The 431,900-nt window shown below is 41.3% G+C and overlaps 22 protein-coding genes and 1 pseudogene across 36 annotated transcripts; 10 read left to right on the top strand and 13 right to left on the bottom strand.

Annotated features, from left to right (window-relative positions):
* LOC115790475 (CLK4-associating serine/arginine rich protein-like) overlaps positions 1–11,522 on the bottom strand; it is a 13,488-nt pseudogene extending 1,966 nt beyond the window's left edge.
* A 9,056-nt stretch (positions 11,523–20,578) lies between these two features.
* On the bottom strand, positions 20,579–85,157 carry LOC115790474 (protein jagged-1b-like). The gene is given in 16 exon segments (XM_030744281.1): positions 20,579–20,625; positions 27,668–27,781; positions 30,625–30,702; positions 30,705–30,737; positions 31,228–31,342; positions 31,344–31,348; positions 32,738–32,767; positions 32,770–32,827; positions 32,829–32,868; positions 34,628–34,655; positions 34,658–34,687; positions 37,356–37,445; positions 37,448–37,603; positions 46,360–46,423; positions 75,733–76,059; positions 84,413–85,157. Coding segments are annotated over 16 exon segments (1,374 nt in total). The 5' UTR covers positions 84,572–85,157.
* Positions 85,158–89,158: 4,001 nt separating this feature from the next.
* Positions 89,159–91,603, bottom strand: snrpa (small nuclear ribonucleoprotein polypeptide A). 4 transcript variants are annotated; one of them, XM_030744406.1, is made up of 7 exons: positions 91,541–91,603; positions 91,161–91,244; positions 90,897–91,069; positions 90,629–90,805; positions 90,022–90,186; positions 89,797–89,885; positions 89,159–89,710 (listed from the first exon to the last, which is right to left on the bottom strand). In XM_030744406.1, the coding sequence occupies exons 2-7, from the start codon at positions 91,231–91,233 to the stop codon at positions 89,551–89,553; spliced, it is 837 nt and encodes a 278-aa protein (XP_030600266.1). In that variant the 5' UTR covers positions 91,234–91,244; positions 91,541–91,603; the 3' UTR covers positions 89,159–89,550. The 4 variants fall into 4 exon arrangements, with proteins under 4 accessions (XP_030600266.1, XP_030600268.1, XP_030600267.1 ...); XM_030744408.1 differs by having other exon boundaries at positions 89,551–89,710; positions 91,161–91,241; positions 91,541–91,599; XM_030744407.1 differs by having other exon boundaries at positions 89,551–89,710; positions 91,161–91,320; positions 91,541–91,596.
* A 99-nt stretch (positions 91,604–91,702) lies between these two features.
* Positions 91,703–97,220, top strand: actmap (actin maturation protease). Its single transcript, XM_030744405.1, has 7 exons — positions 91,703–92,266; positions 92,361–92,529; positions 95,188–95,256; positions 95,455–95,579; positions 95,859–95,988; positions 96,092–96,162; positions 96,270–97,220. Exons 2-7 carry the CDS (start codon positions 92,372–92,374, stop codon positions 96,602–96,604), a joined length of 888 nt encoding a protein of 295 aa, XP_030600265.1. The 5' UTR covers positions 91,703–92,266; positions 92,361–92,371; the 3' UTR covers positions 96,605–97,220.
* Positions 97,221–99,198: 1,978 nt separating this feature from the next.
* LOC115790621 (inositol-trisphosphate 3-kinase A-like) lies at positions 99,199–117,672 on the bottom strand. Its single transcript, XM_030744470.1, has 8 exons — positions 117,221–117,672; positions 112,857–114,221; positions 103,618–103,717; positions 103,043–103,256; positions 102,653–102,857; positions 101,972–102,073; positions 101,334–101,405; positions 99,199–101,187 (listed from the first exon to the last, which is right to left on the bottom strand). Exons 2-8 carry the CDS (start codon positions 114,030–114,032, stop codon positions 100,978–100,980), a joined length of 2,079 nt encoding a protein of 692 aa, XP_030600330.1. The 5' UTR covers positions 114,033–114,221; positions 117,221–117,672; the 3' UTR covers positions 99,199–100,977.
* Positions 117,673–118,695: 1,023 nt separating this feature from the next.
* On the top strand, positions 118,696–132,834 carry gfm1 (G elongation factor, mitochondrial 1). Of its 2 annotated transcripts, none has more exons than XM_030743978.1 (18): positions 118,696–118,899; positions 118,997–119,149; positions 119,256–119,388; positions 121,584–121,788; positions 123,065–123,181; positions 123,312–123,462; positions 124,149–124,303; positions 124,436–124,520; positions 124,653–124,790; positions 125,067–125,168; positions 125,284–125,340; positions 125,433–125,570; positions 126,002–126,084; positions 129,931–130,093; positions 130,206–130,350; positions 130,444–130,604; positions 130,702–130,755; positions 132,102–132,834. In XM_030743978.1, the coding sequence occupies exons 1-18, from the start codon at positions 118,813–118,815 to the stop codon at positions 132,231–132,233; spliced, it is 2,259 nt and encodes a 752-aa protein (XP_030599838.1). In that variant the 5' UTR covers positions 118,696–118,812; the 3' UTR covers positions 132,234–132,834. The 2 variants fall into 2 exon arrangements, with proteins under 2 accessions (XP_030599838.1, XP_030599837.1); XM_030743977.1 differs by having other exon boundaries at positions 124,149–124,305; positions 124,420–124,520.
* lxn (latexin) lies at positions 126,206–132,848 on the bottom strand. Of its 4 annotated transcripts, none has more exons than XM_030743980.1 (7): positions 132,677–132,848; positions 128,795–128,956; positions 128,245–128,307; positions 127,554–127,728; positions 127,196–127,332; positions 126,818–126,880; positions 126,206–126,486 (listed from the first exon to the last, which is right to left on the bottom strand). In XM_030743980.1, the coding sequence occupies exons 1-7, from the start codon at positions 132,812–132,814 to the stop codon at positions 126,370–126,372; spliced, it is 855 nt and encodes a 284-aa protein (XP_030599840.1). In that variant the 5' UTR covers positions 132,815–132,848; the 3' UTR covers positions 126,206–126,369. The 4 variants fall into 4 exon arrangements, with proteins under 4 accessions (XP_030599840.1, XP_030599843.1, XP_030599844.1 ...); XM_030743983.1 differs by lacking the exon at positions 132,677–132,848 and adding an exon at positions 129,232–129,375; XM_030743984.1 differs by lacking the exon at positions 132,677–132,848 and adding an exon at positions 129,078–129,225.
* A 1,485-nt stretch (positions 132,849–134,333) lies between these two features.
* On the bottom strand, positions 134,334–136,999 carry neu4 (sialidase 4). Its single transcript, XM_030743979.1, has 3 exons — positions 136,790–136,999; positions 136,249–136,504; positions 134,334–136,041 (listed from the first exon to the last, which is right to left on the bottom strand). Exons 1-3 carry the CDS (start codon positions 136,988–136,990, stop codon positions 134,978–134,980), a joined length of 1,521 nt encoding a protein of 506 aa, XP_030599839.1. The 5' UTR covers positions 136,991–136,999; the 3' UTR covers positions 134,334–134,977.
* A 2,855-nt stretch (positions 137,000–139,854) lies between these two features.
* wdr53 (WD repeat domain 53) lies at positions 139,855–143,489 on the top strand. The gene is given in 6 exon segments (XM_030745234.1): positions 139,855–140,030; positions 142,021–142,245; positions 142,248–142,521; positions 142,598–142,697; positions 142,699–143,131; positions 143,134–143,489. Coding segments are annotated over 5 exon segments (1,152 nt in total). The 5' UTR covers positions 139,855–140,030; positions 142,021–142,028; the 3' UTR covers positions 143,262–143,489.
* A 288-nt stretch (positions 143,490–143,777) lies between these two features.
* srprb (SRP receptor subunit beta) lies at positions 143,778–149,411 on the bottom strand. Its single transcript, XM_030745233.1, has 7 exons — positions 149,169–149,411; positions 148,751–148,845; positions 148,561–148,638; positions 148,396–148,478; positions 146,652–146,788; positions 146,338–146,392; positions 143,778–144,980 (listed from the first exon to the last, which is right to left on the bottom strand). Exons 1-7 carry the CDS (start codon positions 149,335–149,337, stop codon positions 144,770–144,772), a joined length of 828 nt encoding a protein of 275 aa, XP_030601093.1. The 5' UTR covers positions 149,338–149,411; the 3' UTR covers positions 143,778–144,769.
* Positions 149,412–150,967: 1,556 nt separating this feature from the next.
* On the top strand, positions 150,968–175,971 carry col26a1 (collagen, type XXVI, alpha 1). 2 transcript variants are annotated; one of them, XM_030744682.1, is made up of 14 exons: positions 150,968–151,418; positions 151,589–151,711; positions 152,322–152,425; positions 165,685–165,746; positions 165,841–165,955; positions 166,524–166,604; positions 166,716–166,889; positions 170,838–170,912; positions 171,485–171,537; positions 171,626–171,688; positions 172,094–172,129; positions 172,209–172,253; positions 172,344–172,428; positions 173,400–175,971. In XM_030744682.1, the coding sequence occupies exons 1-14, from the start codon at positions 151,243–151,245 to the stop codon at positions 173,525–173,527; spliced, it is 1,320 nt and encodes a 439-aa protein (XP_030600542.1). In that variant the 5' UTR covers positions 150,968–151,242; the 3' UTR covers positions 173,528–175,971. The 2 variants fall into 2 exon arrangements, with proteins under 2 accessions (XP_030600542.1, XP_030600541.1); XM_030744681.1 differs by having other exon boundaries at positions 166,518–166,604.
* Positions 175,972–180,959: 4,988 nt separating this feature from the next.
* On the bottom strand, positions 180,960–182,403 carry LOC115790956 (alpha-(1,3)-fucosyltransferase 4-like). The gene has a single exon (XM_030744996.1). It carries the CDS (start codon positions 182,231–182,233, stop codon positions 181,058–181,060), a length of 1,176 nt encoding a protein of 391 aa, XP_030600856.1. The 5' UTR covers positions 182,234–182,403; the 3' UTR covers positions 180,960–181,057.
* Positions 182,404–190,546: 8,143 nt separating this feature from the next.
* cux1b (cut-like homeobox 1b) lies at positions 190,547–254,387 on the top strand. Its single transcript, XM_030745492.1, is given in 23 exon segments — positions 190,547–190,739; positions 209,319–209,336; positions 209,338–209,430; positions 213,689–213,736; positions 217,574–217,652; positions 220,215–220,352; positions 222,375–222,498; positions 224,664–224,740; positions 225,636–225,702; positions 230,232–230,280; positions 232,605–232,709; positions 233,929–234,117; positions 234,375–234,433; positions 234,578–234,620; positions 234,790–234,886; positions 249,522–249,725; positions 251,307–251,419; positions 251,549–251,665; positions 251,898–251,981; positions 253,092–253,148; positions 253,236–253,316; positions 253,398–253,462; positions 253,585–254,387. Coding segments are annotated over 23 exon segments (2,019 nt in total). The 5' UTR covers positions 190,547–190,676; the 3' UTR covers positions 253,634–254,387.
* A 14,208-nt stretch (positions 254,388–268,595) lies between these two features.
* On the top strand, positions 268,596–296,870 carry sh2b2 (SH2B adaptor protein 2). The gene is made up of 9 exons (XM_030745308.1): positions 268,596–268,784; positions 282,652–283,585; positions 288,778–288,879; positions 289,113–289,204; positions 289,589–289,689; positions 289,786–289,947; positions 290,070–290,275; positions 290,838–291,012; positions 293,178–296,870. The coding sequence occupies exons 2-9, from the start codon at positions 282,683–282,685 to the stop codon at positions 293,510–293,512; spliced, it is 2,076 nt and encodes a 691-aa protein (XP_030601168.1). The 5' UTR covers positions 268,596–268,784; positions 282,652–282,682; the 3' UTR covers positions 293,513–296,870.
* Positions 296,871–298,059: 1,189 nt separating this feature from the next.
* Positions 298,060–301,317, bottom strand: dnajc30b (DnaJ (Hsp40) homolog, subfamily C, member 30b). Its single transcript, XM_030744528.1, has one exon. It carries the CDS (start codon positions 301,287–301,289, stop codon positions 300,153–300,155), a length of 1,137 nt encoding a protein of 378 aa, XP_030600388.1. The 5' UTR covers positions 301,290–301,317; the 3' UTR covers positions 298,060–300,152.
* Positions 301,318–302,100: 783 nt separating this feature from the next.
* On the top strand, positions 302,101–308,390 carry bud23 (BUD23 rRNA methyltransferase and ribosome maturation factor). The gene is made up of 12 exons (XM_030744735.1): positions 302,101–302,336; positions 302,612–302,649; positions 304,068–304,163; positions 304,574–304,656; positions 305,913–306,009; positions 306,100–306,196; positions 306,274–306,324; positions 306,452–306,537; positions 306,772–306,817; positions 306,911–306,972; positions 307,719–307,808; positions 307,986–308,390. Exons 1-12 carry the CDS (start codon positions 302,289–302,291, stop codon positions 308,038–308,040), a joined length of 849 nt encoding a protein of 282 aa, XP_030600595.1. The 5' UTR covers positions 302,101–302,288; the 3' UTR covers positions 308,041–308,390.
* Positions 308,391–310,063: 1,673 nt separating this feature from the next.
* stx1a (syntaxin 1A (brain)) lies at positions 310,064–380,705 on the top strand. 5 transcript variants are annotated; one of them, XM_030744555.1, is made up of 11 exons: positions 310,064–310,411; positions 331,052–331,129; positions 338,470–338,569; positions 359,916–359,990; positions 364,126–364,199; positions 364,740–364,848; positions 373,316–373,389; positions 373,478–373,612; positions 375,218–375,328; positions 375,531–375,641; positions 379,472–380,705. In XM_030744555.1, exons 1-11 carry the CDS (start codon positions 310,382–310,384, stop codon positions 379,547–379,549), a joined length of 975 nt encoding a protein of 324 aa, XP_030600415.1. In that variant the 5' UTR covers positions 310,064–310,381; the 3' UTR covers positions 379,550–380,705. The 5 variants fall into 5 exon arrangements, 4 of the variants coding, with proteins under 4 accessions (XP_030600415.1, XP_030600413.1, XP_030600412.1 ...); XM_030744553.1 differs by lacking the exon at positions 375,218–375,328 and having other exon boundaries at positions 310,066–310,411; XM_030744554.1 differs by lacking the exon at positions 375,531–375,641 and having other exon boundaries at positions 310,068–310,411; positions 377,567–380,705.
* Positions 380,706–385,332: 4,627 nt separating this feature from the next.
* Positions 385,333–387,669, bottom strand: LOC115790568 (caspase-1-like). Its single transcript, XM_030744381.1, has 8 exons — positions 387,617–387,669; positions 387,238–387,516; positions 387,067–387,155; positions 386,795–386,971; positions 386,473–386,707; positions 386,224–386,379; positions 386,019–386,128; positions 385,333–385,940 (listed from the first exon to the last, which is right to left on the bottom strand). Exons 1-8 carry the CDS (start codon positions 387,621–387,623, stop codon positions 385,836–385,838), a joined length of 1,158 nt encoding a protein of 385 aa, XP_030600241.1. The 5' UTR covers positions 387,624–387,669; the 3' UTR covers positions 385,333–385,835.
* A 718-nt stretch (positions 387,670–388,387) lies between these two features.
* On the bottom strand, positions 388,388–393,544 carry LOC115790473 (caspase-1-like). The gene is made up of 8 exons (XM_030744280.1): positions 393,538–393,544; positions 392,204–392,463; positions 390,837–391,013; positions 390,519–390,753; positions 389,940–390,101; positions 389,726–389,835; positions 389,527–389,608; positions 388,388–388,395 (listed from the first exon to the last, which is right to left on the bottom strand). The coding sequence occupies exons 1-8, from the start codon at positions 393,542–393,544 to the stop codon at positions 388,388–388,390; spliced, it is 1,041 nt and encodes a 346-aa protein (XP_030600140.1).
* A 1,185-nt stretch (positions 393,545–394,729) lies between these two features.
* LOC115790166 (caspase-1-A-like) lies at positions 394,730–399,046 on the bottom strand. The gene is made up of 8 exons (XM_030743847.1): positions 398,918–399,046; positions 397,561–397,836; positions 397,317–397,435; positions 396,997–397,173; positions 396,649–396,898; positions 396,388–396,558; positions 396,138–396,247; positions 394,730–395,711 (listed from the first exon to the last, which is right to left on the bottom strand). Exons 1-8 carry the CDS (start codon positions 398,922–398,924, stop codon positions 395,607–395,609), a joined length of 1,215 nt encoding a protein of 404 aa, XP_030599707.1. The 5' UTR covers positions 398,925–399,046; the 3' UTR covers positions 394,730–395,606.
* Positions 399,047–405,707: 6,661 nt separating this feature from the next.
* On the top strand, positions 405,708–418,046 carry LOC115790165 (rab5 GDP/GTP exchange factor-like). 2 transcript variants are annotated; one of them, XM_030743845.1, is made up of 9 exons: positions 405,708–405,847; positions 406,827–407,014; positions 407,159–407,328; positions 409,945–410,123; positions 411,357–411,438; positions 411,551–411,683; positions 411,853–411,944; positions 412,459–412,715; positions 415,519–418,046. In XM_030743845.1, exons 2-9 carry the CDS (start codon positions 406,842–406,844, stop codon positions 415,945–415,947), a joined length of 1,515 nt encoding a protein of 504 aa, XP_030599705.1. In that variant the 5' UTR covers positions 405,708–405,847; positions 406,827–406,841; the 3' UTR covers positions 415,948–418,046. The 2 variants fall into 2 exon arrangements, with proteins under 2 accessions (XP_030599705.1, XP_030599706.1); XM_030743846.1 differs by having other exon boundaries at positions 405,711–405,847; positions 406,824–407,014.
* Positions 418,047–420,800: 2,754 nt separating this feature from the next.
* LOC115790541 (high affinity immunoglobulin epsilon receptor subunit alpha-like) lies at positions 420,801–423,399 on the top strand. 2 transcript variants are annotated; one of them, XM_030744339.1, is made up of 6 exons: positions 420,801–420,880; positions 420,970–421,005; positions 421,160–421,450; positions 421,816–422,088; positions 422,470–422,742; positions 422,847–423,030. In XM_030744339.1, the coding sequence occupies exons 1-6, from the start codon at positions 420,856–420,858 to the stop codon at positions 422,876–422,878; spliced, it is 930 nt and encodes a 309-aa protein (XP_030600199.1). In that variant the 5' UTR covers positions 420,801–420,855; the 3' UTR covers positions 422,879–423,030. The 2 variants fall into 2 exon arrangements, with proteins under 2 accessions (XP_030600199.1, XP_030600198.1); XM_030744338.1 differs by having other exon boundaries at positions 420,803–420,880; positions 422,887–423,399.
* A 1,098-nt stretch (positions 423,400–424,497) lies between these two features.
* otol1b (otolin 1b) lies at positions 424,498–427,894 on the bottom strand. Its single transcript, XM_030744337.1, has 5 exons — positions 427,843–427,894; positions 426,954–427,369; positions 426,770–426,859; positions 425,490–425,561; positions 424,498–425,396 (listed from the first exon to the last, which is right to left on the bottom strand). The coding sequence occupies exons 2-5, from the start codon at positions 427,354–427,356 to the stop codon at positions 424,498–424,500; spliced, it is 1,464 nt and encodes a 487-aa protein (XP_030600197.1). The 5' UTR covers positions 427,357–427,369; positions 427,843–427,894.
* Between the last annotated feature and the right edge of the window lie 4,006 nt (positions 427,895–431,900).

Here is a 431,900-nt window from a genome sequence, read left to right as displayed (position 1 = left end):
TTGCGTGCCATGGCTCGCAGTTCGCCTTCTCGTTCCTGTAAAGCAGACAACAGCAACAAGAGGAAATAAGAGAATAAAAACGTTTCTGTATTACTTCACATGCAGAGAAAGAACCATCGCCCACCCACCTGTCGTTTGTGTTCCTGCTGCTGGATCTTCACCTGAGCGGCTTTCTTATCCGCCTTGGCTGCAGAGCAGACAAAAGAATTTAGATAAATCACATCTTTAGATTTTCACTTTGCACAAAAGGAGAAAATGTGCAACAGCTTTGAATTGTGCACGCTAGTGATTCTTAATTCACACGCTAACCACAAACGCATGCACTCTGCTAGGCTGCACTCACACTGCTTGTTGAGAGCCTTTTGCATTCGTAGCTTCAGCCGCTCCTGTGGGGTCATCTTGGGCTGCAGATGACACAAATGTGTTAGCACAGCTTTTCACGGCCGGACAAAAAGTGTTTGTCAGTGTAGATGTATGTGTTGGAGAGGTGGGAGGTACCGGAGCTACTTTACAAATTCAATACCATCACCTTTACGAACAGTAGCTGGTGGAGATAAAAAGGTGACAGATTACAAGTGACTGAAAACATTTCACGTGTATCGAGTCAACAAATACAGTCTGTGTGTGTGTCTGCGTGTGTGTATATTGTGTATATTGAAGCTGCTCTAGCTTGCAACCACTGTGGGACAGTTTGGAGACAGGCCAAAATCAAATAACGTGAACCTTTACACAAATATAAACACACAGTTGCAAGAAAAGGTTTGTGAACACCGGAATTAGAACGATTTGTGTACTGATCACTTTCAAAACTTAGACTGATCTTTATGCAGGTCATAAATATAAACACAAAACAATTTTGAATCAGATGCTCCGATTAAGAAGGTGAGATTGGAAGTGTGGATTGTAGAGGCCCCCCTTCCTATAAAAACATTTTAGACACCTCAGCAATTCACAATAAATCAAGCTGTCTAACAAACAGCAGAAACTGAGGACTGCTGCTTCCCTCACTGCAAAGATAACACTTTAGAGTACAATCCTGAGGAACAAACAAGGGTAACAGTAAAATACCAGCACAAATGTCTACAACTTGGTAAAAATCTTCAGTACAAAACTTTTAAGATAAATTGTGACCAACACAGCTCTGCAAACTCTACACCCCAAACATCAAATCATCACCCTAACTGAAGCATGGTGGAGACAACATCATGCTTTCAGGCTGCTTTGTTACTTCAGGGTTTGGACACCATGCAACCACTGAGGGGGCAACAAATTCAAAATTGTTTAACTGGAGAATGCCGAGGCACAAGGAGAGCATGGATAATGCAAGAACAGAATGAGCCAAAGCCCACAAGTAAAACAGAAATGTTTGAAAACAAAGAAAATTCATGGTTTGGTGCGGTCAAGGTAGAGACCTGACTTTAATCCAGCTGAGGGGGGCTGTCTGCGGGCATTTTCACCCTTACAGTTAGTTTTTTCTGGTCCGAATCAGTTGAGGAGTTAGTCGACTTGTAAGTTTTTTCCATGGTTTGGTTTACTTTCACATAGAAAAAAAACCGAGCAAACCCAAATTCATCACTACAAATCATGGCCGTGTCTAGGACACAAGCAACAAAAGTGAATAAATAAAGAAGGTGCTGTGCTCTGGACCAGTGGATGACATGGAGAATTTAATCCTAACATTCATATTTAGCTGGGTATTTACAGTCTGTGTATTTTGCATGCCCGTGTTACTCAGCCCCATCCCAGAAAGCAAAGCATACCTGGCTACAGGAAGATGCTTAGTTCAAACTTGCAGCTGAGCTGCATTCTCACCATAAAACTGCCCTGGAGTTTGTCAGGATCTGGATTGAGACCTGGATTTCTAAAGGGTCTCAGTGTTGTTGTTTCATCCCCACCTCAGTGTGATTACCATGCTCAAATCTGCACAACACAACAGCAAGAAGGAAAACATACCAGAGTTCAATTTGAACTGACTAAACAGCGTTTCAAAACACCCTGAAAAATCCCAGAGATACTGATGAACTCACTTCCTTTCTTTGTTGTGCAAGTCTTAAAAGCAGCTGCAGCAAACATATGGAGAATGATGCAGCTAAAAGAGGTTCTACAAGTTACTTAATTCAATAATTCACTTATTTTTTTTCCAGCCTGTATTGCAACTCAATGTGTTCAAGAAGACATAAAAAAAAACAAAAACAAACACACAACACACACTACATCTGTGCACTTTCAGTTTAGCTAATTTGCATTTTGTTTAACAGACCAGACCACATCAGTAACTATTGCAGAAATCCTCATAATTCTTATGGTTTCTCAAACATTTTCTTGCAACTGTTCGTACACTGCCAGAGAGATGAAAGGAGAACGATTGAAGGAGGGAGAGGGTCAGAAAGTGAAACAGGAGCAAGTTCAGGTCCGGTGAGTTTAAAAAGTTCACAAATAGCCAGTGGCATTTTGTCATCGACACACCCCTCACTGGGCTGTTCAAACCTGGCCAGGCAAGAAAAACTGCAGGTCACAAAGCTGCAGGCAAGCACAACAGAAGAACTGATAATAACTTCTATATGACTGTTTGACAGTTGAGATGTATTCAAACTGTGTCTTTTCTTCCAGGAAAAAGAGTGAGAAGAAAAGTCAGTCAAAACAAACAAGTTTCACAAAATAGTTTCACCGATTTACTCTCAAAGGGAATTGCTCAACATTTTAGGGAAATCTACTCATTTGCTCGAATTGCTGTTTTGATCTTCATGTCCATTTCTACTTTCCAAAATGTCCCAATATTTCTTTAACTCTTTAAAGCGATAATAAAGCGAAATTCACGTTCACAGACTGTCATAAGAGGAAGAAGTAATCTTCTTCATCTTAGGACCTTTGATGTGTGATACTGTGTGTATTTGAGACTACAAACAGATACATAAAGACAAATACACTCTCCACTATAAACTGCACACATTCATCACCAAGACTAAAAGCACCATCAGGACAGCAAATAAAGACTTCAGAGGGTTTCTAAAAGTTCGTGTCAAACAGAAATGGCAGCATTAACTTTGTCATTTGGCAGCAATACTGTAGTGGTAATTTCAAGTAGATGCACGGCTCTGACTGCAGTATGTGTCCACTTTTGGGGAATAAAAATAAAATAATTTTGTTCTTTGTGGGCAACAATGGCTTCTACATCCCAGTGTGGTGGACAACCAAGTCAGCCTGTCAGGGATGAGGGAGGCGTAGGCTTTAGCAAGAAACCCAGCTAGATCAAATTCTTACTGACTTTGGCAGCTCCCGTCTCTTTACCACCCGAAGTGTCAGGCCTGGAAAGGAGAGAGGAAGACAGAAAAGAAAAAAATAAATAAATACAATGAGGGGAAAACGGCATGTTTATACATGCAAATACTGACTTTCCAACAGATGTCATGTTGAAGGCTGCGAATGGCTTTTAAATGCGAAAAGCAGTAAAGAACAGGTGTTAAATTGTTCTGGCTTCATGACATTGAAGCTGACTGTTTTTAAGACCAAGACTATTATTTATGGACTTAAGTCTTATTGGTGCAACACAGGCTTAGTCAGGTGTCTAGAAATAACCACTTATGAGTCTGAAAAGTGATGATAATAAATACAGAAATGTCAGCCAGAAAGAAATAAACAACTTAAATTTCCAGTTTACAGCACAGTTTATAGCCAAACCTTTTGTGTTATGTGCCATTAAAGTAATTGGCCAGCCATCCTTTTGTTAATTCAACAAGTTGTGTGTCAAGTGTTTTTCATCTTTAAGGCAAAACAATTCTTAAAGAGAGAATAAAAAATACAAAATTAGATAAAACTCAGTAAACAATAACATTTTTTTATATTTTTACTCAAACAGCCCAAAGTGCATGTGTCTACTCTGACTAGTACAAAACCACCAACAAATATATCTTTTAGACTGTTTCCCAAAGTGTGGGGGTACAGCCCCCTGGTGGGCTAAGAAAGAATTGCTGGTGGGCTACAAAAGGACATTCACAATAAATAAAAATACGGTCAGCTGCCAGTGCTACCCCTCGGCCTCCTGCCACGATTATCTGTAGGAAGCACAGATCCCCTGGAAGCACAAGTTCTAGAACACATAATTAGCAGGTCCCAGTATACCTTAAAGGGGTGCATGAGCCTTGGTGACTTGCAAATGGCTAAGAGCCAGGAATAAGAAATACTAAAATGATAAGTTGAAGGCTCAAAATGATCTGTGACACAAAAGGACCAAAATATTTTGTCTCATTTGTGTGAGATTAAAGGTCTGGATAGTCTGGTAGTCTCAAGTTTGGGAATGTTTGTTTTAGAAATGAACAGAGCTCTCTATAATACTGATTACAAATGTTTTCTCTGTGACAATGTTTTCAGGGTCTTCTTACTTTCTTAACTTGTCAGAGATTGCAATGGTAGCAGGCTGGGCCCCTCTGTGAGCAGGGGATGGACTGCGGTGAAGGCGGCTGGGGGTCCGAGAGGGACTGCGGCTGCCACTGTCTCCGCGGCGGTGTCCTCCACTGCTCCGACCCCCTCGCCTCAAGCTGCCCTGCCGCGAGCTGGAGCGGGACCTGACGGGGAAAAGAAAAAGCGCTTCAGTCACAGAATGCTGTTGAGCAGTTCCTGCAGTGTCCTGTGGAGATTCATCTGACCTTGTTCTTCTACGTGCCGAGTATCGTCTTCTATCCCTGTCCCGGTCTCTGTCTCGGTCCCTGTCCCTCTCCCGCTCTCTGTCTCTGTCATTGGACCGCGACCGGTCACGTCTCCTCCAGGATCCTCCGTTCCCTCCTCTACCTCGGGAGTAAGACTTGGAACGCCGCCTTGACCGTGAGCGGCTCCGGGATCGACGGCCATCCCTCCCCCCACGTCCTCGTCGGGCTCGGCGTGAACGTGAGGATGAACGAGAGGAGGACCGAGATGAGGAGCGTGAGGAGGAGGAAGGGGGAGTGGCTGGTGGATGATCTTCGTCTCCTGAACAAACACAGACAACGTTTAAGTAAAAATACAGGCCAGCACCTAGCCTATCATTACAATACCTTTGCTTTTTTATATTATGCACTGTATAACTTATATTTAAAAAAAAAAAAAAAAAATTTGTATCTGATTTCAGCTTTAAAATTACCCAATCAGATTTTTCTCTATGTGCATGCACAGTTCAACAGCTCCTATTTGATCGTCATCAGCAATTATCTGCATGGATACTTTGAAAACTGATCCACCTCACAGACCACCAAAAACAATCGATATTCTTTCTGCTGAACAGCTGCGGTCATTTCAATCAACAGTGACTGCAAGAAGAAAAACCAGGAAGAGGGAAAGTTACCGACCGGGAGCCCCTGCTATGACCTGCAGAGTGCTGCGAGTTGGAGGGGGCGTGGCCAGAGTGAGGAGCGGCTGTTTGCGGTGTTGCCGAAGCTTCTTCGTCGCTGCCGCCGAAGCTGGTGATGAAGGTGATCTTCTCTGGACCAGGAGAACGAGAGCGCGACCGTGACTCGGAGCTGGATTCTGACTCTGGCCTGAAAGATATGAGAAAGAAAAAAAACAGAAAGCTCAAGTTTAAACACACAGACACAGGCAGACAACCAATCAGGATACTGGGAAGGACAAAACAGTGGGTCAACTCACCTTTTATAGGGATCATATGTTGGACTGTCCCTCCTGGCGTAGCTGTAACAGGACAGGGTGAGTTAACATCATGTTGTGAGGCACACTGCTGTTTAATAAGGAAAAATCATACAAATATACCTTGGGCGGGCTGATTTGTCTTCCTTTTAGCCTCTTCTCCCTAAACTCCCTCCTCTGTCTACGAGAGCGGCGGCCCTGAGTCAATCAAGTGTGTAAACATTATAAAACCTGTAAATGCAACACATTAACACTTTCCTCCATAGAGTTAGACTTACAGAGTACATGGCCTTCTCCGCCTCCAGTGCTTTGGCATGTTTGATGGCCTCCACTTCCTCCTTATCTTTCCTCAGCATCCTGACAAATGGCAAAATCACAGCATTACAAAAATATGTAGTTAAAAAAAAAAAAAAAAAAGGTAAATACCGAAACACATCCCCAAGTACGCTCACTAACAACAACAGTGTGACTCTCACAAACTGTCAGATGATTTGAAGAAAGGAAACAACAAATGTTTCTCAGTTTGACAGTATGAGTCATGTGCAATAGTATGAGCCACAGAGCTGTATTTTCATCTTAAAGTGGACCCATTATGCTTTTAGAGTTAGTACCCTTTTAGTTGTACATGATTAGATTAAACGTGGCTAAGGTTTCAAACAATGAGGTCAGTGCATGCATAAATAATCCTTGTGAGTCAAAAACTTAGGCTTAAGACTTCTTTTTGCTCATTTTCAGACAGTTTTTTCTACTCTAGGCTCTGTATGATGTCAGTGAGAGTGAAGGGCTGCACCAAGACCAATTATAAAATATAAAAGGATTATTTCATACTGTGACTCATGCAAAGCTACTCCAAGAATCCAGATATGGTGCCAACAGGTCCCCAATTACTTCGCAGAACTTATTTTGATCATTTATAGGAAAATTTACAAGCTGTGTATTGTCACAGGATCTGCTGAACTTACAAACTCCTGCAGTATTTTAATTAACTAAGATGAACATTAAACCCAAATGCATCAACTTTGAGCAAGACATTAATTGAAAGTCGTATCGTCACTGACTTTACCTGACAAAGTCGCCTTCAGCCATTCCATACGGCGTCGCCATTTTGTTCAAGTCCATCACCTGCTCCTGGTTCAGCTCATCAACATCAACCTCCACATCTACACGCACACGCACACGCACACGAAATACAAGTTGATCTGCATCCTCACATTCAAGCTTCAAACATCAGCATGGTTGATTTGCCTTTTGACAACAGATCCTCAGTTCACAGCATTTGAACAGGATCAACACCAAAAACGAGAAAATGAATGAGCAGTGATGGTTGAGTGAATCATTTTTAGACAGAAGAGCAGCTCCAGGTGTAGTCTAAGACAAACACATCTCTGAATGATAACTAGTGTTTGATTTACTGTTCAGTTGCTTGTTTTAACTGTATTGTTTTCTCATGTAAGATATCTCCTTCACTGAAGTCCATTTTGAGTGTTACTTTGAAGCCAATCCTGGTCCAGTTATACAGATGTGATGTGGACACTTGAAGCCTGTGCTGCACTAAGTGATGTCACAAATCCTGCGCATACAGTCAAGCCACAATTTTAGATTTTTGCTCTGTTAGAGAAACATTCTACTTTATGCAAAAGACTGAGTCCAAGAGAAGAAAGCCTAATCTAATCACATTCTCAGCGGAGAGTAGTGTCATTAAATGTCAGTTTTACTTCATCATCTCCTGAGTTTTATTTCCCTAACATGTAAATCGCTTCACCCCAGTCACACATCCTCACCAATATCTGGGATGCCTTCGTCATCTTCAGATTCACTGTTGTCTGAATTCTCTTCATCTTTGTCTGACTGGGGCTCAGGCTCCGTTACAGTGCTGTCTTCGTACGTGTAACCAATGGTGGCCTTTTTCTCAGCCAGTCTGAATAATGCAAGAAAGGATTTATGAATACAATGTAAATTATTCAGTAAAGGAGGGAACAAAACTACGAGGATGAAGAAACCACTTAAACATTTAATTCATACTTTTTTTCTCATCCTCATTTGGTTTGGGCAGACCACCGTAGAGCTCATCCAGGTAGATCTGGTATAAACACTGCTCCTCAGAGACTGCAGGAGGACAGGAGGGAGTTAAAGAGCACAGCACAACTCCAAAATATACCCACTGAGAGCAGGTTAACACACTGTCATAGTCACATTAAGAATACACGTGTAACACCCTGTGTAATGCACTGTGGTTAATAATCATGTAGATTTCGTGTGTAAAACACTCACTGTTTGCAAAGTCATTCTGCACTAGGCCTCTGTACCGCTCATAGTTACACTTCCTCTCCTCCATCTCCTGCTCTGGAGTGCTGCATGAGGCAAAGAAGGTTCTTGGTCACATTTACCACCTCACTGAATACTCAAATCTCACCACACTGAGCAGATTTGGCGCCTGACCGAGGATAAAAGATGACTAATAAGAAAATCTCATCAATGACCTGTTTGAGTACTAAGCAGAGTAAGAACAGAGTATCACAGAGTAAGAACCAGAAATCTTACTAAAAAAAAAACACTGTTCTGTTGTTACCTTGAGGCACCAGTACAAGCAGTCAGTGAATGTCTACATTGCAACACACGAAGACAGTTTAAATTTTTTTTTGTCTTTCTATTCAGTTTATTTTCCATGAGTTTCCAGAGTGAGTTAGCTTTTTCCAGATTAGTTTTTTTGCAAATTTTTAGTCTTTATTATTTTTAATGTTAGCTTTAGACTTAATTATTATAAGGGATATTTTTTAAGAATCTTACATCAGTCAATTACAATCAGTCACCGGGTGCTCACTTGATAATTGTGGTGATAACGATAAGTTCTGACAGGTCAAATTCTCAGCCCGGCACGAGGATACCTCAATCACGATCAACTGCTGGCTAGAACCCCAAATCGCCAAGATCACAGTCCCATTAAACAGCTGCACCAAAATCAGGGCAGTGACCCAGAATCAGGTTGTTTCCAGGTTATTTAGCACCAGGTTCTCCACAAACATGAGTCCAAGACTGGAGCAAAGTGATCGTCATTCAGCTGTCCACCAGCCCAGTCACAAACAGCTATCAGAGCAACCAAAGCACCACAGCCATACAGTATCACTGCATCTAGACAGGATTCTGACTTAGGCATTCAATCATAAACCTACAGATGGCGGGATGTTCCTTGGCCGAGCACCTAATGTCTGAACCTGCAGTTCCTCTCGTACTGCGCAGGATTACTGTTGCAAGCACACATGATCAGTAGGGTAAAAATCAACCTGTCTTATGGCAGTCATAACCCAGTTCATGTTTCCCATTAATGGGTGAACAATCCAATCTTTGGTGACCACAAGCCAATTATCCCTGCTTAAAACCAAGTCAGAAGGCTCGTGAGGCCCTGCTTGTATTTATATTGGAAATCAAGATCAAGCAATTTCTGTCCTCCCTGATCTCACCTTAGACACATTAGGCAACTGTATGAAATTTTGCCATGAATTCTTGAGTTATGTTAATAAAAGCATTTTGTGAGTTTGCAATCACCTTTGCCCACCAAAATCAAATCAGTTCACCTCAAAAGTGCACATAATTTCAATAAAAAAAAAAAAAATCTTTAACACATCTTTAACCCAAACACAATGTCTGAAAATGTGACAATACAAAACCCTCTCTAATTAGCACTTCAAAGCACTATCTGCTAAAATATGTGTTAAGCATTACGGTATCAGGAATGTACAGCAATCTGTGGTGTACATGTGAATCTCCCCACAGCCGTCCCAAGCAGAACAACAAAAATAGGGATAAAATGTTCACACTGAATTTAAAATGTGGCTTTAGGTAGTTTCAGACTTACGATGTGTTGAGCAGAGGTGGTGTGTAGGTGGGGATGTAATCCAGGTGAGCCCTTACATCAAATCTGTCAATCATGTTGTTGGCATCTCCTTGCCAAGGCATCCTTTAGACAAAAGAAACAAGGTAACATACGTTCTGTGGTGTCTTATCGCCTCTTATCATGTGCAGTTTTTGTCCTCACATGTTTGCAGGGCTCTCTGCAGCCAGTGCCACAGCTGGATCCAGGTGGATCTTGTAGGCTCGACCATGAACTTGAAGAAACTGTGCAGGATCTTTTTTCTGTCAATACAAAATGAGAGTGTCAGAATGCAATAATGTAATAGGTACAACTAATGAAATATACTGAAATGTTACACTGTACAGCACTTTAATTAAACTGAAATCAACTACCATGAACATGACAATTTACTTCTATAACATTTCACTCCTTTTAAACAGGAGCTGGCCCATTGGTGTGATGAGGATAATGGTAAGTTTTCAGATATCCCAGTAATTTAAATATTCTGTGTTCTTGCACAAAACATTTAAAATATTATACATAAAACAGGAAACACCAAAACCCACAAAAGTTTGCTCCTGTATAACTTGGTTCCAACTTGCTCACAAATCTTTTTTGTTCAAATGCTGCAACAAGTGGGAGTTCAGATCAGATCTGCTCACTCCTACCACAGGCATGTGCTGTGGCAATGCAACACAGAGTTTCTTACTATCTTCTCGTAGTACTCTCGCCGGCGCTCGCCTCGCCGCTTGTAGTCTACCATCATGCCACGGAGCTTGCGCTCGTGTTTGCGGGCCTCCTGCCACATGACGGCTCCGCTAGGGGTGGGGCGCGGCGGGGCACGGCTGCTACACAGATCAAGCAAAAAACACGGGAGACAAGAAAAAGTGAGAGTAAGTATATACACTATATTGCCAAAAGTATTCGCTCATCTGCCTTCACACATATATGAATTTGAGTGACATCCCATTCTTAATCCACAGGGTTTAATATGATGTCGGCCCACCCTTTGGAGCTATACCAGCTTCAACTCGTCTGGGAAGGTGTTCCACAAGGTTTAGGTGTGTTTATGGGAATTTTTGAACATTCTTCCAGAAGCACATTTGTGAGATTAGACATTTGATGTTGGACTAGAAGGCTTGGCTTGTAGTCTCCGATCTAATTCACTCCAATGGTGTTCTATCAGGTTGGGGTCAGGACTCTGTGCAGGCCAGTCAAGTTCTTCCACACCAAACTCACTCATCCATACCTAAATAGTCCTTGCTTTGTCTGGTGTGCAGTCATATTGGAACATGAAGGAGTCATCCACAAAAACTTCACACAAATTTTGAAGTATATGTAGTTCTAATCAAGTTAAAACAATGACATAAATGCTGTCAAAAACATGAAAAAACGAACACAAATACAGCAGATGCACCAATATACTCGCAATTAAAAAACAACAACAAAAAAAAAAAAAATCAATAAAAAACCTTTCACAGGAAAAAACATCTAAATTAGGATTACTGTACATTACAAAAATGCCAAAACTATGCAACTGTGAATCCAGCTGTCACCTCTGCATCTCTGTCGTTTATAGCAGCAGCTAAACCGTCTGGAGCTATTCAAAAAAAAAAGCTAACTTGCCTTCCTATCCAGTATTTACGTTGTTAAAACGGTTCAAGCGCCACACTGTATCCTCTAGAAACGGCTAATTTCATCCGGTTACGCTCCACTTTAAGCTTTCAGGTCGAACCAGGTGTAAAAAAAAATCCGTGTTATCAAAGTTATGACGAGTTTGTTAGCATACGTAAGGGCCTGACTGCGCATGCAACCCGGGCCTTTTCAATAGTATGTTGCTAGTTAGCATCACAGCTAGCCTAGCTTAGCCGATCTGCAAAAACGTTGTGAACAACGTCTAAAAAAATGCCACAGAAACACTAAAAACTACACACACAGCTGTACAGCGCATTCAGCGCGATCTAATTTTTCAGTGTACCTGCTTTACTGATCGCCAACACACACTCGGGTTTATCTTCGGCTGTCTGAAGCGACGGGACCGCAGCGTAGCCACACGCCTCCTTCTAATACAACAGGCTGCAGTACGGGCACCAGCTTTTAAGGCGCTACAGAGAAGCGTGTGCATTTGACATTAAAAAAAATTTTTAATTCACGGATGGTATTAATGTTATAAATAAAGATTTAGAGTGACTAGATTTGGCTTTGTGGATATGGTACTTTCCTAAACGATAATTAAAGATTGATTAGATATAGTTCTTTCTGGGTTTTTTGTCCTTATTATTATGGAAACAGTACATTATTCCCACACAGTTAAAATTAGACATAATGCACCAGTTTTGGCAGGAAAATGATTTCCTTAGCATGTTATTTGATATCAAAATAGGCTGAAAATGTGTTCACTAACGTACTTTTTCTTAACAAGGCTAAAAAAAAATCTTTCGTTTACAGATATCTTTAAATTCAGCACTGGCATTTTAATGTGTGTGGGACAAATAAAGGATTATCTTATTTTATCTTATCCTCTTGCCACATGCCTGTCATTTACCCACTGGACATTCATGTTATTTTTTGCTGTATTGCTGCAGTGTGTGCAGATTTACATTATCTACTGGCTCCTTAATGAAGAATAATCACTTATACTTGATATAGTAATACAGTAGAGTAATCAAAAAATGAATCAGTGGTTTTTAAGCTTGTGTACCTGCTGTGGCCACAAGATGTCCCTATGAGACAGGATAGAAGCACATTGGCTCATATTTGACTTGAAGCTACCCCAGTTAAATAAAGCCATTTGTAGTGAATTGAAAAATGTGTGACAATACTGGATTTGTGTTAATCCAGTTAAAAACATAGTAATTAAATTGATGTTTTAAAAAATGGCATTCTTTCTGCAAAGCATATGCCTCTGTAACAGCCCATGCCTATCTCACATGCATTAGGACATGCATTAATGCTACTCTAATGAAAGTCAGTGTTTAAGCCCTAGATTTTCTTGTATTTGTACAGTTGTCAAATTCTTCTGAATAGCTGTCAGAAATGCGAACGCAAGTGTCCTTGGATCAGTGCATCAGAGCTAATTGGAACAAACTGAAATACAAGCATTATCTGCACATGTCAAGAGCTGGGATGTCACAGGAAGACGGCTACTGAAACAAATCCTTAATTGAAAATACCTCCATATTTGTCCATTTTTTTTCCATTTATTGGACTCTACTGGAGTAGCTCTGCATGATTGTCATTATAGCCCCATTTCTATTATAATGACAGCCTCATTTCTAATAATTTTTTCTTTTCTCAGCAAAATATTTGACAAAAAATGTCTGTAAACAACTGAATGAATACCTTTAATCACACTGTATTTATGATAAGCACCATCAGGTTTCAGAACCAATCAAAGCACAGAAACAGCTTTTACTAAAGTCCTTAATGACCTGAAGTTCAACAGTGACTCACAAAGAGTTTCAGTCTTAGCCCTGCTCGATCTCACTGCTACCTTTGACACTGTGGCTCATGACGCAGTGGGTTTAACAGGTCAGGTTCTTGATTGGTTCTCATTATTTTTATGTTTCAATTAGTAGTTTTAAATCTGCGCAAATTAAAATTCAATCGGGGTTCCTGAAGAGTCTGTCCTTGGTCCATTACTCTTTAACCTTTACATGCTCCCACTCTGTACTGTCATAAGGAATCATAATATGGTCTATCATTCTTATGCAGATGATACACAGTTGTACTTATCATTTTCCTCTGATGATCTAACCTCTGTTCAAATTAAGGAGGTGCATTGATGACTTTAACTGCTGGATGTCTCTAAACCTTTTAGAATTGAACAGAGACAAAATAGAAATATTTGTGGTTGGTCCAAAAAGTCAGAGACAGAAAATGTGTTCATATTTTTCATCCCTGTCTCTGAAATACAGCAAGCAAATCAGGAACCTTATTCTGAATAGCGATCTCAGTTTTGATGATCATATGAATAAGGTCACCAGAATTGCTTTCCATCACTTAAAAAAATATATCAAAAGTTAGAAAATTCTTATCTCAAACTGACTCTGAGAAATTGGTCGATGCATTCATATCAAGCAGGTTAGACTATTATAATGGTTTTTTTTTGTAGGATTACCCATATTACCAGTAGAGCGACTTCAGCTAATGTAGCAGCCAGAGTCCTTACAGGAATGTGGAAGTCTGAACATATGACCCCAGAACTGCAGTCACTTCATTGGCTCTCAGTTCTCAAGAGTCACTTTTAAAAATCCTTCTGTTAGTTCATGGTTTGGCCCTCCAGTACATCGCTGACTTGCTCAGTGTCTATAACCCAGTTAGACCTCTCAGGTCATCAGGTGCAGCTTTTAACTGTTCCCAGAATTAAATCTAAGTGTGCTGAGGGTGCTTACAGTTACTGTGGTCCTGGAACAAGCTGCCTGCTGACCTCTTTATTCTCACAGGCTTACACTTAATAACCGCACATGGGTGTGTGTGTGTGTGTGTGTGTGTGTGTATGTGTGTGTGTGTGTGTGTGTGTGTGTGGTGTGTGCGTGTATGTGTATGTGTGTGTGTGTGTGTGTGTGGTGTGTGTGTGTGTGTGGGTGTGTGTGTGTGTGTGTGTTAACTTGTGTTTTATTTCTTTGTAAAGTTTAATTATTTTTTTTTATTGCCTCAGGACAACATAGACCTACATGGGTTTTTAAGTTTTTATTTTATGTTAAGCACATTGAGTTTGCAATAAAATGTGCTATATGGGTAAATTTGACATTGATGATCATATTAGTATCTGCTCTTTATGTCAGATCCAAGAATTGATGAAACGAGTCTGCCACTCAGTATTGAGTGGAATCTGAGCTTTGGTACATAAACTGACTGCACTATTTAACATGACCACCCACTACTGGAAGAAAATAGAAAATAAGGGCAAGTGTTTAACAGGCCCCCTTTAGATTGAGGGGAAGCAACCTCTCAGATGAGTGTAAGTGCTCTAATCTGCAGGCTGGGCTTTGACATCCTGCACAGCAGGTATAGAAAGAGACTTGTAAATATGTACATATATGTATGTCTGTCTGTGCGTGTGGTGTCTGTGAGTATGTGTGTCTGTGTGTGTGTGGTGTGTGTGTGGGTGTTTGTGTGTAAACTGTATTTCCTACATTTCCTCCTGACCAGCATAGTGACAGGAAACCATGTTCATTTCCAACCCACCGCTGTTTTCACAGGTCAAAGGTCACATTTGCCACATCTATTTGCCCATTAACCTTCTCCGCTGTGACCTTGGAGCAGCTAGTCCCAAATCATCTTACCTTTTACACACTCATTTTACACTTCATATGTTACAATCATATTTTGATAGCCTGTAACGCACATTACTGTAATGATTTAAGATAACATACACTGACAGATAGTGGCAAGAATGTTTAAGTTTAACTTCAGTCACTGTAGACGCATTAATGTCAGAAACTTTAAATAAGTGTTTGCCAGTTTCCAGCATTTTAAATACTTTTGACCATTTTGCAGAAACCAGGTGCTCCTTAAACTTACTGTCCTTTTTTTATTTATTTTTTTTAATTTTTTTTTACAGCCACACAGTTGTTCTCTAGGAAAGCTGGGGTCAGCCAGGTGGTTTCCAATATTTTCCTGGCACCGTCAGCATCATTGTTTGTCAATGAGTGTCAGAGAAAGAAAGAGAAAGATAGTGAGAGTCCTTCTGTATAGAGTGACCTACTGACCTAGTCATTGTGACTGTGCTCCACCATGAAATATCCTCTCATGGGACTCTGACAGTGATTTATGAACACAAAAGTTTGTTGTACCATCTTAAAAGTGCACACACAGCTACAAAGGGCTGGAAGAACTGATAACTCTTAAACAGATTTAAGTAGCAAAGAATAATCTCGTTAGTCATTAAATTTTTTTACATGTAATGTTTTTTCGTTTGATTCATGATGCTGATTTTCAGCAGTTAAGGCTGAATGATGTTTTGATGGACAGAGCATTTCATTTAACTGGAAAATAACTTGGATGACTTTTGCGACATATACATTTGTGGTCAGAAGTTTGCATATACACATTTAAATGATTTCTTGAACTTTTCTTTTTCCAGGATGAAATGATTGTACAGCATGCATCTTTAATGACTTTAAAAAAAAAAACAAGAACTGGGTGCACAAGTTTGAATTTATTTAGGATTTTCTCTGATCCATGCACGGTCAAAATTATACATACAGGACTCAAATATATACATACAGTTACTTATATATTTTAATAAGTGGTGCTGAAGTCATGATTATGAGGTCAAAGAAATAATTGTTTCGAGCGGAGGAGCCATTTCTAAATAACTGCAGTATTCAGGATCATCACTTCAAACACTGTACATAAGTGCAAGTTATTTGGATTGTCACCACTTTGCAAAGGTCTGGAAGAAAGACCCAAACTATCACCCTCAGATGAAAGGAAAGTGAGAGGAGAGTGGTTAGGATTTTTGGGAACAACCCAGGAAACAACTTGGGTTGTTTCCTGCCATGAACTGGAAATTGCTGGAACACCAGCGTCACTGTCCACAGTGAAGCGAGTTTTAACATCGCCATGGATTGAGCGGGTGCTGGCCAAAAAGAAGCTCCAGCTCAAAAAAAGTGACAACCTTCAAGCTTGACTGAAATTCACAGTTGCCCACATAGACAAGCCAATTGCCTTGGTGGAGAGAAGTTTGATTGTCAGAGACAAAGACAAGACAAAGATTGAGCTATTTGGCCACAATGACAAGCGGAGTAAAGGTGAGCCTTTCAAACCCAAAAGCAGTCCACCCGCTGTCAGCGTGGTAGTGGTAGTATTACACTCTTGGGCTGTTTTGCCTGCTTTTTTACTGGTACAATTGCACAAAGTTGATGGAATAATGAAGAAAATTCTTCGACTTCACCTCAAATCAACAGCCAGAAAGTTGAAACATGGATGCAGTTGTGAGTTCCAACAGGACAATGATCCCAAGCACACATCAAAACTGGTTGTAGAATGGATAAAGCAGGCTAATATTAAGCTTATGGACTGGCTTTTTTTTTAAAGCACTGATCTCAACCTATTGAGAATTGTGGACTATTCTTAAATGTCGGGTCCATGCCGGGAAACCAACCAATTTAAATTACTCTAATACCAATTCTACCAAGAAGAGTGATCAAATATTGAGCTAGATTTATGCCAGAAACTTGTTGAAGGCTACCAAAAATGTCTGGTCAAGGTGCAACTTGCTAAGAGCCATTTAACCACATATTAGGTGGGGGTATATGAATATATTTCAGCCTGTATTAAAGCCTGTATATTTTGACCTGAGTGGATTAGAGAAAATCCAAAATAAATTCAAACTTGTGGCACCCAGTTCTTGTTTTCAAAGTCATTAAATTTGTATGCTATACAATCATTTCACTCTGGAAGAACAGTTAAAAAAACTCATTTAAAATGCCCATAATGAGTTTATGTAAACCACTGACCACAACTGTATACTTCAAAGGACTGGACATTCATGATATACCTTTGCTTAGACCTCTGGAAGTATTATTAAGAAAGTAAGTACCAGAGCAGATCTATAGGATTACTAGAAATTGGTATTAGATAACAGTTATTGGTGTACATATAAACATCCTGGGGAAGCTGAGGAGTTATTAATCTACAGCTTTGCATTAGTCACAGTTCAAAATCATTTATCTTATGCTGGGCCTTGGTGCAGCACCTCAGTCTATCCACTGTCTGAAAAAAAACATTTTAGCTCCTCCCCATTTATGTAAACTGTTCCTCAAAAACAGAAGACTTGAACAGCAGGTGGGTGGGGCTCCTGTGCTAACAGGTGACCACATTAGGGCTATATGCGCTTCTTGTCATCAGACAAACCCAAGAATAGGAAAAGCTGTCTGAAAAAGAGGGGTTAGAGCTGTCTGAAGCCTGAGCTTTTGGCTCACAGGGATTAATTGTGACAGCTAAACCCTTGTGTTTATTAAAAGATATCACAGAGTTGGTAAATGCACTTATTACATTCCACATGTGCTGGTTCCTCCAAATGGAAAGTATAAGGGGACAAACAGAGCAAAGTAATACAGACTGACAAGACGCAATACAAAAAGGGCATCAATATGTACAATATATTTATGTACAAAAAACAACTATGTTACACGCAGGTATGAAAAAACCATACATCTCAGACAATCTGCAGTATTACAGAGACAAAACAGGCAACAGTGTATAGTTTTAAAATGGTTCTCAGAAGGCTTGAAAAGCCCTTGGTTCAGGAGTATGTACTCTCTTCTGACGCTTCTCTTTGCTGAGAGCAAAAATGTTTCGTTCTCTCACAAAGACTAATAATATCCAATCTCACTTTCACTCTCACACATACTTACATACAGCCAGACACAAAAACAAGCGTTAAATAGGCATCTGTTCACTGATCTTTTCAGTCATTCAGAGTTCAGTGGAGGTCTGGACACCAGTCAGAAGGCAACACAGACCAAGAAATGCATCGAGTCACATATGGAGGAAGATCCTGTGCTTACTCTTGACAGTGTCTCAGGCACTCAAAGGCAAGTCTTTAAGTCTCCAGTTTAATGTTGAGCCTTTCAGTCAAACATCATGCCCCTGCTGCTTTTTCATGGTCGCCAAAGAAGGCCCAAAGGCAACGACACTCTTTCGATCTGTCTGCTTAGCAGCTTTTGTTCCTCAGGTGTCTGCCTACAGCCATTTGTGCTCATACAGGTCAAAGGGTCACCTTTTATTTTCATATCTGCAACAGTGACAGTGCAAGTAACTGGAGACGGGGTCCTGTGAGCAAAAGAGTGCTAAGGACGCAAAGTAAATGAAAAGGAAACCTCCTCGGAGCTTCAAAAGGTCAGGATAGTGTCAGACCTCCAGCTCTTGGTTATCTGCATAGTGGAGGCGGTTCAGCTTCTCTCTTTCCTGGTTTGAAATGTCCAGTTTGGCGGCATGTGATGGCTTTAGCGCCGGGGAGGGGTGTGAAGGGGCCGGGGAGGGCGGCAGGGTCAGTTCAATCTCCTCGTAGCAACGTGACACAGGGGCAGGGGCTGGAGCGTTTGTAAGAGGGACAGTAGTGGGCAGCTGGGGCACCGGACGGTCCACGTTTCTGATAAGGTTGACAAACTCCCTCTGATTGTTGATGCCGTCTTCCTGTGGGACAGCCTGCTGCTTTTTCCGCTTCCGATGGAGGTGGGACAGGATGAAGGCGCAGGCGGCACAGCCACAGACCGCCAGCAGAGCTAAGACTCCCACCAGAATCATGTAGAAGCTGAGGCCTCCGGTGTGTTTGAACCAGACATGGGGGCCTTCAGATGTGGAGGACATTGAGATCAGACCAGGGTTCATAAAAGATTTCTACTTTTATAGATGCATAAGTATTTCTCTCACCTGGACAGTGGTGACCAACGCAGGGATTTTTTAGGCTCGAGCACTCATCACCATAGTAACCATCTGGACAGACGCACATGTGTCTGCCTTCTATGATGTGACACTGCACCCCCTGCTGACAAGGGTTGGGATTGCACAGGTCCAACACTATCTGAAATAATGGAAAGAAATAAAACAATAAGAAAGTTAAGAAAGACATTCAGTTTTCTCTTCTTATACTAATCATTACACCATTAAGGTTTTCTCATGGGACATCCGGCACACATTGCTCAAGAGTTACAACCCACTGTTGCAATGGAAATGTGTCATTGTGTCAGTCTGTGGGACTGCGTGACTCGAGCTTAGCAAGGCCGGTCTCTAGGCCTGTGTGACTGGGTCCTTATTCACTTGACCTTATATTGTCACCATGATTGTCACATATCCAAAATGGCAAACAAGTTAATATCATGTGGTTAGAGGTCACTTGACTCCAAAATGGTTTTCCATTGGTTTCAAAGTTTAACTTTTGACTGGGACCTGAAAAGAATCTTTGAGGTGCCTAAAGAACATGGATCGGTCTTAAAAACAGGTCAGGTGCCCAAATAAAAGGGTAAACTGTATTTTTTGTGCTTTCATTATTCCTTCTATATCACTGAGTCGTTACAAGATCCCTTCTTAGTTTGCTTAGTTTGAAAAAATCCACTCAAATCTTTATTTAAAAGTTAATACGAATTTTGAGCAGTCTGACCCATCAAATTTTGGCATTTTTAACATTTTTGGTATAAAATTTTCTACTAATATTATGACTTCTCCTGTAGCTCAGCAGGGAAAGAAAGAAAAAAGCTGAAAGGTGAAAGACTGAACACACTGGAGATAGCCACCTGAATATTTCATATTTTTTGTTCATACATTTACAGCTAACAAATTTAGCCATTAAACTAGCCATCTGAAGCTAAGAGATTTTACATCTTCTTTTGTTGGTTTTTTGCCGGGGCTCCCTCTCCCTCATTCGTGTTTGTTCTTTGTAAGCAACCATATTTTCATTATTAAGAGTTTGCTGAACAGCAGCAGAGTTCTGGGCTAGATTATGTTTGGTTCCTTTCATCCATGGATTTAGGGACATCTAATCTTCCCCTGTCATATATGTTTGTTTCATCTTGTTTACTGGAAATTAATCTTCACACATTAATGAATCTATAATATTACCCATATAGTTTTATTGTTTTTTAAACATTAGTCTCTCCCAACCTCACAGAAGGTTCCCGAATATCCCGTGGGACAATTGCAGGCAATTGTTCTTTCATCCTTCTCCACACACTGTCCTCCGTGCAGGACAGGGGGCGCTATCACATGGACTCTGGCGATTTTGGCAATATTTTCCAGAGAATCCAGGTGGACACACACATCTGGACCCTGACACTGGTCCTGTATTGGACAGTATATATGCGTGTAAATTATTGTGTGCAAAATAAATAGAGACATGAAGTGTGGGAAAAGAGCACTCGAGAGGGTTGCAGAGTTTCTGCGGACTGGCAATAAATATTTAGCACGTTTTAGTTAAGGCAGCACAACTTCAAACTTATTGCTGAATGTCTGACATGCTTAAAAGTTGATGTAAGAATTCATTACTTTTGTGAGAAATATGATAATGTCAGTACTGAGTAGAGGACAAGGTAAGAAGCAGGTCAGATATGCAGAGACTGCAGCCAATTTAGACAGAGAGAGGAAAGCAGGAGAGCCAGGAGTCTCACCTCACAACGTCCACCATTCAAACACAAACCCTGACAGCTGCTGTTTCCCTGCGGAGAGAACCAGGAACACCACTTAATTGTTACACAAAAACAGAATATCTGTGATATCTATGAAACTGGTAAACAAAATACAGACTGACATTAGCACAAAGCAGCAGTGGAGAACTCCAAAACCTTCACACTGTTTTTGTTGCATTTTTAGCGCATTGCAGGGATTCAGGCCTGCTGTTCAAAGGCTCTTCATGTTTTACTGTCTGTCACAGGATTATCACTTCTCTCCTTATATACTGTATAAATTTCTTTTCCTTCCTTTTGTTCCCTTTTTCATCCTTGTTTACTTACTGATGTCACAGTTAGGTCCCGTCCATCCAGGAAGGCAGTCACACAGGTAACTTCCAATCAGGTTGCGACAAGAAGCGGGCGTGGCTGCATATATTCAAACTCACATTCATTGTTGTCTAAAGAAAAACCCAAAGAACATTTAATTTAAATTGAGATAAAATGAGCCAAAGCTGTTCTTGCATCCTTCATTTTGCCCTTCACCAGTTTACAGCTGTTAATGTTTTTCTATTGAATAATTGATGAAAGAAGTAATAAAATGATTCACTTTGTTATTATAAAATACATGTGGAAGCATTAAGCGGCAACCTGAGGGGGTTAAAAATGGAGCTCCTATGGGAGTGCCAAAAACCACAGTTCCACTAATGGGCCACTTCAGTCTGATTCAGAGGTGAGTCAATCGCCACCATAGACAGTACAAAACATGGATGCCGCCACTGTGATGCTGGTGATGATCTGAAGCCACAAGATGAGCGTTTTTGCTGTCCACCATCTTGCCATTTTGAAATCAGATGTGACGAGTGAGGGGTGGATCTGGCTGTGAACAAGCATGCTTCCAATAACAAGTTGGCTAATCCTCCTTTTCTGACACTTAAAATAACCAAAATTTATAAAACAGACTTAATGTTTTATTCAATATGACTTGAAACTAGAGCCTGAGACCATAAACTCATCAAGAAAGTGTTTTCTGAAGTCAGACTTCTACAGGACCTGAAGTCTTTCTGCAAACACAGCTATGTTATAATGCCCCTGGTGGCTTGTTACAAAGAATGCAGTTTTAAGGCACCTCTGCAGTAGCTTCACTTTCCAGACCCAAAAGCTACATCCAGGGTTTCGAGTGAAACCACTGTGAGCCCATTCACCACATCCTATCATGTGACCTATTGAGGTCACCTGAAGTAGGGTGTGAGTTGGGGTTGAGGTGACCGGGAAGGATTCTCAAGACTCTGTTGTAGGTGGTTGACAGCTGGAGTTGTAAGCCACCACCTTTGTTCACTGATGGTTGTTCACAGTGGACATAGACTCTCTCCTTACTCCACCCCTGGAATTGTCAATAGAGTGTCCTTTATTCTTTATGTGCTGAAGTTGAAACCTGTGCTGTTGAGGTGGCTCTTCTTGGGGTGGCGTTTGTGGAGTGCTCAGACTTGTACATTGGAGGAACAAATGTACAGGTCTGTGCCTCGTCATTGCACTGCACAGCATACACTATGTTGCTTAGCTTGTGTTTAGGAGTTTTGTCCTTGGGATGAACCAGTTTTTGTCTGAGAGTGCGGCTGCGTCTGAACTACCCTGAAATATCATGCTTGGAAATAAATTCTCCTGAGTTTCTCTGACAAGCCCACAACACAAGGGATCACAACCAGCTGAGCTAAAGTCTCATGATGAGATGAGGAAAACAGACATTTAAATACATTTGTACAGTATCAACTGACAGGCTCATGTCTGATTTATAATAGCCTAAATTTTGATTGATCGTTTTGGGAAAACTCATTTTCTTCACTGTCTTTTTGGGTGACAGAGGACGCCCTGTCTTTTGTATCAAAGTGAAGCACTCAGACAATCAGACTAAGTTACTAATACCAATCATTTTTGGAGACCATGCAGAGAGGTCTCTCAGTTGGTCCCTTTTTTTTTTTTTGCCCTCAAAGTATTAATAAATACAAAATGTGAGCATAATCTTGTTGGAGAACTTCCAAACAGCGCCAGACTAAACTCAATGTCTTGGTAAAATGAGATAAAAACATCACCTAAATCCCTTCATCTAAGAACACAGAAAAACTGCCAAACCGGCGCTGGGTGGCTTGGTGGTGGGGCCGGCGACCACGTGCACCGCGCCGCGTTGCGGTGCGGGCGGCGCGGGTTCGCGTCCCGTCCCGTCGCCGATTTGCCCACGTGTCTTCCCCCGTGTCTTTCCCCCCATTTCCTGTCACTCTCCACTGTAGACAAAAGGCCGCTGTGGCCAAAAATTGCAAAAAAAAAAAACAAACAGCAAAACAAAAAACTGCCAAATCAAATCCTCTATGTCTCCCACTGAGCTCAGATGATCTTTAGTCACCATTTAAACCAATTCAGTTTTGCACTGGCTGCTTAAATCAAACCTAGAAATGGAGAGCTGCTGGCAGAAGCTATAGTGAAGGGATGCATGTCAACAAAGAGACACAGCGCATGGCTTTGTCAAATATCACGCACAGCATATCTTGAGTCAAACCTCGCAGCAATCATATTTGTTTATGCACAGAACCCCCACCTGCAAACACTGCTTTAAGCTTATCTGTGCCTATTCTGACCCTCTGCTGTACTGGGAATGTTAAAGGCCAGGAGCCCTCGAGCACTTGGCTCAGACAGGAGAGAAGGAGGATTAGTAAGAAATGCTCAATGAATAAAGAGGAAGTAGTGAGTCAGTTATAGGTAATCTAAACCGTTTACCGTCAGCCAGAAGCCTATTAGGATTTAGCACTGGTGGTGTGTGGGTGGGTGGGTGTGTGAGCATTTTTTGGGGGGGGGCGGGGGGGTAATCAGTGCTAAGAGCCTGAGGATTCATCCTGCTGTGGGAGAAATCAGCTATAAAGGAGTGAAACTGATCAGAACATGTAATTGACTTTTACTGTTTCAGGTGCTACTGATTCTCTGCCTATTGGCTTGAGCTATAAGAGTTTTATCTCATGTCTTCAAATACTGTGTGTGTGTGTGTGTGAGTGTGTGGTGTGTGTGTGTGTGTGTGTGTGTGTGTGTGTGTGTGGTGTGTGTGTGTGTGTGTTGTGTGTGTGTGTGTGTGTGTGTGTGTGAGATACTGTGAGCTCTTCGCCTGTGATGTGGAACTATGGAGGATCATCAAGTGTCAGAGTGACATATCGCTATAACACAGAGGAGTAGGAGAGCCCTGTCATCCTGAAATATGTCTCAGTTTTTACTTCATCGCCCCAAAGCCTCAGTATATGTGTATACACTGTGTGTGTGTGTGTGTGTGTGTCTGACCTGAGTCTGTACAATAATCCCTCTGCTGTAACACAACAACCCTCTGGGAGCATGCCTGTCAATATGAGCAAATGCAGCCCAAAAAGATGTGACGGTGCATTTAGGGAGTGCTGATTCTCAGGGAGCATGTGTTGATGGAAAATTAACATGCTGCTGGCTTTTCTGCCTCTTTAATTTGTGCTTTAAATTCATATTTTGCTTCAAGTGGAACACATAATCTTTCCCTGCTTTTGAAACCAGCTCTGTATCAGATTGAATTTGTTCTTAGATGATCTTTGTTAAAACTCCTATGAATAGTTTCCTTTGAAGATTAACATCAGATTCTCTAATCAGTTGTCTTGTTAATGCTAAGAATGAAATTTCTCCCATAAATCTCTGGACCTTAAAGAATAATAATACATTTTTTACACATGCATTGAAGCCCCAAACAATGTAGGAACAACTGGGCAGCTGGATAAGATGTTAAACAGACCTTATCATTAAACGAATTTACAGTGATGTGCAAAGTCTTGAGCCACAACCTCATTTCTTTATATTTTGCATCCAGAACCCGCCAGACTTTCTAGTAATTTTTAAAGTGGTCTTAACCAATAGTTCTCCTGGTGTTCGTAACATATTTTTTTCTTCGTACATTGTCTGTTTTTCACTTATTTTTAGTCCAGTTCTTGTACCTGACCATTTTAAGAAAAAGAAAACAGGGAGAAAAGGCTGCAGTATACCAACTACACAAGAAAGTACAACAGTGAGTGTCTGCAGCCATCTGTAGAGCACGGTGGAGGCTTTGTCATGGTTTGGGGTGCATTTCATCCAGTGGTGTTGGGGATTACCAAAATTGATGGAATTATAACTGCAGAAAAATACAGTCAGGTTTTGATCCATCATGCAGTACCATCTGTCAGCTAAAGTCCTGGGTCACTGGCGAGTGTGTTGTGTCCTTTTTTCCTTGAGGTTCTGTTTTGTTTGTTTGTTTGGTTTCACTTCCCCGGTGTTTCCCTGTGTGTTGTGTTCAGGTTTCCATTTAGTCATGATTAGATTCCCTCTGTGTGCCAGCCTTCCTATATGTGAAGTCTGTATTGTGTTGTGTTTGGTCTCTTCCTGTTTTATTTTGACAGTCCCTTGTCCCATGTGCTTTGTGTTTAATTTGCTTCCTTTGTCTCATTAGTGTATCTGTTCAACCGTTCTTCCCCGGATGTTTACACTTCCCTCATTATCTCTCTCTTTATATATTGTTTGTGTTTTCTTATTTCCTTTGTTGCCTCATCATCTAGTTTTCTGTGAGCTGTGTGCACCTTTGTTTAGAGTTTCCCTTTCAAGATCCAAGGTTGTGTGCTTCGGGTTTATTCCTGCCTTGGAAAATTGGATTTTGTATTCGTGGTTTTGGGACTTTATTAAAGACTCTGCACTGAAGCTGCTTTGAGTTCTGTTCCCTCTCTCGCATCCTGCATTTGGGTCCCTACCCTGCCTGCCACACAGCTGACACATAACACCATCTGGACTGGATAACTTTTCCTGAAAACTACCTAAAAAAAAATTACAAGAAAGCTGCCTAAGAGAGTTTGGGCTCCATTAAAGAAGTGTTCATACCCTACACTGACTTTCAAGCACATTAGAATTACACAAACTATTTTTGCCTTATATGCAATATTTCTATTTATGTTTGTGCATGCGTGGAAATCATGTGCAAACCAATTTCCCATTTTCATAGCAAAATACAAGAAATAAAGGGTGGCTCAAGACTTACCACAGTACTGTATATTTTGTTTAATTTAATATTTTTCTAAAACTAATATGTACTTTTCTTTCAAAGTATTTCTTTAAGCTATTAAGAGGAATTTTGTTCATACTTGACAGTTTTTTGAATAAATAATAAAATTTCTAATATATTTATACATTTGGCATATAACAATATAGCAAATGCATTCAACATTACATAAAAAGGAATCATTTGATACTAAAACCAAGGAAATTTATTCTGTCATTTTGGCTCAGATTACCCATAATCAATCAGCTGAAAGCTCCAGAACAGTTGAAATAATTTTGTTATTTGTAAGTATAAAATTCAGAAACAGTTTGCTTTTATAAAGGTGTTGCTGGTGCACAAATGCTTTGGTGTGGTTGCCTTACATACAAAGTTTGATTCTGGGAGGCGACACAAAGTCAGATGAATAGGAAAGGTTTTGCCAGGAAAGTCATCCAGCATGAAATCTGTGCCAAATCAAAGTTGCAGATCAATCTGCTGGGAAATAAGGGAGCAGCTGAAAGTACCTATAGGTGCATAAATGCTAAAAATGGGTCATTTTAGCCCATTCGTAGGTGGTTGCTAGGCAACAAGATGCCTTCATGACATCTAGCAGGGATAAGAACCTTCAGGGACCTAAGATGTACGTATGTATGTGCCAAGTTTGGTTGCTTAAGTCCTGATCGCGTAGGGGGAGTTTGCAGACAGACAGCCAAAGATTTGGTGCAGTGAGATACAGAAGAGCAGGTATACAAGGCTATGAGATCCTTTACAAGCACATATATATATATATTATATATATATATATATATATATATATATATAACATATATATATACACACATATATATATATATATACACACTAATATATATATTTATATCTCTCTCTCTCTCTCTCTCTTCTCTCTCTCTCTCTCTCTCTCTCTCTCTCTCTCTCTCTCCATATCCCCCTCTCTCTCTCCTCTCCTCCCCCTCTCTCTCTCTCTATCTCTCCCCTCTCTCTCTCTCTCTATCTCCCCTCTCTCTATATATCACAATAATATATATATATACACATATATCTCTATATATATATACCTATATATATTATATATACACATTACACATATATATATATATATATATACACATATATATATATATATACACATATATATATATAGATACACATATATATATATATATTACACATATATATATATATATAACATAATATCAATATATATATATATATATATATATATACCATATTATATATATATATATACACTATATATATCTATATACATATATATATATATATATACATATCACATATATATATATATATATATATATATATATATATATAATATTATATATTATATACCGTATTTTCCGGACTATAGAGCGCACATACTATAAGCCGCACTACAAATTTTTGGAAAAAACTGGAAACGTACATATATAAGCCGCACCGGGCTATAAGCCGCTGGTATCTCTCCGCCGCTCTCGGTTTTCCACAATTACTCGGCACTCAGCAGAGGGGGACAGACAACCCCAAATTTGAGTTATAACAAGTCAATTCACATTGATTCGTTCACGCCGAGCTTACGTGCAGCGGCTCTATTTCCCTCCTGTAGTGCCAGGTCGATAGCCCTCAACTTAAAAGCGGCATCATAGGAAGTTCTTTTTTGTGGTTTCCATGATGAGGGAGTTTGAAAAAAATCTCTTTTGTGCCTGCTGCTAGCACTTGTTGGCGCTTTCTTCTTTGATTTCCAACTTTGACGTCCATGATTATATCCTGCTAAAGAGCCCCCTGGTGGTTAAAGAAAAATCCACAGAAAACGCCGCCACCGGGCTATAAGCCGCATGGTTCAAAACGTGGGAAAAAAGTAGCGGCTTATAGTCCGAAAAATACGGTATATATATATATATATATACACATATATATATACACACACATATATATATATATATATATATACACACATATATATATATACACATATAGATATATATATAGATTATAATATATAATATATATCCCACTGACCTAACTGGCATGTCCTGCCGGTCCATCCAGGCGGACAGAGGCACCGATAACTTCCAGGAGCTTCCTCACATGTTGCTCCGTGGCCACAGGGGCTGCGATCACAATGCTTCACTGCTGAGAAGAGAAAGAGAATATGCCATCAGCTACTGGTCTGTGTGATGGGAACCTGTGTACAAATATTAAGCCGACAGCTTGTGCATGTGTGATCTGAAGTGTAGTATTGGTGTGAGGATGCTTTGGTGGTTTATGTTTTTGTTGTTTGTGCTGTTACGGTTCTGTGCAAACAGTGATAAATACAATAATCGCAAACCATTCCCAGGAAGAAGGAAAGAGTACATTTAAATAAGGAAAAGGATGACATTAGAAGACAAAATCAGGAGTTAAACAGAAAGAGAGAAAAAATCAGGCTGCCATGCATGGTTCCACCCATCTGACAAGGAATTAAAAACAGATAAAGAAACAGAGGAAAACATCACAATCAGACATGCAGAGAGACAAAGAGATGCTTCCCACTTTGGGGTTAAACCATGCATAACTTACAAACAGCATATTTGTGCAGCAGTGGCATCGTAACTTTTCCCATGCATACCTCTGTGGTGTACATCATTCACTCTCAAGAGCTTCTGTCTCTCTCATAACCTTTCTCCATTTACCTAACCCTGCAGAACAACCATTTTCCATTTTTCCTGACCCCGAACTCCAATGCCGAACAATAATAATCCTGCCAAGCTAGCAGCACTTCCCCAAAAACGAGACAGAGAATTCATAACAAACAAAGAAGCCTTTAATTATTATTGGTTATATATATAAATCTAGTCTGAAAACAGAGCTATGTTGCGGTTTTGGTTGTCATTCCTTGCAAGCTTGACAATCTTCTTGCTGTATATTCCCTGGAGAGCTCCTCCACAACACATAGCCTGTAGAGATAGACTGCCTCTCTGGCTGTTAATCAAGCGAGCAACAAACAACAAGAGCGAAAACAAACTATACTTATATTCCCCTGTTTGTCCTTCTGCTCCCGCTCTTTGATAAAAATGCTTCTGGCTGAAATGTTTACATGCCGCAGTGCTGTTTATCCTGAGCTGGAAGCAGAGGATGTGGAACACTTCTTGTTTACAGACAGCTCTGACAGACCATAACCCGTGTGATCCAATCTCACCTGCCATTCACACACACATGAGCGCGTGATTGAGAAACCAGATTGTTCTGAGAGCTCAGTTTGACCCTTCCAATAATGTATGAGGCTAAGTGAGTATGAACTAAAGCATTCTTGAAAGCATTTTATCTACAAACAGAATACATATTTAAATGTGCTTTCTCTTTGAAGTTCACTTTACTTGTATTTCACCTAACCGTGATGTTACTCATCATTAGGGTTACAAACACAACCAGTAAAAAGGCATGAGGTCCTCTGTAGCTGTGGGGGGAGATTTCTAAAAACGCTCTAATGATAACATGAGCAAAAACCCAGATTACAGGATTGGGATCATGGGAAGTATATGATCCAGCATCTCTGAGCTTGAGTCATAGTTGCGATTGAAAGTGAAGCGAAGATATGTTGGTCTTTGTTGCTTTCAGTTTGACCATTTCTGAATATGAAGATGAACCACTACTTTTGATGATTTTTTTTCTTTCATGCACACAAACAAAAAAACTAAAGAAAAACCTTGTTTATGGGAAATCAGAGGGGTGCATGCACTATAAAGCAAGGTTTCACCATGGTAACTTGTGCTAACCACACAACCGGAGTCCAGAGTTTGGGTTTTCACTTTGGCTAATTATTTTCCAGACAACATGCTGTAAGCGCGAAATAGATAACAGGCACCCTGCTGAGCTGTACCATACTAACACCTCCAAAAGCCCTGCAGTGGGTCATGTGCATTCAATTGATGCAGAATATTATATTTTTTTAATACTCAGCCCTGATTTGCTGCCAGTCCATTTCACACTGCTGGAATTACAGCTAATAGAGCATATGTCTTTCATAATTCTCCAAATCCATTCCTCTAACTAATGTAGGTGCTGCTGGATTGCCTGTGGGGGAAAACAAGTCAAATGACGCATTTGCTTTAACTGAGAAAGTTTAGAAGCACTATCTTAATACAGTTATCTCCGTGTGGGGTTTTGTCGAGCCAGCTAAAACACAGAAAGTTTATCTTCGTAGTACACCCCTCACATTTATCCAGCAGAATCTGTGTCTGAATAAACTCTCCAACTATCTTGGAGCAGACTGCATGTTGTAATGCCCTTAAAGGCTGCTCTTCTCTCTGTGGGATTCAAGTCAGACAGTTTGGCTTTGCGTGTTTTTAGGAAAAACATCAGGCTACTGTACAGCAAACTAACATCCCCATAAGGCCAGCAACATCAATGTTATTTCAATCCTAAACACAACTGTGTATTGTTTTTATGTTTAGCAGCAGGCTCAGGTTACATCACTTGGCAGACATCTTGGCACTTCTCATTTTTTCCACATTACTCACATCACAAGAGAACCGGATGTCACTACACAAAATTCCCAATTATGTGATTAAAGATCTTCTAAAGTAATCACATTACATCGAAAAAGGCTCACACGAGGTAAAAGACCTGATAATGACCTCCTGTAACTAACAGTCCTGCCTCTGCTTACATTAATGCAGTTGCTAATTAGAAATGTTCCACCACAGGTTCTTGATTTTCCTAGTGATACAAATACAAATGCGTTCCCACGCAAACACAACTCACCCCACCCACCCACCCACCCAGTCCCAGTCCCCCACACCACACACACACACACAGATCTCAGACAGATCCCTGATTGTTGCTGATATTGTTTGTGTTTAGGCTAATTTAACTTCCTCTGTCAGATTGATTAGAGTCACTCACTGGCTTTGATCCAATAATAACCAATCACAGACAGTCTCACAGTGCCCCGGCCCCTCAGCCCAGACCCGCATGTGTGCAGCATTGACAATCACCATCTGTGCAGGTGTGTCCAGTCCAGCCTTCGCTACAGATGCAGCTGAATCCTGTTTGGTCTTCCACGCAGTCGCTTCGTTCATACACGGGGACGACAAGCACGCATGTTCCACTAAAGGCAGGAAGCACAGGGGAGGAAATGTGCAAATTAAAAGCTGGTACAGTTTGTTTTTCCTCAAAATAAAGACAAATCCCTAAAACCACTGAAGAGGATGTTTCTATCCCTGTTATGGTGATTCTTAATTTTGAAAAACAATATTTGATTTAACGTTGCAAAAATGTGAACAGTTTTCAGAGTATTCATGTAACATAATACAAATAAACTGTAAAGCAAACATTGTTATAGTAAACACCTGTAAGCTAAAGTGTCCCAAGGTACAGGGTCATTAGATGTATTGTGTTATAATGCATCTAAAGTTAGCTTAATATTTGTGTATCTGTTAGATTATTATAAATAGGAATTTCTAAATAACATTAACAATTGATGACATTTACTCCTGTGCCACTCAGTATTCAGTAACCTTTGCTTCTCTGTGCATTTTGTGTAAATAAACACAACAGACTGCACGTTTGTTATTTGTTGATGGTGAGACAGCACTCACCGATGTCACAGTTGCGTCCTCTGAAGCCTTCCTGGCACTCACACTGATACTCGTTCGGCTCTGTGTTGGTGCAGGTCCCGCTGTTCTTACAGGGCTGATGGGTGCCACAGTAGTTTCAGATCTGAATCCACAAAATGGTGCGTTTAGGATAATGAGTTTATATTTTAGCTCACAGCACAAACAGAGTGACATCGGGATTATCTCAGGTAAAACACCCAGCAAACACACACGTACAGACACACACACAAACTGAGCACAGAGCTGAAGTGTATCAGGTTGATTCTGTGTGCTGACTGTGCAGGCCAGTAGCTGCGGGGCTTGTTGCCCCATTGTTGAGCCTGTTTAAAGCTTTGCTTTCTTTAATCATTTTCTCAGTGCCCATAGTCTCTTGTTTCACTGCTGCTCTTTACAGAGCCTTTCTGAATGCACAGAAACAGCTTAGGACCCCACCTAGTTAAAAGCACCCAGCCCAGCCCCGGTCACGTTCACTTTACCCAAGGCTATCGCCTTTCCCCTGCACAATACGCTGTCCCGTGGGCACTGGATTGGCTCCCACTGTGGGACAGAGGTGGGAGTCATATGCTGGGATAATGCTGGGCAAACTTTGATGCAGTATGGTGGGAAAATACTGGAGCTCAAAATCCTCAGGGAGTTGTAGCTGATCTCATACAGAAGATCATGCATGCAGAGAAGTGTGAAGAAACCACGCCTCACAAACTAATAGTCTGTAAATACAATGCTTCCCCCTCTTTGTCTCACCAGACAGAATGAGTTCTTGGTCATCATACAATACACTGCAGAGCACTTTCATCTTTATGTAGATGACATAGTCTTCTCCTTATTAACTTTTTGTATTATATGCTAACAGTAAAATAATTGTCATCCCAGAGAAAAGGCAATAAATACACTAATGAAACTGTGGTGCTCCCTGTAAATAGAGTGTAAGTAGTCTGATTGATTCATGCTTTTGTTCTATGAGTCTTTGGAAAAAAAAAAAAATCAATCAGTGCATTGCTGAATTTGAATTTTGTAAACCTATGAGTTCACAGAAAGTAAGAAATAAAAAGATGTGGCATACGGTAATATGTCACACAACAAAGAGAAACTTAGGAGAAATTAAGATTAAAAATCATGAATTCTACCTGTCTGTGCAAAAGTTCACTGAGTCATTGTGAGTCTGGACAGTTGAAAGCTAGTCAGCTGGCTTTTTCCCACTAGTTTTTGTTAAACTTTAATGAGTTTTAATTTTATAGGGCCTGTTAAGCTTTGTGGGTAAAAAGTGGTTGTGTGTGGTTCTCATTCTGGGCACAAGAAATTATTTATCTAGTGATAAAACACTCAAATAGAGGACCTCGTGTGTTCACAGCCAGCGCAGTGTCCTAAACACACACGACTCTAGCTGCATGTCTGAGATACTGAAATGAACAAAAGAAGGGGAAACCCCCCCTCACTGCACATAAACACTTTCTTCTTTTTTCTACTACAGAACTAAGCGGGTCACATGTCGAACCTTTGTCACACAGCAGTCCTCCCCAGTGACATCGCACACACACTGCCAAGGCTCAGTGCAGCTCCCATACACACAGCCTGGGAACGTCACACCACTGGTCGCATAGCGGACCCATCCAGCCATAATGACACCTAAAAGAAGAAGAAGCCATGAGCACAGAGCAGATAGTAACACTTTCCATGAGTCACTTTATCTGTGTTAGTGAAGCTGCTTCTGCTATGATAATTCTATAATTTCATTTGCTTCATTAGACTGACAGAAGAAGCTGTGGCATAAAAATGTTCCACAGCAAATTAAACATCATTACATGGGAGCTTTTTGGTGTGCAGATTCATCTATACTATATGGACACAAGTACTGAGCCATCGGGACTCAATCTTTGAATTCAGCTTTTTCAGTCCCATTACTAAGGGTATATCAAACCAAACACCTAGCCACAGTTCTGCCTTTGCATCTGTGAACGAATAGGTCAGAATTCGAGCATGGTACTGTAATAGGATGCCACCCATTGCTACAAGTCAGTTCGCGAATTTTCTTCCCTCTTAGAATATTCCAAGATTAACTGCGAGTGATGTTATTGCAAAGTGGAAACCATTTAGGAGCCACAGCAACTCAGTCACAAAGCAGTGCAAGCCATGTAAAGTTACAGAGCAGGGTCAAACAAGTGCAGAGAGCACAATGTGTAAAAGTTGCCAACACTCTGCTGAATCAAACTCTGGAATTAACAACCGTGCACAAGGGGCTTCATAGCATGGGTTTCCATGGCTGAGCAGTAGGTGAAATGTAGGTGCCCAGTATAGTATATATTCAGAGCCACCTTACAAGTTACATGCAGCTTTTTAACTGCAGTTGTTTTACCTGTAAAGAGAGTAAATCACTCTAGTAAATAACTACAGTGCTATTATAATGGAAAGAAGCCATCACTGCAGGAAAAACTGCACCTGGAATACTGCTGCTTATTTAAAACCTATTATGCTAATTTCCAGCTCTATATTTTATTCTTGGCCTCAACTTTGGCAGAGCTCCTTGGTTCATATGCTTGTCTGAAACAAGCTGTTTTGGATCCCTTTAAGGCCAACTTTCTCCTGATTAGCTGCTCGTATCAAACACATGCTTGAACGGCAGGTGGATGGAGCTTCTGTGCTCACAGCCAGAGCTGTGTGCCGGCAATGATCATACACTATATTGTCAAAAGTATTCACTCACCCATCCAAATCACTAATTTCAGGTGTTTCAATCATTTCCATGGCCACGGGTGTATAAAACAAAGGCATGCAAACTGCTTCTATACAAACACTTCTGAAAGAATCGGTCGCTCTCAGTAGCTCAGTGATTCCAGCACGGTACTGTGATAGGATGCCACCTGTCCAGCAAGTATCCAGTTTATGAAATTTCCATGCACTAAATATTCCACAGCCAACTATTAGTGGTATTATAAACAATGGAAATGTTTGGGAATGACAGCAACTCAGCCATGAAGCGGTAGGCCACATAAAATCCGTGATGCTGGGGCACATTGTGTGCAGAGGTCGCCAACTTTCTGCAGAGTCAATTGATACAGACCTCCAAATTTCAGGTGGCCTTCAGATTAGCTCAAGAACAGTGTGTAGGAGCGTCAACGGAATGGGTTTCCATGGCCGAGGGGTGTGAAGGCAGATGAGCGAATACCTTTGCCAATAGTGTATTCAGGATATTCACTCTTACTGACATCACACAGATCCACAAGTAGAAAAACCTGCCTGAAAGTGAATGTTTAGAAGCAGTCTGAAGCCCTGAGCTTTGGTTCACAGGGATACTTTTGGTAATATTTATTATAAGCATTGATCAGTGTAACAGTATATGAAAGAATATTAAGGAAACTTATAATGACCAGTACTGGTTAACACTTACTTGCATTCTCCAGGTACAGTACAGAAACGTGGCCCTGATGACACCCTGCCTGCACCACCGCTGCAAAGATAAAACATACACACACAGAGAGCATTACTGGCATGAAAAATGTAACACTGAAATACAAATCAGATGCAGTTTTTTACCCTGGCAACATTCATTTCATTTATATATATATATATATATATATATATATATATATATATATATATATATATATATACTTGAAAAATGGCTGAAGGCCACCTGAATTTGGAGGTAGCAGATCATATATATATATATATATATATATATATATATATATATATACATATATATATATATACATATATATATATATATGATCTGCTACAGTTACATTGAGAGCAGAGACAATACCTGAGATAATTCCAGGTAAAGAGAACACACCTGAATTGTAATAATATCACAAATCTACAGAAAATTTCAAAAAATGTGTCATTTAAATCTTTATTGACTTTTTTATGGAACAGACACATGTATGTGTCAAAATAAACTGCCACATCATATCAGGGTCAAAGGATGCCTTTAATTAAGCCTGAAAACTCCCTGAACTTCATCATCATCAGTAACCTGCAGGGGTAACAGAGCGAGCTTCCTGCCTTCCTGCAGTCCAATCAGTGTCATGCCGAGGAGGAAGTCAGATGAAGTGAGACAGGGGTGAGATGGGCAGTGCTGCAGGATGTCCTTAAACTAGCTGTGTGTCCTTCAGGGTTCCCATGGTTTCCACTCTGGTTTCCTCCATTCACTCAGTTCAACCATTGCAACAAGATGGCAGCACTCCGAGGTCACAGAGTGAGGTCGTCCAGTTGATGAGTCACACAAAATAATTCTCCACACCCTCTCTACTGAAGGTAGCCAGTGTGTCTTTGCTGATGGACTGTTTCAAAGAGCAACTGTGTAATGGCCTGAAGTCTTTGTCATAAACAGGAGCAGATGAGTGGTTATTCTTAATTAATGAGGCTTGTTCTCACTTTGCTAAGCGGTGGTTAGAGGCTTCGAAGAAGTCTTAGAGTTAAATGAAGCCCATGTGTGGATATTTAGATGGACATATCCAGCAATTGAAAAATGACAACTTTTGTTCAAAATTCCTCGTGATATTTAGTGAACAAACCTCTGTCACACTAACGGTTTAAAATAGTTTCAAAGGCTAAAATTAGACAGGAAACCAAAGACAATTTCAAGGAAAAAAAAAGAGAAGCTTCTATGAATCCTGCAAAAGTTAAAAAAAAAAAAAAAGAATTCTCTTTTGTGAATGGACTAAATGCACAAAAAGTCTTTTGTTTCTCAGGCCATTAATGAGAATACATTTCTGACTTTATGTCTGAGTGTGTGTTTTTAGGGGCAGACGGGGGCGGGGCACAGTGGTTAGCACTGCTGCCTCACAGCAAGAAGGTCCCTGAGTTTGAATCCATCACTCGGACCTTTCTGTGTGGAGTTTGCATATTTTCCCCATGTTTGCGTGGGTTTCCTCCCACAGTCCAAAGACATGCAGTTACTGGGGTTAGGTTAGTTGGTGATTCTAAATTGCCCATAGGTGTGAATGTGAGTGTGAATGGTTGTCTGTCTCTCTGTTTTAGCCATGCGGCAGGCTGGCAACCTGTACATGATGTACCCTGCCTCTCGCCCTATGATAGCTGGGATAGGCTCCAGACCCCCTGCAACCCTGAAAGGGATAAGTGGAAGAAAATGGATGGATGTGTGTTTTTAAAAATATCAGCTGCACATTTTCAGGCACAAAATATTTTCCCCAACAGATGCACTTTTTTGGAATGAAACTCTGAAATCAATGAAAGATGTTTCAGCCCATTTAGTACAAATAACCCAGACTTTAGGGTGTTGATCAGATTAATTTTACGTTTATGGAGTAACACTATGATGGAGCGAGTTCACCACAAAACAAGGAGGTTTGGAATTTGTATCTCCTGGCTGGCCGGGACCTCTCTCTTTGTGGAGTTTGCATGGTCTCCCCTGTGTCACTGTGGGGATTTTTTTTGCATGCTCTCCCACACTCCAAAGATATGCGTGTTAGGTTATTAGAGATTCTAACTGGCTGTACATGTGGAAGCAAGTGCAGATAGTTGCAGAGGATCACTGTGTGCCTGCGGGCTTGTACAGTGGCAGCTGAGATAGATTATCTAAATATTTAAACTGACTTCTTTGATTCTACATAACAATCAAATCTGGTCAGTTTACAAAACATGTTAGTGTTTTGAGGAATTTGAAGATTTTTTTCCCACCATTAGAAGCTTTAGTAGTGTAATGCATTACAGCAAACATTAAGTGGGTTTATCCTTGTAATGGTTGTCTGTCTCTCTGTGTTAGCCCTGCAACCGTCTAGAGACCCACCCAGGGTGTATCCTTCCTCTCATCCTATGGTAGCTGGGATAGGCTACAGCCCCCCTGCAACCCTGAACTGGATAAGCAGAAGAAAATGGATGGATGGATGGATGGTTATCCCCCTGTTTCTGGACAACTTAATAATCTGCTGCATTGATGATAGCTGTAATACCTACATTGTATTTGAGGAGGCACTTTTGGCAACAACAGTCTGTTTTGTTGAGTGTTAAAAGAAAAGACTGATTCATTAATTAATGATTAATACCTGCATGAGCTAAAGCCAAATTGTAGAAATATATAAACACACACACACACACACAAAAAACCCCTTCTGTGTTCACAAGAAAACACCAGTGGACTCTTTTCTTACGTTCTTTACACTCTGGCCCCGTCCAGCCATCGATGCAGACCTTGGAGCCACTTTGGTCGCAGTTAAAGTGACCGAAGAAGTCATCGCGACCCGGCAGAACTTGTTGCAAAAGGGTCCATAGTAGTTGGAGTCACAGCGGAAACGGAGTTGGTACTCCAGGCTGAAGGTGCGTCCGTGGTGACGATGTGTTTGCCACTGTTCTCCAGGGTTCAGCATGGAAGAGAGGAGGATTTGCTCAATCAACTGACCTGAGGGAGTCATGAAGGAAGAAATATTTTCTTAGTGGAGAACACATACACTGCTTTTGTTTGATAATCTGCCACTTGGGAATTGAAGGGTGCCACAACATGTCTGAGGAAGGAGAAACCATGTCCACATTATACAGATAAAGTGAAATATCCCTAAACATTACAGTATCAAAGTCGATATGACAAGATATTAATCATTATCATATTTTGGAGTCTGGTTCTGTCTCTCTGACCGCCTAAGAAAAATATCTGCTGCCTAAATGTTACAAGGTATCTACCAGTTAGTCACTAATTTTAGTGCTTGTCATTTTGTGCTGAGTGTACAGTTGATTTATGAAAGCTATTTCATTAAAAAAGAAAAAAAAGAAGAAGCTGCATGTTGGAAAATTGTGGGACTGATAACCAAAACAAGGCTCTAAAAATGCTCTGTAGAGCTGTGAGAAACCACAAATATCTGCGGGATTATTACTATGAGGGAGCTCTTTAACATTCGATTACCCATTAGAAAGAACGGAGAGGTGCAGAGAGAGGACCAGACAAGCCCCAGGGCAACAGTGGGGCAGTCACTGCTGCTCCCGACCCCCAGAGGGGATTTCCCAGTGGCCCTGTCATCCCCAAGTCAGTTATAATCCTCTCTGACAGGGTGTTAGCACACAAAGTACTGAGAATAGGTGTGTGTTTCAGTGTATATATACTGTGTGTGTATCTATGAGATGCTGGTGAGGATAAAGGCAAAGATTGCATGATAGTAGGACAGAACAGGAAGCTTCATTGGAAGTAAGTCAGCAGTGAAGAGAGACTGAGTGTACAGAACGTGTATGTGTGTGTGTGATTGCCAGAGGCAAACAGAGCCAAAGAGGAAGGGAAGCAGCTATTAGCACACACACATGACAAACTGCCTGATGGAGAGATGAGATCACTGTGGTTTGACCCAAAGGAATGAAAACAGGGACACACACTGGCTGGTGTGTGTGTGTGTGCGTGCGTGTGTGCGTGCATGTGTAAATGTGTGTGCGTGTTTTAGTGTAAAAATGGGATGGGAACAGAGTGGACATTGAGCGAACTGTTAGCTCAGCCGTTGCACGATTCCGCCGCTGTCGCCTGTAGTCAAACTTGAGGGGCCAATCTCACAAACACTCACTATGTTACTGCAGTGCATTGTGGGTTTTTCATTATTTTATGACTCTGGCATGACTGGGGGTTAATTTCATCATCACCATTTCTCTTCCAGAAAAGAAGAAGTAGTAACTGAATTATCATCCAGCACAGCAGGGAAGGTGTGTAACAGAGCCTGATTTTCTCGGTAATGTAATTATATGAGATGGTACAATAACAAATGAGGGGTGTGGAGGACCCCAGGAAGAATACCCAAGTCTTTAGCTGGTGCTAATGGAGATCCTGAAAAAAAGACTGGAAGAAAGATTGATGACAGTACAGCTGAAGCAAGAAGCCCCAAGCTGCTTCTTAAATCACACTTTATAGAAACATAAGTAGCAGAGAAAGCGGTATTGTATCTGCAGGTAGCAAAAAAGAAAAAATAAGTCTTTCCCTGGTCTCTGGAGATTGTCCCCCACTGCCTTGTATTAGCTGTGAAGTGCTTGCCCTTGACTGTGGCTGAGAAAACACTGCAGGAGAGAAAATACCTCCCTTTGACTTCATATCACCTCCCAACAAATCAATAGACTTACGGAAACCGATAGATCAGCTGAAGAGTGTTAGTGCATTTGATGCGCGTGGGTTCACGTGACACTTTTATGTTTGTTTTCAGTTTTCATTCAAGCATGAACTTTCCCAATAAAATTATTCTCACACGGATGAGGCACTAAGTCTAAACATGTGTCTTGAATTTTGTAGACCAGCTGGTCCAGATTATTATGCTTCTAATATTGAATTCCACTTTCTTGCCAATGTTGGTGGCAGTTTTGTGGCAGTGGGTGCAGCGTGAATACAGCTGAGACATGGGTGAGCACAGCAGCAAGTATGCTCTCGAAATGACCCAATGAATACATGAACAGAAGGAAGAACAGAAAAAAGAAACTTGGGGCACTTTTAGGATGATTGATATTTATTGAACCATTATACTGAGAAAATTACAAAGCTCCCCGTGGGGTTTGTGTTCTCTAGTAATGTGAGGGAATCTTCACTCTGTTAGTGTGTGTATAGAAAAGGTGACTGTAGCGACTGTAAGTTAACCGTTTGGAGCCCCCACATTTAGCATTTTGATGGCAGTCATGTTGTTTTTTGAAGTCAGAATTGACCATATTCAGACAAGAGGGTGGCGTGCCAAGTTATCAGACAGCACTGATGCATTACAGAGGCACAGTTACCTGTAACATGTCACCTGGGAGGGCTCCAGCTGTGAATAGTTGTGGTCAGAAGTTTACATGCACTCATGATGGGAATGAATCTCATGGTAATTTGGGGCTTGTAATAATTTCTTTGAAGTGAATTTTTTTTCCCAGGGTGGAATGATTGTACATCTTTAATTACTTTGAAAAACAAGAACTGGATGCACAAGTTTGAATTTATTTTAGATTTTCTCTAATCCACACAGGGTCAAAAGTATATGTTCAGGCTCCTACATAAACATGTATAACATATATAAACTCACTTAAATCTTTTAATAAGGTTCCAAAATGTCTTTTAACTTCAGAAGGCCAAAGCCCATTAACTTCTCATTGGTGACCATGATTGACTACAACTAGTAGTTTGTGTTTGCCATTGGACTAACCACAACTCAGAACAATGGGGAAAGTCCAAGGAACTCAGTGAAGATCTAAGAAGGTGAATGTAGATTTACACCAGTTGGGAAGGTTTTGGATCCATTGAAACAACTGCACATTCCAAGATCATCAGTTCAAACAATTGTACATAAGTACAAGTGATCTGGATTTGTCACCACTTTGCCAAAGCCTGGAAGAAGACTCAAACTGTCACCCTCAGATGAGAGGAAATTGGTTAGGATGTTCAGGAACAACCCAGGAACCACCTACGCTTGAGTCTGCCATGAACTAGAAAATGCTATAACACCAGCATCACTGTCCATGGTGAAGTCAGTTTTGTGTTGTTTGGGAATGGATAAAGCAGCTTCTGGAATGGCCTTCCCAAAGTCCTGACCTCAACCCTACTGAAAGTTTGTGGACTAGACTTAAAAGCTGGGCCTGTGCCAGGAAACCAGTCTAACCTGTTTAAATGAATGCTACCAGTTCTGCCAAGAAGTGTGGTCAAATATGCCGTCAGAATTATGCCAGAAGCTTGTTGATGGCTACTAAAATTTTCTGGTGGAGGTGCAACTTGCTCAAGGATATTTAGCCAAATATTAGTGGGGGTATATGTGTATATTTGAGGGTGTATGCACACTTTTGCCCCTGTGTGGAATAAATAAAATCCTAGATAAATTCCATTTTTATTCTACTAAAGACAGTGACACCACAAATAAGTTCGGTGACTCTAATTAGTGGAGATTGGGACCAGCAGCTGCCTGTGTCAGCATCCACCTGTCAGTCAAAGCAGACCTGCTCCAAACTTTGAGCTTTAATTAGTAAGTTATATAAAAAAAAAAAACAAAAAAAACCCCTACCCTGTACAATTTTTATGAAGGGTTTAGATCCATTTTTCAGCCCTGGAGGCCGTTGTTATTCTTTGGTATGTACGCAGACATCCAGCATCCTTGTGTGTGAGAACCAGTCTTGCTCTTTGACTGGTGGTGGTAAAATGTCAAGAAATCTAGCAATGCAGAGACAAGGTAGCTCTGCAAACCTTCTGGGGGTGAAAATTCAATTCAAAAATGAAATGACTTATTTTTTTGTTTACTAGAAAACTCTAACACGGAAATTTTCTCCTCCTTTTCTCCACCAAAAGATCAAACGGGTTTTAACAAACCTTGACATTTGTCACATACAAATGTCAAGGTTTGCAGCATGAAACACCTTCACTACTCAAAGCGATCATCACAAGTGTAATTTACAGCTGAAAAATTGTTGCCACTTTCTCACAACTTTTTCAGAATCTGATTTTGACTTTCTCATGTATCCTGAACAAAGATACATTTATCATTTTCACTTTTTAGAAAATTAGACCAGTGGAGTAGTCCCACTGATGTGGAGGTGTGGGTGGTACAGTTATTTCAGAGGTGTGTTTATTCATCTTAATGATTACTTTGAAGACGGCAGTTTGTGGTGTTTGTGATTATTTTTGTTTTTTTTGTTTTTTTTGATGTTGTGCTGACAGATGTTTCACCCCATCACTTTATTCACCCCATTTATAATGATAATGATAACAAAGCAGGCTAAATACTAGAGCTACCTTTCTGTATAGTGCAGTAAAGGTAACTGAAAGAGTCCATTCTTCAAAATGAACATAAAAGAGACCAGCGAGTATGTAAAACAACTGAAAGAAACTAAAGAAAGCCGTGCAAAGAATAAAGGTGCTGAAACCTTGTCTAAAATAATCCTGCTTCAAATTTCCTATACTGTGAACTACTGTAGGTATGTATGAAGTTTTACAATCTGACTGATCTCATTACTTTGGTGAGTTCAATGTCAGTATACCTGACAAAAATAAGGCCCAAAGACCAAAGTTGGAATAAATGGGAATTATCCTTTAACAGACCAAGGTACATCCCTGTACATTAACACTTAAGCTACATTTTATTTGAACAAAACTCTGTGAAGGTCACTCTGTCAGTGCTCAAACCACATCACATTTTCTCAGTATTTCCAAAGACTATTTCAGAAGGTACAGTTGTGCTCGGTAATCCTTTCTGATTTGTGGCACGGCCGGATAAGTCCATTCAGACCGTTACAGAACGCTCCTGTTTGGGCTGAGCTAAGCTGTCAGCCTATCAAACAGCTTTAAGCCCAATGTAAGGGCTGTCAGGAGCTCAGGTGGAAATGGAAGATAATGCAAACAAGATGTAAGCGAGGCGCTGGAGGGCAGAGGGAAGGAGAGATGGAAGACGGAAGAGAAATCTGTGGTGCAGATCTCAGTTTCTCATTCTATCAGCCATCTTCTGGATAGCGATGAGGTCCCTTTGTGTGACCGCAGTGCAGTGGTCCCTCAAAGGGAGGATTGTGGCATGACAGGAATGAGGAAGGCAAAGAAACATCTGTCTGACTGTGTCTGTTTGTGTGTGTGTGTGTGTGTGTGTGTTGTGCTTTTTATAGCATGCTGCTCACATTCCCTGTCATGGAGCTTTTCCTGATTATGAGGAAGAACAACAAGGAGACGAGCAGGAAATTAAAGGGTCTGGATAAAAGGCCCACTAAACTCGTTTGATCACAGCCATTAAGACACAAAGGATATTTTCACATTGTTTCATCATGTCAGACCACAAATACTTGTCAACAAGCACCCATGTTTTTTTCCTCTATGAAAATGTTGGTTGTTGATAACTAAACTTACAAATAACTTTTTTCTTGGTAAGGCAAAGGAGGAAATGCAGTAACTTGCGCACTACGCACAGCCTTACCTGGGATTTTCCTCTCCAACGTGCGTTCACTTAGGAACAAAATGGACGAACTGATACTGATGAGGAGCATGAATAGAGACTTTTCCATATCCTGTGTGTTATGCTTCACGGAGTCATGGCTGTGTGAGGAGATACCGGACTGCGCGCTCCAGTTGGAGGGATTTCATCTCCTCCGCGCAGACCGGCAAGCTGCGCTTTCCGGCAAGGCTACAGGTGGAGGAGTCTGCTTCTACATAAACAGTGGCTGGTGTACGGATGTGACAGTGATTGCTAAGCACTGCTCTCCCTCACTGGAATATCTTTTCATTCACTGTAAACCGTTCTACTCTCCGCGGGAGTTCGCTTCATTCATACTGGCTGCTGTTTACATCCCGCCGGACGCGGACGTGCACGAGGCCCAGTGCGCGCTCACAGAGCAGATTCTGTGCATGGAGCGGACATACCCGGACTCTCTTATCATCGTACTTGGGGACTTTAATAAAGCCAGCCTGAGACAGGAACTTCCCAAATATAAACAATATATCACATGTCCGACCAGAGAGGAGAAGACACTAGACCACTGCTACAGCACGATAAGCGGGGCTTATCACGCAGTGCCCCGCGCTGCACTCGGCCTCTCTGACCACGACATGATCCACCTGATCCCCGCGTACAGACAGAGGCTGAAGCTCTCAAAACCTGTGGTGAGGACAACAAAGCAGTGGACCCGTGAGGCTGTGGAGGAGCTCCGCACATGCTTCGAAACTACAGACTGGGACTCAATGAGGGCTGCCTGTGACAGTCTGGATGACTACACGGACACTGTAACCTCGTATATCCACTTCTGCGAGGACAGCATTGTGCCATCACGCACCAGGGTGAGTTATAACAGTGACAAACCCTGGTTTACTCCCAAACTGAAGCAGCTGTGGATAGAGAAGAGGGAGGCTTTTAAAAGTGGGGACAAAGACTGCTACAAAGAGGCCAAGTACAGGTTTAGCAAGGAAGTGGCCACTGCTAGATCACATCACTCTGAGAATATACAGCAGCAGATCTCAGAGAACGACGCGGCCTCTGTATGGAAAGGTTTTAGGCAGATTACCAACTACAAGCCTAAAACCCCCCACTCCACAGACGACCTACAAACTGCAAATAGACTGAACGAGTTCTATTGTCGTTTTGATGGTCAGTTCAGCAGCCTTCACACCTCCACCAGTCCCAGCTACAATACAGCCAACACAAATATTCACCCCCCAACCTCCCCCACTCCCCACACCTCAGAGAAGCCCACATCATCAAGGACTCCCACCCCAGAGTCCCCCTCCTCCCCCACCCCCACAGTCTTTTGTATTCAGGAGGACCAGGTGCTAAAGCAGTTCAGGAGTGTCAAAGCTCGCAAAGCTCCAGGTCCAGATGGTGTCTCACCTGCCACACTGAGACACTGTGCTAACGAGCTTGCCCCATTGTTCACGAACATCTTCAACTCCTCACTGGAGGCTTGCCACGTGCCTGTCTGCTTTAAAACCGCTACCATTGTTCCTGTCCCCAAGAAGCCAAGGATCACTGGACTAAATGACTACAGACCTGTGGCACTGACTTCTGTGGTCATGAAGTCATTTGAGCGTCTGGTGCTGTCCCACCTCAAGTCCCTCACAGCCCCCCTTCTGGACCCCCTGCAGTTTGCCTACAGAGCCAACAGGTCTGTGGACGACGCCATCAACCTGACTCTGCACTTCATCCTACAGCATCTGGACTCCCAGGGAACCTACGCCAGGATCCTGTTTGTGGACTTCAGCTCTGCCTTCAACACCATCATCCCTGATCTCCTCCAAGACAAGCTGTCCCAGATGAACGTGCCAGATCCCATCTGCAGGTGGATCATTGACTTCCTGATGAACAGGAAGCAGCACGTGAGGCTGGGGAAGAATGTCTCGGACTCCCGGACCATCAGCACTGGCACTCCTCAGGGCTGTGTCCTCTCTCCTCTGCTCTTCTCCCTGTATACCAACTGCTGCACCTCTGACCACCAGTCTGTCAAGCTTATTAAGTTTGCAGACGACATGACTCTCATCGGACTCATCTCAGATGGGGACGAGTCGGCCTACAGGATGGAGGTCAAACGTCTGGTGTCCTGGTGCAGCCACAATAACCTGGTACTGAACGCCCAGAAGACAGTGGAGATTATAGTGGACTTTAGGAAGCACACAGCCCCTCTACCCTCCATCATCCTGACTGACACCCCCATCACCACAGTGGACTCTTTTCGCTTCCTGGGAACTACCATCACCCAGGACCTCAAGTGGGAGCCCACCATCACCTCTGTTGTCAAAAAGGCCCAGCAGAGGATGTACTTCCTGCGGCAGTTGAAGAAATTCAACTTGCCAGCAAGGACCATGGTGCAGTTCTATACTGCCATCATTGAGTCCATCCTTACCTCCTCCATCACTGTGTGGTACGCTGGAGCCACCACTAGGGACAAACAGAGACTACAGCGCGTTGTGCACTCTGCTGAGAAGGTGATTGGCTGTAACCTCCCATCTCTCCAGGACCTGTACACCTCCAGGACACTGGGGCGTGCAGGTCGGATCACAGCCGACCACTCTCACCCTGGGCACAGACTTTTTGACCCTCTCCCCTCAGGCAGGAGGCTACGGTCCATACGGACCAGAACCTCCCGCCATAAGAACAGTTTCTTCCCCTCTGCTGTTGGACTCATGAACAATTACCCTAAGACTGTTACCACCACCCTCCACATACGCTGATGACCCTATGTCTATGCACCTGTCTGACTGCACTGATGTACATATTAGTGGAATATAGTTTACATTCTTCTATCTTTTAATTAGTCTCTGCACTGTATATTTTGTAATTTTGTAATATTGTGCTATAGTTATAGCTCTAATATCTCTGTATATTTGCAATTTGTATACTTGTATATTGTCTTATAGTTTTTATACTTATTTGTTTTTTTCTGTAAGCACGAAGTACCGCAGCAATTTCCTAATGCTGTGAACCTGTTCACCCATATGGCAATAAAACCTTCTGATTCTGATTCTGATTCTGATTGGGGCTGACTTTTTGAAATGTGTCCTCTATATGGGCAAAACCAGCATGTAAAACCTTTTTTTGTCTTAAGTGATGGCGGCATGTGTTAAAAAGTTTCTGCAGTTTCAAACCACAAAACAGAAAATGTGTGATGATGAGGGGAATAATAAAACTCTCAGAACCATCTCTCTCACCTGGCTTATTGTTATTTAGTCTAGCCCTACGCATAAATAAAAAAGCATGCAGGTACGTGCAAACACACCTTCACCTGATCCTGATGTGTCATTGTCGTAATCCAGAGCCTCCAACACCAGTGAGAAGGACTTCTGTGGGGGAAAAAAACACACGCGCGCGCGCACACACACACACACAGAAAAAACACATTAAGCATGAGCCTGAACATACAGATTTAAACTGAATATTACAAGAAAACGAGTCCCAGTCTCCTTCTTTCCCTTACATGAGCATGTTGCTGCTCAATTTTCAAATCACATTTTTTAGACACGCCTGTGCATAGCTGCTTTATTTGTGTTTTCAGCTACTTTAAAAAATCTGAAGGTTAACATTAGATTTTAACCCCAGAATTATGCTGCATTTTGGTCTTTAGAAGGATTCAGCTTTCATGATTAATCAGTCTTTTACTTTTTAAGCTAAAGTGTGCTTGGAAGGCTATAAATGCTGAAAAATGGAAATGATTATTGGCAGCCTCGGGCACAAACTCACTTTTTGAATACAGCTTCCTAAGTGGCAAGATTACAAGAACATGATCTAATAGGGGAAAAATTTCTGTCAGCCCATCACCAATGGGGATATCCTCCCACGATTAATTAAAACAAGAAATAAGTGTAGAGGTCAGGATAACAATAAAACCCTACAGACATCTGATCTAATTTGGAGGCCTTGCCCTAAACTTTTATCCAAATACTTTTAGTCACTCCTGGGTTAGTAAATATATACTACAGATTCCAGCAAAAAAATGTTTTCAATATTAATAATACTTATTAAATCCAAACAATATTAATCATGCTGTAAGAGGCTTATATTATATCTTTATAATTTCTACAAATACTTTTTTTGGTAACCACATCCTAGAACAGACACAAAAAATTTCCATGTAAACAAAGAGAAACTACAAACTGCACTCTTGTAGAAGGGTGTATACTACATGATGCCTTTCTATTTATATCATTTATAACTATACGCCAGACAATGCATACTTACAAGGAATTCACATCATATTATACTCATATATTACTGCATAATGCACCCATAGTACATAATCTGCTAGTATCAATGCATTGTGTGTAATATCACTATAATCATAAAGCAACCATGTACAAAACATAATATTTTTTACATTTAAACAATATTGCTGAGCAGTAGGTATGGCTTTAATATTGCACAATGATGAGGCATCCCTGACCAACATGATAGACAATGCTCAGCCAATCAGAAGTCAGCATCACAGGCTAATCAATAAGGCTGCAGCCAAGAACTGATGTTACACCAAAGAGGTTTTGACTTTCCAGACCTTCAAGTTTAAAATGCAATTTTGTTTCGTCAAATGGTCAAAAATAACAGGAAAATGTGCATATTTAATTTAAGGCAACACAGACCCTTTGCCTTAAATTTATTAGATCACCACCCAATGTAAGGCTTGTGCCCTAAATTAACAGTATCGTTAATTACCAAAATAATTTTTATGTTTCCATAATGGTTAATCCACCAGTATGCACAAGCTCTTTAATCAAAATAAAATAAGTATAATTATTGTTGTAATCCATGAATTTTCACATTGACTGTTTTACCAAAAAAGCAGTAAAAAAAAACAAAACAGTAAAGCACATTATTATTTTCTGTTTAAGATGCCTAATTACAGTTATTTACTTGCATTCCTGAACAGAAAAATTTTTTAGTGCTTGAATGTTATGCTTGATCACTTTCTGACTTCTCAGGGAGATGGATTCAGGTTGTTATTTGCCTAATAAATAACAATATAACTTTAATTTTTAAACAAGGTTTTGAGAGATTTCTAAAATAGTTGTGATTTCTTGTTTTTATGACAGGGGATCTAATTAATTTGTTAAGCACTGTATCTGCATCAATCATGCTTACGTGCTCCCTCAAAGCCACGCTTTGAAACAAGAAAAACCCTGAAGCCTTAGTGGTTGCTGTCATGTCGAAGCAAAGTCTATAAGAAATCGGCCAAATTTAAACGTTTAGCAGTGTATACAGATGTATACAGATGCTGTATAAAATACTGAGTGTAGAAAAAAACTAGTCAGCATTGAGAGCCCATTTCAGCCAGCTTGCTTCAGGTGCATCAGTCAGTGAGAGCCCAGGGCCATTGGTTATGGTGAACACTGCACATAAGTATTGTTTTCTTTTTTTGCATAAATGGCATAAATTCTGCATATTTTACTTAACTAGTGTTCTAATGTTTTAAATAGGTTGAGAGTTAAAGCTTGTTTTTCTATCCCTGCCCTCAGCTTTCAACACAAGGACGAACATCGGAAACGATTCGCTGCCCGGAAAAACGGAGACTGCTGCTGGGTGATGATTCAAGAAAATCTCAGCCACACCTAAGAAGAGGTGAGGAGGGGAAGACTTTACACTGAGAAAAACCTTTGCAGCCTGTACTGTGGCACTCAGGTTAAATGTGGATCAATGCGGCAGGTTACTGACTGTAGCTTGCATGTAACTTGCAGCTTATTTTTTTAACTCTAGATATATTTTATTTATATAGTTTATATAGTCATATATACACACACACACACACACACACACACACACACACACACACACACACACACAGTCTATATACTGTTATAGTACAGTAGCAGAGAACTTGAGCATATATGGGACATCAAATCATGTCTTTGGGCTTACAGAGGTATCACACTCTGGAGAGATAACAGGTGTTTTTTTTTTTCTTGTGTCTCCCCCTTTCCTGATGCATTCATTCGGCCTATGGACCAGCTATGAATAATTCAAACCAATGCTACAACTCTCCTTTTCTCTCCCTTTATGGTTTCTCTGTCTGTGCATTAACCAGCTGATCCCGCCCTCTGCAAAATGCACCAGTGCCTGTCATGCAAATCGCCCCACCATATGCATCATGGGTAGGGTTCTTGTAAAGGGTTACACGGATGTGTGGTCACGTCTTTGCTGAGGGAGTGTACTGCTGTGAGAGGAGTGGGGGGTGGGGTGGAAGGTGCTGTGGGAGAAATGGATGAGAAGCAGGTGGTGGGCATGATGGGCACAGGAGGTGAGCGAGGTGTGAAGTGAGGGAAAGATGGATTTGGAAGGGAGGTTAAGGGCAGGAGGTCGGCCCAAAACATCAGAAGCAAAAAGACACCATGCAAAGAGCAGAGGAGAAGATGAAGGGTTGCAGTGAAGGTGCAAAATGTTAGGGGAGTGAAAATTGTGCAGCAGAAAGCACTGAGTCAGGAATTTGCTTCGAGAGAAAGAACACCCGGTATATCCACACGGCAACAGATGAGGAGATGGTAGGAAAAGGCGAGCCAAGTGCTGGTGCAGAAGGAGAAAAGGACAGAGAAAATGGGTAGAGAGGATAATTACTTCAGGAGTATGTAAACAAAAGGGCACAGAAAGGTAGAGGAAAAATGCTGCTGTGGTGGAATAATCTGTAGGTGTCCTGGAGTTTCTCAGATTCTGATATATGTTGGAGGACGGGTCAGATGAAGGTGAAACCAAACGGATGATGATACAAGAGAGAAGATTAAAGGAGAAGGCAAAAGAATTGATGTGATATAATAAGAAATGGCAGTCAAGTAAGTGGGCAAACTCCCACACACTATACTTGGATGTCATGCTAATGAGACATGCTGGGCTGCAGAGGGCTCGCAGGCAGTTCATTAAGGCTGGGAGATAGTGGGCAACCCACAGATGGACCAGCTGGGCTCATTAGGCTTTGGCTTAAAACTCTCACCTGAAGCAAGGTTTGGTATTCATGAATTACAGCTACACTGTTGGATCTTGGAGTTGACTTTAATGAAATTAATTCAGTACAGCATCAGTGGTGGAAGAATTAATCACATCCTCAATTTAAGTAAACTACCAACACAGTTATGGGCTTTATTGCAAATAAATGTCCTGCACTCAGGATATGTTTTATCAGCAAAATGTGCTTAAAGTGCTTAAAGATAAAAGCGCCTGTTCTACAGCAAAATATCCCTTTTATGTATTTATATATGACATTACTGAAGAGTTTACACTGAGGAAGCAATTTGTAAGTATTACAAATTGCTACTTAACACTGAGGGGAAACTAGTTTTAATTCATTTATTTTTATTGATCTATTTTCAAGCTTTTTAATGATAAAGTGCCAATTCAGGAAACTGGTTTACAAATGAGGGCTGCACAGGGAAAATACACTCATTAAATACTTTGGGTTGTGTGTCTGTTCAGATGATGGTGCTTTATGTCGTCAGTGCCGGTTTACAGTTTTTTTTGTTTGCTTGCTTATCAATCATCTATAAGGGGACCGTTGCCTTTCTTGCTATAACAGTAGGTCAGAAAGGTTTAGCTATGATTTTATGATTGGTAAAACAGAAAAGCTGAAGCTTATGAGAAATGCTTCCTTTGTCATAGCAGTGCTGCTATATCACATTATGAGTCATACAGTTGGTCATGAGCTGCACTTTGAGAATTGTGTCTTTATATGGTTGGTAGTTAGTTAAGTGTGTCACAATATGGGTGGCAGAAATCTACCGGCCAGAGCCTTTCTGTTCTCTGCCTGCCTGCGTGGGTTCTGTCCAGGTGCATCAGCTTCATCCCACAACCCAAAGACATGCATTTAAGTCTGTGTAGATTCTCAGTCATCCAGCTCATGGCAGTCTCAAGTTTCATCTGTCATCCATGAGGCTTCTTCAGTTCTAAAACCAAAAGGTGGAGAGTTGCAGGTATTTAAACCCTAGTGGGGGCTGTCCCCTTTGGAGGTGGTTGTTGACCCACTATTAATCATGTGCATCATCACATGAACCAAGTTGTGAAAGAAAACATGTGGGTCATTACCACTATGAGACCTTGCCCCACCCTATCATTGTGACTTCTTGAGGTCACCTGAAGTAAGGTGTGAGAGGTGCCTGGGAAGGGTTCTCAAGACTGGATTGTATGTGGCTGACAGTTGGTGTCATAAGCCACCACCTCTGTTCAGTGATGGTTGTTCACAGTGGACATAGGTTGCTTCTTTGACTCCTCTTTCAAACCATCTGTCTTCCTGGTCCAAAATGTGAACATTGGCATCCTTGAAAGAGTGTCCTTCATCCTTTAGGTGCAGATGTACAGCTGAGTCCTGTTCTGTCGAGATGGCTCTTCTATGTTGTGCCATGCGTTTGTGGAATGGCTGTTTGGTTTTTCTGCTGTACAGGTCCGACCACTCCTCACTGCACTGCACAGCATACACTATGTTGCTTAGCTTGTGTTTAGGAGTTTTGTCCTTGGGATGAACCAGTTTTTGTCTTAGAGTGTGGCTGGGTCTCAACGACACTAGAATGTCATGCTTGCATGCTTTTGTCTCTAGAAACCCTTGTTGTATTTGAAATGTGGTAGTGAGACAGAGGTCTAACAGTGTAAAAATCTGATCTGAGGTAAAGCTGGTTCTGTTGTGTAAGGACCTGTCATGCTGTAGCCGTTTTTGTGACCATCTCCGCTGCCTCACTTGTAGGTATACAAGACAAGAGCGAAACCACATCAAAGGACACTATGGTTTCATCTGGATTCAGCATATAATTGCGGGCCTTGTTGGTGAAGTCTGCGGAGTTTTTGATACGATGGGATATGTTACCCCCAAGTGGCGCTAAGATGGTGCCAAGGTGGAAATGTTGTAAGTGGCTACACTGCTAACACTGGGTCTGAGTGGGACTCCTTCTTTGAGGATCTTCAGAATCAGGGTTAATGTGGCTTGCTGTGTGGTACAGCCTGTCCAAGACGTTTGTGCTTCAGTCTTTGCATTGCACATTAACACATTTTGTATTTTTTCATACAAGCTCTGGATCCCACTTTGTAGGTTAATGTGATTATTTGTATTTTTTCATATTACAAATTTAAAAAAAAATTAGTTATAGCCTATACATTGTACACTTTTTATAACTCGTAAAATTTTCATATGGTAGCATGAAACCGATAAAATAATGACCTCAAAACTGTACTCAGGTGAAACTGAGCAAATGCACTCCGTTGTTTTTCAGCACTGCACTGATGATAAAATTGGCACATCGTTGCAGCAGCCGTTTGATAAAATAAAATGATGCTGGAGTTGGAGCTTTGTGACTATCAAGCCAACTATGATGAACTGTACACTCCTACAAAATGCACACACAGCATTTCCTCACTGCTGGCCAGCTCGCACACCCCTCAGCCTTATCATCTATATAATCACCCTCCCTTTTCCCTCATACTTCCTTCCATGCACTCTTCATGCTCACACCCTTAATCCAACTCTATGACTAAACCTAAGTTATTCACTCCCCTGCAAAGCACACACCCTCACCTCCCATAAGTGCACGCATCCAAAATCATAATCTAGATACTGATAAAGGAAGGGTGTAGCCACACTCTCCTGTAAGGCAGCCAGGAAGGGTCAAACTTAACCATGGTTACCAAGTTAAAATCACAGCAGCTAAAACAATTGTGTCTAAAGGGATTAATATTATCACAACAATACAAACTTCCTAACTGTGCTTTAGCTTTATGATGATATTAAAATGTTTATCAGATTAAAAACATAAGGAGGCAGTCAGAGGCCTGTATGAAGCATGATCGGGGGCATCGCAAACTGGTTTTTGTTATGTTTATGTTGGACAGGTTAGCCTGCTTCAGAGATATGAGATGGGTCATTCAGTGTCAACTGACCAAATTCTTCCAGTGTGACCACGTGTATCATCACCCTGGAAAATCAGAGATGGCCAGGCTGGGAATTTTTCAGAAATTTGGTCCATTGATATTGAATCACTCAAAAGACATGAAATCAGGTCTCTGGAAAATTGTGTCACCATTCCTGGAAGAGTCTTCTGACATTGCAAGAAGTAAGAGAGTCTAACGATTTTACTTCCCCACTTTCTTTGGTTGATGGGTAAAATAAATTTAGCTTCATAAAAATTTTATTTCTTGACTGTTTTCCCTCCTGTTGGCTGTAAACACTTGTATTTTTCTATAATCACAATAATATAGTGATGTGATCCTGAAACAGAGCACCTTAGCTTTGAACTTGCCGACCTTACATGAAATTTGCATGTACGTCATCACACTTGCCACTTTGAATTTGTACTGCATGCTCTCTCTCTCTCTCTCACACACACACACACACACACACACACACACAGCTTCTTTATCTGTTTTTCTGTCAGCCTGTATTGTGTTTTTCTAATATTAAATAAAATATGCTGTTCTGCTACCATCCGACCTGTCCATGTTAATGATTTACTCATATACTGCCAACACTGCCATTTTATATGCCCATAGATAGATTGGGAAACCCTGGGTTAACTTATCAAGTTTATATCCATCTGCGTGCGATTGTGGCCTTATTGTGTTATGGTCTGTGGTGTGTTATGGGCGTCCTTTTGGTTTTCCTTGTTTCTATAAATATAGTAAAGGCTTTTGGTTTTGGGTTGTTTTTTTGTACCCTTGCCTCAGTTAGTTTACAGCTTTCTGATTTTATTCTTCTTTGTATTTCCATAGTTACTCTAGTGCCATGAGTTTCTTGATATTTTGGTATTCTAGCTTTTGTTAGTAGTTAGTTGTTGTCTCTGTTAGTGATTCTCTGTTTAGTCATTTCCTGTTTTATTTTGATAGTCAGTTATCTCTTTTGTTTTTATTAACCCAGTCTGTATGTAGGTCCTAAATCACAATACATGACAAACTGCACATGTTTGGATAAGTGAATCCAGATCAGGAAAGGATACTGTGGGTATGCTTTGTAGTACATTGGGGGTTAACCCTGGGTTTTCTGTAGGTGTTTGTGACGGTGGTTCATTCCCTACTGGGGTACATTGCCATGGTAACTTATGCTGCTAACCTAACCTGCTCCAGAGTGTATTATGTTCCAGATTAGTGATTAACAAGTATGAAATCACTGCCTACTGACCAAACAAGTCTTCAGAAAATAGCACCATTCCTGGAAGATCTCTCAGACCTCCGTGTGTGAATAGTAATCGCAATCAACATTTTAATTATATCTTTGTATTTATTCTTTACTTGCTCTCGGACCATTAAACACCATTAAGGCTGCAGCTGAAAGAATAAAAACTAAACTGTCTTCTGCAATTTTAAACATTAATTTAATGGAATACTCTATCATAACCCATCAGATTCTCCTGTGTCTTAATCATGAAGTTGTGAAATTGATAAGACTGTTAATTCACACAATTGGCATTTTGCCAGCTTTTCTTCTTGCCTTCAAACAGTCTAAACTTTTTTCCATTCTTACTGACCAAAATGTTTACAATGCACACACACTCATTACAGCACTTTTGCCACAGTGGTCGCTCCACATATTTGATTTGGGAGATTTTTATGTTGGATAGACTTTTTAATGCGCTTTGTGTTTCCTCCTAGGATCAAACTTGAGATCACTGCTTTGTTAGGTCAATGTGAAAACCACTACACCATGGACATACATTAAAACTTAGGTAACTAGTAAAACTGAGTAAGCTAGTAAGCCCCAAAGCCAAGGCTAACTAACTCTAATTTATACCAAATACACATATTTGACTGTCATATTTAAAGCTTTTTAAACTACTGAGCTGCAGCTAACAACGTGTTATCTTCCCTCTGTTATTCTTGCTATTCAGCTCAAGAGACAAAAGTCAAATTTAAAAGAAAACCTGATTGGCTAATAAATGACTCAGAAATCTGTCTCAGTGATCAAATTCAAGTCTTGACTGCACATTTAATTTTTTGTTTTTCTTGTGTTTCTCCTGCTGTTCTCTCATTTTCAGTGGAGATTTTGACCTGAGATTTCAGGCCAGTTTTGGTGATTATGCATCCCCCAGCAGGATCTCGGATTTCATTTCAGCTTGTCTTCACTAAATATAATCTGAACAAGACATCATTTTGTCCATGAAGTCCCAGTACATGTTTCAACTATGGCTACGTGTGTTTTTCTGTAGACAAATAGCAGCTGTTTGATTGCCTCTACATTCAACACATCTAAGGAATTGCTCTTATTTCCGTGTCCCTCCATCCAAGCCGCCTCGCCTCTTTCACTCACTGCAATGTGCCTCTCTGAAACATCTGAGCCTGCTATCTCTGCTTGTTTGGGTCAGTGACTCAGACTCAGTCACCCTCTGATTGTCACATGTCCAGATGTTTGAGTCTGGCATGGCTGGAGAGAACAGGGGTTTCCCCCCTCCCCCCAAAAAAACAAAACATCAAAACAACAGAATTAGTCTGGATGATAGATCGGCCCTTCCCTCGGGCTGCAGGCTGTCTGGCTGTCTGGCTCAGTCCCAGCAGGAAAGCTGAAGATTACAGTGGACTATGCTATGTCACTGCATGACAAATTCTATTAAATAAAGGTTTAAAAATGTTTTCCATCCTCAGCTGCCCCTTTCACTGTTCCACTTCTCATTTGTCCCCTCCATCGTCTCATCCTGACTCTCCCCACCTCCCGCCCTCCGTCACCCTTATCAGTGCCCCCTTCATCCCTCCCTCCATCCCTCCCGCTCTCTCTCTCTCTTGCAGACATGGGCAGGGTAGGATATCCCGACAAAGCCAGGCTGTACAAACACAGCTCTACGACAGGATGAACTCCCAGCCCTGAGAGAGGAATTTCCCCTCAGAGCTCACACACTAACGCATACAAACTCACACACACACACACACACACACTAGACACACGCATGCCAGGGTACACACACATGCAGTTCAGACACACACAGGCATACTCTGGAAACTGTTATTTTTTGACATGCAGTCTTTTCATTTGTCCCCTGAAATCATTCGGCATTATTGCAGATAAAATGTCATTTATCATTTTAGACAAACAGGTTTTTTAATGCCTTTTTTTTTTTTTTTTTTGCTTTAATAGCTCAAGTCACCAACACACACACACACACACACACACAAAACAAATTTTGAGGGGTCTGTAGTTTGAAAAGAAGTGATGCTGACTGGCAGACTGTTATTATGGCTTGAAGTGTTGAGTTTATAATTAGTCACTGGAATTTCCTAGAAAAGGTCAGTTTTAATCAAGATGAATATTCATACATTAATGTGTACTTTAAATTTGAAAATAAGGGTTGAAATGGTAAAATGTGTAAAATGTGTGTGAAAGCACAGAAGAACTGAGTGTAGTGGAAAAATAATTTACTGATGAAAGAAAGGTGGGATCAAGTGGGATAGAAACACACCTGAAAAAGTAATCGTAGCCTGTTCAGCTTACCACCTCATGAAACAAAAATACATGAAACAACCATGCACTTTGCATTTCCATTTTCTGTCATTTTTGGTTGTTTTCAGTGGCATTGTTCCACATCGGCCATGAATCAGCTACTCATTTTCACACAACGTTAGCGAGATGTTAATGAGTGTTATTTGGTATGTTCGTTTCTAGATTTTGTGGACATTTATGGTTAATTTAATTTAATTCAAAAAGAAACTAGTTTAGTGTTTTTGCACACAGTCAGATTTATTCAAATTTTGCATCTTTTCATGTTTAGCACGACTGGCTGTGCATGTAATTAACTGGAATTAATTAACTAGAGGGACACCAATTAAGACAGTCGCTTTTTCTGTGCAATTAGAGCCAGTCCACATAGTTATTTCCAGGAAACATAAGTGGGAATTATTTGGAAATAATGATTAAAAACCAGACCCCCTAATATAAAATCTAAATATAATATTGTAAGATCACTTCATTGGGTACACTAGGTACATTAGGTGCTAGTTGCTGCAGATTTGTGGGCTGCTCATCCACAATCTGAATCTCTGGTGCTCTGAGATCCGGTGACTGTGGAGGCCATTTCAATACAGTGAGCTCACTGTCATGTTCAAAAAACCAGTTTGAGATGATTTGAGCTTTGCCACATGGTGTGATATCCTGCTTGAAGCAGCCATCAGAGGGTGGGCATACTGTGGTCATAAAGAGATGCACATAGTGAGCAACAATATTCGGGGAGGCAGTGGCGTTTAAACGATGCTCAGTTGGTACTAAGAGGCCCAAAGTGTGCTAAGAAAATACAATCCACACCATTACACCACCAGCAGCCTGAACTGTTAATACAGTGCAGGATGGATCCATGCTTTCATTGCTTTTATCACACATTTCCATTTATTTACCACATTTTCATTTTTTATATGTAATCAGATTAAATTCTCCCTGCATTTGATAAGTGAGACGCAGCTTTCAATTTATTATGCAAAAAAAACAAAAGTAAAAACTTAAGGATATATATATGCACACAATTATATTTGTTTTAACACTATTTTAATGATTTAGATAGCAGCATTAATAATATTATTTGACCAATTTGATTATCATTTGTTACTTTTGCTAGTTTTAATGATTGCTAAAGTTGAAGTCCCAAAATATTATCAAGTGTAGCATTTATATTAATATTTCTCTCACACGTCTAACCTCATGAATTTCAAGTAAAACCAGCATGCAGCAATTAATCAAATGAGCCTAAGCCTGTATGCACATATAACACACACACATGCGCGCGCGCACACAAAGGCACGCACACACAGAGAAAATAATGAGCCTCACTAATAGTTAAACATTTGTAGATGATGGAGGAATTTAAATTAAATGTTTCAAACTTTTAATATTCAGAATCTGCCTTTGAGCATTTGCTGTTTCGCCCCATCAGAAGCTCCAGTAATTACTTACTCTCACACATGAACATGCTAACGGTTGTCATGACAGCCGTTGTGCACAAGTCAGATTGGATGGCTGACACCTCACCTGTGCTATATATTAGCAGCGGAGGTAACCACAGTAACAATGCCATTACTATTCCAGAAGCACAGCTCCAGGTTTGCATAATGATAAAGAACATGGAGTAGCTGTGACAAACATGTTATTCGTGTTAGAGGCCACAGCAAAAGATCAAAATCTGAAAGGGTCAGCGCTTCAGATCTGTGCCCGCTTAAACGAAGAGTAAATAAAATGTTATCTGCCCACTAAAGCTCCCAGAAGACATCATAGCTGAAGCCTAAGCCTTGTGTCAAATATGATTATTGTATTATTGATTGATCCCTGACTTCAAACAACAAAGAAAAGACATCACTCTGTTTGGATCAATGAACGCTGAGTGCATGGCAGAGCAGGAGATGTGACAGCACGGTGGCTGATTTGTGAATTTCAAAAGTGTCTGCGGATATTATCCAGTGCTGACCGTCTCCCTGCACTCAGGTGGAAAAGACAGACACACACACACACACACACACACACACACACACACACACACACACACAGTATGAGACGAGGAATTAGACCCCCAGAGTGCAGCAGTCCACCCCACCCTGCTCTCATGACCCTGTCTCTATAATTACACGTCTCTGCTCTCACATTCTCAACATCTCTCCTGTTTTTCTTCCATTGTGGATATAATTAGCTTCAGACTTTATCTTCCCCTCTTTGCCCTCACTCCTTTTCCATGTGTCCACCAACACTGCCCTTGTCTCCACCCCATCATCTCCACCTAGTCTTCATTCGAACTCTCTGCCCTGCAGCAGGGGACAAAGTCCTCAGATCCTTTATTTTCCAACAAATCTCCATCACGAGCAAAAATTATATAAAAGCATAAAAGTGTTACTGGCTGAATGCACTTTGCATATCAAAAGTTAAAATGGCATTACCTGTTCCAGTATATGAAACAAGTGAGTTATCGCCATCTTTACTTAAATAAAACCATACAGTGTCAGTCGGGGACATAAGTTGTTTTTGTTTTTACCTCTATACACCATGCAAGAAGACAGCACTGCATGATTTGTTTTTTCAAATCATTATAATTAATACGTAATTAATGGCTGGTGATTATTTGTGTTGTTACGACTAATTTGTGTGCTTTTGACTTTCAGTGAATAATGTTTTACATGCAAATTGTATTCTTTTCTGTATAAGTTCATAGTATACGCATGTGACTTCTTCCCGTCTGCTGTCACACCTGTTTGGTTCTGTGCAGACGAGATGTAACGCACATAATGCGTAACATACATAATACATGACATTTACACTGATGCAACAGTGTGTAAGAAGCAGTTTGCTGTTGCCAAGGTGCAGCTAGTTTTAACTACTGATTAAAGTATGTACAGTGAAGAAATGGAGGTTTGTGTCTAATCAGTGTGGCACTGTGTGAAATATCAGATAATGTAAAATCACTGGGCTTCTGGCACTTCTTTAAATGAAACTAATTTTTCCCTAACCTTCACTATGTGGTTATTATTGTAACACTTATCTTCATCTTCTTATCTTTTTTAATCCAAACAACTGTCTTTTAAAAGCACAGATTTCCTGAATATTTGGGGTTTCAGACCAAGAAATGCCTCTATGTAACATATTTTGATATAATTTCAGTAGCTATTCAAATTTTGGTGATTGTTGTTTATGAAGTTTGAAGAGATGTCACTCTTTGGTGAAACAGTTCATTGGAAATGTGACAGAGGCTCATGTAGAAACAACTTAAAATGTTGGGGACGCACTGGTTTAATCTTCATGTTATCATATGTCATGATTTTAAATATATGACAGCCCTTGTGTTCAAGTCATTTACAGTCTCATTTAGACAATTCAAAGTGTCATTATCGTTGCTCACTCTGACAAACATTTTAGGTTTTTCCCTCCAAAACATTGCACTTGAATTAATGTACTTAATTACTTTCTAGGATTATCTCAACATCTTTGCCCCCTCTGCTATCTGACACTCTCCTTCCTGTAGGGTTATTTTACTTGAATTAATCTACGTGGCTTCTTCAAACACTGTGGAGCAGCAGAGACCTCCTGACATGTCGTGCCCTCATCCTCCACGTCGCCCTGTCTCATCTTCATCCTGTCCTCCCATCACCTGCCCATATTTACCCCCGTCACTTATGATTCTCTCAGCAGTGTGCGTAAGCAATTGTGACACACACACCTCCACCCAAAACACCTGTGCTACCCTCTGAGATCACTCACCAACCGCCCTCCTTATCGCTTCCTTTTTCTTCACTCAGCCTCTCCTCTGCAGCGCTTCCATCAACTTTACCCTTTCACTCATTAATCTCGACTCATTCTGCCACTCTCCACACCCTCCCCTCCCCTCACGCAGCCCAGACCCGAGTGCCCTCAGCACCCAAAAAAAACCCCCTCCTGCTCGCTGACTTCCGCAGGAAATTACCTTGTCTAGCCGCTGTGCGCTTCACAGCCACCAGTACACTTTCAGAAAGTGGCATTATGAGTGAGAAAACAGGACGAGTCTGGGAGTGGGCTGTGTTGTTATTTTGTGTGTGTGTGTGTGTGTGTGTGTGTGTGTGTGTGTGTGTGTGTGTGTGTGTGTGTGTGTGTGTGTGTGTGTGTGTTCTCAGATTTCTAGTCTTCATAAACAGTAAAATGTTTTCCTAAGTAGAGATAATTCATGTTTTCTTTCTTGTCTTAGAAGTGGTTACAATGATGGTGACATGGGTTTCTGTGCTTTTATATTGAAGATAACTCTCGGATAAAGTTTAATAAAGAGCTCTTTTTAATAAACAACAAAGACTGAATGAGTGTCACACCCTTACAGTGAAAGGATTTGTTGCCATTATAATTTGCCTTTAAGGGTGCACTGCTTTATTAATTAATCTGTTCAATGAGAATGACGGGACAAAGCAGTCAGACACAGTTTCAATATAAAAGACACTTTTCTTCCAGTTTTGCTAAAACCACTTAAACTCATTATACTTTGAGGGGAGCGCTTTGAATTATTACACTGAGAGCTTTGAATAAGTAGTTGTATTACAGTAATTACTTCCACAGGTGTTTTCATATCATGTGTCTGATTAGACCACTCCACAGGCCTGCGGGGCGTGTACAAACAGTTTGAGTGACACTCTCCTGCTACACCTGTTAAATGAGATAAATTACAGCCTCACCACAGGCTTTTTTCACAGGAAAAGCAGGTGTTATTCGAGGTGACTTGTTGTGATTTGGGTTACATAAATAAAACTGAATTTAACTTATTTAAGGGCAGCACGGTGGTGCAGTGGTTAGCACTGCTGCATCACAGTTAGAATACCATTTTATTCGATTCCACCTTGCCCCCCCCCCCCCAACCCTGAACAGGATAAGCAGAAGTGAATGGATGGATGGATGGATGGATGGATGCTGTGCCACATTTTATAGCACGTTATTACAGCCTGTATGCTCACACATACAATATGTATGTAGTCGCACTTATGCTTTAATAGAAATCAAAAACTTGTAAAAGCAAGTGAGAGCACAGTTACATATTGAGATTGACTGAATTTTACCAAATTTAAAGGTGTTGCAGTCATTTCAGATGAAACATGAAGAAGGAATTTAGCAGTGCCAACAGTCAGATGGAAAGAGAGAACAGAATTACATGATGGGACACAATGGGTGTGAATTTCTCAGTTAAGAGCTTCATCATCATCTTTAATCAAATTAGAGAAATTTACATGATGCACAGACAATCTAGTTTTGCATATGCCTGAATTCGTGATAAATTTTAGTATCCTGATTTCCAGTTACCGCTTATGTTAATGCTATTAATGCAAATAAAAACAGCAATTTTGCAATTGTTCATGTGACACTGCTGCACAGAAATTGACACATTTGTCTGCAGCATTTATGAACCTGGGTAAAAGATAAACATACAACAGTAGCCCTGTTATTTTTCTAACCTTATGTAGATTTCTGAAACTGGATATGATCCTTAATGTGAAATTGGTTGCAACTGGTGCTGTACCAAAAACCTCTGCATACTGGAAGTAGAGAACATTTACTTTCAAAGTAAAAGCTGCTCCTTTTTGAAACCTGTGTGACTGAGGCCTTACATGGATCTACATTTTGAAAATGGCCTGAGATGATACCCAGGATATTCACATTCATCTGATATAAGGTAAATATAAGGTACTTTCAGCTGCTCTTTTATTTACCAAGGGGTTGCCAGTGCAGCATGTTTCACTTTTCCACAGATTTAATGCCGGATGCCCTTCCTGATGCAACCCTACCGTTTATCCGGGCTGATATAAGGTAAATATACTGTAGGTAAGCTCATGAGACCTGAGCTTTTAGAGAGAGGGTTTAAATCACAGCAGGGACTCGGGTTCTGATTCAAACATTTCACAATATGATGGCTCAAAATATTTGTGGTTGCTGCTGTCGAGATTCGGCAACACAGGAAACCACTGAGAGAAGAGGCGGATCTATGACAGCTGTGCTCTAACTTTGTGTGCTCTGTGTAGTCCACAGGGACTTGATGTGGCTGAACATCACTGAAGGGCAATGTTTGCTGAAAACAAAAGATTTGCAATGAGTAATACTGAAGGAGAAAGTGAGGGTGTGCCCGAGAGAAAAATCACGGGTGAGAAACGCTCGAGACAGGAAGGATGATAAAAGACAAGGACAAATCGCTGGCACTGAAAGGAAACCATTTCTTATACACTGAAAGGATAGCATACCTACAATCTGCTTTCAGTGACACACAATGACACATACAGAAACAGACACACGCTGTAATTTCACTGTGATCGTGTAAATCAAGGTCCTCTTTTCTCCTCTAATAAAGAGACTCCTACTCTCAATCCAATTTGCACACAAATGAAATCATTAAAACACGCTTCCCTTGAGACGTTTACCCCCGAGTTATTAACTTATCTCTAAAAAACACAAGCTTCAAATCCTGATGAAATTAACCTTTTTGTGTGCCATGTGTGCGTGTGTTGCCTGTAGGATTCACAATCTGTGTGTTCAGGTGTGTCTATGGAGGGAGAAATGAGAAGTGTGTGTGTGTGTGTGTGTGTGTGTGTGCGCGCGCGTGCGTGCGTACATATGCCTGCAGCCGCGTGTGTGTACAATGCACACAACAGTATCAGCGTACATGAAGGTATGCAAGGCTGTGTAGGAGAGTCAATTAGGGGACAAAAGAGAGGAGAGCACAAACGAGAGGCGGAGAAAGAGTGAAAGAGAAACTCAGGGGAGAAAGAAAGCTCCAACTATGCTCCTCTCCTTTGGTTTCCCTCCACTGACTTCCCTCTGCTCGGCTCCCACACAGCAGGAATGCAGGTTACATCGCTCTGTGTGTGTGTCCTGTTGATGGCATTGAAAGTCACCTCTATTTGGTTTCACTGGTGGAAAGTAACTAAGTATATTTGGTCAATTTTCTGCCATTTCTTACCTCTGCTAGATTTGAGTTTAATAGGAAATTACTGCCAGTTAGCTTTGCTTAGCTTTAAGACTGCATGCAGGAGGAAACAGTTAGCCGAAGGCAACATAATCCCCCTCAGGCACCTGTAAAACTCACTAATTAGCCCACAACACCTTGTTTGCTTAATCCGTGCACAAACACACACAAAAAGAGAACAATTTCTTGACTGTTGCTAGGCAGCTGGTGGTGCCTCCAGAACAACACATCCACAACAGCCATTGTTCGACTAAGATCTCAGTTCTACAAGTCCTCTAACCTGAACATCCATAAAGGTGGTTTTTGTTATGTAATGTGCTGTAGCAGCGAGGTTTAGGACCCCAAAGCAGGACTCCTGAAACGGAACTCAACTTAAACTTAAACAGCTTTATTGCTTTATTGGAATTAACAGAACTGGATGGAGGCCAGTAGAACAGAGTAGGAATCTTACTAAACCAGGAATACACACAGACAAGAAAGCACACAGCCAGTGAGGAGCCATTGACGACAATGCGGCAAAGGACAAGCGGTAACGAGGGAAGAGTGGTAACAGCTGGGGAAAACAGGTGAACAGATACACACTAATGAGACAGGGGGAAGCGAAACAGAATACAAAGCACAAGAGACAAGGGACTAACAAAATAAAACAGGAAGTAACAGACCGTAGGACACGGAAACCATGCTTGACTAAACATGAGGAACATCGGGAAGGCAGAGCAAACTTTACACTACACACCAAAACTAAATACTAAAAACTGAACCCCCAAGGAAATATACAAAAACCCAAAATGGCAAAGCCATAATACCCTAATAATCAACAGAGACATGAGCAGAAACTGAAAGACCAGAACACAAAGTGCTGGGTCTTTGATCCAGGATCGTGAGTTTGCCCCATTGATATGGCCCATATGAGCAAAGGGGTTAGCAAGGCACCATTTAAGGTGGGTTTAAACACCCTCATGGGCCTTTTAGGTAGTAATGCAGGTTTGATCGACGTCTGCTTCTACTCTGTTTATACTGTACTCTGTTTACCTTTTTTTTTTTCTTTTTTTTTTTTTTTTGCTGAGATATACTCGGCGAGAACATTTCTTTAATCATGCTTGTTTTTTGATTACTGAGCTGTGTGTAGGTGTTGATATCCACTATCTAAATCCACAGACCAGTATGGAGGCATGGATAAAAAGATCTGTACAGACTGCTTATATAAAAAAAAAAAGACTTCTCTAACTGTGTCCAGTCAGACCAATAAACAAAATAATACTCCAAAATACACTATATTGCCAAAAGTTTTCACTCGTCTGCCTTCACATGCATATGAACTTGAGTGACATCCTTTTCTTAATCCATAAGGTTTCAATATGATGTCGACATTGATGACTCTGTGCAGGCCAGTCAAGTCCTTCCACACCAAACTCACTCATGCATGTCTTTATGGACCTTGCTTTGTGCAGTGGTGCGCAGTCATGTTGGAACAAGAAGTGGCCAACCCCAAACGCTTTGCATTGTGCTCGGTGATGTAAGGCTTGGATGCAGTTGCTCGGCCATGGAAACCCATTCCACGAAGCTCTCTGTGCTGTGTTCTTCAGCTAATCTGAAAGCCACATGAAGTTTGGAGGGCTGTAGCGATTGACTGCAGAAAGTTCGTGACCTCTGTTTACTATGCACCCCAGCATCCGCTGACCCTGCTCTGTCATTTTATGTGGCCTACCACTTTGTGGCTGAGTTGCTGTCATTCCCAATTGCTTCCACTTTGTTATACCACTAACAATTCACAACTGGACTTGTTGCACAGGTGGCATCCTATCACGTTACCATGTTGGAATTCATGGAGCTCCTGAGAGCGACCCATTCCTTCACAAATGTTTGTAGAACCAGTCTGCATGCCTAGGTGCTCGGTTTTATACGCTGGTGGCCATGGAAAAAACTATTTCAAACTCTGTGATAATGTGAGATGCCACCATATAGCCTGGTGGTGGAAGCAAACACTACTGCATGATGTTCAGTGTTTTGTTGACCCATCTAGCTAACTCATCCTCCTCCCTATGTAGTCTATGGCTCTGTAAAAACTTTACTTGAATTCTTACTTTGTTTCCATCTTAATTAAGGGCTAGTTTGGTTTGTCACAGCATGACTGAAATATAGTTTTACTCCATTTGTTAGTCTTTAAACCACATCAGGAAGCGTGAGTATTTCAAAGCATTTGGTCTGATAAATTTTGAAAACTGAACTGTATGCCCTCCTCCTCTGCACTGTGCAGCTTGCTGACTTGAAAGGGACAATGAAGATGTTCCAGTGTGAAAGTAGTGTTGTTAGTCTGTAGAGTTGTTTCTATATAAACTGCAGTGTCCATTTACCTGTTTACACAATGTCATATCAGCAGTAATCATCTGAAAATGTCATACATAAGAACACAGTGGGATACATGTCTTTGAACTAGTTCACATCAACACAGATAGAGACACACAAAGACAACAGATTAACAGGAAAGTTGAGTCAGGCTGACAGGAAAGGACTTGTCACACAAGTGACAAGTGAAGACATTTGCATGACTGCACTTTGCATGTTGCTCTGAGTAGAGCGCTTTTGTTTCTCCTACATGTGACCCAGATAGCCTCCATAGCTCCTCTGATGACGAGCCAAGTCAGATTAGACTTTTTGTGTTAATGTTGTGATAAATCTTTCAGTAGATTACCTTGAAAACAAGGAGGTAAAAAGATGTTTTCAAATCTCTCATTTTCTTTATCGAACAATTGATAGAACACACAGAATGGCAGGGATCATTTACATCTAGAGGTAATACACTGCCCAGCGGGGGGAAAAAAAACAAAAAAAAAAACAACTCACATCCGCTAATATTTATTTAAACTGTCTTTCGCATCCTTTCAGTAAGCTTTTGCATTGTCACAGCATTTGTTTCCATCTAGACTTTCATTAATTTTTCACAAAGATCTCATATTGATGATGGGAGAGTCTGGCTGAACCATAAAGCCTTCTCCAGTACATCCCAAAGATTCTCAGTTGGGTTAAAGTCTGGACTCTCTGGTGGCCAATCCACCACTGTGTGAAAATGACGTCTCATGCTCTGCAAACCACTGTTTCAATCCTTCAATATGCCCACGCCACCAGTGAAGAAAAACAAATCCAGGCCATTCAATATATTCAGCTGACCTCATTTATTATTATTATTATTATTATTATTTTTTTTTTTTTTTTTTTTTTTTTTCCTTTTGAGTGTGTGTGTGGGGGGGCAGCATTGTTGGACCTAGACCTGACAAACTAAAGCAATCAGATTCTAACGTTGCCTCCACAGGATTGTACATGTACACTAGGCATAATGGGCACATCATTTCACATCACTAATGGGTTTTGCTAATCACTTTAAATGAATTTAGACCCATTGCATTGACATTCATTGTGATGAAATCATTTGAAAAACTGGTGAGGTCTGAAATTTTAAGGAAGACAGAGTGTGACCTGGATCCTCTGCAGTTTGCTTACAGACCACACCGAGGAGTAGAGGATACCACAGTCACCTTAATGAACCTGCTTCTTAAACATCTCGAGGGAAAGGGAACACATGCGAGACTTTTATTCTTTGATTTCTCATCTGCTTTTAATACCATTCAACCCGACATTCTCACACAAAGGCTTTTAGAACATTTTAATTTAATAGTTTTAATCTTGTGGGTTGGATTTTAGATTTCTTAACATACAGAACTCAGAGAGTGAGAGTGAATGGCACTCTGTCTGATCAGGTCTGTTCCTCCACTGGCTCCCCACAAGGATGTGTTCTGTCACCTCTCCTGTTCATTCTTTATACAAACATGTGTTGTAACAGCAGGGAGGACAGATTCATTTTAAAGTATGCAGATGATTCAGGTAAAGACCATTCAATAATTACAGAGAAAACCCAACAAAACGACCCCCTATTAGCAAGCACTTGGCACAGTGGAAAGGAAAAACTCCCTTTTAACAGGAAGAAACCTCCAGCAGAACCAGGCTCAGGGAGGGGCAGTCATCTGCTGTGACCGGTTGGGGCTGAGGGGAGAGAGACAGGACAAAATCCATACTGTGGAAGAGAGCCAGAGATTAATAATAACTAGTGATTAAATGCAGAGTGGGGTATAAACAGAGTAACAAGAGGTGAATGAAAAAGAAAAACTCATCAGTGCATCATGGGAACCCCCCAGTGGTCTAGGTCTATAGCAGTATAACTAAGGATTGGTTCAGGGTCACCTGATCCAGCCCTAACTATGAGCTTAATCAAAAAGGTACGTTTTAAGCTTAATCTTAAAAATAGATTTGCAGCTATAACAGCTTAAACTCTTCTGGGAATGCTTTCCACAAGGTTTAGCAGTGTGAAATGTTTTGACCATTCTTCCAGAAGTGCATTGTGAGGTCCACTGACGTTGGACGAGAAGGCCTGGCTCACAGTCTTCCCTCTAATTCATCCCAAAAGTGTTCTGTTGGGTTGAGGTCAGGACTCTGCACAGGGCAGTCAAGTTCTTCCACACCAGACTCACTCATCTATGTCTTTATGGTCCTTGCTTTGTACACTGCTGTGCAGTCATTTTGGAACAGGAAGGGGACATCCCCAAACAGTTTCCACAAAGTATTTTTGTACTATTGTTTTTGGAGTAAAACTAACTTAATGGTCCATTATTTTGCAGATTATTATTTTCTATTCAACAGGTATAATTGTTGTATTGTTGTAGAAAAGTTTCACCTTAACACTTTGCTTGGATTATAACGTATTAATAACAATAGGCTGTCAGTAGAACACTTTTATTCTTATACTCTAGTATTTAATTAAAGTGAAGTACAGTAAAGTCACTGCAATCAAGTAAAGGTGTATGTGCCGTACACAGTTATGAGAGTTTGATTGTTTTATTTTTATTATTTTCTTTTAGATAATTTAAAAAATAATTATAAGTTCTATTTTACTTTTAGACAGTTTCCAGGGTGAGATTTGCTTGTTTCAGGTTTTGTTTTGTTTGTTTTTTGTTCAGAAAGGGTATTATAGTACAAATACAACATTTTGTTACAACTCAGTCATGCTGAGAAATACATTAGTTTTGTTTTTATCTAAAAAAGTATTTTTACACGAACTTTTGTAGTTTCGGCTTTGCTAATGATAATAACCTTTATTGCCTTATTAGATGCATCCATTTTAAAACTCAGATGATCTAGCATCATGTCACAGAACCACATTTTTAGAAATAAACACCTTGGCTCACGCTCCTCTTACAGCAAACATCAAAACAATGTAATTGTTAACAGTGAGCATTCTCTGAAAGTGCTGGTTTTATCTCTGCTCGTGATAACACAGAGAGACTCACATCAATGCAAACCCAAGAGATACATGTACCCTGCATGACAAGACAAAAGACAAGAGGAAGTCGGTCTTCACTAAACACACACACTCACAGCCACGCACTCTTTGCTGAATGTGAGTTTTTCCCAGGAAAATCCAGCCATAGCCTCTGGCAGTAAACCTAACCGTGAATGGATTTTAACACTTGACATGAGGATTACAAATGCTGGGAACTTCACTCCATTCACTTCACCCTAACAGGATTTCTGTGGCACCTATCATATTGTCTTTTGTCATAGTTTGTTTAAAAAAAAGAAGAAGAAGAAAAGGTGGGCATAACCAGACCTTGATAAACTAGTTCTGTGTTACAAAGGGTCAGGAAATATTAGATTCACTTCACACATTGTGTGGTGAGTGCACTTTTCACGGTGAATCTATACATATAGGAGACTCTCTTACCATAGAAAATGACTTCATAGGTCTTTTGTGAAAGCTGTTATTGCGTCCTATAGATCTGTCGTAAAGCTAAGAGAACTTTAGTGGCCTTGTGAATGGAGTGCTACTGGAGGTTTATTTTTAACTAAAAGTTAGCATCACCCTGGGCCCCCCTTTTTTTTTTCAGTTTTTAATTTTTGCAGATGAAAAACTCTGAAGAAAATAAAATTGTGTGGTGTGTGTTTTACTGAACCAGTTCATATTAATTCAGTAACTTCTATTGCTTAACTGCAATTTGCAGAATTGAAAAGCTAATATCGGGTACTGTTATAGGGGGAAAATAACTGATGTAAGCTACAGACTTTATTTCATGCATCTTGTTCATTCATTGCCTTAACAAAGCAAAAATCAGCTCCCTGGCTACCTAGAAAGTGGAGATTTGTAGCATGTGTTCAACATTGTAAAAACATGTATTTTAAATCTAGCCTTGACTAAGAAGTTCTTGTACCTAAAATCGATCCAGCAAGTGAAAACAGCAGCTAAAAATTAAACAATGAGTTGAAGTGACACAAATGAGACTCAAACTTCAGTCTCCATGTAAAAAAAGTCATACTTTTTCTGCAAATGCTCTTATTTTTCATTTAAGAAAATCTTATATGGGTCATTTCAGAGAACAAACGATCACTATGATTATTATATTGGAGGACTTGTTTAAATGTACATTTTCCTGCTGCACCTTTAACTTTCACCCTTCTGATTTAGGAACTGATTCAAACAGATATCACATTCAAAAGAAACAAAGTTGGTGCATTATTTGGCAGCTTTTGATATTTCACTTCATCACTAAAACAGATTCAACAGTGAAATCAGCATCACATGGAGGCCTTCAAGAAGTAACCTTGTTGCTATGAAGCCTTTGAACTTTTCTGATCTCTCCGCAGCGAAAAGATTCCAGAGCGCTGAGTGTCCGTGAATCTAACGCTGAGGTCAAAAAGAAGCCACGTCTCTCAGACTATTTGTAACATCACTGATAACCAGGAGGCAAAGCTAAACTCTGCATTTCAACATTCAAAGCCAGACAGTGAAAACAGCAAACATATCCTATTGCATCCTCTGTCACTCAAGGGATGATTCACTTCTACTTTTTACACAATGAACAAATGAAAATCTCGTTACAGTGTGACATTTTTTAAAGTTTCCTCACTGAAAAATATGCGTGTTTGTTAGGAGCAGATTGACACCACTTATAGAGCTAAAGCCATATAGTGACAACTTTGCTGCACATGAGGACTGAAAGCAGGAGAAAAAACAGCAAGCACAGCTGTATTCAGAGTTCAAAGGAACACCTCATAGCAATGAAAACTCCTTCACTAACACTCACGGTAAAAAGAAAGCACATCCTGTTTAATTTTTAAGATTTTATGAATCAGGACATAATGAAAAGAATATCTAATCACACCATGTTCTAAAATTATTTAAATACATCCTCAGATAAAGAAAAACACATGATATATTACACTGTGTCATTATTTACTTAACAAAAAACACTTGTAAAACCACTTTTAGCAGTAATACCATCGTTATAGAGGAATACTGGCCCACTCTTGTGTACAGCTTTGCTTTTGTTCATTGAGGTTGCAGGTATTTGTTTAAGCACGGCTCTCTTAAGGTCCTGCCACAGCATTTCAGTCAGTTTGAGGTCTGGACTTTGACTGGGCCATTGGAGCGCCTTGATTCTTTTCTTTCTCAGCCTTTCTGTTGTATATTTGCTGCTGTGCTTGGGATCATTATAGTGTTGCATGAAGCAATTTCAGTCAAGCTTTAGCTGTCAGACAGATGGCCTCACATATGACTCTTGAATACTTTGGTATACAGAGGGGTTCATGGTCGACTCAATGACTGCAAGGTGCCCATGTGCTATGTCTGTAAAACAAGTCCAAATCATCACCGTGCTCACAGTTGGGATGAGGTGTTTTTGCTGATATGCTGTGTTTGGTTTTCTCCAAACAAGGTGCTGTGCATTATGGCCAAACATCTCTATTTGAGTCTTATCTGTCTAAAGGACATTGCTCCAGAAGTCTTGTGGGTTGTTCAGATGCAACTAAACTGTGCTGCCATGTTCCTTTTAGAGAGAAAAGGCTTTCTCCAGGCAACCTTTCCAAACAAGCCATTTTTATTTGGGTTTTTTTCTAATTGTACTGTCATGAACTTTAACATTTAACATGCTAACTGAGGCCTGAGCATTGCTTGGTGCTTACTGGATATTTTCTCTAAAGAGAAATGTAAAATTCTGGTTCTGAACTTAGTGGAAATGAAACTGGGTTTAATCTTCTCCTCTAATTCGACTATTATAAAACACATTAAGAGCAGCTACCAATCATGAAAGCTTTTATAGGTGCTTTAACTCTGTCCCCCTTGGACACCTACTTGTTTCTCTTTTCTGAATTGAGCAGTTTCTGTCATGTTTCAGGCCTGCTTCCACAACAATATGACTGAGTGTGCATCAGAAGTTACTGAGGGTGATCTTTATTGATATATCCTGAGGTGTCAAAACTCATCATTAAGGACAGGGGAGTTCATCAATGTCGCCTTCATGGGGGAAAGAGTTAAAAAAGAAATGACAGAAAAAGCTGATTTAGCCATAAGCAGAGAAATTGCGGCACAGACTTACAGCTGAGAAATAGTGATGAACCCCTGGAGTCATTCTTGATAACATGATATTCAAACCAAACAAAGCACAACAAATTAACAGCTACATAAACAAATGCAGGCAAACACACAGGCGTGCATTTCCCTCAAGAGATTAGTGGGAGAAAGGAAGATTGTGAGGGAGGGCAGGGGACAGAAAGAGCTCACCTTTCCTCATAATGACTTTGCTCACCTGTTCATCCCCTCACCTGGGGCAGGGAGATCACTTGCCCCCCCTCATCCCTCATCCATCACCCACCACCCTCCACCTCTCAGAGATGGCCAGATAAAGCGAGCCTTTCAGTTGAAAAAGCACGAAGGTTGCCACAGAGTGTCCCGGCTCTCTCTCCCCTGCAGCCCAGCCCGCCCTGCGGCCCGGCCCTGAAACTGATCCAGGTAAGGCTTTCTGATAGAGAACTTTCTCACACTCATACCTGGCAGTCATCTCACTACCACCACAACCCCCCCCCCCCCCACACACACACACACACACACGCACACACACACACCCTGGTGTACAGGAGGAGAGAGAAAAAAATACCACATAGGAAAACTTTGACACATGCCGTATGCATACAGCACACACACGAAAACTCACACAAAAGCAAACTATACACAGATAAGGGAAGATAATTGGCTCTGGGACACAGAGTCTCACAGGTAAATGGACTGATACTAATCAAGAATAAGAAACTTAAACCAAAGCTGTGTAACATTCCTCTGTCTGTGTGTGCGTGTGTGTCTGTGTGTGTGTTCTTGCATTGTCGCACGGACATAAAACTGTTTTCAGTCACAGTTCAGGGAGAATAACCAAGTCCCCATTATGTAATTCAATTAATTTCAGTATGAAGGGTTATTTTTCAGGTTTAGGATAAGTCTCCAGGAAATGAATGTAAGTCAACGTTTCATCCTCTGAAGTGATGGAAATGTAGCTGTGCACATTAGGAGTGTGTGTGTGTCAAACTGTGTGTTTCTGAAGCCTCACCTGGGGGTTTGTGCTACATAACAAACATTATTACAACACAATATGATTATGGCTTAGAAGCGCGAGGCCTTTCGCTGCCATTTCTGTAATACTTTCATTATGAGAAACAAGTCGAGCATGCTGGGAGCGATCAAAGACAAAGAAAGGGTAGAAGCAAATACTGCAGGAGCATTTCTCTCAGTGAAAGAAACAAACAAAACCTCTTAAATCCCCAGGAAAATTCTGGATGACTTTTAGATGTCCTTGCCAAGTCATTTTGAATGGATTCTCTCCGCTCTAGTTTCACTGATAAACAAGCATTAATTGCTAGAATAAAGTACAGGAAAGAAGCAGCTAACGAGCACCCAAATGGACTAATGGATTTTTAGAAAATGGGTTGATGGAAGGAGATAAGAGGTATGCCTAATTACTGTATTTGTGTTACACTGTGATTAAACCTCCTCACACTCCTGTCAGTTTGAGTCACATGGCACCTGGAGACCCCAGTTTTTCTTTTAATCCAGCAGCTGCCCTCCCCCACCAACTCCAACACAGCTAATACTTGAAAGGCATTTACTTAAATTTTACCTAAAAAAAAATTCATCATGTATGATATTAGTGATCCACTGAAAATAATTGCTAAGTGATTAAATGATCAATGGTTCCAGCTGTAATACAGCACAAACTATTAGTCAACACTGTCACCACTTTCTCCGCTTCACCTGGAGGTACACGCCTCCTGTTAGAGAAATGGGGCGAGGGCAGTATGCAGATGGTATCCAGATTCCACAATCCTGTTGGTTTAGAATGATTCTGATTTGCCAGCATACGCATGATGATAAGGACAAAATAGGAAGGTGTGCACTTTTCATAAATCTGATGATAATCTTGCTTGTAGACTTTTTCATGTACATATTAGTAAATGAGGGCCATGCTCATGCTGGAAAATGAAGCTATTGTTAATCAGATGCTTTCCAGATGGTATTGAATGGTGGGTCAAAATGTGACGGTACTTTTCCGTGTTCATAAGTTCACCATTTTTGATAAGATCTCCAATACCACTGGCTGAAATGCAGCCCCAAACCATGACAGAGCCTCCACTGTTTCACAGTTGGCTGTAGACACTCATGATCGTAACTTTGAAAGACACAATCGACTGAAATATTAAATTTTTTAAGAGGCCTCTGTGAGCACACTAAGTTTGTGGAGTTTTTTTTTTTTTTTTTTTAGCGTTTTGGCGCATTATTGGGGGAAAAAATCATGAATAAATGAGGATAGATGGAGCACTAGAGGAGGAAGAAAGAAGGTAGACTGAATAATCAATTGACTGCTCTCACCTACTGTTGTGCTAATCACAGATTAATTGTTCTGCTCTTTAATGGGGACACAAGGCACAAGACACAAGTTGTTCAATATGAACTAAAGAAATCTCCAGAAAGAGCAAAAATTGTAATATAAGAACAGAAAGTTTTTAAGATGTGGAGGAAAAGGGAAAAGTAATATTACACAGCACAGTGGAGCTTTGGGCTTTGTTTAGCAGGTTTAATGTTTAGGCCTTTTGCATTCACCTTGGTTTAGTCCAGGGACTCTCAAACTTTGAATGACAGAGTGCCATTTATGATATATTAAATTATGGTGACAACAGTGGAAATTGTCATTTTTGCACTGACAATTACCAACATTATCACCACACTAATAGCCACTAGACTAATGGCTAGTGTGGTGGCCATTAGTGTAGTGATGATGTTGGTAGTGGCTGTTACATTTTGACACCAGCTTAATGGTAAATGGGCTGCATTCATTTCATGCTTTTCTAGTTTTTTCCCCCCTACTCTTACTGATCACCCAAAGTGCTTTACCAGCTGCATTTCTCAGGGATTTATTCTGGAATGAATACCAGAAAATATGAGTTGACGCTGAAAAAAATATTCCCCTCGTTTGGTGTTATTATGACAAAACTGTGGCTAAAGGGCACCAGTTTAGCTCACAGATTGAGCAGGAGACCATATGCTGCAAGGCTAAATGCAGCAGCCTGGGTTCAACTCTGACCTGAGTCCCTTTGCTGTGTGTCTTCCTTCCAGCGTTATCTCCCCATTTTCCTGTCTCCTCTTCTCTATACTGTCTAATAAAGGCAAAAACCTGTGGGTAAATGTAATCATTCCTTGCAGACTACAAAAGGTTACCAAGTGCTACCACTGGAATGAAAGACAGAACTTTAAGAATATACTAAATACAAGAAGTGGCCAAGGCTGCTGGTAAATGGTCTTATACTGTAGCACTCTTCAACTCTGAGGACATCTTACTAAAAGTCACACAGCACTTTATTCTATGCCTTTACACACTTTCGATCACACGGATACATCGAGGGCAATCTGGGGTCTTAGGTTTGCACGTTTATTGGTCATAAACCAAAGATCACAAATCACCAAATACGGCCAAAGCTGCAAATCATGGGGACCAAGAATATCTGTATCAAATACTTTTAAATATTTTTCCTTTCATTCTTTTAATAATCCTTTAACAGCTTAGGCCAGGTCTGTTTAGATAGGTCCTGACTCCACCAGCCAGCTTGGAAGCCACCTGTCTGAACACTAGCCAGTATAAGATACAAGATGTATCAAATATCCATTTTTTTCACCATAAAGATTAGTTTTATTTCATGAACAAAACCACAAATACTGTGCTCCCCATACATAAAGCACTGTGTAATACAGTAGTAGAAAATATGTTGTGGTTACTGCGATGCAAAAGCGTGTGAGTCTGAATCTCTGAGTGTCATCGTTATTCCACTCTAGCCTCAGTTTGAGTGCATTGTTGTCCACTTGAAGCTTAGCCTGTTCCCTTGGTAACCATACTGCTAACCAGCACTGCCCCTGTACTTACCGGCCAGGCGTACAGGAAGGGAATGACAATGTGTCCGTTGCTCCCATCCTCACCTCCTCCCCTCTCATGTCCTCTGTGGCGAAGCGTCTGGGAGTTTCCACCCAGGATCCCTGTGCTGCCTGTACCAAAGGTGCAGGCTCCAGTTGGAGCAACCCGGACCTGATACTCCTTGAGGCAAGCCTGGAAGAAAGTGTCACATTGGTCTGTGGGAGAGCAGCGCTGTCCTCCGCTTGCCTGGACATCGCAGCATTCTTCTGTTTGCAGGTGTCCGTGTGGGTTCTGAAAGTGGCGGATCTGAAGCTCAAACATCCCAACTGCGCACACACCCTGAGTCCAGAGAGAGGAGAGAGGAGAGAGGACAGTGAAGGAGAGAATTACATTAATGTATTAATGTACCAAACTTGCACAGTTACAGTCTATTCTCACTCAGTGTAATGAAGGAAGATCACCAGAAATGACAGGTGATTTACACTTGCAGGTCATTTTAGGTTGTGTAAAAATGCAGGTCATTGCAGTGTACTCCTTAAAGTTCTGCACCCTGCACGGGCATTAAAAAAAATGTCTCAGTAGGGGAGGAAGTGAAAGAAAGTAATTAGAAATGTTATGAGAAAAGTTATGAGAGGTGTGAATTTTACCTTTTTATCTTTGATGAAATGGAGTGTTTAAATTTTAGTCAGTATGATGTTAGAAACCAATTAATCTTGAAAATGGACCACAACACTTTCCAGAAAGATAGAGACTAGCCTATTATGAGATGTCACATTAGAGACCTTATAAGAAAGAGACAGGGCAATAAAAGGAACCTTAATTGAAATCAGTGAGAGAATTCTGCCTCAGCAAAGATGGTGGCAGAAGTTTAACTTCCAGGGGAAAGAAAAAGCTTATTTCAGGGGAAAGTCAGTAAACCTTTACATGCTACTGTTAAAATTTTACTGGTGAGTCTATATATGCAGTTTTAAGTCTCAGTGACAATGATTTAAGATAGACAATGCTTCAATATGACTGCCGAATGAACACACTGAGGTGTTTGACAATGTCTGCCAAGTGGTGAGATCTGCTTTGAAAAAAACTAAGACTGTAGGTACGCATGAGACATGTTTCTACCCAGCAGAAAGGCTGATTGCAGGATAAAAACTCTCCTGAGTTCAGCAAGTTTGAATTGCTCTACATTCACATTATTTTTAGTAAAAAATATTTCTTTAGCTTTTCCTGTGGCATCTGAGAAAATCCATATTTATGTATTTTTTCGGAATTTGCCAGAGAAAACCGAACACATTAGTCACGTGCCCTTTCGTGTACAACAGCTAGAGGTTGCTTAATTTTAAGACATAGGTATTGGTCATGAAAACATGCCTGCACAACATTTTAGCAGGAAAAAATCTCATTCTCAGCAACATTTTTAATGTGAAAGTTATGTTATTCCATAGATGTATAACTTTAATAGAAAAGCAAAAAACATCTTTCTAACCGTCAGTCACTTGTGCTCAATGTATGCATTTTGTTTACAGATATTTAATAGGTTAGATATGAATTTATATGATAAAGGTCCACTAACTAAAACACCATATGCAGATAAAATTAAAAAAATAAATAAACAAACAAAAGTGTGTGAGGAAACTTTGAGAGCAGACTATCATGTTTCCTGTAATGTACTGTCTCATTGCCTCTGGGAATCAGCAGCGGCCTGCATGTCTCCTCTGTATCATCTGTTTATCAGTATGTTACAAGACAACAGTGTTCAAAAAGCAAGCAAGAGAGAGAGAGAGAGAGAGAAGGAAAAAAAGAAATGGGGACATAACTTTGATTCCCATAACTCTGTTTGACCTCTAGTGAAAGGAAAAACAGACGTTTCCATTTACAACCTCAAAAGAGTCCAAAGACAATATGTAAAATGCTGAATTTAAAAAAAAAAAAAAGCTGAAACTAAGAAAAAAATTAGGGTGACCAAAATGAAGAAAAGTTGTGTAATGATGAGAAAAATAACAACGCTTCATTTCACAGAAAATCAGGCAAAGTAGTAACATGATTGGGTATAAAACGAGCCTCAACGGGAGGCTGAGTCTTTCAGAAGTAAAGCTGGGGAGTGGTCAAAAAATTCACTGCTTTGTTAAAGACTGGCAAACAATGCAGGCAAACAATTAACCATAACACTTCTCAGTGTGAAATTGTAAAGACTTTTGGATTTCAAGGTCTATGGTTCATAAAATTGTTTGGGTTTTTTTTTTTCTTTTTTTTAAGTGGCCTGGGAGCTTGAGGGTCTTGCACAGTATCTTAGCTGTTCCTAGGACTACACTCTTCTGGACAGAGATCTCAGTTGACGTTCCTGGAATCTGCTGGTGCCACTCTCCCAGCTTGGGAGTCACTGCCCCGAGTGTTCCGATTACCACAGGGACCACTGTTACCTTCACCGTCCACATCCTCTCTAGCTCTTCTCTCAGCCCTTGGCATTTCTTGAGCTTCTCATGCTCCGTTGTCTTGATGTTGCCATCGTTTCGTATTGCTACGTCTATAACTACAGTTTCCTTCCTCTTCTTGTCCACTACTATGTCCAGTTGCTTAGCCATTACCAGTTTGTCTGTCTGTATCTGGAAGTCCCACAGGATCTACCACCTGTGGGGGCGTATACCATTTTGACCTCAGGACTTCCAGGTCATACTCAGCACAGATGTTCCTGTATACTATGCCAGCCACTTGGTTATGGTGTTCCATGTATGCCCTGCATGCAAGTATCTTGCACCCTGCTGTTATGTGCTGGATTGTCTCAGGGGCAACTTTGCACAGCCTGCACCTGGGGTCTTGCCTTGTGTGGTAGACCTCAGCTAACTCTTCAGTGCTTGCCTTACTCTTTGGAGGTACTTGGCAGTTACAGCTTTCCTAGCCACCTCTTCATGGTTCCCATTTGCCTGTGGGATTCCAAGGTACTTCTAGCTATCCTCACTGTCTACAATGTTGCCTTCTGGTAATGCAGTCCCCTCAGTTCTGACCTACATTCCCTCTCTTTGTTACCATCCAAATACACTTCTCCAGTCCATTCCAATGTCATTGCTGTAGAGCCTATTGGTGTGGATCAATGAATTGATATCTCATTCACTCCTAGCATACAGCTTGATGTCATCCATGTAGAGGAGGTGGCTGATGTTTGCTGCATTCCGTATTCTGTATCTGTAGCCAGTCTTGTTAATGATCTGGCTGACGGGGTTCAGGCCTATGCAGAACAGGAATGGGGACAGAGTACCTCCTTTCTAAGGCCTCAGGTACTGGCAATTTGTCATACTCCTTAGGCACCCCTTTCTTCATCACACCTTTCTGCAGCTCTGATAGCTGGCTAACTTCCCTCCATGCTGCCTTGATCTGAGCCTCTAGCAGTCTTTTCCATGGAGGATCCTGCTCTTATAACCAAGCATCTCAAGGATCACTGTTGCCACGGTATAGATCAATTGATGATTGGTTGCAGTGATGGTCAAAGTAGGGATTGTGCGTAGTGCTGCATTTGCATCTTCTAGTAGACTTTCAGAGGGTACTTCACATAGTCTTAATTTTGTAAATCCAAGATACGTATGCTGTACAGCATTCCCTGCTTTATACTTCTTTTGTACTCTGATAATGATTATAATTTGCAAAATGAACATCACATAATATTAAATAAGACTAGAAACTAGTGACTAAGACAATGAACCCAACAGGAAAATGTTTGCAGAGGTCATACACTGTGTGCAGAATTATTAGGCAAATGAGTATTTTGACCACATCATCCTTTTTATACATGTTGTCCTACTCCAAGCTGTATAGGCTTGAAAGCCAACTACCAATTAAGTGATCACCGAACAATCAAGCGTTTCATGGCAAATAGCCAACAGGGTCGCAAGAAGCGTGTTGGAAAAAAAAAGGCGCAAAATAACTGCCCGTGAATGGAGGAAAATCAAGCGTGAAGCTCCCAAGATGCCATTAGCCACCAGTTTGGCCATATTTCAGAGCTGCAACGTTACTGGAGTATCAAAAAGCACAAGGTGTGCAATACTCAGGGACATGGCCAAGGTAAGGAAGGCTGAAAAACAACCACCTTTGAACAAGAAACATAAGATAAAACGTCAAGACTGGGCCAAGAAATATCTTAAGACTGATTTTTCTAAGGTTTTATGGACTGATGAAACGAGAGTGACTCTTGATGGGCCAGATGGATGGGCCCGAGGCTGGATCAGTAAAGGGCCGGGAGCTCCACTCCGAATCAGACGCCAGCAAGGTGGAGGTGGGGTAATGGTATGGGCTGGTATCATCAAAGATGAACTTGTGGGGCCTTTTTGGGTTGAGGATGGAGTGAAACTCAACTCCCAGACCTACTGCCAGTTCCTGGAAGACACCTTCTTCAAGCAGTGGTACAGGAAGAAGTCAGTAACGTTCAAGAAAAACATGATTTTCATGCAGGACAATGCTCCATCACATGCATCCAAATACTCCACAGCGTGGCTGGCCAGTAAAGGTCTAAAAGAAGAAAAAATAATGACATGGCCCCCTTGTTCACCTAATCTGAACCCCATAGAGAACCTGTGGTCCCTCATAAAATGTGAGATCTACAGGGAGGGAAAACAGTACAGTACCTCTCTGAACAGTGTCTGGTAGGCTGTGGTGGCTGCTGCACGCAATGTTGATCGCAAACAGATCAAGCAACTGACAGAATCTATGGATGGAAGGCTTTTGAGTGTCATCGTAAAGAAAGGTGGCTATATTGGTCACTGATTTGTTTTTGGTTTTGTTTTTGAATGTCTGAAATGTTTATTTCTAAATTTTCTGTTGTTATATTGGTTTACCTGGTGAAAATAAACAAGTGAGATGGGTACATATTTGGTTTTTATTCAGTTGCCTAATAATTCTGCACAGTAATAGTTACCTGCACAAACAGATATCCTCCTAAGATAGCCAAATATAAAAAACCCCACCCCAACTTCCAGAAATATTAAGCTTTGAGATTTATGAGTCTTTTGGGTTGATTGAGAACATAGTTGTTCAGTAATAAAAAGACTCCTATCAAATACAACTTGCCTAATAATTCTGCACACAGTGTATATCAAGGGAGCCAATGGGTCGTTTTCTATGCAAGCAGCCACACTCGCCCCCTGTTGGACATTGTAAACAATGCAGGTTTTTCATACTCAGAGAGTACACGCATCTTTCATATACAGTCTATGTTCAAACTACAGAAATTGAGGCACTCAGCTCTCAGATGCTTACACTGTGCTGTTAAAGAAAGAAATGATCACTCTGTCCTATTGCATTCTGTTTTTATTTACATTTTACACAGCATGCAAACTTTTTGGAGAACAGGGATGTAAATTACTGAGCGATAAACCTCCACTCCTGCCATCTAATCTTCTTTTTATCTTTGAACTTCCCTGTCTTTGCCTCTTGTCTTTCTTTCTCTCTTTAGTCTTCCTGTGTGTCTCGACCACTCCCTTCTTATTTCTCACTTCCCCTTCCCAAGGGGCTAGGACACTGGGATCCTGCCCCCCCCCCCCCTTCTCCACTTTACTTGTTTCACTATCTGCGAACAAGCTTTAACACTCCTGTCATTTCTCTTTCTGCAGTCATCGGCCATTTTCTACATTGTTGACATCCTCACTTTTATATGTCCCCTTTTCTTTTCTCTGTGTTCCCTCCTTGTTTAGGGCTGGGTTAAGGGGACACACACACAAACCACACAGCCTCTCTCCTCACACACTCTAGACTTAACAAGACCCCCTGAGAGTCTCAGAGCACCAGGGTCAGGTATGTGCGTGCATGCATGCATGCATTTGTGTGTGTGTGTGTGTGTGTGTGTGTGTGTGTGTGTGTGTGTGTGTGTGTGTGTGTGTGTGTGTGTGTGTGTGTGTGTGTGTACACTCCTCTCTGTGGTTTTGGCTTCTTCCAACAACAACAACCACAAAAATAAAGCCACCGTTATATCAATTTGTCCTTAAATCCTCACTGATGAATAAATCAGAATAATTCATGGCCATTTTGGATTTCTTTCTCAAACCTTGAACTGGTGACACCTCATTATAACCAAGAATCTGAGTCATGTATCCCCAGAGGTGTGGTGCATTCAATCATGGACAGAAATTACCAAGACCAACAAACTCTCATATGTCTGCTGCCTTAGCCGGGCTGCTAGGCACTGAGCCACAGTCTCAGTCGCCCCATTGTTACTGGTTTTGTGTCCCTCGCTTGCACCCTATCCCAGAGCTGAAAGGGGTTGAGAGGGTGAGATGGGAGGGGTCGCAGGGTAAGGGTGGTGGTGGAGGGAGGTGGGGTGAACTTGTCTACATCAAAAGGCTTATGGAGATACAGTGGCGCTCATCACTCTGCATCCTCCTTTCTTCCTCTCCTCCACTCGCTGCCCAAGCCATTCCCTGCATACCAGCATTTCAGCGCTCAGTGAGAGAGGGAGAGAGAGAGAGAGACAAGCCAAAGCTCAGACCATCTCTGAAACAGAGCTTCACCAATTAAAGGCTCTTTGCAGGTAAAACTCAGAATCCTCTCTAACGTCTGACATTCAAGGCTCAGAAAATGATGTGTGTTAACTTTTCTAAGTGGTTCAGACTGTCATAGAGTAGTCCACCTGTCGGAGAACAGGAGCACAATGTTAAAAAGAAGGTTCAGAACCCCTAAAACCCAACAGTTAAGCTTATTTTTGTAATTCAGTCTGGATATGTCAGCTGTGATTCATATTAGCACCACAATCAAACTGCACAAAGTAAGTAAACCAATAAAAATATAATTGATTAAAATGCATTGGATTTATGTATGGAATATGTATGTTCAAACTGACTTCACAGAGCACACTGTGAACTGTTTAATTTAAATTTTCTTTGTACCAAATCATAAGGCCAATGCATTTCTTGGAAAGGCATGATTGATTTCAAAGCATATTTCTATGGCACTTTAAATGCCACTGTGAAGCTACAACTGATATTTTATGAACTGATTATTTAATGAGCCTAACATTTTTGACAACCATCTTCATAACAAACATTCAATGACTAATTTCCTTGTCTTATAATATTGTGATATCAAAATAAAGGTTTTAAAGATGAATGGCATTGTGTGAGAGGTATTTTAACTTCAGTCACACTGAAACTCTATCTGGGTGGTTGCTTCAAACATTGTGTAGATGCTAAATTTTCATGTGTTTGTGTTAATGTTGAAATTCTCTTTTAACTAAGTCACTTTATAAACTGCAGTTTGCTCAGTCTTCAAGCAGAAATATTTCAGGGAATACAGTTCAGAAACATCATATGCTAAATTGTGGTCTAATCTAATTTTAAGCACTTCAGTATGAAAATAAGATCCCAATTCTGCAAAACACGAATGCATTGCATGCTGCGGTGTGGGCTTTGGACAACAGACTACACAAAGGGACTGCTGGAGTGTCAAAAAGCCTCATTTATGAACTGCAGGTTGAGACATCCCCCATCCTCTGCATTATAAATGGGCACCAGCAGATGCAAAGGATCTTGAGTGAGTGCTTCACACTGCAGTGCAGTCAGAGGAGAATGGAGAGAGCAGGGTGTGTTGTTCCTCAGCTGTGAAAGGGTTGCAGAGGTACACAGAGAGGCACGCAGAGCTGCCTGAATGTTCAACATTCACACGCCCCGGAGTTTGTTCGGCCGTGGCCCCGGGCTCCACACACACCCAGGACACAGATGCTGTATGTGAGCGCAGTGTTTAGAAAAAATATGCACACACATGTGTGTGCACACACACATGCTTCTGAGCACCGCTGGGCCTGGCCTTGCTGTCACACATCATACACATCCTGACAAGACTAGCAGCTGCCTGACGGCTCACAGGGGGAAAAGGGAAAAAACATGTTGTATATTCGTGCTTTCATGCCAAAAACACAAATGGAATAAAACGTAGAGCTTTCATACTGCCAGAAATAAACCCCATGTTACAAGCATGTTCTCAGAAGCATTTTTACAGGTTATTGCATTAATTACTGAACTTTGCAGTTGTACAAAAGAAACCGTGCATACATGCAGCCATGAAGACAGAGGGGCTAAGAGGCTAAGAATTACAACTAATATTTCAAATGGGCAATGCAGCAGCAGATGATGGAGATGCTGTTACTCCTGTACTGATCCATCAATGAGGAAAATGCCTTAACAGGGGTGTGGTGGGCAATTAAGGTGTTATTTATGCTCCAGTAATCACCGAGGATTTACCAAATTAAAGTAAAAGGAATTAAGAGTCCTTACTTAGCACAAAAAATACTAAATAAATCGCATTTATCGACTACATATCACTACTGTGATTGAGTTGTGTTCTTATGACATGTCTTTGTTTGGCAAACAGTGGCACACTGACTCTTTTATTATTGTAGATATATATAGATATATGATTTTGCTATCCGTTGCAGACACGTATTTTTGTTCTGATATTTGCATCCCATGCTTCTAAAATTGGATTACAGTCGTTCTCTGTTGCGTGGGATAATACACCAGTGGGCTGAAACAACAGGTGGGCACAGCGCCATGCAGGAGCAGAATGAGGGCAGCACAAAGGGGAAAGGGACACTGTGTGTGGACTTCATTATTGAGTATTTTCACTCAGCTTTCATTTAAAATCCAGTTTGAACCACAGTTGCGAGTATGCGTCGGGCGTATAAGTGCATGCTGCCCGAAATAGCACTTAATCGGTGGCTTACCTGCGGTTGTACCGTGAGCGCGACGAGAAAAATCAGAGTCCGCTGCAGGTGGAAGTGTCCCTGGTGTCGCCCAGCCCTCATGTCTGGCTTCCTGTTGATCTTTTCACCTTTGCTTCTCAGATTCTTCCGAGTTACCCCGTGCGCCCGTGAGCTCTCCATCCCTGCATCAAGGGACTGGGGACCGTGCTATGCGCTTTGGTGGCGGCGGTGCCCACCCTCCTCCTCCCTTCCAGTGTCCTCCGTCCGCCCAGCTCTCCTCCTCTCCGGTCTTAAACCCTGAAACTCCCGCAAAGCCACTTCATCGCGTCCAGAAGGAAGAAACCATAACTCTGTCTCAGCTCGGCTCTCTCCCCAATCAATCCACTCCCACACGCTCGCGCGCACACCTGGTCTCCCCTTGCTGCTCTGACCAAGGTAGGTTTCCTTTGGAAATGACACATGCACACAATCGCACACTTCTCATAAACACACTCCCCTTGCGCTGTATTCCTCCCACCACCACCTGCCTTAAGAGGCTTTACAGGTCCAATCTGCCGGCTCACTTGACTTGAACTCTCATCCCAATTAGCTGGTACTCTCTCTTCATCTCCTGTCTCTCTCAAAGCTTAATCCACGCTCAGAGATAATATAAATAAAAAATCCTATTCATCCTATTTCATGATGAGTGTGTGACCAAAGTTGCTTCTCTCCGGCGGAATGATTTCACTTTGCGCTCATCTCATTGGAGCGGCTGGCTGGTCATTTGTAAACCCGATACGAAGCCTGGCGGCGATAGAGTCACTGTGGGAAACAATGAGGGGGAGAGAGAGAGCATGAGGGTGTGTCCTGAGGCGGGGAATATCCGTCTTTCACTCCTTGTTCGGATGGTTCCCAGCGCGCACGGTGCTCTTATCCCTTTCTCTCCCTCTATACACTCTGAGCAACCTGTAGCCCAACCCAAACTTTTTTAAATGTCACATTTACGCGTGGGATTATCCTGAATGCTTTTCGCATCTCGGTTGTGCTCTCTGGGTTTTCTGTTTCCTCTCTATCCTTTGTTGCGCCTCACCGGTTCCTCTCCTCCAGTTTCTGGTCTCTGCAGTCCACAGAGCACTTCAAAGCTCAGCCGGGCCGAACTGTTATCACAGTTCTGTTCAGGCTCGGGTGGCCTCTGAATGGGAGCGTTTGGCCTTTAAGCTGACACCCCTGTAGTTAAAATTCCCGTTCTGTTGCCGATGATGTAGTAAAAGTTTCTCTCAGGAAACATACTTTCACGCCTGCAGGAGAGATGCAAGGTGGTTTCTGCTAAAGGCAGATGCGCACCTGGTCAGGACACACATGGCAAAAGTGCTTACGCAGCACTCACTCACCTGCAGATTGATTTCTTATGAAATGTTATAATCAAACCTGCTTTTATAATTTAATTTGTTTCGACAGTGCCGCCCTGTAGTGTTCGGACATGCTGCTGTTTAATGGAGCGGCTGGCTACAAATACTAACCGGCTCAGCGCATAAATATAAAAGAGAATTGTAGGGTGTGTAAGCATCTTTTGAATATTGGCACCAGTCACATGGCATACATATTTTCCACATCTGACCTCTAGTGCTCCTCTTGTTGGACCCAAGACTTCTACACAATGCACCTTCTTTATCGGAGGAAATCTAATGAGATTCTCCCTCCTCCTCCAACCCCTCCATCTTAAGGTCTATCACGGGCTTGTTGCTCAAGAGCTTCCCTGACAACCACTGGTGTTTCCGCGGCTTGGCGCAATGACCCCGGAGAGGAACAGAGGGCTCTTGAGGAGCAGAGCCCTAATTTGCATGGGAGAAGCAGTGACCTCGAAACACGAGCTGAATTCTAACCAACCATCCGGAAACGCACGTGCATCACTGGGTCTGCTCAGAGGCTCTCGTGTGTGGTTCACCTGAAGAAGAGTCACAAAAAAAAAAAAAAAAAAAAAAAATGCCGCAATCACATTTGGTTTCTTGGTACCTATGTAATAGATAGTCTTGTGAGTTGTGCCTTTGGCTCCATCTAACGGTCAACATGCTTTGTGTTGAAAAAATAGATAGCAAATCACATCTAGGAGTTATTTACTGAGAATTTAGCATCAATTCATTTGCCCACTTCAAAAGGACGTTGTGGGTGAGCTTTGATCAGACTTGATTACTGCATGTGTGATATTTACTTTTACGCTTCATCGACTTCTACCACACAGAGAAAAGAAGCAGAAGTAGAAATCTGAAATATAAAATAAACAGTAACTTTTATGCATGTGCATATCTGTACTTATACGTGAATCTGACTGAGACAAAACATCTACAGAAGTCAGTCATCATTTCTCCTCCAAAAGTGAATTCAGGTCTTCTCTTTCCTCCACCATGCATGTCATGAAAATGCAATCTCATCAGCTTATGGACACTTTCTTCCCATGTTCTCTGTTTACACTGTGAAACAGAGGCAACACCTTTAAAGTGAAACTACAATTGAATTATTTAAGCTGTGTTTACACCATAAACATCAAAGAGGTTGTTCAAAACATCTGTAGGAAATCATTTGCATGTGCTTATTCACTCATCATTGATGCTTTGAGTAAAAGTGTAATTTTGGAAACTCTGGGATGCCCCTCTTTAACTGAAAGTAGCCCACGTATCTGAGGGGTTGGGAAGTTTGCCTACACAGCACGAAAAGGACACTTACTGACATAACTTCTAGGGATAACCCACTGGCTAAGGATAAGTTGCCTTTCAGTCCCTGCAACTGGAAGATTACTGTGTTGGTGAATGGGAAGGCACAAGGCATGTTGCCAAGATCATGCCACACACACACACACAAACATGCACTCTCTCTCTCACTCACACATGGCGCCCTGGTGGCTAAGGTCAGTGCTTTCTCAAGGCAAAATAAGGGAGTGTGGAAAGGCTTGGGAAACTGCAGAAGAATGTGAATTTCTGTGCACACTGTTGAGCTGACAATTACTCAGGGCACAGTTTAAGTCCACAACAGGGAGGCCCTGTGTGCACTGGGCACAGTTGATAGTGGGAGTCAAAATTAAGCTATTCAGGCCTAATTCGCACGTCACTCTGTCTGACGTTCATGAATCTAGTCTGTGAGAGGAGGACGTGGTTCTTGTTGGCACGTCGGCAAACATATCATGTGAAGGCTGAACAATAATGAACAAGAATTTACTGAGACAGTTCCATAATTCAAAATTACTTTTGCATTACACTTAATGTTATATTTTTACTATACTACATTACAGAAATAGTCCCTTACTATTTCACTACACATAAATGTGACTACTAATCTAATATGGGAATATGCACTCATCAATATAAGCAATTTCTGGATGTGGTGGACAAATCTGTAGCAACTGTGTGATGCTATCATATCAACGTGGACCAAAATCTCTGAGGAATGTTTCCAGCACCTTACTGAATTTATGGTGTACATGCATAGGTACTAGCATGGTGCATTTAATAAAAGTAAAGGAATAGAGTCCATTTAATTATCTCTATTTAACAACTTCAACCTTCAGGTCTACCTAGAAATGTTTTGTTTCTGAAAGAAAAGCACATTTAAATTAAAAGACATTAAATTGACCAGAAATTGTGTAAACTAGCCATAATGATAAATTGAATCATAGTGAAATATCTACACAGGTATAAAAAGGCCCAGTTTCAGCAACCAGCCATCCTGTTTTAATATATCACCTAATGCGCATTTTCTAAGTTAAAGAGCTAATAAGAAAAAAAGAACAAAATACATATTTCAAACTTTGTTAGTAGAGCAGAAAACTAAACATAAGTATTAAGAGAACCAAATATGTTTCATTTTAAAATGTTCCCTCCAAAATAAATGCTTATATTTTTGTTCTGAAATACAGCAGGTTTTTTTTTTTCTTTTTTCTAAGGCCTCATACCTGTGATAGGTGTGTACTAGCGGCTAGAACACAAGGACAATTTTAGGGTGGTTTGAGAAACACATTCACATGTCCTCAATTAACAGCTTCATTACCTGGTTTCAACACTAGCCTCAACACGAACAGCGAACTGGTGACGCAGACTTGATCGTAAAGGCAGAGTTGGAAAGAAGGAAAAAAAATAAATAAATCTTTTAGTGTAGAAACTTAAATCATTAAGTGGTGTGTAATAGTGTGGGGGGTATTGGACCAGGTTTTTTTTTTGGGGGGGGGGGCACTGCAGCTTAAAAGCGATGCAGATGAGGAAATGCTACAACCATGCAAGACCAACCAACCACTAAACAATGTAACAGCCCACAAACGTCAAACGCAGGGAAAGAAAATCCCTTCAGACATCTACGTTCTACTTCAAAGCACAAACTAAATGAGATTCCAGTGGATTAATTTTACAAGCACGAGGGATAGGATGAATTGTATGGAGACCCATAACGTTTCCATGCTCCGTAATAAATTTATAACTAATGAAAGACTCCAAAGAATTTAATTTTCTGCAGATGCGGGTAAGCTTCCAAGTACATCACACAGCACCAGCATCCTGAAAGTAGAGCGTCTCTCGATGCTGGGCTCCCCCACCCAACATTTTCTGTGGGGGAAAGGTGCTTTAAAGATGACATCCTCTCACCTACATAAACACAGTCTTCCACAGCAAATGTTTGAACAGTAAAACTGATTAAACCAGACAGAGAAATGCAGGAAATATGACTATTAAATGTCAGCTTCTAGGTTGTCCAAAGGAAAACGTTTTAACACCACCTACTGGCCCAAAACTCATACTGCAACATAAATGAGGCACAGAAAACTCAAACATTTTATTTAAAAAAAGAAACAAAAGCTCCAGGTACAATGTCTGGTAAACCAGACTCTGGGTGCAATGCTTTATGACAAACAGTTAAAGAAGAAGGAAAAAAAAAAAAATAGATAAATCACATTGCTTGTGGATTTGGGTGTGAAGCCAAAAACGTTAATGTCAACAAGATACAAAACTTCACACTTTTAATCCATTATTTTAAAGAGTTCTGTCAATATGGTACAATTAAAAAAACAGCAGCTTGGTGCATACTTACGTGTAACCCCGGAAGTCAATTTCTAAGAGTACGGTCATAGCCTAGTTTACTGCTGTACAAATTTTAAAAACAAAGGCCTGCTTTTACATAGGAAGACGACTGTTCCTGAGAGCTCATTTCTTAGCGAATGAAATCTTCATTGCATTCGTTTGTGTGATCTTGAAGCCTTGTAGTGCATCTCGTGCAGCGCCGGCCTGCACCTCGTTCTCAAACTCCACAAATGCAATGTCGTGGCGTCCCGGGACCAAACGCACCTCCTTGAACCCTGGGAACCTAAAAACCCATGCACCAACACAGTTAGGCTCAGCCTTTAACAAACACAAGAGTGCACAACTAGATGAGAATAGGTTGCTACTGACTGGTTGAAGAGCATGGAGAGCATGAGCTCATTGGTCTCCTCTGGAAGGTTGGTGAGGAAGAGGATGTGATTGGGTGGATTTTCTGCAACCTGTGAGTACAAAGTGGAGGTCACAATCAAACAACCAGGGGGAAAGAAAGAAAGAAAAAAAACAAACAAACAAACAAACAAACAAAAAAAAAAAACTTCGTTTAATGAAGTTACATGTTCTGTCAGAAAACACTACCTGCTGGGGCATTTGTCCAGGCATCATCTGACCAGGAGGAATGGCACCAGGGGGCATTTGGCCAGGCGCCATCCCTGGAGGTGGCATCATGCCTGGAGGGGGCATGTAAGGCGGCTGGCCTGGCATGTGCATCATGCGGGGTGCCTGGCTCATTGGAGGCATTCCCTAAAGAGTGGAAAGTCCAGAGTATGTGAATTGAAAACCTTGTAACATTTCGCCCACCAACTAGTTTGTCCATTTGCCTCTTCTAAGGTAATTTTTTTTTTTTATTATGTGTGCTGCCATTTATATTTGTAAATGGGGAAAAGTGTCAGTTTACAATAATATGCTCTATGTTATCTGTTCTATCTGCATGGAGATAGAAGGATAGACGGGAACCAACAGCAGAGACCTTTTCCCTTTGTTTTAGTTTCCTTATTAACTTTTATCAGTCTTAAAGTGTTTCTTCTCTAACTGGAAACATGTTTTAGTCATAAAATAAAGTTAAATATTTTCTGACAAACTTGTGAAAAACATCAGTTTTTAGATACTTTGCTTCTCTCCCCACACCTCTGTTTAGAGCCCCTTGTGAAAACATGATGATTGCCCAAAAAAGTCCCCCACTTACAGGCATGGCAGCAGGCACACCAGCGACCATGGGTGCAGCACCTCCTGCTACACCCTTCTTAGGTCCAGTGGCATCAGGTCCTTTGGTCTTCTTCTTCTCTTTTTTGCGGTCACGCTCAACGTAAGTCCCTTTCATTTTAGCTATGATGTCAGAGTCTGTCTTTGCATACTGGATACGCTGCAGGACGAAACAGACAGACCACATGTGGCACATACAGTTTGCTAAGAAGCAGCAGTTCAGTTCAGTATTCAGTGTTTAGTTATCCTACCATTGGTTTGTCGTAGAAGGGGAACCCCTGCATGGATCTCAGCGCATTGGAGGCGCTGTTAATCTCTTTGAAGATAACAAAGGCCTGACCCTTCATCTTTATGTTCCGAGCCACCAGGATGTCCAAAATCTGTCCGAACTGCGAGAAGATGGCGTACAGCGACTTTTTCAACTCTGCAGTGAAAGGGAGGGGGGGGGGGTGCAGAACATTAGTTTGGTTGTGCGTGCATTTTTTTTTAAGCAGAATTCAAAGTCCAAGCCTCACCATCTTTCTTGATTTTCTCATTCAGGTTGTTGATGTAGATGGTGTGGTTGAGCCGGACCTCCGCAGTAGCCATCCTTTAATCTGCTGATGAGTGTTTGAAGACAATTTACTCCTTTTAGAGACCGTCTGGGGCACAGGTTGGATTACCTGCTAGCGACCGCTAGCAAACAATCACCAAGCGTGGGGGTAAGCGTTAGCCTTCAAGCTATCGACTACAAATTAGCACATCGTTTAACGTCTCACATTCATATATTATTTACCCAGATACCTGTAATCGTCACTACAAAAGCCAAATGAACTACTTACGTACACGAATGAGGTGAAGAAGTTTTTCTGTGCAATAAAATAAACGATTTAAGAGTTTAGCTCAACGTACTTACAGGAACCCGATGAATGAAAACCCCGGTCGTCAGAAATCCCGTTCTCGTTTATCGCGTTAACAACGCAAGCATAGCTTCCGGTGTTGAACCCACATCCGTGTCCCATTTTATTTTATGAGCGCGGGTCTTTTTTTTTCTTATTTTTATTTTTTTTTAATAATCTCATGTGGCTGTTGCCAGACATTGTGGCACTACAGTATTCAGATGGAACCACAGTTCTGTTTAAAAAGATGTCACAGGGGCAGATATCCTGAGAAAATTAATCTCAGGGTGCCGAATGTGGTGTAACATCTTTTCTTGTCCGGGTTAGTTTAGCGACGCATTTATTTATTTTTGCCTCATATGCAAATAACAGTTACACATATGCATTTTATGATTTAATTGTGCAGTCAGTACCGAGACGATTTAGATACACTGGAGGGCGGTACGTTTCTTTACAGCTGGCGTGTGACCCGAAAATATACACGAAGAAGAAGCAGCGCGAGTCTGCTTCCAAATATGGGCACGGTCCTGGTGTTAGCTGGCTTTGCTGCTCCGGACAGTTGTTGTAGGATAAGTGTGTGAAAGACCACATGCGTCTGGCTTTTAGATCATTTTTGCACATCGGTTTCTCCCCAAAAATAGCTTTCAACATCGAATAATTTCACTTACTGGACCCCGTATGTGGACAGCTTTAGTTATTAGCTAAGTTGTGAGAAGTTGGAAGAGAGAGGCGGAGGTGGGCAGGTAGGTGCAGGTTTTCTAATTACAGTGTTTATGTTGGCCTGCTGTAGCTCGCCCCTTTCTACTCACTAATTCCTATTTCTGTCTTGTTCCTCAGGAGAGGAGAAGATGTCAGTGGAATGCTCCCTGCCACCTCCTCCTGCTCCTCCTCCACCTCCAGCCTCAGCACCCAAGAAGAAGCTGTATCAGACTATAGCCAGTAGTAGGAGTGCTGTAGAGGGAGATCACACAGAGGCTTGCTTTCTGATCAGTCAGAGGGAGAGCAGGTAAGGTTTATCACAAGAAAACCAGCTCTTAAAAAAAATTATGTAATTATATATATATATATATATATATATATATATATATATATATATATATACACACATATATATATATATACACACATATATATATATATATATATATATATATATATACACATATATATATATATATATATACACATACACACACACACTAACTGCTGGATGTACACAATCAATTTGAGGAAGTCTTTTAGAGCTTAAGGAAACAGTAATGGGTAGTCCATTAATTAAGATGTTTTACTGTTTAGGATACTGTATACAACCCACTCACACGCATGAGTCATTGAGTATTGGAAATATCTTGGCAGGATGTGTCGACTGAGGACCCAAAGGCAGAGATCAAAAACAAAAAGTGAGCCGTTTATTTAGCTGTTAAAAGTCCAACCATAAATCCAAACCCGAGGCAAAACAGTGTCCAAGGTACAGCAACAAAATCCAGGCATCACAGAGAAACAGGTGGGGAGTCAATATGACACAACAGGGAGCAAACGGAAAGTGAGGCAATAAATGCACACCAAAGTGGAAACACCTGGGGAACTAGACACAGCTGAATTAATCACAAACACAAGAAATAGAACTAAAAGCAGGGCATAATAGGAGACAGGAAAGAACATAACAGGAAGACACCTAACACAGAAATGACGACTTAACCACAAGATACAAGAAGACACTCGGGAGGCTAGGCTAAACAAAGAATCAAAGATTAATGACCAATATACAAACCAGAATGCAAAGTAACAAGCTTAACAAATGACCCATGATACATCTCCTCATATACAGTTATATAATCCAGAACCAGTGAGGGGTGAGATAAAATATTGACAGAACTATACCTGTCTATTTTCTGCCGCATATCTGAGTGGTTGGGGCAGCAGAGCTCTTCCTCCAACTCTTCTGGGAGGACATAGAGGCGTTCTCAAGCCAACTGATACATAATCTCTCCAACGTTCCCTGGATCTGCCCAAAACAGTCCAGGAGGTATCCGAGTCAGATGCCTGAACCAATGAATTTAACAGTCGGTTCTTTGTGACTCTTCATGAAGAAAATGAAACTCGGGGGGGGGGGTTGTTAAGATGATTTTGTTACCTTGTAGTGAGTATTGCTACAATGTTGCATCATGATAATGTTGTTGTGGGTGTTGTGATAATATCATATTGTATTTTGGTTCTTATCCGTAGAACAAAGAGTCCAGTCAAGATGTCTCAGACACTGGGTCAGCAAAACTGAATATATACAGTACTGTGCAAAAGTCTTGAGCCACCCCTTATTTCTGTATATTTTGCTTCCAGGGAGCCAGACTTTCTTGCAGTTTTTCAAAGTGGTTTTGAGCAGGAGTTCTCTAGGTTTTCTGAAGGGCTTTCAAAGTCAAAAGACAGCACAGGTCTCCAGGCATGCAATGATATTTTTGCACCAATATGGGTATTCCCAAAAAAAAAAAAAACCTGTCATATCTTGGATTAGTGCCCAGTGTGTCATTAAAAATTTTGAGGAAACTATACAATTGAAGGACAAAAGATGTGGCAAGCCTATAAACAAACAAACAAACAAACAAAAACTCTACAGCAGATCAACAGTATCTAAAAGTCATGTCCATAAGCAATAGGAAAAACTCCAGTAAAGACCTGCCACAGGACCAAGAGATGCATCTGGGCCTTCAGTTGCAGTCTCATCAGAAATAGTCTTAATGGCTGTCAAGAAGCCATTCTTAAGAAACCAGGAGAAAAAGGCTGAGGTATGCCAAATTACACAAGAACTGAACTGCAAATCAGTGAACAGGTCTGATGGAGTGATGAATCCCACTTTTACATTTTTGGTTCAAATTATCAGCAGTATGGAGGTCAGGAGAGAGGTCCAACAGTGACTGTCTACAGACACCTGTAAAACACTGGGGAGGCTCTGTCAGGGTTTGGAGCTGGATTTCAGCCAGTGGTGTTGGAGATCTTGTCAAAATTGATGGAATGATGACAGAAATGTACCATCAGATTTTGATCCACCGTACAATAACACCTGGAAAGCATCTGATTGGCAACAGCTTAATTTTTCAGCATGACAGTGATCCCAAACACACTGCCAATGTAGTAAAACCATACCTAGATAGAAAAACACAGTGGAATACTATCAGTCATGGATTGGCCTCCCCAGAGCCCGGACCCCAACATTATCCTGTCAAAGAAGCTTTTTATAATGCAGGAAAACATGGGTATTTACTATAACATTGAGGATCCTCAAACCAAGGCAGCTAATACAATCATGATCCAACTGGCATAAAATGACTATTTTAGAAAATCAGGAATCATGACTAGAAGGAGTTATGGATCGAGGATGAGCCTGGTGTGAAAATGTTTGTTAAAAGGAGACTCTTTGCATGCCGTAGCTTTAAATTGTTGCAGTTTGCAGTTAATAGTATGACATGTCCCATGATATTGATGCTCAGAGTTGGTTCCTGGCAGAACAGAAACAAGATTGTGACACTTATATTTGGTGTAAAAGTTTAACAGAGCTTGTGAACACATTTCTGTATTTGTACAAGTGCATCAAAATAAACTGTTATCACTGGATATCTGAACACTGACAGCCGTGTTGTGTGCCTTTTATGCAATGCTATTTGTTCTTCAGTTTTAGAAAGGACCTGCAGTGGGTTCTGGCGAACACATACGTGCCTTCACTCATCCAAGATGGTCCCCAGTAAGTCATTCAACTGCAGTGTCGCTAAAATCTGTCAGTTAACTTCTCGATCTATCTTTGGCTACAAAATGTGTTGCATAGCATGCCGGTTTCCACAACAATTATACACAGGTATGTGTTAGTAGCGTGGCCTGAATGCCTTTATGCATGAGTCATTTGGTGTGACAGGAAGTGTTTTTATTTATGGTAACCTTGTAGGTGTGGTCTGGTGGCTTTGTGGATGGCTGCTCACCTTCGGCAGCCACGGCTGAGTATCGAGATGGAGATGGTGGTTCAGACGGCACTGAGCAGGGGATACACGGCTCAGGGTGAAATGTTTTCAGGTGCAAAAAAAGAGAAAACAAAAACAAAATTGTGTAAATTGTGTCAGGTCTGTTTCTATATGGGGGGAAATAAAAGTTTTCTTCTAGCACCAAAGTCTAAATATGGCTCCCAAGAAACAGATGCGGGCTGTAATTAAACATATGGACCTTTTATAACACAGTTTGCCGCTGACATAAATTTTATCGGTGATTAAAAATTTATGTTTCACAAGCATGTAAAATTTCAAGCTGGTGGCTTTTGGTTTCTTTATGTTGTCATTAAGCTTTTTATTTTGTCAGCTGACAGCATGGCCCTGCTGGCAGAAGAGGTGTGTGGCTGTAAGGCTGAGCTGCTCTCTGGGGGTCTCAGTGGTAATAATGCTGCAGCCATCATCTCACACCTGTGGGGGAGACAGCCTGTTCTCATCCCGTATCCTTGGACCAACCCGTGGGGAGGGGCGCTCTGAAAGGAAAGTGGCAGATTTAGATTTGTGATAAAAGAGAAGTGCAAAATTCCTTGACAGGTTTTACAGGTATGACGAGGATTACAATCATGAGCCATGTCAGCGTAGCGGCCACAGGGCCCACTGGGCAGTCGCTTCAGGTAAGAATGGATAGTACACCTAACCTAAGGCAGGGATTATGATGTATGTATTCCCTTAAATGAGCCTGGTTTGATTAATCAAAGCCCACAATAACTGATCATTCCAGGTGTTCTACTCGGTTTGGAACAGGGGAGTGTGAGTGAAGAGCATGCTCAGCCTGATCCCTCTCTGCCATGGCTCTGCCTCGCCACCAACAGCTGCTCACCTTGTCCTGTAGGCAGCATGGCACTCAAAAATGTTTACATCCTCGCTAAGCAGGGTAAAAGCCTGCGCTACCAGCTGTGGAGTTTGGACACCGTAGCAATGAGCAATGAGCAGCTGAGGATGATGGACCCTCAGAGAGCTGGTGATGGCACACAGTATGTGGTTCCTGAAGGAGATGTGGAAGCCGGGCTGGCTGGAAAGGCGGTGCTGCTCCACACAAGGACACAGATGGAGTAACAAGTCAGCAGGACCCAACTGTTGAGGAACATCATGCAATGTAGAGTTGATCTGATGTCAGTGAGGCACCCACACATTTAATTAATCCAAATGGGCTTTAAAGTAAGAATCATCAGGGAGAAATCACACCCGTATATTCAGCTATGTTTGGGTAGCTATTTTTGTAATATCAGTAGTTTTAGTCCTTTGCATTGGAAATGATTGTGAAAACAAACATCATGCCAGCATAATGGGGATAACTGTATTTTTTAGAATGTATCAGCTCCATAAGTATTTGGGCAGGAAAGCAGTTTTTGTAAATTTTGCCAGTGAAATGCGTGCTAAACACTAAGGATACATTTGAAGCATAACCTCAGCATTGGCTCTGATTGCAACAAACCAGAATGGTCAAAAACCTCTCAAAGAACAGTCCAGTAATGTGTGGGAGTCACTGTCGAGCATTTCTGACACATGAGCACAGGGTGTGAGAAGAATGCAAGATTAGCTGCTTTAGAAATCTTATTTAAAATTATATGAACTGTAAATAAATACATGAGAGCGGAGGTGCAGAGAAGTTTTCCTTTGTGTGTTTGCTGTCATTGTGTTTATCACATATATTTGCAATATTGGTTTGAAATCTGTTTCTTGTTTCTTCTTTTATTCTTTAAACACATTTTGGATGGGCATACTGGGGAAATCCCTTCTGACAGTGAAAACAGTGGGATGCAGAACAAGCTTATAGCAGAAGAAGAAAAAAATAGGTTTTACACATTTCTTCTCTGGCTGCCACTGAACACTTTTATACACCATTAAATCCAACAAAGTTTCTGTGACAGATGTTTTGATAGTTGGCCTGGATGTGATTCAAATGAAAGCAGACATTGAGCTGTGGTGCTTCTTGCTGTGTTTCTGCTGGCACTGAAAACTTATTTTAAAATCATTCAGAAGTAGTTGTGAAGGTCATCCAGGTCATGGTAGTTTTAAGCAGCTGAGTTGAAGGAAATGTCTCACAAAGAATTCAGACCTCGGCTCATGTGAATCCAGCGACTCACATGATGACTGAGTGGGCCAACAACTCTCAGGACTGCCTCTAAGGTGAAAACCCCACTAGAGGTTAAATACTTTATTGTGACTCCCATCAGCCTTTAGAACTGAAGAAGCCTTTCAGATGAAAGGTGAAAAGAGCTCAAGAACCAAAGAAGTTCAGTTACCTTCAACTCAAATGCTTCAGGCACTCCAAGATACATGATGGTTTTAGACCCACACCTCACACTGGTGTGTGACAAGATGGGACGATATGGCAGCACATTAAATGAAACAAACTGATGCTTGAATCCAACATCGTAAGTATGGTTAAATTGGTTCTTTTCTCTTTTTATTTAATGATTAGTTGGCATTTTTCACAAAAATTTTATGATTATGCAATGCTGCCTGAGTTTTGTCTAATGAGTCTGTAAATTCATGGTTTTTTGTATGATTTTGAAACATTGTTGCAGTGATACACTGTTAAAGGCAGGTTAGGGGATGTTAAAAAAATGTTATTAATAAAATGACCCAATAAAAATGGGGAGTCATTTTGATCTGCTTTTAAAAAGTGTGCAGTAAATGGTTAAATGTGAAGATTTTAACAAAAAACATGGCCCCCCCTTTGCTTCCACTGGCTCAAAGATAATTAGACTAATATAATTTTAAAATCAAGTTTTTCTTTGTGCTTGGATGAAAATCTTTTGCAGCCAGTGACCACCTGGAACCTACAGATATTATGAAATGCTGTATTTCCTCCCTTGCTTGCATTCCAGGCCTTTTACTGCAGCTGCTTGTCTGTAGACTTTTCTTCCTTCAGTTTTTGCCTTTGCTAAGGGAAAATCTGGCTTAGTTGAATTATGGTGACTAACTCATCCATTTATAAACCTTCCATTTCTTACCCGTAAGAGGCTCTTGGATTGCTTTCGCAGTTTGCTTTGGGTCATCATCCATTCGCACTGTGAAGCTGCGTCTATCAGCAATCACACGATCAATAAACACTAGTGATCCAGTTCCCCTGGCATCCATGCAAGCCCATACATAACGCTGCCTCCAGCATGTTTGACATGATATAAATCACGAGCTGTTCCTGTGCTCCTCAGCAGTATGATCTCCAAGTCATGCAAAGTTACTCTGGCAGATTAAAATTTTGGAATCAGAAATTAACACAGTGGGTCCCTTTTCATTCTTAAATTGAAATAAAAGCTTCATTCACATACTGAGTTCTTAATCTCACATTCATTAAGATGGTGTCCTTGTCTATGTACTTTTAAACCTGACTGTTATTTACTATGTAAAAAATAATTTCTCATCCTGTTTTTACACAAGATTTCCAGGAAATATACTATCACCATTTTTCAGGGACAGTTCAACACAAAATTATTCATGTTGTTTTATTTAGAAACTTGTGATAAAAGCTCACAGCTGACTGGCACAGGAAATATTCTTACAGTAGTGTGAAATCTATAATTAAATATTAGATTGTCTTGATTCAGCGCTCCCTTACAAAAGTACATGATTTGGTGCGTGTGTGTGCGCGTGCGTGCGTGCATGAAGATAAACAAATCCCCAAAAAACCCCAAAACTCTGAAAACTTTTCACTTTCAGTTTATTGTAATCCATGACCTTCTGGACAAAGCAGGGATTTATAAACAGTTTCAACCAGTTTGTCTGTGCTTTGTGACTGAGAATTGTGCTGCCTTTAAAGTACAAAATGTGGTCAAGAGTCCAGTTATCTTGCTTACAAAGCAGCACCCCCTTTGAAAACCTGATAGTTTGACATTTTACAAATATAGAGAATTTCTGGGCAAAGATTTATAAGATTTATAATACTTTGTAAACACCATACTGTCTCTCCTGCCATGTTTATCCTTTGCAGATGAAAAATCTAAATTCAAATTCCAATCCCGTTAAGTCACATGTTCACAGCACTCACGCAGGAAATGTGCGCGCTGAGTTAACTGCACACACAGCCAAACAGTGCTGCCTGACACTGTCAAAGGAAGACTGAACACTTAAACGTTCACCAACGTGCTGCATTCCTGTCAGTTCCTGACAGGAATGCTCACAAGCACGGCCTGTACATGGAACAGTGTCGTTTTCATTGTAAACTTTCAACTTTGCATACAAAATTTTAAAACCCCACATTCCTCCTGTTTATTGTAGCTTAATTAGGTTTACAGCTGTGTCCTTAAAGTCGTTCTGTTTTACTCGGACACGCGTCGTCGCTGAGATTTTTCAGAGTTTGCGTTTTAGTTGAAGCCCACGCAGACTGATCAGTTTAAATCAGGCAATTCCAGTTTCCTTTCACAAACTAAAGAAACACTGATCAGAGAAATGAGATAACAGGCAAAAATTATTTACGCTGAACTGTAAACCCAATACTTAACCGCTGCTTAAGACACACAGAGGCACCGCATGTTTTGTTCAATGGCTTTGTGAGAATCCATAGTGCAACAAACTGTAGACAAACAAGGCTGTCGAGCTTCTTACTGTACAGTTAAATGAGGGGGGGGAAAAATTTCACTGCAGTTTTATACAAAAATCCAATTAAGAAAAAAAAAACAATTTCTGTTTCTAAGAGAAGTTAAAACTGTGGGATTTCCATGTAAATCATTTTATACTTGGGTGAACTCTTTGGAAAGAAAATAGCATGAGTCCACTGCACTGGAATGATCAGATAGCTCCGTTTTTAAAAAGGCAGGCACAGAAATCATACAAACACGGTAAGAAGGCTATACCAAGGCGGGAAAAAAATAATTAAATTAAACTGTATTTACACGCTGAGTTAGTTAACACATGGTCTGACCAGTGTTTTTAGTGTTGCTGTATACTTAGTCATCGAAAGTGGTCCAGGATAAAAATAAAAACACCCAACGCTCCTCAAAGGCTCATTAAAAAGGTGTTCCCTGTGGATCGAGTTCATGGCTAAGAGATGACTGCTCTGGCCACCCCTCACCAAAAGAGGGAGCTGTGAGGAGTGAGATGAGCAATGCTAGAAGTGTCTTTGCAGGAAAAAAGTGACTGCCAGAGGGCCATGAGTTCAGAGGACTCTCAGAAAAAAAAAAAAAAAACCCACAGCCCATGTGAAAAAAAAAATAAAAAGTTACAATTGTGCTTTAAATTTAACAGCTCATGTCACCTGCCCCCTTTATTCCACATAATGCATAATGTTAACTTTTGGCATATTCCACTTAACCTGCCCTTCTCACACCCATACAAGTGGATAAAGTCACTTGGTGTGAGTATTGAGAGGAGTAACTGAAGTGGTGGTCCTCTTCCAGTCATTCCTCTGTTAGTCTTAGTTTGTACAATCTTCTCCCCCAAAGTCTGGACATCCATCAGTCTTTTACTGCAGCCCCGTCTCCCGTTCAAGGAGTCTGCGAGAGCATACTGCTGAAGATATCTATGAGGTTGTCCAGTCCCCACAGGTAGCCGTCCTCCCTGTTGCCCTCCATCCAGGGAGTCCTGTGGTCGAGGGTTTGAGGTGACGGCAAGGGAACCGTCTTTCCAAAGTCAATCATCCAGACTTTGGCTTTTCCTGAGGCGTCATGCACGAACAGAAGAGAGCTGCCCACGACCTGCAATGGAAAAACCAGCAAGACCAGTGAGTTTAGGTATGGGAAGCTGATGGGATGACATGAAATAGGTAACTGGGACAACAGGTTTGTTTAAAAAGAAAAAAGAATCAAGTAAAATAAAATCAGGAGAACCGAGTGCGTTTTACCTCATGTGTCCTGAAGAACTGTGACTGCTCGAGGACTGAGCGGAGTTCCTCCAACCGCTGCAGGTAGAGTTTCTGAGGAAAAGAGAAAAAAAAGATGCAGGAACTGAGACCGTGAGAGCAGAAACAGAGATGATGTTGCAAAATGGAGGGGAAAAAAAACAACTTTTTGTTCTTCGTGTTTAAATGTAAGTGTAAAACCTTTCATCCTTGTTTCATGCAGCTGCTATTGCATGCAACAAGGATCTAAGTCCTGCATGGAGGACATGAGCATAGAGACTGAATGCAGAGGAATTAACTGGTTGTGAAAGGCAGAGGATTGGCTGAGCAGCAGCTCTAAGGCTTACTAATGAACATGTCACATCTGGTTTGCCTAATATGTGCAAATCTTTGAACAAAGTAACAACTTGCTGTTTGTGTCTGATGTGCGACTCTTCTAAACAAAAGAACAATGTGTTAAATAGTGAACTTCAGAGGAGCTGACAGATGGATGTTGTCACTTTTGGATGGAGCCATGACAGCTGTTTCTCTTATTTCCACTTCTTATAGTCTAAGCTAAACTAAGCAGCTGCTGACTGTAGCTGATTTTTTTTTTTGGCTCTTTTGCATTTACAAAATTAACAAGTGTGCTAGCAACATACCAGAATCTGAGTGTTGCCATCGACAAAATCCTCCAAGGCCTGCATCACTTGCTCTCTGTGCTTTGTCTTCTTAAAGTTGGTGTTGCAAGTTCCATCAGCTTTCTGTTTTAAAAAAAAAAAAAAAAAAGGAAACCATCAACATAACGTTCAATATATTCTTCACCATTTTGATCTGCATGAGAATGATGGCTAATTTCAGCTTATACATGCTAATTCACGCCACTATCTGCACAAACTATGCAGGTTTACTGCAGGTTTTAACAGCTGTGTTTTGTTGAGGTTTGAGGTGGAACTAAAACAAATAATATTCTCAATAAAAATAGAACTTGGCTGCTCACACTTGTTAAACTGGAAAATAAAGCCACAGGGAGGCCAGTAATACTTGCAGTGTGTCATCAGATATTTTCTTTCGTCTCTGAGTATCATGCAAATTCACTATTGGCACCCTGTGATAACCATCCCCGGATTTCGTTTTGAAAGAACAAACAGTCCCCTTAATGACTGTGCGTTAACCAAACACATTTTCCATTTCACCCCAGCGCACGTGGTCTCTCTTGTGAACAAACTGAAAAATGTTTACTGCCACTGATTGGTTTACGTCTTGCAGCAACAACCACAGCTATTTATTCTGACACTGAGAACTTCAGGCCAGATGTGTTTGTGTCCAGGATGTCCCCTGACCTTAATGCCTTCGATCCGGAAGCCCAAGGTGGCAGTGGAGCTAAGGGTCTCCCTCCACTGCATGTACCGCGGTTTTAGGATGCCCTGCTGGGCCCGTTCCTCCTCTGTGGGGGCCCCGGGGTCCACAGCGACCATTTTCTCATACATGTCCTTCCTCAAACGTGGACGCTCCCTCGCTTTTGTCAGCTCCTCTTCCAAGTACGTCCTGAAAGTATGAATTAGATTTTGATGTTGCTGATTCATGTAACAAAAGAGGCAGAAAATCATTAAAAAGTAAATGTATATGAAGGCTGATATTTTTTTAGGCTCATTTTGTCTTTCCTAAGGCGCAAGCTGGTTTTGAAAAATGTTTATTACCCAAATATATTTTCGTCATATGTCGAGTATTACCTGCTGCCCATCTTGCAGTCCATGATGGAGGGCGAGTCAAATTCAGCCAGCAGATCATCCATCAGGTTGTAGTCCTGCTCTTCTTTCTGTACTACACCGTGATATCCAGGCACATAGGGGCGCAGAGTGTCCTTCATTAGCTTCTCCAGGCAGTGCTGCTCACTCTCACAGTATCGCTTCAACAAGCGTCCGTACTCCCCAGCCTGGAAGTTACCTTAAAGAGAGAGAGGAAAACAAAAAAGAGGATTATAAGAACAGTTTGTCATTTTGGATAAGAAGATTTATGCCTTTCTTTTATCTGTATAGTAAATATAAGGCAGGAGACAGTAAGGTCAGAAACTACAACTTGTCAGTGCATTTTAGTTTGTGTACGGATTAAAAAAAAGTGAGTGAGCTTTAGAGGGCAGAGCCAGCCTCGGTGCCCCTACAGTTTAAGCTAAGCTAAGCTAAACAGCCTGGCTGTGCTGCTGTGGCAGATACGACAGTGGTATAAATCTTCTCTTCCTTTTCTCAGCAAGAACATCAATAAATGGATCTGACACGCAGGTGTGTGTATATCCTGCATTTAGACATACCTGCATGGCCAGCCAGCTGCACCCATGGATAACGCTTCTTGAAGGACACGACGAAGGGGGACCAGTGAACCATTGTCTTCAGCTTATGCCAGGACTTATTCTGGAAGAAGAAAAACAACAGAGGCTTTCATTGTCTTGTTTAAAAAAAACAAAACAAAACAAAAAAAAACAAAAAAAAAAGGCAAGGGTGGTCACACAGATGACAAATCTGAAGCTCTAACTAATCAGAAATGGGCTTTCTTTTCTGAACAAACAAAGCACTGAGCTGAGCGCCGACTGATTACTCATTAAAAGGAAAACCCAACCTATAATGTCCCCATGCCCACACACACTCATATCAGTAGACATTGGCCAGACCCTCCCCTTCAGCCAAGGCCAGGTGCACCACATACATGACAAAGACCATTCATAAAACATTTACCAAAGCCACCGCTGTGGTGTCGTAAAACAGAACCTCAGTGTCTGCAAGTGTGTGGGTCTGTGTGTGTGTTACAGTTATCAGTGTTGGGAAACACTAGAACAAGGACAGTGTGCAAGAGGCGCTTTGACGCAAGCGGTTTGAGAGGAGCCGGACATTGATTGATTAGAACATGTGTGTGGGAAATCACAACAAACGGACAGCCAGTTCTGGGACTGGGTGTGGGTGGGAGTGTGTGTGTGCGTGTGTGTTTCATTTAAGCTGATTAAGTCCTACAATGCCTAAATGCACCAAACGGATTTTTAATACAGAAATAATTCTGACCGAATGAGCAGAAAGGGAGACAAACAGGTTACTGTGAGTAATAAAATGCAGGTACAAGAGGCTATAATCATAAAAGTAATCTTTTTACAGCTAAATTACTTCTCTGTGTGTGTGTGTGTGTGTGTGTGTGTGTGTGTGTGTGTGTGTGTGTGTGTGTGTGTGTGTGTGTGTGTGTGTGTGTGTGTGTGTGTGTGTGGGGTTGCTCTTCACACTGTTCGGCCCATCTCTGCTCTGCATTCCTTCCCCAGCTGCTCTTTGAAACTGTCACAATAAAACAGTCTTAATCCAGTACTATAAACACACTGGAAACACTGTGCCTGTGTTTACCACAGAAGGAGAAAAAGTGCTTCAAGTTTTAAACTGTGCGCACTGTGTGTTTGAAAGCCTTGAAAAAAACATTCTTTAGCTGACGAAGATGGAGCCGTTTTACGTGATCAAAATAAAACCTCAAGATGTCATTTCAAAAAGATTTATTTGAATTTACTTGAATTGTGGATTATTTATGCTGCATTATTATACTTTAAATTGAATCAAACGTGTAAAGGTTGACTCAAACTACAAAAGGACCAGTATGAAGACAGAAAGGACACAACAAGGTGTTTGTGTATGCAGTTAAATACTTAAAAAAATCTCTTCAGCATGACTTTTTCAACATTACACGCCAGGCGACTAACTGGATTACAGATTTCATCTTGAAATGAGACGAGACAAATCTTGTAAGAGAAACGCTGCTTTAACAGAGGGGTGGTCAGCATCAGATCTGACACCCACGGATTGACCTCAACGCAGCCTCTGCCTCCTCAGGGTGAGGAACAGTGACGAAACACAAACCGCAGCACCCAAAGTGACGTCCATGAGTACATTTTCAACATGACAAAGATTCCTCTTGTTCACTTTGACACACTTCACCAACCAGCCCACGCCTCCATCTGATCCACAGATGAACAGAGATACATGTGCATCTGCAGGATCACACTGATGATCAAACTTCAGCCATTAACAATTTTCTCCTACTGTATCCTCATTTATTAGCTTGGTGATGGTGAAAATGAGGACATGACTCTTAATTTAGTTCCACCGCTTGATAACGAACATCCTTTAAATATACCGTCTGCAGGCGTTCCTTCATGCAGGCCTCTACCGTCTCTCAGGATATGCCTGTGCTGGTGTTTTTTGATCAGGGTTCCTACAAAACAGGAGCGTATCCACCCTTAAAACCATCCCCAGCCTATCCAGCATATCTCCTGTTTTCTTTATTTACAAAAGAACAGTTACATTTCCAACTCAAAAACATCCAAACAAACCCACAACAAAAGCCAGCAATGTTTAGACTCTCCATTCAGTCATGAACACTGTCAGAGATTCTAGAAAGACAAAATAAGGTCTCGGTTGCTTTTGAGTTGATGCAACAACGCCCTTAAAATTCCCAGACCACCCTTGACCTATTTTTTTAACATTTTTAGTTTAAAATTGAATATCTGATAATATTTCCTGTCTGCTGCCCCAGCACGCTTTGGCAACTGAACGCAGATAAATATTAGTTTTCTGAATGCACGAGACCAAAAATAGCATCCGTCTGCGGCCCAAACAGAATCTGTGTTTACTAATCAGATCTTTCACCTCTTCTTATCACTAATATTTAGTCATTAGTAGCATCGTTTCTCATCTGAAGAAAACCGCAGTGACAGAAGATCTGAGCAGAGAAACATGAAGCTTGACTCTCTCTTCTTTCATTTTTCCTCATCCACATCAGGCCCTCTTAACGGCCCCGTGCGACAGCTTAATGTGCTGCCTCTGTGGAGTCGAATGCACCTCCTTACCAGGGCCAGCGCCGCCAAATACTAATACTGCTAATATTCTGCTGGACATTATGGTGTTTTCAAAAGGCTGGTATGATAAATGTTCAGAAGCCCAACAAAGAGCACCAAAGAAGCGCTGCTGTCTCGTGGTGTGTCTCCGTCCCACACACACGTTTTAAAACACCGAGGTCACATTTCACCCCGCAGAGTCAAACCTTCGCCTTGCTGTTATTTTTCCTGTTTTGAATCAAGCGGAAATCCCTCGACTTCTTGCCACTACTGCTTTCTTTTTTTCTCCTGTCTTGTTCCCATCCTTCCTGATATTTCCTAGACATATGGGCTGGAATTCCAGGAATGTCACCGGTACCTGTCATGAGGGTACACGCCCAAACGCTTCCCAGCACAGCACCTCTGTGATAAGCAGACAATGACAACAATGGTTGTACTGGGAAAAAAAAAGAAAAGTCACACAGGCCACAAGAATGGTCGTTGCTAATCTTCCCTTTTACATATGTAAAGTGTGTGTGGAAGACAAGGAACGTACTCAGCTGCCAGTTCAGTAAGCACTGTAGCTGGGTTTGTCGTGTATATAAAAGAAATTATTGTCCACCATAGAAGAACCAAAAGTTAACAAGTTTGGGTTTTTTTCCCCTCAAGTTTCTCAAGCTTAAAACATGTTTTTGTTGGTCAAATGGTTAAAAAAAAAACAGACAAAGGTAATGTAACACAGACTCTGTGTGTTAAAATATATGTAGACCAATTGTGGTTATGTGCATAATTGCGCCCCAAAAGCCACTGTGAGCAGGAAAAACCCTGTCTTCAATAAGAATAGCCTATCCTTGGAGCTGTAACAATCAGGTTGGGTAAAACAAGTTGAGGAAACTATTTTTTATAGCTCATATATTCACTTTAAAGGCTTTCATTTTTGGTGCCGTTGATTTATAGTGTGAATATTCGGTCCACCTTAGTAAAGCATTACTTTTAGCTGTTACAGATGCGCAGTATTTGTCCTAAGCAGACTCCAAAAACTCTGCAGCCCTTTAATGCAACTGACTGCACAGTCTGATGCACGGTGAGCCTGCTTGCTGGCTTACTGGCTTCTTAATCCAGATAGAGTTCACCGTGGCCATGCGGGATGAAGTGCTGAATTTGTGCCAGATGGCCCTCGCATGCTGTAACAGCAACAACATGCTGCGCTATCAATCATTTTTTTTCATTTGAATACCCAAACCGGTTTGATATAATCTGCCCTTATATCATGTTTCTGAGGAAGCATGACATCAGCGCACGTTTATACCAGCGGGTAAAGTAGGCTAAATTCAAATCTGTATCTCTGCTCTCTGAATAAATCAATTTTGGATCCATTTCTTACCTGGCAAACTGAGCAGTAGCGGAGGAGGCAGGTGCTGACACAGACGCACACTGCCCTGGAGACGAAACGAGAACGCAACCAGCACAAAATGCTTCGTGCCATCAGGACAGGGTCTCCCCAATCAACCCGTACCAGGGATGTGTGCCACCCTGTGGGCTTGAGATCCTTGACTGCCATCCACTGTATGCTCTGTCTTCTAGTAATTCAGCCTCAGTCAGTCTGTAAACCCTTGCTGCAAAGTCAATCTTGTGCTGTCCAGCGAATAAGCTGTCACCCGTCTCTACAACCAGTTTTGTCATCTTAATTCAGTTTGACCCATTGCATAATTTTATTACCCCACCCTCAGTTTCTTCACACTTTCTCAATTCTTTGTTGCTGTCATCTAACCAATATCTACGTACCGTCCTAAGGCTGTCCTTTTTCTGGTTCTCGCCGCTCTCTGCTTGCTTGAACTAGTCCTCTTTCCTTGTTGTTCCTCCCTGAAATCATTCACCCCGTCTCCCTGAAGGCACAAACCCCCACTCTGTGAGCCGTCTTCTCTTTCTCCCAGTATAACCTTTGTCTGTCTCCTATCTCTCATCCTCTAATCCCCACTGGGCCTATCGTGAGCCTCATGCTGAGCCAATCTCCTGCCAGATTCAGTGGAGGTGGGGGTAGAACAACAAGCATTTCCATACACTCCCAGAGCTCCTCTTTTGTCTGCATGTTCTTCTGCTACACTATGCGGCCTACAGAGGTGTGTGTTTGTGCGCAGAGACAAAGTAAAACCTGTCAGACGACTACCATCAGCTACAAGAGCGGCAACACACTGTATGCAAACACTGAGTGTGTTTTCAGGTACTCTTAGAGCTCTTTTCTCAAAACTACTTTATATAAACCACATCCCTTTCCCTTCACTCAAATTTTCAGTGCTAAAGAAGCTCCGCTGTGGTGGGCCAGTGAAAGCACACAAGATGGCGCAGGTTTCAAACAACACCAAAATCCATCTGCAGAAAAGAGACTTGTGTGTCTCTTTTATCTAATAGTGTTTGAAATGTTCAAATAACCCAGAAATGCATCATCATCACTTAATATCACAGATAAATGGAAATGTATTTGATACTTGCTGGTTCAGTCCTTTGCAGTGTGAGGATTTGCTGCTTTTTTATGACTTTTTCCAGAATTTTTTGGAAGTATTCAAGCTCATAACTATGTTACATCTTACACCGTGATGCTAGTTTTCACTCTTGGCCGCGTCGATTTGCGGAGTGCATTTACAATTTAAAAAAAAAAGTTTTATTGGCAGCCCTAATTTACATAAAATTTGATATACTTCCAGTGAAAACCTTGAGGTAAGAAAAAAAGTCCAGTTTCCAGCTTGCATATGAAGTATTTACTTATGAAGGACTGCCTAACTGGACACTAACAACTTACCGTCATGTGTGGTGACTTTTTTTTTTTTTTCAGTAAAAATGCGTAATACCTTACTTTTTATTACACTAAATTTATTGGTTGGTTAATAATATTTCATGTTAAACTTAACATTACTGGTTTCAGGTTTTTATAATTCTGTAATTGGCTGCACTTTTTTGATTTTATATAACAAAGGAAAACTCAATGATATAATTTATAATGACATAACAATCACAGTGAGTACTTGACCTTTTCTCTTCTTTCCTAATGCTGTGACCTCTTTTACTCAATAAATGTAGCCCTTTTGTTTATTTTATTTAAAAAGGGACAATGTACACTGCCCATGATGTAAATGTGCCAGATTTAGCCATACAGGCTCATTTTCATATGCAGTCCCTGGCAGGTTTAATGGAATTATTAGACAGTAAAAGGAAAATTAAAATGCAAAAGAATGTATGCAAAGAGCCAGAAGCGCATGAATGATAAAACCAAAGTGTAACCGTATACCATATTAAAAACTCAAACTAAAACTAAAGCACATGATCACAATTACAAAAACAGACAAAGCAATTACCTAAAAATTCTCCAGATTATGACAACACACTTGATCATCCATTTGAGCCCCATTTTATAGGTTTGATAAAGAGTTCAGAGCTATGATGTCTCTTAGCTCCTTAGTAGAGCTGCTTGATAAGAAAGTGAATCTGGTGTTTCATGCACCACTGGATTTTATTTAAGTGTGGGTGTTAAATCTTCTATTAGGTTATTCTGAGTTGCGCACACACATACATATATACACATATATATACACACACATATACGTATGTATGTATGTAATATATATATATATATATATATATATATATATATATATATATATATATATATATATATATATATATATATATATATATATAAAAAACACAAAATGGAATCAAACTTAGATGCAGCATGGACTTTTTTGTATCATGGATTTTGTGTATAAGTGCTGTGGGAGTGATGTGTGGGATGGAAAACAAGTCTGCAATTGTGGCTCATGAGTGAATAAGCATGAATAAATAAGAATAATCATCAAGTGTAGGCTCCATGTTCAAAGTTTCACTGTATGTTTTCGTCTGTGTGCGCTCCATCTTTTGTCTGCTTACTCTAATTTTCCTCTTGTTTTCTGTTCCACTGCATGCTTCACGGCATCTCAGAGGAAAATATTAAGCTTTTTTAGTGCGAGGCCAAATGTGGAGGGAGAAAGAGTGCCTCATGAGTAAGACGGATCATATAAAAATATCTGCAGTGTTGTGCCGAGCAGGCATTGGTAGGAATTTATGTCTTATAGCATTCAAATGTCAGGGACGGAGTAGGCACTGTTGGTGAGAGAGCGAACAAGACAAGGAGAAAAAAAAAACAAAAAAACAAAAACGCACCATATATGGCAAAGACGTTGCCTGGCAACCAGCTCAGCCTTCAGCCCAATTTTCCATGACACACAATGAACTCTGAATGCAAGACGGCATTGCTGTCTGCGTGTGTGTGCGCGCGCGCGCGTGTGTGTGCGTGCATGCGTGAACATGTATCTGCTCACGTCACCCTGTGAACAAAATGTAAATGTAAGGTTTGTCTGCGAGCTGACAGCATGGCCACAGCTTGGCTTTTTTTTTTTTTTTTTTTCTCCACAGCTAATAAACACACTCCCTCTTTCTATTAATTACAACAAACAACAGTGCTTTTAACACAACTGCAGAGAGTACAAAACGTGCCAATTAAAATGAGTTCTTATCAGAAACGACAGGCCTGCGTCATCCTGTTTGTTACAACAGATCAAGTATAAGTCCTCAGGTTGCTCATTTCCTGGCTGTTAGTATAATAGCCAGGAAATTACACTGTCCACTGGCCTGCTCACTTGAGATATTATTACAGTAACCAGATGTGAATCAATACCCTTGAAATGAAATGTACAGAAATTAGTATTTGAAGGTGACAGGGGTATTTTGTGGACTTTACACAAAAAGCAATGACTGACACAGGAGCAGGTAAAGATGACGAGATATTATAAATGCTGAACATAGACACCCCCATCCCATTTGAAGACTCCACATTGGCTTCTTAGAAGTGATGAAGGTGGGGTTTTTTTCACCACTTTGTGACCTTAGACATTTGAAACACAACTATTTTTAATCTAAACGAAAGCTGCGAGTGTACAAACAATACTTTATGCGTAAATCTGAAACTTCAAAAAGCAGGAGTTACCATAATAACATAGAGCAATATTAATTTTCAGTTGATTAAGATTAGTAGTTGGGTGTACAAAATAGGGACGCTATTTTTATGCTTAATCTAACTAAGCCATTGTGATCAAGTTGTATTAAGTTTTGGTTGAATTTTGTTTGTTTCTGTGGCTGTTGTTTGTTTTGTAAGTCTAGATTATAGTTATAAAACTAGAATAAAAACCGTAAATGAAGAAAGAAAGCTGCCCATACAGTCTTTATTTTGAAGTGCAGACCTCTAACTTCATTCACAGCAATAATCCAATTATCAAACATCAATTAGAGCTTGTCTCTGCCTCACTGTGATTTCAAAGACACTAGTGTTTTTCTGCGGTTATGGAAAGGAACTAAACAGTTTGGGGGGGAAAGCAAAATCTATGTTAAAGAGGAGATCCAAGGTGGTCTAATCTATGACCATGAAGTCAGCCTGAAGTTTAAATTGCTCCACGTTTCCAGAGTGACGCATTTTTCTCTCTTAATCTATGAAAATAAATAAATAAATAAATAAATAAAAAGGGCGGCTTTTCCGCCGGGAAATAGTTGCAGCTTGTGACACAACCACTGACAGACCTTTATGCTCTGGACATTACAGCATGAATCACACACTGACAGCGGAACACCTTTCCTGGTGATGCGGTGCTGCCTGAAAACCTGGACATTCAGCATTCACATGCCGCTGAGACAATAAAATGACACTATTTTTAAAACATTCCATGCATGCAAGTCAGCAGTACATCAAAGCTTCCTGACGCCAGAGGAAAACATCACGACTTCCTACTAAACATGTCCGGAAGAGAGGAAAATCTGTAAGCGACTTGGGGCTTCAGACTAAACTCTCCAGCAGCGTCTGTAGAGCCTTTTCACAGTTCAAAGTGCTGACTGTAAACGGATGACAAGTGATTAAAAAATGCATTCAAACAATGTTTAAATGGCCCTCAGGCTGAGCTCAAATAAGCCATGTGATCATGAGGCACGGGTGATGGAAGGACACAGAAGTGGGGGCTGGCAATAACAGCCATTTTCCCCCTCCTTTTGGTTTAAATTTGTTACAGTCATGTTTCATTATCAGGGCAGTGTGAGTCAAAGTCTTCAACCACACATGACACAAATTAGATCAAAAGTCTCTCCTGAATGAACGGGCCTTTTTTTTACCCGCATTTGCAACACAGCAGCTGAAAAATCTTCACATGCTGGCAAATAATGAGCGTTAATTAATCAATATCCCAAAAGTTAAACCAACCTTCTACTTAGACTGTCTATATACCACCAGCAGTGACTGTTATGACTGCTGTTGTAAACTGTTCTGATCTGATGAGTGAATAATGTGCTTGTGGCTGTCACAGGATGCAAGAACATAACTGTACATGTCTTATGCAGGGTGTGTACTGGATTCTAATATTTAATACCTATTCTATTACTCTGCTTTTTTACTACCCACTTTATTAGTACCTGTGTAGTCACACCTAACAGCAGGGTTTGCGCATTGGAAGAATGCTTTGAATCATGGTATGGTCAATTGCGCAATATTTGCATCAGTATGTTTTGTTAGCTGAAGCAGTAAGACCAGTTTTTTTTTTAATAATCAATACAGAGTGAATGAAGCATATATAATCAGTGGCATTGTGATTGCAAGCAAAAAAAAGACCGTAAAAAAGAAAAAAAAAAAAACAACTCACCCCCGTCCCATCCTCTGGGCTGCACAGAGACCGGGCCGGAGACAGGCTGGACTCGATGTCGCTGCCCGTGAAGTCGTCCTCGGACTCCTCGAAGGATGAGGCGGAGGACAGACCGATGGAGGAGGAGTTGGACAGCTTTCTTGGGGAGTGCATCAAAGCAGGAGACCCTCCGCAGCCGCTGTCCGAGCAAGGGGACTCGTCTTCCGGTTGAGGTTCCAGACAGGAGCCGGTGTTGAGCTCCGTTCTCGAAAGGGTCGAGACTTGAGAGCGGCTCGGACTGGGGTCTCTTGTTATGATGAGCTTGGGTATGGTTCCTGGAAAACTTTGGCCTCCCGGTGGACTCTGACTGGTCTGATCAGAGTCCGTTTGGCTCTTTGTTTCAACAGAGCAACTATTGTTCAGGTCGCCGGCCGCGTTGGGTGTGCATGAAAAGGTGCTACGGTCGGTTTTTGTCATTTTAGCCTCAGCGTGATCGTCCTTTATCAAAAGTCCCCCGTCCAAAAGTTGATCTGAGGGCAAAGTAGACAAAGTCCGCTCAGTGCCCGGGTCAGAGGTCTGCAGAGGGGGTGAACGGGATGAACCCAGACTAGTTCCAGTTAAAACCCTATCCTTAGATACAACAGGATCATGGTTGCTGTCCCCCAGTGGCTGATCTTCCATGGCCCTCGTCTGGGGATCCGAGGCATTGTCCTCTCGCACGGGTTTCGGCTCCTCACAGCCCGCACCGCTGACTTCACAGCTCCACCTTTCCAAGCCTGGCGCATCGGATGAACCAGCGACTGCCTCGCGGTTCACGGCGTGCTGTGTAGGTTCAGTGTTTCCATCTAGGCCGGACGGCGTGTCAAAACAACCCGGGGCTGCTTGCTGTTGCCCGACCGCCGACACAACCTCGTCCCTCGGCAACTTTCCTACTCTGTGGCCGCGGCGCGTTGCTGGATCTCCAGCTGCGTTTCCGCCACCCAGATCCGCTTCACTCTGACTAGAGTCTCGCTTTCTCCTTCCCAAACACGACAGCACTTTATTTTTCATCGGATTCCTGTTTAACTGGTCACTCCTCGCCTTTTCTCCGCTCCCAGGTCTGCGGATACGAAGCCGACGGGCTGTCTCGCCCGCTTTCCATTTCGCTCTGCCTCGGGTGGCTGCGCTGTGCGATAGAGCAGAGTGAGTTTGGCCCATCCTGCATGCCGTAGTAGTAGCCAGGACCCAGACACACCCTCAGCGTTTGATTTAGAAAACAGATAGTCGAAACTACTTGGCCCGTGACTCAATCAAGCTACAGTAAGCCATTAATCACAAACTCCAGTCAGTGATCTTGATCAATCGCAAACTGGTCCATCCCTGTTAATCATCCGGGATTATACTGACCTGTGAAAACAAGCAGATGATGAATGATTTATTAAGCATACTAACTGCAAGAACAATAGCCAAACAAAACCCTATCAGAAACCCTTACCAATCATACTGATAATACACTGAAAATATACTCATAACAGCACATAAACAAATGGACATTCAAGAATGAAACCTATTCTGCTGTTCACTGTGACTGCTGCAGCCTAATAAGTCATGCGCTGTCTGAAAACTGATATTATTTCCGGCAGCAGGCTACAGGACAGAAACTGCCTGCTAAAAGTGCACTGGAAACTACACTGAAGCATATTTACAGGAAAATATGACAAGAACAAAGATTTCAATATTAGAGGAAAAACACTGGTGTGGGGAAAAATGTACAGGTTTCACAGAGATTCACTCAGTTTCACCATTAGTCACGTCAGTGTAATACTGCCCTCCCGTGTCTGGACACTATACCTTTGTCCCAGTTAGCTTGCCTTAGACTGATACCAGTAGGAGTTTAATTTAAGAAAAAAAAATCCCCAAACAAGGTACAAAATGTTAATATATGTTCAAAACAAACCATTAAGGTGTCCAAAATAACAATTAAACAGGCTGAATCAAATATTTAGCTATTCTTCACAACCCAATGAAGAATCAATATCAATTAATATGTCAGAATTTGATGAATTAAGACGACTCATTAACTGTATATAAAAGATGGACGTAACTTACAGGTCCCACATTCTTTGTAAAGGCCAGCAGAGGGTGAATCCTTTTATTTAATCCCTTTTTTTTAATGTCATAATTAGGGAAACTGTTTTCTTAAAGCACTTAATAATAATAATAATAATAATAATGATAATAATAACCTATATTTGAGACCTATACTATGAAGCAGGATTTTGGCTTATCCAGGTAACTTTGGGGTTAACCCTGGGTTTTCTGTACCACAAAGATGGTTCACTTCTTACCAGGGTATGTTGCCTGCTTAACCTGCTCTGGAGATCAATGTTTTAGACTATCTTCTGGGGGATATGTTTTCTTTGCGCAGCTTGTTAAGCTGTACCTCACTAAAACCACTGAATGAACTGTGGGTTGCATTCTCAGGGGAATGTGCGTGTATTAATTTGATAATTTAGAAAACGTGATTTTTCACATTTCCTTTATCAGGCTGTGACAGTAAGCTTTAATGTTTAAATGGATCCAGTTTAAAGTTTCAGACCTCTAATGCGCATCCGTCACCTTAGAAATAAACAGCAGCACAGAGAGGACACTCAGCAAAAATATTTAACTGGAATTAAAATGTTTACTTTATCACTCTGTCCACTAAGATTAATTATTTGCTTCGGCATTAATCGTGCATTCTTTTTTACAACAGTGTTGCATTTTACTGGGATATGTTTTGTGTTCTTTATAGATGTTTATTTGATAACGTCTCTGGATTAAGTGGCACTGCTGTGGAAGAAAAGTCATATGACCCATGAAACGTCCTTTTTAGATTGGTCAGATACTGCTGACACCACCCCTTTCATGTGAATACACAGGGGGAAACTCTGGGTCAACTTAATGAGTTGATAACCAGCTTTGTATTAGAGTAAGAGAATCCAGATGGGTATGTTGAACTCGCTTCGTAGTACAGGGCCCAGGTTTATTGACTCCTTTGCCTTTTACCTCAGTAAACATTTTCCTGATGTGTTGATGGTCTTTATATCTTATCGAGTTTAACATGCCGTTCATTTTTAGATCATTGTCCTTGATAAAAGAGTGGACACTTTGATTGACATGCCGCTACCCTGCAAGTGTAAAGCCTCCCTCGGCTTTTCACTCAGATCCGCCCTTCACTCATGACATCCCGTTTCAAAACCACCAAGATGGCGACAGCAATGACACTCAGCTTGAGGCCTCAAAACGGGAACTCGTGAACAAATAGGTGATGTCACTGTGGCCATGTCCATCTTTTCTATACAGTTTACCAGCAGTCTGAAGCTTGAGACTGCTCATCTGCTGACCTCATTGACTGAAACGCTTGGCTTTTTCAATATGAGAATCCATCACTGTAAAATAGACATGTATATATTACAGAAAATAAGGAAAAGTATAAGGATCCCCTTTAATAATTTATTTATAATCCTTCTAACATTAGATCTGTCAAAACACAGCCTCAACTTCCTCTCTCTGCTCATAGGAATTGCTGTTTTGCAATATTTCACATGTAAATACAAGACAGCAGTGTGAAGAGTATGAAATGATAGCTTCCCTCCTATTATAAGGTCACTTCAAGCCTTTCTGGAACAACTGGCATTAGAAATGAAACATAAAGTGAAGTGACTGTCATTTGCTGTGACAGCTCTTCAGTCAAAAGGAATGCTCACAGGAAATGAGACAGGAAGGATAACAATGGAAACAACAGCTCATTCAGACCCCCCACCCCATACACACAAACTTCATTATATTCGTGCATAATCCAAATAAAAGCTAATCCTACATAATGACTCACACTGGAGTGAATAACTGATAATCTTGTGCTATCCACAGAGACTCAAACAGTGACACATTGTTTATGGGAAGTTGAAAATTTCAAAACAAGTCTAAAAAAAGATAAGAAAAAGAAGAAAAAACTCTTCCTTAAAAATTATCTAAGATGTCAGGGTGATAAATGGGCAGTAAACGACCGCCATCAAAATGCCATCGCTCATCTCTTTATAACTGTTTATTCAGTCAGGACTGTGCACTTTGTAGCTAAAGTGGAAAAACACAGCCAATCTACACGATGGGATTTATCGGTGAGTCATTTGTTTAAAGACTGCTTTGTACATAACGCTTTAACTCGAGCTCGGTCAGCATGAAAGCATTTTAATCCTGACTTAAAACTGTCCAAAAATTTAAGCGGCTGTGCCAGTTTTCCGTGTTTCAAACAATAAAAGAAGAGCCAGCTTTTATCTGCAGGTTTTCAGCCAAGCCAAACTGATCAAAACAAACAAACAAAAAAATAAACAGATAAAATCACAAGAAACTTCCGCCAAACTTACCCGAAGGCTCCTGCTGTGCTCCTCCGATGGTACGCAGGTGTTTAAAAGAAATTTGAAAAAGCTGCCAGTGATGCGGAGATTTAAAAACCTCTGGCAGGGTGTGACGACGATGTGTCCGCGGCTGATCTGTTCTGCTAGTGTGTGTGAAGCGCTGCTGCACGGAATGAAATATCAGCATGTGGTTAAAGTAAAAGAGGAAGCGCTGTTTAAGCAGGGGTAAGTGTTCAGGCGCTGTTACTTCCAGAGACACCTGAAGTCGCACAGGCTAACGAGCTTCCAACCGACGAAAGTAACGGCCGCAAAAAACAAACAAAAAAAAAAACGATTCAGCGCAGTTTAAAACGCAACTGCGCAGTAATTAAGAAGTGGCCGAAGCAAAACGCAATCAAATAAAAATGTTGTCACCCAAAATAATCTTTATTATTTCGCAGAAAATATTACAGACAGCCAGATGACGACGCAACGGTGGCCCACCGGTCATTTAATGGCGTTACCTTCAAGTGCACCACGAAATTTCGCTTTTTTTAAGGCGTTGAAGTAAAACTATTTAATGACCGTTTCAGCGCCGTTTATAATTTAGCAAATTTAAAATTTTAATCCCTCTATTTATAATGCCACAAAGGGTGTGTCTGATATTAACATATATATATATATATATATATATATATATATATATATATATATATATATATATATATATATATATATATATATATATATATATATATATACATGTATGGAAACTTGTTTCTGACACTGATTTTTAATGTATTTATTTGTTTAGTTATTTACTTTTGCCATCTGTATATCAACATTTCTGGTTATTATGGTTTGACGTAATAACTTGAAATTGCAAGTTTCGTATCTCAAAATTTTGAATTACTCACAAATAAGTCAGAATTTTGAGACATGTTACTCCTAATTTTGTCTCAACTGCCTGGCTTTTTTTTTTTTTTTTCAGTGGTGGAAACAAGCTTCCATAGTACTGACTTCTTATTATACATTGCTATTTTTCTATGTTGTTTTCGTGATAAGAACGAGAGTCTATTTAAATATATTTGGTTTATTTTTAATTTTAATTTTAATTTGGTTCTACTATAAAGCTGTTGTTGCTTGAGCTAACAAGTCAGCTGGATAAACAGTGGAGTATAATGGACTAAAAGTAACATGGTGAAACATGTTTTTCAGAAATGAAGGCAGACGTGTGCATTTTGAAACTGAACCTGTGGTGTAAATGCAAACAAAAATAAAACAAATGTATTTATTCATATTATGATTTTTTCTAGTGTTTAAAGTAAATCATATTTGGCACTATGTTTCTCGTTAAAATTTTTAGGCCTTTTTTGTATTTTAACATTTGTGGCTCAATATGTTTGACTTTTACAAAACACACGAACACTGAAAGAAAGTGTTGCTTTGCTGCCTTCAGATTATCGTAAAACATTAGTGATTTTGGCACTTCTGGGTTTCCGTAGACCCGGAAGGAGTCGTTGCACAACTAGCTAGGTCCCCGGCGTGACTTTCACCGGGGTGTCAGCGGCGTTGGGGTCGTATAAACGGGGCAATACGACAACCAGGCTGTGCGCCACTAAATGGTTGCCAGGATGAGGGTATTAAAAGCGGGCATGTTTTTGGCAAAAATGCATCTTTCGGCTCGAGGAAGTGTCACGCTTAAAAAGGTAAGATTGTCTGACCTGACTGCTCACCTGGACCTTTAGTTCAGTGCGTTTCACAGTCGGTAGAGAGACAGTGAATATTGATGTTTTATATCTCCAGGTGCTCATTAACAGCTGCCGGAGCTGCTCCTCCGGCGTGTTTCCCAACGAGAGGATCCGCAACATCGGGATCTCCGCTCATATCGACTCCGGGAAAACCACCCTGACCGAGCGGGTCCTCTACTACACCGGCAGGATAGCGGAGATCCACGAGGTGACACCTGACTGGGATGGGGTGGTCCGTATTCGTAACTTCATAGCCCTCTTTTTCCATTTAAGTGAGGCTCACGAGCTGCTTTTCTTTTACCTGTTTTGTGTAGGTGAAAGGGAAGGATGGTGTTGGAGCCACTATGGACTCCATGGAACTGGAGAGACAGAGAGGCATCACCATCCAGTCAGCTGCTACGTACACCATGTGGAAAAATCACAACATCAACATCATTGACACACCAGGTAATTAAAACTGCCCTGGGTCAAAGTGTGACCGATTACTGTGGTACTTTGTGTAACTATAGAGTAATCTGTGCCGAGGTGGGCTGCATAGGTACAGCTATTTAGTATTAGTTGTTTATAAGCTGTCAGTAAAAAAATCAACAGGCTCATCTAGACTGACTTCCCCAAAGCACAAATGTTACCTTTTCTTCTCTGTTTATAATTTGTGCTCTGCTGCTAGTAGAGGGATGGAGGGCGGTTAGTGAATCAGGAAGTGTAGAGGATTACTAAGGAGAATGTGAGGGCAGCTATGAAGAGGATAAAGAGTGGAAATGCGGTTGGTGCAGATGACAAACCTGTGGGGATTATGGAGATGTCTAGGAGAGAGGGATGGATAAGAGGAATGGATAAGAAGTGTACTGGTGCCAGTTCTCAAGAACAAGGGTGATGTGCAGAGCTGTAGTAACTACAGAGGGATAAAGTTTATAAGTTATACTATGAAGCTATGGGAAAGAGTTGTTAAAGCAAGGTTAAGAAGAGAGGCGATGGTCTGTGGACAGCAGTATGACATCATGCAGAGAAAGAGCACTTCAGCTGGGATGTTTGCTCTGAGAGAGTGAATGTAGAGGAGTCTAAATTCCTGGGATCAACCATCCAAAGCAACAGACAGTGAAGGGGTACAGGCAGGGTGGAGTGAGTGGAGATGAGTGTCAGGAATGATTGGCGACAGAAGGCTAGCAGCAAGAGCGAACGGGAAGGCTTACAAGATGGTAGTGAGACCTGCTATGATGTATGGTTTAGAGATGATGGCACTATCAGAAAGACTGGTGGCAGAGCTGAAGATGCTAAGATTTTCATTGGAAGTGACCAGAACAGACAGGATTAGAGATGTTACATCAGAGGGACAGCTCAGGTGGAGCAGTTTGGACATGTGCAGAGGAGGGATAGTGAATATATTGAACAAAGGATAATGAATATGGAACTTCCAGGCAGAAGGAAAAGAGGAAGACCACAGAGAAGATTCATGGATGTAATGAAGGAGGCCCTGCAGAGGGTCGGTGTGACAGAGGAGGATCATTTAGTTTATACAGAAGAGCAGATTGTTTACAAAACTCTCATCACATTCTGCAGACACGGACTAGAAAGAGAGAGGATGTTTTTCCCATAGTAGCTTGTCTTCAGTGGCTATCTGTTAAATCCAGAATTAGATTTAAAACCCTCCTCGTCACTTACAAGCTCCTGAACAATCAGACACTGTCATATCTTAAAGACCTCGTGATATCAGACTATCCCAATAAACTACACTTCGCTCTCAGACTGCAGCTTTACTTGTGGTTTCTAGGATATTTAAAAGTAGACAGGGAGACAGAGCCCTCTGCTGTGGAACCAGCTCCAAGTTTAGATTCAGGAGAGAAACACTCTTTCTACTTTTAATGTTAGGCTTCTGACTTTCCTTTTCAATAACTCTTATAGTTAGGGCTGGATCAGGTGACCCTGAACAATCCCTTAGGTGTACTGATGTAGGCTCAGGCTGTATATAAGGTACCTTGAGGTGACTGTTTTGAATTGGTGTTGTATGAATAAAATAAAAGTTGATTTAACTGATAGTAATATCACAGCTGAGCAGACTATGTAGGATCAAGTCTGGTATGTATCAAACTAGCTTCTAAAATATACTTTTGGAATGTTAATGAAAAGTCTTAATTATTTTATGATATAATAATGGATAGATGGATATGACAGTATATCCTTAGCATACAGTATGTATGCACATCATTGTTGTCTGGTCCACTGAGGCTCATTTTCTTTAAAGAGACAAGAACAAACTATAAAACACAGTTTTACTCCTGAAGTTTAAGAAACTGAAGATAAGTAGCCAAATAATGTAAAATAACATGATACCGTGAGCCAGTTTTCATTCTGTCCGCATCATTTTTTTGAGTCACCAGACACTACAGAAAAAATATCATTGGAGGTTTTGGTTTTTAGCTCCCTATAAATCTGCATCAGCAACAAAATCCAGCCTCACTCTGGCCCTTCTTTAAAGTCACGTCCCAGCTTTGAGCCTTTGTTTTTTTTCTGCCAACTCTTTAACACTTTAAGGGTGAAAAAAGTAGAAGTGTGGATCTGGTTTTGTTTCATGAGTCAGAAGGACCATGGAGTCACGTTGTCAGTGCTGCGGTTCTGAATGGTTCTGAACCTGATGTGTCTCACAGGTCACGTGGACTTCACCATTGAGGTGGAGCGTGCGCTGCGCGTGCTGGACGGAGCTGTGCTGGTTCTGTGCGCAGTGGGAGGCATCCAGTGTCAAACCATGACAGTAAACAGACAAATGAAACGCTACAGCGTCCCCTTCCTCACCTTCATCAACAAGCTAGACCGAATGGGCGCCAACCCCAGCCGAGCCCTGCAGCAGATGAGGTACAGGTCACGCACACACAGGTGTGATCAGTCGCACAGAGAGATGTGCAAAAGAAGGAAGAACCTGACAGGATGTTTTACTTTATATCACCGTCATCATCATTAAGCTCGACTCACTGTGCTATTTAAAAAAAAAGGAGAGATTAATTTTGCCACCTTTACAGCCTACACAACAAATTCAACAACAAATACATTTCACTGTGCATTGTACTGTGTATAACTGTGCATGTGACAAATAAACACTATCTTATCCCTATCTTATCAGGAACTGATATGCATAATAACCATAAACGCACAGTATGCTCATAGTGAGATCATGCTTTAAAAAAAACCTCAGGAGCTGATGACGACCTTTCTTAGTTCCAAGGAAGAATAAATAAGTTGTAGCTGACCTCACAAGGTCTGGGAAGCCCATGCACTCCAAAATCAGCGTCCTCCTCAGTCATGCTGCTACGATGGGTGCAGATGCTATGATTAAATGGATAATTAACACGGGCTTGGTTGTTACTACAATAACTTACCAGCAATGTGGGTATTTAATATTTTCATTATGAAATCATATGACTTGATTTTACTTATAGTTGTAAAAGTATAGCAGTGGAATTCAGCTGACGGGGCACCGTGATGTTTTTAGATGAGCCTGTACTCCTGGGGCCCCAGCCTTTATATGCTGCTAAAGGATATGTTATAGGTTGCATTAAAAAAAAAAAAAAAAGGCTTTAACAGAAGAATATACCTCCCAGCTTGAAAGTGATCCCACACACTTTGAATGGACCTTTTTAACTCAGCATTTCAGTCTCCAGACTTTCAACAAGAAGAATTCTTTGAGGAAAAACAGCAGTGTTCGTATAAAGTACCAAAACATCAATAAAAAGAGTTCAAATGTAGAGGAATCCAGGTGTGTCAGCTTTTTAATATCTTCATATCAAACTAAAAATGTATCTTAAGTGTTCAATTAATGCAACAGACACAAAAGCTAATCATTAACGCAACTCATAAAACCAGTAGAGCAAATATATTTAATCCATATTCCACATTCCAGACTTCTATTATTTTATTAGTTTGCAGGAAGTTAGATAACAGTCATGGATACAGTAAAATGTGGGGGTGTGCAGCTGAGGCTGTTATGAAGAACCAGAAACTCTTTAGGTTCAGTTCAGCACAGGACGGGAAGTCATACCAGCTGTAAACATTGCAGTAAACAGCTGCACTTTTCCTTTTTCATTTTTGTTCCTGCTTTTAAATAAACTTTTCACACTTTTTTTTTTTTTTAAAGGTCCAAACTGAACCACAATGCAGCATTTGTGAACATCCCCATCGGTCTGGAGGGGAACATGCGTGGCATCATTGACCTCGTAGAGGAGCGGAGCATGTATTTCGAAGGACCGTTTGGGTAAGATAATCATAAATGCCATAAATTAGATTGAGTTAAGTTCAGCTACAGTAGAATCGGTCACAGGGACGTTTCCTTACAAGTGTGGATCATATAAAATAAGACACAAACCGTTTCTTCCTTCCCGCAGGCAAACTGTCCGCTACGACGAGATCCCGGCAGATTTTCGTGCCGAGGCCGCAGACCGCAGGCAGGAACTGGTGGAGTGTGTCGCCAATGCTGATGAGATTTTGGGAGAGATGTTCCTGGAGGAAAAGATTCCAACCAAAGATGACCTGAAGGTTTGAGAGACCAGTGTGTGTGAAATCAGATGAATGTCAGATGAATGTAATGGGGCTTTAAATGAATGAAAGAAATAAAGCCACCTGACCGCCTGTTAAAAGCTATAAAACTATAATGTTTGTGCCAAACATGGCTGAGGCAGAGTGGAAATCATTCATTTGTCCATAAATGTAATTACTTGAAATAATTGAGTGCTAAGTAAACAAGTAAACAGAGAAAAACAAAATTAAACCTGCCAAGTTCTATCTGAGATACTCACTGACCACTTTATTAGGTACACCTAAATCTGCAGCAACTGTGTGATGCTGTCGTATCAATATGGCCCAAAATCTCTGAGGAATGTTTCCAGCACCTTATTGAATCTATGCCATGAAGAATTAAGGCAGTTCTGATGGAAAAAGGGGGCTGACCCAGTACTAACAGGGTATACTTAATAAAGTGGCCAGTGATTGTATTTCAGTCTGGATACAAGTAGTGGAGATCATCAGAGCCAAATAAGATATATCTGAGATTTCATTTTGATCAGTCCTACCAAAATGTGTATATTCAGTTAATTTAAAGTTTGCAAACAAGTCATGAAAATAATTCAGAATATTTACATCCGAATTTTGAGATTAACATTTCACATCAGTGAAGAATTAAAAACCTTTTGTCTCAAATCAGTTTTCACCTCACTGCCTTCCAGGCAGCAATCCGCAGGGCCACGGTGCATCGTCTCTTCACCCCAGTGTTGGTGGGCACAGCGCTGAAGAACAAGGGCGTCCAGCCTCTACTGGACGCTGTCCTGGATTACCTGCCAAACCCCTGTGAAGTCAAAAACTATGCCATCCACAATGAAGAGTGAGTATAAAGAGGACTGTCAGTTTGCATGCAAAGTGTCTTGGAAACTGTAGATTCAAATCAATATTAGATTAAATTTAAAAAAAAAAATAAAATTTTCCACTAACGTTGGCAGGTTTTTCACTCTGTTAGAGATTCCACTGAAACAAAAAAGATTCAAATGGACCCAACAAGAGACTCTGCAAACCCCTACGTTGGTCTGGCTTTCAAACTGGAGGTGTGTTAGTTTCACAAACAACATCTGTTCTGTCTTTTGTTCTCATAATTTCTCTCTTTCTGCACTTTTACGCAATAAAAACACTTGAGTTTGTCACACTCTGCTATTTCCTGTGGCCTGTGTGTTAAACAGGCCGGGAGGTTCGGCCAGCTGACGTACATACGAGTATATCAGGGGTGTCTGAAGAAGGGAGAATATATCTACAACACACGCACAAGCAAGAAAGTCAGAGTTCAGAGGCTCGTGCGTCTCCATGCTGATCAGATGGAGGTAAGAACAAACCAGCACTGCGTCAGCAGGCTGTGAGAGGTCACAGTTTTCCATCTGTGGTTTGCAATTTAAACAGCGGAGCAGCATGACTGGTCCGAATGGCGGGGTTCCTCTTTTGGCTGTAATCAAGTGTGTAGATAACCACATCCCCTGTGACACCAAAACAGCATGTTTCTACCCTTCTATCAAAACAACATGTGAAACTACTTTTTAGTCATTCCTGTTATTATTATTAAAAACAATCCTCTTTTTTTTGCCCCCTCTGTGCTTTTTAAGGATGTGGATGAGGTTTATGCGGGAGATATCTGTGCGCTGTTTGGAATCGACTGCGCCACCGGAGACACTTTCACATCCAAGACTACTGCTAACCTGTCCATGGTATGGTTTCTCTTAAATCTACAACATATATAAGCATAAACAATGGTAAATATGAAACAAGCTATCTAACACATGGTCATAAGAAGCATCATTTGCCATATATCTTAACCCACAGGAGTCCATTCACATCCCAGAGCCTGTCATTTCCATGGCCATGAAGCCAGCCAACAAGGTAAAAAACACTTTTTACCTGAAAGTGCTTCATAACTAGTCTTAAATGCATCTGAGTTCCTCCCTCTTATTACCTCTCGTTCAACCAAACAGAATGACCTGGACAAATTCTCCAAAGGAATCAACCGTTTCACCAGAGAGGACCCCACGTTTCGAGTGCATTATGACACTGAGAGCAAAGAGACAATCATCTCAGGCATGGGCGAGCTGCATCTGGAAATCTACTCACAGGTACTTGCTCAGACAGGTTGCATGTTTAATACAGTTTAAATCTGTGTGTTTTTTTTTTTTTAATTATTAATTGGGACACTTCATCCAAATCTTGTTTGGTTTCACCAGTGTTGCTTTATCTCAGCCTAATTTTAAATTGAGGTGGTTTGAAAGAGTGCAGCTGCAGCTCTTCTCCCCCAAAGTACTCAGTGCTGCTGTGGGATCTGCAGAAAAACTTCTTAAATTTGACACTGAAATTTTCCTCAAATGCATTTACCAGCATTTTTATGAGGACTTTAATTCTGCAGATTAACTGATAACAGTTCCTGTCACAGAACTAACCTCAAAGTTAGATCTGCAAATCAGTGATAGCAGCACAATGAATGTGAAGTGGCATTTTGAAATTGTAACCTCTTGGCTTATATTGGATCTTCTTCGGTTTGTCGTTTCAGAGGATGGAGAGGGAATACAACTGTCCCTGTGTGATGGGAAAACCTAAAGTGGCTTTCAGAGAGACGATCACCAGCCCCATACCGTAAGTCCTGATCTTCTGTGTACTTAAACCCACAAGTGAAATACTATTTCGTTATTGTACAACAGTTTATTTAGGCTAAAATACACCAAACCAAAACATAGAAAACAATTTTCGGATATCATTTACATATAAATGAAAGTTTAATAAAAGTTTAAGTGGAAATTCCAGGTTTAAATTTTGGCCTAGTGCTTGCAGTTTCATCATAAAAACATTTATGCTCCAATATTTGACCGTAAGATGTGAGCAAGAACATGTGGTTTTGGCTGTGTGATGAATGCCCGCAGTTTAGTTAGTGTTTGGAGGTTCTTCCTGTTCATGGCGGTGAGGCAGCTTCTCCATCTGCAGCACTTTAACCCCCTCTGCAGGAGACCAGGTGAACAGCAGCTTCCAGTGAATGATTTCCTGCATCAGGATAGAAGTGTCAGATCGGTGAGATCTCTGGTTGTAAAACTGTGGCTCAGAGAGAACAGCATCATTTTTCATGAGTGTAAATGTTTCTCAGATCACTAATGTATTAATAATTTTCACAGGTGCTGAAATGATTAGCAGGCTTATTTAAAAAAAGAAGTCTTTCCACATGAAAATGATTTTCTTGTTCTGGGAAATGTGGAGATGATGCCTTGATCATAAATAGATTAAAATGTGTGTTTAGGGTGATTATGTAAGCAGTTTTTAGATGCATGTCATGTTAGCATTTCAGACATTTTAAGCCATTTAGAATACAAGTGTTTACCTGCGACACCATGTCATGCAGCAGTGTGTGACAGTCGAACTTCAGCTGATCATCCTCAGTTGCCTTCAGGATACAGAAAGAGTCCAGAAGGACTTTTATAGGCTTAATCATTTGGTTATACAACCTGCACAGCCTGCCTGACTATTACTGGAAATCTAAATGTATTAAACAAGTCTAGAGTCAATCCTGCACTGTGAGGCAGACATGGTGCTTTAAAGCAGTAGAAATGATCAGTTTCTTGTATATGCTCATATTTAAATAGTCTCAGGGACAACTACACGTTTCTTAGAATGAAACATTTGTAAAATGCACATTTGGCCTTCAGTAGCCCTTTTCAACAGGACCATTTCCAGTTGCAGTGTTGCACCAATCACCTACCAGCTGTGTGATGTTGGCCACCTGAGCCACGTTGTACAGAGTGTTTTCATTGGACTCATTCAGCATGATGAAGGAGGAGGCCAGAATGCCCAGCTGCCAAAAAGGCTCCATGTCAGGCGCAATGCGACCATGGCTGTCTGAGGGAAGTTTGCAGAGTGATTGATTATGCCACGCATCTTATCTCGTAAACATCCTGTGCGTGTTCATGACGACAGCTATTTCTGTTCGAAATGTTTAGAGGAACACCACAGCACTGACAGTGCTGAAATGTCTGAACACAGATGTTGTGCAATGTCTGACTTTGTGTTGATTTAGAAGTAACTGCAGTAGCATGCACAGTTTATTTTATTAGACCTACCAGGTAAGTTCTGTGCTGACACCAGGCTTTGGTTCCTCTTGTACTCTTGGTATAGGGCCTCTTCTTGAGCTTTAGTGTCGATTTTAAGGAGCGCCTCACATGAGGCCTGGACTTTGGGTGAGTGTTGCTCCACTCCCCTTGGAAAGAAAAGCTCTGCAGAGCAATTCTCTGTAGTCTGGATGAGTTAAACAAAACACAGGATTTAAAAAAAAAAAAAAAAGTAAATGAATGCCTGGTGAGCAGGAAATGTAGGGGAGTAGGTGTAGTCCAGATAAGTCAAGGTTGCATCACACAGTCATACAACCTAACATGAGCCTGCTGTTACAGGCTGTTTATTCTTGCCAAACCTGGTTAGACCTGCTCCCACTGAAGCCAGACATTGAGAGACTGTACTTTAAATTAAAACTCAAACCTAAGATTTATTTAAAGGCTCTTTCAGTAAGCAGTATGCAAACAATGCTGCTAACTCTTGAAATGTTGAGGGTGGAGGAAGCCATTTAGTCACCTCCACCCCTATTTGAGAACTTTGTTACTTTGGGTGGTGCTTAAGAAGCTGCACAAATATTACAAGTTCAAAAATTAAAATCACTTTTACAAAAGGACAGATCTGTGAGAGCGCCTTTGTGATTTCTCTCTCCAGCGTCACCATATCATGGATTCTCTGAAATTGTGATTAAAAAGAAAATCCTACATTGCTTATGGTCTCTTTCACTGAGAGCTCCAGCTGATACTTTCTTCCAGAGTCTGCCACATCCTGAAATGGAAATTTAAACCAGTTAGAATTTACACAGGTTTTTATAAAAAAAAAAAAAAAAAAAAAAAGTTGGTCGCATTTTTATATGTACACACACACACACACACACACACACACCGCTAAAAATAAAGGAACACTTTTTAATCAGCGTATAGTCTCTAGTCAGTTAAACTTCTGGGATATTGATCTGACCAATTAAGTAGCAAAGGGGGGGGGGGGGGGGGGGGGGGGGGGGGGGGGGGGGTTGTCAATCACTTTCAGCTGTTTGATGTTAATAAAAAATTAACAAGTGCAATAGAGGGGCAACAATGAGAATGGTTTTACAGGCTCATGTTTTCTGACTGTTTTTGCACTAGTTTTGTATTCTTTGAATTCATCCTGCTGTAGGTTGATCATTTTTATCTCCATCAAACAATGTGGCATCCTTTTGATCCTAACACAGTGCCCCGTCCATATCATAGATATGTTTTTCCCATTGAGATCTGACCTCTGCGTTTGCACTGTGAACCTTCTGTACTCCTATCAGCCTGAAAGGTGAACCATAGCGGGTGTTGAGGTAGTGCTGGACGACTTGAGCTGCCCTCCGAGCAGGGTAGTGATTTGGGTTCAGCTCACCAGTTGCCATCACATTCTCTGTTGGTACTTCTATCTGTAAACAGCAAAGGAGGGGGGGGGGGGGGGGGGGGGGGGAGGGGGGGTACATGGAGTAAATTAGAACAGAAGCTACTTACTGTGCAGGTATAGGTTTCTAGTTCCTGAAGGACTTTGACCTTTAGATAACAGCAGGTAGGAACTTTTGTCTGTAGAGCAAGCTTTACACACAAGAACAGCCACTGAAAGGAGATGGAAAGGAAAGCAAATGTTTCCGTACGGGGTGAAGCGATAGACAGCTGTGAAGTGTCAAACAGTGGAGTTGTATCTTGCCTGCAACTGGAGTGACTCCCTGCCAACTGGAAAGTTTTGGGTTTTTTTTTTCCTTTTTCCCCTTCCTAGGGCTGTTCCGAGTCAGCTGCTCCTCATGCAGATGGAAAGTTAACTTCCCACTTCCTGTGACAGCAGAGCTCACAGAGGACTGCCCCTTTTTAAAGACACAGAACCCTTTTCTTTCTCCCCGTTCCTTCCAGCTAACAGCTTTTCATCAAATGGACAAATATTTTCAACTTATGAATTAGGTCATGTGGTTATACGATAATGCAGTGTTTCAGCTTCAGTTAAAATATGAAGGAAACTTTTAGTTCAGAAAGCTAGATTAAGAATAGTGGATAGCAGTATAATCGCATATATGGGGTAACTTATTTAAAGAGCCCCACCTTAAAGTTATTACAAATACCATTTCATGAATTATTATTGAAATACAATATAGAAGTTACAGCTGTAGCAAGACTGAAAACAATTACTCATGTAAACCCAAGTGTCTTAGATCACATTTTAATTAATTTTTTTTTTTTTGCATTATTGTTTAGACATTATAGGCTTTAAACCTGCATTAGTTTACTAAGGAGTATTCATATTTTAGTTATGTTGGTCCTTTATTGATAATTGGTGCATGTATTTGGGCTTTATCCAGTTCTTGCTGGTTTCTCCGTCACTCTGCTTCAGCGTGGTGTTTTCTTCTCCCTGCAGGTTTGACTTCACCCATAAGAAGCAGACTGGTGGTTCCGGGCAGTACGGTAAAGTTATCGGAGTCCTTGAGCCTCTCGAGCCAGAGAATTACACCAAACTGGAGTTTGAAGACCAAACTGTTGGAACCAACGTCCCTAAGCAGTTTGTACCAGCTGTTGAAAAGGCATGCACTTTAATGTGGTCACAGAATAAGTTTAAGTGGAATCAATTTCACATTTAAATTTTTTGTTTTGTTCCCCCTGCACTTTGCTCATTTCTTCCCCATCCTGCCACAGGGCTTCAGGGATGCCTGTGAGAAGGGCCCTCTGAGCGGGCACAAGATCTCAGGGGTTCGATTCCTCTTGGAAGATGGAGCGCATCACATGGTCGACTCCAATGAGATCTCCTTCATTCGTGCAGGAGAGGGTGCTCTAAAACAAGGTGAGCTTCAGAAATCAGTTACTGACCTCTAGCCCTTTGTTTGTCTTTCCGTTACCTGATTCAGCGAAATATGTTTCATCATTTCCTCTACAGCTGTGGAGAAGGCCAACAGTGTCATCCTGGAGCCGATCATGACCGTGGAAATTGTTGCACCTCAGGAGTTTCAAGGAGTGGTCATTGCTGGAGTCAACCGTCGCCACGGCGTTATCACAGGGCAGGATGGGGCTGAAGGATATTTCACTCTTTATGCTGATGTAAGATCAGTTTGTACATTTATAACAGCACTTATCTACAGTTGTACCTCCCCCCCGTCATCCTTCACAACTAATTTCATCCCGTTTCTTCCAACAGATCCCACTGAATGACATGTTTGGTTATGCCACAGAGCTACGCTCATGTACTGAAGTAAGTGCAGTATCAAACAAAAACATAAAATCTGTCAGATATTGTTGAGCATTCAAAACCAAAACCCTGATCAAAAAAGAAATCCTTTGTTTTCCCAATAAATATGGACCAGCACTATAATATGTATATGTAAAATACGTTTAATACAACGTATGGCTTCCTCTGGATGTGATGTGATGCAGTGCATTGACTGCACAAGGCTCCTGATCCGTTTAAGGAACTGCTCTCCGTTCCTGGATGAGTGCAGCTTGCATTGGTCAATGGTTATCTGCCTCTGATGAGCATGTAGACCCAGAGTATTCCAGACATGTTCAACAGGAAATTAAATGCTTTTCAAAGGAAGTGTCTGGATATGCTCCTCATGCAGAAAAGCCTACACTGCTCTGGCAGTGTGTGGGGGAGTGGGCATCATCCTGTTGTAACAGCCGCAGGGTGCGGTGCTGCCACAGGAATGGCACAAGTACAGGTTGCAGCACCTGGTCTTACTACCTCTGTCCAGATTTCCACCAAGAGCAGTCAGATCAGAGATGGTGCCCTCATCAGTAGCAACATGGTGGAATGGTGGCACTAATGACATACACTGTCACTTAGCCAAAAAAAAAAAAAAAAGACTGATGGGATATTGGTATCACCGGGCTGCAAACTTTCAGCTTTGTGAACAACATAACTCGAGAACGATGTGGCCTGTTCAAATTCATATCACACACACACACACACACACACACACACACACACACACCCCTACTAAAAATCTCAGAGAAGTTCGAATCTCAGCAACCTTGTCCTCAGTTGATATGGTCAATAAAATCACTAAGCCTCATGTGCACCCCACTAAGATCTAGATTAAAATGATGTACTGAAAAGGGGATTTAAAGCGAAGATTGAAAACACATTTCACAACAAAAAACTTTTGTTTTTTTTTCGTTGTATACACTGTATTCACATATTTGCTTGTATTTGAAAAGGAAAATCATTTATTATTTTCCAGCCGTGAGTACTGTCACAGTATTAGTCAGGCTGGTGCAGTCTCTGCCCTCCATGTAGCTCATTTCTGCTGCTTTGACAGTTTACAGCTGGAGTTCACAGTAACTAGAGGTGACTTAGATGAGAGGATCAATACGTTGATCAACTCCTCGGTTCACTCAGCTGGATTTTGGCAATTTTAGTAGAGTTTTTTAGTAAGAAGAAAACAAAAAAAACCCAAACCCAGATGGACTGGAGACGTGCAGGGACATAAGTAGGGGAAATTCCTGCTGTACACAGGATTCTTGAAATCAGAAGTGGTTTGTACAACAAGACATCCATAAGTCATTTGAGTTACTAACAGCGTGTCATTGTTTATTCAGGGGAAAGGAGAGTACACCATGGAGTACAGCAGATATCAGCCCTGCCTGCCAAGCACACAAGAAGAACTCGTCCACAAATACTTGGAGGCCACAGGACAGCTGCCAGCAAAGAAGAGCAAGTGGAAGAGCTGAGCCCTCATCTAAATATTTTCATCATTTTCTCCTTATCAAAAAGGACTCACAAAAAAAAGATTTTACTTTTCTTCAGTTTTTAATACCCCTCCTAATGTCTGCCCCACATGGAAAGACTATTACCTGCATTTCAGTAATAATTGATTGCAGTTAACTCTGCAGGCAGCATTCAAATGGAAAGTTACAGCAAGCTCAGAGTTTTGACTTGAGCTTATAATGGTTTTTGTACTGTGTACAGAATGCTCTTCATTGCAATCATTATAACCTAGAAATATTTCCGCCTTTTACAATGTATTTTTTGTCAGTTTGTGTGTCAGTCATTTCACAACAACATTTTAGAAACATTTCATTGCCTTCTTGAAATGTAGCTAATAAGCCACAAACCACAGCAGGAAGCAAATCCATCAAAAAGCAGAACAGTTGTGCACCAACTTGCTTCTCACCTTTTCAGTTTTATCTGCCGCCTCGGGTATACAGTTGGGATGAGCCATTGTGTCCGTTGAGGCAGCTTGAGGGCTGATTGTCCCATTGGGGCTCCCAGTTACTCCCATTAGCATAGCCAGAATGATGGTGATCCTCATTATTTTACACAGATGCTGGGGGAAAAAAACTAGTAACAACTTCAGTGGGAGAACGCAGGCAGTGAAATGACCCTCCAGTGAGAGTGGAGTTGTGTAAAGAGGAGGAGGAAGCGGAGACAAGAGACTGTCCAGATCCCGCTGTCTTCCTGGCACAATCTGTTTTTTTTTTCTCCCTCTTAACTAACCGCTCCACTTTATCTGTTTCCTCATGTTCTCTCATGCAGTGCAGATTGTCAGCACTGAAATGTTTGAACACCCTCACAAGAAGAAATGAACAATTTAGGGACGATTATCCCATTAGACCTGCAGGTGTGCTTAATCAGAGAGCCTGGTGCTGGTCTGCTGTTTGTCAGTTTAAGTTTAGGGGAGGAACTTCTTTTACTTTGCCAAATTAAACACATTTCCGGCCATTTGGGCTTGTCAAAGCAAAAGATGAAAATGTTTAAGACTAAATAAAGATTGTGCTGACTACGCAGCTTGTGATCAAATATTTTTCTTAAATAATACAAGAACGCTCTTATTGACCTTGAAAAATGTAGTTCACAAAACAGTCACGCCACAGGGTCATTTGGGACATGTCCATAGACGTCATGGTGAGATTGTTTTTGCCGACTTTTATCCTGTTAACTGACTGGAGAGGAAGAAGACCAGATTGGACACAGAGCTGCGGGATAACATGGATGTTTGTCTAATATCTGTTTTAAAAGAATAATCTGGCATTAATTCATAGAAACAACCCTGATTATATGTTCTAGCTCCAAGAACACCGCAATCATTATTAAGTGCAAGATTTTTTTTTTTTTATTGCACACAATCAACTGAAAACAGCACAAAAACATTACTCATCGGAAAAATCTATCTTGTCACTTGTTTGTGCAGTGTGATAGAAAGCATGGTGGACAAAGTCTCAGTGAGCACTTTACTTTCTCAGTGTCTCTCAGTTGAATACATCAGCTCAGCCTTGAATTCTTCCTTTGTGAATGTAAATGTTTAGTTTTTATGGAAGTGTCAGTTGTGGTCTGAGGCATGAAGGTAGCTGGTTCTCTGTAATTCCCTCTGTTTCTGTTGAACCTCTTACCTTAGGAACATTTAATGGGATTTTTTTCAAAATTTGGTGCAAATTTGTGGTCAAAGCGCAATGTCACTTTTATCCTTATAAAACATTTTTTGATGTACAGTCCTGTGATAAAGAAAGTTTTCATGGGACTCTATTCAGTCCTGTAAGAAACTAAGTACACCCTTACTGCTTCCATAGGAATTAAGAAGATAAGTAGCAGCCAGGTGCTGCTAATTGTTTAATGCTAATCATCAAGTGTGAGTCCCTCAATAAAAGCAGAAGTTTGGGCAGTTTGCTGGCCTGTAGCGTTCAGCTGTGTGTTAACACAATGCCAAAATCTTCAAAAGAATGGCCATCCCAGCAAAAAAATAAATAAAAAATCAAGAGCTACAGACTCTCAGACTCTACAAGAAACCCAAACAGCATAGCAGCGCAGACACCTCATACCAACTGTCAGCACGGTGGTGGAGCGGTGATGATTTGGGCTTGTTTTGCAGCCACAGGACCTGGGTATCTTGCAGTCATTGAGTTGACCATCCTCTTTATACCAAAGTATTCTAGAGTAAAATGTGAGGACACCTGTCCAGCAGCTAAAGCTTGGGTGAAACTGGATCATGCAACAGGACAATGATCCCAAGCACAGCAGCAAATCTACAACAGAAAGGCTGAAAAATAAAATAATCAAGGTGTTGCAGTCAAAGACCGGACCTCAACCAGATTGAAAAGCTGTGGTGGTAGAGAAAATGATTGCTTCAAGTTATTGCTGCTAAAGTTGGATCTATAAGCTACTGAATTGTGGGACTGCATAGAGTACTGTAAAAACTTTCTTTTTCAAACACCTGTAACCTTATAATTCACAAATTATTAAGAACATTTTGTTGGAGGCATACAAGCACAGTATGTTAGCTTTGCTTGATATTATTGAAAATGTGTGAATACATGATCTGAAGTTATAGCTCTGTATCTGTGACAAAACGGAATATCATGAAAGCTGAACCTAGGGCGGAACATTTTCATCTGCACAGGTGTAACTAAGAAAGTGAAGCAGATATAGGAAACAGTTACTGGACAACAAATATCTGTGCATTACAAGTTTAAAATGTACACTAAGACACAGAGCACATCTCAGCCAGCTTGCTTTTCTTTCTCCTCTTCTTCACAGGGGACACCTGTTGGGAAACTGGTGCCCTTTGAGCATCATGTTTGAAATTCCTCCCACGGCTCCTCTTCTGTCTTTTGTATCCCTCGTTGTTTGTTCCCAGCTGTAAGTCCCGGGGCAGATTATCAATGAGCTCGTAGAGGGTGAAGATGCTGAAGCAGATTTCATCGTAGGCTGTTTTGGTACCGCACTCAAACAGGCAGGCAAAGGCCACAGCAGCTGGGGCTCCAGGTGAGGTTGACAGCTCTACGTAGGCCAGGTCAGAGTAGGCACTCGGGCCCTCGTAGATCACCCAGGGGCCACGCCAGCTGTCTGGATCACGAGGGAAAAGGCTGAGGAACAAGCCCAGGTCTTTCCGTGCTGTGGTCCATGTTGGGTGGGAGTATACTACCCAGGTGGGTGTAAGGAAATCTGGAGGGGCTTTATGAGGAGGTGGCAAGGAGCTAGTGGGAACACAAGCGATGTTGCTGGAGTTGTTTGCTGACACTGAAGAGGATACAGAGCTGGTGCTCAACTTGGTATGATTGGACTCTGGAATGCAGGATGTCCAATGTCTGGACAGGCGTGCAGGTTGCTGTAAGTGATTGTTAAGACTATGACATCGATTTAACGGAGCAGGAAATCCAATAATGCTCCCATGACAACCATTTCGAGGCTCCACCAACCGCTGCACCAGCTGCCCCTCCTGAAACACGGCTCCGTCATCCAGACTGAGGGCCTGCACTCTGTAGCCGAGAGGGCTGCGAGCGTTACAGTACAGCACATTAGTCCCATCCTCTTCATCCACAGACACCATCTGACACTCCACGCTCTCTGGCCCTGGTACTGCCTCTCCAAAGCGCCAGGTTCTCCCGTGGGTGTCGCTGTGAAAACAGAAGGAGTGGGAAGCGGTCTGGCAGAGCTGCCCGAAGCACTCTTTGCATTCGATGTGGTAGGCATAGGCAGGAATGAGTAGACGGCCTGACTTCAGCTGAATGCCGTGGCCCGGGCCGAGAGCGAATGTGGCCCATTCTGTTAGAAAGGAAGCAAATAAAAAACTATTAGGACTGTGTGGCCCTTCCTTGGGTCGGTTGGTTGGAAACTAGGAAGCAAAAGGAGACATTTTAAATGTAACTGAATATAAGACCACAAGCACTTCTGATTTCCACCATAGTCTCCTTTTTGTAGACAGTGGAGGTTTGTTTTCAGGTGGATGTTTCCTTTATGAATGTGCCTGACCTTTAATAGTGTCTCCTATGACCCTCTTGGTGAGGTCAGTGACTGGACTCCAGGTGTCGCCATCATCAGTGCTGGAGACGTAGCACAGTCGGGTCACGTTCTTCCCTGTCACCAGCTGGTAGGACTCCGAGGTGTGACCCAGAACAGCGATGAAGAACAGAAAGAGAGTACCTGTGAACTCATCATAGACCGGGCACGGGTTCATGGATCGGTGGCCAGGCAGGAAAGCAGTGCCCAGAACACGGATGTCCTCCCACTGCAGAAAAAGGAAGATACAGAAGAATGGCCAGTTCACTCAAATTAAAAAACAATAATTTACATAAGCACCCCAAGCAGAGAAGCCCAGGCCTCCCTCTCCCCAGCCACCTCCTCCAGCTTATCCGGGGGGGAAACACCAAGGTGTTTCCAGGCCAGCCGAGAGGTATAATCTCTCCAGCGTGTCCTTTAGTTAAGTTACAGTATTTAAATGTGCACCTTATCTTTTACTACTAGAAGTTTTAATTTTACAGCCTTGAGTCAGTGAGCAGTGAACATCACTGACCTCCACATAGTTCCTGTAGAAAGTGCCTTTCCTCACGACCAGCAGGTGAGCCTGAGAGTCGGACGGGCTGAGTCTCTCCTCACAGAAGGCCAGAAAGGATCTAGAGCGGGACAGGTAGAGCAAAGCTGGGACTCTGTACGTCACTCCGTTCGCCTCCTTGTGGTAAAGCACAGATCTCGCTGGGAGATAGGGTGACCTCATTCTCTCTGCTGTGTGAATATTTTCAGGCACATCCAAATCGTCTGAAATGGAGAGAAGCAGCTTCACTGGACAAGCAGGCATGCAGTGTTTCCAGTAGTTCTTAGTGGGAAGTACGTGCTCAGAAGGCCAAGAACAAATGTAAAGGAAGATAAATTCAGATATGCATGAAGCCTATAAGCAAACACAGGCACACGGTTCACTCGCGAGGTAAGTTACCAGTAGAGCAAACAAGTAAAAGGGAGATGTTGAAAACTTTAGGTTTTTAAAGCTATTCAAATGCTTATGAATGAGTATTTCAAAGCAAAATTATTTTCTGGCCTGTCTAAATCAACTTTAATTCAAAAATGCTGTGTCAGAATCTGCCAGGAGTAGCCTTTTGAGTCATTATCTTATGAAACAATAGCTGGAAAGAGTCCAGTGGTAGCAGAAAACAGTTCATTTGTCACTAATGTGAATTCTGTTTGCCATCTCGACCATGACCACAGTAAAAAATGCACCGTCTTCTCCCTGGAAATCATCAAACCACAAACTGATAGGTACAAGATATTTTAATACGCAGCATTTTTGGTCATTGTGGAGAAACTATTCAGAAAAATACATTTTCATTCAAGCACAATGTGCTAAATATGAATCCAGGTCTAAAATATGCTGCTTACCTCATACCTCACACACTGCAACAGTACAAAGCTTATTTAAAGACTAAATAGGACAACAGTCCACTGTGTTACACCACATGGAAGAGTTGTTTAACTGACAAAAAGTCTGTGTTTGACCAGACCTCTAACTGAAACAACCTGACGACGAGGTCAGCATCACGTTTCATCAGCACATTTTCTGCTTCCTAATGCAATCCTCTCACTGTAACAGCTCTGCGAGGAAGGAACTCTCTAATGCACAGGTCATGAGCAGGAAAAGGTACAATTTGCAGAGTACTTACATTAACAATCCTCTGTGAGGGCTCCTGCAGCTTTGTCAGGGTGTACACTATGTCTCACTACTTGAATGAGGGGGTGACAATGTAATGTGTGTGTGTGTGTGTGTGTGTGTGTGTGTGTGTGTGTGTGTAGTTATGTGTGTTTTTGGGGGTGAGGGTCTGAAAGCTCTGGCCTCCCCACTCTGTTTCCTATTCAGTGCAAAATGCTGCTCACTGACCCAGAAATGGCCCACACTCATCAGATCTACAGCTTTGGATGAATCAGCGAAGAGCAGCCAATGAAGGCCGGGCGGGGGACACGCTGAACAATGATCTGATGAACTGCCTCCTCTCTGCTTTTCTTTTCCATGTTCTGCAGAATGTGTAGGATCTGATGTGTTGCTGTTTCCTGTGTAAAGCGCAGCAGCTCTGCAGGCTTGCACAGCTCATTTGATCTGCTCAAGAAAATTTTGTATTCAAACTCTCTGTTGTGCATCACTTTGTACTAGCAAACTAATTTAAAGGTTGCTATTCTGTGAGATTTTCACAATGATGACTACTGATCTTATGATTGGCTTCTTTTATTTCAAACTGTTTTGTCAGTGATGAAAAGAAAGTACACCCTCTGTCAATTCTAAGGTTTTACATATCAGGACATAACAAAAATTAATTTGGTCCTTAGCAAGTCTTAAAATTAGGTAAAAACAACCTCAGAGGAACTGCAAAACATGACCAAAAGAATGCCAAAAGCTAAGTACACCCTTACTGCCCCAGTTGGAAATAAGGCGGAAATAAGATGGTAAGTAGCAGCCAGGAGCTGCCAATCATCAAGAAGAGTGAGCACCTCACCACATCAGCAATAATCTCAGAGAAGCAACTGCTGGTGCCTCTTCTCTCTACAAAGAACATGACAGCATGACTTTGGTTTGCCAAGTTGCATCTGAACAAACACTTCTTTGGACAAACAAGACCAAAGTCAAGATGTTTGTCCATAAACCAGAGCACCACGTTTGGAGAAAACCAAACACAGCATATCAGCACAAACACCTCATACCAACTGTACATGCTGCCCAAATCATCACCCCTCCGGAGGGGTGATGATTTGGGCTTGTTTTACAGCCAAAGGCTAGACCTCAATCTGACTGAATGAATACCTGCAAACCACAACGGTGTGAGAGACCGATAAAGTCATCCAGAAAATGATTGTTTCAAGTTATTGGTGCTAAAGGTGGTTCTACAGACTACTCAGTCATGAGGTGTACTTTCACACACTGATGCTTTATAGTTTAGTTTTTGTAAAATAAATAATATTTTATTTATAATATAATATAATATAATATAATATAATATAATATAATATAATATAATATAATATAATATAATATAAAAAACACTGTATAATATGTTCTGTAACCTCTGACTTGATAGAGGGTGTACTTTCTTTTATTACGACTACATCACTGAAGAAACAAAACAAAAAGCTGCAGTCGACCACAAAGCTTGACGAAGATTAAAAAAAAACAAAAAAAAACAAAAACAAAAAAAACAGAAGAAGAAACAGAAACAAAAAAATATGACAACCTGACAATAATTTCACTTATAGATGGTTTTGAGAGCTTTTTCATGACGTGGATGTCAGTGGCACATATTGTTACAATTGGCTTTGTAATATATTATCACTAATAAATATTATGAACTAGACTACTACTGAACCCTGAGTCTTGTTTCCAGACAATAATTCGCTCCAATTTTACACAGAGAAAAACAAAATGTATAATTTATGTAATATATATTAACACAGAGATAGTGTTAAATATAGAATAGAAATATATAATAGTAAAAAAAAAAAAAAGAAAAAAAAAGCTAATGTGGGCGACCTGATGTCGCCTGGCAGGCTAAATTCAGGGTTAGTTCCGAGTAGCTCTACGTGACGGCATCAACAGGCGCCTCCGCCTCACATGGCAGCCTGCTGGAGTTTTAAAGGTTCTCTGGGAGGTAGCTCATTTCTCTGAGGTACCAGAGAAGCTGCACCGCTGTTATAAATCACTTTAAATCACTACCGTGTTTATTTTCGCCGTCAAAGCGTCAGCTGGACAGGAGGTTAAAGATTAGCGCCTGAGCTAGCAGGTCAGCACAGTTTGGTTTGAAGCTCATTATTCTGATTATTCTGCTGTAATTACCACATTTAACGGCTCAGCTTTTGTATGCGAGTGAAATACAACTTCAGGAGATAGAAATTCACCCCGGCCGCGTTTTGGTTCAGTGTTTTTGGACATGAGTCATCAGTTGTGTTTGCTATCAAAATAAATACGACTTGGTTCAGAGTGGGGACTCGTAGTAGGAGCCTAAATACAAATGTTATTTTTAATCAGTCTGGTTATTCTGCAAAGCAAGCAAGACCCACAAACTGAGAGTTTCTGCCGTCTAATCATGTTTTTATTTATTTAGTTTTACTTAGTATAAATATGAATTATCAGGATTAATGGTTCGTTTACTCAACTGCTGGTCAGATTAAGACAGAAGATGCACAGATGTTTGTCAAACCAGAGGCATTGCCGTTACTGCATTTGGATCCACTCTGAGCCAGGGAAAACACGCGTTTAACATTGTTATTCTTGAAGGAAATGCTGTGAGTTAGCATTTAATTAAGTACACATAGCTCAAAATAGGTTTAATAACCAGGCTATTAATAAAGCCAACATTTATTAGGTTTTTAATATTCAGTTTGTGTCTTAAGTTTGTTTATAGTGCTGTGAAAAAGTATCTGCCCCATTCCTAAGCGCACTTTTTTTTTTTTTGCATATTTCTCACATTCGTTTCAAATCAAACAAATGTTAATATTAAATACTGATAAGCTGCGTAAATACAAAATGCGGTTTTTAAATGATGATTTCATTTATTAAGGGACCAAAGCTATTGAAACCTACCTGGCCCTCTGTGAAAAAGTAACCGCCGCTAAACCTAATAACTAGTTATGCCATCCTTGGCATCAAGAACTGCAGTCAAGCATTTGTGATAACTGACAATGAGTCTTTTACATTGCTGTGGAGGAATTTTGGCGCACTTTTCCTTGCAGAATTGTCGTAATCCGCCACATTGGAGGGTTTTCAGATGAATGGCTTGTTTAAGGTCATGCCAAAACATCTCAATCTGATTTAAGTCCAGACTTTGACTAGGCCACTCCAGAACTTTGATTTAGTTTTCTTTGAGTCATTCAGAGGTGGACTTGCTGGTGTGTCTGATCATTGTCCTGCTGCATAACCCGAGTGAGTTTAAGCTTCAGGGCACGAAATGATGGCCGAACATTCTCTGTAAGGATTTTCTGGTAGAGAGCAAAATTCACGGCTCCATCAATTACAGCAAGTCATCCTGAAGCAGCAAAGCAGCCCCAGGCCATCACACTACCCACCACTACGTTTTACTGTTGTATGATGCTCTTTTTCTGAAATGCTGTTAGTTTTATGTAAGATGTAACGGAACTCAACCTTTCAAAAAGTTCAGCTTTTGTCTCGTCAGTCCACAGAATATTTTCACAAACGTCTTGGGGATCATCAAGATGTTATTTTGGCAAATGTGAGACGAGCCTTTGTGTTCTTTTTGGTCAGCAGTGGGTTTTCAGCTTGGAACTTCCCCGTGGATGCCATTTTTGCCCAGTCTCTTTCTTATTGTTGAATCATGAACTCTGACCTTAACTGAGGCAAGTGAGGGCCTGCAGTTCTTTAGATGTTGTTCTGGATTCTGTTGTGACATCCTGGATGAGTCGGTGATGCGCTCTTTGAGTAATTTTGGTCAGCCGACCACTCCTGGGAAGGTTCACCACTGTTCCAAGTTTTTTCCATTTGTGGATAATGGCTCTCACTGTGGTTCACTGGAGACCCAAAGCCTTCGAAATGGCTTTGTAATCCTTTCCATACTGATAGATGTCAATGATTTATTTGATTATTTTTATCTAATATTAAAATTTTGTTTGACGATCTGAAATGTGTGACAAATATGCAAAATAAGAAAATCCTTTTCCACAGCATTCTATATAGAAAACAGTATCCATTAAGAGGGTGGGTAGACTTGGTGTACAAATACAAACATGCCCTTTTCTTCTCGTTATCTTAATTCATAGGGGTCAGCATGGCTAGACGGTGGTCTGAGGGCCACTCCACGTCCATTCTGTGTGTGGGGGTGTCTGCAGGCCCTGAAGCTCTCATCGCTTCAGGCTCTGAGGGTGGCGAGATCACAGTGTGGAGCCAGGAGGGTACCATCGTAGGCCGCCTCACTCTCTCTGGTGAGGAGGACAGCACAAGTGTTGTGTTCTCACCTGCAGCTCCAAGCCAGCTGTATGTGTCACATGGGATGCAGTCAGTGTCCTTGACCCCAGGAACCTGAAGGGCCCCATAGAGGAGTTTCAGGCTGCAGGGGAGGAGGAGATCAATGCTTTAGCGTTGAATGAGACAGGTTCAGCCCTGGCAGTGGCCGATGACTCCGGGGCTGTGCGGGTACTGGAGCTTCCTGGGGGGAAAGCATGCAGGACTCTGCGCAGACACACCAACATCTGCTCCTCTATTGCTTTCCGGCCTCACAGGCCCAATAACCTGGTATCTGTCGGACTGGACATGCAGGTGAGATAACTTTTAAACTGCTTTATTTCCTGTTACCCAGCATTTCTTTCCTGATATTACCTCTGGTGGTTCCTCAGGTGATGCTTGGGGTCTACAGAAGACCCGCCCTCTATGGACCCTCAATCTTCAGGATGTGGCAGAGGAGGAAGGGGACCATCAGCAGCGCCCTGGTCAGCTCTTCAAACCCACCACTGGCCCACTGCGTTTCTGTGTCGAGCTGTGGAACCATTTTGGGGTGCGCAGCAGAGGACGGCCGGGTACACCTGATGAGGATCGGCAGCGGCTCGAAACTGGAGCAGCACGGAGCATTCAAAGCCACAGCCAGGGAGGCCTCACAAGCCCACTTTGTTAACTTCCTTCCCCACCCATACTGGCTCATCACTGGTGGAAATGACAGCCAGGTTGCCTTATGGGACCTCAGTAAGCACCAAGTGGTGGCTCCAGAGGGGAGAAATCAAAAGACAGTGCCCCAACGAAGGAAGGGCAAGAGCAAGACAAAGAAAAAGGAACAGTCCCAGAATAAAACAAAGACTGAGATGCAGAAAGACGAGGCTGAGGGGGGCGATGAAGCAGCAGCAGCAGGAGGAGGAAGTGCAGAGGAGGTGACGGAGGATAAGTTGGGCCCAAACTAAGCATCAGCCACGGGGACAAGGTGAACTGGCTGTGCCCTGCTGTGCTGAAAGGAGAACCAAGTGTGATAGTTGCAGATCAGAGTTCCAGTCTGACTGTCTACTCTCTGTCTTAACTGGACACGCAACAGCTTTACAGCTTATGCTTCTCACAGTGGTACACTTTGTGAACTTGCCTAATTTTTTGATTTGCTTTCTTAAAGTGTGAATTGTGTGACTGGTTTTAATTGTACAGCAGCAAACATCAGAAAAATGTGCATGAGAGTTCCCAGTATAATAACTGGGTCCTTAATTATTTTGGAGTCTCATTTACTACAGACTTCAGTTATTTGAGGTTTTGTGTGTGTGGCTGTAATAAAAAAAGTCTCTCTTTAATATGCTTTTTGTCTCTGAATAGATTTATGTTTTCATAAACAAGTTCTTCCTTTTTCTGGACTGTAATTGTGCCACATCTGACAAAAGAAATCTGCATTTCATGTTTTACTGAGTTTTTACGGAGCCATCCCAATCCAAAGCAGGTGGCCACCAGAAATTAAAGCACAGTAAATGAAAGCTGGCCCCAAAGACATTAGAAAAAAATTACCCCAAACAGGCACACATGCATCTGAAACTGCTGCCACATGAGGAGTGCTGTTTTTGAAATGGATGTTAAATAAAAAAACAAAAAACAAAAAACATCCCAGCAAAACAGAAATTGAGATTTTCTGGAGTACATGTTAATGATTAAATTGTTTTGCTGCTTATGAATCACCACAGGCTGAATCTGTGATACACTGCTCAAAATAAATAAATGAAGGGAACGCTCGATCGTCACGGTATAAACTTCAGGGATCTGATCAGTCTGTCCAGTAAGGAAGCATAAAGCACTGTGAATCCATTTCATCTGATCACTGTTCCTCCTGAGTGAAGCTGCAAGGAGCAGAGGTAGCGAAGTTTGGCAGGTTTAAATACCTGGGATCAAGATGGAACTGGCAGGCAGAGGAAAAGAGAAAGTCCTGAACTGCATTTATTGACATCACACAAAGACACACCTCATCAAGCATCAAAAACTTTAGTTTGAGTTTCTAAAAGAAACCAGAGAACTACAAACACGAAATTTCACTCTTACGCCAACAAAACATTCGGATACATTCATTGCAAATGTTCTGTATCATGCAGCACTTCCAAACATTCTTTTGCAGAAAAGCAACACATTTCATAACAGTACAAGAACGAAAAGGCATGCCTGTCTGCATGAGAAAAGCTTAAGGAAATCCACCGGTGAAATGTTTGACAATATTTCTTCTAGTTTAACCTAATTTTTTTACGCTGTGCATCATCTAAATAGACCAAACAAAAGCCTTTTAAAGTGGATTTTTCACCGAGTAAGCAGGATCGTTTCACAGCACTGCAGAGAAACTCGTTTCCATAATGTCCACGATCACTATTCAATTTCCCCGGATGCCTTCCACCGTTTAAATCCTTTCATGTGTTGCACACATAGGCTTGTGTTTTAAGTGAAGTTAACAGGCAAGAGGTGCTTCTCATCCCTTCTCTGATTACTGAGAGGTGCAGGCGATGTTGGCGAGGTCTCACATTTGAGGTTTGTGCCTTTAAGGCAAAGTGTGCACCGAGTTGCTGATGTTTACAGTTTAGCCAGGCTCTTCTCCAGCATCTCGATATCTGCGTCCCCATCTTCACCCTTGGTGCCGCGGGCGCTGCACTCCACGAACTCCACTTTCACGGGCAGCTGGCTGAACTCAAAGTCTTTACCTTTTTTGCCCAGATACATGCTGCTGCCCACAGAGCCGTCCTGAGAGCTCAGTGCAGCTGAGCGAGTCACTCTCAAGGTGTTCCTGCAAGAAAGGAAGACGGCGTTGAAGAATACTCATGTGGTTGCTGTTTGATAGCTCTACAGGGTTCATTTTAGATTCAAGATTTAGCCATGTTTCATATCTCTGATGTAGCCACACAGACTAAGGGTATGTGTCCAAAGGTTTGGAAACTGGAAATTGGGTACCCTCTTAAAACAGGATGCTTGAATGGTGAGAAAATGTGTTGATTGGTCTCTAAGACACCACTTCTTTTAGGTAATTATGTCATGTTGTGTTTGTTATCCGCACTCTCCTCTTTTCTCTCACCCACCAACCAGTCGTAGCTGATGGCTGCTCCTCCCTGAGTATAGTTCTCTTAAAAGGAGTCCTTCCTCATCACAGTGGCCAAAAGCTTTCTCACAGGAGATCCTTGGCTCGTCGAGGGTTCCTCTAATATTGTAGGGTCTTTACCTTACAGTAGAAAACTCGACTCTTTTTGTGAACTAATGCTATAAAAATACAACTGGACTGAATCAACAGGTGTCTAGATTTCAAACATTTCTTATATTATTGTTTCCAGACACCCCTGATGTGAACGAAGTAGCATAAAACTCAGCTTTATACAAACGAGGAGCTGGCAACTCGCAACTAGAGAGCATTACACAACTGGTAACATAGACAATGAATGGAATATGTGGAGTGCGCGTTATTTTTGAAAGTCATGCGTGCTTACTCCAGAGGAAGGCTTTAATGAGGAGACACTACCAAGCAACACTATGGGAAATTTAGGATCCAGGTGTTTTGTGAGGCTCGGCCCGCTCCAGGGACCAATTTAAGCACCATTCACCCCCTGGTGCTAGCATGTAAACTGATAACCCATGTGGACTAATACAAACGCACACTGGTGAAAGCTGTAATTGCACGCAGAAGACATCGACTGTGATCAGATCAGCAGGACTGCATCACACTCGGACAAGAGGAACAGCTCGTATTATAATGATGCTTCTGAATATTCAGTGTGACCATATGCTTAGCTGGAAGATCACCCAATGCCTCTTGCTGCTAAGCCAACCAGCAAAAGCTACTAGCAGTAACACGATAATGAGGACCCGGTTTAGCAGCAGGCTTGTCACGGGGCAGATAACACATCACAGACGACGTTACACACATGTCCCACAGTCTGCACTAACAACTGGACTCAGCTGGACAACACATTCAGAACAAACAATACTGGCTTCTCAGCTGAAATATTAATAAAACGCGACAAAATTAATACACAAAAACAGGGGAGGAGAAAGAAATTAAAGTCAAACGTGGCAACAAGATAATAAATCATAGCTGCATTGTGATGCTCCAAAAAACAAGTATAAGCAGACAAGACAACAATGCAGTTACTTACAGCTCCTTTTCCAGCTGCTGCTGAATCAGTTTAGCAGATTTTGCCATGGTGATGTCTACAAAATAAAGACAACAGTAAATAACCTGGGTGTATTCAGAATAAGCAGTGAAGGCTCTCAATAAACAACAGATATCAGGATATTCCTACCTCAGAATGAGACTGCACACTTAGTGAGCTGCTATTAGATTTACGTGACAGAAATCTACAGATCTTTGTGTTATTTCTATTTAAATATCAGGGAAAACCCAACGAGCAAAACTGATTAAAAGTTTCCAGTGACTCTCAAAAAAAAACCCTTTGAGGGGTTGCTGAACCTTGTTTGTTGCAGGCCACCACGAGAGCCGGGGCATTTCTGGAGATCACGGCGTCTGTCAACAACACGTACAGGAACTCCGCCACGTCTCTCACTTCCTTCTGGAAGATTGCGCTGTCCAATACAAACACAATGGCTCTGAAAAAGAGGAGAGGGTGATCAAGAGTGATGAGAAGACAAATCCATAAGGATGAAAGGCACAGATGTAAATACGCAGCGGGGTACACTCGGTTTGATGGTTGTGCATCTTGCAAATGATGGAATGTGGAGAGATTGGAGGCTAGATTTATGTAATGACTGTATATTTAAAAAAAAAAAATGGACCTATCATCTTACTCTGAAAAGCAAAACAAGTGTGTGTGTGTGTCTTAAACCTGCATTCTTTTTAATGCTCGGAAACCATCCAATGTGGCTGATTTAAAACAATTGTGCAAAGAGGAGTGGGCCAAAATTCCTTCCCAGTGACGTGAAAGACTCATTGCCAGTTATCACAAACACTTGATTGCAGTTCTTGCTGACAAGAGTGGCACAACCAGCTGTTAGGTTAAGGGGGCAAATACTTCTGGGTTTGATATAAATGAAATCATCACTTAAAAACTGCACTGTGCATTTACTCTGGTTACCTTTGTTTGATGATCTGAAACATTTAAGTGTAACAAACACACTATACTGTCAAAAGTATTCAGTCATCTGCCTTCACATGCATATGAACTTGAGTAACACCCCATTCTTAATCCACAGGGTTTAATAGGATGTCACCCTTTGCAGCTATACCAGCTTCAACTCTTCTGGGAAGGCTTTCCATAAGGTTTACGAGTGTGTTTATGGGAATTTGTGACCATTCTTCCAAACGCACATTTGTGAGGTCAGGCACAGATGTTGGACATGAAGGCCTGGCTCGCAGTCTCCACTCTAATTCATGATAAAGGTGTTTGATTGGGTTGAAGTCAGGACTCTGTGCAAGTTCTTCCACACCAAACTTGCTCATCCATGTCTTTATGGACCTGCTTTGTGCACTGATGCGAAGTCATGTTGGAACAGGAAGGGGCCATCCTCAAACTGTTCCCACAAAACTGGGAGAATGAAATTGTCCGAAACGTCTTGGTATGCTGAAGCATTAAGAGTTCATTTCACTGGAACTAAGGGGCCGAGCCCAACACCTGAAAAACAACCCCACACCATAATCCCCCCTCCACCAAACTTTCCACTTGGCACAATGCAGTCAGACAAGTACTGTTCTCCTGGCAACTGCCAAACCAAGACTCATCCATCAGCTTGCCAGACAGAGAAGCGTGATTCATCACTCCAGAGAACACATCTCCACTGCTCTAGTGTCCAGTGGTGGCGTGCTTTATACCGCTGCATCCGATGCTTTGCATTGTGCTTGGTGATGTAAGGCTTGGATGCAGCTGCTCGGCCATGGAAAGCCATTCCATACCGCTCACAGTTGACTGTGGAAAATTTAGAAGCAAGGAAATTTCACGCCTGGACTTGTTGCACAGGTGGCATTCTATCACGGAATTCACTGAGCTCCTGAGTGTGACTCTTTCACAAATCTTTATAGAAGCAGCCTGTATGCCTAGGTGCTAGGTCCATCTTTTACATACAGTCTGTGCTCAATTCCACATAAGGTCAGGAACTGCAGTTTTCTCAGCAGACCATTTCATTCTGTGGAAGCAGTCTGCATTATTCCATTCACGTGCCAGAGGTTTACATGTACATATCACAAGTTATCCTGCTCTCACCTGGCTGCAGACTTGAACTTCTCCAGGTACTGGGGACGAAGGCTGTCATGGCCCGGCAGGTCTATGAGAGTCCAGGTGCTGCCCTGCACACAGGATGGAGCAAACAGAGGTGTAAATTACACTCTGGCACGACTTACTTCTGTCCAATAGCAACCTTTAACTCACCCTGTCATTTTTGGCTTTGTATGGAGCACTGCTGTCAGTGATGGAGGTCTGTGTCCGCTTGAACTTTCCAGAGAGCAGCTGCCAACACATGAAATCCACACAAACAAAAACAAAACCCATGAGCTGCAGTGCACCCTTGTGAAAGTCAGCGTGGCGTGGGTGTCCAGGTCCAGCCTCAGTATGTACTCACCCGGCTGAAGAGCAGGGTTTTTCCGGAGTCACACAGTCCCACCAGCAGCACGGCGCTGCGCACTGTCTTACTGGTGAGGAAATACTTGAGAAAAACTGAAAACACAAAGCAGGAGGCCCATTCAGCGACTTCTTCTCAGCGTATCAAAAACACTCTATGCTCAATAACCGAAAACATACGTAAGCCTAAATTTGAACGACTTCCTGTACAACCAATAGCTGTTGTTAGCTTGTTAGCTTGCTATTTAAGTAAAGTATCTGAACCATACATTAAGTTATTAAACCAGGATAAGATGTTACATATCAACGTTAAAGCCCTGCTCACAGATCCAGTTTACCACAGACCCCACGCTTTGTGGCTAACGGAGCTGAGCTACACACTGGGCCTAGCCTGCTAGCCCGGTAAGCTGCCGTCTTACCGCAGGTGATAACGACCACCGCCAAAGCGACGATGGCTCCGATCACAAAGACCGGATCCTGCTCTTCCAGCTGCTGCCGGAGCGACTCGATGTAAGGCTCAAACGGGGACCCTGCCACTTCCACGTCTGCCTTCTCTCCCATGTTTCCACCAGTGCTGTGTGGCTCCATCAGTCCGTTCAAGCTCCTCTGATATGGGCCACGTTTCCTTTGCGCTGAAGCCTGTAAGGCAGCCGGAGTGACCAGCAGGGGGCGCTGCCGCTCAGGAATTCTCTGTCCGGATTACAGACCGTGTGTTAAAGAAATCACCTGGAGTACTGGAAGCAGTTAAAGGCTCCCCACATAGCAGCCACAAAAGTAAATGATAGTTTCATGTCACGTTTACTTCCCTGGAACTAAATGGAAGACCGTTTTCATGAAGAAAAGGCGAAAAAACCAAAACAAGAATATGTGGTAACCTAAAAGGTCAAAAGTAACTGAATAATAATCACGTATGTTCATCTGAAACAGTGAGATAATATGAAAACAAACATGTCATATTAACACTCAGTAAGCGGCTCCTTATAAAATAAAATTAAGCATAGTGTAAATACAGTGTAGTTCATCTTCTTTTGGCTGCTCCCTTTAGGGGTCGCCACAGTGCATCTTCGGCCTCTATCTCCCCCTCCAGCATCCTCCTCTGTCACACCAACCCTGTACATGTCCTCCTCCTCATGTGATTCAAGGACCTCCTCTGAGGTCTTTCTGCTTTCCTCCTACCTGGCAGCTTCACCTTCAACATCCTTTGTCAAATATATCCACTGTCCCTCCTCTGCACATGTCCATGTCCCTCTGATGCATGTCCATCCTGGTCACTCCCAATGAAAATCTGAGCATTTTCATCTTTGACACCTCCACCTCGGCCTCCTGTCTTTTTGTCAGTGCCACTGTCTCCAAACCATACATCATAGCAGGTCTCACTACCATCTTGCTGCTTACCTTCTGTCACAAATCACCCCTGGCACTCATCTCCACCCACTACATACCTACTAGTTTAATTACTTATATTGAGTTGTCTATATTTTACCTGCAAGTAAAGAAGTATAGCTGTGCAGCTTTTCTAAGTGCAGAATAAAGACTTGTGGCACTATTAATGTTCAAATCCCATCAAATCCCTAATTTAGTTATGTGATGATCATTGTTTCAGTTGTATTATGTATATATTTTGAATTTGGTGGCTGTAAAATGTGGTTTCCAGTGTGTCTATGGCCAAGAAGAGTGTAAAGATTTAGCTACCAACAGGCCCCTACAACTGAAACTCCTGTCACGATTAATGACTCTTCAGTGTTCATGTTTTAGATAGACGTGTTTCTCTTTGAAGGTGCAAAATGTGAAGACTACATGTATCCAGATAAAGGAAACTCCAATTTGGAGTTTCATTCACAATCCTCCCCATTACATAATGAAGTGCATCGGCTGTGGGTTACTGTCCATGGAGTCTTATTTAATCTCCAAAAGAAAAAGTAACCTTATTTGGTAAAGTGATGACAGTAAGCAAATATCATAATCATATCTGTTACCTCCATTCTATGTAGGCTGTAAGAGTTTAGATCTTGTGGTGTAGTCGACTACAATGTAGGGTATCAGGGTAGTAAATCCATAAGAAATGCGTTAACGCTCAGTAATCACTTGTGGCCATATCGTTCACATTATCTTATATGAAGACACAGAGCTCATGGTTTTTCAATCGGGACCAGATGCGCTTTTACGCACTCCGTCTCCAGCCCTCACACTAAGCGCGTTTTTTACGCACACTCGATATTTGACTCCTCGGTCCCCGGCACCATGTCAAACGTCAGAAACGCAAATTATTCTAAAGGAAGAGGTTGTGTGCCATTCATTTCGGGCTCTTAAGGGGGGCGCTTCTTTCTCGTCGGGAAGAAGAAATGACCAACTCTTTTATGGTTTCAGTGGGATTTTCTTAGCCTTTTCTTCCTCTATTCTGCTTCAGTAGAGCTTCGACCAAAGAGGGATTTATAACTTCGGGATTTACTTGAAAACCGTCCGCGGATAACTCTGTCAGGGATAAATCAGACAATGATGACTTTTTCGTTTCTCTGCGGGCTGTGCATATGGATAAGTTTAGTCTGTCCTTCGCGGGGAACGGGCTTTGTTTATCACTTCCCAGGCATCACTTTGCAGCGCCAGCGGATCAAATCGGAACAGAGCGGCGGTACGGGACCGCCGGGTTCTGGATCCCGAACCCAACTCAGGTGCGCACATACTGGAGGGGTTTCTAACACGCGCCAATCCAATTTCTTGTAAGTAAAACAAACAAAAGGAGGAAAAAACTGATCTAGTGTGTTATTATTTTAATCGCAAGGCTGCCGCTCCTCTTGCTTGGTATTAATCACGATAACATCTCTTTTATTCCGTCTTTCAGGAACTGGTGTCAGTATACTGTTTCCAAAACAGTGTCTTGTCAGGTGCACAATGGGACAGAAACCACAGTGCAGAGAGTGTTTCAGGGCTGCCGATGGCCCGGACCTTGTACCAAAGTCATCAGGTATACTTTGAGTCCAGTCAAGTCAACTTTTCATTTGTCTGTGATGCAGATGCAGCTTGCTTTTCACAGTAAGTCATGAACATGGGAGGTGCTGCATGATGGCAGGGGGAGATTTAGAAAATAAGTGGCTTTAGGCAAACGCAAGCATGGAGCCTCTGTTGTGAATTATTCACATCCCTTTCCTAATTGAAAATTTCTTGGCACTGCCAAAGAGGATCTTCAACAAAGTAATACTGTTGATGCAAAACAGTAGAAACCATCTGCTGAAAGTTAAAGTTCTGCATACATATTTATTTGAATAACTGAAGCACTATACACACATAAATGAAGCAAAGACATTTCATTTCAAAAGAGGTATTGAACCACTCTTAGAAGTACAAGGCTGCATAAAATGAAAAGGAAATTTTCTGTAATTGCAGCATTCCTGATTCAAAACTGGCCGAGGTTTTTGGTCCTTTGAATTATTGCTCCCCCTTCCTTTTTTCCTCATATGGGTTCCCACTCTACTGTCCACTGTACAAAAAAGCAAAGCATACTTCATATTGTATGTGTTTCTGCATGTAGCTGCATAACATGTCCTTAATGTCAGTGACTGTGTGCTCTGTTCCAGCTACAGGACTGTGATGAGACCGTCATTCAAGATTACCTACAAGCAAGTGACTGCACTGGAGTGGAGATGCTGCCCAGGATTTGTGGGAGAAGAATGTCGTGAAGGTGAGTTTCTTTCTTTCTTTTGCATGATGCAGTTTTCATGAGAACTGGATTTGAGGAACTGTAGAGTTTTAGCTGAGACTAATTTTCCCAGGGACTGAAACAAAGGCCATGTGTTTTGCCAGGACCCATCTGTGTCTTTTTAGCAGCACCATGCAGCTTTACCCACATCGGTTCTCTTTTTTTATGTTTGGTGGTGTAGTTGGGTAGGTTGCTAATCATGTGTGCCATATTGTGCAGCAGTCGGCATCTTGATACGATTGCAGAGTTGCTTTGAATTAAGACTGAAAGCCTGTGTTGGATTGCTTTGGGGAATTGGGACGGCAGGAAAACAACAGTTGAAAGGGATCCTGTGCTCTCTGGTTTTGTACCTTTTTTTTATAGCCATGCATTCAAGACGCTTCAGTGCCTGGAAGGAGGATTAGAATCACATTCTCTCTCCTTGTGTGTCTCTTCTCTCTCTCTAGTATGTGCACACACACACTGATGTTACTCTTTTAACTGTAGTCAGCAGCAGAGGCAGCTGTCTCCCTGAATATCCTCAGAGCTATTAAAGTCAGAAGAATGAATGAAAAAAGGTCAGAGGAATGTCCAGCAGAGCAGCTTGTAAAGTGGGTGTCTCAGTTACGGGCAGCACTGCTCCTGGATACCACAGACCGCAGACTCTGGGTCCAGTAAAGACCAAAAATTTCAATGAGAGGCAAGTCACCACAGTCAGCCTGAAGAAACAGAGCAGGAGTGTGGATGGAGGTCTGATGCAGGGCTGCCTTTCACATGATGTGTTTTAAAGAAAGTCTCTTGCTGCACTGGCTAAGATACAGCTATTTAAAATGCACATTATTTTAACCGTTTTCTATTAAAATTATTAAGTACACCCACCAGCTTGATAGATTTCGGGGGAGCTGGCACAGCCTGTCAAAATTAGTCCAAGATTAACAGTTACCTCAAAATGAGCACTGCTTATTGGTCATAATTACCCCACCTTCTTCCATTTTGCAGGATTATTCATTGTTACCCTTGGATGGGCAAGATTACCACAAAAACACATTTTCATACAAGTGGAATAAACACAGACATGATTAGAAATCTTTTGGAAAGGCTTTAAGATTAGCTGTATCCACCGAGCCTGCGATGCCAGAGATTATGGTTCACTTGAGACCAAAGTGGTTGCAGGAGTGTGAAGAAGTAATCGCGCTGTTTATTTAACGTTTGCTGAAATGTATTTGCCCTTTCTAATGGCTACAGAGCAGCGAGAAAATCACCTCCATATGGCGAGACATAGGGCCAGGTTTGACTCGGTGAGGAGACCTGAAAGACGGGCTGATGTCACTGGCAGTCTATTTGACACTGAGGAGTGGAGGGAGCGCTGGCGGGGGTCGGTGTGTGGGAGTCAGACTGCCTGAAAGAGAGGGAAAGAGAGAGAGAAGAGAGAGAGAAGAGAAGAGAAGAGAAGAGAAGAGAAGAGAGAGAAGAGAAGAGAAGAGAAGAGAAGAGAAGAGAAGAGAAGAGAAGAGAGAGAAGAGAAGAGAAGGAGTGTTTCTGTCCCACAATCCAGCTGCTGCAAGCTGCCCAGACAGCACCAGACCAGAGAGGCAATTCTGTGAGAAAGTGGCCGCACTGAGATTAAGGAGCATGACACTCCTCCACAAGGTCTTTGTAACATACGTGACTATGTTAGGATCAGGCTACAGCTCTGAAACATAGACTTCTCCTCATATAGCTTTACACCCACCTTACGTTAGGAAACATAGCTGCAAGGCAGCAGGGGAAAGGCCAAGAAGTTCAGCTTTGCACAGTCCGATGGCAGCTTGGCCTCGTCATGTTGAAAGCATGGCTGTGAGCAGTGACAGGAAATTCACATTTATGCTTTTTTGCAGTACTCCTTAGATGTCAAAAATGCATTTTTTTTTGGACATCTCCAGGAAGAAGCTATGAGTCCAAAAGCCAAGTTTTGTGTCAGGACACAAAACAGCTGCTAATATCTGTAACAAACAAATGGTTTTGGAAATTTAAGTAACCCGTCTTGCTTTTGTGGGGTTTAGTCTCATGATGAGCCAATTTTGGTGACGACTGACAAAAAAATATGTGGCCTGTGAAAACCTTATGATAAGATATGGAGATTTTGGTGGACATAACCACTCAACATGTCTCAATGTGTCACCAGAAACAGGATTTTGTTTTTGGTTAAGGCAAAAATATCTGGAGTTAACTGGGAAAATGGCATTTTGACCCCAAATGATCAAATAATGCAAAAATTAAATGCTTCCTCAAAACTAGAAGGGCACTCAGTAGACCACGCACCTCACCCATCCCAAATTTTCTATGTGCCGATATTAGCTGCAATGGATACCACCCAATGTTGTCATACTCCATGAGGTTTAGCTATATTTTGGTGTTAGCTGCATGTCACTGGCTTTATTTCTTACTCTACAGGAGTGAGTAATTTTTTTTGACCCTATGATTTTCAGAGAAGAGACATCCCTTGAGTTAGGTAGCTGTTTAATGGTTGCATGACACATATGTCAGTGTTAAGTGGCTTAATAAACAAAACAAACCCAAAGTCCAAAGAAAAAACTTTGAAAGACCCCCAGAAAGCCTGCAGAACTACTGCTCAAGACTACTTTTAAAAAATTACAAGAAAGTCCAACTCCCTGGAAGCAAAATACAAAGAAATGAGGGGTGGCTCAAGACTTTTGCACAGTACTGTAGACCTCTAAATTCAACCCTTTGGTGGTGCTAGAGTGTTTGAGACACAGACACAAAACCTGCTGTGATGGATTTGGGGATTGTCCCCAATCAGTTTTTTTTCCAATCTACACTTAAGATGTCAGTAAGATGCTGGAGAACAGCTAGAAAGGATATGGGTGTCTTTGCTTTGCATTTATGGTTATTTTTCATAATATTTGCACTGCAGAACATCTTAAAATGATAGAACAAACTCATTCAAGAGTTTCTAATGGCTGAAGGTCTAAAAATAAATCATGCATCATGTTTAAGAACTACTAACATGAAAAGTAGTTATAGTGTGTTACATAAGTTATGGCCTTTTTTTTTTTTGTTGTTGTTTTGGCATCAAACAAACAAGATCTAACAAGACTTAGAGGATCAGGTATGCAGATTCAGCAGATGGGTTAGCTATTTATCACTGCTTCCAGTCTTTATGTTAAGGTAGGTTAATCACCACATAAGATATGGTATCAATCTACTCATGTTACTGTTGGCTAAAAGACACATTTTCCAAAATATCCCTGTATTTCTTAAGTGCAGACCATTGTGGCTGATGATAGGAGTCTGAGTGTGTGTTTGTGCACTCATCTCTGAGTCTTTAAGTCACTCGTGCGACACTGAACATGAACCCTGTGAGGCAGAAAACTGCTGCCAGGGCACCGAGCCAGCTGTTTTATCGAGAGGAGAGAGGACAGCCTTAACCAATGAACATGACATCACCTCTGGTTTTAGTTTGATGGGGTTCTGGCTCCACTACAAAGGCACCCAAGGCCCTCGGAGATGTGGAGACAGAGGACATAAAGAAGGGGAGAGTCAAATTAAGTCAGCCTAAAATGAGGAAATGCTTTCTAGTTTCCATTTCCTAAATCCTGAATCATTTTCTGCATGAATTTGATGTCTTATGCTCTTGTTACCATTATTCTTTCTCAAATAATCTCAGTCATTCATGAAGGTGACTGGGAGCACATGCCTGCTGCAAGCTGAGCTGTTTTATGCATGATCATGTACTATTTAAGGATATAATCATTCATTCCCAGACATCAGGCCAAATGGATGCTTCAGAGTCGGTTGCATGCTTACTTGATGGACAGAAAAAATAATCAGTTTGACAATTTATTACTTATTAAAGGAAAATTTCAAGCTAAGTAAGTGCTGAGCACTGCAAACTTTCACCTCTTGTTTGGGAATTTTGCCACTTGCAGCTTTAACTACTGGCTAATGTTACTACGCCTGTTAACACTTAATCAGGGAAATTATTTAGCCCTTAGATCTGCACAAATCTGATAGCAGTTATTACCTCATTAACCGGTCTGAGCTGGTTAATGAGTGAGGCATTAAACATATTATTATTTCTGCTTCAACATGCTTTTGTATATGTTCCTCTGTGACAATCTCACAACACTGAAAAATCCTGAAGCTTGCAGCCAAACTCTAAGGCCAAGCTGGTCTCAAAGTCTGGATTTTTGTGTGTTTGCTAATGGAAAATGGGTGTTTTCTCGCCGCGTTGACACCCTGACCCGTCAATATTTTTGACAGTCTGGTTTTTGCTGGCTGTGTACAGTGCATCTCAAGATTTACACACTGCTTTCAGCAGAGTTGTGCTTACGCATGACGGTATGGAACACATTTGGGAGAAATGTGTTCGTAATTTCCTTGCCCCCCTCCCCTCCACTCTGTCGCAGCAGCACCCCGGCACCTATCTGCACACATGATCATATTAACTGCAGGGATTCGGGGTTTCCTCTGTGTACGGGGGAAACATAATCCTAAAGAAATTAGTGACAGGCTCTCTGCTGATGAGAGCTGTGACCTCTGATCTTGTGCAAAAGCTCAGGAAAAAAAGAAGCTGGGTGTTCTTGCACTCTTTTGAAGCAAAGTTAACAATGAATTTCTTTAAAGTGGTGAAAAGGTCTCTGAAAGCTCAGGATGTCAAATGTGTTTATTTGTTAGCGCTGCAGCTATAATGCTGCTAAAGTCACTGTTTCCCCTTTGCAGCTGGATCAGGAGGAAGTAAGGGAAGTGTGTTAAAATGCTTTGTTGAAGGCATTATCTTGAACACCAGGGATATCATATTTCATTCAGAAATAGCTTTGAATTTTTCCATTTTATCATCTGTTGTCATCCCCATACAGGCCTTTGCTCCTTTGCCCTCTCTTTTTCTTGCCACTGCTGGGCTCTTTATCTTTTTAGTCCTTACTGCTTTCCACTTATCTGACTTCCTATGTCCTTTAGATCTCCTGCTTTCCTCTCCTTGGAGTAAAGTGATAAAACAGAACCATATCCCACATGTGCTCCTCTAGACTGCAGCCTATGCAGAGTGAGGACTTGACTGATGTCTCTGTTACATTTCAGGTTGCACTGAAATATAGGTCAGAGGGTGCCCTTTGACTTGCTGGGAGCTATGGGATGGCTTCGCTGTTCCTGCTCCTGGTCTGATCTGCCTGATGGATGATGTTCTGTTCATGGTCCTTCTGCGGTTTCTCATCTCTTTCCTCTCCTTATCAGTGGCTCTTCCTGCCTTTCAGTGATATCGTAACATATGTTCCTCTATCTGTCTGCAGCTCCACACATCTGTTTATTGAGAGCTGTGCAGGTAAAGTTCCCAAGCTCCTAAAAGGGCTCCTTTAAAAGTTTCCACAGTCATGGTTTCCAAATCAGTCCCTATGATTTGGTGTAAACTACAGGTTTGTTTTTGTACTTTTTTGTTTTGTGGTTTAATTATGAGCAAACGCTGTATTTATGTAATCATTTGGTCCCTAGTCAGTCACAAAAATATTTTAAAAATGGTTTGTTATATTCTGTTTATCAGAAATCAAAAGAGTTTTCAGTGAAAAGCTGAGAGAGAGGGCGGGGATACACTCCTGTTAAAATTTGAGGGCTCATGTTTTCGCATGGTCTACTTAAAAAGGTATTGTAACACATTGAATCTAGGTGTGACCAGCTGTAGGCCAAAGGTGACATTAAAGGAGAATCTTAAAATATTAGTCAAAATAATAAAATCGAAAGAGAAACATCCCGATTACAATATTTAATGCATAAAAGTTAAAGGGAAAACAGTCCAGTGTCCAGGGCCTGCACTCCCACAGGTCAGACAACTTTCACAGGGGTCAGCTGTTAGCTCTGTAAAAAGCTGACCGACAATCACCACAGCCTCAGCAAGCCAACTCTGCCTTCAGGCTGCAGCATGTAGTAGGCTGTGGCCTGCAAAGAGAAACCACAAAATGTGACAGCAGTGTTTGCAGTCTAAGTGGACTGGAGCAGAAGCACAATGAAATACACCTGCCTTCAATTAACCCAACCCAAACACAGCTATTGACTCACAGCGACTGTGAAACATAAAGACACACACACACACACACCACCTCTCCCAAATCTGTGCCAACAGCCCACAGCAAATATGGAGGAGAGTTAGCGTGCAGATGATACCAGTCTGCCCTGTTACAGCGTCTCTATGGTTTCACATGAACAGCGATAGAAACAGTTCAGTGTAGACCCACTGATGAATTTTCATGAATGAAGAGAGCGATCAGTTGAACTGAATTGTACGTGAGTACAAAAAGATTCAGTGTGCAGCTCCATATCTGATTGCCCTGTAAAAATAATAATAAAAAAATATGACAAAAACACAACAACATGCAATATATACATATAAAAACATAAATGCATGGTTCTTAAATGGCTTGGGTTACTGCTGTAGTGCAAAGCTTGCAGTGAAGTAGGTCTTTGTTTACCACATTTGACTGGATTGTTTTAGGATGTAAGCATCTGTCAGTCACATCAGTGCAGCTGAGGCTGATGAGCTGTCATTATTTTTGTAGGCTTTTGTTTTATTAACCAAATTATTGAACATAATGATGGCTGTAAAAGAAAAGTCTTTAGAAAGGTGTTACAGTTCATCCTAAGAGGGACATAAATGTCTCTGTGAAATATCACGATGAGACATTTCAGGCCAAACAGGAATGACCTCCCTGAGGAAGTCATTAGAATACATTTGCAGCAGATTTCATCAAATGCCTGTACAACAGTGAACATCATTTCTGTCACACATTTCCATTTTTACTGTGATAGACTAGCAACCTGTCCAGAGTGTAATCCCCCACCCCACCCCACCCCCCTGTGACCCTGAATTGGATGAGTGGAAGAAAATGGATTGATGGAGTTCCATTTTTATCTCACAGTTCCATCCATCTTGCAGTGTTTCTGACATAACCTGCAAGGAACTTTCTTTCTCTTTCTCTGTTTCCACCCTTTTCTCTCCCTCTCCTGTTCATCAAATCCTAAAGAAAAAAACATTTGAACCTCAGAAATGTTCCACTCGTTTTAACTGATTACCCTGCGATCATTTCTCTGCACAGCATCATCTCATAGCATGACGATGACTTTATGTCTGTGCACCAGCAGGCTCATCCATCGCTAACATTTCAGTGGCTGTGCAGCAGTGTGCTGGGTTCTGGCTGACAAGTTGGGTGATGCAGCACGATGATGTGATGAGGGGATCCGTCCTGACAGCGTGAGGGAATAACAGAAAACATGGGTTGTTTTCTCCATTTTGAAGAGGTTCCTTTGGCTGACTGTGCCTGCTGAGTAGTAGCATTTTGTAAGGAAGGATGTCAGATTAATACCAGCGCATCATTGTGGTTTTAAAGTCCATTATTTAGCCATTACTCCCATCTCCTTCTACACGAAATAATGAGACCGCGCATCAAACGCCAAGTATCTCTACTCCCATAGTTTTTACAGTTTATAGTAATGGTGTCTGGCCTGTCAGCTGGCATCACAGTGAAAAATGCTAAATGGTCCCACTGTGGACTGCGAGGCATCTAGGTTTTCCAGAAAGCCCCATTCACCATCCTCCACCAGTCACCGCAGTCAAAGTGGGTGTGTGATTTAGTGAGTGAGAGTTTGCGGCTGGACAAGTGTGTGCCTTTGCCTCTGTGTGTGTGTGTGTGTGTGTCTGTGTGTGTGTGTGTGTGGGAGAGTGTGTGTTCTGTGCCAGCTGCTCTTCATGCCAGCAATAGCTGACCACTTGCTGGCTGGGCCCGACACACAACAGGCTTCTGGGACACAGCCAAGTCTCAGAGGCTGTCTGTGGTCTACACACACACACACACACACACACACACACACACACACACACACACACACACACACACACACACACACACACAGTCTGTTTATCTTGGTGATGAGAGTCTGATGATGGTCCAAGAAGATGTTTCAGTGCATCCCCACTCTGCACTCCTCACACATACAGACAGAACTAGTATTTAGTGGCAGTGAAAATGACCGTCGCCAGCTGTGTGCGTCATGGTTTGTTTTGTGGTTGAGGTTGACTCTGTGGGTGTTAGTCCAAAAAAAAAAAAAAAAAACAAATGCAAAAAGGAGATTTTCTTTGATCTATATCCATGTCTAATGTAGGAAATGTAGCTGTCTCACACATGCTATGCCCGCAGTCTGACATGCACTCTTTCCAAAATATCCTTCGCTGTCTTGTACCACAGATCAAACAATGGGGATGATTCATTAAATGAGTTGTAGGTTTTGGAGATGAAAAATGGCCCTTGTTTTCATTCTTCTGATATGTAAATAAAGGTTTATCTCCCAAGAGTTTATGATCTTATTTACACTTGGAGCTCGTCATGGGGGGGAGTTTGATCTGAGCAGCCTGCTCGTCTCTCACTTTTCAGTGCCAGAGTTAACAGCTGATCTTATCACATAAGACCAATGCCAGATTGGCTTCCATGCAATCCATTTTCATGCTGTATATTTATTACTTGCAGCTCATGTCATTCTTGTTATTTTTTATATGTTTTTATATCTATCTGAAATGATTTAACTTATGTTGCACCATACCTCTAAAAAAAAAAATTAAAAAAAGGAAAAACATGGTCTTTCAATTCCGTAATGAATTTCCAGTAATATCAGATAAGATGTAACATCTGAATCCTTGGAAAAACTGCTAAACCTCTCAAGCGCTCTCTTGTATTGGGTACAGGAAAATTTCCTATTTTCTCAGTTTGTTTTTTCTCCTCACAAAAGACAACATGATCATGAATCTTTCCCACGAGCCGAGCGCAGTCCAAGAAAAATAACCCTGTCTTGTGTTGCCATGGTGTAATTATGGATCCAAACAGACTCTATAGCTGCGGTCCCGTTCTAAACATCAGCTCGAGCACAGAGGAAGTTTGGTTTCCTGAAACCAACATAATTAAAATCCAACTCTAGAAACAGAAATCCCGCCCGCCACCTTTCAAAAAAAAAAATTTTTTTTCTTCTTCTGGTTTACAATTATGGTAAATTGACTTAATTCCGGTGTTTCCTGTGGTGAGTTTTTATAGCATAATATGTGGCTGGTTTATTTTTGGCCCTAGATGGAAGTGAGATAAAGCCTGGACAAGTTAGCTCATTAGGACTGAAGAATGGAGCTAAAGAAGCCTTTTTTTTTTTGGGCCAGAGAGTGAAAAGGCCATTATGGGCGAGGCAGAGATGCTCATTTCTACACCAACTGACAGCACAACTGAGCAGCTATGAATGTCAGCCCAATTAGTTCTCAGAGGCTTGATACAACGTTGAGCAAAAGTGGGTAATCAAATCTACACTCACTGGCAACTTTATTAGATACCATGCTAGTCCCTGGTTGGGCTCCCCTTTGTCTACAGAGCTTCCTTAATTCTTCGTGGCATAGATTCAACAAACTGCTGGAAACATTCATCAGAGGTTTTGGTCTATATTGACATGATGACATCACATAAATGCCACAGATTTATCGGCTGCGCATCCATGAAGAGAATCTCCTGTTCCACTGCATCCCAGCGTTGCTTTATTAGCTTGAGATCTGCTTTCTGTGGCGATCAGAGACCATAAAAAGTCAGCAACCTCAAGCAACTATGGGCAAAAACCCCACTGGCGAGAAAAGGGCGAGTCCCAAGATAAACTTTTCTTAACTTCAAGGCGAGCGATTGATGCGATGACCAATGAGAATGCAGATACTGGTGATTGACATATGACCTGGTAGCTGCGTCCACACTGGACGTAATTCACTTGTGAGCATCACCTTGAAGCTGGCACGTTCCAGGCTGTGGTTGCCTAGGTAACTCCCTAATGTATTTACTTACAGGTTGATTGACCTGTTAGTCAATCAACCTATTTGTTGGTTTACAAAGTGAGTCTGTTTGCAATTGGATCCTTTGTGCCTGATTGGCTCATTCATTAATCCTTCCAGGCTTCTGGATGACATGAAATAATCTGTAACTGCTGTTGTTGACAAATTTCACTCAGAACTACAACTGTCAGTTTTGCTGTGACACTAAAGCAAAACTTGAAAGATCGCTATCTGGAAAATGTGAATTTTATACACATTTCTGTGCCAGTCTGTCATGTAGCTTTTTGAGACACTTAAATCTGAACCTTCCTGTTGCCAGACAGAGAAGAGCTCCAGTTTGGCTAAAAACTAAATGTCAGCACATCATCACCGACTAGCTCCTGGAATGCATCACAGACCAATGTGCTGTATAATTGAGAAAGAGTGTCAGAGGGTGGAGACTTCCTCTGGGCTGATGATGAGTAACTATGGGGGGAAATTAAGGCATATCATCTCATCAGTCCTCATATTGTGGAGCCCATGATTGCCCACAGTCTTGCTATTGTGCTCCTCTTTCATGTCCTTAGACTCTCTGAAGAAACCTCAGTGCTTTCAGTCACAACAAACAGCTCATGTGGGGTCAGCGGTTGAGTAGCTTTCAGTATTTTGGTTGATGCATTTTGAGGAATGTGTTTTGGGTTTAACTGTTGATTGTTGTTCTGTCTGTGGCTGCACTCCAGGGGCAAAACTCAAGATGTTGAAATGAAGCATTAAGAAACCACACCCACACAGTTTGACACAGCACTGGACTGGGTTTACACAACTGTGCACTCACAGACATGCTACAGACACCCACCCTGTCCTATTTCAGTAAAGCAGAAACCTCGGCGGCTACCATTAGTACTCCGTGTGCTACGGTTGTAGATTATGGTTCAGGCAGACCAGAGCTTGTTTGGGTCATTTTTGTTGTTGCGTTGGCTATTTATGAGCACCAGTTGTTCCTCGTTCTAGGTATCCCTGCTATGACCACAATGTGGGTAGCTCCCATCTGCGGGACTGACAGCTGACATTCCAAACTTCTTATGAGCCGTGGGCTAGAGGAAGGCTTGGATTTAGAACAAATACCGGGCTTTTCTTTGAAGCTGTGTTGTGCTGCTTTTTGGATTACAGCTCGTGTAGAGGACCCAAAATTGCCACACACCCAGAAAATATAGGCATAGGTATAGGTATGTCTATTTGTGGTTTAGTGGTGGTTAAAATGGTGCAAGCTGTGAGCGATGAGAGGACCAAAAGGTTCCAAACCAGTCTGCAGGTAACAAAAAACCTTGTGCCAGACAAATATTCCAATAAAGCAAATGCATATAAATATTTTGCAGGTTCAGATGGCAAAAAGTAATTTAAGACTCCTGAGCAAAATTATCTAAACTGCCTTTTTATTTTCAAATATTGAGCAGCATTTTTATTTTTTCTGTTGTCAACAAATGACATGTAAAAAATGGCTTTTTGTTGTTCCCGCTCGGACACTCAATCACAGACTATTGTTTCCTCCATACATTTTCTTCCACTTATCCAATTCAGGGTCACCGGGGGGCCAGAGCCTATCCCAGCTGTCATAGGGCGAGAGGCGGGATAAACCCTTGAGAGGTTACCAATCTGTCACATAGAGACAGACAGCCATTCATTCTCTCAGTCACACCTATGGTCATTTTCAAATCACCAATTAGCCTAACCCCATGCATGTTTTTGGACTGTGGTAGGAAGTACCTACAGAGGGCTCACACAGACGGGGCACTCGGGTGGCTCAGGGGTGGAGCAGGTGACCGCATGCATATGCCACCTTGCGGTGCGGGTGGCGCGAGTTCGAGTCCCGGCTTGTCACTGATTTGCCCGTGTGTCTTTCCCCAATTTCCTGTCTCTCTGTACTGTCAATAAAGCTGCTGTGGCAAAAAATAAATAAAATTAGAGAACTCACGCAGATATGAGGAGAATGTGCAAAATCCACACAGAGAGGGGAATTTGAACCAGGACCTTCCTGCTGTGAGGTGACAGCACAACCACTATTGTTTCCTACTTTAGGCAAAGCTTTAAAACTGTTGTAATACATTTATTACATTAATAGTGGCTGGAATGAGTCACTTGTATTGTTAAATCTGCTGATTATTATCAAGGCTCCTGATGGAAGGGGGCCAACAGGTCCAATACTTTCTAAGTTTTGAACCACAGCGTGGGCATTTTAATCATTTCTGTCCACTCTGAGACATTAGACAAAATAACACAGACAAACATCTTTAAATTACTATCCACCCACTCAGTAACCAACGTGAGTGACATCTCACAGTGTAAATCATGAAATGAAATGGGTATTTGTGCTGGTGGCTCAGATGCTAAGAAGTGTTTTTGAGTCTTTAAGTCACCAGTTTGTCAGCCGTCTCACAGTAAAAGTGATGAAGTTCATTGGTGAAATACTCAACCCCCTTTCTGAAATGACTCTGGAGTCTTTGCTCTTTAGCACCAAACAGCAGCCACACTCAGTTAGGGGCGACAGCTGCTGAACACAATGCAGCATTTAGCAGCTAAAGAGCCAGATCTTTTTGTGAAGAGGTGGTGGAGACCAAAATCAGAGCTAAGCAGAGAGTGAACATTAAACTTGGATTCACCAGGTGGGTACAAACACAGCAAATGACTGATGTTTCTGTGGTAGAGCATCTTCACCCTATTAATTTAAAAGCTGACAGTTTGCTCACACGATCTTGTTGTTTCTCTCCAGTGGCTCCTAGTTACCATCTGTTCAGCTTCAGGTGAAGTCCTAAAACAGCTGAACACTGTAACACCTTATGGCAAAGACTGCTGGAAGAGGAGTAATATAACATGCAGTGTTAGTGTGAATATTTAGAGCAGGAGAACTGTGTACTTAAAATAAACTGAGTGGGTGACACTGCCTTGGTTTCTGGATAACACTGCAGCTCAGTGGCGGGGTGAATCTGATTTGTTCCTCGCTAGTTGTTGATTTTGGCTGCGGTTGAGTGTGTTTAGCTTTTCGTGGGATAAGAAAACATAAATTAAACAGAATATGTTTTCATGTGCTACTTTAAAAGGTTTGGATATCTCGAGGAAGATGTGACTGTGGGCAGACAGACAGAAGCACACAGAGCTGAGATGCAAGCGAGAATTTCATGAGAAGTCTGACAATATTTATCCTGTGAGCAAGTGACATGATTTAAGGAGGAATTCATAATAAATTCTCGGGTCTGGTTTGATGAGCATTGTTCTTGTGTATCTTGGCTTGACCTGCCCTGTGTGAGATGCTACCGACGGTGCCAGGATGAAAAAAAGAAACAGGAATGAAACAGACAAGGCAGAGAGGGAGAATAAGGAAAGACAGATGGAGAAGAAGGAGCGTGTGTGTGTGTGTGTGTCTGCTGTAATGTGGAAACGTGTCTTTTCTTTCTTACAGAGTGCATGAACTGCACCAGTTTCAATGACATGAACAGCAGAATAAACGCCATCGAAACAAAGGTAAAAAAAAAAAAAATCCATCCTGACAACAAAATGCTGCAAGCATTTGCATCTGTTTAACAGATGTCTCTAACATCTGCCTCTCTTGTTCCAGATCAAACTGTTAGAAGAGGGACGCTCAGTTCTGCCCACAGTCACAAGTTCGCCGGGCTCACCGGACAATGAGGTGGATACATCCCGACCCACTCCACCACCATACCCCCCACCAGGTGCCAACATACACAAGTGCATTTTCACTGTTCAGGGATCAATAAAGACAAATAGTTCACCACTAGTCTGGTTAAAGCTCCAGTAAAATTGAACAAAAACGTAGCGACTTGTATGCTTTCAGTGGTTAAATGATCAGTCGATTAATCCGTGAATTGGCCTTATAGTCAGTTTTGTTTTCAAGAAAAAAAAATTCTCAAGCAAACGAGAAACTGATTAATCAATTATGAAAATAATCAGAAAGTGGAACATTTACCTTAACGCAATCAGTGTTTTTTTCCATCATGTGTTGTGCATGTGGTCTGGTATGATCTGATTGTGTATGGTGTGGAGAGTAGTAAACACGCAACATGCTGTGATAAAATTTATACTTCTTGGCCAACACCCATCTGGCTGCAGTCAGAAGAGGAATTAGATGGAAGATGGAACGAATTATGGTGCTCACGTTTGTTGATAAGGGTTTTGTGCATTTTTCTTCATACTGTCAGAGATGTTCAGTTAATTCTAGTTTTCACTCTGATCCTGACTGTCTCTATCGCTTTCTCTTTTTTTTGTTCCCTGGAGCACCAGGAAACAGAGGGCCTCCAGGGCCAATGGGACCTGCAGGGCCTCCAGGTCCAGTAGGAAGACCAGGTGCTCCTGGACCTACTGGTAAAAAAATAAATAAATAAATAAAATCATCCAGCAGTCAGTTTTAAAGATGGTTTGAATAACTGTTGCTGGGGTTCTCATCTCAGATTTTTTTTTTTCCTCAATGCTCAGGACCAAAGGGGGAGAGAGGTCTACCAGGAGAGAGAGGTCTACCAGGAGAGATAGGTCTACCAGGAGAGACAGGTCAACCCGGCCCCCCAGGTCCACCAGGTCCTCCGGGTCTTCGAGACCCAAGTCCTTTTCCTGTCCGAATCCGGGGTGACATTTTTCATGTGGAACATCAAGGTAGGCGATTCCACCTCAAATGTGCTATTTCACAGTAACTTAGAGCTAAATTTTCCCAGATGGGTTTAAATTAGAGCATAATAGGAGTAGATCTTACCCATATGGATGAATTATGACCCGAGAACTATTGTAAAGCCATTCAAGCATTAAGTTTCTGGATGGTCTGAATTGATGTCATTACCTCAAGTCCATTTTTGCAGTTCATCCCGCACCGGGTCATGTGCTTCACACTCACATATCTCATGTTCTTGTCAGGCAGAACATGAGCCCTGGTCAAACTGGTTTCTCTGCATGGAAAATGCCTTAAAGGGGAAACAGGTGGAAGCACAGAGGCCTATTAGAAAAAGACCCAAACTTGAAACGGAGAGAGTATTGTTTCTTTTCCCAAGCAGAGCTGGCATAGATTTAGTTTAATTGCTTCCGGGTGTGTTTGCTGCTGCGGAGCCACTGTTTACTGCAACCTCATTTAACACCACTACCAACAATCAAGCCAGATAGAGTTCACCAAAATCACAAGATTAGGTTTGGGATGATTATAAAATACACTGACACATTTTTCATTCCTTGTATTCTGTTTAGTACAAATTCACTCCTTTTTCAACTCGCTGCACAGAGCAGCAAATACAAGGGTGAATTTTTTTGTGTTGAACATTAACATGAAAACACTGCTTTCTCATTATTTACAATATTTAAATGTTAATATCTTTTACAAATTAAGCAATGAAATAACAATATGTATATGCAAAAGTTACACCTCTCCTGCTGAGTGCTTCGATTTGACCACAGGGAGGCAGTAGGAGCCCGTGGTATAATCATTACCTCATGAGGACTGCTGGCTCTGATTAGGCTTTTGGCTGCGTCTGCCTTTCTGAGCCCGGGACTGTGTCTGCGGGTCTGGAACTATGTAGATTTGGGTCTGTGGGACCATGTAAGCTGAGGGGGGCCAACTGGCTGTAAATCAGACCTAATTTGTTAGCTGTCAGCACAACAGTCTGTGTTTTGGGGGAACTGGCCACGGCCCCGAGCCAAAAGCTGGGCTGGCTTTGAACAAGGGAGGAGATAGTCTGCCACTCATGTGGAGTTTCTTAGGGAGGCAGCCAGGCTCAAGGAGACTGTAGCATTAGAAAATTAGTTCCAGAGGGAAATCTGCTCCATCTAGACCCTTTCAGTGGACTGCAGCCATAATGTAACAGTGCTGTCTCAACACGGGGGAAGACTGCCGCTGAGCATATGTTGAAGTTGTGAGGAAGTGTGGCGTGGTTTCAAACAAAATTTATACTTACAAGTGTACTGTAAAAACTCCAACATGCTGAGAACAAGACATGATTTCCACCTCATTCATGTTTTCTGTGAAGACAGATCACGTCCAGGCATTTGTTACTCCGTTAAATGGGACCTCTTTGAGATCGACCAGATGTTCATGTCGATCGCTTTCTCACTGGATGTAGTCCAGCTGCTGACTGCTGGTGGAAACTCTGCAGTTTGACTAGAGACCCCCTGATGTTTTAACGCTTGTGTAGGTTTGATTTAAAGAGCCTGTCACATGACGTTTAGGCTTTTTGAGTCTCCAGCAGTATAACAACTGGGCGGTGTACTGTAAATGCAAATATTTTAAGACATGTTTAAAATATCCAAAATGCAGCAAACAAAACATGTAGGCAGATCCGGCATCATTAGGCTCTTTCTAAATCTGCAGGTATTTCTGTAGGTTTTTGGACAATGACACAATTGTTGTAGTTTTGCCTCTGTGCACCACAACAGCAGATTTCAAATCAAACAATCAAGAGGTGACTGAAGTGAAGACTTTCCACTTTAATTTGAGGGCTTTTACAAAAATATTGCATTAGCTGCTTATTTCAGAGGGTCAGAATTAACTGGACTAGTTAACATAATTTTATATAAGGATTGTTTGTAATACTTGGATAAAAATCCTTTGCAGCCAGTATCTGCCTGAACTCTAGAACCCATGGACATCACCGAACGCTGTTTCCTCCCATAAGTTGCTCTGCCAGGCCTTTACTGCTGCCACCTTCACCTCCACCATGTTTGACAGATGATGTGCTATGTTTCAGATCATGAGCTGTTTCTTTCATTCTCCATACTTTTCTTTTCCCATCATTCTGGTACAAGTTCATCTTGGCTTCATCTGTCCAAAGAATTTTTCCTAGAGCCATGCAGGCTCTTCCAGATGTTTTCTGGCAAAGTCTGATTTGGTCTTCCTGTTCTTGAGTGTAACCAGTGGTTTGCATCTTGTTGTAAACCCCCTGTGTTTCCATTCACAAAGGCGTCTCTTGATCATAGACTTCAACAATGATACATCTACCTCCTAGAGAGTGTTGCTGACTTGGTTAGATGCTGGGAAATTGTTTTCCTGAACCATGGAAACAATTCTGGCATCATGTGGTTTATTTGTCTTCTGTGCTCTTCCAGGTCGTTTGGTTTTGCTGAGCTGCCCCGTTCATTTCTTCTTTTAATGAATATACCAGATTGTTGATTTGGCTGCTCCAAAAGTTTGTGCTGTCTCTCTGATTGGTTTATTTTGATTTTTCAGACCGGTGATGGCCTCCTTCACTTGCATCCACATCCCTTCAGATCTCATATTGATAGCTTCAGTGAAATGCTACCAAAGTTCACCACTTGGAAACCACTCCAGATTTTTAATTTGCTTAATTTATCATGGAATAACAAGGGAAAAGGCCTCACTTGGCCATGAATCTGCATGTCAGCCAGTTGCACGATTACTTCTGAGTCTCTGAAAATGGGGGATTTTAATTGCAAAAAAAAAAGAAGGGCTGTAATTCCTAAACAATTAATGCAATACTTCTGTTAAACCCCTTAAATTAAAGCTGTCTGTACTCCAATCATATCTTGATTGTTTGATTTTAAATCCTCTATGGTTGTGTACAGAGGCAAAACTAAAAAAAAAGTGTCATTGCAAAAAAACTTAAGGACCTAACTGTATTTTTCTTGTCTCAAGTGTATCTGTAAATGGCTGGATTTGATTGGATTTGACTCCTCTGTGAGGAAACTGAGACTGCCCTTGACAAAAACGCATACTTATATCGAGTGTTCGGCATCTCGCTGCAGATAAATGCACTTCAGGTCAGTGCAGCCACAGACATGTGCTATTCACACAACACTATGTTGTGTATCCTTATTTTCTTCTGCGATCATTTATAATTTGATGCCAACATATTAGGTAAATCAAGCAAATGCTATTGTTGTCTTGGTTAATTTCTTTTGTCCACCCTATAATGGGTACGTCGGTCTCTGTAATGCAATAAAAACAAAGTAGAATCAGAATCTTTCTAAAATCTACTATTCGTGACAGTAGAGCAAGAACATTGTGTTAGACCCAGTTTGAGTCAAATGCACCTAACAAACAAAAGAAATTTGCTCCAGTGTAACAAGTGAACAAAGCCGTTCAACCCAAACAGCAGAGCCCTGCCACTGCTTTATAGCTGCCAATGTTTAATACCTGGGAATAAAGTCGCACTTGAATGAATGAAACCTACTTCATAACAATATTGCTGTCTTTGTAGCACTAACATCCAGTGTAAGAGTTTTGGCAACCAGCAACACTGGAGTCATGGAAACTTTGGCAATTTTTCCAAGCAACTGACTGGTTGGTGTGCTGCAGCCTGTGAGTCACTTTAGTAAATTATGCACAGTGTTGATTAATGACAGCATTTATATAAAAACAGTTAACAGTTAAGTAATCAGGAAATGGGTCACAATCCAGAAGAAATTTTAAAGGACTTCATTGACATTTCCACTTTGCTGCCAGTGTAAATATTTGCATAGGTGCATATTAGCAGATGATTTATTACAATAAAACACAGTCTAAATGATAAGCTGTGGTGGATTCACCTCTTGTTGTACCGCAGTTGTTTCTGATGCTCAATCAGATGAGATGTTTATTTTTTTTTTATCTTTTTTTCCTCCCAGAGGAGAACCCCATCCATGCCGTTCTCCAAGATCCACAGGTCATAGTTGGTCCTCCTGGTCCAGTCGGCCCTGCAGGTATGAATACAAGCTGTTTTCTGTCCTGGATCCCTCAGCACAAACACGTCACCCTGGCACCACTGTAGCCTGCCTGGTTGAGCAGGTGACCTATACACTGAATCCTTTCCTATCTGGTCTAATGGAGGACAAAAAAATAAAATGTTATCCAAAACTTAATAGCTTACATTTTCAGTACTTCTTTTACAGTGTATGCTGAGATCCTAAATGGGAACTGCATAAGAAGTTCAACGCTCCAGCTAAATCAATAAATGCCAGAAAATTATTAATATTTTTCACATTAATGTCAGCAGATGCCCCCAAAGTGACAACTGTTAGTCTGACAATCTGGATCCAATCACTGGATCCAAGCACGGATGACTTCCGCATGTCTTGTATTCAGGGGAAATTAAGAGAAACAAAAGCGCATAAGTGGTTAATTGTGTGTTTAAAATTCTGGCAAATCCCCTTTACAGGACAATATAATTTCTGAATTATAATGACTGAATCACATTTTAACAGTCAGGCCCCAGATTAAATTTTTGGCATTCATCAGCCTCACTGTGTGAATGTGTTTGTGAATAACTCTGTAGGTGCACCAGGAGAGAGGGGACCTGCAGGGATACCAGGCCTGCCGGGACAAAATGTGAGTGTCTATCGCTGAGACTGCTGCACAAAGTAAACATGTATGACTGGCATCACTAACACATGTTCTTCTGTTTGTCTGACACGAGGGCATGGAGGGCCTCCCAGGCAAGCCCGGCAAGCCCGGCCCTAAAGGAGATCCAGGGGTGCGGGTGAGGCTGCTTTAAAAAAATCATCCTCGTTATTGGATTATCGGGCTGGCTGAACATATTTGTTGCTGATGAGCTATCAAAATGCTTTTTGTTCTACAATTTGTAAGTGGCCTTCGCTGTCATGCAAACTTAAACACATTTAAGGTGAATGAGCTTTTCTTCAAAGACTCACTCCAAACCGTGACTAATCCTCCTCTCTCTCAGCCAAGGCCAGGCCTCTCTAATCAGGACAGCCGTGTCAAGTCCCCTCTGTAGTCAGCTCTCTAGTGGGCCTCTGTCTTTAAACCTGATCCCCATCCTTTACTAGCCCGAGTTAAGATTGGATATCAGATGAAAAGGCAGGTTGGTGAGGGGATAAAAATGTGGGAATCTTGAGTTATTTTTCCTCTGTTTTTCTTCTGCCAGGGATTCCCGGGGGCCACGGGTGAGCAGGGCCTACCTGTAAGTGCAAAGTTATTGTGTTACATGTTTTGTTACACACAAAACATGGAGATAACTTTGTATTAATCTGCATTCACAGGGAGCGCCCGGGCCAAAAGGAGAGCCTGGAGAAGGCTTGAACGAGGTAAGAAGCATCAGGTTTTTTTTTTTTTTTTACCTCTCCTCCTGAGCTCATTTGAAAAAAAAACTAAATAAACATGCCGGTGCTGTTCAGGGCGAAGCTGTGCAGCAGCTCAGGGAGGCCCTGAAGATCCTGGCCGAGAGGGTCCTGATCCTGGAGCACATGATTGGCATTCATGGTGAGGAAAAAAAACAGCCAGACAGGAGAATTATTACATTATAGGAACAAGTTGACGTTTTGTGGAAAAACACTTATTCATGTTCAGACAGGGAGTTAGATGAAAAGACTGATACCGCTCCCAGGTTTGCCCCTTACATTTAAAGCTGCACTCACCAGCTACAGTTAGCTCACGTTAGAATAAAGATTGGAACCAACAGCCTACAGTGTTAGAGAAAAAGCCCCCAATAACCACATGGTCACATATGAGCAAGCACTAGGCATCATGGAAACAAGGAAAAAAAAAAAAAACCCTTTTAACTGGAATAAACTTATAATAACCATAACCAGGCTCAGGGAGGGGCAGCTATCTGCTGTGACCAGCTGGAGGTGAGGGGAAAGAGAGAAAAAAGGGGAGATAGTGAGAAAGGTAAAAAAAAAGAGCAAAATCCAGAAAACTCATCAAATTTTACAAACAAGGGGAGATGTGTGCTTGACAGTTGGTATTACACAGTTGTCAAGCAACCTGTAGGTTACTGCTTCTACCAAGAAATAGTCCAAAACATGGATGCCATTTGCATTTCCTTGCTTGCAAAACAATTAGCTTTAAAAAGTGCTATTAGCTGTGTTTTTTTTCCTTTCTCCAAATCAGGCCCCACTGGCCTCACAGTGGGTGGTCACCGCTCTCTTGCTGCTGGAGCTCTCCCCCACCCCTCTTGGAGCTTATCATACAGTGATGGATGTTTATTCTTTCGTAACTCACTTATATTTTACTAAAGATATTTAGTTAGTGAAATAAAACCCTCATTTCTTTAATCTGGTGTCCCATTTGTATCACAACCTACATAAGAATGGTATCAGTCTTCTCATCTAATTGCTCCAGAGAGTAGTTAGATAAGAGATCTTAATATGTCAAACTATTCCTGTAAAACTGTGTTTAAAGAGGAACATTTTCTAGCTGACAGTTTTTTTTATCTGTATTGTTTTACACAGAAACCTCTGAGGGATCTGGATTTGGCAGCATTTCAGACCTGCTGTCTTTCACGGCCCTCAAGACCAAGCGCCTTCAGCCTGTTCAAACTGCAGCACTGCACGAGAGACAAAGACGAGTTGCCCTTTAATCGTATCGCCTGATTTAGCTACTTTGTTAGTATTTGTGGAGGATGTTGCAACTTTTGCATAACTGGACACATTTTTTTTCTCCTACCTTTATTTTGTTAATGTATTTTTGTTTAATGGCCTTCTTTGACACAAAAAGTACTGTTGTAAAAATGAGGTTCTATACAGACGTGAAATGTTGAGCATTTCTTCCATATAAAAGGCTTTTTTTTCTCAAGCCTTTTTCACGCTGTTGCTGCATGATCATAGTCTGCATAACCTCAGCAGAAGCACTTACATGTTGTTATACGATGAAATATCATCTCATAAAATATTATGAGGCTTTTGGCATCTTTCTTTCCTCAGATAAAAGACTGCCTAGTAAAGGCATCAATTCCCTTGGCTGAGGTTGCAAAGCTCAGAGCTGGACTGAAAATATACTATTAAGTGTCAAACATGTTCTTGGAATGACCTCGAGGTTCATCTTCTGTGCCTGTCCAACATATTTCTTACCCTCCTTTCTTTCGGTCTCTCCGCTGCTCTGCCTTGTTAATACTGAGGTAAGACATGACAAGCTGCCAAGAATATCTGCTTAAAATAATGCTAGGTGAAATGAGTAACATCTGGAGGGGTCACATCTGGAAAGCAAAAGGAAGAGATGCTGGAACCGGTGAATTTTAGCCTGGAAACAACAACCTCTGCCTGGCCTCAGTGCTCCTTCATGCAAATGCTGACAGGGGACTATACTTGTCGGGATTGCACTGACTTCTCCGTAAACTGCCTTTGAGATTTCTTTCTAAACTGATATGATTATTGTATAACAAGTCTCCGAGAGACCCAGATGTTGGTTTCTGAATAAAACTCCTGCCTTGTCTGGTATTTGCTTTCTAGATTACGAGCTCCTTATGTGAGAGGCATTTTTGGAAATATGCCTATGCACTTTCATGCCAAGAACTAGAGTCATAATCAATACCCCTCTCATTTCTGTAGGTAAATATTAAACAGCTTTACCAAGGTTGAAAAAAATAGCACAGCTGGGGATAACGGTGCTGTACTCACAATGTGTCATTTATTTAGTTTACCTCAGGTTGAGATTTTAGGAATTTCTGACAGCCGCAATTATTTTCCATCTAGTAAGGAACAAGCTGCTGCTCTGTCATCTGCTGACATCTTAATAAAATCTTTCTATTAACACCAGTGAATTAACTTTTTGTAAAGTCTATAGTTTCACTTGTGAGCAGGCTGTGAAAAACATGTAACACAACAAAAGGGTCTAACAACCCTCAGTTTTTCCTGTTCTTCTGAATATATCTTCTTCATAAGGGCTTTTTTAATCACAACATTGCATTTTTACACTTTGGTTTCCTACAGATTAAACACAATATAACATGTTAATATTAATGTTTATATAACATGTAAATTTCAGGTGCTGCTTGGTGGATTTGCTCATAGTTTTTGTGCTAAACAAACTGTTTCTTAGTGTAGCTTTATTAAAGAAGAAGGATGGGGCTTCAGTGCTCACAGACACAGCTGTGTACCTGAGGTAATTATACAGGTAAATTATACAGATCCAAGAGTAGGACCTTTGACATCATGCAGATCCAAGAGTATAAAAAAACTGGTCTGAAAATGAGTTTTCAGTGTAGTCTGAAACCTATGCTCTGGCTCAGGGATTACTTGTACATACATTGACCTCATTATTTGAAACTTTAATATGATTTTAAATGAGCACCCACTATTCTAACATTATTGTAACAAGACTATATATGTATGATACAAAAGGAAAAACATCAAAGGTCCAGTTAAAGTTAAGCTACAACTTCCAGTGCTGATAAATAAAAACAATATGGAAGTGCTGATAGCAGCACAGTCCAATGGCCACTTGAGGCTGGATCCCAAAGTGAGTTAAGCCTGATTACAGTCACCTCATTGGTTGTCACATTAACTTGTCTGTCATTTTGGACAAATGACAATCATAGTGACAATGTAGGGTCAAGTAACAGTTGCTGAATGGTTGCTAAAGTCCTGACAGCCTAGAGACCAGTCAGTGACCCACCCTGTCAACCACCAGTCGCTAAGGAAAATTGTGTGTTCTCCAAGTAGTTGGCAGAAACTTCCTTGGTTGCCAGCGGCTTGGCTGTAGTTTGTGGTAGTGAACTTGTTAAAAATGCAACACAAACTGGGAAAGTAAAGTTAGACCTTTTTGAAAAGTGTTGGCTGCAGTGCTGAGGCATTACTTTTATTTTGAAGTTTTTCAAATTGTACTACCACTTGACTAGTAGCTAGTGATGGTTTGCAGCCAAGTTGGCATTTTCCTTTGTGACGGCGGTAATTTGCTAGCAACCAAAGCATCATAAAGCTACTGTGTATGTCTTTTATATATAGTCTATGCTATTATTGTTCAGACATGAGAACATGTTTCATCTCCTTGTATGACTTTTGGCAAGGAAGCAAATAACAACATCCAAGTTTTCATCTGGCTGTTAATCACAACAATAGACTGATCTGTTTCTCTTCAGTGTGATAAGTTATCATGTGTCTCAGAGTGTTGAGTCTGCCTTTTAAATACATCTGTTCTGTTGTGTTTGTGCATGTCTCGTTATCTTTTACACTAAATCATGTTCAGGTGTGCTTTGCTGTTTAATTTGCAAAACGCCGTACTCAGCAGAAATGTTTCTGTGTTGATTGCTGGAGTGAGATTAAAGTTGCAAACAACAAAGGGATTCATTTCATAGAATCACCACTTTATTGCACATAATTACATTCTCGCACCACCACTTCACAGCGTGGCCAGACAATTTACGAGCAGAAGCTTCACTGAAGCTCCTTCTCCTCATCTTCCTGTTCCCTTTATCCTTCTTTTCTTCTTCCTTTCACTCCTGCTCTTTGTCCTCTCTGTGGGTGATCACACAACACAAGGTCTTGTAGTTAAGGTAACCAGCGACATCCCCAGGGGAAGTTTATAGACATCTGAGTTTTCTTCTTCTTCTTTTTTTTATAGTTACTGTTTTGCCGACAGTTGCTGTCAGGTTTGCAGAGAAGGATCACGCACGCTCTCACATCTACAGACAAAAACAGAGCTGACTTTTGCCTTTCAATTAGCTCATCAGAACAGGGAGATAAGTGTGGTTATGTATCATTGTCATACTCCACTCTGGCCTCTTTATGCATCCTTTCATCTGTGCTATGCCTGCCTGTTTCTGTCTCTCTCTTCGTGTACCCCTCCTCCTCCTCTGTCTGTCTGTCTGTCTCTCTCCTCTTGTTTTTCCTGTCTACTGAACAGAGACGTGTTGATATGAGGGCCCGCTTGCACGGCCACAAGGGAACAAGTCTCTGGTGCTTTTGATCAGCTGCAAGATCAGACATGTCCACCGCTCCCCCTCCCGTGTACACTCCAGTGACTGATCATGCAGTATAGTGTAGGCACAGACAACCAAAGATGCACATCCCCACATGTTCTCACTGTTAATCATACAAGCACGGGCACACACACAATGCAGGGGGCCTGTGGTCCATGTGTTGGCTCTGCTCACATTGGGGGGCCTTGTTTGCTGGACACAAGGGAGTGAGAGGGAGATGGTGGGTGTGATTTCCCCTTTCTTGGCCTTTTTTTTTTTTTTTTTCTTTTGACAGTAAGATGGATGATTGCAATCACAGGAGCCATCAGTGAGACAGAGTGGAGGTCTATGGGGCAGTGAGACACAGCCATGGGAAACCAGCCTTCAGATTAATGCAACGCGCTGCCATGGGAACACTGTGCTGTTTATTTGTCGAGGGGTTTTGTTGTTTCATATGCATTTTCTTTTTCCACCCCAACCCCCCCCCCCCCCCCCCCCCCCTTGTGTGGCCTTTTGATAAACAGAACATGAAAGCTTCCTTATAAAATATGTGCAAGCTGTGTGAGAGGGACAGAGAAGGAGAGCGTTTACTTTTTACAACATGGTGAGTCTACAGTACTGTAAGTCTACATGTCTCTGTGCAAATGTGACAAATTTCATAGTGATTAGACTGGTCTCTTTGAACCCCCCTGAGAGAAAGAGAGGCATAGTTTTCACTCCCCAGTCAACGGATGTTTTTAAGAGAAACATCTGTTGCTGTACAAATGAGATTACTGCGTCTCTAGCCAGGGGCCATGTAGGTTATGAATGGCACTGTTACTGAAGAAGGAGCTGTGAAGGATCTTTGTAATAAGCTGCAGCGGGTATTTAAGGAGTTTAAATAAAATCAAATTACCTTTTATTCTGGATATTCAGCAAGGCTTACTTTATACTTGTTCAAAAGTATCTCGGCCATTTGTATCTCATATTGATACATCCAATATTTCACCTTGTTGCCAAGCAACGACTCACCTCATCCTCTGTAAACTTGTCAGCCCTTGACATGAGGTGTTATTTCATGCTGCAGGGGAGCAATGAGGAAGAAGAATCCCTGTTTCAATCTCTCTGACTTTAAATTCTGCATTTCACTGACTGACGTTTGCATCGTTTGCATCATTAAACTTCGCTGTTAGTCTAATTCATTGTTATCTGTGTGTGATGAATTCCTGTGAAAGGTCACAGAGTCTCTGCTGTGCAAACTGTGAATAATATTTCACAGTCCCTCCTCCCCTCCCGAGGACTACCGCTCCTTCTGGGTCAAAGACCTTGAAGGCGCTGAGAATCATCTGCTCGGGGTCAGTTCCTGACAAAACACAGGTAACGCCGCAAGTAGGAACTGTTCATTTCACAGACATCCACGCACACTGCAATGACTCACCTTCAGATGATACTTTATGTGTCACTAATGCTAAAATGTAATATTTTGATGCTAACTAAATGGGACATTGCAGCACGCACCACAGTCGTGTAGTTCAGTGTATTTTGGGATGTGAGTGCTTTAATGCATTTACCCCACCCCCCACCCCACCCCAAAAAAATGACCAAAAGAAACATGAGATGGTTAAAAGAACCTGGACCATAATCTTCAAATATGAATGACTATGATTATGTCTCACTTTGGGACTTGTTGCTCACTTTAAGTATTCACAAATCAAATTAAACACTGAAACAAAGGGTCATAAAATGCATTTTTTGTACAGCCAAGGTGCTAAACAGTCAATAACAAATAAATGTGATTTGTATTTTTGAACAGAAAACTGACATTTTCATCTAGTCTCTGCTTTTCAAGAAATAATTTAAAAATAGAGCCACAAAAGCGTCCCTCAGGCAACTCTTATGTATGATATCAACTGTGCTCTGGTCCATATTTGTGAAAGCCTGCTAACAGAGGACAGCAGAGGACACAAACTGCCAGAAGAGGCAGTGCAGCTTCACAGAACAAAAGGGAGTGAGCCTTACATTAGTGCATGTGCACACACACTCACACACACACACACACACACACACACACACACACACACACTGACATCTGTATTCTAACCTCGTTGAACTCATGGATCTGGTTCTACTCAGCGCTCGAGTCTCCTTGTTTTTAGCCTTTGTGGGTGCCTGTAACACATGCCCGCTGAGATACCAGATCTGTTGTGGTTCAGTTAAGTGAAAACAGCTGAGGTGGCAACCTGTGTCAGTGAACATCATAAAGGTTGGAGATCATTTATAAACGATCATGAAGTTGATTGCATTTCTGCATTTTTTTTTCTTTTTTTCTTTGCAGGATTTAATGCTTAATGAGCAGCAATGTGATAGTCGATGTTGATTACTGTGTAAATGTGATCTCAAATTTTAATTAAACACACAAGCAACACATGACAAAAGTTACTAAGCATGAAATTATTTGCCAGGAAGTAAAGACAATAAGCATGTCGAAAATCTTGTTCAGGATGTTATTGCTGTTTGGCTCCTTTTGCAGTCTTCTTAGTGATCAGATGCACTTTTTCTGTGTATGCATATGCCAGCTGTCTATCACCTGTTCTATCCATACAACAGAGACCATGCTCTTCCTGCTTCCCCTTCTGGAGAGGTATAGTTTAATGGATTTCTATTTGGAAGCAAAAAGGGTAACCAGTACTCACGGTAACCAGATATGCTTGCACGAATGGGATTAAGACAGGGATAAGGACTCTGGCTATTCTGGCCATCTGAAACCATTATTGCTGATAGACGTCAGTGGTTTCACCAGCTGTTGAGGCATCAGCTCATTATGGGGAGCCACATTATTTGCTGCCTGTAGGAAATGTCTCATTTGACAGTGCGAAGTGTTAATTCTATGTCAAGGCCCCAATGCAGAGGTGTAAATATAAATGATTCACATCACATCATCAGCAGTTGCAATACGCCTATCAAGTGACTGATGAAGCACACATGTTCACCTCCTCCCTTCTATTTCTTCTTGTTTTTCACATTACTGCTATAGCCAAAGCCAAAAATTACCAACTGAGCATATGTGTGCTTATCAACCAGTCCTAAATGAATAATGCATGTACTGGTAAAACTGGAGTCTCAGGTTTGAGCAGCATTAGGTTTCAAAATGATTCAGTTAGACCAGGAACAGTACTGCAATAAACCAATCAGTGATGTGCAGACACAAAGACCAGGCTCTAGGTGCTGTTTTAGGGATGGGTGGCCTGCTGTCTTAGTCACCTCATGGAAATTGCATGTAAATATTTGTGCCCTCTTTCGATAAGATCGTTTTCTGTGCCAGCTTATTTGTATGTTCTACCTCACGTTTTCTTTTCAAGCACTGACTTCCCCATCTCACTACCAGCTAAAAGCTACTTCACAGAGGTGTGAAACCTGAATGAGATATGCATCATAACCCAGATAGTTTGGCACTTCTATCATTTTTCCTTAAGAGAAATTGCTTCAGACAACTAATGCTGCATTATATCAAAGTCAACAGTGAGGAGTTACCTGAAATAGTAAATGTTGTCAACCATGAGCAGTAGCATACCTAAGCAGAGTTCAGCAGAGTATAAAGCAGCCCTGACAGATTCCTTCCTCCTCTTTCCTGGCTGACTGACTGACTGTCACTGTTATGTCATATTTTGGTTACATATGACAACATTAACTCACAGTAACCATGTACTCAAATATTCTGAACATATCCTAGGTGTCACGCGTGATCATTTGGTTACTTTTTAAAAAAAATTAAAACACTTTCTATTCTAGCTTCTGAAGACTAAGTGTGGTTTTCCTTCTTTGTCACACACTTTCATTTTTGGGTCTAACGACAGACTTTGTGTTGTTAAGCCCTGGTGCAAATCTCTAAATTTGAGCTTTGTAAATAAAACCGACCTGACTCTACTGTAAATAAAAATTGTAATATCCTCAGAGGGATGCTCGGTGGCAAGATGAGAGTCAAAAAAAAGAAAAGAAAAAGAACTTCCAGAAGGATTCACTCAGATAAGATCAGTTATCATAAATTTATTTCAGTTATTACATTATTTAATTAAATTCACGTAAATTAAATATAGACTCTGATGATAAATAGATTTGATTTGTAAACTTTGAAAGCAGGATGTGGTTAGTGAGTCTTTTCCTTCTCACTGTCACAGACTGCCTTATCTCTCAGCTTTGTCTTCACTTGATTTTTGTGTGATCTTTGTGATGCGGTTTTCACGACTTAAACCAAAGTGTCAGGTCTCTGACTTCACCAGTCTTGGCTCTCGTCCTCCTCACCGCCCTGCAGGCCGTGCAGTAGTGTTCACTCCAGAAAGCCGGCTGGTGTACGCCGTAGCTCCTCCTCCAGTCCAGGTGCCATCTCATCTGTGTCGGGCTGCGCCTCAGCATCAGCAGGTACCGGGCCAGCTCTTCTATTGTGGGGAAGTCGTCCACGTGGATGAAGGCCCTGGGAGGCAGAAAGCGCTCGTAGTTCTGCCTGGATGGACCCAACACCACGGGGACGGCGCCGGCCAGCACGGCGTTCCACAGCTTCTCCGTGATGTAGTCGGTGTGCTGGGAATTCTCCAGCGCAAGGTAAAACAGGTACCGCCTGATGAGCTGCACCACGCTGCGGCTGCCCGTCGGTAACGGCCAACCCGCACGCCCGAACACATCAATCTGGATGTACTGGCGGAGCTGGTAGTACAGGGCCACGCGTGACTGGGACTCCGACCAATTGCTGATGACCCAGGCCACGAGGCGGGACCGGAGGAGTTTTGAGCTGTTAGGTCCGCGAAGCGGCTGCGCAAAACTGCTCTGGAGACCCCTTTCTGTGCGCTTACGGGGGACAAGATACCCGTACGGCAGGAAAATGTCCGAGTCTGTCCGGTAGCTCATTGTGAGGTTGAAAACGCCCTCTAAATGCCAGAGTCCAGGTGTGTGCGTGGGTGACTCGAAGTTCATCCATATCCACTTTTGCGCGAGTGGCCGGGGTTCTGGCGGGAGATCAGTGCCGGTGGCAATCTCACGGTGATGAATTATCACTGCGTCAGCCTGGGGGTACCTGAGCGTGTCGTCCGTGAGGGTGCAACCATCGATCTGATACAGCTCCCAGCAGTCCGGAAGTTCGCTGTATCGCCCGAACGGATGCGTCCATATCAGGAGCGTCACCGAGCCGTTCTCCTCAAAGTGAGAAAGCAACGGATCAAGCGCTGATGGATCCGGAAGGTAGTGTAGGCAGACTCCCAGGAGTAAGAAAAAAACAACAGTGGCCACACACACAAAGGAGCGGAACCTCTTGAGAACATTCTCACAGCAGTTTTTCCGCGGGACTAAACCTGAGCGCCTGCCTGCTCCGCGAGCTGTGCGTGAGGGGCGGCCCTCTGGTCTCCAAAGAGCCCCAATTCCCATTGACTCCCTTCACCCTGCAGCTTCCCCCAAAGCTCTAACGATATCAGTTTGCCTCTCTAAGATATCCGTACAGCATTTGAAGGTAGGTTAAACAGAAGTCCGCCGGTTTCTATTACAGCCACACTGGCACACCCTATACCCTTACTTTAACACTGGTTCCAGTTATGATAACCAGTGCACGAAGCGGATCAACAGACAATGGAATGTGGCAATTCACCACTCCAATAAACACCTTCCCGAATCGCCGAGTAATTTCGCCCTTCTTTCATTCTTCAAATAAAGTGAAAACCCGTGCTGTAGGCTATACTCGCGCATTTTGACGTGGCACCGTTGGACTGGGTTCCAGTTACCGCTGAATGGGGCCTTTGTGAGGCCTGTTGACTGTCGGAGGGCCTCCTGGGCACTTTCAGGGTGGGTAAACATCTTAACCCAGGGCGCGGCGTTCCGCTGATGAAATGAGCAAATGTTTTTTAATTAGAAAGCCATTTTTTACCCACCTTGTGAGTTGGTTTGGGAGTATACTGCGAACAATGTAAGAGGGAGGTTTAAATCGGGTGTACGGAAATGGCCATATTGGAGCTGATTGTATAGGTCTAACCACTGAACTGGTATTTATTATTAAACTTGGCAAAAACAAAACAAAAAAAAACAACTCATATTTTATGGGATGACTAATGGAAACGTATGTTCTTGTCAGTAGCAGTTAGTGGGCCCCATATGAAACGCTACACGTGTCACTGACCACTTGGTGTCTCCCTACACAAGCGCAAAGCTTCCCTGTGCACCGTCCTGTGCTGTTTGTTCAGTTTGTGGTGACATTGGGATCTTTCTCAAAACGTGCATGTTTAATTTGGCCAATGAATAAACATCCCAGCTGGAAATTAGTCATGCAGCAGCGGTGCTTTGAAAAGGTTTGTCTTGAATGTTTTATTTATTAGATATAACCCAGTATTGCAACATCCTCCAACTAGAAATGTTAATATGTGACTCACTGATTTAATTTGGTGATCTAACCTAAACAAATACATGAAAAACAGTCCTTAACATAGTGGCACATTACTCTCTGTATAAAAAGATCAACTGTCCAGGCTGTTGTCACAATATGAATCCATTCTGATCAAAACTCATGAAAAAATGATGAGGCAGCAGGGATGGAAATCCTGCACTGTGGGTTGTGTCTGAGCTCTGGTGGGCAGGAAAAACACGCCGTGAGTGGGACGATGTTATTCCTCCCCACAGACCTAGAGTATGTCATGAAGTCTGAATGTGAACGGAAAAAATGGCAGACAAGGAGGAGTGGGAGGAGATGAAGCAAGAAGCATGTGTGTCTCCACTGGGTCCTCCTCCTTCCTGTTACATCCATTCACTTTTCTTCACCGTGGAGGAAAAAAAAAAGAAGGAGATGTCTGTGTGCATGTGCGTGCTTGTGTGCACGACTAGTTATCCCCATAAGAGGTTTTGTATTCTTTGTGCATTATTTATTCTCCCTTTCATCTGAACAGTTCTATTTTCAGCCAATCATTTAATGTCCTGCCTGAGGTTATCTTGTGTTGGGAAGAAACATACCCGGACATAAGTTATGTAGACATGTTGTGAGGTTTAACATTATAAACATGTGTGCTTCTTCTCCAGAATAGCAGAGGCTCTTGAGCTCAGGAAATGACACATAGGCATGAGTTTGTTTGGTCTTTTATTAGTGGGGTTTTATTTATTTTAAGTCTTTTATGCCACACAAAAGCATGCAAATGTGGCTGGAAATGTACTATAATTAAAGTTGAGCCGATTGGTGATTTGGTGACATAATCCAGGATGATACACAAAGCCTGGAATTTATGTTTGTGTCATCTCGCCTGCTAGAAAAGAACTTATGTGATATCGTGTTATTTCACTTGTTGTTGCAGACCTCGAAATCTCTCTGGAGAGATTCGATATTGCGTTTTTCTCAGTTCAAACATCTCTCTAACAATTGAGCACACATGCACATTTATGCAATATAGATAAAGGGACAAAAAACAGACAGAAGAGCTCTTCATGTCACTCTATTTTGACCTGGGAAGCCATCACACTGGATGTTTTGCAGACTTTTCCAGTAGTTTTGTACAATTTCCAGACTGCCCTTTTACTGCTGCCCTTCCTGTTTCTCAAAAGCAATACCACTGTGTATCTGTATGTGTTTTTTGTGGACGTGTGAATCATGCCAGCACACAAGAGAAGCATTCAGTTTTTGATGGGACCTCCAGGTCTTCACTCATCTTCCCTATTGATTTTCTCTTGCTCTCCTTTTTGCACTCCCAGGGGATGGGATGTCTCAATTGGTCCCGCTGGGCAAAGGCGAGTGTGAGCGATAAAGAAACAGATAGAAGATGAGGGGAAGAGAGAAAAGAGAGAGGAGAAAAATGAAGGGGAGAGCACAGAGCAAAACAAGGAGGATGAGGCAGGAGGGGCCTGTGGTCGTCGTGATCACCGAGGCCCTCGCTGACCCCTGACCTTGATCGTGACCTTAGAGATTGCACCGGAGGTCAGAGGTTGTGTGAAAGTGCCACTGCGGCGATTCACTCCACTGCTGGGTGATGATGATCTTATGCAGCCTCCCCAGCCTGTCTGACATGATCAGTGTTGCACTCTGCTTGCGGCTCCCAAGGGCCACACATCCATCTCTAACCCCGGCCACACAAGGCCCGCTAAAAGCACCTTACAGGCAGAGTCAATGAACAGGAGGAAAAGGGACACAAACAGAGAAAAGTGGGAAAGCTAAAGGACAGAAAGGCTGTTTTTAGCCCGTGGCTCTGTCGGGTATGAGCTCTAGTTGTATAATGGCAGTGACACAGAATGTTTGCCTCGTTTCTATATATTTAAACTTTAACCAGATGCACTGATGAGGTTTTTTTGGACGTTAAATTTCCAAATCAAAACATGTCCCTTCTGTTGTTCTTGTCATGAACAATTTGAGCTGTTTCTTCTCCCCTCTAATTTTACCACAGAGTGATAAAAAGGCGAGTAAGAAAAAAAAAAAACAAAAAAAAACCCCTTTTGTGTCATTCATGGCAAACATGCACAAACCTCTGTAGCAGAAACACTATCATTTGTAGGCAGTTTGATAACTCTGACTGTTACTTGTTCCGACTTACACTATGTACCCCCCACTGCTTCAGAGTAATCCAGCGCCAAGTGAAGCTTCAGTCAAATCCTCGTGGAGATTTGACTCATGGAGAAGACCGCAGCACAAAATCAACTGACTGGTAATGTTCACAGCTTGTAGACTTTTTACAGCACACTCTGCAGGAAGATCTATTTGTTTTAAACCAAATTACATTACTGTAATTTGGCATCAAAACATGGAACAATTCGTGTAAATAAAAAGTGTAAGATCTCTGTGGGCACAGTTATGTTCAGCTAAATGACCATTAGCCACAGTTACTGACACATTTAATGGTCTTGCTGATAAGAAAATGCTTTTTATGTGCTTAGATAAGAGTCTAGTCATGGGTTATTGTTAATTATTTAATGGTTTATGCACTACGCTTTTTCTAGAATGGTCCCTTATTTGTGATGCTTGATTTTGAAAGGAGGATTATGAAAATCTTTAGCTGTTTTACAGTTTTGAATGAGTGTTCATGTCTGCCAAGTGTTTCTGCTTTCTTGTGCTGGTTTCTTGTGCTGGATATTGAATGTATCACAAATAATGTCACTCCACTTACAATATCTGACTAATTTAGTCCTCCTGTGCAAAGTAAAACATTCGCAATATTAAATGGTCCATTTCCACAGATACGCAGGAGGCTGTCTAAAAGAAAATCCTGAATAAATGAGCGGAGAGACACAGCCAGTGCAGATGTTTCCACACAGGTGCACTGCATGGTACAATTAAGCAATTAACATCCACTCATGCTCCGTGGCATGTATGAAAATGCTGAGCAGGCCCAGTGGATTCTGGTTTTCTGTCGTAATGGTAGGAGGGAAAGATCCCTTCAATAGAAGGGGCAGAAGTTTCAGTCGCAAAGCTCAACTGTTGTTCGTTTCAGTGACTAGAGGCACATCTGCATTTAGATCCACTAGAAAGAAATAGGGTTGGAAATTGCGATGGACAGCACACATTTGATGACCATTTGAGAAAACAGAGGAGCAACCATTCCCTTAGATTGGAACTACGCCAGCAAGACCAGTCCACTGATAAAGACAGAGATATTATATCAGGGTTGCAATGTGTGAGCTGGCGGAAGAGGTTTGCCTTCAGAGCTTTCTGCCGCTGAAGCCTTTAGAAAGTCAGGTGAGAGTATAAAGAGTGAAGCAGCCCACAAAGGGAGGAGGTCAAGCTGAATGTTTGGGTTAAACACAAGGCTTTCACTAAGGAGACTGGGGTTTGTGTTCAACTGGTATCCCCTTTTAGATGTGACTTATTATTAACTCCACTGAGGAGGTTATATTTTTGAAAGCGTGTGTGTGTGTGCCATTCTGTCCGTAAACATGGTAGCTCAAAAAGTTCAGAATTAATTTTTATAAAACTTTGTAGGGGTCTAGAGTTGGGTCATGTTAACAATCCATTAAATTTTGTCTCACATCCACCAAAGTCTTCAAGGTCAACCTCATGATTTATTGGTCAAAAATTGATAAAAAGCCTTATAACTTAGAAACTATGATTCTTACAAGTGTGGTGTGTATTGTCAACATATAGAAAGTATAAAGATTTAAAATACCGTGTCACATTTGACCTCTGACTTCTCCTTCAAGGTCAATAAACTGATCTGAAGGTCAAAGTGATAATAATGCTATATAGAGCTGTTTCTTACTGCCATTGTTTGTATTAACAACATATATGTGTATAGGGAATGATATACGGGGATTCTAAATACCACCTTACTTTGGACCTCTGACTCTTCTTCAAGGTCAAATGAGGTCAACGTTCCATAAAATGTCTTTTATCCTTAAAACTCTGTTTAAAATTCTACTGCCTTTGTTTGTATTTAGGAAATGTTGCTGGTATGTGGGGATTCTAAATGTCACATTACAGTTTGCATCCAAACATGTCACATTTGCCCTGATCTCACTTTTACATTTCACAACTGCCTTTCTTTCAAGCTGACCTCCAAAATGCATTCTATCTTTAAAGAAAGTATCGTCAAGAGAAAGAAAATGAGCTGCCTGTTTAGTTAGAAATATACTGTAGTACAATATTATATAATAAGCTCAAGTTATTCATGTCCAGTTATTTATAAATCAATACCTATTATCCATTACCGGCTCCTACATAATGTTTGTGTAATCAACATGTCGTGCTACCCTTATTTGATTTTTACTGCACTACAGACTTCTTAAAGTATGTTTAAAAAGAACAAAGAAAACAAAATGAATATATACAAAATATTACTTCCTTAAAAGTAAATTCTGCCCTGAGAGTGAGCTGCCTCAGTGGATGTTTGCTTCTTGTTATTATTATTATTACCTTTAACTATATATTTACCAATTGGTTAGGCTTAAACACCAAAACTACCTTGTTAGAGTTACAGTAAACCCCTCACAACATTAACACAACACCAGCAGCTCTTTTGTGCTTTTGGGGGACATGATTTGGATATGTTTTTGCTGTTAGAGGAAGGGTCAGTGCAAATCAATAAAAACTTGCTCTGAGTGTTCAGCTTTTCTATTCTGTTGTCTGGTCTCTTCCAGGATGCCTCCATACATGGGGCATGAGGGCTCACTGAAACACGTTGACGAGCATGAAAATGATATGAATCATTCCCCGTGACCTTCGCAGTCACCAGATCTCAACCCGGTTGAACACCTGTGGGAGATTTTGCACTGATGTGTCAAACTCCACCACCACCGTCAAAACACCAGATGAGGGATTCAGTTTTGGATGAACGCTGTTCATCCCTCCAGTAGATTCTCAGAGACTTGGGGAATCGACGCCAAGGAGCACTGGAAACATTCTGACTCAGCACCTTGCTATGTTTCGTTGCTATTTATTTCATTTGTCACCTGCCTGTACATTTGAGAATTACATTCGCATGTTTTTATTGATCAGTGACTGAACTTTTGTGTTCTGTTTTACTCCTCTGGTTAACGTCAGCTTCATAAAAGCCACATATCATATTCCTTACAGTGTTTTCTTTGTGTGAAGGTAAGAGATAACTATACAAATAAAACATAATGGACACATTGCAAAGCTACTAAGCTTGTACGGATTATCTCAGACCTGTATTTCTGGTTTGGCTTAATGATAGGTAGCGTCACAAGTCAGGGAGGCCAGGCCAAGGAGACACTGATTAACAAAGGAAAAGGAATGAGAGGATTAAACACAGGATTTATCCGTTTTTTTTTTTTTTAATGCACGTTTATCTTAAAAAATAAAGGCATCTAAACAGCATCTATTGTTTTCTTGCATAGATCAATTGGTAATAGTATTTTAAAAAGACTGGTGAGTAATTTAATGTGAATCATATTTCTATTATAGCTTAGTGATTAAATTAAAGCAGACGCATTTCTTAGTGTGACTGAATCCTAACTGCAATTCAGTGTATTTTATTAAAAGCATGTGACTGGGTGTGATTAGAAAACTGAAGCCAGCCTTTAATTCACTGTATTATGTCTATAAATGAAGTATAAAATAAGGCAAAGCTATTAAGGCTACATATCAGCTGAGCACTGAGCACCATTCATACTCTTGGGAGGAGGGAGACACAAACAGCTTCAAATCAAATCAACTAATGGCCTGAAAGTTGAGTGAATTCAAAGCACAAAAATGCCCACCTTTGTATTCACAAAAATGCAGTGAAAGAGGTGTTATTATCTATGGCAAATTCTCATGTTATTTTTAGTGAATGCAATTAGAGTGCAATGGCTGTAAAGAAATGAAAATGATTGGGGGGGGGGAATAAAGCTATGAAATATTTTTGCTAAATGCTCCGAGCGTTCATGGAAAAAAAAAAACAAAAAAAAAACCCTCCAAAGTGTGAATGCAGGCGTGGATTTTCCACACAGCCAGGCCTCAAAACACACTCAACAAGTCAAATTTGGGAAGCCACAAAGTGCTAAAATGAAAACAATGTGTAGAGCAGATGTGCCACCCTGATAAACCTGAGCAGCTCGGCTTGGGTTTAGCGTGCAGGGCATTTGGAGGCTGAAGCCGAGGCGTGATGTGTTTTAAGGTGAATGAGGCGGTGCAGTTTGACACAAGAATTTAGGGCACATACATACAGTGTAATTAGAAATTCTTTGCATATCCCTCTGAGGCACGTCCACACACTGAGAGGGTCAGAGGACATGGTCAGCAGGAGTGACGCCTCAGGAGCAGCCAGGGTTCAGTGCATTGCTCAAGGTCACATCAACAAACGATATACATGCACACTGACACTGTGACCACTGGGCTGAATGCTGCAGCACTGACTTCACTGGATTAACAGCACAACAAGCTTATTTGATTAACTAATTTGATTAATATCTGATACTCCTGAAGAATTCCTTAAACTGAAGGCTCGTGTCCTTAATCAAGTTATAGTAAAATGAGAAAACTGAACTTAAAAATAACCTGTGCAAAGCTGAAGTCCACTTCATCTTTTACCAGTTCTTTAATATTTGTACACTAGAGCCAATCTTTTCACAACAAAAACAAAACATTTGTAACAGATCATTTAACTGAGATAATTATGGCTATATATTTAGAGTTCTATGTTTAGCAGCCATAATGAACTAAATTATATTCCAATCCTCACTGAGCTATATTTTTGCAGCTGACTTTTGGACACGTCAACTTTTCTAACACAACAAAACACAAGTTATTTGCTACTTAAATAATAAAAATTTTATTTTTTTGTTGGGAAAAATCTTTTTTTTTTAAAGAAATGCATTAAAGGAAAATATATTTCTGGTGGTTGACTTTTTATTTCTAATTCTGGCCGAAGTGATTGGTGATTAAAGGTGTGGAAAAAAAGGTTTAACTGTGGTTTTAAATCATGTTCCAGCACAGTAAGTTCAGAGGAAACGTTGCTCCTGACTTGTCCCCCGGTGGATTTTTTTTTTTTTTTTTTTTTTTTTTTTTTTTTTTTTTTTTTAGATATGGCTTCCAAGTAGCCTCCTGGCATTATTTTTGTATGATCTTTGCTCTCCATAAAACACACTCTGATTAAACAAGCTGCAGCACAAACCGTGGGCTCATCTGGCGCTCACAACTTCGCCCATTTCAGCGCGATAAAATTAGGAATAATTTAATGCCGATTCGCTTGTTTACCTGTAATATCTGAATGTTGATAAAATGCTATTTAAGCAATTATAATGGCGTTATTAAGGCGACACTCCTGGAAGGTGACTCCGCTCCGTGAGCCAGCAGCTACCGGGGCGGGTAGCAGATGTGATCCGGTCCGGGTGTTCCGGCCGCCCGGTCCTCTCCACTGAACTCCAACCCCCGCGCTCTCTATCAGCATCTCATTCTGTCTCAATATGTCTCAAGATGGCGGCCAATGCAGGATCGATGTTTCAATATTGGAAGCGCTTTGACTTACAACAACTACAGGTCAGTTCAACCTCTGTTTAAATCGCCTCCGCTTCTTTTCGTTTCTGCCGCCTCGCCTCTTTCAGCGGCCGCGTTTTGTGTTTTTTTCCGCGGCCGTCTCGGAGGTGTTTCGGAAGAGAATTCAAGACCTCTTCCTCACATTGATGAAAGTGGCTCTCTCGCTGATCAGAAATTGATCCTCTTTGTTCAATTCAACATCGATCGGACACTGCAACTGGGCAAGCCGGGGCGACGCCGCGGGGATGCGGCGAAATAAAAGCAAAACGGCGGGGCTTTGGCGAAAAGCTCTCGGCTGGCTATCTTTATTGCGTCTTCTTCAACTTTTACCGGAGCCAGTAGCCGTAGTTAGCCCGAAGCTTTAGCCGTTGTAAGGTTGGATAATTTGGGGGAAAAATAAGTGCGACTCATTATACGGTGGCGCTGTGGTGACACCAACCGTTGAGACGGGCAGCACAGACACACAACAGTGTTTTAGTTGTGCGTGTGTGTGTTTTTTCCTTGCTTTTAACTGTCAAACGGATAAGTTTAGTTAAACGCGAACGGAAACATTAGCAGCCTTATCGGCTAACGGGGTTTGAAACAGTTTATATTAAAGTCGACTCAGAGATTACGCTTGATGAACTCGGCCGTTTTTTTTTTTGTTTTTTCGGTTTCTGCTGACGGCAATTATACACAGTGAGGTTTTCACAAACGTTGCCACGTCTGTGGGAAGTGGACAGGACGGGACAGTGTTTGTTGATGCGACGCAATTAAAAACACGAACGTTGGTAATGTGATAGATCATGACCTTGTGATTATGATCAACTCCCAGAAATGTCCCAGGCTCGCGCATGCACACACGCACGCTCGTTAATCTCGGCGTGCGCGGAGGCGATAGATCCGTGGCACAGGAAAGGAAGGGGGGGGGGGGGGTTACGAGGAAAATATCGGGCCTATTCAGTGTGTGAATATAGCCTGTGTGTGTGTATATTAGAGCGTGTTTGACCTATTACAAGACGTGAAGACAATGGCACTGTTGTGTTTTCCCGTGGCATTTTTTTTTTTTTACATGCATTGCTGAATTTTAAATCACAGTTTATGAATATTAGTAGCCCCAGTTGCCGTCGTAATTAACATAAAGATTGCATTATGGAGGCTTGGCCCAATTGTTCATACATTTATTTTGTAAACCGCACAGGCTTCGGGTTTAAACTTTTATTTAGGTCATGATGCCCCTATGACTGGGTAGACAAAAGGACAGTGAACAAGTCTTCCCAGCGGGGCTTTGTGTTGCACTTACGCCACATCATCAAGGCTTCACTTCTCCTATTTATTTGATCTGTTCGGTCCTCCTACTCGTGCCCCCTTGTTCATGCTTATGTAAAAAAAAAATTGAGACTGCTTTCTCTTGTCTTTCCTCACTATCTATCTCCCACCCCCTTCCTGCTCCCTTCCAATCTTTTGCTCCTTCTCCTCCCTCCCCCTCCCTTCCTTTTATATTTTTCCTCTCTCTCTCTCTCTCTCTCTCTCTCTCTCTCTCTCTCTCTCTCTCTCTCTCTCTCTCTCTCTCTCTCCCCTCTGGCCCTTCACCCTGCTTTCACCTATTCTGCCCACTCTGAACTGGTGTGTGTGGTGTGAATTTGTCTCAGATCAGTCTTTTTTTGTCATAGATGACTGCCAGCATGGACAGTGAAGGCACGCCAGCAGCCAGGACATGAAAAAATGCATCGCATAAGTTTGTGATAAGGCCCTGGGTAATTATGGCAAAGGCCCCTATCACAAGCGATTAGTCAGGACAGTGAATCTGAGCGTGTGCAAAAAGGCTGGCGGTTGGCAGGCCTGTCTGCAGGATAGGAATCAGTCGGAGCTTGTGGGTTTGTGTGTGCGTACGTGCGTGAGCAGAACATTCACTGTCTATTATTGATGACATCTTATTTACCCTCCTCCCGCTGAGAGGCTCCTAGAGGAAAGCCTTCAGATAAGAACCTTTTTCTTATCCATTTTTTTGGGGAGGATAATGTGGGGTTAGCATGATATGATCACGGTCTACACATGGCGCTGTCAGCCACTTGCTTTCGAATTTGCTTCCTCCATGTAATCAACGGGCAGTTCGTGGCACACACTAACACTCACAGCCCGATTCGTCTGTGTGAGAAGCACCAGCAAAGGAATGTTTCTTTTCTTGTTTCTTTTGATGATGAAAATCCAACTCAAGCTAGATGTCAGTAGCTTTAAGCCATCATAGCGTGTATTCCTCAGGCTCCAACTGCTGATGTTCATTAAAATCCTATTTGATCAGTGTGTCCCATTCCCTGTGTGAGAAACTAGCTAGGTGGTTGTTACAGGACAGAGAGTGCTTTGAAACAGCACAGCGAGCTGTTAACTTGTCTTCTCTGCATGCCTTTTTTTTTTTTTTTTTTTTTTCCTTCCCTTTCCCCTCACCAGCACCACCACTACAAACACAAATGGGTGCAACAGTGATGCTTTTAGCAAGGTCTTGCACACTTGCAAAGTGGATCAGTGATTCAGAGATGATGGCAGGGTGACAGTGAATTACAGATGGAGGAGGTTTTAACGTCTGTAATCCCTGTCCGTCCAATACAGAGTTGAGTTTCTTTAGAGGGGATCATCACTCTTCTCTCCTGTTGTTTTTCCTTTTTTCTTTTTTTTTTTTTTGACCTAGTCAAGCAGTTTGCTGGAACATTGCGTTTCTGCTTGAGAGCTGTGAGAGATTGCGCTTCATTACAGGCGAGCTTTAATAAGATATGAGTGAATAGCTGGGCCTATATACCCATACTTTGTGTATTTTCTATGAAAGCTAGGAAATTAGAACAGACCATTCTGTTATACACAATTCCCAATTTAGGCCTAATAGCCTACATCTCACCTCATAACATTTCCTGGAAACAACGCACCCCCAGAGCCATTTTGAAAAATAGTTCACTATGGACGGCTAAATAGTGACTTGGATGAAAACTGATATAGACCCCAGTTCTTATTCACCACCTCCTAATGGGTAAATTTTGGAAAAGGGTTTTGTAAGTTGATCCCAGAGCCATGGTCAGTGGCAACCTGAGTGGTTTAAATCTCTCAGCGACTGGCTCGCTGTTGTCTGCAGGAGTTTTAGTGTTAATTTATGAGCTGGTTGTCTGAACTCACTGGTGGGATATTTTTACCCCTCTGTTGCTGCACAGGCTGGGGGAGCATAGAGGAAGGGGGCATCACGTCATGCTTTTACTGTAGCCAACCGCTTCTCTGCCCAGTGACAAAACCTGGCATTGGGACTGAGGTTTCACTGTGTGTTGGTGGGTGGTGAGCGACTAAGCATGAGTCAGACAGAAGGACGAGTGCATGTCAGGTCTTTGGGGCTGTCCTCCGTCTACTCTGGTGGGGGTTTTGTCATCTTACTTTCTGAGAGGTTATAGTGTAAACGTGTGGAGAATATGCTGTACAAGAAGGTGCGGCTCTGAGAAAACTGAAAAGAAGGGGGAAAAAAACTTTTCATGAACCTTATCAGTGGCTAATTCTCAGCAGAGGCCCATACTCCCTAACTCTTCAGCGATTAAGTGTACGTCACTCTCGGGCTCAGTTTTCTTCACCCTCCCTCTGAATTGAGGAGACAACTGTCTACTTTAGATTCGCTTTATCCGATTTATTACAAAAACTAAATATATTACTGCATGAGAGCCATAATCTGAGTTCTCAATTACACAATTTTTTTTTTTTTTTCACTTTGGCAGGGTAAATGAAATTTGGACCGGTGTCATCTGATGTTTGAACAAAAGATACAAAGCACTTAACAGGAGTCTAAAAATAGGGGCAGCCAAACAGATGGAGTCAGCAGCTCTTAATTCAGGCTTCATGCAAAAGTGTGTGCCAAACAGATTTTTACCTTTTTGAAAAACTCTCTGGTCGGGATAAAAAATATATCGTTTTTTTTGTGTTCATGTTTGTGATTTTTTGATTGAGCAAAAAAAACAAACAAACGGGGGAAAAATGTGAAATTCTGTCCCCTTTTACGGAAAACCTTTATAACAATCCCAGCTATGGTACGATAATTTAATTACAGTAAAAGCCAGTTTTCTTTTTTAAGAAGAAACAAATGTTTTTTATTAGGTTGAAAACATGTGAAGTAAAGAGAATGTTTGACTTGATTTGAGGGCATTGAGTGATTATAAATGTTAATATTTAAAATGTTCAAATTTCATCACATTTTCATTTGTTTTCCTTACAGAATTTATGCATTTGGGGCTTAATATACTCCCCAGTATTTATAAGTTTATGAGTATAGGTTTATGAGTATGTGGAGTATAAACTTATATTCTTCAAACAATTCATTGTTTTTGGCGTTTACACCCATCCTCCTAAAAATCAGGGAATGTATTTTTGCCAATCCCTGTTTGTTTCTGTCAGTGTGTGTTCGGCTCAGACACTAAACTACTTCAACCGCACAAATAAATCACAAAAAAAAAAAAAAAAAAATGGCTGTCAGTATATAATAATAATAATAAAAAAAAAAAAAGTTTTCTTGCCTTGGCAAAAAATAAAATCTCTGTTATAACTCTTTGTAGGCTTTTTATATTTACCAGCTGAGATCAGTAGCTTGCACCCGTAAAGATATCACTATAAAGTTTTTAAATTGTGGTAATGTTTAGAGAAACTTTATACGGGATCAAAATGTATTCAAATGTGGGCCCATAATCATGTAAAAAATCTTTTGCCTCCCTGTTTTTGCTGCATAACGTAAAAACTACACTGAAAACTTGCACCTAACAACCAGCAACAAGAGCACAAGGGGGCAGTTTGCAGAGACCTATTTTCAAGTGGCAGGCATTATTTACAGACCCACTTGGAGTCTCTCTCACCTACAGCATCATAGAGTTTCACCGTATCTCATGACAGAAGCATCCATTATCGTGCTGCTCTGTATTCCAGCAGAGAGAGCAAGGGGCTACTGTGAGCGGACACTTCTCTTTAAGCTCGCTGTGGAATATACTGGCTCTTTCCACTTGTTCCAGGATGATGCCCACTTTATTTAAAAATCAAGCGCACTTGAAACGGCGCCTCCGAGGCTGATGTATTCCTGCAGAGTCTGTTGTTCATCTTGTAATATTAAGCCTAAGGTTTTCAGTAAACAGAAATCCTGCATTCCCGAGGGGGGGGGGGGCTGTCTTGTCCATAGTTGACTGGGAAAGTGAAAATGCGCACAGAGAGAGGTGAACACTGACTGTGGGTTTAGATCCACATGTGCAACAAAGCAGCTGACTCATACACCCCTTTTTCTGGACACTTTTGTACACATTCTACATGTCTCCCATAAGTTTTTAATTAGTTAACCTTCATGAAGGTTGTCTGATATGTTTTCTTTTTTGATGTATGTGACCTAGAAATCGAACTTCATATTTTTAAATGTATACCTGTCAAACAGCGCATGGGGCCACTGCTGGAAATAATTTAATCTCCTCAATCGATTGATCTTCTATCATTCACTTGTTTTTTTTTTTTGTTTTTGTTTTCTTCGTCTTTGCTGTACTTTACAACCTCCAGAGTCATTTTCCACTCAACATGCAATAAATGAAGATTACAATTAAGTGTGGTAACCTCAGAAACATGTGGCGAGAACCCCCTTGAATAATGACAGCTTTTGTGAAAAACTGACTTAAAGCAGCCGCGGAAATCTGAGCTTTTAGAAGCCGTTTGATTGGTTGTTAAGTAGCAGATTTCTGATGACCCGGCAAGAAGAATCTGGATGAGATTTGAGGCATTTTGAAGAGTTAAACAAGATGTTAACATGGAAACATAAACAGAGGCAGCAGACCAGAAAACGAAATGGAGTCTCATTTCCACAAGGTACCACAATGTGATAATTTAGCCCAACTGCAGATGGTCACACACTGGGGGCCATGTTTTTGAACAGTTTGACTAATGTAGTTCTATACGAGTGTGTCAAATCAGTTTTCTGTAGCAAATACTCCAGGGTTTTTCCTGCCTCAAAGTGGGCCTTTGGGGGTGACTCCACACAGAAGCACAATTGGTCCACATATATTAAGGCAAAGAGTCTGTTACCTTACTTAACAGCAGGCTGTGCATTTTGTTATTTTTGGTCTTTTTATAAACAAAAACTTACTTTAATCTTGAGTAAATTAAACCTCCCTTCCAAAAAAACTTGTCATGGTACTAGTGATTTTTCTTTTGGTTTAAGGCCAAAATCTGTGCTACTCTGTGGCCCTCAGTTGTCTGGTGTATCCAAGCTATTGGTGAACCACTTGTCCTTCCTAATTTTAGTGTTGTTTATCTCACTGTTATTAAGGCGTCTCGGCTAAATAGGGTCTAAGGAGCCTTATGCAGACCTTATCCCATGTCAACCCATGACTCCAGTATCAGTGTCCTGTTAGATCATTGACCACAGGTATTGAATTCTAATAGGCCTATTGGTGTGTCCTAATGGTTCAAGTATTGAATTATGATATCGGCAAGGGCTGATGGGCTCTAGATTGAATTATGATATTGGTATGCTGCGGACTAATGGTTCTTGGTATTGAATTATGATATTGGTGCACTTTGATGGTGAAGGGATTGAATTATGATATGGGCAGCTATCTGCTAATAGCTCACTCTGTGTAATTTTCAGTGTCAATCATGGCTTCAGTTGCTCGATCCATAGCCGGCCCTAAGGCTCAATACATCAGTGGAGTCAGGTGGGAAAAGCCTTCACCCTTTAGCCTCGGCTCTCACTCCAATTTACTTCCCGTTACAATCTCCTTTTTCACTTTCTTATTCTTAGTCCATCAGGGGTTTTGTTGCTGGATTCATTGCATCAATCTAAGAATAGGTTTAGAAGTTTCTTGTTTTTCTTTTTTGTACACTTTTTAGCCCTTATTCTCCCTGAATATGAAAGATAGACATGGCAGATGTTTTAATAAGGAGCCGATTATAGATGTTAGATTAGGTAAAGAGTTTTATTGATTGCCTGGCCCTCAGTAGCTGTGTGTGTATTTCAGCACGTATTTTGTTTTTTCATACATGACCTTAATGTTTAAGTAATGGCTGCGAATATGAGCTACCTTAATTTCAGTAAGTGTCCACACCTTTGCAGTGTTTGTGTTGAGCTCATTCCCATTTTGGTAGTTTAAAAGCAACCAGAGCTGCGATGGTCCTGCTGCCAGCTCACGGAGTAAATGGACGGGCTGCTTCTGTGTCAGCCCTCTAAAAATAACACAGACTGCTGGCTGGGCTCAGCAGAAAACTACCACCGATTATGATGATTCAACTACCCTGTATTCACAGGTGCGCGCGTGTGTGTGTGTGTGTGTGTTGCATGGGGTGGGTTGTGCTTAACAAATGGTTTTCTGCGTTTGGTGTTCACTGGTTTACTTTTAGTTCTCCAGGGTTGGCAAAACTTTTGTTGAAGTCAGAAGAATTTGTTGAGAAACTGTGTGCCCTAAGCGCCTGTGTGCTGTTGAGGTGAACCACATTAATATGACTCATTTGAGTCATATTAATGTAGAGTCCACTTAATTTATATTGGACATTGGACTGAGTGGGACCGTGCTGCTTTAACCTTAGTTTAAGGCTCGTCTGAGGCTTTGTCTGCCAAAAGATGGGAAGTTCTATATGAACGATGTCCTGTATCTGTTAAATTCATTGAACGTCCTCAGACGGTACGTTAACCTCTTTCCGACCTTTGACCTGAGCAGCTGTCAGACTGGAGCCAGGGTTCAGAGAAGCTGTGACCCCAAAGACCCCAGTATGACCTGGGCTGTCTGACTGGCCTAACCTTTAGAGCTAACAGATGATAACTTCACCATCTGTCTTGCCTTTAACAGGTCTAGCCTCCTTGAACTTGAACTTGTGTGAAAATGGGGGGGGAGAAAAAGGACAGAAGAGGACAGAAAACAGTGTCACAGTTTATCCAGGCAGTTTTTCTACCCCGCGGCTGTCTAAGTTTTAAAGCTAAACTGCCAAGGTGAGGGGAGAGGTTGGAAACGTTAGGCGTTGTTTACCTGTTTGTGTATAATTTGTGAGCTCCTGCTCGAGTTAGAGGAGTCTGTGTGCGTCCCAGTTAAAAGGCATAAAATTGGCTGTACATTGCTGAGCTTTTAAAACGAGGAAAAAAAAAAAGTGAGAGTTGCCTCTTGAGGAAGGGGGAAGGGACTATGTGTTTAGTAGACACAGGCTCATCCGCTGACTGCTGTCTGACCCTGAGTTCAGTGGTATGGTTATTAATAGGCCCAGAGGCCTCAACTTCCAGGAGGCCCTCTGATCAGCTCCAGATGTGGAATGAGTGAGGACAAATCTATGCTAGCCTATCCATGTTTCACATGAAGCAGAAAGTAGGAGCGATAGGCATTTGTTGAGACTGATAAAGAGTGAGGGAGGGAGGGACGGGAGACCTTTCCACAGCAGGAGTGTGTTTTGTGAGTCTTTGTTTTTGCGTGTGTGTGTGTTTTTTTTTTCGTTTATTACACTCTCTGCCCTCAGACCAAAAGACCATAAAAACGTATGGCATCACCATGGCGACCATAATAACTACCTATAAAACAGCGTGTAAACTGTGAAATAAGACAAACAGACCAGAACAGCCCTGACTGGCTGGCTGGCTGACTGAATGGCTGCCTTCCGCCATAAAACTATTTGAGAGCCAGACTGAAGGAATGCCTCGGAGGCTGCTGTGGCTGTCACGACACATGAAAGGATTAGGCTCTGTGTTTTATCTCCTCTTTATCTGATGGTAATGGATAAGCTGAGTGTAGCCTATCATCTGACGCTTGGGCCGGGGGTTTGATGTTTTAGTAGGGTGACGGTTTGTTGAGTTGACCGCTTTGGTCTATTGATTGCTGTTTGATGGTTTTGATATGTAGGCTGTGTGGAACAGGTCAAGTCTTTTATGCAGTGAAGGCTCCAAATAGCTTTTAGCTGTCCTTCACTCCCCCCATTACTCTAGTGGTTCGTTTGATGTTTGGATCAATCAATAGAAAGAGACTGAGCTCTTACACATGCTCCATCCTACTTCCCACTGAGCTCAATTCCTCTTCCTTCATTGTGCAGGCTTTATATCACATTCTCTCAACACAGAATAAATGATATAATTACAACCCATTACTTAGCCTAACGCAAGCTAATTATTCTGTCATTACTGTAAGGATTAGCTATGCTCATTCTCTCTTTCGCACTGTGTTTCGCTGCCTTTTCCTCACAAAAGTCATGCAAGCAGAACAGAAAACTCTTACTCATAAAGGCTGAGTAAGACTAAGCCCCAGGACATGTTCTGTTGACGTTGATTGTATAGACCATGGGTGTCAAACTCAGTCAGAACACAAGGCCACGCTAGAAAGTAGTGACAGCACGGACTGGACACATTAAAGAGTCGCGACATACAGATATGTCTAAACTAATGAGGCATTTTGATGTATGCTTTTAATTTATGCGTAGAAATCAACATGCTGCGTTTATAGGCTGTGGCACAGCTCACGCTGATGTGTCATCAGGCGTCTAGAAAATTACTGGATACAACAGATAGACGAGGCTAAATTAAAACGTGGAAAAAGGGCATCACGCAGAGCAGAGATTTAATGTACCAGAGGCACATGAGAGTGATGCACACCTTTTTTCACTGTCTTGTAACTGTGCCAACAGTGTGAAGTTGCTCCTCGTCCGTATATGGAAGTCAAAGTGAATTACAACAAATCAAATAGGCTAATGAATTGAGAACAGATCAAATCTTAACTGAATTAGAGGAACTTTGAACAGTGCTCCATTGTCAAAGGTCGCAGACTTTGAAGGCTAAAAAGTGTGGATGTTTGCAGCATTACGCTGCTATCTTTCACCTGTGTGTGTGTGTGTGTGTGTGTGTGTGTGTGTGTGTGTGTGTGTGTGTGTGTGTGTGTGTGTGGTGTGTGTGTTATATATATATCTCTCTCTCTCTCTCTCTATCTCTCTCTCTCTCTACTCTACTCTCTCCTCTCTCTTTTTTTGTTCTCGGCCGCGCCTGCCTCCCTAACCCATTCTATTTCCCCTGCCCCGGTTTCCTCCTTCCCTGCCCGCTCACCGGACGTGTAAACATCTTTTTCTGCGGTTCAATCTTTCCAGGCTTAAAATACATTTTTATTTTATCAATTTGCCCAGAATATCAAGACAATTAACAGAGTTGTGCTAATTAAAGTAACACAGGCTGTTTTCCTTAACTTTATGAAACAATTTATATGCAGTCTGTGTCACCAGTTGTGCTGGGATTGTTGGCCAGGTCAGAGCCAGAAAAAACCTTAATTATCCACCAATTGTTGCTTGTACCTGCATTTGAAGTCATGTAAAGTAATGGCGGCTATCTTTAAGTTCCCTGCAAAAATCATCGGGCCCCAGGCTTGTGTATGTGCTGCTGGGCCTGGAGAGCCCCACTCTTCTTCCAGACTTGATTAATCCCTATCGCCCCCTCCATGATCGCAGTTTCCATTTTTTAGTCTGTATCTGTGCACTCATCCCCTCCCCAATCTCCTCTCACTGGCACAGAATGGCTTCCTGGCAGAATGGAGGCATTAATTCAGGGATGAGAGGTGCGATACTCTCACCCTCTCGCTCTATGTCTCTCTCTCTCTCTCTCTCTCTCTATCGGCGCTGTGTTTGTAATGCGTGGCCTTTATCGTAGCCTGAAACAGCTCACTACCCTCTGATCCTATCTCAGATCTCAATATCCTAGCCGTTCCACCCTGTAAACGCAGGGATGAAAAATCTTGCCCTTTCACCAATGCATTACACCCTAGCATATCGCCATACCCCTCTCCTCCCATTGCACACTCCCACCACTCACCCTTTGTGACACAGGCCTCCAGCTAAATTCGAACTCTGCAAAATGAGACCAAGTGAGCTGCACTTCCTCCATGCCAGAAACCATCTTAGTCTCATTATATTTGTATTTAGGCTCAGGCCGGGCCTCTGAATCCTCTTGTCAGATGATAGGTCAGGCAAAATAATGACTAGCTCTCAGTAAGCTTCAGGAGAGTTAAGGCTTGGATGTTGGGGAGATAAAACAACAACCAGTCTCTCAGCAGAGAAACATGGATCAATACAAACGAAGCTGCGGTGTAAAAAGGCTGTTTTTGATCCAGGCTTGCGTCAGCATCACTGAGGTGAGTCTTGACAGCTCCTGTGCTGTTGGTAGATATGGATCTGTGTTCAAAAAAAGGAGCAAAATGCTCAGGGACCACAAGCGTCTTGTTAGGCTATGGAGAGTGTTAGGCTGACCCCCGCCCCCAGCCGCTCTGCACATAAACACACGTACACAGTTGCACAAATGCACACGCCAAAAAATATAAAAAAGTGCTCCGACCTCAGTTGTCAGTAAAACTCTTGTGGTGAGGAAAACTTTGTGGCTTTCACTCCAATGGGTGAGAGGAAAAGCAAAAAAAAAAAAAAAAATACGGAGATTCAGGAAGATACAACTCGCGTCTTCAAACTCTGTGGTTTTGTGAAAGCAGCATCTGCTGGCACATTTAAAGTTCTGCACCCTGCTATGTCAAAGGTAGAAAGGCAGACAGGCAGCCAGGATTGTAAGTCTCTTATCTGTGCTGCTGTTGTGCTGTGTTTTGAGGGGGCGTGCCTGTGATCTGTGATCATGTACCGTGTCGCTGTAGCAAGCGTGGCTGTCGCTCCTGACTGAGCTGCCACCCCGCGACTCCACCCCCACACACACAGTGGGTTTGGCATACAAAACAGTCAGCCGCATAGGAGGTGGAAAGCTGTGCTGGGAGTTTGAAAGGTAGGCCTCGTAGATTGCAGATAAGACATCTTTCCAGACGCCTTTACTGTTTACTATCATAACCACATAACAGCCTCAGACATGTCGGAGATAAAAGGAAAGATTAGTGACTGCACTGGCAAGACAGAAAACTTCATCTCTTAAACATCTGTGTCATGTTGCCAAGTACAGAGGCTGTAAAAGACTTCTCACTTTGTAATAAACACAAGAAAGCTAATATGTTTTTTTTTTTTTTTTTTAATATTACCCTCCTCTCTAGTCTGACTAATATGGTGTTAATATTACTGAAAAGAAGCGGATGTATTTTTGTCTGTCCCTTTCTGCGCCTGGCTTGAATTCAAGGGTGGTACTCTGTTAGATTAATGTGTAAAACATGCACTGAATGTGGCGCAGTTAACCTACATGGTGTTTGGACTAAAGGAGTAGTGGCAGTCTACTTGGCATGTGTGACTGCAGACTAGGTGTAAACAAAGTGTTTCTAGCAGTTACACTCCCAATTATTCTACAGAGAGCGAGGGATCTGAAGCAAATCCTTGTGTGGTGTTCTCAGTGTGCACCCCTGGTCACCGTGCACGCCTGGCAGCACAGACGGCAGCTGCAGATCGACTTCATACTGTGTACATAACAATAACTTTGTTGTCATTCCACCAGCCTATCTGTCTCGTCATCGTCGGAGCGTGAGGGTATAAGAAATTCCACAAAGTTTTGATACCTCAATTAAAGTGCGTCTGTCTCCTGTTATCTCATTTAGGCTGTAGTCAATATGATTGGCATAATCAGACATGCCTGATTGGGGCCTCCCATTTAATTAATCAGTCTCACTGTATCATCACCTGTGGCTCATTAGAGTAATTAGAGTGAATTAGTCAGATAGAAGGCCTCTCTCTGCCTGCAGACGAGTGGAAGGAATTTCATTAGGAGTGATGAACACACATACATACACCTTGGGTCTGATGGCCATTGGTAATAGGATTTGTTTACCCGTGACTCTTATCAGTGATAACTAATATTACTGCAGTGGTAGGATGGAGAGTCACTCGTTTATGTCAGGCTTAGCCTCTTCCTCCTCGCCGCGAATATGGCTACCCGTGCCAAATTTTCGCTGGGCGAACATGTTAGCAGACTTCCTCTTTGAAACGGAGTTCAAAAGAATGTGGAAAGACTGGGCTCCCAAGTTACTGCAGCGGCCTGTCTGTGCATTCATGTGAGAGCACACGCGTGTGGAGCAGTGTGCAAGAGGCTTCTTGGCCAAGTCGGTGTTGAAGTCTCTCTAGGGAGTGTTGGCAATCTGTTCCAATCGTCTTTACAGCTGACCAGACGACCAAATGAACCAGGACAGGGACTGCTGCTGTGGGCCAGTCCAGCCAAGCCAAGCAGGGCTGTTACAGCAATCACACAGACATTACAGCCCACTTAATGCTCCCCTGCACACACCACGTTCCATCCTCGGCTAAAAACCAGACAGTGCAGATTCAAAAATAGTGCTGGAGTTACTGCGAACAGTTACAGAAAAGATTGTTTGTTTATTTTTTTTTTCTCTTATATTAAAAGTAAAATATTTCAAAGTCAGGCCAAGGAGAGCCAGAGAGTTGACCTCAGAGGCAGAGCCTGAAGGGCCCAAAACTAGCAGTTTTTCATGCGTTCTGTTTGCTGCTTGATGGTTGTCTACAGGGTGTTCCCTGAAGTATTTGCATTAAAATTATTTCCTTTATAAAATTTATATCTAAAGGGAATCAGTTTCCTTCTTGCCATTACTCCAGTCCTGTAATGCAAAATATGTGTTCATTTCTAAGGTTTTGTGTCTTCACTTGGGGGTTTGGCTTCTTGTCAAATTAATTTGCAAGGTTTATGTGTGTACGTATTATGTCTATTACTGATGTCAAACAAGAAAAAGGGAAATCCCAGCATGCCAGATGGCTTAAACGGCTGTAGAGCAGCCTTTTTTTTTTTTTTATAAACACTAACAATATTCACCTCCAAAATTTTGGAGCCTAATAAACCTTAACAACGTGATTAAAATGACACATAGCCACACATGCTTTTTAGTGAAAAGGAAAGAAACCCTGTGAAAATAAATAGGAAATTTAGTTTAAAATATGCAGCATAGCTAACTGCATGGATCGGAATTTTAAGTCCTTTTTAGATTTTTATTATTCATTTTTTTTTTCCTGCCATGTTTGTCCTTTTGACTTCTTTGTTCAGACTGAAACTTGCCAAGGCACTGCCCACTCCTTTTTGCCAGTCTGCACATGCTTTTGCTGTTTGTGATCGCAGTCATGACTCGGATAGAAAGTGACACATGCCACCATGCCTGCCATCATGAAAATGAAGGGTCTTCATTTTTCTATTTAGCCATCTATTAATCTAGCTATCTGCTATCTTTAGTCAGGACAGTAATATCAACTCCAGAGTGGGTGCTAGTATCATGAAGCCAGATCAGTTAAGCACTGACAATCCTAACTGCAAATAATTTAGGCAGCTTGGATGGTCAGAGTTTATACAGTTAACATTCATATTGTGGGAGTAAGTGTCAACCTCTTTTAACCCTTGGTCAGCTAGTTGACTTCCCAGGAAACTTGAAGATATCACGAAGAAAGCAGCGATATTTTACAGCTATGAATATATTTGCCCTATGGAAATGTGCAAAGACAGTTTGACTCCAGTAGTCCACCATATCCATCGTCAAAAACTTAAGAAGTTTGAGTTTGATTTAAAAACAAAAAGAAAACATGTAAAAACTAAAATCTACCATTAAAGAAACAAACACTGGAAGCGTTGGTTTTTTTAATGCTGTAGGGGGGTGGATGACATCTCCAGAGTACAAATTGTTCAGTGTGGTTTTATTTTCCACTTTATGCAAAAAAAACCCGGCATCCAGCAGAGAAAACACCCAGAACTATTTGTTCAAGCGTTTCACTGAAGGTGCTCAAATATGACAATTTTATTGCGCAATAATATGCGGCTTAAAATAGAAATGACAATGGGCTTCTAATGGTCAGTAAGATTTGGTGTGTGTGTGTGAGTAACGAGCAGGCAGCGGGGATTGTGCGCTTTCCGATGTTACGCTCTATCAGCAAGATGAGTGTAAGTCTGCCTCTGTCTGCTGATGTGGGCAGAGAGTTTGCTGCATAGTCAAAACCTGAATGTTAGGGTCCTTTTTTTTTTTTTTTTCTTTCTTTTTTCAAACTAAGACCATGCCCATAATTACTTGCCCACTTGGCAATGAATCAATCCTCTTCATGTGTGATGTGTTTATTTAGCTTAGCAGTGAGAATTTTTCTTTTTTTGGAGCGAGGATTTGGTAATACATTGGGATATATTCAGGGTATTGGAAAGGGATTGGACAGAATCAAGGGCGTTGGAGATTGGCACATGACCTCTTAAAGCAGAGCCCTAGTGGAGGACTGTGGATATTTCGCTTTTATAAGCACAAAACGGATCTTATTGATCAGTTTAAATGAAGTGATTGACCTACTTTGTCTAAATCTTTGGACTTCCGGATAACGCTGTTTTGCAAAAAACTAGGTCTTCATGGACTGATTTGCATATCAGAATGCATTCTGATAGGTTTAATAAATAAAAAGTCAGCGTTGTTGCAGGATTTACTTCATCTGAGTAAGCAATATTCTGCATTTACAGTGACTGTAAAAGGCCAGAACATGAACAGCAGTGTGTAACAAAGAAGTCACGCAGTGTGAAAGTTATGATCTCTGTAAAGCCACAGTTGAAATAAGAGTGGAAAAATGAAAGCTGGCTGGAGCTGAACAGTTGCATCGGGCTTGCTCGGATGTTACCTACGCTCTGTCGGCCATCCATAGTATTTCACATTTGCAGAATTCAGATCACATCATTGCAGTGGGAGTATTATATTTTCAAAATGTATTCCATGTGTCTAATGACACAGCTGGGATGATTAACAGCGACCGCACTTCGGGGGCATGCTTAAATTTATCCTGGTTGCTGCTAATTCCAACTGAATTCACATCTGGCTTTAAAATAAAATTCCAATGAGTGATTATAGTCCATACTGATCAGAAAAGCAAGGCTTGATATGGCATATCATAATCATATCAATTTGATCCTTGTGTCTTCAACATGCTGGGCGCTGTATTCTTGCTCCTGTAGCTAATCTTTACCAATGCAATAATTATGCTACTGTTCATGAACTAGAACATTCAGTTTTTGACAATTAATTTAACATGATTAAAATTTATCAGGTTCCTCCTTTCATCAAGCGTTGCACAAGCTTCTGCGCACGCTCGAGTTCACTAACAGATAGTGCAGCTGCTCCATGGCCATGGGCAGACAGGCTGCTACATCAACTGCTCCATGGGCAGCGAGAGCAAGATGGCATGTAAGCAAGTGAGCATTTTTTTTTTCCCCCCAAACATCCTGTTTCTACTGCATAAAATCCATTGCAGAGGACAGTCGACCGAATCTATTTGTTATACTTTTTCATGGTTTGTGGATAAAACGAGATCACGGCTGGTCAGGGAATTAAACTTAATGCTGATGGAGGGAGGAAAAAAAAATCTCCTAATTAGTTCTTGATCACACTGTTTCTTCAGAGGGTTGAAATTTCTTGTGTGTGTTTGGGGGTGTGTGGGCGAGGTGGGGAGGTGGGCATGTGTGCGTGAGTGTGTTTTGGGACCTTGTCAGCAGACTGAGCCACAAGGGCCCCTGTGGTAATGTGTGTATTAAATGATTAGTGCGTTAGTTAGCATAACGGCCCTTCAGCAGCGTTTAATCACTCTCAAGGGTGGGCGGCCTCACAGGAGGTGATTGGGGCGGGGGGGGGGGGGGGGGGGGGGGGGGGGGGGGGGGGGGTGGAGGAGAGAGGCGGGGTAAAGGGAGAAGAGAGAGAGAGAGATTTAAACTGAGGAGAAGGAACTGCTGGTTGAATGAGTGAGCAGATGATCTGTAGAGACTATGGAAAAATGAGGGAGCGAGCATGACGGAGGGCAAGAATCCAGCCGAAACATAATCCAGCAGCACTCTCACACACTCAGCGGAGACAGAGAGATACAATCTTTACAAGGCCTGAACGTCTTGTTAATGTCAGCACACGGCCCATCAGCTGGAACAAGTCCCATAAATAGCTATTAATAACAATAGAAAGTGGATGTGGATGAAGATGGGACCTTAGCTCAGCCTTGACTACTGCTGCTGTTGATAATTTTTTTTTTTCCATTATGTGACAGGAGGGGAGGAGTCACCTGGTGGTCAGTAATTGGTTTGAAATGCCTGTATATTTACTAGTAGTAGTTAGAGTGGTAACTGACTGACAAGCTGAAAACCTGCAGAACAAACTTGCAGGTTTTTCCTTGGCGAGATGTTGGTGTTGTGGTTCTGCTTTCTGAAGAGGTTAATGCTTCAGCAGCACTAGGAGAACTTAATTATGTGACAGATCTGTTTCGATTTGTGGCATAGAGTAGAAAATATAAAATAGCCAATCATATGTATCCACTTAACGCATCTGCCAATGATGCACCAACAATGGGGTTTTAAGCCAGTCATTGTCCATGGAAAGAGTGCCCAAAACCCTGAGTGCCACCCAAGGGGAACGTGAAGCTAATGCCAAAGTGCCCAAAAACTGCAGTTCTTCCAGGTGCCACATGACACTGGCTCCAAAAGAGACTCTCTGTAGACTGCTGTGTTAAAATGCCCAACTTTACAGAAATGAAAAGCATGTTTATAGCCTAATACAAGATATAGTGTTTAACTTCTATGGATAGTTTCCCCCCATCATTACAACTCCTTTTTTCTTTTTTTTTTTTCTTTAAATAACTCATCCATCTGGATAATTGAGTTAGGGGCATGGCAGGGTTGATTGACAGGTGTCCCCACACGGGCAGATTGTGCAGATCTGCGTCTGTTAGGCCTCATCCATTACTTTGAGTCATTAAACCGGACCTCTGTGTGCGCTGTTTGTGCCTTTTGGAGTATTTTAAATGGATTATCTGACTAAAATAATCCATTAGAAATACTCCAGTGGCTCACTGTGAGCTGCAGACCATCTGAGATGTTTGTTCTTCATTTTTGATGAGTGAAATTCTTGTATTTTATTAGTCTGCTACTTTTCTGCACTAATTATCAGAGACCTGTCCATAAGTTGCACCCCCACAGTTTATGGACACAGCTTCTAACCAATATATTTGGCATTAGTTAATAACGTAGCGCTCCACCGTCTTGTCCAAATACAGTAACTTGTGGCCTCAAAAGTGATAATTGTGGTGGCCAAAATGCTAACATTGGAGCTTCAAAGCGAGGCTAAAACCAGTGCATGGCGTCATGGTGGCTACATCCAGCTTTTATGCTGTCTGTGGTGGAATCTTTATTTGGTGTGTAAACTGGAGAAGTGAAACTCATGGGTGTTTTTTAAAGTTCTTACATATATGTAATTGGTTAGTTTGTATCTATTTATTTATTTTTGACGTATATGTAAGCTTTTTAAAAATATGTGTAATATATTCGGCGTTGACCCTGATGAAGGCCACAAGCTCAAACACATCAGTCAAAATAAAGCTGTTCTTTATACTACAAGTGTTACTGGAGCTTTGATTCCCTTCAAACTTTATACTCCATGCACCATGGGAGTAGGTGAAGTTGTGCCAGAAACCTTTACTCTGTGGTTGTGTTTTCGGCCTCTGATGCTGCAGTATGCTGGATAATTTCAGAAAGCCACATGGGTCAAAGAGTCTGCTGTCTAGTCACAAAACAGCCCCCGTCTTTTAATCATAAATGAGAACAATGATTCTGATTCTGATGACTGTTACAGTAATGATTAGTCTAATAAAATGTTGAGTGCAATCTTAATTTAAAAAAAAAGTTTTCTGTCTGCCTTGCAGAAAGAACTAGACGTCACCCGCCACACAGCTTGCCAACAGACAGGACGAGAGCGAACAGTCCAGGAAGAAGCTCATCGACCTGAGCCGCGAGTTCAAGAAGAACACTCCAGAGGTGAGAAAATCAGATATTCACAGGCGAGCACCAACACACAGCCACGCGTAGTGTGTGCGCCGCAATTCTTTTGACAATCATACTTGGCCTCAGTGTTTCTTCGTGTCTGCTCTCCTCTTCATAAATGTAGCCGTGATTATTTACTGAGAGGAGTAGACGGAACAGAGATGCGGGCTTGGTTCCCAAAAATAGTCTCTCCATTAGTTTCCCTGAAATCCTAAAGAGACAAAACAGAAAACCCCTCAGGAGTTTGTATTATCTGACCTAGTTTTTTATGCGAGCAGAAAGTGTGGTCGGTGAGTGTGTATGTGAGAGAGGGAGGCAAGGAGAGAGTGGCAGAGCAGGAGGGAGAGAAAGAGAGGGAGAGGGAGAGAGAGTGACAACACTACTAAGTGGGATCAGGAGGGAATTCTGTCCTGTTCCTGTGTTCCCATCACTCCTCCAGGGAATATTTGTTTCATCTCTGTAACCAAGGCAACGCATTTCAAACCTCACAGCAAAAACAAAGTATTGTTGTGTTATTATTGGTAATGTCACCATGGTGAATTATTGATGGCAGTATGAATTATGTATGAACGAAGTAGACAGTGGATAGAAAATTGTCAACTCTCCACGGAGCTGACAGTAGGCCTATTATAGTTACCACAGGATGAGGATTGTGACTATTGACTTCAGCATGTAGCCCACCCGCTGTAGAGTGGTATACACCGGAGGAAACTGTACCTGCATACAAAAGATGCTAATTTCACTTCACCCTACACATTCATCTCTAATCTCATTTCCAAGTATAACCACACAGCTAACAACACACACAGGGAGGCAAGACAGACACAAAGGGAGAGAAACACACATGCAGAGGCAGCGGGAGCCACGCACAAAGAGAACATGCAGAGAAGGCGGAGGCACAAACACACAGAGGCAGATAGCCTAGATCACAGAACAGGACACACACATTCATCAGTGTAACAAGGCTGTGATTTAGGAAGGCTCCTCTGGCGTCTGTGTGGCCCCTGGCATCTCCCTGGTATGTGGAGGAGGAATCTGAGCCAGGCCAGACGAGCGACAGGATTCATTACAGGGCTGTAACAGCCTCAATAGGAATCAGCACTAAAACTCCAGGCGTTTGGAAGTACAGAAGCATCAAGGCTGCCTACCAAATAGGCTGGTTCATAACGTGCGATGGCCTGCGCTTGATTAAAATGCCCCGATCGTCTTGTGTGCATTTGAGGAGCTGTGTTTTTCCATCGCTTGTGTGGCTGTGTGTGTGGTTGACCAGCTTATAGAGCGGGCTGTCAGCTCTCTGTGGTCCGCACCAGTCAACGGAGATCACAGTCACATCAGATCAGACTGCATTAGGCTGAGCGGGAGTCCGTCTCTGATCCATTATTCAACAACCAGGAGACCGGCCCACGTTGACTGTGTCTAGTCTGCTGAGCTGTACTCGGCGTGAACTGCACTCATGGTCTGCATAATAACACACACACACACACTTTTGTAGCATTTTGAAAGTAGTGCAAAGAAATGCAGCGTGAAAACAAAGTTTTTATAATTCATTAGGACTGACACGCTGTTGGAATTCTTTTTTTTTTTTTTTTTTTTTTTTTTTAGAGACTACATCTCACTGCGCTTCCTAAGTTGCCTAAATTATTCATCCAGTTCTTAATTTCCTTTTAGTTAGTCAAGACTGCTCTACTACACTGTTATAAAGGCAAGGGTGGGAATGGTTGTAAAATGTCCCAAAGATTGCTAGCCAGAGGCAGTGGTAGTAAAACAACTTTGCGTGTGCTTGTGTGTGTGCGCGCATGCATGCACATACACACGTTAGTGTTTAGCTGCAGGGCAGACAGACAGCGAATGGGAGTTCCATACTCCCTGGAGGATTCCTCGGGCTGGCCTGTCTGCTGTCTGCCGGCAGCTTACACACCAGCCATCCATCTCCTGCTGCCTGGGCCCCTCCACTCCACTCCCCTCACTACACACACACACACACACACACACACACACACACACACACACACACACAGATTGACCATGGTGTCTGTGTGCATTGTTATGTTATATGGTCATAAATCTTTGGAAGTGGAGGGGGCAGGGGGTGGAGCACCACAGAGTGGACCAGAGGGGTTTGAAACTCCGGTGTTCAGCAGGATTAGCTTTCTGCCGCGTGTTATTTGCATGCATTTGACTTTGTGGCTACACCACGTTATTGTAGTTAACTGAACTAAAATGAGGTGTAAATTAAAATAAAATGTAGTTAACCCAAATAAAAAAGCAAAACTAAACTTTTGAAGAACTAATTAAACTAAAACAAATGTGCAGAAAATGTCTTCAGCTTCTGTCGGTTTGGTCAAATTTGTTATTAAAACCTGCTGTATGTTTAGAGAATTTTTGCCGTATGTTTAGAGTCTCACGTTTGCGACTTGGTGTCTACATGTGTGAATGAGCTGTCGCCAAAAAAAGTGTTGTTTATATTCTTAATTCTGTTCTGAACTTCAGAAAAATATGACAAATGCACTCCATATTATAGTAATTAAAGACTAAAAGTAACAATGAAGTAAAAACTAAATATTTTCAAACAAGCAGTCCTCATCTGGAAACAAACTGAAAGTGAACTAAATTGAAAACAAAAACTCAAAATTAAAGAAGAAGCATACAAAAATATAATAATTATAACTAGTCATCAAGGTTGCTGTAGCATTTGTGAAAGTTTACAGCTATAGAAACTTAAAAACTCAAAATCTGATGAGATTAATGGAGCAACTTCTTAATATTGGTTTACTTTGTTAATTATGGTTGCCTTGAGCTGTCACGTAGACACTTTCAGCAAAAGCTGAACATTAGGATTTGAATAAAGTAGCAATTATTGCTGGGCTACTTCTTTTGGTCAGTGTATTTTCATAAGTGATTCTGTGAATGCAGAGCTGCATTGATAACACGTACTTAGTGTAAAATATTGAAGGGAAAAGTGTCTTCAGTGTTGCAGCAGATGTTTGGGAACATTTTGATTGCCTTCAACAAAACTGTGGCACACAAGCTAATGCCAAATTAAAAATAAAAAGACAGATAATAACAAAAAATTATTTCCATTAATCCTAACAGGATGTAACGCAGGTCATCTAAAAACTAAAAGGAAACTGAAATATACAATTAGAATATAACCACAATGCAAATGATGGAACTGAACCTTATCTAGTGGATTTGTGTGGGTGTGTTTTCCACGCTCTTCCTGTCCTCCTCTATGTCAAAGAAAAAGAGGGAAGGAGGGTTTGGGGGGCAGGGTGCAGGTCATTACCCCCAGCAGGGGAATATTGAATTGGTCCAGACAAACAGCCACAGCGACCCCTGATGAAGTAACAATGAAGCAGGGTCACCGAGGTCATGACCTGTCCTCAGCTCCAGACAAGCGGCCTGTCTGGACCAACCTGGGATTAGACCGGCCCCAGACGCTGGTCCCAGGTCAGTTTGGGATGCACGCTCCCTGCACCCTCAGCTAGGCTTTTAGGCAGAGGGTTTCTAAAAGGCGCAGAATCTCCTGAGTACACATCTGTCGTTGCCCTACTTCACATCTTCATTAGGCAGTTTTGAGAGTATGTGTGTGCCCACAAACTGTGCAAATCAAGTGTTCCTGTACAGAATGTCCTATTCTCCTGTGCTTTTTACCATACGCTCCAGTTCAGTTTGTCAGGATGTAGGCTCAGCTAATAGCATGGTGATTTGCATGTTCCCCTGATACATACTCGACCGGCTATCTAATCTGAAACTGCTGACTCGTGCTGGAAAGTCATGCAATGGGACTCGGAGGATAAGGAGCATTTACTTTATAGTAAAAATTTGGTGAGCAGAGATGATTTGCATTAACGGTAGGCCTACTCCTTGGCTCATTCGCTCTCACACGCACTAGTGCTGCCTCTGGGTGGCCCAGGTGGTGCTGCACCTGTTCTTATGAGAAACGCTGTCCACCGGAACACCTCGGGGTACAAACCTGGCATCCTCACTACCCTCATGCTCATCACTCACGCACCATACTTTTTTTTTTTTTTTTTCTTTTCATTGACAGCAGCAAGAACAGTCATTGCTTGATTTCAGTGAGCAACTTATTTGATTGCTACATAGTCATTAGGCATATCTGGATTTTTTACAACTTCTGTGCATCTCTGCCACTTGTCCCTGTGTTGTTTAGTGCTATTTAAGGATTAAAATGTTCAGTTGATTGTTCTGTTTTTTTTTTATACTCACTAATCTCCTCTTTATTTTTTAGGATTTACGGAAACAGGTTGCCCCTTTGCTTAAGAGCTTCCAAGGAGAGGTGAGTGGATTATTTGGGAAATTATATTGAGACAGTGATATCCATAACATGCTCCAAGCAAAGTAATCAAAGAATGCATTTTCTAAAGCCTGTTTGACATTCATTAACTGGCCTTGCCTCCTCTTGCAGTGCCCTTCTCCCCTCTTTTATTTATTTATTTTTTTGCTTTTGTCTTCAGTCATCGTCTCTTCTCTCTCACTTCTCTCTTTCCCCCTCTTCACTTCACCATCTCCTGTTCTTTTTTCTTGCCACTATCTCATTTCCCCTTCTTTCCTCTCCCTCTTTTCTTCGCTCTGCTCTGCTCTTGATTTTCTGTCCTATTCATGAAGTCCTGTTGCCCAAGGGTGTGTTTAAATTGCATCCTGAAAAAAAAAAAAAAAAACAGGCACCACAAAACCCCAGCTCTAGCCAGTCACAACTCACCGAGTGCTATTTCCTCAGACTTTGTATGTCTGCATGATTCTGTGGGGGATATTTGTTGTTTTTAGTTGATTTGGTGAATCATGAGCCATTTTTGCTCAGTGTGGCACACACATATTTACTTTTGCCCTAGGTTTTTGTGTACCTTGACCAATCAAAGGTGACTTTTGTGTGTGGTATATCATACTCCCGCTGCTCCCCCTCTATCTCCTCCTCAATCATTTTGGCCCATTTCCATCGTGGCTCCTCCTCACTGGCAGCCATGCATTTCCAGTTCACTCCCATATGTGAAAGTCAGTGGGCAGGAGTGGAAGCGGCTGGTTTAGACTGGGGCGTTATTTGGGGTTGGAGTGGGTGGACATTCAGCAGAATCTTTTCTCTAACACACACACACACGTACACAGAAAGAAAATCATCTCAATAGATAGTGACAGGGCTGCTTTGCTACTGGCCATAGAATGCCACAGTTTAACACTGGGTTAGTTTCCATATTCTTGTGTTAGAGCAACAACCACAGCCAGTGGTTATGTAAAAATGCTGTAATTTATAGTGGTTCTTCCATGTTCTGCTGATGATTCGCAGTCTATTTAGAGAATAGAAACAGCAGCAGTATAATTGGGGCTTTGTCAGCTGTTTCCACAATCCTCATGTTGACACACCTCGACGGCGTGCACACCAGAACACGCTGAGGCGCGTAGTGGGTGGTCGCGGAACTGAGAAGGACATTATCTTATGATTATTGAGATAATACTGTACACCCGCGCCAGTCTTAGAGCAGCCCATCAATCAGTCGCCTATTCTGCACGCTTGCATGCCACGACATGAGTTGCTCTGAGAATGTGTAATTTTAGCCTGTCTTTGTTTGCTTACCCCTCAATGCTTTGATCAAGGACAAGACAGCACCAGAAGCCAGAAGGTCTTGTCGAAATCCCACAGTAACTCATCCTTAAGCATTTTACTCAGGAGCGTGAATCTTTACTAAGTGAATGTGGGACCCAGACAGAACAATAAAAAGTTTTAGCCCAGGAACTTGGAGGTCTTGATACTCTGTTTAATCTTTGTCATTGAAAGGTGGATGCCCTCGGGTCATAATTATTACCAATAACAGTAGTGTTTCCACAAGGCCTGAGTTTGGTAAACGGGTTATGTGTGAGTGTGTGTTTGTGTGTGTATGTTGCATGCTCAGTGTTCCTTGTTGGTCCATCGATCAGATAAGCTTTTCCATTATCCAAGGCTTCAGTCTCTGCTTCCCATAGCCTTCCCTTATCAGACTCCACTGGGGCCACACACACACACACACATGCGCGCGTGCTTGCACACACACACACACACACACACACATGCGTGCGTGCTTGCACACACACACACACACACGCAGGTCAGCCTGATGCCCTTCACACACTACAGGTTAGATAGGGGAGCAAGGTGGTGCTGAGTGATGGTGGCACAAGGTGCTGACGTATGTACGTATGTGTTTGTGTGTGTGGATGTGTTAGGGATACCTTTTGCAATTGCAAGCACTTCTCATCGGTAACCTACTGATACTGGTGAGGTATCATTTGTGTCACTTCATTTGTTTTGCTTGGTCTGTGTGTGTGGGATGGGGGCAGGGGAGCATGTAATAGCAGATGTCATTGGGATTGGTTGAAAGAGCTGCAGTTTGGAACAGCAGGGTTGTATTTGCAAATCCTGGGTGGTCTTCTAATGGCTCTGGTCCTGCAGTTAACCTGCCTCTAACTGTAGGGTGTGTCCTACATTAAATGTCTATTTCCTGCCTCCCATGTTGGGCTATATAAAGCTGCTGTACCACTGACCTTGGCCCAGTCATTGTACAGTCACGCAGCTGGCTTCCTTCACTGCCATCGGCAGATAATTTTTTGTGTTGGTTTCTGTGTGTTTCTTTTTTTTATTATGAGATTGTGTGGTGGGACTCTGAATCTCTGATCACATTCTCTTATATACACACACATGCGCACAATTTCGACAGGTTTGATGTTGGTGTGTGAGAGGTATTAGTACTCGGCATCCGTAATCTCCCATTAGTGGCCATGCATTTGAGGATACTGATCACTCAGTGTCACACAGCACACGAAGACGGGTAAAGTACATGATGCAGCATGATGTGAGAACGAGAGATATTACTGTTGGAGAGAGGGGGAGGAGGGAGATTGCAAGACAGGAGCCCTGTGCATGCAAGAGAGACTCAAGTGTGACAGAGAAACATGTGAGGAAGGCTAACACTGGAAAAAGATTGAGGAAAAGAAAAGACTGAGTCAGAGAACATGGAAATGACGAGAGAGAATTTGTGAGAGAGACGGGGAGAAAGACACAGAGAAATAAAAAAAAAAAAGGGGGGGGGGGGGGTGCTGGCACCAGCCTACTCAGGGCCAGATGTTTTGCGGCTAAAAAACTAGAGATGAATCAAAGCCATGTGAAGAGATTTATTAGGTTCCCATAGGAGCCCAGGCAGTATTACATGTAGCCCGCTCTGTTTACAGTGGCAAGAACCCCTAAACCACCCATCAACTACACTACTGGCTTGGCTGGGAATGTGAAGACTTTATATTTGGACTTATATAGGCTTTTGTCTTTATTCCTTTTCTCTCAGTGAATGTGCTGGAGGAGTTGGAAGAGAAACACAGGCTGTTTAGTCTGAGTGCGTGAGCCAGAGTAGTCAGCTGTAGCTCTGCCCAGTACAGTAGCACCATCTGAATGTCTTTATTTGGCATCTGTTTCCCTCGATTTAGACTTGATTTCAGATGCATTTCGCCTACTCTGTCTGCTTCTCATATTGAAGTGTGACACAGAGACTATAGCAGAGCGTGTTGCCTCATGTTTCAGCATTGACAACAGTGTAAAAGTTCCCCCAGTATGATTTTAGAATTAATCTCTTATAGATCCAATCTAATGCTGTCCATTTCAATAATATCGGTGATGGAATGCATGCCGTGCCCTCTTGTGTTAATGGCTGCATCAGTAATGGATCCACACTGTATTGCTGCTAAGAGCTGACTGAATAATCTGCCCCTGCTGTGGCTGGAAAGACTGAGCCAGCTGTTTAATGATGTCAGTGTGCTGGAGGGGAAACAAACACACACATTTGCACACAGGCTTGCGAACACACACACACAGACTGAAGGACTTAGGCACACTCACTCGAGGACAGACGGACAGACACACACACACGTACACAGCAAACCAAATGCATCCGTCATCGACTGAACAGCTGAACTGGCTTCACAGGAAGGAAACACCAACGTGGCCACTGTCAAGATAGCCCGATCGCATGCAACATACCGAGGCATAGTGAGGATAGACAGATATGTAGACAACTCTCACTGGTAAATTAATGTGCCTGCATTTGGAGTGTATGATAACTGACGTTTAACGATAATTTTGTATTTTTCCTCCTTGCAGATCGATGCCTTGAGTAAGAGGAGTAAAGAAGCAGAGGCCGCCTTCTTGAACGTGTACAAAAAAATAATCGATGTCCCAGGTAAGACTACTCCTCGTGACAATAATCGTGTTTGTGTGTGTGTGTGTGTGTGTGTGTGTATGTAGACTCCTCCCTAGTCCGGAAACATAATCAGGAGACCCCTTATCCATGCAGACAGCACCAACAGGGGAAGAGAAAAAGTGTGACACCGTCCCTCTGGTGCTGCTTCATTGTTCATCCAGGCGTGTGCGACGCCTTAATATGTCCCCAAGAGATCTCATCCCCACTGGTATAGCCTTTAAAGGGTCTTAACAGAAGGTGTGTCCTGATATGGGTGACAAGCGCGCCCACAATTGGCTGCGGTGAAGTGTACACATACATAAGCAGTCACATTCAGCAACACTGATGCCGAGCGGGGATGCGCGGCACTAAGAGCTGCAGGAACACACTGCCACAGTGCTGCTGGTTGGAGACTTTCAGCTGTGCAGGAGCCCTGGAGGGGCCGCGTATGCAGGAATGAAAGAGTTGAGTTCATCTATAGCGTAAGGAGGTCATCATATTCCCACATGGATAGACCTACAGTAATATCTTTGGATTGTACTGCTCCCAATAAGTCAGCGCCAGCTCTGACGGGGCTATTCTTAACTTGCAGCGAGACAATGATGTAATGCCTGATGCATACACGCACACAGACACAGACCGGCCTGACTAATGCAGCAGTCTTGAAAGAGGAAACAGTGTGTTTTGTTCTGTCTTCTATCAGCTGAAGGCCTGGTTAGTCAGCCCAGTGTGCTCTGGTTTAGATTAAAGGTGTCTGGCGAGAGCGTTCAGCACCAGTGGCCCACAAGTCAAACTGCTTTTAACAGGCTGTACAGTTGATTTGAAGCGGGGGGGTCCAAGTGAAGGACAAAGGTTTGATAAGAGGGAGAGAAAGTTGATTTTTCAAGGGCACCAAGGCAGATAGGAGTCCAAATTCAGAGTGTACAGTTATGTTAGAGAGTGTTTGTACTTGTGTGAATTTTTTTTTTGTGAGACTCAGGAAGCGTGTGTGTGTGTGTGTGTGTTTGTGTGTGTGTGTGTGTGTGTGTGTGTGTGTGTGTGTGTGTGTGTGTGTGTGTGTGTGTGTGTGTGTGTGTGTGTGTGTCAGAGCCTAGCCCTGCATGGTGTGTCACCTTGACAGCACAAAATCAGCATGAAATTCCCCAATCGTTCTCTGCTGATCTCTCATTAGCATAGTTAAGATATCTAACTGCGTCAGACATGAGACACACACACACACACACACACACACACACACACACACACACACACACAGCCCTTACCCCCAGCTGTAAGCTGTCAGTTCCTCTTATCTGTACAACACACACACACATACACATAAATACGCACACACAAACACACATAAACTGCTCTTTTAGCTGGCATGCTGATGAGCGTCGCCTGCGTCTCTTGGCTGCCTGTCACCAGTCTGCCACCCATGAGCACCAATCAGATGTGATTGGCCTGACTGACAGGGCTCTCTTCATCACACTGACAGTTAACCCTGCTGTGTGTTCAGAGATGTTGGTAAAATGCCTCCAGAAAGTTGCCTTTCTTCCTTCTGTCTCTGTTTCTTTAATCTCTTATTTACCTTTTGCATTGCCTGTTTTACAGCTCCGCTTTGTCCATCTGTCTGCTCCCATGTTTCTCTTCTTCCTCGCTTTCAAGCTGCATCATAGTGAAACACTTTAACTGATCATAGCCCAGTAATCTCTCCTGTTAACTTGTCTCATCTATGTTACTGTGTGAGTCTGCTTATCCAGTTCTCCTGCTGTGCCAACAGTTGACGCATTATGATTTTTTTTTTCCCATACAGAAACAAAAGTTAATCTCCTGACTCAATAATGGTCTCTTGATACAAAGGCTGATAGTGTATTATTCAATAGACTTTATGGATAAAGTTTTGTTGAAAAAGAATGGGTAAACCAACAATGACCTTTAAGTATGTTGTAGCAAGCCAAACATTATGATCTGTTCTTTTTAAATCATGAAAGTGCATTAATGTCATAAGAGCCTGACTAATATTTTTTCAAGTCATTATCAGTATGTGAGAATATTGTATTTAAATTTGGCTGTGAGAGGCTAATGATGAAGACACATCAAGGTTTAGCTGTGTTACACTTGAGTGCTAAAACCTTCTATCATAAACAGCAGTACTGTAAATGGAAGACAACGGGCATTTCTGAATAGCAGCTTGAAAATGGCTTCATTATGAATAATTACAATTTAATAGAATATAGTCTATTTATTATTTCTAAAAGTAAAGCCAAGCTCTGATTTACAGATCTCTGACTGTACTCCCCTTAATCACACTAAGGCTGGTAATAGTGATATGTTTTGGTTTCTGCTATAGCCACTATTTCTCCAAAAGGAGATCAAAGGTCAGGGTCGGCTCCAGAACGGTTGTCCTGGAGCTGTTAGAGATTCATTGCCTTGCCCAAGGACTCTTCACCAGGGCAAATGCTCCCTCTCTCTCACAGGGCCATGAATGTAGTTATTCCTAGCTCACTACACCACCTTGCCGCCCTTGCTTGTCTGATCTGCTTTGCAGTGTGTTAACATGGTGTGTGTTTTCTCTACCAGATCCTGTACCTGTGTTGGAGCTGGCTCAGCAGCTGCAGCTGAAGCTCCAGAGGATGCACGACATTGAGACAGAGAACACCAAACTTCGAGAGACACTGGAGGACTACAACAAAGAGTTTGCAGAGGTTAAAAACCAAGGTTAGAGACAGAGGCATGCAGAGGCACACATTATGGGATTTTCCCGACTTTGAGAGGGAAATGGATGTAGACTGCACAATTAAGTAGATAATCACATATCAAAATTTCAAATTCCTGTACTTAGGTCTTATGTTAACGCTCACTTAGAGTGCACGTTTGTGACCAAAACAAATACTAATGGCAGTGTGTCCTGATTATAAATCCACCTAGTCCAGATCTTCACTCCATGCCATTTCCTTTCTCCTTCTTGTCTCTGTATACTTTTGTTATCCATTTCCCCCCACCCTCCTAACAACAAAACTTACAAAGAAAAAGTATACAAAATATATAAAAACATATTCAGCTGCGTCTACAGTGACTCAGTCATCCTGCTTTAGACTGCATCTGGTAGCAGTGGCTGGTGGATCTGGTTTTAGCAGAACACAGACTCACTGAGTGACCAGGTGTAGATTTGCTGGCATAGTTGGAGTTGCGGGATGGTGACTATAGTGACCCTGTAGACAGGAAAGGTTGGGGATAGCTGGTTAACAGCAACTGAACTTTCAAAATATACTTCAGGGGATTGTCCATGGGTAAATCCACTGAGTTGGGGTCGTTTCCCAGTGGATTGAAAAAAAAAATGCTAAATTGGGTCAGTAGGTATAGTTTGGTAGCCTTAATGTAAAGTCTGTGAAAAATGCGGTAAAACATTTTGTCCTGCCTGAATGTGAAAATAGTTTTTAGTTGATTTCAATTTTTTTGTGTGTATGTGTGTGGGGCAAATACCAAGTTTTCGTAGTTTTACTTGAAATCTGTTGTCATCATTGCAGTTTTATACCTCTTTATAAAATGTGACATGTTCAAAAACAATAAAATGGTTATATGTTTTCAAAGTTTTATGTGCGGGGAAAAGACACCACGCAGTTGGATGAATAATAAAAAAAACAAAAAACAGTGATCTACCTCTGCTTAACAAAAGATGGAAAAACTGACAAAAGCAGGAAGAGATGAGTGAGAAGCAGTAATAAAAGTGGTGTAATTTCAGTCGAAAAGGAGGAGTGAGCGAGCGAACGGGGAATGTTTTGGAATCCCCCTTTCCTCAGTGAGAGTTAATTGGAACAGCTCGATAGCGGCAGGGTTCCATTCTGCCATTGATTTTCCTGTTCCCTCATCCTTTATCCCTCCTTCCCGCCTCAATAGATGGGGGATATTTAAACCCCAAAACACACTGTGGAACTCCCACTCCTGTTAAACACACACACACACACGGATCCGCCCGCACACACACACACACACACACACACACACACACACACACACACACACACACACACACACACACACACACAGAGTACGGGGGCCATTGATCCCCGCAACCTAAATGTTTAAAGTTCAGTTAAGCAGTTAAGGGGTAAGAGGGCTCTGAGGGGACTCTCCTCTATTGATTATGTGTCAGAGCAGTGAGACTGGAGTTTAAATCACACGCACACACACACACACACACACACACACACACACACACACAAAGTGCTAAGAGCCCTCAGTCAAAGGCAGCAAGCAGCAATGCGCTATATCATTGTCTCACTCACTTATATCTTTCTCTGAGAAACACACACATACACACACGGAGGCCTATTTATTACTCCAGTTATGTGTTAGATTTATTTCAGGCTGCCCCATACAGCGCTCAGCCGTCAGCAGGTTATGGGGTTTCAGTACTAATGCAGTCCTAATGAATGCAGCATATCTGCTCTTAGTGAGGGTTGAATATTCTATGCCAGCCATGGATTCAAAGATTAGACAGGAGCCACGGGGGCCAAGGTCTTCATCTGTGCTGACAGAGGAAGAATGCAGGATATGAAACGCTGCATCTTAGGCAAAGGTCAAACACCCCACTAAAAGCATCATCGTCATCACTGCCATTTGTCAGATGTAGGAAACTGCTATAGTCTGCTTTGTCTGTGTTTTGTTGATTGCCTGCATTTATATTCTGACTTCTTTTTTTCCTCAACTCTTGCCTCTCTGCTTTAATCCTTTCCATAGAGGTGACCATTAAGGCCTTGAAGGAGAAGATTCGTGAGTACGAGCAGTCTCTGAAGAATCAAGCCGAGAACCTGGCCCAAGAGAAGCAGCTCCAGCTACACAACGACTATGCAGAGAAAGAGAGGTAAAAGCTTTGTGTGTGTGTGTGTGTGTGTGTGTGTGTGTGTGTGTGTGTGTGTGTGTGTGTGTGTGTGTGTGTGTGTGTGTGTGTGTGTGCTGCTGCAGCTGTGTTTAAAGTAATAACCTCTGCATTATTTTGCCATTTTAATCCTTTGGGTCATTGTGCCCTCAGGCAAAACTGCTGATTCTTATCTTTGAATGATAGGTTTAAGATTTCAGACTTTATTTAGGGCTATTCACAACTTAATAATTCCTTCTTAACCAAATCTCCAAGGACTTCTTTTTTTCAGTGGTTATCAGTCTAATCGACAAATTGTTGCTTATTGCTTTCCTCCTGCGCACAAATGTAGGAATGGAGATAACTTGCATAAAAGACAATGCCAGCATTTTTGTCATGTGGGCGCTTGCCATTCTCGCTTTGATGGGAATCGACACCATCCACTCCCATTTTCTGTTTATCAAGATATGTTTCAGCTGTTTTGTTGGATATTTTGCTGCCACGGGCCTCTGCTATGCCTGGAAATGTACAATAAGCGAGAAAACCCTACCAAATGCCTTTGATGACAAAAATATGCTCAGCTGCTACAGACTGCTTCATTTCAGAGCAATGGCTTTTTCTAATAGTGTGGCATTTTAAAGTGTGTAATTTTCAGATACACAGGAAGACGGGGGCAGTAATAAATAAGCTCAAAAACTGCTTCCGAATGTTTTTAGGAACATAAAAAAAATCTCTTAGTAAGGCTAAAATGCTTTAATACTGTCATTTTGCAGAAAAGGGCCTGTTTGACATAAATGAATGGACTTTGGGCAGGAATTATATTGTTTCACTTAACTGACTTGGGCTCCTTTTGTTCTACATTGGTCGCCAAAAAGCAGTAACCAGTTTGTTATCTTGTGATCCCACATTAACTTGGCTAATATGTGCTCTTATTTTGAAAAAAATCAAATCAAATAAAGCTATGTGCAGAGTCTGAGTGATGAGCCTTCATGTGATTAGCTGCTGCAGCCGTGGGGCTTAAAGATGCAGCCTATTTTTACCGAGGGAGAACAGGAGCTAAAAGCTCTGACGGATGCATCAAACCTGAACATTTTTATCAGCAATGAAACGAAAGTTTCAGACCAACAGAATTAACAGATTAAATTCAGTGTGTCACAAGTGCTCAGCTGCACAGTATGGAGTTCGTCTTCAACCATGTTAATATGCAGTTTTGCAGCTAAATCACACTCCACCATGCAGATTTAATAATGATATACTGACTCAAAACAGTTTCTGCTCTAATTCTAAATGAAAGAGACCCACTGTCCTGAGTGCTATGGATTTTCTACAAGCTACAAGCTGCTTACGGTCTTTAAAACACTTCAAAAGTAATCGTTCTTGGCTATCATTCTGATTCAAGTCCTCATTTTAAGTTGATGTATACAGTTTGCTTTTATGAATTGGACATTACAAACCTCATGCTTTCCTTATGTCAGTCATCTTGTTTGTTTGGTGAAACTATATTAACGTTCACTGTCCCTTTCAGACATACAGTAGAAGATCAATTGTCCAACTGTATTTCCTGTACGTCAGTGTTTTATAGGCCCCTTCCTGTCTGCAGTGAGCTGACTTCCTGTGTCTGAGAGGGGTAGTAAATGGATGGCACCTCCGATGCATTTTATCCTGCAAGGAGTCAGGGAAGGGGGAGAGAGTGAGAGATGAAAGGATGAAGTAGAGGGCAGAAAAATAGAGATGACAGGAGAGACAGATTGGCGGAGAAGGGGGGCATCAAAGAGTGCCATAAAGACTGTCTTTGTGCTAGATTATTGATGTTTTTACACGCAGTGGCAATTTCTCAGCAGAGCCCAACTTTTTATATGCTAAGAATGAATCTATTTTATCCTTGTGGTTTCTGTTCCCTCCAACCCCCCACCCCTTACTCAAGCCTTACTTGCTCTCTCCCTCTCTCTCTCTCCCTCTCTCCCTCCCCCTGGGTGAAGTCTGCCCCAGTGGCCAGACATTCCTGCCTAATAGGGCTGCTTAATGAGGAGTGGGTTGTGTTGGGAGGATTTTAGTGGGGAAAACACTTCAGAAATGGTGGGAAAATAGAGAATAGTCACAGTTGCCACAAAGTGTGAACTCAAAATTTACTGACTCAGTATCTCTTGACTGTGACTTTCTGCTACCTGTAGGAAACTCCAGGAGAGCCAGGACTCCATGTCCTCAAGGTTGGAGGAGGCCGAACAGAAGGCCCGGTCCCTACAGACAGGTACCAGCCTGCTCAGCCTTTACACACCTGGGAACTGTTTAACCACCTTTAGATAAAATACCCTTATCACTGAATGTGTAGTGGGGCTGGCTTTTACTCTGAAAATGTAGTTTCAAATCTTAAAGGTGACTTATTGTATTAATCTCCAGCTCCATGTTTTTATTCTTGGACTCTAGTAGAGTAGCTTTGTATGATTTAACAGTTCAAAGTAATCCTTGTTTATCTTATACCAGGGTTCTGTGAAGCCCTTTAGTCCACTGTCCTGAAACAAGCTGTTCTAGCTCCCTTCCACCTCTCTTTAATCCAGCTTTCTTCAGACTCTCAAACTGAAGGGTTGAACATCAGGTGGGTGGAGCTTCTGGGCTCACGGCAAAGGAGCATTCCTTAGATGACCATATAAGGATATCCCCTCTTACTGATAATGTGCAGATCTAAAAGTAGAAAAAACTGCCTAAAACGAGTGCTCAGAGCACTCTTTGGCCTTAGCTTTGGGCTAAGGGATTGCTTGCAGCATATGCTGGCCATATTACTTGAAACTTGCCATTTGAAAGCTGGTTATCCACATTTTAACAATGTTCACCCATTGTTAAAATGTGCTTTAAAAAAAAGCTCCTGGTGATTATTATATTTAACACTCAGAGTTAATCTGGCTCTGCTGGATTAGGTGTTTGTGATGCCTTGAGATCTAAGAAAATAACTTCTCAGCTGTCATCAATGAGAAACAGAAACGCAGAAGTTTCTCATGTGAAATAAGACTTTCACAGTAAGAAGCTGTCAAAGATGATGTTTACATGTTTTAATGTTTTTTAATAAGTATCGCTCATGCTTCAGTATACACTTCTTTAGCTCAATTGTAGCAGGAAAACTCTTAACTGACTCTCACCGTCTTTTGCAGCACTTGAAACAACTCAGGCCGAGCTCTTTGATTTGAAGACAAAGTATGACGAGGAATCCACAGCAAAGTACGTGTCTTGATGATCTATGTGTGTTTGCGGGTGACTTCTCCCCTCTGGCTCCTCCATAGTCTCTTCCTGACATAATCATCCTGTTTAGTGAATCTCCTTGCATGGAAACTCCCCCTTCTCTCCCTAACAGCTGGATTTTCTCCCACAACAGCCAGCAGTCTCCAAATCCCGGCATTACCCATGCGCTGTAAATACTGAAAGGGATTGTAATGTATTCTGCAGCCAAACTAAAACATCAAAATAGATTTATTTTTTTTTCGTGGTTTTGTTTAATCCATTAAGACCTGATATGCACATATAGGTTTTGTATAGGCACCTGATGTCTTAATGGGCTAAAGAGCTTTCTGATTCATCAGAGACTTGATAAAGAGATGCCAGATTGAATGCTACATATGTTTTCTAATAGGACCTGTAAGATAAGATGGCTTCAATTGAGCTTTGGGCATCTATCATTATTGATCTTATAGTAGTGGTGAGGATGAGAACAGAAGCTTTTCCATGTCAGCACTCCACACTGTGAAGTGGCACTTTATGACATTCACACTCCTCGTTCCCTCTGGGTTAGCTGCAGGATGCAGAACCACTTGAGCACCAGAACCTCATACAGAAAGGTGAAAAATTACATTTGTGGGAGAGAAGAACAAAAGAAAATTGTCCCGTCTTGACTTAAATATGAACTCTTTGGCTAAATCCAGGGACTGATAGTATAATGGTCAAGGGCACCCTGCGTGCATACGCAAAGTATGGGAGAGTATCAGCTTGGCTTTTAAGGCCGTCCCATTTACCTTGCCCCAAACGCACTGTGCCTCTCCATTAACAGAGTTGTTAAATTGATTGGCTGTTAAAAACAAATCGATCCCTCTTCTGTCTTCCTCACAATTTTTTTTCTCCTTTTTTTTTTCCCTCTTTCCTGCCTCCCTCGCTCACACACTTTGTCTTTTATCTCCTGCATTAGGTATTTTTGAGCATGAGTGGAAAGACCACAGGAAGATATTGCACGCAGTGTAATGGCACTAATCAATATGTTTCATAGTCGATCAGAAGGCTCTCCCTGTTTTTTTTTTTTTTCCTTTCCCCTTTACTGCACTTCTTTACTTTTTATGCATTTCTTTATGCTTTCATTTCGCGGCCTTGTCTCTTCATTTTATGTCAGAAGAAAACACATTTTGAAAAGACACATATAGTGGGCCCCATTTGCTTACAGAAGCTAATAAACACATGCCCACACACACAGACACACACATACGTACAAGTATACACTCACTCATTCGCTCACTCACTCGTGAGCCTGAGGCAGTCAGGGTCCTTGACTATGTGGCGTGCTGTGATCTGAAATTTTAATGCAACGCTTTAAAGCACACACAAACCCTCTCTAACCCTGCACCCTCCCAGTCCTTGGAGTCCTTCCCCCGTTTACTGCTTGGCTGAGCAAATCGCCAGTGTTTGGCTGAACACAACTTTTAACCCTTTAACTGCATATATTTTGGCACTGCGAAACACAAATGCCATACATATCATGCACTTTTCCCGCACAACCACGCAGACACACGTGTGTGTGCGCACACACACACACACACACACACACACACACACACACACACACACACACACACACACACACACACACACACACAGGCACACTCACACTTGTTCTAAACTTTCCACTAAGGAGGACATTGCGTGACAAATCCCCCATCCTCTTGCTGCATTTGGGTAATCTGCCTTTTTAAAATAAGCACTAACACAGTCACACAAACACCCGTGGACGTACACAAACACACTCCCTGAGAATTTGGTCGATGTTGCAGCGCCCGGAGTGTCTCGGCTTCAGTGGGAGGTGGGCCTGCAGATGTAGCGTAGCCCCCCTCTCTGTGTCGACGCTGTGAGGGTCTGGCTGGCCGCGTTTTACCCGTTTAGTCCCTGTTAAAGATTAATGATATATTGATCTCCAGCCCCACAGGATGCTTTGTGTGTATTTGTGTGTGAATAAGTGTGTGCAGGCTCCTCTGTATGTTTGTGTATAGCTTTATTTTCATGTAGAGGACTTGATAACATTTTGCTAAAAACCGTTTAATTGCTGATAATTAGGCAACAGTCAATGGGCTTTTCTTTCCTGTGTCCACCCCAAGCACACACCAACACAAAATGGCGCACAACATACACACAGACACGGTCTCACAGCTAGCTTCTTTTTAAGCCTCCTTGAAATCCCCAAGGTAACACGCTGTGAAAACGCAATGTGGAGAAAGCCAAGGAAAGAAAAGGAATGGAGTGATGAAAGCTGGAGGGCAAAAAGCGAGCCAGGGGCCGGAGGCTTCAGCGAGGAAGAGGGGATAAGAGTGTGATAGAGGAGGGAAATGAAAATCTAAATCAGGGGAATATCCTGCTGGCACCGAGGACAGAGGCCGAGGAAGAGAGGGCGAAAGATGAGAGAGGGGAGGTGGAAGGAAAAAAGATGAAAGCGCGGGGGAAAAAAGTGGAGGGCAATGGGAAGGGAACGGTTGAGGGGAAAGGATGGAGGCAGGCAGAGGGTGGAAAAGAAAAGGAGCAGCTGAGTGAGGAGCAAGAGAGAGAAGATGATAAGAGATGAAAAGGCCTGTCTGAGATGGAGGAAGTACAGTAGGGGCTTAGAGGCTCTGGGCTTGTTTCAGAAGTCCTACAGTACTCACTGATGTCACTGGGTGCACCCATTGGCTTTCATGGTACAAAAGAGTGTGTGTAAGTGTGTTTGAGTGCACATCGGTTGTGTGCAATTTCCAGTGTAGCTGTGTGTCTACTCTATAGCTCCTCCCTGTGGCTGTTATGTAGTGTTTTATAGATAAGTTTGGGTGCTATAAAATCAGGCTTTATCATCACGAAGCTCCCTCCCTTTACTGTCCAGCGTTTGATGAATTAATTCCAGCGGGTGCATTGGCGGGCTATGGACAGTTCCTGCCCTGCCCAGCGACTGACTGACTGTATCAGGATATGCAGAAAATCCCTTCCCTGTGATCTGCTTTGGCCCTCAGCCTCTAGCTTTGCCTTTATAATTCCCAAATACAGCCAAATCCAAAGGTTATTTAAGAAGACTTTGTGCATCTGTACTTTGATTAAATGATCACATTTGGAGCAGGAGCAGTGGTGTATTTGGGTTGCATTACTACCCATAAACGCTCTCCATTACAAGCTTTTCGAGCTCGTTGGCTCTCTGACCTTAACATTTGTGTGTGCGGGTGCGCGATTGAGTGCGCTCGCGGGTCCCGCACACTATAGCGTAAGACGGGATAAAAGCTGTTGAGGTAGTGTACTATTATGTTGCTTAAATACATACTAGATCCTTTTAACTGTTAGGGAAAGAATAAAAGCGGAGAGTGAAAAGCTCTCCCACCCACATCTGATTCTTTTTGCTGCATTGCCTGTGGCACAATGTTGACCTAATATCAACTGTGTCTGTTTTGTTAAACACATTCAAATCAGTTGTACTCAAGCCTATGGGACATAACACTGTTTCTCATACTGTGACACACAAATACAAAAGCTGCTTGGGCTATTGGGTTCACTATCAAAAGATTGCAATAAAATCAAAAGGTCTTAATGGACGTGGCAGTGCACATATGCGCTCACGTCTTTCCACTCAGTGCCACTCACGCAATCTCATCTGTAAGGAATGTCTTAAATAAATATGCACGCATTTATGCAGCATCTTTGCAATGCCTTGGACGCCATTCATGTGGTCAGTATTTCCATGCCGCCTCATAGCGGGAAATGTATTCACACATGCTGAAAACTTATGAACACAAAGGGTATTAAGGCAGTTGCAGTTGAACTCTAAACTTAACACAGTTGTTACAAAATATTAACATTCATTGTGTATCTGTGTTGAGGTATTTTTCCTTTTTCTCCAGAGTTTTTTTTTGTTTTGTTTTGCCCGCCCGCCCCCCCTTGTCTCTCATTGTTCACCAAAAAGTGACAGGTATCCACGTCTCTCACGATACAGGGATTATTCAAACTATTTTTCCAAAGTCCAATGAGAGGTGGTATTACGAGGATGTATTCTTGCTGTCTGACCTCTAGCAAGTGAGAGGTGAACCATGGCCTCCATCCAGACCATTAGTCAGACACAATCACACAGCTTCATAGCAGATTAGTCTGCTGTATTAGGACTTAGAGCTCTATTAATGTAATCCCTCTGTTTTAGTGTGGCCTGGGTTTAGGGGCTTACATGTGCACACCCACACTCATAGACACACAGACTTAAATACATGTATGCACGCACACATACAAGCTGTTTGGGTTATGGAGTTCACGATCAATGGATTAAGGTGAAATTTAGACAGTGGCTTAATGGACATAGTACCAGGATTCTCTAAATGTGTGCTGTCTGAACAATTATATGTGTACCTCTCTTCCTGGGAATCATGTATCCATTTATCCTTTCTTTGTTTTTAATTTGTGAACTGAATTCCAGTGTGTCTTTAAAAAAAAATAAAAAATTAACATCCTCTGTGTATTTATCTGGAGTAACAAAACGTCTTTCTGTCTCTCAGGGCCGATGAGATTGAGATCTTGATGACAGACCTGGAAAGAGCCAATCAGGTAGTCCACTCAGTATAATACTGAAAACTTTTTTTTTTTTTTTTTTTTTTAAATGCAGCACTGTCCAAGTTGTCAATACACGTTTTATTGTTAAAATACAGGCAAAACAAATGCTGGCTGAAATTGTTGTGCAGAAAACAAATGAGAGAAATTGGGTTAAAACAATTTAATGCAGTGATATATTGTAGCTTTCTGTCAACAAATGTGAAAACATTAAAAGCACCAATGAGCTTTTCTCCTACTAACACACATTGCCTCTTCTATCCAAAGCCTAAAATATAAATTTCTCCCCTTTGTCCTTTCCTGTTGACCAAAAAAATGCATAAATGAGCCTTAGAGTGATGCTAGGTGCCATGCGCCTCGATTTACATGGGTGGTTTTAGTTGATGCCACGTACACTGTCCTGTTAGAGAGAAATCTGTTAATTTACAGTGAAGTTTAGAAGAAATTTTAACTGAATTTAATGAATCACATACGAAGTGCTTCATGGGCAGGCTCCTGCTTTTATTTTGACAATATGTTCCAGCTGTCGATCGCCGATTAACCGTTTTTACGCTCTTACTTTAAATCCAGAAGCAACCCAGTCTTTGAGGTTTTGGCACGTAAACTTTGGAGCAGCCTTCCTCATTCTGTCAGACCCACTGAAATCTGTGGTTTGTTTTAAATGTCTGCAAAACCTCATTTTTATAGGTTTACTTTTTTCTTTTTTTTTAAAAAAATACGCTTTACTTTTGGATATTGTTCACACCATTGTTTTTTATGTTAGTATGTAAATGAATATATGTAAGCCCATATTCTTGAGTGTGTGTGTGTGTGTGTGTGTGTGTGTGTGTGTGTGTATGTTGGGGTATTGACACTTAATATATAGTTTTATCCAAAATGTGCAGCACTTTAGAACTGTGCTGTATAAATATTGTATATTATAAGTTATTATAATATAATGTCACAGTGTGCGTGGTTTTTTAGGATATTATTTTGCTATTTTTAAATGAAACTGATCTTAAATCTTCATTAGGAACAAGTGGCGCTGTTGCTGAGAGTCTCAGAAAGGCAGTTCTGGTCTTTTTTTGTGGGATGTGTTAACATAAAAATTAGACCATTACCAACCTCATTCTAAAAAATGCAAAAATATTGTTATCTGTTGAGAATCCATGAGATGCGGCTTATATCAACAATGAATTGCTTATCACTGAAAGGGTTGTTTCTTTTACTTGTTCATTATACACCTACTAAACCCATCCAGCTGAAATAAGCCCCCCGGTGTGCCCTCTGCCTTTGTGTTGTAAATATTCCTGTGGTATCTGTTAATGTCATTGTTGTTAACTTTCATTATTAGCCCAAGAGTATGATTTGTGGTTAAAGGGGTAGCATAGGCATGTAATGTTAATATTAGCCTAAAGGTTAACACTCTGACTATAATGCCACACACACAAACACACACTCTATTCACACTTCTGATTTGAGGTTTACACAGGATGACAGCATGGCCTCCAGCTCAGTCACAGACTTTTTATATGCTTTTATAAGAAGAAAATGGAAAACAGGATTTTCTTTTGCAACTAGCAGTCCAACTCCCACCCAGTCAATAACAGCTCTCAATATGGTTGCAATTAGGAACACTGTGGAATCGGCTCCCTGTAACTCCTAATGATGGCAAGTTGGCCGGTGCTGTAGACGATTCCCGACTGGAGCATGGCAGTTTAGCAGTAAACACCAGGCAGCGGGTGTCATCTCAATAACTTAAGAATAACTTGATATTTTTAATTAAGGAAATATTTGCTTTTGGTTGTCATCCTACATTTTTACATTGCATTTCCAGCCGTCCTCCACTCTGAAATATATCATTGTTTACACTGAAAGGGGCTGACTCCCCTTCCAAACAAAAAGTGCAGTTGACTGATAGAAGATTGTGTACTGAAAAACTTCATCAGTTTGATTGCTAGTGTTGTGAATTCAGTATTGTACTTCTTCACAAACAGCTTTGCTGTCAATGAGCACATCCTCCAACGGCCACTGAACTGAAAGATTTTATACTGAGCAAGAGGGGTGGATTTTGCATATTAACAAAAACTTTTATTCGTGCTTTCTTGGTCTCTCTATTCCCATTTTGTCTGTCTTGAAGGATTTGTTAAATAGCTCTTTAATTTTTTTTTTCTCCAGGGCTAGTGGAAAAAATTAGACAGGTTGAGTAGGGAAAAGGAAAAGCGTGTACATTAAAATTAACACTGAACTAACACAGAATTGATCTGCATTAAACATTAGATTAATCGTGTTTTAACTGAACCTCCAGGATTTTCCTTTAACATTCCTCCTTTTCTTTCCAGCGAGCAGAAGCAGCTCAGAGAGAGGCAGAGTCACTTAGAGAGCAGCTGTCCTTGAGCAACCAATCCCAGCAGCTCAGCAGCCCGGCCAAGGCCGACCCAAACACGGTAACACGTTTCACTCATTCACTGGACTGATAGGCTAAAGATCAGCTTGGCCTTTTTATGGGACAGGTGACAGACTGATTAATGGCTCAGTCACACTAGAGTAATAAAAATAGGACAGCAACCTCCGTGTGACTAGGAAAAATGGGTGGTTGCCTGGTGATTTCATTGAACTTTTTGTAAGTAGTTGCTGCAGCAAACTGATTGCTGAGAGGTTGAGCATGCAACACCATCAACTTCTCAACAATCACTTTAGATCGCAATGCGATTGCACAGGTCGCCTGGTGGGAGGTAACCTGTCACCAAACAATCACGAACTGACTCATACCAACTGCAGTCACTTTCACAGAGATTGGTGAAAGTTTGCAAATACTTGCCATCTAATTTAGGAATTCAAACACATTGCACTTAGTCCGAGTCAGGCTACGCTGATGAGCCCATCTTGTCTGTAATTTGTCTCTTTGCAATACGGAGCTTGTCTCAAGGGGTTGCCAGCTGATTGTATTCTGATTATATTCCTATATAGAAGCAAAGCTGCTAAACACCAATGACATTTTGCAGTTAAATTGCTGTCCAGCAGCAACTGCGTCACTATTTGTGGAAAAAATTTTAGATTTCTGTTTCAAATTTGAAGTTCTGGCTGGACTCTGATCATAAGTAGTTAATGTGAACATCACATCACAGTAAGACTCTGTCTTATTGCCATCTTAACGTATCAAAATTTGCTTTGAAGATGGCAACTGACCTGGTCCCCGTCTTTGAAGCAACAATTTCAAAGTCAACGAGATTACAAATTCATTGCACATGGTCGCAGTAATTGTGACTATAGCATTAAGCTTCACTTTATGGACGGACTGTAGTCAGTGGTATTAAAGGTCAGATGCTGGCGGCACCAGTTAAACTTTCTGAAGAGGCAAGATGTGATTGGTATCGCGCTTAACTGACTTATTGGATTTGAACAATAGACTGCAGACATGGGACTTGGTTAACTTACAAACTAACTGTCCCACCAAAATTTCTACTTTCCGTTGGAGCAGGGTGTTTGTGATTGATTGAACTGTCTGTGATAATTAATCTGAAGAAGTGAGCGTCTTGACAAGAATCAATATTGATCAGCTTTGTTTGGCATGGAATATCCATCGATGACGTGATTAATTTAATATATCTTGAGATTATATGTAGGTGGAGTGTTACTCAAACTGTCAACCTTTTTGGCCTTTAGGAACAGTCGGAAGAGGTGGCATCTCACTCAAATCTGGAGGCGGAGCTCAGGGCCAAAGAAAGGGAGACCGCCCAGCTGGTGGAAGATGTGCAGAGACTGCAGGCCAGCCTGACCAAACTCAGAGAGACCACCAGCTCTCAGATCACACAGTTGGAACAGCAGCTTAGCAGCAAATCTGAAGTTCTTAAGGTATCAACACAACACACGTACATTATTAGTTTTTCTTCAATTTTGGTTATTTAAAGCTATTTTAGCTTTTCATTTCTAATGGGAATATTTAGGTATATTTTTTTTCTTGCTTTATTAACTCTATTCACAATTTTACACCCTCTGTTCTGTTGTGTAGACTTAAGTAACTAATATAAATGCAGGTTCTACTGCAATCCCAGGATTGCTTTTGTTATTGTTTTAATGTCCATGTCTTTTCACCTCTTCGTAATGTGCAGGAACTGGAGGAAAAGCTGCAAAAGCAAGCTGACTATGAGGAGGTGAAGAAGGAGTTAAGGTAAGGAGTAAACACAGGCATTTGTGTGTCTGTTTGAGTGGACAGCACAGATCTGTTAGAATAGAAAAGTTAGCATGCTGTGTGTTTGTGTACATTTGCCAGTTTCATATGCTTTTTTTTTTTTATTTCTCCCTCCTTTCTCAGTATCCTCAAGACTATGGAGTTTGGAGCATCTGACTCGGTGCAGGTAAGACGGAACAGCAGACTGTAGACATAATGTTGCAGCCATTAAGTTATTGATGAAGCACAAATTGTACAACTAGATCCATATATATGGCCATCTGAGAGGGGAGGCTGAAGAAAGGTTCTGTCAAAAGTTTAATTTCCCCCTCTGTTCCTGCTTGCCTTTCTATCAGGACTCATCCAAACCCCTGGAAGTGCTGTTACTGGAGAGGAACCGAAGTCTTCAATCGGAGAGCGCCGCTTCGCGCATCGCCAACACTGAGCTGAGTGGTAAGTCTTGTGTTATTGTAAGGACCGGGTTCATCAGCACAGGACAAACTGATTTCACAAAACTTTTGAATCAGAGCAGCAAAAATGGGAAAAGGTCAAAGCTGAGTCTAAAACGTGGCAGATTATGAGGTTCTAGCGGCAGTTGAGGTTGAGCAGAAATGTATGTGCAAGGAGGGAATCGCATACAAACGTGCATATAGATTCATTTTCTCTGAGAATACTTAACTCTGAATGTTTGTGGAATTATTTACACTGCTGTGACCTCCATGTACGGATTCATTGGTCAAAAAAATGTAAAAGACATGCAAAACTTTATCATGGTTTAGAAATGTTATTGTAGCTCTTCGAGGAAGGGAGGAAAAGGCATCTTTGGTGTTTGGTAAATACCCCAGCAGGAGGTCAACCTGAACGGTAACAGAAGCGCATTACACAAGAACGAGGACACCGTACTATGCCCCCGACATTAGGACTCTTGCCCTCTGCAACAGTGTTTATGGGTTTGAAATGTCATGGCTTTAGGCATGAATAGTTGAATAGCTTTGAATTGATTAACATTCACAGTGAGAGGAGCTTACTGTCTTACTCAATCATGTTAAGTCTCAATGGTTATGCATTAGAATAATATTTCTCCCAGCACTTATTATCAAGATGGGTTCTGGTAGTTACAAGAATGAGGAAATATAGTTTTTTTTTTGTCAACATTTGTTCTGGTGAATATAAAAATGTATTCAGTAGAACTCTTTAGGAAACAAGAAAACAACGGCCTTTGTCTTGAGTCAGCAGAGCTGTACCGTCTGTTTTTGGTGACGTGCATCCTTTTTCTGTTAAGCCAAGCTCATTTCGGAAGATTTTTTTTGTTTGTTTTTTTTAACCTGGATGTATTTTCATGGACTAAAGACTGTATTACCACATCTACAATGGAATAATTCAGTGTGTAAGAACACACTGCAGCAGCATGGAAGAGGACTCGGTGTATTTACTAAGGACATCATCTTACTCTGTCCAGTTACTTCTGCTTTGCCTGCACCACAGAGAGAGAGAGAGCGACTGAGCCCTGGGCCAAGCTAATCTGCCTAAGTGGCACAGTGTCAATTGTTTTGTTTGTCCTTTTTTTTTTTTTCCCTCCAGGCTGTGGCTTACAAGAAAGGTTGAAATCACAAATGCATGGGCACTTGCCTGGGGGGGTTGGCAAAAAAGGAAAACAAAGTTCACTAATTTGAAAAAGACTTGATTAAGATAACTTTCAACTTTTGTTTTTTTTTTTTCTCTCTCGTTTTGGAACCCCTTTTTTGTTGACTCCCCCATAATGCATGGTGTGTTTGACCTTTCTTGTAGGGTCAGCCGGGCGAAAAGGGACAGAAGAGTCCGCAACGAAGGAGGAGACCGTGCCCAGCGACCCCTCTTCCTCGCCCCCTCCTCCCCCTCCCTCTCTTCCATCCTCCTCACAGCTCCCCCTGTCTCGCACTCACACGGACCCCCTCAACATTGCCACCACCACCACCACCAGCAGCAGTGAAACGCTCCCTTTCGCTCCTACGGGCATTGGACAGGACTTCTACTCCCCCGTATTCCCTCTGGTGGGTAGTAAGATGGCTTTGAACTCCCTGATTCAGCGGCAGCTGCTCCAGACCTTCTACTCAAAAGCCTTGCAGGAGTCGTCTGGAATCCCCAGTGGGGCTCTACTGTTCACCCCCTTCACGCCAACTCTCAGCTCCATCCCTACCTCCACCCCTGGCTCAGGGTCTGCTGCCATCCCTCTGGCAGCCAGCAGCCCCCAGCCACCTCCAGCCAGCCCTGACATGGCTCCTGTTAATGGGAGCAGTACAGCTGGCAGCGCCCCCTCCCCGTCACCAAGCCACTCTGATGCTAATACAGGAAGTGTTTTGGATGGAGAGGACATGGACACAGCAGAGATTGCTCGGCAAGTGAAAGAGCAGCTGATCAAGCACAACATTGGTCAACGTGTGTTTGGTCATTATGTTCTGGGACTGTCCCAGGGATCAGTCAGTGAGATCCTGGCCAGACCAAAGCCGTGGAACAAGCTAACCATCAGGGGGAAGGAGCCGTTCCACAAGATGAGGCAGTTCCTCGCCGACGAGCAGAACATCCTCGCGCTGCGCAGCATCCAGGGACGGCAGAGAGGTTGGTCTGCGTTTCTTTATTGTTGTCTGTGTGTGGGGGAGTGTGTGTGTCTTGCATGTTGTGTGTATGTGTGTAAAGCCCTGCACAGAGCCATTGATTAGCTTGTCAATATGGACTAGCTTTTTATTTTTCTTTCTCTTTCCTAACTCCCATTCTGTGCCACACCTGTGTTTTTTGAATGAGCTCCTAGTCACGCACTGATCCCAAGAGCCTCTCCTAGCTATCGTGGCCAATACACAAACCTTTCACACATCAATAGTATTGATCGGTGGGAACTAGGAGAAAGGCGGGGTACTGTTAACTACGGGTAGATTCGATTAGCCTGGGCTTGCCTTTCTTAACGCATCAGGACATTTCTGATTGAAGTTGGTCTCAGTGGTACAGAAAATATAACAAAAATTACCGGTGAGTCATAGATGGCCCATGTTAAAAATCAGGCTGCAGTTAGTATTCCCATGTTTGAAACCTACCACAGGTCTGTGTCTGTGGTGGCTTTAATATTACTGTTGGAGGTAGAAGTTTGAGTCTTACTATCCTGGGGCCACAGATGGTTAAGATCAATGCATTTATGGTACTATATAATGTGCATTGGATGGAACAGACACTTACTATGTTTGCAGAGCATTGTAAGGCACCATTTAGTCTAGCTGTAAAAGGGGGAAAAAAAACACACAAGTGCTGTAACATAGTGTGTGGTATATTGTTTTTAACAGAGGGCTCAGGCCAGCCCCAGCTTAGCCGAGTGTTTCAGGATGTTCCGAAGCGGAGAACCCTCTCCGATACAGCTTCACACACAGGTCTGTCCCCTTCACACACGGAGATTCTAGCACGTTCTGTCTGTGTGGCATGTTTGTGTTGGGATGTATCTATGTTGTGTGTGCATATGTTGCCAAATATTAATTGCGGGCAGGCATACAGATATAAATGTGCCTTGAAGGTAACCGCACAATTCCAGTGACTTGCGTCAAAGGAGAAGCCAGCATGTGTATTTAGGGATTTTATTGGTAGTTGTTATTCTGCGGGGAGCATTTACTGTATGAACCCTGCAGCACGTGTGCATGTGTAAGCTCCAGAGGGACCTGGGAAATTATGACAATCCCTCCAGTGTAGTTGCCTTGTAGCTCAGTGGTGGGAATGTTGTTCTTTGTGCTGTGCTATGGTGTAATTACTTGACGTCCAAGTAGGCTCCATTAACGTTCTCTTTATCTGTTCTGTTAGTATTCCCTGCATTTTAATCTGACAGGATATTCCATCTCCTCCCATTCCCTCCCCCTCTGTTCCAGGTAATATTACTGCTCGTGTGCGCACCCCAGAGGCAGGTTCTGATGAGGCTATCAAGTCCATACTGGAGCAGGCCAAAAGAGAGCTGCAGGTGCAGAAAGCTGGTAAGTTGGAAGGTTTTGTCCCCTCTCTCTCTCTTTCTCGCTCTTTTTCTCTCGCTCGCTCGCTCGCTCTCTCTCTCTCTCTCTCTCTCTCTCTCTCTCTCTCTCTCACTTTTTTAGGACATTTAAGACAGCTATCATGGCTGTGTCTTTATTCAAGGCCATTTTTTTTCTCTTCTCCATAGACTTGTCTCATGCTCAACCATCATATGCAGGGCTGAAAGGGGGAGGAGGAGGTGGAATAGGAAGTGGAGGGGGCAGCGGATCAGACGAAGCCATCCGCTCCATCTTAGAACAAGCTCGCAGAGAGATGGAGGCCCAACAGGCCGCACTGGAGCCCATCCTCAAAGCCTCATCTTCCTCTTCATCATCAGTGTCGCTATCACAGAGGGACATTCTGAGCTCGTCTCTCACTGCCCCCCTCCCTCCCTACAACCCCCTGGCCCTCTCCCTCAAGAAGCCTCCCAGCTCCCTCTTGTCCTCGCCCTCATCCCCGTCTCCAGTCCTGGATTTCAGCTCCAGTGTGAAGAGAGAGGGCCGCTCTTCTTCAGGGGTCGACATGTCTACTGATGGCGGACTCAGGATGGGCCGGAGCTCTGAAGGACTAGCCCGCTCTGGAAGCGCTGGAGGAGCAGGTTACTGGAGAGAGCAGTGGTGGAGCAACATGCAAACGGACCCCCGAAGGACCCTGTCCAGCCAGACAGGAGAAGAGAACCACAACCAGGAGGACTCCAAAGAGGTGAGGCATGGGGGCAATTTCCAGGGTTTTAATGTTCTGTTTTGACTCTACAGTGGTTTCGTGTCTGAGCTCTTCTCCCTCTGTGTGGTTTAGGGTATATTGACTGACAGTCTGTCTCGACACAAACCGTGGAACAAGTTGAACCAGAGGAGCAGAGAGCCATACCTCCGCATGCAGCCGTGGCTCAATGGAGACCAGGGGCAAAGCGCACACATCCAGCAGGCTCAGAACCAAGGTAAATAAATCGCATGCAAATCCACACACTAGCGTGCACACACACCATATATTATGCTGGAACATTACTCTGAAAGCCTGATTAGAGCTAGTGGCTAGTTGTTACTGTCAGTCTGTCACTCACCCCACCCACCCTCCTCCTCCTTCTCCTCCTCCTCCTTCTCCTTCTCCTTCTTGCTTCCATCCCACCCACCACCTCCCCCCTCACTTCTCCCACCATCCCCCATCCTCACTGCTGTGGCAGTGTCAGCCAGCAAGCTGCTGGTTTGTCATGTCATAGACAAGTTAGTGTTGCAGCGCCAGATGGCAGCTCTGCATGTGTGTGTGTGCACGCATGTGTCTGTGCGTGTACATGCACGTGTGTGTCTCTTTTTCTCTCTGGGGGTGTAAACAGCAGCTAATGTACACTGACAGCTCCTCATGACTGCTCTCTTCCAGCCTGCTGAGCTGCACAGCGGCACTACACAGACAGAGACAGGGAGATGAAGGAATAGGAGGAGGAAGCCAAAAAAGCTTCAAACTGAAAACTTAAGCACCTTTGCTGTTTGTTCAACAGGAGTCAAATTAGTTGATGTAATTTGACTGAAGTCCCTCCTGAACCCAGCAGGGAGAGGAGATGAAACTGTGTCGTCTTGCATAGTTACGTGTCGCCTAACCTGTACGATCTTTCCCATTCTGTCTGTTGTGCTTGAGCAGAGGGCACTCCCAAGACATCAGCAAGCTGCAGCCCCGCTCCAGAGTCTCCCCTCAGTTCAGCTGAAGAGTCTGTTAATGGTCTCGCTGGGGACCCTCTTGCTTCACAGTCCTCCAGTCTCAAACCTCCGTCTGAGGATCCTTCAGGTGGGGAGTCTCAGCCCGGCACCCCGCTGCCTCTACCGGGTCACTCGAGTCTCAGCATCCAGGAGATGGTCGCAATGTCCCCTGAGCTCGATACTTACGCCATCACCAAGAAGGTTAAGGAGGTGCTAACCGATAATAACCTTGGTAAGACCAGAGGTATTTTTGTTTTTTTTACTCTTACGCTCTATTGTAATGTTTTTATTATGTGTAATTTAACTGGTCTTTTTTGTTCACTACCTATTGATAAATTATTCAAGCATAAAATGAGCTTCTAAAATGACCTCTTTTTTTTTTTTTTTTCTCCCCCCCTGCTTTCTTTCTCCAAATCAGGTCAGCGTCTGTTTGGGGAGACTATCCTGGGTCTGACTCAGGGTTCTGTCTCAGATCTGCTGGCCAGGCCCAAACCTTGGCACAAGCTGAGCCTGAAGGGCAGGGAGCCCTTTGTCCGCATGCAGCTCTGGCTCCAGGACCCACACAGCGTGGAGAAACTCATGGACATGAAACGCCTGGAGAAGAAAGGTGTGTGTGTATAACAAAAGCTCAATGAGTAGATGTAGATGCATACTCTATACAGCACAGCATGCTGTCAGAAATAATAATCAAAAGGCCGAGAAAAACTTTCATGCTATTTGCTTAAGCATGCATTTATTTGAGAAATACACTCGCAAAAAAAAAAACACACGAGCAGCAGCCTTTGAATTACACATGCACATCTGCACACAATATCCTTTGTGCAGGACAGCAGAGCATGTTGTGCAGATCACAGTCATCTTGGTGTGATGTCAGTACCAATCAGGACTGCAGACATCACATACTGTATTCAATGTGACAGCTAGGGGACTGCCAGGGGCCTGCTTACTCACAGTCATCAGCACTACTCTTCATCATCATCATCAACATAATAATCATCAGTGTCTATAAGCTTGTATTTTTATTATTTATTAGCGTATTGCCCACTCCATCACTCCGTCATTTTGCACTCTTTTCTGTTAGGAAGATATGTTTAAGAATCAAGAACCCCAAGAGGCCTGCTCCAACCCCCCACCCCCCTTGCTGCCTCAGAGTGACCCCTCATTGCCCACTTGAAGCGCTCTCCCTGTTGAGATGGGGTATGGATATTTGAACCTGCCAGTGGGCACAGCCATCCAGGATCAGTTTACCCTCCTGATATCACAAACTACGCACAAGGGCAAAAAACAAAACTGACCTTACGCCTGTGCGGTCGGAGGTTTGGGCTCGTGGGGTAGGACTACATTCAGCTTCATGTTAGATTATTGACCAAGAGTAATGCATCCAAATAGCAATGGGCAATAGTTCTGGCTACCAGCAGAGCCCAGAGGAAAGACATGGACCTAGTCAAGAGTTACCGTATTTGACCTCTCACCCTTGTGGTGCAAGCCTGCAAGGCAGCACACAACTTTGGGAGTGCTCTAACCTTGCTCTGAGGGGCTTTTCCCTGCAACACTAATGTATCTGGCAGCGTGTATTGGGGTTGGGAAAATGTCAACCTCATGCGAAGCTGCCATGAGCTGTTCATTTTCAGTTGCTGGTGCCCCGAGTGAATGGTGCTGCTCGTTTGCTGTAAAATGGTAGAGATGCACTCATTGTTAGAATTGGTGAGAAAGACAAGAGCACCACCTAGTGGCTAATTAGGAGGCTGGCAGTATTAGTTTTCAGGCCTGTTATGTCGCGTGAAAACAGTTCATCTTTATTACTGGTATAATCTATGTCACCATCCTGGAAATCTGGAAATATTTTAATATGGCAGTCCTTCAGTCTGAAGTAGCTCAACTGCAGCTGATTCAGAGCTCAGTGACAGGGCTTCTTATCAACCGCATCTCCCACATCAATATTTTGAGTGAAACATAATTATACATTAACAGTGGAAATTCAAAGACGGTCACTGTTTTCTTTTTGCTTCCAGACTGGAACAGCCAGCCTTACTGACAAATCCTTTACCCGTTTATTGCCACTTTTTTAATTCCAGCTGAGTACTGACCTCTGTAACTGTGCTCTCTTTATGTGTTCGTGCAGCACATTTTATATAATTGTTTTAATGTCATGTGGTACAGCTATTTATGCTTTTTATTAATTCTTCAGTTGTACTGAGATCCACTCAAGTACTTGTTAAGCACTTGAGTCAACACCTGCTTTTTTTTTTTTTGCTGTGGCCAGTTTTATCACTGAAATTCATCTTCTTTATTAATTCATTGATGCGTTCTTTGGATGACTAACTTCTTCCTCTTGTCTACATGTCTCTCTCCAGCTTACATGAAGAGGCGGCTGAGCTCCTTGAGCGATAGCCATTCTGTGGACGGAGGCTTGGTGGGGCCAGATTACGTGCAGGGCTCCCAGAGCCCAGGACAGCAGCACCTGAAGAAGCCCAGGGTGGTGTTGGGCCCTGAAGAGAAGGAGGCCCTGAAAAAAGCTTATCAGCAGAAACCTTATCCCTCCCCCAAAACAATTGAGGAGCTGGCCTCCCAGCTCAACCTAAAGACCAGTACTGTTATCAACTGGTTCCATAATTACAGGTCAGCATTTTAGGAAAAACACGCACTCAGGCTAATTTCTTATTCTTTGCATTTATTAGCTGGTCTCAAATGGATTTGATATTGTTTACATGAAAGTCATTTAACATGATAGGGTTCTCATGTCTTTGTGAATAGTACTTTTGTTGCTTCAGAGTCCTTGTTTTATTGAAATATATTAGTAGGTTCGTCATTCTTGACTTCATCTGTAGAAAAATTAATTCTCCAAATGTTTGCATATGACTGCCAAATCACATTCTTTTTGTTATATTGTTAATGAAATGTCCAAATCTGCAAGTTATGTTCTGTTCCTCAAACATATTTCACAAAATGAATTTCAGCATTAGAGTAGTGTGGCTCAACTCATGTTCCTTTTTTAGGTCACGTATCCGACGAGAGCTTTTCATAGAGGAGATCCAGGCAGCTGGAGGAGTAGGGCCTGGCAGTGAAGCGGGTTCTCCTTCCCTCCGTGGGTCCAAATCAGGGGAAGGGGACAGCTGTGATGGGACGGAATCTGAGGGCACAGTGGAGACGCGCCAAGCACTGGGCATTGGCTTGGAGGATCACAGAGGATCATGCAAAGACCACGACATGGAGGCTGAGTCTGAGGCAGGGGGCTCTAATAATTCCCCTGCTCAGTTAGACTGCACCACCTCAGGCTTGGCCGGGCCGGGCTCCAGCGGTGGTCAGGGTGGACTGGGGCTCTTCAGCCTCACAGAGGCATCCTCCAGTAGCTCTGCCTCTAGTACTAACATCCCAGCCTCTGGCCCTGCCAGGAACCCCAGGGACAACAATCTGCGCAAGAAGAAAGCAGCCAATCTCAATAACATCATCCACAGGCTGGAGAAGGCTGCTAGCAAAGAGGATCCCTCAGAGTGGGAGTTCTAGCTCCCCCTGATCATCCTTCATCCTTCTCGTCTCATAACCTCACAACCTCTAACCTTGGACCCCTCCTGCTCTGTTCCAGTTGGAGAGTGGACACAGCCAAAGTCAAGCTCAGCAGCCATTTTTATTACATAAAAGCTTTCCAAAAAAGAGGAAAGAAACAAAGAGTGGTTGGCAAAACCCTTAAAAAGAAGATTTACTGAATACACAGAAGAACAAAATAAGAGAACTTAATTGTCTCTCCTGTTTTTTTTTTTAAAACTGAGTTTTGTTTTTGTACTGAGAAAAGCACTTAGCCGTCCTGCTGGCCTCTGGCCCTGCTGTACCTCCCCCTATCACCAGCCACTGGTGCACCAGACTGGTTAGTCCTGAGCTGGGGTCTGACCCACAGCTGGGGTTGAAACCTGGACTCAGTAACACAGGCAAGGCCTGACACAGCAGCTGTCACAGTGATAGACACTGATAGATGATAGATAGAGACAGGAACTCTCTTACAAGAACTCTCACTTTCTTAAAGGAGATTTTTTTCCGCTCTTCTTCTCACCTCCCAAGTGTCCACAAACCTCCCCTCACTCAGTGAGACGCCTCATTTTTCACACTGTAGAGTGACTGTTACAAACCCTTTGCCTTTTTCACTCACTGCGTGTGTGCGTGTGTTTGTATGTTAGGGGTTGTGTCAGTGTGCACCTGTGTGTGTGTGTGTGCGTGCGTGCGTTTGTGTATGTGTGTGCGAGTGTCTACACACCCAAAAAAAAAAAAAAAATGGTGTGTACGTGTATTCTCTTCTCAGTGGCAGCATGTTTTCTTTTTTATCTCACTCCTACACTCTAAAGAGGGTAGTGGAAGGCCTGCTGGCTGAGCTGCCATGGTTACTGGTGTAAGAAAGATGAACTTTGACCTGTTGTGTCCCATATCCTATCCTGCTGACAGCCATGTGATGGCCAGAAGGATGTGTAATTCCTCACAAATACACGCACTCATCTGAAGAGGAAGGAAGGAAGGAAGGAAGGAACCCTCTTTTTGCCTCCTTAAACCCTTCTTTTTAGGATGAAGGATGATCTCTTTTTTCTTTTCTTTTTTTTTAAAATATTGCAATTTGGTTGCCAATAAGAGATTGCACAGTCTATTGACTCTAAAGAGTACAAAATAGGGAATTTTAGGAAGCATTTTTAATTAGTACAAAATAAGAACAGAAAATACAAGAATAACAAGTTACTGTTATTAAAAAAAAACCTTAGAATGGAATAATGTTGCATTGTTGACATACAATACAATGAATTCACGTAGTACTGTAGCTGTCTGACATGGTGATACTATACGTGTCTCTCGTTGTTTTAGGTTGTGCACGTCACAACTTTGCCCAGCACTGGACCTGCTGGGTGGGTGTGTGTGTGTGTGTGCGTGCGTGCGTGCGTGCGTGCGTGTGTGTGTGTGTGCGTGCGCACGTGTGTCCGCACCACCGACAAAACTTTCTCTGTTCACAAACACACATCTTTTTATAGGCCAAATCAGGAAGAGTGTGTGTACGTGTGTCTGTGTGCATTTGTTATTTGGCTGCATGTAAGTCGGGGTTGAGGTCAGTTCACTCAGAATCTAGACTGATCGATCGATTGTCAATAATGAAATTCTTGACTGAAAATGGGTTTTGGCTAATAAATCGCAGCGTACAGAACCTCTGCTGGTGAATTCGCCCCAACCCTGGTGTGAGTAGTTACCACTCTCCTCCAGTCTCTCCTGTATCCAGGGATGTAAGTCTTTTTGCATTGAATTCTACTGTATACACTACAAATTATAAGGCATATCACCTCCTCCCTGTCCCACACAAGCCCTCAGTGCCTGTCAGCCCACTGCCTCCCCTTTGTGTGTGTGTGTGTGTGTGTGTGTGTGTGTGTGTGTGTCTGTCTGTCTGTCTGTCTGTCTGTGTGCGCATGTGAGAGTGGATCGCGTAGATGCACGTGCACGCATGCCCGTCAATACATGCGTGTGCACAAGCGTGTGTGAGACTTGAGTGTTCAGTGTTTCCAATGAGTGGGGTCATATTTCGTATCTTGCACACACTACTAGTGCACAACTGACACCCTTCTTTAAGCTGTTTGATGCGTTACCATTACATTAATCTTCTCACAAAGTAGTGTAATACTATGATTTACTGTAGCTTGGTTTTATTGCTATTTTGCATTTATAGTTTGGTTTTTATTCCGCTTATTTATAGGTGCTGTATTTTTCATTTAATGTCTTATCATTTGAGTTGTCTATTTTTTAAGGGATTATACTGTTCCTGAGGGCAAGTAACATTTTTATTAGACGTATAGACTGCCGGCAGTATTGGTTAATATTTACAAAGATGTACTAGTTCTCATTTGTTTGTATATTCATGAATCCTAAAGTTTAGTGTCATTTCAATAGCTTTGAAAGATGTGTTTGCTACAGTTCATGCTCCCGTAAGCATAAAGCTCTTACCACAACTGTTATGCTCAAAAAATTGCTAGCTAGAGAATCAAAGGACATATCAAGATCAGTGAATATATGATAGCATATCTGTTTTCTATTCTCCAGTCATTTTTTTTTTTTTTCTTTAATCTTGCTTTTTCCTGGGCAAGCCCAACACTACCGCCCGGCAGGGCACGCGGCTTTCCTTAGATATAGACTTTGCCCACTCATTAATCACATTAACTTAATTACCTGGTCCAAATTATACACTTTGTTCAAATAGGTCAAATGAAATTACCTAAACATATGAACGCGTGTTAACTTGAAAGAGGTCATATCTGCCAAATTGAGATTAGAGAAGTGTACCAGCTAGCAGGTGTGCTACGCCAGATTGAGCAGAAATAGCCAGCCTATGATTATGCAGAATTTATATTGCAGTTAGTAACGAAGCACTTATTAGGATCTTTTTAAGACTTACCTAGGACAGGGTCTGTAAACACTACAACAAGAGTTTGATCCCAGGATCCTGGGAAGTGTATGCCTTTTTTTTTTTTCTTTTTTTTTTTAAGTGGTTGTAAACCAAGCACAGATGCTTATCCACATCTTAACACTAAAAAAAAAGAAAAAAAAAAAAAAGAAAAACAAATCACGAGATGGCTGTACCCATGTTTTCTACATGATTAAACTGAATTTCTAGCCACCCAACCCTTATTTCAAACTACAGATAACTGTGTGACAGACGGGCCGTTGCCCTGTACAGTTGCCGATATCATGTGTAACAACAAATGTTGGTTTCTATTCAGAAATCTAAAGTCCAACCTTTAAAAGCCTCCCTTTTCCCCTCAGCATGCATCCCGCTAAGGTGGCAACGTGTCAAAAGTTACCAATAACATCACTGCACTGCGCGATGCATTGGTTAAAATAGCATTTTCTAATGTGTCTGGTAATTGTAAAAATCACCCAAACATCGGCCCTCCCTGCTGTCGACTGATGTGAGACATCTGTCCTCCGCAGCGCGCTGAAAAGTGATACTGCCTTCTGTTGGACTGCTTGGACTGGACAACCACAGTGTGTTTGTTTTATGGTGATGAATAGCTACTGTAAAGTATAAGCACTTAACCCATCAGTAATTTTTATAGCCTGATCCATCCGCTCACCTAAACCATGTGAGATCATCAGATTTGTGCCTTTAACTGCCAAGCAGGGCACCAAACTAGTGATGTCATTAGATGTAGACGATTCCACCTGATTTGTCCGTGATGTATCTCGGATCCTGACCCAAATTTATTTCTCATGGACTGCTTATCGGTACTTTAAAGTTGACTTTCTTCAGCTCTCTGGAGAGGGTTGTATATAATTGCTGGGAGTGCAGTAAAACAGGAGAAAACAAACTAATATTTTTTTTTCTTTTTTTTTTTTCAGTTTTTGATTGACCTGCAGTCATGTTTTATTTCAAACTGTTATTTTCCCACAATGCATTACTTACGTTGTATATAAACTGACTAGCAGCGAAAGGCCAGAGCATTGAATGAAGGAGGAAGCATGCAGAAACAGCATACACTGTAATAACACTGAATTTATTCATAGGGCATTTTGTATTTTTCTGTTTGTGTCAGGTTTGCTGTGACATTTAATAATGGCACTACAGGTATTGATAATGACGTGTGCCAATTCTAATGGTTATTTGGAAAAGAGACGTGTAAATACAGTCGCTCGAGTAGCTATTGATTCACTATTGTCACGGTATGCTTTTGTTTTGAAGGCAGGAGGAGAGAAGGGACGATTCAGGACTTTTCCATGATCCACAGATATTTTTCTACAAATTTAAATCAGATGATTCTATACACTGTTGAATAACATTGTAAAGGTGTAACAGATGCTGTATATCATATCATGTTTTCTGAAGTCGTAAAGCTTTACTGTATGATCTGTTGAAGTAGTGGTTATTCATTTGACATGTTTAGTTGTAATGGAAGCCCGAACAGCAGCACTGGTCACCATATTCAGGAGAAAAAGAAAAAAAAAAAAAAAGAGAGAGAGAGAGAGAGAAACCTCAGATGTTTTTTGTAATACTTTTAAAATATATCTTATGAAGTGGGTTTTGTAAGGAAACACTTTCTGAATCAGCGGTGCTGTAAGCATAGCACACTCAGTAATACATACACACATAATACAGCACAATACACTCATGTTTTGAACCCCTCCCCCCTCCCCTCCCCACACTTCCACTTTACTCGCGTGCTTTTTGTTTTTCTCTCACATTGGCTCCAGCTAATTTTAAGTCTTAAAAACCATTTCCTCGTCGTCCCTTCAGTTATTTTTAATGCTTAACCGTAAAAATTAATTTACGGTAAAACACCCGGAGATGAGCTCCGGATTAATAAACATTTCATTCAAGACTTAAAAAAAAAAAAAAAAAAACCCTAAAAAAAAAAAAGAGGAAGCAAAAAGCCAAATAGTGATGTAGTTATCCACTTCTGTTGAAATGGACAGTTTTTTTTTTTTTCTCCCCCCCCACCCTGTACATTGCTACCTAGTGTCACTTCAGTTCACCCATAGCTTAAACCACAATGTAGTTTTGACAACCAAATGACCTGGGGAGATGTTCACCTCTCCACCCCAGCCCCCCCAAACCCTCCTCCCTCCCCCTTTTGGAAAGCTTTAAGATGCTTGTTGAGGCTTTAGCAAGTTCAGAGTGTTTTTTTTTTTTTTTTTTAGATGATTTTTTTTTTTTTTTTTTCCCCCAACATGTCATCAACAATGTGGAAGTAATAATTTTCATAACTTCTCCCACTGCTTCTTTTTGGGAGTGTGTGCGTGCGCGTACGTGTGTGTGTTGTAGTACAAAAGGATGCATGACTGTAAAGGGATGGTTAAGATGTTTTTTGAAAGTTGTCCCCCCCCCCCCCTTCCCCTCCCTTCGCACTTCTGTCACTCCTGAGATGCTTTTGACTCCTTCGCGGTCTCCCTCCCTTTGGTTTTTTCCTCATGTATCATTGTTTCTTTATCTTTCTATTTACTAAACGTATCATGTTGTTTGTTCTCAGCACTGTAAAACAGTCCCTTCTACAACATTGAAAAGCAATATCACTGTATGAAATGTTCACAATGTATTTGTTATGATTGACATTTGATTCATCATCATTATTATTCACATGCACCCTAGGTGTGATAATTGAAGTAAATCTCTTTTATACAAATACTAAAAGTGTGCTGTGGCAGTTTGTTTTTTTTTTTTTCCTCATTCATTCTGTGAAATAAGTATTCTCAGAGAAACCGATCAGTTGAGCTTGTTAGAAACAAGGAAAGGGCTTTCAGAGATGTTTTGGACTGCTTCTGCCATTTTCTGCTGCTGCAGGTGAGTTACTTTGGAAATTATAAATAAAATCTACAGAGAGAAGGGAAGTTTCTTTAAACCAAGGGCAATCCACAAGTTGTTGTTCTTTCTCCTTTAGGCCGTTACTCTGAGCTTCAGGTGGAGTTTGCAGCTGCAGTGCGTACCAGCGCGGAGCAGAAGGAGCTGATCCTGAAGCTGGAGCATGACCTGAGCACCATCCAGGCCATGTCCTCCGTGCCACGCCCCGATGCAGACGGGTCAGAGGTCAGCAACATGGGGAACATCCCTGAGCCAATCAAAGAGGCCACTGCAACCTTCATCGGTAGGTCAATGTGTTTTATTATTTGTCAGAGAAAAATCTTTAACCATCCTTGAACCATAAAGTGAGCCTGCAATTAAACTGACCAATTGGGGTCATTTATGATCCAAGGTGTTTTTTTTTTTTGTTTTTTTTTGTCCTTGTGTCTTTTCCAACAATCTCTAAACAAACACCCTGTTTGTGTATGCGTAATATTTAAAATATTTTTTGCAAAAACACTCAAAATCAAGGTGTCTGCAGCAGTAACAATTGCTGCTCCAGGTTTTTAGCTGCAAAATGTCATAATTTAGTTATTAGATGTAGAAAATTATAATAAAGTTGAAGCCTATTCTGTTAAAAAACAAAACACACCACACATTTCCAGGGTCATAATGCAGCCACATAGCTGGTTATAAAAAAAAAAAAAAAAACTATGAACAACTATAGTAGAAGTGGGTTGACAAGTGCGTGATAAGCAATATTTAAAAATGTCACAGCAGCTCATATAAATATGCAGTTGAGTCATTGGCGCAACACAGTTAAATTGGCACCGCACTCCCGCCTCTCACCCTGTGATGACTGGAGTAGCCTGAGCTGGAGCCTATTCCATCTGTCATAGGGCAAGAAGTGGAGCACATCCTGGACAGGCCACAAGTCTGACCTAAACCTTTAGTCCTTAAAAGTCAGACAGAAACCTGTGCAAGTTTTTGCTCATGCAGTGTGTGTTAATTTGCCACAAACAGTCAATTATCTTTAGAAATGAGAAATCAGAGCAATGGCTCAGTTTTAGCAGTTTGGAGACAGAGAGGGAAGGCTGAGATGGTTTGGACATGCGCAGAGGGGTTATGAAGAATATGGAGGAATATTGAATATGTAGCTGCCAGGCAGGAGGAAAAGAGGAAGACCACAGAGAAGATTCATGGATGTAATGAAGGAGGACATGCAGAGGGCTGGTGTGGCAGAGGAGAATGCTGGAGATGGGGTGAGATGGAGGCAGATGAACTGCTGTGGAGGTGCTTAAAGGGAGCAGCTGATAAAAGAAGCAGCCAACTTCAAACCCATGAGAACAGGACAAAAACTCATCTGTTCACAAGAATCCAGTTTAAGAAAATAATAGTCACAGGTCGTTGATGGTAAATCTACATTCACATGCCTGAAGGACTGGCTGATCTGATGCATTAAATTCCTCTTCTACATGTAAAAAAATAAAAAAAGACAAATTATGAAGACAAGACAGAAGTTTAATGTTTTTCCCTTCTAAGCTTACCACTGTGTCACACTTCTTAAACCGAATTAATCACCCAGCTTTGATACTGAAGTCTGTCTTCAGCACAACTTCTCTAACTGAAGTCAAGTAAGTGTGCCGAGAAGATGCTCCGCAGGGGGTTTAACTGTTTTTCAAAACTGCAATCTCGCCTGATTAGAGGCATTCAAGTGTTTCTCTTCTTTTGTGTGCCAGTTAAAACGCAAGGGTCTGGTGAGTCGAGCGCTGTCTGTCTAATTTATCACGTAAAACAAACCTTCCTCGCCCCCGTCTGATATAAAATGTACGCATGCAAATTGAGAAAATAAATCATGGCATTGTAAGTGTTGCTTTATCTGCAGGTTCAGGTGTGAGCTCCCAGCCTGAGCTTCCTCAGGGCCAGATGGACTCGCTGCTCTCCATCATCTCCAGCCAAAGGGAGAGGTTCCGCTCCCGCAACCAGGAGCTGGAAGCTGTGAGTCTCTCTCTTTCTCTCTCACTCTCTCACACACACACACACACACACACACACACACACGTATTCATGTGTCTCTTTCATTGGGAAACTAATTCCTCTTCCCTTTGTTTCTTCTGACGCCTGTAGGAAAATCGCTCCATGCAGCAGACCATGCAGGCCCTGCAGAATGAACTGGACAGCCTGAGAGCAGACAACATCAAACTCTATGAGAAAATCAAATTTCTGCAGAGCTACCCGGGCAGAGTATGTGTGTGTGTGTGTGTGTGTGTGTGTGTGTGTGTGTGTGTGTGTGTGTGTGTGTGTGTGTGAGCGACTGCGTGTATGAAGGTGCTTCAGTTGGGAGAGATTCTTTTTTTGATATTCAGTTGATTTGGTGGGAAAAATAAACCCAGTTTGATGTTTTAGTGGCTGATGAATGCTTAGTGGTTCATTTGGATCTGCCTGTGCCCCTTCTTGTATTCTCTCTGTGCTGCAGGCTGGAGGTAGCGACGACACTGTGATGCGTTACTCCTCCCAGTACGAGGAGAGACTGGATCCATTTGCTTCCTTCAGCAAGAGGGTAGAAGTCACACACTTAAGATGAAATGAAACTCTTAAATTCTGTCATTTCTGGGTGCATTTTGTTTTATGGGATTTTATCTGAGTAACTACAGACATCAGTATTTCATCCTCTTCCATAATGACTTAATGCATTTCCTAATGATGAACAAACACCAAATAAACCAAGAGGGGACCACCTTATGTCTTGGAACCCCAATGACTAACTGATAGGAAGGTATAGTCCCCAAATATGAAGAGCATCACTCACCTGCAATCTAAACTCCCCCTTTTGCTACTGTAATGGTTATTTTACTGATTTAGCACAGAATGAAAGCCGCAAAATATCTTCTGGGTGAAGAAGAATGAGTGAAACCTTCAGGTAATACTGAGCAGATGTTAATATTAGCATTTAAAAATGAAATGATCCATCAAACTGCAGGCGTTAATTGTAAGTCTGCTAACGTGCAAGCAGTACTAGCCTGTTTGTATATGGTGGTTTTCATCCTTAGAAAGTAACATTATTCATTATTTTTCCAGTTTGATTTTAACATTTTGAAGGCAGTTTGACACACTCGTGGCTCACGGACTCATATTTCCCACGTTACAGTCTGCAGTTGAACCCCCTTGGTTTCATGCAGTGCCCCACACCTTCTAGCATCTTGCATTTTGGAACCTGAAGACTGTATTTGAATGAGAGGTTAATGTCAGCTAATGCAAGCAAGCAAGCGTGTTTATCGAGACTGCATGAGTGCAGACGCAGATGCAGATGGCTTCTAGTTAGTTTTAAGTAACATACAAACTGGCTCACAGACTTCTTGGGGGCTGTGTTGGCACTATTAACTTCACAGCAGTTTATCTCTAGCAGTTGCAGTATACCAGCATTCAGGGCAGCCTCAGCCTGTTGTGTTTCAACACAGTGAAATAGTCACGATCTTTTACTTCTGCATATTTATTAGCTGTAGACAACAAAAAGTTGACTCAGTTTCATGGCTATCTGAAATGAAGGAACCAAAGTTGAAATACGTGCGTACTTATTGATTTTAAGAACAGTGCGAGATACTGAACGTGTGTTTGTATTCACGCATGTTGCTGAGCGATGTCGTCACGGTTCTGTATTGTGTGTTTTCAGGAGCGTCAGCGCCGATACCTGAGCCTCAGCCCCTGGGATAAAGCGACTCTGAGCCTGGTGAGCCTCAGAATCAAACGGTCAGACACGTTGAATGTGTTTTGGTGTGAACATCTCATCTAATCCTCCGGTTTTTGTGTCTCTCAGGGACGTGTGATTCTCTCCAACAAGATGGCCAGGACCATTGCTTTCTTCTACACTCTGTTCCTGCACTGTTTGGTCTTCTTGGTAGGTTTGCTTTGAGTGCTATGTAGCCTCTGGTACATCTGCAGCCTCAGAGAAACGGGACTCACCTGTGATTATTTTCAGGTGCTGTATAAGACCGCTTGGAGCGAGAGCATTGGCAGAGACTGCTCAGCTTTCTGTGCTAAAAAGTGAGTGAGCATCCTGCAGCTGACGCAGAAGCTTGAGTGTGGATTTCTAATGTCACATCATGCAAGAGCTAAACATGACATTTAACTACTGATCCTTACAAGTGCTTCATTGTTTCTCTCAGGTACGCTGATCACCTCCACCGTTTCCACGAGAACGACCCAAACCTTTAAGCGGACCCACAGTGACATCACAACACTGCTCAGACACGGAGCCTAGTGCGACGCTGAGCAGCATGTTTACCTGTTAATGCTCCTTTTATTCTTCCTGCAGTAGTTAAATGTACCACTAGAGGGCAGTTTATGGCTGTGAACCATAAATTAAAGGGTTGATTGATTAAAGTTACTTGATCTTTGATAAGTTGCAGTTAAAATACAAAACTATAACCTGATGTTTGTTGTTAGATTCGTAGAGAACGCAATACTGAAAGGCAATCATTAATAGGATATAAAACATGTGCTGCTTTAAAGGAGGTTTATTGAAGTTCTGTTTACCTTTCTGTACCAAAGGGACCATGGTATTTCCTTTTTTTTTTTTTTTTTTCTGATTATAACTAGAACCGATGATAGGTTAAGGGTGGTGTGCTTAACATTATATTTATGTTTGATTGGAGGGTGTACTGTAAAAGCACCGCTTTTTTTTCTGAGGTTATTTTTGAGCAGGTCATGGTGATGGAACAACACATACAGCAGTTAATAAGATTTTTTTTTTTTTTCCATTCCTTTTGCTCTACTTTAAAATTGATTGGTAAATACAAGTTTTAATATTATTGTTAGTTGCTATTAAGGGTCAGTTTTCTCCTCTGCTGAACGATGCAGTAAATGGTTACTGAGTCTGTGATCCTAATACTCAACATTATTGTGCATGCTTACCTGCTTACTTCTCCCTTTCATTGCAGATCTATTCCAAATAAAGACTATGCAGTAATTTCTTCTGTAGTTTGTGTAGTAATATACATGCACAGGCCACTTTATTAGTTACACTTTTTTCCTTCAACCTTAATTCTTCATCTCATTCAACAAGTCGCTGGAAACAGTCCTCAGAGATTTTGGTCCACATTGACATGATGGTGTCACACAGTTGCTGCAGATTTATCAGCTGTAAAGTATATGCTAGGCTCATGCTCAAACATGATGAGTTGTCATATATACATACACTCAGTGGTTGTATACAGTACATGAATGTGTGCTTACCTGCGTACAGACTCTTCAGCTGGGTGGTGGTGGTGGGGGGGGGGGGGGGGGGGGGGGGGGGGTGGCTGTTGACCGTCTGATAGTGTCGGCCTGCAGTGTCCTATAAAAACAAGACGATTGAGCAGGTAATGTGTTCAGACTCTAAATGAGAGCACGTCAACAGTGGGCAGGTGAACAGCAGTAATCCTTCCTGCAAGCTTGACTGTCAGTTATTGTCAGTCTCTGCCCTCCCCGGAGTTTGATCCAGACCAGAGTGTGATGGATGTGCTCAATCAGTGCTGGGTAGACCTGCATCAGCAGCTCCTGAGGCAGGATGAACGTCCTGAGCAGGTTGTACTTTTCTCTGCTGAACCCCTTTGATGGCTGTGTCAGTGTTGAGATATACGCGAGGTTCTCCAAGTATATGGACAAATTAACATCTTCATAACTTCATAGCCTCGTCTCCAGCAGAAACGAGCAGGCTTGGCATAGACGCTTTCTGACAAGCCAGAATGATGAAATAATGGTGCGACTCCCAGAGAATGAAATGGAATTATATTGTAATTATATTTACCTACAAATACTTGCCAGTATTAGTACTTGCACTAGAATGAAGGTAACAATTCAGTTTTTTTTTTTCCAGGAAGGAAGAATTAATTACAATGTAAGTAATTTTAAGTATTGAGTAGCTTCTGTGTATTTTAGGGTAAAGAAATAAAATAATTTCCCTATCTTATACTGTAATTAGACTGTATTTTTAGGGGTGATTAACCTCCCAATTTTATTTTGTAATTATGCATTACTTTTTGGTGTGCATGATGGATTTTTGACTATTCAGCTGTGCTCTGATAATGCAAACGTGATAAGGACTTTCCTACTCACAAAAATAAACCCTATCAAACACTGTGGGTTCGAGGCCCATCTGATCCTATAAAGATGGCACAAAGTCCATTTGTTTTCTGTAACCTTTATTTAAAAACACTCATGCACAGTAACTTTTGAACAGAAATTATAGTGAATGCCATAATCCATCCAAAAAATGAAAATAACCATAACAGGACTATAACTTACATTCCAAAATGCCATTTAATTAGCAAGAGTTTGTTTTCACTTTATCTTCTCCTTCAGTTGAGGGCAAGTGTCCAAAAACCTCTTAAGCTCTGCAGTTTATGTTTGTGGGGTCGTCTCCTTTCGATGTGACTGTACTCCAGAGTTCCTCCCCTTCTGCATTATCAGAGTACAGGTGAATAGTCAGAAATCCATCATGTCTACCAAAATAATGTGTAATTACGAAGTAAGGTTAAGCCATTCCATATTACAGCCCACGGCCCTAAAAGAAAAACATAATTACAGCAACAAAACAACAGATGTTTTTCATGTTTAATTCTTCTTTCCTATAAAAACATGAATTATTACCTCCTAATCATTACTATTAAAACAACACAGCAACCACATTGTAGTGATCTTTTTACATGAGTTAATGAAGGTTAAATAAATAAATAAAAATCCGACGAGGGCTCATATGGAGCACTCTTGAATTTGTTTAGTGGGTGCACTGAGATGAAGAAAAAGGACTAACCATCTAAACAAAGATGGGGAATGAATTCACAGATCAGTGATTCGACCCTCAGCGGTCCCTCTGAAGTCTGCCCGCATCTTAGTATGACTGAATTAGACTGCATTATTCATGAGAGGCCTCTTCTTAAAGAGCACCACGGCTCACAGCCATTAGAGACAAACGAGACTAGCAGACTCAGACATGCACTTCCTCCTCCACCACTCTGGCTCTATCTTAAGCCCCATTTTGCTTATCAATCAGAGCAGACTCTGGGCTATCTCAGCACAATTATGGCCTCATTCTGCCCTCTAGAGCACCATTCACCTTTGACCTCAATCTTGGATTTTTTTCATATCCCCTCTCCTCTCACGCATCCTCATCACGCTTTCTTCTATATCTCTCATCTCAGCTTCTCCAGCTGCCCGTCGTCGGCACTATAAATATTAACAACCTCCATCTGTGGAATAACAAAGGTCTTGAGTAAGCCTAATGGCCTGATGTTATTTTTATTGCGGTGGACAGGTTGCTTCACTTGGACTGGACTGGCCCTTGATCCGAGAACTTTCATTAATGACTGCACATTGATGCCTCAGCATTTTATTTATTTTTTTTGCCTTGTCATGTTTATTTTAAGGCTGTTCCAAAGTGCAAATGTCATCCTGCGGTGAGAGAGAGAAGAGAAAAAAGAGGTCGTGGATTATCTAATCCCTTTTCTTTCCATCCTGCATTCAGCAGAGGGCAGTAAAGTTATGTTTTGTTATCACTATGAATTATTTAGCTGACACTTCTGACTGTAGTCCTGCTTGTCTGTGCTCGCAGCTTCCCCGTTGTCTGTTTCCTGTTAGGGAAACTGTTCCCAACATCTCCACCTCTGTCCTTGATAACACGATATAGATCTGATGCTATGACTTTTTTTTTTCTAATTAATTAGTATGTCTGTGTAGGTTCTCAGTCATCCAGGTCATAGTAGTCGAGCTTGAAAAAGGCGACTGGACTTTGTTTTGTTTTTTGAAGACGTTTCACCTCTCATCCGAAAGCTGATTTTTTATTTTTTTCTCTGGGTTATTAGATTAAAGCTTAAACAAACCACGAGACTTCTGGAACAATGTCCTTTGGACAGAGAGGAGAGGAGATATTTGGCCATAATGCACAGAACTACGTTTGGAGAAAATCAAACCCAGCATATCAGCAGAAACACTTCATACCAACTGTCAGCACAGTGGTGGAGAGGTGAGGATTTGGTCTTGTTTTACAGCCACAAGACCTGGATACCTTGCACTTATTGAGTCAACCACGAACTCCTCTGTATACCAATGTATTCTAGAGTGAAATATGAGGACATCTGTCTGAGAGCTAAAGCTTGGCTGAAATTGGGTCATACAGCAGTACAATGATCCCACGGACGGCAGCAAATCCACGACAGAAAGGCTGAAAAAGAAAAGAATCAAGGTGCTGCCATGGACCAGTCAAAGCCCAGAGCTCAACCTGCCTAAAATATTGTAGCAGAACCTTAAAAGAGCTGTGCATAAATGAATGCTCATAAACTTCAATGAAAAGAAGTAAAGTTATAAATAAGAGTGGGCCATAATTCCTCCATGATTATGGAATACAGAAAACAATTCCTTCAAGTTATTACTGCTAAAGAGGGTTCTACAAACCACTGATGGGGTGTGATTAGTTTTTCACAGGACTGCACAGAGTCACATGACTGCAGACTATAATCCATGCAATTAAACTAAACACTTAAACAAACTGTATTCCATTTAGAATATGGACTCATAACTTGAACAGCTGAATCTACAGGCATTCACTGGCTGCTCAGTTTTTAGTTGTTAACAAGTTAAACTTTTTTAATAGTTTTTTTTTTTAACTGACAGTTGTCCAGCACACACATGTTCACATGTGCCCAAACTGACTCTGCACCTCTTCCAGTTTGGGGCCTTACGAGCTTAAATTCCTGGACTTTGTGTGCTGAATGAATGAAGAGTTTTCAGTGAAGCCTGCGGGGCTGCAGCTCACTGCCTATGAATCCTGCTTCAGCTTGGCAGGTAAGGCTTTTTTTTTTTCCCAGACATCCCTCTCATTCAGAGGCATCATCTTCATTCATTTCTCTGCGGCTGTGAAAATCTCATTCAGTGCTTTCAGTGAACTAACACACCATTCAGGATTTTTCTCCTTTGTGTTACTAAGTAGCTCAGACCATAAACTGCTGCAGAGGACTGTTGCATGGTTACAGCGTGAGTGCGCGTGTGTGTGTGTGTGTGTGTGTGTGTGTGCGTGTGTGTGTGTGTGTGTGTGTGTGTGTGTGTGTGTGTGTGTGTGTGTGTGTGTGTGTGTGTGTGGGTGTGTGTGTGTGTGTGTGAAGGAGTTTGGTGCCTATATGTGCGCTAGGGAGGTCTCATTCATTTTTTTTCAGCCTCTCGTAATCCCCTTCAGAAATGTCTCAGTCCCAGTCCTCTTTTTCCTTCTTTAGCCTGTCTGCATGAAGTCGGTTTACCCCCTCCACCCCCACTTCACCCGAAATCACCCTCACCCCCTATCCCTTCCACCCCCCTGTGGGTGTTGCTATGGAAACAGGCCTCCTCTGTCAGGTGGCTCCATGCCTAACGCTCCCCTGCGCTCTGATTTGCTCTGACATCGTCTGGCTGAATCACTCTGCCACGTGATCAGTGATCAGCCAGTCCAGATGCTGAATATGGAGCTGGTCTCTCTTGTGACACCCCCCACCCCTCCGTGCCCCCCCCCCCCCTTCCCCACCTCTGAAGTCTTCTCCCCACCCTGTCATCAGGAGAAATGATGGGTGGGTGAGGTTCATGTTAACTCACAGACAAAAGATGACATTGTAGTTACTAAGAAATAAAATGTTCAAATTACATGATCTGCAACCATTCATTTTCCTCTGTTTACCCTGCAAGAGACAGGGCGAACACAGAGAAACAGACAACCATTCACACCTATGGCCAATTTACAACCACCAGTTAGCCTAACCCTACTAATTGCATATCGTTGGACTGTGACCCAGAGAGAACCCACACAGACACAGGGGAGAACACACAAACTCTACACAGAAAGCTGTCAGTAGTGGATTTGAACCCCGCAACTCTTTACTGTGACACAACAGTGCTAACCACTGCACCACTGTGCGGCCCCCCCCCATGACCTCATTTTTAAATAGATTAACCTTAATGTTGTGCTTGGACTTTTTTTTTTTTTTTCAGTTTGTTTCCTAATTTTATGATAACTGCCTATAAATGACTCATTACTTCTTTCTTCTCTTATAACAAGTATTTCCTTTGGCAAGAGGTGACACTGTTTTTTTTTTTGTTTTGTTTTGTTTTTTATGTCCGTGCCACCTTCAAAATGCCAAAAAAGTTAATGTTTGATTTCTGTGTTGCTGTTCATAAGATCAGGAAGTTTAGCTGCTCTGTGTTTCACGTCAAAACCACTTCTCTAAAACTTGAAAATACATTTTTAAAAGAAAGTCAAAGGCGGGCTGTTAATTTCCAAAAAAAAAAAAAAAAGGTTTTCAAGTAAATGTGTGAATTACTCCCTTCCCAGAAAAGTGCAAACTGGCTCTAATTGGAACAGAAAGAGAAGTGGGAAATGAGACTTTTCTAAGTGACCCCAAACTTCTGAGTAATGGGATGAACTAACTGACTTTAAAAACATGAATTATTTCCTTATTTGGTGCAGTAACAATGAAACTGGTGTAAACAACATGAAAGCATAGATCCATCCTGCATTGTATCAATAATTCAGGCTGCTGCCGGTGGTGTAATGGTGTGGGCACACTTTGGGCCCCTTAATGTTAACTGAGCATCATTTAAACACCACAGCCTACCCGAGTATTTTTGCTGACCATGTCCTCCCTTTTGTGACCACAGCGTACCCATCTTCTGATGGCTGCTTCCAGCAGGAAAACACACCAAGACTCAAAGCACCAATCATCTCAAGCTGGACATCACTGCACTCAAACGGCCTCTACAATCACCAGATCTCAATCCAATGCAGCATCTTTGGGATGCAGTAGAGTGGGAGATTTATATGATGGATGTGCAGTTCTGCAGATCTGCAGCAACTGTGTGATGCTAGCATGTCAGTATGGTCCAAATTCTCTGAGGAATGTTTTAGGCACTGTGTTGAATCTGTGCTACGAAGAAATAAGGCAGTTCTGAAGGCAAAAGTGAGTCCAACCCAGTACTAGAAAGGTGTACCTAATAAAGTGACCATGGGTGCATGGTTTGATTTTGCAGTAATTATTTCACCCAAACAGCATCTGGTTTTATGAGATCTCAAACAATGAGGAAGTAAAATAAACACGGTACAAAAGCTTTTCCAGTGTCAAGAAATCTGTGGCTGCTTAAGGAAAACCTTTTGCACAGAATCAATAATTTTCCTTTTTGTTAAAAAAACAAAACATCAGAACAAGGCCTGCCGCATTAGTGAAGTTCATCTAGACTGTACAAGAAGACAAGAAAAGAAAGACATCAAAAATATTGTAGAGTATCAAAATGAAACTCTGTCTCCTGAGAAACTGTTCTGAAAACTGTGATGAAATAAGTGAATATTAATGTGAAAGCTGCCATTTTAGCGTTTTAGCTGGTTCAGCATCATCTCTGTGAACCACACCTGTGTAAAACTGCATTTAAGCACAGCGTCTGAGTAAGTGTGCTTGCTTTCCACCACTGCTGTTTCCACCATAAAGTTCACTGTCAGACACTTTCCAGCACATGACTAACTGACGCGCTTCCCTTCCTGTTGTTTTTTTCCTCGTGTTGTTTACAGTGTCATTGATGGTGTGGTTTACTGTGCTATCTTGGGCTGAGCTCCAGAGTGGCTGGGATGACATCATCACACACATCATGCATCACCTCCTGCCAGCTCAGCAGGAGAGATGCAAAGTCAGGTACAGGGCGACACTGAAAACACACATGCACACACACACACACACACACAAACACACAAACGCAGGTCGTCTGAGGATCGGCACTGCTGATTTCTTGGCGCCCCTGTGAAAGTGTTGCAAAAGTTGGTGTGAGTCAGACTGACACTTGTGACTCTGTGCGTGACGAAATTCAACACCAGCCTGTAACCCAACAGGAAAACAAGAAATAAAGAACCTGTCTTTACTAAACAGAGGTTGAATTATTTCCTTCAGTCTGTGAACACGAGTTATATTTTGATAAGACTTCTAAAGCGAGGCTGGAGTATCAAACATTAACTTTCGAGGGGCCCCAGAAAAAAAACAAAGGTCACTCTAACTGGGTTACCTATGTTTTTGTTTTGTTTTTTAAACCATGTCCAGTTTTTGCTTTGACACAGCATGGTGCATCATGGTGCTACAATCTCCATTCAGTGCAAGCACACATTCCTGGCATTGTAACATGAGCAAAATATTTCTACTGTTTAGCTCACGGGGAAAAGATAAGATTGTTGCCCCCATGATATCTGCCAAGCCTGAATCCCACAAACCATCAGCTATGAAATAAGTTTATATTACAGCAACAGGATATAGTTTGACTTCCATCTAGACTACAAGCTTTTCACTCCCTATGAATATGTTTCATATAAAATTGGAGAGGTGAGAGAATATCTCACTGGAGCCTACAAAGGTGATTATAGTTAACTTAAAACTAAAACTAGGAGTGAAAAAAAGATTTTAGTTAACTGAAATAAAAATAAAACTAGACCTAAAAATAAAAGTACACCTTGCTAGCACCAGGTTGGACTCGCTTTTTCCTTCAGAACTGCCGTGATTCCTTGTGGCACTGATTCCACAAGATGCTGGAAACATTCCTGAGATTTTGCTCCATACTGACACGATGGCATCGCACAACTGCTGCAGAGTTGTCGACTGCACATCCGCGATGCTAATCTCTTGTTCCACCATATCCCAAAGGTGCTCTACTGGATTGAGATCTGGTGACTGTGGAGGCCATTTGAGTACATGATCATGTTCAAGAAACACATCTGAGATGAATTGAGCTATGTGACATGGTGTTATCCTGGAAAAATAAGATGGGTACACTGGTGAGCAACAATATTCAGGTAAGCTGAGATGTTGCCCAAAGTGTGCCAAGAAAATATCCCCCACACCATCACACCACCACGAGCAGCCTGAACTTTTAATGGATCCATACGTTCATGTTGTTTATACATGAGTTAATGAGCAGTTGAACGGGTGCCTAACAGTTGTACCTAATAAAGTGTCTGGTGAATACATGGCAGCTCAGATAAGCTCATAGAATTCATTCCATTAATTAGGCTGGCCTTCCTGGATGGTACTTTATAGTACACTGATACACTAATGTCTGAACTTTCTCTGTATTATTTCAAAGCGGGGCTGATTTTGGTCTGAATCCTCATTTAGCCTTCGACCTCAGGGCCCGTCTTCTTCAAGAGGCTTTGTTGGTAATTGTGTTGAAGTGAAAGCTTTCATAAGAGGGAGTATTGTGTCAGGTATGCATGAGTGAAAAGTATCATCTGTCAAATTTTTTTTTTTTATGTTCCCCATTTTACTGTCTTAAAGCTTTGTGTTATAGTTTTAGTCATGTATCCACACAGATGGCACATCCACACACTTCTACAAAACGCAGGGTGCAGACATTTTATTCTGTGCATACCAGTGAAAAGTAGTTCTTCAACGTCACGGCGGTTTTGTATGCGCCTCAATAGTCTCTGTTTCTGGTCAGGAGACAGTGAGGAGCAGTTTCTTATTAAAGCCCTCTGACACATTGATCCTCCAGCAGCCCCCAGGAGACCAATCTCCATCTCATCCACTTTAGATGCTTTCACAGGAAATCAACTCAAAAGCACCCCCCCCTTCCCGCCCCCCTTTTGTCTTCCAGCTCCCTACCACCCGCGTCTCACCCATCTGAAGTCTAAATATGGTATATACAGTGTTCTCTGATCAATGACGCCCACTGAGGAGGCCGTGCTGTTTGTGTGCACTGTAATGTTACGGGTCCTCTGTCATTGAGCTGTACTGTATGTGAGCACAAAGGACAAAATGGAAAATGCCGACCTTTCATGGCTCAATGAGAGGAATTAAAAAGGAAGAATGTGATAGGCTAGTAATTTGGAAGCATTAAGACATTGACAGAACGGGACTAAAACAGATGTGATGTGGTGTGGCCAGTGAGGAAGCTGGGGGGGGGGTGAGCATTAGTCTGAAGCGGCCACTGCCCCCTCGAGGCCCGTGTCAATTCATCCTTCCGGCAGGAAGTGTTTAAGAATCAATAAGAAGCGAGGGTCTCTAGAGAGAGACAAAGAGAGAGCCTTTGTTCGGCCCAGGTCTCTTTATGTTTCATGAAGCAACTCCTCGCCCTATTCTGGGTTTGAATTGAGAATAACGAGTTTAAAGGTTTCTGTATTCATTTCCTTATCGCTCCTAATAAAAACAGCGGTGGAGCCTCTTCCTCCTCACATGATCATCCAAACCAAATGGTTTATTATTGTAAGTTTTAAAACTTTCTGATTAGATTAAATATCTCTCACTGATGCTCCCAGAAATGTATTTATTTTTCTCAGCACATACTTTCTCTACTTTCTCTAAAACAGGTTTTGGTTGTTTTTTTATTGTCACTCCGAAGAATGTTTTTCATTCATCTGCTGGAGGTGGAAGGTCGCTCAGCGTTCAACTTACCTTAATGTTTAAGACATATACTGTATTCATAAAAACAGCTTACATAGATTATAACTAGTGTCATAACAGCTGTGGTCCAGCATGTAGTGTACATGTAGTGTATCTGTGCAATTACACACCACTTGAATCAGTGAGAGCCGTGTGCTAACCACTGTACTGCAAGTTAATTAAATCCATCTAATTATTATGGGTGAAGCAGCCGACTATTCCTTGATTAAAGAAACATTGTGTTTGCTCAGTATAAAATAATACTAATAGTAATTAAAAAGCCCATATGAAGCAGTAGTTAGCAGCAGTCGTCAGTAGTAGTAGTTTGTTAGTAGTCAAAAGCCAAAATCTTTTTTTATTTGCTCAGTATGTTTCCAGGAGCTCTTAATTTTACATAAAGGTGTGTGAAAAGAAGACACATAGATTAAATACGTGCATGTGTGTAACAAACAAAGACTGTAAATAAAAGATAGATGTGCTGTAGCTACCATAACACCACCCACTGGTTTGTGGACTCACAGCCTGAAGCCTCGGCTTTACTTTCATGGCAACTGCCATCTTGCTTTTTTTTTTGTGTGAGAAGTGTTCATATTTGCAAAAGAGGTTGTTTTGCTAGTTGCTGGCTATTATTAGCAGTGCTGGTTATCAGAAAATTGTATGGTGCAGCCCATAGATACAGATACCTGCTAATTAGTGCTCAGTATGATACAGAAAATACTAGATAGAACATTAGTTAGTATATTAATCCCTCAGCAAGCCATATTATTTCTGAGACACTGTGTTAAAAATGCTCCAAAAGGCCATCACAGACATGTTCAAAGGGTCCGGATCAGTGATTCAAATTAGATAAAGTGAAGCCTAGGAGACATCGAGACACCCACCTGTCATTCAAAATATCCTGTAATAAAGATATATCTATAGAGACCAAAATAATTTTATACCTGGCTAAATCAGTTTGTCTCCAATGTAAAGTGTGTCATTTTAACATGGGGATGGATGGATGGATGGATGGACTCAATTTTGAAGCCAGCCTCTAGAGGCCATTTGAGGAACTGCAGTTTTAGGCTCTCATATTGCTGCAGCCATTGAGTTAACCATGAACTCCTCTGCTGCTCTAATACAGGTCAGAAATGCTGTAAACTGTAACCATGTACACAACGCACAGTATGCTAGAATATTGAATAAGACACTACATACAAGAGATTAGTGGCTCCATGGTTTAAAAATTTGCTTTACATGCAAAAGATCCCCAGTTCAAGACCAGGAGGAGACACAAACGCAAAGTCTCAGGTGGGTCACAAGCTAATGTGCTCCTAGTGCTGCTCCCAAACCCAGCTAGATGGAAGGGCATAAAATCTGTGCCAAACCAAGCATGCTGATCGATCTGCTGTGGCAACCCCTGGGGAAATAGAGGAGCAGCTAAAAGTATCTTACTGCATACAGGAGATGACTTCTGCACTTTATATAAAGGTGTAGTATATATAAGCTGATTAGGCATATTTTACAGTGAAATATAAGCCTAATTTTTCCTAATGTGAGGTCGTAAGAACAGCGCAAGGTGTTAAGAAGGTAAACATAATAATTCACTAGGAATATGTACAAGGTATTTATAGTAAGTAGATTTAGTTATTGTGGTATAATCTGCAGTATACTTCTGCTTCGTCCTTATTGAAACAGTGGCCCAAAACACCTAAATTCATATGATTTCTTGGGACCGTATTCATCTGACACCAGGTCTCTGGTCTGAAGATAGTCTATTTTAGTGCTTTACAACAGCTTGTGAAACCTTGAGCTGCATCCTTGAGGACGGTTTTGTGCAGAGTGCATAAAACTGGCAACCTTTCAGTCTCCGTGCTTTTGTTTAATCATTTGTCTATACTGCTAATCATTACACAGATCACTTAGAGCTGCTTAGCAGCTGAGAGAAGAGTTTGGAAAACAAGATCACGTTGTGATGGCTCTAACTAGAAGCAGGTGTGGAGGAAACACTCAGATTAAATGCTGACCTTTCAAATCAGCTCATCCTCTCCTACTACCACCTGTCTGTGGCCTGACCAGGTCATTATTTTAGTCCTTACCCCCCCCCTGCCCAATTCAATCCTCTCAGTGAGGATTATCATGAAGATAAACTCTCCATGCCCCCACTGAGATGTAAACATCACAGGGCTAAGTGAAAAGCCTAATTTGGCTGAGCAACTTTAATGTAATAATGACAACGGTGACTTTATTTATTGCAACTTCCATGTTTGAAACGCAGCTCAGAGAGCTTTACCAAATGAAAAATAAATTATCCTTGAAGATAAGCCCGCTTAAAAACTAAACCCCATCATAAGAGGGTTTTATTTCAAATGTTGTTGACACAATCTGTTTGCTTTCTTCAGCCAGGTGATGGAAGAAATGATCATCTGATGATGCTTCTGCATGACCTCATTTCCCATTTTGTCTACATTTTTCTGTCAGTTCACTGAAGTATGAGCCTAATCCCTAACCCCACATAGGACGTTCTCTGGATTATAGTTCTTACTGTGGAGATTTATGAAACAGTGAATAACACCTTTTCATAGATTTTATGCACAGATTTAATTGTTTTGGATTAATAGGTGTTGTATTGCGGCATCTCAGATCCTAACATCCCTTTCCTCGCAGTGTTTTTGTCCTCTGATTGTGCAATTATTTAGCTGTTTACACTACAGACTGTCTTTGCTTTGTGTTTGTTGCTGTTGCTTCTGTCGCCGGAGCCACAGTAACTGTTTGCATGACCTTGTAATCACCTCTCTAGTGGTAAAAGTGTTTAGTATCATTCTAATAACCAGCTCTGACAACACAAAGCAAAACGAAGAGTAAAATCAGATGTTTGAGAGACTGTCCTGAAACCCCCAGTGAGCTGTTTCAGTGGTGCTTCAGTGGTGTTGGGGTTGCTGGTTTAAATGAGAACTTGAGGAGGTGCCACCCCTTAAGACACCCACCTTGTCCTCCACTCATGTGTATCTGGGTCTGTGGACTCTGGGGCTGCAGCTCATGTGTTTATATGCTGCCATGCATGTGGGTGCTCTGAAGAGTGGGTCAAATGTCCTCTTTTTTAATGTGAATTTATTCCTTAAATAGCACACGCAGATAAACAGGACATCTAGCATTGTGTCAGCTGCAAGTTATGGCAACAATAAAAGGGTGTGGCTCCTTTAAGGGCAGTGCTAAATAGATCAGTGAAACACACACACACACACACACACACACACACACACACACACACACACACACACACACACACACACACAGTGGAGGAAGATGCGGTCAATTCGACCAAAGTCACCCACACACAATGTCAGTAGTTTAGTGCCTTCAAGTTAAAAGCCCCCAGAATAATATTGACTGATTCATTTTTGAGGAAATAAAAATTGTGTACAAAAGTGTGTGTGTGTGTGTGTGTGTGTGTGTGTGTGTGTGTGTGTGTGTGTGTGTGTGTGTGTGTGTGTGTGTGTGTGTTTAATATAGTTTTTTTCCTTTCCTGTGGATGCTAAATCTGAACAAAGGGCAGGTCATCTTTAAAATGTCTGCTTTTAAGGAACCAAGCATTTTAGCTGAACCGCATCTATTTTCAGTTCTATATTTCTATGCAAAGATAAAGGAAAACACACAGTTTACTATAACTCATAGAAACCACGTATGAATCAGTTTGTGATCATTTGTGTTTAATGTCCAGAAATAAGCATCGCGTGATCTCAAAATTACATTAAAAACGACATGATACAAGGTCCCGCTTCTGCTATTTTCCTGACAAATTTTCTCTTAAAATTATATTTAAAAAAAAAAAATCTTGACTGATCATAAAGGTAACTTTGTAAAACTGTACACAACAAAGACAAATATATACACACACATATATATATAGAAGCTTGTTTTCTAGTAAACAAGCACACCTTGCATTTCAAACAATGCTGTTCTTTTTTCTGGCAGATGGATATAAAAATCTTTTTTTAGTGGTTGTTGCATAATTTGGGAAATCTGTGGTAAAACTAAAATTAAACACTTCTCTTTTCATTTTTTCTGAATGCACATTAATTTCCAGTAAAGGACAAAGTACCACCTTGGGCAGGATTTAGTTTGATATTATGTATCTAGTGTTAACTTTGGGTGATAAATAAATAATATTACTTTGGTTTGCAATGACAAGTTTGGGTTAATTAAATTCGTCTTGTAATATGATTTTAACTCATAGTTGCATTTGAATATTTTCCTCTAACATTCGTCTAAATTTCATGGCGCTTTCACCACAAAAAAGGCGCTAGCAAGTGAAAATGAAGTCAGGGAAGAGCATTTAAATCAGCAAAACCACATGTTCTTTCAACTAACCCACGCTATACTGAGCAAGCTTGGGGGGGGGGGGGGGGGGGGGGGTGCTCAGGTTTCCCATTACTTGCTATAAAGAGCTGGGGAGCATTGAACACTAGGATCAAGGAACCCTGGCAGTTTGGTGTTTATAGCCACTCAAAGCTGGCAGCTCACACATCCCACATGCAAACTTGTTAGGGACATGTCCCTGTGGACCATTTCTACGCAAACACAGCTATCGCAGCAATTTAGCAGATTTATAATCTGCACAGAGACGCTCCACTCAAACTGTGGCCTTCAGAGCAGGCAACTCGCCCCCCCCCCCCCCCCCCCCCCCCCCCCCCGCCCTCAAATTTTAGCTTTATTCTGAAAGCATTAAGCGGAAGTAGCAGCTTTTCTGACTCTCCCTGATTGATGGTGGTCTGTGCAAAGCGGAGCCAAGTATTCAGCAGAAGCAGCATAGTGCGTCGAGCGGAGATGGAGGTAGAGCTGACCGGCTGTGAGCTCTTATAAACTGGAGCTAAGAACAACATCCGAGCCCGGAGAATAACCATGTTTAATCCCGAACAGTGAACATCTTCACCAGGATCGCCTCAGAAACGCCAGCGTCATGAAACCAGTCCTGTATTGAGGTGAGAGCTGTTGGCACCGCAGCTACTGCTGCGTTTTATTTCTTATTTAGCGCGTCTGGACCATCCTGACGATCATGGTTAAGACATTTCTGCAGAGCATTTTTCGTGTGCTCATGCTGAGAGGAGAAAGGCATCAGCATCGTGATTTGCCGAGGACGCAGCAGCAGCAGCAGCAGCAGCAGCACACCTCCAGGTGCTGAGGCGGAGAGGAGGCTGCTGTGTTTGGGTGTTAAACCCGTTTCATCCCCGCAGCCAGTCTGTGAGCTGAAACCTGCGCTGAGAATCGGCTTTTGATGGCAGAGAGCAAGTGCAGTCGTTTGATGATGATAGCGGTTTGTTTTGGGGTTGAATAGAGAGCGAGAGAGCGTGTGTGTGTGTGTGTGCGTGTGCGTGCGTGCGTGTGTGTGTGTGTGTGTGTGTGTGTGTGTGTGTGTGTGTGTGTGTGTGTGTGTGTGTGTGTGAGGCTTCCTGGTCATGTGGGAGGTCGCGGTGTAAAAGGGGGCTTTTCCGATAATCCATTTAATAGACTTGGGGGAGTTCAGTGTGGTCGGTCACAGGACGGCTCGGGGTCCTGATGTTATGTACAGACTAGGTCCGCTCGTGCGGATCCAGAATCAGTGTATCAGCTCGTGACGCTACACGCGGACTCCCATTCATCGCCCGCTTTTGGACCTGTATCTGTCAGCCATTCAGCAGGAGGCTGCTGCCGATTCCCATTCATGAAGTCCAGTGCGCAGCCTGTACAACGATCCACTGTCGGCTTTAAATAGGCTCCCCGGGCCTGCAGTAGGCCTGTTATGGGCCTGCTATTGACTTTCTCTTATGTATCTTTTTATTGGCTACACGAGGCAGTCAGTTAATATGAAGCTTCTTCAGTCAGATTTGACCAGGATACAGATCTGCTCATGTTTATGTTTCCAACATTGTAATATTCTAGTAACACTCCTCTGAGCCTGTATTGCGTCTCTGTCTCCAGGTTTTGGTTTTCTAGTGAAATAATAGAAGAAAAACAGTATTTTATTTTCCATGTTTTAATATTGATCGGCGATGCTTTTCTTTTTTTGTGAGTTCCCTTAAAAATCAAGACTTTTAAAGACTGAACAGTTCTTTGAATAAAAGTTAAGCTTCCCAGACCTCACATGAGCTCTTCTGCCAGTTGATAAAACAACACCATGCACAGGAGAGTGGGCAGAATAACACAAACATTCATGCAGTCCACAAAATGTTCCTTATATGCCTTAAAATCACTGTGATATTTTGATCCTCTGAGGCTTCTGGTACTACGCTGTGATATTACTACCAATTAACGAAATGCACCTAATTAGACCTAAAGTCTATAATAGTTTAACAACATTTAAGTTTAAGCAGCATTTCTTTAAGGTTACATTTGTACAAAGATACAACATTCAGACCTGAGTCAAAATGAGACTATCAAGTAGGAGAGCATTTGTTGGCTGCTATATAAAGTGTGATGCAGTCCAATCATTTACAGTGTGTTGTATAGGCTGTTAGATTCCTATGTTCTGATAATATTTACGGGATAAAGCTAAACACTAAAACTTTCACACGTGATGGTATGTCTCTTAAGTTTTGCTATTTATTCTGCACTGCACTACACTCGTGCAATCAGATAGACAAAATTTCTCATGCATGGCTGGATGGATCCATGCTTTCATGTTGTTTACATCAAACCCTGCCACTCGAATGTTGCAACAGAAATCGAGATTCATCAGACCAGGCAATGCTTTTCCAATATTTGCTTTCCAGTTTTAGCCACCCTGTGCAAAATGCAGCCTCAGTTTCCTGTTCTTCTGCTGGTGTGGCCCATCTGCTTCAAGGTTTAATGTGTTTTGCATTCAGAGATGCTCTTCCGCATACCTTGATTGTAATCCCAGTAGATCAGCAGTTTCTGAAATACTCAGACCAACCCGTCTGCCACCAGCAACCACATTCAAAGTCGCTTAAATCACCTTTTTTTCCCCATTCTGATGCTCAGTTTGAACTTCAGCAGCTCACCTTCACTACATCTACGTGCCTAAATACAGTGATTTGCTGCTGTGTGAGTGGCTGATTAGATATTTGCATTAATGAGCAGTTGAACACGTGTACCTAATAGCATGGTCAATGAGTATATCTGATACTAGGAGAAACCTGTAATATTCTTGCGGGGTGATGGGTTACATTTTGGCGCTGGGTGAAGTGGGTGCGGTAAAACAGAATGCAAGTCCATTACAGGGCACAGATGACGGCCACACTAGCATTCGCATCTACAGTTATCTTAAGCCACATGCCTTTGGACTGTGGGAGGAAACCAGAGCCTCTAGAGGAAACCCACACAGGCACACAAATGATAAAAAATAACTGACAGATTGATCATTATTGAAAATTAGATTTCTGTGCAGATCTAAATTTTCAGTTTCAACTTTAAATGTGTTTTTGCTTCACATCATTTAAGATAAATTAAGGCATGCACATTTTCAAACCTGAAATACGATGACTTGATAAATAAAATAGTAAGTGTAAATAGCAATGACTAATCCACCACTGAAGTTAGCCACAAAGTCACACAGATCTACAGCAGGTAATGCATTAAACACGTCACCAATTTTCTAAGTAAATATATCTCTAAAGGTTCTGTTGACACGAAATCTGCAGCAGATGTTAGTAACGATGCATCCAATCCACACATGCAATGAAATCAAACCATAGATGTCCATAAATTAAGTTATGCATAATAATAAGAAATGACAGGGAAAAGTATTGAGGGAGGTGCAAAAAGGCAAGGAAAGTCAAGACAGCAGCTGAAATCTATCAGTAATTAGAAAGCAATCCTGCCACTTAGTGCAAATTAATATCAGCTGGTTTAGTCCCAACTGCTGGCCTATTAAAAAGGTGTCTCATTACCAAGATGGCACCTGAGAAACATCTCATGATGGGTAAAACGTAGTGAGCTCTTGCAAGACTGGTGCAGTCTTACTGTTGCAAAACATGTTGATGGCGTTGGTTACAGAAGAGTTTCTAAACTACTGAAAGTTCCAGTCAGCCCTGTTGGGGCCACAATCATTTCACCATAAACTGGCCACAACCATGTGCTCCCTGCAAGATTTCAGACAGAGGAGTGTAAAGAATTATCAGAAGAGCCAAGGACCACCTGTGGAGAGCTACAGAAAGGCCTGGAATCAGCAGGTACAAACATTTCAAAGAAAAGAAATAATGCAATCAACGGCCTTGGCCTGTATGCACGCTCACCATGTAAGGGCTGTTTTTCAGCATATGGCATTGGCATGCTTCATATAATTGAAGGATGGATGGAAAAATGTACGGAGACTCTGCTGCCGTCTACCGGGATGATGAAGATGAAACGAGGGTGGACGTTTTAGGAAGATAATGATCCCAAACACACAACAAAGGAAAATCTCAACTGGTTTCAGAGAAAGGCAATAAAGCTGCTAGAATGGCCCAGCCAATCACCTGACCTGAATCCAATTGAAAATCTATGGAAGGAACTAAAGCTCAGAGTTCATAGGAGTGTGTGGAAGCTTCAGGATTTCAGTGTTTGTGTGGAAGAATGGGCCAAAAGCATGTGACCAGTTTCTCCATACAGGAGGCATCTTGAAGCTGTCATCACAAAGTCCGAAGTATTAAATAAATTCCAGTAAGCGCGTTCAATACTTCCCCTGTCATTTCTTATTACACATAATTTATGGACATCTGTGGTTTGATTTCTTTGCATGTGTGGATTGGACGGATTGTTACCGACGTCCGCTGAAAATTTTAATGTCAATAATACCTTTAGAAATATATTTACTTCAACAATTAGTGACGTATTCCATACTTATTTTACCCGCTTCATATAAGCGTCTGTCTCCAACCCCTGTTGGTACAACCATCATGCTGTCTTTTACATCAGCTTCACCACAAATTAAAAGCCCATCCAGTCCAGCAGCTGAAAGACTTGATGCTCACACAGGTTGTACAGTATTTCTCCTTCTGTGTGCTTCTTTGTGAGAGGCCTGTGGTCATCTGTGAAATTAGTTAGACCTGGTGGGTGAGAGACAGGAAATGGAAGTCAGTCGTGCAATGTGCATCTCCCACACACTTCGTCCTTTATCACTGGCTGCCATATGGATGCTTGAGCTCACTCAACATTTACATTGTCACTGCTTGCCAGAGGAAGCATGAGAGAGAGAGTGAGCGAGAGTAGGGGAGAGAGAGAGGACAGTCTGCCTGTAGAGGACACGCTAATTTATGTGTTTAATATCTGTGCGATGAGGCCATATCTATATCATTAGAAGTGTCTGAAAAAAATCTCACAGGTGAACCGGCTTAGTTTATTTGTGTGCAGTTACAGTTTGGTGATTTGGTTCTCAGGAATGCTCGGTCTCTATCACGTCTGGCTTCTTATCTTCGGTTGTATCTGTATGCCTAAGCGTACACAGGCTTGCACAGACAGCTCTATGCAGCTGGGCATATCAGTGTCTGGATCAAAGCTGTATAGCTTTCATAATGTCTGTCTGTGTGCCGTCACCCATGCAGTCTCCCAGTTAACATAGACGCTCTCCTCTGCGGTGGTCCTGTGTCACAGGGCAGAAATGCTTCCCGACAACATTCAGGAGCTTTGGAGAGCAATGAGGTTATCAGTGCTTAGGTTAAAGGTCATTGACCAGCTCCTCTGAAGTGAACAGATCTAAAAGCAGTTGAAGGCCGGGGTCTATCACGGCTGACCTCTATTTCTGCTCTTTCTCTTACTACAACATCTAATCCCCTTCCCTCATCATACCTCTCTATCTCCAGTCTCTCCCTCCTGGGATATATATATATATATATATAAATTTATTTTTTTTTTTTATCTTGTGTCTACATCTCTCCTGGTTTTCCCTCCATTTCCATCATCCTTTCTTTTTATCCAGTGGCAAATCTGGAGTGCATAGTACCCTTCTTTCTTTTTTGCTATCTTTACTCCTACACACACCTGGAAGTCTACTGTAATAATCTGTATTGTGTCTTCCGTAGGTGAGTCCGTTTTTTATCAGTGTGACTTTCCTCCTGTGTGTCTGCTTCTCTCCTGTCAGCGTGAAGCAACAAAACAAACGAGGCATCCTGTTTATTCTGCGGCATGTTTCTGCTGCAAACGAAACCTTAATTTTTGTTTTAGTGATGGTTATTAATATGTTTTCATTAATGTGTTTATTCAAAGGGACTATGTGGAGTAATCAGTACCAGTTTTTAACATTCATGTGTGTGGGTTTGTCAGCTGATTTACATTCATAGTACCAACACGACTTAAAATGAATTTAAAATGGTGAAAGGCATTAGTACAGACTGGTTAACATTGCCCAAAATCAGTTGGTTGTTTTAACTCTTAAGGTGATTTTTGTTTTGTTTCTTATATGGTTTTTAAGTTATATCACATAAATGGCAGACACATATTTTAAGCCAATGTTCATATGGCGTTAAAAATATAGAACAGCTTCTTCAACCATATAGTGTCCTGGTTTGTGTGAATAAATACCAAGATATATAAATAACACTAATACAAGGTCCAAAAAAAAGTTGGTTTGCTTCCCAGTGTAAGCCATTATTCTGTTGGTATTACTTTACCTTGACTCAATCCTTTTTATTAAAGGGGACCTTTTCAAAATGTGTATTCTCTCCGCTATAGTTGCTTCACACGGGCTCACCAAAGTTGGACAACAGAAGGTTGGAAAAATGTTGCCTGGTTTGCAATATTCAGATGGTAGGATCAGAATTTGGTGTAAACAACATGCATTGTTTAAACACCACAGCCTAGTTGGGTATTGTTGCTGACCATGTCCATCCCTTTATGACCACAGTCTTGTTGCAACGAAGAAGGCAAAAGGAAGTCCAACCCAGTAATAGCAAGGTGCACTTAAAGTGGCCCGTGACTTTGTTTTACCTGAATGCTTTGTATGAAAAGTGTATGAATAATATGCAAAATAATGCAAAATAAATGTGCATAAACAGGGCATAAACACATAAAGAGTATACATTTAGAGTATATATTTAAGTGTTCTTAAATATCCCTTGTCCATTTTAAAGCCCTGTTATATTTCCATCTTATATTAGAACACATTTTTAATGAATTCAGAGCGTTGAAGGTGTGTGTGTGTGTGTGTGTGTGTGTGTGTGTCTACATCACTGTACTGTACTGAGTGTGCTGCTAGCTGTGTGCTGTCCTGTGTAGCAGGCTAATCTTAGAAAACATGTCTAGGCCCAAACTCCCTGGGGTGAGAGCACAACATCACCAATCATCCTCATCAGCCAGTCACAGAGGCTGTGCTCCTGGCATGTGGCTGCTTGCAGCATATAGGACACAGAAGTCTATCAGACTGCAAGTGCACAGAAGTAGACACAGCTACATAAATAAAAATCCACGTGCATCCGGTATGCTTAGCTACAGTATCATTTTCTCAGTAGCTCTATATTACTCCCCAAAACACCACAGTATTAATCAGGCATATGTAATTCCTGGCTCTGCTCAGTTCAGTCCTGTGAGAGCTCTGCAAGGTACACTAAGTGAACGGATCTTGTACAATGTGTTTTGCAGGCTGTAGCTGATCACTTCTCCCTGCGTAGTAATCTCTCTCCAGTCTCCTCCAGAGTCAGTTTACAGTTACAGACAGAACTCCCAGCCATCTGACAGAGATATCTGCCTCCTCCCCTGGGGAAAGAACCAGCAGGAGGAGGTGGTGGGTGACCAGTAGTGGTAGATTTTTACAACAGATAGGGAAGAGATACAGGAAGGAAACGGCATTTTAAAGCCTCAAGGATGGAGGTGAACATTTTTAGATTCCCCACGACTCCCCTTTAGTCTGCTTTATTTCTTTTGCTTCCAAAGCATCAGAGCTGAAAAAATCCAAGGGGAGTTGTAGCAATGTGAGAAACTACATGGTGCCTCTGCTTCCCCTTGTCCTGCAGTTTGTCTCCCTTTCTTTATGCTTCCTTTGTCTCCTCCACCTCCACACATCACTGATTGTTTTAGCAGCTGGCCTGTGGAGCAAACATATGCCCCCTTCGAGTGGTGGAACAAGTATTCAGGTCCTTTACTTAGGTAAAAATGCCAGTTTAACAACATGCAAATATTCCACGATAAATTTGAGGCCTTTTGAATTAAAGTACAATGTGACAGTGTGAAGAAGTTTTCTTGTTGTGATGAACCTACAGAATTTTTCTTTGGTTTAAACAGCAGACAAAGTTAGTGACTTGCTGCTTTAAGTAGTGGAATATTTAGCAGCTAAAATGCCGCATAAAATCTTCACATACATCCCAGACCAACATGCGGCCATTAAATGCTCGTCCTCCAAAAACAGTGCTGTGCACCAAAAAAATTATGTCAAAAATGCCAGTTTCTCAATTTTTGTAGCCTGGCGCACATCGCACCAAAGGCCCGAGTGTTCGTTTGTGTCAGTTTTTGCCACCATTTCAATGCTGCATCAGTAAAGGAGCTCAGAGATTCCCCGGATTATACGAAGAGGTGCTTGCAAAGGTGACACTTTTTGGAGAAAACTAGAAAAAACAAAAAAAAAACTGTGGGATTTCTTTGTTTTCAGTTTTGACTTTTTTTCTGCTTTTCTATTCCTTTACTAGTGCTGATGTGAAGGTTTTGTTTGAGTGGCAAAATCTACAGTTCAGGAAATTATTGCAGTAAGTCTGGCGCGCGAAGGGGCGGTGATGACATCACTGTTGGCGTGACACAACCACTGCGGTTGTCTGAAAAAGCTTCTAAAATTTGTGATTCACTTTATTATTTCATGAATTAATTATAGCCATGAGGAGACAGCACTGCACTTCTGACCATAGATATGTTGTGTTGCCACCGCTCAGCCTTACACCTTGATTATACCCGTTATACTTCTTTAAAGTCTGCTATCTCAGGAGCATGTGTAGACTGTGCATTGTTATCTCCGCTGATGATTCTACATGGTCACAAAAAATTGCTCGCACTTACCCTCTGCTTATGTCTCTCCGACCCAAGTCAACACTAACAGACTCGCAGATGTGGAAAGTTTAATCAGGACCTCACTGCTGATGGTTCTCACTTACTGTATTCATGAATAAAACCCCGTTCAGCACTTGTAGGAGATACCTTCAGTGACTCCCCCAGGGCCCCATTATACTCACAGTCCTCCTCTTGGCGAACGGCACTGTATGACAAAGTGACGTCTGCTGTTGCAAGCTGCCGCTCTGGTGTCATTTCGGCCGGTTGTGTACAATCATGTCGGCTTTTACTGACATTTTAATGTTATGTCAGTACAGACGTTCAGAGATTGAATGATTGTACAGACAGAGATGTAACAGTTTGAAAAGATTAGACTTTTTGGGGAAAAGAGGGATTCCATTTAGCTCAGAAGTCAGCCATTTAACTCTTGAGCTGAGCTCGTTCCAATAGTAAAGTCAGAAAAGCAAGGAAAAACAGGATTTGTTTTCCTCCTTAACAAAGTGGAGCCATTCATGCATCACTAACAAAACACCACTGCAGCACATCCATGGATAGAGCCTGGTCAATGACCTGCGCAAGGCTCATTTAGGGAGTCACAAATAACAGTGGCTGTACAGATGAAATTTTTTTTACAGTTTTTTACTAATGTTTACGTTCATTGCCGCCATCTGGGATTGTTAAGTCAGGGTTGGTTGGCTGCTCTGACTTTCTGAGCTGGAAATCCAGCTTGATGGGTCATTACAGTTGAAAATTTTAACTGGGAACTTTGAAATCCTGACTTCCGACTTCAGCTGGAATGCACTACAAGACCTTACATTGTGCTCGCTTACCCAAGGTGAACAGGGCCAGTGGAGCAAAACAGACAATACCATAAATTTAGAAGTCCGTACTAATAGCAGTATAATTACGATGATCTCAATACCCAATATGATACCATGGTAAAAAAAAAAAAAAGAATAAATAAAAAATGATGACTCCGTGTTCTTAAACATAAACTCCTTTATAAATATATATAAAAAAGTTGTTTTAAATCAGTGACATGGTGGTGGAATACCTTTTTATCTACAGTGTCTACAGTACTTAAATAAAACAGGTACGATTGTGTTTTCAGAATTTTTGCCCAGTTCCCCATAACAAATCCATGGATCTCACTAGGGATCCACCAGTACATCAGCACTGGTACTGCTTAATAACCATCTTGTTGAGTATTGCTCTATTAGCACACTGCATTTGCCAACGACTGTGGCCAACGTTTATCTGCTATGCCACATTAATTCTGAGCTGGCTAAATGGTCACAGATGCTCACAGTGTGAATAAGGGCTGAAAGAGTGTTCTAGCGCTATCAGACAGTTTATTGCTTTAAATATCAGCCCAATCTTAACAATTCTCAAAAATCCAGTACAAGTAGGTGTTTTTGGTCGTCTATTATGATTTGCTGGTCGAGTAGCCATCAAAAGCAGGGTTAGAAGATAATAACTATGGGCCTGCATATGCAAAATGGCCAGCGCAAAATGTATTCACTTACAGGTTCTAGTTTAATTTTAATGTGTTGTATTTTATAAAACTTAAACTACCTGAACTTCATCTGTCAAGCAAATGTAATGGGAAAAATTGCTGATCATTTCCCTCTAGTTCAGGTTAATTATAAAGTAAAAAAAATGTGTTCCAAAAACCCCACACTTATGTACAATTTTTAAGTAAATACACACATCAACTTTCCACCATGGCCTCCTCTCCTTCACACTGCATCACCTCCCTCCCCCTGCATCACTCTGCTTTTGCTGTTTAAACTCTATATCCTTGTGTGTCTTTCCAATATGTAGTCTGCTTCAGTTTGCTGAGCCTCGGAAAACCATAATGCCGTCCACTTCCTCCAGCGTCTCATGGCTTGAGTTTCATGCTGACTCGATGACTGAGTGTGTGTGTGTGTGTGTGTATATACAGTCATTTCAGTATCCTTGAGAGAGGCACATCCTCATCTTTACAGAAGGGCAGGAGTATGAGAATCGCACCTCGCAGTGTGTTGTTGTTTTTCTGCTGAATGAGTGGAAAGTTGGCCCGGTGCAGGTTTTTAAATAGCTGAATGGATATTGACTTCCTTGCCTTGGCAGCAGCAGCAGCAACGCACACACACACACACACACACACACACACACACACACACACACACACACACACACACACACACACACACACACACAGGGCGGGGGGGATAACTATTACAACACTCAGTAATTAGCAGGTTAAATCTTGTGTGGCTTGAAAGAATGAATGAATGGATGTTTAGATGAATGAAGTGATGGATTCATGAATGAGTGGAAAGGGATTTTACCTTTATTTCCCAACATTTAGCAACTTTCTCTTAATAAAAGTTTTTAACATTGGAACAAATTCATGAATAGCTAATAAGACATTTACTAATGCTTTATAATGAGTCATTAGGTATTGTAAGTGCACACTTTGTACTTTTCTGGTATGAAAATCAACCTTTATACTTGACAAGAAGTCTATTACACATGTTTGAATTCTCTTTCTAATATGTTAAGAGTTAATGAGCGATAAATGAATTTGGTTCGGCTTAGAGCTATCACTGCTCTTTCCAAAAGCTACACTGTCTGTGAAATCCTGGAGATGCCATTATAATTTGAATTTCATAACCACATAAATACCCAACCTGTCCTCTCCAACCTGTAGTCAATGATGTACTTTGAATTTGCTCATCAAACAATTTTTACCTTCTGTCTGAATTTGAGTGGTTGATTTCATTCTTTGACATTTCCAATCAGCCACTTGCAAGTTCACTTTTCAGGTTCATAAAGGATTTTTTACCCCCCCTCCTTTTCAAGTGTGGCTTTGGTTTGTGAAACTGAACAGTCACAAAATGAAACCCGTCTGCCAGCTCTCTGTCTGGCACCTTTTAGTATGCGTTTTGGTCTAGGATGTAATTTAACCCGGGAGAAAGTGCCACTCTTCCATTTTTCCTCACTAGTCAGGCATCTTGGTGGTGCAGTGGTCAGCACTGTCGCCTCAGAGCAAGAACGTCCTGGGCTCAAATCCACTGGCCAGCTGAGGCCTTTCTGTGTGGAGTTTGCATGTTTGCCCTCAAGTACTCTGGCTTTGTCCTAAAGACATGCATGTTAGGTTAATTGGTGATTTGAAATTGGCTGTAGGTGTGAATGTTTGTCTGTGTCAGCCCTGTGATGGACTGGTGACCTGTCCAGGCTGTATCCTGCCTCTTATGTGGCAGCTGAGATTGGCTCCAGCCTGCCTGTGACACAGATAGTGCAGCAGATAAAGTGGAAACAAATTTGCATGTTTGTCCCTGTGAAGCTATTCATTTGAAAAATCCCATTAGCCACTTGAATTTTCAAAAATTTCCAACTTGGCCGTCATTTCCATCTTAGGAAAAAGCTGTTTTATTACAGAATTTCAACCACTGGGTAAATTTCTCAGGCTTTATGCTTGATTTTTAATGCTTTTGACTATAAGCGAGTAAAATTTATACCTTAAAAACTTGCATTTTGAGTTTTCAAATGGCTAATGGGCTTTATCAAAAAGTAAGTAAACAAGTTTGGCACTTGTATCGATCTGCGAACCATTTCCCTGTGATGTTATCTGCTGCACTATGAACTGGATAAGCATTTAAGAAAACAGAGGTAACCGATTCAAACACTGGTGAGAAAAAAATCAATCAGAATGGTTTAATCTGAGTCCGTTGAACCACGCAGTCCTGTGCAGTAAGTGAAGAAATAAAATGAAAGTTAAATGTCCACAGATTTGGGGATATCCACACAGAAAAGAAAACATTTACTTTTCTGATTTGTATTTTTATATTTGTTAATCCGAGCTGTTCCTTTACTTTAAAGTGTCTCTAACCATCATCGCACTCCTCTAAAGTTTTGACACCAGGTCTTAAGCGGGCTCCCTTCATCATATCCTCTCTCTGATCTGGCATATTGTTTGTCTCAGATCTGTAGGAGAAGAAATGAGAGAAAGCGACTGGCTTGTAGTTGAACATGCATGTCAGACTTCATTCCAGTGGAGAGAGAGCTAATCCTTTCTGAAAAGACAACCCACACTGATGCTTTGGAAAATGACAACAAAGCAGCTTGCCAGAGAAATTCCAGGAAACTCTGCAGTGCAAATGTATGCATGATTTGGTTTAAGAGTGCAATTTCAGTAAGCAAACATTTGAGCTCTTACGGTGAGTCAACTGCCAAGAGAAGCCCAGCAGCTCTGAGAAGCTTTCGCAGCTCAGGGAGCGTTGGCCGTCCCCTTGCCCACTCACATGTTAACTTCTTTTTATCTGTGTGCTTTACAGAAATAATCAAACCAACATGTGTCTGATTGTTTGGCACTCTTTACTAATGCTGTGTTAGTCACACATGTGCTGAGGCGGGGGGTGAGGGGGGGGGGGGGGGGGGGGGGGTGAGGGGAGGGAGGTGAAAACTGCCATTGGAAGTTGCTACTGACACAAAGACGGTATGACTCTGACTGTGTAGCTAAGAGTTTTTGCAGTGATGTGATGCGTTTTGGCATTGCTGGGGCCAGAGAGGGAGGCAGTGCTGAGGACTGAATCATGCAAACACACACCTGCTGGGGGGCAGAGGAATGCAAGGATGAGTGGATCAGAGCAACTCTCATAAATACTCATTATTTAGAAAAGCGGCGGCGAGTGAGATACACAGGATGTAAAGCGGAGGCATGCGATTGGTTTGTGTCGAACTTAAACCCGCGCTAACCTGCTCTGACAGAACACACTTCCAGATTATTCAGATTATCTCAGTGAGTGTCACAAATGATCAATTGGCGAGGCTCGGGAGTGATAGAGACCGAGCTTTCTGGATCATTTCCTTTCGATCTGCTGTCACATTGAATCTGCTCACATGGCGACTTCAACCCTTCCTGGCATGTCAGTCCTGCTCATAATCTTGGACTGTCACAGATTCTGGATTTGAAGTCAAAGTGAATAAAGCCCCAACACAGTGAAATAGGGGGCTGTTTGTGCACCAAAGCTATGACTGCCACTGAGGACACTCAGTTTTTTTTTTTTTGTCATTTTCTAGCTTTTTAGAAACTTGGTGGTGTTTATATCTTGTATAAGTTGATATTTTAAATAGTTTTTTAGATCAGATATCTTCTTAGAATTAATAAACCATTAAGAAATGGAACTGTTAGAAAAATGGGGGAAAAAAAGGCTGGTTCTACATATCCTATAACATTGTGATTTTCATTATTTGCATCACTGCAGCACATATGTCATGCACATTAATAATGGTGTGAGAAAAGGAAAAAAAAATACACTAATTCAACCCAGAGCCTTCTAACTTGAACACGATGTTTCCCTTTTGGATGACATCCCTTTGATTTCTGGCCTAGTGGTTTAATGTATCAAAGGTGGTAAAAAGTTTTCGAGATGGATGTTTTTCCCGCACAGAGAACCTGATGTCTGGAAGTTAAGTTAACTTTTTCAGTAAAGGAATGAAATGTAAAATATATCTGAACTAATCCAAAAAGACAGTTGTGACACTGAGGTTTGGGGGACTGGTCTCAGGTTGCACATTTTGCTTGACAGGATGATGCTAATGATTGGATTGGAATGGGTTTTTATGTGAAAACATGTTGTTTTTACTTGAAAGTGCAAAAAAAAAAAGGGTAAATTTAGTGTAATGTTTTATTGGTAAATATTTCACAGAAAGTTACTAAATTTTCATGTGATTAAGATGTAAATATTGTAATGACAAACAAGCTGGTCTGCAGTCTGCCTCATGTTCTTCTTTGTGCCATCACACATGCAGGCTGTTCGACAACTGTTGTATGTGAGATCCAAGGCCAGGAGATGAATAAATGCTGCAGTCCTTTTATAGCTTCTGCACTAACTCTGTGCTCCTCTTCCTCCCCTTCAGCCTCTCCTCGGTGGGTTGGCATGGCCCAGTGATGAACGGAGCGGTGGTGCCCGGTAGCCCCGAGCTCTCCTCCTCGTGCCCACTGCCTGACTGGCGAGAGTTCTGTGAGCTCCACGCTCGAGCTTCTGCTGCAGACTTCGCTGACAAGTTCCAGCGCTTTCTGTCAGAGAATCCCTGCTACGACTCGCCAGGTGCTGATGCCAGCTTCTCGCAGCACTTTGCCCAACATTTCTTAGAGTGCTTCTCTGCAGCGCTGACCCAGGCCCGAGAGAACCAAGCATCGTCTCCGGGGGAGGACGGCTCCAACGCGGCAGCAAAGTACAGCATTGTTCCTTTCCTGGGAATCCAAGGTTGCCCGCTGTCCTACGGTCACGACCTCTACCAGAGACGCAAGGACGCAGGGGCTTCAAGTGAATCCTTGGACAGTATGGACAGTGGAGGGGGAGGGATAGACGGGGGAGGCAGTGGTACCACTGCCTCCAGAGGCCCTCAGACGACCCACAAGGTCTCTGCTCTGGGACAGTCCCGCAGTTCAGAGGATGTGTCAGTCAGTCACCCAAAGGCTCGCTTCAAGAAGGGCTTCTCCCTGAGGAACATGAGCCTGTGTGTGGTGGACGGAGTGAAGGAGATGTGGCATAGACGGGCCTCCCCCGAACCTGATGCTCCCTCTGGGGCCAGGAAGGCTAACGGGGGAGGAGGAGGGGAGGCTGGGGGAGGGGAGAAGTGGTCCCAAAAGCTGCGGCTTCCACGGGGTTCCCAGGGCCACAAGGCTGAGCTGCTGGAAATCCAAAGAGAGGGAGCCCTGAGGTACATGGTGGCTGATGACACAAACTGTATGGGTGCTGCACAGTGGCAGAAGTGCCGTCTGCTACTGAGGAAGGCAAAGAGGGAGGAAGGGGAAAGGTTCCTGCTGGAGTTCTACGTGCCACCCAAGGTACATCAACACTGATGCTCCTTATCAATACTTAAAATAAAGACATATCAGTGGCTAGTTCTTGCTACACATTGGCATGCTAACCAGTGAAGTTTTTCATCTAAACTTCATACTAAGCAGGTTTGAAGGTGTGCAGAGTAACGTGCCTCTGAGATCCAGTGCTTTGGTAATCTCTGGACAGTTAGACATTTTAAAAACCCAGAGAAACAAAATGAGTTATCTCTGTTTGTCAGGACAGCTGAGGAAAGGTGAGACTTATCTAAGTTTGTAGCAGTTACTGTTCCTAAACCAGCTTGGCTGTACTGTAATTAAAGGTGAAAGTCTTTCATGATAAACATGCTGACAGCCCTGTCTGGGTTCCCGTATCTAGCTATTGAGCATGTGTGTGATTTTAGAGGCTGACTGTTATCCACCGACGGAGCTGCAACTGCTGCTTGTCTGAGCTCTAGTAGCATTTAAAGAAATTCTTAATACTGATGCTAAGTGATCAGTCTTCCCTGTCAGCCATGACCGGAGAGCACAGAATGTAAACACAGCAATGTCAAATATAATCGCCTGACACTGGCAGCTTTGTCATTATCTGGGTCAGTTAGGAATTTGAAAACATTATCTGTGTCAAATTAATTAACGTTTCATAAAAACCCGTAACAGCACTGTCTGCCTAGGCACTTACCAGTAGTTAGGTGCAGGCCTGTCTCACTGGAATCAAGTTTCTTGACCCATCCCGAGTGGAGAGTTAAGGAAAAAAATGATTAGGATGAAAATAGATCAGCTAGTATTTATTTTTTATTTCATTAATCAGTTGTTTTTTACTTTAAAATGTAATAAAGCAGTGAAAACACATTTTTATGTCAAAAAGAGTGCAAAACGTCACATCCTTAGAATATGAGAAGTGGAAACCAGCTACTTTTTGTTTTATATAATTATCATTAAATATCTTTATATTATTGGTGGACTTAAGTGCCTCAATTTGCTCCCATGTTGGTGTAGTTGGATATTAGTACATGCCCATGCTGCAGTATTGTTTGGCCTGTTCATGCTGTTGATATACTTAATCACATTGAGAAAAGTAAAAAAAACAAAATAACAATGGTAGATGTTCTCAAATTGAATTGAATTCAGTTTTATTTATATAGTGACAAATCACAATCAGTCACCTCAAGGTGCTTTATATTATAAGTACAGAGAAAACCCCAACAATCAGATGACCCCCTATGAGCAGGCAGTTGGTGACAGTGGGAAGGAAAAACTCCCTCTTAACAGGAAGAAACCTCCAGCAGAACCAGTCTCAGGGAAGGGCAGCCATTTGCCATGACCGGTTGGGGGTGAGGGGAGGGAGAAAGAACAAAGAAACACTGGAAAAGAACCAGAGATTAATAATAACTAATGATTAAATGCAGAATGATGGCTTGAAAAGGAGGCAGCTGGACTTGTTTAGGATTTTGGAGCCATTTCGTCTCTTATCCAAGAAGCTTCTTTAGTTCAAAAACAACTGGTGGAGAGTCCCAAGTAATAAAGCCCTAGTGGGGACTGTCACCTTTGGAGGTGGTCCAGGGGGGGGTCATTGAGCCACTATTGATTGTACGAGTTGTCACATGAGCCAAGGTGTGAAAAAAATCATGGGTCATTACCATTACAGGGGCCAGCAGGTGAAACTCCCATCACTGAATATAAACCATATTCTGTGACTCACATGACCAATAATGGGCCAACTAACCTCAGGACCACCTCAGAGGGGACAGCCCAACTAAGGGTTAGTTATCTGGGACTCTTTGCCAGTTTGTTTTGAACTGAAGAAGCCTGTTGGATGAGAGGCAGAACATCTTCACAATCCTAAAGAAGTCCAGTTCTTCTTTTTTTTTTTTTTTTCCAGGCTCTCAAGACTCAAGAACCCGCACAAACATGGTGATAGATGTTGTTTGTATGCCTGTTGCTGGGTGGTTACTAGACACGTATAATTCAGCTGTCCTGTATATAAATGACTGATTATTGTTGTGAAAAAAATTTTAAAAAACGATAAGAAGCTTTGACAAGGTGTTGTAGGTGCATAAATGCAAAAATGAGCCATTTTAGCCTAGGTGGTTGTTAGGTAACATGATGATGTCATAAAATCCTGATATAAATAAGAACCTTCAGGGACCTAAGATGTACCTGTGTGCCAAGTTTGGTTGCTCAACTCCTGATCTTGAAGCAAGAGTTGGCGGCCAAAGACACAAACACACAGATAGAATGTTATTTACCGAATCTTATTGCACATATTTCAAAATGCTCCCATCCTACCCAGCTGACAAAAACACAGAGATAAATATATAGACAAAGAATTACTAATGTACTCATATGTAGGAAATTCAAAGCTTCTTTCACAATCAATTTTGGCTTTTGGGGGGGGTCTATCTTTGACAGGATTTTTCCAGGCTTAGTGCATTTCCAGTTCCTCAAGTCTATTTAGTGATTAGGAAAAATATTTTTTAAAAGTAATGAAGTAACAAAAATAATCAGCATTCGCAGCACTTCCTGAATGCTAGATGTAAATTTAGTTGGGCAGTCCAGCTCTGCTGACGCAGAATGACACAGTTCAAACCACACACTCACATGTATGTGTGCACCCTTCACTTTTGTCTATATGGGATTTCCAGATCATTGCCCCTGACCTTAAGTAGGCCGCAAGGCTGTGCAGCTGAGTGTGTGTAAATCTGCCACTGTCCTTTGATCATGGCTGGTGGGAATGTGGGGGAGAGGGGTAAGGACAGGTGGGAGGCAGACATGGGATGGGGGTAGAAGGAGAAAAGCGGCGACTGTGGGAAAGAGAGGGAGAGAGGAAGCACTTACATTGATTTCTATAAAGCGAGGGGATCACAAAGTTTCCCTTTCGTGTGCAGAAAATAACTATTGATTGCTTCCGTGCCTTTGGCAAACTGTCAGCGATGACAAACTGAAAATAAGAACCAAAATAGTTTTGTCAGTCACTTGAACTCTGCCAAGTTACTAAGAACCACAAGAGGAACAAAAAGCAGTTTCATCCGTTACGTTCTATTAACATCCAGAATGGGAAAATTATTATCAGCTGTGAACAAGCCTGAGACTTCAGAGCAGCGGTTACAGCCTTGATGACACATTAATTAAACACACGCATTTCAACAGGCCTGCTCTGCAGAAACTCTGACTTGTTTTATCACTGCCATCCTATTTGCATTGTACAAGCCATAACAGTGCAGAGTCAATAGTGCATGAAAGATAAACTGACTCATAAAATCTCACTCCTGCCTGCTCCTGGCTCTGGCTCTGACTCCGGCTCAGGGCTATCTATCTGCTGGCTGCTCTGGATGGCAGAGATGGCACACTGCAGCACGCTTACTGCCTGCATTATGACACAGCAGCAGTGCCTGAGATGACCCACTCTGGTTCTCACCACCCAACTAACCTGCAGGAACTAAAGAGTAACAGTTACATCACATCACAGGCAGTTAACCTAATATATCATCAGAAAAAATGCCAGCTTTTAAAGTGGAACTATTGTGCTAATTTTCTGCTCCATATTTTTTATTCTTGCACTCTACTAGAGTAGTTTTATATGATTCATAGTTCAAACTAATCTTTATTTATCTTATATATCAGGCCTTATTGGAGCTACTAGGATCATCCAGTCTGAAACAAATTGTTTTAGTCCCTCTCCCTTTAAGCCAGCTTTCTTCTTATTGGCGTGGTTTGAGCAAGAAGAGCTTTGTGCCAAATAAAAGAAATCTAAATGCAATGGCATCATACAGATCCAAGGGTAGAAAAAAATGCCTGAAACCAGCCTGAAGCCTCAGTTATTGGCTCATAGGATGGAGTTATATGCTGAAACGTTTGCATTATTTAATATGAGCATCCTCATCCTCACCTCATCATCCTTGGTACATATATGACAGAAAATAAGGAAAAACATATGTGCACTTTTGGACACTACTGCAGCGTTCATTTCAGACATTATTCATCGTAAAATGCTAAATATTTACTGTCCGAGCTTTTACTTTCTTTGACAAATATAGAAACACAATTGTGTATATACACACAGCACTCAGGGAGAATTGTTGCATGCATACGTTTTGGCTTGTTAAAAATAGTTTTGTGTCCCGTCATTATACCAACTCAGAAAGAGAGCCTTCTGTGCCCTCAAAAGAATCCACCCCCCCTCCTTTCCTGGTTTCTCACAAAGTAATTTTTCTTGCTTATCTCAGATATAACCACGCATAGTTTTAGGTTTTAAGCACAAACTGTGCTGGTTCACTTTTCGACAGACAGAGCCCACTTAGATCGCGCAGGAAATAGTTTATTACAGGAAATGGTTTTTGACATCTGATCCAAAGAGAGGAATTGTGGGCGGGGACGGGAGCCAGCTGCACAGGTGGATCAAGATGAGAACAGTGTTTTCTCCAGACAGATCAGCTGATAAAAGCCTCTGTCTGACCATCACGCCCCCCTTCTCACCCCGCCTCTCTTGAAACACACAGAAACGACTCACGGCTCACTACCTCAACACGCACTCACTGGGTCGTTTTCATCTGGATCCAACTCCCCGCAGAGGGGACCGTTTTCTGTGTTCACACTCTTCTTGTGTTGCATTTGTTAGTCAGTCAGCAGGAATAATCACCAAAATGAGCTTTGAAATGAGAGACTGCATAAAAACTGAGCCGTGGAGTTGTTTAAAAAGTTATTTAAATTAATGTTAATTTCAGCTGAGCTGTGCTAGTTAATCCGTGGGTGTAGTGCTAAAGCTGTGCCAAACATTCTGTCTGCATGTTGCCCCTTAATTATCATGTATGAGAGAGAAGTTTACGAGTTTGGAGATGTTATCTTTAAGCATATCACACTAAAGACAGGGGGTGAAGTGGTACTATTTAAACCTGCACCACTAATTTAAAGCTTTATATAGGGCTTTTTTGTTTTTTAGAAAAATACACAGTTTCTACTTTTACAAGTGTTGCAGTTGCCTCCTACAGGATGTAACCCAAGGTTTTTCTTTTTAACTTTGGACCAATTATATTTGCATCCTCTGGTTTTGGTAATAGTACCCTGGCACAAGACCTGTTGGAAATCACTTGTAAAGTGCTACAATGTGCAGCTGTGGAAGCTGGCTTTATGCCTCTAGCATGTGATTGCATGCATGTGCATGTATTTGCACCATAATTAATGAGTCTGTTTGTATTTTTTAGTCGTCAAAGCCCAAAGTTAGCATCCCTCTGTCGGCCATTGTGGAGGTGCGGACCACCATGCCGCTGGAAATGCCTGACAAGGACAACACCTTTGTCCTTAAGGTAGGAACTGCACAAACATGTAAACAACTTCCCGCCTTCCTGCTTAACAGGAATAACATTAAAAAATCTACAGGTAAAGCAGAGCTTAAAAAACAGCTGGTATGAAAGTAAAATCTAAAATCATATTAAATTTCATCTATTTCTTTTTTTTTTCTTTTTGTTGTTTTTTAACCGTGATGTGTTGCATTGAACAGAGCTCAGTGTATGAATGCTGTGTTTGGCTGCTTCCACAGGTGGAAAACGGGGGAGAATATATCCTGGAAACTATTGACTCGCTGCAGAAAAACTCGTGGGTTGCTGACATCCAGGACTGCATAGACCCCGGGTAAACCACCAGATAAATATTTGCTGTTGACAGAAGATGGAAAGAAGTAGAGAGGGATGGAGGCGGAGGGGGGGGTGGGGGGTGAATGGGAAAGGGGAAGGAGGGTGAACACACCTAGTCATTAATCATCCAATTAGTAGAATTTTTGACAAGTTTCTTGAGCACAAACACGGGCAAGCTTGCACCACAGACATTCCTGCCCAGTTTTTTGCATTAGTGGACATTTGTCAGTGCAGCTCAGGACATAAACAGAAAGATCCCTTATGTCCATGTTTGTAGAATTTGTGTAGAGTTGTCTGTTAGGACCCACCGATGTTTGTTTGCTCATGTGTATGCATGTGTGTACGTTCCTGTGGTTTGTCTGACCTAACTGCTTGTGTACAGTGACAGTGGCGATGACATCGAGTTGGCGTCGTGTCCTCATGGTCAGGCCTCTAAAGACTGCTCCATGGTGGCCTCTTGCAGCTGCGAGCTGCTTTCTGAGGGTGAGCAAAGAGACCTCTTTTTACTCTCCACTGCAACACCATGTTACATAACATGAACATGTTTTGATACTGACTAATGTATAAAAACATGTTTAGGAGTGTACCGTGCTCCGGAGAGATCGTGTTCTACAGCAGCAGAGCATTACAGCACCTCCTCAGTCCGTTGCAGGGAACCTCCTTTCACCCAGCACCCATCTCACATGCCTTTAGAGCGCTTCCTCCAGTCCCCAGAGGCCCAGGGCTCCAACTCTTCTGCAGGTAATGACCCATACATTTTATTTTCCTCACAGGATGATCCAAGCAGGCTTACAGGAAAATAAACAGGAGAAAATTATAGATGGAAAAAAATAAACCATGGATTTTTCTGTGATGCTACTTAGGTGGCGGTGGTGAAGGATCAAAAGACTCAGATGGAGATGCCAGCTTGGCAGGTTACCCGTGGTTCCACGGCACGTTGTCTCGCGTACGTGCAGCTCAGCTGGTGCTCGCTGGCGGGGCAAGAAGCCATGGGCTGTTTGTGATTCGTCAGAGCGAGACGCGCCCGGGCGAGTACGTTCTCACCTTCAACTTCCAGGGCAAAGCCAAGGTGAGACGAGAAGACGCATGAACTGTAATGTAATGTGACTGAGACTTTCGCACTGAATTATTTCAGTTTTAGTTGGTTAGCTGTTAAAAACAAATACACTAAAGGATGTGGGGGGTTTTGTTTTATTTATTTAAAAAAAAAAAAACCTCCATAGCTTTAATTAAATTACTAATATATTCTGTTCTGTGGATATTTGGGACTGCAGTTGCTCAGACCCTGGAAAAGCTGCAATAATGTCAACGTTTTAGGTTCTCTTATGTAACATGATCCCTGCACATCACATCCTGCCAGCCGGCAGTGCTGAGGAAGTCTCAGCTGCCACCTCTTCCTCTGGTGTCAGCCTTGGGCGTTCTGTCGCTCCGTTCCCACAGCAGTACGCCTCTCAAATAATGTCCTGACCTCTATCTTGGTGTGGTTTGTCTGGTTGTTTCTGATGTTCGCTGTGTCTCACACTTCTTTGTTTTGTCTTTCCCTTCCGCCTCTTATTTCTCATTGACTGAAACCTTTCTCTAATTTGTTAATGTCCCACTTCCCCCTCCTTCCCTTCCCTTCTCCCTACCAGCATTTGCGTCTGTCGGTTAACGAGAATGGGCAGTGCCACGTCCACCACCTCTGGTTCCACACCGTATCGGACATGTTGCGACACTTCCACGCCCACCCGATCCCCCTTGAATCTGGAGGTTCAGCTGACATCACGTTACGCTCCTATGTACAAGTACAGCGGAGCTCAAACACAGGTACTCAGCAGACTAACGTAGAACTGCAGACACATTGCATATGACTGTTGATTTTAGTGGTAGTAGATGCTACCAATATGAGACACATACAGGGAGGATGAGTTGCTTAAACAGAAAAACTGAGCATATACAAAAATATAATATCACTTTGAAACAGTGACAGATGACTTCAGAATCAGTGCATGTGCATAATGGGAGTGCAGTTGTTGTGGTCATCTGTGTGCATCCTCACCTGTCATGCATTCTGTGTATGGAGTGTGTGTATTGTGAGTGTGTTTAAGTCTATAGCAATGACTCTCAACCTCAGTAACCAGGGTATATACACTCACTGCCCACTTTATTAGGTACACTTTCTAGTACTTGGTTGGAATGCCTTCAAAACTGCATCATTTCTTGGTGGCATAGATTCAACAAGATGCTGGAGATGTTCCTCTGAGATTTTGGTCCATATTGACATGATAGCATCACACAGTTGCTGCTGATCTTTCCATGATGTGAATCTCCTGTACCACCAAAGGTGCTGGTGCGCTATTGGATTAAGATCTGACAAAAGTGGAGACCATTTGAACTTATTGTCATGATCAAAAAAAAAAAAAAAAATCGAGACTCATCAAACCAGGCAACATTTTTTAAATCTTCTATTGTCTTCTGCCGCTGTAGCCCATCTCCCTCAAGGTTCAGGGGTGCTCTTCTGCATACCTTGGTTGTAACAAGTGGTTATTTGAGTTACTGTTGCCTTCCTGTCAGTGCAAAGCAATCTGGGCATTCTGCACTGACCTCTGAAATTGCGCACTGGGGATTTTCACTTTTCCAGACCATTATCTCTCAAATCTAATGGTTCTGTGGGAAAATCCCAGTAGCTCAACAGTTTGTGAAATGCTCAGACCACCCTGTCTGGCACCAACAACCACGCCACATTCAGAGTCACTTAAGTCACCTTTCTTCTCCATTCTGATGCTCAGTTTGAACTTCAGCAAGTTGTCTTGACCATGTCTACATGCCTAAATGTATTGAATTGCTGCCATGTGGCCGATTAGATATTTGCATTGTTGAACAGTTGAACAGGTGTAAGTAAAAGTGGCGATTGAGTCTATTTTTAGCAGCTGAAGTTAAATTACTGATTATTATTATGTACAAAGACCTAATATGTGTAATACTTGTTAGTTTCTCCAAATGTGATGTTCAGTGTTCTCTTACAAACTCTTCAGACCCCATTTAAGCCTTTGAGCAAATTTGGGCAGGCTACTTAAACTAAACTGCATCATACACATGTAACATGACTATTTAGGCTGCAAAATTTCCCATCTCTTGCTCTGACATGTCAGTGCCACTGCTGCCCTGCTTCCCTGCTTGCTGTTTCAACCCATCCACCTGTTGGCTTCAGGGGGATATTTAGTTATCACTCTCCAATTTTATATGTAGCACATTTGTGGAGCTTGATAAGCTTGGAGACCATATGCCAAATTCTAACTGTAATAAATGAATCATTTCAAATGTCTGAATGAAATGCAGGTATAAAGTCAAACCAATGGCATCATTATTCCATAGAGCTGGTGTTGGTAGCACAACAATATGTTAAACATGACACTGCAATGCACCAGCAAAGGCAGATAACTAGAAAACTGCAAGCTGGTAAACACAGATGTAAACAATACTGGATTTAAAATACCCACCCCCACCCTCCTGGCCTCCACTCTCCTGGCATCTACTCTCCTGGCATGGGATAAATGCCCTCCTGTACAGGAGAGTGAGGGGGCGATTATACCGCAGGAGTTTTGCATGCAGGCCGAGACTCCAGCTCCAAGCCACTCTGGTGGTCATAAAGAGGTCCTCTGTTTCCCCCAATGCTGCACACACTCATGCACTCACTGACATACACACACACAGAGTGAGGGTTTGATTCAGGGTGTAAAAGACTATATTGATACACTGGTCAGGCGTGTCTTTGGCACCAGTGTTGTCGGTGTTATTGCCCACCAAGAGAAAGGATAATAAAGGAGGTCCGCACTGCCTGTGTGTACACATGCTGCTCCATGAAGGAGCCTTTTACTTGCAGCTCTCTTAGTGGAAGCCAACAAACAAATAGCAGCAGCACAGAATATTCTGTATAATTAATATGTCCTCTATTAAAAGGTTACCTTCCCTCTTCCCACAATCTACTACAGATGCGACCTCGCCTCCAGTCCTCACTCCATCCAGGGATGCAGTGTGCCGCACAGATTCAGCCCAGCCAGCTCTTCATGCTCCTGGAATCACAGCACCTACGGGGCCTCCATCTGATGCCCCACTTTCTTCAAGCACCTCCTCCTCACCCACCGCCCTTCCCTCCCTCTCCCGCAGTGACCCAGGTACCGGAGGAGGAGTAGGTGGAGGCTTACAGAGCCGGAGCAACAGCTCTGAACGCCTGCTGGAGGCCTCTAGTGGTACATCTGAGGACTACCATGATGCTGATGGGACTCGCAGGGCCCGAGCTGTGGAGAACCAGTACTCTTTCTATTAAATGACCCAGGGCAGGTCCAGTCATATATTTTCTGACTGGAAGAGATGCAGAAAGTTGGAGGCTACGTAGGCGGCTCTGCTGATGATGAAAATGGTCCAAATTACTGGATCACCCATCATCCTGTTTGTTTATTTTTGTTTTAAGGCAATTTCCTGTTTCTCTAATTTGACAAGGGAGGGGATGATGATGCTAAGCAGTGTGCCCATGCTCATAAGCCCCTCTGCCTCTGTGGATTTCTTTGAGTTAATGGAAACAGTGAGGGCTGCAGGTAGAAAAGGATGAGTTAAGATTGAGAAGGAGTTGTTTAAAAAAAAAAAAAGAAAAAGCAGTGTGGGGAATATAATCGTAGGTGGAGAAAGCAAGAGGAAGTCATCCAGTAGAGTCATATGGCTTTGATTCATCTCTTCTGACCACTTCCCGTTCACCCTTACTCACAGTTCGCTGGGAGCAGAGCCTGTGTGTGTCACCACCCTGCTGCAAGTTTGCAAGTTTGAAATGACAGTTCCTCCCTTCTGAGCTCTGTTAATGTTTGTAAAGCTGCTTTGAGCCCGTCCCGGATATCCTCACTTTCCCTGTGGGCTTTTCCTACAGAGTACTGCTCTGGGTCTTTGCTCTACACTAACATCAGTACAGCAATCATGGGTGTGTTAGTGTTAGCTTGGAGATGTTTTTCCTGAACATGTACAGCCTAAAGGGTCTTAGTGCCTGATAATTATCTTACCTTGGACAGCAAGGAGGATGACACGTCATCATCACATCAATCCAAAAATTAAAGATGATTATTTTACTGTTTAAAACATACTGAACCTGCATTTCTCTGCGTACTGGTTTCTTCTACAGTTTTATTGATGGCTGACACACACACACACACACACACACACACACACACACACACACACACACACACACACACACACACACACACGTACACGGTCATATGTTGTGTTACAAATCAGTTTAAAACTGTTGAAATGGAACATGAACAAGTCTGCACGAACAGGAAAGCGTGGCTCCAATTTTGTTGTCCTACTGGGGTATTTCTATGAGTGTGTGGTGGTGTATTAGAGTCCAAATATTTTTCGATGATCGGTGTGCTACGGTAGTGTTTCTGAAACATGGTTTTCGGGGTCCCTCCATCTGGTGATGGTTCTGTATTCACGCTCATCATATGAATAACCTGTAGATTAGATATCCTGTTGATATAGATCACATCGAAGTAATGCCTTGAAGATATTAATATACCAAATCCAGCATTTATCGGAGGGACTTGGGACATATTGTTTTGAATGGTGGCAGTATTGTGTACTGTATATGTGGCCCGCAGGTGCGCTTGTGGGTGTGACCTGGAATGATACAGTTAGTCAAATAAAGGTTACTAGATGGCCATGCTTGAATGGGAAAATATGGCTTCACTGCCTTACTTTATGGTGACACAGAGCTAAGCTTTATGCTAAAAATGAATAAAGAAAACATGATTTTCACAAAAGGAAAAGTGTGACATCTTTGGAAATATTGCTCAGACTATTACAATTATTATTAGTAATGTAATACCACCAGAGCTCTGTTACAGAGAGCCTGGTCACTTCCTGCTACTGCCATTGTACTTAAATTGGCTGCAGTTCACCTGGAGAGTGAACAGCGGCAAAGTCCTCAATGCATGGGAGTGAATAGATTAGCAGAACTTATCTGGACCCGCGCTGGATTTTATTTCAACTTTGTAAATATATTATCAATTGTTTTGATTTTCTTACAGTGGAACAGATTTTTTTATATTGAAAACTAGAGCAGTAAGGGATTTATGACAGGACATCCTCCCTCAGTGGCATGTTTCCAAACTATGACTCTGACTGACGTTAGGAGCATAGTCAAATCAAAAGAGAAACTTTCCTGTGCATAAGAAGCAGTTGGTTGTGGTGGTAAGTGGTGGCTGCTGTCAGGTGATTCCTGGTAGAAATCTCATGCTACTCATTTCATGTCTTAAACCAGACATGCAACATCTGTAATGCTTACAGGTGTTTTACTATGCGTTCCCATAGAAAGTAAAAAAATTGAATTATATCTATCGTCTCAGACACGTTTATCAAAAACATAATAAAATTTGCCTGAAATGTTTGGTTGGTATTTTTTTTCCCCCACATGAACCAGTTCATTCTGGATTATCTTGTGAAACAGGAAGTTCTGTTTCCTTTGAAGCCACACTGCCAAAAGGTGATTAATTTAGCTCAAAGACTGGAAACACAGGGGACAGCTTTCCAGGCCGTGTCTCAGTTGTCCAGTGTGTACAAAAATACATATGGATTGCATGCCGGACTAATTTTTGGTTGGAGCTACTTTCCAGGCGACCTGCAAATTCTCCCAAACAAAAGAATAGGCCGAACTGCTGATAAAACCAATTAAAGGAGACATAAGTGAGCCTTGGAGGTGCCCATAGATGGATATTGTCACCTTGAAGAGAGCCAGGCTATCTTAGCTGCATCCTCTTTGTTTCCGGTGTTAAATCCAGAGTGATGAGATTTTGTTCCCACTGGACAATAACCCATGATATCTTTCCAGCACACTGCAATTCAAATGGTCTGAGATGGGACCATCTTTCTTTCATCTGAGACTATAGCCAATCACAGGTATTTTCAGGCCAGGTCAGGTGTGTGGAAAGTGTTAGTACAGTGGGTTAAGCAGAGGCCCTTCAGAGTACCTGCATATGCCCATGCTCATCAGATGGGAAGGTCTTAGAGGGGAGAGCTGTGCTAGATTTTCACCTGCTACAGCCTTATGCTACTGGATGGTCTAAATGATAGATTTGGCAACTCCAGCTTCATATTTACTGTCATCAGTCATCTGAACTGTCTCTTGGCAAGACAGTAAACAAGCATATTTCCTAACATGTCAACCTTTTTTTTTATTTTACATATGAAGACAAAACAGACAAATTTCAAGTCATTGCAACAGCCAAGCAAGCAGCTACATGTAACAGGTGGCACATATGCAACACTTCAGTTGTAAAAAAAAAAAAAAAAACATATCAAGAGTTAACTGTCCTTTCAAGCGTGGCCATTTAGCCTTTCAAATAATTGCAGTCGAGGAGTGGATGGAGCAGTTCATGTGCCAATTTGAATCCTATTTTTGAGACATATTTATTCCTCAGCTGTTGTAAAATGACATCCTATTGAGTCTTACTTATGTACAATTGATTGATTCTTCTTGTTTGTTGCAAGAAAGCCATCTCACATATCACAGATTACTCATGTCTCCCTTTTTATTTTCTTAACACTCTTACAGCTGAATTTTCTGTTGTCTGACTGAGTTTTGAAGAGTCTGTGCAATTTTGTACAAAGTGATGTACTTGACATACTACTTTATATTTCTGTGAATAAAATGTGAACAAACTATGGCTTTCTTCAGTTATTCACAGAGAAATGTCATAACATTTGTGCTGGCAGTTCATACAAGTCAAGAGCTTCAGGGTTTCAGCAAACATGATGTAGAGACTAATAAAAGACCTGTTAGTGCATCTATCTGTTAACAGAGGCGTGAGAACTCATGTAATGTGGTTGTTTGTTTTGTGTCTGCTTATATTTAACATAGCCACCTGCCTTTGTTCTATAATTAAGCTCTAAGCCTGAAATAAAATGGCCTACTATACTTTCAGTCTCACCACACAGGCTTATATGGTAGCCAGTGATCTGAATTCAAGTCATAATTTAAAATGTTTGACTTGTATTAGAAAACCAGTTTAAAGACACGAGTCCACATTTTTAGTGGATTTATATTTTTACTATGTTATATGTTTAGGAAATCATGCATGCATTCATTCATATTCACACAAAGTCAGAACTCGCTGAGACCCTCAGGCCTCCAGCTGTGACCCAGAGATCATTTCATTGTATTGAGATGCCCTCTACAGGTCAGATCTTATAACAATTGGGGGGGTGGGGGGACGACCCAACATAGAACAGTCCTAGGGTAAAAATTCACTTTGCTATTGTGGATAATTTTTGTGGGAACATCAAGAAAATATTATGTTTTTTTTTTAATTATTTTAATTTGTATTTGTGAAGACATGAGACAATATATCCTATTTTGCTCTATCTCACAAAGAAGAATCCTTCAAAATATTCCCAGATCCAGAGCTAGACTGTCTTCGAAATGTAATCACTTCTAAGCTGGACCAAATCCTTGGCTGAGGTAATTATTAGGTAACTGCAGCACTGTTGCCTCACAGCAAGAAGGTCCTGAGTCCACTGGCTGGGGCCTTCCTGTGTGGAGTTTGTACATTCTCCCTGCGTGGGATCTCTCCAAGTACTCCGGCTTCCTCCCACAGTCCAAAGACATGCATGTTGGGTTAAATTCTAAATTGGTCAGAGGTGTGAATGTGAGTGTGAGTTGTTGTCTGTCCCTTTGTGTTGGCCCTGTGACCTATCCATGGTGCACCCCACCTCTCACCCCTGACATCTGGGATAGACTCAACCCACTGTGAAACTGAAGTGATTAAGAAGAAAATAAGTGCATGGAACAGTTTTATTACATTTTGTCAAATGCAGCGTCCATTACACACAATAATCTATTTTCTTTTTTTTACAATAAATACACATATACACACTTAAACACATGGAGGAAGGTGCCAAAACGTGGATAACATTAATAACAGCTTATCTTCTATGGAAGTTTGGTTTCACCACTAGAAAAAAGGACATTGCCATCTATAAGTCAAAATTTCAACTTACAAACTCAAACTTCTAAGACTTGAAATTTAAAAATAATTTTTAAAAAAATGTTTGTTTTTCAGTGGCAAAAAGAAACTTCCATAATCTTCAAATTTTTATTTAAAAGTGATTTTCCATATTACAGACTTGGAATATAAGGAGCGGTGAGGGAATTTTGCATTACTGCGCAGAAAAGGTTCAGTTATCCTTATTTTTATGCAGAACTTTGATGGACAGAAATCAATTTAAGCCATCAAAAGCCGTTTGGCTTCAGCCAAAAAAATAAAGGAAGTCTGGTTTACAGAGAACATCTTCACAGCGTGCTGAACAGTTGCTGTGAATGCTGCTGCAAAGACTAAACCGTATCTATGCTGGACACAACATGTTTGGAAGAAGAATAAATTTTTAAGAAATGAAACACAAGAATGAGAAATAAGATGATAAAGACATTAAACAAATATAACATTTTCTCACCCATACACGGAGTCTGTCAGGGTGTCAAACATGGTTCCCTGGGGACATGAACTGTTACACAAACAGGTTGCTTTGCAAAGTGTAAAAACAGCAGCAATATCTTTAAGTTTTCAACAAAATGCACAAGTCTATGCCAACATCACTACAGTGATGAGAGAAAATGTATTCACATTATTTCTAGATGTCGATAAGATGAAATCGTAAAGAGTGAAATACGACGGCTGCTTACTTGCAAAAAAAAGCTACATGTGAAGATTTTGTGCTCGTGCAGCTCCACTGTGATCTGTAATACACATGCAATAAGATGCATTGATATTGCACTTTTTAAAAGGGATCTCAGGCTGACAGGCAGCCGGTTCATTAAATGTAAATGTTTATATAACAAGTTTGTACTTCTTTAAATTAAAAGAAAGTTGGGTTATTATGTGATGGTTTCACTGTTACAGCCCACTCAGGATCAAACTGGTCTGTAGGTGACTACAGCGAGTTTGACATCTCCTGACTTACATTCAAATCCACATCCTGTTGTGTGGTTTGCAGTTTCCAACTGAAGTGAATGCCTTGGATCCTTCGCTCCTTGTTTATGTTTCTTTTCTCTGATACATGCGAGAAACTGAAAATATTTAGTTGCTCTCTTATGAGACTGAATAGGACACTGCGCTGATTCAAACGACTTTTGCGTTCTATAATCATCCCTCGTGTTTATGCTGGCCAGTAAGGGCGTGCTCACACCTAACAAAAGAAGAAATTATGGATTTAGTTTTGGGTTGCATAGTGTTTACAATGAAGATATAAAAAATGACATTCGGAGGGACAATGCACAGCCTGACTTGGACGGCTTTTATGACGTACATTTTCTACTTAGTGATCATCTAAAACATTTCTGTGTGCTGGGCTACAGGCATTGGTTGTTGGGATTTAAGCGATCCTCTTTAAATGAACTTTCAAAACCCGGTCTCTTTGTTTCCCTGGAAAGTGGTTCCATGCTGAGCTGCGGGAGATAGCGAAACAGTGAACTGCCTACAAAAGAGCCTGTCTTTCAAAAGAACATCCTCTTTGAACAGAGACGGATGAAGGCTCATTTTAGCTTCAAATTTTAGAAGGTAAGGGGACGACTGTGGCTTTTGTCCCCCATCCCTTACAATGAAAACACATCATGCGTGGTTTAAAGGTCGATTTGATGCCCTATGAACTATTAAAATGAAGCTCTGCCTCACTTTTTTTCCTTCACCTAGCATGAACAGGAGGAATGACTGTAAAAAGCAAAAACTGTTTGTTTTTTCAACAAGAGACTTGAAAAATAAGCCCATCCTTTGCAAACAAAAAAACCCTCTTCAACTGTCAGAAACTGTGCAACCATTTGCAAAACACTCTCTGAGAGCACCCCACCACCACCACCCTCCTCCTCCCCTAAGAGTCATAAAATGCAGCACCAGAAAGGGGCGTCTCTGGACACGGCTTCTATTTCAAGGCCCGCTGACATTGATAATAATTAGCCCTGCCATGGCCAGCAGCATCACCGCAGCCACCTCCATCATTTTCTTCTGCCTCCATCTGCTCCGATACTCCTTCAGGTCCTCCTGCATGCGCTGCTTCCGGGCTCTCAGGTCTCTTTCTCTCTGCAGCTGCTCACCATAGTGAGCCTGATAAAAGGCATCAAAATCAAATATGGGCCTCCCTCCAGCTTGGGAGTACTGTCTGGCTCTCTGTTGATGCTTTTGCTGGGAGCCCATGGGCCTGCTGGAAGCCGCCTTGGTGGACGGTCTGCCTGCATTTTGGATGTCCGCCCGGCTCAGGATGCCCCGGTCATACTTCCTCCTCAGGCTGATGTTGCCCAGCACGGTGTAAGCCTCGCTAATATCAGAGAACTGCTGGGTGGCCTCCTTGCTCCCTGGGTTTTTGTCAGGGTGGTAGATGAAGGACTGCTTATAGTAGGCTGTCTTGATCTGAGACTGCGTGGCACTGGGAGACACTTTGAGGATGTCGTAATAGGCCGTCCTGCTCCTGTGCAGCAGAGGAGTATCTTCTGAGCTCCAACTGTAGCTTCTAGTTGTGGTGAAATTTGATTTCACAGTGTCCAGATGCAGATTCAGACATCTCAGTCCATGTCCACAGCCCAGCCTGACTGATCCCACGTTGAAGACAAACGTGCAGAGACATCGCCGCTGCGGAGGTAACCTGAAGGTGTCAGGGTGGATGGAGGCAGCTCCTCCCGTCCACGGTGTCATCCTGTAAGGCAGCAGCAGCTTTTTCTGAAGGAAAAGGTGAAGACCATTTTTGTGAGCTTGTAGGCTCTCCATGTATTCTAAGAACCCGGTGAACCCGGAGGGAGCGGGAATCAAAGCCCCATTCTCCTCCTCACTCCCACTTTCCCTCACTGTGGAAACTTTCTCCGACTTGCGACGTGTTGCTCTGCTTCCTGACGCTGACTGAACCGCACGTCGCTTCTGGACTGATTCCTCTTTAACGCCACCGGAAACGAAGGCGCAGTTTGTTAAAAGACATCTGGGACTTCCTCCGGTGCAGACGGCTCGACTCTGGCCGGTTTTGAGAGCGGACAGCCGGTAAACTCCGTTCCCCAGCCTCTGACTGACCTCTGCCATTTCACCGAGAACGGGCCGGCGAGCAGGCAAGAAAACAAACTTCAGCATCCGGCGCGTCACAGAAAAAAGAACCAATCAAAGTCGATGTTTACAAGAAGCAGTCAAACCCAACCAACCAATCATTTCGCAGAGCACAGGGACCCATGAAGACCAACACTGAACGCTTAAACTATTTCTCTTGTAAAAAAAAAAAAAAAAAGAAACAAAAGGACCGTTTTCTAAAATATTTTCTAAAAAAAAAAAAAAAAAAAAGGAAAAGACTACATTTAAAATATCTGGTCGACATTTTAGGGCAGCACGGTGGTGCCTCACAGCAGCAAGATAAAGTTCCTGGGTGTCTGTGGATTTTCTCCGGGTATTCGGGACATGCATTTAGTGTGGTTAGGTTAACTGGTGATTCTAACTTGCCCCTAGGTGTAAGCTGCTATCTATCTATCTATCTATCTATCTATCTATCTATCTATCTATCTATCTATCTATCTATCTATCTATCTATCTATCTATCTATCTATCTATCTATTTGAAGTATGTATATTGCTGAAAAATGTTTTTTTCCAGGCATTTTTAATGTTTTCTCCTCTGACCTGCAATAGCTGAACCTTTAGTCGGCTACATCTATCATCTATCAAGGCTTTAATATATATTGTATAATTCATTTTTGATAGTTTGTTTGGTTTTGATTTTGTCAGTATTTGTTCTCCAAAACTCGTCTGGGAAATAAAGTCTGATTAAGATCAAGATTATTTGTTTATTTATTAATTTCCATTTTTCTTTCTCAGAAGTCCTGGAGACGGAGGCCCGTCAGACAGACTCCAGGTCAGACGGTGGCGGTAGAGCTCTCGGTAATTCCACACGCTGCCAAAAGAAGAAGGGCTCTCTTGTCGCTTGTGACTGACGTCACTGCATTTCACGTGTGGACGGTTTGATCCCGAGCAACTTGTTTATAAACTAAAATTACTCACAATCACATTATTTATCGACTGACAAGCAGAGCGAAGCATGGCCTCCAGCTGTCGGCGACCCGAACACTCAGCTCCTCCAGATGTGGTCAGTTGGACGGTTTAATGTGGTGTTTGTTTGTTTTAGCTGCTGGAGTCTGCCGGTGGTTCTTTTGCAGGAAAATTAAAGATCCGTAAATTCCTCTTTAAAGGCCTCCAGCTGAAGCACCTTTTTAAAAAACGAGTTAAACTAGTCGTTTATTGTTTTAACAGTGTGATTTGCTGAGTTTGTCCGCGTAGGTGACCTGAGTCTGCGTTAGTAGTGCTTGTAGGGGTGAGCTGAGCTGTTACTGATCTCAGTGTGATGTCCTCTCATCTCTGCAGTTCTACAATGAAGAGGAGGCAAAGAAGTACTCCCAGAAGTGAGTGTGGCTGTAACGGTACTGTGTTTGTGACCGGGTTGCATGTTTAAAGTACAGCGTGTCAGAGTCTTTTAAGATGCTTAAACTGTGTATGCAGCTGTGTATATTTTTCTTAGGGTTTCTTACAGAGTCTTATCTCAGTACTTTAATTTCACCCCCTTACTGTAGACTACACATTATATATACACTCTGTGTACTGAGACACTTTGCAGCTCTCCTTTATTTAACTTCATTTAGTAAGCCATTGTTATTCTTTTCTGTCTTGCTTTATTGAATTTATTGAGCTTTATTTTTTTTTTAGCTTATTGAGCTATTCTGTTTTGTTAGTCTACTGTTTGTAAGTGGTTGTTTTTTTTATATATATATATAGGCTGTGTTTACTGTTTTTGCTGCTTTAATACAGACATTTCTTAATTTTTGGGATACCTAAAGTGTCTCTCATATAAGCTGACATTTAATAATGACAGTGGGAGATGGCATCAGTTTTTGTGCTGATCAGCTGTTTAAGCACCATGTGATGAATAACTGAAAAACATATAATTTTTGTTTTTGTATATTTGTGTTTGATATTATATTAGAACTTTTATTTTTAGGGGGGGGGTGTTCATGTGGGAAAAGTCTAGAATACACAAACAAGAAAAAGCAAATATTTTAGAAATCTGTCAAAAACCTGTTTAAAACAGAATTATATTGTTATTTATTAGTCAAATAAACTGAATTCACTTTTTTTTTTTTTTTTTTGTTTGTTCAGGTTGTTATGTGCAGTATGTTCAGGTTGTTATGTGCAGTAGAGGAGAACAAAGTCAACATAGACAGAAGGGACTGCTGCTTTTTCTTCACTTTATGTCTGTAACTGGAAACCTTTTGGTTTTAGGACTAAATGAGCAATCAGTTCATCAATATCAAACCAGTACAGTGGGTTGATAACAAGAACTCATTAGTTGCAACTCTGGAGTTGCTGCAACTCACTACTGTTCAGTGCATTAATTTAATTTGAACACCTGAGGAAAAAAGAACAAGTGTAACGACACACCATGTTCAGCCTCTTTCATACACTTATACTCCAATTAACTTACTGTGATGTGGTGCATTGACTAAAGACTCAGACTCACATAAAACTGGGTGGGGCAAATAAACTTATTTAAATATAACACAACATCCACTCAGTTCACAGCTTAGGGAGGCTGTGTCTGTGGCTGTCACACATAAACCACCCTTCCTCTTCCAAATAAGTGATACAGCTGTGTTTTTACATCTTTAGATTCAGTTGGATTCACTTTTTAGATAAAACAGGATTTTGTGCTGGACCATCAGTAACAAGTTGTCTGAATTTGTGTACTTGAGAAAGTTAAGCTTGCCTGTGTATGTTTTAATAATGTAGAAGATCTGAACTCTTGTTGTGTTTTATTGCTTCTTAGCTCTCGAATGATTGAGATCCAGACCCAGATGTCAGAGAGAGCCGTGGAGCTTTTAAGCCTACCAGAGGGTCAGCCCTGCTTCCTGTTAGATGTCGGGTGAGTGAGCGGTATTGTGTTTACAGGCTGAAATGCAGCATTTACTTTTTAAATAAGTGAACTGAGTACATTAAGTTAGAGTTGTGGAGCTGTAGTACATAAAAAGGGCCATCCTTAATCTAAGCAGTGCCTAATTAGGATGTGCACTGCCTATTGTTAATATTGAAAATGGAAGAACTTTTATTAGTGTTTTTTTTTCTTCCCAAAAATCAATCAACTACTTTTGGAAATGACAGAAACATGGAGTTTTAGGTGGAAATGCAGCAAAAGTCAGAACAGCCTTTTCTGAAGGTCACTAGTGTTGTACAAAATGCAGTGTTTTGAGTTTTAGTTTTAGCATAACCCACTGTAATCTGACACAGTAATCTGATGAATTGGTGAATAGAAACACTCTGGTCTGTGCCTCTCAGGTGTGGCTCTGGTCTCAGCGGAGATTACCTGTCAGAGGAGGGACACTACTGGATTGGAGTCGACATCAGCACTGCAATGCTGGGTTAGTCTGACACTCATGTATATCTGTCATGTTATATGCGATAGATTATCAAGAATTTTATCTAACATTTGCACAAGTGCTTAGCTGCATATTGGCATATCCCACATCTCAATATTTGGTTTAAACGTTGTCTGTAAATTACATTACAGTTACATGATGTACCTTTTAGGAGAGTTAGAATGAGAATAAAATACCTAAAGCAAATGAACCGTTTTATTGTATTTATATCACTGATGAATGATGTCCATGTGATAAAATATGATAATGTTTTTCCCAACATGTGGTCCAAATCTTGATGATATTCCTGGTTAAATCTGGTTAAAGACTGGCAGTTGATCTGTTAGAGGAAGAAATTGTAATAATCAGATCAGTTTATTGAACACAAAAAACCTCCAGGCCAAGTTTCATGTCCACAATCCAATAAATCACATGGATTATAGATCATTGTAGAAATCAATTATAAATTGCACTCCACGGCCACTTTATTAGGTATACCTTGCTAAACTTGACCCCCTTTTGCCTTCAGAACTGCCTTAATTCTTCATGGCATAGACTCAACAAGCTGCTGGAAACATTCCTCTGAGATTTTGGCCCATATTGATATGACAGCTGCAGATTTATCAGATTCACATCCATGATGTGAATCTCCCATTCCACCACATCCCAACCACAACCACATCCCAAAAGTGCTCCATAGTGTTGAGATCTGGTGACTGTGGAGACTATTTGAGTACAGTTTTTTTGCAGTCCTGCTGGAAGCAGCCATCAGAGGATGGGTACATTGTGGCCATAAAGGGATGGACATGGTCAGCAGCTCAGGTAGTTTGTGGTGTTTAAATGATGCTCAGCTGGTACTAAGGAGCCCACAATGAGCCAAGAAAATATCCTCCACAGTATGACATCACCAGCAGCCTGAACCACTGATACAAGGCAGGATGGATCCATGCTTTTATGTTTTATGCCAATTTTTGACCCCATCATCCAAATTTTGCAGCAGCAACTGAGACTCTGCCATGTGATTGGCTAATTAGATAGTTGCATTAATGAGCAGTTCAACAGATGTTCCTAATAAACTGGCCAGTAAGTGTACATTACCATAATCTTTTATGCACTTTATATAAAATTATTTTAAGCATGACAACACATCAATTCTGTGGTTAATCATTTATTTCCAAGTTTTGATTTAAGTGTGTTTTTATGTTGCCGCAAGAAATGGATAAACTGCAAACAAATGAAATGATCTTCTCATGTGACAGATGTTGCACTGGACAGAGAAGTAGAAGGAGACCTCATACTGGGGGACATGGGCCACGGGATGCCTTTCAAACCCGGTACTTTTGACGGTTGCATCAGGTAAAGAGCACAGCATACTCATAAACAAGGCCCTTCCCTGGAATTTTGAATTATTTACAACCTTTTGTTTAACCTCTTTTTCCCTTTCAGTATCTCAGCCCTGCAGTGGCTTTGTAATGCAGACAAAAGGACACACAGTCCGCCAAAGAGACTCTACACCTTCTTTAGTACACTGTACTCATGTTTGGTAAGTTTTTATCACTCAAACATCCAGAAATGTCATTTTATGACAAAAACATCTTATAACTTCTCTTTGCTCTACAGTCAAGAGGCTCACGTGCAGTTTTTCAGCTTTATCCTGAGAACTCAGAACAGGTAAAAGGAAAAAAAAAAAAAAAAAAAAACTTGTTTCTGGGATGGTTTTGTGTCAGTGGAGGTAAACTCTGAAAGTTTCTCTTAACACACTTAATCAACCTTAACCTTTTGTCTTTTCTCTCCAAAGCTTGAGCTGATAACAACACAGGCCATGAGGGCAGGCTTCAGTGGAGGCATGGTGGTGGATTACCCCAACAGTGCAAAGGCAAAAAAGTCAGTACCGACCGGAAGCAAGGCTTTTATTTTGATGTGTTCAGCTGCAGCCGTCTGCAATTGATTCCTTCATAATAGTCTGTGAAATTGGTAGCAGTGTGCTTACAGCACACAGCTAATTAGAACAGGGGGGCTCAACTGTTTGTCACCTTGGCTGCATGATGAATTATTACATATTAAAACTGTTTGCTTGATTTAAATTTTCACACGCACACACTTCCTGCTTACCTCCAGGTTCTTCTTGTGTCTGTTTGCCGGGGTAACAGGAGTTCTTCCCAAAGTAAGAAAACCAGGAGTTGTGCTGTGGATTTTGTAGATTACTGCTTTTTGTTTTAGCCACATAATCAGCACTATGTCTTTCTCCTTATTTCAGGGATTGGGATCAGAAACTTCAGACAAAACTGTTCCAAACCAGGTTCAGTACTCAGGACAAAGGTAAAGACATCCACTGCAGGCAGATGCTGCCTACTCTGAGCAATTAGACAGTTTCATGAAGCTGATTTCAGGAACCAGTGTTTATCCAGCTTTTTTTTTTTGTTTGTTTGTTTGAGTATTTCATGCAGACATAGGCAACGTAATGAGATGCAGCCTGAGGCCACTTGAGTGTTTTCTAACGTGCTCAATGCTGATTGCTCATTGTTGACGGCTGAAGTAAAGAACGTATGAGATTTTAACAGCTTTACTTATTGCCTGTTTGTTTGCGTGGTAGCTGCTTTCAAAGGATTTGCTGCTTTTGTCTTTTTTTTTTTCTTTGCAGGACATCTCTTTTTTTTCTGCAGCAAACAATATGATTAGTAAAGGGAATAATAGAAAGATTAATGATGTTGGTGGCTGTTTGGTACAGCTGTAATTTATTCTCATCAAGATAATTAGTGGTTTATTTATGATTTCTGGTAAAGCAGCCATGTAAATCATCCCATTTATTATTTTCCATTAGAAGTGAACTGGTCTTGGCCTTGATAAGTGCAGGTTCAGTCTTACCTGTTTTTATGAGGCAAAAAGACCAAAAGAAATCTCCTAAAGGGCCGTTGTCCTGCTTGACTTGAAACCCCGTCAGGCAGGTTTTCCTCCCTTTTACAGAGTAATGCACATGTATCTGGATATGTGAGATGTTTTGGATCAAATGCCAAGTTTTTGATGCAGTTTGTCAGAAAGATTAAGATTCATTTATCTTTGTGAAGATGTCGTTTCAAAAACATGAAGGGGAAATCGGTGAAGAAGGGACGGGATTGGATCCTGGAGAAGAAGGAGAGGAGGAGGAGACAGGGACGGTGTGTACATGACTGTATTTTTACCTCTTAGAGGACAAAAAATTGGATTCATTATCTTGAGTTTAAAGCTCCGAATATCTTAAGTATAGCTTTAACTTAATTTCATCTTTCATTAGCTGTATTTTATAACACTCCCTAACAGGCTTCTCTCTCTGTTGTGTGTTTGTTAACCTGCAGGGAGGTTCGAGGCGACACTAAATACACTGGACGTAAGAGAAGACCTCATTTCTAGCTGTGACTCATGCAGCTGCGCCTTCATTAGCCCTCTCCTGTGTTATGCACCCCCTCCACACACACACACACACACACACACACAAACACACCTTTGGAGTTGCAGAGTGTTTGGACTCAGATTTATTTTTCAACTCTTTATTTCAAGTGGATGTGATGCAAGAGCAAAACGCAATTACAGCCAGTCGTTTTTATATTTGCTCAAGTGTTCCTGACCAAAAGCAGTGAGATTCCACTCTCCATGTTCAGTTTGGCTAGAAGTGCATGAACAGATGTGTGTACTCACAACTGGTGGCAAAAACTGTGAAAAAAGAGCAATAACAGTATAAATAAAAACAATTTTATAAATGGTCAAATCTGTGGTTTATTTTATATATAACATTTTCTCTATTAAAACTAACCAAAATGTGTAATGGTTGTTTTAATTTTTTTTTATTTTCAGATCGTGAATGAAATTGCAGGAATAACCATAGTATGATTTTACTCTTATTAAGGAGCTAGGATATGCAAAATTACATAATAATGGACCTGAACAAACTGGCAGTTAATCAGGTTAAAGTGCTTCAGAGCCATGTTTACAAAAGACAAACAGAACTAGTTTCATTTGTATTGGAGGGAAATAATTGTTTCAATTAAGAAAAAAATGGGGGGGGGGGGGGTTACAATACTGTGCAAAAGTCTTGAGCCACCCCTCATTTCATTATATCTTGCTTCCAAAGAGCCAGACCTTCTTGTAGGGTTTTTTTTTCTATAAAGGCTCTTGAGCAGTAGATCTTCAGGCTTTCTGAAGGTCTTTCTGAGTTTTTCTGTGGGCATTGGCTGCTTTTCCACTCATTTTCAGTCCAGTCCTTGTACCAGACCACTTTGAGAATGAATGATTTGTTTTGTTAATCCACTTAGCACTGACCTATGAATAATTCAAGCGGAAAAAGCCACCTAACTCAAGGGATGAACCAGTGTTGCCGTGGCAACAGGACTGATGGAGTGATCAGTCCAAATTTGTGGTTCAAATCATCAATAGTTACAGAGAATATCAAGAGGGAGATACAAGAGTGAGTGTCTGCAGCCATCTGTAAAGCATGGTGGAGGGTCTATCATGGTTTGGGACTGCATTTCAGACAGTGGTGTTGGAGATCTTGTCAAAATTGATGGAATTATGAATGTAGAAAAGTACCATCAGATTTTGATCCACTATGTGATGCCATCTGGAAAGAGTCTGATTGGCAGCAGCTTACTTTTTCAGCATGACAATGATCCCAAACACACTGTCAATGCAGGAAAAGCATACCTGGATAGAAACACACATGGACTTGCCTCCCCAGAGCCTGGACTTCAACATTACTGAAGCAGTGTGGGATCATCTTGACAGAGAACAGAACAAAAGGCAGCCAGCATCCAAAGATGAGCTTTGAATGTCCTTCAAGAAGCCTGGAGAACTATTCCTGAAGACTGCTTCAAGAAATGACAAGAAATCTGCCTCAGAGAGTTCAGGCTGTACTGAAGAATAAACCTGGACAGGATGTTATTGACTTTCAAGCTCGTTTGAATTATACAAACTCTGTTTTTGCCTTATATACTGTATTTTCATGTATGTTTATAATGTAATTTTTAATATATCTTTAGGTATTGTCTTTATTTTCATTTTTTCATCACAACAAATATTCCGTAAAGTATAAAAACAGAATTGTTCTTGTGAGATGTCTTTTAAAGCCATTACACACAAAAAAAACCCTAAATTATTTTAATTATATTTTTCATACGGGGCTTTAAATCAAAAAGTATTTCTTTTTCGAAGTAAAATTTCGGGGGTAATTTCGAGTACCATATCCATCGGTATCGACAGGGGTCACTGTTCGCTTTGGCACAATGGAAACCACCTGGGCGTTATCTCTGAACCTGCTCAATTGTTAACCACAACCAACACAATTTCACCACTGAAGCAGGCGCTCTGTGCAAGTGTTTTTTATGTCAAACTATCCTGCATGCAGTCGGACTAAATATTCAGCGAGGAAAAACGCTGGGAAAAGAGTCTTGTAATAGGAAAAAACAAAACAAAAAAAAAACGCCAATTAGTGCGGATTGAGGAAGTTGTGGGCGTGTAATGGGTTAACGGCGGAAGGCCTCGCCTCACCTTTTCTGCGCGTCACCCATCTCTGTAAAGTGGTTCCACCATCCCAGCATCCAAATCGAGGGGGGGAAATCACCGCCTCTCGCTGCCGCCAGACGCGCCTCTTCCTCTCGGTCGAGCTCGCGTCTACCCGTCGGTCTCCGCCCCGCCGCTCCATCATCATCGCCACATATACCCAGAAGACAACGGGAATTAACAGTCTTAACAGGGAATCATGAAGGACCGCATGCAAGAACTTAGACATGTAAGTTTCTGTTTTCTGGTCAGTATCCACCTGTTAATGCGAACAGACGCTTTTTTTTTTTTTTTTTGATGCGTGTCCTATCTAAAGAGCGAGGTGAGCAACAGTTGTGACTGTCGGATCTGGCGGAGGCTCAAATTTAATGCTTTCTTATAGGAAACGGGCGCGTTTTGCTACCAGGGTTTGCTGTGCGCAAATCAGGATGACGCGCAGGAGACACGAACGATTTCACATGTTAAAACAAAGTAAAAGTCATTTCCTCACTGTGCAAAACGCGAGATCACTTTGATCTTCTTGATAATGATCCGAAATCAGTTTAAAGGCTCTTTGGTAGTAAAGAGAGGGTTTTCGGGCTGAGACTTCCTACTTAATAGGATTGAATCTTCTTAGGGTCGCTTATTAATTCAGTGCAGGATTTTTAAGCTATTGTTTTGTAGAATAATTCGAAATTAAATAGTTATATTGAAAACTGAGTAGCCTATGTGGGAATATGCCACCAGTGATTTAATTAGTGTATGTAATGTGGTTTGATCGATCTGGCCAACTATGGGTGTGTGACTGGAGTGGGAAACTGGTCCCAGCTCGCCAATTTCACCCGAGAAATGTCCACCCCTCTGCGCGTCACAGGGGCTCTTCTCCAAAAACCTTTAAACGCCAACAAGGAACACAACGTTTTGGCTTTCTAGCCACTGTGCTGTGTTTTATTAGGGATGAATGATATACTGACAAACAATGAAAATAAAACCTTGAAATCTTTGAGTTGTATCTTTGACTTTTTGACAGCTGATCACAAAGCTCTACAAATTGTTTCTTAAAGCTGAAATGACACCAAGAACTTGCGTGATTGGGTCAGGTTTTTTCTTTTGGCTCGACTGACTGAAGTGGACACAGTGAGTAGCATCCTCCACAGGAATGCTAGTTTCAGCTTGATATAGGCTACTGTGTGTGTGTGTGTGTGTGTGTGTGTGTGTGTGTGTGTGTGTGTGTGTGTGAGAGAGAGAGAGAGAGGTGGTAAAGTGGCCATTGTCAGATCTAGGTAATTGGCAGTTAAGCTGAGGAGAGAGGGGAAACAATTTACAGCTCCTCAGTTTTCAGTGAATATCTAGCTATGAATTGGCCACGAGGGAGACATCCCAGCCTTGCCAAGTGTCTGTGTCTGTCTGTCTGTGTGTGCGTGCGTGCGTGCGTTCAAGAGAGGCGTGTCTTCAGCCTGCCATACTACCTCCTTACAGTGCTGGAAAGATGCAGTTGTACCACTGAAAAAGAGAAAGACAGAGAAACAGCCCAGCTTCATCAACCAATCCGCAAACAGTCATTCCAATTTCTTTTATCATTTTTGATCATATCTGTCGTGTCTGAGAAATGGCAGCTGGAGCAGCTCAGCCGGACCTTTTTCAGACAATCTAGACCAAATAACATTGGAGTAAATTGCAAATCGCAGACTGCTAATTCCCATCAGCATTAGATTAATATTGTTTTCCTCTTCAAGTTAATGCAGCTTCTCAATTCTCATGCCTCTGTGAACAGCACAGTATAGATGTAATTATGTTAAAAACTGAATGAGCTCTACAGTTAATATTGTGTGTGATTATTATTTCTTAAATAGTTTTTATATTGAAATACACTTATGACAAATTTCCAGGGCCCAATATGTTGTTTTGGCTTGCCAGTAGTACAAATAGAAAAATATTTGTATACGCGAAAACAAGATGACCATTTATCAGTCATACTTGATAAATGATTTACTTGATAAATGATCCATTTCAAATCTACCAGAGCCCTGAATCCTTCTGAGCTCCAGCTTCAATGTGGAGATAAAATTCTAGATTATGCAGACTTTTGCAATAAAGCCTGCTGAGATTTGGTGATTTAGTGACAGCTCAGTCACTTTATGACCCACACTTAAGCTCAATGCGGCATTGAGAGTGAACTTGTAGCCTACTCAATGAATATGTTAGCACCCAATACCTGAAGCTAGTTTTACCAATTACTGCATTTTTTTTTTTTTTTTTTTTTACATCTCCTATCTCAGGTGGGAAGGAGCTGGAGTAAATCATGTTATGTATACTGTGCATACTGATTAAACCCACATCTTGCACCTTTCACACACCCTGTTGGGGTCAAAATTGGTTTTGCTTCAGATTTTCTATTTCCACTGGTGTAACCAGTTTTAATGAGATTTGGGAGTTTGAAGAGATCCTCTAAGAGCTGCCACGTTAATACGAAGGGAAATCTTGGATTCCCAGGACCCCGGGAACTTTTACTTCAAGATCTCTGTGGATTAGCAGCACAACAGAGCATCCTTGCTTTGTAAACAGAAACTACAGGCCTCGTGGAGCCAGGCTTGGGAGGAGATCATGGCTCGGTCAGTGCTGCACCCTGTTCATGCTTAGGCATATCAAGTAAGATGTGTGGAGAAGGTTTAGCTATCTCTTTCTTAACCAGCGGCCACCCGAACATAAACATAAACATAAACTGGCCCCATTTCTTTAGATTTTGCTAGAAAAATGGAAAATAGGTGCAGCAATTTATTAAAACATGTAAGCATACATGGAAATACAGTATACAATGCAAAAAAGAGTTTGTACAATTGTAACAAACTTGAAAGTCAATATTTGCTATGACCACTTTTTTTTTTTTCTTCAACACAGCCTGAACCCTCTTATGCAGCTTTTTTGTAATTTCTTTAAGTACTCTTCAGGACATTCAAAGCTCTTCTTTAGATCTTGGCTGCCTTTTTCATTCTCTATCATGATGATCCCACACTGCTTCATGTTGTGGTCCAGGATCTCCAAGATCCCCAACACCACCGGGTTTCAAATTTCAAATTTATTGCCACTGAGGTCACCAGATATATATATCAAATATTGAATTTCAAGCTCATTAGAATAGTACAACTGTTTGCTTTATATGCTATAGTTCCATGTTTCAATAAATCAATGCACCCATTTTTCTAGCAAAATATAGAAAAATGAGAGGTGAACCAAGACTGTTGCACAGTACTCTGTGTGTGTGTGTGTGTGTGTGTGTGTGTGTGTGTGTGTGTGTGTGTGTGTGTGTGTGTGTGTGTGTGTGTGTGTGTGTGTGTGTGTGTGTTGTATTCAAAGATTTGCAAGTATTGTAGTTGAACAAGACTACTTGATCTTTCCAGTTATTATCAAAAGAAGGGTGGAAGGATTCACCTGGGGTCATTAAAACTAAGTCTGAATATTAAAGGGGATTATGTATTCCAAAGCTTAGCACCAAAACTTTGGAACAGCTTACCACTCTCTCTTTGTACTCTTGACTCTGTGGCATCCTTCAAAAAAAACAGCTTAAAACTCATCTATTTAGGCAAGCATTTTGGGTCAGGTTTTTGTGTTCTGTGTCATTTTATTTGGTTTATTATGACCTTGAGTTTTCTGTCTTTTTTTTTATCATCTCTGTAAAACACTTTGTGACTGGTTTCTCGTCTTGAAAAGCACTATATAAATAAATTTGACTTTACTTTTACATTAACAACAGAAAGTTGCATGCAGACAGATCTGTTGTTTTAATAACGAACCAGCTTATTCTATCCTGATTCCTAACCAATCAGTTCATGGCATCTGCCCAGCACTAAAACTATAGCAGTGCTCTTTTTGCCTAAATGCATCATCTGGAACTCAGTGGGATCATTTCTGTGCAAAATAACACAGACATTTGAATTGTTGTTTTACTATAAATTGTCTTGACTGAATAAGTAGAGTGGATTGTGTCCAATACCTACTCTGTGTCAGTACTGATCCTAATCATCTTATTATATTGTTTGCATTATTTGTTAAGCTTTGCTTCAAGGGTTTAATTTAAGAACTTTAAGGATGATGTCATCATTTATTTGGACTTTAGATGAGTCCTTTAGTGTAAAATCTGTGAAATAATTCAGTTACAAAAAGACATTATATAAGAATTAATTTTTTACATAGAAATCATGCATATCAGCAGCAAATGGAAGACTTCTGAGCTTTGCAGATTTTGTTGCTTATGTGTCTTTGTGTGTGTCACACTGCAAGTTTACTCAGCCATGTGCTTGTGTGTCATTTTGGCAGGAAATTGAGTTTTGCTCATATTTGTGTGAGGGTGCAGGTTCTGCTCCAACATTGTCCATATGCACATAAAGCTACTTTATGAGCTCAACACCTGCCTACGACTCTGCCCCCCCCAATAACTTGTTAGCTTGGTGCCTAAAGCCGCCTGACTTAATAACAAGGATGGTCATACGGCCTCTTCCCTCCCCTCCCCTCACCTTGTCCCATCACTCCCAGTTGGCCCAGCAGTGATTTAGTGGCAGATGGTGATGATGTGATGCGTTTGTCAGCCTTCTTTGAGCTCTGAAACCTGAGGGGAAAAATTCTGATGAGGTTATTTCGGATTTCACACACAACAGGGACTGTTATAAATCAAACCTGATTGTTTATCATTTTGCAGCAGCGAGTTATTCATTTAGGCTGGCATTATGAATGCAGCACCTGTAACAGTTAATTTCGCCTTCAGATCTCATTTTTTTCCCTGACATTTATCAGCTCTGTCTGTTTCTTCAGTCTTGTCATTTGATTGACTGTATCTGCCTCTGTTCCTATCTCTGTGTCTTTAAAAGTAAGCCTCTCTTTTCCTTTTATTCTCTATGTAATGGTGAGTTCTGCCATTATTGCTCTTTGCTCTCTTCCTATCAGTGATTTATCAGATGGCTTCCTGTCCTCCCCTAGATTTTTTCCCTTTCCTTTATCCCTCCTCCCTTCTCTAGGCCGCCTTGTTAGTCAGTGTTAGTGTTGGCTCAGGCGGCTCTTCGTGTCTCTGAATGCTGGGGCTGCTCACAGTCACTACCTGTTGGGCATTGGAGTGACACATTAACTAATAGGATAGTTTTGAAGCACAAACTCCAAGCTTGTGCGTGTCTTTGAAAGTCTTGCTTCTTTTCATTACCCCACCGCTTCTTTTGCTTCTCTTTGTTGCATTTTATTCTGTTTTTACCACCTTTTTTTTTCTTTTCTATCCTTGACCTGAGCTTTGCTGTTGATCCTACTTCATTGACACTAACGGCAGTGAGACAAAAGAAGCCACTCTGGTGGCTGTTGGACTCAATGTTGATCCTAGGGGGGGTCAGAGGTTTTATTTGTCGTTGTTCAAAGCTTCAGGCCTGTGTAAACTGCAGGATCTCTGGAGGGCAAACTGGCTGCTTTCTGGTTGGGACCAACAGATGAGACTTTTCTGTGAAATCATGGGTAGGAGGAATAAACTAACATTGTTATTGCACTATATTATCAGAAAGGCACACGGACAGTCACAAACACATTATTCATTAACAGATAAATGCTGCATAATTGCATTAATGAGCCATGAAATGAGTGTGACCGATCTGGCATTTCACCAGAGACTTGTCTGTCTTTGCAAATGAGGTGACAGTTGCAATGATATCCAATATCTCTTGGCTGTTAGTAGATATTAGAAATGTGTGAATGGACTGTCATTTGTACCACTGTTTGCTGAATATTGCCTCCTAGAATTAATGCAAATCACCATGTTGTTTGTGGTGTTTTCTGCGTGCCAAAATCATGTTGGTTCTTCTCATAAAGCAGTGTTGAAGACACGAGTTAAAAGAAAACCTAATAATAAATAGATGATTCTGTAATCAAACTATTCCCAGCTGTTGTGGGAGACTTAGCTTCAGGTCATCTTTGTTAACGCTGCTAAAATTGAGTTTTTAATGTGCTGACCTCTTTTTTTTCTCATCATCTTATAATTAATGGCAGCAGAAGGGCTGTGTAGCTGCCATTATTTATTTATTTTTGATCACAGTTACTTCTTGGAGATTAAGGTTGTGAATTGTCATTGTCCTTATTAGTCCCGGTGTAGTTCCTTCTGTCTTTGCAGGTGGTTAATATTGCAATGTAATATAACTCGTGCCAGCTTGTGCCTGAACAGTAAACAATAACATATAACAATATTTACTCTCACTGACATGGTTTCTGCAGTTTCTTTTGGTTTCTCTTTCTCGTATTGAACACATTCTTATCTCATTCAGTCAGATTGCTGTTGGTGGTGTGCCTTGGTGTTAGGTGTTAGATGTTGTGCGCAAACAGTAACGTTGCCACAGCTCAATACCAATAGCAAAATGGCAGTAAAAAAAGACACAATTGCACACTTGTGCCTTCAACCTGGCAGCGTTGGCTGCAGCATCCATGCGAGGTTGCAAAAATTGAGAAGTGCGGCATGGCTCGCACCAGTGGCTGTGACACCACTTTTGTTCAGCCTTACCGCTGCAACCAGCATGTTTCAAAAGGTGCAACTTTTACTGAGGAGGTCAATTCTCTGTTTCTGGTTTGCATCAAACTTTTCAGTTTCACTGCTGCTTGGCTAGTATTTGGCAAGTGTTTGCAGACAGGTTGGTGTCTTCCATGCAAACTGTGGGTGACCGTGGCAGTCTGCTAGCGACCAAAGGTTTTTGATGAAGCACCTTATACCTCTATGCAAAACAATTTTACCTACCTCTTTTTCTCTTTTGTGTTAGTAATTGGGTCCTCTTTTTTCTCAGGTACTGTAAATGGCTATTTTCAGATGCTCATGAACCATCAATCACTGCTTTAAAACCGTGATACTCTGCGGTGAGAGTTTGGCTGAGTTAAGATGCAGTTGTTCTGCACTTCATATCTGTGCTTTTCAGGCCTCTTGGGGAGCTCTGAAGCTGTGAACACCATCCTGACATATCAGCTCTTAAACCGATACTGAAACTTATGAAGAGCTTCTCTTTTACACATCCAATGTGTTTCTGTTCATCAGGAAGTTGTAAATTCAGTATTCATGCAAACTTACATAGTTTTGTTTTAGATAATAAGTTATCGAGCTATTTATGCTAAATGCTTTTCTGCGTTCACCAGCTAATTGGTTACTGTGACAACAACGAACCAGAACAGCATAATTTTGAGCCTGGAAACAAAAATCATGGTGTTTGAAGTTGGTATAAAGTGCTGTAGAGCAGAGAGAAACTTCAGAGTGGTGCAACTGATTATTCCCTGTGGATTCATAAGATACCTGCTTTACACACGAGCTGTCATTTCAGCCAAATTAGGGTTAGAGGATGAAATAAAATAAAATGTAACAGGAGTTTGGTGTTCATTCCTCTGGTTCTGACTAACATGTACAGTAATTAAAATTATTTTTTAGTACTGTGATAATTACAGTACCTTTTGATACCAAAATTCTAAAAAAAATACATGATGATTTTTTTTTGTACTGAGTGGGGGTTGTCAAAAAATTGATACTCAGATACTAATTGATACTAAAAACTACTTTTGGATTAGCTACTCTTTTGCAATAGTACTGTCTTCACCACCCTCAGCTGGCACACAACCTCACACATTGGTGCTGCAGGTAGGCAGCCTTTCCCCTCACTAACAGTTGAACACATGAACAGCAGTAGGGCAACAAACTTGGCCAAGCGTCTTTATGAGGAATATCATCAGGTAAACCTGTCGATATTGAGGTTTGAAATTCTAGTACCATAACAACACCTGGACAGTAGGGCAACAAACTTGGCAAAGTTTTGAGATTTTTCTGTGTCAACTATTACAAATATTCTAAAGCTGAAACTACTTTTTGATAAACTGATTAGGAGACACAATACTGGTAGCAATGTCAATATTTGCATTCAAGACATTTTTCAAGCATCATTGCAGAACAAATTCAAGGATTTTCTACTTTTTGTTTTCTTCTGTGTCACTGGAAATTAAGTATCCATTAGTTTTGAATGCACCACCTTGGGTTTGGGAAATCAAGGACACTTTTAACTTAACAGATTTAAAGGCCAAAGCTTAATCAGTTAATTGAGATTAACAGCTGATTAGTGCAGATTATTTAGTAAGGAGATTCAGCTTCTGCCTTAAATTGTTTTGTTTTAAATTTGGTATCCCTCTGCCTTTTTTTTTTTTTCTTTTGTACCAGTGCTTCCTGATAGCCTGTTTTTCCTTTGCACCTCTTGTCATATAGCTTTTTCATTTCTCCTTCATTTGTTTTCTATGTATCCTGCCATTCTTTGACATCCCTCTCACTTTCTGTTACATTTCCTCCATATCTAGAATATAATTGCCTTAGAGGTGCATTGGTGCTGTCATAATCCTTCATGGTCAGTGAGATACTGAGTGAAACACTTAATATATTCCCTAGGGGAAGAAAGAGAAGGGATGAGGGGTGGGAAAAGCCATAGTATAAACTGTGACAGCATATCTTTTCCCTGCCTGTGATCTGTCATTAAAGTTCAGTTGGAGCTTTAAGACATTTTCTCACCCACTCCTGCAATGCCGAAGACTGGCCAACCATCCACTGCTGTCTACACACTTGCTCAGCGCAGACAAGTTTGTGTATGAACATCCTCAACAGCTTGTCATTTATATATTCATATCCATACACATAGGCCAATTATGAGCTAACAAGCTAAAATGGGAGTAAGTATCTGCCTCATTCATCTTATGTGAGTCCCTTCGGCAGAAAGAGATGTCTCTGTAAGAACTGTCAACTGAAGACATTTGAATTCTGCTCTAAAAATTATTGATTCCCTCGAAAATCTTGCCATGAATGTGATAAGTTATTCATTCACTGTGCATCACTTTCTAAATTTGTATTTAGGCAACTTTAAATTGCATAACTTTGATGTGATGATATCATATCTAAATTAGTATTAATTAATATTTCTTCCTTTGGTCTGAAAACCACAATAACATCATTTGCATCTTACCTTTTGCAAATTAATTATCGTTCCTTGGTCACCCCCCTCCCTCGAAGGCAAAGTATTTCCATAGTGAGTGCCTTTCTTATCAGTGAATCAGCTATCACTATACTAGTTGCCAACTTCCACGTGTAGTTTTTGCTGTGCCATTTGTAGTTTTTCCTATGCTTGTGGGCTTCCTCCTTCTTTTTCTTAAGAATAGACCAGAACACTTGTAGCTGTATGCTGCCTCTTTCAGTTCTGGAAGAATTACCACCTCACTACATACTGTGCGTGTGATACCGACAGTATCAAAGAAAAACAAGTACTGTCACATTTTCAGAATTTTGGTATCAAATGGTAGCCTGAGTATTGCTTCCCTAGTCCAGGGTATACCCCACCTCTCCCCCTGTGGCACTTGGCTTAGGGTCCACCTGGATGGATGGAACTTTGATAATTACACTATTAAAAGTCAGAAAGATGTAATGTGATGCACTTCAGAAGGATGAAGAAAAAACAAGAGTGGTATAAAATCTTGGAAGTTTGGCATTCTAATAAAGAAATACATATACACTCATTAGGTACACCTGCTCAACTGCTTTTTAATGTATGTAATCAGCTACCCACGTGGCAGCAGCTCAGACATGGTCAAGATGACCTGCTGAGATTTGAAGCAAGCATCAGCACAAGTTATAAAAGTGATTGATGTGACTTTGAATGTGGCATGGTTGGTAGTGCCAGATGGGCTCATCTGAGTATTATTGAAACTGCTGATCTACTGGGATTTTCCCATCTCTAGGGTTTATAGAAAATGGTCTAAAAAAGTTCTCTGAGAGAAAATGCCTTGTTCATGTCAGGGGAGAATGGCCACACTGTTTTGAGCTGATAGGAAGGCAACAGTAACTAAAATAGCCACTCACTGCAACCAAGGTATGCAGAAGGCCATCTCTGAATGCACAACACGATGAACCTAGAAGCAGACAGGCTAAAGCTGCAGAAGAGTATTCCTGTCAGCTAAGCTAACAGAAAACTGAGGCTGTGGTCAGAATTTGGCCTAAATAACATGAAAGCAAAGATCCATTCTGTCTTGTATCAGCAGTTCAGGCAGTTCAACGTATCTCATACTGGTTTCTTGAACATGATAATTAGTTCACTGCACTCAGATGGCCTCCGCAGTCCCCAAATCTCAATCCAATAGAGCACCTTTGGGATGTGGTGGAATGGGACATTTAAATCATGGATGTGCAGCTGACAAATCTCCAGCAGCTGTGTGATATAATCATGTCAATATGTCTCTGAGGAATGTTTCCAGCACCTTGTTGAATCTATACCACCAAGAACTGATGTAGTTCTCAAGGCAAAAGGGAGTTCAACCCAGTACTAGACAGGTGTACCTAATAAAGTGACTGAGTATATAGCACAATGAAACGTTGATTCTTCTGAGGACAAGATATTACAACACAACCTAACAGTTAGTTGGCTTGGCAAGGGATAGTGAGATAGTAAAGAAGAAAAGACAAAGTGCAGGCCTGAGGGGGGAGAGCAAGACAAAGGTAGCTGAGTCCATGCTGTGTGGGCTCACTGCTGTAATGATTCTGTAGTGAAGCTGGAGTCTGGAGGAAGGCGAGCGAGAGAATGACTGACAGGAAGAATGAGAAAGTAAAAAGGAAGACTATTAAAGGGGGAGGACATTGAGGAGGATTGTTAGGAAAAGGAAATTGTTGCACATGTTCACACTTTGACACTGCGCTGCTGTGGTGGCAGCGCTTCATCTGTTCTCCAACCCACATTATTCTCCTTCATCCGTCTCCCCCGTGCTCTGTACACAGCAGGCACAGCTTATAATACAGGCTTCTTAACCTCAGCCACATTTGTTTTTTAATGGAATGCAGCAGGTCCATACTTCAGGAACTAGATGCACATCTTTTTCTAACAAAATTAAATAGAAATTCTCAAATGAAAGTCAAAGAAAACTAGCAGGTAAAAAAGAGAAATTAAGAAATGTGTAGTCAAACAGATGTGTTGGTTCAGCCAAACAGCCAGCAGGCCTATGATGTGGTACATGGCAAAAGCAATGATTACATTTCTGGAACTGCTAACAAGAGATTCCCTATGAAAGGATACAGTTAGCAACAGGAAATTTCTTTGAATGGGTTTTAATACTTGACTGAAAATGTAAAATTCTTTGAACCTTTTGGAGAAAAACTTTAATGTTTCATGTCAGTGTAACTGCCTTTGTTCAGAAGCCCCACAATGTCTCCTTTATTTAACCAGGAAGTCCCACTGAAATCAAATCTCTTTTACAAGGGAGACCCGGTGAAGGTAGCAGCCATACAAACTCAAAAGAATATAAAAAAATAAATAAAAAAAAAAACGCAACGGATACACCATAAAATCCAAATCTACAACATGATATATAATAATTATACACAATGTTTAGGTCTTTCTGTAAACTATATCATGTCCACACTGTGTGGTAAGAAAACTTTGGTTGGGTTTTGCTTGGTTGGAGAGTGTGGCTTGGGTTAAACATGCTTCTCTTTGCAGTATTAACCCTGCAGTGTGTTTTAAAGTGGGTCTTAAAAAAGCATTCATGTGTGACAAGTTGGGAGTGAGAGCAGCCTCACTGTTGCTGCAGCTGGCACTGTACCTTCTCCATATCTCTGTGATGCCAGTGGCTTCTGATGGCAGTATTTGACATCCTGGAAGGGGGCACAGCCGGTCATTTGTTGTTTTGGTTTTTTTTGGTTTTTTTTCTTGGCCATTTTGTTGGTTGAGTTTGTTCCATTTCAGTAAATTGGTTGTGGTTTGATTGCAGAGTGGTGTTAAGAGTGTATAGAAGTTGTATCGTTGTAGATGTTCTTCTCTGTGATTGTTCACACAATATATTTTTCAACTCAAGGCCAAAACTGTAAAGCACATCCTTAGATTCATATGTTAGATCAATGCAGTATTGAGCTGCATTTCTTTACATGTTACCAGCAGGAGTGCATGGACAAGCCAGTGCCCATGCAGAAATGAACCACACTGTTTTTTCCAAGTGACTGCATCTACTGTAATTTATACTTACCATTATTGTATGCCCTTAAAGATGGAGACTTGCTGATTTGTTTTTTTTTCTTTTTGCCCATGCTTTATATGAGAGAAGAGAGAACAATAATGTGAAAAGAACTGAGTTAATTTTACAGTTGGCTGGTCTTCTCCTGGCTCAGTCTATCACTTCCTGTGTCCTCTCATCACCCACACTGCTCCATGGTTGTGTAATTATCCTGTCTCGATAGACCTACGCTGTGTCCTACTCTTCCATCAGCCGCTTATTCGCTCTGACAGTCACTCAGTTAGCCGACCAGTGGACCGATCAATCAGTGAGGTTTGTGTGATTATGGTTTCAATGTGTCAGCATCATCTCTCTACCATCAATGCAATGCCACTTTTTCCCTCCTTTTCTTGTGAAAATGGCAACATCACTGGAAAAAAAAATGCTGAGGTTCCTTTAATGTAAGGATATCTTTTTGATTCCTACAGGGAAACTCACACTCTGCATTTGAAGCAGCCTAGGTATTATGATTAAACTGGGAAGCTACCCAGGGACTAACTTCTAATGTAAGCTAGTCCCTTGGTAAAGGGTAACCTAGTATGTTTTAAGGCAGAGGAAACCAGAAGAATCCAATTTCAAACACAGAAAGGCACTGCTATGAGTCAGTCAGGTCAAGCACAAGACCCTCCTCCTGTGAGGCAACAGAAACGTATGGTACCGCGTTTGTGTCTGTGCAAGTATCTGGCTACTCAGAGTGTAGGATTTTGAATATGCAGATGCGCTTGTGCGCGCACATGATTTAAAAAAAAAAAAAAAAAAAAAAAAAAGCATGTGAAGTGACCAACAACAGCACAAGCACCACAGACCAGTCAGTCTACATATTTTTGACTCTGCCCCATGCTGACAAGCCACAGCTACAACACATAGACAGTTACTCTCCATAAGCTCTGCGTCGTACCAACCCATAACCTTGTCAGTCGACACATCTGCACTGCCTGATTATATACTAATCAGCCACAACATTAAAACTGGGAGGTGAATGTAAGACTGCTCGATAGCAGAGAGTGCCCCTAGCAGTGCTGATAGCACAAATCATGGTTAATATTGTAAATTAATTATTTAACATGAATATTCCTGCAGTTGATGATGATGATGATACTTTATTGATCCCACAATGGGGAAATTACAGTTAACAGAACACCCATCCAAGAAGACAAACAGAACAAACATGGGGAGATAGGTGAACTGTGGCCATGCTGCCCCCCTTCTGGAGGTGCTGCCATTAACAAGACAGAAACAATAGTGAAAACATATAGGGATGCGTGAGGAAAAAAATCATCTCATACTTTGTATACATACGCACATACACAGTATAAGGTTACAAAAACCTCTGTGATAGAGCAGAAACATATAGCATCGGAGCACTAGGGGATACTATGGGGCTGACTCAAACTCCCGTCTCAGGTAACAGTTCTGATAAGATGTAGAGTTCATCAGCGGCTAGGTCAGGGAGATCAGTCCAACACAGGTCAGAAGAAGACAAGACAGCGGGGGCATAGAGCATCTATTTATAAAACATCCCGGAGACAATTTGATAAGCGGCAGTCCAAGGCCGCCAGAGAGCCAAATTCCTGATTCTACGACTTGTTTTGGTACAGACTGTACTGATTAATTTGTTGACAGCCTTCAGTCTTTCTGGCACCTCTCTGTGGCAAAAAAATCCAATTCATCCGAATCTTCTTGGTTCGTTCCTTCGCTGTACAGAAACAGATACATACATCTCCAAGATCTTACCCCTCCGAATCAGCTCCAGATATAGAGTCTGAGTTGAGTCTGTACCTTCCTGCATTCCCGTCATAAGCGCCCTTACCAAGGCCAGACAGCTGCCTAGACTTCCTTAATTGCAACGACAAGCCAGGTATCTCCTGGTCCAATTTGGAGAAATCCCAGTGTCAATAAGCCAAATGTGTGTGTCCTCCATTGACAATACGGCCAGGCACGTCATCTTCCGCACCACACAGGAACCATAAGGTAGCCAGCTGGAATGTCAGTTGATAAGAGGGAATAGGGTTCTCCTTCCCCCAATCTCCTCATGGTGAAAATTTGATCAAAACAGTGGCGCTGAGAGACCAGCTGACCAGATCCATAATTATAAATTCCAGTTTGGAATTTGTGTGAAGAGAGGCTCTAAAGCAGCAAAGCAGGGGGAAAAGGAAGGGCTGGGGAGAGAAGAAAAGTGCGACCGTCTCCGCTGAGAGCTGAAGAAAGGGAAAAAAAAAAAAAAAACCTTTTCCTTAAAATTTTAATATAATTAAAATGAAATAAAAATAAATAAATGAAAAAAGAGATTGTGAGGGACATGGGATTCGGAGTTAGGTCCTGTTTAGGGGGCTGTTTTTGAACATAAAGCCTGTCTTGCAAGGGCAACTGCCAGTTACTGCTAGCCTGCTTTCACCGCAGGACATCTGTCAGTGCAGACGGGGACAAAAAGAGGCCCAGGTGGCAGTGGATTTGCAGGTTTTAAAAGCATGCATGGCAGCCACAGGCAAGCGACCAAGGCCAAATTTATAAAACCGGATAAAAGGAGGGAAAAAAGAGCTTTGTAACAAAAGTAGATGCAAAAAAATTAATAATTTATCTCAAATTATATTTGTTTTTGTAATATAATTGGAAGCCAAATAACTGAAATTTAAATTTGGATCACCTAACCCTAGGTGAAGTGGTTAACATCTGTCATCTGGCCACAGTGCAATGGTCTGCTGGCAAATCTTTGGCACTTGCATTATGTGTATGTTACTTTGTCACATAGCACTACATAAATACCTTCTACTGCACAACCCCCATGGCGACGGCAGTCCCTGACGGCAGCCGTGTCCTCCAGCATGACATTATGCCTGACCACAGTGCAAAAACTCCTCAGCAACATCTCAAAGAATATGACAAAGAGCCCAAAGTCCTGACACGGCCTCCAAATTCTCCGAAAACCTGACTTCATCAAGCATCCACAGGATGCACTAAAGCACACCTTTCCAAGACACAGCCAGAAGTCTCATGCTCATGCTCTGACCAGTCACAGCCGTTTACTGTGGGATAACAGGAGCCTTCACAATATTAGGCAGGTGAAGTAGTTTTAGGTTAGATAGATTCAACTCATTGTGCACACAGCAAAATGATCGTTCCAGATCACTCATCTGCAGTCATGCAGCCAGAGACTGGCGCTACCGTTAGACAATGCAGCGCAGGGACAGGGGCTCAAACCGGCAGCCCCTCCGCCTGCAAGGCAAGCACCTACCCACTGCACCACTGCCACTAATAATAACTTAATAGTTTAATGTTGTGGCTGACCACTGCATGTGTTCACTCTAAATATATTTTTACTCTTACTCGACTCCTGCGCTGGTTGTTCTGGTGACAGATAAATGTAATTAAACCTGTGCCCTCATAACAAAGTAAATTTGGTTTTGAGCGTCTGCTTTAAGCTCAAGCGAAAATTAATTTTCACTCACTAATTTTGCTGGTTGCTTATATGCATTCAGGAAGAGCTCAGCTGAGACCTCAACATTTAAGCGAAGAATGCCTTGAGGCCTTGTAGTGAAGTGAAAGGTGAAGGACTTTAATAATGAAGTCTTGCGTCCACTGTCTGACAAAATTGATGCTGCTTGAGCCCATGCAAAGCTTGCTGTAAGACTGTAGTTTGAAAGTCCCCGTTCTCTTTATCTCTCCTTTGCCTAGAGTACAGGGAGATTTTAGACAGACCACGAGCAGCGGGGCTTTGCAAAATTGAATGCAAATCATCTACTATATAGTTCAGTTGTTGTTTCTATCTTTGTGTTTTGTCTACTGTAGGAAAATGAATAAATAATCAAAGGTTTGTGTGTGTCTGAGTGAGCGCGCATCTATAATGAATGTTACCTAGCTGTATTGTGATAATAAATCTGGTTATACGCTCAGTATCCCTATGTGCAGCTGACACAGATTTTTATGAGTCATTTCTAATGGGACTGCAGGAAGCTGCTTGATTTGGCTGTAATACAAAGATGCAGGAAACAGGTCTGCTTTAATATGGAAGCACAAAAGGACGATAAAGTACTGCCCACATGGGTGTCTACTTGAACTGTCTCTCACTGCTCTTACTCAGCTTATTTTCACATAAAACCTTGAAAAGAGTGAGGGCGTGCAGACTTGCAAGCATATTTTATTCCCCATATCCTCTTTATTTAATCCGATTGCTTATACATCAACACGCGTATTGCCTCCGTGGCTTTTTGTTGCACATGTTAATGCACTTTAATAGCTTTCAGTAATTGTTTTGTTGACCTGTTTCTCCATCTCTTTTTTACCTTGCTGATATAAACTGTGATTCTTGCAGCCTGCTCACTGTGCCTGTTTTATCTCTCCCTCCCTCACACTTGGACTACATATCCTCCTCCTCCTGTGTCTGTGCAGGCACTTTTGTCTTCATAGAGAGATATCTTGTTGGCATGGTGCCCAGATCAACTCTCTAATCTAATAAACACCATAATCAGGCCACTACTTGACTACACCACAGTTGGGGAGTTTCACCCAAGTGTGAGCCCCAGAGGCAGCAAGCATTCAAAGGTTCTGGTCAAATGGGAGACTGGCTTGTATATAGAGCTCATTTTCTCTGTGTGTTTATCCTCTGTTGTATATTGTCAGTGTGCTAGCTGCAGTGTGCAATGCATGGTTGTGTCCCTGGCTCAGAGCATCTGTTGTGCGGACAGTGAAGTCTGTAGGCTCAGTCAAGAGTGCAGCACTAAAGGCCTCTCCCATCCTCTTAGTGGCTCAGCAGGAGCTTCAGATCTGGTGGGAGGAGGACGTTTGAGGTGCACTGCTCAGTCTTCTCTTCTCCTGACCACTCAAAGTAAAACCAGACCAAAGCTGTCCTCTCTCTGTGGGAGATACAGCATCTCTCTGTGGAGGCTGAACACAGTACTGGTGCTCTGAGCCTTTTCTGATTCCCTACTTGTTCTCCTCCTTCTGCTGCTGCCGCCTCTCCACTGGCTGCTTCTGAATGTCTGCAGCTCCCCGAATACACATCAGTGCCATACCAACGCATAAAAGATGAGCTCTCAAAATGGACTTAAGATCTTCATTCTAATTATTCTAATATGTTAGGGATTTACTTTTGCTATAGTGAATATATACTCTGCATATAGAGAATAGCAAACAGTATTTTGTTGTTGTTGTTGTTGTTGGAATAGCTTGAGTGGGTTTAGATACTACCCTCATAACAGTGTCTCTCTATTCCTCTCACTTACATGTGTGCCATTTGTCTTTTTGCTAAAGTCTGTCCTCACAAGCATTTTCTCAGGAACTGCTTCCTCTTCCTCAGTTCTTCTCCCCGTTTCCTTATGTCTCCTCCCCTTCTTCCCACTCTGTGTCAGCATCTCACATTTTTAAACTTCAAAGAGAAATGGCATCTGAGAAGACATTTAATGCAGTTATTTATTTATTTTTACAGGCTTCATTTTGCACAGGTTTTATCTTTTAGTGTCTGCATGGTAGTACATGGGGGGAAAAAGTTATGATTTAAAAAAGGTATGATTTGATTTTAATTCATCTTAGATTCATTGCCGTATTTTTACTTTATTTTTCAGTTGTAATCTGCATAAAAAAATTCTTCTGCACAGACTTGGTTTTCTGATGTTCAGACACTTTTAACACTTTCCTTTAAATAAAAAGATTATCAGTGTTACTCAGAAATGCTTTTATAAGACTTTAAAACAGCAATAAACCAAAATATTACCAATTTAGTATCAGTATTTAAATAACTCTGCCACCATACATGGACATCTCTATTCACTGATCACTTTATTAGACGTCCCTGTTTAACTTGTTAGCATTATCTAATCAGCCAATCATACCTGTATGGTGGCATCTCACACAATTTGCTGAAGTTCAAACTCAGCATCAAAATTAAGGAGAGAGGCAATTTTAGTGACTGATGATAGGAAGGCAACAGTAACTCAAATAGCTGCTTCTTACAACCAAGGTATGCAGACGAGCATCTCTGAATGCGCAAGATGTCAAACCTTGAAGCAGATGGGCTACAGCAGTAGAAGACCACACCGGCTGGAACTCAGGGAGCTTTTAGGACCGCCTGATAGTAATAAATTACAATAGTCCAGCCTAGAAATAATAAATGCATGAATTAGCTTTTCAGCATCACACAACGAGACAAGCTGTTTCTAATTTTCGAGATATTGCACTAATGCAAAAAAGCAGTCCTATATATTTGTTTAATATGCGCATTGAAGGAGATATCCTGGTCAAAAATGACTCAAGATTTCTCACAGTGTTACTGGAGGCCAAAGTAATGCCATCCAGAGTAAGTATTTGTTCAAAAAAAAAAAAATAGTGGCACAAAATGGAAATCCTAAACACTGTGTTTCCAAAACTTGTTGGGCCGTGTACAATAATTTCAGTTCTATCTGAATTTAGAAGCAAGAAATTGGAGGTCATCCAGGCCTTTACCTTTTAAGACATTCCTGCAGTTTAATTAATTGGTGTCTGTCATCTGGCTTCACAGATAGATAAAGCTGGGTATCATCTCCATAACAATGAAAATGTATGCAATGCTTTCTAATAATACTGTCTAAGGGAAACGTGTGGTATAAATAGAATTGGTCCTAGCACAGAACCCTGTGGAACTCCATAATTAACCTTAGTGTGTGAAGAAGACATTTACATGAAAAAATTGAAATCTATTAGAGAGATATTATTCAAACCACTGCAGCACACTACTTTTAATACCTATGGCATGCTCTAATCTCTGTAGTAAAATATTATGGTCAACAGTATCGAACGCTGCACTCAGGGCTAGCAGGACAAGTACAGATATGAGTCCACTGTTGGAGGCCATAAGAAGATCATTTTAATAATGCTGTTTCTGTACTGTGTACTTTGGGATGGAGAACAGCAGATTCACATTATGGATGTGCAGGTGACAAATCTGCAACAACTGTGGTATACTGTACTATTGTTTGGCTTTTTTCTATCATGCCAATATCAACCAGAATATCCAAGGAATATTTCCAGCAGTTTGTTGAATCTATCCAATAAAGAATAAAGGCAGCTCTGAAGACAGAAGGAGGTCTAACCCAGTATTACTAAGATGTACCTAATAAAGTGGCCATGAATGTATATTATACATACTGGATAAACACATGGTAATGTCAGCAGCAAAAACTTATGTCAAATACATATAATGTATATCTGCATCCTGTCAATCCATTGTTCCTTCTATCAGAAATTGATCACCGACCTCACTTTATGCAAAGGTTTCCTGTGCTTTCTGCCTCCTGATGCCTGTAATGCATGCACATTTGTTTCTCTGTCTGGTTGAACTTGGCTGACTGCCCATACACATGAAGAGCATAAATAATACCTGGGTATGCCTCGCTGAGGTTTTTAAATATTTACTGGATGTGATGGTTTACAGAATTTTAGGGACTCTTTTAGGGAAATGTTCTTATTTTTCTGACATTTTTGTTTTTTTTAAAGGAAGTATTCATCTGTGCCCCCCCACCCCCCACCCTTCCCACCCCCACAGTCCATGAAATCCCCTCATTTGCAACAAACAACTCCTGAGGAATTTTTGCCTTTTATTCAGAGAGGATTTTAAAAGAAAACATAGTTGGTGGCATAGTTGGGGTTTGTAGTTGGCTTTAGATTTGAGAGGATATAAAGTCATAGCTTCAACACACACTGGGATGCATCATTTGCATAATTCAAGACTCTCTGACTGCTGTTTTGGAAATTTTGGGATAAGAATAAGGAGTCATTTTAGGCAAAAGAAGATGAAAACTGCACTCTGTCTTCACAGCCTTGATAAGCAAATGGATCTCATAGGCCGCTAATGGGGAACCAAATTAGTTCGACAGTGGCTGTGATGAATGAGATGAGGCCACATGAGATCCCACTAATGCAGTATAATGGCTGATATGTGATTAGAAGCATGCATTTCAAAATGAATCACAGGCTAGATGGTGAAAAGTTTGAGGAGTTTGAAGTTTTTGTTTTTGTTTTCATTTTTTTGCTTCCAAGCATTGATTTAGTCACCGAAAATGTTCAGACTTTAGTGACGTAACTGTATCTCGGAAACAGCAGAAAATAACTGTTATTAGAAGAAGACTCAGACATTTTGAGGGGTTTGAGCAGCTTCCACACTTGCTTTTTTTTTTTCTTTGAGTAACCCTGTTGTTTATTTTCCCTAATAAGCTTTTCTAGTTGGATATTTAAGATATACATATATTTTGTACCTTTTAGAGAACTGCTAGGGGGCTTTTGTTACCATTTGGATCAGCTACAGCAACCAGATTCCCCTGATTGCAGTCTAACCTGATGCATGATTTAGTTTGTTTGCTATACAGATATAGGAGTGATATCAAAATATTGATTTATTCCTTTAAACTGAAATGGTTGTATGTATCTGTGCATGCTTACGTATGTATATATTAATGTATATGTAGAAGAAGTGTGCAAAACTCAAGGTTTTCTCTGCCTGTAGGCTCTAATTCAGTAATGACTTGCTAATCACTCAACCTGTGGTTCTAATTAAAAGTGTGGTTAAGTGCTCCTTGATTCTAATCAGGTGGTGGGGTGGGGGTGGGATGGGGGAGGGTGCTATGCTGTTGTAACAGTTCCATTTAACCTTATGCAATTATGCAAAAATAACCTAAAATGGTCCAGTCCAGTCAATGCCTGTGTTGTTAATAGAAATTTTGTTTACATGTGTTTTTTAGGGTATTTTTTTCTGGGTGGGGGGGATTATGGATCATGTTTATTACTTTATCATTTAGCTGTTTCATATAATTTCTCTCTCCCTGTGTGTGTGTGTGTGTGTGTGTGTGTGTGTGTGTGTGTCCAGGGGAAGGAGACGACCGAGGAGGAGGATGAAGTTGCTGTGGGGATGGAGAAAGGCTTTATGGACGAATTCTTTGAACAGGTTTGTTTCTCTCACAGTCCTGATCCTCCTTTCTGTCAGCTCTATTTTTTTCTTCATTCACACATAATAACTAATAACTTTCCAGTCCAGGTCATCTGCTACTCTACAACCTGCCCGGGTATTTTTCCTCTTCTGATACTGAATCTAATTGTGCTGGTTTTTCGGAGCGCTGTAATCAATCTCATACCGTTTGTCTTCTCAGGGGTGAATTGTTATGATTTATAACTGGTGATGTTGTTGTTGGTGTGGCATAAATCGTTCTGCATTTTATTTCATTGAAGAAGTCCTTATTGATTCAACATGTCACACCAGTGCTCTACTTATCCAACTCTGAATAACATTGATATTTTCATGTATTTCTCTTCAGTCTTTCCTCATGTGCATGACAGACGCTGAATTTACTGAGCTTGTGTATAACAGCATCTGCGCATACATTTGGGAGTGTGTTTCCCAGTGCATGCCATATACATGTGCTGGGAGTACAAGCCGAACATCATCATAGCTCTTAGAGAGAGGGCCTCCTTTCAGTGTAGCAGCAGTTGACATCTCCTCCCCAGGGAGATGGAGACCTACTGGGAATCATTATTCATACGGTGCCAGGCCTTTTTTACCCGGTGACATTGCTCGCTGTGAGAACAGTGGCCTCTGTAATGACCTTTTAATAGTCCTGATCTCCCACAGAAAGTAGGAAGAAAGCAAAGGGGCAGCTGTATATCTTTATAAGCTCTAATTTTTGCTACTTGTCTTGTTGTTTATCCACAGTTGCGGCTGTATTTCTTGTATTTTATGTGCCACTACTTTCATTTTCTAAAACACCTGGGATTTGTCTTTGAAGTATTTAAATCACCATTGTAAATGCTTCTACAAAGGTGGGTCGGGCAAGGTTGAATGCCATTTAGCAGCATTCGTGAGTTATGAAAGAGGTCTGACAACCAGCACTTTGATACGTGAGCTTTCAAAGCAACGTGAGACAACAAACACATCACCAAAAAGCCGCAATCATGAGTGACTGAGCAGAAGGGAGATCAATCAAAACCTCTGTATAGATATTTAATATTTCATCGCAGCCAGTCTTAAAACATGGAAAACGCAGATAAACAACAAAAACGAGAAGAGGCAGCCATCTTCACAGACTTGTGATGGAAATATTGTATTCGTCATCGTAAATCTTTGATAATTATAGGTGTGGAATTCATATAACCACAACCACTAATTCATGCAGCTGGGCAGCATGTGGATAAATGTGAATTCATTCATTGTGCTCAGTGACGCTTATCCGCAGCCACTGCTTCCATCTCGACTGTTTAACTCCCTCCACCTCTCCACCCACCATCTGGATTAGCGCTTCTCCATTCAATATAACTTCATGTAAATTTAAAATGTTGTGAAGTGCGCACTCTGCCAGATGTTGGTGAGCTTAGAGACAAGTCTGTGTCACACTGGCACAGATTTTGGAGAAACCCTGAGGCAAAGCCAATCAAAATGCATATACAGTATGTAAATATTGATAATTATTCAGTGAATACCCCACCCGAATGTGTGCATATCCCCATTAAATCTTTTTAACAGAGTTTGCAGTCATCTAATCACAGGCCAATCAACCAGGCCATCTCAGCTGCTTGTGTCCACAGTCTTATTATTTTATTCATGAGCCAAAGAATAAGGGAGAGTTGAAATGCAGATTACCAGCAAATCAAGAGCTTATCTTTCAAACACTCTACTACAGTGGGCTCTAAAATGGAGCAAAGTGTTAGTGCAGGCATAGCAGTGAAGTCATGCTTGTAGTAGCTGATCGGCCTCAGCTGCCTCATTCATTCTTCACCATCAGTGGCTTATTCATCTGCTCACCGGCTATTAGCTGATTAGTGCTGTCTAATCTTATTACTGTTGCAGGTCCCTCAGGTACATTAACCACCCCAAGTTTTTAGTATTTTTTTTTTAATCTAAGGTTTAATGTGTATGTACATATGTGTTAATAGGAAGGTTTAGCTCTTCTTTGTAGCTGTATAGAGGTGGCAAATTAGAAGAAAATTAGAAATCCATCCATGCTCTTCTGCTTATCCAGTTCATGGTCACAGTTGCCCCAGAGGCGAGAGGCAGGGTATACCCTGGACAGGCCGCCAGTCTATTGTGGAGCTAACACAGAGAGACACACACAGGCCTTCATGCTCAGATTCACACCTACGGCCAATCACCAGTTAACTAAACATGCATGTTCTTGGACTGTGGGAGGAAGCTGGACAGAACCCACGCAGGCACAGGGAGAACAGGAAAATTCCACTGACCACTGCACAGAAATCAGGAAAAGAAATGAGGACAAACTGGAACCAATGAATGGTCTCTGATGGCTCTGTCATCAAAATTTTTCTGGCCAGCTTTTAGTCCACTTTTCTACCAAGGAACGATAGCGATAAGTTTTTTTTCAAAGAATCATCTTCATGCTGCAATTTAACTTTTCTGCCCTGATAGGAGAGGACTCCTCCAGGATGACAGTGACCCCATCAATAGGACAAGAAGGGTTACTGAGTAATTTGTATGCAGAAATGTTTTTCATGTGTTATTGTAACATCTCCCACAGGTGTGATTTTTAGACTGACTGGTCCAAATGTCTCTACCACCATCCTCAAAACAAAAAATGGGACCGTCTTTTGGAAGAATGTTGTTCAATACCTCTACAGTCCCAGAATCGATGCCAAGTCACAGTGCAACTGCTTCTTTGGTAAATGTGGACCCAGCACTTAAGTAAGACACTTTAAGTTGTTTTTTTCCTGAGCTGAGGCCACTTTTTTTTTTTTTTTTTTATTCCTTGTGATTAAGATTCCACTTTGAGCAGGCTAAATTGACAGTGGAAATCGTCACTGCATCTTTCACCATATTGCAGTGCACATGAAAGAAACAAAAAAACACAACAGGAGAGCATCATCTGAAACTGGAAGAGAAACCACCCCAGATCACCAATCTGCTCATGACTCAGTATCCTGTCTATTTTAGTCCAAAAAGATAAGGCTACAGTGTGTACAGCCATCCATTTTCTTGAAAGCTCATCTAATGGTCTGATACTGCCTGTCCCAGGTGTCATGACACAGGAAGTTGGGCAGTCACATAGGTCGCTGCCCCATCACAGGAAGAAAGTTTCTGGTCAGTTTAGAATCTTTTGACTGTGGAAACCCGCATGCTGGACGAAGCCCACATAGACACAGGGAGATCATGGATTTGAACGAGGAACCTTTATGAAGTGACAGTGCTAAACAGTGCAACACTGTGCTGCCCCCTTGGTTGCAAAATATGAAAACACACTCAAAGCTACCCCTATTTGGCAAAATTTGGCAACCTGAATGCCTCGTTGTTTTTTTTTTTTTATTAAAAAAAGTATAAAGAATTTTTTTTCCTTCCTTCCTTCCTTCAGTTCCTGAGTCTGAATATCCTGATTCTGAGGTTTGACAGTCAGTACAGGGGTAATCCAGGGTATAACTTCAAACTCTGTAATTATGGGATGTTTTAGCTCTGGAGGATTGCTGCAGCCATTTCTCTTACATTTGTCTCATTTATGTTCTACTGCTGCCTCCTGCTTCTGACAGACTGTCTGTATCCCTGATATAGAAACATAGCCCTCTTTATCTGTCTGTAATTTTCAGCCTGTCTCAAGTGAAAAAGTGAAGAAAGCTGAGTTTGACTAAAACGTGTAGACAGGGGGATCCACAGAGAACAGTTTGACACTGAGCTACAAGCCGCAGGGAGAGCAAGAGAGGCAGATTTTGAAAAGAGTGGTTTGGAGAAGTTAGACAGCAAGACGAGAGAGGAAGAACGGGTAACAGTGTGCGACAGAGAGATGTAGGTAGTGAGGGGAGCAGAAGAAGAGCAGGCACGGTCGGCCTCTCACACCAGCTGGGTGTGTTAATTAAGCTTTCAGTGGTGATCTGCAGGGATAACAGACAGTGGAGATACCACTGTGACCTTCACACTGTAAACACAACCCTCAGAGTGTGCATATTGATTCTATGTTGTGGAATTTGTGTAAAGATGCGTGCAGCTGTGTATGATTTTGCTCGGTATCTATCTACGTGCATGTATATTTATGTAGAGGTTTTCACACATACTGCCTATAAGAGGTCAAAAAATACCACAAAGAAGCCAAACTACCAATCAATTAATCCTTTCAACAACACTTGGCAGAATATCTGCCTGATGCTGGCTAAATCTCTGCGATATACTAAATTCTTTTATAGATGTTACATGATGAGAAATTGTAATTAAAAGAATTGTTTATACTCACGTATGCTTTATTAATAATTTGTGTAACCCTAAAATACTAACGTTGGGTGGTTTTCAACCACATTAAAGCGAGAGTGGTGCCGTTACAAAACTCACATTAGTGTTTTGGGGTTAATCAGTTTAATCTGAAATTCTAATAGGTGCTCCAATCAGGATTAGCTCTATGCGATGTGGCTTGTCTTTTAAACTCATTAAACTAGGACATGCATTCATGACACATTAATAAAAGGCGTTGCTTACATTACTTACTTACGTTTAGGTAACATTTACTTTCTTCATTATGAAAATTGGCAGTATAGTTTGTCTCCAACACATAATGATATATGAGAAATCTGCAAGTTTTGTATTGCGCAGAGATGTTGCACAGCCACATCTCGTTTCTTTACGATTTGCTTCCAAGGAGGCAGACTTTCTTGTAAATTTTTTTTTTTTCCAGGATTTCAAGGTGTTTCAGTCTTTCAAGATCTTTCTTTGGACATCATCATCATCATCATCATAAGACAACTTAGCAAAGAACCAGTTTTAAATTGTATCTTTATGTTTTTAGCAGCCTGTCACAAGAACACTTAATTTGTTCCCATTTCTTTAGTTGAATCTATGACAAATGCCAAAGTTATCAGTTAGTGAAAATTTGGCATATCTCGGCATGGTGTGCTTAAAAAAAAATGAGGAAACTGCCAAATTACAGAGGATCGGCACTGTACGGAGGTACAGCAGCCATCAGTAAAACACAGTGGAGACTCTGTCATGGTTGCAATGTTGAACTTTGGAATGTTCTTCAAGGAGCCTGAAGCGGTATTCCTAAAGACTGCTTAAAGAAATTACAAGAGATTACCGACGTGAGTTCGGGCTGTGTTGAAGAATAAACATGGTCATACTAAATATTGACTTTCAAGTTCATTAGAATTGTACAAACACTGTTTTTGCCTTATATACTGTGTTTCTATTCATGTTTACATGTTTTAAAAAAACCTGCTACAGCTATTTCTCATTTTCCTAATAAAATCTAAAGAAATGAAAGACTTTTGTACAGTACAGTACACGACTCATTAGATTGCAGCTCTAAAGAAGTCTTTTCTTCCTGGTGTGTTGCTCAACAGCATCAAGTGTATGAATACATTTGTGTGTTGTGTGTTGAGGCTTTAATCTGGTTTGGCACTGAGGATGTCTGATTATCAGATCTTTTACTTTAGGACTCTCACCACTGCACACAATTGCAATGAAAGAGTGAAACCTGATTTTACTTTTTTTTACCCTCAACGGCAAACACTAGGCAATGAAATCTGTGATGCTGTAGAAAGATAGTTTACCATCAGTATCTCAGTAGATCAAACTGATATTTTAAATTGTGAGCAATTTTGAATCATGTTTCCCTTTAAACTCTTTCCTCGGAAAATATGAGTTTGCCCCTTTTATAATATGAATAATTGTAAAGAAAAGAAGGATCCAACAATGAGGCAAAAAAAAAAAAGGCAGTGAAAAATATCATATCTTTAGCTATTTGTCAAAAATATTATTTTCATACATTGTGTAACAGGGCCCATTTATGCCTCCAAAATCCTTCACCTGATGATGCAAGAATGAAGTGAGCCAAAGCAAGAAATACTCACTGTGGCCTCAAGGCGCCTAATCATTCTCCTTACCAGATAAACATTAGACCTTTACACCAGAATAACTTGAAATGAATGCAAAACTGCAGTATCCAACTGGGGATTAGGCCATTTAATAGGATATTTGCACAAGATACAGAGAATAGTGATGCATGTCTTGGCGTCAAGCTAAAAAGTCAGAAAATTGCAACACTTGCCTCCAAGTGTATGTATCAGTTTGCTTTTACACGTCTGTGAGCTTTTTAGCCTTGTGTGATAATGTTTTTTCTCTCATACCAATAAAATTCATCTGATGTCTCATAAGAGCTGAGAGATGCACCATGACTCACTAACACATAGTTTTGAAACCAAGGCAGCTTAAAGTGATTTTATCTTCTGCTCACTTTAACTTCTTCCTTCCTGAAATCCTTTCTCACTCTTCTACATCTTTAACTTTTGCTCAGTTCCTATCTGTGATATTTAACTCTGCATTTGCCTAAGTGAGCCTCCTGCAGTGTCTAGTCTCTCTCCCAGTTGTGTTTCAGAGCCAATTATGTTATTTAAAAAACAGAGCCAATCAGATGCTAATTAAAGCGATAACTGGAAAATAATCACTGAAGCTGAGAGGAGGAAAGCTCAGGAATGTAGCAGAGCTGCGAGAAGTGATAGAGGAAAGGTGGAATTGGAGTGAAAGAGACAAACCAAAGATATGTGCAAGGAAATGACCATGAATGAAGAGAAGAATGACAGGGGAATAGGCTGGCCTGTAGCAGAGCAGGTGTAAAGGAGGAGAAAATGATCAGCAGTATGATGGGCTGAGATGAAAGTAGAGATTGATGAAGTCACTGACAGACGTGACCCGCTGCTCTTCCAGCTGTCACCGTGAGCCAGAGACAGCACAGCTGGTGGCGAGGCGGCAGGCAGTATAGGAGAGAGGCGATGGGTTAGAATATCAGTCCTGGATCTCAGTGGCAGATAATGTGGAGTTCAAAGGAGGAAATGAATATGATGCACTTCAAGGATCAGTTCTCTTTATTGCATTTAAAGACGGTGTTAGCACAATGTCATAGTTCGTTTATTTGCTTTTGATACCACTCTGTAAGATGAGTATGAAACTACAGTCATCACTGAAATATCCAGAAAACAGCTTTTCACCTGTTGTGAGGTAAAACTCTTCAGCTAGTTCATTTGCCAGTTTGTACCAAAAGGAAAAGTTCAAGCAGAGCTATGGAAGCCACAAAAAAAATGCAGTTTAATGCAGTTATTACTGCATTTCAAGCAGAAGAACCTGGTGCCAATTTGTTCACATTTGCTATACATTGGTAGCTCACTGATGCTGTCGCTACCCAATTTTGAGTGCACATTTGAGTGTTCTTTCATGTGGACCAGGTTCACAGCATCTGTCACGTTAGTCACTGGTGCTTCCCACTTCAGTACTGAGCAGAAGTAAAGCGTCTTTTGGTCTCGCTGTCTTGACAGGTGGAAGAGATCCGGGGTTTCATCGAATCCCTGGCAGAGAAAGTTGAAGAGGTGAAGAGGAAGCACAGCGCCATCCTTGCCTCACCAAACCCTGATGAGAGTAAGACTGTTTTTATTTTTTTGTTTTCTACTGTTTAACTCTCTCAGATGGTATTCTCAGGGTAAAAAGTTGCTTTCCTCAGAAGCACTGTATTTTTATTCTGACAGGACTTGGCTACCTTAGGAGTTTAGGTCGTTGTTGCAGTTTTTCACAAAGTTTCCCAGGGGGTGAACTTATGACACAGTTACTCTGTCAGCAATATTTATTCTTTTGACAGAAGTCTTAATTTATCCAAATTTTGAATAGATTTTTATCAGTCATATCCACTGGGTATAATTTTTGCTTGCTTGCAAGAAGGCCTGGGTTCATCTCCTGAGCATGCCTCTAAATCTGTTACCTATCCCAAAGGAAATCATAAAATAAGGGATGTCACCGCTCGAGCAAGTTTAATAACTTGCTCGAGCAAGCACAAAGATAAACATAAAAAAGGGACATAGGAGCCCCGGGTAAAACAATCAAAAGACATAAGATCATGTGCCAATTGCATTGATGCCAACTAATTTGAAACAGGGCTGTCAGTAAGTCTCAACTCAGCCAGTGATTTAATAAAAAAACAAAAATGCTAAAGGCACTTCAGGACTAGGGCCAATGCTGGTGTAGGAGAAACAGCACACATATAGATAAGTTGCATCACAGGTCTAGGTAGAGACTTTTTGTGCAAAACCATCCTCAGATCTTAACGCAGCTCACCATCCACGAGGAATGTGTAGAATCCATTTGAAGAAGTGGTGAAGCAACTCTGAAGGCTCAAAAACAACCTTGCCAAGTCACTTAATGTTGTTTTTTGTCACTCCCTTATTTCCAGAAAGAGAGTGATACATCATGAGTTAATTTCTCGATTCATTCAACTGAGGTTACATTGTCTGAGCCACAACTGACCCTCTGTTTTCACCTATCACTGTTTAATGATAACATTAATGTTTAATGCTGCAGCGATTCATTAATGAGTCAGAGAAGCTTTTAATGGAAAGGAGAAAGAGAGAAGAAAGCCAAAAGTCACAGTTCCATATGCCGTCTAATGTGCGACGATAGCCAAAAGCCTGATAATCGTCGCAGAATCCACTGAACAAAAGAAAGAAAAATGACTCTGCTGTTTAAAAGAAATTGAGGAAATAAAGAACAATTTGTCAGAAAAGCAAAAAGCCTGTCTGCAGATAGGAGACTTCAGTAGAAGTCAGAGGACCTTGAAGACGTTTCAGAGCAGTCCCATCCACCAATCTGTCCTCTCACTGCTTTTGGGGCATTTATGCTCTCACAGTGAAATCTCTTACACTCCAGTTTCTCCATTTTTCTCCAATTTTCTGTTTTCTGTCTCCATCACTCTTTAGTCCTGCCGTTTCCTTTTCAACTGTCGTTAACCATATTTCACATTTCCCAGTTTCTCTGCTGTCCTTTTGCCGATTTCAGCCCCTCTCTGCATTGCTTTTGTTCAGTCTGTTCTGGATACTCAGTTCGTCTTTCCTCCCGTCTTTTTGCTCCACCATCTCTCTTCTCTCACACCTCTTCCTTTCTCATTTTATGTCAGGGCATTGATCTTGACCCCTGTTCTCACAAGGGGGATGTTACTCATACTAGTAACACCCCCCACCCCCCCCCCCCCCCCCCCCCACCCCCACCCCCGCTTGCAATTTTTCTTTCCTGCCCCCCTACTTCCCTACCTCCCTCCCGCCTGCAAAAGCATCGATGTGCTTGCAACAGTGGGCATCAGATGGGCCCTTTATCTGTCCTGAGCGTGCAAATGGACACACTGAGCAGAACAGCAATGAGGCAAGGTGTTGCATTTGTGATACAAATTCCCTTGCAGGTCATTTCCTGACTGAAATGACTTTGACTGAAATCAGAGCCTGATGTATGTATGTATGTGTGTGTGTGTCCGCCTGATAAATGCAAAAAAAAAAAAAAAAAAACCCATACATCAATCACCGATTGATGTGAATGTCAGCGTCGTTCATTACTGGTAGGTCATTATGTTCTGTGCTTTCTGCCTGTTGCACTGCGACCACTGATGGGGACTAAAATAATCTGTAAAATACATCCACGAAGCACCTTCAGCTGCTGAGCAGAATGTTTGTATGGTGTGTGTGTGTGTGTGCAGCTCTTTCCTGTATGAATCAAAATCTTACATATTGCTGTTTTCCTCTGAATAATACATTATGTTTGGAAACACAGATCTCTGTAGATTACAGTTCTCTCAACATATTTAAAAGCCCAACAGAGAAATAATGCTATGGAACGAATGCAAGAAAAAGGTCATATCAATGTTTATTACTTTTCCTGACATTATCTGTTTCTGGCACCTAAGGCATGATTAATATTTTATGAGTAGGTACTATAGATAAGATTAGAAAGACACAGGGGTCTTAAAAAAGGGGGGATGTCCACACTAGTGTCTGTGAGGGTGTATCTCAGCTTTGAGCTAAATGTCAAGATCCTCCTCGCACTGATAATGCTGACGTGGTAATGTCAAGTATGAGTTATACTGTCAATGCTGACCATCTTAATTTAGCATAATTGCATGCTAATATTAGCTTATTACCACTATGGTGGGTGAAGGATATTGAAGATTGAGGTGCAAGGCAGGTGGAAAAGAGGAAAACCACAGAGAAAGTTTATGGATGTAGTGAAGGAAGGTTGCCATGACAGAAGAGGATGTGAGGGATATGGTGAGATGGAGGCAGATGATCCACTGTGGCGACTCCTCAAGGGAGCAGCTGATAGAAGAAGAAGAAGGGGCACTTAATCTCTGTAAACAGGCAATGGATAAGAATTTTGGTTCCAGGAGCTTTCTCTTTTCTTTTTTTTTTTTCATTTGTAGTCTGTTTGTAGTCCTCCACAAAGGAGGGAACACATGTATGAAATTCAATTTCAAAACCATCAGCTATAGTCTGACAGCAGTTTAGCATTGTAGCAGCTTTTTAACTTTATCTGCATTCATCAAAATAGCCATCTCCTGCAACACGATGGCTCGGACAGCCGCTGGCCCAGAATTCTGGACGTTGTCCTTGGCTACGTCTTCACATAATAGCTGATGGCATCCCTGATTGATCAGTACTAAAATGACTACTGATCTTTCCATTATAACAGGGGCTAATCTGGTGATGTGAATGTCATTTGTTTTGTTAGTACATGATCAGAAACCAAATTCTTAGACAAACTGAAATGTTGACCCAATGAAAAACCGGAGGGTCAAAAAAAAAAAAACGATTAAATTCATCCTGATGGAACGTGATTGTTTTATCCAATTTGACTCTTATCCATCCATTGTAAGTGTGTGTGCCTTTGTGAAGACATGCCATTTTATTTTCTTTCTGAATGTGTTTGTGTGTGTGCCTTGTTGTGACTGCTGTGGTTCTAACTGTAATTCTGACATTTTTCTGCTGAAGTGTGTCATCAAAAGTAATTGCACAGTGGCATTTCATTGTGAAATTTAATGCATGTAAGACCTACACTCAGTCATTGTTGTATTGAAAATGGAAAGCCTTTGCTGATATTCGCTGATTTTCCTCCCCTGTGGCGAGAGGAATCAGTTCTGCTTCTGCCGGTTCCTCCTACCAAATCAGACTTTGCCTCCCTCCTGATGCATAATAAGCGAGTCTCCTTTTCTTTTTCAATAGTTACTCATCCAAGAATCTCAACTCTTCACTTCACTTGCCTTTGCATATAAAAACAGCTCTTTACAGAGAAAATGTCCAGTGAGCAGCAGTTCTCTGACTGAAAATGCCTTGTTGATGACAGAGGTCAGAGGAGAATGACCAGACTGCTTCAAGCTGATAAGAAGGCAACAGTAACTCAAATAACCATTTGTTACAACCAAGGTATGTAGAAGAGCATCTCTGAATGCACAACATGTCGAACCTTGAAGCAGATGGTCTGCAGCAGCAGAAGACCGCACAGGGTACCACTCCTGTCATGTAAGAACAGGAAACGGATGGTCTCATCAAAATTGGAGAATTGAAGAATCTCAATTTTTCCTGTGACATTCAGATTATAGGGTCAGAATTTAGCTTAGAAAACATGAAATCATGGATTCAGTCTACCTTATATCAACGGTTCAGGCCTGGTGGTAGTGTAAAGGTGTGGGGGGATAGTTTCTTGGTACTACTTAGTACCAACTGAGCATCATTTAAACACCACAGCCTACCTGAGTATTGTTACTGACCATGTCCATCCCTTTATGACCACAGTGTATCCGTCTTTCAGCAGGATAACACAAAGCTCACATCAAATCAAACTGGTTTCTTGAACATGACAATGAATTTACTGTATTCAAATGGCCTCCACAGTCATCAGATCTCAATCCAACAGTGGACCTTTGAGATTTGTTGGCAGCACATTCATGCTAAGAATCTCTCGTTCCACCACATCTGCAGCCACTGTGTGATTCTGTCATGTCAATATAAACCAAAATCTTTGAGCAGTGTTTCCAACACCTTGTTGAATCTGTGCCACCAAGAATTAAGGCAGCTCTGAAGGCAAAAGGAGGTCCAACCTCTCCAGTGAGTGTATAAAAACTTGAGTTTCATATCAAGGAAGGGGGTGCTTTCATTGCCACATTTTTGATTTGTCTAGTCTGGAGATAAATATGATAATAGAGCGCTATGTAATATATAATATGATTTGTATTTGTTTTTAGTAAGATCCTTTTACTTGTGCTTCTACCATGATTATAAAAGCATTTCACATCTCCCCAAGCACCACCCGCTTGGCCAGCTTCACAACCCTGAATCCCTCCTCTTCCTCCTCTTCTGCTTGCTGCATGCTTTTGTTGGCTGACTGAGATGTTTCCTCAGGATCTCCACAGGGTTAGAGCCTTCATTAATATGCACACACATATTGCCATACATGAAGCCTCCTTGTGATGTTACTTTCGCCCCTCCATCACATATTATCCCATATCACATTTTATCCACCCCTCTGAACGACGCAGGAAAAATGACCACCAGGGAATTGGAGTATGCTGTTTGTGTGCTTTTTTAGCTTGTTTGGGGTTAATTATATATTTATCTGTTTGTGCTTCAGCAGTGTACAATAGTAGCAGTTTCATAAATGATGATGGATTCAGCAATCATCTGTCTCATAATGTGTATTAAAGCCATACATCCTTATGAGCACATTCCTGTAATGCAGGAAGAGAAGCCACAAATGCATTTTATATTTAGAAACATTATTGATTTTTCATTTCCCATTAAATGATTGCATTATTTGTTTTACTTTGTCGTATTGGTTGTTTGGCACAGCTTCTCATTTTTTTAAATCAGTGAGGCAGAATATGTATAACAAAAGGTTAATTTATAGGCTACAGTGAGGCATGCAGTTATTTTGAATTGCGGGTATTCGGGTGTTTTAGAGTACCTGTTACTTAGTCTTTGTGACACTGAGACATTGCAGTTGTTGTAGAAGATAATAGCTTTCAGAGATTGTATGTTTTCTGGTAACACATTACCATCCGCTGTGGAAACTGGAAGCCTCCATTCATACGGTCTGCTGATCGCTTCATTGATGCTGAATGTTAAAGTGTGTTCACAAGTTGATAATAGATTACAGTGCATGTTTACAGAAGGTGTTTAGCTCAGCTGATGCTAAACGCTGGCTTGATTTGTGAAGCTGATATTTGGCATTTTGTGCGTTGACACATGGATGTGTTTGCTTGCTTTCCTTCTAGTTTCTCCTGCCTCTTTATGCTATGTGACAAGTAAGCTGTGTGTATGTTGCCTCAATAAAAGGATTCACACATTTAATGTAAACATAAATTGAATGAAAACTGGTCAAACACAAAAGTAGTTTTTGTAGTTTGACATTGTTACTGCTTCCATGCCTTGGTCAGCCCATAACAAAAGTCATCCAAACAGCAGCATTAAATCAACTGAGTGATTTTATTAAATAATGCTCATAAAGTCAGTCAAAATGAGGGGAGATGCTTGGTGCTGGGAAAGTACCAGCCTTCCAGGAGGGAGCAAGAAACCAACTAGCAGAGCCGGAAACTGTACTTTGATACTCTTGGAAAGTCCTTCAGCCACTGATTATTATTATTTTTTTTTTCTTTACCCTTTATTTGATGTAGGTCGAATGTGTATAGCTTTAGAGACAATGACTAGACACTGGCCTGTGCTTACTGTTCTGCATTTTGGACATAAATGTTAAGATTTTATTGTCCATGTAGTTGGAAGTAATGATTCATCCCAAATCCACAGAATTTTACACCACAAATCAATGCTAATGTTTTCTTATCAATGACCGAATGGTTTAACTGGTGATTTTTTATTTTTTTTAAACTAAGAAGTAAGAAGAGGCATTATCCATGCCTCTCTCCCCTTCCTGCACTTCACTACCAGGGGAAGTTGAACTAAAATTGTGACTAATGCTTAATTTATGCTACCGAGGTATTTGCCTATGGAGAAGGGTTTTTAACTACTGTAAACATGCTTTCCTGCAGTCCTCCAAAATTCAAGCTGCACAGTGCTCGACATGAACAAGGAAGGGAGAACTAGTGGAGTTCACCAAGAATGGGAGAAGCGTGAAAAAAACCATCACAAATGCAGTGTGGAAACTACAGACAGTCACTGCAGTGCACACTTTATTGTTTTTAATGTTCAGTTTCACTTCAGTTCTTTGGATAACTTCAGTCTTCTCTGTGGCTGGCTGATAGACCAACAACAGCACACGCAAGAGTAGTCCAAAGACCGGTTCCACCATGTATTTTTGACACTGCCCCCAGCAGTGTCAAAAATACATGCAGATGCTCTCTGCAGGCAGACAGGCAGGCTCACTGGACACAGCTGATCTGGAAAGTTAAAACCCATCCTAACTACGGTATCTCAATTTCACCACAGGAAGAATATATTCAAGCCATATTTAGAGGACACAGGAAGCCACAAAGTGTTTGGACTCTAAGAGGAAACCTGAGCAGTGACTGTGTGGCAGGACTGAAGAAAGATTGATCCTAGTGCACTTAACATGCCTTCCTCATTTGTCCATTAAAACCATTTGAGACACACAGCCTGTAAAGCCCTGAAGTGTTGCTCCACTAGTAAACAACTTTTAGCATCAAGGTTCATTATTGACCTTGCAAAAACTCTGGTGAATATTTTATTACAGATAGCAAAGTGATGGTAAAATTGATGCAAACCTAACAGAACACCAGTGAAGGGGATTTAAATGTTTGTTTTTTCTTAGATCTTCCGGCTGCAGAGTTTTGCATGAATCATAACACCAAATTCAAAATCTCATTAGCTCAGATTTATGTAAAGAGAGGAACTCAATCTGTTTTGTCAATTTTCACTCTGGTATTTTTCCAAGTTTTGCGATGTTGTGGGGATGTTATCCCTAAAATATATTATTAGGGATGAATGTTGCAGTAGTTAACTGCACCTCAGGAACACAACAAAGCACTAAACACTTGTCTTGTACTTGGATGCAGCGAATCTGCCCTTTAACATTGATACTTGAGAGCTTATTTGGCTACATTTCTGAGTCTGTTTTTCCTACCACTTATGTGTTTGCACCCTCTGAAATCTCAGCCTCCAATTTGTAAAGAGCATCTTTCCTCAGAATCTTAAAAGTCCTCAACTCAGCACTGGAGATGCTTGTTTTAATTGCAGCCTGTGAGTGTTACTATTTCTAGTTAGTCAGTTTTTGGTGTGCTCCCACCCTCGGAGTGCTGTTTCCCAAGGCTCCTCCACCCTCAACCAGAATTTGAAAGCTTTCTATATTCTCTTTGTTCTTCCTCAGCTGTCTTTTTCTTCGTGTCTCCTTTATCACTCCATTTCCTTTTCTCTTACGTCGTACTCATTATGTGTGAGCTGATGTGGTGTTATAGCCACTGAAGGCATGGGTTTTTACTGTTGAATAATAAGATCCCTTTGAAAGTGAGTTTATTGTAATGTGGACGATCACGTCCAAGAATAGGAACGTATTAAGAGGCGGTGGAGGTCAAAGGTGGTAAGATAATGTATTCACACAGGCATAAATCAGTTTAAATGCCCTCTGTCCTCTCGGCTCTTGTGCCAGGTTGGCGATGGCATGCCGGGCTAGTGCTCTGGTCTGCATTACAAAGTCAAGTCAAGGAGGCAGGAGTTTGAAAGTGACCATAACATTTCCATGTTAATGCTCAATAACCCTGACGTATCATCTTGAAAGCTGTTGCAGGCTCTTAGAGAGAAGGGAGGGGTTTTTACCAGAGCCGTGATGAGTGTGTGTGCGTGTCTGTGCTCTATCGTGAGTGGTGACCGCAGAGATGATGTGACCAGTGTTTTACTTTCAGTGTAGTGTGTACAACAAATACCAGTCTAAACTGAGTTCTAAGATTAAAAATATTGATAAATATGGGTTATAATATTCATGGTATGATGATGAAGCTATTAAATTTTACATTAACCTCAGACTACATTTGATGGTTTTTCAGTGTTAGCATGGCGGCAGCTTTGGTTGATTTACAGTTCTGACCACAAATGGACTCCGCCGATTTAGCACCGCATCTTAAAAATGTTGGACTCATATGTTAGCATTTTAAAAAGGGATCAAATCAGTGCTGAACCAGAGAAAGACTCATATTCTCTTAGAATTAAAGACATGCTGTTTGACTGTATTGGAAATCAAATGAGTTATGGGTGTCACAAATGACTGCGCTGCTTTCAGAATCTTTTTATGACGTGCTCTCTGGGGAGCTGTTGATAGTGTTTACTCATTTGCACATGAGAAGTGCCATAAATTGTTGAGTACCAAATAAAAAACAGTTTAAAGGAAGAGTGCACTCTTCCTTTAAACTGTTTTCCCCCCTCCTCCCAGCACAGAAAGATGCAGGGAAGAAAATGCCGCACTGAGGGGTTAACGGGGATTAACATGGATTTGAGATCTAATACTTGTATGCCGACAATCCAAGTAAGAAAGGAGGTAATTTGTTAACACTATTTTCTAAACACTTCTTGTATGCATTATAGTTTAGTGGTTAAATTGTGTCCATGCTTTCAGTTTGCCATTACCCATGCTAGTACAGTGTTTCTGGAGTAAGGCAAATGTCAGTAATGTTTGAGGGATGAGCTCACACTGTCTCTCTGAAACATCAGGCATCTGGACTCTAGACGATCAATAAGCAGAGCAAACACACAAAGGACTGATAATATATTTACAGAGGGAGCCAAGAGAGAGGGAGAAGAGAGAGAGAGATGAAGAAGAAGATAAATGGCTGCGAGTTAGAGATTAGAATGGCACCAATTGACCCTGCATCAGAGAGGAGGAAACAGAAGTAGCTTGGTGTCTTGTCAGTGTCATGTTACCCATGTTATGTAAGAGGAACACGGGCTTGTAGTTTTAATGAAAGGTTAAATGCTCCTGCTGTAAAAGTTCATGTAAGCTAGAAGCCTAATGTTCAAAAGAATTTGGCTGGATGTTTGGATCTTTTGCTCAGTCCAGATATCAGGATTTCATCATCATTATCTTTGAGAAAAGGGATGTTCACTGCAGGGTGTTTTGCTTTTTGATTCCCAGCTCTAATGGAGAGATCATCAATCGGCAGAAGCAGCGTCATAATGACAGTTTAAACTTAAATGAAAAGCTATGATTTGGAAAATATTTCTATAAAAATATTACATTTCTTGCTGATGATTTGAAAGAAAAAAATCAATACTACTGTTGTCTCTGCGTGGCAAACTATTGCAAGCTTGACAAACACTGCAAGTCTCTCCTAACACATTGACTGGTTTAATCCACTTTGCTTTACTGTTGTGTGTGGGTTTTTTTATACCTTTATTATAATGGCATTCTGCTCTACTATTTTTATCTGTCAGGTGATTTATGGTTCTGGAACAGTTGCTCATCATCAAGATATTACTAAATACTCCAGTGCATAGCTTAAAACTGTTTAGTCCCTAAAACAGATTTCTATAAAACAAGAAACTTTTAAAACTGCAACTTACAAAATTTTCAAAATTCTAAAATCTCCACAGTTGTTTAATCATTCTTTGTGATTGTTGGTCTACAGTGAAAAAGCTTGTTGACCAGCCAGAGGAACTGATTGCAAATATATTTTTAACTTAAGCTGTAACATTGGATATTTTGCTTTGTAACATTGCAGGTATTACCTGAAAAAATTCTTTTTTCAGGTATTAATTGAAAAAAATTGTCACAATTCAATCGAATTGTGACAATTTAGCTGTAAAACAAACACACTGGAGCATCAGTTCAGTTTATACTAAAATGAAGTGATGCTCCAACCATAAATATATGATTGTGTTCATCAATCATATGGAAAAAAAGTCCCCAAAATTGGCCATATGCAGGTGATGTGAATGAAGAGCAGTATTAGAATCTGCACTTTGACTGGCTGAGTCATGTCAGCTGCTTCATTCATGCTTTACAATCATGGCCTCTTGCCTGTCAGCTGACATGTAATGTTCAATGATATCCATGCAGGTGTGGAGTGTGAGTCTTTTTTGACACTGGGCTGAGTGGCAACCTGTTGCAACAGCTCTTATGTGTTTTGGTGTTGATTGGTTTTTTTCTTTGTTTGTTTTTTGTGTCAATGGAGAGCTGCATTGTTTACACATGGGAGCCACTGATGTTGCTGAATACACCCCTGAGGAGTTAGGGAGGTTGCTAAGCGGAGAACTAAGAGTAGGAAATATATACTTCCCATTCCAGCTATCATCTTGGGCACTGTGAGGTCCTTGGGTAATAAGATAGATGAGCTCAGAGCCGATTAAGATGTTCTTCATGCAAACATAGCTGAATTCACACTTCCCAGACTATAGTGCAACAATACTTTTCAGGAGGATAGTTTTAAAGAATTCCCCAAATATGGGCTAATAAGTATTTCATATCTGACCTGATTTTATTGCTAAACTAATAACTAAGTCCAACACCATTTACTGTTGTTTTTTTTTTATTTATTTGTTTAATTTTTTTTTTTAGGTCTTAATATGTACCTCAATATGTACTGAAATTGGGAAGAGTGAACTGAGCTTGCCTATCTTGTCTGTTTTGTTTCTGCACTGCTTCAGTTATTCAGATTTAATTTTGACTGGGCAAATATAATGAAGTTGGTTCTTCAGTGGTATAAAGTGTGGCCTGATCAATACTGAATTTAAGCCCAATAGAAAAAAAGAAAGAAGAAAAGAAATGCTCAGATTGAAACGATTGAAAATATCCAAAAAAAAAAAACAAAAAAAAACCACAGGTCTCCTAAAGGAACTATTGGAGAGAAATAATAATAATAATAATACATTTTATTTATAAGTGCCTTTCATGACACCCAAGGACACTTTACAGGGGTGAAAACAAGACAAAAAGTACAAGCAAGAAACTAAAATGACCAAAAGAACTAAAGCGAGTATGCAATTTGGAACAGGTAATGTTTGAGTCATGATTTGAAAATATGAGGAGAGTCAGTATTGTGAATGTCTGGTGGGAGAGTTTCATAGCTGGAGAGCAGAGCAGGAGAAAGCTCTGTTCCCCATAGTACTGAAGCAGGCAGGGAGAACAGGAAGGCGGATAGAGGAGGAAGAGTAGAGGGTGCGGGATGAGAAGGTGATGTGAAGAAGTTCGACTAGACAAGGAGGGGCAAGGTTGTGGATGGCCTTGAATGCGAGCAGAAGGATTTTGAACTAGATTCTGAACTTAACTGGAAGCCAGTGGAGCTGCTGTAGGACTGGGGTGATGTGGTGAAATGAGGGGGTTCTGGTGATAATGCAAGCAGCTGAGTTTTGAACTATTTGAAGCTTCTAGAGGGATTTGTGAGGGAGGCCAATTAGAAAGGAAATACAATAGTCAATACGGGAGGTAACGAGACTATAAACAAGGATGGAGGTGGTATGCGGGGAGAGGGAGGGGTGGAGGCGATTTATGTTTCGTAGGTGGAAATATGCAGACCTGGTAATATTATTGATATGGGAGTGAAAGGATACAGTGCCATCAGGGATGACACCCAGACTCTTAACCTGAGGGGAGGGGGAAAACTGAGGAGCTGTCGATGGTGAGGGAGAAACTGCCAACTTTTCATTAGGTGGATTTTGTTCGGAAAAAAAAAAAAAGACACCGTGACCATGATTTGCAACTAAACCTGACAACTTGCAGAGGGAAAGACTGAAATATAAATACTATGAGAACTAATTTGGAAACCAGATGCAGTTATCTAGGGCTGGTTAGGCAGCATAAAGACAAAGACAGGAAGTAAAATAGCCTGTGATCCACAAAGAAAGTGGTTACCAAGTTAAAATGGGCGATTACAATAATAAGACATAAAAAAGACATGCATAAACAGACAAAAGGCAGATACACTAAAGATGATGAAACACAGGAGATCGTGACACCGGAGCGCTATGAAGATATCTACCTTCATAGAGAGCTCACCAAATACAAACTAGAACAAAAACTACAACCGAAACCAGAACCACAAGATTGCTCTGTGCTGACTAAATGGATTTATTAGCTCTGGTAACCAGAGTAACATTTTATTACCCTTCAAACAAATTCATTCGTTGCATTTCCTGCATGTGTTTGATATGTGCTCACACTGTTCTTCTCCTAGCTTCTACATTTCTCCGTGCCGTGTAGCGTCTCTCTCGCTCGCTCGCCTTCCCTCTGTCACTTTGAAACAATCTGAAACTGGCGAGAGGAATGACTGCAGACATCGCCATAGCAACACAGTCTTAATGATGGCAACAAGCATGACCTGAAGATTTCATTTGAGAGCGTCTGGAAGAGGGATGGAGTGTGATGCCACAGCTCAATTGACTCCTCAGTTTTGCCCTCTAATTTGCTTCCCTCTCTCTTCTCCCTCTGCTTATTCATCAGCTCCTGTGCTCTTCCTCTTTTCGCACAGCCAGTAATGAGGCTGAATAGACACTTGATTCAGCAGCTTGGCCTCTACTGTTTGGTAACCACAAGCGGGAAATCTAACTCCATAGCACACATACCGCACGCAGAGGAGATGCACACAATCACACATCCTGAAGCAAAGCTCAGTTTTTATGGTATTTTCTCTGTAATGCTGGTAGCTGACCTCATTGAACAGGTGACCAGAGGTTGCTATGGTTACACAGAACAGAGAGACATGCTTGTTAATAACCTCACACCCCTCGTGAGTTTCTGAAGTAGTGCAAACGCGTGCACAAGTGGGCACAAAGATGACTCTAAATTGCATTAGGGAGAAAATCCACAAATTAAAAGGATCTTCCTTTATTTTATTGAAAGCAGTCTCTTTTGTATGTGATCGTCATATACTGTGAATAAAATTTGAACATGACACTGTTCTCCTGCTCCTCTGACATCTGAAATGCACTCAATTTATATAGATGTTTTTCATTTTTCCCTGATTTTGTCTTATCACAAATTCAGCAGAAGTAGGGGTATGGGGAGGGGGGGGGCACAGCTGTCCTACTCTCATCACATACTACAGCTGCAGTTTGAGATTTCCTACTTTTCTGCATAAACGTGACCTAAAACATGAGTTTTAGTGAACCCAATTAAACAGTTTTGAATTTTATACTTTGTCATTTTTACATATCTGTGAGGGAGAAAGGTTGGTTAATTAAGGCCTCAGTCACATGGGCCTAAAGACTGATCAGTGACCACCCCAGTATCCACCTGGTAACCACCAGTCACTTGGTGTTCAGCAACTGGTTTGTGAGTGGCTTTTGCTTGGTAAAATCTGTCACAAAGAAGGTGCTGCACCAAAAAGCTTGTGAGTTCTTTTGTTGCTATTAGGTCATCTGCAAACACTTTCCAACTACTCATCGATTCATAGTGAAACTTGAAAAACTGCAACACAAACCAGGAACAGAGGCCAGTGTAAAAGTTCGCCTTCAATGTAAATTTTTGCCAGGCCTCTCTCACATTGGTTAATTTTAATGAGTCCATGATCAAAAGAAAACTGAACAACTATGGTGGGTATGTGAGGAATGCAAGGAGACAGCCACTGCTGCTCAGTTGCAGTTTGCTTAAGCTCACATGAAGAATCCAGAATGTCATGGAACGCTGTGTTAGTCAGGAAAAGACCCCAAAGCAGGACTCACCCATTCAATTGAATCAGTGAGTGTGTCCAAACTTTTGACTGGTATTGTATACACATGAGGTAATCAGGGAGATAAGACACATCAGGGAGCATGCCTGAAACTAATCACTAAAGATGAGACAAAGGAAGTAAAACTAAATACAAAACAAGAGACTATCAAAGTAAGACAGGAAGACACAGAGACCAGAACTAAGACCTACGAACTTGACCCAGAGACAGAAGATAAATGATACAGAGAAGGGACGGATAAAACACAGGAGACGCTAAGGCCAAAATACACAAACGAGACAAGGACAGAAGGGAATACAAAAGGGAAGCAGGCAGGGAACTAAGGACACAGATAATGGAAAGGGGGACATACTGGAACTGGAAGGAAGACGAGATAAATTTGACACAGCTAAACAGGGGAACCAGACAACCATGAGAACAGGACACAGACGAGACACAGTAACCCAAGAAATCTAAACAGTAACCATGAACAGAACTAAACCAGAACCAAAATCTAGGAATATAAATATAAAGAAACAAACCAGGAACTACAAAAACAAAGATATTTCTAGGCCCAGGAACCATGACACAGAAAGCTGTTTGAGCAATGTTTTATGAACAGATTAAGTTAAAATGAGAAAGTTTATTTTTGGAGAAAAGAGAAAAAAAATGCACTTCAACCTTATCCCATCTCTAATACATGGCCATGGTAGTATCATGGTTTGGGTCTGTTTTGCTGCAGCTGGGCCAGAATAGCTGGCCATCATTGATGGAGCAATACATTTTGAAATATACCAGTGACTCTAAAGAAAAATGTCAGGAAATCTGTCTGTGAGCTGAATCTCAACAGCGGGCTTTGGAGCAAGATAACACCCCTCAGCACACCAGCTGTTTTACCAAAGAAAAATAAAGATGGTATTTTAGATCAGCCAAGTCAAAGTCCTGAACTTAATCCAACCAGATACTGAGAGCACAGGTTCTCATGCTTTTTTTCCTCACAGATATGTACTAAATGTTGGATCATTTTCCTAAATACATAAATGACTACGTCTAATGTTTTTGCTTCATTTGTTTATTTTATCACATATTCACGACATATCCAGTAGTCCTAAAATGCTAAATGGAACTAAAATGCAGGTTAATAAGAGTAGCTGTGCGGTGTGATTTGCTGTATCGACAGGAAATCGCGCCGCATAGCCCCCCCCCCCCCCCCCCCCGCGGTCATGTATTGGCAGTCTGTTTATGACAACTGAAACTACTCAACCTTATGAAAAAATGCACACATACTACTTACTTATTCGTTTGCCTTGAAACCCTCAGCCCTCCACCTCAGTGTCTTACCATGACAAACTCAGTATTTGCTGCACACATGTTGCCACTAGCAGCAAAAGAATTGCAAGAGATATAGCATTAGCAAGGATATTGTGGGGCTGCGAGTGTTTCTGTTGAAATTACTTGTGAATTTGATATTCCCTCGTTCCCAGTCCTTTAGCTATTGCTCATTTCCTAAATAGTTGCCCAAGTAGACTATTTTTTTTTCTCGTTACTCTAACTTTTTTTTTTGTTTGTTTGTTTTAACTTTTTTTTTTTTCCAGAAAACAAATTGTGGTTTAATAAGAATTTTTTTGCAAGCCGAGGGTGCTTGTATGATTGACTTAAAATGAACCACGGTACTGATATTTGTGCAATAGTGCAACTCTTGGTGTTTTTGCCCCTCTTAAATTTTTATAAAATAGAGATTTGAAAATGTAAGTTATGTTACAAAATACACAGTCTTTCTTTATACACGTAGTCCTCTTAAAAGTTATATTTGAACCATTTGGAAATCCTTTTTTTCCTCCAGATCTGCCTTTTATAGTCTCACGAGAGTGAGTCTTTCCATTAAGAGATCTGTCTGGAAAGTTATCCTTTGTTCAGGAGTCTATTCCTCAGGTTCCCATTATACAATCTTCAGTTGCCATTAGTTGTATTTTTACCCAATTTTTGTGCTTCCTATTCCACTGTCTTCAAAAAGACAAAAAATAAAAAACATAAAAATATTCTGTTTGAATATATCCTAGATTTTTGCTGAATTACTTGTCATTGAAACATTTCTTAAACATAACTGATATATTTCTGTCAAGTGATGCACATTCTTCTGCAAGGATGTGTTTCTGAATGATGATAGGTAGTATAGGCAGTATGAAAAATGCTCTTCAAGTTTTGGCATCTAGGAAATGAAATAAATTCATCGTTGGTTTTAATTTTAGGATTTATTGTCAAAAAGAGAAATATATAAACAGATTTACTCTTGACAGTTTGAAGCTGGGCTGGTCAGGGTGTTTGCTGAACATGTCCCACATGTGCTGCTGTCAAAAAACAAAACAAAATAAATAAACAACAACAACAAAAAAACTGAAAATACTCGTTTTGTGAGATTTTGCTCATTTGAGCTTTTCAGCTATATGTGAAATGAGACTGAAGTTATCAGCCAGCACTCTGCATGTCCACAGCCTTGTCTCACTGAGCTGTATGTACCACAGGCTGATGTCCGCTGATATGGAAATACATCTGTTAAACAGATTAAAGGCTTTTAGCGCTATGCTGATCAATGTAGAAGAGGTTCATGATTGTTTGCCTGAATTATAATTCAGACTGGTCACAGGATTTATTCCAGCGAGGGTTAGTTTGAATGATTAGGATTCAGATGTTATTTTATATATTATTCAGTGTGAGTAAAATCCTAATGCGCTCCTCTTTTATTCTGTTTTTGTTTTGAGCTGAGTTCGTCAGCCATGTGGGCTGTATTGACTGTTTGTAATCATCAAAGTGTGATGTCTCAGACTGTCATGAAGAGCATTCATATAATATGGTGCTGGATTGCAACTTTAGAGGAAGAGATGATGTGATTATCTCATATTTCTTAGCTTCTTTCTCATCAGAGATATGTGCAAATATTATATTTCAGTAATTGAGCATGTACCAGTGATTGAAGTCTTCCTCGTACTGTGTAATCAAATTATCCACTGAGGCTCTGTCTGTAATTGGCTGCAGATGTTTAGCACGAGTTTTAGTTCAGTGGGGTTACAACTGTTATTTATTGTTGTGATTTATTCAGCTTTATAAAGGAAAGAACTGTGCAGAAACAAACGAATTAGGATGAACTACCACAGGCAGTTGGGTTTGATTGAATAGGGTGACCGGAATAACTTTTATGTGTGCTGGTCTCCTACAGTTTAACATATGGAGATTTGCTTCTTTTATGGCATTAAGATGATAAATGGGTTTCTCACCCCCTTGCAATGTGCTAAAAATGGCAGTTAATGCTCCAGGGTAATATGTGTGTGTGTGTGTGTGTGTGTGTGTGTGTGTGTGTGTGTGTGTGTGTGTGTGTGAGAGAGAGAGAGAGATGGAGAGAGGGAACACGTGTGATCACGTGTGGGAATCTGTTTTCTCAGATTTTTTTTTCTCCCCTCTGTAGTGAAAATTGACACAGTGGGTAGCACTTTACTTTAATCCTTATATAGCATTTTTAAGCTATCCACATTTTGCATCAAGGCAGCTGTAAGCAGGTTTAAGTGGTGTCTTCTACTGCTCCCGTGGGCACCTGTAAGTGGATGCAGGTGTATAAACAGAAAATGAATGCCAATATATAGTTGTGATAATATAAAGTACATCTGCATGAGCAAAGTAGCAGTTGCTGACAAATTAGTCACAAATTACTTACAATGTCCTTGTGCGCACTATGTACATGCATTATGTATAGGCTGATCACCCACAGAATTAAATCCACTGATGTGTAAAGTGGGTAACACTGATTATCTCATTACAACACAGTGATGTGCTGGCAAATCTTGAGTCCAGAATATTGTTTTGAAACGTACCATCCACATGGAAATGGCCCTTTTTACTCCAGCAGGACAGTGCACTGTGCCATGCTGCAATACCTGCTAAGGAATGGCTGAAGGAACCTATTGACCTGGCCTCCAAACTGCCGAGCATTCAAGGGATGGGAACAAGGAACAAATGGCATCCATGAAGACCCAATATCCAATTTCCAGATGCCACCAGAGGTGCTCTGTCCATGCCCCGACAGATCAGAGCTGTTATGTCAGCACAGGGGTACCTTAAACAACACGAGGGAGTGCGAGTCAAAGATGTAAATGTTTGGTGTCAACAGTTCACACAGGTTGCCTCAGAATTATTCAATGTTAATTTAGTTAAATAATACAGCTAATAAATGTTATTCTCTCCCTGCTACATGCTCCTCTGTTGTCAATGTCATTAAGCAAATAATTAACTACAGGCTTTGTAATATGAAGCCATGTAATTATTTCACTGGAAGAACAAAATAGAATGACTTAAATAAATTCAGGTTGACAAAGTCAGCTGATAGAATTGTAAGTTATTAGTAAAATCAGTGTCAGTGTTTTTAAAGGTGATGAGTGAAATTGCTTGAAGCATTTAATAGCTCACACCAAAGGGTTTATCTTTCTATATAGTCATATTTTGTCTGTCTTTGTCTTGGCTGGTTTGTGTTAAGGAGGCGTGCACAAAAGAAGGACATCAACATTAACAAAAACCAAGAGAAATGATCTTCTGTATAAATGGACGTATTCAACCTTAAACAGGCTGCAAATGTTTCAGTGACATTTTTTACATGAAAAATGCAGCTAATTTGACTGCGCATTACACCAGTTTCCAGTGCTGTTTATCCTCTTGTGCAAAATAAACCAGGAGGATATTGTTGTTGTACCATTCGTTTGTCCAGCCGTCTGATCTTGGATCTGTTCGTGAGACCTTTCCAGTCCATAAACTCCAAAACCACAAGGTGTTGAGCCATGAAATTTGGCACTCCTTTTCTTTACTCTTCAAAGATGTGCAACACGATATTTATATTCCTGGATGCTCAGTACCCTGTGTGCACTTCAGCTGTATTTATTGGTAGTGGAGCATAAACAACATGGAGGATTTCTGGCTGTTCATGCTGTGATAAAATATGCTAACAATATGCAGCCTCTTTCTCATGCCTGATTGACTTAGCCTAGTCATGTGGTCAAATTGTGCTGTGTGGTCGGCTATACCTCCCTGACCATTATTGACTGAAATGGCGAAAGTGGGGATTTCCCATATCTAGCAATTGACAGAGATCACTGAACAGCTGGCAATAGCTAGATAGTGAGAAACTGGAAAATCCCAAATTTGTAGATAAAGAGCCAGTCTATTCATAGTAAGCCTTATTTATTAGCCTGTTGTGCCAACTTCTGATTGGCTGATCATTGCCTAACATGTTGGTCAGAAATAAATAGTACAGGCTATGACTCATCATGGAACAATATTAAAGCCATGCCTACTGCTCAGCAGTATTGCTCAAATGTAAACAATATGGTTGCATTATGTTTTGTACATGGTTGCCTTATGACTATAATGATTATAATCACAAGGCAACTATTTGTAGTATGTAGTTATGAGTGTAGTAGGGGTGCATACCTTGTACATGCATTAAATCTGGCTTGTTGTTATATATTATATAGACATTATGTAGTATACACCCTTGTACAAGAGTGCAGTATGTACTTTCTCTAATTTGTTTACCATGGAAATGTTTTGTGCCTGTTCTAGGATGTGGTTACCAAAAGGTCTTTGTAGAAATGTTAAAGATAATCACAGAAAATTAATCGCTTACAGCACCCAGCGGCGATGCAACCGTCAGAGTATGAATGTGTGTGAATGTTAGAAAGTAAGCACTTTGAAATAGAAAACAGTGCTTGTGTGAATGGGTAAATGCTAACATGTTGTATAAAAGCACTTCGAGTGCTCAGCTAGAGTAGAAAAGAACTATAAAAGAACTAGTTCATTTACCATTTACTAAAGTTTAATGAGCAACAGCTGGTTCCTCAGTTTGTCATGAAAAACAAGGCATGGCAATCACTTCTGTGGGCCCTTCATTGCTGCTGACTTTTGAAGGTTTCACTGAAGAGAAAAAACATTTGTGTGCACAGAATTTTTTTCTTTACTCATAAAACATGCCCATGGATGGCATTCATTTCTTTTTTTATTAGGGCCGACCCAACCCGAAGGGGTTGGCGAGGAACCTATTGGAATCACTAGTCAAAAAGCTCAAAAATGCACAAAAATGGTCAATGTTACAAGGGACATGGTCAGAAGTGACCATAGACCCCACAGGAACGTGGATCAGGTTGAATGGTTTCCGAAAAGGTAAGGATGAGGGTGAATGGAAAAAGGTCTAATTGTTTTTGCTCGAGTTCTTCATTATTAGGCCCGAGCCTCCTGAAGGTGAGCATCAAAGGTGATTTATTTTTTTTAAATGATTAGTTAATCGATTGTTCCAGTTCTAGTGTTTGCTGTTCCCCATTTGACCAAGTATGTGTCACAGTTTCCACTTATTAAACTATCAGTCCAAACTGAAGGTGGAGTTTAAATCTATTAGTAACTCCATCATCTGATAATATATACTGTACTATATCCATTCATTATGAACCAAATAGTCTTTTTTTTTTTTTAGTCACTCTTTTCTTTATGTTGGAATGACTGCTGTTTATAAGTACACTGCTGTGTATAGTGACCTTTTTTATTCAGCCCCATATTGACTAAAAGTTGCTGGTTTAGCTCACTGGGTTGAGCAGGTGACCGTACAGCTATTGCAGGGGCCTGGGTTTGAGTCTGCCCTGGGTCTTTTGCTGCTTATCTTCCCCCTGCTTTCTTTCCCAGATTTCCTGTCCACTCTTAACTGTCCTATCATAATAAAAGCTAAAAAGCCTCCAAAATACAAAAAAAAAAAAGTGTCTGGAAAGGTTGGTAAAATGCTTTTACCATTTAAAGGAATGGCTAGGCTGTTAAATTGTGTGAAACAATGGCCATAGGAAAGGGGTTCTGTAAAACAGCTTCTTCTAAAAGCAAAAAACAAAAGATTAAAAAAAACTTTGTGTTAAATGCATTTAACACCATATGTGAGGCCACTAGGGGCTCCTGCACTGTGTGGGGTAGCCAGATGGGTGCCCAGACTTTAGCTGGTTGTGGCCTTGGCTGCCACTGCACCTGGTCTACACCCATTGATCCACATCTTTGTGTATAATGTGAATGTCTAACTGTGTAACCATGGAAAGAGGACAAAGGACTGCAAGAGAAGGGAAGATGCTGTTACTCCCTATAGAAAAGAAGCATGAAGCAGGATGAGTTGTACTGCTGTGGACTGAAAGTGATGAACTGTTTGTCCCTGTTGGGAGTGACACCTTCAGTCATTCCTGTGTGTCAGTATAGATTCTGTGGCTATGAATCACAATGGCCCAATGGTTTATGTGCGTGGCTGAGTCAGTGTGCAGTCCATTAACATGTCCTCTCCTCTCCTCTCAGAAACCAAAGCTGAGCTTGAGGATCTAATGGCAGACATCAAGAAGTTGGCCAACAAAGTACGCTCTAAGTTGAAGAGTGAGTATATTTTCTTTTCTCCTCCTAGAGCTACTATTAGCATTATTTTCTGTGCCAGTTCAACTTTCTGTTTTTGTTCATTTAATTAAATGTGTCTTGTTCTGAGAATTAGTGACAAGTACCCAAAACTCAGCAGCCAAAAACTATTGCATTTTCAAATATGAAAAAGCAGGTGGTAGGTTTTACAAAATAAATATATAAAATGATTAATTACTGCAATGAGTTTTCGGCTTAAGTATGAGGAATGTTCTAATAAATCTGAGGGAAAACTACCAGAAATGGTGTTTTCCTTACTGAATAATTTCTGTCATTTTTTATTAAAGCAAAAATTCAGAAATATTTTAAGGTTGGAGCTTAGAAAATGTGAGCATTTATTGCTTTTGACTTGCATCACTGTAAACTAAAAAAAATAGGGCTTTGGACTGCCAACCCATAAAATAATTTTCTGGCCCTATTTACTATGAGTGTGCACAGTGGTTTATCTTGTGGTCTTGGTGCTTTCTCAGGATCTGGGAGAGGGTAACAAACGAGGCATGAAGAGACAGTGAACTGTATAGCATTTGGCAGCTGACAGACGACTCAATTTACACTCGTAGATTCAGTTCTGCAGTGGGCAGAGGGATTAGTGTCACTCGCCACAGAGGTGGTGGCGTGATTCATATACATGAGCGCACACAAAGTTTTATTCACACTTGTGCACGGAGACCAACTAAATTTGCAGTAGCATACTGTTTGTTGGCACAACATCACGCACCCATTGTGTATTAATAGTCCTTTTCTTGTTATTTATCTGGGTGTGTTTTTATATTTGTGTGTGTGTGTGTGTGTGTGTGTGTGTGTGTGTGTGTGTGTGTGTGTGTGTGTGTGTGTGTACTGTAATTGTCTTAAGATTTCTCACTCAGCCTCCCACCTTTTTTCTTTATCTTGCTAAAATTGCATCAGTTTCTTATTCCTCTTTCTTTCTTGTTCTGGTTTATATTTCTTATAATATTTATGTGGCAATTCTGAAACCCTGTGTCAAGAAAACTTCTGCATCCACCAAGTAAGTTATTAGCAATTAAAAAAACATCTCCAGTACCCCCTTGCATTTTTCATATTGTAAAGTATCATCTGCTACTTCAGTGCACAGAGCTAGAAGATGATTGCCCCATCCTTCATCCAGCACGCCTACAGCCTGGAGAAACAAAGATAAACACACATATTTGTATCGTGATACACACATTTGACAAAGTGCTGTCAGGCAGAACAAGCCCTGCATCACAGGCCTCTGTGTCACTCCAGTTCACATCAGTTGATGCCACAGGATACCTTTGTGTTGCTGCTTTATGTGTTTGTGTGTGTTTCACTGAGTGACCTCAGACTACACCCTGTTATAGATCCTGAAGATGGAGCAACATCGATTACTTGACATATATTGTATTCCTCAATCATTATGAATAGTTCAGTCAGGGAATTTTGTTAAAAAACAGACAACAGATGGTTCAGAGGGTAATTGGAAGTTCTACAGGCAAGCAATTGCGCAAGTCAAGGCAATAGGCTCAGCGCAATTATATTTTTATTAAATTCTATAAAAGCAACTTTTCTTGTTGTCGAAATGGTTGCTTCGAAGATGGGGACCAGGTCCCTCGCAGTCAATTGAGTTCAGTTAGGTTGAGTAGGAAATTATATGCAGTCTGTTTGTCATATTACAGCAATTAATTAATTAATCTGTTTCATTCACATTAACTACTTACATTCAGAACCTCACCAATTTGAAACAGAAATTCTTCCAAAAAATAGTGAAGTAGTTGCTGCAGGACAACGATTTAACTGCAACCTTGCCTTTATATAGGAGTATAACCAGAACCCGTTGCCAACTAGTTGAGTCAAGTTGCCTATTGCAGAGAGACTGAGTCAGATTGCAGCATGGTGGCAGTCTGTCTGCATTTTTAGATTTAACGTCAGTCATTTGCAAGACTTTGACATTCTGTATATGTTTGCAGTCAGTCAGAGCCAAAAAGTGACTGACTCATGCAGTAAATTCTTCACTTGGCTTTAAAGAAAGTTTAATTGAAGAAATACAAGAAATAGCAAGACAAATTCAAAATTTGTGAGGTTTTAGACATCAAAATAGCAAAATCAACAATAGACAAATAGTGAATTCTTTGTACCTTAAGGAACTACCTGCCACTCAAGACCAAAGGTGGATGATTCTATCATTAGAGTATTTTTAATTTCACAATACCACTACAAAGTACTGCATATGGAATCTGCTTTGGCTGTTTAGGATCTCTCGTTATTGCACTTGTGATAGAGGTTTCTTTTCATGCAGGCATACTGTTTATTAAGAAAAACTTCTCCTGTGAGTAGTGAAGCAAAGGGTTGATTTCTACACCGTCGACAAGATGCACCTAATTAGCTATATGCTCAGAGTTATAAATACTCTTAGGTTGCACTGAGAGCAGTCTGACTGTGTGAAGACAGATTTAACAAGCTCAAAGAGTGGATTTAATCATGTTCTCAGTGGTTTGGGAACCATATTCATGACAAAAATCCCATTTGAAATTATTTCTAAATGATTGATAATACTGAATACATTAAAGTAAATCAAAAAACCATTGTGGCTTTTCCTGGAACAATTAAAATATAATGTCTCTTTGTGCCTGAACCACTTTTTATATAAGATAAATAAATAAATAGTGAGTCTCCTCTAGGTTTATCTGTGATGTCCAAATAATACACAGTTGCAGCTAACTGGCAAAACAAATGTGAGCCAAGAAAGCATCACCAGTAGCTGAATCGATCGGGACCAATCAATAAATGGATGTTAAATTTACACATTTTTATCAGACATCTTGAGAGCAATTAAGTGAGCATGAATTAGCATGTTTTAGAGCATGTGTGAAGATGCGTGTATAAATAGAAATGAGTACAGACCATACAGTAACAGGTCAGGTGTAGCTACACAGCTCAGTCTACAGCACGTCCGTGAAGGTGCAGCAGCTTTCATCAGCCATTCAATCCCAGTTTAAATAATGAAAAACTGGAATTAAATGAAAGCTACATCTCTATTTATTTCAGTAACACTATCTTACATGCCCTCACACTGATGATCTTTCATATGCATTATTATGCTTGGCAGTAGCTCCTACACAATGATTTCCTGAGGTGTGACAGTGAAGAAGCAGTCAAGAAAGTGCTTATTACATGCCGAAATGTCATTGAAAAGCAGCCTTATGAAAAGAAAAAGAGAACAGTCATCCCAGTCATCTGTACCTTGATGGATTTCTTAGTAGTGAAGTCGCTGCTTCTACCACATCACAGATTATTCATTTGAGTGACTGATTTGATGTGTGATTAGTTAATCTTTGTGTCATGCAGAAATGTGCTGTATGGCAATCTCAGTGCATTACTACATTATTATACGTCAATATAATAACCCCCTCTGGTTATAATTATAGTTTCATTCATTGCACACTTGATTACAGGTGCTGAATTAGAATTTGATTTCACTATTGACAAAGTGTCCAACATTTTAGTTCCCAGCTTGACAGCCACTGACCAAATGCTGTAAATATTCACAGCCTCCAGAGGTTTATTGATTGTGATTTGACACCCTCCCCCCCATAGCCTTCCCTCTTGTAACAGTTCATCCTTTCACTTATCCAGCTCATAACAAGGTGTCTCAAAACAAATGGCCAGATTTCTAATAAATTTGGATGTGTATGTTTGTGGTCTCCTGATATTGAATTCTTGCATTTTTAATAACTCCTGGACCTTTTTTCTTGCTCTAACCTCAGGGCAGAATGCAAGATTTGCACACAAAATGAACTACAGTTTCTCATAATCTATTCAGCAGAGTGCCATGAGGATTTCTGAGCACAGTTTCTGCTCTCATGGTTACAGCACTTTTTTATTTGTATTAACCTCCTCGTGTTTTCTCTGGTATCATCATCAGATTCATCCCGTTACTTCCACAAATGCTTACATTCTGAACAGCTAAATCATTGATTAATTCATCGAATACTTACATTGTGCATGATTTTAATTAATCTTCCGAGGCAGCCAACAGCATTGGAGGCTTTTAAAAAAACATTTATTTTCAAGGTAAGCACCTGCCTATTGATCAAATGTGTACTTTTGTGTATTTGCCCAGGTATCCAGCAAACCATTGAGCAGGAAGAGGGGCAGAACAGGTCATCAGCTGACCTGAGGATACGTAAAACACAGGTACGGGAAAGCAGCAGAGTCAACATTTGTGTCTAAGTTGCATCCTAGTACATAACGGTGTTCTGATTTAACCCTTTATGTGGCGCGAAACCATGTTTCTTGATCCAACACCATGTTTCTCACCACATAAGGCCACATGGATTTCTCCCAACCAATCAGCAAAGATAAGGCTACTTCACAGATGATGACATCATGGCATCTAACACCCAACCTTTATCCTAACTGTAAAAAAATTCATATATTCCATTATCTCACTGCATTGTATTTGGTAGTAGTCCATCAAATGGCACACTAAAATATCAAGTGCTTAGTTAAGTATTCATACTAACTGCTTTGAGTATACTTGTAGGGCCTATTTGTCCCTTTTCCAGTATGAACACACTACATTTGCATGTAATTAGTGTGTAATATGCAGTTGGTACACAGCTCCACTTGTGTATATTTGTGCCTTCCCTCCTGCAGTTGATTTACTCTTCCTCTTAAATTTACCATCATTCAGGCTCCGGTAAAGTGTATTGTTGTTTCTCACTGCCGTTTCAGCACTCCACACTGTCCCGTAAATTTGTCGAGGTGATGTCAGAGTACAACACCACTCAGTCGGACTACAGGGAGCGCTGCAAGGGACGCATTCAGAGACAGCTGGAGATCAGTGAGTAGACCCAGGAGACTAAACCCTCCACCACCCCTCATACTGACTGTACATGTGTCAATACTGCATGGATTCAGAACATCTGCATCTATTTTCAATCACACTGTGTGTGTGTGTGTGTGTGTGTGTGTGTGTGTGTGTGTGTGTGTGTGTGTGTGTGTGTGTGTGTGCGCTAATCTTTGTGTTGTAATGTGGTGCCTCAGATGACACATTAATGATCTTTCTTTCCTTAAAAGTGTCTTGACTGTTGTTTGATTATTTATTTCCACTCTGGTTTGTCTGATTTCACCTTTAGAGCTGAACACGCCCGCTTATCATACATTATAACATGTAACTCTTGTGTAGGTGTGTTGTTGCTACACTGTGAACAAAATGGTCAGCTTTAGTCATCTCTGTCCAAAAAGAAAAGACCATCATAATCACTTATCCCACATTTCCTAGCATGTGTTTTATTCTCAGGCCAAGCATCGTCCTCTTGATATCCATCCTCCCTGTTATTACTCAGATGTTAAAGTCATCTTAATTAGGCCGAAAATACGGTGTGCACCCCTTTTTTTTTTTTAACTGCTTATCCAATTTAGGGTCACGGGAAAGGTGGAGCTTATCCCTGATTACACTGGGGTTAACACAACATTCACACCCACATTCACCCCTACAGCCAATTTAGATTCACCAATTAACCAAACATACATGTCTTTGGATTGTGGGAAGAAGCCCAAGAACCCTTGGAGAACCCACACAGGTACAGGGAGAATATGCACACTCTACAAAGCCCCAGCTGACTAGCAAGCTAAAACCAAGAACCAGTGCTAACAACTGCATTCTACTTCTTCTTTCGGCTGCTCCTTTTTGGGATGACAACAGCAGATAATTTACCACTGTTTCACCCGATCCCTAGTATCCTCTGTCACTCCAGCCTTCTGCATGTCCTCCTTCACCACATCTATGAACTTTCTCTGTGGTCTTCCTCTTTTCCTCCTGCCTGGCAGCTATATATTCAACATCCTTTGTCCAATATATCCACTATCCCTCCTCTGCACATGTCCAGAGCATCTCAATCTTAACTTTTCTTTTGTCTCTAAACCACTCAACCTGAGCTGTGCCTCTGATGTACTCATCTCTAATCCTGTCCATCCTGGTCACTCCCAGTAAAAACTGGAGGTGGCAGAGCATCCACTCCACCCTGGCTGTACCCTCTTCTTCAGCTCTCTAGTGTGCTGTCTGTTGCTTTGGATGGTTGACCCCAGGCATTTAATCTCATCCACCTTCACTGCCTCTATTCCTTTCATCTTCAACAACTAGCAACTGCACTACTTTGTCGATTTTCTACCCCTACCACTAAAGCTCATTTTTGAAAGGGCTTTATGTCTGCATACTGTTTACCACTCATTACGACCACTCAAACTACTACAACACAGGTTCGATTAATCGAATACAAAAAACTCACAGAAAAACTCATGTGGTGAGAAGTGCCATAATTGTAGGAGCAGATTCTTTTGACATTTTCTGTTTTCAAGGTCTAAAGCTTCTCTGAATACTGGCAGGAGGAAAACTTCATCATCGCAACATCTTGCAGCTGCTCTAACAGCTTCCAGCACATCGTTATTCATGAAACATTCACTCATCTGGGCTGACATTTAAATGGATTTATAAAATCTCTGCATTTGTGTTATTTATTCACTGTTCAAGCCTTATTTGAACATCTGCAGCTTAAAACTTGAACACAAATCAAAATGCACACACACACACACACACACAAGCTCACATAAAACAATACAAATTGGTGAGTGCATCCAACCATTATCATCCCACAGAGTCATCAATAACACTTGTCGAGAAAATAAAAAATACTGTCCTTTAGTGATTTTGTTTATCGAGAAATTTCAGTTTCCCACATCCATATTTATTTTGAATTGTTTTATGTAGTGTACCAAAACAGCCACCCTCACATTGAAACCACTTTCCAAAAACACATACATCACCAACACCCACACCCATATGCATGCACATGCCAGGTTGCTGCAGCTCAGATCAGAGCTCATCTCACTCGTGACACGCTGTATGTGTAATGTGATTTGTCAGGTATTAGCTGCAGGCCCTGGGCTCCTGGACCAGGCAACTCACACGGCCTCTGACATAGCATCCTGGCAGATGGCACTGTGCCAGCTGCCCCTAACAATCATGATAGAGTTGCCTTTATAAAAACGCACATACACACAAGCATACAGAGACAGACACAATGACTCATGTAATAGCAATAGCAGAGGAGAGCAAGAGCAGTTATGTTGCAGGGTGCTTGGTGTAGATGTAATTTCCTATGGCCATCTGTCAGTTTAGAGTGCACACATGCAACCAGTTTGTATGGTTAGCTCCACCCAGTATACGTACACTGAAACTGGCCCACTGGTCAAAAAAACAGCCATGTGCGAAAGGACCAACACAAACCCCTGGTGAAGTTAAACGAACTCGCCTGACTCACTTTTTCCTTGAGCTCCAGAGCCATTCGGATTTGATTTGTCAGCTGGTGGAGTCACAGGAGGCCTTAGCTGATCTCACCTGTCGTCAAGGAAGGGATTAGACACACAGAGAGAGGGCGAAGATGGAAAGAAAGCACAGAGAGAGAATGGGAAATTATCGGTATGAAATGAAAATAGACATGCAGTTTTGGGAGTTTGAAATAAACCTTCATAATAGCTTGATCCAACACTGTTTAATTCCTTTAGGATGATGTAGCAAGTGTGTTTCTGTTGTGCCTGCACCTTTGGCGTGCATGCGTGTGTGCGTGTGAGAGAGAGAGAGAGAGAGAGAATCAATGAGAGTGTGTCACACACAGAGGGAAACATAGTCTGCTCTGTCAGACTGAGTATTGATGTTCCCTCTGCTGCTCATCCCCTTTCCTGTTCACCCCTATTCAAACCTGCTGGGTACAGGCATGAAAAAACAGGAAAAGGATGCTGTGATGTAAACACTTTGATGTCTAGGCCACATTTTTGCCCCAAATTAATTGCTCAACAGTGCAAAAACGACCCTAAACAAAGTCGTTCTAGAAGCAAGTCTCGCCACTTGGCAGCGATTGTTAACACTGCCAGGAAGTTATTTTGGGTTATTGAGAACTAGTTTCTTGCCTTACAATAAGGTTTAAAAGTCTCATAGGTTATGCTTCTACTACAAATCTGTAAGGTGTCACAACACTTAAGATTAATTCATGGTGGCCAATGTCTGTAGCTCATTCCACAAGAACAGTTGCCATGCTAAATCATGTTAAGGCTGCAGTAAACCCAAAAAACAATAAATTTGTTCACCTACATCCGTGCTTCCATAACTGCTAGATATGTCTGCCACCACATAGTTAAAACTGTCGTGAACCTCAACTGTGCTTGTATCAGTGCACCAACATTGTTTCCCCACTTTGGCTGTTCTAAAGCAGATTTTGGGCTCTTTGGGTGGAGGATAACTGCCGTCTTTGGTGTTTGATACACAGATTTAGTTTCAAGATTCATTGAGTACCATGTCTCTCCCTTATAATATCTCAGAGTCCCAAATATGTTTGTATCACTTCTATTCAAAATGCATTTCTATACATATGTTCTTCTGGATTTCTATCTGTATAAATAAAATTAGGCTGTGGTGTTCAGCACCATTGCCTCATAGCAAGAAGGTCCTGGGTTCAAATCCACCAGATGGCCGGGGCCTTTTTGTGTGGGATTTGCATGTTTTCCTCATGTCCATATAGCTTTTCTCTGGGTACTCTGGCTTCCTCCCACAGTCCAAAGACAAGAAATATAAATCTTTACTATTTCTCGCAAGCTAGGCCAGCAGGGTGGTGTGGATGTTGGTCACACAGGCATTGCAGTGTCTCTTTGACAACATGATTGTTGTGTTTTATTTCTCAGCGGACGCTCCTTTAGCTTAGGATAGGCACGCTCACAGTGGCAGGAATGTGGTGTACAGAGTTGTCCACCGCATTCCTGCCTCAAGAACAAAAGAGATCGATCTCCTTTACATGTGTGCAGATCAGCAAAATCGTCTTGTTCTTGTGGTGCTTTTTCTCTGCACGCATGAACAGTCGTGCAGTTTGCCTTTTCACTCTGCTCCTTGTGGGTCTCGCTTCATTTGTGTTATATAACAATGGAAATGAAATAATACAGTTACTGGTAGCAACATAGTATCAATGATTTAATAGCCCATAAACACCATGGATGAAGTGAGACTTCTTGGCTTCATATTAGGCTTCTCAGGGTTTAGGTCTCCATGGTAACAGCTAAGAGCCTCCCTCAGAGCCTGTCATGGCTTAAAAAAAATAAAAACTATGAGGAGAGGAGTGTGTGTGTGTGTGTGTGTGTGTGTGTGTGTGTGGGAAGTGAGATAAATAGTGTAGGGTAGCACCAGTGTGCCTTAATTTTTTTTTGTCTTCACGATTATGCATGACTCATTGTAACTCCTTTCTGACCCTCTTTAATGTTGTAGTTTCATTGTAATGTTAGAGCGACTGTTATCAGAGAGGACTGTGAACTGATCACCGCGATGTGGTGAATGTGGCGTCTTTGTGCGCTCATCCTCTCATTTGTCAAGCTGCGAAAATGTTATTGCTCAACATGTCTCTTAAGCATGGTAATGAAACTGTGCGACCACTTAATCACAACCAAATGAAATTCACTGGTTTGATATGGATATAAAGTTTGAATTACACACGGTGTGCTCTGTGTATATGAAGAGGAATGAACAGGAGTGGACTCTGCCGTGGTTAGATGTGTGCGGCTTCATCAGAATTCTGTTCGTGAAGGCAATCATTGGGTCTAACTCCCCACCATCATCAGTCACCATCATCCTACTTGCTCTGCCTCTGAGGCCCCCCACAGCAACCACCAGTCTTCATCACACACATTCTCTCACACACACTGATTAGGTCATAAATGAAGGTTTTTTAGTTGCCTCTAAAATCCCCTCTTCGGGGGTCCAGTGGAGTGAAAGAAGAGTAGAGTTTGACAATGCAAGCGGTGTAGGATTGTTACATGTTACTGTGAATGAATTGTCTGGTGGTTTTTTTTTTGTTTTTTTTAATTATTTGACAGTTAAGGAACTACACTTACTTGCCTTTTGCTACAGATTTTTCTGTTTGTACACTGAATATGAGCTGGCTAACTTAGCAAGTACCCTGCCTGTGTCACAAGTTAACAAAATCAGCCTGCCAACACCTCTGGCTTACAGTAGTTGTTTGTCTTCAGGTCTTGGTGCTTTGCTCATAATCTTGTTTCTCAAATTGTCAAAGAAACTATTTTCTTTCTACACGTTTTTTTTTTTTAATATCAGACAGAAGAACTGGTCAAGTTGTTGCACCATGTCAGGATTACTATAAACTATTCCTTTGAACAACAAAACCCAATTTCCTTGAAGAATTCCAGTTTGAATAGTCTTGAATGCAGTTCAGCTCAGTTTTATTTGTATAGTACCAACAGCAGTTGCCTCAAGGTGTTTCATATTGTAAGGTAAAAACTATACAGTGTTAGACAGAAAACCCCTTGATGATCAGATGAGCTGCAATTGCGGACAAAAGGGAGGAAGAAATCCCTTTTTAGCAGGAAGAGACCTGTTGCCAGGGTCAGAGAGGTGACTGGGTGTGGGGCAGGGGAGGGAGCATAGGGACACAAGGCAAAACACAAACTATAGGAGAAAAGCTAATGACATGCATTAGTGCCATGTAAACACATCGGGAGTGAAAAGAGGTAAGTGGAGAAGAAGTGCTCGGTGCATCATGGTGCATCGAGTCCCTCAGCACCCTGAGCCTGAACCAGCATAACTAAGGGATGGTTCCGGGTCACCTGATCCAGCCCTAACTATAAGCTTTATCAAAAAGGAAAGTTTTAAGCCTGATCTGGTTGCACAGGAGAGGGCCCTAATAGCTGAAGGTTCTGCCGGCCATTGTACTTTTAGAAACTCTCTGAACCACAAGTCACAAGCCAGCAGTCTGAGAGCGAAGTGCTCTGTTGGGATGATATGGTACTATGAAGCCTTTTAAGATATGATGGGGCCTGATTATTCAGGACTTTGTATGTGAGGAGAAGGATTTTGAATTAGATTCTGGATGTAACAGGGAGCCAACAAAGAGAAGCATGGAAGAAATACCCTCTCTCTTCCTAGTCACTATTAGTACTCTTGTGGCGGTGTGGTTCTTTGGATCCAAAGAAGGCTTTTCAGAGAGCTTTTAGAATACCCTGATAAAAGTACAAAAGTTGAGCCCTGAAGTAACATACACATGAACAAGTTTTTCAGCATCAGTATTTCTTCTTTGGTTGAAGAGCTTATGATGGGTTGCACCCACAGAAAATATAAAAATATTAATGATGAACTTTCTTTTACACACACACTGCTTTGTGAACTTTGCATTTTAAGTACCCTAGTCTAGGGCTTTATTCCTGTATGCATGTTGATTTCCTGGAGCCAGAAGTGACCTTATTTAGATGGGAGAGTGGAGCGCTAAGTTATCATCTAACCCTAGCAAGCTTGTTTAACAAGCAGCATCTATAAACTGTATGAGTGCAACACACACACTCACCGGCTACTTCATTAGGTACACCTCGGTGAACCCCCTTCCCTTTTTTTAGCTGTGTGGCTGAGGCAATTTTTTGCCATCATCATTAAGACACCTGTGCTGGCCGTGCCGCAATAAGTCAAAATATCTGCTTTGAAAAGGTTCAGAATATATATATTTAATTAAAAAATATTCTAAATTTAGGCTAGTTTGCTTAATTGGGTAGTTGGACAATTTAAGCACATTTTATCTACAATATTTCTGAACTTTTACTTCAGACTGCATGACCTTTTCCAAAGCACCATAACTTTCTCTTAATAAAAGAGAGAGCATTTCTTTCAGCACTGGGATGGTATTTTAAACTTAATTTATGCTTGAGGTTTGCTTTTTTTTTTTTTTTTAACCATAGCCAAGAGAGGTTAAACTATCTGCTCAGCTCTGTACATCAAATTACTATTTGATGAGATGCAGTGTGTCATTACGAGGAATAGATGGGACTTCCTGTATTTACATGTAGCCCCAAAGAGGATTTAAAATGTGCAAAGGGAAGATTGGAGATGATGCTGACACCGTCTGACTATGACTTACAGTATCAGTGGGGCAGTAATGGAGCTCAAGCGAAGCAGCACAGCATGCAAACTCAGCCCTCGTATTAGTGTAGGTGTGGGTAAATGAAGTAGGGCAAGTCTGTCGGGGAAAATAAAGATGGATGAGGAGCAAACTCATCAGCAGGAAGAAGCCATAAAAAATGCTGTCACAGAGAAGGGGATGGGAGATGGAAAGTATTAAAGCAAACTTAATAAACTGCTAAATAAGTGGGTGGTGGTTCTACCTCTTCCTTTGCTCTTCATGCTAAGAAAACTACACAAGCCTCGTATTCAAATGAATACGAGGCTTGTTTACTCGTGTTTTGCCTGTCTGACAGTTGAAGGGGAAATGTCAAAAGATGATCAGCGAGTATTAGATTCAATCTCGGCTACTACAAATGAGATGCAGACTGATATCTCTGACTCAGCTGCAGTCACCAAGCTACTGTGTATGATTTGTCAAAAGCGAGAAAAAAACTTGTAGGTTTTGAAAGTATTCACAGATTGTTGTTCAAACATTAGAAGTACAGGACCTGTATAGTACCTGTGTGTAGGACTAAAGAAGAAAGGCTGTGAATATTTAGTTTCAGTTACAGCTTCCAAACAGATTAACAAATAGATATTCAGATGAGGAAACCTAAAGAGCAAAATCTTAATTGATAGTTTCTAGAGGTATTTTACACCTTTAATCGTGTTTGCATTTGTATGGTTGGATCCGGGAAACATAAAAAACCCTGCCCTACAAATGTCAGAAATGTGGGTTTACGTGCAATAAGATGTTAGATGGCTTAATCCTGTAGCAATATTTTAACGGTAGGTCCCATTAATGTTTGGACTGCTGGGTTTATGACTTTCTACCTGGAACTTAGGTTGCAGATCATTAGTTAAATACTCACAGATGTATGAACACATATATTTACGCTGCAACATTCAGATTAGTGGTTTGAAAACCAGATCCTGGATGATGCTCTGCATTAGCAGTTTTTTTTTTTTTTTATGATTGCATCAGTTTTTAACCCTTACTCAGCCTGGATTCAGACACAAATTATCTTTATTCCATCCAGTGCTTTTATTCAGGTACAGTGGAGACAGATTGAGAGAGAGAAAATAAGCATGTGGAATAGAGAAGCACACAGCTTTTGTTTTAATTAATCCTCCAATGGACGCGTAGACCGTCGGAGGGGGTTACTGTTATCATCCAAGGTATTTAATTAGTGTTTATTAATGTGGTCTTTGTGCACTTTGGTTTGGAGAACCTTATAAATTAAATATCATTGCACCTACATGCAAGTGTTTAAACAAGCATACTGTGTTGTGGGTGTTCATGGGTTTGTGTGCATTGCCTTTTTAGCTGGAAGAAACACAACAAACGAGGAGCTGGAGAGCATGCTGGAAAGTGACAACCCAGCCATCTTTACCTCGGGAGTAAGTGTTACCAAAAAAAAAGCAGCATCAATGCACCTGTAAGCCACGTTTTAAATTTTTAATCTTCCCCTATTTTATACCTTCTCAGATAATTATGGACAACATCACCCAGCAAGCGATGAATGAGATCGAGACGCGGCACAATGAGATTATCAAGCTGGAAAACAGCATCAGAGAGCTTCATGACATGTTCATGGACATGGCCATGCTGGTGGAGAGCCAGGTGAAAACACTGCTCTCTCTCTCTCTTTCTGTTTCTGCAGCTGTGTCGTTTGAGACTCGGCCAAGTGCATGCAAATGAAACAAGCATGCAAATGCTCAAGATGTTTATAACTGACAATCCATCTGTCAACTGATAAATAATAACTGGTTTCTGCATGCAAAAAAAAGGCCGTCTTGCTAATGCAGTGGTTCAGTAGCTGCCTTTGTTCATAATAGTATGCTGCTCCTCCCTATAAAGCTCAAGTAACTACACGGCCTTCATTTTACAGAACAGTTTTTAAGTGTATTAGTGTAATTGAAGGCCCATCTATGCCAACACAGTTGGAAGGAGGTTATGTTTTCAGCTCCATCTGGGTGTCTGTTTGCAAACTATTTCAGTAAATTTAGACAGTTTTGGGGGAACAGATCGTTTTTGGCTCAAAGATAAGTTGATTGGAGTTTGGTGATTATCTCCACGTGGGATTTCTGCCATTAGACTGTTTTTTTGTTTTTTTTATAAATAATTCTCCTGCTGTGATCATTAGCTAGAAAATAAATCTGACATCTAGGACTTTCAAGCTGGCAACTTAACAGAGTCACATTTTGTTGAAGCATTTAATTATAAATAAACCTTAAATATTGCAGGCTTTGGCTTTGCACGTTTAGAATTGTTCAGAATTAGTCTTTTTATCATGTAGCAACATTTGAATGTGCAACGTTTAAAAGCGTTCCAAGCCTCAGTTTGATGTGTAGACTGTCTTCGAGTGTTGAGGTGCCTTTGCTCTCCTCAGCAAAGTGTGGAACTTCACGGCTGCATATGAGTGCGTCTGAGCTGAACCCCCACAGAGATGAACTATTTCCCTCATCACAAATAGTCAGCCTGAATTATACAGCGTGGAATCTGAGTTAGAGAACACTTGATTGAGAAAATATGTGAAATAATGAAGTGAGTTGTTACACGAATGGGATTTGGGTTACATTGATGGCACAGTGTAATAACAATTAGTGGTAAAATGTCCAATAATTCAGTGGAATTGTGTGTTTGTACACTTATGATCTGAACAATTCAATTAACTAACCCTTTCTGCTCTCAGTGTCACATCATTTAAGATTAAACTGGAGTGGGATTGTTAATTTGACTTTTCTCAGCTTTGCTCTCTCTCTCTCCCAATCTTGTTTGTTTTCACTTCTATTTTCCTCTTCACAACACAACACTGTCCCCACTCCAATGACTCTGAGCTCTAGAGAACACAGAGCGTTGCTCCCCTCCTAACACAGCAAGGTAATTTACCTTTAATTCATTATTTTCTCATGTGTAGAGAAATCTTTGTTTTAGTGCATGCATGGAGAGCAGTCAGATGGGTCACTTTAGCAGTCATTTAAATTATCAAGTGACTGTGAGTCAGTGCTAATATGAAAAGTTGTATAAAGATGGTTTGTAACTAATAAAATTGAAATGAAGAGTGTATTTTTTCCCCACACCTTTTTTCCTCCACACACAGCATTCATTAGTCTGGTTACTTTGAAACATATTTATGAAATCTAAGTGTTGCTGTTGTCAAGTGTGGTACTGCAGATTTCTTCTCTCATTAGCACTACACTGACTCCATCTCTTATTTTTGTGCAGGGCGACCTCGTGAACAACATTGAGCGGTGTGTTACAGAGGCCCAGGAATATGTGGAGCAGGGAAAGAACAACATCCCAAAATGCAAAAAGTTCAAAAAGGCTGGCAAACGGGTGACATAATTATATCTTTCTCTCTTTTTTTCCTCTTTCTCCCTTCCCTCTTCACTCGACTTCTCATTTATTTGTTATTCCTCCCCTGTCACTTGCCTCCATCTGTATCCACTCCTCCTCCTCCTGCCTACACATCTGGCTTCCTCTTTATTCTTCTTGTCTACATGTCCTCCACACCTCCTCTGTAACCAACTTCTCCTAGGGGGAAATGATAGACCGCATTGAATACAATGTGGAGCACTCAGTAGACTATGTGGAGAGGGCGGTATCAGACACTAAGAAGGCTGTTAAATACCAGAGTAAAGCCCGGAGGGTGAGTTGCTTAAACAGGAAAAACAGAGCATGTGCGAAAACACCCTATCACTTTGAAACAGTGATAGATGACTTCAGAATCAGTGCATGTGCATAATGGAGTGCAGTGGCTGTTATCTGTGTGCATGCTCACCTGTCGTGTATTCTGTGTATGGAATGTGTGTATTGTGAGTGTGTTTAAGTCTATAGCAATGACTCTCAGCCTCAGTATCCAGGGTATATACGTTCACTGGACACTTTATTAGGTACACCTTGCTGTTACTGGGTTGGACCACTTTTTGCATTCAGAACTGCTTTAATCCTTCATATCATAGATTCATCAAGGTGCTGGAAACATTCCTGAGAGATTTTGGTCCATATGGACATGATAGCATCCATGATATGAATCTCCTGAAGTCTGGTAACTGTGGAGGCCATTCGAGTACAGTGAACTCACTGTCGTGTTCAAGAAACCAGTTTGAGATTATATAAGCTTTGTGATATGGCACATTATCCTGAAACCAGGCATCAGAAAATGGGTGCACTGTGGTTATAAAGACATGAACATGGTCAGCAACATTACTCATGTAGGCTGTGGCATTTAAACTATGATCAGTTGGTCCTAAGGGGCCCAAAGTGTGCCAAGAAAATATCCCCCACAACCTTACACCACTGCCTAAACTGTTGATATAAGGCAGGATCCATGTTTACATGTTGTTTATGCCAGATTCTGACCCTACAATCTGAATCTTGCAGCAGAAATGAAGACCAGGCGGCATTTTTCCAGCGTTCTGTTTTCCAATTTTGGTCAGCCTGTCTGAATTGTAGCCTCAGTTTCCTGTTGTTAGCTGGCAGGAGTGACACCCTGTGTGATCGTCTGCTGTTGTAGCTTATCAAGTTTTGATGTGCTGTGCATTCAGAGATGCTCCTCTGCATACCTTGTTTGTAACAAGTGGTTATTTGACTTACTGTTGCCTGCCTGGCATAAAACTGTCAGAATCATACCATGTTCAAAGTCACTTAAATTACCTTTCTTCTGCATTCTGATGCTTGCTTTGAATTTCAGCAGATTATCTTGACCATATCCACATGCCTTAGTGCACTGAGTTGCTGCCATGTGATTGCTTCATTAGATATTTGTTTCAAGTTGTACCTAACAAACTGGCTAGTGAGTGTAAACAAGAATCATACCCAGGGGCATTTTGATGAGGTAACAAAATTGATCTATATTGGAATTTAGGAGGAAAAGAAACACAGACCATATGTATTTTTAATTTAGCTTATATAACCAGAATCACTTTTAACACATGAACGTTACAATCAGCTGAAGAGGCATGAAGAGAAGCCATAATAAATGGCTACAAGTACTGCATAAAAGTCTGAAAGACCCAGTGAGTTATCCCACTTCATGATACACTATAAATACTAAAACTGTCATTTTTGCATATTTTTTTACTAGTTAAGCAACATACATCATATTAAATAGTGAACTCCGGAGGTTCATTACCTTTGGACAGAACTATGTGAGGGTATGCAGAGGTTAAGCTGGTTGTTCCCTCACATCACTTGACAAACTGATCATGGCAGTCCTTTTTTTAACAACCTGCAACAGAGTGGAGCAATTCTGCCACCTCTTGGATATTATCTAAAAGGTGCTCAAAGGCATATAAATTCCACATATCCTGTGACCCCAATTCAGTGCAAAGCTCATCTAGATCGCTATTTCCCCATTTATAATTAAAGATGGCATACCAGCAAAGAGTCTTTCTTTCTTTCTTTCTTTCTTCCTTTCTTTCTTTCTTTCTTCCTTTCTTTCTTTCTTTCTTTCTTTCTTTCTTTCTTTCTTTCTTTCTTTCTTTCTCATTCATGCTCTTCTACAACCACTGAATCATCATCTGACACCCTGCTCTCGTTGTTCTCCCTCCCCATGTTCCCCCCCCCATCCAGAAGGTGATCCTGATAGGAGTTTGTGTTGCGACGTGTGTCACCATCCTCATTATTGTCCTCGCAGTGGGACTCAGATAGGTCCCTAACAAATCGTAACAGGGCAGACAGGGCAGTCATTATGAGTCACACGACTGCTGGAGAAACACATCACACACACAACTGTTCATGTGTTAAAATGTAATGTATGGTGGCCTCTGCAGTGTGTGCAGTCAGGACTTCTTATGAACTGGGAAGCTGGTCATTGCATTACTGTCTGAAGTCTGTGCAGTATGCTATGAGCACTCAAATATACTCTGCATCAACTTTTATTAGTGTTTTTAATGTATGCTTCAGGAACTGTTTGTGCTTGGCCTGTTTGTGTCACGAGTCACATGTGCATGTTTTGCTGTGTGTTTTCCCGCAAACACAATTTGCAGATGATTGCTAAATGAAAATCAAAATAAACTTGTCTCAAATTACGGTTTTAAGGAACACTTTATTTTAATAAAGCGCTGTACACATTCAGCATAGTGAAATTTCATCATCAGTCTTTCTTGTATTTATAGATAAATAATTAAGAACCTGTTAAAATGTGATTAAAGGAACAGTTAAACATTCTGGGACATCTACTTTTGAGTCTTCTTGGTAAGAGTTAAATGACAAAATTGCTAAGACACAAATTTGTGGTTTCACTGGCATAGTTACTTTTTGGAGTATTGACCAGGAAGTACAGCAATCTCACATGAACCCCAACTAGAGATAAAATGAAGTTCAAAAATGTATTCTCTCTTCCAGGTTTGCATCAGTATTGTGCAGATCACTTTTAATGAGCATTCATTTATGTCTTGCTTTTGCACATACAAAATTTGTTTAGTCTCTGGGAAAGTTTAACGAATATAAAACCACAAAAAAGCCACTTGAGTCACTGTAGAAATGTTACCAAGGCTATGTGGAGTTTTCATATCCTTCTAACTTGATACATCCATATAAAAAGCTATAACAGTTTAATTTGTAAAGTTATGAGGTGCTGCTATGGGTAGGTTTGTTTGCTTTTTTTGATTGACACAGTGATTTATATAACACAGACAAGGTTTTTAAAATGAAAGAAAAAACAAACAGCAACAATAATTGTATTTTCTTTTTTTATAATAGAGAGCATGAGATGTCTACAGTCATGAAAAACAAAGTGCACCCACTTTCAATTCTAAGGTTCAGCCATAATGGAAAAAAAAAAATCAGTTTTCACCTTTGCAGGTACAGAGCCTCACACGAATAACAACACGTGATGTGTTGATGTGTTGCACCGTGTCATTATTTATTTTACCCATAATCCCTGAAAAGGGTAAGTAGAAGAAGATGGATGGAAAGCAAAATGCGGAAACAGTATGTAATAAAATTAAGTACACCCTCACTGCTTCCACAGGACTTGCAAAGGTAAGCAGTAGCCAGATGCTCCTAAGTAATTTGATTATCTCACTCACTAATCATCAGCAAGTGTGACCACTTCTATAAATTCAGGTGTGTGTTAAAACAGTGCCACAGTCTTCCCAGAAGTGGACGTCCCAGTAAATTCATCCCCGAGGTCAGACCGTTCAGCGCCCAGAGTAATGGCAGCACGGTGTTGGTTTGCAAAGTTACTCCTTTGGACAGACCAAAATTATTTGGCAATAATGCACAGCACCATGTTTGGAGAAAACCAAACACAGCATACTGGCAAAAACACTTCATGCCAATTGTCAGCAGTGGGTTATTTGTCTTTTGGTTTGGTTCTTCTGCTTTTGTTCTGCACTGCATTTTGTTCAGATTATTATAAACCCTGTTCAAAGTACCAGCCATGTAACTAACATGTTTTCTCTGCTCCCCATTTGCTGCTTTGGATGTTTTTCTCTTTTTTTTATTTTATTCATTTCTGTTAAAAATATGCAGAAGAAAATTTTGATTCTTATATGCTGTGTCATTCTGGGAGTCGTCATTGCTTCCATTGTTGGGGGAACACTGGCCTAAACCTCAGCCACGCTCAACTTAAAAAAAAAGTCAGACAACAGAGCTAAAAACAGAACACACACATCCCCAGTTTCCTGTTCCAGTGAATGCAATCTATCATGTGTTTAGCACAAGATGCGTTACACAATGTACAATAAATTTTAAACACAGTGTACAGGGCCAGAGGTGTGTGTGGGGGGGTTTTGTTGTTTGTTTGTTTTTTCGCATGAGTTGCTATTTTGTAAACGTGCGGTGCTGCAAACTGTTTCTCAGAGTGTTGCGTGTTGTCAAAGATGTTGCTTGAATGAAAAAGTTACTAAATGATATGTAACGCTATACTAAAACATTCCAACTTCCACGTATGACACTGATTCAGATGTGTCTTTTTTTTTTTGTCGTTGTTGTGTTGTACAGGCAAAATTACAGGTCACTCATCATGTTTCCAAAGCTATGTCATCTGTTTGCATTTTTTTCTTTTTGAAGACTTCTTACGTTCTCCTGCTGATTTCTTCTACCTCCCTCTTAAAAGCCCTGCATGGTTTAGTACACTGTAAAGTGGTGTTTTGTACTCTGTTGCAAAAGGGAACGCAACAAAAAGAACATAGCTGTGCTGGTGTTGGATATTTTGCTTGTATATTTAACACACTGCCAACCTTTTTTTTCTACTTGCACATCTCTTGTTGTTGACGGAAGCGATGCTACTGTACTTGAGTTCATCTGGCCTTAGCGGTTGTGCAGCTTTCTTGACCGTTGCTCCAGTGTTGAATGTGATTGAGTGCATGCATGCATATATAAGATGTGAAAGAGGATTTTTGCAGCTACATGTCTGAACGTGTTGTGTGTGAGTCGTTGGATGAAAACCTGAGTGCTTGTTAGTAGCCAACTGTGTCTTTGTTTTCTAAACTAATATAAAACTCTCTAACACTGCCAGTATATTTAAATAAGCTGTTAAAGTGGAGTCTAGTCTGGTTGGATTGATGAGGTGACAAACATTTGTTTATTTCTGTCCTTTCTGTAAATCCCAAGGTTTAAACAGTGCATATTATTCTGTCAAGCTACTTCTGTTTGTTTTCATTGATGAACTCAATGACTCAATGAGTGCATCAGCATGAACTCAAAGTAGCCCCATTAAAAAGACTCTCATATCGATTTTTTTTGGGGGGGGGGGGGCATCAGACAGCACAGACTGCAAACATGTTACCATGTTGCCTACTCAACTTGTTGCCTTTGTGTTGTATTGTAATGACATGGTTTGGTTTGTTTAATATTAGTCTTGTTTTTTCCTTTTTACAAGTAAAGTTTGTCTCCAAAAATTACACTGACTTTGTACTTTGCTTTGCATACATGCTTCCACAGGGACACAGTATATTCAAGTGAAAACATGGTATGTAAACCCTGTGCTATTCTTGTAACTGTTGACCAGCCACTACTTTTAATCAAGTAAAGCAGCAAGTGAAGAGTGAGTCCTTGAAGTTGATATGTTGGAAGCAAGTTACTGAGCACCGGGTTCTCCACAAACCAGCCTAGAATCCACAGTGCTACAGTATCACTGTACCTAGGTGGGATCTGACTTTCTTGCATTTGTGCAGTAATTTCTAAAAGTACAAACATCCTGTCCCAGAGTGATGCTGAAAAGCTAGTTTATGCATTTATTACTTTTAGGTTGGATTAAAAACTCCCTGAAAAGCCTTCAGCTAATCATATTATTCATTAGCTCCCTGTTAAATCCAGAATCAAATTTAAAATCCTTCTCCTCACATACAGAGTCCTGAATAATCAGGCCCCATCTTATCACACCCCTTTATGGATAACCATACTACCTCATTCATTTTCTCTGCCACACAGAGGAAAAAGCTGCAAGATAAAGATTAGGATGCTAAAGACTCATTTAGACCTGTTACTGTCATCTAATCTGTGATCTGTGACAAGTCTGAGTGGAGATATGTTTCCACTTTATAGAAAACAGCAGCACTCTGTGTCATCTTTGGCGCTCTGTGTCTGGGTTTGGCTTGCTGAATGGATGAGGAATAAGCTCACACTTTGATTGCTCTGAAACAGCAACACTCTGGTAGCTTCAGCTCAGTTCTTTCAGATTTAAGTGTTTGTTGGCAGATACATGTTTTAGTCAGCCCAGAAGAGCGCAATTGATGCCAAAATTGCATCGCTACAGCTGATCAGATTTTCCCAAATAAAGCCGCAAACTGCAGTGACCTTTTATAATAACCAGCAACTTCAAGAGCTCCAGAAGGCACCGGTGCTTATCTAGATGATATAAAAAAGAGCATAATTAACAATAAGGCTAACATATACTCACAACCATCAGCCAGCTAAGTTAAGTGTCCATTCCTCAGTGCCATCTTTGAACCTGTACTTTATGTTGTAGTGGAGCTCCTTTATTTTAAAGCAACTCCTGAAATGTATGTGTGAGAGAGAGACAGATTTCAGCAGTTTCTTTGCTTTTGTTGGTTCTCTTTCTCTAAGGTGACCATTTGTTCCACCTGGGGACTGCAAAGCATTTTTAATATTTTTTCCGTCATCCATCAAAGTGAGACAGTCTCCCACATATCAATTGGCAGTAGTTTGTAAAAAATAAACATTTCTCTGAAGTGTGGCCGTTTATCCGGCTGTTGAATTGAAAGCAGGGAAGGTTGTCATCATACATCTGGTTAACCTGTCCGCATCTTCTACTCAGTGGGGAAAATTATGTGTAACCATAGAATCACAAGCTTTCCAGACTTTGACAAAATATGATGGAAACTTTGGAAAAGGAAAGGAATGTTGGCTGCATTAAATAATGGGAAGTTGAGTAAAGCCAGCGGAGTTATTTTTCAGTTTCACACAGTGGACAATATGACATGTAGTCATACGGTAAACTTGTGGTTAAAAAAAAAAGTGGAAGGATCCCTACTGAAACCCCAAAATTAATACCAGATAGAGCCACAACAGAAATAAAGTCAAAGTTTTAAAAGTTAGGAGAATAAAATCTTCCTTTTACTGTTTTTTTTTTAACTTTACAGGGAAGATTGGAAAGTTGTACTCATATTTGTTCTTCACATGCTATAAATGTCAACACTGCAGCCTGCATAGTTTGTGTATGTTTTAAGTCGGATAAATCCAAATTTCAGACAACCCAGGATGAGCAACATGTCCCACAATATCCTTCACATCCTGCACCCCCCTTTTAGTTTGTTTGGATCTGGTTACCCTGCACTCAACTCGACATTTAGACTTCTCATGCAGGAAAGAGAGTGTAATTACGCTTACTTCCTAATGCCGCTTGTCTCAGTTTTATGAATTCAGTGTTTTTCAACCTAAACCTAACTTTCTGCTTGTACTTCCCTCTTCTAATGAGCAGCTGTGTCCTTTTGGTTAATGCTCTAACAGTGCACTGGACTCTGAAGTTCCCCTTTGTTCACATTTAAATCAGATCACAAGAATGTCCTCTGTAGTCTTGTGCCTGCTGTGATTAAATGTCAAATAAATACTCCATTATGTCACACATTAAATGATTTCCGTCCATCTTCCACCACTTAGTCAGCTCAGGGGTCAGGGAGGAGCTGGAGCTTATCCCAGCTCTCATAGAGTGAAAGGCTATCGCTGGGCTAACACAGAGAGAGACAGCCATTAATGTTCATATTTACAGCTCATTTAAATGTTAAATGTAATTCTCACTGCCATCTCAGCCACTCATTACACCAACTTACCATCATCATCTTGTATTTTACTTCACATGATTTAAATCGGTTTCTTTTTGTTGAATGTGTGAGTAGCATCTGTACCCAGAACATCAGATCACTTAATTAAGCACCACAGGACTGCTTCAGTCTCACAGATTGGAGTATATTTTCTGAGAGTGCAGATATGGAGGAATTTACACTATATTGCCAAAAGTATTCACTCACTCATCCAAATCATTGAATTCAGGTGTTCCACTCACTTCTGTGGCCACATGTGTATAAGACCGAGCACCTAGGCATGCAGACTGCTTCTACAAACATTTGTGAAAGAATGGGTCGCTCTCAGGAGTTCAGTGAATTCTAGCATGGTGCAGTGATAGGATGCCACCTGTGCAACAAGTCCACTTGTGAAATTTCCTCACTCGTAAATATTCCACAGTCAACTGTTAGTGATATTATAACAAAATGGAAGCGATTGGAATGACAGCAACTCAGCCACAAAGTCTTAGACCATGTAAAATCACAGTGATTGAGTCAGTGGATGCTGAGATGCATAGCGTGGAGAGGTCACCAACTTTTTGCACTCCCCTTCACAGCGCAGCTAATGTATTCGATCAAGGTGAGTGCTAATGTGCGCCGTCTTCCCCCAAGAAAGCAAAATAAAGGTATCAAAAAACTAAAGAAAGAAAGGAGAGGCAGAAAAAGTAAACTGAGGGAAGTGAGCTGTTAAACTAAATTCTTTCAAAAGAAAGGTCAACAGAGCACAACTAACAGGTTAAGAATGATTTAGCTATCAGTAGTTGTTGAAGACAGCGAGTCAATGTCAGATGTCAAAAAGTGCCCGTCACAGCTTAAGCATCATGAAAGGCATGGCCCTTAATCTCAGAAACAGCCAGAGAGAGTGAAGCAGCAGCAGGTTGCTTCCCCAGTTTCCCCTGCCGAAAATGAGGGTAATGGATTGGTACAAACTGTTGGCAGTGGAGAATGCCGTCTTCTCCTTAGACTCTGGAGACAAGGGAATCTGCCTGGGTCAAATCCAGTGTTGTAAAAGAGACAACACCAAACCGTAAAGACCCATCTTTCTTCATCACAAGAACTGTGAGGCTACACCATGCACCGTGCAGCTCTATTACTTCCATCTCCAGCATGGCAGACAAGAATTTCTTAACTATTTCTCTTGTGTGCAGGTAATCTCTAGGGCCTTGATTGTATCGTTACACCTGGGCAACTTTCAAAGTGGCACTGTGTGAGAGTGCAGGCAGGCAGGAGGAGAGAACACATCTGCAAACTGCTGTTGCAGTGCAGCAACATCTGCTCTCTGGGCCGGCGTGAGATGGTCATCACAATGGAGTGAGGTGGGAATGATTGAGTTTAGCACCTCAGGCCCCAACTCATCTCTATCATTCACCAGAGAGAGACAGGCTCCGCCTCTCTCCATGCTATCAAGAGGTTGAGGGGGTAAATCTGCATGGCCCCTCCCCTGTCTGACTGGCCCACTTCATAATCAACATCCCCCACACATCGTGTGAACACAGAGGGCCTTTCCCACTTGGCAAGTAGTGTAGAGCTGGAAGAAGGAAGTAATACAAGCACTTTGTCTCCTGGTGTAAATTGTCTGAGTCTTGCCCCTCGGTCATACAGGCCTTGCTGATGTTCCTGTGAAAACGTACTCAGTGTGTGCAGTTTTGCTCTTTGTTCCGAAACGTATTGAATTTCATTTTTACTCAGTGTTTTCTCATTTTAGTATAGTGTTATTAATATAAGCACATATAAATAATCAACACATTACAATGACTTTGAAACATAAAAAAAAAAAACTCCAAACAGACTAAGTATTATTTTCTATTTTTATTTGGGAGACATAATGCACTGTTTCTTTTCATTTACCTTATTTAATTTGTTTCTACTCCACTCTGCATTTAATCATTAATTATTATTAATCTCTGGCTCTCTTCCACAGCATGTCTTTTGTCCTGTCTCTCTCCCCTCAGCCCAGCCAGTTGCAGCAGGTGACTGCCCCTTCCTGAGCCTGGTTCTGCCTGAGGTTTCTTCCTGTTAAAAGGGAGGTTTTCCTTCCCACTGTCACCAAGTGCTTGCTCATAGGGGGTCATTTTGACTGTTGGGTTTTCTCTGTATTATTGTAGGGTCTTTACCCACAATACAAAGCACCTTGAGGTGACTGTTTGTTGTGATTTGGCGCTATATAAATAAAATTGAAATGAATTCAGTTTTTACCCTTTGCTACCAAAGAAAATCCACAGAAGAATGTGAAAATGTTACACCCAATACAAGATTCACTTGCTGTAACTACAGGTTCATTGATTTCAACACATAACAATAAGTGATTAAATGACAGAAAAGATAAGAATGAATGACAAATATAAACCATACCCTCACCCATGGAGCTACTAAAACTGCTGAAAACTTATAAAAAGCTGCAAAATATGACATTCACAAAACAGTAAAAATGAAAACAAAGAAATTACCATTTATCCATAAACCCTGTTAGCTTACAGATGTGTAAGAATCCCTTATAACTGTGAATTGATTCTACATGAAACTGTACTGAAAATGTACTTATTAGCAATTTTAATCACATCAGTTTCCATTAACCGAAAGTCAGTCCTGTCTCAGTGACCTGGAAACAGGTAGAAGCGCTTCGTTAGAGTGCATCTGTCTTTGGTTGGCATCTGTTTCAGTTTGTCAGAGGGAAAATCTTCAAAGCGTTGCATGACCTGTGTGACGGAAAAATAATGAGTGACTGCATCTGTTTGCCTGCAGCTTCACCACCAAAACAGTTTTCAGGTACTTACTTTTCTGAAGAGCTCATCAATGTCATCCTCATGGGAGCAGGTGTTGAATACCTCGACAATAAACTGGATCAGAAAAGACCCACGGTCTTCTTGTCTGTATGAAACAGTATCTGCAGGAAGTCGTGTGGAAACTGAATGAGACTATTCTGTCTTAATGATGTCAGAAACCTTTTGAATAGTAAAAGCCGTGACCAGATGAACTGACCTGGGGTGCTGGACAGAAGAGAAATGAAGTCCTTTTCTTTGTGTACATATCGAACAGCATCATCCACAATGTTGCTGTCATCAAAGGGGCCTGTCTGTGACACATCATCACAGACCACTTTTGCACTATCACTAACTATCACAGAGCCACGAGATTCTGCAACACACACAGCAATCTTTTAATTTAACTCAGTCCAAACTGTAACTATGAGGACATTTGTTGATGTTGGTTAGATGAAATCAAACTCACCTCCTCTGCAGGCCTGGATGATGATGATCTTGGGTTTGTTCAGTAGTGCTGAACATTTCTGTGAGCCTAAGTACTTGTAAATATTGTCAACAGGGAATTCATCCGGTTCCTCTTCTCTATGATTGACACCGAGGACAATTCCCCGTTTCCCGTGAGACATAATCACCACAAACACACTGTCTGTCTCTCTGAGTTTGGGATGTTTGCAGAACTGACTGAGAGCCTCATCGATCCTCTGTGAGAACACAAAGTCCCAGCAGCAGTTATTTTATCACTCAGTCTTAACAGCTAACAAGAAAAAGATGAGTTATTATTAAAATACCTTTCCAGTGAGATCGTTGTATTTCACCACGTCATATTGCAGAGACTTGAGGAGTTTCTCCATGTTCTCCTCATCAACCTCAGCTCCTTTTCGGGTTAATCTCTCATCGGCAAAATTTCGATTGGTGATTAGCAGGGCCACACGACTGCTAATGGACTTTTCTGCCACAGAATAAATCTAAAACATAACATTTAAATACAGAAAATGCATCATTACAAATGTATACTTTACATGTGCAAATGTACACATTTGCCTGCCTGGTGATGACAAACATTTTTATCGTTCAGTTTCTCCCTCCAGAAAGAGTCAGTTGTGGCAATGAGTTTGTTGGACCAGCTCTGCTCCTTCTGATGTGCTGCAGCTGGGAAAAAAATCACTATCGTTCAAACTTGTGCATTTTATTCTGTACAACGATTTCCTTCTACTAAACAGGGTGAACTCACCAGGAGGCTGAGCACAGGACAGGCCCAGCTCAGAGTAAAGTGTAGGATCTCTCTTCTCAAGGTGTTCAATCATCTTCCTGCTGGCTTTGTCTCCTTTCCTCTTCACCATGTCGATGAGAGCGCGAGCCATGTCTGCTTTGTTACTGTTGTCCTCAAGCACAGAGTCTGTCTCTCCATCGTTCAACAAACCCTCCTCTAACAGGTCGTCCAGGAGCTGTTTAAGAAGTGCTTTTGACACCTTTTCAACAAACCTCGCTCTCACTCTGGCAAGCTCCTTATCTAGAAAAAAGAATAAGCTCATATCATTATGTCAATATTAAAATCATGCAAACCTTAACACCTGCAAAATGCAAGTGGAGCTCAATACTTTCTGTCTTACCTGCCATTGTTCATAAGCTTTGTTTCACACGTTTGCAACCTGTGTCCTCCAACATGTACGAATCAGTGTCTGTCTGTCAAGGTATTGGATTATCTATTAATAGTCATGTGGAAACCATACTTCCATGGAAGTGGTAGTAAGCAAGTCAAACTTGAAATGCAACACAAAGTATTTGGTGCTTGTGGTGGGCTGTGGTCTCTTGGAAATTAAGAGAAGCAAATTATCTTCGTTTGCAAAGTGTGTCTTTAATGTTTTCTTAACTGAGGACCTCCTCCACTCCTTGTGCTTTATGTATGTTATGATTTGCATACCTTTTTGCCATTTATATGCTGTCTATTTTGGCTTGTTTAGCCTGTTTTTTTAAGCATTTGTACAACGGTTAATGAATGTTTTTAAATTTAAGTGTCAACTTTTGAATTTTTAGCATTCTTATTTGAGTAATAGATTTTCCTTTGCACGTCAATTTTTAAAATAAATCTGATAGTCATATAAAGACCGTGCATTACCTACGTAAGGACAGTGCAGGAGCTGACAATGAGAAACAGTGTTGGACTGTATTAGTTGGCACAGGACAGGGAGGAGTGGCAACGTGCTGTAATGATAATGTAATGTAATGTAATGATATGACACACCTCCTCCCAAATAAGCAGAAGACGAAGCGTTACACACATGAAAAGTTTTATTAAGCATCTGTTATCCATTCTGATTCAAAAAACAAAATCTTATGTCCTTATCTGTGCAAAAGATATATTCCAGAAACAACAGGAGGCATCAGTAGTCTAAATTATACAAATCCTGAGAGTATCAGCATTTTTACACCTAAATCTAAACTTCCTGCTGCTGAGAAATGTAAATGCAAAGCAGAAAGTGGTGCAAAAGGAGAGTGAAAGTATGTAAGATCCCAAGCCATTTATATTAAAAAGTATAAGAAGAGATGTCTTTTCCAGCTAGTATGGACAGGGTGGAGGAGATGGAGATGAGTGTCAGGGGTGGTTCGTGACAGAAGGATAGCAGCAAGAGTGAAAGAGATGGTAGTGAGACCTGCTATGATGCATGATTTGGAGACAGTGGCACTGACAAAAAGACAAGAGGTGGAGGTGGAGATGGCAGACTTGAAATGTTAAGATTTCCATTGGAAGTGACCGGGAGGGACAGAATTAGAAATGAGTACATCAGAGGGACAGAATCACGCACCCCCCTCCCCCCCTCCGCTGTCAAAAGGAAGATGAAAATCACCCAATACAAAAGTAAAGGCGAGCTGTTGTGTTCGCCTAAATTAGATGACACTCACTTTCCCTTCATGGGTTTAGAGTTTTATCAACTAACTGAATTCTTCTATCACAAAAAGCTTTTTCTGGGTTGCATTTAATATCTGAGCAGGAATCATTTTATCAGTGTCATTCATTATGCATGCTTTTAAACAGTGACCATGTTTCTTTTAACAGGAGAACACATCAAACATTGAATTACACCCCACAGCTTTTTTTTTTTTAAACACGACTAAAATGGTTCTTACTGCACCTCTGAACACATGCCTGGATTTGCACAGATTTTGCTGAGCTGCGGTTTGTTCCATTTACACTAAAAATGTATACATGTCTATGCAGACCAATTTTTTTCCCTGTTACAGTTCAATGGTAATTTTTTTATACATCACCAACAAGTACTTCAGTTTTTTCATGCATCAACAACAAAATTAGCCTTTACTGTAGCTGACTAAAGGTTCAGCTATTGCAGGTCAGAGGAGAAAACATTAAAAATGCCTGGAAAAAAACATTTTTCAGCAATATACATACTTCAAATAGATAGATAGATAGATAGATAGATAGATAGATAGATAGATAGATAGATAGATAGATAGATAGATAGATAGATAGATAGATAGATAGATAGATAGATAGATAGATAGCGCTTTGTTAGTGTCTCTCTGTCTTTGGATGGCATCTGTCTTAGAGCATCTTGGGAACTGTAATTTTCAAAATGTCGCATCACCTATGAGATTAAAAGAAAAACATGAATAATGACTGCTCTATGATCTTGCTGCTGCACAACTAGATGTCAGCTTTCCTGCAGCTTTACAACCAGAAAGAAGAATTTTCAGGCACTCACCTTTCTGAAAAGTTCATCTATGTCATCCTTTTTGGAGCAGGTGTTGAATACCTCATAAATGAACTGGATCAGCAAAGATCCCTGCTTTGTATGTCTATATGATTTAGTATCTGCATGAAATAATATTGAAAATTTTTTTAAACTACTTTTATTATGTAAAGGAAACATGTTTGACCTTAAACTTTAGAAAAATATATTTCAATGTGAAACTGACCAGGGGTGCTGGACATAAAATAAACGAAGTCCTTTTCTTTGTGCACAGAACGAAGAGCATCCTCCACAATGCCGTCTCCATGGACAGGGCCTTTCCCCGACACATCATCACAGACCACAGATGCTTCTGCACCATCGCTAACAAGAACAGATCCAATTTCTTCTGCAACATCCAGCATTCAGGATACTTTTGAATTAGTTCAGGTCCAAACTGCAAGGGCATTTGTTAATGCTGCACTGTAAACCCAGATTTTGATTCCACTTAAAAATATTGAGTTCATATTACTTAAAATTGCCTAGAATGTGAACATTACTTGTTAATGCTGAGTAGATTGTACTTTTTGATGGTCTATTTTAATGTAGTCATGTGTTTGAGTTCAAACAACTTAATATCATCAAGTTATTAGTACATTAGATTTTTCATTCCATTCCAAAAGGTCTCAAGTACATTGAACATAGTCCACTGCTCTTATTCAACTGTTTCATTACTTAAAAAATTTAAGGCAACAAGTTACCTTGGTTTTTTAAATAGATTCAACTTACCTGGGTTTACAGTGTAGTAGTAAGAAATGAATCTCACCTCCTCTGCAGGCCTGGATGATGATGATCTTGGGTTTGTTCAGCAGTGCAGGGCATCCCTTTGAGTCCAAGTGTTTGCAAATCTTGTCAACGGGGAATTCATCCGGTTTGTCTTCTCTATGATTGACACAGAGGACAATTCCCAGCATCCCATGAGACATAATCACCACAAACACACTGTCTGTCTCTGTGAGTTTGGGATGTTTGGAGAACTGACCGAGAGCCTCATCGATCCCCTGTGAGAACACAAAAAGTCCCAACATCAGTTATTTTTGTCACTGTCTGAAATTTTAACTAACAAGAAAAAAAGTGAAAGGACCTTTCCAGTGAGATCGTTGTATTTCACCACATCGTATTGTAGATATTTGAGGAGTTTCTCCATGTTCTCCTCATCAACCTCAGCTCCTTTTCGGGTTAAATTCTTATCAGCAAAATTTCGATTGGTGATTAGCAGGGCCACACGACTGCTAATGGACTTTTCTGACACAGGGTAAATCTGAAAATAACAAAATTTAAGGAGAAAGAATTCAAAATTATCAGTGTGTACATGGATAAAACCACAACCAGTATAACCACAGTTAAGTTTTAGAAGTGTATGATTATGAATGACAAACATCTTCATCACTCAGCATCATCTTCTTAGTTGAAGAACTTGGCTCGTTTTGAGGGGCTCCTGCCAGGAAAAATAAAATAGAGATGTTTGAGTCCTGGTCAGAGTGATGTACATAATACTCAGTAGTGTCATCATACCTGCAGGCTGGTCACAGGACAGGCCGAGGTTATCAAAAAGTGAAGGCTCTCTTCTTTGAAAGTGAGTGTCGGGGTTTTTTTGCGGCTCTCTCCCCCTGTTGCTCTTACCAGGCGGAGGGGAGACCAATGGGAGCAAATGCACCTTGAGAAAAGCTCCACACTTCACAGAAACTCACTGGAGATGAGCAGGTTTCGTTTCCAGGATTTATTGAAGCACAAAGTTAAACAAAGTTCGAGATAGCAAAAAGTTAAACAAAATACAAGAAAGCAAAAAGCCTCCCGAGAGTGAGTGCCTTGGTGCTGTTATAAGGTGGTAGAAAAGCAAAGAAATAAACGTCCAGAGTTTAACAGAATATAAAAAACAGAAGCCCTCTCGGGAGTGAGAGCCTGCAGCCGCTGCAAACACGGGTGAGAGGAAGAGCAAAGAAGAGCGCTCCCTCCCAAGTTTGCCATGCCCTTATATAGCCCAATCTCACACCTCCTGCAGCTGTTATCAGGGGAGGGGACATATTAAGATGCTCCTTTAAGCAACAGTTCTATGAATTGATCTCGGGGGGGCTAGCAAAAACCCATCTTTCCCACGTTCCGAAGTCCAGGTGCGCCTCCTCCCCTCCCCTCGGGATTCGCTCCGGCTACTCGCCCCCCCCCCCTCGGGAGAAGCTGGGTCAAAAGTGCACTGGGTAAAAGGTGAAGCTCCTCACAAAGGTGGGGGCTAGCATTACTTAATGGAAAAATCCCAGGTTGCCTGCAGAGCAGGCCTCAGCATTTTTACCTGTCTACAGCATGCAGAGCTTCAGTGTGTGAGTGACAATATAGGTGACAAATAATACATAATGTGACCATTAATTAGAGTGTGTGATTAATATATATATAACAATACATGATATAAAAATATTGATAGAAAATACTGATGTCATCAAGATAAAAATACACGACATGAGCGATCATCGTGTTGCTGGCTTTGGGTCCTTTTCTCTTCACAATGTCAATGAGACAGCGTGCATTGTCAGCTCTGGTGGTATTTTTTTCAAGTACTGACTCACACTCCCCATCATTCAGCACACGATCCTCTGCAAGGTCATCCAGGAGCTGTTTAATAACTGTTTCGGACACCTTTTCCACAAAGCTTGTCCTTACCCTGTGAAGCTCCTTGTCTAAAATAGAAAATAAGCAGTGAATTTTTGAAATACCTGCCACTATGAAAGGTGAAATTTTGGTGAATCATATTTCAAAAATGTTTAGAAAAATTACTTTTGTAGCAATTTATCCCTCAAAATAATAATTTCCACTTGACACAGTTCTATTTTTAACTTCACAATCAAGATAATTTATAGATGACTCTGCTGAACCTTTAAAAAAAAAAAGAAAATAATCTCATCTCAGAAAATGAATTTATATGTTATTATAAGTTATTACGTTTGGAGAAATATGGTTTTTACTTATCTTACTTATCTATTGTTAGTTGTACACAATAAAGTGGCAATCTACTGTAGTATAAAGCTGAAAAACTAATGCATAACGAACTATTAGCAAATCATAAAGCGGACGTATGGAGATCATTCTGCCTCTAAACAGTATACTTACATTTGCGCACTGTCATAGTAAACACGAATAAAGTCTGTTCGCTGTTTTATGGGAAAAGCCTTGATTCAATGCACAGAAGCGGCCAAGTTGCTGCTTTTGTGACACTTAAACATGATGCTATTTATTACTGAACCACCAGTGACGTCAGGTGTTTACATAATATTATGTTTCAGTTGGACCACATCCGAATAAATAGGCTGGTCTGCTGTACTATGGACATATAAACGGTCCAGTCTTGCATTTATAGCTTAATTTATTTTCCTCAAATATATAAATGAGTTCTGTGTTGATATTTTGACACCGAATTTTCAATAAATGCGTTTTGTGTGCATTACGATCAGAACAGCCCTTACTTAAAATAAAGACGGAAGAGGGCTGCAGGCGGTGAAAGCTAAACTTTGCTGCTGAGAAAGAAAATAGATGAGATAAAATAAATAAAGCACGCAGAAAGTCAGTTACAACTTGAACTTGACTTTCTGCGCTTTGCTCTACAAGAACAGGTCAAGTTTGAGCTTCAGGTGGGCTTCAGCAAGCTTGAAAAAAAAATTTTTTTAAAACAACTTTTGTCTTCATATAATCACTTTCTTTCTGTCCACTGTTGCTTTGTTCGGTTACTGTCTTTCCAAAACTTAAGTTGTGCCTCTAGCGTTGACTGAAGCTTGTATCAGGACCACAGATTTTCTTACCTGCCATTGCAACACCTCGAAGTAGAAAATCAAGTTGAGTGAATTTTCTTTCAGTGGTAAACCCCTGCCTCTGCCTGACTTGGAAAATTTTGCATTGCAAACGTAACAGGATGCAACACTTATTGTTGTAACTTCAAACAAAAACAAGGGCTCCACCAATTCTTATGAATCTTTTTTTTAAGTAAGGCTTTTATTACCCCTGTACCTAAAATGATACTCCTCGCATGCGAGGATTCAGGTGTTCAGGTACTTTTATAATGCGGTGTCTCACAGAACGTGATTTTAAAGGCAGATGTTCAAAAGGTCGTCCACTCTTCTATAGTTTCATTGCAGGTCCACATCCACAGAATCAGAGTCTGAGGTGTGATGCAGAGAATTAAGCTTAACACGCAGTGACGATTCTGCCGACTATGCACCAATCAGGAGGCTCTGCTCATCTTTCAATTAAGCAAAGTCGCAAAGGCAAAGAGCAAACTGCTGCTGAAAACTTTCCGCAGTTCAGGATTATTCAGCTACAGTTTGGACTTTTTCTCTTCTGTTTTGCTATAATTACTTGTGTGCGTCCATGAGAATATAAGTATTCAGCTGTTATCCTGTTAGTTCTCTTACTGTAGTAGTTTTCCACGAATGGTCAAGTCTCTGTAATGCAAACACGTCATACTCGCTGTTGCTCATCGCAGTGCAGATAATCATTAGTTGTGCATTGCCACAGAGTGGAGATTTCTTTCTTTCCATCATGGTGAAGTGAGCCCATAGACAAGATTACCTGGCTGCAGGCAAGGCCATTAAGGGACCTTCCTCCTCTTCTTCAACTTGCTTCATATGCGCAACATGACCATATTCAGGGAGGAGTACCCTATACTTCAAATAAATGAGTGATCAACAGATGCATGTTTTCTGAATGGGATTTATCCTCCTGTTCGTAACACAGACACCCTGTGGAAATTGTAGATCTATAGTCAGCACCTTACATTTCATTCACTCACCATCACAGAGGTCCCTTAAGCATCCCCTAAACTGGCAGTTCTGTTGTAGAATTATTTCCAGGGCAGGAAAATTCAATTAAATATTCTGCAAATATTTTTTTAGCACAGCTGCATCTTCAAAATATCTGTAGAGCTAGATGTAGATAACAAAAAATGAAGAGGACACAATATTGGAAAACATTTATACATTTATTTCTGTTTCAAAAGTAGAACAAATTATATCAATATGTCAAAATACATGTTGTAAAACAAATAATAATAAAAAATTAGAGCTCATTTATCGTCAATAACTTTTGTCTTCCCCATAGCGAGTGTTTTGTGCTCGTCTCCCTGTGTTCTCCTTTTATCAGCAGATAGCTGCCCCTTCGTGAGCCTGGTTTTGCTGGAGGTCTGTTCCTATTAAAAGGAGCTCTTAATTCCCACTTTCACCAAATGCTGCTCATAGGGGATCTTTCGATTGCTAGGGTTTTCTCTCCAAAAATCTTTGATCTTTGTCTTAAAATATAAAGCTCCTTGACGCGACTGTTGTTATGAATTTGTGCTATATAAATTTAATGAATTGCTATTAATAGCAATATAAATTAATAGTTTGAGGGTTTTTTTTTCCATAAAAACTACTGGAAGTGTGTCTGACTTAACAGGTTCTGTGTGATATCTTGCAGCTTTTAAAGGGGGTTAAACAGTACATTTTAAACATTGCCATACAGCATAGCAATTAATGCATTTTGTGACTGGTGGATTTTCAAATGTAGTAAAACAACTAATCATGGTTGCACTCAGATGAAGCCTGACATGCTGTCAGACATTTTGAAAAAAAAGATAAACTTAGCACAAAAAGTAAGGAAATTTGTGTTTGGTCAATTATTTTTTTGTTGTTCTTTCTTTGCTGGTATAAGATTTATGATGTCATTTTGTGTTTCTGTAGTTACTTTGTGTCTCTTTGTCATGATTTTTGCATCTTTCACTTGTTTGTCACCAGGTAATAATGAAGTGATCTGGCTCTGAGTGGACCAAGTAGCACTGAAAACATAATTAACTCAAACTATGGCTACAAAGTCGAGGTAAACAGCAGTGAAAACCATCTCAGAGTCCCGGAAAGAAGTAGAAGCGTCTTATCAGTGTGCATCTGTCTTTTGTTGGCATCTGTCGCTTGTTTTGAGTCTTGAAGTCTTCAAAGCGGTGCATCACCTGTATGGGTAAAACAAACAATGTACAGTATTAATGTGTTATTACAGCTTGACTACAGCAATATAACATTTCCCTTGTATCAGAGAGATTATAAAAGAGAGACATGGCACTCATCCAATCAATGAACTGAAATCTGTGAGGGAATTCTGCGAGAGTAAATATGAGGCTTGACGTGTAACTTCCAGGAGAAGAAAGACATTTTGAAAACCTTATTTTGCCAAACTCAGCGACCTTTTCAGGCTTTTGCAATTGTTATTTCTCAGTAACAATTTAAATTTAATTTAGATTCTGCTTCAAAGTAGCTGTGCAGATAAGTGCCTGGTGGCAGAATCAACACAGCTTTGGAGACTTCCCTCTAAAAGGCGCATAACACATTATACATGTACACATTAAACCTATAAGACGGTTTGCACTTGTAGCACTTACTTTTCTGAAGAGCTCCTCGATGTCGTCCTCGTGTGCAAAGGTGTTGAAAACCTGAACAATGTACTGGATGAGGATAGACCCGTGATCCCTTTGTCTATATGACACAGTATCTGCAGGCAGAACATTCAGAGACAGAAAATAGATACAGTTTTTACTACTTTGAGCTGATATCAATGCAGATTGTTCACGTTTATCATCACTATATTATGAGTTTCAGAATAATTTACAATAATTTTCTAGTTACACTGACCAGGAGTGCAGGAAAGAAGACAAATGAAGTCTTTTTCTTTGTGTACACATCGCAGAGTGTCATCCTCTAAACCCTCTTCCTCAGCAGGTAGGGATGGACTCGGCTGCTTCACATCATCACAGACCAAATCTTGCTTTGTACTGTCACTAACAAGCACAGCTCCAGCCTTCTCTGAAACACGTGCCATGTGCTTAGACAATAAGAAGACTCTAAATTGATCAGATTAGTACTTTTGTGCGTGTAAGAACATTAGCAAATCACCTCCTCTGCAGGCCTGGATGATGATGATCTTGGGTTTGTCCAGCAGTGCACGACATTTCTCTGGGCCCAGCTGCTTGTAAATGTTGTCGATCGGGAACTCATCTTGTTTCTCAGTATTAGAAAGCGTCTTTTTGTAGTCGACACCAAGGACTGCTCCCAGTTTCCCATGGGACATGATAACCACCACCACACTGTCTGTCTCTTTGAGTTTTGGGTGTTTGGAGAATTCAATCAGAGCCTCATTAATCTCCTGTGAGAAAATAAAAAAATTCAAGGCATCACTTACTCTACTTCTAAATGAAACAGGCATAAATATGTTTTCCCAATTTTCCCCTTTTAATGAAATACCTTTCCAGTGAGGTTTGTGTATTTCACCACCTCATACCCCAGAGCTGAGAGCAGTTTCTCCATGTTCTCCTGATCTTTCTCAGCTCCATTTCTATTCAATGTGGCATCAGTAAACTTTATATTAGTGATCAGCAGTGCCACACGATTTTTAAAGGCTTCTTTGGTCACAGGGTAAATCTGAAAAACAGATTTGAGGGAAGAAAACGTAACCAAAATCCAACTGGTGTCTCAACGTACACTTAAATAAGAAAACAGTTTTTACTACTGTTGTTCACTTTCTCAAATGCAGATATTTGACATGACTTTTGTGAATGACTCACGCTGTTATCCCTCAGTTTCCCCCTCCAGAATTGCTCAGTGGTGTGTTTGAGTGTGTCTGACCATTCCTCCTGCTTTGGGGGCTCCTGCTTCGAGGGCTCCTGCTCCAGGGGCTCTGGAGCTGTGATCAACATTACAGATTATTGCTCTGAATGATGTGTTTTAATCTACTTGTACACCTGTGATCAAAACATTATCTTCTGCAGTATATTTTTTATTAAGAAGAAGAGTTTTAAGGTCGCTCACCTGGCTGATTATCGAGCAAACCGAGCTTTTCATAAAGTGAAGAATCTCTTCTTTGAATGTAAGTGATCATCTTGCTGCTGGCTTTGTCTCCTTTTTTCCTCACAATGTCAATGAGATCGCGTGCCATGTCAGCTCTGGTGCCATTGTCTTCACGTACTGACTCACTCTCACCATCATTCAGTACACCACCCTCTACAAGGTCATCCAGAAGTTGCTTAATAACTGGTTTGGACACATTATCCACAAAGCCTGTCCTTACACCTGTGAGCGCTGCAACTAGAACAAAGAATAAGCATGTAATTATTCAAATTGCTTCCACTTAGGTGATTTCTGTAAAGGTACTAAAGGTAAGTGATATTTCAGAAATCTTCAGAAAAAAAAATGCAGATCTTTGAAAACTATTGAAAACAAGGCATTTTGCAGAGGGTATCGCAGCCGTGGCCCTTATTTGACTTGAAATGACAACTTCGATTTTTTTTTTCTCGACATTTTGATTTTATTCTCAAAACGCACTTTTTTTTCCTCCATGTGGCCCTAATACTCCTTCGTATAATTATAGACTGGATCCCTGGTGATCTATAGCGAGTCGTGTGCATGAATCGCTTCAACATTTCTACCTCTGTTCCCTTATAATGAGGCCAGCCTGCACTCTTACAGTAAACAGTGAAGCCTGCTATTCTTTTTATTGATGGGAGGGAGGGTTGGTGTGCCCTTCTTCCTTATGCAGTGCAGAAAAGAAGCGAAGTTAATGCTGTTGTGAACTGCTAACCCATCGTCGATGAGGCAAACAGATTTACATACGTGAATAAAACCTTAATCATGCTACCCTGGAAACAAAGCCTTGGAAACAAAAGCGGCCTCGGCTCAGAGAAGAAGTCATATTTACAGGACAGACTCTGAGGCTGCTTCTGTACGAGGACTCGTTATGTAAAGCTCATCACAGTCTTCAGATCTACAAAGTTTGTTCCAATTTAACTTAAACTCTCTCCCATTCATGTCTTAAAAAGTTGCACTATGTTATTTTCTTAAACAACAGACAGCTAGATGACGATAAATAACGGGGTGGAAATGACATTCCGCGGTGCAAAACGAAAGTATTCCGCCCTACGTGGCATTCACCTAAAACGCGGCATATAAAACAATACACGCTGAACCGAACAGCTGGAACTTTTCCTAGACAGACACGTTTGTTGCAAAGCTGAAAAGGTCTAAGGACACATATTTCCAGCTGCTGTCTTCTTCAACGCGTTCCTAACCGTCCGGTTTTAGTAAATACAGTTTACGCCTATTTCTGTGTGTTGGATAAACACATATATGACAGCATAAAACAAAATGCATTTAGTCCATGTGCGCTCACCTGCCATCGCTCAAATCTGGTATCGCCAAACTGTTTTAACTGCTGTCTTTAACGTAATTTCCCGCTTCCTACATTCGTGGGTTTGCGTCTACTGACAGAGGCGAACAACAATCAATTTCCTGTTTTCCGCAACTGACTATATTAAGTTATCAGTACTGCACAGTGCTTACATTTGTGTTTGCGCAGGCCCCGATGGTGCTCCTACCCAAAGCGATACTTAAAACTGCGTCTTAAATCATTAAGACTATAACACTGTAACACACCGCGGCCCCCTTGGTAATTATTTAGCTGGCAGCCATTAAAAAAATATCCTCATTGGGTATAAAGGCACTCATGTCACTGTACATACAAATCACTTTCACATTTACGCACGGACTGTACAGCACGATACAAAGTTTCACAGTGAGAAAATAGCAGTTATAATGAGCACACAAGCTTGTTTACTTTAATTAAAATTTAATCCAACTAGATTATAAAAGGATCTTATTGCATACAGATTGTAATGTTTGAAACACCCATTCCGCACATAGAAAAATAATGTGCTGAGGACCCTGGAAGCGAAATCATTATAGCTTCATTTTCATGGATATTTGACTGAGAGCAAAAAGAGATAAGACCTCTTTGTTTTTTTCTGCTTGTCACACTCACAAAATGTTCTTACATTTAAAGGCTGACAGGCCCCATGAAAATCACGACATGGAGAAATCGGATGCAAAACCTGAAGGATCATTTCTTCTCTGATATAATGAGTGACTAGGCCAAATACATGTCCTGTGTTTGCATATAGCCTTAAATTAATAATCATTCAAAATAAAAATATGCCAGATATTCCATAACAATGGAGACATCGTTATTATAAATTTATAATATAAAACCATAACTATGAACTGCAGACTCCTCTTTCACTCTGTCATTCTGCTCTGCTACTCTGAACCAAAAATATCAGCATTCCTCTCACCCATTACTGTAAGCGTATGTATAAAGTTCATTTCTAACATATGCAAAGGTAAGGTTCCCTATAAGAGGACAAAATTAAATTACAGTAGAAATCGCTTAAGTCTGATTCAAATGGCCCATGGAATTTTATCCGACTTGTAAAAACTCGTCTTATGTGTAGTCGGATAAAATCCGATTCTTCATATTCTTCAACATATCTGACAGTTTGGGGTCTAATAACGAATTTCGCGTCAATGGCTTTCTGCTTCATCCCTGGATTTGCTTCTGCAAATTTTATAATCTCATATTTTTGCTCATAAGTGCGAGTTTGTAGATTACGCTTGACTCACGCGGTTGCGAACTGATTGGTCCAGTGCAGCCAATCCAGACGTCACGTGACTGTTGCAGGTGTCGTTAGTGCTTGTATGCCCGGCGGAAGCTGAGAAGAGCTTTAGCGCTAAACTCCTCCGACTTACGCGATCATATTTATTTGGAAATGCATTACAGTGGGACCAGATTTTTCAACCGATTTGTATGTGATGATTTTTATTGGAATTAACACTGGGAAAAATCGGGACCTGCGGGAGCCACTTCGACTTCGACTTAGGTGATTTCTACTGTATATTTTTTTCTCACATTGCAGTATATCTGTAGATGTGATAATTCATTTTAATACTATTGCTTTGAAACTGCATAGTGATGAACGACGAGCATCTTCACTCTTCATTTCTTCCTTTCACAGAGCCTCAGCAGCAGGGATGAGCGTCCATGAGTGCTTCTTTTCTCCTGAGCCACAGTGGCTGGACAAAAAAACACCAAAAATCAGGTAACCGTTGAAAAATATGGTGATATCTTGTGTTACTGTCAAATAAGCATATGTAAACATTAAACCCAATCTTATTTCTGTATTTGAGTGTCAAAGTACAACATCGGTTTGCCAAACGTGTTAATCGGCTCCCCTGACATATACCAACTCACCTGCTTATACAGGCTGACCAAAGGTCAGACCCAGCTCAGAGTAAAGCGTAGGATCTCTTTGCTGAATGTGACAGATCATCTTCTTGCTGGCTACTTCTCCTTTTTTCCTCACGGTGTCAATTAGACAGCGAGCCTTGTCGGCTCGGTTCCTGTTCTCTTCAGCTATCGACTCTCTCTCCCCATCGTTCAAGATGCCATCCTCCAAAATGTCATCCAGGAGCTGATCAAGAAGTGCTCTGGATGTCTTTTCAATAAACTTACTCCTCACCCGCCCAAGTTCCTTTTCTATAAGAAAGAAATTCACATTTATCAGATTAGGGTGATTCATTGCAAACCCATTTTTCGTTCCCCGTCATTATAAGATCAAACTAAATGAAACGCAACTCCCATTTCATTTTCTTTAGGTGATTTGAAGTGCTGAAAAATAGACAACACATTTACAAAAGTTCAGTTTTGAGCAAACTGTCTGAGCAGTGCGTTTCTTCTGACTTTCACTTCTGATTGAACTGAAATTCTGATTGAAACTTTAGTTTGACAGAATCAATCAGAACTGAACATTAATGTCCCTGTAAAGCTCTGCGTTGGGTTTGCGTTGGATTTTACATGTGTACCTAATGCAGTGACCATTGACTGTTTGAGAGGTAATTCATATTTTAGTTGCAATGTTGTACAGGATATTTAAAAAAAAAAAATTTGCAAATCTATATGGATTATCTTTCCAGGCAAAGTCTTAATCTGCGTTGATGTATTCTGCTCCCTGACCTTCAGCAAACGTGGTTCGACTGATTCTTAAGGACGCAGCAGACGGGCCGGGCACAGGCTACGGAGGATACGAAAGTGAAACTGCACACTGAGACACGTTAGAAGTAAATACATTAATGAAATAAAACGCAAACAGTTAACATGATAGAGTCATTTTACCTGATGCCTTGACATTTTATGAATGCATATACTGAACGGAGTGTTGGCCGCAGGATCATTCTTTCACTTAACACTGTTTTCTTTTTCTCAGCTGTTCCCGCTCTAAGTCGACTTGATTCCGCGTAGTTTGCTTTACCACCAGGTTACGATTTATTTTATCTTTATAACTGGGCTCTAGTACTTGTGACTAATCAAGGACCAAGAAGAAAGATTAAGTATTGTATTATCAATCGATCCGTGTTTTACGCCATAAGCATGCTACAGCTTTCTCAACGCTTGCTGCTTGTTTGTATTTAATTGCATCTACAGTCATTTAAAACTTCAAGTATGTGTTTACAGTCGGGTGCAACTTGCTTTAGACCAAAAATTGTCTTACCTGCCATTGCTCCAGATACTCAAATCGCTTAGGATAACGTCCAGCCAGTTGAGATATTTCGGGGTGTGGACAAATAATAAATACTGTTGTTTGGACTGGAGGAATTTTTGGAGCTGTATAGTCTATAAGGTTACATGCACTTAGAAAAATCGATTGCGCGTCTATATTCTGTTTTACGGTAGAGTATCTTAGCGCAACGTTACAGTCTGTCTTATCTGAATATATATATATATATATATATATATATATATATATATATATATATATATATATATATATATATATATATGTGTGTGTGTGTGTGTGTGTGTGTGTGTGTGTGTGTGTGTGTGTGTGTGTGATATTTAAATGCTAAGCTGTGGCATTTAAATTTAAATGTGGCATTTAAATGATGCTCAGTTAGTACTAAAGGGCCCAAATGACAGCAAATTACTGTAAAGATTATCCCCTGAGCAGCATGCTAACTACATATACACTATATTGCCAAAAGAGAAATAGATTAAAAACAAAAGACAACAACTGGATAATATTCACAAAATAAGACACACAAACTAATTAAATACTCCAGCCAAAAATACAGTGACCTGGCCAGCTTTGCAGGGTTACTTGGCCTTTGGTATGGTCATGGATGTAGTTGTACATCCGATGCCTGCAAAACATTCAGCTGTACATGATTGTTCAACTCTAGATCCAGCTGGCAGGGACGGGCAAATGACTGGGAAACTCTAGGACAGTGCTGAGGACCTGATGTGCAGGATTCAGGCTTTAGCAGCAGTTCAAAGTCGATGTTGCTGCGGAGAAGTGTTAGATCAGGAGCCAGGGGTAATGACCTTCCATGCGTCCCTGAGCGCATGGAAGGTGTCACTGGACGTATTTTTGAGCTATAAGTTTACATCAGAAAATGTGCAATAAATTGTATATGGACGTGTGGTAGACGCATGTTTTTCCAACCTTCTGAAAGCACAAAATGTGTGCACCATTCTAAATGCATTGATTTTCCCTAGGCTTTGTCCGTCAGCTGACAATGGTGTAACATGTATGGTATTGCACAGTGCTTTTAGACAACATCCTATGGCACAACACCCTCCAGTGTTGTGCCAAAAAGATATTTCCGATGTTTCCATGTGTTTTATTTTATGCGTTATGTCTTTGCTTATATTAAAAAAATGGACTGCAGACTTGTAGATTTATGAAGGATTATATATAAAATGACAAAATTACCTGTTTTGCAAGAATCTTTATGACTGTTTTATTGCATCTCATAATCAATATGGTTATTTATGGCCACTTGAAATCTTTATAGAACTGTGGTGTTAAATGTGTTGCGATTTCTGCTGCCTGCTGCTTGGAAAATAACGGAAATCTCTTTTTAGTAGACTATCACTTTTCAGTACAGCACCAGTAAACTTCTTCCCGCTGGAAAAACCCAAACCTGAAGTTCAGGAAGTAATTTGTATATGTAGGCATGTAACCACGGTATCAAGACGTCTGGCCTGGGAGCAAGTTGTCTTTTTTTACTGAGGTAGAAAAATGGTGACCAAACAATTATTCTGTTACTACTTGTTTTTTAAATCCCAAGCTAAATGTAACATAATTTCCTTCTCCACACGCAGCCCGAGCCTCCCCTGAAATCCCCAGCATTTCCAGACATTCAGTAGTGGCTCAGGCCTTCCCTCTGTCTGAGTCCCATTGCACTATAGCAAGCTTGGACTGGAATTTCAGGGAACAGCCAAATGTATATGCACTCAGTCAGTGCTGAATATACTATTTCTGAGCATGAATACTTGTCTGTGCATTTGAATGGAAGTTAGGAAAGCATACACACCTGACCTTTTTTTTCTAATTTGAGAGCAATGGTAGCAATGGTATTTGTCCAGCTTGTGAATCTCTCAGGCTGTGATGGAATTTGCATGTCCATTTACTGATGATTCTTTGGCCTTACAGGTCAGGTCTTAGCAGTATGATTTGCTGCTGATCAATGGTTTTTGTTTTTTGTTTTTTTAGTCAGTCAAGTCGACTCTTCTTAAACTCAAGAATGTGAGATAAGCAATGATACCAGTACTGTAAAATACATCAGGAGAGGTGTGAGGCAGAGATGGAGAAGAGGGGGACCCAGGAATGAATGAGAGTCTGAAAGGCAAAATGACAGAAGAGCACTGGGAAAATGTTCTGTAGGAGACAAAAGTTGGGAACTGCAGAAGCACTTCTTCCCTATCTTGTTTTGTTAGAATTGCACCTAGATGGCTCAAGACACTGCCCCAGCGAGCTTTTTGCATGATGTCTCACTGAAATGTGAAAGCTCCCGTGCACGTAACTAAATCTTTCATTATTCTTTGTTCTGAGTGCTGTGTGTTTCCTGGACTTTGATCATTTTCATCACATTGGGTTATGCAAGTGATGATCCAAAACAGACCAGCAAGTCTACTCCTGAATGGCTCCAAAAAAAAAAAACAAATGAAAGTTTTGGAGTGACCTAGTCAAAGTCCAGACTTAAATCCATTCAAGATGCTCTCATGCTTATAAGCCCTCCAATGTGGCTAATTTAAAACAATTCTGCAAACAGTGAGCCAAAATTCCTCCACGGTGATATGAAAGACTCATTGCCCAGTATCACAGATGCTTGATAGCAGTTCTTGCTGCCAAGGGTAGCACAGCCAGTTCACGGGTTTGAGGTGCAGTTACTTTTTCACACAGGGCCAGGTAGGTTTAGATAGCTTTTTTCCCCCTTAATAAATGAAATCATAATTTAAAAACTGCATTTTGTACTTACTCTGGGTTATCTTTGTCTAATATTAAAATTAGTTTGATGATCTGAAACATTTAAGTGTGAAAAATGTGCGAAAAGAAGAAAGAATTCAGGAAGTAGGCAAGCACTGTACATTAAACTTGTTGGAGACTGTTAACCATTTCAGGCATCAAAAAGGTTTATGTATTCAGTGATTTTTTTTCTTATTTAAATTATTGTGTAACCTCTCCCTGCTATTTATTTATATTTCCTAGTTATGTGCTTTTTATATAGATTTAGTTTATTATTGATTTTTTTTCTTTTTTGCATGTGTTTAATTGTCCAACCAAGTACATTGCACACTAGCTACAGCTTATATATGCTGTGTGGCATGGTTCAGGTAACATAACCTACACAGACACATATTCAGGTAACATACTGGCCCCTATAAAAATGAAAATAAATAAATAAACAGTCCTCACATTCCACCACAGAGTATCTCAACAGACAGAAGCTGAGGGTTTTTTCATACCTCTCACAGCAGAGTGGGTGGGTAGACCTCAAAAGCACATGCATGAATCATCTGTGTAGGTTTTTGGTCATCCAGTGCTTGAAAAGAAGGCAGCTAGACCAAACCTATCCACACAACTGCCTGCTCTCCGTGATGCACTCCGGTATGGAGTTACAGGATCCATGTAGCAGCAGATTAAGAACCAGTTTTAAATCATTTTACATGCTTTTACTGATTTTGTCATTTATTGTTGGATATTTTTTATGGGCCTTCATATGGGGAGGTGAACATATTGAACGTTGACTCTAGGCGGCGCCAAGCCGTTTAACCTAATTTGTAAATACGTTTTTTTACGAAACAAGTGAAGAAGACGTAACTGCTAGAAAATGGCTTTGGGACGAAGCTATTTGTTCGGTTAATGTAAATACACCCCCAAGAGGACACTGGAGAGCGAGCGAAGATAACGTTACAAGAAAGCTTTTTGTACGTTGACACGAAATCCGTGTAGTAACGTAACGTTGATTTAGCTTGTTATCTTACTGAGGTGTGGTAGCTCTGTAATTAGCTTATGCTAGCACTGTTTACACTGGCTGGCTATGGTATGGATTAGCTTATTGATCTGGTGTTCTTGAACGTAACAACGGTGAACAAAGTCTGTTAGAAATTGTAGGAAACATCTGCCGCTAAGAGACTGCTGTGTTTGGAGAGGGTATGTTTTACAGTCGGTGTAAGAGAACCAGTTGCTACTAGCGTGCTAATGATAGCTCAGCTCATCGCTTGGGGGCATTCCTTTGCTTTGGTACAACCCAGCAGGCGGCAAACTCTCCTGTCAAAAGAGCGATTTTTTAAACAGTTTCTATCCAAAATAAATTCTGTATGGAACCGTAGAACAACTCTGAGGCCTATAAAGCTGAAGCTGGCGCAGCCTGTTAAGTATAAATTGGCCTCTCAGAATTAATAATAGGTGTAAATAATTAGACTCTAACCACATACGGTTATGGCTGTTTGGTACTTTAACTTTGCATTTTCAATACAGTAATGCCATATTTTTGTAATGAAATTATAGAATTAAAATAACAAAAAAATTAACCTTAATTGTTGTTTTTATTACGATGAAAACAGAATAATAATGAAGTGAAGGGGGGTAAATAACATGTATAGACCTACACTGAGAGTAGCTTTAAAGCTTTCCAGGCTTCTTTGAGCTTTTCTTAAATTAAAGTTGGCCTACACTGATAATAAGTAAAGCATATAGCAGAGTAAACTTTACAGTGGTCAAGGTTACTATAAAGGAGTTTACGTTTGTCTAAAGTCCGGCCACAATTCATACACAAGTGAATGTACATTACATTGTACATTATATAAATTTGCTATACCTGCAGTATATTTAGACACAGCAAAGCACAGTTGCTGGATGAACTCACTGTCCAGTTTTTTTAAAATTTCTGTCTCCACCCAGCAGTCTTCCTTTTAAAGGATGATGAGCCAGCGGCGTGGGATCCATCTGGACCAATCAGAGCTGCTTTGCAAAAAAGGATGTGGGTTTTATGGCAACACTGCTTGGCAAGGCCTGTGCTCAAAGTGTTGGCGAGAAGAAAATCAGCGAGAAAAGCAAAAACAGATCCAGGAAGACTGGGCACTTGCTGAAAGGTCTGCCTCCTTGTGTCTTATGTGAGACTACTCAGAACTGCCAAAAAAAAAGTTGTTCTCTTACCTCTTCATTTAGTCAGCTTCCTCTTATGCTTGTCCGTCTGATCACTCTTACAGTTGTACTGTTTTGTTTTCTCCACACAGGCTGCAGAGAGAGGAACAGGAAGCATATGCAAGCAGACAGCAGAGGACCCAATCACAGCCCTCCATAACCCCCTTTAGCAAGTTTGAAGAGAGAAAGACTAAAGAGAAGTCCAGCAAAGTCAACACAGTCACAAAGTTTTTTATTCCATCCACAAAAACACCAAAAAAAGGTGCGTACTGTAGCACACGGGTAGATGCTTAAACTCTGGTACAGCTCAGTAAGAGTATGTCAGCAGTGGTATGATGTAATTGTAAAGGTATTAATTTAATAAATACAACAAAACAATGAGGACCAGTATGAGAGCTGTGACCAAAGTTGTGGAGGGGCTGGAGCCTGTCCCAGCTGTCATAGGGTGAGAGGGAGGCTACACCCTGGACAAGACAGCAGTCTGTCAGAGGACTAACACAGAGAAACAGACGATTCACATTCACACCTAACCTCTCTAACTGCATGTTTCTGGACTGTGGGAGGAAGCCAGAGTACCCAGAGAGAACCCAAGCAGGCATGGGGAGAACATGCAAACTCCACGCAGAAAGGCCCCATCCAGGGGCTGGATTCAAACCCAGGACCACCTTGCTGTGAGGCAGCGTTAACCACTGTCCCACTGTGCTTCTCGTTTGGTAGAATATGAAATGCATAAATGTCATAAAAACATAATTAAAACTTAATAATATAAAACCAAACAAATTTAAGTATTCCATTCTAAGCATCTGGCTCATTAGAATTAATGTTTTCACAGCATGACTGTGAAGTGTGGCTTTGAAACAACCTCAGTTTGGACTTTTTCTTCTAAACTGTCGTTCAAACTATCACCTATTAGTGTTATTATTTTGCCTCAGTTGGTTCTCTGTGTTTGCGTGGAATAGCTGCCCTACCCAGTGTAAAAGTCCAGCACAAGAACAGAAATAAGGCAACGTGAGAGCTGCATAGAGAGCGGAGGAAAGATAGTGAATCAGGAAGTGCAGAGGATTACTAAGGAGGAAATGAGGGCATGAAAGGCAATTGGTCCAGATGACAAACCTGTGAAGGTATGGAGATGTCTAGGAGAGATGACGGTGGACTTTAAATCAGACTGTTTAACACAGTGTTGGAGAGTGAAAGGATGCCTGAGGAATGGAGAAGAAGTGTACTGGTACCAATTTTCAATCCAAAACGTGATTGTAGTAACTACAGAGGGATACAGTTGATGAGGCATACCATGAATCTTTGGGAAAGAGTTGTTGAAGCTAGATTAAGAAGAGAGGTAATCAGTGAGCAGCAGTATCGCTTCGTGCCAAGAAAGACTATAGGTACAATGTTTGCATTGGACAAGTGTTGATTGAGTAGTATAGGGAATGTCAGAAAGAGTTGCACTGTGTCTTTGTGGATCTAGAGAAAGCATATAAGGTGCCAAGAGAGGAACTGTAGTATTGCATGAGAAAGTCAGGGGTGACAGAGAAGTATGTGAGGCTGGTGCAGGACTTGTATGAGAACAGTGAGACAGTGATGAGGTGTGCAGTCATTTGATTCCTCTCTGGTCTCTTTTCTTCATCCTTCTTCACTGTTCTTGTAGTACCGAAGCCCCTCCCAGCTTTTTACAGACTGCTACCTGGTGAGCTAGCATTGGCTAGTATTACCCAGCATGTTTGTAAATGTGCAATTATTGTTAAAAATAGTTTGCATGTATGTGTTTGTGAATGATAATGTTTGCCCTGCTGAGGAGAGTTAATGTGAAGAATTAATCATTGCCTTATATTAATTTTAGTGGGAAATGATTAGAATCGCCAGTGAGAAGAGATTTCCCTCAGCAAGTATGAAGCTGTTTGGTTAATAGAGGTTCTCTATTATTACACTCCTCAGTGCTCATTAACAGCTAATAATATATTACATATGCAGGAAACTTTGACTGCACAGCACTGCATTGAGACAAAATTATAGAAAAATAATATAGTAAAATTTTGCTTATAAATTTAGCAACAACTACTTCTACTACTTCTTTCAGCTTCTCCCTTCAGGGGTTGCCACAACATGCTAAGAGTAAAAATTTAAACGATGGGCAATAGTTTGATTAAAAATGGTAATACAGCGACTTTAATAATGGAACTAAGCTGATAATCAGGTAAAATAGGCTTTCATCATATTAGGATATTATAAGCCAAATACTTTAAAGATTAAAGTTCTTATAAGTTTAAAGATAATAATATAAAAATTATGTTTAATACTTTGATTTGTTACCTGGAAGTGTTCTGCAATTATAATAAATGAGATGTGCAAAACTACCGCTTCCTGTTTAATTTCACAGTAGGAAGCATAATTATTATTGGGAAACGTGCTAGTTTCTGTATCAAATTATTGCCATATTATTATTATGTTATCACTGAGCTGCAATATAAAGTGCTATCATAATTTTCATAAATTTGTTGTGTCTTTTATAAAATTAAAAGTTTAAATTACTGATTCCTAAGTTTTTTGGCTTGTCATTAGCTTGTTTCAGTAAAAATATTTTTCTTTTCATTTTTTGCATTAATGTTCTGGTGACCTGTTTTGATGGACTTATACTTAGAAATAAAATCAAATTGTGGTCACTCAAATTTGAGTGCAGTAATTTTAATTTCAGCGGCTTCCCTAGATTTGTGTGTAGCGATGTGGTGAAGAGACCTATTTAGTTTAACCTAAATACAGTCTGGATAGGTAGGTTGTTATTCTGCAAAAGCACCAACTGCTGCATGTGGTATTGAGATATTAGGAACACATGATCGAAGTATCTGTGACTAGAATAAAAGCAACATTAAATGTCATTCCCCAGATGCTGCTCCTTTTGAGACACAGTCCAGCCCGAGCCCCAGCTCATCAACAAGCCGCCAGTCCTCTGTGGACAGTGACATCGCGACACGGGAGTTCATTGATTTTCTTAAGCCTCTGAAGTCTGGCAGGGAGATCTTCAAACAGTGTCGGGCCTTCACTGAGAGCATGGTCTACAAGAGGGTGGGTTTTGATTAGCTGTGCAATTCTGGACAACCTGTTCAGCACACAACTGTTAGTTAACATTCAGTTTTCATTTATGTTTAGAAACTATCAGGATGTGGTTGTTTACCATGAAATGAAAACTGCTGCTAGTGTTGAGTGAATCAGAGTATAATGTTAATTGAAATCCGCTTCAACACCTTCAATTCAAATGATAAATGCATTATTTTTGTGTTTTAATGTAAGAAAACAGGAAAAACAAATGCAATATCCTGAAAGGTAAAAAGAAAAGAATTCACAACTACTGCAATACCTAATTTTTATCGTCCCTTTCCCCCTGAAAAGTTCACTGATCCAAGAAGTGCAAGTGCAGCTACATCTCCGTGAAACACATCATACTACACTCACAGCATCATCTCCCCTAGTTCATTCATATTACAGTACAAACATTTCACCTTCCCCTGTGTCAGTAGCTGGAGCTGTCTCCTCTGTTGCTCTTCCAGGATTGCAGGCCTTACTCGGGTCAGTAGAACTGCCAGTGTGATTAGCTGGCATAGATTCTCTGATTCTCTCTATATAATGCGAAGAATAACTGACTAGAGCTGCAAAATTTCATTTGAGAAGCCCATTTCACCTTTGCAGAAAACACAGTGAGCAAAGAAAAATTATTTTATGTAGTGATTAAAGTCAATAAAAATAAGAGTCAAATAACAGGAGCTACTGTAACAGGCTTCCAAATGCTACAAAACAAATATTAACCCTTAATGTTTACATTAAGGGTTGATGTATACCCTCCTGTTTTTATCTCCTATGAGTTTCTCCAGATGTCAGCTTTTGGTTTTTAATTTAAGATGTTGAGTTAGTCTACTTTAATTATTGAACATAAGTTGACAGATATCAGCTAAATGAATAAAATGTTTGTTTTTATTTTTTTGTTTGTTTTTTAAGTCATAACATCTGTTATGCTTTCCTTTGAGTGACTGACAGATACATTGTTGCCTCATGAGAAAGGCAAGATCTTTAAATATATGTTAAGGAAATGTGCTCTTGCAGTCTAGTTTTAAACTGTTGTTTATGGGATATATTATGAATTTATCCTTTTTAAAAAGGCCATGTTTTCTGCAGGGAACATTATCAACATTGTTAAAACTTCAGTGCTTCCAGTTACTTTATACTTGCGGCTTGATTCTCTTGTCTTTAAAGCTGAAATCCAGTTATATTGTAGCAGATTTTTCTTTATTATTCCTTGTTCAGGACATGGGAGCTCATGAGCTGTCAGAGTGCGTGCAGGATTTCTACCAGAACCTTTCAGAGCGCCTTCAGATCCAGTTCAAAGGTACTGCTTCACCCTTGCACCCAAAAATAATCCGCTTTAAATGTGAAATATTAACATTATTACAGGGTATGATTTCTTTTAATATTACTGTTCTTTGGGCTTCTGTTTGTAGGTTCAACTGATCAAGTAGAGTGTATTATGGATGAAGTGGAGAAGTACATGATGACTCGTCTCTACAAGGAAGCCTTTTGTCCAGAAACAACCGACGATGAGAAGAAAGACCTGGCCATTCAGAAGAGGATCAGGTTTGCAAACAGAAGTATTCATAACACTTGAGGCTGTTATACAAAAAGGATTTTTTAAAATTTTATTATTATTTTAATAATCACAAGGAAATACTGTTGTAGGTAAAACACAGAATATTACAGTTCTTGGACTGAAGTACTCAATGTTTTTTTTTTTTTTTTTTAACAGGGCCTTGCACTGGGTCACCATTGAGATGTTGTGTGTTCCTGTGAATGAAGAGATCCCTGAGGTTTCTGACAGCGTAGTCAAAGCCATCACAGGTCTGTTTTATACTGGGTTATGTTCCAGAAGAGCAAAGCAGAACATCTGTTCTTACAGAGGGTTTCTGCCAGGAAACTTTTGAGACCTGGCAGATGCTGCACCCAGGGGGATGAGGATTAGGAATGGTGCTCTCCACACAGGGAGTTTATTTTCCACTTCAAGTATGAAGAGAAAGGAACACATGTGTTAAGCTACCTTAAGTAGTGGACATAAGTTAGAAAATGTGGTTATGTATTCCCCTTTTATTTTTTATATATATTTTTTATATATATATATATATATATATATAATTTTTTTATTTATTTGTTTTTTTCAAACTGCTTTTATATGCATTAAAACACTTAACTTGAACAGAAGGCTAATAAGATACACTATCCAACTTTTGGCCAAATGCTTGTGCTTATGACCTGCAGGCTGGTGGGCTTGTAATATACTGGTGGAAACCCTCCTTATAGCTATAGTAACACAGGACAAAATATTATGTCCTCAAATTACATCACTGTTTTGTTCCAGATGTGATTGAAATGGATTCGAAGCGTGTGCCCAAGGACAAGCTGGCATGCATTACTCGCTGCAGTAAGCACATCTTCAATGCCATTAAAGTCAGCAAAAAAGAGGCTGCATCTGCTGACGACTTCCTCCCCACGCTGATCTACATTGTGCTGAAAGCAAACCCTCCACGACTGCATTCTAACATCCAATACATCACTCGTTTCTGCAACCCCAGCAGACTCATGACCGGAGAAGATGGCTACTACTTCACCAATCTGGTGAGGAAATTTGTACAATTAGTTCATTTATGTGGTTTATCACTCTGTATGTCTAGTTTTTCACTTATGGTTTGATGCTGTAAAATTGTTTTTGTTATACTGATGTGTTTTTATGAGTCTGCCAATCTTACGTATGTAATGAGAGATGGCTGGATAACAGAAACCCATCTGTAAAATTTTGTATTGTTCAACAGCAATACAACAGTACACCCTCCCAAAATCATCGTAAAGTTCAGTCCTCACTACTTTAAAACAGCTGACAAAAATTACCATTTGAAAAAAAAAAACCGTAGGACTGTTGTATTTATACATCATCTCTTTTAGTAAAACTTTTTTTTTTCTTCACTCTTTCAGAATTTTTTTTTTTTCTCTGTAGCAGTCATCAGATAAATACAACCACAGCCAAAACAACGAATCACTGTTACATACATTAAGAACAAAATGCTCCTAAACAACAGCAACAGTGCCACCAAGAGTTGTGACGCACTGGTCATTTCATCAGGATTTGTTCAACAGTTCTAACAGATGTCAAAGAACTCTGAGCAGGAGGAGTTCACAAAGGTGGTACCCTGAACCCGCCGTCCTCATGATGCCAACTCATATACACAATGTGGAGGGTGTTTATACATAAGGATCGCTCACCTTTGCCTCACCGCTCAAGACTTAAAGAGCTGTGTCATACTGTTTTTGTTGACCTCCACCCTAACTTTCTTTTTATTGCTGACAGTGAATGCATGTCTAAATGAAACTGTTACAGCATTTTATTTTTTTATTATTTTTGTAAATTCTATGACAATTTTTCAATCATAGTTTCTAAATATTTAGGTTAGATTAGATTCAATTTGTTGTCACAACTAGAGTACAATGAAATGCACTGTACTTACATTAATTTATAACCTCAATACAGCTACCATAAATAGCTCATTTCCTTTTTCTTGCTGTTTAGCTAAAAAAAAAAACTCATCAAATATGCACAAAACTTTCTTTGATCACAAAAGATGAAAACAATAATCCCTGTGTCATCAACAAATTTTATATAACAGTAGCATGTAGTTAATAAAAAGGCAGCTGAATGTATAGAACATATCCAGTAGAGGGTGGTAGCAGTCAGTCTTATCTAGCAATAGAGTTCATTTACAAATTCCTATTTGGCACGTTTAAAGCTCACAGGTAGTTTTTTGTACTAAGCTTAGCTGAGTTCTTATGCAAAGGTTCTGTTCTACCCCATCTAATAAAACTAAGTTTAAATAAAGCATGGCATTCATTGGGATAGCAGCTGAACAGTTTCAACAAAAAATGATGATAATGTAGCCACAAGACATGTTAAGGTTTTGCGCAACACATCTCGTGGCTATAGTTTGCTTTTATTCACTCCTGTTTTGTGGTAACAAAGGAAACGAAAGGACAAACTCAGAAAACAGTTATAGCTGAGTCAACTGAAACCACAAATAACCTGGAATTTACTAAGTGTAATTTTTATAAGTATATGTCAAGCATGTTTCTGCCTTTACAAAATCCCCAAATCTTTTGGGAAAATGTTCTGTGAACTGACAAGACAAAAGTTGAACTTTGTGACAGATTTGAGCCCCGTTACATCTGTCAAAAAGCGAACACATTTCATAAAAAGAACATCATACCAACAGTCAGACGTTACGGTGGTGGTAGTGTGATGTCTGTTCAATTCGATTTTATTTTATTTATATAGCGCCAAATCACAACAAACGGTCACCTCAGGGCACTTTATATTGTGTTGTTTTTCACAGTGTTACTGGAGGCCATGGTAATGTCATCCAGAGTAAGTTTCTGGTTGGACACCATGTTTCTAAGATTTGTAGGGCCGAGTACAATTACTTCAGTTTTATCTGAATTTAGAAGCAGGAAATTAGAGGTCATCCAGGCCTTTGTCTTTAAGACATTCCTGTAGTTTAACTAATTGATGTGTGTCATCTGGCTTCATGTATAGATAAAGCTGAGTATCAGCTGCATAACAATAAGAAATGATGCAGTTTTCTTATAATACTGCCTAAGGAAAGCATGTATAGCGTAAATAAAATTGGACCTAGCACAGAACCCTGTGGAACTCCATAATTAACCTTAGCATGTGATGAAGACTCCACATTTACATGAACAAATTGGAGTCTTTCTCTGATGGCTAAAATTTTATTTGTGAAGAAATTCATGAAGTCATTACTAGTTAAAGTGAAAGGAATATTCAATTCTCTTGAATATTCAAGAGAATTGAACTGACTCTTAGTCAGCCTGGTCACAGTGCTGAAAAGAAACCTGGGGTTCTTATTTTCTTCAATTAATGATGAATAGTAAGATGTCCTAGCTTTATGGAGGGCTTTTTTTAATAGAGCAACAAACTCTTTTTCCAAGCTAAATGAGCATCTTCTAAATTAGTGAGATGCTATTTCCTCTCCAGCTTACAGGTTATCTGCTTTAAGCTGCACGTTTGTGAATTATACCACAGAGTCAGGCACTTCTGATTTGAGGCTTTCCTTTTCAGAGGAGCCACAGTATCCAAAGTCGTGCACAGTGAGGATGTAGAACTGTTAGCGAGGTAATCTACTTCACTGGGAGCAGAGTTTAGGTAGCTACTTTGCAGTAGGTCTGGGGCTGCTCTGCTGCTTTAGGACCTGAACAACTTGCTGTAATTGATAGAACCATGAATTCTGCTCTGTACCAGAAAATATCACACATCCATGTATATATCACACATCCATGTGTAAGATTTATTTTTTTATTATATTTTTTTTTTCCCCCTTTCTCTTTAATGACCTTTGACTTCCTGTCTCCCCAGTGCTGTGCAGTGGCCTTCATTGAGAAGTTGGATGGCCAGTCTCTGAACCTGAGCTCTGAGGAGTTTGAGCTTTACATGTCAGGCCAGGCATCCCCACACTGGCCACTTACCACTGGAGCCTCCTCCTCTTCCTCAGGCAGCGCAGCTCTCAGTCAGGTCCATAAACGGCTGGACCTGCTGACAGGGCTCGGGGAAAGGCAGGAGCGGGTAATGGAGAAAGCTCGCCAGCTGGAGAGTGACCTTATTGACTGGACAGATGAAGTGGAGCAGAAAGTGCAGAGCGTTCTGGAGAGTTTTCCACCTGACACGCAAAATCCTCCTGCGTCGACAGCAAGTGGGACTGCAGCAGCTTCATCAGCAATTGACTCTGATAATGTTGAGAATGAGCTCCTGCCCCCACCACTGCAGCCACAAGTGTTTGCTGGTTGATATAAAGCACTTTGCAAAAATTCCTCTAGAGGCTTTTTTCCACCCTCACCCTTTTCCCTCCCACTGTCTGATACAGATCCCATTCCCACTCCAGGCATCTTTGATCCCTGCTTTGTCTTAGAAGCCATGAAGCTAGATGGTACAGTAGTGTAACTATCAAATGAAAGGACAACTTTGTCATTCTGGGATGAGCATTTAGTTGGTTTCTTGCAAAGAGTAAGATGAGAAGATTGATGCCACTCTCGTGTCTGAACAGTAAATGTAAATTTGCTTAGCCTAACAAAATTCTCTACTACCATTTTCACTAATGAACATGTTTTATCATAAATTAGTTTGTACAAAAATTGAAGGGTAGAAATGTCACTTCAGCTTTTGTACAGATTATCAGTTCTGTGGTGGTGGATATTTGTCACCTGTGGACAGGGCAAGGCTGCCTGTTTCCACTCTTTATGTTAAGCTAAGCTGACCATGTCCTGGCTGCAGATGTGAGAGTGGTATGAATACTCTTAACTCTCCACCAGAATGCAAATAAGAGTATTTAATAAAATTTCAAACTCTTTCTTTAACATCAGGTAACATGAGGTGGCTTCCTAGAAGGCAAGAACACTCCAGGTGTTTTCTCCTTGAAGCAAAGTCAGTGGTCTATCGCTGTTACAGTCTGCTCCCGTTATACTTTTAGAATGAGCAGACATGCTGATATCCTCAATCCAGCTGTGCAGTGGAGCAGAATGACTCCATTCCAAGTTCTTCCGAAACACATCTGTCACTCACAGTGGCATCTTCAGTACCTCAGCTCTTATTCGTCCTTTTGTGTGCAGACAGGAAAAATGGACAATATTTAAATATATAATAATTCACAGCTTTACAGATGATTTTTTTTTTTTTAATCGTATGTCTCTGCGCTATGTAGGGCCTCACTATGTTGTATCTAACGAAATAACAAGAATTTTCATTACATTTTAGATAAGTGATAGTGAACAACTCCCAGTGATGCAATATTCAATATTCCCGTTCTCTAAAATTAAACTCCAGCTCATGCTTGTGCTGTATTTAGTGTGTTTCCCAACCCTACAGAGAAATGGTCATGAAAAAGGGTATGTGCGTGTGTTGCAGCTGTGCATGAGAAAGTGCGCGTGTGTGTGCGCGCGCGTGTTGCATGGAAATGTTCCATTAATGTCAAATCAGAAAGTCCTCCAGCTATGTGTGTAGAAATGCGCTTTTTCATGGCAGACCTCATTCCAGTCATAACCTGGATGTACAGAAGTGATTTTATTTTTCTATACAGTGTTAAGTCAACACTTCCTCTGGATGCAGTAGGAGATGATAATCCTGTAATATTTACAGCAGTTAAAGAGCATTGCTTGAAGACGTATGCGTTTTAATGAATGAGTAGCTAACTTCTTAAGAGGGTGTTGTAAGCAGGTCTACTGAAAGAACAGCTTCAGGTGAATGAAACGGACATGGAAAAATTGGTATGTTGCTGTTTCCTGTTAAAAAATGAGACAAAATCACTCCAGAGGCTTGTGGCTTCTCTAGAGTGCAGAAGAATCTATGTAACCAGTTTAATTTATTTTAAAGCACTTTTGTTTGGTTTTAAAGCTCTTCATTCAGAATGAAGGAAATAAATGCTCTAATTAGTGGAAAGGATGATTGGTGAAAGTGGCTTCACTGCCCAAATTAAGTTCTAATGTGTTTTTGGTTTTTGTTTTTCTTTTTTTTCTTAGTCTTATTGTGAAAGAAACATTTTAGGAGAGTTTGTTTGAACTATTTCAAAGGCACATTTTCCCTTTATTAGGTTTGACTTTTGGTGGTTGTTAATTTGCAACAGTGTATTCAGTGTGCGGCTGCTGTCAAATTTAAGTTTGAGAAAATGCTCTTAATGCAGATTTAAACTATAGCTTGAATACATTCTTATTGCACTGTATGCTGAAGCCATTTATCAGGTATTTTAAAACATTTTAAACTGCATCTTTGTTACCTTTACATGTTTGTTTTGTTGTGTGACATGGGAGAAATTAACACAATACTGTCTTTTATTTAAATGTAACTTATTGGGGCAGTGTTGGTATATTTGCGTCTATGGGTGTGTGATTAATAAAAACAGAAAATTTACTTGAACTGGTCTGGTTCCTTTTTATCATGTTTCACATGACTGTTGGTAAAGTCAGGAGTTAAGGGGAACTACCCCAAAATTTCAGCTGTCTGCTATTCTGTGTGATATTTGGGGGCAGGAAAATCCACATTAAAAACTTAAATCCGGGAGTTTGTCTAAAACGGTCTAAAACTCAGCAACATAAATTATTATAATCATTAGTCTTATACCAAAACTATCTAATTGGCCAATCTCTTCATTCAAGTGCGAAAAAATGGTCAGGGTACCCTGCTGAAGTTGAAACTGAGCATCAGAATGGGGAAGAAAGGTGATTTAAGTGACTGAATGCTGTGTGGTTCACACCAGACAAACTGGTCTGACCCAGAAAGTTAATTCTCTTTATCTGGACGTAGCGTTCTTGGCTTTCCTTACCATACATCAAGACAACTGGTCAGAGTATTTCAGAAACTGCTGATCTCTAGGATTTACAGAGACTGGTCTAAACAAGAGAAAATATCCAGTGAGCAGCAGTTCTCGGGGTGAAAATACCATGTTGGCATCAGAGAATGACCAGACCGCTTCTAAGTGATAGGAAGGCAACAGTAACTCAAATTACCACTCATTATAACCAAGGTATGCAGAAGAGCATCTCTGATCATGTCAAACCTTGAAGCAGATGGTCTATGTTGAGGATTATTTTGATATGTCCGAGGACTCAGCGTTTTCTCTCTCATGCTTTATGTTGTGTTTGACCTCTTGATCCTGCACATAGTGGAGGTACAGGCATGCAGGGTCTCCCTAACAGAGGGAGTCCTGGTTTCTGTCTTGGTACCTCCGTCTCCAACACCAGTGAGACCTGTTTGCCCAGACTGCTATATATATTTTTCTCAACTTTGTGTGACCTGTATAGGATGACTGGAAGGGGCTGAACAATGTACAAAACATTATGCTATCATAGGCACATATGATTCCATGCAAAAAATTCCCCAACCACACTGCAGATATGTTTGCTTTAATAAATAAGTTTTAATTTAGCTTTTTAAAACCTTTCCAGTTCATTTTAACCCTTCCAGTCAAAATCAACCACAAGCTGTATTTTTTAACTCCCCTTTGAGATTAAGAGGAAGGAAAGTTCATTGACATAGATCTCAAATGAAGTACCTAGAAGGTAATTGTGTGTGTGTGTGTGTGTGTGTGTGTGTGTGTGTGTGTGTGTGTGTGTGTGTGTGTGTGTGTGTGTGTGTGTGTGTGTGTGTGTACTGCAATCTTGAGCCACCCAATATTTCTTTGTAACTTGGCTGGTCTTGAGCAATAGTTCTCCAGTGTTTCTGGGGGTCTTTCACAATTTTGTGTGTGTGTACTGTGCAGAAATTTTGAGCCACCCAATATTTCATTGTAACTTGGCTGGTCTTGAGCAATAGCTCTCCAGGGTTTCTGGAGGTCGTTCCCAATTTTTTGTTGTACATTGGCTGCTTTTTCACACATTTTCAGTCCAGTCCTTGTACCTGACCCTTTTCACAGGAATGTTTGGCTTTTTTATAGGTTGTTTGTTAAACTACTTAATAATAATCTGAGTCATTCAAGCATAAAAACGCACCTAACTCAAGGGATGCACCAGTGTTTTGTCAACACATTGTCAACACATTCTGCTGAGAAGGCTGAGGTCTTTTGGAGTGCAGGGGACACTCCTGAAGACCTTCTATGACTCTGTGGTGGCATCAGCCATCTTCTATGCAGCAGTATGTTGGAGCAGCAGCTTGTCTACAGCTGAGAGGAAGAGGATAGACAAGCTCATCAGGAAAGCCAGCTCTGTCCTAGGATGTCCTCTCGACTCAGTGCAGGTGGTGGGAGACAGAAGGACTCTGACCAAAATAACATCACTGATGGACAAGGTCTCCCATCCCATGCATGAAACTGTTGCTGAGCTGGAGAGCTCCTTCAGTGACAGACTGCTGCATCCCAAATGCACAAAGGAGCGTTACCGCAGATCCTTCCTCCCAGCAGCTGTAAGACTTTATAACCATCACTGCTCCCAACAAAAACCACAATAACCTACACAATGTAGGATAATATATAATATACTGTAAATAGTCCGGCACATCATGCACATTGTATATAGTGTTATTATTATTAGTAGTATTAAGGTTAATATTGTTTGTTGATTTTATATATATTCTTTTCTTAATAGTGTGAATTATTATATCTTTATTTATATTTATAATAACTGCGGCTGCTGTTACACCCAAATTTCCCCTCTGTGGGACAATAAAGGCTGTTTCTTCTTCTTCTTCTTCTTCTTCTTCTTCATTACAAACAACTTAGCAAAGAACTAATTTCAAATTGTATCTTTAGACACTTTGTTACTAGCAGCGTGTCAGAAAAAACACATCATTTGTACCGATTCTTTGGTTGAATCTTTGGAAAACCACAGTCTCTGGAGCTTGAAAAAAACCTGGATATGACCTGGATGACTGAGAACCTACACAGACAAAGTAAATATAATTTTCTAAACATGAAGTATTATTTTGCACAAAAAGTGTTGATGAAAACTTGGCAGAATTGCGCTGAATAATTCTTCCATGAAATGAGAAAAACCATGTCAGCAAACAGCCTTCACAGTATAAGGTCCAGATTTTTTTCTTAATTCCTCACAGGATGTGGTTTGCAATAAAACACGTTCTATCATTAGAAAGTTTCGGGTAGGGTGTTTTTGGAAAAGAGGATGTCCTCATGTGTTGCCTCTTTCCACTTGCACTTCTCTTTTTGTTTGAAATGAATAAATATCCCATCGGTTTCTGTTTCTTACAGTTTCCAAAATGGACAAGCTCTTATCCCTCCTTGGTGAGTTTTCTTTAGTCCATTTAATTAATTTACTTTTACACACTGACCTGATGTAACCGTCATTTAACCTGAATTCTTTTCTCTTTCAGTTTTTTCAACACTGTCGCAGCTTGTAGTACCCGATGGTATGAGCCAAATATTCTTTACAGATAGACTTTATATAACATACAGTTAAAATTGGAACAGATAATATTCTGTGACTTTTTTTTAGTAGTGGCCTCATAATTCGCAGTCATTATCAAAATATGTGTTTTAGGATATTCTTCTTTGTCTCTGTAGTTCCCAATGAGACATCTTTGAGAGCCAATATTGAGATGGTGTCAGAACACTCAAGCATCTTCTCGGGGGAGAGGGCCCGCCTGAGATGCAGTGTTACCGATCAGTACAGGACTACCTGGAGTTACCTGTGGTTCAGGGGGTCTGAGGAGCTCTCACAGACAGGCGAGGAGTTAAGCCTGTGGAACGCTAAAATTCAAGACAGCGGGAAATACTACTGCCAAGGAATAAGAGCAACAAAGATTGGAAAAATGCACACCATTCAAAGTCTCCCTGTGGAGATCAGCGTGAACGGTAAGTTCTCTTTATCTGCATGAATGAAATTTTATTCTTTCGCATGTTGTGCTCCTTTCTTCCTCTATAATTGTAACACTGGGACACTAAACACCCATAAGCTTCTTTTTAGCATTACATTTTCTGTGGAGCTTATATGCTGCCATTGGCCTAATTTGATATAGTGACGGCGGCACTTCATAATACAGCCTGAAATGTATGATGTAATTTTCTAGTTCTTTAGCATGTAATTTGTCTGAAATATGAGATGCAAAATGGCAACACATTACAACAAGGAGTTGCAAGGAAATTACTGAATTTCTGCCATTGTTTTGCCAATGTACCACTGGAAGTCATTTGGAAGTAACTTTGTCACCTTTCTGTAGGTGGGTGGGCTATTCTGCAAGTCCCACAGCGTCCTGTACTCGTTGGAGACACCTTGAAGATGACATGTCGTGTCAGAGGCAACCCACCACTTCAGGAGGTTATTTTGTACAAAGATGGCGTTGAAGTAATGAGACAAAATGGCCTCAAGCCAGATATCTATATGACCAATGTGAGACTCGAGGACCAAGGAATGTATTCTTGTAGGGCTTCGTGGGATGTGAGGAGACTTACACACTCTGTCATTTCTGGTGGCGCTCATGTGCAGATCTTAGGTGAGGTTACACTGGATTGCCTGTCCTTAGCTTAGATGTGGTGTTGTTAAAAGAATAATAACATATTTTGAGAAATATGGTAATCAAGATAATATGTCTATGAGCACCTCCACCTCCTGCCACCTGCAGCTACATAAGGGCTCAGTTTTCTACACATGGTTTGCATCTAGTCCCAGACTAAAAACTTCAGTTGAGCTCTTCATTGAATTTCACTGAATCGAATTTTGTCTTTTAGTTTAGCAGCCTTCCCCTTTAACACTGAGCAAGAACGCATACATTTCCCACAGTATTGAGTTATTCCTGCTAGTACAATTTAACATAAATGTTCTTAGCCTCATAACCTACCAATTTTTTTAATGATACCATTGTCTTTTCTCTCAGAGGTTCTGTCACAGCCAGTTTTGGAGATCAGTCCCAGCAGTGATATTATGCTAAACAGGATGAAGCTCACCTGCCACGTCCAGTACAACGCCCCCGCTCCCGCCCCTCCGATAAACTACTATTTCTACAGAAATAACAAGCGACTGGGACCTGCAACCTCAAACAACTATGATCTGGTGATACAGACTCCAGGGCTGTACAGCTGCAAGGCCAGGGTGCCTGAGTTGGTCCTCTCAAAGTGGAGTGAGCCCAAACCCTTTGGACGAATAAGAGGTACTTAAAATGAAATGTAACCTAGAATTTATCCTACACTAAATGATTATGCCTCAAACTTCTTAACGAATTAAATGTTAAAAATGTGAAACTTTGTGTAACAGTTGAACAACCTCTGAGGCCACATCATCTCTGATCCAACAGAACCTCAGACGGCGCCTCCTCCACATCCTCATCCCAGAAGCCAAAGGCCAGTACTTCACACCGTGTCCTCTCTAGACAGTTCCCTACCTCCTGCAACTTTACCAACAGCAACCAAGCCCTCCTTAGACCAGCCCAACCAGTTCACTCCAGAGAAGAGCGCACCAACACAAGGCCCTCTGCTGATGACTTCACAAGCAGTGCCTTCCACTTTTCTGACTACAGTACAGTTTTTTAACCTAACTACTACCCCAGGTCTTGCCAATACATTCCAGCAACCTGATAATATGTCTGAAGAATCTGGTGACATACCTGCAGACCCTCAGTGACAAGTTAGTATACATTATAAACCATATTTTTTTACCATATCTTTATATTAATCATACTGGGTCATTATCATAGTTATGTATTAAACTGTGTAATACCGTACTCATCCTTCGCATTATCAAACATCAGTGTCATCTGTTTGGAAATATCTAACACCATACTAAAACCAATAAAGCATTTCACAAATGATTTGTACTGCTGGATCTTCTTTTCAGTGAACACAGTTTCTTTTTACAACTCCACTCTACAGCAACACTTCTTGAATGTCACAAATACTGGTGTAATAAGACATTAGAAATTATATTTATTCACTGCAACGGGATACAGTCATTTTTTGTCTTTTTGTTTTTGTTAAGTCACATTAATAATCCAGCTATCAGTGATAGTGACTCTGTTTAACACATATGTCCTTTCTATGCCTCACTTTTTATTGTCACATACAGATAGCTTAGGTCACTTTAGGTGAAGGTGTAGCGAGAAAGGAAGGAGTGGTTAAATTGTGAGAAAAAAAAGGACCACAGGGCGTAGTGAGCATAAAAAACACAGACAGCATGTTTCTGAGAGGTTAAAGAGCTTTTTTGGGCCACACAAATGAGGCGAGGGTGACTCTGGGTCAGGGCATTGACTTGAGAGTTAACTGAAGGTATGAGTACAGGGAAGAAAGCTAATTCTAAAGAAACAACAGGGATCTTGCTGACAAACAGCATATCTACACTTCATCTTTTGCCTTGATAGCAGAATGACAGACATTTGCACACTTTCTTGCTTCCTACTGGTATATTTAATTGGGCTGTTTTAGTATAGGCAGTCATCACAATGGTTTCATATATGCACATGGATGCTGGGTAAATTATTCATTTTTAGAATAAATTCTGAACTCTAACATTCTTTTATTCAAAGAAAACTATTTTTTTTCTCTTTGGATAACTGGAGATTGTTATATGATCTTTTGCTTCTTTTATTTGTCTTAATGTTTTCACAGTGATTTTGTTAAGGCTATCTTCCACTAAGGATCTCATTGGCATTGCTTAAGATGCTTTACTCACTATGTTTTGGTATTAGACTGTTCAAAATGTTGCAGTGTTACTCTGCAGTAACATCAGTGTGAGTGTGTGTATGTGTGTGTGTGTGTGTGGGGGGGGGGGGGGGGTCATTTTTAAGGACAGGCTAATAGGTTAACAGGAACTTAGACAATAATAGAAGATGTACAGGCCAGCATTAAAGCATGCTGTACAGCAGCACCACCAGTATTCAGCCTTTTGTGTGACAGTGCGTATATACTGCGTATCACGGCTTGTCTGAGTAAAGAAGAAACCCAGAGAAGATGCTGTCATCCTCACTGCTGGCATATGCACCATTCCAGTCTCTGAGCGTCTCCATCCACACCTGATCACCTGCCACCAGCCGCAGCACCACCAGAGTAGAAGCCTGGTCAATGTCTTGACCATACAGAGAATCCCGTGTCCTCACCCGCCGTGACCCGTTCACCACCAGCGTGGCTCGCAGTGGCTGATTGCGCACAGTGATGTGGAAGGAGAATACGTAAACTCCGGGGTGGACACACGTAAAGCTGTTGGAAGTGATGTTGAAGTGGTTCTCTTCATTGTAGAAGACTTTGTCAAAGCGGATTGGAAAGCCTGAAGGAGGGAAAGACTTTCTTGGAGAGATACCTACACTGAAGGCAGAGCGTTTCTGGGGAACTCCTGAGCCTTTTGCTCCTTTGAATCCACGAAAACCTCGCTCACCTCTCATCCCGGGGTAACCTCTTTCCCCTCTTGGCCCTGGCATCCCTCTTATGCCTTGTGGTCCTTCAGACCCCCTTCCCCCTGGTTCTCCTTGTGGTCCAGGGAGTCCCGGATCCCCTCGGACACCTACAGGACCTGGGGAGCCATGCTTTCCATTCTGTCCTGGAATTCCCATTGCTCCTGGGATCCCAGGAGCCCCAGGTTCACCTGGCTCACCTTTTTGTCCTTTCTCTCCATAAGTGGCACACTCCCCTCTATCCCCCTTGTCTCCCTTCGAACCTGATACAGCAGCCACTCCTGGAGGCCCAACTGGCCCTTCTTTTCCAGGCTCTCCTTTCTCACCAGCAGTCCCATTTTTGCCAGGTTCTCCTTTCTGCCCTTTATCACCTTTGATACCTTGCAATCCGACTTCACCTTTTTCTCCTTTGTAGCCAACATCACCTGTAAAGTAAGGTAAACTGTGTCAAAAGAAAAAAATGGAGTCAGGCAACAATTTAAAAAAAGAAAATCAGCAATGACCTCAACAGTTCATACCTTTTGGCCCTGGTTTCCCTGGAATTCCTAACGGCCCAGTTGGCCCACTGTTTCCTCTGTCACCTTTATCCCCTAAGACATTTGTATGATAAAATAAGATTTATTAAAATATATTAAATATATTTCAATATGTATTTCACAAAGTGAAGAAGAACAATATATACACTCATCAGCCACTTCATTAGGTACACCTGTTCAGCTGCTTGTTGACACAAATATCTAATCAACCAATTATATGGCAGCAACTAAATGCATTTTTAGGCATGTAGTCATAGTGAAGTTAACCTGCTGAAGTTCACACAGAGCATCAAAATGGGAAATACTTTAAACATGGCATGTCAACAGGATGGTCAGAGTATTTCAGAATCTGCTGATCTACTGGGATTTTCCCACAGAACCATCTCTGGGGTTTACAGAGAATGGTCCAAAAAGGAGAAAATATACAATGAGCAGCAGTTTTCTGGGTGAAAATGCCTTGTTTGACGCCAGAGGTCAGAAGAGAACGGGCAGACTGCAGTGAGCTGACAGGAAGGCAACAGTAACTCAAATAATGATGCAGGCATGCAGCATCTCTGAACGCACAAAATGTTAAACCTTGGAGCAGATGGCCCATCCGCAACTCCTGTCGGCTAAGAGCAGGAAATTAATTGAGGGTCTCCAAAACTGTACGACAGGAAATTAAAAAAATGTTGCCTGGTCTGATGACTCACAATTTCTGCTGCGACATTCAGATGGTAGGAGCAGAATTTGGCACAAACAACATGAAAGCATGGATCCATCCTGCCTTGCGTCAATAGTTCAGGCTGATGGCGGTGGTGGCGTTATGACATTTTCTCGGCACACCTCGAGTCCCTTAGTACCAACTGAGCATTGTTTAAATACCATAGCCTGTACTGTTTATAACCATGTCCATCCCTTTATGACCAGACCAGCGGTGTGCTCTCCTGCTGCTGTAGACATCTGCTTTGAAGTTTGACATGTTGTGCACTCAGAAATGCTCTTCTGCATATCTCAGGTGGTTATTTGGGTTACTGTTGCCCAAGTCACACCAATAAAGCCACTTAAATCACCTTTTTCCCCCATTCTGTTGCTCGTTTTGAACTTCAGCAGGTCGTCTTGACCATGACTACATGACTAAATATGCCATGTGATTGCATTAATGAGCAGCTGAAAAGGATTACTTAATAAAGTGGCAAGTGAGTGTATAGTAAAATAAAATATAACAATACATTATTTTAATAAGCAATTTAAAAGTGTGTGTTTAATAATATTATTCCTACCTTTTTCGCCCTTTAACCCCATAGGACCACTCACACCAGGTGGTCCAGGTAAACCGGCTGCTCCAGCAAGGCCTCTTTCACCAGGTGACCCTGAGTAAAATAAGTTGAGCTGAAAATCTGAAGCTAAACATACAAAACAAACAATTAATTAATTAAATCTAAACTTTAGCAGTGCGTTGTATACCTGCTAGGCCTCTGTCACCTTTTAGGCCCCTGGGGCCCCTCTCCGGTGGGCAGCACTCACAAAAGTTAAAGTAACACTCATTGTAATCCAGGGTGTAGTTCTCAGGACCAACACCGGGTGGCCCAGTGCCATCAGGGTAGTGCTGTGCAAAGACATGACTTGGGTAGGTGGTCCTCACTGGGGTAGGCAGCGGGTGGGGTTGCACAGGATTTGCGGTCGGCATTATCTTAAGCGTCTTGGGCATGCTGGTGGTAACAGGGCTGTGGACTGTGATCTGAGGGACGGGCTTCTTGGTGTACTGGTACTTTGGCTTCGGTGTAGTCTTGGCTTCAGTGTAGGACATCACAGTGAGTGCAACCAAAACTACAGCCACAAGAGTCGACTGGCAGAAAATAATCCTCATGGTTGACTTGGATCTGAGAACACATCAAGACACTGTTCTTATGTTTGTCATATATAATCTAATCTTCCATATAAATTAGCTTAAAAAAAAAAAGAAGTTCCAAAAATAGCACATGCGGATTAGCACTTCACTCACAGTCAAAATAGGTGCTACCTCTGCTCTCCTATTTCTATTTTTTCATGCATATATTTAATGAATATGTTTTTTCCTCTGTTTTTCTCGCTATTTTGACCTTTACTAAAGCTAACAGGTTAGTGTTACTTTTTTTCTTTTGCTGCAGTCTACTGGTTTCATAACTGTCATTCCTCTCTCTGTCAGTCATTTCAGCATTTGAAATTTATTTGACCAAAGTTTGGATCACACTTTCAATTTCAGTAATCTATACACCAGCAAATACAACAAAAATGAGTGCTCTCATTAGGTTAAAGTTCATGGTGATGTACAACCTTCTGAGAATATCTATTCAGCCAAGTTATTAGCACTTACCCAGTTATGTTATAAGTGTTATGGTCATTTATCCTCTCTCTAGAAGAGTCTTGGATGCAGCACCAGGAGCTGCAGGTCTCTGTGATATCTCTGCCAGGCTTGGGTAAAGAAACAACCTCTCCAATGAGGAGGCTTGCTGGAAGCATAGGGGGAGGTCTAAAGTCTCACTACGGCGGGCTGGAGCTGGCCCAAGGAGAACTACTGTGCTGTGGCCCATTCTCTGTACCCCTGCTGTGTAGAAAGGTGCTTTTGTGACATGGGATACATCATCCGCCGGGAGCACTCCCTCGCTGCGAGCTAGCGAGGAGCAAAGGCCGTGGGGCAGTAGTTCACCTGATATGGGAGGAATTCCTCCAAACAGCCCACCTACTACCCAAGCTCTTAATGGGACAAAGCCAAGCAAGGAGGAATCTCTGACACAGGCCAGTGTAGGCTTTTAGAGCGGCCACTTTTTCAGAATAGCTTTGGACTGCATGTATGACACTCTGTATGCACATAGCTGCAAGTGGGAAGATGCAAACTGTTTTTATGTGTATAGTCCTGCACAGGATCTTCCATGTTGACCTATGACAAAATCTGCAACAATTAATTAAACTGACTTAACACTAGATATGCTGATTGGCACATAGCACAGGGAGCTCTGTATTTACAATCTAACAGTACTTGGTGAACATCCAGCAGAGGAAAGCTTTAGCTTTTAGTGAGCACTCATAATCACTCAGCAGCAGCTAAACCTGAGCTGTTTGTCAAAGGAACCAGCTTATCTCCTTAAATCGATGCAGTTGCAATGCTTGCCCGATCACTGACTTTTTAGCACATGAGCCCTCAAGGCAGCTGATGGAGACATTTGTTAACTATGATTCAAACTGTGTGGCTGGACAATGATTCATTCTTGTGGTGTAACAAGATAGCATCGGGTTTTCGTAGAAAAAGTGATTTTCTGGTAGCCGTGCAGTTGTGAGTGTTTGAGAAGTGGACATAGCTGAAGACCTCCCATCCTCAGAGAGATCCATGACCAGGTGTGAGTGAGCAGGAAGAAGGGAAATGAAATTTGGGAAACAGAGAGCGTTGATGGTGGGATTGAGGGATGAAGAGAATGCTATTAAAAATTAGAAGATTGGGTTTATTTGAACCATTTAATCTTCTTACATAAACCTTTCTCTATTTCTTGACCTACATTTACATGCTCTTCGTCTCCATCTTTCCCAGCAGCTCAGGTAATGTGTCCCTAACTGGGCCCTCTATAACAGAGAAACAGATGGAGTGTAAGATACGCACTTAATTCCTGCGAGAGAGAGGGGTTCCTCTGGGGTTCTCCTTGCCTGACCTCAACAACATCGTCTCTCAGCTCTATTCAGACCACACACAACAGCAGCGGTCATTTTACAATGCCCAGCTGGTCACAGAGGACCCAGGTGCTGTTCACCTGCTGGTTCTCTTAACAGCCTCCATCTCCCATCCATGCCCTTAGTCGCCATCCGCATACACTAAAGAGAAAGGGGATCAGGAAGTGCTAACTTACTCAGCCGGTGCAGCAGAGCAGAGAGAGCACCAAAGATGACCTGAATGGACCGAGGTGTATTGCCTTACATTAACGCTATTCATGTAAAGGAGACAGTGAAGCTGCAGTGACTGTATGAAGTAAGCTGGAGAGGGTGAGAGTGAGACAGGGACCTGTTTAGTAATCAGCCACTCTGTACCAACCTGCTCACAGGTACAATCAATGCCATAAATGTTCTTTTGTTCTTTACTTGGGATCTTATCAAAGGAAATCTAGACCCTGCAGAATTAGCAGCTAATGACTCTGGCAGGAGATATACTGGCAGTGAAGATACAGCTCATATAGCCAGAGCACAAAAACACTTTCTCCTGCCACACTTTCTGTGACAAGGCTCTTTAACATTGGGGTTTCTAATGCGCTCGATGGTGGTTGTGGAAACATGATAGTCTTGATCACAGGCATAAACACTTGGTGGTGAAACATACATTTATTTAGATCTGCTGGTAGTTACAGGTATTTCACATCTATTGAGGCATTTTGAAATTTTATTTGAAGAGATTTGAAGCAATAAAAAAAATGTGATTTTAGGTTATATGATATCGTTTGGCCTTGCTAGTGAAAGAAATTTTGCATTGCTTGAGAAACTGTGTTAAGAGCGCTGTCGTGATAAATGCAGTTTATTGAGTTCAATTTTATTTCACTGGTTATTTTCTCTGTTTCTTTCTCTCGTGTATTGAGTTGCTGCCATGTGATTGGCTGATTAGATATTTGAGTCAACAAGCAGTTGAACAGGTGTACCTAATGAAGTGGCTGAGTGTCTGGCTGAGTGAAGCTACAGCAGGTGTGCAGACTGCAAACACTGAGAAACAATAAGCCTTCCTCTGCTCAGTAGTAACAAAAATTTGCATGCACTTAAAGTTGCCTGGCAGTCTCACAGTGATGGCAAGATTGGCGGTCCAAGGACTTCTCTTGGACAAAAAACAACAGTTCTGCATATAACTGCCATTAAAACCTGGGCTTCTGAAGGATTACGCTATCTTCAGACTGTCAGCATGGTTGTTTTCCTATTTATAGTCGTCATGCTGTCAATTATAATGACTTAGCAGGGAAAGGTTTTGGTCTTCCCTTCACTTCCGCACCTTTCACCTTAAGTTCTAACTTGCAAACGTCCCTCCTCAGTGATTTGTTTTTGCTAAACAAACAGACTCCAGGACCCTGTAAAGAGCACACAGGTTTGGTATCAGCTAAGAAAACAAATTGCAAACCTCCGTCTCACTTCCTGCCTCCTGTGTTTAAAATTCTTGGTAACCTGTCAAATATTCCTTCACAGTAGCTTGCACACACTGATGAATTTTTTTCCTGTTTTCATGAACACCTAGCAGCATACTTTGCAATACACCACCGGAACCAGACACTGAATATTAATCATATGTAATAGACTGCTTTGTGTGCCAGACTCAGATTCAAAGCTTATGATGATTTTCCTGCACAAAGAATTCAACAGTTTCAGTATCTATTAATACATTAAGGAGACAGTTATTCCCTATATGACCACTTGGTGGCAGACTTTTTCTTTCTTCTTCACAGCTACAGGACATAAAGTGTGCCTTATCAAACACAAACACACATGCATGTCATAAATCCAAATTAAATATTTTAGCTGAGATTATGCCCTACTGATGATGATATTTCTCTCACATGCATATTTACATGCTACTCTTTTCTTTTACCTTTTTTTTTTTTTTTTTGCTGTTACAGCTCTACAAACCTTGAACAACATAGTAGTAGTGCGGGGGGGTGGGGGCTGGCTCTAGCTTCACGCCTTGGTGGACTCAGGTGTTTTTTTCTGTTTTTTTTTATCAGGCCAGCAGCCACTCCCAGGTTCATATCGACTGATTCATAGCTTTGATGCAAGGCTCGGAGCTGTGCCAGGAGGTGAATACCTCCTTCGATCAATAATGAATTTTGCAATGATTATAGAATGATTTCAAATGCCAGAGCACTGAGCTTGTTTGATTGCACAGATTGACCTAGAGGTCAAAAAGAGTTTTTGGTATAAACAAACTTCTTATGTATGTCAGTTTATAGCCACAACATTAAAATCACCAGCCTCACGCAGCCAAAAAAAAGCTCTGATCATTTTTTTACCCTTTATTCTTCCCCTTATTCTTTTCAGGGTGGTGGAGGGGCTGGAACCTATCCCAGGTGTCATAGGGCAAGAGGCAGGGTACCCTCTGGACAGGTTGCAGGGCTAACACAGAGAGACAGACAACCATTCACACTCACATTGACACCTTTGGGCAATTTAGAATCACCAATTAACCTAACCCCACTAACTGCATGTCTTTGGACTGTGGGAGGAAACCAGAGTACCTGGAGAAAATCCACACAGACATGGGGAGAACATGCAGACTCCACAGAGAAAAGCCCCAGTCAAGGTGGATTCAAACTTAGGAGGCAACAGTGCTAATTTCTCATTATATGAGCAGATTCAATTAAAAATTTGATCTTTAATGAATAACTTAAAAAGGAAAAGAGCAGAAAGGGTGCAGAAGCT

The sequence above is a fragment of the Archocentrus centrarchus genome, chromosome 13 (assembly GCF_007364275.1).
Source record: "Archocentrus centrarchus isolate MPI-CPG fArcCen1 chromosome 13, fArcCen1, whole genome shotgun sequence".
NCBI classification, from domain to species: Eukaryota; Metazoa; Chordata; class Actinopteri; order Cichliformes; family Cichlidae; genus Archocentrus; species Archocentrus centrarchus.
Note: the sequence above shows the minus strand (reverse complement) of the source record. Positions and strands in the feature narration are given on the sequence as shown.

Excerpts from the sequence above, each read along its gene's own strand:
- snrpa (XM_030744406.1), bottom strand. The coding sequence starts at position 91,233 with ATGGCTACTGCGGAGGTCCGGCTCAACCACACCATCTACATCAACAAC. Across the intron at positions 90,806-90,896 it reads CCTTCTACGACAAACCAATG|CGTATCCAGTATGCAAAGAC; the intron begins GTAGGATAACTA and ends TTCGTCCTGCAG. Across the intron at positions 89,886-90,021 it reads CTGGACAAATGCCCCAGCAG|GTTGCAGAAAATCCACCCAA; the intron begins GTAGTGTTTTCT and ends TTGTACTCACAG.
- actmap (XM_030744405.1), top strand. The coding sequence starts at position 92,372 with ATGTCAGTGGAATGCTCCCTGCCACCTCCTCCTGCTCCTCCTCCACCT. Across the intron at positions 95,257-95,454 it reads CTCATCCAAGATGGTCCCCA|GTGTGGTCTGGTGGCTTTGT; the intron begins GTAAGTCATTCA and ends GTAACCTTGTAG. Across the intron at positions 95,989-96,091 it reads AGACAGCCTGTTCTCATCCC|GTATGACGAGGATTACAATC; the intron begins GTATCCTTGGAC and ends CAGGTTTTACAG.
- LOC115790621 (XM_030744470.1), bottom strand. The coding sequence starts at position 114,032 with ATGGGCCAAACTCACTCTGCTCTATCGCACAGCGCAGCCACCCGAGGC. Across the intron at positions 103,257-103,617 it reads GCAGCTGGCTGGCCATGCAG|GTAACTTCCAGGCTGGGGAG; the intron begins GTATGTCTAAAT and ends TCTCTCTTTAAG. Across the intron at positions 101,188-101,333 it reads AGTTCTTCAGGACACATGAG|GTCGTGGGCAGCTCTCTTCT; the intron begins GTAAAACGCACT and ends TTTCCATTGCAG.
- gfm1 (XM_030743977.1), top strand. The coding sequence starts at position 118,813 with ATGGTTGCCAGGATGAGGGTATTAAAAGCGGGCATGTTTTTGGCAAAA. Across the intron at positions 118,900-118,996 it reads GAAGTGTCACGCTTAAAAAG|GTGCTCATTAACAGCTGCCG; the intron begins GTAAGATTGTCT and ends TTATATCTCCAG. Across the intron at positions 125,169-125,283 it reads CTACTGCTAACCTGTCCATG|GAGTCCATTCACATCCCAGA; the intron begins GTATGGTTTCTC and ends CTTAACCCACAG.
- lxn (XM_030743980.1), bottom strand. The coding sequence starts at position 132,814 with ATGAGGATCACCATCATTCTGGCTATGCTAATGGGAGTAACTGGGAGC. Across the intron at positions 128,308-128,794 it reads TTCACAGTGCAAACGCAGAG|GATGTGGCAGACTCTGGAAG; the intron begins GTCAGATCTCAA and ends TTTCCATTTCAG. Across the intron at positions 127,729-128,244 it reads TGAAAGAGACCATAAGCAAT|ACTACAGAGAATTGCTCTGC; the intron begins GTAGGATTTTCT and ends TAACTCATCCAG.
- neu4 (XM_030743979.1), bottom strand. The coding sequence starts at position 136,990 with ATGAGGTCACCCTATCTCCCAGCGAGATCTGTGCTTTACCACAAGGAG. Across the intron at positions 136,505-136,789 it reads TCTACAGGAACTATGTGGAG|TGGGAGGACATCCGTGTTCT; the intron begins GTCAGTGATGTT and ends CTTTTTCTGCAG. Across the intron at positions 136,042-136,248 it reads CATAGGAGACACTATTAAAG|AATGGGCCACATTCGCTCTC; the intron begins GTCAGGCACATT and ends CCTTTCTAACAG.
- srprb (XM_030745233.1), bottom strand. The coding sequence starts at position 149,337 with ATGGAGCCACACAGCACTGGTGGAAACATGGGAGAGAAGGCAGACGTG. Across the intron at positions 148,846-149,168 it reads GGTGGTCGTTATCACCTGCG|TTTTTCTCAAGTATTTCCTC; the intron begins GTAAGACGGCAG and ends TTGTGTTTTCAG. Across the intron at positions 148,639-148,750 it reads AAACCCTGCTCTTCAGCCGG|CTGCTCTCTGGAAAGTTCAA; the intron begins GTGAGTACATAC and ends ATGTGTTGGCAG.
- col26a1 (XM_030744681.1), top strand. The coding sequence starts at position 151,243 with ATGATGACTTTTTCGTTTCTCTGCGGGCTGTGCATATGGATAAGTTTA. Across the intron at positions 151,712-152,321 it reads CCTTGTACCAAAGTCATCAG|CTACAGGACTGTGATGAGAC; the intron begins GTATACTTTGAG and ends GCTCTGTTCCAG. Across the intron at positions 171,538-171,625 it reads CAGGCCTGCCGGGACAAAAT|GGCATGGAGGGCCTCCCAGG; the intron begins GTGAGTGTCTAT and ends GTCTGACACGAG.
- LOC115790956 (XM_030744996.1), bottom strand. The coding sequence starts at position 182,233 with ATGGGAATTGGGGCTCTTTGGAGACCAGAGGGCCGCCCCTCACGCACA.
- sh2b2 (XM_030745308.1), top strand. The coding sequence starts at position 282,683 with ATGAACGGAGCGGTGGTGCCCGGTAGCCCCGAGCTCTCCTCCTCGTGC. Across the intron at positions 288,880-289,112 it reads ACAACACCTTTGTCCTTAAG|GTGGAAAACGGGGGAGAATA; the intron begins GTAGGAACTGCA and ends CTGCTTCCACAG. Across the intron at positions 289,690-289,785 it reads CTGCGAGCTGCTTTCTGAGG|GAGTGTACCGTGCTCCGGAG; the intron begins GTGAGCAAAGAG and ends AAACATGTTTAG.
- dnajc30b (XM_030744528.1), bottom strand. The coding sequence starts at position 301,289 with ATGGCAGAGGTCAGTCAGAGGCTGGGGAACGGAGTTTACCGGCTGTCC.
- bud23 (XM_030744735.1), top strand. The coding sequence starts at position 302,289 with ATGGCCTCCAGCTGTCGGCGACCCGAACACTCAGCTCCTCCAGATGTG. Across the intron at positions 306,818-306,910 it reads TAACAGGAGTTCTTCCCAAA|GGATTGGGATCAGAAACTTC; the intron begins GTAAGAAAACCA and ends TCCTTATTTCAG. Across the intron at positions 306,973-307,718 it reads GTTCAGTACTCAGGACAAAG|ATGTCGTTTCAAAAACATGA; the intron begins GTAAAGACATCC and ends ATCTTTGTGAAG.
- stx1a (XM_030744555.1), top strand. The coding sequence starts at position 310,382 with ATGAAGGACCGCATGCAAGAACTTAGACAT. Across the intron at positions 310,412-331,051 it reads GCATGCAAGAACTTAGACAT|GGGAAGGAGACGACCGAGGA; the intron begins GTAAGTTTCTGT and ends GTGTGTGTCCAG. Across the intron at positions 373,390-373,477 it reads CAGCCATCTTTACCTCGGGA|ATAATTATGGACAACATCAC; the intron begins GTAAGTGTTACC and ends ATACCTTCTCAG.
- LOC115790568 (XM_030744381.1), bottom strand. Across the intron at positions 386,708-386,794 it reads ACAACGATCTCACTGGAAAG|AGGATCGATGAGGCTCTCAG; the intron begins GTATTTTAATAA and ends GTGTTCTCACAG. Across the intron at positions 385,941-386,018 it reads TTGATGAGCTCTTCAGAAAA|GTCATGCAACGCTTTGAAGA; the intron begins GTAAGTACCTGA and ends TCCGTCACACAG.
- LOC115790473 (XM_030744280.1), bottom strand. Across the intron at positions 390,102-390,518 it reads CATCCAGGCCTGCAGAGGAG|AAGAAATTGGATCTGTTCTT; the intron begins GTGAGATTCATT and ends TGGATGTTGCAG. Across the intron at positions 389,836-389,939 it reads TTTTATGTCCAGCACCCCTG|ATACTAAATCATATAGACAT; the intron begins GTCAGTTTCACA and ends TATTTCATGCAG.
- LOC115790166 (XM_030743847.1), bottom strand. Across the intron at positions 397,436-397,560 it reads TTTGCTCGATAATCAGCCAG|CTCCAGAGCCCCTGGAGCAG; the intron begins GTGAGCGACCTT and ends TGTTGATCACAG. Across the intron at positions 396,248-396,387 it reads TCTTCTTTCCTGCACTCCTG|ATACTGTGTCATATAGACAA; the intron begins GTCAGTGTAACT and ends TTCTGCCTGCAG.
- LOC115790165 (XM_030743845.1), top strand. The coding sequence starts at position 406,842 with ATGATGAGCCAGCGGCGTGGGATCCATCTGGACCAATCAGAGCTGCTT. Across the intron at positions 407,329-409,944 it reads CACAAAAACACCAAAAAAAG|ATGCTGCTCCTTTTGAGACA; the intron begins GTGCGTACTGTA and ends GTCATTCCCCAG. Across the intron at positions 412,716-415,518 it reads GCTACTACTTCACCAATCTG|TGCTGTGCAGTGGCCTTCAT; the intron begins GTGAGGAAATTT and ends CTGTCTCCCCAG.
- LOC115790541 (XM_030744338.1), top strand. The coding sequence starts at position 420,856 with ATGGACAAGCTCTTATCCCTCCTTG. Across the intron at positions 421,006-421,159 it reads GCAGCTTGTAGTACCCGATG|TTCCCAATGAGACATCTTTG; the intron begins GTATGAGCCAAA and ends TTGTCTCTGTAG. Across the intron at positions 422,743-422,886 it reads ACCCTTTGGACGAATAAGAG|AACCTCAGACGGCGCCTCCT; the intron begins GTACTTAAAATG and ends CTGATCCAACAG.
- otol1b (XM_030744337.1), bottom strand. The coding sequence starts at position 427,356 with ATGAGGATTATTTTCTGCCAGTCGACTCTTGTGGCTGTAGTTTTGGTT. Across the intron at positions 426,860-426,953 it reads AGGTGACAGAGGCCTAGCAG|GGTCACCTGGTGAAAGAGGC; the intron begins GTATACAACGCA and ends TATTTTACTCAG. Across the intron at positions 425,397-425,489 it reads AGGGAAACCAGGGCCAAAAG|GTGATGTTGGCTACAAAGGA; the intron begins GTATGAACTGTT and ends CTTACTTTACAG.